We start from the raw sequence: 576,716 nt of genomic DNA on the forward strand, positions 1-576,716 counted from the left end.
ATGTTTATTTGGTATAAAAATGTATATTTTGACTAGTGCAGTGCATTTCCTAATTAAACTCATATGGACAGTTTAATTGAACACCATAAGTACATGGAACCTTGACTACTGTATGAGATTTTGTTGGTTTGTCCAGGTTAGAGTGATGCCAAGATAAATCCCAAAGAGTGATTTGAGCAGTGAATAAAGAAGTATTTGCAAAATCCCCTTGGGGGAATGGGGAGAAAGGTAGAAAATTCAACTTCTCTATTTGAAGAATTCCTGACTGTCTCATAAGCAGTGAAGACAACCAAATCAATAGGCCGAGCCCTCAATCTTGGGATTTGTTCCTTTGAAACTTATCCCTGCAAATGATAGGCTAAGCCTAAGTAAAATTAGGCCTAAGAGTCACCCCCAGAGAACATTTTTGTTGCTCAGATGTGGCCTATCTCTCTTTCAGCCAACACAGCAAGCGAATTCACTGCCGTCCCCCTCTCTGCATGGGACATGACTCCCAGGGGTGTCAACCTCCCTGGCCACATGAAACAGAAACCCGGGGATGAGCTGGGATTCAGCATCAAGAGATTGAGAAAACCTTCTCAATGAAATTGGAAGAGATAAATGAGACAAAATAAAGTGTCAGTGGCTGAGAGATTTCAAACAGAGTCGAGAAGTTATCCTGGAGGTTATTCTTACACGTAAATATATGTGTAAATATCCCTTTTTAGTTTATGGTATCTTAGAGTGGCTGGAGGAAAGTACCTGAAACTGTAGAGCTGTGTTCCAGTAGCCATGTGTCTTTAAGATGATTGTATAATGATAAAGCTTTCGCAATGTAACTGTGTGATTGTGAAAACCTCGTGTCTGATGCTCCTTTTATCTACGGTATGGATAGATGAGTAAAAAATATGGATAAAAAATAAACAAATAAAAGGGGGAACAAAGGTTAAAACAAATTGAGTAGATTGAAATAACAGTGGTCAAATAAAGGGAGTAGTAAGGGGTATGGCATGTATGAGTTTTTTCTTTGTACTTTCTTTTCCTAGAGAGATGCAAATGTTCAAAAAAAATGATCATGGTGATGAATACACAACTATGTGATGACATTGTGAGCCATTGATTGCACACCATGTCAAGTATGTTTGCATGTCAAGAATGTTTGTATGTCAAGAATGTGTGTGTGTCTGTTCATTGTATATAATAAAAATATTAAAAGAAAAATAAAGATCAAGGGCTTGGCCTATTGATTTGGGTATCCCTAATGTTTGGCACAGTATCCAGGGTTTTCCTGTTGGTAAAATTTAATAGTTTATATTTTTTCTCCCATCCCTCAAGGGATTTGCCAATACTTTTTTAATTATCTGCTTAACATACTCTGGAATGTATCCATACATTACATTAAACTGTACAGGATTAAAGGCTTTCATTCTTATTCTGGGCTCCCTGTGTTTGGATTGTGTAAATGATCTGTTCAAACAGGTTGAATTAGATTATGTGCTACAGAAAGTTTAGATTCTTGTCATAACAAAACCCTCTTCCTTTGGTCTCAAAGAGTACGCAAAGTTCTAAAATACAGGCAATGTCTTCCTTACCTCTGTATTCAAGGACTCTGTACCTTTACCTGAGTCATAGTAGTGAAATCATACAGTATTGGCCTGTTTTAGTTTGCTAGATGCTGGAATGCAATATACCAGAAATGGAACAGCTTTTCTTTTCTTTCTTCTTTTTTTTTTTTTTTTACCATGGGCAGGCACCGGGAACCAAACCCGGGTCCTCGGGCATGGCAGGCAAGCATTCTTACCTGCTGAGCCACCATGGCCAGCCCCAGAACAGCTTTTAAAGGGGAATTTATTTAAGTTATTAGTTTTAGTTCTAAGGCCATGAAAATGTCCCAATTAAAGCAAGAATATAGAAATGTTCAATCTAAGGCATCCAGGGAAAGATACCTTGGTCCACAAAAGCTGATGATGTTCAGGGTTTCTCTCTCAACTGGAAAGGCACATGGCAAACATGGTGATGTCTGTTAGCTTTCTCTCTAGGCTTCTTGCTTTGGAGCTCCCCCAGGGGTATTTTCTTTCTTCATCTCCAAAGGTCTCTCACTGTGTGGGCCTTGTGGTTCTCTCATCATTCTCTCTCTAAAATGTTTCCTTTTCTAAAGCATTCCAGTAAACTGGAATCAAGACCCACCTGGAATGGGTGGAGTCACATCTCACTCTCATCAAAGTTCAATACCCAGTCCAGGACCAGATGGCTTCACATGTGAATTCTACCAAACATTCCAGAAAGAATTAGTACCAACCCTGCTCAAACTCTTCAAAAAAATTGAAGTGGAGGGAAAGCTACCTAATTCATTCTATGAAGCCAACATCACCCTCATACCAAAACCAGGAAAAGATATTACAAAAAAAGAAAACTGCAGACCAATCTCTCTAATGAATATAGATGCAAAAATCCTCAACAAAATTCTAGCAAATCGAATCCAGCAACACATTAAAAGAATGATACATCATGACCAAGTAGGATTCATCCCAGGTATGCAAGGATGGTTCGACATAAGAAAATCAATTAATGTAATACACCATATCAACAAATCAAAGCAGAAAAATCACATGATCATCTCAGTTGATGCAGAGAAGGCATTTGACAAGATTCAACATCCTTTCCTGTTAAAAACACTTCAAAGGATAGGAATACAAGGGAACTTCCTTAAAATTATAAAGGGAATATATGAAAGTTCAATACCCACAATTGGGCGAGTCATATCTTGGTGGAGATAATCTAATCAAGTTTCCAACCTATAGTGCTGAATAGAGATTGAAAGAAAGAGTTGCTCCCACAAGATTGGATCAGGATTAAAACATGGGTTTTCAAGGGTACATAACCCTTTCAAACCAGCACATGGACCTTTGGTATCTGACTTATTTCACTCAGCCTTATGTCCTCAAAGTTCATCCATGCTGCCATGTTTTGGGACATCTGGTTGATTTGTTTTGACAGTCAACATAGCTGAGTTTGAGCTGCCATCTGGACAACAAGACCCCATAATGTGTATGGACATTGCCCCTCTATTGGGTTTCAACCCCTGCCAATCTCTTCCAAGAATTCCCTCCTGCTATTCAAGGCTGTTCTCCCACCATCACACCCATGCATCTCTTTTCCTGACTCAGAGCCTTCATAGCTGCTCACCTTATGGAATGTTCTCTCTCCCACCCTTTAAATGGGTGGCTCCGTCCCATATTATCAGCCTAGAGTTCCAAACCTGAACTATTCTATTTCTCAACTAGCTTTTCCCCCATTTTCTTGTTCCCAATCCCTGTCTGTTTCCTTCGGAGCACTCATCAAAATGTAAATCATTTTCTTATTTACTCTTTTACATCTGCCTCAAGACAGCTGACTGTCATCTAGTATAGCCCCTCCTGCATGAAAGACTCTCAGTAAGTATTTGTTGAGGGGACACATTAAAATGGTTAGGAAGTCACTTAATGAAGGCAGAGTCTCCCTAAAACAAGAGAAACAACACGGTGTGTGGTCAAGATGAGGACAGCACTCAGGGATGTCAGAGAAAAGGGACACATAGTGTGGGGATCAGTAAAGGTACAGCTGTGCACTGTCTTTGATGGTTCAAATAGAGCAGTTGCTCAGAAAAATAAAATTTCATCTTTGTGAAATGATTTCTTTTCCCTTAGGTTGAAGACACAGGCCTGCTTTAGCCAGATTATAATGAAAATTGCATTAGGCTTTGCCACAAACTTCTCATTCTGATATTTTGCCCCTGAGGATGTCCTACATGATAATTTTACTCATGAAAGATGACAGTGATAAAAATAGTTACTACGTCAGAGAGGACTGCATGTTCAGATGCTTCAGATGATGGGCCTTGTAATATATTTGTGACCTCGGTTTTAGGAAATGAAGATTCTAGGGACTAAAATTGGCATAGTTAGATTCTGTCTGCCCATAAATCATGAACCTCTACACATCTGTGACTCAGATGAGGATGAGCTTTGGTTTACGGTAAGAGAATTGTCCAAGGAAAACTGCTAATGTGTTCATAGCTGAAGAAAGAACTGACAGCAGGGGACAGATGGTACACTTTTCTTCTTTGCCCAGAAGGTATCTAAGGATATCCATTATCAACAAGGGAGGCCTGAGGCTTTGGTTATATCACACTGCTTCCTTGATTAAGAAAATTTCCTGGTCAACAACAGAGAATGAGGTTCAGAGAAGCTGTGGTGCAGATGAGACATTATTCTAGCTTGGGACAGGTAGTTTGAGTTTAGAAAAGGACCAGAAGCCCAAGTCAGGTTGAGAGTGAAAGCCATAGTGATAAGTTTCTGCTATGAGAAAATTGAAGATTTAGAAGTCCAATACAATAATAATTGTACAATAATAGGACAATAACACATTGGATTATTATTCAGGCATAAAAAGAATGAAGTACTATACAACATGGAAGCACCTTGAAAACATTATGCTAAATGAAAGAAGCCAGACATTAAAGGCTACATACTATATGATTCCATTTAAATGAAAATTCCAGAATGGGCAAATCTGTAGTGTCAAGTAATAAATCAGTGGTTGGCTAGGGTTGGGGATGGAGATGGGGGAAGGGAAGGAAGAGGGATTAGTGGTGATGACTAACTGGAGTGGCGCTTATTTTAAGGGTAAAGAAAATGTTCTAAAGTTGATTGTGGTAAGGATTGCATACCTCTGTAAACACACTAAAAGCCATTGAATTGTGTACTTCAAATGGATGAATTTTATGGTTTTTCAATTATAGTTCAATAAAGCTGTTAAAAAATTCATTACCTAATACTGCTAATTAAATTGAATAGAAAGGTCTTTCAATAAATCAAATATTAAAATCATTAATCATTTAAAAATGATTATTTCTGTGATAATAATGAGCTTGTTATATATTGTAAAAATGAAAATACATACATTACACATTTTTATCTTAGCAAATAAAACTTAGACCCTCCATTAAAGCTAATGTTGTTAAATTTTCTGAGTTTGCTTAATATAAAATATAATTGATCATTATATTAATAAGTACTTGAAAGCAGTTAATTTTAATGAAGACATGAAAATAGACAAGCTTTTATGCCTTTATAAATTGGTGTTTAGAAAAACCTAGACAATACTGTAAAATTATATAGACCTATAAAACTGTTCTGCCTTAATTTTTTGAGTAAAACTTAAAGATACCATGTTTCTGCACTAGAGATTAATAAGTACATGTTATTATTGTGTTAGCATTATTACATTTTCACATATTCTTAAAGACATTGGGAACATTGGCAACTTTGGATTAATGCAATGCAAAGTAAGAAGTAGCTGCATTTATTTAAAGCCTTAGATTTCAGTACAAACTACATAGAAAAAATATGATAGTTACTTTGTGAGCACTAACTTGATACATTATTTTTCAATTCTAGAAAGCTTATGTTTTCACATTTTAATATTCATGATATTGGATCGCATCTTATAGTTAATGATGTCTTAGATTGGATTCATAGTTTATTTGTCAGCATTTTCTTTCTTTTTTAGCGGTATATGTAATTATGGTGCATCTTACATTTGATGGCATCTTAGCTCTGACGTGGTATACTATTTCTAACTGGATTTTCTAAAAGTCAAAAATAAAATTTGAATACCTTGTATTATGGATATTAACTAATGAAATACAGTTCATTCAAGAAAGATAAGATTCAATTCGGTTTAGTTCTGAAATTGCCAATTTTCACAGTAAATTGTTGGTGGCCTAGTTATATCCACTGGGGTCAAACGAGTTGTTTACTTTTATTTGTTTGTTTTTGATTGTTTTGCTTTTGCTTTTTCTCTTTTGTATGTATATTTCTTTGTTTTTTGGTTTGCATGGGCAGGTTCTGGGTATATTGCTTTGTTTTTTTAGTGTCTTTATAAGCTAATTGATTGTTATATATTCAGTGTGTTTAAAAGTTCCCTCTTTGGCCAATGAGAGCTCTTCACAATGGCTCATGTGTCCCTGTGAGTGCTGCCTTCCCTTCTGACACACACAAAAATCTCTGATTCATGCTCTGTATCTCCTGCCCCAGAAACTCGGCCATTTCTCCCAGGAGCCATAGTTCCTTTCAGCATTTAGAGAAAAAAATCTGTGTGATAAATATCCTCATTGCTATTGGGTTTTCATTGCTACCAAATCTTTTAAGTGTACAGATCTTAGAAATACATATTTTTGAGGAAAAAAAACCCAGCAGCAATAACAACAATGAAAGAACCAAACAGTCTTCCACCAGTGTGCTGGTTTGAAAGTGTTGTGTACCCCAGAAAAGCCATGTCTTGATTCAATATTGTGGGGTGGAAACCTTTGGTTAGATTGTTTCCATGGAGATTGACCCACCCAATTGTGGGTGGGACCTTTTGATTAGATGGAGATGTGACTCTGCTCACTCAAATTGGGTCTTCATTAGTTCACTAGAGTTCTTGAAACGGGGAGACATTTTGGAGAAAACACAGTTTTCAGAGCCAACTCTGTCTCAGAGATGCAGACATTTGAAGATGCTTGGAGTGCTGCACAGAGAGCAGATGCTTAGATATGGATGTTTGTAGACGCTGATCCCAGCAGACATCACCATGTGTCTTTCCATGAGATGTAAAGCAAGTCAAAACCCAGAGTTGGGTCCTGGAGGAGCTAAATGAAGGCCTACAGATACTTATAGGGGAAACCACTGGCATCAAAAGCAGGAAGCAATGGAACTGAGAGTAAGGACCGCAGATGCCAGCCACATGCTTTCTCATGTGATAGACATCAGCCTTCCTTGAGTTAAGGCATCTTTCTCTGGAAGCCTTCGTTTGGACATGTTTATGGCCAAAGTAAGAATGAAAAAATTGTAACTTAATAAATTCCCTCTTTAAAAGCCATTCCATTTCTGGTATACAGCATTCCAGCAGCACTTAGCAAACTAAAGTGATGGCAGTGTATAACAATTCTAGTTTTTCCACATTCTTGCCACTATATCATGTAGGCTAGCTTTTTTTTGTCAGCCATAGTAGATTTGCAGAGTTAGTTCATTTTTATTTCCATTTGCTTTGCTTTGGTGTCTAATGATGCTGATCACTTTCTCATATATTTATTAGTGCTTCTTTATAGCCCCCTTTTGAAGTGCTTGTTCAAGTCTCTCGCCCTTTATATATATATATTGGGATGTCCATTTATTATTATTCTCAGATAATGTACTGAGAATATTTTCTCTTTGTGGTTTACTTATTCATTTTCTTAATGGTGTATTTGATGAGCAGTAGTTTTCTAATTTTGATAGAATCCTTTTATCAATCTTTTAAAACTTTTGTGATTAGTGTTTCCTTTATGGTTAGTATTTGCTCTAAGAAATCTTCACCTAATCCAAAATTGTGAAAAATATTCTACTGTGTTTTCTTCCAAAAGCTTTATAGTTTTAGCTTTTTAAATCTAGATCTATGATCCTTCCAATTTTTTGTTCATGGTATAAAGTAGGCACAAAAATCCTTTTTTCCCCATAATGTATATACAGATCTTCCTGTGCCATTTGAAAAGACTATGCTTTACCCATAGTTTAAGGGAATTTGTTGAGTTAGAAGTTTACAGTTCTAAGGCAATAAAAATGTTCAAACTAAGGCATCCAGATAAAGACAACTTGATTCCAAAGAAAAAGGAATGTATATAGCCAGCATTTCCCAATTCCATTGCGTCCAGCTTTTGATTCCAGTGACTTCCTCTCTAAGCATCCATGGGCCTTCACTTAGCTTCTCTGGGCAAAACTCTGGGTTCTGGCTTGCTTAGCATCTCATGGGAGGGTACATGGTGACATCTGCAGAGTCTGCATCTCCTAACATCTTTGTCTAGGTGTCTGCTCTCTCTGTCAGCACTCCAGGCATCTCCAATGGTCTGTGTCTATGTCAGCTCTGAAGCAACTGAGCTTTTCCAAAAAAGTCTCCCTTTTTAAAGGGCTCCAGTAAGTTAATGAAGACTCACCTTGAATGGGCAGAGTCATATCTCCATGTAATCAAAAGGCCATACCCACAATTGAGTGGGCAATCTCTATGGAAACAATCTAATTAAGCATTCCACCTTAAACAATAGGTCTGGCCCCACAAGACTGGATCAGAATGGAAAGAAAATGGCTTTTCTGGGGTACATAACAGTTTCAAACTAGCACAGGGGCAAAGCCAGGGCTGCTATAGCATAGCAGGGAGAAAGGAAGGCAAGGTCTGAGGAGGGTCTCCCCACTTGACTGACCTTTTTTTAACTTTATATTTTGAAGTAATTATAGATTTATGGGAAGTTGTAAAAAAAAATGTACAAGCAAGTCCCACACACCCTTTGCACCTTCTCTGCCATTAATAGCATCTTTGCATAAATTGAGTATAACATCAATACCATGAAATTCATGTAGCACTTATTCTGATTTCCCCAGTTATACATGCACATGTGTATGTGTGTATTTCACTCTATGCAATTCTAGCACACATGTAGCTTTGTGTAAACACCACCAGTCAGGAGGCATTTGTGTTTTGTCACTATAGGGCTCTTGCAGGCTTTCCCACATCTCTCAGCTCCAGCCACCGGCAACCTCTCATCTGTTCTCCATCTCTATAATTATGCTATTTCAAGAGTGTCATCTACGTGGGACCCTCCAGTATGTAATTTTTTGAGTTCTCCTTTTTCCACCCAACCTAATGCTCTCAGGTTTCAACCAACTTGTTGTGTGTCCAGTTAGTTGACTTTTGATGATATGTCTTGCAAACTTCTACACGGGGTGTGCCAGCAGCTGCAATTAGTATCTCATGGTGCTGACGGCGTTTTCCAGTCTTTCTCTTTGTTCAGTAAACATTGAATCTCCATGTGCCAGGAAAGCACTGACGATGAACCAGAGGTGTTCTCAGACTCTGACGAACTCCACTCAGCCCAGACTGGTTTGCAGTCAAATGAAAACTCATGATACTTATAGACTGCCTGTAGGAGAAGGGGCAGAAGGTGAGGGGCTCAGGGCCTCCTCTGACTGAGGGTTGGGAACGTAACCAGTGGGTGTCTGGAGTATAGCCTAAAGAGCTCTTTATTAAAACCTGAGGCAACTATAAAGTTGGGAAGGGAGAGAGTTTGATTTAAATCGCAGGCCTCCATTTTTCCAAAGCAGTGGTGGCTCCTCCAGGATAAAGACACCCCTGTTCCTATTCCAGGGTGAAGAGAGAATAGGGATCTGGTGCACCTGACAGAGAGGCTCAGCGTCATCCCTTCCAGGTGGCGGTGGCAGGAAGTACGTATCCTGAATGGGCTGGGCTGTGGGTCCAGAGACTGGTGGGAGGGAAAAGACACCAATGGCGAGGGGTGGGAGCACCCAGGTACACAGCAGCATAGACTGCACCAGCTTAAAGTGATGTCAGGGCAGGAAGGCTTATCATCCTGGAGCAGGGGAGGAGGTTCCATGGCCTTCCTTTTCACCACAGTAAGTGGCCATAATGACTTTTGACCTATTTGAAGCAATGAGAGAACATTTTATCCAAGCTGTCTTGTCCTTTTTTCCCTTCTCATCCACTACGTGCTACAACAGGTCACCAAGCATTTAAGACCTGATTTTCAGCTGGTAATGCTTGTCCTCTGTGTCTCCCACCCTCTGGCCTCTTCCGGCCCCTCCTCTCTTCCTTTCCTTTGGGGTACTAATCCAGAATTCTTGAAGTACTGAAGCAGTAGCCCATTCTGTTCTGAAGTTTGTCATCTTGCTGCCCTGGCCAATCAGCCCTGGCTCACCCACGCTGGCCAAGGAGAGTACCCATTCCCACCATGTTTGTAGATGGCAACTCAGGATCTACCAGCCTCCCTGGATGCCCATGAGAAAATAGACTTGGGGAGAGAAGACTGTATCCATAAATGTTCAGACAAAGCAAAGAGGGAGAACAAAGGTGGACTTACAGTGACGCTACCAACTTCTTTTTCTGGCCTGCTGACCTGTGTGGGTCCCTTTCTGCAACTCCAGGAGATACCATAGTCATGTGTCCGGACCGTCACAGGTTTGTGTGAAGCTGGCAACAGGGAATTACAATCCCGCCATTTACCTGAAGAGAGGCAGCCAAGAAATATTTCGTTTTCAGGACAGATTGACTATCACAGTCACAATCTTGGGTATTTTACATTCTCAGGCTCAAGCTTGAACTAGTCACCGTCTTATTTCGCCTTGTTCATCTGTAAAAAGAGCCTGACTAATATTTACTGAAAGTGTTTAATGTACTCTCTTCCTTGTCCTTCAACTGAATTCTTTCTCTTAATTCACCAATTATTGGATGAGATCAGAATCCCTATTATCTCCAATTTATAAAGGAAGAAACAAGCAAAGGGAATTTCACTCAAAGTCACACAATTAGTGTGTTAATCAAGGTTCCGTAGAGAAGCAGAACCAACAGGAGAGATCTGTAAGTGTGAGATTTATAAAGGTGTCTCATGCAACCGTGGGAATGGAAGAGTCCATATCAGTAGGGTAGGCTGTGAAGCTGGCAGCTCTGATGAAGGATCTGGACAAACTCAAGAGAGGTTCCGTGGCTGAAGAAGTGAAAGAGTCTCTCTTCCCCCTGAAAAGGCTTCAGCTGAATGGATTATCTCACTGTGGGAGTCATTCTTTAGTTGATCATGAGCCACTGATGCAATCAATTGAGTGATGATTTAATTCACCAGCTGCACTGGTTTGAAAGGATTTGTGCACCCTAGGAAAACCATATTTGATCTTAATTCAATCTTTGTGGGAGCAGCTGTTTATCTTAAACCCTATTCAGCACTGTGTGTTGGAAGCTTGATTAGAGTATCTCCATGGAGCTATGTCTCTCAATTGTGGGTATTAATCTTTCAATAGAGGGAGATGTGATTCCACCCATTCCACATGGGGCTTGATCAGTTTACTAGAATCCTTTAAAAGAGGAAACATTTTGCAGAGAGTCTTTTTAGAGTCATGACAGACCCCATGCAGCCAGAGACCTTTGGAGATGAAGAAGGAATATGTCCTAGGGGAGCTTCATGAAACAAGAAGCCAGGAGAGAAAGCCTGCCAGACATTGCCATGTTTGACATGTGCCTTTCCAGTTGAGAGAGAAACCCTGAACTTCATCGGCCTTTCTTGAGTGAAGGTAACCTCTTGTTGGTACCTTAATTTGGACATTTTTATAGACTTGCTTTAATTGGGACATTTTCATGGCCTTAGAACTGTAAATTTGCTACTTATTAAATTCTCCTTCTTAAAAACCATTCCATTTCTGGTAGATTACATTCCAGCTGCTAGCAAACTAGAACACAAGCTTCCTGGTTTATCAACTAGCCATGAAATATCCTTGCAGCAAAGGTCAGGCCAGGGCTTGCCTGACCAGACAACTGGGCATAATCACTTGGCCAAGGTGACACCAGAACCTAAACATTACAATTAGTGACAGGGCAGGCAATCAGATCCAGATTGAGGAATCTGAATCTAAAGCCAATTCTCTTCACCCAACAGTAGGTCCATCACTATTTCAAACAAGTTGTGGCTCAGTTCAATTCAAATCAATTTAATGTGGCTGGACAAGGATCTCCAGCGTCTACTTTGTGTGACCCTCACTCAGTGCTTGTGAAATTTTAAGGATAAATGTAAGAATTTACAGAAAAGCACTTTGGATAGCTGTATAGTTTTTTAAGTAAATGTATAACCAGATAGGTAGTAAAATAGCAAATAGGATATTTCTAATTTACCAAATCTATAAAAGAAGGGAACATTTTAACAGGTAGTATACTAGTTAAGGTACTCTAGAGAAATATTTGACTATGGGATTGGGCAAATCCAAATTACATAGGGCATGCCACAATCTGGGAACTCCGAGGAAAGTTTTCAATGAATTCCCCAGGAGAACCTGGCTGGCTAAAGTAGAGATGGAAATTCTCCCTTCTGACTGTTGAAATCATCAGTTCTCCTTTTAAGGCCTTTGACTGATTGGATGAAACTTCTCTCATTGTGGAAGGCAATTGCCTTAATCGGTTGTAGACGTAATCAGCCATAGAAGTAATTGACTGACTAATGATTTAAATCCAAAACGTACCCTCACCAGAGCTATCAGACCAGTGCTTGCTTGACAAAACAACTGGGCATAATCACCTGGCCAAGTTGAAACACACATATAACCATCACAGGTAACTATACATTCTGGTTTTAAATATATATATATACATATATAATTAGACAGTTGGATTTCCTCTTAATCGTACTATAATCATTGGGACACTTATGCACTGCTGATAGGAATGCATAAGGTACAGCCACTGTGGAAGACAGTTTGGCGGTTCCTCAGAAAACTAAATATTGAGTTGCCCTATGACCTGGCAATAGCACTAGTTGGTATATACTCAGAAGAACTGAAAGCAGTGACACAAACAGAGATTTGCACACTGATGTTCATAGCAGCATTATTCACAGTCACCAAAAATGGAAACAATCCAAGTGTCCATCAAAGAGGAGTGGATTATTAACAAAATGTGGTATATGTATATGAGGGAATATTATACAGAAGTAAGATGAAATGATGTCCTGAACCACATAACAACATGGATGAGCCTTGAAGACATAATGCTGAGTGAAATAAGCCAGACACAAAGCGATACATACTGTATGATTCCACTTTTATGACCATGGTAAAGGTAAAATGAGAGGCTTATAATACAGAATATAGGGGAGTGAGAGATATTTAGAATCTAGAGATGGGTGAATGGTTAGCTAATGATATTGAACTCAAATGTAAGAGATACACAGAAGCTTGAGATGGGTGAACAATTAGCTAATGAGGTTGAACTTAATTATAAGGGAATAGATAGAAGTAAAGGCAGTTCACTGGTGGGTCTATAAGTAACAGTACCATACTGAAGGTGAACATGATTGAAAGGGGTTATATAGATTCATGTGTCCCACCAATTAACACCACAATTATAAATAAGTTCTTGCATGTACTGCAAAGGTATGAATCTTGTACAAAGAGTGTGTGATTTCAGGCTATACGGGGAAAATGCTATTGCATGCTATGGGGCTATGTTTAACAGGAAAACATCAACAGTACCGCAGCAATACCAGGGGTACATAATAGGGGGAGGGACATGAGTTAGTGGAAGGTTTGGATTTTGTATTTGGTGAGTGTGTTCATTGACTTTCTTTCTCTTTGGAACAATAGAATTATCTAAAATTGAGAGTGTTGATGTACTGTTGACTTTGGACATTATAAAATGAGGCCCAGTAGATGGAGGTGACTGAAAGATGCACTGATTGAGAAGTAGATTGGCAAAAGATGGTGTAAACATATGATAGAACATTGTGTTGCTACAGAAAGGAATGAAGTTGTTAGTCATGCAATAATGTGATTTGATGAGGCAAAGTAAGCCAGAAACGAGTTTATTTTGTAAGCTCTCATAGCAGTCACATTTAGTCTGGAGTGGTAATTGTTACTTTTAGATTTTGAGAAACTGCTTTATATATGTATAGCCTGGTATTTAAAGATGAGAATGAAGCCGGTCAGGTTGGGAGCAAGGTAATTCAGAACACAGGGGTAAGGAAGACATTGCCTGTATTTTAGAACTTCACCTACTCTTTGAGACCAAAGGAGGAAAGTTTTATTATGTCCAGAACCTAAATTTTCAGTAGCACATAATCTAACTCAACCAGTCTGGATAGATCCTTTAAACAATCCAAAGACGGGGACCCTAACACAAGAATGAGAGCCTTTAAACCTGTATAGCTTAATGTAATGCCTGGATACATCTCAGAGTAAAGCAAATAATCTAAAAGTATTAGCAAAGTAGACTTGAGGAATGGGAGAAAAATATGCAACTATTAAATTTTACTACTGGGGAAACCCCAGATATGTGCCAAACATTAGGGATACCCAAATCAATAGGCCATGCCCTTGATCTTGAGGTTTACTCTTGTGAAGCTTATATACGTAGCAGAGAAGGTTAGCCTACCTATAGGTATACCTAAGAGTTACTTCTGGAGGATCTCTTTTGTTGCACAGATGTGGCCTCACTCTCTCTAAGCCCAACTCTGCAAGTGAAACCATTGCCCTCTCCCCTATGTGGGACATGACATCAAGGGTGAAAGTCTCCCTGGTGGTATGGGAGATAACTCCCAGGGATGAGCCTTGGCTCTGGCACCATGGGATCAACAATGCCATCCTGTTAAAAAAAGGAGGAAAAGAAGTGTAACTAATGAGGTATCAGTGGCTGAGAGAGTTCAATAGAGTGCAGAGGTTACACAGGAGAGGCTACACAGGAGGTCACTCTAATGCAAACTTCAGTTAGATATTGCTACCTGTCATAACTTGCCAAACCCCAAACAAAACCATTCCTGCCAATCCTAAAGAACACCTAGGCCATTACATAAGATTCAACAAAGTTTCCATGCACTAGAGTAACTTTCCAGAAACCTATAACCTCCAGATGGGTCCCTGGACCAGATAAGTCCTGAAATGCGGAGGAGCCAGCCTTCACAGAATATCAACTAGTTCATCCCCCTATCCCATATTATTGACAGCCCCTTCCAACATGACATAGTTAGAATGGGCATAGGCCGAACACCCCTAAAGAGTGGGAGAGAGATCATAGGTGATGGTGGAGTTATACAGAGAAAGTAGGGTTTAACAAACGAATATGATTGCTGAATCATTAAACTGATATTTCATTTAGCCTCCAGTACTTTTGAGCAGCTAGAAGTAAAAACCTAAAATTGTGGAACTGTAACCCATATCAAACTATGAAATCTGTTCTACAATAAATTGTTGTGATGTACTTTGAAATTTATTGCTTTTATGTATACATTGTTATTTAAAAAGGAATATTACAGAGACGATAGGATTTGTCAAATGAGTATGACTGCTGAATCATTATATTGATATTTCTATGGGTCTCCAGTATCTTGGAGTAGCTAGAAGAAAAAATGAAAAATTGTGGAACTGTAACCCACACCAAACTTTAGAATGTGTTCTATAACTACTTGTTAAATGTACTTGGAAATTTATTGCTTTTTTGAATATATATTTCACAATTAAAAAAACATTAAAAATGAATTGCTCAAAGCTATAAGAAATAAATGTAAGGCATTTTCTGCCAAAAAAAAAAAGTACTATAATGGGAAATAGTTTGGAGATGTACTGAAGAGTTAAGACAATTTGGAAATCCACTTTCCACCACCTCATCCTCTGATGATCCTGAGATTTCTTGTGCCCACAAGAGCCTGAATGTTTGTTCTTGCGAGAACATACTGAAATTCTCGTTTACTTACTAGCTTTCCCAGCCTCTAGGTTTCATCCAAGTTAAACTGTGTCTTGTCACCTGTCTACCTCAATGCCAGTTTTTGCTTCAGGCATCAAATCTCCTGCCAGGTTTCTAGGTCGAACACTGAACTCTGAATAACAACTGGGGTGATGGTAGGAAATGCATGTTTAGTAATTATCATATTTTAACAAGGGAGAACAACAGTAAGGCATCAGCATTGCCTGTGTGTGAAGTGCACAGGCTCTCTGCTTCCTGTCACAATGGGAGCTTCTGAGAGCTGGAGTACCAGAAAGCAGGCTGAGTACCGAGGGCAAGTTCTGCGGGGGACATTCTAAGCACACCTGTTGATGTGCTTGAATCATTTTATCTTCCAAGTTCAGGCTCAGGCTCTCATACTTCAACTACTCAAGAACCTGCCAAGTACGTCTTACCTTCTCTTTCTCCCCACACAGTCATCCCACATACGTATTCTAGAGTACATCGATCTCCCCATCTTCCTCATGAAAACCTTCTCTTCTCCTTACCAACTAAACCCACCTTGGCTGGCGTGACACTCCATCCATACTCAACTTTTTTCTTTCTGCCTCACACCAACTCCAAATTGCAATTACATAAAAGTATAAACAGCTCCCACACAACTTCTGAGCTTGCCTGCTCCTCTTTCCTCTGCCTGAGTAACTTCCTTGATTCTCCTTAGATATGATACATTTCAATAGAAGTTTAATTTAAATTTCTACCTTCCCCATGAATTCCTTCCTACCTGAGCCCTCCTGCCAGCTATCTCAGTCTTTCATGCAGGCATGGAGGAACCTTGTACTGTGGACATGTCTTTGTGTCATTATTAGAGAAGTTATGGGTTTACATAACAATCATGCATTAAATACAGGATTCGCATACACCACCTGTTCTAGTTTGCTAGCTGCCAGAATGCAGTATACCAGAAATGGAATGGCTTTTAAAAAGACGAATTTAATAAGTTGCTAGTTTATAGTTCGAAGGCTGAGATAATGTCCCAATTAAAGCAAGTCTATAGAAATGTCCAATCAAAAGCATCCAGAGAAAGATACCTTGATTCAAGAAGGCCAATGAAGTTCAGGGTTTCTCTCTCATCTGGAAAAGCACATGGAGACATAGTCAGGGCTTCTCTCTCAGCTGGAAGGGCACATGGCAAACACGGCATCATCTGTTAGCTTTCTCTCCTGGCTTCCTATTTCATGAAGCTCCCCAGGAGGCGATTTCCTTCTTCATCTCCAAAGGTCGCTGTCTGGTAGATTCTCTGCTTCTCATGGCTATGTCATGTTCTGCTCTCTCAGAAATCTCTCTTTCTCCAAAATATTTCCTCTTTTATAGGACTTCAGAAACTAATCAAGACCCACCCAAATGGATGGAGACACACCAGCTAATCCAGTTTAACAAACACTCTTGATTAAATCACATCTCTAGAGAGATTAGTTTCAAACATTCAATACTGAAAAGGGATTAGAAGAAATAGCTGCCTTTACAAAATGGGATTAGGATTAAAACATGTCTTTTCTAGGGTACATACATCATTTCAAACCAGCACGCCACCCCACCAGCAACACCTTGCATTGGTCTGGAACATTTGTTACAATTGATGATAGCACATTGTCGTACCACTTATTTAAATCCATGGTTTAACTTAGGGTTCACTGTACAGGGCAGTTTCATGGATTCTTTTAAAGGTTTATATTGTATTACTATACAATCTAACATTTCCCTTTTAGTCATACTCAGATATGTATTTCAGTGCTGTTAATCGCATTCACGATGCTGTGCTAACATCACCACCATCCATTCCCAAAACATTTTCATCATTCCCGATAGGAACCCTATACATTTTCCATTCCCTATCCCACCTTGTCCCTTGGTAATCTGCATTCTAGATTCTGACTCTATGAGTTTGCTTATTCTAATTGTTTCCTATCAGTGAGATCATGCAGTATTTGCCCTTTTTGTCTGATTTCACTCAATATGATATCCTCAAGGTTCATCCATGCTGTCATTTCTTTTTACCCCTGAATACTATTTTATACTACATATAAAACACATTAGTAGTGAATAAAAAAAACATTTGTTTATCTATTCATCCTTGGATGGACACTTGGTTGCTTCAATCTTTTGGCAATTATGAATTTTGCTGTTATGAACACTGGTGTGCAAATATCTGAGTCCCTGCTTTAGCATTTTCGGGTATATACCAAGTAGTGGGATTGTCAAGTCATATGGTATTTCTATACCTAGCTTTCTGAGGACCTGCCAAACTGTAGCTATGTCTTAATCCCCTCTTGCCTACATGAAGCTCTTTGATGGCAGAAACATTCCTTAGAACTTATAGAACACCTACCCCTGTCCCCCTGCAGTGCCCAACAGATGCATAGAGTATGCATTCCAAAAATAAAACCTGTGTAGCTAAAGAAGCCTTTTTTTGTCTCGCTAAACACTGACTTGTTAACAGAAAATCTTACATATTTTCTCTATACAAATGAGGGTACTGTGTAACATAGTGATCATTCATAACAGGGTTCTCCAGAAAGGCCTCATCTTTGGATGGTACTTTAAATCTACTTTTATAAATCACAAACAATGGTAAGTTTACAAAGCTAGTAATTTAAAGGGCCTAATTTTAGAAGAAAAATTAGTCTAGGATGTTTTTTAGTATTATCATTCCAAAATCTAATCAAACATTAAATCAAATATAACAATAAAATACATAGTTGTAAAGGCTTACTTAAAAGATTAAAAGAAAAACCAACTTTAGTAGAACCAGAGAGAGAGCACAGAGAGAGTAAATTTTATTTATCAATGTAATTGGTACACGTATTTAAAAACAGGAGCAACTTCAAAAAGAGAGAAAACTCAGATAGGAAAAATATACTCATATAACTTATCAGGAAGGTGTAGAAACCCTGACTGTCATTCCTACCCTAGTTCTGCTTCTAAAAGACAAAAACAAAAAAACAACTACCATTCCAAGTCTCAAGAAATCTCAGTCCCTTGATACAACAGTAGCTTAGCTTACAAGTGAAGACACACCCTAAATCACAGGGAAGTATGTCCCAAATACTCATTTTACCTTGATTCCCATTCAGAGGAGTGCTACAAAGGTAGTGCTACTCATGGAAACCACAAAAGGAGAGGAGGATATCTCTCCATTTCCTCCTTCCAATACCTTTGCTTTTAATTAGCAAAAGCCCTGGGTGGAGGCACCCAGGTCCTTAGAAGAGGGGGTGCAGGCCCATCCAGACAGTGTGTATCCAAGATGTGACTTTGGCCTGACAGCAAGCTCCACCAGTTCTTTTCTGTAGGCATCAGGACAAGGCCATAGGTCTTCTGGCTGTGAGATCTCTGATCAGCGCTGACCCCTCTACTAGTACCTGAGGACTCTGCTCCTGTCTTAGAGCTGAAGCTGCTCAAGGTGCCGCCCAGAGGAGGCCAGCTTCATTCCGGGATCCTTTCATCAAAGAACAGTCCTTGCAGCCACTCAATGCTGATTGGGTTGCACAGTCAGTACCAGGCCAGTCCATGACCTCTAGGTGCTACTCCTGGAACAGACTTCGAGAGATAAGCAGCCTCATCACTTCATTGCTGCCTAAAAAAGGGAGAAAGGAAAATCTTTTGAGGGACAACCAAAGCTCTGGCCAGGTATTCCAAGCCGAGCTCGGGGTGGTCCTGGATTTAAACCATAACTATTGCTTCTGTGATTGCAAGGGATGGAATCATGACAGATTTCTCTTCGAAGTACACAAAAATGTTAGGAAATTAGGATTCATATTTACTTAAAAACACAAAAACTCTTCTGACAGGGGAAAAGGACTTATAATATGGTAAGTATAAAAGGCAGATAAAACAATGCATAGTGTGATTTTAATTTTTTTAAATGTACTTATAAAAATGACAGAAAAAAGAGTCCAAAAGGAGATATACTAAAATATTAATTCCGGATGATGGAAACATGAGCAATTTTCTCTTATTTTTCCTATATTTTATAAGGTTTTTACAACAGACATACATTTCTTGGGCAACCAGAAAGTTGAAATTTAAAAAACAAACAAAAGCATTTCCCTGGAAGGAGAGGCTCAATTGTTGGCTCTATTTTTAGCAGTGGCCTTTAATACAAAGAAAAATACGGGCCCCCTCATGGAATGAGTAACCATAGACTCTCAAATAAAATCATTTCCAGAGCAGGACTAGGAAAGGAAGAAAGAGGAAGACAGAAGGGACAGGGTCTGGTGGAACTCCAAGTCCCAGTGAGTATGGGGCACTGAGGCTGGGGAAAATGCAGACCTGAAAGCATGCTGAAAGGGAGAGTAAACTCTGGCTGTTTTTACCTTCCAGGATCTGGTGCACCCTGGAGTCTCGCACGTACTGCTGGACAGCATAATCCTTCAGGTAGCCATAGCCTCCGTGCATCTGCAAAGCCTGGTTGCAGATCTGCAGGGAGGTGGGGACCAGGTAGCTTTGGTTCCCCAAGGACTGTGGAGCAAGTGGCTTTCCTCCCTGCCCCACCTGCCAGCTGTCAACAAGTAAGAGGGAGAGCAACCCACAGAAAATTGCAAGCCCCAAGAGGGGCTCCATGTTGGGCACGGTCTGCGATGACTAGGAAAGTTCACCCACCAAACAGGCACCCAGAGACCTCTGCCTTTCCAACTTGTCATTTACTGGCAGCAGCTGCCCACACCACCCTGGCTAGGATGCACACCAGGCAGCCTATTTGTGTGTGGGGTAAGGGACAGGGAGGGAGAACGGCTTCCCCTGCCACTTGGAAGATGGGTCAGTGTGGCACTTGAGCAGCATGCACTGGGCTGACCTGAACCTTTCAGAGGTATCTTATTTAGGACACAATCAATGAAGCGTATAAGGAGCATGGAGTAGGCTAGAAAGCTGGCTATGAGAGTTCTGGGCAGGGCTGTCCTGAGCTAACACCCAAGGTGATCCCTGCAGCATCCCAGGAGGGCTGGGTCCCAAAGCTGACTCACACCTCTCAACTACCCTAGACCCAGCTGCTGCTCTTCCTGCCTGGCCCAGGAGAGCTAAGGGCACGGCCACTCACAGCAAAGCATTCATCCGTGGCGAAAAGCTTGGCCATGGAGCACAGTGTCACTGCGTCTTCCCGCTGTTCCTGCAGGGCCACTGCTGCACTGCGGATCATCAGCCGGGAAGCCACCAGCCTTGTTGCCATATCAGCCAATTTGAACCGCAGGTACTGTGGCAACAGGGAGAGGAGCCCCAGGCAGGATGGGGGCTTAGTCCAGCCAGCATCTGATCTGGGATCAGATGCACAAGACCTTATCTGTGATCAGTTAGCACAAGAAATTGCTAACAAGGGGTCTTTCCTAAGCAATGTAAAGCCTCAGTCTCTTGTCTCCTATACAGAGAAGAGAGAGTTCACTACTATGCCAGTTTGAAACTCTTGGGTACCCCAGAAAAGCAATGTTCTTAAACTTTAATTTAGTATTGCTGGGTGGGAATCTTTTTGGTTGTCCCACCCCAGTTGTGGGTGGGACCTGTTGATTAGGTGGCTTCCCTGGAGATGTGTCTCTACCTTCTCAAGATGGGGTTGCTTACTGGAGTCCTTTAAGAGGGAACCATTTTGGAAAAAGCTTCAGAGCCAACACAGCCCACACAGCCAGACAGAAAGCTAGCAGACATGGCCATGTGCCTTCCCAGATGAGAGAGAAACCCTGAATGTTATTGGCTCCTTCTTGAATCAAGGTATCTTTTCCTGAATGCCTTACTTCGGATATGTTCATAGCCTTGGAACCATAAACTTGCAATTTAATAAATTCCCTTTTTAAAAGCTGCTCCAGGCGGGCCACGGTGGCTCAGCAGACAGAGTTCTCGTCTGCCATGCTGGAGACCCGGGTTCAATTCCTCGTGCCTGCCTATGCAAAAAAAAAACAAAAACCCGTTCCATTTCTAGTATATTGTGATCTGTTCCATTTCTGGTATATTGTATTTTGCAGTATTTAACAAACTAAAACAATTACTTTAAGCATTCTAAAGCCACTTTGCTCATCCTGGGATTGAATATTGTTATCTCTGTAAAAAGACCAACAGATGCGGTAGAGATCTGGCTAAGAAGGGAGGAGGACTCGACTGCAGACTCCACAGCTTCCCTCTCCCAGAGGCTCTGGGCCGTGGAGACACCTCATGGGCTGTGAGGCATGGGAAGCAAAGGCAGCAGACCCTGGGACGCACCTGGTTGCTGGCCAGCGGCTCTCCAAACTGCTTCCGCACGTTCAGGTGGTCTCGGGTGAGGATGACGGAAGCATGGGCAGCTCCCAGGGAGCAGGAGGCTGGGAAGGCAGAGGGCCAACGTAAGGGTCGTGTGTGGCCGGTTTAGTCCTTACCCACTAGACATCCCTTGGTGTCCTCACCAACGTTGATCCGCCCTCCGTTGAGTCCTTTCATGGCGATCAGGAAGCCCTGCCCCTCATCCCCAATCCTGTTGGCCACGGGGACGGCACAGTCTTCAAAGAATACCGCTCGCGTCGGCTGGGAGTTCCACCCCACCTGGCAAAAATCAGGGCCCATCACTCAGGGCAGCACACGCTGTTGAAGAAAGTCTGTGAAGTGCAGGTTCCATTACCCTGGGACTTAGACCCCTAAGAACTTAAAATGAAGAAAAACAGGAAGTTCAGATTTACAGGCTTGTCAATGCACACCAAGTTTTTTTTTAGCTAAAAAAAAATTTTTTTTAACATATTAAGAGAACCTACTTTTAATGTCAACTGTGCCAGAGTAACCTTTCCCCAAAGAATTCTCTCACGCTCCTTTAGGATAGGACTTGCCTTCATTTCTGATGCCTCTATGAGTGTACTTTTACAAAAATACAGGCAATAGGAGGATTATTTGGAGCCTGGTAATGGATGAAGGTGAGGGTGTCACAGCACCGTGGATGTGATTACTTCCACCAAATGGTATGCTTGGGAGTGGCTGAGACGGGAAAGTTTATGTTGTATGTATGCTTCCACAATTTAAAAAATAAAAAGAGCCACTAAAGAAACAATGACAATTAAATGCAATACAGGATAGTGGATGGGATCTAATAATGGAGAAAAGGCTCAAAAGGACATTCCTGGGACATGTGAAAACATTAGAAGCTAGACTGTAAGCTTTATATCAATGTTAAAATTCTTCTATTTGATAAAGTTCCTCAAGGTGGCTATGAGTGAATATCTGTTACTAGGAAATATACATGGACATATTATGTAGTCAAAGAGCACAATGAATGTAACCTACTTTCAAATATTTAGAAAATAGATACATAGGTGACAGAAAGACAGATGTCCTGATCGATGGGTGGATGAATAGAAATAACCATTATACAACAAATGCGGCATAGGTGACAAATGTAAAAGCTGGTGAATCTGGGTATCTAGATGAAGAGTATGTTGGAGGGCTCTGAACGGGTTAATTATTTTTGCAACTGTTCTGTAAGTTTGAAATTATTAATAAATTAAAATAAATTAAAAACAAAATCATGAGTCTTACAATCCCCGGCAAGGCCAGGAGCTACTCTTATGGTTTTGTAAGCCCCAGGGCCCAGCTTAAGGCCTTGCACCCAATAGATCCCCAATAAATATCTGCTGTGCTGTAAAAGAAAAGGGGGCACCAAGACTCGAACTCCTTGATAGTCATATAAGATAAGGAAGGCTCCTGCAGGGAAATATGGAAGTGGTAGAGCTATGTGAGAAGTATATTTAGGAGTCATTTAATTACCTAACTTCTCCCCCAAACTCCTAACCATACCAGTAGATGACCTATCTATTTATTTGGCTTAAAACATCTGCATCAGTCTCATCTTTATCTCCAATTACAATTACACAATCATGGCTCTAACTGCTCATGGCCTGACTGGAGGACTGTTTAATCTTAGCAATGTATTCACTTACCAAGTACCTAGGGCAACACTGCTCCTCTCAAATTACTAAAATATCTACATATTCCTACAACATGTTTTGCTTTTTTTAAAGAAGAAAAGTGGTCCAAGTGCTTTTCGTTCCTGAGCCTTCTGGTCAACATGAGAGCCTCTGCAAGCACCTCTTACAGGATGACAGAGTGCAACCACACAAGCACCTGCCTAAGAAATACAGGCCAAAAGTGAAAGCAGGAGAGATGACAGAGAAACTCCTCCCAGTGAATTAAGTGGCTGCTTATGAGACTCACCAATGAACCCTGTCATTCCCCCAGTGGCTGAGTGTCTCTTTGACAATGCCTTCATCTGTGCTTTACGTTCCTACTGAAATCCTAATGGAAGCAGCTGCCTCCAAGGCAGGTTAGCAAGTGTACAAACTGATTTCCTGGAATAGGCAGGGGCAGATCTGGCAGGTGGCCGAGTCTCATGGCTCAAACTGGTTCCTGTGCAAAGTCACTCACCTTTTTCTCCTTCTTGCCAAAGCTGAGACCAGGGGTCCCCTTCTCAACAACTATGCAAGAGATGCCTTTGGGGCCTGGCCCCCCGGTTCGGCACATGACCACGTAGATGTCTGATTCACCACCACCGCTGATGAAAGCCTGGGAGGTGGGGCAGAGGCAGGAGTGCACAGGCATCAAGGAAGGCCAGAGTTCTTAGGGCATAAGATTTGGGAAAGCCAGAGGGGTCCTTCCAGTCAGAGAACATTAATAGATAGAGTTGCACAGAGAAACTGAGGAGGAGTAAAAGTGCAGATGCACCGACTCTGGGGAATTTGAAATCTAGTTGAGAGTATAAAAAGGATACATAGATATGAAAGAAATGGTCTGGAATCAGATCAGAAGAGACAGAAAGAGTAAAGTTGGATAAAGTTTCTCTTTCTTGGGAGACCTGTAAAAATTCTACAGGAGTATTAACTAGCAGAAGCCAAGGAACCAGGAGTTTCAGGGGGAAGGTGTGGGGGACACAGGCTAGTACCTTGCAGCCGTTAAGTATGTACTGATCTCCCTGTTGTTTGGCTGAGGTCAAAAGGGATGCAGCATCACTTCCACTTCCTGTGGCAGAGAGAAAAAGGGGGCAAAGAGGGCAGGGGAGAGAAGTCAGTCAATTCCAAGGAGCCCCAGGACTGACCCATTTCCTAGGAAACCTTCCCGTATAGAGAGATGGTTCCGAGTCTGATACTTTAAAATCCAGACTGTGCTTGGTGAAAACTGCTTACGCCAATCAAACCCTTTACCATCTCCCAATATACTAATCAGCAGTAAGCTTCCTGCCAGGAGAGTCTGTTCTTTGTCGGGAAGAGATATTGACTGAGAGGCCTCCTGGCTGACACATCAGACTGTGGGAACTCACTACCCAGGACTGAGATTCCTGGGCAGCAGTGGCCACATGGGTCAGACAGTGGAGAAGGAGTTCTTGGCTACTTCACAGAGTCAAACCTGCTGTAGTATGCCTGCAGGAAGGCTAACCTACCTGGTTCCGTGAGGCAGTAGGAAGCAAACTTCTCCATGGCACAGAGCGGTGGGCAAAATTTGTGCCTCTGCTCCTCATTTCCAAAGGCGTCAATCATCCAGGCACACATGCTGATAGATACAAACAGAAAGAAAAGCCAAAAAGGAAAGGGAATTTGGGGGGAATGGAGAAAAGAGAACAAAGTGCAGCAGAGTAGAGTAAAGCAGAACAGAGTGGGAGGGAAACAGCCACAATTAAGAAGATAAGACTTTAAAGGAAGGGAATGGACTAAGCATATTCCTGGAACATGTACTCCCCAGAGACAGACAACCAGGGCCGAGGGGCCAAGGTGTTTCACACCTGGATTTTGATGCTTTTAGTTAGAATAAAGGAACTCCCTAAAAATCAGAGAATTACATGTACTTTCTATCACTTCTCAAGAATACTGGAGGTTTCACCTTTGCATTGGGCCATGACCACTCTCCTAGAAAGGCCTGATGGTATTAGCTCCATCTAGGATTTGGGAGAAGGCTGGCAGACCTGATTCTTTAAGCAATTTACAAGACATACTCAAGTCCAGCAGGCAGCAATGAACCTCATGTGTACTTTTAATAATCTAGTTCTTCAAAGGTACTCAGCCTGAAGAGATGCATCATTCCCCGGTGAGTCTGGAATTTCCCATTCAGCCTGTGAGTGCCTCCTTGTACTTTCCAAGCCTGGCACTCACTTGTGGATGCTTATATAGGCTGTGGTGCTGGTGCAGCCTGTAGCCAAGGCTTCAAAGATGACAGAAGTATCAAGTCGTGACAGTCCAGACCCACCCACATCTGTTCGTACGTAGACGCCCCCAAAGCCCAGCTGGGCTGCCTTCCGCATCACATCCACTGGGAACAGCTCCTGTGCACAGAGAAGAGCAGGGTCATCAGTAACTGATTCAGATGGGCTTCTCTTTGGAAGATACAAGGAGAGATCAGGAGAGTATATAGATTATAGGTCAATCTGTCATCCTACAGTGATGGCAATTAAAATGCAACATAAGGGCAGGCCACGGTGGCTCAGCAGGCAATAATGCTCGCCTGCCATGCCAGAGGACCCAGGTTCGATTCCCAGTGCCTGCCCATGTTAAAAAAAAAAAAGAAGAAAATGCAACATGAAACAATGAACAGAATGGGAGAAATTGGTTGACAACCATATATCTGATAAGTCCTTAATATCCAGAGCGTATGAAGGACCTTTATAATATAACAACAACAAGACAACCCAATACAAAAATGGACAAAGGACCAGAATAAATATTTTTCCAAAGAAGATACACAAATAGCCAATAAGCATCTGAAAAGACGCTCAACATAACTGGTCATTATGAAAATGCAAATTAAAACTACAGATACCACTTTATACCCACAAGGATGGCTATTATTTAAATAAACGAAAACAAGTGTTGGAGAGGATGCAGAGAAACTGGAACTCTGGTTCATTTTTTGATGGGAATGTAAAAGGGAGAAGGTACACTACGGTGAGTCCTCAAAAAGTTAAATACAGAATTAGCATATGACCTGGCAGTTCTCCTCCTAGGTTTATATCCAAGAAAATGAAAGCAGGGTCTCAAACTGATACATGTATACCAATGTTGACTGCAGCATTATTCACAACAGCCTAAAGGTGGAAACCACCAAAGTGTCCATCAGCAGATGAACGGATAAACAAAAAGTGTCATAACCATACAACAGAATATTATTCGGCCGTAAGAAGGAATGAAGTTCTAAGACATGCTGTAACATGGATGGACCTTGAAAACATTATGCTAAGTGAAATAAGGAGGGCACCTATGAACTAATATTGTATGATGTCACTTGGAAATCTAGAACTAGTAAATTCAGAGACAAAAGGAGATAAGAGATTACTAAGGGATGGGTAGAAGGAGGAAAGGGGAGTTTTTTGCTTGGTGAGTACAGAATGCTTATAAATAAAAATTAATTGAAAAAAACATGTTCTGTAGGACTGGTTTCCTGGATTAGCTTTTTTTTTATTATCTATGAAACTGTCTTTGGTTTTAATTATGTACAAATTTTTGCTCAATTAAAAAAAAAAAGATATGTATGAGATTATATGGAAGGCTTGTACGCAAGGAGTCACCTCAGACCTAGGACTTCACTTGCAGTAAGAGCTGGTATAAGGAAAAAAACACCAAACAAGTTAGGATGATGAAGAGGTAAAGATAAGGGTGCAACATCTGGACAAAAGCAAAACTCATACCTTCTGGTCCCACTCAGCCATGTTTGGAGCCATTTCCCGGGCAGCAAAGTCAAAGGCCACTTTCTGAAACTTTTTCTGCTCTTCATTTAGTCCTGTGGAAGCTGTGGGTAGGATTACACACACTCAGCTCCAGGAAAGAGCATGGCACACAAGCCAGGGAGCTGAGATAGTACACCTATGATGGCACCTCCGTGCACTAGACAGCCTTTCCCAAAAAGAGAATGGCATGACCCAGCATCGTTTTTTTTCTGCTGGAACAATGCACCCAGGTCAGTGTGGGACAGTGCATGGTGACTTTCCAGGTATCTCTTACCCTAGTTAATTAGAAAGTTACAACCCAGTTAGGCAAAGGCCTCAGCGTAAGAAACGAAACAGAAGTGGGATGCAGGAGATAGTGTGGGTCAAACACCGTCCCCTTTTTCCTTCTTCTTTTACTCCCACATATCTTGACTGACCTAATTCTTTCAATATTCTTCTTTATCTCTTCCTTCTCATAAATTCATGCTGAACAATAATAAATACACATGGACCTTCAAATTATGGTAAAGCTTTCTTTTTCCCTTTGGGATGTCCCACCTATTCTATATTGGTATTCTGGAAAACTCCTACCCCACATATGCATATCTGGTTCTGTCTATTTGCATCAACCTTTTTATTTTAGAAGATCAACTGGGAAAGTAAGCTATGTGTATTTTGGTTTACTTTTGAAATTAAAGAAAACATCCTACTTATTGGAGGGCCATGCACTTGGCAAGATAGTAGTCACTGATAAGATGGATGATAAAGAAAGTTTCCCAGTGTTGAAAACATGGTTAAAGCATTAATAAATCTTAGTTTTCATCAACTGAGTCAAAATGTTTAGAAAGTTTTTTATCATAACGGTTTGGATAATTCCTTCACTTCTGGGTCTAAGACACTTCAATGCTAAGGATAATGAATTGACAGAGCATTATTGTAGATCCATTGGGAGAAGTTTAAAACTTGGGACAGTACTTAGAAAGACAGGCCTGTCTATAAAATAGTGACTGCAATTCACGGGATGACTGCTTTACAGATGCCTTTTAAGCTGCCAGGTCTTTTGGTGGCATGAACACAGGATTTGACTTTCACCTACCTTTTCAGAGACTACACAGAGAGGCAGGACACCATTGGAAAGCAGGGCTGCAGGTCAGCTAGTTAGTTGAATATGGACTAAGACAGTTTCATCTTTTGCAAGGTGATACTGACTTCCAACTGGAGCAGGCCAAAGCTAAAAGTAAGGAAGCCAGGCAAAGCTCCTGTGTCCCTACAGAGAAAGGCTATGGTAGAGAATTCAGACAAGAAAGAACCACAATCCTGGAAGTCCATGCAGGGAAAATCAGACTTAAATTCTTTGCACTTATGCCTCTTTTGCTGCCTCTTAGAACAGCCACCTTGAAAGGACCAGTCTGTCTCATGAGCATTTACTTACCCTTGGAGGAACAAGGAAGTTCTGAGGTTACAGTGGGGGCTGTGAAATGTTAAGGGGAGAAATGAAATGCAGGGGGGCTCTGCATTACCCCCAAAGCATCATCCTTTGGTGCTGAAACTTTGGTTAATGTGGGTTGGTGTTAAAGACGGGAAAAGGAAGCCCACGGTGCCTACGCACAACCAGTGTTTACTTCCATGATACTAGCTCCGTACAGCCCTTCAGGCATCAGCAACTGTTGGCCAGTGTGGGTCAAGAAAGTATTTCCCTTATGACTGGGACTCGTAAAAATGGGAACTCAGAAACGAGTTGTGAGGATTAAAGATCAGGCAGGCCACCTCGAGAAGTTTTGAGGAGAAACCTATGGGAGATTTGACTCTCAGGAACATGGTTAGGGCTAAACAACTTGTGGCTCCCTGATGAGGAGCCAGGCCATTTACTCAAACAATCCTGCTAAGAGCTGCTATAGGCCATGGCACAAAACAATATTTGTTGTCTACTAAGTATCAGCGCTGGGGTTAGAAAGGATGACATAAGCAGTAATAATGCTACTGTAGAAAGAGAAATACTACAAAATTTGTGCCCAGCAAAAGCTCAATAAATGGCAATGATTATTCTCATTCAACAGAATAAATGGCTACTCCTTAAAACAAATAATTCAAGGAACCAATCTAAGAAATAGATTTGAATTCCATCTGAGGATGGAATCACAGAGAACAATTAGACAAATCATGTATAATCAAGCACAACATAATTCAATTATACCTTTTTTGATTGATAAATATTGTGTCGATTTTAGAAAAGGGAATGAAAAAAATACTTCTGAGAATATTGTTTGGAGAAAAAAGGTGGAAAAGGCAAAGTTAAAAGGTAAATTACACACAGGAAAGCATGATGACTAAATAAAAATGCTCAAATTCCCAGAAATAATGCACTATAAATACAAAACAAAACAAAATAAAACCAGACCCCAAGAAGGTTGCCAGAGTAACTGGCAGAATATAAGAAGTGAAGGCATACACTAAAAAGGTAAAGATAAATAGAAAAGCGGCCCAAATGAGTTAAGAGTGTCTATATTACATACCAATTCAGGGAAAAGAAAATTAGCTCTAAGTATGTAAGGTTCTTTAAATGCATTCAAGTGGCTCACATATTCCTACTGGATGGTGCCACTATAAAGTTATTTGATCCCAATGATATCCCAATAAAAATTCCGAACCGTTCTCTAAAAACTTGTGGGAATACTGACCAAAATATAAAACAATTTGTAAACTGTTAATGTTTCCAATCAAGGAACAAAACTTACAAGACTCAAATGGGGAAATCAACAAATTCATACTTATCAAGTTGTTAGAATCTACATTAAACTATAATAAGCAGCTATAACTGTCTTTAAAATTGTCTTAAACATGCAATAAAACATAAGAAATATTCTTGACCATTTCCAGTAATTTGATCCACTAATATACATTGACAATTTTCACTTCATTTGCCTAATTAAAAGAGAATTCCTCTTAAAAAGGTGAAAGATCATCTCAATGGCTGATGTTGCACAGACCACGAGCTACCAGAAATAATATTTAAATTATCTGGTACCAGAACAAGCCCTTAGGTGCTTTCCTATCAACAACAGGGATCTTGTTGACCAAACTGTAAATGTCAGAACAGGCAGTGAATGTTGAAGGAGTTTTAGGACACTGAGAAAAAAACACTGCCCTATACCTTAGTGTACTTTATAGTCAAAGTCAAGGCATTTGTAGACTACTATGCTATAAAGAAAACTGTCATTTATCTAAAATAAATTAAAAATGTTTCAGAAGAACAAAAGGGGTTAGATGCTTAACAGAGAAGTCACAAACCCAGCACCCACCCCACTTCCACCTCCTATTTCATATTCAAAGTACTGGCCAGTCTCCTGAAGACACTCAGGTCTGTAATTACTGGTAGTTTCCCTTTCGCAATTTTTTTTTCCCAGAGGAATTGCCACAGAATTGGTATTTTATAGCTATAGGTGTAAAGTTACAAAATCTGTATTTGTGAACAATTCTGCTATGATTCCTAGCTTTTGTTCATCTATCACCACTATACTACCTTATTACCAAAAAGGTAATAAATTATTATTTTTATGACTAATTTTCATGATTAAAAAAAAACAAAGCCACAAGTTCCTTCACTTCATCAAGCATTCATCCCCTTATCTGAAAATTGGCAACAATAACAGAATATACCTCACATAGTAGAGGGTGACAGGTAAAAAGTTACTTGATTCATAAACTTATGAAACCTGATACTCCATAAGGTTCATAAGGTAAACTAAGTTTCAGGAAGATAATTAACGAATAGCATCAGTAATAAATATTAATCTGTATGGCATCAAAGTAGTTTCGTATCTCAGTTTATCTTCAGGAGGCCCCTTCGGGATAGGCAGGTCGTGGTTTCCCGAGGGAAACGCGCAGCTGCCTTTGGACCCGCGCGGTGAGCCCCCGGGCTTTGTCACTAACGTGGGGGCTCAAGGACACTTCTCGGAGGGCAAGTGTTCCCCACGCGTGCCCAGATGCCAAGGGGCAGCCAGGGAGCTGTGGGCAGCAGCCGCAGAGGAGCTCACAGTACAGACCTGAGACTGGGAAGTGATAGTGGGCTAGGACGCGGAGCCGGGCCTGGGGGACCCGCGGTCGGAAAGGGGGTGCTCTGTAGGCACCGCACAAGGCGGCTCCGCCAGGCGAGCGCCCGGGGAGACAGAGCGGCCGGGGCCTCTCTGCAAAGGGCGCGCTCGGCGGACCGGGTCACTCCAGCCGGGGCGCAAGGGGCGCGGAGCCGCGCGTGGGAGATGCAGCTCCGCATCGCCCGCAGCGAGCCTTACGGTCGATGCAGGAGCCCAGGTTTCCCAGGCCCCGCTCGGCGGGGGCCAGCAGGGCGCGGCGCAGGTAGCCCAGGGGAACGTCAAGACGCCGACAGCCGCTCCGCAGCATGGCGAAGCCCTGGCCTGGCCGGCGCTCTTCCCTTGCCCGGCCGCCGGGCCGCCGATGCACTGTGGGAAGTGTAGTCCGGTTAGTCGGCTCCCCAGAGCCCAGGCGCGTCCGCCGGGGAGCCAGGACTACGACTCCCAGCGTCCCCGGCACCACGGGCTCGGGCCGCGCAGTGGAGAAGGGGGAACGCAGGAAAGGAAGGCGAGAACAGCAGAGGTTGGGGTAAGTGGTACGGGATGGGCGCAGGGTGGAACCAACGGAGCGAGGGGTTGGAGGGGCACAAGCACGTGTGTCTCTGTTCTAGGCAAAAGACCGCCGGGTGGAGATCCTGGAGCTGCTCCGCGTGGTCTTCATCTCGCCTGGTGCAGGTTTCTAGGACAGCAGAGTTGCCTCTCGAACCTCTCTCTGGGCTCCAGAATCCCCAGACCTTCCGCCGCCTGCCGGGAGACCATGCCGCGACCCCGGAAGAGGCAGGCCGAGCCTGCGGGCCTAGGTGAGCGCCGGCTAAAGGACTTTTCACCGGGCGTATTGGGTACTGCGCGCCCTCTGCTCCCCGTTTGTGCGTTATCATCCATCCCCTGATCGCCCTTCATTTCCCAGGCAGCCTCTCCCCAATCCCGCCTCCCACCCCTCCCTTCTGTTTTTTTGTTCATTTAAGCAACAGCTATTTTTGAGCATACAGAACGTTCTTAATGCAGGACGGCGTGTACTGAGGTCCGGAATATACGGTTCCTACTGGCCGGGAAAATGCAAACCTAGATCGTTTATGAATCGTGAGGAGCGTGGAGGAGGGAGTAATCGGAGAAGGCCTTGGGAGGGAAGTAGAATCTGAGTTCAGCCTTCAAGAGTGGGAAGGCTTTACAACGGCCAAGTTTTGGCATTCAGAAAATGTGAGGTGCTTCTATTCATAGGGACGAAAGGCAGGAGCAAACAAGGGAAAGCAGAAAAACGACCACTTCAGGGAATGACCATGGTTCCAGATGGCAACCATACAACAAATAAATTGTAGTTATTTAACAACTCAGGTGTTTACAGTATGCCTATTACCAGGACCACCAGGGAATCAGGCTGGGAGGATGTGCTGGGTTCAGTGCATTAGACATCCGTGAGTCTCATTATTAAATATACTTAATATTTAATAATGAATGGGGTAGGGACTTGGACTTAATCCAGAGGCAGTACAGTCGTCACTAAATGTGGATCCTGAGCTCGCATCTAGGTTCTGCTGTTCACTGGATGTGTGATCTGACTGCGGTAACTTGCAGGTTGTGTCGTTTGTCTAGGTTTAAAGTAACTTACAGAGCTTTTATATGGGCAACTGTTAACTATTGAGTGCCTACCACGTTCCAAGCAAGTTTTCTATAAGTTTTTTAGAATAAAGCACTTTTTACTCTAGCTACAAGTTCCTGGATGATCTTTTTTTCCCCCAACACCTCTTGCCATCTTCAAGGAGCAGAATGGAGGCAGGCCAGTGTAGCTGAAGCACAGGAACAAGGAGTAAAGATGTAGGAGATGACTGATAATGGTTGACATTTATCAAGCATTTATTATAATGCCAGGTGTTGTTCTGAGCCTTTGGCATGAATTATCTCATTTAATCCTCAAACTCTATAGAGTATGTGCTCAGTTTCTCATTGGAGAGAATAACCTGAGCAAAGGTACAGAAGGGACTGCAAGGAAGGAAAACCACCTTTACTGAGTACTTAATATACACCAGGCACTCTGCTAGGACCTTTATGAAATCCTTAATACCCACCCTGTAAGGTAGGTATTCTTATCCCATTTTTTATAGATAAGAAATCGAAGCTCAGTGAGTAAGTGCTAGAGCTAGTAGTAATTGACTGATCCAGTCTGACTCCAAAGTTTATGCTTTGTCCACAATGGGGCACCCCCTCTCTGCAAGCACGACAGGTCTTTTCTTTTCACATCTGTTGAAGATAAGAAGGGCCCATCAGGAAAATGTCCCAAATCTGAGAACCCAGGTGAGTCACCGGCTAAAGTGGAGAACTCCAGCCTTCAGAAGACTGCAGTCTCTGACAACTGTGGGAAGAATCCAAGCAGCTGCTGGCTGATGAAGTCAGAGCCGGAAAGCCGACTTGAGAAAGGTGTAGATGTGAAGGTGAGACTGTGTACTTGTGTTCAGTTACTTTAGGTTATTTTTTTTTAATGAGAAGTGAATATGGAGCACTATAGGGTTACATCACTAGCTTCTTATCTTTGAAAAGTGGGGAAAAATAAAAATAAAAGCAGAATTTATTACCATCAACAATCTGTTTTGTGAATCCTTTATCTGGGACAGGGGTTGTCAGAATTTTTCTTAAAGGACCAGATAGTAACTATTTTAGTCTATGGGTCTTACAATCTCTGTTCCAACTGCTCAACTCGACCTTTGTAGCAAGGAAGCAGCCATAAGCAGTACACAGAGTAAGCTTGGTTATGTTACAATAGAACTATTTATAAAATCAGGCACTGGGCTGGTTTTGGCTTCAAGGCTGTGGTTTGCCAATCCTTGTTATAGGCTGCATTTCTGCTTTAGTTTGCCTTTCTCCTACCACCTGCCACACTCTCAGGTTAGTTGGTATACATTCAGGGAATGAATTACATTAGGAATATAGAAAGGGATATATAATATTTAATAAGTAAAATCCAAATAACCAGATTACTTTATCATTTGGACTATCTTGTCAACAAATCTTTGGTCAGTAGTAAGGTAAACAGGATTACATATTTGCGTAATGTAAGCGGCTCTGGAGCTGCTTCCCAGTAAATGGCCCACTGTAGACAGTAGCACCTGAGTGTAGGGAAAGGAGCCATCTGCTTTCATACAGTGTTGTCCTTGTTTCTTGTTTGCTAGTTCGGCATTGAGGATCTCAAAGCACAGCCGAGGCAGACAGCATGCTGGGATGGTGTTCGCAACTACCAGGTGAGGGGTCAGGGACAGGACACCTCAGACCAGCATGGGATATAAATGGTGGCCTTGTCCCCTTGACTTGTTTAGTAGCAGAACCTCTTGGTCAAGGTTGCTTTTGTCCAGAGAACCCCAATTTAAAACATATTAAAAAATACCTCAATAACTCTGACAACTACATGTAGTTTGCAAATGACCTGTGTTCCAGTCACTGTCTTTGTAAAAGTCTGGGTGTCTGGACAGAAGGAGACAGATTTTCTTAATGAATTGGTGGGGAGGGGTGTGGAGTTATAAAATAGAAGAACTTATCTAATAAAAAAGCCCCCATTTCTGCTAAAAGCAAGTGTTTTCAGCTGGCTGGGAGGCTAGCTCTTGTTTCTTCTCCTCTGGGACAGGCACGGAACTTCCTACGAGCCATGAAACTGGAGGAGAAAGCCTTCTTCTACCACAGCAACTGCAAAGAGCCAGGCATCGCGGGACTTATGAAGGTGAGTGGGACAGGTTTCAGTCTGAATCCCTTTCTCCAGGGAGACTCACACCTCTAGATATAAAGGTACACAGCTTTAAGAGGTAACAAAAACAGAAGTATCCTTCCCCCCCATCCTTCCTTTCACAGGAATGTGGAGAAACTGCCTTGGCCCCTTCCAGTATGTCAGGGATTAGACAAGGTGGGTCTTCCTTGCAGGTCCCACTAGCACAGATTTCTCAGCTCTCTCAAGCTGGATTAGAAATCAACCAAGGGTAATTCCCATGGGGGACTTCCTAGAACTGACTGTGCAGACAGGTGACTGGAGACTTTGTTTTGTTTTCAGATTGTGAAGGAGGCCTACCCAGACCACACACAGTTTGAGAAGAACAACCCCCATTATGACCCTTCCAGCAAAAAGGACAATCCCAAATGGTCCATGGTAAAGACCATTTTCCCCACTTCATGAGGGGGCCTGGGGACATTTTTTAGGGCCCAGTACATGGCTCAGCCATACTCTGATGAGGAAGCAAGTGCAGATACCAGCAGTCCTGTCTACAGGGGCCTTGTGCACGGGGTATGGGGCAGAATTTGGCTGAACATGTGTCTCTTCCATCACTGTTGTCATGTAGGTGGATGTACAATTCATTCGAATGATGAAGCGTTTCATTCCGCTGTCTGAGCTCAGATCCCATTACCAAGTGCACAGAGCCACCAGTGGCCCCTTAAAAAACATGGTTCTCTTCACTCGCCAAAGACTCTCCATTCAGCCTGTCACCCAAGGTAAGAGGGGGCCCTTTCTCTTATCATATAACCAAAATGGCCCCATGAATGCCCATTTATTAGCTGATTAAATGGGGGCAAGGTATTTAACCCCTCAGAATCAGAATCCTCACCTTTGAAGGAAGGAATGTGTCCCGAGTTCCCCATTACTGTGTCCAGTAGCCAGCCAGGATTGGTCCATTCGAGCAGGGTTCTCGATAAATTGTTTTGGAGTGAATAACTACCTGCCTCAGGGTTACTGAAAGTGACCATATAAAGTAACATGTAAAGTGCCTAATAAAAGCTACTAATAAAGTACCTTCCATAATTTATCTGCTCAGAGGGGACACAAGACCTAATTCGCTTTTTTCCCCTTTTTGGTAGAAGAGTTTGATTTTATTTTGAGCCTGGAGGAAAAAGAACCAAGTTAATGGGAACAGTGCTGCTGGAATGCCCAAGGAATTCCTCCAAAGTCAAGCTCTTATATGACAAAAGGAGGTCCGAGAAGATTTGCTTGTTTTGTTTACCTGGGGTTGTGTACAGAGGTGGGTTTTGTGTACTTTTCCAATAAAATGTTAATATTGAGCAAACTGTGGGAAAATGGTGGGGTAGAAACTGCAGGAATCAGTCCCTCCACCAGAACAAGCATTAAAAAGGCAGGAATTGTCTGAAACAAGTATTTGAAAAGTTCAGAGTCTAGGAGAACACTACAGTATCCTGGGAAGAGTGGAAAGAGGCTGTTAATTACCGTAAATATCAGTAAACTGCTCTCTCCACATGCACTTAACCACCACTCATCTTCCACTCTCGTGGCAGCCAGCAGTAGTGTCTGGCCCCTGGCACAGCTTTCTCGTGCCATAAAGGTCCACAAAAATCTACTTTCCCAAGATCTGGGGGCTCATCGCTGATCACTACTTTAGATTGGCTGCTTTGGATTGCTGGTGGCCTGACTCTGAGGGTGGCCACTGTTCCAACCCACCCCGAACAAAGGCAGTGGAGGAGACTTACAGATGGCACACTCCATCAGAACTGTGGGGACAGCTGAAGGGCTGCATTTGATGGGTGGGGGGGAGCCGTGGAAGAACCTCCTGGTGTCCCTCCTGGCCCCTACTTCATCTCCTCCTCAGGGCAGTTTGGAACTGGCTAGTGCTTCCTTTGTGGGTCCCTGGCCTTCTGGGTGGGAAAGACTGATTTGGTAATGTCCTCTCTGGCACTCCCCGAACCCTCAAATTTGCCCTCCAGGCAAAAGAAACTTGAGACAACTAAAGCAGTGTAAAAAACAGTTGCAGCAGACAGCCTGGGGCAAAGGCTTACTTGTAAGACCTTCAGCGGAACACCCAACAGAGGGAGAAGGTCTGTTTTCCTGGGGGGTAGAGGGGGGATTTGAAATTCCTGTAAACGTGGGAACTCCTAAGGCCACTAGCAAGCACAACAGACCCAGAAAAGACATGGAAGGCCCTGCACGCTGCATTCACTTGAAACTGAGCTTCCTAATGAGGGCGCAGAACTCCAGCAGAGAACATTAGCCCATGCAAAGCCAGTTTGCAAAGTTGGTGAGGTGTTTTTTTTGCTTAGGTTTTCTTCCTATTAGCTCCTGGCATTCAAGAAAATTTCTGTCATATCACCAGCTAGTTAAACACTCAGGAAACAGTCAACTTGGGGAATAAGTCAAGTGAACATTTTAAGATATTAAAAGGTACAGTGTGCAACAAGACTACAAGACAAACAAAGAAATAGGAAATGATGGCCTATGCAAAGGGAGAGACAAAAAAGTCAGGAAAACATCAAAAAAGACGACCAGATTGTGGTCAAAAACTTCTAAAAAATGCCCTTGAGCATGCTCAATGAGATGAAGGAAAGTACAGAGAAAGAACTAAAGAATATGAAGCAAACAATGAACACTATAAGAATCTCAGTAAACACAAATTTTAAAAAGGAATAAAGCAGCACTAGCAGGGTTGAAAACCACCAAAACTGTGTGCTGGTTTGAAGCTGTTATCTACCCCAGAAAAAGGCCATGCTCTTTGAATCCATTCCTGTGGGATCTATTGTGGGTGGGTTCTTTTGGTTAGGTTGTATTCAATGTGACCCACCCATTCCAGGTGGTCTTAATCCTTTTACTGGGGTCCTTTATGAAAGGATAAAGGACAAAAAAAAGCGAGAGAGCTTGGAGAAAAAAGCCCCTGAGAAGCTAAGAGAGGACCCACAGAGGAAGCCACCAGAACCAGAAGCTGAAAACAACAAAACCCAGGAGCAAAGGACCAGTGGACACCAGCCATGTGCCTTGCTATCTGGCAGAGGAACCCTGGGTGCCAGCAGCCAGTCTTCCAAGAAGGTATCATACTGATGATCCCTTAATTGGTAAATTTTCATAGTCTTAGAACTGTAAATTTGTAAGCTAGTAAATGCAAATTATAAAAGCCAACCCATTTCTGGTATATTGCAGTATATTGTGGCAGCTTTAGCAAACTGAAACAAACTGAAATGAAAAATTCCCAGAAGGGTTTCAACAGCAGATTGCAGCTGGCAAAAGAATCAGGAGACTCAAAGACAGAACAACCGGAATGTGTCAGGCTGAGGAGCAGAAAGTAAAAGAATTATATTTTTATAATTCTTTTAATAAAAGTAAAGTAAAAAAAAGAAAGTAAAAATAGCCTAAGAGACCATTGGAATGCCCACTAGGCATACCAATATGTGTATTAGCGGAGTCCCAGAAGGAGAAAGAGAAAAAGGTCAGAAGTATATTCGAAGAAATCATGATGGAAAACATCCCAAACATAGCAGAAGGCACATCCAAGAAGCTCAGAGAACACCAAACAGGATAAACTTGAAGAAAAATAGGCCTCATCACACACTGGTCAAACTATTGAATGCAAATGACAAGGATAAAGTTCTGAAAACTGGAAGAAAAGCAACATGTTATGGTCAAGGGAATACCAAATAGATTAATTACCAATTTCTCATCAGAAACCAGGGAGGCAAGAAGGAAGTGGGTTGAAATACGTAAAAGTGGTGAAAGAAAACAACTGTCAAACAAGGATTTTATATCTGGTGAGACTCTCTTTCCAAAACTAGGGAGTGATTAAGATACTCCCAGATAAACAAAAGTTGAGGGACTTCATCAACACTACAAGTAGTATTAAAGGGAGTTCTATAGTCTGAAAGGAAAGGACACTAGACAGTGGCTCAAAGTTATATAAATAAAGACCTCCAGTAAAGGTAACCATTTGGGTCAAAATAAATGCCGGTATTATATGTTTTTTTTTTGTACATAACTTCACTTCCTACTTACAGGTGCTAAAAATGCAAATGCATAAAAAGTAATGGTAAGTATATGCCCTTGAACATACAATGAACAAAGGTAATCTGCAACAAGTACAAAAAATGGTGGGAGGACAGAGGGGTAAGAACTGTGTATGTGTATGCTATTGAAGTCAAAGTGGTATCAAACAAATATGATTGTTATATATTTAGGATGTTAAATTTTAACCCTAAATTTAACCATAAATTAATGGTTTAATTATTTAACCATATATGGCAACCACAAGGGAAAATATATCCTTATAGAAATGAGAAGTTACTCAAAATGGTGCAATACAAGAAAACCAAGTAAATATGAAAGGTATTAATGAAAGAACAGAGGGGCAAGAAAGGTGTAAGACTTATAAGGACTAAATAGGAAAATGGCAGAAGAAAGCCCTGCATTATCAGCAGTCACTTTAAATGTAAATGGATTAAATTTTACAGCCAATCTGCAGAAACTGGCTGAATGGTAAAAAAAGCATGACCCCACTATATGCCATCCGCAAGAGCCTCACCTTAAATTCAAAGACTAAATAGGCTGAAAGTAACAGGATGGAAAATATACCATGAAAAAATATAAAAGTAAAAAGGATGGAAAATATACCAAAAGAGAGTTAGTGTACTAATGTCAGATAAAATAGATTTTAAGGTAAAAACTGTTACAAGGTACAAAGACGGTTGTTACATCCTGATAAAGGGGTCATATTCGACAAGATGTCACAATTATAAATATATATGCACCTCACAGCAGAATCCCAAAATATAAGCAGCATATACTGCAGATTTGAAGGGAGAAATTGACAGCTCTCCATTAGTTGCAGGAGACTTTAATACACCACTTTCAATAATAGAACAGCTAGACAATAAATACAGGACTTGAACAATCTTCTAAGCCAACTAGACCTCACAGACATATGTAGAAAATTTCACTCAACAATGGAAAACACATCTTGAGTGCACATGGATAAATCTCCAGAATAGACCACATCTTAGGTTACAAAACAAATCTTAATAAATGCAAAAATACTGAAATCATACAATGTATCTTCTCTGACTACAATGAAATGAAGCTAGAAATAAAAGGGAGAAATGGAAAATTAAAAAATATATGGAAATTAAATGACATATTCTTAATCAGCCAATAGGTTATAGGGAAAAGCAATATTAAGAAATGTCTTGAGGGAAATAAAAATGGAAATGAAATATAAAAAACAGCAAAGGCAGTTCTAAGAAATTTATAGCTCTAACATTAAAAAAGAAGATCTCAAATCAGAAACATAACTTCAAACTGAAAGAACTAGAACAAGAACAGCAAACTAAACCCAAAGCAAGAAGGAAAGAAACAACAAAGATTAGCGTGGAGATAAATGATAGAGAATTAAAAAACAACAACAGTAGAATCAATTAAACTAACTTGGTTCTTTGAGAAGATAAATAAAATTGACAAACCTTTAGCAAGACTGATGAAGAAAGAGGACACAAATAATGAAAACCAGAAATGAAAAGGGGCATTGCTACTGACCTCACAGAAATAAAAAGGACTTTATGAGGATACTATGTACAAAAGTACACAAACAAACCAGACAACCTAGATGGAATGGACAAATTTCGAAAAATATACAAATACCTACTGACTCAAGAAGAAATATAAAATCTCAACAAATCAATAACTAGTAAAGAAATTGAATCAATAACCAAAAACTTCCTAATAAAGAAAAGCCCAAGACCAGATGGCATGACAGAGGAATTGCACCAAATATTCCAAGAATTAATACCAATTCTACTGAAACTCTCCCCCAAAATTGAAGAGGGAACACTCCCTAATTCATTTTATGAGGCCAGCTCTCAGACTGGAGCATAAAAAACTAAAAAACACATTGCTAAAAGAAAATTGAAAAACACCTAAATAAATGGAAAGACAGTCTATGTTCATGGATTGGGAAGACTTAATATAGTTAAGATATCAATTCTACCCAAAGTCATCTACAGATTCACTGCAATCCCAATCAAAATTCCAACAACCTTCTCTGCAGAAATGGAAAAGCCAATCATCAAATTTATAAGGAATGATAAGGGGCCCTGAATAGCCAAAGCCATGTTGAAAAGAAGCACAAAGTTGGAGGACTCACATTTCCTGATCTTTAGATCTAAATTGTAAGGGCCAGAAATATCAAACTCCTAGAAGTTTGAAAACATAGGGGAGCATTTTCAGGACCTTGTGTTTCATAGGCTTTATATCCAAAGTACAGGCAACAAATGAAAAAAATAGATGAATGGACCGCATCAAAATTAAAAACTTTTGTGCATCAAAGAACTTTATCATTAAAGTAAAATGATAATCTACACAATGGTAGTAAGTATTTAGAAACCACATATGCAATAAGGTTTACTATCCGGAAAGAAATCTTTCAATTCAAGAACAAAAAGAAAAATCCAATTAAAAAATGGACAAAATAATTGAATAGACATTTATCCGAAGAAGATATACAAATGGCCAAAAAAGCCCTTGAAAAGATGCTTTACATCATGTAGCCATTAGGGAACTGTAAATCAGAACCACAATGAGATATCATTTCACACCCACTGGAATGGCTGTTATTAAAAAAGCAAAATTATAAGTGTTGGAGAAGATGTGGAGAAACAGAAACACTTCATTGCTGGTGGGAATGTAAAGTGGTGCAGCCACTGTGGAAGACAGTTTGGCAGTTCCTTGGAAAGTAAAGAATTATCATATGACCCTGCAATCCCACTTCTAGGTATATATTCAGAAGTGAAAGCAGCCCCAGTGCCCATCAACTGAATGGATGAACAAAATGCAGTACATAATACACAATGGAATATTATTCAGCTATAAAAAGGAATGAAGTTCTGATTCATGCAACAACATGGATGAACCCTGAAGACGTCATCTTGAGAGGAATAAGCCAGACACAAAAGGACAAATTTTGATGATCTCACTGATAGGAAATAATTAGAATAAGCAAACTCAGAGTCAGAATCTAGAATATAGATTGCCAGGGGGTGGGGTGGAAGCGGGGTGGGTAGGGAATAAGTAATTTAGGCTTAAAATGTACAATTTCTATTTGGGATAATAAAAAAGTTTTGGTAATGGATGGTGGTGATGGTAGCACAACACTGAATGTAACATTACTGAAGCATATACTTGAATGTAGTTACAAGGGGAAGTTTTAGTTTGTATATGTTACTAGAATAAAAATTAAATCCATGGAACTGCACAACATAAATGTGAACCCTAAGGCAAACCATGGATTATATTTAATAGTACAGTTATAAAAATATGCTTTCATCAATTGTAACAAATTTACCACACCAATGCAAGGTACTAATAATAGGGTGGTATATGGGAACTCTGTGTTTCATGCATGATTTTCTGTAAATCCACAACTTCTAAACAAACAAAAAACTACATTAAGATCAATGTTGGAAAGCTTTTCTTACAAAACAGCATTGGGTACAGTTTAGAATCCACTGCAGATTTCTGGCCTTCGGGATGACTCATTTTGCTGCCTGGCAAGATGCAGGGTGTCTTCTGTCTTCTTTGACCATAGCTAATAGTTAACAACCTCTGCAAATACCAGGAGGCAGGGCTGAGACCTTCAGTCTTTCCACACCCAGAAAACTAACTTGTCTCTTTCCACTGGCCTTCATCAGCTGTTCCTGGGGTCATGTGAGCCCAACAGTGGTTTCTACCCTCCGTGTTTTCAGGACACATTGCCAGAGAAGGTTAAAACCTTAATGCATTTCTTAGACATGCACTTGTTGTAGGTTCAGAAAGTGCTCATCAGTACCCAGCAGGGGTCTAACACTGGGGCGGGGAGGTGCTGTGGGCAGGGCAGGGGATCTGTCTGAGATTGGACAGAGTAAGTCAGAAGAAACAACAAAGCCTGGTGGACTGTGGGCACACTGCCTCCAAAGTCACAGGGACTGCTTTAATCAGATCATGAAAACTGGGTTCTGCTTTAAGAATACAGCCTTTGAAAAGATCACACATGAAGAAACATGTAGACACTGCAGCTGCTTGCTTACAAGTCGCACTGCTTGGCTGGGTACTGATGCACCCCCAGGACTGGGGAAAGGGGCCTTCCCTAACTTTCACAGTTGAACAGACAAGTAGAGAACGGGAATAGAGTACGAGAAAACAGAAGACCAGGTTATGCGTATCGCCGGGGAGAGTAAGATCAGATGTCTTCTGATTCTCCCGGAAGAGAGGTCTTAGATGTTAGGGATGCTGGAGAATGCATTGGTGTTGTCAGCTGGGAGGCAGAGGAATTGACAGATGCTTTTTAGTTAGAACTAGCTATTAACACGAAGCAACCAGAGCCTGATCTCATGCTCTGGAAAAGACAAAGAGTATAGAATATGCCTCCCTCAGACGTTCAAGCCCCAGCCTTGATAATCCAAAGGCAGCTGGATGGAGGATCCTGTTCCCATGGGGACTGCATGTGGCATCTGAACTTGGGGTCTGGCAGGCGGGGAAACAATCTTACCTTGCCCAGTTCTGCTGCTCCCAGTCTCCTAAATGCCTTTCCTCCCAGACTCAGCTTTGTTCTGTGAGGAGCCAAAGGCCCAGGATTGCACTGATTTCTGGGCATAAGTTCCCATTTTCCCACATTAAACTGAAAGATGACCAGAAACAAACCCTTCTAACTTTCAAAATTATAGAGAGCTCAGACAGCCAAACCATGTCCTTCTTGGCCAGCGGGGTGTGCTGGTTCTTTCTATAAGGGAAGGAAGGCCAAGTGGAGAGTGGTTCTGGTCATTTTCAGACAAGGTTGGGAAGGAAAGCACACACCTCTGCTCCTGCAGTTAGAGCACAGTGCACCAGAGGGAATGCAGCCCTTTTCCCTGGTGTAACAAGAACACGAGGAGGTGCATACGTTTTTAAACAAAACATGGAGATATGGACATGATTTGGCAAAGCAGAGTAATTTGCTGAAGATGTGGTAGCAGAGCCTTCTATCGAGGCCCTCATCTCCATCCCTTCCTTGTAGGGAGATGGGAAAGGGGCATGGGGCACTAGAAGAAACATTTGCAAGTGGATGAAACCATGCCAGTTTCCAGGGCATAAATGGGGAGCAAGGAGGGACAAGAATCCCCTCTTAGGAAATGACGGCTCCTTTGCTGGATCTCTTCATAAAGGAACAGACACGTCCCTCAGGGCCTGGTAGGACACAGACCTAGGGTGGAAAGATGAGTCTCCCACAGGGAACAGGCTGTTCTCAGGCACCCACACATCTTCCCCCGGGGTAGGATTCAGCCTGTTTTCAACACTGCTGACGCTGCCCTGGGTTTCCCTGTGCCCAGCTCTATCTCACAGTGTAAGGCCCCTTCTCTGGCTCCAGTTCCCAGACCTTACTGATAAGAACCTAGAGAAGCTGCAGGAGGGAGGTGCCTGGGTCCCAGCACCAAGGAAGGGCTTGTGTAAACCTCAAAGCACTACGCCAAAGTCTAATGAGGCAGTGTCCTGATTGTGCTTTGTTCCCCTGTGCTTATAGACAGGGCAGGCCCTGCTCCTCCTGCCACGGCCCAGGGCTGTGCTGGCTGCTTGGATCTTGGATCAGAGAGCAGGGAACGCTGGAGCCAAGGATGCCTGCTCTCTGTTCCCCAGGTAGGGGCTCTCGACAGAAGATGCCTCAACCTTCCCCATTCCCCTAATCAGCCACAGAATCCCAAGGACACTGCCTCCCAGCCCAGTCCCCTTAGGTCCTTCAGAGAAAAGAACTGAAGTCAAAAACATGATTTTTTTTCAGGTTGCAAGTAACGGATCAGCACAGTGTCCCACCCTCCTCCCCCTCCCCTTCTAGCCGCTGCGTTGGTAGATGGGGGTGCTGGGGGCGGAAGCCCAGCTGTGTCTTGGCCCCAGGGGCCTCACTGTCTGCTGTTGTTGTCAGACAGCTGGCTGGGGGTCCGCGCCTCGCCCAGGGACGTTGTGCCCTCGAAGCGCTGGGAGGCGATGGCTGCCTGGTGGGACATACTCTTGCGTACGATGTCACCCTTCCGCCACAACACCACTTCCTGCAGAAGGGGGTGGGGGCAAGGAGAGGGAGCACCATGAGAGGGAGCTCGGGGAAAGGGTTCCCAGAGACCCCCCCACCTTCTCCACGGGAATCATGGGCAAAAACCTCCTCTGCTTCTCTCCCATCAAAGATAGCAACGTCCCCACCCTCCCTGGCATGAGGGCTCCTCCTGCTGGCATGGCTGCTCCTGCTGTGGGACCTGGGTGGCCCGATGTCTCCACCTCTTGGTGAGGAACCAAAGCCTGAGCCTCTTCCCCTGCCTAATGGGTCTGCAGAAGTGATGCTCACCTGACTTGCCGTGGGCACCGCGAGCACTGGAGGGGTGTCCCCGGCCTCACCTGCTGTTTGAAGTAGCGCCGCTCCTCCTCGTCAATCAGCACCAGGTTGAGGTAATAGCGCACAGAGAACTTCTTGTTGATGTCCCGCATGGTGGGCGTCAGTTCATAGCCCGCTAGGAAGAGCCGGATCGGGATGGACTCTCCTGTGAGGGGCGAACCAGGAATGAGGGCCGGGGTGAAGGTGACGCCGGCTTCTGCCACGCGGCTCTGCGAGCCCTGCAGGTGAGCAGGGCCCAGGCTCTGATGAGGGGTGGCTGCCCTCTGCGGCAAAGCCTGCCTCCACCTTGCTGCTCTGCACGTCCTCTCAGCATTCCGGCACAGAGGACAGCGAGCAGGGGCATGGACAGTGTGGGGATGGGACTGTGAAGCTTTTCTTTCTTTTTTTTTTTCAATCACATGTAATGTGCTTGGTTGTCAGGTTTGCAGAAGGCAACTGTCAAACCCCAGCTAACTGTTCCCCCAGCAAGTTCGAAGCCCCCTTCATCCATCCCTAATTAACATTTGCCCCTCCCCCCCCAAATGCATGCCCACTCTAGTATAGGTGGACAGGGCGGAGCTGTGGTCTGGAAAAGAAAAACCTCATTCTGGTCCCAGTTCTCCATGAACCAGTCACCTGACTTTGGAGCAAGTCTGTTACCTTCCCTGGACCTTAATTTTTTAATTTGGAAAATTATAGAATCAGACTGTGTAATACTTTAGGTGCCTTCCAGCTCTAACACTGTGCCTTTTGGGGCTTAACTGGAAAATTAGGGCAGTAATTCCACTGGGAAAGGCCAAACCCACTATGTAGTCTAAAACTAAATATAAATGGTTTTAAAATTATCTGTTTCAAATTGTTTCTCTCAGTGCCCTATTTCATTTGTGTGGGAAAAATGACAGTTGGCTGTATTTGCATCACTGGTGGAAAAAATGAAACATCTGAGAGCACTGGGGTCCAAGACCCCATGAGCCTGGCATGGTGGCGGCACGGTGGTACCCATCAATCTGCTGCCAGGTCCCCAGTGTCACAAGCTGTGAAATCTATGCCATTCCTCCTTCCTTGAGAAGACTACTGGGAACAAACGCAATCATCTTGGAGGCACCAAGTGCTTTCAAATCTAAAGAGAAACTCATCATCATCTGTGGCTACAGACCCAGAGGGAACATTAATGATTGCTACTACCAAATAACCACATGGGTTTTCCAAATAACATCTGGTTGTTGGCTCCGTTCTTCCAGGTAGAATGTTAGTGCCATTGGGGGAGGGGACCGTCTCCATTCAATTCCCAGAACCACCTCCAGGACTTGGCAGTGTCAGCCAGTATAATCTAGGAGGCTCACTTGTGCTTGGTGAATGAAATCAGTGACTGAGCCATTTCACCAGAGCTAGGTGCAACAAAAATGACTATCATACATTCTTCTCTTGCTCCCAAGCAGCAAGAATGTCAAAAAGAATAAACAGTAAAATGTTCAAACTGTATCTGCTAAATCAGTACTTTTTTCAAACTATTTACTTTTTAGCAGAAGTAACTCTTGGAACAAAATCCTGAACAGAAGTGCAGTATATAAACGAGGTCAAAGTAGAGCTGCACTGGGCGAAGATGGGGTGGGGGAGTCTGAAGTTCCATACACTTTTTCCTCTTGTGAGATCCACGGTTTCCAATTTAGAGATGAAAGTGTAGGTTAAAAGCTACTTATTTCAACAGTAAAATTCTCTAAGCCTCTCCATCATTCTGAGAAGGGCCTAAGGGAGAAAGGGGATGGCTGAGAGCTGTAGGGGTCCCAGGAGCTCACCTCTCACAGGTGCCCCATCCATGATCTCATACTTGGCTATGGTGTCGTTCTCGTGGTAGACATTGGGGCCAGTCCCTGTTGTTTCCCGCTTGATGATATCTATTTCCATGTGCTTGATTTTGATTCTCACCAGCAGGAAGTAAATCTTCCCTACGATGACATCTTTTAAGTGGTATCTGGGGAGGACAAAGTTAAGTAAATGAGACGTTTGTACAGTGGCTGACCCTTTTTCCATTCATTCCTTTTTTGGTTTTAGTAGAAGGTATACTGCCATGTGTGTTGGTTAAAGGTAAAGGTACAGCACAAACCCATGACTTCCCAGTATATTCTTTACTTGAATCCGATTAATTGCTGTCCTTCCAGCCTTCCATATCCACTCAAAGGCAGCTTTAATAAATGCTCCTTTACCTGATCATGTTTGCTCATCTAACCTGTCTCAGAATGTTAACTCCCTTTTAGACCTTTTGTGTTTGTCTCTGCTTTTTAAGACATTCTCGGGCACTGGAAGACCAGCCCCATACGCACAGGGGCCAGTTTCTCCCTCCAACTCCAGACTCCAGGTAATGGCTTTGAGAAACTAGGTGCAGGTGGCTGACAACAAACAGTGTCTATCTGCCTTGCTCTAACACAGGGGCCAGCAGGGGCAGCAGTAAAAGGGAAATGAACCACTTTCTGTCAATGCCTGCCCTCTGGGCTCCGCTCAGTGGTGTGGCTGCTCTGTGAGCTGTAAGGAATACAACTACACTACAGAACACTTTCTATCCACAATCCCCCATCTCCCCCCCAACTGTTAGTACTGGGCTGGCCACTAGTATGGTGGTCTGCATACACACAGCCTTGTATGAGGCACGGTAGGAGGACAACAAAATCTTTCACCCTGGAGTTCAGCAATGTGTGGCATGTGGACATCAGAATTTAACTTTATTCTAGTACAAAGCTAGAAGCTCAAAAGAGGATGAAAAGTGGGAACCAGGATTTGGGTATGGGGAGGATACAGGATATGAACCTGGGTTCCTATGTCTTAGGCCTGTGTTCTCCCCACTACTTCATACCACCTCTCTATTTACCATCTAATCGGGAAGGCTGCAGACACTCTAAGTAGATTCTTTAAGAGCACTTACAAAAGCAACACCTGGGCCACTTATACATTTCAGAAGGGATGCTCAGAGATCACAGGTTCTAGGGCTTTTCACACATTTATAAATCAAACGTTCCTTTATTCTAAATGAAGTCTTATGCAGAAGCATAAATATCAAAGGGAGGTAAAACAGCTGCTCTGGTTTGAAGGTGGGTGTTGGTCTGGGAGCCTGCCCCTGGTGTTTCCTTCATGCCATCCTTTCCATGGCAGCTCCTGTGTCTGAAGCCCACCAGCCCAGTTTAAGCCCCTCACTTTTCACATGAGAAACCCTAGGTACAAACATACTCAGACCCTGCTGACCTTAACCCGGTCTCTGGGTGTAAGAGCAGAGGCCTGGCTCCCAGTTGGAGTCTATTCCATTCCACTGTACAAGTCATACACTTTCATGCAGCATATGTTCCTCAAGGCCAGGTCAGGGTTTAGGATGCAGTTCGAAGCTTGCAGAACAGACTGCACATTACATACAAACCTTTAGAAGGGCTCTTATATACCAAATAGTAAGACTGCTGTGAGCTCTTACAAGGAGGCACTGCATGTGGGCCAGTGCCTTCTTCATGTGGGCAGGCATTGAGGGACCACTGGGTTCTGTGAAGATAAAGCCCAGGTTCTATGAGGAGGAAGGGGTGTGAGGTCTGTTCATTTACACAGGCCTAGGCTTACCTCGCTCTTGACCCCACAGGTCCATCTTGGGGGCAGGTCAAGGAAAGGAGGCCCAGTAGGGGTGCTCTGGTTGCTGTGGTCAGTGGACATCAGGTCATGGGGGCAGCAAAAAAATACCCCTTTTCCTTCACCCCTCCCTAGGTACCAAGTATGTTTCAGGCTTTAAAAAAATCTGTTCTCAAAGGGAACCAGCAGCTCAACACCTCCTGAGCCTCTGGATGCCATGGGGCCCGAGGGTGGTGGCACAGAATGAACCCTACTTGGAGGTTTTATGATAGGTTTTAGCTCTCTCTGAACAGAATGTTCCTTTTCCTTTTGGATACTTGATTTTCAAACATTTTCAGAATGCACTGCATTTGCAATAAAGATGCTCGTGGTCCCCTTTTGACTGTCAGTGAGTTTTATGATGATACAAGCAGTTAAGAAAGAGTTTAACATTTTAATAGTAAACACAGTTTAAAACATACATAGCTTCCCAGCTTGACAGTTAAAACAAAGAAAGTTATTTTAGACCAGGATAAAAATACATCAGATATTCTTTGCTACAACCATTTTAATTTAGGAAGGTGCAACCAAAAAAGCTGGTTTCCTTACTTTGATTTCCTTTGTATATAGGAAACAACTGATAAAAGAGGAGAATGATATTCTTGACATTATTCTCATTAGTAGAAGGAAATAAGTGGACCTAGAATCCAAAACAAATAACCTTACAGTTAGTTTAGCTTGACTTTGAAAGACATCACAGGACAGTTAAATTAAATATACCTTCTTATTTAGTACAGTTTCAGTAACAGGAAGTTTTATTTCCTGGCCAATCTTGCTTTAGCCAGCCCAGCACATATACCCACTCTATTACTTCAGCGTCTTTCCCCTCATGGCAAGTCACCATGACGAGCTGAGTTACTTTGCATTCTGATGGAGTCCTATCTTAACCTCCCTAAATAACTGTCCCGCAACTATGGGGCCCAGGATACTTACTTGGATTTATTGTACTCAAACTCAATGTGAAGACAGTCCTCGATCCCGACCTCCATCTTGATGGAGGAGTTCAGCTCTGGATACGTGCTGAGCGTGTGAACTACAATGTCCATCTCTTTGACAACGTCGTTGAGGCGGCGGCTGATGGTGGCACGAAGGAAATACCTATAGGAGGTAGACCCAGCATGAGCACACTCCCATCTTCAGATGCTGATCAGAGATGGCAGAGACTCAGCCAGCTCAGAGAACCCCACCCTCCCCTGAGAGTTCACCTCTAAACACCCTTCTCTTGGAAAAAGTGTGTGCATGCACTTATGCACAGAACAGTATGGTTACTGCTCCAAGGATTTCAAAGACTTGTCCTCCAAATCCCTTCTTGAATCGATGCCTTAAGAATTCTACCCTGGCACTTATTACATTTAATGTGCACCATGCACAGGCTTCATTTCTTCAACTAGCTCCTAGCTGTTCGAGTTCAGGGTTCTGTCTCCTACTCATCTTTGTGCATCCATTCATTTAATAATTATTCAATCCACAAGCATTTCCCAAGTCCCCCGAACTTAAAAGAGAAGAATAGGGAATGGAGAAATGAAATCTGCTATTCATTCCACAAACATTTCCTGAGCCAAGGACTGTGATGGGCGTGGGATGAACAATACACAGTTTCTTGGGAACATACAGTTCACCTGAGGGGATGAGCATATAAGCAAAAAAAATAGCACACACGGAAAAGAGCACTCCGGGCAAAGCAAACCTTATGTATAAAGCATCAGAGGGGTGAAAGGTCCTGGTTTGTGTGAAAAACAAAGAAAAGTCTCTGGATGAGCCCTGGATACTTGGGGAAGGGGACAAGTAGGAAAGAAGACAGAGAGATACAGCCTCCAAAGGCTGCCTACTGAGCCTGGTCTCTGTGGCTATCAATCCCATGTTGCCTTCCCAGCATCTATGTCTCCTCGACTTAACTCTGTACTAATGTCCAACCAGGGGGAAAACACCCATTTAATGATCTTTTTTTTTTTTTTAATCTAAATACAACTTGGATAATCCCTACCAACTGTCAAGCATTACTAGAGAAAGTTATAAAAATATGCTAACTGAATCAACTCCACATTCAGGCTACCACCATCTGTGTGGCGCTGGCTGCTTCATGGTATAGCCCCTTCATTCCTCTCAGTAACTCTCCCGTCATGGTCACCGGGGCATTTGTTCTAAACACCTCTTCTAATTGTTCAGGCTCCCAAACCACAGCCTCAGTCTCTGTTGAAGACAACACCTCGTTCCCCTGTACCTAGGAGGCAAAAGCCACCCTCGTCAAGATGATAATGGTCTCCTGTCCCTGCCTCATGTGGTTTCTTAACATATACTGGCCTCTGTTTCTCAAGACCTTTTCTTTTCCTCTGCCCAGCACACAATTCTCAGCCTGGAGGACATGAGGATTGCGTGGGGATGCCTGAGAAATCCTGATTCCCAGGCACACCTGTCAATGGTTCTGGAGAGGGCTCGGGCATCAGCATTTTTTAAAGCTGTGGAAGCCCTGGTGAGAACCACCTCAGTCCTTCAATCTCTCATATCTTCTCAACATGTTCAGTCTCTCTCTAGCTAAAGGCTCCTTCCTTTGAGCTTGCAAAAGTCCCAAACTGATCTTGGGGCTTGCTGCCCTCCTGGTCTGACTGCCTTAAGCCCAACCTTCCCTAGAGAGGCCCTGTGCCCCTCTCCCCACCTGCTGATTTTGACCCCTTGTTTCTGCCCCCCCCAACAGAAACTGCTCTTCCGAAGATAACACATAGCTTCCTTGCTACCAAATCCAGCAGTCTTGTTCTGCATTAGAAATGTAAAGCTCATCCTGCTAGTTCCCAGGGCTTGCCTTGACTCTCCTCCCACTTCCTCTGTCCTCTGCAGGTCCTGGGCTCTCCTTTCCCTGGGCTCCCCTTGAAAAGCCTAGTTATGGCCTCTGAGCAGATGTGCCCAGTGGACCCCTCCAAAATTTTCCCTCTGTCCTGCTCTCCAGTCTTGCATTTCCAATTATCCGGTGTACTTTTCTACCTCTGTATTTTGTCAGCATTTCTAATTCAGCTCTAGAATTAGGTGACTTTTCTGCCTGCAAGCCCTGTGCCTTCGTCTCCTCTCTGGCATCTCTGGTGAATTCTGTGGGTGTCTGTCCCACCTTCTGCCTGCTCCCATTGTGTCCTCCCACATAAAACTACTGGGGCCTCGGAGAAGCCTTCCCGCTGTTGTCTTCACATGCTTCCCATCCATCAAATGCTATACATGGACTCTAAATCAATCTTCCTGAAGAACTGCCCCCCACCCCCCGACTAAAAGCAAAGGAAAAAAATCTAGAACCCTCTTCTCATGTTTTCTATCTGGAAAGCACAATACAAGCTCTTAAATTGGAATTTCCATCTTCTAAAAACTGTGCCAAACTAATTTTCACTTCTTCACCTCCTCTTTCTCAACACAAATCCTGCAATCCTCATCTAATTGGGACTGCAATGCCTCTCCTTCTGACATAAAAACACCAAAGAAAAATCTATTGCAACAAACAAAATTAAATAATAAACCCCACCGCAAACTCACTGTTGTTGCCTTCTCTGAATCCAATTTCAAAACACTGTCTTTAGTGGGGAACATGCCAGCCCTGAGGCTTCCCTGCAAAGACTTAAAAAGGAGTCCACAAAATGTCTTCTGATTAAAGAAGGGAGGTCAGAAGACAGAAGGGAGAGGGAAAGGGGTGCAGGCGTGCATAGGCAATCCTAAACCCAGGCCTTCGTGCGGTGAGATGTGTTGCTCTTGGGAGACCAGGTATCCAGCAGGCTTTCCAAGTCAGGAACAATAGAAGTAATTCCCATTTACTTATAATGTGTTATAGAACATGTCGCATTGCATGGTGTTTTCTTTTCCCATCACCCCCAAGAGATGGAGAGGACAAGTCTAGATTTAGGACCCAAATCTGTTACCCATTTTTCACAGGAGGAAGCTGAGTTACGGAATATGTGACACCTGCCCAATACCACACTGCCAGGCTATGTGTGTGGCAGTCTGTACTGAGCATGGGACCCCTCTGGCAAGTTGCGCCCTGCTGAGCCAGCTGTTACATACACAGTTATTTACAATTAAATGATGTAAACTTAGTTAAATCAATTATATTCAAATTTAGGGTAACACTCAAAATTCATTACTTCCTAATTGCTTTGCTTCATTTTAGGATTTTTAAGTTCTAGTGGGTATTTACTTCTGGGGACTCCACTCTGCCTTCACAATGGTAGCTTGAAACAGGTCATGGTAGGAATATTCACACAATGGAAACTGACAAATGCAACAAACCAGGGTTTTTTCCTGCCTGAGGGCCAGTAGTTAAACATTTACCAGCACCCCACTGGCCTCAACTCTGTTTCTTCTGCCTGCTGCACCAGCACCCAAATAAACACTGCCCAGCCGTGAGGACCGCCATGGGTGCTCCCACAGCACTGGTGGGTCCCGGGGGGAAAGGTTGGGGGTGGGCACAACTTACCGTAGCTTCACATTCTGCCCCGTGTAGGACTCATACGGTTTCTCCACGTGGGTGAACTCAAAGTCAAAGGCCTGCGACTGGGTGATCTCTCCGGGCCGCGCCAAGTCCTTCACCAGGGACACAAACTCATGGTGGTTCCCGCGGTCGTAGTAGAGTTCTGGAGAGAGAGCGCCGCCCTCCTCCATCAAGCCCTGGCAGTGTGCACAGAGCCCAGAGAGGGTCTTCCCACTCTTCAGAAATACTGCAGCTACCGCTGTCTCTACCCAATGGAAGGGACCTCCCCCAGAACAGACCCCTTCTTGCCTTGACGTTGGGCTCCCTCTCTTCTCCTGACACCGTTCCCCACCCTTCTCCCCATACAGTGGTTTCCATACTAGTCCCCTTTCCAAACACTGCTGTGTTCTGTGTTGAAATCCTGTAGCATAGAAAGAACCTCACAAAATCCTTCTTCGGGAAAGCAGAACAGTGCCTTAGTAAAGGATATATCAGGGGCACCAAGATCAAAAACACCACCACTATTTTATTTAACATCTCTAACTTCTGAAAGTATATTTGTAGTTATTTAATCATGTCATCCTTACGATAACCTTGTGAGATACCCAGCCAGGCCTTATCACTCAACTTCACAGATAAGAAATCCAAGACACTGAGCTGCGACTGGTGCAGATCCCCTCCTAAAGGTCCAATCCTGCAACCTGGTGTGCTGGGGGAAACAACACACCCCACTTCATCAAGTTTTATGAGGATTAAAGGCGGACTTGCAGGAAAAGGCTTAGAACAGTACCTAGTCGGCCTAAATACTCAACCCGTATTAACTGCCAGCATTTGGATGTAGTGGCTAATCTGATATAAAAGTTTTAAGGTTACTCCCTTCCTCTAAATCAGCGCATCTCAGACCTTAGCAGCTTCGGGGGGCCCCTGAGGGCTTGTTAAGCCCCACCTTGCTGGTCCCTCTCTTGGTGTTTTTGATTCAATGGGTCTGGGTTACCAAGGAATTGCATTTCTAATCAGCTCCCAGGGATATTGATGCTGCTGGCTCATGGGCCACACTTTGAGAAGCACTGAGAAGCACTGCTCTCAATTCATGTTCTTCTGGAAATAGTTCTGGTATTTCTTCATTCTAAACTCATACCACCCATGTGTCTAGTATGTCATGCTTTTTTGCATTCTGTTATTTAAGTATGAGTTCCGCTTACATATTTGGCCTTTTATTCTATTTTGGACTGCTCAGGCCTATACCCCCAGCTTCTTGGCTACACCCCTAATTTCAGGCACTGCACTGGTGAATATCTCATGGTGGTTCTGTGACTGACTGTAACAGCTCAAACTCCCAAACCCTTGGGTGTCTCTAGGTAGGCCTTGTGCTCACTGCCACCCACAGTGGGGCAGATCATCCAGGAAAAAGGGCAGGTGGAGAAAAGGGCAGGCAGAGCGCATGGTGACCTCCACCATGTTCTGCTTGGGGAGAAGGAAACGGGTCTAAAGGAGAGCCTCTGAGTCAAGAGCCCCACTCAGCCTGGTTCTTGCCCTCTCCAGAGTACAGGGGCATTCGCTTAGGGATGACAGGAGCTTTGGGGGCCATAGGGGAGAGGCATTTGCTCATGACAGCATGAGGCTCAGAAAACCAGATCTCTTGGCTCCCCAGAGCTGACTCAGTGTTCAGCCCTGCCCTATGGGAAGACCTATTCCCAGAAGGAGCAAGATGGTCCCAAGTGGTGCTTTTCCAGGCTGAGTGCAGAATCAACCCCGACAGGAGTATGTCCACACTCATGAATGGGACAGCTGGGCAGATGACTGAATTCTAAACCAGCAGATGCCTCTTCTGTATGACTTCACAGTGTATTCTGTGGTTATGGCTTGCTACTGACTTTCTTAAGTCATCACACTTTGATGGATCTTGTAACATAGACAATCTACCTTCTCTCCCAAAGGCTAAGGGGTTTCAGGAGGGGCAGTATTCTGGGCAGTGAATAATAAGCCACAAAGCAGTTAAATGAGAGATAATACTCAATCAGGGGGTCTTGCACAGGGAAAGCTACAGGCCTCACTGCTCGTTTTAAATTCCAGGCATCATGTTCCCCAGTAGAAGGGCTTGTAGGGGCGTGGTATAGTAGGGCCAGGGCTGGCCGGTGGTGGGGGCTCCTCCACTTGCTCTGGCTGGCCTCCTGCCACTCCAGCCTTGTCAACAGTGCTAATCTGTGGAGACAAAGCTGGTCCTGTACTTTGCTGGCTTCTGGCTATGGCTCCAGGGGACAGAGGCAGGTAGAGGGAGGCCTCAACATCCATGAAACCCCAGGGCCAAGAGAAGAATGGAAAAATACACAAATCTGATCACAGCCCACAGGCAACATAAGAGATCACCAGAAGAGAGAAGATCAGAGCACGCCATGGCTGTCAGCACTAAAGGAGCCTAGCAACAGCCCAGAGCCACTTTGCTAGGTCCGGCAGGGGAACTTAGCTGGCTGGTGGCTGGGGACCTTTGGCAGGCAAAGACTTTTCTACATTGTAGTAGCATCACGTTCTCCCCAGCGCTTTTCTGCCTGGGTGCATACTAGCATCACCTCCTGCCTCAAGCATCTTAGAAAAGTGGCAAGTGTGTGGTCTAAGTGGGGCTGAATTTGGTTTTTTAATCTATAACTTATGAGGCACATGCATGCTCTTGCAAATACTTCAGGGCAAAGGGGCAGAAATAGCAGCTATTTGCCAAAAAGTTTTGTTTCTTCTCACAATTTAAAAATCCAAGGCTGCTCTAGCAAGAGGTCTGTGCCCTAAGGAGACTGCAAACTGCCTCATTTCATCCCAAAGGATGCTACTTCAAATCACTCCCCAGTTCTTCCCAGCCACCAGAGCCTCAAGACCAAACATTTCCAAGTAGAGGCAGTGACTGAACAAGGCTCTCCTTAAGGTAACTTCCCTGTCTCTAACTTCCTTCTTAGTCCAGTAGGAGGGAATGATTTTGTACTCAGGATGTTTTCATGATGAAGCTTGCCACCAATGGCTAAGAAGGGCATTTGCTACTTTGGAAGGAAATTCAGCCAGCTTTGAATCACAGAGTCATCCCATCAATGACAGGTAAGATGTCAAAGATACTCGAGATGTACTACAGGATACCCAAGACCACATTTAGCCCAGGCTTCAAGCTGAGCAAGGAAGAGACAAGGGCCAGCAAGGGCAAAACCCTTCAAAGAGCCTCCTTGCCCCTTTGTCTTAGTTTTCCCAACTACCGTTTGCTGGCTGGCAACCAAGTTGATATTTCTGCTTGCCATACGGTGCTCAGAACTCCTGGATCACAGCAAATATGGCAGGGCCACAGGACTTCAGGGCTTTCTCTCCATGTGCCTACAACTTAGCATTTCAAGGGCTGACGGATTAAAACTCAGGAAACCTATGGAGTTTTTGAAACACAGTCCTGATTGATTCTGATGGGTTCAAATGCCTCCGGGTAGTATCATCTTTAAAAGCTTTAATCTATTTGAATTGGGAGTATGTGTCTGCCCTCCACTCAAGTTTGACCTTCACATGATGTCTGGTTTATTTAAACCCATCTGCTCCCACTGCAGCCAGTTCAGCCTCACATCCTCCATTAACGTTCCCTGAGTGGTCCCAGCTGGAAAACGGCCTCTCCTTCCTCTAACATACACTACTCCCCTCAGCAACCCTGCACCCTTCTATATTATATGGCATCTTTCTAAGAATGAGGGCCACCACCTGCCAGGTTGCCCTGGCTTAGACTGCTGGCCCTGGGATAGACAAAGGAGATGCCTGGCATTGTAGGAGCATGAACTGGGCCATCAGAGGTGCTGCTGCAGGGGGTCTTGACAGGGCTTACACACCCACTGAGGACAGAACACATACAGGCCGCAGTGGAGAGACAGGACCTTATGCTCTCAGCAGGCACCATTCAAATGGAACATCTAAGCAGTCAAAGTAGAGCCAGGTGAACCACAGGTTTGACAGTTCCTTTTGTCTTATTAGCAGGGAGAGAACAGCCTAAACTTGAAAAAAACAATTCTAAGTAGGCAAGGACATCTATGATTGTCATCTATTATGGGTGGTATAAAGAGTGATAAGAAATGCCAAAGTAGTGAGACTGGCTTCAGTTTGAAAGTGGCCTTACCCCAGTTTCCCAGAGGAGCGGGCACCTGGGACAGGAAGGGGACAGGCACGGCAGCCAGGTAGAGCCACCTGAGTTCTCAGTGGGCCAAGTGAGGCTGAATCGACCATAAGACACGCCCAGTTCACCCACCGCACTCAGCCCACCCAACCACGCTGGGCCCCCACACTGAACCTGGTTCATCCACTAAGCCCAGCCAACCAACTCCATCTGACACTCCAACTCTGCCCAGGACATTCAATGCACCCCACTTATCCACTACACCCAACTCCCCCACTGCCCCCACCTCAAAACCACATGCACCTCAACCAAAGGGTAATGATCAAACACCTGTAGACTCCCTTTTTTCATTCAGATAACTGTGGTATATCTAAGAGACAGGAGAAATATCCAGAGGACACTGTCATTAATTTGTAGGTTTACTGGACACCTCTCATGTATGAAGCACTGAGATTAGGGATAGGGAAATAGTGGTGGATGGAAGACACGCCCTGGGTGCTGTGATGGATGGAAGGCAGGCCTTGGCTGCAGTGATAGAGTGAAGACAGGCCCTGGGTGCTGTGATGGATGGAAGACAGGCCCTGGGTGCAGTGATGGATAAAAGACAGGCCTGGGGCGGGCCACGGTGGCTCAGCACGCAAGAATGCTTGCCTGCCATGCCAGAGGACCCAGGTTCGATTACCAGTGCCTGCCCATGTAAAAAAAAAAGACAGGCCCTGGCTGCAGTGATGGAGTGAAGACAGGCCCTGGCTGCAGTGATGGAGTGAAGACAGGCCCTGGGTGCAGTGATGGAGTGAAGACAGGCCCTGGGTGCAGCGACAGACAGAAGGGAGACTCTGAGTACAGTGATGGAGTGAAGACAGGCCCCTGATGTAGTGATGGGCAGAAGACAGGCCCTGGGTACAGTGATGGACAGAAGACAGGCCCTGGCTTTTGAGCATTCATTACTTAGTGAGGGCAACACATATGTATACAAAAACGTCAGGACCTGATGCAATCCTGTTCCAAAGAAGGCAGAAATGTAGCCCCTCAGAGGAATGGAGGAAGTCCTCAATTCTACCCAGGGAATCCAGGAAGGCTCTCTGATGGCTGTGAAATTTTCTGATCTTTCAAGAATGAGTACAAATTGGGTAGACCATCAGAACTTGCAGAATGATGTGCATGTACAATTAGCAAGTACAGATTCTAGAAAGAACACAATATTTTCGGAAGCCTCACATAGTGAAGATGAAGGGTTAGGGAGAAATGAGACTGGCAAGGGAAGCAGTGGCCAGCTTAAGGTTTGGACGCTACATTTATACTTTATCTCTTTTTTTTTTTTTTTTTAAAGACAGAGAGAAGGAAGGAAGGATAGAAGGAAGAAAGGGAAACATTTTCTTGTTTTATTGTATTCTGTTTCTCCGTTTTTGTTACATGGGCTGGGGCCGGGAATCGAACCGAGGTCCTCCGGCATAGCAGGCAAGCACTTTGCCCGCTGAGCCACCGCGGCCCGCCCTATACTTTATCTCTTTAATCAATACAGCATCAATGGGGAGAATTTTAAGAACAGGGCTGCCATTCAGAAAGTTCCCCTTCTAGAATATGGGCTGAAAGAACAGGGAAGCAAAGTCAGGAAGGCCAGTTAGGCTTTAGTACAAACAGAAGTAATAAAAGCAGTAGATGGAAGTTATAAAATGCAAAGGGCCAGAGAACAGAAATTACACCTCTCCCTGTCTATCTCCAAAAACAAGGTCTAAGGAGGACCTTTTCTTAACTGCATCTGGGCCACTATTAGGAACTGAGTCCAAAGTAATCCAACGCAACAGAAAACCAAACAACTGTTCCTTCACAGAATGCTGCTGTGTGGAATTCCTTCCAAATCATTTTCACCTGGTTATTTGCATTCCCAGAGCAGATATTTGTAAGACAACGTGGGGAGGCAGACAAGTAGCCTGCAAGGGGCGGTTAACCTCAAGCAAATGCAGAAACATTTTGCACAGGTGATGGCGCTTAAAGTTCTAACCTCTGGAGACTTCTTGATGTATAAAGCTTAATGAAGAAAGGGAAATTGACAATCATCTCTAATCCTTCCTGCACCCTGGCAAAGTTGGTGTTAGATGGGACTAGTATACACCCATCAAGAGAAAAAAGAAATTAATCATTAAGATACAAAATGTTAATTATATAAACCACTTCATTCTTAAGCCAGACAATTCTTCCCTACTTCATCTTTAATAAAGCCCATGCAGGAAGGGAGGGAAAGAGGAAGGAAAAAAAAGAGAAAGAACCTATCACAAGAGATTATGGGTTACAAAAAGTAAGATTTTCTTGAGTTAAAACAGGAATCACTGAGGAAGGAGGAAAGCGGCAATGATATCAACTTTCTAACCCCCATACATTAGCTGAATAGTCAGACCTCAGAACTTGGAGGAAGTTCCACAACTTCTGATCTTCAGGTTACCTCATGCACAGTCAAAGAATGCAATGAAGGAGAAAACCACAGAACTGCAACTTGGTTACCCGCTAGCCTCGCTCTGCTGCCCAGCTTGGCTCACAGAGATCATCTTGGGTGTAGGACATAAATGCTTCATGCCCTGCTTCTTTGGGGGAACTAGGGGATGGAACAGGAGGCACATGAGAGGCTAAGAGGAATCACATCGTGGCCCTCACATAGGCTGGAGCATCTTTACAATGCATATATCATAGGAACACAGACTCCTTACATCAGTGTAGTTCACACATAGCTTGAAAGTTCATTCTGATAACTTTTTCTTAATCAAGAAGTACGTTCTAGAGCCAAATCATGAGAAACACATGGTCCATTATTCTGTAGTATTTATTACTACTCCCTTGTAGGATAATTGAGAGTGAACTATATACTTTAAGCTTCGCAGTTGGATTGCTCTAAACGCAACACCAGGTATGACTGTTCACGTGGCTAAAGCCAGAGCTTTAAGCAAAGGGTTGACACCCTTTATTAAATAAGCATGCCAATCTTATTTTGGGGGAGCATAAAGGCCAAAAAACAATGGCTAACAGCTGGTCATTTACCAGGCTGCAATTTGCATTTGTGAAATGGAAACATCACTGCCTTTGGTACTTCAATCTGTATAAAGGAATCCTCTGTGGGGGCTTGAAGCATGATTCCTTGACTTGTTCCACCTCTCACAAGATGATTTTATTTCTTCCTGCTTAAAGGTGTGAAAGCTGAGGTTCGAAGAGGAGCGGGCTTCCCTATATCACAAGGCCAACTCAGCCCAGAGTAGTCAGCACCCAGAAAGAGTTACCAGTGGAAGAAACAAAAGGGTGAGAAAACTCAGCAGGGACAAGGTCCTAGGATTCAAGGAGTCAAAACCAACCAGGCAGGTACAGAAGGCAGCCTACTCAGAGAGAGTTTTTTATACCATTCTTCATGGAACAGCTAATTGCACGTTTTCTGAGGTGGGGGCACTCTAGGTTATCTTTCCTTTACTGTTGCGGCATCACCTGGGAGAGATGGCATAGACTGAACATGTCCATCCACACTTTGTTTTGGAGCATAAGAATCCATGCAATAACTTTAAAACTACTAGAAAAAAACAATTCTAAGTAGACAAAGACTTCTCGATTATCATCTATTATGGCTGGCATTTAAAATGCTTTGGATTCATCCCATCAACCCAGTGGCTCTTTACCAGGAGTGATTTTTACCCTTCAAGGGACACTTGGCGCTGTCTGGAGACATTTTCGGTGGTTACAACTGGGGGATGCTACTGGTATCTAGATGGTTCAGAGCCCAGGGATACAGCTAAACATACTAGGACAACAAAGAATTACCAGCCCCCAAATGTCCACCGTGCTGTTGAGAAGATCTGCCACCCACCCTATCTAAGCTAGAATGCAGGAAAGCAGAGGGCTTGGGATTCATTCTGCAGCCCCTTGCCTGGTGCAATGAAAGGCTTCTCACACTCTGGCTTTCAAAGTAACAACAATTCCTATAGGATCTGCCAGTCTTCAGCCCTCATTTTCATTTTCTTAAGTCCCACAGGCAAAATGTTCCAGGCTAGACTGCAGAGCTAGGACATGGGGCTCTACTCCTGGGCCTCCTCCATTTGCCTCTGTAAAAGGTGGGTCACAAATTTTTTGCTGAACTCTCCAGATGTGAGAAATAGTATTTAACAGGGTTCCCCAGCAAGGACCTCGAAACACTGACATGTGGTGTGTGGTATAGGGCATGGATTCTCAGAAGCTAGAGGTGTTTCAGCCAGGGGACATGTACTGTGACTCTGCTCCTGACCAATTTATTTCAGCAATACCTGAGGCCTTTAATAAACACAACTCCAAAGAGTCCTTGAACTGAGACCACCCAGTTCTGACTGGCAGCTCCCCAAATCTCTACAGTTACTGTTTTTTACTTTCTGGTTCCAATGATTAATAATCATGCTTGAAGACTATTAGAGTATCAAGAAATTTAGATGGCTTAATTGTGGTTTTGTTATCATTTCTTTGTCCTCAAGGAGAGTATTAGTCCATTGGAAACTAGCATTCTAATAAAGAAGTTAAAAACAAGGCCAGGTGGGCAGTTAAGGGTGAGGCTGAAGATTACAAGTCTTCTCAAACATGTATAACGTAGGCTGTTCAGAGCTAAGAAGAGACAGATGAGACTGGTGGGCAGTGTCTCCCCCACCTACATCTGAAAAGAAAGACGGGGTGGATGCAGGCATAAGAAAGGCAGAGAGAATGGGCTTAACTTAGGGTGTGACAGCGGTAGGTACCTGGTGATGGGGACGCCAGAGTTAGAAGAGAGGTGTCCCCCGTCACACCCACCTGCAGGCAATGGCCACACCGGAAAAGCAGAGTGTAGCAGCACATCCAAAAGACTACTGGGGCAGACCCGGGCCAAGTGCCTGTCCCGACAGGTACCGTGGGACCCGCCCTCACTTCCTCAGCCATACCCAGTCCACCGCGGTGCCCAGTCAGTTTTGGCAGGTCGGAGTAGCGCAGAGGGGTTCCCACCGGCGAATCCTGAAGAACCCAGGCCTCTGCACGCGGCTGGCAAGAAGTCTGACAGGCCTGTGCCGAGCCTGGCCAGAGCCCCCTCCTGGCCCTCGCCCTCGCCCTCGGGGTTCAGCGCTCCAGCCTAGCCTCCCAAGTGGGGGCCACACTCACCTATCTGCCCGATGAACTCGATCTTGATGCCCTGGTGCTCCAACCGCTTGTTGGGGTTCTTGAGCGCCAGGCTCACCTTCCCGGAGACGGTCTCCCCGTCGTAGAAGAGGAAATACTTCTCCTTTTTGCCGTCCTCCGTCTTGTGCTCGGCCCGCTTCCGACTCTCTGCATCGTTCAGCAGGATCTCAACCTCCACACTCTGTCCGAAGCCGAAGAAGCTCATCTCGCTGCCGTGCCGGGCCAGGGGTGCGCAGGGTGGAGGCACGCAGCGCTCCTCCTCTTCTCCCGGCCCGACAGCCCCTAGCGAAGGCTAGGGGTGGGTGCGGGTCCGGGTCCCGGCTGGTGGCGGCCGCGGGGCAGGGGAGCTGCTGGGGCTGGGGGAGGACGGTTCTAGAGGGGCGCGGAGACTGCTACAGGGGAGGGGGCGCTGCTAGAGGGAGGGGGGAATGCTGGGTGGGGAGGCCTGCTAGCGGGGGCGGGGACTACTCTAAGGACAGGCCAGGGATGCGGACACGGGTCCCGACCCCGGGTAACCGGAGGGGTGGGGGAGTTTGCAGGCGGGAGAGCTGCGGGAGGGGGTTGCTGGCGGGGTTACTCCCGCTCCGCGGTCTGGAGGGAGGGCGAAGCGGTGCGGCAGCCCTGTCACCGTGGCTGGCGGGCCGAAACAGGCTGCAGGGGTGGAGGAGTCTGTAGGGCCAGAGCGGCTGCCGAGGCGGCGCGATACCGGCTAATGCGGGTGCCCGGACCCGGAGGTGGGCAATGGACCCCGCGTGCGCGCAAAGGCCCTCCGGGTGGAGCCGGCGCGGAGCTGCAGCAGGAGGAGCCGGGCCGGCCTCCGGGGCTCGTCGACTAGCTGACCGCGGATCCCCGCCTGAGAAGGGGCGGCCCTGGCCCGGAGCGGAGAGGCCTACGCGTGCGCACTTAGTCCGGCTTCACCGGCAGGCGGCGGGCCGCGCTACTGCGCATGTGTGACGGGAGAGGGCGGCAGTCTTCCCTTAGTAGGCCTGAACTGCCTCTTTTTGTGAGGACGCGGCCAGGCGTCCCTGAAATCCAAGAACTGCGCATGACCTTTTTGAAGGCTTTCATTGTATTCCCCTTTTTGTTATAATTCCACGTTAAGCGTCATCCACGTCCGTATATACACTACATTTCAATGTTGTCTGCTCGGGGCAAAGACAGTCTTTTGACGTGCACACATGTTGCTCAAAAGGGGGCAAAGGTGACAATTATGACAGGAATATTCTTGTTCCAAATGCTCTTAGAAGTCTCTTCCCATTTAAGAAAAACGAGGCTGCTAAATTGCATCAAGTTTCAATTTAGTGCTGGCCTCTATTTTAAAGGGAAAGCTAAAAATCGCCTTAGCTTAGCACTGCGTCTGTAACCCGCCTGTGTTCTGCGCATGCGCTAGGAACCCCAGCCGATTGGTCAACTGCGCGAAGGCTCGCGGGCTGTGATTGGTCACCTGGAGCGTCTGGCGCGCGCGCGGGAGCGAGCTTTGAAAGCGAAGCCGGCCGGCAGCGGGCGGGTGCCGCACCATGGTGGCGCTGCGCGGCCTCGGGGGCTGCCTGCAGCCCTGGTGCCCGCTGGACCTCAGCCCAGGTAAGGCCGCGAGGCCGCGCGCGGCGGGTTAGTGTCTGGAAAAGGAAGAGGCCCAGCTCCGCGCACAACTTGATGCTGCGGCCACACCTAGCCTGGGCCCGGAGGGAAGGGTTCGGGGAGGGAAGAAAGGGCGGAGGATGGGTTGGGGGGCGTTTCTGTGGAGGGGACCAAGGGGGTTGCGGCGCGGGGAGGTGGGGCGGGAGACCCTATAAGGGACAGGCCTGTGGGGGGCGAGTGAGAGGAAAGGGATTGGGGACGCGGCTGTGGGAGTCGGGGTGTGGGGCACAGGGCCCGGCGGAAGTGCGGCCCTCCGCAGGATCCGGTGTCTTGCAGGTTTGTGCTGCCATTCAGAGCTGGGTTACAATTGAAAACATAAAAGAATTTTTTAAAAAGCAAACTTGCTGCCTTGTTGTCTGATCTTTTTCGGTACTTTTGCGTGTTTTCTGGGCCTCACTCTTATTCTGCATATCTCCCTAGCAAACGCATCCACTCCTGTGTTGTTTTTCTTTTTTAAACAATTTTTATTGTGAAATATAACATAAGCCGAAAAGTGATGAAGTACAGTTTAACAAGTAGTTATAGAGCAAATTTCAAAGTATCGTATCGGTTAAGAATTCCACAATATCAAATATTTTTTTCTAGCTGTTGTAATACACCAGAGGCTAACAAGAAATGTCAGTATAGTAATTCCATAGTCACATTCATTTGTTAAATCCTATCTTCTCTGTTACAACTCCTCATTTGACCCTTCTCCCAGTTTTCAGGGATATTTGGGCAATTCTAACTTCTTCATGTTGAAAAGGGGTGTGGACATTATGGGGTAAGAGGATTTAACTGATTAATGTTCTCAGAGACTGGTGCCTCTGGGTTTCAAGGCTTATCTGGCATAGGAACAACCTGGAGGTTTTAAGTTTCTGAAAAATAAACTTAGTGAGTGAAATTTTTATAAAGCCTCTGATAGAGCCCTGGGTATTCTTTAGGGTTTTCAGGAGTGCTGTTCATTCCTGTGGTTTTAAATAGCAACTCTGTTTCTCTGGCCAGACTTCTTGGACTTTTTGTTTGTGTGTTTACCTGGCTATCTTGCATACACCACAAACTTCTCCTGAATGAAACTGAACTCTTCACCACCAAATCTGTTTTTTAATCTGAATTCCCAAAACCAGCCAGTGGCTCCGGCCAGTCCACAGCCCTGGCAGTTGTGGAATTCTCCCTTCTAGGTTTGTTCCCACAACACCTTTTGTCCCACCTTTGGAACGCCCGTTCAGGTCTTCTCTGTACCACTTCTGATGGCACACTCCAGGTGCAGAAAGTAGGTGTTTTCTGACATTCACTCTTTTAGTCTGTCCCTAATACCTATACCAGGATCACTTTTCAAACACAGTTTTGAACATGTTAATTCTAAACCTTTAATGCTTCCTCTTTGTTTTTTAAATAAATGACCAAATTTTTGGTATGCCATAGAAGAGCCTTCACTGTCCACTCCAGCCAGCTTTTCCAGGAGCATAATCTTTGGAGTCAGAGACACTTCCCTTGGTGTCTTGGCCCTTCCACGTAGTATCCAGGCATTGCTGGGCAAGTTGCTTAATTTGTCCAAGCCTCTGTTTCTTAATACTTCAAATGAGGATTATAATACCTACTTCATAGGGTTTTTATGAAGATTAATTTAGTACCGGGCACACAATAACTGCTGAATAAATACTAATTCTCACCCTCCACACTCAGATGCTATATTGTAACTGTTTTGTTTATTTCTAAATGCTTTGCAATCTCTTTCCCCTTGTGCTTTTTATGCTGCACTCTGTATGGAATGCATTTTTTTCTTTCCTTGACAAACCACCATGTTGAGATCCAACCAAAAAAACATTCTCCCACTGCTATTCTGCACCCCTTCCCAAAGTAGTATTGCCTATGGCATTTTACTATATGCTGCTATTTTAACACTCATCCATTGTGAAAGTAATAATAGCTGTCATTTATTGAGTCTCCTGTGTTGCAAGCACAGTGGTATTCTATCTGACTCACAACTCAGTGGTCTTTTTCCTGTTACAAGCTGCTTTTTTTGGTATAAGTATGAGATGGTACCATCTTCATGAGCAAGAACTCTGTGGTTTTCATCGATGTATCCCTTTCACTAATCGTAGTGGCTTCTCCCTAGTTTTTTTTTCAAAACTGTTTGTTGAATGAGTGAATGAATGAATGATGATGAATTTCCTCATCTTCCATCCTAAGGGAAGTAGTTAGAGCAGATGTTACCTCCATTTGATAGTTGATAAATCAGAAGGATAGTGAGAGATTTGGTTTGAATAGATTACTAAGTGGTTTGACAAGTCTAAACACAGTGTCTTTAGTAGGACCCCAGATTTCCTGATACCAGGTAGTTTCTTTTCTTGTTGGGCTTTGGTGGTTACGATCCAGAAATGAGGTTAGAAGTAATGGTTTAAAAGACCTACTGTCATTAATTGGAGTCCTTTTTATTTTTTACCTTCCTGAATTGAGAACCATCTGTTGGTTTCTTGCATCTGGATTAATGTACAACTCTGTTTGTCCCTAGGGTTTCATGGATTTGAGAATTTACAGCTCATGGGCTTCTCTTTTCTCTTCTTGTTATTTTTATAAATACAAGTAAAACTAATTAAAGAGAGCTGAAAGAAAGGGGCAAAGTGTCACAAAAAGGTGAAAATGAGTATCTCCAGCCCTCTTTGTCCAATTCTTTGTGATCACAAAATGCATAATAGCTTACCTTTTAGATCTCCTTTCCAAGGATTTGTGTCTTTTCCCTGAACGGGGAACCCCATGCTTGGGATGGATCTAAGGCGTCTCGATCCTGAGATGATTCGGGATTATCCCTCCAACAAAACTGCTGTCTTTGCAAGATTTTCTCTGTCTTGCCTTCAGTATTTGTTTAATAAGAATATATTGAGTTCCCATGATCAGTCTGTGGTTCTTAGACTTTGTACTCACTGAACAATGGCAGTTGTGAATTGGACTGAGATGGTCTGCTGCTAAAATTTTGGCAGTCTTCCAGGTCACAGGAAAGATAAAGTTACTGTGTGGCGTTATCTCAACTTTAAGGTTTTATTCCACAAATTTTAATTACTTTAAGGAAGAGTGAACTAGAAGTCCAGTTTTTTTTTACCCATTTCCTCTTTTCTCACTGCCACCTCCTTTCATCCTTATTGGCCCCTCCCATCCTCGTAGTAAATCTTTCCAGTAGAACATTCTCTTGTAAAATTGATAGGTATTATCGCCTACCTTTGATAGCTCAAGAAGTAGAGCCTTGGAAGTGGTATGTTAGAAGTGATATGACTGAAGTCATCCAGATGATTTTAGGAGGCCTGGAAACCAGGGCCAGGTATTGCCTTCCACATTAGTTCACTGTTGACAGAGCTATTGCAAGGAAAGCTAGGAAAGGAGTGTGGCACTTTGTTGGTTTGTGGTTTGAATTGAGACACCATTGCGAAGATAGAATTACAGTTGGATTTTCCAGATCTTCCAAGCAACATATGCGTACGTCTGGAAGGAATGCAATGCGAATCTTCTTGGAATGTAGAATGGTACTCCTTCCTCTAGGGTCAAACTAACGATGATTAGTTTATGCAGTCTGAGGAGGATGAGTCTAGTTAACCCCACATTTTTCCTTTACTAACTGCAGTATAATGCTTACAGCCATGAAACAAAGGTTGAAACCTACCTTTTCCGTTTTTTTCTGTACTCTGTCTCCATGCTGTGCTCAGTTTCTCTAAATCAATGGTGAACAAATATTTAAGGAGTATTGATTTGAAGCTGCAGCTAATTAGTAACCTGTCTGGAATGTCCACGTGCTTCCATGTAGTCCTCATTTTAGGTTTGGAGGAATGATGTATTGAAAACACTGAGGAAAAGTAATCTGTTAGAAAAGTGTGAGAAGGTTTAAAGTCAACAGACATTGGTGAGCAGTCTACCTGGAATGCTGCTTTAATGTCACATTCTCTCACCCTAACTCAGTTCTTCCCACAGTGTATTTTGAAATCACTGTCTTGCGTTTCTCTCAGTGTGAGCCTGGCTCATCTCCTCTGGTTTAAACTTCTTGGAGGAATGTGGTAGTTAGGTTCAGGTGTCAACTTGGCCAGGTAATGATGCCCCATTGTTCTGTTTCTATGGACTTAAGTCATCAGTTTGTTAAATCATCTATGACTGATTACATGTACAGTCTACTAAGGAAAGTGCCCTCCACAGTTAGTGAGGTTTAATTTAATTAGCTGGAGGGCTTAAAAGAGAGCAGTCAGAAGAGAGCGCAGCAGCTCAGCATACCTCATCTCAGCACTCTTGGCTCAGCCCAGACATTTGGAGTTGCAGAAAGGAATTGCCCTGGGGAAAGCTGTTGGAACCCAAAAGTCAAGAGAGAAGTGTTCCTTCAAATTTGACAGAGAAACTGATGAAAGCTAGCTGCTTTTCCTTTGAAGAACTATAAGTTTTTAACTAAATAAAGCCCCTTATTAAAGTCTGATCTGTGTCTGGTATGTTGCATTCTGGCAACTTTAGCAAACTAAAACAGGGAATCATATCTGTTTTTTAAACATACTACATTACTGCCCCAGGGCCCAATGTTGATTGTGTTTATTAACTGGGTTATGTGATTTTCACAAGTGACATCTGAGGCCATTTTAATTATCCTCTTTCTTCCCCATATTGACTGTGTAGTGTAGAGCCTGATCATTAAGGGTTTTAACTCATTCCCCAGAACTATTATATCTAAAAGGTGTTTTCCTTTTTGATAGTTTTCAAAGGCAAACAACCTCATACCTAGAAAAAGAAAAAGTTTTTCTTAATCTTTTGTGCTTTCCTTTAATTATATTAAACGTGTATTGTATAGTTAAAGATAAGTTATCACTAATGTATTTTTCTCTTCTAGAGTCTAAAGATAGTTGTTTTTTTTTTATTACTTCTTATGGGTTGGAATTAATTTAATTTTATTTTCTACCAGCATGGGTGGACACAGTTTGGGATCTGGATTTCACAGAGACTGAGCCTTTGGATCCCAGCATTGAAGCAGAGATCACAGAGAATGGATTGAAAGTGTTCACACAACTCTATGAAAGTCTATTTCCCTTTGCTACTGAAGAACATGGATCTACAGAGGTAAAAAAATAAAAAAATCAAACCAGCCATTTTTAAGTGTTAGAACTAGAAGATGAAAGTCACTTATTATAATTGAAAATTTAGCCTTTTAGTATATAGTTCTTAAGTGTACAATAAGAGTAGAATAAAGAATGTGCTTCTCTTATTGGAATTTCCTGTTAGCTTTCCCTCAAAATTTCAAAGTATTATTAGTCTTCAGTTATTTTTTTTAAGTCATGACCACTCTCTAGAACAGCAAATTAAAGGAAAAGAAACACAAAAACAAGGAGGATAAAACAAACGAAATATGAAAAGAAGACCAAGGAAAATGCAAGTAACAATTTAGGCGTGACTTAACTTTAAGAAAATCTGAAATTATTAAACTGAGAATTGATTGGATTATAACCAGATTTATCTAGAGTTCCTTTAAATATCGAGTTCTACCTAGAACACATATTAGCTCATTAGCTGCTTATCAAAAAACGAAAGGACTAAGAAGCAGAACCAAAAAATACGTAGATATTAATATCTGAAACATTTAAATTAATTTAAAAATTTCAGTTATAAGTTTTACATAGCTGTTTAAATATTAAATCATCTAATTAAAGGTTTATTAAGCATAATGACAACTGCATTAAATGCCTTAGAAGACAAAGTCATGGTTGTGATGCAGAGCCTCTCCCTCCCTTCAAGGACTCTGGTGAGTTAGGATAGAGGATTAAGTACTGGTTCTCAAAGCTTCCGCACACATTTCCCTGGCCAGAGTAAGTCTGATGACTACATTTAGCTTCAGGAAGTTGGATCTACCATGTGTCTTAGAGAACTGCAAATATTTGGTTTGTAATAATATTAATTGCCTAGCTGCTAAAACAAATACCATATAGTGGGTTGACTTAAACAACAGTAATTTATTGACTCATGGCTTTGAAAATAGGAGAGGTCCAAAATCAAGGCATCAGCAAGGTGATATTTTCTCCCCAAAGGTTGCAGGGCTGCCGCCATTGTCGCAGGTGTGGTGGAGTGAAGTAAAGAGAGTGCTGAAAAAATAAGGTGGCAGCTGCTAAGCAGGGAACCTAATCCAGGGCATCACCTACCACTTTCGCTGTTTTCTTTAGGGGAAGCAGATGTATAAGGTCTGCATTTTTTAATTTGATGGCCCTGTTTCTTTTTCAGGATACTCGAGGATAAACCATATTTAGTTAATGCAATGTTCAGTTTTTACAAATTATCCATTTCCTTGGTATGTAAATAATACTAAATATTTAATAATAAAAAGCATGCAAAAATGATAAAATTTATAAATTTGAGGTTTATATTCTAAAGTTTATTTCCTTCCTCACCTAAGCTTCTGACTATTGAGGGAGAGATTTTCAGGTGTTTCCTACTCCCACTGCCCACAACCTATAGAACATTTAAATACATGGCTCTGGTTTCCTCAGTAGAGTGGAAGCTGGCATTTGAGTTCCTTTAAAATAGAGGAGTAACTTATCTGAGGAATCACTGACTTAGAGTGTCCCAGAAGTCGTAGGGCAGTTTTAAGCTTTAATAATTTTAGAAGTATTTTTGTTTGAAATGAACCAAAATTTTTTTTGATATTTATTTAAATATCTTATATATTTGTCTTCAGAAATTTGAATAATAATTATTTAATTTAAATTTTTTGTTTCACTCCCTTTGACGATGGCAAACATTTATCATTAGGAGTCTGTTTCTCTTTTTGTAAAGTATTAAATACTTATAAAAAAAATGGAATAATAGTTTTTCCCATTTCTTAAATTATCTGTTTATGATTCCTTGTTCCCTACCACTTTCCAGAGCATTTGGACATTCTTCACTGAGAACAGTGTCTCCCCCAGTGCCCTTGTGGCATTATTTCATCACTTTGTTCAAACCATCCATAAGAAAAATGTCAGTGTGCAGTATCGAGAATATGGCCTTTATGCTGCTGGGCTCTATTTTCTGCTGCTGGAAGTACCTGGTATGTATACTTGATATGATAAAACATGACTTTTCTTATTTTTTTTCCTGCATTGTTTCCAACTTTTACACTTTGTCTCTGCACTTAACATGGTGGGGCAGTTGTAACTCATCTCATAGGTTTGTTTTAAGGATTAAATGAGAGGGAGTATAACCTGGCATTTTTTAGGTATTTGAAAACTGTCTTTGCCTTTTCTTCTTTAAAGTGTGCTTGCTTCCTGATATAATTTTATCTATAATCTAGTACAAATAGTATGAGTGGAATAAGGCTGGAAGGGAGATGTTTTTAAGCTACAAGAACTCTACTTTTGAAATTCTGATATGTCCCTGCTCCTCCTGACTCCTGGTCAGGAAGGTGTTGTCGATCCTACGATGCCAGGGCCAGGTTAATCCCTAGGAGTCATGTCCCATGTAAGGGGAAGGGAGATGAGTTTATTTGCAGATATGGGCTTAGAGAGAGAGGCCATATCTGACAACAAAAGAGGTTCTCTGGAAGAAACTTTTAGGCATTATTATAGGTAGGCTTAGCTTCTCTGGTACTGAAATAAGTTTCATAAGAGCAAGCCTCAAGATTGAGGGCTTGGCCTGTTATTTGAGAATGCCAAGTTAATGCTTAAGAGAATATCAGGAGTTTCCTAAGTAGGAAGTTTAACAGTCCATAGTTTTTCTCCAGTCCCTCAGTGGACTTTGCCAATACTTTTTAATTATCTTAGCCCAACATACTTTGAAATGTATCAGAGTATTACATTAAGCTATACAGAATTACAAGATCTCATTCCCTATTCTAGGGAATGATGTGTTTACATTGTTTAACAGAACTGGCCAGACAGGTTAAGTTACATTGTGTGCTACTGAAAATTTAAATTTGGTGCAAAATAAACATCTCTTCCTTTGGTCTCATATAGAAGGTAAAGTCTAAAATACAGACTGTATCCTCCTTTACCCTGTGTTCTGGTTGACCTTAGTCCCAACCAGATCAGCTTCGTTCTTACCTCTAATTGAAGTCTGATCTCTCTTTTCAGCTTCTTTAACAGGTGCTGTATGGAGTAATGCTAACTTACAGAACTGCAGAACTCTAACTCTTAATCTTAGGTGTCATACAGCTACCCAAAGTTCCAGGGAAATACGAGGTTACGCACATAGAGCACAGCATCTCAGTATTTAGAAATAACCCTTAAAGCTCAGGAATCTATGTGACTGCTATAAGAGCTTACAATCTAGGCCCTAATTTTCTTGCAGGTGTTTTCTAAAAAGACCATACAATATTTGCCATTTTGTTTCTCGTTATTTTGCTCCATGTATGTCCTCAGGTTTCATTCACTTTGTTGCATGCCTCACAACTTCCTTTCTGTAGCCGCACAATATTTCATTACATGTATATACCGCATTTCACCCTTCTGCTTCTCGGTTGATGTGACCATCTGCCACCTCCCATCGATTGGGTATTGTGAATAAATGCTGCCACAAACATACGTGTACAAATGTCTATTTGAGCCCCTGCTTTTAACCTAGAAATATTCTTGTACAACCATTTGCGTGGATGTTTTCATTCCTCTTGGATACGTATGTGTACACACACACACCTAGAAGTAGAATGCTGAGTCATGTGGTTACTCTGTGTATAACCTGTTGAGGAGCTATCAAACTAAAGCATCTGTACCATTTTAATGTCCTAGCAGTAAAATAAGACAGTTCCAGTTTCCACATCTTCTCCACCGTTTGTTATTGTCTGGGTTTTGTCTAGCTATCATAGTTGGTGTGATGTGCTATCTCATTGTGGTTTTGACTTGCATTTCCTAATGACTAATGATATTGGGAAAATGTTCATGTGCTTATTGGCCACTTGTGTCTTCGCTAGAGAAATATCTATTCAAATATCTTTCAAGGTTTTAATGAGATTTTTTATGTCTTCCTGATGAAGTGATGCTTTTAGTATTATCTTATGTCCCTCTTTGTCAAATGTCCACTTTGTCTAATACTAGTAAAACCAGATCTTTTGATTAGTGCTTGGATTATACATCTTTTTTGATGCTTTTATTTTGTTATTATTATTATTATTATTTTTTGGTATGCTGTAAGGTGGGGTCACATGTCATTATTTTTCCATGTGAGTATTCTGTTTTTTTGTTTGTTTTGTTTTTAAATTCTTTAATTTTTTTAAAAATACCAAAAAACACCAAACAAATGCAAACATTCCTAACTTTTGATCATTCCATTCTACATATATAATCAGTAATTCACAATGTTATCACATAGTTGTATATTCATCATCATGATCATTTCTTGGAACATTTGCATCTATTCAGAAAAAGAAATAAAAAGAAAACAGAAAAAAATTCATACATCCCATACCCCTTACCCCTCCCTTTCATTGATCACTAGAATTTCAATCTACTAAATTTATTTTAACATTTGTTCCCCCATTATTCATCTTTATTCCATGTTTTACTCGTCTGTTGATAAGGTAGATAAAAGGAGCATCAGACACAGGGTTTTCACAATCACACAGTCACATTGTGAAAGCTACATCGTTATACAATCATCTTCAAGAAACATGGTTATTGGAACACAGCTCTACATTTTCAGGCAGTTCCCTCCAGCCTCTCCATTACATCTTGACTAACAAGGTGATATCTATTTAATATGTAAGAATAACCTCCAGGATAACCTCTCAACTCTGTTTGGAATCTCTCAGCCATTGACACTTTGTCTCATTTCACTCTTCCCCCTTTGGTCAAAGAGGTTCTCTCAATCCCTTGATGTTAATTCTCAGCTCATTCTAGGGTTTTTCTCAGTCCCTTGATGCTGAGTCTCAGCTCATTCCAGGATCTCTGTCCCACGTTGCCAGGAAGGTCCACACCCCTGGGAGTTATGTCCCATGCAGAGAAGGGGAGGGTGGTGAGACTGCTCGTTATGTTGGCTGGAGAGAGAGGCCACATCTGAGCAACAAAAGGCTCTCTTGGGGGTGACTCTTAGGCCTAAATTTTAAGTAGACTTGCCCTATCCTTTGTGGGGTTAAGTTTCATATGAACAAACCCCAAGATTGGGGGTTCAGCCTGCAGCTTTGGTTGTCCACACTGATTGTGAGAATATCAAGAATTCAACTTGGGGAAGTTGATCAGGGCATCACTCTGGACAAACCAACAAAATCTCATGTCCTACTCAAGGTTCCATGTATTATGGTGTTCAATTAAGCTGTCTACATAAGTTATATTACGAAATGCACTAGTCAAAATATAAATTTTGTACCAAATAAACATATTTTGCTTTAGTCTCACACATAAGTTGAAATTTTAAAATATTAATTACCATCTATTTTCAGCACCCTGCAGTAATCCCATTTTTTGAAGCACTGTTTCTTGAATTTTTGTTTGGTTAGTTTTTGTTTGTTTTGCTTGTTTGTTTTTTGGGAAATTCATGGACCGGGAATCAAACCTGAGTCTCCTGCATGGCAGGCTAGAGAATTCTACCACTAAAGTACCCTTGCACCCCTCAATGCTTTTATTTTTAATCTGTTTATACTTAGAGTTTCTTGTAGTCTGTCTCTGCCTCTGTAATTCGTACTCATCCATTTTGATAATCTTTGCCTTTTCATTGGAAGGTTGAGACAGCTTACATAATTACATTAGAAATAGTTAACAGTATGCTTGGGTTTCTGCTGTTTTGCTGTTTATTTTCTATTTGTCCCATCTTTTTTGTCTTTCATTTTCCCCTCTTCAATTTTTTTTTCTTTTTTTAGTATTCCATGTTATCTTCTTTTTTGTCTTATTAGCTATAACTCTTTGAATGTGTGTGTGTTTAGGGTATATAGTAAGCACTTTTAACCGTCCATCTTTTGATAATATTGTACTACCTAAGTGTAAGAACCTTAAAATAATAGTTTCCCTTCTCCCTTTCTGTTCTTTGTACTGTTGTAGCTATGTATTTTATTTCTCCGTGTTATAAACTGCACAATTCATTGTTAACATTTTCCCTTTAATTATATTTTAAAAGATTTTTTAAAAAGTAAGAAATCAAATGTCTTTTATAACTGAAAGTTACATCTGACATAATTTTATTCTAGCCTGAGAACTTTTTAAAAAATTTCTTGTAGGTCTTCATTTTGCCTCCAGTTTTGAAGACTGGGACAGGTTTTTCCTTTCAGTGATTTTATAGGTGTTATTCTGTTTTCTTCTAGTTTATTTTGTTTTGGTGAGAAATCTACATGCATCCTTATCATTGTTCCTCTACATGTTGTATGACTTTTTTTGTTCGGCTGCTTTTAAGATTTTCTCTATCATTGTGTTTTAGCAAATTGATTAGAGTATCTAGGCTTCAGTGTGATTTTCTTTGTGTTTGTCATGGTTGGGGCTCATTGAGCTTCTTAGGTCTGTAGAGTTTTAATTTTCAACAAATTTGGAAATTGTTCAGTTATTTATTCAAATTTTTCTCCCCTCTCTTTTCTTGGACTTGAATTACTCATATGTTTAATTGCTGGATACTCTCCCACAGGCACTGGGAAATTCATTTTTTCATTTCTGTGCTTCTTCTGTGTCTTCAAGTTCGCTAGTCTTTATTTCCAGAGTGTTTGATCTGTTATGCCATCCAGGGACTTTTTTCTTTTCAGATTCACAATTTCCACTTGGTTCTTTTTAAAAAATTTTTTTCATTTCTCTCCTTGTTCTGCTAATCTTTTCTTTTTAATTCTTGAGCTTATTTATAGTACCTGCTTTAAGACTTTTGTCTATTAATTCCATTATCTCTGCCATTTCTGGTACTGTTTATATTGACTGATTTTTCTTGTTATGGGTCACATTTTCTTGATTATTAGCATGCCAGATAATTTTTTTATTGGATGCTGGACATTCTGAACATTAGATTGTTCAGTGTTTGAATTTTATTGTTTCTTTAAATGATGTTGAAGCATGTTTTTGTAGGCACCTGTTCCTGGATGAATAGGATCTTTTTGAAGCTTATTTTGAAGCTTTGTTAGGGCTGATACAGAGTAGTCTCTACTGTAGCTAGTTTAGCCCCACTATAACTGTGTTTCCAGTGAGCACCTCTACTGGATGCTCTTGGTGATAAACAGAGTGTCTCCACTAGCTAGTCAGAACTGAAACACACTTAGCCCTGTGTGAATTCTGAAAATTGTTCAGCTTCAGCTTTTGGTAAATTGTTCTTTCCTGAACCTTATGGAGTTTTCCCTTACATACGCAAAGCTTGATATGCAGTCCTTGGTAGATTTCTGAAACTATTTTTCCATGTAACTTCTTCTCCAGTACCTTGCCCCAGAAATTCCAGCTACCCCTGTCTTTCTGAACTATGATTTCTGTATTCTCCACTGCAAAAGACATCATGATCTGCTAGGGTTTGCGATTTGTCTGCTGTTGTCCAGAAATTGTCTCTAGATGCAAGACTGGCAGATCTAAGCCATTCACTTCATTTGTTTCCCTTTTCTCAGGGTGTGCATCTCTATACTGCCCCTTGACTGGTGTTTTTAAATGGTTATTTCATTTGTCCAGTTTTATAGGCAGGAGGGCAAGGATTAATCAAGGCATCACTCCCATCATGCCCAGATACAGCACTGTTGCTTATCCCTAAGGCTAAAGTCAATAATCGTACTTCTTTGCTAAAAAGTCAGTATTACTCAAAGTTATTATGAAAAACTTGTATTTTTGCTTTCTTACTTTTTATCTGTTATTACAAAAATATTTTAAGACAATTAAATCCAACTTGCTTTACTTTTTTATAAATAGGCAGTATAGCCAATCAAGTATTTCACCCAGTGATGTTTGACAAATGTATTCAGATTCTAAAGAAGAGCTGGCCTCAGGGATCTAACTTGAATCGGAAAAGAAAGAAAGAACAACCTAAGAGCTCTCAAGCTAATCCAAGAGGGAACAGAAAAAGAGTAAGACCACCTAGGAAAGATGATTTTGAGGTAAGAAGTAGAATACTAAACATACCTTTATTTACATATGAGTTTGATTTATTTAAGGGTTGACTTTATATTAAAATGTGGTTTCAGGCTGTTTTTTTGGCTTTGGCTTTGGCTTTTACAGTGGGGATTTTATTAACTTACGAGTTTACAATTCTGAGGCTGTGAAAATGTCCAGATCAAGGAATCAACAAGGTGATACCTTCTCTATAAAGACTAACAGCAATTCTCAGCTCCTCTGTCAGATGGTCAGGTACCTGGCGATGTTTGCTGTTCTCTCCCTTCTTCCTGGGTTTTGTTGCTTCCAGCTTCTGGCTTCAGTGGCTTCCTCTCTGAGCTTCTGTGTATATCCTTGATTTTTTGGCTGTCTTATCTTCTCTGAGTGTTTCTCTCTGTGTTTGTTTTTTTTCTCTCTCTTTCTTTTTCTGTATGTCCTTTATCCTCATATAAAGGACTCCAGTAACATGATTAAAACCCATCTTGAATGAGGTGGGTCATATCTCAACAGAAATAATCTAATCAAAGGATCCCACTAACAGTATGTCTACACCTAAAAGTACCTAAGCTTTTCTAGGGAAACATAGTAGCTTCAAACCATCTCAGTCATTTTGACTAGAATTTTTTTAAAACATTTTTTATTGTTAAATATAACATATATACAAAGAAAAGAAACAAAAGCAGTGATTTCAAAGTACACTTCAACAAGTAGATACAGAACAGGTATCAGAGTTTGCTATGGGTTACCATTCCACTGTTTCAGATTTCTTTCTTCTAGCTGTTCCAAAACACTGGAGACTAGAAGATACATATTTTTTTCTTTTTTGTGAAAAATAACATGCATACAAAAAAAGAATAAATTTCGAAGCACAGCACAACAGTTGTCGAACAGATTTCAGAGTTTGGTATGGGTTACAATTCCAACATTTTAGATACTAGAGGCTAAAAGAAATATTAATATAATGATTCAGCAATCATACTTCTTTGTTAAACCCTACCTTCTCTGTATAACTCCCTCATCTTTTATCTTTCTCCTACTCTTTAGGGGTGTTTGAACTATACCCATCCTAACTTTTTCATGTTGGAAGGGGCTGTCAATAATATAGGCAATGGGAATGAAACTATTTGATGTTCTGGAGAGACTGGCCCGTTTGCATTTCAGGACTTATCTGGTCCAGGGACTCATTTAGAGTGTGTGGGTTTCTGGAAAGTTATCCTAGTGTATGGAACCTTTGTAGAATCTTTTTTTTTTTTTCTTTTTAATTAATTAACAGAAGAAAAAAAAAAGAAATTAACCCAACATTTAGAAATCATACCATTCTACATATGCAGTCAGCAATTCTCAACATCATCACCTAGATGCGTGATCATCGTTTCTTAGTACACTTGCATCGGTTTGGAAGAACTAGCAACACACCAGACAAAGATATAGAATGTTAATACAGAGAAAAGAAATAAAAGTAATAATAATAGTAAAAAAAATAAATAAACAAACAAACAAACAAAACCTATAGGTCAGATGCAGCTTCATTCAGTGTTTTAACATGATTACTTTACAATTAGGTATTATTGTGCTGTCCATTTTTGAGTTTTTGTATCCAGTCCTGTTGCACAGTCTGAATCCCTTCAGCTCCAGTTACCCATTATCTTACCTGTTTCTACCTCCTGCTGGACTCTGTTACCAATGACATATTCCAAGTTTATTCTCGAATGTCCGTTCAAATCAGTGGGACCATACAGTATTTGTCCTTTAGTTTTTGGCTAGACTCACTCAGCATAATGTTCTCTAGGTCCATCCATGTTATTACATGCTTCATAAGTTTATCCTGTCTTAAAGCTGCATAATATTCCATCGTATGTATATACCACAGTTTGTTTAGCCATTCTTCTGTTGATGGACATTTTGGCTGTTTCCATCTCTTTGCAATTGTAAATAACGCTGCTATAAACATTGGTGTGCAAATGTCCGTTTGTGTCTTTGCCCTTAAGTCCTTTGATTAGATACCCAGCAATGGTATTGCTGGGTCGTATGGCAATTCTATATTCAGCTTTTTGAGGAACCGCCAAACTGCCTTCCATAGTGGTTGCACCATTTGACATTCCTACCAACCGTGGATAAGTGTGCCTCTTTCTCCGCATCTTCTCCAGCACTTATCATTTTCTGTTTTGTTGATAATGGCCATTCTGGTGGGTGTGAGATGATATCTCATTGTGGTTTTGATTTGCATTTCTCTAACGGCCAGGGACGTTGAGCATCTCTTCATGTGCCTTTTGGCCATTTGTATTTCCTCTTCTGATAGGTGTCTGTTCAAGTCTTTTTCCCATTTTGTAATTGGGTTGGCTGTCTTTTTGCTGTTGAGTTGAATAATCTCTTTATAAATTCTGGATACTAGACCTTTATCTGATATGTCATTTCCAAATATTATCTCCCATTGTGTAGGCTGTCTTTCTACTTTCTTGATGAAGTTCTTTGATGCACAAAAGTGTTTAATTTTGAGGAGCTCCCATTTATTTATTTCCTTCTTCAGTGCTCTTGCTTTAGGTTTAAGGTCCATAAAACCGCCTCCAATTGTAAGTTTCGTAAGATATCTCCCTACATTTTCCTCTAACTGTTTTATGGTCTTAGACCTAATGTTTAGATCTTTGATCCATTTTGAATTAACTTTTGTATAGGGTGTGAGATATGGGTCTTCTTTCATTCTTTTGCATATGGATATCCAGTGTCTAGGCACCATTTATTGAAGAGACTGTTCTGTCCCAGGTGAGTTGGCTTGACTGCCTTATCAAAGATCAAATGTCCATAGATGAGAGGGTCTATATCTGAGCACTCTATTTGATTCCATTGGTCGATATATCTATCTTTATGCCAATACCATGCTGTTTTGACCACTGTGGCTTCATAATATGCCTTAAAGTCCGGCAGTGCGAGACCTCCAGCTTCGTTTTTTTTTCCTCAAGATGTTTTTTGCAATTCGGGTCACCCTTCCCTTCCAGATAAATTTGCTTATTGGTTTTTCTATTTCCGAAAAATAAGTTGTTGGGATTTTGATTGGTATTGCATTGAATCTGTAAATCAATTTAGGTAGGATTGACATCTTAACTATATTTAGTCTTCCAATCCATGAACACGGTATGCCCATCCATCTATTTAGGTCTTCTGTGATTTCTTTTAGCAGTTTTTTGTAGTTTTCTTTATATAGGTTTTTTGTCTCTTTAGTTAAATTTATTCCTAGGTATTTTATTCTTTTAGTTGCAATTATAAATGGGATTCGTTTCTTGATTTCCCCCTCAGCTTGTTCATTACTAGTGTATAGAAATGCTACAGATTTTTGAATGTTGATCTTGTAACCTGCTACTTTGCTGTACTTATTTATTAGCTCTAGTAGTTTTGTTGTGGATTTTTCCGGGTTTTCGACGTATAGTATCATATCGTCTGCAAACAGTGATAGTTTTACTTCTTCCTTTCCAATTTTGATGCCTTGTATTTCTTTTTCTTGTCTAATTGCTCTGGCTAGAACCTCCAACACAATGTTGAATAATAGTGGTGATAGTGGACATCCTTGTCTTGTTCCTGATCTTAGGGGGAAAGTTTTCAATTTTTCCCCATTGAGGATGATATTAGCTGTGGGTTTTTCATATATTCCCTCTATCATTTTAAGGAAGTTCCCTTGTATTCCTATCTTTTCAAGTGTTTTCAACAGGAAGGAATGTTGAATCTTGTCAAATGCCTTCTCTGCATCAATTGAGATGATCATGTGATTTATCTGCTTTGATTTGTTGATATGGTGTATTACATTAATTGATTTTCTTATGTTGAACCATCCTTGCATACCTGGGATGAATCCTACTTGGTCATGATGTATAATTCTTTTAATGTGTTGTTGGATATGATTTGCTAGAATTTTATTGAGGATTTTTGCATCTATGTTCATTAGAGAGATTGGTCTGTAGTTTTCTTTTTTTGCAATATCTTTGCCTGGTTTTGGTATGAGGGTGATGTTGGCTTCATAGAATGAATTAGGTAGCTTTCCCTCCACTTTGATTTTTTTGAAGAGTTTGAGGAGAGTTGGTACTAATTCTTTCTGGAATGTTTGATAGAATTCAGATGTGAAGCCGTCTGGTCCTGGACCTTTCTTTTTAGGAAGCTTTTGAATGGCTAATTCAATTTCTTTACTTGTGATTGGTTTGTTGAGGTCATCTATTTCTTCTTGAGTCAAAGTTGGCTGTTCATGTCTTTCCAGGAACCCGTCCATTTCATCTAAATTGTTGTATTTATTAGCGTAAAGTTGTTCATAGTATCCTGTTATTACCTCCTTTATTTCTGTGAGGTCAGTAGTTATGTCTCCTCTTCCATTTCTGATCCTATTTATTTGCATCCTCTCTCTTCTTCTTTTTGTCAATCTTGATAAGGGCCCATCAATCTTATTGATTTTCTCATAGAACCAACTTCTGGTCTTATTGATTTTCTCTATTGTTTTCTTGTTTTCAATTTCATTTATTTCTGCTCTAATCTTTGTTATTTCTTTCCTTTTGCTTGCTTTGAGATTCGTTTGCTGTTCTTTCTCCAGTCCTTCCAAGTGGACAGTTAATTCCTGCATTTTTGCCTTTTCTTCTTTTCTGATATAGGCATTTAGGACAATAAATTTCCCTCTTAGCACTGCCTTTGCTGCGTCCCATAAGTTTTGATATGTTGTGTTTTCGTTTTCATTCACCTTGAGATATTTACTAATTTCTCTTGCAATTTCTTCCTTGACCCACTCGTTGTTTAAGAGTGTGTTGTTGAGCCTCCACGTATTTGTGAATTTTCTGGCACTCCGCCTATTATTGATTTCCAACTTCATTCCTTTATGATCCGAGAAAGTGTTGTGTATGATTTCAATCTTTTTAAATTTTTTAAGACTTGCTTTGTGACCCAGCATATGGTCTATCTTTGAGAATGATCCATGAGCACTTGAGAAAAAGGTGGATCCTGCTGTTGTGGGATGTAATGTCCTATAGATGTCTGTTAAGTCTAGCTCATTTATAGTAATATTCAGATTCTCTATTTCTTTATTGATCCTCTGTCTAGATGTTCTGTCCATTGATGAGAGTGGTGAATTGAAGTCTCCAACTATTATGGTATATGTGTCTGTTTCCCTTTTCAGTGTTTGCAGTGTATTCCTCACGTATTTTGGGGCATTCTGGTTCGGTGTGTAAATATTTATGATTGTTATGTCTTCTTGTTTAATTGTTCCTTTTATTAGTATATAGTGTCCTTCTTTGTCTCTTTTAACTGTTTTACATTTGAAGTCTAATTTGTTGGATATTAGTATAGCTACTCCTGCTCTTTTCTGGTTGTTATTTGCATGAAATATCTTTTCCCAACCTTTCACTTTCAACTTATATTTATCTTTGGGTCTAAGATGTGTTTCCTGTAGACAGCATATAGAAGGATCCTGTTTTTTAATCCATTCTGCCAGTCTATGTCTTTTGATTGGGGAATTCAGTCCATTAACATTTAGAGTTATTACTGTTTGGATAATATTTTCCTCTACCATTTTGCCTTTTGTATTATATATATCATATCTGACTTTCCTTCTTTCTACACTCTTCTCCATACCTCTCTCTTCTGTCTTTTCGTATCTGACTCTAGTGCTCCCTTTAGTATTTCTTGCAGAGCTGGTCTCTTGGTCACAAATTCTCTCAGTGACTTTTTGTCTGAGAATGTTTTAATTTCTCCCTCATTTTTGAAGGACAATTTTGCTGGATATAGGAGTCTTGGTTGGCAGTTTTTCTCTTTTAGTAACTTAAATATATCATCCTACTGTCTTCTAGCTTCCATGGTTTCTGCTGAGAAATCTACACATAGTCTTATTGGGTTTCCCTTGTATGTGATGGATTGCTTCTCTCTCGCTGCTTTCAAGATCCTCTCTTTCTCTTTGACCTCTGACATTCTAACTACTAAGTGTCTTGGAGAATGCCTATTTGGGTCTAATCTCTTTGGGGTGCGCTGTACTTCTTGGATCTGTAATTTTAGGTCTTTCATAAGAGTTGGGAAATTTTCAGTGATAATTTCTTCCATTAGTTTTTCTCCTCCTTTTCCCTTCTCTTCTCCTTCTGGGACACCCACAACACGTATATTTGTGCGGTTCATATTGTCCTTGAGTTCCCTGATACCCTGTTCAAATTTTTCCATTCTTTTCCGGATAGTTTCTGTTTCTTTTTGGAATTCAGATGTTCCATCCTCCAAATCACTAATTCTATCTTCTGTCTCTTTAAATCTATCATTGTAGGTATCCATTGTTTTTTTCCATCTTTTCTACTTTATCCTTCACTTCCATAAGCTCTGTGATTTGTTTTTTCAGTTTTTCTATTTCTTCTTTTTGTTCAGCCCATGTCTTCTTCATGTCCTCCCTCAATTTATCGATTTCGTTTTTGAAGTGGTTTTCCATTTCTGTTCATATATTCAGCATTAGTTGTTTCAGCTCCTGTATCTCATTTGAACTATTGGTTTGTTCCTTTGACTGGGCCATATTTTCAATTTTCTGAGCGTGATCCGTTATCTTCTGCTGGCGTCTGGGCATTTAGTCAGATTTCCCTGGGTGTTGGACCCCACAGGTTGAAAGGTTTTTCTGTGAAATATCTGGGTTCTGTTTTTCTTATCCTGCCCAGTAGGTGGCGGTCGTGGCACATGTTTGTCTACGGGTTCCACCAGTAAAAGTTGCTGTGGGTCCTTTAACTTTGGAAAACTCTCGCCGTGGGGGAGGTTCGGCATCCGAAGCGGCTTGGAAGAGTGCCAGCCGGCCCGGGGGTCCGAACGCGGGGAGGGTCGCCGGCTGCCGCAGCCCGGGAGAGCACCTGACCGAATTTCCTAGTCGGCCCGGGGCGCCAAGCGTGGCGGGAGGGCGCCAGTTGCCGCAGCCCTGGAGAGTGCAGTGTTCCCAGCCGGACCGGGGAGTCATGTGTTTGGAAGGGACCCCCCGGTCACCGTTTTCCGCGGTCTGAGGATTTCCGACCTAACTCTCTCAGTTGGTCTGGGGGGCCTCGCGTGTTGGGGGCGCCAGCCACCGCGGCCCGAGGGGACTGCCTGCCCAATTCTGCCAGCTGGCCTGGGAAGGAGGAAGGGAGGGACTCCGGCCGCTTGCTGTCCCGCCTGGGAAAGCCTGCGTCCGTCGGCGATCTCACCGGAGCTGGTTCTCCCAGACCGTCAGCCGTTCCAGGATGGGGTACGCCGTCCCTTTGATTTCCGTCGTGGCTCCGGGAGCTGCTCTGTATCGTCTCCACTCCCCCAGTAGCTGTTCTGGAGGAGGAAAGGTGAGGGTGGCAAGGCTGTCGAGGCCGGTGGCGGAGGAGCCGGTGAAGGCGGATGAGGGCACGGTGGTGTTTGGAGAGCCGCCGGAGCAGGAGGAGAAAGGGAAGCATAAGATGGCGGATGGAGCGTCGCCGGAGCAGAAGGGGGAAGAGGGAGAGGAGGGCGGCCTGGCTGGCGGGGTGTGAGGGCCGCGCCGGGCTGGCGGACAAAGAGGGAGAGGAGGGCGGGCTGGCTGGCGGGGCGTGAGTGCCGCGCCCGGCCGACGGACAAAGAGGGAGAGGAGGGCGGGCTGGCTGGCGGGGCGTCCCTTTGTAGAATCTTATACAACGCCCTAGGCATTGTTTAGAATTGGCGAAATTGTCTTGGTGGAGTTTGTTAAGTTATGGTAGGTAACAATGTCTAACTGAATATCACTTAACAGTGACCTACAGAATAACCTCTCAACCCTGAAACAGCCACTGATACCTTATTTGTTACATTTCTTTTAACCCTTTTGGTCAGGATGGCATTGCTGATCCCATGGTACCATGGCCAAACTCATCCCTGGGATTCATCGCCCATGCTGTCAGGGAGACTTTCATCCCTGGATGTCATATCCTGCATAGAGGGAGGGCAGTGACTTCTCATGCACAGTTGGGCTTAGAGAGAAAGAGGTGACATGTGAACAACCCAAGAGGTCCTCTGGAAGTAACTCTTAGATATACCTACAGGTAGACTAAGCTTCAGGCATTTTGAATATAGCCAAAAACTGAAGTGTCATCAGCTCACCGATAATGGCTTTAAGTTGCTCCTTGGGCTTGGTGTAATACTGAGAGTACCTTTCTGCCTTGCTGTCTTTCCATCCTTCTAATCTTCTCTCCGCGGTCTTGCGTCCAGGTGAGCTTGGCACAATGCCAACTGGCGTATTTGGTGCACATGGGAACGTCATTAGATAGGGTGGTTGAAATGCCCGTCAGAGAGTACTGGAATTCCGTATTCTCATATGAGTAGACAGGATGGTAGTGGTTCATTGACTTCAAAACTTCTCACAAACAAAGGAATTCTCACTCATAACCAGATTACAGAGCTGGAAAATATCTTGGTGATCACTAGTCCTACAGTTTACAGCTGTGACTATGGAAACCTGGAACAGTAACAGTGACTCAGCTATTTGCTGGAGTTTAACTGGATTTGGTTAGAATAAATTGAGAACCATGGGACAAAAGGTTAGGCATTGTTAGCAAGTCACCTGTACATTTCTTCATAATCTAGATGGATGAAATTATAGAAGAACAAGAAGATGAAGATAATATTTGTTTTTCTGCCCGGGACCTTTCTCAAATTCGAAATGCAATCTTCCACCTTTTGAAGAATTTTTTAAGACTTCTCCCCAAGTTTTCCCTGAAGGAAAAGCCACAGTGTGTACAGAACTGTATAGAGGTGAGTGAGAATCTCAGGAGCCTTGCAGCACCTCGAAGGATGCAGACCACAACTAATGTTTAACAAGCTACAGTGAGTAAGGAAAATCAGGCCTTTTCTTGGTATCCTATTTTCCAGATCTTTGTGGCATTAACTAATTTCGAGCCAGTTCTTCATGAATTTCATATTTCACAAGACAGGTGAGCCATTTTTTTCCTCCATGAATTCTTCCAATGCTAAAATATAAATATAGTACAGTAAGTTTTGCTCTGGCTGTAGTATTAATGCCATTTTATCCTAATTGTACAGAATTTATTCATTTAAATACAGCTTATAGAGTTAGAATATATTCCAAATAAACATCATACCCATTAAATAGTCTTTTGCCTTCTTTCTTTAGAAACCTTAACCATGTAGAATACATACCAGAATTGGCATATCATGGATTATATTTGTTGTGTTCCCCAATTCATGGAGAAGGAGATCAGGTAATGGAAATAAGAATCTAATTTAGTTACTAGTTGAATGAAAAGTGTATGAACCATATAGTAGAAAATGTTAGGTTGATTTATGACATTTTAATTTACTGTTATCATTTTTTTACTTTTACCACTTATATAAGAAAAAGTATCACTGTTTCTATTTATTGCCTATACTTCATTACCAGTTTATATCCAGGTACTTGATAGCTACACCAACTTAGTCATATAAAATGATTTCAATGTGAATTAAGTAGGAGGAACAGCTACTTTTATAGAAATAGCCACCAAATTGCTCTAAGGAGACAGTCAGAATTTTCAAGTTTTTCATGCTGATTCATTTGTGCCTCAGTATTTCTGTTAGAAATTATGCTATTTTAGTTGCTAATCTATAAATATTTCTGGTTATCATTGATACCTGGATTTTGCCCCTTAAGTTACCTTACTATTGTCACTATTCTAATTTTGGAAATTAGGGTTATTTAAGGATTATGGTATAACTAAGCTTAGAGGTCGGTAATAAAGCAATAAGATTTTGCAAAAAAAAAAAAATAATAATAAGGTGAACCAGAGCCATGAGGCTTTTGTCTTCTGTGATATAGCTAGTCTTGGGGTTTTGTGGTTCTACACCTCTGTGTTCACACGCCGGCTCCCCTTCTTACCAGCTTCATAGCCTCGTATGAGTCGCTTAATATTACTAAAGCCTTGGTTTTCTCATCCGCTGAGATTTGATTGGGAGGATTGAATGAAATGCATGTGAAATGCTGAACATAGGCCTGTGTAGAAAACACTCATAAACTGGTGGGCAAATGTATCATTTTAGGTCCACTGTGTCTCTAGAGACATAGAAATTTGTTTTTTCTTAATTTTGAAAGTATTGACTTGATGTTAGACAGTCTTGGTTTTAGCAGACTTTTCGTTTCTTGACTTTGGACAACTCACATTTATTACCCAAATAACATATGTCCTGCTTAGTTCATGAATTAGTTGTAAGATTAAAACTAAATATAGTAAAATCTAGCTTAATGCAGCACCTAACACATACTGGTTTTCAGTGAATGTGTTATTTATTGGAGGAATGAATTAATCAATTGAAGAAATTAAATGAGATTGCAGGGTGCTTTTTAAACTTTAGGCTAGACCCAACTATAAGATATTCCTCTTCCCCTTTGTCCATAAGGAAATATCAGTAGCATACCTTGCCATTTATAAATTATAGTTATTCTCCACTTGACCTAAATTCTGGCATATAACATGCAGGGAGTGGGGAGAGAAACTGAATATTATTATCATTATAATAATTTTTATAAGCTGTTTACATTGTGTGTTTATCAGAGGCTTGGTAATTGTCCGAAGCAGCACATCCCTAGTGTTCACTCAGAAACTGTTTAGATCTGACTTACCTTCACATGGCTTGAAATGGTTTACTGTAGCCTGCATCACTGTCTGTGAGACTCTGGAGTTATCCATCAGATCTAAAATTGAGCTTTTTTTCTCTTTTAGGTTATTGGTTACATTTTCCATCAAATGCTGAATGTCCTGTTAATGCTGGAAGGAGGAGAAGGTACCTTTCGTTCCCCTGTGACTATCACTTCACAAGCCATTCAGAGCAGGAACCAGGCAGTGCGGTTTATCAGGTGAATTTTCCCTCCTTTCATCACTCTCCCTCAGTCCTCTGCGCCCTGAGCTGAGCAGAATATCTGACACTTATGGAGGTATTCCTTCTGGCCCATTTATGTTTGGGGGTTCAAAATAAATCACTTCCTGGGTACAGTGGTTTGCGTGGCTTGACTGGCTATTGGTGGCCTCTGTGTGGAGATGTTAAAAAGAGAAGGGATCTATAACCCATGGGCCAGAGCCTGCAGTTTGACTTCATCTGTCTGTGAGGTTGTCGGCCTCTGCGGAGTGGTCACTTCATCTCTTCTCTTTTTTTTTTATTTTAAATGCAGTTTTACTGAGATAATGTTATATATTCATATACCATCAGCCACTGCAGAGTGGTCACGTCACCTCTCTTCTTTTTTTTTACTTTTAAATGCAGTTTTACTGAGATAATGTTATATATTCACATACCATGTTAATCATCCAAATTGTACAATCAGTGGTTCACAGTATCATATAACTTATCATCGCAATTTATTTTACCATTTTCATTATTTCATATATCACAGTATCATCACAATTTCTTTTACCATTTTCATTATTTCAAAAGAATAAAAATAAAAATCAAAGTGAAAAAGAACACCCACCCAAAATATCCCATACCCTCTCCCCAGCATTATTTATTTTTTGTCCTTTTTTTTTCTTATTCATCTGTCCTCACAATGGATAAAGGAAGTGTCTGTCACAAGGTTTTCACAATCACATGTTCACAGCATAAAAGCTCTATAGTTACTCAGTCATCTTTAAGAATTACAGTTCAACAGTTTCGGGTATTTCCTGTAACTACTCCAATACACCAAAAGCTGAAAGGAAATATCTATATACTGTGTAAGCATTACCTCCAGAATGATCTCTCAGCTCTATTTGAAATCTCTCAGCCACTGAAACTTTATGTCATTTCATTTCTCTTCCCCCTTTTGGTCTAGAAGGCTTTCTCACTCCTGTGATTCAAGGGCCAGGCTCATCCCCTGGAGTTATGTCTCATGTTGCCAAGAAGATTTACACCCCTGGGAGTCATGTCCCACTTAGTGGGGAAGGGCAGTGAGTTCATCTGCAGAGTTGGCTTAGAGAGAGAGGCCATGTTTGAGTAACAAAAGTAGTTCTCTTGGGGTGGCACTTCGGCATAATCATAAGCAGGTTTAGCTTCTCCTTTGCAGGAATAATTTTCATAAGGGCAAGCCTCAAGATCGAGGGCCTTGTCCGTCAAATTGGCAGTCTCCAATGATTGCAAGAATATCAGGTCTTCCCCGGTGGGGTTGTTTATTTCTACCTTTTTCCCCTAGTCCTCCAAGGGGACTTTGCAAATACTTTTTAATCTTCTGCCCAGATTGCTCTGGGATATATTGGGGCTTCCCGAACAAGCCCTCACTCCCAAGTAAAGCTTTCATGTAATTATGGTGTTCGAATAAGCTGACCATACAAGTTAGATTAGTTTGCTACAGATAATAAAAATTTTGTAACAAATGGATATCTCTTCCTTTGTTCTCAGAGAAGTTGAAGTCTTAAAATACAGTCAGTATCACCCTCTACCCTTTCGTCTACTTTACCTTCATCCTATACTGATCAGTTTCGTTCAAATCTGTGAAGTCTGATCACTTTTTCAGTGTTTTTAACAGTTGCTGTATGGGATAGATAATACTGACTTTTGGAGCTACCAGAACTCTAGCTCCGAGTCTCCGGTGTCACACAAATGGCCAAAGTTCCAGGAAATGACCAGGTTATACATAGAGAGCTCAGCATCTCAGAATTTAGAAATAACAGTTACAAGTATAGAATAGATGCGATTGCCGTAAGAACTTATAGTCTAGGAACCTTTACAATAGGCCTTCTCCTGATAACCTGTGCTCTCAAATCCAATTCTCAGCGTTTGTACATTATAGTTTGTCCTCATTAGTGAGGCATAATAATATTTATCTTGCTTCTCCTCTCTTCCAGTTGCGTGCTTCAGTGTTTACCACTCTATCTATTCTGTCTTGACTTTTTCTTTTTCTTTCTTGCTGTCTCTACTCTGAGTATCTTTCCTTTCATTCCTTGCTCCTTCTCACATTTCTGTTCCCCTTTGTACCTACAGAAAATGATTCCTGAAGGAAAGAATTAGGTTTTATTTTTACTTCTTTAGCAATAATTGACTAATTTTCCCCTCATGAGTCCCTTAGCTTCACTTTAAGAATTACACATCTTAGCTTTGCTATAAAAGGCATCTCTACCATATCCTTGGCTTTTCTTTCCCGCCTCTGCTGAACATCTGAGTGGGAATGTAGAGGTAGTAGAGAGAGGAAATGGTAATTGTGTGAGTGCGAGCATACAAGCACCTGCAAGGAATGTGTGCATTGTGGTTGGAGATGTGGTGTGTGCACAATTCTTAATCCACATGTGGACAGACTGTCACGTGATCACTGAGCTATTGTCTCCAGTTAAGGATTTTTTAACATTAAATAATTAAGATGTTTTAAGTGGAAATACTGCCAGTTTGGTTCTTCAGTGAGAGCTCATGATGCCAGTTGCAGTGATATTCAGATAATAGTACAAGTATTTAGCACTAAAAATGGGTCAGATCTGGGCATTATAATAATTTCTTCTTGCATTTAAGTTGGGAGAGATGTAATGAATGTCAAATGCATTAAAGTAGCAGTGCTTCACTGAGCTACCACTAAGAGGTACTGTGTCTTGGTCTGTTACATATTTCCCCTAAAAGGATGGTTTCCTCCTCCCTGTCTACTCGTGCCAGTTCTCTAGCCATGCAAAGGAAACACTTTAAGGTGTTTTTGCTACGATGCTTTATCTCTTATATGTCTATTCTGCTCAAACAACTTTTGTAATATGGAGGTAGATTGTTTTTAGTATTTAGGAAATCAAAAAGAAGAGTAGTGGTTGTGAGGACAGAGTCAAGGAAAATTGCTGTAATTGCTGTTGTGTTGTAATAAAAGGTGTATTGTAACAGAGTGCATTTTTCTTTTAAATAGCTCACTTGTGGATGAACTAAAGGAAAATGTATTTCCGGTCCTTCGTATCTTACTCCAGCACATCTGTGCCAAGGTACCACTTGCTTTAGTAATAGTAATATAAGTATATAATATATGTGCATAAATATTTGTGTACAGAAGTGTGTGTGTATTTGTTTTGGGTAATGAATATCTATTAAATAAGAGTAGTTTTATTTAATAGTCACTAGATATTCTCCTAGATAGAATGTTCATTAAAGAAAGAAACTTTATTGTGGAAATTTCAAACTTACAAATATGGAAAGAAGAGGGTGATGGATCATCATACCCACTAGCCTTACTAGTTGTATGCCATTACAGCCCTTTCCACCAGTATATATACTGGGTTACTGGTTTTTTTAGTCAAATTCCATCATATCATTTCATATGTAAATGTTTCAGTATGTATCTCTAAAGGATAAGAACTCCTTAAAAATGTAAGCACAAAATATTAACACAGCTCAGAAAGACAAGTACAGTAATTCCTTTTTATCATCAAATATCCAGTCACCGCTCAAATTTCCATGATCTCTTAAATTTTTATAAGTTTGGGAAAAATTATTCTTAAACCCCGTGGACTCTAGGAGCCCATAAACTCCCTGAATTTGTAAATGCATTTTTCTGGATATTTAATAGCTTAGTTTTCAAAGGGGTCTTACATCTAAACTTTGTTAGTCATTTATATAACATTTAAAGGTCTCTGAGCAAGTAACGGTCACAGTTTCAACTTGCATTATTACAATGTGTTTCAGTTATACTGCAGATAGCTATTGGCTGGACTGTACCTCTATTTTTGTGTTTCAGGTGATAGATAAATCAGAGTATCGGATTTATGCAGCCCAGTCCTTGGTCCAGCTGCTCAGTAAACTTCCTTGTGCAGAATACGCTACATTTATTGCCTGGCTTTACAGGTATTCTCGAAGCTCCAAGGTAAGTGAAATAGCTGCATAAAATTTTTGGTCCTGGCTCTGTAGACTTCTGACAAAAACCAGATCTAGACATGAGAAGGTTTCTTTGTTTTGTTTCCTGTCTGACGGAGACTCTGTTGATTTTGCTTTACCAGATCCCACACAGGGTTTTCACGCTTGATGTTGCCTTAGCTCTCTTAGAATTTCCTGAAAGAGAGGTGGATAGTACACTCTCCCTGGAGCTGCAGAAGTTCTTAAAGCATAAGTTCCTGGTTCAGGAGATTATGTTTGACCGTTGTTTAGACAAGGCGCCTACTGTCCGCAGCAAGGCCTTGTCCAGTTTTGCGCATTTCCTGGAGTTCTCTGTTGTCAACGCATCAGAGAGTATAATAGAACTTCTTATTAACAGTAAGTAAGGTGACCGCTGGGAGGTGAAACCTGTCTTGTGCTTGTCAAGAAATAGGACTGGGGGGAGTCATTTTTTGCTATAACAGAAATAGACATGGAATGATAATAGTTTCACCCTCATAAAATCTTTCAATACATTTTATTGTCAAATAACTCTTTAAATACACAAGCCTGGTACAATCCGAAGGCCTTTTAGTACTTCAAATATTCATATTTTAGAGGGGATATTGTTGGTGGCCCTTAATATAACTTTGCATTCCTAGGCATAGAATTGCATGTATTGGTCTTAACATCCATTTCAAGTGACGCTCAAGGAGAGCATTATTAGTTGTCAGCAATTTATAATCTGTCGTCCCTGTCTTTAGGTATGAGTATCTTGATTTTGATTCCTCTATGGATATTTACTCACAATTTAAGAAAATGTGACTTTTCCCCCTGCTGTCTATCTGCTTACAGGTCCTGCAGTTTCAGTAGTAGAGAGCCATCCTGGTACCTTACTGAGAAATTCGTCAGGTAATGAATTAATATGTTTTTAAATATCTTTTTTGTTTAGAGGACATGCTGCATATTTGAAATGTGTTTATTCCCTTGCTTACCTCATTAATATTGTACCTTTTTGTTTCATTAAAGAAATCAAAATTCATTTCAATAATGATGCAGCAACTTTAAATGAGTAGTCTGCTGCGCTTATCTTATTAACAAATTTTTGTCTTACTCATTGCCCCTCTTTAAAATTATTCTTGAGGTGTTTCCTGTCAGAGGCAGCCGCTTAACCCCTCAGGAACCTCAGAGATGATCAATACAGACAAGAGTTGCGAAGCAGTTGAATCTGGGGGTATGTCAGGTTTTATCACTATCAAATAAGTAATAACTGTTACATTTTAGTTAGTCATAGGTAGAATCTGAAAACCTTGGACTTTTTTTTTCCTGATTAATTCACCTCAAGAATTGGAATTTCTCTCCCTCCCACCCCCCCAATATTGGAGTAATTTCAGTTTTGTTATATATTTAATTGATGTTCTTGCATTGCATATATTATGTTGTGTTTTAAGACAAAATAAGCGAGGTTTCTGTTATCATGTATTAAACTCTGGTACCTCAAAACAACTTTATATATTAGCATATAGTTATTTTCTTAACAAAGTCAGTTGTCCGAGTGTTTGGGATTCTTGACCATAAAAGAGCCTAAGGGAAAGTGCAGTAGAGATTAAATTTGTGTTTGAGGAAAAATCATCACAAAAAAGGGGAAAAGATAAAGGAATACTTGGCACCCAACCTTGTTCCTGGTTTTAGTATTTCATTATTTTTGCCACCATGTTATCTTGATTCTGAATAAGCCATTCCCAAATTCAGTTTTTAAAAAAATTAAAACATTTATTACAGTAGCACATATAACAGAATTTGTTACTTTAGCCATTTTGAAGTGTGCAATTTTGTAGCATTAATTGCTTTTACAATGTACTGCCGTCACCATTATTAAAGTTTAAGGCTTCTTCATCACTCAACATAATGTCCTTAAGATTCATTTACCTAGTTGCATGCATCATGACTTCATTCCTTTCTACAGCTGCTCAGTATTCTTTCATATGTATATATCACAGTTCATCCTTTTGTTCATCAGTCGGTGTACCCTTAGGCCACCTCCATCCATTGCAAATTGTGAGTAATGGCTCCATAAACAGCAGCGTGCAAAAATCTATTCATGTCCTGCTTTCAGTTCTTCCATGTCTATACCTAACAACAGGGTTGCAGGATCATATGGCAACCTTATATTTATCCTCTTGTGGAACCAACCACCACACTGCCCTGCAAAAGGGCTGTGCCATTCTACTTCCCTACCATCAGGGTATAGGTGTATCTCTCTCTCCACATGTTCTCAGCACTTCTATCTTTCTGTTTATTTTTTTAAACACTTTTATTCACACACCATACATTCCATCCTAATTTTACAGTCCGTGGCTCCTGGTATAATCACATGTTTATGCATTTACCACCACAGTTTCCATTTCTTTTGCAAAGAAAAAAGAGGGAAAAAAGAAAAGGAGAAATAACAACGATAAGACTCCCATACTCTTCTCTTAAATCCCCCTCTTATTCACATTTAGCTTTGGTATATTGCCTTTGTTACAATTAATGAAAGAATATTACAGTGATAACTGTTAACTATAGACTGTTGACTGCATTGGTGGCCTTATGAAAAATCAGTTGTCCATAGATGAGAGGTTCTCATTTGATTTTATTCCATTCCATAGGTCAGTATATCTATCTCTATGTCAGCACCATACTGTTTTGACTACTGTAGCTTTGTAATATGATATAAAGTCAGGTAGTCTCCCCACTTCGTGAGACCTGACTCTCAGAGATATAAATCTCCTTGACAATGTGCATGATTCCCAGGGATGAGCCTGGCCCTGGCACCATCATATGAGAAAATATTCTTGATCAAAGTGGGGAAGAGAAATGAAACAAAATAACGTTCCAGTAGCTAAGAGATTTCAAATAGAGTCAAGAGGTCATTCTGGAGGTTATTCTTTTTTTTTAAATTTTATTGATAGATCTTTACACACATACATTACATTTCATACATGGTATACAATCAGTGGCTCACTATATCATCACATAATTGTATATTCATCATCGTGATCATTTTTTAGAACATTTGCATCACTCCAGAAAAAGAAAGAAATAAAATACAGGCTGTATTTGCTAGGATTCTCTAGAGAAACAGAATCAGCAGGAGGTATCTGTAAATATAAAATTTATAAGTGTTTTATGTAACTGTGGGGATGTAGAGTACAAGGTCTGCAGGGCAGGCTGTAAGCTGACAGCTCCAGTGAAGTTCCTCAAAAGACTCTCAGGCTAGCTGGCTGAAGCCAGAAGAGTGATTGTCTCTTCTGAATCCTCTTTTAAAGCCTTCTGGTGATTAGATTAAGCATCACTCATTGCAGAGGACACTCCCCTTAGCTGATGCAGTCAGCTGTGGATGTTATGGGTAGTCATGATTTAAGTCCATGCAATGTCCTCATAGCAACAGACAGGCCAGGGCCTGCCTAACCAGACAACCGAGTACCACCACCTGGCCAGGTTGACACATGAGCCTGACCATGATGCATACCATACCCCTTACACCTCCCTCTCATTGACCACTAGTATTTCCATCTACCCAATTTATTTTACCCTTTGTCCCCCCTATTATTTATTTTATGGAGGTTGTTCTATGCATTATATAGATATTCCTTTTTAGTTTCTAGTGTATTAGAAAAGTGAGAAGCAAATACCGGAAACTGTTGAACTGTAATCAGTAGCCTTGATTTTTGATGATAGCTGTGTAACTACATAGCTTTTATGATATGACTGTGTGATTGTGAAAACTTGTGATTGACATTCTCTTTAACTAGTGTATGGGAAGATGAGTTATAAATAAAGACAAATAAATAACGGGTGAGGTAAGGGCTATGGGATGTTTAGGTGTTCTTTTTCATTTTTATTTTTTGGGGTAATGAAATATTCTAAAATTGTGGACATGAATGCACAAGTATGTGATGATACTGTGAGCCATTGTTGTTATACTTTGGATGATTATATTGCATGTGAATATATCTCAATAAAATTGCATTAAAAAAAGGTCAGTGTGAGACCTCCCTCTTCATTTTTCTTAAGATATTTTTAGCTGTTTGAGGCACCCTTCCCTTCCAGATAAATTTGATTATGGGTTTTTCTGTTTCTACAAAGTACATTGTTGGGATTTTAGTTGGTATTGCATTGAATCTATAAGTCAATTTGGGTAGAATGAAAACCTTAACTATATTTAGCCTTCCATTCCATGATCATTTAGTTTTCCTTCCATTTATTTATGTCTTCCTTGATTTCTTTTTTTTTTTTTTTCTTTTTTCTTTTTTATTTTACATGGGCAGGCACCGGGAAACGAACCCGGGTCCTCAGGCATGGCAGGCAAGCACTCTTACCTGCTGAGCTACCGTGGCCCGCCCTTCCTTGATTTCTTTTAGCCATGTTTTGTAGTTTTCTGCTTATAGGTTTTTCATGTCCTTTGTTAAATTTATTCCTAAATATTTGATTATTTTGGTTGCTACTATAAATGAAACTTTTTTTTTATTTCCTCCTCAGATTGTATAGTAATTCTATACAGTCATTACTACTGTATAGAAATTTACTGATTTTGGGGTCCTGATCTAGTACCCTACCACTTTGCTGTACTCATTTATGAGCTCTAGTAGCTGTGCTGTAAATTTTTGGGGATTTTTTAACATATAAGATCCTGTTATCTGCAAACACCGAAAGTTTTATGTCTTCCTTTCCAACCTGAATGTCTTTAATTTCTTGTTCTTGCCTAATTGCTCTAGACAGAACTTCCAACACATAACAGTGGTGACAAAGGGCATTCTTGTCTTGTCTGGATCTTAGAGGGAAAGCGTTCAGTCTTTCCCCATTGAGGATGATGTTAGGTGTGGGTTTTTCATATATTCCCTTTATCATGTTGAAGAAGTTTCCCTCTATTCCTATCCTTTGAAATGTTTTCCTCAAGAAAGGATGCTGAATGCCTTTTCTGTATCAATCGAGATAATCATTTGGTTTTTCCTCTTTGATTTAATGTTGTAGTATATTGCATTGATTTTCTTGTGTTGAACCAGCCTTGCATACCTGGAATAAAATCCACTTGGTCATGGTGTATAATTCTTTTAATGTGCTACTAGATTCAATTTCCCAAGTGTTTTTGTTGAGGATTTTTGCATGTATATTCATTAAGGAGATTTGTCTATAAGTTTCTTTTCTTGTCTGGCTTTAGTATTAGGTTTCATAGAATAAGTTAGGTAGCTTTTCTTCCTCTTCAATTTATTTGAAGAATTTGAGCAGGATTGGTACTATTTCCTTCTTGAAAGCTTGGTGGAATTCATGTGTGAAGCCATCTGGTTCTGGACTTTTCTTTTTTGGGAGTTTTTGGATTATTGATTCAGTCTCTACTTATGATTGATTTGTCAGAGTCTTTCCTCTATTTCTTCTCAAATCAAGGTTGGTTGTTCACGCTTTGCTAGGAAATTGTCCATTTTGTCTAAGTTTAGTTTGTTAGCATATAGTTGTTCATAATATCCTCTCCTATATTTTTGTGGGTTCCGTAGCTATGTCTCCCATTTCTGATTTTATTTGCATCCTCTCTTTTTTTTCTCAGTCTAGCCAAGCATCCATCTTTTTTTTTTTTTTAAACTCATCTCTCCATACCCTGGATAAAAGGAGCATCAGTCACAAGGTTTTCACAATTACATGGTCCCATTGTAAAAGCTATATAGTTATACAATTATCTTCAAGAATCAAGGCTACTAGAACATAGCTCAACACTTTCAGATACTCCCATCCAGCCACTCCAATACACCATAAACTAAAAAGGAATATATCTATAATGTATAAGAATAACCTCCAGGATAGCCTCTAGTCTCTATTTGAAATCTCTCAGCCACTGAAACTTTATTATGTTCATTTCTCTTTCCCCTTTTGGTCAAAAAGGCTTTCGCAAGCCCATGATGCTGGATCCTGGCCCATCCTGGTATCCTGTACTACATTGCCAGGGAGATTTATACCCTGGGAGTCATGGCTCATGTAGGGGGTAATTTCTCTATTTTTGTTCTTCTTTTTAATGTAGGCCGTAGGACAGTAAATTTCCCTCTCAGTGCTGCCTTTGTTGCATCCCATAAATTTTGATATGTCCTCATTTTCATTTGCCTCAAGATATGTACTGATTTCTCTTATAATTTCTTCACCCTCTTGTTCAAGAGTGTATTGTTTAGCCTCCATAGATAATGTGAATTTTCCAGCTTTCCAACTGTTACAGTTTCCAACTTTATTCCACTATGACGTGAGAAAATGTTTTGTATAATTTTGATGTTTTTAAATTTAAGACCTGTTTGTGACCGAACATATGCTCTATCCTGAAGAATGATCATGAACAGTTGAGAAAAATGTATATTCTGTTGTTGTGGGGTACAAGGTTATGTAAGTGTCTGCTAAGTCTCATTCATTTATCATATTCAGAATCTCTGTTGTCTTCTTGATCCTCTGTCTAGATGTTCTGTCCATTGCTGAGAGTGGTGTATTGAAGTCTCCAACTATTATGGTAGAGGTGTTTACTTTTCCCTTCAGTGTTTGCTTCATGTATTTTGGGGCTCTCTGGCTTAAAGTGTAAATATTTGTTATATCTTCTTGATGGAGTGTCCCTTTTATTAATACATAGTGTCCTTTTTTTTTCTCTTTTAGTTGTTTTACATTTGAAATCTGATTTGTCTGCTATTCGTATAGTTAACCCCACTCTTTCCTGGTAATTGTTTGCGTGAAATACCTTTGTCCAACCTTTCACTCTCAGCCTGTTGTAGACAGCATATAGATGGATCCAGTTTTTTAAATCTATTCTGCCAACCTACGTCTTTTGATTGGGGGATTTAATCTATTAATATTTAATATTATTACTGTAATGGCAGTACTTTCTTTATCCATGTTGTCTTTTGATTTTATGTCATATTTTTTTACCCTATTAATTACTCCTGCACTTTTCTCTAAGTCTGTCTCATGTCTTTTCCTGTCTTCCTGTAGTGCTCCCTTTAGTATCTCTTGTAAAGCAAGTCTCTTGTTCATAACCTCTCTCAGTGTCTGTTTATCTGTAAATAGTTTGAACTCTCACTCATTTTTGAAGGATAGTTTTGCTGCATATAAAATTCTTGATTGGCAGTTTTTCTCTTTTAGTGCCTTAAATACATCATTCCACTGCCTTCTCTCCTCCGTGGTTTCTGCTGAGAATTTGCACTTAGTCTTATCAAGCTCCCCCTGAATGTGATAGATTGCTTTTCTCTTGCTGGTTTCAGAGTTCTCTCTTTGTCTTTGGCATCTGATAATCTGATTAGTTGAGTGTCTTGGAGTAGGTCTATTTGGATTTATTCTGTTTGGGTTGTGCTGCACTTCTTGGATCTATAATTTTGTCTTTCGTAAGATCTGGGAAATTTTCAGCGATTCTTTCCTCCATTATTCATTCTGCTCCTTTTCTGTTCTCTTCTTCTAGGACACCCATAACACATATTTTCATGTGTTTCATTTTATCATTTAGTTCCCTGAGACCCTGCTCATATTTTTCTATTCTTTTCCCTGTCCTTGAAATTCCCTGTGTAGAATTTCAGATGTCCTGTCCTTAAATTTACTATTCTTTCTTCTGCTTCTTCAGTTGTGTTGTTGTATGTTTCCATTGTGTTTTTCATCTCTTCGGTTATTCCTTTCACTCCCGTAAGTTTTGCTATTTGTTTTTACAAGCTTTCAAGTTCTTCTTTATGGTCATCCACTGTTTTTCATCTCTTTTGCAACATTTTCCTTCAATTCGTAGATTTGATTTAGCCGATTTGTTTGAGCATCATTAATTAGTTGTTTCAACTCATGTATCTCAGTTGAAGTGTTAGTTTGTTCCTTTGACTGGGCCATATCTTTGTGCTTCCTAATATAGCTTGTGATTTTCTTCCTGGTGTCTAGGCATCTGATTTTCGTGATTAGTTTGTTTTGGAGGTCATCATCTCTCTTGCCCAGGGTTTTCTTGTTGGTTAGCTTTGGTCTCTATCTGTCCTTAGTCTCTCTCACCAGCCATTTGTCAGAATGGCTCTGCTTTCGGTCTCCTCCAAAATCCCTGTACCCACAGCAGCCTGCTTTAGGAATGGGTGCTAGGCACCAGGCACCACATCAAGGTCTCTGGTATAGGTAAAACAAATCTGCTGGCTCCCAGCGCTGCTCTGTTTTTTTTGCCAACCAGCAAGAGCTGGATTTGTTTTAGGCACTACTTTAACAGTTGGCTCATCCATGTTTCGTAGCCAGAGCATAGCTGGTGCCTGTGCAGGTGGTGTGGACCAGCTATAGTGGGCCTAGGATAGGGTCTGGAGAGGTCTGAAAAGTCCTTGTATTTTCCCGTCTGCCCAGCAGATGGTGCTGTCTGGTGACTTCAACATCCTCAGAGTGTGTTTACCTTCTATAGGACAGAGCTGCAAGTGCTGGATTCTCGTGCACTCATTTTGCCAGCCAGAATCTGACTCAATATGGGGCTGTGTCCCTGACTTTACCTGTGGCAGAGGACTCTCCGACTTGCCCCAGTTTTCAGCCATCCCCCAGGCAAGGATCGGGCTGCCTACTGCTATTTCCAAGGGTTGGGGAAGGATGCAAGTATGGAAACATAGTCTTTGTCCACGTTTTCTCAAACTCTTCGTCCCTTACTGACCTAGGCCCTGAAGTGTCCTCCCCTGTCCCCTGGGTCTCCAAACAGTGGGGATCTGTCTCACTACTGTGAGAGATTTTGTACTGATTGTTTAACCAATGCCAGCTGAAAATGATCCCAGCCGCTGTTTCTGTACCGTTTCTGTACCCTTTCTGTGCTCTGTGTGGCCGAGTGAGGGGGAGAAGAGAGGGCCAGCTGGTCCAGGGTAGAAGTTTCCTACTTGATATTTTTCTTTTTCTTCAATTTGGCATTTGTAGAATCCTTCTCCAGTCTATACCTTCCTCTAAAGTTCTGCACATGTTAGAATTTTCCTTTTTTTCTTTTCTGACTCTTTTGGGAGAGGTTTTCAATAGCTGTGTATGTTGCCATGTTGATGACCTTACCTTCTCATATTCTTGATAGCGTCCTTTGAAGTGCAGAAGTTTTAAATTTTGATGAAGTGCATTTTATCTATTTTTTTGTTTGTGATTTTGGTGTCATTTAAAAAACCTTTGTCTAATCCCAGGTCATGAAATTTTACACATAGTTTTTGTCCAGGTTTTGTAGTTTTAGCTCTTACATTTAGGTCTTTACTCCATGTGCTGGTTTGAAATGATGTATGTACCCTAGAAAAGCCATGTTTTAATCCTGATCCCATTTTGTAAAGGCAGCCATTTCTTCTAATCCCTATTCAGTATTGTATGTTTGAAACTGTAATCAGATCATCTCCCTGGAGATGTGATTTAATCAAGAGTGGTTGTTAAGCTGGATTAGGTAAAGGCGTGTCTCCAGCCATTTGGGTGGGTCTTGATTAGTTTCTGAAGTCCTATGAAAGAGGAAACATTTTGGAGAATGAGAGATTCAGAGAGAGCAGAGTAGAATGACGTAGCCACGAGAAGCAGAGTCTACCAGCCAGTGACCTTTGGAGATAAAGAAGAAAGATGGCTCCTGGGGAGCTTCATGAAACAGGAAGCCAGGAGAAGAAGCTAGCAGATGATGCCATGTTCGCCATGTGCCCTTCCAGATGAGACAGAAACTCTGACCGTGTTTGCCATATGCCTTCTCACTTGAGAGAGAAACCCTGAACTTCATCAGCCTTCATGAACCAAGGTTTCTCTCCCTGGATAACTTAAATTGGACATTTCTATAGACTTATTTTAATTGGGATTATCTTGGTCTTGGAACTGTAAACTAGCAACTGATTAAATTCCCCCTTTTAAAGGCTATTCTGTTTCTGGTATATTACATTCTGACAGCTAGCAAACTAGAACAGATTTTGGTACCAGAGGAGTGGGATGCTACTGCAGATTGCAAATACTAAACATGTGGGAAAGGCTTTTTAAATGAATAAGGGGAAGATTCTGGAAGAGTTGTGAGAAGCTTGATAGAGAAGACCTAGAGTGCTTTGAAGAAACCATTAGTAGAAATGTGGGCTCTAAAGACACTTTTGATAAAGCCTTAGACAGAAATGAAGCATTTGTTATTATAGACTGGAAAGAAGACAAGCCTTGCTTTAAAATGGCAGATAATCTGGCAAAATTGACTAGTGGCTTTGGCTGCAAGGCAGATTTTAAAAGCCATGAGCTTTGATATTTAGCAGAAGAGATCTCCAAATTAAATGTGGAAAATGCAGCCTGGTTACTCCTCATAGCTTATAGTGAAATGCGGCAGGAGAGAAATAAGCTGAAAATGATGTCTTGGGTACAAAGAAACCAGAAATTGATGTCCTGGAAAATTCTGGGCTTCCAAGAAGGGAGACCCCAGAGAATAGTGCTCCATGTGAGGATTTGCCAGATGTGGAATCAATCAACCATTTCAGAGAAAGCCAGGATCGGACATGGAGTTATCCGGGAAGGATTTGTGGAAACTCCTTATGTCTGATGGGCACAATCCAAGGCTACTGCATAGAAAGCCAATGAGAGTGCTGTGGAACCTGTATAAACAGAGCTGCTGCCAGTCTGGACGGGGGTGTTCAGAGAAGGAACACTTTGGAGGAAAAATAACTTCAGAGGCAAAACCATGGAGGCTGAGGTCTGAAGTCAAGAAGCCTTGGGCCAGGAGTGCAGACCCACCCAAAGCCGTGAGGAGGGTGAGTTTGCCCCAAAGGCAGAGGATAGACCTTCCACCTCGTTGCAGTGGAAGAGTCATGCCACCTCAGGCCTTGGAGAGGGTGAAGCACACTCCTTGGGGTTTGGGGAGAGCCTCGCTGCCACCACATGGAGGGGTTGAGTGTGTGCCCTGGAGATGACAGCCTGGGTGTGGCCACAATGCTTGGAGAGAGTGGAGCCAAGAAAAAGGTGATCTCCCCAGTGTGTCCCCCAAGGTTGCATTTGGAGAGAGGCAGGCCTCTGTGTAGGCCTTTGGAAAGGTTGGGACTGCTGCTTTCTAAAGCCCTGAGGATAAATGATTCTCAGACTTTGAAATATAATGGACTTTGCCCTGCAGGTTTTCAAAACTGTATGGGTCTGGTGACCCCTGTGTTCCTTCCTCCCTATGGAAAGGGGTTTATGTATCCCATGACTGTTCCTCCTTTTACTTTGGCAGCAAATAACTTGTTAGGAGTTTTCAAAGGTCCAGAGACAGAGGAGAATTTTCCCTTAGGATAGACCATGCTTGTAACTGACTTTGAGATTTTGTACTGGTTTTAACCTTGTATTCTATTTGTAATGTTACTGACAGGGTTTTAAGTTTCTTTGTTATGGAATGAATGTATTTTGTATATGGGAAAACGTGTCTTTTTTAGGGTCCAGAGGTTGGAATGTGCTGGTTTGAAATGATGTATGTCCCCTAGAAAAGCCATGTATTAACCCTAATCACATTTTGTAAAGGCAGCCATTTCTTCTAATCCCTATTCAATATTGTATGTTTGAAACTGTAATCAGATCATCTCCCTGGAGATGTGATTTAATCAGGAGTGGCTGTTAAGCTGGATTAGGTAGAGGTGTATCTCCACCCATTTGGGTGGGTCTTGATTGGTTTCTGAAGTCCTATGAAAGAGGAAACATTTTGGAGAATGAGATTCAGAGAGAGCAAAGCAGAATGACATAGCCACGAGAAGCAGAGTCTACCAGCCAGCGACCTTTGGAGATAAAGAAGAAAGATGGCTCCTGGGGAGCTTCATGAAACAGGAAGCCAGGAGAAGAAGCTAGCAGATGATGCCATGTTTGCCATGTGCCCTTCCAGATGAGAGAGGAACCCTGACTGTATTTACCATGTGCTTTCTCACTTGAGAGACAAATCCTGAACTTCGTCGGCCTTCATGAACCAAAGTATCTTTCCCTGGATGCCTTAGATTGGACATTTCTATAGACTTGTTTTAATTGGAATTTTCTTGGTCTTGGAACTGTAAACTAGCAACTGATTAAATTCCCGTTTTTAAAAGCCATTCCGTTTCTGATATATTGCATTCCAGCAGCTAGCAAACTAGAACACTCCATTTTAAGCTTACTTTTGTATGTGGTGTGAAGTATGAGTTCAAATTCGTTCTTTTGCATTTGGATATTCAGTTAACCCAGCACCATTTGTTGAAGTGACTATTCTTTTTCTTTGCCAATTAAATGGTCTTGGCACTCTTGTCTAAAACCAGCTGCCCATAGATATGATAGTTTATTTCTAGGCTCTCAGTTCTGTTTCACTGATCTATACATCTTATCTGTATGCTGGTACCACGGAGTCTTAATTATGATATCTTTGTGGCAAATTTTTATATTGGGAAGTTTAAATTTCTTCATCATTCTTCTTTTTCAGGATTGATTTGGTTGTTTTGTGGCCCTTGTATTTCCGTATGAGTTTTAGGGTCAGCCATCAATTTCTGCAAAACAGAGTATCTGGGATTTTGATAGGGATTAATCGATAGATCAGTTTGGAAAGTATTGTCACCTTAATAATGTTAATCCTCCAGTCCATGAAAATGAAACTATTTTCCCATTTATTTAGGTCTTCTCTAATTCCTTTTGATGATGTTTTGTCATCAAAGAATCTTGCAGTTAAATTTACTTCTACGTACCTTATTCTTTTTGAGGTTAAATGGAATTTTCTTAATTTCCTTTTTGAATTATTTATTGTTAATACATAGAAATGCTACTAATTTTTTCTTTGGAGGGGAAAGGAGATTTTGATCTTATTATATTCTGCAACCTCACTGAATTCAGTTATTACCTCTAATAGCTTTTTTGTGATTCCATAAGGTTTTCTATTTATATCAGATCATGTCATTTGCAAATATAGTTTTACTTCTTTCTTTACAATTTGAATGCCTTTTATTTCTTTTTTTGTTTTTTAGTTTTGTTTTGTTTTGTTTTGTTAGTTGCCTGGCCAGAACGTCTAGTACAGTGTTAAGTAGAAATGAGGAGATTGAACATCCTGTACTTAGTGGGAAAGCTTTTAGTATTGTTTGTAGCTAAACAAAATTGAAGAGCTAAATAAGTCACTCAGATTTTAGAGGTAGGAGCCAGGATTGAAAACCAAGTTTTTAATGCTCCAAAATTTACACCTTTTTTATTACACTATTCTGGCTTTTGCATTATTGTGAATAGCAAATTATTAAGGGTTATTCTTCATAGTCTACACTCTTGCATTCTCTAATTTTTTTAGGATTTAAAACAAGCTAATTATTGAGGCTTTTCAAGTAGAGTATTTTCTTGGTGATGTGTAGTCTTTCTCAGGCCATGATGACTCTTGGTGTTCCCTCAGCAGAAAGATGCATCCTGGCCATGCTGAGAAAGAGGCTCCGGGATGAGAAAACCAACGTTAGGAAGTCTGCCTTACAGGTGGGAGCTTTTCATAGACGTTTTTTATGCCTGTTCTCTATAAACACTGAAATCTTGGAAATACCGGAAAATATTCAAAAAACTCTCAGGCTACGCGTGTTACTTAACTGCTAGTTGACCCTGATCCTGTTTTATAGAAATAACTTATTTGAACGGAAGGATTATCTGTTAAGCTTTCCTGCTGGTTTGCTGGCTTTTTAAAGAAACACAAATTTACATCTTTAATATCTTTTGGTTAGAATAGGGATTCTTAAGCGGAGAGCTATGTCTGGGTTTCAGTAGGGTTCATGAAGCCCCTGAAATTGTAAATATTTGTTTATAATAACATCTGTTAGAGGGTTAGAGAATGGCCTTCGCTTTCATCAGATTCTATAAAGTGGGATGTTGTGGGTAGAGGGGTGGATTCATGACCCCCAAAATATTAAGAACCCAAACTTAGAGGTTCAGTATTTCTTTGTGTGTAGTTTGTCTTTTTGTATTTTGTCTATGTGGGGTCATCACTTGATGTTGCATATTTGTTTTCTAGGTGTTAGTGAATATTCTGAAACACTGTGAGATCTCGGGTATGAAAGAAGACCTGTCGGTTCTGCAGGACCAGTGTCGGGACCCTGCTGTGTCTGTCCGGAAGCAGGCCCTTCAGTCTCTTACTGACCTTCTTATGGTGAGAACCAGGCGTTATGTATCTAATGCATGGGAACTGACATTCAGAATAACTTAGTATAATAGTTACCTATTGCTAAGTATTAAGCTAACAGTTAAAAATGTTACTGAGTTCACCAAAGGTCTGTTCAGTGTAAGAGAAAGGAAGCCGTGACTTTCAGTTACATATGATAGGCCATGATTCATATTAAATATGATTATAGAGAGTGCTAATGGTTGACCTTATTTTGGCTTCAGCTTAATCTCATGTAGAAAAATCAGTTTTAAAATTAATTTGATCAAGCCAGCAACTTAAATTAAGTTTTGTCTTTTAATACATACAGATATAATATCAGATAAAAATATGATACTGACAAAACAGCAGATAATTTACCTCAGCCAACTAATTAGCTGTTGAAGAATTTTGAAGTCATGTTTATATATTTACTTATTTCATGAGAGACAGCATTAAGCAATGCATATTTCCACTTTTTCTGTTAGCATCTATTCTTCATTGCCTCTTGAATAAATATTATTTGCTCTCAATCTTGAATTACCAAAAAGTGCTGATTTACAACCACTTACAAGATAGTGACTTTAATGTATAAGTTTAAAATTTCATTATACACTGATTCGCAACTGGCATTTGAACCTTGTTTTTACATATATTTTGAGTGTTAGTTTTTTCCTACTTTTTGGCTAATCTTCAGTTGTATGTGTAAATACTTCTAACCTGTCTCTAAAAACATTGATCACAACTTTACTGATGTGTGACTGCTATTAGCATCAGACTTCATGATTCAAAATTTTAAAATCCCAAGGCCCAGCCTAGATGTGTGCAGATACAAAAAGCGTGGCTGACCGGGGTTATCCCAGTGGTGATGGACTGTGAGAGCACAGTGCAGGAGAAAGCCCTGGAATGCCTTGACCAGCTGCTGTTGCAGTGCATTAAGCAGTATGATAAATTTCATGCCGGAGATGACAGCCAGGTGCTCGCTTGGGCTCTTCTTACTCTCCTCACTACAGAAAACCAGGATCTGAGGTACATTAATTTATTATTTGTTTTCCTTACAGAAGACCATAAGGATTTTTATTAATAAATTTCTAAATTGATACTGAAGAATCAGCTTTTCAAACTAATATATATGAAGGCTTAATTTTAGTCGTATTTCCTTGACCTTCTAATTCAAATTTCATAGCAGTTTTGTGGTGACTGTATTTTTGTCAAGGTTTTGATAATTTCCTTTGCTCCCCCTGAGAATTCTCCAGGTTTAGGTTATCTTAATGTGTAATAAAAAATGCTGATGGAATAGCATTTCATAGTGCTAGTTGGTATGAAAGATGACTTCCTTGTTCTTGCAAATTAAACTTTTACTGGCCTGGTTGATTTAACATCAGGCCAATAAAATAATGCAGTGTTTTTTTTCCATTTGATAACATTTATTGAGCTATGTAAAATGTGTATGTAAAGTGAACATTGTAGTTAGAACTAAAACCTATGATGATGCATTTCATCTATTTTGCAGTAATCTTAAAATTTACTTGTACTTGTGCCACCTGGGGTTCTTTTCTTTTGTTCCTTTATTCTGCAAGGAACATTCCTGTCCTTGTTTTCATATAGTTATGGAGGATCTGTCATACAGTAGTAGAAGTGATAGATTTCATGTCAGGACAGTTTCGATGGCACCAGCAAATCACCTAACCTCTCTGGGACTTAGTTTCCCCCAGATGAATGATTATCCAGTTGGATTACACGATCTCTTAAGGTCTCTTTTGGTATTAAAGCTCAACAACTGAAAGTGTGTTCACTAATTATGTATTATCTAAGTACCAACTATGTGTTAGGACACAGTAGTTGATTCAAAGAAGGTTAAAGAAAGGGGTTTTGAGTTTGATATGTGAGAATCAGATATTTGCAGGAATGTAGGTCATGTTCATCTAGTAGTGATTCAGAAAATTGATCGAGATGAGATTTGAGTTGTACTTTGAAGAATGGCAAGAATCTTGATAGAGGTGGAAGAGAGAAGGTGATAGAGGTGGAAGAGAGAAGGATGCATACTAGGCAGGAAGATGACATCAGCAAAAGAACTAACAGAGAAAAGCAAAATATATTTCAGCCTTGTCCATAGTGTAGGAGTTCCTGAACTAATGCTTGGGATTTACCACTTTATACTGGTTTTCTGTTTCATAAATTGCTGTGTGCTGAGGTTTCTAGAAGGGAGGGGAATTTAGCTAATGATAGAATCATTTCACTTTTAGAGATGTTTCATTATGCACCCCAACGCATTCAGGCATTAGGATAATGGAAGGTGGCATTCTTCATAGTAAAAAAGGGCATGCATGTCTACTGTAGCTCATGAAGAGCTGCTGGAAGGTTTTTGTTATTGTTGTTGTTTTAACCTTTATATTGAAGTATAACATAGTAGAAAAGTATATAAATCTTAAGCTCTAGAAATATGACAAGTAAACATATCCATGTAACTACCACCCAGATCAAGAAATAGAACATTACTGGGCCCCTGAAATACCTTCGCGTTCTATCCCATTCACTATCCTGTCCTCCTCAGAGTTCACTTCTACTGGGGTTTTAACACTGTTATTATTAGTTTTCTCTGTTCTTTGAATTTATGTAAACGGAATTATATGGTATGTGTTCTTTTGCATATCTGGCTCTTCATTCAGTGTGATGTAATCATTCAGGTTATTTTGAGTAATTGTAACTAATTCTTTTTCATTTCGGCGACATTTATGACTAAACTACAAGGTATTTATTCTAGTATTGATGAATAATTGGGTTTTCAGTTTCTTTTTCTTTTTTTTAAATAAGCTTTATTTTTTTTTAAATTTTTTTATTAACGGAAAGAAAGAAAAAAAAAAGAAATTAACACAACATTTAGAAATCATACCGTTCTACATATGCACTCAGTAATTCTTAACATCATCACATAGATGCATGATCATTGTTTCTTAGTACATTTGCATCGGTTTAGAGGAACTAGGAACACAACAGAAAAAGATATAAAATGTTAATATAAAGAAAAGAAATAAAAGTAGTAATAATAGTAAAAAACAACAACAACAAACAAACCAACAAGCAAACAAAAACAAAAAAAACCCTATAGCTCAGATGCAGCTTCATTCAGTGTTTTAACATGATTACTTTACAATTAGGTATTATTGTGCTGTCCATTTTTGAGTTTTTGTATCTAGTCCTGTTGCACAGTCTGTATCCCTTCAGCTTCAATTACCCATTGTCTTACCCTGTTTCTAACTCCTGCTGAACTCTGTTACCAATGACATATTTCAAGTTTATTCTCGAATGTCCGTTCACATCAGTGGGACCATTCAGTATTTGTCCTTTAGTTTTTGGCTGGATTCACTCAGCATAATATTCTCTAGGTCCATCCATGTTATTACATGGTTCATAAGTTTATCTTGTCTTCAAGCTGCATAATATTCCATCGTATGTATATACCACAGTTTGTTTAGCCACTCTTCTGTTGATTAAGCTTTATTTTTTAGAGCAGTTTTAGATTTACAGGAAAATTGTGAACAAAGTACAGCATTCCCATATACTCTCTCTCCTCCTGCACACAGTTTCCCCTGCTATTAGTGTGGTATATTTGCTACAACTGATGAACTGCTATTGACACGTGACTATTAATAAAAGTTGATAATCTATGTTAGGGTTCACTGTGTTGTATGGTTTTGTGATTTTCAACAAATGCATAATGTCATGTGTTTGTTTACGCCACCATTACTATATCATTCAGAATAGTTTCACTACCCTGAAAATGTTCTGATTGCCACCTAATCATCCATCCTGCATTCTCCTAAAATCCTTGGCACCACTGACCTTTTTACTGTCTCTATAGTTTTGCCTTTTCCAGAATATCTTATAGATGGAATCATACAATATAGCTTTTTCAAACTCACTTCTTTCATCTAGTAACACATGTTTAAGTTTCCTCCATGTCCTAACCTCCCCTCCCCCCACCCCAATAAGACTTTTTAAGTCTGAATTTAAACAGATTCTTGGACTGCTGGCTCATAGCCATCACTCTTTCCACTTTAGCACCCATCTCATCTCCAGTTGCTTTTCCAGAACTACTACCTTCACTGTGAAGCTCCATGAGTTTTCCCAATTCATACTTGGGTTTCTTTGACATTTTTACTTTTCTAACAAATACATCATGGAGAGGATAGATAGATTGATAGTGCTTTCCTATGTCTTTACCAATCTGCCTGGAATCAGTTTATTGACCACTTCTTTCAGATCATCTCTCTGCACCTCTTGGGTCATGATTTCCATCATCTCCTGGATTTAGTGGCCCTGTTGGTACTGAACAGAAGAGGTCTTCCAAATTTAGTTGCTGTGTTTTTTTGATAAAACCAACACAGAATAGATGAAGCAAATAACCATTGTTAGTTTTGACATTGACATGAGCTTCAATTCTGGTATGACTTTTTTTTTTTTTTTTGATATTTGTATAACTTTATTCACAATAGCCAAAACGTAGACGCAACCAAAGTGTCCATCAATATAAGATTGGATAAACAAAATATTGTTGATACAAGCCATGATTATTCAACCATAGAAAGGAATGGAGTTCTAATTCTTGCTGCAACATGGATGAATCTTGGAGATTTCATGTTGGGTGAAATAAGCCAGACACAAAAAGATAAACATTGTATGACTGTATGATCTCATTTATATGAAATGCACATAAGCAAACTTCATAGACAGATTACAGGTTACCAGGAGCCACGGTGGTGGGGAGAGGGTAGTAGGTGTGGCAAAAGGGGAGTTATTGCTTAATAGAGTTTCTGCTTGAGATGAAAAAGTTGAGGTATGGATGCTTGTGATGGTAGCAGAATACTGTGAATAGAATTAATGCTACTGAATTGTGCACTTGAAAGTGGTAAAAATGAGAAATTGAGTTGTACATTTGGTACTACAAAAGTATAAGAAAAGAAAAAAGATTAATGTGGAAAAACAGTTCTATCTTCAACTTTCCACCTCTCTTCCCAAGAGGTAGCTCGTGTGAGATGGAGGTGTAACTGAGAAATTAGGATTTAACAAATGACTGTGACTACTGCCTCATTATATAGATATTTCTTTCTAGTGTCGAGTATTTTAGAATAACCAAAAGGAAATACTTGAAGCTGTTGAACTGTAACCCAGTATCCCTGATCTTTAATAATGATTGTATAACTATATTGAGGAAAAAATTTCAATTGCCCATGTGGCTACGGAACTACTTCTGGATATTTTGTTCTGTTAATCAACACTGTCTTAGTTAACTCTATTGTAGTAGTAGTGGTCAATAAGAGGGAGGGGTAAGGGGTATGGGATGTTTGGGGTTTCTTTTTTATTTTTATTTCTTTTTCTGGAGTAATGCTAATGTTCCAAAAATGATCAGGTGATGAATGCACAACTATGTGAACCAATGGCTGTATACTTTGGATGGATTGTATAGCATATGAATATATCTCAATAAAATCACATTAATAAAAAAAAAAAAAGAGGGAGATAATCAATGTTACCAGTTTCTTGAACATCTTTGGAGAGAAATTGTAAGCATAACAAGGTCTCTGAATATGCGTCCATTCCCCACATAAACGGCAGCACATTCTACTTATAGAAGTTAGCTCTTCAGGAGGCTTCCTGAGTTGGCATACTATCTCTCCATCTTTATTGCAATTATTCAATCCATTGTCGAAAAGTACAGGTCTATTACTGTGTAGGATGTCACTTAGTTTTGCTTGTCTGGTGTTTCCTCGTGATTAAATTAAGCATGTGCACTTTTGGCAGTAATACCACAGAAAGGATGTTTTGTCTTTCTTAGATGCTTCATATCAGGAGGCACCTCACCTCAGTCCGTGTTATTGCTGATAAAGCAAATTTCAAGCACTTGGTTAAGGTAGAGTCTGTCAGTTTTCTCCGATACAAATTTCCTTTTGTAATTAATAAGGAATCCATGGGTAAGATTCTCTGAGACAATGTATATCTTGTTTTTCAAAAAACATTCATTTCAAGAGTTTTGCATCCACTGATGATTTTTGTCTGAACCAATTCTTACTGTGATGATTAAAAATGTGCTAGTTTTATTTTCACTGTCCTCAAACTCTGCTGAACTCCAGATCCAAGCTGGGTGAGGAGTGCTGTGACATGCCTCTTGGACTTGTTTCTGCCTTCTGAAGTCTTGCTTACCATTTCCAGAATGCTCAACTTGCAATTTCAGAGGAAGAGTGCATTTTCAGGAACAGTTAGATAGATTTGGATCTCAGGATGATGACATCTGATACACTGAACTTGTTTCTATGACCCTTCATTCTGGCTCCAGAGAAATAAAACAGTTGTTAGCGAGGTTGGTGACATTTTGTGTAGCTTCTGTGGCTTGAACTCTCTCTTCTCAGAGACCCTGTGCCTTGTCTCTTATTTTTCCTCGGATCTCAGCAGGTTCTCTTTTTCTTTGGTCATAGAATCAAGATCTTCAGTTTTGAAACCAAATTTGGACTCTTGCCTCTGAAACCCCAATTTCTTTAGCGGGTTTTCCTCTGGAATCAATCCCAGGGTAAGGGTTTTTCTTGAAAGCCTTGATGAGAGCGCATAATTGGGAAGATGTATAGGTGGTCCGGCACCGCCTGGCTTCTCTAACTTGAGTCACTGCAGGGGCATCTGGTCTGTGGGTTTGGCTTGATTCCAAGGCCTGCTCAGGTTCTGTCCTCTGGAAAGAGTGTCTAGCTGTTCGATTCTGAAACCAAATCTGGATTCTAGACTCTTCAGTGTTAATTTCTAAAGCAAGTTTTTGTTTGGTAGCATAACCTGGGTAAGGTTTTTGGTTGAAAGTGTCTATGAGGATTTTCAGCTGATCTGGTGTGAATTTGGTGCGACTGCGCCTTTGACATGTAGAGATGGTCTTGTTTGCAGAGTCTTTCTGGGCCATGTTGAAAGAGATCCTTGGTGTCTCAAACATGTGAGTAGGAGTGGTATGACTTTTTTTTTTTTTTTTTTTTGGGAGGAAGGGAAGGAAAGACAGAGAAGGAAGGAGGGATAGAAGGAAGGAAGGAAGAAAGGGAAACATTTTTAAACATTTTCTTGTTTTTATTATATTTTGTTTGTTTGTTTGTTTTTTTTTTTACATGGGCTGGGGCCGGGAATCGAACCGGGGTCCTCCGGCACGGCAGGCAAGCACTCTTGCCCGCTGAGCCACCGCGGCCCGCCCGGTATGACTTTTTGACTATGGAATTCATTTTGTCATGAGTAAGATCCATGCCATGAAATTGGTTAAGCAGTTTTTGCCCTGCACATCCTCAGTAATTAGCTTGCATTTTCTAAATGCAGCCTCATCATTCAGCAGATCAACAAGGTTCACTTCAAAACCATCACCCTTAAGGCCATCAAATACAATTTTGTTTCCTTGAGTTTCCTTTTAACTAGTGTTTTCCTGATATTTCTTATATTAAATATTGCTGCTCCTTTCTCATCATAGCAATCTTTCTTAGAATATGGATCAGCCACTTTCTTTTTGGCTCCATTTTGCCATCTTTTATAAGGTGCTTATTCACTGCCATGGTGCTGCACAGAGAGCCAAAAGGCCCTACATGTCTTTTATTGATTGATTGATATTCACATGCCATGTAATCACCCAAAGTATACAATCAATGGCGCACAATATCCTCATATAGCTGTGGGTTTATCATCACAATTGACTTTTTCTTTTTTCTTGTGAAAAATAACATATATACAAGAAAGCAATACACTTCGAAATACATCCCAGCAATTAGTTGTAGAACAGACTTCAGAGTTTGGTTATGGGTTACAATTCCACAATTATAGGTTTTTACTTCTAGCTATTCTAAAATACTGGAGACTGAAAGAAACATCAATATAATGATTCAGCAGTCACACTCATTTGTTAAACTCACCCGTCTCTATAACTCTACCATCACCTTTGATCTTTCTCCCACTCTTTAGAGGTATTTGGGCTATGCCCATTCTAACTTTTTCATGTTGGAAAGGGCTGTTGATAATATGGGATAGGGGGATGGAACTAGTTGATGTTCTGGAGAGGCTGGCTCCTCTGCATTTCAGGACTTATCTGGTCCAAGGCCCATCTGGAAGTTGTAGGTTTCTGGGAAGTTACCCTGTGTGTGGAACCTTTGTAGAATCTTACATATTGCCCTAAGTGTTCTTTAGGATTGGCAGGAATGGTTTAGGTTGGGGTTTGGCAAGTTATGATAGGTAGCAATGTCTAACTGAAGTATAAGAGTGACTTCCAGAGTAGCCTCTTGACTCTATTTGAAGTCTCTCAGCCACTGATACCATATTTGTTACACTTTTCCCCCTTTTAATCAGGACCGTATTGTTGATCCCATGGTGGCAGGGCCAGGCTTATCCCTGAGAGTCCTTTCCCATGCTACCAGGGAGACGTTCACCCCTGGATGTCATGTCCCATGTAGGGAGAAGGGCAGTGGTTTCACTCGCAGAGGATAACTCATTTCTTTTTACCTCTAAATGGTACTCTATTATATGGATGTGTCACATATTATTTATTCATTTACCTGTTGGAGGACATCTTGATTGCTTCCAATTTTGGCAGTTATAAAGAAGGCTGATATAAACATTCATGTGCAGGTTTTTTTAAGAACAAAAGTTTTCTTCTCATTTGGATAAATACCTAGGAGCATGATTGCTGTATCATATGGTCTATTTCCAGTTTTTAACTATTATGTATCATACTTCTATGAGTAATCCTTGTGGTACATATGTCCACCACTTATGTGGGTATATACCTAGGAACAGTGCATGTATGTTCATCCTTAGTAGATGCTGGCAAGACAGTTTTCTAAAACACTTGTAACCATTTACATTCTCGCCAGCATATATGAGCTCCATATCCTGGCTAGCACTTTGGATTTTCAGTCTTTTCTTTTTAGCCCTTTCAGTGACTGGATTATGGCGTGTCATTGTGATTTTATTTTATACCTCTGTGTTGACTAATGAGATTGAACCTCTTTTTCTGCATAGATTTGCATTACCTATCCACATTTGTGAGTTACCGTTTGGGTCTTTTGCCCAGTATTTATTGGGTTGTCATTGTGTTTCTTATTCGTTTCAAAGTGTTCTTCATATATTCTTTGTACAAGCATTTGTTATATGTATTGCAAATGTTTTTCCAAACAGTGATTTTTTTGGACTCTCTTAATGATGTCTTTTATTTAGCTTATAAGGTATTTTTTAAGAAATCTTTTCCTATCTTAGGGTCATTTAAATATTCTTCTATGTAATCTCCTAGAAGTTTATTTATTATTATTATTATTATTATTATAATGAAGATGCTGCCTGGGATGGTTAAAAACAAGGTGAAACTAAGATACTGAAAGCTATGTAAGATGGTTTGGGGTATAATCAGAATAAGTGTTCTAAGAGCCTGGTATTGTATGGAAGGTGACTTAGACTTAAATAGAGACTGCATGCAGAGTCTGGAACAGGTAATGGCTGAGATCCCACACAGAACTGTAAGTCTTCCAAGCTGCAGAGGCCGGCTATCTTCCCCCATGGGCACTGCAGACTGGTTCCCCAAGGGGAAAGGAAACAGACTTTACTAATAGCAAGGAGTTAGTTCAACCAAGCTCCAGTTTTGTAATTAACGAACAAATTCTGACTACTGAAAACAGTCCCTGAGCACAGATAAACCTAGAGTAAGCACTGAAGGATCCAGGAGTTTTCTCCCTGGAAGAGAAGGGACAGGGTTGACTGGGGAAAAAAACCAAAACAAAACGAAAGTGAATTTTTGGAGTTGGACAGCACAAAATACTAGAAAGGGGATGGACCCCAAGTAAAGGGGGCACATAGAGCTTGGGGACATATAGAGCCACCAACTCCAGCTCTCAATTGGCATACCCAGGGAGCTGGGGTCCAGCTCTGAAAAAGCTTTTTTAAAAAAAAAACTTCTTAACAGTGCATTAGATAGAACTGCAAGCACTCTCAGGCTCAAGCACTGCCCCAGGCAAGGGTGGAATTAAGACATGTCTGAGAGACAAAGTAAATAGGTGGATGGGGACAGTTCCCTAAAGGGTGTATCTTCTCCAAGAAAAGGGGGGTGGGACCCAGGTCAAGTGGAGGCCCTTCTTCAGAGAATTCAGGTCCCAGGGGCTGGAAAGCAGAAGCAGTCAAAGCCTAACTTCTACCTCAGCCTCTCTCTGAATCACACCACTAGCAGGGAGAGGCTGCTGAAGTTAAAGGCATCGCATTACTTTACGCCTGTGGGGACATCTGAGCTGACAAGCACTGCATGCTGGACAGCATAGGAAAAGCACAGAGTCTGGAGGATTCATAGAAAAGTCTGACAGTGTGCTAAGTTTCATCCTCAGGGAAACTTAATACTGTCTACTCCCTCCTCCTGAGACATGGGGCTGTCTGGTCTGGGAAATGCTGACTGGGGTCAATAATATCTGAGGAGAACCGCCTCAAAAAAAGAAAAAAAGCTGTATATAAGTAGGGCAAGGACAGAAAAACAAGAACTGAAAAATTCTGATCAGTTTAAACAGATCCTAGGCTAGTGGTCTAGAGTAAGTTGAACTGAATGCCAAACAACAGATAGAGAACAAAGCCATCTAAAAAGAAAATCCTAGATAAAAGAATGAAAATAACCTCCAGAATAAGCTAATTTAGAAAATTAAATGCCTAGATGCCTACAAAAAATAATGAGTCATACTAGGAAAATCGAAGATGTGGCCCAGTCAGAGTCACAAACCAACACTTCAAATGAGATACAGGAGTTGAAACAACTAATTCGGGATGTTTTACAGATGTGCAAAATGTTATCAAAAATCAAATCAACAAATTGAGGAGAGATATAAGGGAATGAAAGGCAGAATAGAAAAGATAAAAAAAAAACAATGGAAACATACAACAGTAGATTTAAAGGGGCAGAAGAAATGATTAGTGAGCTAAAGGACATAACATCTAACATCTGACACACAAAAGAAAATACAGGGAAAAGATTGGGAAAATATGAGCAGAATCTCAAGGAATTGAAAGACAACATAAAGTACACGAATGTCTGTGTTATGGGTGTCCCAGAAGGAGGAGATAACGGAAAAGGAGCAGAACGAATAATGGGGAAAATAATCCCTGAAAATTTCCCAACTCTCATGAAAGACGGCTTCAGGAAGTACAGCTTACCCCAAACAGAACAGATTCAAATAGACCTACTCCAAGACACTTACTAATCAGATTGCCAGATGTCAGAGACACAGAATTTTGAAAGCAGCAAGAATAAAGCAGTCCATCACATACAAGAGAAGCTTGATAAGACAATGTGGAATTCTCAGCAGAAACCATGAAAAGAGAAGGCTGTGGTGTGATCTAGTCAAGATACTGAAAGAGAAAAAACTGCCTTCAAGTATTGTATACCCAGCAAAACTGTCCTTCATAAACAAGGGGGAAGATTATAATACTTTCAGACAAATAGTCACTGAGAATATCTGTGACTAAGAGACTGGCTCTACAAGAAATACTAAATAGAGCACTGCAAGCAGATAGGAAAAGACAGGAAAGAGAAGTCTGGAGAACATTGTAGAAATGAAGACTGTCAGTAAAGGTAAAAAGAAAAAAAAAAATAATAATAAGACATGACATACAAAATCCGGAAGACAAAATGGTAGAAGAAAGTACTGCCTTTACAGTAATGACATTAAACAGACTGGCAGAATGGATTAAAAAACAGGGCCCATATATATGCTTATACAGGAGACTCACTTTAGACCCAAGGACAAAAATAGGTTGAAAGTGAAAGGTTGGAAAAAGATACTTCATACGAGCAACCAGAAAAGAGCAGGGATAGCTATACTTATATCTGAAAAAATAGATTTCAAGTGTAAGACAAAAGAGATAAAGAAGGACAGTATGTATTAATAAAAGGAACAGTTCAGCAAGACATAATCAAATATTTATACACCAAACCAGGGTGTTCCAAAACACATGCGAGAAACACTGACAACACTGAAGGAAAAAGTAGACACCTCTACCATAATAGTTGGAAACTTCAATTCCCTGCTTTCATCATTGAGAACATCTAGCCAGAGAATCAAAGAGGAAAGAGAGATTTTTAATAATACAATTAATGACCTAGACTTAACAGACGTTTATAGAACATCACACTCCACAACAGCAGGCTACACATTTTTCCCAAGTGTCATGGATTGTTTTCAAGGATAGAACATCTGCTGGATCACAAAGCAAGTCTCAGAAAATTTAAAAAGATTGAAATTATACAAAACACTTTCTCAGATCATAGTAGTTTGAAATTGGAAATCCATAACAGGCAAGAGGGCCAGAAAATTCACAAATTCATGGAGGCTGAACAATACACTCTTAAACAACCAGTGGGTCAAGGAACAAGGTAAAAGAGAAATCAATAAATATCTCAAGGCAAATGAAAATACAACAAACATATCAAAATTTATATGATGCAGCAAAGATAGTGCTGAGAGGGAAATTTGTTGCCTTATATGCCTATATTGAAAAACCAAAAGAACAAAAATCAAGGAATTAACTGTTCACCTGGAAGAAGTAGAGAAAGAAGAGCAAACTAACCCCAAAGCAAATAAAACGAAAGAAATAATGAAGATTAGAACAAAAACAAGTGAAATTGAGGCTATGAAAAAATAGACAAAATCAGCAAAACCAGAAGTTAGTTCTTTGAGAAAATCAATAAAATTAATGGACCCTCAAGCCTACTTAAAATTAGGCCTAAGAGTCACCCCCCAAGAGAACTTCTTTTGTTGCTCAGATGTGGCCTCTCTCTCCAGCCAACACAACAGACAAACTCATCACCCTCCCCCTGTCTACATGGAACATGACTCCAAGGGGCGTGGACCTTCCTGGCAAGGTGGGACAGAAATCCTAGAATGAACTGAGACTCAGCATCAAGGGATTGAGAAAACCTTCTCGACCGAAGAGGGAAGAGTGAAATGAGACACAGTGTCAATGGCTGAGAGATTCCAAACAGAGTCGAGAGGTTATCCTGGAGGTTATTCTTACATTAAGTAGATATCACCTTGTTATTCAAGATGTAATGGAGAGGCTGGAGGGAACTGCCCGAAAATGTAGAGCTGTGTTCCAGTAGCCCTGTTTCTTGAAGATGATTGTATAATGATATAGCTCTCACAGTGTAACTGTGTGATTGTGAAAACCTTGTGTCTGATGCTCCTTTTATCTGCCTTATCAGCAGACGAGTAGAACATATGGAATAAAAATAAATTTAGTTTGAAATGCTATTGATCAATGAAAGGGAGGGGTAAGGGGTATGGTATGTATAAATTTATTTTTCTGTTTTCGTTTTATTTCTTTTTCTGCATAGATGCAAATGTTCCAAGAAATGCTCATGGTAATGAATATGCAACTGTGTGATGATATTGTGAATTACTGATTATATATGTAGAATGGAATGATCAAAATAGAAATGTTTGCGTTTGTTTGGTGTTTTTTTTTTGGTATTTAAGAAAAAGAAATTGATGGACCCTTAGCCAGGTTGACGAAAGAAAATGGAAAGAGAGAGGATGCAAATACATAAAATCAGAAATGGAAGAGAGGACATAACCACTGACCCCACAGAAATAAAGGATGTGATGAAAGGATACCATGTGCAACTATATGCTAATAAGCTAAACAGCGTAGATGAAATGAGCAACTTCCTAGAAAGGCATGAACAACCAACATTGACTTGAGAAGGAACAGAAAACTTCGACAAACGAATCACAAGTAAAGAGATTGAATCAGTCATCAAGGAGCTCTCCAAAAGAGAAGTCCAGAACCAGATGGCTTCACATGTGAATTCTACCTAGCATTCAAGAAAGAATTAGTACTGATCCTACTCAGACTCTTCAAAAAGAAAAGTAAAAACTGAAGAGGAGAGAAAGCTCCTTAACTCAATTTATGTAACCAAACTCACCCTAATACCCAAACCAGACAGAGATACTATAAGAAAAGAAGACCAATCTATTTAATGAAGATAGATGCAAAAATCCTCAACAAAATACTTGGAAATTGAATCCAGCATTACATTGAAACACTACAGTGTGGGATTGAAGAACAGCAGTAAAGCAAGAGGAAAAGGTACAAATATACAAATATTAAATATTCCCTAGCAGACCAGACTAGTGGAGATCAGAGTTCCTTCCCACCTTGTACTCTAACACCATCCTGTGCAGAAATGAGAGAAGATAATCCTAGAGTTTTTGAAAACATGGGGCTGATGCAGTAGCCGAAAGGTCTCAGATCAGAAGACCCACCAGAACTTCAGCACAGAAGTAGATATGGACTTTCCCCTCTCCCTAGAAAGATCAAGAAAAGATTATGTAAAGATTTTGCAAGAAAGTTTAGGTAAAGAATTAATTTGAATTTGGAAGGTTTGGATTGTGGATGACTACCTTTTGTTAAGCAAAATTTGAAGCCATTTAAAAAGCACTGCCTACTAACTGAAGAATACCTGATTTCCACTTACTCTTATTCTCAGATAGGAAGAAATCATCTCTTCGATGTAGACAGTATTTTATATAATTTTGTTTTAAGTTTAAGAAGTGGTTAAATTGTCCTTTATATTTCAAAGATGATGTTGACATAACTTGTAGTTATCAGCATATTTTTTTATTTTTCCTTTTTTCCTTTTTATAACCTTAACAAGTTAAATTTTTTTTCTCTTTGTGGGAAATGATAGGAGACTTGCGAGAGGAAAAATGATTTGGGATATAAGTAACAGCATCTGTAAAAGTAGGAACAGTTTCAATTACTGTCACTTATCCAGCAGTGGATAATTCATTTTGATAGCCACTTTCTTTTTTTATTTTAGCTAAATGATAAGCCAGTGCCCCAGACTGTTAGTAATTGACATTATAAAAAATCATGGAAACTTATAAATTTTACATTTTTCCATGTAAAAAATCATGGAAACTTATAAATTAAGATGAGAGGTGTTTTCTTCTTTACAGATGACCAGTTACCATTCAGCATGTGACTGAGAAGGTTGTGGTGGGAAAACGTTTCCCACATTTTGTTTGCATTGGAGTAATTGTGGTGGAAAAACGTTTCCCACATTTTGTTTACATTGGAGTAATTGTCTTGTATTTAGGGAAAAAGGCATCTACAATGACCATTGCTTTGGTTATCAATTGTTGTCGGCATACCACCCCAAAACGTAGTGACTTAAAACAACATCTCTTTTTTTGCTCGTTATTCTTTAGTTTGGGCTAGGCTAAGCTGTGCTGATTTGCTGGTCTTGCCAGTGGTCACTCGTGGAGTCAACTGGTTTACTGAGACTCTGAGACAGTGTTCTAGTTTGCTAGCTGCCAGAATGCTATGTACCAGAAATGGAATGGCTTTTAAAAAGGTGAAGTTTATTAAGTTGCAAGTTTCCAGTTCTAAGGTTGTGGAAATGTCCCAATTAAAGCAAGTCTATAAAGATGTCCAAATTAAGCCACCAAGAAGAGGTTACCTTCACTCAAGAAAGACCAGTGAAGTTCAGAGTTTCTCTCTCAACTGGAAAGGTACATGGCAAACATGGCATCTGCTGGCTTTCTCTGCAGGCTTCTCGTTTCATGAAGCGCCCCCAGGGACATATTCCTTCATCTCCAAAGGTCTCTGGCAGATTGGGCTCTGGCTCTCGTCATTTTTGTGGCTCAAAAAAATGTTTCCTCTTTTGTAGAGGATTTCAGTCAAGGCCCACTTGGAATGGGTAGAATCACATCTATCTCCCTGTAATCGAAGGTTAACACCCACAGTCAGGTGGCTCACATCTCCATGGGAACAATCAAAAAGCTCCCAGCCAGCAATATTGAATGAGGACTAAAGGACAGTGCTTTTCTGGGGTCCACCATAGATTCATACTGACACATCCCACCCTTTGGACCCCAAAAAAGGCATGCTCTTTCCAAATGCAAAATACATTCATTCCATAACAATATCAACACAAATAAAATATAAAGTCAGAAACAGTATAAAATCTCATCAGAGTCAGCCACAGGCATGGTCTGTCCTAAGGCACAATTCTCTGGTTCCGGATCTGTAAAACTCAGAACAGGTTATTTGCTGCCGACATACAAAGGAGGAACAGTCATAGGATACATATACCCATTTCCACAGGGAGAAATTGGAAGGAACACGGGTCACTGGACACAAGCAGTTTGGAAAACCTGCAGGGCAAAGTCCATTATTAGATTTCAAAGTATAAGAGTCATTTATCTTTGGGACTTTAGAAAGCCTGCTGCCCCACCCTTTCTAAAGGCCTACACGGTGGCCTGCCTCTCTCCAAATACAACCTTGGAGGACATTGTGGAGACCATCTTTTTCTTGGCTCCACCCTCTTCAGACACTGAGGCTGCACCCGGGCTCTCTGCCATCTCTGGGGCATACACTCAACCCCTCCATGTGTTGGCAGCCACACTGCAATCCCCAGGGAATGTGCTGCACCCTCTCTAGGGCCTGAGGCAGCAGGACTCTTCTACTGCAGTGAGGTGAAAGGCCCACCCTCTACCTCTGGGATAAACTCACCCTCACCAAGTACTGGGGTGGGTCTTTCCTAGCCGAAGGCTTCCTGACTTTAGACTTTTGTTTCCATGGTTCTGCCTCTGAAGTTGTTTTTCCTCCATTGGGTCCCTTTTATGTCCCTCTCAGTCCAAACTGGTAGTGGTTCTTTTTTTTTTTTTATAGCTCAGATGCAGCTTCATTCAGTGTTTTAACATGATTACTTTACAATTAGGTATTATTGTGCTGTCCATTTTTGAGTTTTTGTATCTAGTCCTGTTGCACAGTCTGTATCCCTTCAGCTCCAATCACCCATTATCTTACCCTGTTTCTAACTCCTGCTGGACTCTGTTACCAATGACATATTCCAAGTTTATTCTCGAATGTCGGTTCACATCAGTGGGACCATACAGTATTTGTCCTTTAGTTTTTGGCTAGACTCACTCAGCATAATGTTCTCTAGGTCCATCCATGTTATTACATGCTTCATAAGTTTATTCTGTCTTAAAGCTGCATAATATTCCATCGTGTGTATATACCACAGTTTGTTTAGCCACTCATCTGTTGATGGACATTTTGGCTGTTTCCGTCTCTTTGCAATTGTAAATAACGCTGCTATAAACATTGGTGTGCAAATGTCCGTTTGTGTCTTTGCCCTTAAGTCCTTTGATTAGATACCCAGCAATGGTATTGCTGGGTCGTATGGCAATTCTATATTCAGCTTTTTGAGGAACCGCCAAACTGCCTTCCACAGTGGTTGCACCATTTGACATTCCCACCAACAGTGGATAAGTGTGCCTCTTTCTCCGCATCCTCTCCAGCACTTGTCATTTTCTGTTTTGTTGATAATGGCCATTCTGGTGGGTGTGAGATGATACCTCATTGTGGTTTTGATTTGCATTTCTCTAATGGCCAGGGACATTGAGCATCTCTTCATGTGCCTTTTGGCCATTTGTATTTCCTCTTCTGATAGGTGTCTGTTCAAGTCTTTTTCCCATTTTGTAATTGGGTTGGCTGTCTTTTTGTTGTTGAGTTGGACAATCTCTTTATAAATTCTGGATACTAGACCTTTATCTGATATGTCATTTCCAAATATTGTCTCCCATTGTGTAGGCTGTCTTTCTACTTTCTTGACGAAGTTCTTTGATGCACAGAAGTGTTTAATTTTGAGGAGCTCCCATTTATTTATTTCCTTCTTCAGTGTTCTTGCTTTAGGTTTAAGGTCCATAAAATCGCCTCCAATTGTAAGTTTCATAAGATATCTCCCTACATTTTCCTTTAACTGTTTTATGGTCTTAGACCTAATGTTTAGATCTTTGATCCATTTTGAGTTAACTTTTGTATAGGGTGTGAGATACGGGTCTTCTTTCATTCTTTTGCATATGGATATCCAGTTCTCTACACACCATTTATTGAAGAGACTGTTCTGTCCCAGGTGAGTTGGCTTGACTGCCTTATCAAAGATCACATGGCCATAGATGAGAGGGTCTATATCTGAGCACTCTATTCGATTCCATTGGTCGATATATCTATCTTTATGCCAATACCATGCTGTTTTGACCACTGTGGCTTCATAATATGCCTTAAAGTCAGGCAGTGCAAGACCTCCAGCTTCGTTTTTTTTCCTCAAGATGTTTTTAGCAATTCGGGTCACCCTTCCCTTCCAGATAAATTTGCTTATTGGTTTTTCTATTTCCGAAAAATAAGTTGTTGGGATTTTGATTGGTATTGCATTGAATCTGTAGATCAATTTAGGTAGGATTGACATCTTAACTATATTTAGTCTTCCAATCCATGAACACGGTATGCCCTTCCATCTATTTAGGTCTTCTGTGATTTCTTTTAGCAGTTTTTTGTAGTTTTCTTTATATAGGTTTTTTGTCTCTTTAGTTAAATTTATTCCTAGGTATTTTATTCTTTTAATTGCAGTTGTAAATGGAATTCGTTTCTTGATTTCCCCCTCAGCTCGTTCATTGCTAGTGTATAGAAATGATACAGATTTTTGAATGTTGATCTTGTAACCTGCTACTTTGCTGTACTTATTTATTAGCTCTAGTAGTTTTGTTGTGGATTTTTCCGGGTTTTCGACGAATAGTATCATATCGTCTGCAAACAGTGATAGTTTTACTTCTTCCTTTCCAATTTTGATGCCTTGTATTTCTTTTTTTTGTCTAATTGCTCTGGCTAGAACCTCCAACACAATGTTGAATAATAGTGGTGATAATGGACATCCTTGTCTTGTTCCTGATCTTAGGGGGAAAGTTTTCAATTTTTCCCCATTGAGAATGATATTAGCTGTGGGTTTTTCATATATTCCCTCTATCATTTTAAGGAAGTTCCCTTGTATTCCTATCTTTTCAAGTGTTTTCAACAGGAAAGGATGTTGAATCTTGTCAAATGCCTTCTCTGCATCAATTGAGATGATCATGTGATTTTTCTGCTTTGATTTGTTGATATGGTGTATTACATTAATTGATTTTCTTATGTTGAACCATCCTTGCATACCTGGGATGAATCCTACTTGGTCATGATGTATAATTCTTTTAATGTGTTGTTGGATATGATTTGCTAGAATTTTATTGAGGATTTTTGCATCTATGTTCATTAGAGAGATTGGTCTGTAGTTTTCTTTTTTTGCAATATCTTTGCCTGGTTTTGGTATGAGGGTGATATTGGCTTCGTAAAATGAATTAGGTAGTTTTCCCTCCACTTCGATTTTTTTGAAGAGTTTGAGGAGAGTTGGTACCAATTCTTTCCGGAATGTTTGATAGAATTCACATGTGAAGCCGTCTGGTCCTGGACCTTTCTTTTTAGGAAGCTTTTGAATGACTAATTCAATTTCTTTACTTGTGATTGGTTTGTTGAGGTCATCTATTTCTTCTTGAGTCAAAGTTGGCTGTTCATGTCTTTCCAGGAACCCGTCCATTTCATCTAAATTGTTGTATTTATTAGCGTAAAGTTGTTCATAGTATCCTGTTATTACCTCCTTTATTTCTGTGAGGTCAGTAGTTATGTCTCCTCTTCCATTTCTGATCCTATTTATTTGCATCCTCTCTCTTCTTCTTTTTGTCAATCTTGATAAGGGCCCATCAATCTTATTGATTTTCTCATAGAACCAACTTCTGGTCTTATTGATTTTCTCTGTTGTTTTCATGTTTTCAATTTCATTTATTTCTGCTCTAATCTTTGTTATTTCTTTCCTTTTGCTTGCTTTGGGATTCGTTTGCTGTTCTTTCTCCAGTCCTTCCAAGTGGACAGTTAATTCCTGCATTTTTGCCTTTTTTCTTTTCTGATATAGGCATTTAGGACAATAAATTTCCCTCTTAGCACTGCCTTTGCTGCGTCCCATAAGTTTTGATATGTTGTGTTTTCGTTTTCATTCACCTTGAGATATTTACTAATTTCTCTTGCAATTTCTTCCTTGACCCACTCGTTGTTTAAGAGTGTGTTGTTGAGCCTCCACGTATTTGTGAATTTTCTGGCACTCCGCCTATTATTGATTTCCAACTTCATTCCTTTATGATCCGAGAAAGTGTTGTGTATGATTTCAATCTTTTTAAATTTGTTAAGACTTGCTTTGTGACCCAGCATATGGTCTGTCTTTGAGAATGATCCATGAGCACTTGAGAAAAAGGTGTATCCTGCTGTTGTGGGATGTAATGTCCTATAAATGTCTGTTAAGTCAAGCTCATTTATAGTAATATTCAGGTTCTCTATTTCTTTATTGATCCTCTGTGTAGATGTTCTGTCCATTGATGAGAGTGGTGAATTGAAGTCTCCAACTATTATGGTATGTGTGTCTATTTCCCTTTTCAGTGTTTGCAGTGTATTCCTCACGTATTTTGGGGCATTCTGGTTCGGTGCGTAAATATTTATGATTGTTATGTCTTCTTGCTTAATTGTTCCTTTTAATAGTATATAGTGTCCTTCTTTGTCTCTTTTAACTGTTTTACATTTGAAGTCTAACTTGTTGGATATTAGTATAGCCACTCCTGCTCTTTTCTGGTTGTTATTTGCATGAAATATCTTTTCCCAACCTTTCACTTTCAACCTATGTTTATCTTTGGGTCTAAGATGTGTTTCCTGTAGACAGCATATAGAAGGATCCTGTTTTTTAATCCATTCTGCCAGTCTATGTCTTTTGATTGGGGAATTCAGTCCATTAACATTTAGTGTTATTATTGTTTGGATAACATTTTCCTCTACCATTTTGCCTTTTGTATTATATATATCATATCTGACTTTCCTTCTTTGTACACTCTTCTCCATACCTCTCTCTTCTGTCTTTTCGTATCTAACTCTAGTGCTCTCTTTAGTATTTCTTGCAGAGCTGGTCTCTTGGTCACAAATTCTCTCAGTGACTTTTTGTCTGAGAATGTTTTAATTTTTCCCTCATTTTTGAAGGACAATTTTGCTGGATATAGGAGTCTTGGTTGGCAATTTTTCTCTTTTAGTAATTTAAATATATCATCCCACTGTCTTCTAACTTCCATGGTTTGTGCTGAGAAATCTACACATAGTCTTATTGGGTTTCCCTTGAATGTGATGGATTGTGTTTCTCTTGCTACTTTCAAGATCCTCTCTTTCTCTTTGACCTCTGACATTCTAACTACTAATTGTCTTGGAGAACACCTATTTGGGTCTATTTTCTTTGGGGTGCGCTGCGCTTCTTGGATCTGTAATTTTAGGTCTTTCATAAGAGTTGGGAAATTTTCAGTGATAATTTCTTCCATTAGTTTTTCTCCCCCTTTTCCCTTCTCTTCTCCTTCTGGGACACCCACAACACATATATTTGTGCGGTTCAAATTGTCCTTCAGTTCTCTGATCCCCTGTTCATATTTTTCCATTCTTTTCCCTATAGTTTCTGTTTCTTTTTGGAATTCAGATGTTCCATCCTCCAAATCACTAATTCTATCTTCTGTCTCTTTAAATCTATCATTGTGTGTATCCATTGTGTTTTCCGTCTTTACTACTTTATCCTTCACTTCCATAAGCTCTGTGATTTGTTTTTTCAGTTTTTCTATTTCTTCTTTTTGTTCAGCCCATGTCTTCTTCATGTCCTCCCTCAATTTATCGATTTCGTTTTTGAAGAAGTTTTCCATTTCTGTTCGTATATTCCGCATTAGTTGTCTCAGCTCCTGTATCTCATTTGAACTATTGGTTTGTTCTTTTGACTGGGCCATATTTTCAATTTTCTGAGCGTGATCCGTTATCTTCTGCTGGCATCTGGGCATTTAGTCAGATTTCCCTGGGTGTCGGACCAAACAAGGTTGTAAAATTTTTCTGTGAAATCTCTGGGTTCTATTTTTCTTATCCTGCCCAGTAGGTGGCGCTCGTGATACTCATTTGTGTGCGGGTCCCACCAGTAAAAGGTGCTGTGGGTCCTTTAACTTTGGAAAACTCTCCCCGTGAGGGAGGTTCGCCAGCCGAAGCGGCTTGGAAGAGTGCCAGCTTGCCCGGGGATCCGAACGCGGGGAGGATCGCCGGCCACCGCAGCCTGGGAGAGCGCCCGTCCGAATCTCCTAGTCGTCCCGGGGCACCAAGTGTGGCGGGAGGGCGCCAGCCGCCGCGGGCCCGGGAGAGTGCACTGTTCCCAGCCTGACCGGGAAGTCACGTGTTTGGAAGGGACCCCGGTCACTGTTCTCCACAGCCTGGGGATGTCCGATCCAGTTCTCCCAGTTGGTCCGGGGGGCCACGCGTGGGGGGGCGCCAGCCGCCGTGGCTTGAGAGGACCGCCTGTCCAATTGTCCCAGCTGGCCCGGGAAGGAGGAAGGGAGGGACTCCGGCTGCTTGCCGCCCCGGCCCGGGGAAGCCCGCACCCCTCAGCGATCTCACCGGAGCGGGTTCTCTCAGCCAGGCAGCCATTCCAGAATGGGGTACGCTGTCTTTTTGATCTCTGTCGTGGCACTGGGAGCTGTTCTGTATCGTTTCTTCTCCCCTAGTAGCTGTTCTGGAGGAGGAACTAAGATCCGCGTGTCTTACTAAGCCGTCATCTTCCGTGGTTCTTTTTATACAGATCCTGCCACACTGTTGTTGGCTTTGTATATAGTAAGCTCATATTGTGCCCATCAGACAGCAGGAGTTTCCGCGGATCCTTCCTGGATAACTCCATCTCCAGTCCTGGCTTTTTCTGAAATGTCTGACTGATTCCACATTTGGCCAAATCCTCACATGAAGCACTCTTCTCTGGGATCTCCCTTCCAGAATTTTTCAGAACATCAATATCTGCTTTCTTTGTACCCAAGAGTTAAGTTCTCAGCTTATCTCTTCCCAGTCGCATTTCACTATAGGCTTAAAGGCAAAATCAGGCTGTACTTTCTACATTTAATTTGCTAATCTATTCTGCTAAATATCCAAGTTCTTGGCTTTTAAAATCTGCCTCCCAGCCAAAGCCACTAATTAATTATCTGCCAGATTATCTGCCATTTTAAAACAAGGATCACCTTCCTTCCAGTTTGCAATAACACACACCTCATTTCTGTTCAGAACCTTGCCAGAGGTATCTTTAGAGTCCACATTTCTAGCAATCTATCAGACTCCTCACAACTCCTCCAAAATCTTCCCCTTATCCATTTAAAAAGCCTTTTTAGCGTGTTTGGTATTTGCAAACCGCAGCAGCACCCTACTTCTCCAATACCAAAATCTGTTGTGGTTTGTTTGCTAACTGCCGGAATGCTGTGTACCAGAAATAGAATGGCTTTTTAGAAGGGAAAGTTTATTAAGTTGCTAGTTTATAGTTCTAAGGCCATGAAAATGTCCAAATTAAGCCACCAAAAAGAGATTACCTTCACTCAAGAAAGACTAAAGAAGTTCAGAGTTTCTCTCGGCTGGAAAGGCACATGACAAACATAGCATCTGCTAGCTTTCTCTCCAGGCTTCTTGTGTCATGAAGCTCCCCTGGGGACATATTCCTTTTTCATCTCCAAAGGTCTCTGACGGCCTGAATTCCGGCTCTCCACATCCCCAAAAAGGAACTCTCTCCACACTGTTGCCTCTTTTAAAGGATTTCAGTCAAGGCCCACCTGGAATGTGACTCCCACCGTTCTAGTTAGTCCTTGACTAGAGTCCTTTAAAAGAGAAAAGGTTAACCAATCAAACCTAATTAAAGGATGACACCCACAGTCAGGTGGGTCACATCTCCATGGGAACAATCAAAAAGCTCCCAGCCAGCAATATTGAATGAGGACTACAGGACGTAGCTTTTCTGGGGTGCACAACAGATTCAAACCAGCACATTGATGGGTAGACTTCTCTCTCTATATGTAGTCTTCAGGGTTTGTCCTTTTCCAGCAAGGAAGGTCGATGTGCCATGGAAAAACAACTACTGTTAGCAAAAGTGGAGGCTGCTAGTGATATCGGGAAGCAAGAAATAGAGAGCTTTGAAGAACCTTCCTGAATCAGTTCTGCCAGCTCTGATCATATTTTCTGAAACTTCACTTGGGAAAACTGGTCTCATAAGAATGGATTTGTTAGAGGGACAGAACATTTGAAAGTTAAAACTGCTCCGTTGCAGTGGCATCTGTAGGGTGAGGTGAATATGATGGTTTAAAAGGAGCAGTCCTAACAAGCTCTAACCTTTAATTAGCAGTAGCTCATTTTTGTTTTAACCAAGCAGTAATATCTGCTAACATTCTACCTTAAATGTGTTTCCCAAAGACATCTCTCTTTGCCCTTTGTGTTAAGTCATCATTCGGTGAGTGTATTTGATTAAAGAATTGTTGGTTGTCTTTGGAAATATATTAAATTTCTGTGGCACCTTTGCCCTAAGTCATGGTCTCCTTACTCAGTCTTCTTGCTTTGACTCCAGAAAGAAGGGTCTAAGGTTCAGCCCTGATAGTTTTTTGTTTTTTTTTTTTGTTTTTTTTTTGTATGCTGTATGGCAGGAGTCACATTTCATTCTTTTTCCATGTTAGTAGCTCATTATTGCAGCATGATTTGTTGAATTTTTGTGGGGTTTTGTGTGTGTGTTTGTTGCTTGTTTGTTTTTTGGGAAGTGAATGGACTGGGAATCTGAGTCTCCTGCATGGCAGGTGAGAATTCTACCGCTGAACTACCTGTGCATCCACAGTAGTTCCTTTTTTAACTCCCTTGAAACTGTGAGATAGTTGTGACAGAGCCATGCTGCTATTTTCATAGCCAAAATTGACCTCTTCTTTCCTGTCCACCCCCACTCACCAACATCCATTGAACTTAGAGTTGCTTTGAAACACAGATGGGGCCTTAAAGTAATTACCTTCTAAAGGAAATGTAAATAAATATTGTCTTCCCAGTTTAGTATTTGCAACAAGGATCTTGTGAAATCCTGTTCTGTTTATTGCATTGTCACATTTAGAAGTTCTCCATTTTGTCTCGATTTTTGTGGTCAAGTTTGGATTGTAGACTTGAGGGGCAAAGTCTTTCACCAGCATAGAAAGATTTGATTGCACAGATATCTTCTGCATTAACCTCTCTGCCTGTAGCTTAAGATCAGTTGTTTCTGCACTTGCAACTCAAATGCCTGTTCTTAACTAGCTTTGTTCGTTATAGGACACTAATTTAATTTAGATTTCCCTCCACTGAGTAAGCAAACGATCATGTTGTTACATAAGCTTATACCAAGACAGGATTTAGAATAGACCCCGTTTACTAAAGCTTGTCCAGTATGTTTGGTAAAAGGTGATTGAAAGTCAGGTAGGGTGATTCTCCATGGGATGGGATTAGGTAGAGGGGCTTTGCAGATGGGGGAGGGGGTGGCTCCAGGAGAGGATTTTAAAAAATCATGGAAATGAAAGTTCTAAGGACGTGTTTTATCAAAAAGTAAAAGTGCCCGGGGCCATAGCAGTCAGTAATAGGTGAATCAGATAACCTGGAAAGTAGTTGTTATAGATAGATGAGTGCAGTTTGCAGCCTAGGAGTACTTCTAGGTTGTTGGTAGATTCTGTATTTGTACACCATCCCATAACTGGCTGGGTATTTGGTGAGGAAACAGTCTGGCACATGGAAGTGGGGTTAAACCAAAATGAGCCAAATTTCAGTGTCTTCATGGTTTTTTTGTTTGTTTGTTTTGTTTTGTTTGCATGGGCAAGCACCGGGAATTGAACCCAGGTCTCTGGCAGGTGTTTTGTTTTGTTTTTTAAGAAAATAAAGGTACCTCATATCCTTTCTGTGGCCCTCTTGAAAATTGTGCTTCTCTCTCCCGCTGAAATGAGTGGCTTCAAATGTGGCTAATTGGGAATGAGAGAATAAATGTGTGACTGTCTTGATGCCTCTGACTTCATTTAGAGTCCACTTGCTTTGGTACAGCCAGGAAAATTGTTAAGATTATTCTTAGGAGTTATTTTACTAGGAATTTTAAGAACTAATTTAACATCCTGGATTATTTCTAGTTCAGGTGAATGTGGAAAGGAATGCAGTTGTGAAGTGTTTTGTAGATTATTAATCCATAAAGGAAATTTAGACTGTAGAACTAGTGCAACCTGGTGTGGTATTAGTTTTCTGTATGTTGTCAGGGGGAATCAAGTTTTACATAGCAAACACATGGCTTCCCAGATTTCAAAATACCTTTATTAGGATCTGTAATCCCTTTCTTAATTTTGTTGAAGTCTTTTCCCCTCTCCCTCTTGAACAATAAGTTCCCAAATATAGTTTATTATATATTCCATCGCCAAAAAGTTTGTTCTTTTTTCACCACAGGCAGTTCACATGAGGCAAAAATATTTAACAGTTGATTTTAGTATATTGTATAACTTTGGTGTATATCAAAACTAATTCTTAAAAGTTTTCCTTTTAAGCTTCAAAACATGTAATTAATAATTTGCCTGTTTATTTAAGACCTAATAGTTAATTCTTTTATTAATAAATGCTAATGAAAAAGGATCCCTTATCAAGCTGATGACTAGACCTACCTTTACTTTTACTGCAGTACACGAAGAAGTATTATACCTGATGCCCTGATGTGTCTCAGAGTAATTTGGGCAGTGAATGAAGAAATATTTGCAAAGTCCCATTAGGGGACTGGGGAGAAAGGAAGAAATATTCAACTTCCCCATTTGGAGCATATCTGAAACTCTTCTCGCAGGCGGTGGGGACAAACAAGTCAATAGGCTGATCCCTTATTCTTGGGGTTTGCCCCTGCAAAACTTATTCCTACAGGGGTTAGGAGGAGCCTGTTTGGAATTGCTCCTGGGAGTCACCCCCAGAGAGCCTCTTTTGTTCCTCAGATGTGGCCTTTCTCTCTAGGCCAGCTCGGCAGGTGAACTCACTGCTTTTCCCGCTGCATGGGACGTGGCTCCCAGGGGTGTGGGTCTCCCTGCCAACTTGGGAGAGAACTCCCAAGATGGCCTGGACCCAGCATCAGGGGACTGAGAAAAAGGGGGAAGAGAGAGATGAGACAGAATAAAGTTTTGGTGGCTGAGAGATTTAAGATAGAGTCAAGAGGTTATCCTGGAGGTTATTCTTATGCATTATAAAGATGTCGTTTTTTAGTTTATGATTTATTGGAATGGCTAGAGGGAGGTACCTTAAAGTGTTGCACTGTGTTCTGATGGCCTTGATTCTTAAAGGTGATTGTATAAAGGTGTAATGTTTACATTGTGACTGTATGATTGTGAAAACCTTGTGGCTGTTGCTCCTTTAGTCCAGGGTATGTACAGATAAGTAAAAATATATGGATTAAAAATAAATAAATATATGGTATGTAAAATTTTTTTTCTGTTTTTGTTTTATTTTTCTGTTGTCTTTTTATTTCTTTTTTCTGAATTGATGCAAATGTTCTGGGAAATGATCATGATGATGAATATGCAACTATGTGATGATATTGTGAATTGCTGAGTGTATGTGTTGGGAATGTTTGCATTTGTTTCTTGTAATTTCTTTTGAATTAATAAAAAATTTTAAAAAATAAATAATAGGAGGAAAGGGTTAGTTGGGTAAATGGAAATATTAGTGGTCAGTGAGAGGAAACGGGTAAGAGATATAGGATGTATGAGTTTTTTCTTTTTATTTCTTTTTTCTGGAGTGATGCAAATGTTCTTAAAAATGATCATGGTGATGAATACACAACTGTGTGATGATTTTGTGAGCCAGTGATTGTACACCATGTATGAAGTGTATGTGTCAAGAAAAATATTTTTTAAAAATTCAGTGGGTATATTATTTAATTGAGTTAGCAGATATTTTTTAAATTCTCAGTTTTAATTCCTAACATGGCACTTATCGATAGATAAAACTACCATTAACAAAAGCTCTTTGGGGTGCTCAGTAATTTTAAGAGTTCAGAGAGTTCCTGAGATGAAAAAGTATGTGAACCAGTGAGCTAGGGAACCAATGGAGAAAGGATGGAGTGAGTTATTGAGAGCAGTAAGGTTTGGTGGAACAAAGACTCCTATAAACGTTTATAAACAGAGTACTATGATACATTGTTCAGTAAACAGAAGGAAAAGTATTCAGGGAGAAAGAACTTTCCAGGATAGATGACCTTTGGGTTGAACCTTGAAGGTTAGTTAAGGTGGTACAAGGGCGTTCTCATGGAGGGAAGGATAAATGCAGAGAGCCCTGGATGCAATATTGCCTATACTAACCCAGGCGCCACAGGTCTTCACTAAGGCAGAGAGGTGTGCTTGTGAGGCTCAGCTTAAGATGAAACTGGAAAGTGTGCCGGGCCCAGATACTGGAGAGCTATAATAGATGTGACTTTAGTTGGGAACCGGGCGGGGCAGGTGAGTAATAGAGTATTTTACATTTCAGGAAATACAGAGCATGGATTTGTGTTTGTGACCAGGAGTGCAGGTCTTGAGTCTGGGAACACAGGCACTGTTGAAACTGTTTAAGTTAAATATGATGAGGGCCTGAAGTAGGCAAAAGGGAATGGGGAAAACTGGGGTGTGCCCGAGAGCCATTTATGTGCCTATGCTTTTTTGTGGTATGTGGATGTACTTATTTTGCTATAGTTGTCTTGTTCTGCATACTTTAAGAATTTTATTATTTAATGAGAAAATCTTAATATGTGTGTGTGTGTTCCCAGCTGTATGTTTGTGCATGTGTATGTGTTTCTAGCAATCTAAGAAAAATCAATTATGAAAGGAGTATGTTTTTCTTAACTAATAAGTAAGATGGCATTTGTCTAATGAGTAACATGACCTCGTTCAGTGCTACCAGAGGTGTGAAATCAGAGGTGGCTTAAAAACAGCAGTGACATAACATGGACACTTCAGATTAATAAATCAGAAGCATTTTTTGTTTTACTTTAGAAATATTTGAAGTGTCTATTTCTGAATGGTGTTACCAGGTCGTAACAAATTTTAACTAGTTTGATATAACCTTAATTAAATACTAGGATACTGTTTCCAATCTTTCCACCGAAGAATGAAACATATCTGTATTACTTTGTCACTATAATCCTGAAAATTGGTACATCTGTTATTGGTAATCTATCTCATAAATTTATGTAGAAATATTGGGATGAGTGTGGGAAAGGTCTCAAATGAATTATTAAGTATTATTTCTTGTTTTAAAAATAAGTATTTCATGAGGGAGGAAATAAATCTAACTTACTCTGCATAATAAGAATTAAAGTGATATCTACTTTGGTATCTGATATGCCACTAAGAATCTCTGCTTGGATATTTTATTTGCCAAAGGAATCCTAGAGCAGTAGAAGTTGATACCCTTTCACTGAGAGCCTGATCTCTGAACAGTTTTGTGTATTTATACTTCTAATTCTGCTTTCCATCTTTTTTTTCTAGCCGCTATTTAAATAAAGCTTTCCATATCTGGTCCAAGAAAGATAAATTCTCATCCACCTTTATATACAATGTGATATCCCACACTGGCACGGAACATTCTGCACCAGCCTGGATGCTGCTCTGCAAGATTGCTTCCTCCTCGCCCAAACTGGACTACACCAAAATAATCCAGTCCTGGGAGAAAATCAGCAGGTTTGCATGTTTATAATTTAGTCACTGGTGGGCACTAAAGATTCTTAGAAACAAAGCTAATGTCTTCAGGAAGTAAGCTGTTTCATAGCTACTCCTCTGCAGGTATCTTCTAATTCTGGAGTAAAAGCAAACATGGAAAGTGAAGATCCATTGTAGCTCTCAGTTTGCCCTTTGTCTAAGTACTTCCCCCAACATGACTCTTAAGCCACACTACCAACTTCCTCCTATACTAATAATGTAGAAGAAAATTACTTTGTTGGCAGCAGTATTCCCGTTGGTATCAAGACTTCTCTTACCGTTTTTCTAGTCAACAGAATCCCAATTCAAGCACCTTAGGACATATTCTGTGTGTTATCGGCCATATTGCAAAGCATCTTTCTAAGAACACTCGGGACAGGGTAACTGGTAAGTGTGTGTGTCTTTTGTGAAACTCTCACTTCAGTTTTTTGTTTTCATACATTTTTTTTTTAAGAAGTTAAACTTCACATATTTTGTTTCTTTGTTTACTTGTTTTGGTGGTAAATGGTTTGGGAATTCTCGCATGGCAGGTGAGAATTCTGCCATTGAGTTACCGTTTCACCGCCCAAATTTCACAAGTTTTGATTTCCTTTTTAGATGTTATCAAGTGTAAGCTGAATGGATTTCAGTGGTCTTTAGAAGTTATCAGCTCAGCTGTTGATACTTTGCAAAGACTCTGTAGAGCATCTGCCCAGACACCACTGGAGGAACAGGTATGGCTACAACTTCTCCTCAATATGTTTATGATTTGTCTGTACTTAGACATATTACTCTCACTTCCACCTTCACTCCAAGAATACTTAAGTGATTTTCCACCCAGTCAGAGGGTTCCCTCCAGATCAGGAGGGTTCTGATCTTTTGACTAGTCATAATTCAGAAAAATGCCTGTGCTGTTACTGTAAGGCTACACTAGTCAACAATACCATGCTGGTATCCTTTTATTCATGTTCTCAAAGTAACCCATAGCCTATAGCTAACATTTTTGACGTAGATACATGAACACAGATATAAAACAGTGTTCATGTGATGCAGAGAGTTACTTTAACTTCCTATAAGGTATCCATGTCAGTATTTCTAATTAATTATTTTATTACCATATATTCTGTTTTTATCACGAGATAAACATTTGAATGGTGCTAATCATGATTTAAAATTGTAGGGCTGGGGATAATTAATGATGATTCTAAAAGTCAAAAATCATTTAAATAATTGCTGGAATATATTTATGTTTTCCAGAATAAAAAATATATATTGCTTCATCTGAGCTTCCTAGCTACCTTCCTTTCCTTCTTTTTCGTTCACAAGTTCCTTAAAGATAGACCTCCCTTCATATGTTATATTTTCTACTTGTAATAACATATATAACAAAACAATGTACTGTACCTTTTTTGCTTAGAACTTAAGACAGGTTGAAAATTTACTTAGCTAAAAGAGCTCGGCTTTCCTGGTGCCTGCCCATGTTAAAAAATAATAATAATAATAAACTAGGCTAAAACAGCTGTGCTCTTTAATGTGTTCTTGGTGCCTGGTTTTTCCTGGTATCTACCTTTTGGTACTCTTAGATACTTGCATTTAATCCTTTATCTCAGGACCCAAGAAATTATATGAAAAGCTTTTAAATAAGGAATATTAGCAAAATATAGGGAGCATATTTGAAAAGTGAAAGACAGTGAAAATAGCTGGTACTACAATGAGTCTAGTGAGAATTTAAAAAGAACAATTTAGGGGGAAATTTTATATGGAAGGCTATGGGATTTGCACACAGCTCATCAGTGTCAGGACTGAACCTGAAACTGAGGCCCTTGACTCCTTGCCTGCTGTTCTTTTCACCACTTGCTGTGGTTTTTCAGGGCCATGAAAGTCATTGACTGACTGCTAGTGACCCATACTCACGAATAACTGGGTAACCAAAACAGCCAGTGAGATCATGCTAGAACCTGAGAGGAAGGCAAAAAGTTACTGTCTTCAGATTTAGAAATGGAGAGCTAGAAGAGGACTAGAACTTATTACCCTGAGAAAGCACCAGAGTTTTCTTTCTTCCGATACCATCTCCTTTGATGGTCCACAGTGGAATAAGGCCTTGAGATTTTCCAGGCTCTGAAGATATTATAAATTTGTGTGGCCTGTTGTTTCCCTGTAGCACACTTCTCTATTTCTTTTCTCTCTAAATGAATAGTCTATATATATTTTTTTAATTTATTAATTAAAAAATAAAGAAACAAAATAAAACAACATACATAATCAGTAATTCACAATATCATCACTTAGTTGCATATTCATCATTTCTTAGAACATTTGCATCGATTTAGAAAAAGAAATAAAAAGCCAGCAGAAAAAGAAATAAAACGATAACAGAGAAAAAAAAAGTTATACATATCATAACCCTTACCCCTCGCTTTCCTTGATCACTAGCATTTAAACTAAATTTATTTTAGCATTTGTTCCCCCTATTATTTATTTTTATTCCATATGTTCTACTCCTTCGTTGACAAGGTAGATAAAAGGAGCATCAGACACAAGGTTTTCACAATCACACAGTCACATTGTGACAGCTGTATCATTATTCAATCATCCTCAAGAAACATGGCTACTGGAACACAGCTCTACATTTTCAGGCAGTTCCCTCCAGCCTCTCCATTACATTTTGAATAATAAGATGATATCTACTTGATGCATAAGAGTAACCTCCAGGATAACCTCTCAACTCTGTTTGGAATCTCTCAGCCATTGACACTTTGTCTCATTTCCCTCTTCCCCCTTTTGGTAGAGAAGGTTTTCTCAATCCCTTGATGCTAAGTCTCAGCTCATTCTAGGGTTTTTCTCAGTCCCTTGATGCTGAGTCTCTGTTCATTCCAAGATCTCTGTCCCACGTTGCCAGGAAGGTCCACACCCCTGGTAGTCATGTCCCACGTAGAGAGGGGGAGGGTGGTGAGACTGCTCGTTGTGTTGGCTGGAGAGAGGGGCCACATCTGAGCAACAAAAGAGGCTCTCTTGGGGGTGACTCTTAGGCCTAAATTTTAAGTAGACTTGACCTATCCTTTGCGGGGTTAAGTTTCATATGAACAAACCCCAAGACTAGGGGCTCAGCCTATACTTTGGTTGTCCACACTGCTTGTGAGAATATCAAGAATTCAACTTGGGGAAGTTGAATTTCTCCCCATTCTCACCACTCCCCGAAGGGGGCTTTGCAGATACTTTTCCACTCACTGATTCAATCACTCTGGGATTCATCGGGGCATCACTCTGGACAAACCAGCAAAATCTCATGTCCTACCTGAGATTCCAAGTACTTATGGTGTTCAATCAAACTATCTACATAAGTTATATTAGGAAATGCACTAGTCAAAATATAAATTTTGTAACAAATAAACATTTTTTGCTTTAATCTCACATAGAAGGTGACATTTTAAAATATTAATTACCATCTATTTTCAGTACCCTGCAATAATGACATTCCTTTGTTCTTCCTCATGCAAAAACATTTTTAAAATTGTACCTTGTACATTTCACAAATAGTCTATATTTTAATGGGGGGAAAACAAAGCAAAACAGATACCCAAAGTATAGATAATCAAGATACAGCTAAAGAGCTATATCTGAAAAGACTTAGGCCAGTGGGCATTTTCTAACCTGTAAGCTTGGAATGAATTAAGAGTGTTTTGGGACTACCACTTTAAAAATCTGTGCGATCTTGGGCTGTCGTACTAGAAGTAGTGTCTAGAGTAAGAAGGCTGATGGTTCCCTGCTATGTATTGGTTCAGTGTATGTTAACACACTCTTTGATTCAGTTTCAGTGATAACTTTTCAGTTGATAAAATTGAATATGTCCAGAGGAGAACAACTAGAAAAGGGGATTACAAAGCATATTGTGTAAGAACAGCTAAAGGGCCTGGGGTGTTAAGCATGGGAGAGGGAAGAATTATGTGGGACAGGTTATCTAGTGAGATATGAATATATGAAGAACTTTCAGATGAAAGAATTGGTTTATATGGTATCACTAAAGGACAGATCTGGGCAAATTTTGACCAGCTAAAGAAAAAACTGAGGTCTGCCTGGAAAATGGAGGGACTTGTCTTGGAGCTAGACCCCTGTGAGTAGAGGTGTATGGAGAGAAGCTGGACGGACAGCTTATGCCGATTCCTGTGGGGAGATAGTCTAACACGGGACAGCCTGTGAGGTCCTTTCCCGGATTCTGTGATTCTGAAAGGTCTTAGTCAGACTGCCCAGCCCCGTTCTAGTCTTGAGGCCTCAAACAGGTTACCCTTCATCTTCTTATCTGGATGAAGTATATGCATTTCAGGAAGATCTCTTGGCCGCTTATCATCCAGGCTGTGCAGTCTATTAAACTTGAGTGCAATGATTCTTTAAAGGGTAATAAAGGCAATACTTCCCAGACCTTTTAGGTTAAGTCAGACAAAGAACCATGTTGATCATAATAATGGTTTGCCAGCACCTTGGCACATGTATTTGGTCCCAACTTGGGGTGCTGCTGCTGGGCTTGGAGACCATGGTAGAGATAGAATCCTTCCTCAGGCATCTGCAGTGTTTTGGCAGAGACATAAATGCAGACAGATCATTTCAACACAATATAGTAATTGCTGAAATGAAAGCAGACATAAGGGCACATAAAGTACTGGGATGGAAGCACTAAGCTCATCTCAGCATTTAAGAGTGCTTCCGGGTAGAACTGAAGCCCAAGGGCTAAAGAGTATGACCAGGCATGCCTTCCTTTGGCATATGAGCACAGAGAGCACTGAAAACTCTTCTCTCATAAGTAAGTTACAAAGAATAATAGCTGTTTTTTTGTGTTTTGTGTCTTTCAAAAATATATATCTTGATAGTTGACTCATCACCTGTATTAGCCAGAAGAATCACAGTGTTTTTCTCCATTGTTGAAGGAGCACTGCTATTATAGATGTTGCATAAATCAGGACCCAGTTCTTCATAAACATAACTCCTTTGCCCTTGTAGGGCAAATACAGAAAGAAAGATAATATTTTTTGTGCTATTCTTTGTAAATTCTACTTACCTAGTTCTCATATCTTGATAGCCGGCTGGATCAGTGTATCATTTTAGTTTGGGCCAAACTGGGGAAAACAGAAAGAGACATAAACTTGACAGCTAGGGTTTTTCATGGTTTATGGTTTATACATTTGAAGATGATAGTCTCTTCTGAGACAGTAGTCTGCTGGATGTTTGGGATCCTCAGAGATTCTCTTTAATGTGTCGCAGAAGTTACTGACACAAGTGTGCGGGGATATCCTCTCCACTTGTGAGCACCGCCTCTCCAACGTAGTCCTGAAGGAACATGGAGCAGGGAACGTGGAGGAAGACCTGCTGGTGAGCAGCTGCCTTTCTTACCTTTTTCCTTTTCCTCTTCTATCACTTGGGGTTTTTTGGTAAAGATTATTGTGAAATGTGCATTTCAGATACTACTGGCAAAGAAAGGGCTCTCCTATCTTAAAGCTTATTACTCTTTTTTTTTTTTTTAAAGAGAAGGCGTTTACTGATAACATATTTATTTTATGTACTTTTTGTCTGGGAGAAAACTTGATAGCATACATTTCATCCAGTTAGAGCCTACAGGAAACCTGATTCCAACAGGGAAAACACAATGTGTGTTGTAAACTTGGTAGAGTTGAGCTTAAAAATAATAAGGTAAGAAAATAAAGTGAGTGTAGTCTTTGTTCTTTTGGTTTATCTGTTTGCTTTTTATTATAAAACTGTTTAAACATCAGACTGCAGAACTAGGGAATAGTGAGTTCTAAAGTAATGTGTAAAATAAAATGAGATATTTTAGAATTCAAAACACAAATGACCTTGGAGCAGCAGAATTGTATTTCATCACATCCCTGCATTAGAAATTGTTTCAGTATAAGAGATTCCTATGAGCCAATTTGCTGGTTTGAATGGCTGGCTGTCAACAAAATCTGTTAGAGGAATTGATTCCAACATCTGACACTATTCAATAAAGAAATAATGAGCTCCTTTTTGATGCCCTTCAATATAGCCATCATTTAGCCAGAATTGGCCATTTTCCACATCGATTTGAAAATTAGCACACTGCCCTTTTCCTGTGTTCATCTTCAGCTTTGCAGACTAGCGTGAGCTATTCCTCATGATTGAAGGCCATGTTCAGATTTGTTAAAAGAGAAGACCATTTGCACAGGAGGCATCACTTACACACATTTCAATAATTAAAAATATCCTTATCAGTCAGAATCAGGTTATTTTAGGTAAGAGGGCCATGATATGTAGAATGTACCAGACCCAGGGTTTCTGGAGGAGTCTTGCTCTTTAATTTGTCCAGGCAGAGTCCTTACCCAAACTACGAAAATGCTTATTATAAAGAGTGTTTTCCTCCTAAGATTTTTTTTTTCAACGAAAATCTACCTTTCAGTCAAAATAAATAGGAAGAAAAAAAAATAAATAAATAGGAAGAAGTTTTGCGCTGTAAATATTGTCACACTTCTTTTAATATATTTAGATATTCATTTAGTCCATTAAGAGATATAATATATTTGGGATTTGTTAAACACACATGCACTTATTATTGGCTTTCTTATTCTCAAATGAGCCTTTACTTGACATTTTACTATATGACATTATTTCCCCTTCCCCCCATACCCCCCTGGGTTAACCAGTGAAGTGTTTCTTTTTAATCCCCTAAACACATGCCTAATATTGAAAGTGATAAATGCAAATTTCAAGACAGTGTAATCGATAAGTATATAAAGAAAACAAAAATAAAGCCATGTGACTGTAAAAATACTTTGCAATAGAAGGTATTCATATAACTTCCTGGAGGAAGGTTACTTGAAGTGTACTCAGTTCTAGAGCACACATTGAATCTGGGCATTGTGTTGAGCCCACACAGTAATAACGTCTATGGGTAGCAGGATGGTAGGTGGGTTATGGTAGATCCCAGTGTGCCTGGTAACCCTGGTTTACAGCATTATCTATTAATAGCGTTCTTTTTACTCACATAAGTGATTAGGTTTAGATGAAAAAATTATATGGTCACCTGAATAGTGGGTGAATTTCATTGAGTAATAGCTGAATTTTTACAGTAGTCAAGTGTTTTTATGAAATGCTTTTTGTAAAGCTCCTGTGGAGGTGGGCGTGGGGCAAAAGTGTTCCCTTGACATGTCTTTAATCTAGCTAGAGTTCATTCTTTTGCCTTGATTTTACTGCAAAAATAATCCTCTTTGTAGGTGAAATACATTTTTACCTTAGGAGATATTGCCCAGCTGTGTCCAGCCAAAGTGGAGAAACATGTTTTCCTTCTGATTCAGTCCATTCTAGCGGCTTCTGCGGACATGGATCATTGTAAGACACTTATAGTTATACTCTGTCCCATGCTGTCAAGTCTGTGTTGGCCTTTGCAGTTCTGTTTAAAAACCTTCTCCTTCTTCCTTTAAGTAAAATCATCTCAAGCCAACAGCGATGCTCCAGCCTCTCAGCCGCTCTCCCAGTTCAGCGGCTCCACGTTGCCTTCCTTGATTAGAGCTCATGCAGTCATTACCTTAGGTGAGAACAACCTTTGGGAGAATGGGGTTTTTCTATTTCCAGATATGGCTTTTTTCCTTAAAGAAGCCTGGCCATACCAATGTGTATTATACTGCCAAATCTATATCTACTCTGACTCTGCTGATCTTTAAGGTGATCTGATAAGAGTGCCCTGTTCTGCGGCCCCTGAGTAAATGAGAGGCTACATGGACTGCAACCTAAGACTGAGACTCGAAACACTCCCTACAGGGAGTTTTTGCTGTTTAGTGGGGTTACATTAATATATTACAATTATACCTGCTCCCATAGATTTTTTATTCTTATGTAGCACCACGAAGACTGTTTAATAAGAACTGTATAACAGGCACTGCATTAATTCTGGGAATAAAAAAAATGAATTTGAAGTTGAGTTTTTATGAAAGGAAATGGTTTATTTTATACTTTCCAGACTTAGTAAATGAGCTAGTAAGAGTATTTCTCCATGAACTCTAATAGTTGTTAATCTTGAAAACACTGACCTCTTTGATTATTCAGTTTTTCCCCCTTAGTGTGATTGTGTATTTTATGCTGGATAAGAGCTATGAACTTTTTTGTAATGATGGTTATTTTTCGAATAGCTAACAATTGCAAATAAGAGCTAAACATTCCACAATGTTTAGCCACAAACAAAATACACACAAGCCCAAACTTAGTTGGGTTTTGGTCCTTCTAACAGTGAACAAATTGGTCCTTCGCCTAACAATGAACAAAATATAAAGTAAATGAAAAAAAACTGTGAATAAGAAATAAAAGCAGTTTTCTCTTTACATCTTACCTAGCTCAAATTTCAAATTCATTAAAAGATATACAGCTTTCAGAGTACACATATAATCAGAAATAAAATGGACCATCTCTTAGGTTTTGTTTGTCACTTTCTAGGTAAGTAGATAATTGCAAAATTGAAATACTGGTTTTGAAAGAAAGATAATTTTATGAGAATGAAGAAACATCTCATAGAATATATCTCATGAAACCCCTGGGAGAGTTTTTTTCCTTAAGGTATTTTGAACTTCCTAATACTTATTATGGGTCTGTCTGGCTTTGATTTTTTTGGTGCTTGAGATCGTCGATATGATGTTTTTACTTAGATAAAACCCATGGCAGGACGTGTCTGGAGGAATTCAGAGTAGACTAGAGTAATCCTTGTGGCTCTTTTCTTGTGATAGGTAAGCTCTGCTTACAGCACGAGGATCTTGCAAAGAAAAGCATTCCAGCTCTTGTGCGGGAGCTTGAGGTGTGTGGTGACCTGGCTGTCCGAAACAATGTCATCATTGTTCTGTGCGACCTTTGCATCCGGTACACTGTTCTGGTGGACAGATACATTCCCTACATCTCCATGTGTCTGAAGGATTCAGATCCATTCATCCGAAAGCAGACACTCATCCTGCTCACCAGTCTCCTGCAGGTATGTGCTAGCCTGCCACCCTCCTCCTTAGCTTCTGGTAGAGGGGTGGGAAATGGGCTACTTGATAAAGTCTAAAATTATTAGCCTCAACTCTGCTATAGGATATCGTTCTTCTGGTGTTCAGCACAGCCTTTTAAGCAGATTGTTACTTCCCAATATTCAGTTTGAGTGTTTGTTCAGATATCCCATCAAGCAGTGTAATGTTTAATTTTTGCAAATAAACACCATGTTGAGAAAAGCACACTCACTCAACAGGTAGTTCCACCTCCAGTCCTATCATTTTCCTTTGTCTGAGCCAGTCAGCATTTCTTGGACTTAACTTTGTTGTTTGTAAAATGAGGCTGATATTTGCCCCGGCTGCCTCACTGGGTTGATCTGATATTGTAGAACACAGTGAACTGTAAAGCTCTATAGAGCTTTAGGTTTTTTTATTTACTTCAAGAGTATGCATTTAACCTATTACCAAAAACATTTGTTATTTGCAAAGAAGATGTTTAATTAAGTCACGTATCTATTTCTAGGATGTTTTACTTATTGGTTGGTCTCTACAAAATCATGTGTCTGACAGTGACATCAGTGTTTCTCCCCCTTTAAAGCTGCGGGCCTGGAGTCACTTTTCTAATGCAGCAGGCTTTATACTGTTCTATCCGCATACTCCCCCACTTGTCTTTGTGACTAACAAATAGTACATGTTTTAAGATGGGTGAGAAAGTAGTGCCAACTGACTAAGCAAATGTGCCAAGGACAGAGTAACTGTTTGACAGGTATGATGTTGAACAGTTGGTTGTATGACCAAGTATATTTAAGGTTTGTATATTACAATCCATTCTGATAGATGCTGTTTTCTCTTTGTCCAGGAAGAATTTGTGAAATGGAAGGGCTCTCTGTTCTTTCGATTTGTGAGCACTCTGATAGATTCACACCCAGACATTGCCAGGTAAATCTGTTCCCTCATATGTCAGACAATTGAATGATTTACATAATTTCTGATATATACTATATCTCTTTTCTTTCAAATTGGTTTGGAGTTGAGTTATTTAGGAAAATAACAGGTTTTTAAAATATTAAGCTGTGTAGCAAAGCTTTATTTTACAAGTTAAAAGTATTTCAATTGAGATTATTTGGATCACTTGAGATTGATCATTGATCTCGGCATTGACTACATTTGCTGATATTGTCCATTCTTCTGAAAGGAATAACGAAGAACATTATGTGCTGTGGCATATTAAACTGAAAGGAAGAGTAGCCATTAACTGCCGACTTAATATGTTGATTTCTAGTCCAATAAAATGTTAATTTTGATGAAGAGTGTAGACTTTCCTTGCAGAAATTGTAGAAAGAAATTCTGCGAATTAAGGCAGAATTGCACAGTATGAATAGAGTATACAAATTATGAGGCTCCTTGGAAATAGATGTTTCTTGAGAATTGGAGGGGAAGGGAATTATTTTGCCAACTATTAATTCTTATCCTATAATTTTTTTAAAAGATTTCTGTTCAAGAGGTTGAGATGACCTGGCACACTGGCTGCCCTATATCATGTGGTATGCATAGTTCTTTTTAAACTGAGTCTGCAGTTGGGAAATAGAATGTTTAAGGCCAGGGCATAATGCACCACAGTTGGGAAATGTCTTTGTAGGGTTCCTTAACTATAAATAGCTTATAATGATGGGTCCCTCTGGTTCTAAATATGGTCACAAATGACTTACTCTACATTTCATGGTTCAGTTTTCATTGGATGTAATTTCAAAGGAAGAATATTTCACATAATAAACTAGTAGAAGGCTAGCGGTCTAATTAACACTGTCTAGAACCAGAAGCAAAAAACAAAGCCTCTTTCTTTTTCTTTGTTACATGGTTGTGAAAGGGACCATGGTATCTAGGCAACACCCTCTCACCTCTATGCTGCATCCACAATGCTGGCCACAGGTCCTCTGGTTCTTTTAAACAGTGGGTAGGTAGCCCAGGAACAGGTAGAATTAGAGGAGTCTGGTAGTGAAGTGTGGTTATTTAACCTACATTTCCTGTTTTCTCCACTTTTGCCAGTTCCTCACATGTATGTTAAAAAGCACGTTGATCAGTGCATAAAGCATGAGTACCTGTTGTATAAGTGTCAGAACATGAATCAGAAAGAAGAAATTAGAATAGAGAAAGAGGCTTTAAACTTTAGTAAGGTCTTCATTGTCGCATCTCCCTTTTTAATACTTCTTCGGTGAATCTTTCCCTTTTATCTCACATTCTGAGTTTGTTTAAGCTATTGTATGAATGTGGACCGTGATTTTTGGCTTTGAGAAGCTGGCACCTGAATTGCTATCTATAATTTAAGTTAGTCTGTTTTCCAGTTTTTAGGCCAAAGGCCAGGCTTATCTGCTTACATTACATATTAATTTTTCCAGAGAGCCAGTAGTCACAGCCTATTGTGTTTATTATTCTTCCACGTAAATACCCAAAGGATTCTGGCATATGCAAATCTGCATGGCATTTTTAGTCAGTCATATAGAACCAAAATGTTGGGGCTACCAAATTGTGTGATGTATTTTCTCCTCTGCCCACAAGATGGTGGCCTTGTAGTAATGTAGTCTTGGAGGGATAACTAAATGACAATGGGGCAGTTTTAGTTTAACTGGACAGATGCTATAGAAAAGGAGGCAGGAACCAGAGAATTTGAAGGCAAGAAACCAGCTAAAATAATGGACCATTGAGATAAAAGGGAAAAAAAGACAGAGAGGAGTTATATTTTGGGAAAAAAGAAGTGGCTGTGGCTCTGGAAGGCTCTGTGAAGTTGTAGATTAGAGTGGGTGAGGGAGCCGACAGGCTGGAGGAGGGTGTGGTTTATGGAGTGGACTCTGTGGTATCAGAAAGGATATCCTGGGGCAGTGATGTAGTCCAGGATGTGACCATGGTGGGGGGTTGCCAACAGAGTAGAGGCAGGGAGTCCACTGGAGTCCACGAAGTCAGGGAAAGAAGAAGTTAGGGTGTTGAGCAAGCCCATGTATCTGAGGACTGAAGACGCTTGGGTGATGCTGAGATGTGAATGGAGAGAGGTAGGATCTAGCCCCACAGAGAAGAGGGTACCCACTGGCAGGCACTTGAGAAAGAGGCGAGCTTGTCACGTGAGCTGGCAGAGGAGGGTATTTTTGGTCTGTAGTCAGCCTCACCCCCGCCCCCTTCCCCAGCCCTCTCCATCCTTTTACTTCAGAGTACTTCTGGCAATATGGTCTGTATTGTATGAATACCACCTGTCTACCTCATAAAATACAAGCTTCTGAGGGGTGGGTAATTTGTTTTGTTTACTGATGTATACTTAGTATCTGGACAAGAGTTCGAAGCCTAATAGATACTCAATAAATATTGGTAAAGGAGTGCATGAAAGTATTGTTGGGGAGCTGGACCAACCCTCACCAAGAATATGGGAGATTGAGTAGCTCCCCTCGAGAGGGCTTTGGAGGAAGGCCAGCTTGCACAGAGAACCGGTTCTGGATAGTGGGGACCGAGCTGTAAGGGAACCTTAGAACAGTACACGATAGAAAGACTCGAGGAGGCGGAAAGGAATAGTAGGAAGTTAGGCAAAGAATAAAGAAGCCTAGAACAACATAGGGGAAGGAGTACAGGAAGGAGCCAGATAACAAGAAGGACTTGGCTTTGGGGTGTCTGCCAAGAACAACAGAAACAGACCTGTCTCGGGTTTCAGGTAGAGTTCTGGCATAAATGGATCTGAACTCTCAGTCCTAATCTGAGGCAGGCACAGAAATGTGAGCCCCCTGGTCTCTTATTGAGCAGATACTGCATTAGAATGACATATGGCATTTGACTTGTGAGAACAGCTGAAGTCAGATTTTTGCATTTCATACTAAATCCGAAAACAGAAGCCAGCAGGCTGCTGTTACTTTATGGCCTCCTATAACTGTATGAAACCTGGACTTGGATCCTTAGTGAGAGAGGAACACTTTCTTTATACCAGGTTGTTACTCAGACTTAGCCAGTCATTCCATGTAATGGAATGAATCGTTTGTAAACTCTCTAGACAGTGCTCCTGAATTGGTGATTAATAACATATGGCTCCTGTTAATAGTCATGAGAGAGAAGCACAGGATGAGAAAGGATGTGCTGACTGGTGTCCTTAATTTATTTCTTCTTTGGAGTATTGACATTTTCTAATCCAGGTACCTGAAAAGTGCTGTCTATGATGCTCCAGGAATCATTTTGAATTTTAATTTATTTAAAAATTTTCAGCTAACAAACAAAAACCAAAATAGTCCTTCCCCAATTTATCAAGCCAGTAGACTCCATAACTCTTAATCCCATCAAGGCTGAAACTGCCCTTTTATGCCCCAGTAAATGCAGCAGCAAGTTTAGTGCTGGATATTATCATGAATGAGATTTCTGGCTTCTCATGCTGCTTCAAGCCCTGAGCATGTGAATTCTCTGGAATTAACGCTAACATTGAATTTGTAGTCTAGTTTGCTGAAATTGTTCATCGAGGAGCAGGTGCTGTAGTATCTTGCCGTCAGTTGCCTCTGTGTATTTTATTTACCTACATGTAATTCTTTTTTTTAATTTTTTTAAAATTAAAAAAAATTTTTTTTTACATGGGCAGGCACCGGGAAACGAACCCGGGTCCTCTGGCATGGCAGGCAAGCATTCTTGCCTACATGTGCCCCTACATGTATTCTTGACCTAAAGTCTGAGTAAGTTTTAACGTTTGATATCAAATCAAAGTTCAAAGCAGACCTCTTATTTTATTTTATTTTATTTTTTTAAATATAACAACAAACAAAAACATTCTTAACATATATGTGATCATTCCGTTCTACATCACAGTATCATCACATAACTGCATATTCATAATCATGATCATTTCTTAGAACATTTGCATCAGTTCAGAAAAAGAAATAAAAAGAAAACAGAAAAAAATTCATACATACCATACCCCTTACCCCTCCCTTTCATTGATCACTAGCATTTCAATCAACTAAATTTATTTTAACATTTGTTCCCCCATTATTCATCTTTATTCCATATGTTTTACTCGTCTGTTGATAAGGTAAATAAAAGGAGCATCAGACACAGGGTTTTCACGATCACACAGTGACATTGTGAAAGCTACATCATTATACAGTCATCTTCAAGAAACATGGTTATTGGAACACAGCTCTACATTTTCGGGCAGTTCCCTCTAGCCTCTCCATTACATCTTGACTAACAAGGTGATATCTATGTAATGACTAAGAATAACCTCCAGGATACCCTCTCGACTCTGTTTGGAATTTCTCAGCCATTGACACTTTATTTTGTCTCATTTCACTCTTCCCCCTTTTGGTCGAGAAGGTTTTCCCAATCCCCTGATGCTGAGTCTCAGCTCATTCTAGGATTTATATCCTACGTTGCCAGGAAGGTCCATACCCCTGGGAGTCATGTCCCACGTAGACAGGGGAAGGGCGGTGAGTTTGCTTGTTGTGTTGGCTGAGCAACAAAAGAGATTCTCTTGGAGGTGACTCTTAGGCCTAATTTTAAGTAGGCTCGACCTATCCTTTGTGGGGTTAAGTTTCATATGAACAAACCCCAAGATTGGGGGCTCAGCCTATTGCTTTGGTTGTCCCCACTGTTTGTGAGAATATCAAGAATTCTATACTTGGGGAAGTTGAATTTTCCCCCTTTCTCACCATTCCCCCAAGGGGACTTTACAAATACTTTTTTACTCACTGTTCAAATCACTTTGGGATTTATTGAGGCATCACTCTGGACGAACATACAAAATCTTATGCCCTACTCAAGGTTCTATGTACTTATGGTGTTCAATTAAGCTGTCCACATAAGTTATATTAGGAACTGCACTAGTCAAAATATAAATTTTGTACCAAATAAACATTTTTTGCTTTAGGCAGACCACTTTCTTGCATAAGAATTATTGGATTAAATCTGTAATTTTACTTTTCCAAATAAATGACTTCAAATCTGAGGAGAAAGTTCCAGTAGATATGAAAACTGCTGTGCTGGGTAGATTCCAGTGTTATAAAATACCACAGAGTGTAAATGCTTATTCTTTCCTTTAGAGATTTTTTTTTTAAACTGTTAGTATCCAAAACTTTGTCCATTGTTTGTCACCGATGGTTCACCAAAGTAATCCTCAATTAAAAAGAACTTCATCTGATGCTGTGACCTCTGCTTTTCAAGCCTGAGTTACTAAACAACACAGTCTGTATCAAATATACTGTCTACTCTTAGAGCAGGCAGGTGCTTCTAGCTGGCCCTAGTGAATTTCTCCTCAGGGAATTCCCTCCATAAAATAGAACTTTTGTATGTTTTATTTTCATATTTGTAAGTCGGGCTGCTCCCTCACTTCCTAGGTGAGTAGTCAAATTGGAACCATCTGCAGCAGAAGTGTTACACAGGCTTATGTCTATACTGATTCTAAACTACCTTCCTTAACTTATAATTAATATGTGCATTGAGAATACACGCTGAATTTATAGAAGCCTAAGGAAAGCCATTATGGGAAGTCGATTTACTGCAAAGTTCTAATGCATTCCAAAACCAAGGGTAAAGTGTGGGAATCATCCTGTCCACTGCTTCTCTCCACTAGAGAGCTGCTGGTATTCCTGTGTAAGTGGAAATTGTGTGTTTGAGCTATGGAATGAAATGGGAACATTGGTCTGAATAGTTTGTGTATTAGCTTGCTAAAGGTGCCAGAATGCAATAAAAGGGAATTTATTAAGCAATTTTATAGTTCTAAGGCTATAAAAATGTCCAAACTCAGGATACCCAGGTTCAATTCCCGGACCATGCACCTGAAAAAAAAAAAAAAACAAAAATTCCCAAACTAAAGCATCCAGAGAAAGATGCCTTGGCTCAATAAAGCCTGATGGGTGCGGAACACCTCTGTCCGCTGGAAAGGCATGTGGCTGGCATCTACTGGGGTCTTTGGCTTTTCGGTACAAATGGCTTCCCTGGAGGCATTTTTCTCCTTCATCTCCAAATGTCTGAGTCTCCTGTTGGCTTTGAAGCTTTTTCCAAAATTGTTCCCTCTTAAAGGGCTCCAGTAAACAATTCTACCTTGAATGGGTGGGAGCACAACTCCATGGAAACCACCTAATCAAAAGTTACCACCCCACAGTTGAGTGGGTCATATCTCCATGGAAATAATAAAAAAGAATCCCACCCAGCAATAGTGAATGAGGATTAAGGAACATGGCTTTTCTAGGGTACACAGCAGTTTCTAACTAGCACAGTATGAATGGGCCAAAGCCAGCCATCACTGCCTCGGTTCACCTCTCAGCAGAAATCAATGCCTGGGTGTTCTCTTGCCACTGCAGTGGTGGGTAGCCAAAGCTGAACCATTTTGGCTTTTTGTCCACTTATATTGGGCTTGGAAATCATTAGAGTTTTACCCTCCAGATTGTTATGGGACTAGTGGCATCCCCTGTCTAGTGTTGGACATGTATATTGGGAGGCTCTCCCAGTTTGGGGGCACAAGTGGAAAGGAGTGTGTCCAGGACTTGCTGATGGCAAGGGGGGTCTGAGGGAATATACTTGAACTTTCTGGAGAAGCTCAGTAAGCTAGTCACTGTGTGGCAGATGCCTGCCTTGCTGCCCCAAACTGTGATGCTCTTGTAATTAATCCTCATTCTTGAAAAAGTTCTAACTCCTAAAATTGGTTTTTGTTCATTAATGTGGGCAACAAACTTGAAGATGGGGGATGAAGGCTAAGAGCTCATTTTTAGGTGGCTGTTTTCATTGCATCATTATGGGGAGGTTGGTTCGTTGATTTTCCCTCCTGGAAATGTGGCTGAATAATAGCACCTTATTAGAATCATGGAAGGAAGCCAGGTCCAGAAAGTCTTTCCACTGACCTTGGATTGCAAAGAGACAATTGAACCAGGACCCACAGAATAAGATAGATTCCTGTCTAGCTTTTGTTCTGTGTGAAGCTGCTTTTTGGGCTCACCCCTCTGTTTAAAATCCCTTCTGTATTGTAGTCCTTGGTATATGTTGGTATATGTCAGCAAGTAACAAATGGGTCTCTTCCTTTTGTTTCTCCCTCCTTCACAGTTTTGGGGAATTTTGCCTGGTACACCTCTTACTGAAGAGGAATCCTGTCATGTTCTTTCAGCACTTCATTGAATGTATTTTCCACTTCAATAACTATGAGAAACACTCGAAGTATAACAAGTTCCCCCAGTCAGAGAGGTCAGTGTTGAAGGCGGCCTCCTTTCTCTTGGGGAGGTGGGTGAACACAGGAGCCTGCTCTTGGGATGCAGGGATGAGATAGACCCTGAGCCAGGTGGTCATTGTGGGGTCATGACTTTCCCTTCACTCAGGACTGGGTTCCTCAGGGAAGTACCTGTGAGGGGCACCAAAAGCTTATGTTGTACTGAAGCCAAACCCACTTAATGCAGTCAAACTGTCCTGTTTTGCCACAGAGAGAAGCAGCTTTTTTCATTGAAGGGAAAGACAAACAAGGAGAAACGAATGAAAATCTACAAGTTTCTTCTAGAACACTTCACAGATGAGCAGCGATTCAATATCACTTCCAAAATCTGCCTTAGTGTTTTGGGTAGGCCTGGCGTGTGGTCAGAACAAAGTGTGTCTTTTAAATACAATGCCTTGTTGATGACAGCCCCGGCAGGCCCATGCACACGTGAAGCCCCTGCTACACGAGGGCCCTTGTCCCTTTCTCCTTCTTTGTCCTCCTCCAGCACCCACTGCCCCCATACAGACCCTGCCTACAACCCTAACGGGCACTGCTGGCACTGAGAGCCCCCTGCCTACATGGTAGTTCCACAATTCCTGAATTCAGTCTCTGTTCTCTCCCAGCATGCTTTGTAGACGGTGTCCTACCCCTGGATATGGAGGCCAACGAGCTCCTCACAGACACGTTCGACATCCTCAGTTCAAGGGAGATCAAACTCTTGGCCATGAGAGCCAAGCCTGATAAGGACCTCCTGGCAGAGGATGATGACATGGCCTTGGCAAACGTCGTCATGCAGGAGGCACAGAAAAAGCTCATTTCACAGGTGAAGGGTGGGCCCTTGCTCCACAGATGTGCCTGCTCCCCCATAAACTTGTTTTTCACCCAGGATCCTGATGGTGCTCTTTCCAAGAGCCAGGACACTTCCCTCGGTAGTGGTTACTCTTGGATTTGTATTCTAGCTCCAACTTCTCTGGTAAGCCGGCCTCCATTTCCCCTTGCCTGCCAGTATGTGCACAAGTGTCCCAAACTTAGTCTGTCAAAACTGAATCATTCATCTCTTCTCCCTGTCTTGCTCTGCCCCTACCTGAACAAAAGAAAAACACCTTGCTTTTCCTTCGCCAGTGGCCTTTGTTGTGGGGAACAGAACCATTATCTGCCAAAAGGAAATTGTCCCAAAAGGAAAACTGGTCCTGTCCCAGACCAGAGTTTGCATACAGGCACATGCTTTGTTTGCCCAGTGAGGGTCAAACTTTGAATTGGATTGATTTTAAGTAAACAACTCCGTTGCTGCTGTGGCCCTCTCTGGACCCCATGTTCTTAGGACTGGCTCAGATTGTGAATTGGCATTTCCCCTTGACCCCTGAAGGCGTTCGACTCCAGAGACATAGGCTTTGACCACATCTAGTCTGTCAACAGATCCTGTCCATTTTATCTTGTAGACCCACCTCTCTTTTGCATTTCCACTGCATTTCCAAGCTTGCTTAAACCAGTGTCATTCCCTCTAATGTCCTCAGCGCCCTTTTTTTTTTTTTTTTTTTTTTTTTTTTTTTTTTTTTTTTAAGGAAAGACAGAGAGAAGGAAGGAAGGATAGAAGGAAGGAAGGAAGGAAGAAAGGGAAACATTTTTTTTTTTAAACATTTTCTTGTTTTTATTGTATTCTGTTTCTCCGTTTTTGTTACATGGGCTGGGGCCGGGAATCGAACCGAGGTCCTCCGGCATAGCAGGCAAGCACTTTGCCTGCTGAGCCACCGCGGCCCGCCCTCTCAGCGCCCTTTTTATACCAGGTCGTGCACAACGGTACTGCTAGGCTATATGCTTTCCTATATACAGATTTGATTATTTTACCTTCTTGCTTGAATAGATTGGAGGCAGATTGACTACAAAGGAGCCAGGGGAACTTTTTTAATGTGATAGAAATGGGCAAATTTTTTTAACTTTTTAAATTGTGATATATAACATATACTCATGCAAAAAGTAGTAATTTTCAAAGTATATTTTAACAAGTAGTTACAGAACATATTTCAAAGTTTGGTATGGGTTACTGTTCCACAATTTTAGGTTTCTCTTCCTAGTTACTCCAGAACACTGAAGACTAAAAGAAATATCAATATAGTGATTCAGCAGTCATACTCATTTATTAAATCCTGTCATTCTCAGTTACAGCTCCTCTTTCTCTGTTGAACTTTCTCCCAGTCTATAGGGATCTTTGTGCTGTGCCTATTTTAATTTTTTCATGTTGGAAAGGGGAATTGACAATATAGGATAGGGGGTGGAACTAGTGTATATTCTTGGAGAGGCAGACTCCTGACAAGTGGAACTATTTTTGGAGAGGCTGACTCCTGTGAGTGTCAGGACTTATCTGGCCTAGGAATCCTGTGGAGGTTATAGTTTTCTGGAAAATAAACAGTGCATGAAATTGTTGTAGAATCTCAGATAGAACCCTAGAGGTTCTTAAGGGTTAACAGGAATGATGTTGGTTGGGGGTTGGTAAACTCAGGAAATTAGCAATATCTAGCTGAAGTTTGCATAAGAGTACCCTCCAGAATAACCTATTGACCCTATTTCTGAGCCACTCACACCTTAATTTGTTACATCTCTTTTTCCCCTTTTGGTCTAAGAGGCTTGTCAATCCCACAGTGCCAGGGCCAGGCTCATCTCCAGAAGTCATGTCCCACATTTTCAGGGAGAGTTTCACCCCTGAATGTTGTGTCCCACTCGGGGAGAGTAATGATTTTCCTTGCAGAGTGGGGTTAGAGAGAAAGAGAGGGCAGCCACATCTGAGCAACAAAAGAGGTTTCCTAGAAGCAACTCTTAGGCATAATCATAGGTAGGCTTAGCTTTTCTGCCACAAAAAATAAGGTTCATAAGGGCAAACCTCAGAATCAAGGGTTTTGGCCTATTTACTTGGGGATCTTTAATGTTTGAAACAGTACCAGCGGTTTCCCAAGTAGAAAAGTTTATAGTTCCATATTTTTTCTCCAGTCCCTCAAAGGACTCTAGCGATACTTTTGTTTTCCGGTATGGGCAGGCTCTGGGAATCAAACCCAGGACTCCAGCACGGCAGGCAAGAATTCTGCCACTGAGCCACTTTTGCACCGCCCTACCAATACCTTTTAATCATCAGCCCACCGTAATCTGGGATGTACTGAGTATTACAAAAGCCTTTTTCCTGTTCTGGGCCCCATGTGTTTGGGTTATTTAAGTGAGCTATTTAAGCAGGTTGATTTAGATGGTGTGTTACAGAAAATTTAGATTCTAGACACAATAAGCCTCTCTGCCTTTGGGCTCATACAGTACATGAAGCTCTAGAATACATATAGTATCATCCTTTGCCCTGTTTTCTGAGTTATGTTAGTGCCAACTAGCTCAGCATCGTTTTTATCTCTAATTGAAGCCTGACCGCTTTTTTTGGTTACTTAAACAATTGCTGTATGTAGCATTGCTGACTTTCAGAGCTGCAGAACTCCAGCTCTGAATGTTGGGTGTCACAGAGGTAATGGGTAAATTTTAATGGATATAGTTTATGCTTCATTAAAGATACCTTTAAAACATAAGTTGGTGGCTTCCTATCACATTTTGAATAAAATCCTCATTTTTCTCCAAGGCATGAAAACTCTTCATAGTATGTAGACCATGTTGCCTGCTCCCTAGTCTCTCCATTCCAAATTGTCTTTCATCCCTCAAACTCCAGCTGTCCCCTTGTGCTCTGTGCCTGCGCACATGTCCTTCTGTCTGGAGTGCCTCCGCCCTCCTGCCATTCCTCAACCACCCTAGACCACACTCCTGAGTGTTTCCGAGACATCTTCCAGAGAAGCCCTCCTTCATGGATACCCTGTCTCCCTGCTCCCCCCTAGAAGCCTTTCCTTGACTATGCCACTCATCAAATACCCACACACCAATCCAGAAATAACTTGGAGGCAGGAGTTCTTGCCTTCACTTCTGTGTCTCCAGAGGCCAGCTTTGTGTCTGGTAGGAGTACTTTATAACACTTGAGTGAAAGCACATAAGCCATTTTTTAAAACTACCACTAAATTCATCATCTGCTCAGGTTCCTCCTTATTAAATTGCTCACTTCTCTGCCTGTTGCCTTCCTATTTCAGAAACTCTTAAGACTTTTTAGAAATGAGTGGTTTGCAAGCAAGGAACATACTAGTGACTTTGAGAAAAAAAGGACATTTTAGGCTTAGAAGGACAAATCTTAGATATATAGGGTACTATTATAATCATTGCTAATTCTAAGAGATTTCTTGCAAACTATTTGTGATCCATGACCATTCTTGATAAAGCTGATCTCAAAGGCTTGGTCAGATCCAATTCTTTGTAAATACATAGTGGTTTCCAAAATGTCTGCAATACTTCAAAAAAGAAAACTGGCTATCTTCATGCTTGGCTGTTTTTAGAACTTGTCATTTGCATATCCAGAATTGAGCTTGTTTTCCTTCCAAAGGGAAGGATGTTGACCAGATGGAAGAGCCAAGGGTCCATAATGGCTTTCTGTGGGGGTTTGGGCTTTTTGACAAGCTATTCAGCATGTTTCTAATTCTCTTCTTCATTTAAAAAATAAGAATAGAATTTATCCCCCTCCTACTTTACAAAGCCTTCTGAGTGTTTGGCAGTAATGCTTAAAGTCTCAGAGTAACAAAACAGTAGGTCCTATATATCCCCAATATAATAAAAAGTACAAAATCAGCTTATATAGAATGCTAGGATTGGTAACTCTGCAAGAACTGGGTCAAGGAAGCCTTTGTCTTTCAGAAGTTTATACCTCCAAAACAGTCCTCTGTTTTTGCTGCTACAGGTTCAGAAGAGGAATTTCATAGAAAATATTATCCCGATTATCATCTCCCTGAAGACTGTGCTGGAGAAAAATAAGATCCCAGCTCTGCGGGAACTCATGAACTACCTCAGGGTAGGTGCTGACCTTTCTGGCTGGGTTGCTGCATATGGCTAGGTCCTGCCGTGGAGTCTTCTGACAGTACAGGGGTACAGACGGCTTGGGGGGACAAGAGCCCAAAGTGCTCAAGGGCCAACTGACATTTTTTTAAATATTATCTTCCAACAGGCTTTTAATTAGTCGTTGAGGGTGAGGATAGCTTAACAATTAGTTCCACCGATGTTGATGCTTCTCTGCTGGCAGTTGAGTTTGTGAAGAACTCACTGGCTCTTCTGCACATGTATAACCTTGATGCCAATTAGATTCCATTTTGAACATACAGGGGTGGTCAAGAACAGCGTAATCATCTTAGCTCATTTTCATGAGGTTTAAGGTGAAAATTAGTCCATCATGTTTTATTTTAAGGTGTTTCCCTTTACTGTTTCAAATGGACAAGATCAGGAAATAAATACCCTGGAACAACGTGATTTGGGGTGCCCTAGGGAGGCCAGGTACTGTCCTAGGGCTGGAGTTGATATCTATGAAGCAGGGGCACCGTGAGATATGCCAACATATGAGTAAAGCCAGAGCTCACCTGGCCTCAGATAATCAGAAATAAATGGAACCTTTTTTTTTCTTTAATTTAGCAGAATTGGTCCTCTGTTCACATTATGCCTTTTTCTTCCTCAAAAAAAAATGCTGCTGAGAATCTTTTTTTAAAAAAAATATTTTTATTGTAAAAACTTTACAAACATGCAGACATTCTTGACTTACAAACATTCCATACATGGTGTATAATCAGTGGTTCACAATATCATCACATAGTTGTATATTATCACATACTTGTATTTCATCACCATGATTTTTTTGAACATTTGCATCACTCCAGAAAAAGAAATAAAAAAGGAAAAACTCATGCATACCATACTGCTTCTCTCTCCCTCTCATTGACCACTAGTATTTCAATCTACTCCATCTATTTTAACCTTTGTGCCCCCTATTATTTGTTTATTTTTTACCCATATTTTTTACTTATCACTCCATACCCTAGATAAAAAGAGCATCAGACACAAAGTTTTCACAATCCACAGTCGCTTTGTAAAAGCTCTGTCATTATACAATCATCTTCAAGAAACAAGGCTACTGGAATACAGCTCTACAGTGTCAGTTACTTCCCTCCAGCCACTCCAGTACACCATGAACTAAAAAGGGATATCTGTATAATGCATAAGAATAACCTCCAGCATAACCTCTCGATTCTGAAATCCTTCAAACATTGTCACTTTATTTTGTCTCATTTCTCTCTTCCCCCTTTTGGACAAGATTTTCTCTTGATGCCGGGTCCCGGCTCATCCCAGGATTTGTGTCCCATATTGCCAGGGAGGTTTACACCCCTAGGAGTCACATCTCATGTAGAGAGGGGCAGGGCTTAGAGAGAGAGGCCATACCTAACCAACAAAAGAGGTTGGTCTAATGAGACAAAATAAAGTGCTTAGATCCTAAATAGACTGCTTAACCATGTAAGAAAACTTAGACCATCTCCTCGAAAGTACACCCAGAGGACGGCTGTGCCATTGCTTTACTTCAAGAACCGGCACTTGTCCATTGTAAACCTTGTATTAAGGTAGCCAGATGCTTTTTCTGTTGCCTGTGGATCCTTGTGAGTAGTGGCAACCAGAAGAGTTGGTAGATTTTCTTCTTATTGGGACTTCCCTGCTATTTGGGACTGTGAAACATCTTTCTCTCCCCTTAATTCTGTTGGGCAAAGAGGCTTTGTCACTAGTGCTCTCTTCGAGTCTGGCTGAGAGTGGGCAGAGATCTTCTGCAGTCTTGAGAAGAGCACCCATAGATGACATTAGGGGCAAGGCCCCAATCCGCTGAGAACTGTGGGGCAAGCCAGTGCAGACAGAGGAGCCCTTTTGAGATTCACTGACTCCTATACCTGTTCCAGAGGCCCTGTCTGGGCCAGGGCAAAATGCTGCTCCTCATCCACTGCTGCCTGACCTCTGTAGCCCCTTCTGACTTGAATTCCTCAGAGACCCTGGACCTGCCGCAGTGACTACAAAATCATTTGAAGGGGTAGCACCCCAGGGCCAGGCCAGAGTACCCAGATACACCACTGTCCCTGTCTCAGCTTTTAGGGATGGAAAGGGAACAGCTGTTGGTGGCAGTTCTGTACCCTGTTAGAAGTTCCATATTAAGCTAAGATTGCATGATTCCATGCCCTATCTCACACCAGGAACCTGGGAAATAATCTGTTAACTGGCAGATAAGCAGGAAGCTTCGTAAGAGATCACAACTGTTAGTTAATGTCTCACATCATGCTTTCTTGAATGGGGTAAATGCAAGTGTGGTTGGTGTTTCTTGGGAATAAATCATTTGTCAGTTAACCCATTAATGGTTACTTTGCTCTCAGCAAAGTAAATCTTGAAGTTCCTATTATTTTCAAGTTCTGGAGAGAGCTGTTTATTGTTGTGCCAGAAAACATTAAAGGATGTTTCGGGTCTGTTTTAGGAGGTGATGCAGGATTATCGAGATGAAATCAAGGATTTCTTTGCAGTTGACAAACAACTGGCATCGGAACTTGAGTATGACATGAAGAAGTATAGCGAACAGCTGGCCCAGGAGCAAGAGCTGGCAAGGCAGATGGAGGCAAACAGGATGGCTGAAGGAGCTGAGGTGGCACCAGTGGTGCAGGTAGATCTGAGGCCTACTTTAAGCTTGACTTTGCTCTCTATTCTGCTCTGTGCTGACAGTTTTTCCAACATTTCTCAAAATCTGGATGTGACCAGAGGTCAGTCCAAGTTAAACTTGTAAGAGTCTTCTCATTGGCCACAGCAGTGCCTCTTTCTTAACTGTGATAGACTCATGGATGGCTTCCCCACCCACAAAGCCAAGACATGGTCTGGACAGGCCTTGTGAGAGTGGTTGCAGGGAGCTGTGAGTGTTCAGACAGTGGGTGGTGGACAGATAACCCGGTCTCCATAGGTATCTCCATCTGTTTGCTGTCTTCCTGCCCCATGCCTTCTCTGGAGCACACCATCCCTTCAGAGTATTACCAGGTTTAGTGGTTCCTCACTGTTAAGACGCACAGTATTCTCACAGTCCTGAGGAATCCAGACAGATCTGCTGTATTAAAAAATGGTGACAACTAATTTACCCCTTTTCCTTTTTGCCTCCACCTGTTTATGTAGTGGTCTGCCAATAATACTCTGTTTCTGAAGAGAAAGTTTTACTTGCTCAGGACTGACATGGCTTTAAAATAGATTATTTATGGACTTGCTCATAATGTGTGAAGATGCCGTAGGAAAATAAAAGTGCTAGGAGGTGAATATTCTACTTACCTTTCCTAACAGGTTGCTCCAAGTGTAGAAATAACCTCTGCTCCAGTTGGCCAAGAAATTCCTGCTGTGGACCCTGGTGTGAGCTGTCCCTCAACACCCAGGGCAGTCGTGGGCAGAACCCCGAGTCTGCCTCCTTCATCTGAATCTGGGCCCTTGAAGATGCTGGTGCCCAAAGCCAGGTAGAGAGCCTGCCAACTCAGGTATCAGGCTGTCTCTCCCACTCACTGGCCTCACTGGGCACTCTTGGTGTGTGTGTTGTCATTGAGCAATCAAGGACACCTCACTCCAGACTCTTCCCTTTGGGATTTGAAATGAGTACGAATGAGCAGCACATTTGAAAAGAAGTGGGTAGGGACTGTAATATTTTCCTCTTGCTTTCTGTGTGGTCAGTATTGAGGAAATTAGTGTTTGTGGCACCTTCTCCACAGGCCCATGTCCCTGAGTACCATTGCAATCCTGAATTCTGTCAAGAAGGCCATGGAGTCAAATAGCAGGCATCAGAGTCGAAGCTTAGGAGTGTTGCCCCTCGCTTTAAATTCCGGAAGTCTGGACAGAACCAGTGATCACGGTATGCATTTAATTGGTGCCAGAAAAGTCAGAACTACTCAGTTTTCAGGCTCAGAGCATGTATAGAAAGGGCAGGTGTACAGATTGGAAAAAGAAGCCAGTAGGCCTCTTGCTCCTTTTAAAACAGTTTTTGTCTTTTTATCTGTAAAATAAATAATCCTAATTGGGGATTTAGGATTATAGGTAATAAAGTCATCCATATTTACGATAAGATTTGGAACTCTGATCCCCCACTCCCACCCCATGACCTCAGGGTGTTCCATCTTGTGGAAATGCTGTAACTTATTACTGCCCTATTATTAAGAAGTGTGTTTGTTCATTTTTTATATCATGTCACAGTGAACATCTTTGTACATGTAGTCCTGTGTGTATGTAATTTTTAGGATCAGTTCCCAGCAAAAGCCATGGATAGTTTTTAAAGCTTTGAGACTGTCAAATTGTTCTCCATAATTCTTACCAAATTGTATACCCCCCACCAGTGGATGGCACATGAGCATCCATTTTCTCACAATCACTGCTCTTATACTTTTTTGTTTTCTTTGTAAGTTTTATAGACCAAAACTGGTGGTGTTTTCATTTCCATTTCTTTAAGGCCAAGTGAGAAGGGATATGTGTATCATTTCTTTTATAGAAAGACTGCTTTAAATATTGAAGCTATTTGTTTTATCACACAGCGTGGAGAAATGATTTTTCATTTGGTTGTTTTGCTTTTTGATACTGTTTTGGTATTTTTTTGACAGATAAAATGTTTCCATTTTCTTATAGCATCTCCTTACAGCTTGGACCAAGAGTCTCATGGAGCAGTTAACCTGGTAGCACAACGAGCAATCAGCACGCCTGACAGTAAGTAGCAATCTGAGTAAGCTGGCCTTCTCTGAGCTCCCTACTCCAGTAATCAGGTATTTGCTAGAACTGCAGTAAAGCTTTCTGTTACGAGTTAGTTCTTTTCACTGGATAAAAACTCTCTTGGTATTCAGTAGCATTATATTGCATTAGGTCAGACTGTTTCATCTTAATCATAACAATTTGATTCATTGAGTGCTTACTGAATGTCAAGTACTCGTCCAAATGCTTTTCCCCGTCTTCCCTCATGTAAAGCACCATTCACCCTTGGGAAGCAGGGCCCTGCCTCTTGGTAGCTTGGCTCTGCCAAGCCCCTCCTGCTCCATACCATTACCTGCTGTGAGCACCAGGAGGCACCCTACATGTACCTAGTGGGGCCCCTTCACTGCTCACTAGGCTGAGAGTCTGTCTCTTCGTGTCCAATGGATAGTGTTTAGAAGAGTTAGAGGTATAGAATACATTTCCTCCCATTTCTTGTTTTATAGCTTCTTGTCTCAAAATCCATTAAAAACATCATTTTAAGAAAATGAGTATGGGATGAGGAAGTCTGTAGTCCAGTGGATGAGGTCCTGCCCAGAATGTCGCCCATGTGGCTCTGCCCTTCTTTGTCACTGCTTCCCCTCACTCTGCCCTCCAACCTTATCCTGGTCCTCCTGAAGGAACTGCATCCTTCAGGCATCTCTGGGCTTGGGGCTTTTCCTGCTGTCCTAGAATATCCCCTCCCCATGGAGTTAGTGCCTAATCGCCCTTCAGAAGAAGCCTTCCCTGCCCTGCAGGCAAGATTTGGTTCTGCTCCCTCGGCACTCTAAATCCCCTTTTTGGTGTGTATGCTTCTTCCCTGTGCCCACTGAGCCTGCAGTTTGGCAGGCTCAGATTCTGGTGAAGGCTAAGATAAGTAGCAAAGCCAGGACTTGGGCTCAGGTTTGCTGACTTCGATTTTGTCCTTGTGCGTTGTGTCCCAGTGAGATGATGTCAAATGCTGTCTTTCTCCTTTCTGTGGATGGAGTAGCAGGGCAGTGGGCCTCTTGTAATCATGCATTCAGTCAGCGCAGGATAATGCTGGGCTCACTGTGTTCTCTGGTTGCCATTTCTTCCTGTTCCCCTATGATGCTGGGGACCTCTTAGAATAGTCTTTAATCATTATACTTAAGTCCCATTTTATCGGGAATTAATGGATGAACAGAACTTGCACCCTTCACGCCTCTTCCCTGTTGACAGCTGCATCATGAAGCTGTCATTAAAGGCAGTGAGTAACTGCAGGTTCCTGCTTATCAAACAGGTGTAATACATATGTAAGAAATATAGGCTCTTTCAAGTAGAGCAGTTTTCTGTATGCCTGTGTTTCTCGTTCAGGGGCAGCAGGTGTTGCTGCTTTGGCAGTAACGCACTATATGCTGAAGCAGCAGAAAGATGTGTCGTGCTCATTCTGCCATCCCCTATGAGTCCCTGACTTGTCTAAGTGAGCAGTGTATTCCTCAGCAGTGGGGCCTGGTGGGGTGTGATGCTGTCATTGCTCTGAAAATAAGGCTCTGGGTGCCACCAGGTCTCAGTGGAATACTCCTCTCATGTCTCTTGAGTGTAGAATTCCTGCTGAGGCAGTTTCTGGGAACTCTGCATGTTTAAACTAGGAAGAAATGCTGACTGAAGGATTCCCTATCAGCCTTCTTTTCTGGGAGAATTGTTACGTAACCTAAAAGAACTCAGTTTTCTCTGTAGTTTATGAATACACGTTCCTTTGAGGACTTTGAATTTAGGTGGGAATGCCTGTCAGGGAGTGGTCTCAGCTCCACAGAGCTAGTGAGAAAAGTGCTACCCATTTTCAGCTATTCTGGTCCACCACTGGTATTCAACCTGACCAAAGCAGTTTTGCTGAATGGAAATGCATATTTTTTCAGATCTAGGCTCTTAACTGGAAATCAATGGGAGTTTTACCAACCCCTCTTAACTGCTCTAATTCAGGCAGCAAAGAGGCTTTCTGCCTTTGATTCTCAGCACAGAGTGCATGGCCATCGACAAGCTAGTGCAGAGGGGCTTCTGTAAAGGGTGGGGACTGTTACCTGCAGTGTGCTTAGGCTTCTTGATAGGAGCAAGGATGTGTGAAAAGAGAAGGGGAGGGTCAAATGGCAGCACAAGGAGAGACTTTGCAGAGACAGTGGTAAACAAAACTGCATTCATGGCAGGGATGAAGATACAAGGCTCTCCTTGCCAGTCAGCTTGAGCACGTATCAGTAGCATAGCACTGTACACAGACTGGATATAGATGATGTGCACATACGAGAGGGTCACAGTATTGGGGAGAATGGTGAGAAGCACCAAGCTTATTTCACGAATGTCCTTACACTCTACATGTGCCTCCAGCACCAAACCTTGCTACCAAACCTTGACTGTTTCCGGCATGGCACTGGTACTGGGGGAGGGATGCAAAGGAGAATAAGAAACAGCTGTAAGAAGCTTAAGTTTTATTGGAAGAAACACAGTTTAACTAATTAAGTTATAATGTTGTGATTAGTGTGGTAATAGGAGTAAGTACAAAATGCTACAAGACTGATGTTCCTTTTATGTATGGTATGGACAAATGAGTAAAAAATATGGATGAAAAATAAATAAATAATACGGGGAATAAATATTAAAACAAATTGAGTAGATTGAAATACTAGTGATCAATGAAAGGGAGTGGTAAGGGGTATAGAAAAAAAATAGGGAGAACAAAGGTTAAAATATATTGGGTAGATGGAAATAATAGTGGTCAATAAGAGGGTGGGGTAAGGGGTATGGTATGTAGGAGATTTTTCTTTTTATTTCTTTTGCTGGAATGATGCAGATGTTCAAAAAAATGATCCTGGTGATGAAATGCAACTATGTGATGATATTAGAAGCCACTGACTGTACAGCATGTACGGAATGTTTTGTATGTTAAGAGTGTTCATGTCTGTATGTTGTTTTGGTTTGTCAATTAAAAAATAATAATACATACACAATACACACACACATATTACATACATACATACATACATACATACATACATACATACATACATACACACACACACACACACACACACACAACATGACCACAAGGAAGGCCTCAGGTCTGGGAGAACACCCTCTTGCAGAGATGCAGGTGAAACAGAGCCAGGGCATGCCTAGATGGCAACAGGCAGATTTGGATGGACCCAGGCAGATGTGTGTAACAAGTGAGTTTGCAAAGGGAGCTTGGGGCCAGCTTGCGGGGGGGCTTCTGTGCACACTTGGACTGGGATGGGACTGACACGGCAGCCACTTGGTAGCTGAAGAAGGGCAGGAAGCTTACATAGCTCTGGTGACTTAGGGACTACCCAAATAATGACTACAGCTGACATTTCTTCAGTACTTAACTTGTACCTGCTACTGTGTTAAGTATTTTACATGAATGAACTCCTCCAATCCTGACATAAATTTTATAGATGAAGAAACTTGAGGCTTCTTAGAGATGTCATTCACACAGCTAGTAAGAGACAGAGGCTGTGTTCTTATATTTCTCAACACCTGGACCCCCTAACTCCTGAGGGTGAACTGGAAACCAAATGGCTCGAGTGAGATGCACATGCCCCATGAAGTAGGCGAGTCAGTGGAATGAAGAGATAGTGGAAGTCTGAATTGACAGGACCTGGTGTCTGATTAGCTGTGGAGAAGGCCCTCTCTTTCTAGCTTGAGTTGATGGTTCCCTGAAGTGAAGTAACTTCAGATAGAAATGTACCAGGAGTCTACTGAGGAGTTTGAGGTGATGAACTGAAGAATCATCGGGATCTTGGGGGGCCACAGTAGAAGATGTAGAACTAGAACTCAGGAAAGACATGTGAGCTGAAAGTGGGGATCACTGGCATGTAGGTAGTAACTGGGACATAAGATAGTAATCAGTAAGTACTTGCAGGGCTGACAGAGAAGTCCATAGTAGAGTCTGGAGAGGTTAATGTTGTGGGAGTAAAGGAAGGGAGTTTCCGGGAAAGAAGGAGTCTTCTAACTGCAGAAAGACCACACAAACAAGGCCTGGTTGTTAGGTGCAGACTGAACTGTCAAGTCAAGTAAGGTCCTTATGTTACACTCCTAGTGCTCGGGTACTGGTTTGGAGGGTGTAGAAGCCAGGAACGAAAACTGGCAAAAACCCTGTGACTGTCCTCCCAGATTGCTTCACCTGCTGTTTATATCTGACCAGCTTTCATTGATGGTGCTGTTTCCCCCTTCCCCAGAGACCATCACTGATGTCACATTCGGAGCAGGAGTCAGCTATATAAGCATACCACAGACTCCTTCTTCAGCTAAAGGCAAGTAACAGGTTCTTCCTTCCTGGTACTTTGCCCACCTTGGGAGCTCTGGGAAAAACTGAATTTGTTTTTGTTTGACTCCTTTTCAGTGACTTCTGAAGCCCAGAATCAAGGAAGTGAAATTTTATGTTTATCACTGCCTGATAAACCGTAAGTTTACCAAGAGTCCCTTCTGAGGTGGGTGTCTGAGGCAGGGTGCTCTTTCTGTTCCATAGCGATCGTATCTTCTCTTTCCCTAGGGCCCCAAAGCCTCAGCAGTGGAATGTGAAGTACCTAGCCAGGAATCAAGATGAGCCAGCCCCCAGTAGGAGATCTCTCCGAAAGACCCCCCTGAAAACAGCCAACTAAAGCAGTTCATTCCAGGGAGTGCACGTCAGGAGACTGCTTGCTTCCTGCCTGGGGAGAGGCAGGCATGCCATTTCTCCACATTGCTGGGAACACCAGCCCTAAAAGCCCTTCCTTTCGATTCCAGCATTCCTGAGGAGTCTGCTTATGTTGTTAGCTGGCAAATCTCTATTTCTCTTGGTGAAATATGTTTTGAAAAAGTGTAAAATAACAGAGAAATGCCAGATTTAGGTTTTCTTGTCCCTAAAGTCTAGCTATTTATTACTATTATTTGAAAGTGTCAAGTATATTCTGAGAAGCTCTGTTCTGGTCCTGAAGGAACATGACACTTTGCTTTTCTTTTAAATAAATCAAAGCCTCTGTTAGAATTTAATTTCCTTATGGTACATACTATCCCCTATCTAATGACAAAATTGTGATATTTTTATTTATAGTGCATATTTTTTAAGTGTACAGCTTTTTAAAATTGGGATAAAGGTTAAGCCTAAGCACAGCCCTCTAGTATTCAATTGAGTACTTCCATTTGTAGAACAGAACTTTTATGAGTAGTCATTTTGATTTTACATAAAATGTGTAGGAAGAACAAAGCCAGATCTTTGCCATCAGGAGGAAAAATGATTTATTTTGTTTGTAAGATTTGGTTCATCTGTCCAGCCTCTTGACTTTGTTCCCATACAGGAGTTGTCTGCCTCCCAACAGCAGACGTCCTTAGTGGGATATCAATAAGATTCTTGCTTGTGAAAGAGCTACTTCACATCCCTTCCCCAGTACAGCTTTGATGCTGGTTTGTGTGCCAGCCTGCTAAGGAAGTTACCCCACGATGGTGGCATGAATCTAGGCTTTTCTGTCAGCAGCATTAGGCAAACTGAAAACACGTGTGTTCAAGAGAGGTGGCGGAGTCATCTCCATTGGATAAGTGAGTGCTTGGCATGATGACACACATGTGCAGTCAGTATCTTAAAGCTTACTTAGATTGAAGTTTATGGATTACAGATTCTAATACTGAAAACAGAAAATTAAGAATTTGATTAAAGCGTTTTAGTGATAGTTCTTGCACCAGAAATGTCATTTACTAGGTAATTATGAGAATTTACATTGGGTACATTTTTTTTTTACCATTAGAGAATATTTGCATACTATGTATTTTAATGAAATATCATTCCAGTTTTACTATTAAGTTACAAAGTTGTGCTTGATACACACACACACACACACACATATAATTTGAATTCCTGTTATGGTTTCAAATTCTTCACCCTTTTTTTTTAAACATTGATTTTTGCCCATTATAATTCATTCTGTGTTTTCTATGTTCCTTCTCTCTCCTTTCTCCCACTTGCACATGTGGTCCCTTATCATTGCCATTTGGGAAGGTACTAAATTATCAGCAATTTCTTCCTAATAGAATGACAGAAAAATTTCATATAGCTGGATAAGAATAATTAACTAATTTTAGAAAATAATTTAAAAGTTGATAGCAAAAGTTTTGCAAAATAGATTTTTTTGTGTGGAACTGCCTATAAGAGGATGTTTACTTGAGGCTCATGATCAGGTTTTAGTTGGTTGATGAGATCATAACCATTCTTAAATAATAACCATAGATTTATGTTCCTGTGTTATGTTTTCTCCAAGAATGACCAGGAAGAGATTCAGTTGGTTCATTTGTTTTAGTCCCAGTACTAGAATCAAGAACAGAGTCCCTGTGTGACTGGAAGGTCTCTGTGCTCCACTGGCATCACACATGTGTGCAGGCTGTGACACAACGTGGACCTGTCACTGTTTGAATGAGTCACCAAGCAGCTCTCCAGGGGACAGATCTGCCTACAGTTCAGGCACTGAGCCATCTCCTGGTAGGCTATGATAATGGAAGGCTCTAACACCTGGGACCACCATTTCAAATGTACTTCCCTAACAAAATTCCAGGAAGAATTCAACCCAGCATATGAGGAAATGAGGAAGAAAGAAATGAGACCAAGTTGGTTTTTTTAAAAGCTTTTTATAAACAAGGCTAACAAATACCAAATTATAGGTGTGTTAGTACAAGTACAGCAACATCCATACCAAAGGGCAGAATATTAGACTTGTAGAGGCCTCTTGAATCTTTAGTCATATATACTTCTCAAAAATACACAACTTTTTCTTTTCTGTCTACATTTTTACAGTAAGAGGCAACTATATCCCAGACTCCACATTTCACTTCTCTCTGCTGTGTCAGACCCAGTTGCCCATGGCACTAGGGTAGAAGGCTTTAGTGTATAAAAAGGGAGGCACTAAGGCTACCCTGTCACTATAACCACCTGATGGAGGCTAGTGTGTTACTCCCCAACAAAGAGAGGATGGGAAAGCTATCCCTTTCTACCAAGAGGAGGTGAAGAGGAAGGGACAGTCTTATTCTAAGAATTGAAGATATAAGTGCAGAAGAAAAGAAGTACCATTAAGCAATTACTGCAGCTACTACTACTTCTGCCAAACATCCTATGGCCAAGTATTTCATAACTTAAAAAAGAAAAGTCAACATAAATCAAGTAATCAATAAAAAAAAATCAAAGCATAAAAAATTAAGACACTGAAAGTTGAATCACAAGATGACTACATTCTTCTACATAAAAGCTGTCCTTCAAGCACACAGTGGAATTAGAGGTGCACCTTCTGAGAAGCTCCTTGCCTCAAACCACTTCACATCTTGAATCTACCTCAGCAGTGGATCTGAGGCAGCGATCTCTGCTCTTGAAGAACAGAGGCCTCTGAGTGATGTTTCTAATGTCCCCCACAAAGTGAGCAGGGTCTCAAAGCAGATGGAAAATTCAAAATCAAAATTAGAAACCTGCTTTTGATTTAGGCATTTCACATTCTTCACCACCAGGCATTTTTACCCTGACTGGACTACCTTAACAGTCTTTGAAAGGCTGGGCCTGCTGTCACCCTGTCACGGTTTATTACGAAATGAGGCAGAGAACTTGTGGTGTCAAGAGTGCTTTCTTCATAGCAAAGAGAAATAGCAGAATTCATTTTTCTTTAAAAAATACCATATTGACAGATTTTGTTTCAAAATAGCCCTTGGCCATGGACAGTCTTAATGAGATGCACAAATAATTTTAAAATGGAGTTAAAACACAAATAGTAGCTGCTTTGTTTCATGAACTGTCCACAAGCTCTGTCACACTAATGTCAGGGAACCCAAAGGCTGGGTGCCACATGGAGAACATCCAACTTTCCAGATGTGTCTACCCTAAAACTGTCCTGGAGTGAACTAACTGCCTCATGGTATGTGGAAAACAGTATTAAAGCTAATCAGGACAAAAAGCCATAGTTAGGGCTTTAAAATGAAAGTGGGCACTATGGGAGCACTTCCAAGTCAGTAGCTGGTGCCAGTGTAGAGTGGTGAGCTGTGGCTCAACCTAGGAGACCGCTAAAGTAGTTTGTGCCTGGGTGCTTCCAGGTGGTCTTTGGGCATAGATAGTTTTGGTAATCTGAGGGAGTGGCAGTTCAAAGCTAACCTGAGAGCTCCTTATGTTTCTTCTGAAGAGAGGCAAAGAGATTTCAGTGTTGCTCAATCAGAAGTTTTTAAAGGTTTCCTAAGCAGCAGAGGTCCAATGTGTGGGTGCGTAAGTTTTCTTGTGAAAAATGGTAAAACTTTTATGGAAAAAAGGAATGTTTCAGTAAGCCTCCTTGTGAGAATTCCTTGGGTAAATATTCTTAATTATTGATATTTTCCAATTTAACACTGTAGCTTGGAACTCTTACCTGGAGTTGAACTTTAAAAAAAAAAATAGGTTATTTAACACTGTATGACAACATATTTACAGTTTAAATAGAAATTTTCAATAATCAAAATACATCTTTAGCAAAAATTTAGAATGTAAAATTTTATAAAATAAACAAGACCCATAGAAAAGCAGAATGTTATTTCAGTACCATTTCAGGTTCAGCCTAAGATGAAGGTTTTCCTCACATACAGAGAGCCTCCATAGATAAGCAGGGTCCCTGCAGGTAAGAAGACCTCTTCTTCCAGCAAGCAATTTTCCTTCCTGATTTGGGTTGTTTTTACAAAATGCTAATCCAAAAAAAAATTTCCAAGATGGACACAACACTGATCAAAAAGATTTTAAGAAGTTGTGCAGTGCTGCCTGTAGGCCAATTTAAAACAAGTTAAATTTGGTCCATCTGATTCCAGCAGTTCCCGAGTCCCACATGGTGAGTCTCAGCACCAGGCCCCAGGCTGGGCCACCCTGTCACCCTCACGTAGTGTCCACACGTGTGGATGAACAATGGTAAGTAAATTCGGTTCGTGTTTCCACAGGCTCCGGCGTGGGCAGATCTACGCGAGTGAGACCTTTAAAATCACCCTGATGCTATGTGGAATCAGGTCAGAAACAAACTGGGAATCAGTGAACTAATTCTGTTTCCTTTCCGTGAGATCACTATGCCCATCTTGAGGAAAATTTTTTATTTACGTGGCTTGTTAAAAAGTAAGAAAGCAGTAGTCAACTTTGGCCGGGAGAAAAAGAAAGCTTTTGCATGACGGTCTAGCTCTTTCCAAGTGCACTTTGCTCCTACATTGCCCTTGAACAGAGTTGCTAATGGAGGTATTTGCATGTGCCCGCAGCCACGCTGTCACATCTCAGATCACAAAGGATGACTTGTGTCTGAAGTCGCCCTGTGAAGCCAACAGAGAGTGAGAATGTGGGCATCCTCCACCACAGCGCCTTGCGGGAGAGGGTAGGGATAAATAAACAGGGTCAAATCTGGCATTTCCTTGAAGAGGAAACCTATGACCAACTGATATCAAATGAAGTAATCAGGCTTTGAAGTGTCATCTACTGGAGCTTACAAACTGTGTGTGCCATTAGGGCATGTGACCAACAGGGCTCACAAGCTCAGGGTTTTTGTGAGATCATCTGGAAATGATCTTGGGACCAACTTGGTTTCAAGTGGGAATGCCATTTTCCCTGCTATGTGCCCTTGCTGTCGTCCCTCTTTACCTCCTCATCTGTCCGGATGTAGTTGACACCATCTGGCTTCCCTGTGTTCTTGTAGCTGTGAGGTAGGAGAAAAAGGGCAGTTCAGTGACCACTGGCTGCCACAGTGATGGCAGATCGTGGTTTGTTTTCTCTCCGAGGTCAGGCTCACCTTTCTCCCTCCTGCTTATTGTTGATGAAGTAACCACGTCTGTATGCACAGCAGATGCCCGATGTTATCAGGGCCAGGACAGCAAGGACGACCAGAACCCCCCCAATAATCCCACCAATATTCAGGTCATCTGCCGAGAAAGGTTTGAGGGAAGATATGATAGTCTCCTTTTATAAGAAATCCCAACCGTCCCCCACCCCACTTCTTCCTCTGCCACCTAATGCCTGCTGCATCCAGAAGAACTGACGACACTTAAAATCTTGCTAGCCTAGAACATAAAGGACACCATAACTCCTGATTTCACTTGTAAAAAGTACTCAGGCTACAAATGTAGTTATATTTAGTGCTCTATTAAAATGGGCTTGGCATTCTGTAAAAGGCATAAAAATCCTTTGGCTAAATCACTAAGAATTTTATTAGTGGAGGAAATGGTTACATTACAAGGACAGAACCAGAGTCGACCCTCCTAAGGAAGAAGAGTCCCTATTTCCAGGGCCTCCTTTTGCTTCAAATTGTTTGGGAAAAGGAAACAATACATAAAGTACTTAAAAGTAAAAAATACCAGGTGAGAACCTGACGCTTCACTCCACTGGTTTCATATCTAAAAGCCCTCCTGGAGGAAAGCCCTTTGATTCCACTCACATCCGCTACATCCCTTTTCTCATTTCTACATGAAAAGCAAAAGGACACTGTGATCTTCAGGGTGGTAGCACTGGTAGCTGTTTCCTTTATGCAAATAAAAATGCTTGGGAAAATATGTAAGAAATATATCAGCAAATGCCAACTAAGCCGGAACTTGTCAAAATTCTCCCTTATCCTAGAGTAGTGGTTCTCAAATGTAAGTGTACATTTAAAAGATTGCCTTGAAATTTTGATTTTAAAATGTCAATTGCCAAAATCCATCCTGAGAAATTGAACGGGTCTCAGGCAAAGCCCAAGAATCTTCCTCCAGGAGAAAACTACCCTAGAACAGAGTTCTTGACAGATGAGAAGAATCACCAGGAATGCTTGCTTTAAGCATACACATTTCCAGATCTCCTGTCGAGACTGGTTCAGTACCTTCTGGGGTGGGGCCTAGAATCTGTGTGAAATGTGGTTCCAAATGTCTCCCATGATCAGGCAGGTTTGGAAAGCACAGCAGTGGAGGGGGATTGTAAATAGAGAGAAGGGGGAGATTCACAAAGCTCCACAAGTGATTCCAGTATAACCCATCTGCCCCCTACCTTTCCCAACACTTAACCCTAACCCTTTAGAACCAACACCCTAGAGAGAGGATCATCACAGAACAGAATACAATTATTGGAGCTAAAAACCTGGGTTTCAGTTTCCTGCAAAATGGCTATAAGTGGTAAATTTCTAGAGACCTCATACAACCTTACATTTCAATAACCAGAGAAATGGAGTTTATTTAACTTACTGTTAGAAGTTATATGATGAGCTATGCTGCCAACACCAGAAGACCAAAAAGTCTGTTTTGAGGAGATAAACACATTGCAAGAACCACTTATTTAGGCATTTAGCTGTTACTCCGAACTTTCTCATCTTTCTTTTCAGTGCATCCAAGTAGATTTTGGTGGCTTGTCAGCTCTAGAAAGAAGCTGACTCATGGCAGAAGAGTTGTCTAAACTGATGGCCTGATTTTAAGTTAAAAATTTTCTATTAACTCCCCTCTCTTAAGATGAAATGTTTTCAAAAGTCAACTCACAGACTTCCATCCCCTGTTCTTCACACCTGGCTGAGCCTGCATCATTGGAGGCGATACAGTAGTACTGCCCGGCGTTTTCCTTGTGAACAGCACTGAACACCTGTATCAGAAAATTGTAAGTAATTAGGACCATCAAGAGGGCAGACCTCTCGGGATAAAAGAGAAGAAGCTGCCACCCCATGCGAGAGCCAGCTGACTGCAAAACTTGGACAAGATCTACTCCCCAGATACTCTTGCCTAAGACATCTGTAACAATGATAGGACTTCAATATTTGGAGGAAACAGCCTAACAACGTACAGAGTGAGACTCGTTATTACCATATGAGGTTGGATATATTGCAGATCAAAAGGCATATCCTTAAAGAACTATATGTCCTCCAAGCCTGGTGGTGTAATGCTGGTGATGGCCTCAGTGGTCCCCACTGCCCACCATCATCACCACTACGTTACTCTGAAGCAAACTCCATTTTGTCTTGTAAGTACTGAAGTGTGTATCTCTAAAAGGTAAAGGCTCTTTTTAAAAAAAAAATCATAGCCACAAAAGTATGATGCCTAAAACAATTAAGAATTCCTTACTATGATCAAATATCCAGCCAATAATCAAATTTTGTCTCCTAAATGTTCTTTACAGTTGGTTACTCAAATCAAGATCTTAACAAAGCCCACCCTTTGCATCTTTCTTTAGCTTCTTTTAATCTGCAGGTTTTCTCTCCATTATTTTGCCCCCTTAGAACTTATTTAAAAGGGAAGGGGGAGCATTTTCCCTGTAGAATTTCTAACATCCTGGATTTTTAGCATCCATCTTACAAACAGGTTTTAATGTCTCTTAATACCTGTTCTTTCCACAATAGGCATCCCTTATCCCAAGACATCCTCACCTCTTAGAAGAAATCTTACCAGAGTGCCTGTTTCCGAGTTTAAGAGGAAAGAGGAATTTCGAAATCGTGGGTTGGCCCTGGAATCTGTGGGCAATGGTACGTTGTTGTGGTACCAGCTGTAGAGAGGCCGTGGATAGCCCTCACTCTCCTGGCAGTGCAGTGTGGCCGCCTTGCCAACGGGCACAGCCTTGGGTACTCTGCAGACAGGATTCACTGGCTTCACTGTAGGAAGAGTACAGTTTGGTGTTTAAAATCCCAGCAACATGGTGCTTATTCTTATCAAAGTTCACAATCAGCTCCAAGCCAGACAAGGGCTCTTGCACCCCAGCATGCCCCTAGTCACATCTGCCAGGGAACACAATCTGTCACTGTCTGCCCCACCTCAGTACATTTTTATTCCTTCCACTTTCATGAGGGAGGTGTGGAGGAATGCATCTCAGCCCCTCCTAGAGCTGGCAGAAGAAAGGGGCAGCAGGGGTTCCACTTCCCTTCTCTCCTTCCCCAACTCAAGCAGTCTTAGGTCAGTTGTGTCTTCCCTCCCTAAGTCATATGATACCTTTGGGACGCAACTCAAGAAGAAAGAAATCAAAATAGGAGTTGTTTTTTTTTATTCTATCGGTACTGTCTTTTGTGGCCTCAAAGGAGCAAAAATGTTTTAGCTTTACATGAATTCCTACCTTGCACAGTTAACTCAATGACAATCTCATCAATTTCTTTGCGGTCATTTCGAGCAACAACTTCACAGCGGTAAAGAGCTGAATCTGTCCGCGTCACATTCCAAATCTTCAGGGATGTTTTCCCCACTACTTCTGCACGACCTGCTAAGTCTCCTATAGAAATAAAAACATGGAGCACTAAAAGACTCTTTAAAGATGTCCTTGCCACTTAAAAAGGGTCATTTCAGGGGCCAGCATTTGATGCCACAGTAATAAAACTGCAAAGTGGTTTCTCTTTCTATTCTTGCATAATAAAAGTGAACTCCCTAAGAACAGGAGCCAGGTCTTATTCTTGTTTGTAACCTGAGCACCCAAAATAGTACCTGGTCTGTAAGAGGCAACTCATTCATTACATGTCTCTCTGATGTTGAAGCCAGGGACCTCATTTATTTTTCATCATCCCCAGGAGGGAGTCACCATTAAACAAGAAAAACAAAGCAAGTTTTATATTTTTATAAAACCCAACAGTCAAAAACAGTGCTGACACAAGTGGATCTACACCTGTGAAAGGATGAAGTTGTACCCCTACTTCACACCTTGTATACTGAAGACCTAATGTAAGAGCTAAAAATGATTTAAAAAAAAAAAAAAGAAGCATAGGCTTTTTTTCCCCATGAGCTTGGATTAGGCAGTGGTCTCAGATACGACACCAAAACTACACGCAACAAAAGAAAAAAGAACTGGACTCCATCAAATTAAAAATGTTTGTGCTTCAAAAAACACCATCAAGAATCTGAAAAGATGAAATGGGAGGAAAAATGTTTGCAAAGCATATATCTAAACAAAGAACTAGTACTGAGACTATATAAAGAACTTATATCCCATCAATAGACAAATTATCTAGTTATAAAATGGCAAAGGGTTTAAATAGCCGTTTCTTCAAAGAAGATATACAGATGTCCAGTAAGCACATGAAGAGATGTTCAGCAGCATTTAGTCATTAGGAAAACGCAAATCAAAACCATGAGCTACTACTTCATACCCACTATTATGGCTAGAATCAGGAATGCAGCTGATAAGTCTTGGTGAAGATACGGAGAAATATATTGCCATTGGGAATGTAAAATGGTATAGTCACTTGGGGAAAATACTCTGGCAGTTTCTCAATGTTAAATATAGAATTAGCATATGACCCAGCAATTCCATTCCTAGGCACTGAACCAAAAGGAATGAAAACATGTCTTCATAAAAACTTGCACATGAAAGTTCAGAGCAGCATTAATAATAGCCAGGATGAAAGCAACCATAATGCCCATCAACAGATTGATGGGCAAACTGGTATATCCGTACAATGGAATCCCATTCAGACATAACAAGGAGTGAAGTTCTGATGCATGCTACCACATGGATGAACTGTGAAGATGTTATGCAGGGTAAAAGAAATCAGTCACAAAGAACCACATATTCTATGATATTATATGATATATCAAGAACCGGTAAATCCATAGGGATGGAAAGTACAGTATGGTAGCCAGGGACTGGGAGGGAGGGGGAATGGGAAGTTCAGGGATTTTTTGGGGGGTAATGAAAGTGTTCTGGAATTAGTGGTGATGTTTGCTACTTTGTGACTGGGGTGTGTGGGGGGTAATGCTATGTGACTTATATCAATAAAATTTAAAAAATAAAAGATAGTTACTCTTTGAAGGAAGCATAAAGAACCTGTTCTTCAGGTTCTTTATTACTAAACCTGATGATTGGTGACATGCGTATGAAGGGTTTACCATAATATAATAAAAATGGGAAGATGGCTTATAATAGAGGATGAATATTTTCAAGCATTTTCTAACAGAAAGGTTTATTACACAGTAGTCATTGGTAGAGCACTCAAATTTCTACCATGTAGAATGGTAGTAAATATAAAGCTATTGGGGTACTTTGGATATAGTCGTGTTTTGAAGTAGAGACCTAATAGTCTCAAGTTTTCATACAGCCTCTAATTTTGTATGGCAAATACTCTCTCTTCTACCCACCATCCCTACAGCTAAGGGTAAGATGTTTAATTCCCACTTTGTTTTTTTGATGATCAGAACTACATGCACAGGGTTTAGTGGGGGCAGCCTAATTTGCCAAAGAAAATGGATTTGTTTTCTGAAAATAACATTTCCATCTCTGAAAAAAAAAATTGGAAAGCTTCATATGGATGAAAAACCAAACTATTTTTAAGATCCTATGACTCCTGAAAGACTGGGAATTTAGGCTGTTTCCATAAAATCTCTTCCCTCCTCTGAATCATCAACTAATAACATTTCTGAAGCTATTCCCCATCTCCCTTAAATAAGTTTACCTTCATTTGTACCTCATCTTACATCCTTTCCTCATCACAATGAAAATGTCCAAAATGCTGTCACCCTCAATTCTTCCATCTCCCTCATCAGTCATAGCACAGTCCCAGCACAGTCTTCTCTTCCCACTGCCTCTGCCTTAGTGTCTGGGCCGCCATCATCTCCCACCTGGGCCTCTGCAGTACAGCTTGAAGGGGTGCCCCTGCTCCTAGTTTTGCCCATCTCCAATATGTTCTCTACAAAGCAGTCATTTCAATCCTTCTGAAGCATCAATGTGATCATGTCACTTACTCTTGAAATCTTTCAGGGGGTCCCAGGCCCTTCCAGATAATGTCCATTTGTACATGGCTTTCAACATTCCCACCTGGCCTTTGCAGGCCTCTCCAGCCTTATCTCTAGACATTCCACCCTCACTCCTCTCCTAGCTTAGCTATCATGCAAAACTGGCAGTTTCTCGAATAAGCCAAGCTATCTTTTGCTTCTATGTCTTTATCCTAACATTCTTGCCCCCAAACCCTTTCCATCTCCTCCACCCCCATCCTCCTGCCTGGCTAAGTACCCTTCTCATCTCTGCCAAGATGCTGCTTCTGGGAAGGTTCCCTTGAGCACATTTCCAGCCCCACTCCATATCCCAGAGCCCCTATGCCTATCCCTATGATGGTCTGGTGCTATGTATTCCAGAAAAAAAATGTGTTCTTAAACTTAATCCATTCCTGTGGATGTAAAGCCATTTTAAGTGGAACATTTTGATGAGGTCCCTTCAGTTAAGGTGTAGCCCAGTTCACTCAGGATGGGTCTTAATCCTTTATTAGCAAAGTCCTTTCTAAGCAGAATGAAAATCAGAGAGAAAGCCACAGATGGAGCAGCCAGAAGCTCAAAGTCCACAGAACCCTGAAGAAAAGGGAGAAGAGAGGCCACCATGAGCACTGCCATGTGACAGAGTCAAGGACCAAGGATTACCAGCAGCCAGTTGCAGAATGCCAGCCTTTGGGAAGAAAGCTTACTTTGATGAGGACTTGATTTGGGTTTCTCCTAACCTCAAAATTTGAGCCAGTAAATTCCCTTTGTTTAAGCCAGCCCATTCATTGCATGTTACACTTTAGCAACAAGAAACTGAAACAGTTTTTGGTACCAGGAGTAGGATGCTGCTATTGCAAATACCAAAACTGCAGAAACGGTTTTGGAATTGGGTAATGGGTAGAGGCTGGGAAGAACTTTGAGGTGCTTTATAAAAAAGGCCTAGGTTGTTTTAAAGAGACTGTTAATAGAAATCTGAATGCTAAAGGTACTTCCAGTGAACCTGTAGAAGTAAATGATGAATGCATTATTGGAAACTGGAGGAAAGGCAATCCTTGTTTTAAAGTGGCTCTACTTGGCAAAATTGAGTTCTGCTATCAAATGGAAGGGAGAACTTGAAGGTGATTGTTGTGGTTTGAAGCTGTATGTTCTTCAGAAAAACATGTTCTTGAATGTTATCCATTCCTGTGGCTGTAAACCCATTGTAAGTAGGACCTTTTAATAAGGTTACTACAGTTAAAGTGTGTCCCACCTTAATTAGGATGGGTCTTACCCCTCTCTTCCTGGAGTCCTTTATAAGAATGAAATTCATACAGAAGAGAAAGCCACAGAAATAAGTAGAAATCAGTGAAACCTGGGAGAGAAGGCAGAGACCAGCAGATGCTGCCTTCTGCCTTGCCATGTGACAGAAGAGCCAAGGATTACCAGAAGCTAGTCTTCAGGAAGAAAGCATCACCTTGATGATGGCTTGGTTTGTATATTTTCCAAGCCTCAAAACCATGAGCACATAAATTCCCATTGTTGAACCTGACCTATTTCATGGTATTTGCTTTGAAACTGCCTAGGAAACTAAAACAGATCTTGGTACCAGGAGAGTGGGATGCTGCTATTGCACATACTAAAAGTGTGGAAATGGCTTTGGAATTGGATAGCGGGTAGAGGTCAGAAGTATTGTGAGGTGCTTGATAGAGAAGGCCTAGATTGCTTTGAAGAGACTGTAGAAATGGGAATGCTAAATGTACTACTGATGAGGCCTTAGACAAAAATGGCGAATGTGTTATTGGAAACCAGAGGAAAAGCAATCCTTGTTTTAAAGTGGCAGAGAACTTTGTGAAATTGAGTTCTGATGTCAGAAGGAAGGCAGAACTTAAGAGTGATGAGCATGGATTTTTACATGAGATTACTAGGCTAAATGCAAAGTGCAGCCTGATTTCTCCTTGCAGCTTATACTAAAATGTGCGAGGAAAGGTGTAAGTTGATAACTGATCTCCTGGGCACAAAGAAACCAAGATGGCTTGGGGAAAAAAAACTTCTGAGTTTCTGGAAAGCAAATCCCCAGGAGAACAGTGCTCCATAATGAGGGTTTAATTGAACATGGATGCAGTCAATCAGTGGAAGTCAGGATTAGAAAATGCAGCTATCCAGGCAGGATCTGTGAAAAGTTATTTTGTCTGATGGACTGGACTCTTGTGAATAACATGCAGGACTACTAAATTGTTTGCATAATCTATATGAACTGAACCACTGCCAATCTGGACTAAAAGGGACAGAAAAGGGGCAGACTGAAGGAAAAATCACTTCATGGGCAGAATCATGGACGCTGAGGTCTGCACCAAAGATATCTTCTTAGGCCTAGAATGCAAAAGCACCCATATGTGTGGAAAGGGTGAGTCTGCCCTGGTGCTTGGAGGAAGTGGGCCTTCTACCCAGGTAACTTGTTCTTTAAGCTTCACAGATTCACAGACAGAGGGGATCTGTGCCCCAGGACAAATCCATAACTGATTTTGATGAGACTTTGAACATAGCATTGTTACTAAAATGACATGAGGCTTTTGGTATGTTATGATGGAATCGATGTATTTTACATATAGAAAGGACATTTCTTTTTGGGTTCAGAGGGTAGACGTGGTTTGGAGCCATGCACTCCAGAAAAATGTTCTTAAACTTAATCCATTCCTATGGTTTTGAACCCATTTTAAGTAGGACCTTTTGATGAGGTTATTTCAGTTAAGGTGTGACCCATCTCTTTCAGGATGGGTCTTAATCTTATTACTGGAGTCCTTTATAAACAGCATGAAATTCAGACAAAGAGGAGCAGCCAGAAGCTGAAAGTCAAGAACCCTGAAGAGAAGGCCAGAAGAGACTACCACATGCACTGCCATTTGACAGAGGAGTCAAGGACCACAGATCGCTGGCAGCCAGCACAGAACACCTGGCTTTGGGAAGAAAGCATCACCTTGATTTGGACTTCTAGCCCAAAAAGTATTTAAGCCAACCCATTGCATGGTATTTACTTTAGCAACAAGGAAACAAAAACATTCCTGTTCTAGCTAACCTGTCTAGCAAGTTCTTCTTAGGGTATTGGGCACAGTCAATGCTCTGAAAATACCCATCTCCTTTCTGCTACACCCAGGACCCTTCTGATAACTCACATATATCATATCTTAAGGAGATGGTCTAAGAAAAAGTTCACTTTGATTCCTCAAAAAGATGGGTTTGGGATGGATTAAAATCCAGACTTGCTAAACCTGGATGTCACGTACAAGGAAGCTCTCATTACTTTTGTATATGTTTGAAACTTTCCATAGCAATAAGTTATAAAACACAGTCCTGCTTCTCAGTGTAGGTAAGTCATAGGTAAGTTTCCAGCCATAAGTGATGTGCCCAGGCCTGGTGTACAAAAGAGAGGACAGCAGGTAAAAGAATATAGGCTCATACCCTGAATTTTGTTGTCAAAAAATACATATGTTGTTTGGTCATCTTGAATTTTCTTCCATTCAATCCTGGGTTCATTTGTCTGTGAATCCATAATGATGCATGACAGTTCTACACCTAATGAGCAAATAAAAAAGAAAACAGCCCTCAGTGCCCATGGTTACCTGTATGATTGCACCATGCAAATTCTCTCTGGTTTGGGAGCCATCTTTCGTACAGACTGAACACAGAACCACATCAAGGCATCAAGAGACTTTGAGAAAAGATGAGATTTAGCCAGGAAAATAATAAAGGGGTTTAGCAAGGACTTATACTATATATATATATATATATATACATTGTCCCCCAACACCTGCTTGTAGAACAGACATTTCTCTGTTGTTAAGCACAAAGCCAGGGTAGTACTCTATTAGATTTTAGACAGCAGGAAACCAGCCTTGGGTAACTGTTGGTCTTTCCAGGCAATGAGTCCCTAACACACATGCATATCACCTATACTGCTGGGTGGCCACCCCGACTACCACTTTGGCACTATCTGTATAAGTATTTTTGTCCTGTGGTGGCTGCAAGATGACCAAATGCCCATTAAATCGTGTCTGTTCTCTTAACAGTGTTTCCCTTGTACTTACTTTCAAATTCCTGTACCACTGGGTTCCTGTTGCTGGATTTGAGATTCACAGCCCCTATCGAGCAGCCTGAAGGGAAAGGAAAAGTAAAATCAGAAACAATCCATCTCTAAAAAACAGAAGAGAAAACTTGAACTGAAACAGAGGATGGAAAATATATTCTTAAACAAAGTCTCTTAGATGCAACAAGTTCACTGTGCTGTTTTTGTTCAACCTTCACTGAAAGGAGCCAAGAGAGAAAATAGAGTTTTGAGAATTCACTTCCCCTTAGTCCCAAAACCAAGCTCTTAGAGCTTTACAAACCTTGCTTCAAAGCACTCCTTCTGCTTAGAGTCATCAACTCCTTCCATGTCTGTAATGTGGCACTCCATGGATGTCTTTGTCTTGCCCCTCTTCTCTCCACCTTTCCCTCCCTCCAATGGCATGCTCCCCTCCAAAGTACATTCTGGCCTGGTGCTTTTCCCTTCTGGGGAATCAACCCTCTCAGCGGATAGTTACCAATCAACTAAAAATGCCCTCACTGTATTAGCAACTAAGCCAGTGTTCCATTCAGGAAGAAGGTTCACGTCTTTAGTGAAATGAAAGAAATAATAACAACATGGTGATTTTCATAATAAGTTTACATCATAAGTTTACACTACTCATGAAATCAAGATCTGCTACTTGTATGTTAATCCTTTAAAGCTTGTATTTAAAAGCATCTGGCTCCCCTTGTGCTTCAACAAATATAAACCAGTTTACTGTTATCTAGAAATTTCTACTGATCTTGATGGAATAAAAATCAAGTAGGATGATGGTGACAAAAATCCATTCTTTTCCTCTATCTTATTTAATGATCCAGCTAATCTTTTGCATAAGTGTAAATTCTGATCCTTTCTTAATAAGACCACTATTTCTAATAAAAGCCTTAAGGTATTTAATAAAAAGGGATGAAAACATAAGTATAGTTTCTGAAATACTCATTTCTACAGAAGGCTATAGAACCAGTTCAAGTTACAAAAGTCTGTTTCATTTTGGTCAACCATGGACTGGTCCTTCTGGAGGCCAAAAAGACATCTGATGCATGTACAGCACTTTCTCCTTCAATCTAAAAGCTCGCAATGACCCAGTATTAGAGAGTGATATATGATAATCTGAATATCTACCAAGGCCACACAGATCCATTTTAAGAAAGTGACTCAGTTCTTTCAGTATGATTACTATGATTTAGATGAACACCAAAATTCTTGTTATAACTGACTGTGATCAGGGATCAGCTTCCAACCCATCTAAGGACCTCAGAGGTGACTCGAGAGAACTTTCTCCCAAAGAAGAATGACTGGAAAACCCAGTCAGGCTTGGTTTATGAAACTAAAAGAATGAATTAAGAGTTTATAGTCACAACAGAAATAGAGACATAAAGCCCAAGATAAGCTGATGTGTCAAAATGGTGGAAACACTAGAGTTTGGAATTAGATGGCTAGAAGACTAAAAGATGACTAGGCTAATAAAGTTGCTGTAGTGTCTAATTTTTAGTAAGGCTGACTGAGATACCTGCCTTTTCAAAACACTTCTGTGATCAACTAAACCAATTACTATTTCTCACAGTCTACCTGAAGATAAGTAATATAGCCCCAGATAATGGAAATAATCACTCCTTTTATCCCTCTGCATTGGCAAAGAGACTGTGAATGCTCTATACTTCTTAAGGCAGCCTTGGCCTAACCTCTTTCCTGCACATGTACTAAGACTCAAGAATAGAGGACCACTTCAAGACAAGTGAAGTTCTAGTATAAATGATTACCCACGACAGCTGGGCCTAGGTATTACAGTCCTGTCTTAGAATTCTCATTCTATTCTTAGAAAAGTTCTTAAATTTATAACTATTCTAGAACTTCTTTCTTTGCCTTTCTCCAACAGCTGTGTCCCACTTTAAAATTTATTAAAACAATGGTATTAAGAAGCTTGGAAGCCACAAACCTAACCCTTGGAGCCATCCAAAGTAACTGATGTGGGGGGTAAGATTCTGACATAGCCAGTTAGAAGTGGGTTCTGGGAATCATCTTGCCATGGTGGCTGCTAAAAGTTAATTGTGCACACACTGAATCCCAGTTCTATGGGAATACTCATACAACCTGTTCCCTCCCACTCAGACTGCATTATTTTAAGATTGAGCAAAGAGTGTTTCAGAAGGATGGAAAAAGGAAATGAGGATTGATATGGCTGAATTTTAGCTGTACTCTGTAGTCTTACTAGGAAGGGAGGAGGGATTTGGATTTATAGAAGTGATGAAAGGACAGATTCTCAAATTGGCCAAGGAGTCATGACCCTGCCTCTGATCACAAGATGCAAAGCTTGGACTTTGACTGTTGCTCAGTATCAAGCATAGTGATGGTCCAACTAAAACAAACTGCTCAATGCACTATCACTCCCAAGAAGGGGCTCTCCTAAGCAAAGGGCATTGTAGCTTTGCACACAGCTCCTTCACACATGGGAACCAGAAATGTTTTCCCCCTGACATATCTAAGAAGACTTTAGAATAACTCACTGAGAAGCTGCTAACTAAAAGCCAATTCATAAAACTTAACAAACTTACTAATATACCAAAAGTTCATTAGGGAATATTCTTCTTGAGAAGAGTCATTGAATAAAAATATTTTCTTCTTAGCAATATCTTAAGAAATGTTTAATTGAAGGCTAAGGATTATGGGTAGTTTAGTCTTCCTGAAAATATTATTCTTATTAAAATATAAATATATTTATGATGACTATATTGAATAATGTGTGTATATTTTTTCTCATAAAATGATTTTCATGGATTTGGCCTGCTTCCACCCTAGAGAGCCTCTAAATCCAAGGATAACATGACACATACATAGCAGAAATGCAGAAAAGAAACCATCCTAAGAGGCAGACCCAGGGGAAGTATTTCTCACATGAAACAGATGATTGGCTGTGGAGTTCATGAAGGTGTATCTCTTAAAATTAATACTCAATGAGATGGACAGCTCTAAAAAACGCAACTAGTCAGACCACCAGTGAGGTCTACATAGAGTAGAAAGGGCTTCCATGAGTTAATATACTCATAAGTCAGCATGGGGAAAGAACAAAAAACAGCCCATTCAGAGTTTTGTAGAAGATAGGAGTAGAAGGGGAACCAGGGATAATGTAGGGCCTATATTGTAATATATAAATATCAAAAGAGTTTTGCTTCTATATGGGCGCAATCTTGTAATTAATAGTTTTGAACAGCTGTATATATGCTCAAATCAATTGCAGTGATGTAAATCTAAAAATTAAAACATGGTTTCTTCAATTCAAATTCTAGAAAGAGTAATTTCAGGAGCCTGGCCTTACTAGTTACTATGACTAATGTTTTAATTTGCTGGGATTATTAACAAAACAGTTCCTGCACAGGAGATGCCCCATTGTCCCGCATCCAGTGGTTACCTACTAGGTTCCTAAATATAAATCAAAGGTGCTCTTTGATCTGTGAACTCAGAAACTATCTAAAAGCTGGAGAAACTACTGAATTTAAAAGATCACATGCTGAGGGCAGGCCATGGTGGCTCAGCAGGCAGAGTTCTCACCTGCCAATACTGGAGACCCAGGTTTGTTTCCTGGTGCCTGCCCATGAAAGAAAAAAAAAAAAAGCTAGAAAGATCACATGCTGAAACTACAATATAGTTGGAACTTACCAACTTCTAGAGGAAATTCTTAAATTTGATTAGGAGGTTTTGACTAGAGTCAAATTAGACAACTATGTTATCTAAGATCCCTCCTAAGTCCACGACTTAATCATTTATACCTAGGCAAGAGGAGGAGAAGAGTAGCCATGTTATAACTCCACAAGCAAACTGAATTCAACTAAATGATTTTCTGGAAAACTTCAAGTCAGGGAAATCCAATATAAATATAAAACAAAATAAAAATGTACTATAAATGTGAACATTCATTCACCAAACACTTTTAATGCACAAACTAAATCTCATACTATACTAGGACTGAAGATATCAAGAAGAAGCAATATGGTACCTGTTCTCTAACACTAGACCATAAGCTCAGTGAGAGCATAGTTTTTCATCTGCTTCATTCATGTATCATCTCTAATGCCAAGATCAGCATTTGGCACATAACAGGTAGTAAATAAAAACTGTCGAATGGAATGGGATCTCCAAAAGAGCTTAAAGTATTAAAGAGGTCAAACTAGACTTGCAATTAAACAGGAGGACCATCTGATGGATGCTATATTAGATTACACACAGAAAACATAACAGGTTATACATGAGGAAACAAGGTGTGAAGTGCCCTATCTCCCGTACAACTATAAATGACTCTTTACCACATTCCAGTAAAGAGAAAGTATATCAGCAACACAGATTTTCTCTATTCACTAACCATCAGTTGAGTAGGAACAGCAGAATCTCTACTTACTGCTGTTTTTTAGACAGCCCAAAAGCAAAGCTTTAAAGTTCTGTGAAATGCCAGAAGCACACAAGCCATTGCACATTTCCTCACAATCACAAAGTATTTTCAATGAGAAAACAGTGTATACCTTGATCCTGAATGTGAAAAGCCAGTTGATTTTTTTACTCATGTATTCAGCAAGAACATGTACTATTGCATACATTTTAAGTTGGTATCTAAATTTTTTTACATACATTTAAAGAGTTGCAAAGTATGTAATTTCTGAGATATTGTAAATATTGACATTTAAAAATAAAACTTACTTTTTCTTTTGTTTTTTTATTATGAAAAAATAACATATACACAAAAAAGCAATAAATTTCAAAGCACACCACAACAGTTACAGAACAGATTTTAGAGTGTGGTATGGGTTACAGTTCCACAATTTTAGGTTTCTCCTAGCTGCTCCAAGACACTGGAGACAAAAAGAAATATCAAAATAATGATGTAGCAGTCATACTCACTTGTTAACTATCTTCTCTATTATAAATCTACCTTCTCCTTTGATCTTTAGGGGTATTTAGGCTAGACCAATTCTAACTTTTTCATGTTCACAAAAGCAAGTCTCAAGATTAAGGGCTTGGTCTACTGACTTGGGAGTCCCTAATGTTTGAGGCAGTATCAGGGCTTTCCCTGGTGGTAAAGTTTAATAGTTGCATGTTTTTTCTCCCATCCCTCAAGGGACTTTGTTGATACTTTTTGATTATCTGCTCAACATACTCTGGGATGTATCTGGGCATTACAATAAGCTATATGGAATTACAAGCCCTCATTCTCATTCTGGGCTCCATGTATTTGGGTTGTTTGTGTCATCTACCCAAACAGGTTGAGTTAGATTATGAGCTACAGTAAATTCATGTTTTTAGACAGAATAAATCTCCCTTTCTTTGGTCTCATAGAGTAGGTGAAGTTCTAAAATACAAACAATGAACTCCTTCCTACTGTATTTTTATTTACCTCAATCCCAACACTATCGGCTTCGTTTGTATCTCTAATTAAAGCCTGATCTCTTTTTCAATTTCTTTAACAGTTGTTGTTATGTGGCAATGCTGACTTTCAAACCTGCAGAACTCCTACTCTGAGTCTTAGGTGTCACACAGGTACCCAAGGTTCCAGGGAAATAACAGGTTATACATACACAGCACAGCCTCTCAAAATTTTTGAAATAACAATTACAGCTCCAGACTAAATGTGACTGCTATAAGAGCCTACAATCTAGTCCCCAGTTTTCTTATACATATTTTCTAAATACAAGAATACAAAATTTGCTCTTTTGTTTCTTGGCTTACTTTGCATCACATAATATCCCCCCAGGTTCATTCACATTGTTCCACGCCTCATGACTATGTTCATTTCTATAGCAGCACAATATTTGATAATATGTATACACCACAGTTTGCCATTCTACTTCTCAATCAGTGTATCTTTCAGCCACTTCCATCCATTGGGCATCATATATAATGTCCAAAGCCAACAGTCCATGACTCACAATAACCTCATTTAGTTGTATAATCATCAATATTCTCAATTTTAAACAATGTGCATTGCTCCCAAGAGAAAAACAGACAATGAACATACCTTCAACCAAACAGAAAATCCAGATCTCCCCTTAACTCTCATCTTTCTCCACCACCACCCCCAATTATTTACCCCTGATATTGGTGTGGTACAGTTGCTGCCTACCTGTTAAACATAGCCCATAGCATGCAATAGTAGTTTTCATGTTGTACTCTGATATTATTTACTCTTTGTATAAGATTCATACCTTAAAAGAAGTTCATGCAAAACTTGTTTATATTTCTAGTGTTAATTGGTGGGACACATGGCTCCAAACAACCCCTTTCAATCATGCTCACCTTTGATATGGCAATATTACTTATATACCCACTAATGGACTGCCTTTACTTCATCCATTCCCTTACATTTAAGTTCAACTTCAATAGCTGTTTACCCATCTCTAGCTTCCATGTATATATAGGTCCCCTATATTCTTTTTTTTTTAATTGTGAAATATAACACATATACAAAAAAATGATACATTTCCAAGTACATTTTAACAAGTAGTTATAGAACAGATTTTAAACTTTTGTTTGGGTTACAATTCCACGATTTTCCTTTTTTCTTCTAGCTGCTCCAAGACACTGGAGACCAAAAAAAAAATCAATATAATGATTCAGCAGTCATATGCATTTGTTAAATCCTTTCTTCTTTATTATACTCTTCCTTCTCTTTTTTTGCTTTGTGAAAAAATAACATATATACAAAATAGCAATAAATTTCAAAATACATTACACAATTATAGAACAGATTTCAGAGTTTGGTATGGGTTACAATTCCACAATTTTAAGTTTTCACTTCTAGCTGTCTTAAAGTATTGAAGACTAAAAGAAATAACAAAATAATGATTCAGCAGCAATCACACTTATTTGTTAACCCTACTTTTTCTGTATAACTCCACCACTACTTTTGATCTCTGTTTCATTCTTTAGGGATATTTGGGCTATGCCTATTCTAACTTTTTCAACTTGGAAGGGACTGTTGATAATGTAGGATGGGGGGACAGAACTAGTTGATGTTCTAGAGAGGCTGGCCCCTCGGCATTTCAGGACTTATCTCGTTCAGGGAACCATCTGTAGGTTGTAGGTTACTGGAAAGTTACCCTAGTGCATGGAACCTTTGTAGAATCTTATATAATGCCCTAGATATTCTTTAAGATTGGCAGGAATGATTTTGGTTGGGGTTTGGCAGGTTATGATAGGTAGCAATGTCTAACTGAAGCTTACATAAGAGCAACCTCCAGAGTAGCCTCTCAACTCTATTTGAACCCTCTCAGCCACTGATACTTTACTTGTTACACTTCTTTTCTCCCTTTTGGTCAGGATGACATTGTTGATCCAATAGCTGATCCCAGGTTCATCCCTGGATGGGTCATCAAATGAATTTGATGACTAGCTTTTCCTACTCTTCAAAGCAGATTATTGGTATTTTGATTGGTACTATATTGAATCTGTAGGTCAATCTAGGTAGAACTGACATCTTAACCACATTGAACCTTCATATTCATAAGCAGGGAATGTCTTTCCACCTATTTAGATCTGCTTTTATTTCTTTTCTTTTCTTTTCTTTTCTTTTAGTAATGTTATATAGTTTTCTGTGAACTTTACATCCCTGGTTAACTTTATTCCTAGATACTTGATTCTTTCAGTTGCTATACTGAGTGGAATTTTTTCCTTAATTGACTCCTCAGTCAGGTCATTACTTGTGTATAGAAAAATTACTGATTTTTGCACATTAATCTCATATCCTGCCACTTTGCTGAATTTAAGAGCCCAAGTCACTCTGTCGTGGATTTCCCAGGATTTTCCAAGTATAGTATCATTTCATCTGCAAATAATGAAAGTTTTACTTCTTCCTTTCTGATTTAGATGCTTTTTATTTCTTTTCCTGCCTGACTGCTCTAGCTAGAACTTCCACTACAGTGTTGAATGATAGTGGTGACAGGGGTATCCTTATCTCATTCCCAATCTTAAGGGAAGGATTCCAGTCTCTCACCACTGGGTATGATGCTGGTTATGGTTTTTTCATATATGCCCTTTACATATTGAGGATGTTTCCTTTGATTCCCACCTTTTCAAGTATTTTTATCAGAAAAGGATGAATTTTGTTGAATGCTTTTTCAGCATCAATCACATGATCATGTCAGTTTTCTTTTGATTTTTAATGTGCTATATTACACTGACTGATTTACTTGTGGTAAACCACCCTTGCTCTTAATGAATAAAGCTCTTGTGAACAACTGGGTACAGATCTTATGTGAATATGAATTTTCATTTCTCTGGGATTACCCAGGCATGTAGTTGTTGGTTGTATGGTAGCTGCAAGTTTAGCTTTTTAAGAAACTGCCAAACTTTCCCAGAGTGGCTGTACTATTTTATCATCCCACCAACAGTGTATGAGAGATCCAGTTTTCCACATCCTTGCAGCTGTATTAGTTAGGGTTCTCTAGAGAAACAGAATCAACAGGAAACACTCACAAATATAAAATTTATATAAGTGTCTCATGTAAACATGGGAATGCAGAGTCCAAAATCCACAGGGCAGGCTGTGAATCCAGTGATTCCGATGGAGAATCTGGATGGACTCCATAGGAGAGGCTCACCGGATAAAGCAGGAAGAGAGCCTGTCTCTTCTAAATCCTCCTTAAAAGGCTTCCAGTGATTAGATTAAGCATCACTCATTGCGGAAGACACTCCCCTTGGCTGTGGAATCAGCTGTGGATGCATCTGATGTGATCATGATTTAATTCTATGAAACGTCCTCATTGCAACAGACAGGCCAGCACTTGCCCAACCAGACAAACAGGTACCACGCTTGGCCAAGTTGACACATGAACCTGACCATGACAGTCCACCCCCTGTCAACTTGGCAGCTATACATATCACCTTAAACCATACCTAATTTCTAAATAAGGACAAATAAAACACACATTTTTTCTTTCACCTAATACTCAACTGTCCTGCATATAACAGGAAACACATTAAATCTCTCCAGAATAGGGTGCAAGTCCTTGGGTAATATTCATTCCTAAACTTGATATGTTACAACTTAAGTAGTATAACAAGAACAAAACAGCATTACAGTCCTTATTTCTGTAACTGATCACATGGTCATATTCATATTTATCACTACCTTCTTTCACTACCCATTCCATGTTCCCTTTACCCTCAGCAAGCACTTCAGCTGGCTGTGGTTCTTTGCCTAATGGGATGACCCAAACTTTCATTCCTGAAGTTTCAGAGCCATTAGTAGTCCTGCCTGGATTGGGTTGTTGCAGTTTTCCATTGATTTTAATCACAGGGCATGGTAGTACTAAAAGACGCCCTAGGGGATCTCCTATATTCCAAGAAAACTCTTCTTTACCTCCATTGTGTAGTTGCAGTCCTATTTCCCCCTGATAGTCAGGGTCAGTCACCCCAGCCAATAATGTAATCCCCTTCTCGGCTTGTTGATCCAGGGGCATGAGTAGCCCAAAGTGACCAGGTGGCAGTCTTAGATTCCAGTTCAATGGAATCATTGTTTCTCCTGGTGGAAGCACTCCCCCTTTTGGAACTAAAGCCTGTAGACCAGCAGAGCTCAGGGTCACAGGGACAGGAAGCAAAAATTTTCCTAGTGGATCACTAGGGGTAATAGTGAATGGTACCAATCCCATTTACACCCCTTGGTTCCTGGACCCATGGATCCTGGCTATGGGAGAAACAGCACCGTACAGCGGATGCTGATTCAGAGCATACACAGCTTCCTGGAGAACATTACCCCAGCCTTTCAAGGTATTGCCACCTAATTGGCACCGTAATTGAGTTCCAATTGTAATTGAGAATCCAGCTGCTTCTAGATGATGGGGAATATGGTAAGACCAGAGAATTCCATAAGCATGTGCCTATTCCCGTACTTCATTTGCTGTGAAGTGTGTTCCTTGATCAGAAGCAATGCTGTGTGGAATACCATGATGATGGATAAGGCATTTTATAAGCCCATGGATGGTAGTTTTGGCAGAAGCATTGTGTGCAGGGAAAGCAAACCCATATCCAGAGTATGTGTCTATTCCAGTTAGAACAAATTGCTGCCCCTTCTATGGAGGGAGTGATCCAGTGTAATCAACCTGCCACCATGTAGCTGGCTGGTCACCTCAGGGAATGGTGCCATATCGGGGGCTGAGTGTGGGTCTGTATTGCTGGCAGACTGGGCACTCAGCAGTGGCTGTAGCCACTTGGTGAGTGAAAGTCCATGTTGCTTAGCCCATACATAACCTCCATCCCTACCACCATGACCACTTTGTTCATGAGCCCATTGGGCAATGACAGGAGTTAGTGGGGAAAAGAGTCTGACTGGTATCCACAGAACAGGTCATCTTATCCACTTGACTATTATAACCGCCCTCTGCTGAAGTCACCCTCTGGTGCGCATTCACATGGGACAGAAATATGTTCCATGTTTTTAGCCCACTCAGAAAGGTCTATCCACATACTTCTTCCCCAACCCTCTTTGTCACCAATTTTCCAATTATGATCTTTCCAAGTCCCTGACCGTCCAGCCAAACCATTAGCAACAGCCCATGAGTCAGTATACAAACACACCTCTGGCCAGTTCTCCTTCCAAGCAAAATGAACAACCAGGTGCACTGCTCGAAGTTCTGCCCACTGGGAGGATTTCCCCTCACCACTGTCCTTCAAGAACACCCCAGAAAGGGGATGTAATGCCACAGCTGTCCACTTCCGGGTGGTACCTGCATAGCATGCTAAACCATCTGTAAACCAGGCCCAAGTTTTCTCTTCCTCAGTCAATTCACTGTAAGGATCTCCTTAAGAGGCCATAGCTCTAGTCTGGGAAAGAGAAGGTAATGTGGCAGGAGTAGAGACCATGGGCATTTGAGCCACTTCCTCATATAACTTACTTGTGCCTTCCGGACCTGCTCTGGCCCTATCTTTTATGTACCATTTCCATTTTATAATAGAATTCTTCTGCACACACCCCATTTTATGGCTCGGTGGGTCAGACAGCACCCAGTTCATGATAAGCAACTCAGGTCTCATGGTAACTTGGTGGCCCATGGTTAAGCGTTCACTCTCTACTAAGGCCCAATAGCAGGCCAAAAGCTGTTTCTCAAGGAGAGTAGTTATCTGCAGCAGATGGTAAAGCTTTGCTCCAAAATCCTAAGGGTCTGCATTGTGATTCTCCTATAGGGGCCTGCCAAAGGCTCCATACAGCCTCTCTATTGGCCACTGACACTTCCAGCAACATTGGATCTGCTGGATCATATGGCCCAAGTGGCAGAGCAGCTTGTACAGCAGCCTGGACCTGTTGCAGAGCCTCTTCTTCTTCAGTCCCCACTCAAAATTAGCAGCTTTTCTGATCACTCAATAAATGGGCCGGAGTAGCACGCCCAAATGAGGAATATGTTGACAAAATCCAAAGAGACCAACTAGGCGTTGTGCCTCTTTTTTGGTCGTAGGAGGGGCCAGATGCAGCAACTTATCCTTTACCTTAGAAGGGATATCTTGACATGCCCCACACCACTGGATATCTAGAAATTTCACTGAGGTGGAAGGCCCCCGTATTTTTGTTGGATTTATCTCCCATCCTCTGACACACAAATAACCAATAAGTCTAGAGTAGTTGCTACTTCTTGCTCACTAGGTCCAATCAACATGATATTATCAATATAATGGACCAGCGGGACGTCTTGTGGGAGGGAGAAAACGATCAAGGTCCCTGAGGACAAGATTATGACATAGGGCTGGAGAGTTGATATACCCCTGAGGTAGGACAGTGAAAAGTACACTGCTGACCTTGCCAGCTGAAAGCAAACTATTTCTGGTGGTCCTTACTAACACTATTCAGAAAAAAGCATTTGCCAGATCAATAGCTGCATACCAGGTACCGGGGGATGTATTGATTTGCTCAAGCAATGATAACACAACTGGAACAGCAGCTGCAATTGGAGTTACTACCTGGTTGAGCTTACAATAATCCACTGTCATCCTCCAAGACCCATCTGTTTTCTGCACAGGCCAAATAGGAGAGTTGAATGGGGATGTGGTGGGAATCACCACCCCTGCACCCTTCAAGTCCTTCAGAATGGCAGTAATCTCTGCAATCCCTCTAGGAATCTGGCATTGCTTCTGATTTACTATTTTGCTAGGTAGGGACAGTTCTAGTGGCTTCCACTTGGCCTTTCCTATCATAGTAGCCCTCACTGCACAAGTTAGAGAGCCAATGTGGGGATTCTGCCAGTTGCTCAGTATGTCCATTCCAATTATACATTCTGGAACTGGGGAAATAACTACAGAATGGGTCCAGGGGCCCATTGGACCCACTGTGAGATGGACCCAAGCTAAAACTCCACTGATCACCTGGCCTCCATAAGCCCCCACTCTGACTGGTGGACCAGAGTGACGTTTTGGGTCCCCTGGGATTAATGTCACTTCTGAACCAGTATCTAATAATCCCAGAAATATGTGATCATTTCCTTTTCCTCAGTGCACAGTTACCCTGGTAAAAGGCTGTCGGTCTCCCTGGCGAAGGCTTGGAGGAAGATTAACAGTATAAATCTGTGGCAGTGTAACAGGGTTCTCCCTCAAAGTGACCTGGCCTCCCCTTCATTCAAGGGGCTCTGGGTCTGTACACTGTTTCAAGTCTGGAAATTGATTAAGGGGCCGTGACTCTATGTTTTTGTAATTCAGGTTAGACTCCTGTTCACTTGACCTACAACTCTTTTGTTTATACAGCTCAAACAAGAATTTAGTAGACTGCCCTTCTATTGTATTTCTAGGTACCCGATGATTTACTAGCCAATGCCACAAATCTCTGCGAATCTTATCATTTTGACTCCTGCTTTGAGTTTGCTGTCTATTATAATAGCCACATCTACCCTGTTTTTGGTGATTAAGTGCTGACACCTGGCTTCTGCCAACTAGGGATCCAGTCATCCCCATTGTGTTTAAGGATTCCAGCTCAGTGACAGCAGTTCCTACAGTAATATCTAACCTACAGAGAAGTGCAACTACAGAGCTCTTCAGGGATGATGGCACTAGTCTCACAAATTTATTTCTCACTGTTCTGGTAAAAGGTGTGTCCTCCGGACATTCCTGGGGTGTAAGAGCAGACTTTGCATGATAAATCCAGTCTAGCATTCCAATCTCTCTAAGCCTCTGGATCCCTTCATCTACATTATACCAGGGCAGTTCTGGCATTTCAACCTCAGGTAATGTCAGCTACCTTTTGATTCATGTTTCAACCAACCATCCAAACAAACTGTTAATACCTTTTCTAACCCCTCAAGCTACAATATTGAATTCAGAATCTCTGCTTAGTGGGCTCATATCAATAAATTCAGCCTGATACAGCTTTATATTCCTCTCACCATTATCCCATACCCTTAAAATCCATTGCCACACATATTCCCCTGATTTCTGTCTATATAAATTGGAAAACTCACACAGTTCTTTTGGAGTATAACATACCTCCTCATGTGTGATATTTTGAGTATCTCTTTTGCCACCACATTCCATGGATTTGGGAGTGTTATTCTCATTATGGGAATCAGAGTACTTAGTGTCTTTGAGTCCAGTCAGAGTAGAAAACCATTCATAAAAACCCACTTTTAAGATTCTATTTCTTAAGAACCACTCCCGGCACCAAGTTGTATTAGTTAGGGTTCTCTAGAGAAACAGAATCAACAGGAAACACTCACAAATATAAAATTTATATAAGTGTCTCACGTAAACATGGAAACACAGAGTCCAAAATCCACAGGGCAGGCTGTGAAGCTGATGATTCTGATGGAGGGTCTGGATGGACTCCACAGGAGAGGCTTGCCGGCCAAAGCAGGAAGAGAGCCTGTCTCTTCTGAATCCTCCTTAAAAGGCTTCTACTGATAGGATTAAGCATCACTCATTGCAGAAGACACTCCCCTTGGCTGATTACAAATGGAATCAGCTGTGGATGCAGCTGACATGATCATGACTTAATTCTATAAAGTGTCCTCATTGTAACAGACAGGCCAGCACTTGCCCAACCAGATAAACAGGTACCACACTTAGCCAAGTTGACACATGAACCTAACTATGACACCAGCATTTCATGTCATCACAATTTTTTACTATAGCCATTCTGATAGGTGTGAAGTGATAGCTCACTGTGGTATTAACATGCATTTCCCTAATGGCTAGTGATATTGAACATCTCTTCAGGAAGTTATTTGCCATCTGGATCTCTTCTTTATCCATATCTGTCTCTCCATATCTTTTGCCTTTTTTTTCTAGTTGGACTGCTTCTTATTACTCTGCAGAATTGAGAATGTTATAAATTCTAGATACGAGTCCTTTCTCACATAAGTAGTTGGCAAATATTTTTTCCCAGCCTTATCTTTTTGTCCTGTAGGCAGGTTTTTCACAGAGCAAAAGTTTTACATTTTTATATGCAGTTGATCATTCTTTTTCCTTTTATGGGTCATGGCTTTGGTGACATGTCTAAGAACTCTTTTTTAAGCTGTTGGCCCTGAGAATTTTTCCTATAGTATCTTCCAAAAGATTTATAGTTTGATTTGTGTCTAAGTCTATAATCCATTTTAAGTTATTTCTTTATAATTATCAGATTCAGGTCAAGGTTGCTGGTGTTTTCAGTTTTGGGTTTTTTTTTTGCGGGAGGGGGTAGGAAGTTCACCTATCCAATTGCTCAGTACCATTTGTTGAAAAGACTATTTGTCTTCCATTGATTGAATTTTTTTCAACTCTGTAAAAATCAGTGGGCCATACTGGTGTGGACTAGTCTGTTCTACCAATCTGTGTATCTGTCTTTCTGCCAATAACACATAGAGTATAAAATGTAGTTGTTATATAAGTTTTAAAATTAGGTGGTGATTCCTTCCACTTTATTGTCTTTCAAAATTGTTTTAGCTCTTCTAGTTCCTTTAACTTTCCACATGTATCAAGGTTCTTCAGAGAAAAAGAATCAGTAGGAGATACATACACACACAAATACATATATATGCACGAACATTATGCATATATATAATAAGAGATTTAGGTTTATTTCAAGGAATCAGCTTGTGATTGTGGAGACTGACAAGTCTGAAATCTATAGGCAGGCTGAAAACTCCCTCAGATGGTGATACTGCAGAATGGAGAGAGAATTTCTTCCTTGGGGAATCCAGTTTTGCTTTTAAGGCCTTTTGACTGATTTAATGAGGCTCATCCAGCTTATTGAGGGTACTCTTTAAAGTCAACTGGATGATGGCAGATGTGATGGCTTGGGCAAACAGCTACTGCTGCAGCCATCTCCCTCTGCACCTGCTCGAGACCTGAGCTTGTCGCTGGGTTGGAAAGTGCAGCTGAAGGCTGGGCTGGCAGGAACTGAGACCCCACTGTGGTCTGTGGTGGGGTTGGGGCTGTTTTATGCTCTGAGGGTCCCGCTGAGGCTATGTGAGAACTTGAAAGCAGTGACAGTATTTTTAAATTTTCTGATGCCCAAATTCTATGTGGCACTTACAAGGTCATCCTCTTTAATATGAGGACTAATATTTATTTTTGAATGGTGGTACTTCTTTAAGCACGGCACATCTTTTATTGAGCAAGTATCTGTAAACCATTTGCAACCACTGATAGGAGGAGCAGAGAGGAGCATTTCAGAGCCAGGTTCCTCTTCCAGCAACGGAGAAAGTGAAGCCAGCAGACAGAATTTTTCAGGGAGGCCCTGGTTGCAAAGGCTGAAGAACTGAGATGCAGAGAAGCAGGGACTTCATCCAACTACTGCAAACAGCCTAATGTGCCCCTTTCCAAATAGAAGCCTGGAAGTCCAGCAATGCACGGGCAGGGAGACTGTTCCTTGAACCAAGGAGGTAAACCAAGCCATGTTCCTTGAAAGCACTACCCTCATGCAAGCCCTGCTCCTGCCCTTCCACCTGCGACTACCCCCACAAACCGCACACATAAACCCCACCATCTGCCCTCCCCACCGGGCTCCAAGCACCCCTATCCTGGCCCCCACCCCCATGCATCCCCAAACCATACCCCCACAGCCTGCCCCAGCCAGACCTACTACTCCCTACCAAGAGCAGTCTCACTCTGCCCTTCCCAAGAACCATGCACTGGGCATCCAGCCCCTCTACCCACATTCCCCCTCCCTGCTCCTGGCACCCCTGGGCTGCGGACACTCACTTTCATGCCTGGGCCACACACACACACCACCACCACCCCTGCCGCGAGCCCATGCAGACGGGCAGCACCGCCCTGCCGGCCCCTGAACTCTGTGCACACATACATCACCATTAGGCCCCCCAAGATCTGTGCAGGAGCCCACCACAACCAACACGTACCCCCAGCTTTGGGCAAGCGCTAACATGCACATCCAGGCCACACCCACCCCCAGCTCATGTAGACATAACCCCCGCTTACTGCCCATGAGCTCTGCCCACACACACATGAGAGACCGGTCCCCTAGACCCACACACACCAGGGCCCGGTTCCCAAGACCCACGCACGCACGCAGAGGCACATCCTCCCGGCCCACACATCCATGCACTGACCTCTAGAACCCGGCACTCCACCCCACCCTGCCCTGCAAAAGTGGACACCCTTGCCCCACCTCCAGGCAGAAGGGCACTGCTCCCACACCTGGCAGGTTCTCATGTGTTTATCTGTGCTACATAGCCCCCACCCTACGCACACATATACCCCTGCCCCAAAGCTACACCCATCCCACCCCCGCCCCGAACCTGCACACCCATGCCAGGGCCCACGTCTCACAACCCCTACGACCTGTGCCCCACCCCTCCACACTCACACATCCTTATTCTGGACCCCCTTCACCCCTCCCCCTGCGCAAGGACACATACACGCCCTGCCCTCCCGGTGCCCCATGCCCCATACCCTGATACCCATGAGCCCCAGACTCCATAAACCCACCCACATCCTGCCTGCGCACCAGTCCCCGTGCATACGCACAGCTATCCCCTCCACCTCCCGTCACACCCTACCTCTGTGTCCCACATGCTATACCCAGCACCTGTGCCCCAAGGCCTCCCTGAACTGCACCCCACCCCATGGCCATGGCATCACACCTCCATAGGCACCAGCTTAGCGTTCCGACCCAAGCCTACACATGCACTGCAAGCCACCACTGCACTGTTATGCCATGCCCCATGCTCTGCATCCTGCTCCACATCCATCCTGCAAATACAAAGCTCTAGACTACTGAAGGAAATCAACTTCCAAAGTAACTCTATAAATATACTGCATGCCTCAAAGGTAACAGAAGATCACTAAGCATATGAAGATGCAGACAGATACAGCCCAGCTTAATGACCAAACTGAAACATGGGAGGAGACACAGACTTTGGAACAAGTAACCAAAGATGTTCATATAATTTTTTTCTTTTTTACATGGGCAAGCACAAGAGAAAGAACCCGGGGGACTGGCATGGCAGGCAAGAATTCTGCCACTGAACCACCATCACACCACCCATAATCTTAAAATAAAATCAATGGGGGCGGTGCAAAGGTGGCTCAGTGGCAGAATTCTTGCCTGCCATGCTGGAGACCCAGGTTCGCTTCCCAATATGCCTGCCCACGCAAAAAACAAAATCAGTGGGATGGCTAATGAAATAAAGGAGATCAAGAAGACACTAGAAGAGAGAGGAACTTGAAAGAATAAGTAGAAAAACAGCAGATATCACAGAGATTAAAGATGCTGCAGACCAAATAAAAAATATAGCAGAGATGCAAAATAGCAGATTTGAAGAGGCTGAAAAAAGAGCAAGCAAATTAGAGGACAGGACAACTGATTTAGAACACACAAAAGAGCAAATGGCAAAAAAGATGTTAAATTTGAATTGGACCTCAGGGAAATGATGGACAAAACAAAGCACACAAATATAACAAATATAACAATCATCGGTGTCTCAAAAGGAGAAGAAAAGAGTAAATGGCTAGGAAGATTAATTGAGGAGATACTGAGGGAAAATTTCCCAACCCTTATAAAAGACATAAATATGCAAATCAAAGAGGCTCTGTGAACCCTAAATAGAATAAATCCAAATAGCCCTATACAAAGACATATACTAATGAGATTGTCAAATGTTGAAGAGAAGCAGAAAATCCTGAAAGCGGCAAAAGAAAAGCTATCTACTACATACAAAGGAAACCACATAAGACTGAGTTTGGATTACTTGACAGACACTAAGGAGTGAGAAGACAGTGGTATGATATATTTAAGATCCTGAAAGAGAAAGACTTCCAGTCAAGAATTCTGTACCCAGCTAAATTGTCCTTCAAATTTTCACAAAGACTGAGAGAATATGTCAACAACAGACTGGCCCTACAAGAAGTATGAAAGGGAGTTTTGCTGGCTGAAAAAAAAAAGACAGGAGAGGGAGGTCCAGAGGAGGGCACAGAATTGAAGGGTAACTTAAAGGATATAAAGAGAAAGTAGGGAAAAAACAGATCTGACAAATAAAATAGAAAGGATAAGATGGTAGATTCAAGAAATGCCTTTACAGTAAGAACTTCAAATGTTAATGGACTAAATTTACCAATTAATAGATAAAGGTTGGCAGGATGGATTAAGAAATATAATCCAGCTATATGCTGCTTACAAGAGACTCATCTTAGACCCAAGGATATAAATAGATTGAAAGTGAAAGGATGGAAAAGATGCTCCATGCAAGTTGTAAGCAAAAGAAAGCAAGAGTAGCTATATTAATATCAGACAAAACAGACATCATAAGAGACAAAGAAGGGTACTATATATTAGTAAAAGGGACAATTCACCAAGAAGAAATAACAATCATAAATGTCTATACTCTCAATCAAGGAGCTCCAAAGTGCATGAGACAGACATTGGCGAAACTGAAGGGAGCGACAGACACATCAAAAGACTTTGTCAAAAAGGTGAAGAGGCAGCCAACTCACTAGGAGAAAATATTTGGAAATCACATATTGGATAAAGGTTTCATATCCTGTATACAGAAAGAAATCATACAACTCAATAACAAAAGAACAAACAACTCAATTATAAAGTGGGCTAAACATATCAACCGGGCAGGCCACGGTGGCTCAGCAGGCAAAAATGCTTGCCTGCCATGCCAGAGGACCCGGGTTCGATTCCCAGTGCCTGCCCATGTAAAAAAAAAAAAAGATATCAACAGACATTTCTCTGAAGAGCAAATATAGATGGCTGAAAAGCACATGAAGAGATGCTTGTTCTCATTAGTTACAGGGAACTGTAGATCAAGACTACAATGAGATACTTCCCCACACCTATAAGAATGGTTGCTATTAAACAAACAGGAAACTACCAATGTTGGAGAGGATGTGGAGAAATTGGGATACTTATGCACTGCTGGTGGGAATGGATAATGGCACAGCCACTATGGAAGACAGTCTGGCAGTTCCTCAGAAAACGATAAGTTGCCCTATAACCCAGCAATACCACTACTTGGTATATACCCATAAGAGCTGAAAGCAGTGACAACAACAGAGATTTGTTTACCAATATTCATAGCAGCACTATTCACAATCTATAAAACATGGAAACAATCCAAATGCCCATCAACAGACAAGTGGATTAACAAAATGTGATGTACAAATGACAGAATATTATGCAGCAGTAAGACAAAATGGTATCCTGAAGCACATGGCAAGATGGATAAGCCTTGAGGACATAATGCTGAGTGAAATAAGCCAGATACAAAGGGAAGATACTGTATGATTCTACTTTTATGAACATGGTAAAGGTAAAATCAGAGGCTTATAATACAGAATATAGGGGACCTAGAGATACTCAGAAGCTTGAGATGGGTGAATCATTTGTTAATGAGTTTGAACTTAACTGCAAGGGAATAGACAGAAGTGAAGGCAGTTCAATAGTGGATTTATAAGTAGTATTACCATATGGAAGATGAACATGATTGTTCTAGTTTGCTAGCTGCCAGAATGCAATTATACCAGAAATGGAATGGCTTTTAAAAGGGGGAATTTAATGAGTTGCTAGTTTACAGTTCTAAGGCCGAGAAAATGTCCCAATTAAAACAAGTCTATAGAAATGTCCAGTCAAAGGCATCCAGGGAAAGATACTTTGGTTCAAGAAGGCCAATGAAGTTCACAGTTTCCCTCTCAAGTGGAAGGGCACATGATAAATACAGTCAGAGTTTCTCTCTCATCCGGAAAGGCACATGGCAAACACGGTCAGGGTTCCTCTCTTATCCGGAAGGGCACATGAACACAGCATCATCTGCTAGCTTCTTCTCCTGGCTTCCTGTTTCGTGAAGCTCCCTGGGAGACATTTTCCTCAAGGTCGCTGGCTCGTGGACTCTCTGCCTCATGGTGCTGCAGCATTCTCTGCTCTCTCCGAATCTCCCATTCTCCAAAATGTTTCCTCTTTTATAGGACTCCAGTAAACCAATCAAGACCCACCCAAATGGGTGGAGACATGTCATCACTTAATCCAGTTTAATAACCACTCTTGACTAAATCACATCATCCAAGGTGATGATCTGATTACAGTTTCAAACACAGTATTGAATAGGGATTATTCTACCTTTATGAAATGGGATTTTGTTTAAAACATGGCTTTTCTAGTGGGTATACATCCTTTCAAACCAGCACAATGATTGAAAGAGGTTGTATAGACTTACATGTTTCACCAATTAACACTACAAATATAAATAAGTTCTTGCATGAACAACTGAAAAGGTATGACTCTTGTACAAAGAATGTATAATTTTGGAGTGTGGGGGAAAACGTTATTGCATGATATGGACTATGTTTAACAAGAAAACATCAACAGTGCCACAGCAACACTAGGGTTAATAATGGGGGGAAGGACAAGAGTTAAGGGGAGGTTTGGATCTTCTATTCGGTGAGGGTGTGTGTACTGGTTATTTATCTCTTGTGAACAATGTATCTAAAATTGAAAGCATTGATGGACTTGACTTGGGACATTATACATGATGCCCAATGAATGGAGGTGGCTGAAGGATGCATTGACTGAGAAGTAGATTGGCAAACGATAGTGTATACATATGAGGGAATATTGTGCTGCTACAAAAAGGAACAGAGTTGTGAGTCATGCAACATTGTAAATAAACCTGTGAGACATTTGGTGAGGCAAAATAAGTCAGAAACAAAAGAGCAAATATTATATGGTCTCATTTAGAGAATACTTATAAGAAAACAGGGGCCTAGATTGTAAGCTTATAGTAATCACATTTAGTCCGGAGCTATAATTGTTATCTGGAGTTTGAGAGGCTGTTTTTTAGATGTATAACTTGGTATTTAGAGATAGAACAAAGCCAATCAGATCAGAATTAAGGTAATTCAGTACACAGGGGTAAGGAAGACATTATCTGTATTTTAGTACCTCATCTACTCTTTGAGACCAAAGGAAGAAAGGTTTATTTTGTCCAGAACCTAAATTTTCTGTAGTACATAATATAACAACCTGTCTATAGATTATTTAAACAATCCAAACACAGGGAGCCCAGAATAAGAACGAGGGCCTTTAATCCTGTATAGGTTATTGTAATGCCTGGATATATCCCAGAATATATTAAGCCGATAATCAAAAAGTACTGGAGAAGTGCCTTGAGGGATGGGAGAAAAAATATGAACTATTAAACTTTACCACTGGGGAGACCCCTGATACTGTGTCAAACATTAGGGATATCCAAATCAATAGACCAAGCCCTTGATCTTGAGGTTTACTCTTGTGAAGCTATGTAAGTAGCAGAGTAGCTTAGCCTACTATAGGTATGCCTAAGAGTTACTTCTGGAGGACCTCTTTTGTTGCTTAGATGTGGCCTCTCTCTCTCTAAGCCCAACTTTGAAGTAAAATCATTACCCTCTTCCCTATGTGAGACATGACATCCAGGAGTAAAAGTCTCCCTGGCAGCGTGGGAGAGACTCCCTGGGATGAGCCAGACCCTGGCACCATGGGATCAACAGTGCCATCCTAACCAAAAGGGGGAAAAGAAGTATAACAAATAAGATATCAGTGGCTGAGAGAGTGCAAATGGAGTCGAGAGGCTACTCTGGAGGTTGCTCTTACACAAGCTTCAATTAGACATTACTACCTATCATAACCTGCCAAACCCCAACCAAAACCATTCCTGCCAATCCTAAAGAACACCTAGGACATTACATAAGATTCTACAAAGGTTCCATGCACTAGAGTAACTTTCCAGTAACCTACAACCTCCAGATAGGTCCCAGAAAGAGATAAGTCCTGAAATGCAGAGGGGCCAGCCTTTCCAGAAAATCAACTAGTTCTATCCCCCTATCCCACATATTATCTACAGTCCCGCCCAACATGAAAAAAGTTAGAATGGGCATAGCCCAAATACCCCTAAAGAGTAGGAGAAAGAAAAAAGGTGATGATGGAGTTTTACAGAGAAAGTCGGGTTTAACAAGTAAGTATGATTGTGGAATCATTATATTGATATTTATTTTAGTCTCCAGTTCTTTAGGGCAGCTAGAAGTAAAAACCTAAAATTGTGGAATTGAAACTTATAGCAAACTCTGAAATCTGTTCTACAATTAATTGTTGCAATGTTCTTTGAAATTTATTGTTTTACTGTATATATGCTACTTTTCACAAAAAAGGAAAAAAAGTCAATTGTGATGATAAATGCACAGCTGCGTGATGATATTGTGAAGCACTGACTGTACACTTTGGATGATTACATGATATGTAAATATATAATATATATCAATAAAAGATAGATATATGAATATATAACATATATCAATAAAAGATAAAAAGTCAACTGACTGTACCAAATATATTCACACCAACACCTAGAATAGTGTTTAATTGAATAAATGGGTACTACAGCCTAGCAAACTTGACATATAATATTAACCATCACATCATACACATTTTCAAATGATCTTGTCTATAACTACAAAAAAATCTTGCTGGGATTTTAATGGAATTACACTAAACCTTTATATTAATTTTGGCAGCACTGACATCTTTATTATGTTGAGTTTTCCAATCCATGAACACGGTAGGTTCTTCAGATCTTTGTTTTTTCTCATCAGTGTTTCGTGGTTTTCAGCATACATGTCCAATATATGATTTGTGAGATTTACACTCAATTATTTCATTTTTTGAGTACTTATAAATATATGGTATTGTGTTTTAAAGTTTGTTTTCCATGTGTTCATTGCTAGTATAAAGAAATACAACTGATTTTTTGTTGTTGCTCTTGTCTCCTACAACCTTGCTGAACTCACTTATTAGTTCTAGGAATTTTTTGTAGTTTTCTTGGGATTTTCTATGTAGATCATCATGTCATTTGCCAATAGAGACAGTCTGTATTTATTCTTTCTGATCTACATGACTTTCCTTTTCTTACTGCACTGGTTAGAACTTCCAGCACTGTGTTGAAGAGTACTGGTGAGAGAGAACAGCTTTGCTTGTTCTTTGTCTTAGGGAGAATTAGTTCAATCTTTCAAAATTATGATACTATAGGTTTTTTGTTGATGTTCTTTATCAGGTTGAGAACATTTCCCTCTATTCCTACTTTGTTGAATGTTTTTTATTATGAAAGGGTGTTGGGAGAAGGGTTATTAAAAGACTTAATTTTGAATGTTTCTTTGTTGGTTACTCAGTAGATATTTAGATCTAACACCCCCCCCCCCTTACCCAATTCACTCACAGTGATTACAGTAAGATTAGGGATAAGAGAGAGAGGTAACAGTGTGGCAGAAAGGCCTTTGAGAAGAGGAAAAAAGGTGGGAAATAGTACTTATGGAAACTGAGGATCTGGATGGAAATGGTTTCCCTTAAAACTATCCATCCATTCCTGAATCCTCCTTAAGTAAATGTCCTAGTATGAAGAGACAAAGAGTGAGGGTGTGCATGTGTTACTGAGAGATAGGTTTAGCAGAAAGTCCTGTGTTGATGTGTTGTATTAAGAAAGCTACAAGTTTAAAAAAGCAATTCTCTTTGTATTCTTAACATTTTGGTTTCCTTATCTAAAGAAGAAAAGAGAGGGAGGTTCTATAAGATTTCTTTAAATTATGTTATAAGCTCACATATTTAAAATCCCAAAGGATGGAAGAAAGAGAACTAACATTATGAGGTAAGTATTACCATCCTCATTTTATAGATGATAAACCTGAAAGTTATACTTGCCCAGATTCATAGTTGTTAAGTGATATAGGCCATGATTTAAATTCTAGGCCCTTTTCTAAATCCAATGCTCTGTGAAATACTGCTGCCTAGCAGGGCACATGATCAAGTCTTATTTGTGCTCACTTAACCCTTCTGGGCACTCTTGCCAGGAGATCATTTGAGAAATGAGGCTACAGTGATATTTGCTCTCTCCTCTTCATAGCTATATCTCTGCTTCAGATGATCTTCTTTAGGGCTACAGATAACCAGGACAGAGTTTCCATGGAAGACCGCATGTATTCTTGGTTTTACGTACCAAGAACAGCTTCTGTCAACTAGATGTTCCAATAAAAGGAAAGGTTCCTCTAGAGGGTATTTCAATAGCCAGGAGGATCCTTAAATAACAGCTTGTGATGACTCCAAATATTTAGGATTAGTCATTGCAGAATTCCTAACAGGCATGACAGCTGTAGCTCTTTCAATTCAATGAGGTATGTTTTAGTACTTCCTGTGAGAAAGGTATTGTGGGTATGAAGGTGATGGTGGTGGTGAGGATGATGATAAAAGCAATGGTAACAGTAATAATGAATAACATACAGCAAATATTTCATATATGCCCAGATCATAACAGTCTCTTCATCCCAGGTCTCCCTTAGGCAGCACCTCTGACCCCCAGCTCTATCCCAAGTTCCTGCAGCATTCTTTCCAGGCATACTGATCTATATTAGCAGGCAAAAGTAACCACAGAGAAAAGTGGAATGTAGTCATTAATAGCAATATTGCATTTGCCACATCGAGTCTATTGGGTAGAACTCATATCATGGGAGGGTCGGTGTGTCTGTGTTTTACTGCAGTTTTACTGCAAATCCTCATCTGATTCTGGCATTCGAAGGTTACAGTAATGTTCAGTTAACTACCCAAAACTTAATTAGTATGTAAGGGCTGGTGATGTTTGTGAGTTGATGAAGCTTTCAAAAATTTAAGGACTTTTGAAAAAGCCTATCTGAGACGGACAGAGGATTACAATCTCTGGGTTCAGTGAGGCGAGAAACTATGTAAATGGAGGAAAATATGAAAGGTCAAAGAGGAAAAGTTTTCATTAACTGAAATGAGTACAGGTCAATATGCTATCTTTGAATTTAAAATATTATCTATGTTGGAAAACTAATATTAAAAACTTCACTTTGACCTTTCAAAGTAGCAGAGTAATAAAGTGTGAGAACTATAATAAAGGAAATGATTCTTTAGATAAGCAACCAGGCAATAAGGTATAAAGTATGATAATAGAAACTAAAATGCCATGAGGAAGACAGGAAAACAGAAAAGGGGTCATTTGAATTTGATACTACATATAGGCCCTTATTATTCTCACACAATAAATAAAGCCCATATAAAGTCATTTGAAAACACCGTCCTGTATATTATTTTGGTTAAGCTTTCAATAAGTTTATGAAGCCATTATTCAAAACCAGGCAAGTCATGATACAAAAGTTGGAAAATGTGTTTTTCTAATTCCTGTTTTCTTTCAACAAATGTCCTTAAATGAGATAAGCTGATGCATGATAAATTATCAAGAACCTATCACAGACCTTCAAATAACATGAAAATCTAAATTCTACTGACCTGACACAATTCACTGCTCCTTAGCCTTCTTTCTGGATTCTCTTTTTAACTTAGCCTTAATGTGACAGGGAAACTATAGAGAAGTAGTTCTCAAATAAGTTTCATATCTTTCCCACTGGCCATATAATTTTTCAAACAGTCTAATGAAGCCCCAGTTGACCAAATAAATAAACCAGCTAAAATATTTCCTGGGAGAGCCTAAACCTTGCTTTTGATTTCCATAAAACAGCTTTCTATTTCAGCTTGCCCATTTAGGATATTGTTAGGAATCATTTCAGTCAACAAAAATATAATGAGTATCTTCCAGGTTTCAGGTACTATGATAAGGGTGAGAGACAAAAATATGAAAACTGGTTAGCTTACTGTGATGGTTAGTTTTAGGTGGCAACTTAGTTAGGCATAGTATTCAGTTATTTAATCATCCAATAATCTAGGTGTTGCTGAAGTTATTCCATAAGTGTGGTTAAAATCTAACAATCAATTGACTTTAGGTAAAGGAGATTACTCTCAATAATGTGGTTGGGACTCATACAAAATTTGAAAGGCCTTAAGAATAGAAGCTTAGTTTTCCTGGAAAAGAAGAAATTCTGCTTTGAGACTGTGACATCAACTCCTGCTGTTCCCAGCATGCTAGTCTGTGCCCACAATCTCATGAGACAAAAGTTTAAGATAAATCACTAAATAAATACATACACGGCGGGCCGCGGTGGCTCAGCGGGCAAAGTGCTTGCCTGCTATGCCGGAGGACCTCGGTTCGATTCCCGGCCCCAGCCCATGTAACAAAAACGGAGAAACAGAATACAATAAAACAAGAAAATGTTTAAAGATGTTTCCCTTTCTTCCTCCCTTCCTTCCTTCTATCCTTCCTTCCTTCTCTCTGTCTTAAAAAAAATAAATAAATAAATAAATAAATAAATAAATACATACATACATATTTGTACATTCACACACAGCCGCATAATATATACACACAGCACATATATATATATATATCCTGTTGGTTCTGTTTCTGTAGAAATCTCTGATTGATATGCCTCTTTGCACCCTGATTTTCCAACCATAATACCTGAGATGCAAGAATTTTTTGGACTATAAATGGGAAAGAGAGAAATGAATAGATAACTTCAATATAATATGGTAAATGGCATAGCAGAGATCTACCAAGTGTTTGACATAGCTACAGAAGAGCCAAGATTAAAACCAGGACTGTTGGACTCTGTCTTTGCTCTTTCAGTATTCCATCTGACAATGCAGCTCTCACTATGAATAGGTAAACTGGCATTCTTGGCTAACCTGATTACCCAGGGTTTAATTTTAATCATTTCAAATATAAATGACAAATGTGTTTTCAACCCAGAGGAACTGAATTGTCCTGATTCCAGGAGAGAGGTAATCATTCAGTGTTGGGGTTGTAATTCCATCTTCAACATTCCTCTACATGTTAAAGCTATGAATGACTATCAAAAAATCTGGGCCCTATTTTTAATACTCCTATTGAGTTTCATGTGATTTTGTAACCTTCAATTTTCCCAAATGTAACTTTTATTAAAAATTCCTCATCCTTCTTTCACCAATAACTGGAGAAAAATAAACATTTTAGAAGAGGTATTTTTTATTATTATTTATTTGTTATATAGGGAGCCATGACCTTCTAGTGGTCAAGAGAACAGCAAGTTTCATACTAAATGACTTCAGACCTGGGACAGAAAATATATCAACCCTGTATAACATGAGTAATATAAATGAGGATCCCAGGAAAATCAAATGTGAGGTCTAAGGCAAGAGAAGGAGAGACAGGCCAAAAAAAGGAAAGAAAGAAGGAAGGAGGAAGGGAAGGAGGAAGGAGCAGGAGGACAGAAATGTAAAGGAAAGGACTGAAAGAGAAAAGGAAAATAAATGAAAAGGAAAAAAATGATTCCTGACTCGACATCAAATCTAGAAATTCTAAATTGTGAGCATCAAAATATGCTTGAATTCACAGCTGATAAAAGTTGTTGGGTTTCTGGTTAAATCATTTAATATCAGCTGTAGAGGAGGTGAGGTGGGGGGGCATGGATGAGTTCTGAGGATGCAGACACTGGGTTCTAGGATGTCTCTGAAGGGAAACAGAAATTTACAAAACCATACTGAATGGCATTCCCAGCTATATTAAAGAGAAGATTCCGGTTTATGTGTTCTCAAGCTTGTAGTAATTTAAAAAATAAACCAGCTCAGTGCTAAGTCAAGACTATAACACAGAAGGGGAACTTTTTTTCTTTGGTGGGAGGAAAGGACTGTAAACAATACTCAAATGGCTCTGATTAAATTTTACAAGCAAAAAAAAAAAAAAAAAAAAAACTGCAATACTGCTTCACTGTGGGAATCAGTATGTGTCAGAGGAACCTGGTTCTGAAACAAGAGAAGCCTGGCAGTTCAGAAACTGTGTACAGAGATGAACAGTGATGAGTTCTGAGATGGCATCTGGAAAGTCAGAAAGACCAGCTGAACACCAATTAACCTCACATACTCTCTTCTTATTTTTCTCTTCTATGTTTTTCTTAAGGTTATTGTACAGCAACAATTTGCCACAACATTCTCCTTGGACCTATATATTGAAATAGAGTAAACTAACTCCATATTTCCAGAGACATCAAGCTTTACAATGGCTTATTATGATAGCATTATTTCTCATTCTTGAAACCAGGACCTTGAGAAATGTCACAGTTCCAGTGGTGGGGAAGGAAGAGAAGATGACTCCTTCCTTAGCATCACCCTTCAAGAGAGTCAGGGCCAGAGGTATTGTTTCCCACTTACAGTTGGTGAAGTAGGTAGGTGACTTGCCCCTGGTGCACAGCTAGTAAGAAGGAAGCTGATACTAAAGCCTATGTCTTCAGACTCCATGTCCACCACATTTTCCATCACACTCTAATGCCCAAAGTCCCCTCTTTTTCCTGTGACTCTATAGAAGGAATTAAATATTATGTTTGGTTCTACATGTGTGTGCGCTTGGTGAGAAATGTGACAAGAACTAATACAGCTCTCTCTCCGCCGGACCGCCGCGCGGCGCACGCGCCCCGCAGCAGCCGAGCCGCCCGACCTCCCTACCCCCTCTCTCTCTCCGCCGGACCGCCGCGCGGCGCACGCGCCCCGCAGCAGCCGAGCCGCCCGACCTCCCTACCCCCTCTCTCTCTCCGCCGGACCGCCGCGCGGCGCACGCGCCCCGCAGCAGCCGAGCCGCCCGACCTCCCTACCCCCTCTCTCTCTCCGCCGGACCGCCGCGCGGCGCACGCGCCCCGCAGCAGCCGAGCCGCCCGACCTCCCTACCCCCTCTCTCTCTCCGCCGGACCGCCGCGCGGCGCACGCGCCCCGCAGCAGCCGAGCCGCCCGACCTCCCTACCCCCTCTCTCTCTCCGCCGGACCGCCGCGCGGCGCACGCGCCCCGCAGCAGCCGAGCCGCCCGACCTCCCTACCCCCCCTCCTCCCCCTCCTGCTCCGGCTGCTCTCCAACCAACACGGTGCCCTCTTCCCCTGCCTTCACCGTGCTCCTCCGCCACCAGCCTCGACAGCCTTGCCGCCCTCACCTTTCTTCCTCCAGAACAACTACTGGGGGAGTGGAGATAGTACAGAGCAGCTCCCGGAGCCACGAGGGAGATCAAAGGGACAGCGTACCCCATCCTGGAACGACTGACTATCTGGGAGAACCAGCTCCGGTGAGATCACCAAGGGGCACGGGCTTTCCTGGGTGGGACAGCAAGCGACCGGAGTCCCTCCCTTCCACCTTCCCAGGCCAGCTGGTAGAGTTGGACAGGCGGTCCCCTTAAGCCGCGGCGGCTGGTGCCCCCACCACACGAGGCCCCCCGGAACAACTGAGATAGTTGGGTCGGAAATCCCCAGACTGCGGAGAACAGTGACCGGGGTTCCCTTCCAAACACGTGACTCCCCCGTCGGCTGGGAGCAGTGCACTCTCCCGGGCTGCGACAGCTGGCGCCCTCCCGCCACGCTTGGTGCCCCGGGCCGACTAGCTAATTTGGCCGGACGATCTCCTGTGCTGCGACAGCCGGCGACCCTCCCCGCGTTTGGAACCCCGGGCCGGCTGGCATTCTTCCAAGACGCTTCGGTTGCCGAACCTCCCCTACGGCGAGAGTTTTCCAGAGTTGAGGGACCCACAGCAACTTTCGCTGGTGGAACCCACAGACAGGCGTGTGCCACGTGCGCCACCTACTGGGCAGGATAGGAAGAACAGAACCCAGAGACTGCGCAGAAAAATCTTTTAACCTGTGGGGTCGAACACCCGGGGAAATCTGACTAAATGCCCAGACGCCAGCAGAAGATAACGGATCACGCTCAGAAAATTGAACATATGGCCCAGTCAAACGAAGAAACCAATAGTTCAAATGAGATACAGGAGCTGAAACAACTAATGCTGAATATACGAACAGAAATGGAAAACCTCTTCAAAAACGAAATCGATAAATTGAGGGAGGACATGAAGAAGACATGGGCTGAACATAAAGAAGAAATAGAAAAACTGAAAAAACAAATCACAGAACTTATGGAAGTGAAAGATAAAGTAGAAAAGATGGAAAAAACAATGGATACCTACAATGACAGATTTAAAGAAACAGAAGATAGAATTAGTGATTTGGAGGATGAAACATCTGAACTCCAAAAAGAAACAGAAACTATCCGGAAAAGAATGGAAAAATTTGAACAAGGTATCAGGGAACTCAAGGACAATGTGAACCGTACAAATATACGTGTAGTGGGTATCCCAGAAGGAGAAGAGAAGGGAAAAGGAGGAGAAAAACTAATGGAAGAAATTATCACTGAAAATTTCCCAACTCTTATGAAAGACCTAAAATTACAGATCCAAGAAGTGCAGCGCACCCCAAAGAGATTAGACACAAATAGGCGTTCCCCAAGACACTTACTAGTTAGAATGTCAGAGGTCAAAGAGAAAGAGAGGATCTTGAAGGCAGCGAGAGAAAAACAATCCGTCACATACAAGGGAAACCCAATAAGACTATGTGTAGATTTCTCAGCAGAAACCATGGAAGCTAGAAGACAGTGGGATGATATATTTAAGTTACTAAAAGAGAAAAACTGCCATCCAAGACTCCTATATCCAGCAAAATTGTCCTTCAAAAATGAGGGAGAATTTAAAACATTCTCAGACAAAAAGTCACTAAGAGAATTTGTGACCAAGAGACCAGCTTTGCAAGAAATACTAAAGGAAGCACTAGAGTCAGATACAAAAAGACAGAAGAGAGAGTCATGGAGAAAAGTGTAGAAAGAAGGAAAGACAGATATGATATATATAATACAAAAGGCAAAATGGTAGAGGAAAATATTATCCAAACAGTAATAACTCTAAACGTCAATGGACTGAATTCCCCAATTAAAAGACATAGACTGGCAGAATGGATTAAAAAACAGGATCCTTCTATATGCTGTCTACAGGAAACACATCTTAGACCCAAAGATAAATATAGGTTGAAAGTGAAAGGTTGGGAAAAGATATTTCATGCAAACAACAACCAGAAAAGAGCAGGAGTGGCTATACTAATATCCAACAAATTAGACTTCAAATGTAAAACAGTTAAAAGAGACAAAGAAGGACACTATATACTAATAAAAGGAACAATTAAACAAGAAGACATAACAATCATAAATATTTACGCACCGAACCAGAATGCCCCAAAATACGTGAGGAATACACTGCAAACACTGAAAAGGGAAATAGACACATATACCATAATAGTTGGAGACTTCAATTCACCACTCTCATCAATGGACAGAACATCTACACAGAGGATCAATAAAGAAATAGAGAACCTGAATATTACTATAAATGAACTTGACTTAACAGACATTTATAGGACATTACATCCCACAACAGCAGGATACACCTTTTTTTCAAGTGCTCATGGATCATTCTCAAAGATAGACCATATGCTGGGTCACAAAGCAAGTCTTAACAAATTTAAAAAGATTGAAATCATACACAACACTTTCTCGGATCATAAAGGAATGAAGTTGGAAATCAATAATAGGCGGAGTGCCAGAAAATTCATAAATACGTGGAGGCTCAACAACACACTCTTAAACAACAAGTGGGTCAAAGAAGAAATTGCAAGAGAAATTAGTAAATACCTAGAGGCAAATGAAAATGAAGACACAACATATCAAAACTTATGGGACGCTGCAAAGGCAGTGCTAAGAGGGAAATTTATTGCCCTAAATGCCTTTATCAGAAAAGAAGAAAAGGCAAAAATGCAGGAATTAACTGTCCACTTGGAAGAACTGGAGAAAGAACAGCAAACTAATCCCAAAGCAAGCAAAAGGAAAGAAATAACAAAGATTAGAGCAGAAATAAATGAAATTGAAAACATGAAAACAATAGAGAAAATCAATAAGACCAGAAGTTGGTTCTATGAGAAAATCAACAAGATTGATGGGCCCTTAGCAAGATTGACAAAAAGAAGAAGAGAGAGGATGCAAATAAATAAGATTAGAAATGAAAGAGGAGACATAACTACTGACCTCACAGAAATAAAGGAGGTAATAACAGGATACTATGAACAACTTTACGCTAATAAATACAACAATTTAGAAGAAATGGACAGGTTCCTGGAAAGACAGGAACAACCAACTTTGACTCAAGAAGAAATAGACGACCTCAACAAACCAATCACAAGTAAAGAGATTGAATTAGTTATTCAAAAGCTCCCTAAAAAGAAAAGTCCAGGACCAGATGGCTTCACATGTGAATTCTATCAAACATTCCAGAAAGAATTAGTACCTACTCTCCTCAAACTCTTCAACATAATCGAAGTGGAGGGAAAACTACCTAATTCATTCTATGAAGCCAACATCACCCTCATACCAAAACCAGGCAAAGATATTACAAAAAAAGAAAACTACAGACCAATCTCTCTAATGAATACAGATGCAAAAATCCTCAATAAAATTCTAGCAAATCGTATCCAACAACACATTAAAAGAATTATACATCATGACCAAGTAGGATTCATCCCAGGTATGCAAGGATGGTTCAACATAAGAAAATCAATTAATGTAATACACCATATCAACAAATCAAAGCAGAAAAATCACATGATCATCTCAATTGATGCGGAGAAGGCATTTGACAAGATTCAACATCCTTTCCTGCTGAAAACACTTCAAAAGATAGGAATACAAGGGAACTTCCTTAAAATGATAGAGGGAATATATGAAAAACCCACAGCTAATATCATCCTCAATGGGGAAAAATTGAAAACTTTCCCCCTAAGATCAGGAACAAGACAAGGATGTCCACTATCACCACTATTATTCAACATTGTGTTGGAAGTTCTAGCCAGAGCAATTAGGCAAGAAAAAGAAATACAAGGCATCAAAATTGGAAAGGAAGAAGTAAAACTATCACTGTTTGCAGACGATATGATACTATATGTAGAAAACCCAGAAAAATCCACAACAAAATTACTAGAGCTAATAAATGAGTACAGCAAAGTAGCAGGCTACAAGATCAACATTCAAAAATCTGTAGCTTTTCTATACACTAGTAATGAACAAGCTGAGGTAGAAATCAAGAAACGAATCCCATTTACAATCGCAACTAAAAGAATAAAATACCTAGGAATAAATTTAACCAAAGAGACAAAAAACCTATATAAAGAAAACTACAAAAAACTGTTAAAAGAAATCACAGAAGACCTAAATAGATGGAAGGGCGTACCGTGTTCATGGATTGGAAGATTAAATATAGTTAAGATGTCAATCCTACCTAAATTGATTTACAGATTCAATGCAATACCAATCAAAATCCCAGCAACATATTTTTCAGAAATAGAAAAACCAATAAGCAAATTTATCTGGAAGGGCAGGGTACCCCGAATTGCTAAAAACATCTTGAGGAAAAAAAACGAAGCTGGAGGTCTCGCGCTGCCTGACTTTAAGGCATATTATGAAGCCACAGTGGTCAAAACAGCATGGTATTGGCATAAAGATAGATATATCGACCAATGGAATCGAATAGAGTGCTCAGATATAGACCCTCTCATCTATGGACATTTGATCTTTGATAAGGCAGTCAAGCCAACTCACCTGGGACAGAACAGTCTCTTCAATAAATGGTGCCTAGAGAACTGGATATCCATATGCAAAAGAATGAAAGAAGACCCATCTCTCACACCCTATACAAAAGTTAACTCAAAATGGATCAAAGATCTAAACATTAGGTCTAAGACCATAAAACAGTTAGAGGAAAATGTTGGGAGATATCTTATGGATCTTACAACTGGAGGTGGTTTTATGGACCTTAAACCTAAAGCAAGAACACTGAAGAAGGAAATAAATAAATGGGAGCTTCTCAAAATTAAACACTTTTGTGCATCAGAGAACTTCATCAAGAAAGTAGAAAGACAGCCTACACAATGGGAGACAATATTTGGAAATGACATATCAGATAAGGGTCTAGTATCCAGAATTTATAAAGAGATTATTCAACTCAACAACAAAAAGACAGCCAACCTGGGCGGGCCGCGGTGGCTCAGCGGGCAAAGTGCTTGCCTGCTATGCCGGAGGACCTCGGTTCGATTCCCGGCCCCAGCCCATGTAACAAAAACGGAGAAACAGAATACAATAAAACAAGAAAATGTTTAAAAAAAAAAAAAAAAAAAAAAAAAAAAAAAGACAGCCAACCCAATTACAAAATGGGAAAAAGACTTAAACAGACACCTACCAGAAGAAGAAATACGGATGGCCAAGAGGCACATGAAGAGATGCTCAATGTCCCTGGCCATTAGAGAAATGCAAATCAAAACCACAATGAGATATCATCTCACACCCACCAGAATGGCCATTATCAACAAAACAGAAAATGACAAGTGCTGGAGAGGATGCGGAGAAAGAGGCACACTTATTCACTGTTGGTGGGAATGTCAAAGGGTGCAACCACTGTGGAAGGCAGTTTGGCGGTTCCTCAAAAAGCTGAATATAGAATTGCCATACGACCCAGCAATACCATTGCTAGGTATCTACTCAAAGGACTTAAGGGCAAAGACACAAACGGACATTTGCACACCAATGTTTATAGCAGCGTTATTTACAATTGCAAAGAGATGGAAACAGCCAAAATCTCCATCAACAGAAGAGTGGCTAAACAAACTGTGGTATATACATACGATGGAATATTATGCAGCTTTAAGACAAGATAAACTTGTGAACCATGTAATAACATGGATGGACCTAGAGAATATTATGCTGAGTGAATCCAGCCAAAAACTAAAGGACAAATACTGTATGGTCCCACTGTTGTGAACGGACATTCGAGAATAAACTTGAAATATGTCATTGGTAACAGAGTTCAGCAGGAGTTAGAAACAGGGTAAGACAATGGGTAATTGAAGCTGAAGGGATACAGATTGTGCAACAGGACTAGATACAAAAACTCAAAAATGGACAGCACAATAATACCTAATTGTAAAGTAATCATGTTAAAATACTGAATGAAGCTGCAAAAAAAAAAAAAAAAAAAAAAAAAAAGAACTAATACAAAGAAGTTTGAGAATTCCTCCTCTATAATGTAACCACTTATTTCCCAAATGCTCAATGGTATTAAGACTGTCCAAAAGCAAGGTTATCCTACAATGCATCAGTGCCAAGTTATCTCCAACATACTGATACTAACCCTATCACAGTATTAGAGGAAGAGGGAGGGAGAGGGAGGGAAAGGGAGGGGGAGGGAGGGGCAGGGAGGGAGGGGCAGGGAGGGGGAGGGAGGGGTACAGTGAGATTACTGAGATCATTAAATCCAGAACAAGATTTGTTGAACAGGAGGATTTAAGAAGACAAAGACAAAGCCAGGACTCAGGTTACAAATGGAACAAATTTACCTCCAAATTCATGCCCCATGCCAGAAATAGCAGTTAACTGGCAGAATTTCCTCTACAGGAAGATCTGACCAAGAAAGTATAACTCTGCTATCCTAGCTCTGTCACTGATTTCCTGATACCTTCATCTGCACAGTTCTCAGACCTATCCAGGGTAAGTATCCCTTCCATCCCCCCATATCTATGTGCATGTGTTTGAACCACACTAATAAACAGCCTAAGGAAAAACTGAACTACCGTGTAGAGATGTAAGACAGCTCTGAATCCTGCCTTTAGGATGTCAGAAATGTGTACTACCCTCAAGTAAAGGGCAAAGGGCATTCCCCAGCCAGATTTCCTTTTCTGCTGTCAGAAATCAATGGCAGTGCCATGCATATGATTCAGTCTATAGGCAGTACACTACAGCAGGGCTCAGTGGAAGAGAACATGAGAGCCAGCAGGCGGAAGCACACTGCTGTGGAGCACACTGAGGCCACTCACCTGCATGTAAGTCCTCTCCCTGGAACAAGGGCTTTTCCCTCTTTTGGCTCGGGAGCTTGAGCAAATCAAAGATACAAAAGAGAGCCAGAGGACCATGGGGTCAGTTTCTAAATTTCAGTGTCATCTAGTTAAGAAACTAGACTTAAGAATGAAAAGGTCAGGTGCCCCTCTCACCCCTCTAGATACTTGTATCTAATGGAAATATATGCTTTTCCTAGATAGACAAGGGTAGGCTGGAAATAGCATTGGAAAACCTGTTAACTATATGGAGGGTAAATATTCACATACAAGGAACTGATTAGTAGCTCTCAGAGAGCCAAGGACAGATAGACAGAAGTGAGACAATGAAACTCATATTATTTTGAGCACAGCAAATGTGATGATAAGCTGCTTCTTGTAGATTAGTTCACTATTCTGTTACAACGAACCAGTTAGGGCACATGTTTCTGATCAGGACTGTCAACCCAGTCTGCATAATCAATGACGGGATGTAGAGGAAAGGAAAACAAAGATGACACTGTTTTCTCCCCCTACCCCACACACATTTTGATAATTAACAAAGCAGGAGGGAACTAAAGAGTAAGTAAATAGTGCTCCTGGGAATTTAACAAATTGTACATTCTGAATATTGATTGGATTGTCTCACTGTACATGCTGAACACTAAATAAGCCTCCCGGCATCCACCAATGTAGGTAAGGATTGCCTTTCCAACAGGGGATCAGGATCCTAAAGTGAATGTCTCTTAGCACAAAGTAAAAATCAGGCACCAGGAGTTTTGACTCCCAGAAATAGAGCCCTGCTCTATTTCCTAATCATTCTTATAAGAAACATTTGTTACAATCTATCCAGCACCAAAACAGACACCAATAAATAGGAGTAAAGAAGATCTGAAACTAAAAGGAAAAAATGAGTCAGACCCTGATGCCTAAATTTATATCCCATTGTTCTAGCAAAATCCCTTCTTAGATGAGTTTGCAAAGGAAATGGCCTAAAAAAATAGGCGCCTGGAATGACAGCTGCACCGCCGTCTTTATACAGCCCTCTTTTCCTGCCCTTGCAGCTGTGGGACTGAGTTAAGGGAGAGCAGAGGGAGCAGGCAAATGGGAAGGACAAGGCAGGAAAGGAAATCCTGATCCTGAGGTTCACAATGGCCTTTCCTAGCTCACCGGCTCCTCAGATCCTCCTTCTGGAACTGCAGTATTCTTTGTTTCCCCTTGGCTTTCCTAATCTGGAAAAATTTTAGCAGCTGTGACAACAACTGCAGTTTCTTATTTCTGAGAGACTTCAGAAATCCTGCCAGGGTCTGGGGATCTGCTGCCAGGCAAGTTATGGGAACAACACCCTAGAAACACGTTTAAAATACTACTTCCGAGCTCACCTCTTCATCCATTAGAGCACATGTGCACCCCAAACTCTTATTCCATAGGATGGGAAAGGCCCAAACCTAAATTTTTTCTAGGCTGCCCCAATGATTCTTATGCATTTTTATTTTTTTTATCCCAAAAGTCCCCTTTGGGAAGCCCTATTAAGTCGCTCATTCTGTAAGAGTTTGCCCCAAATTCTGTGTTCACGGAAGCAAAGCTCTCTTGTGCTTCAGGATAAACCTGTTTCCCTTCGCTAGGCTGAAGAATTTCTGGCTAATATATGCTTCTAGAGCCTCAGGCAAAAAGAACAAACAACAGCATAAACTATTGTATAAAAAATACGTTTAAGCCATAACAGATGAGGTACTGCTAATCTCAGCCCACAAACTCACTGATTCAGTAGAGGCCGGCTTCTTTTGATTGATATTTTGAAGAACTTTTACAAACTGGCAACCCTCCTGAAATAGAGCAAGAGAAGCCAGAATAAACGAAATCCCAAAGACGACCATCCAACCCAACTCTGGATAGCTCAAGGTCTCAAAGTGCAAACTACCTGTATTTTTCTCTTGTGGAAACAAAACTCCTTTGAACAGCAAAACAGACTTGTGGGCCCATGACCACATAGCTGGGATACTGGGAGATTAAGGGGCTTCTATCTTTCAAGGTGGCTATTATTATTTAACTGCAGAAACAGCTAAAAAATAAAAACCAACGGCTGTCATAGCTCTATGAAAAATTAATTTGGATTTATACATATAACTATAAACCAAGAGGAAAAAGAAGTTGTTTTAGAAAATGTTTTCGCTGTAAGTGTTGCTTGCTAAGAACTAGTTTATACATCTGGCTCTCTAAAGAGTTATATTTAGCCTTCTGGCATTCTATCCAGTTTGTTTCTTGCTCAAAATAATTTTTCCCTGACAAGGACTCCAGCAGCTTGGGTGCACGTCAGCAAGCGTCACTGTGGGACTTCACTCACCCACTGGGGCTTCATGTCCAAATATAAAGTGGCACGTGTGTTTATGGATGGAGCACATCTACATGTTTATTCTTCTAGACAGAGTATTTCTGCAGGCTTACTCAGCAGGGTGCATCTTAAAGAAGAAAATATCCCATAACATAGCATCTTTTCAACAATGTCTGAGTTCCTTAACCATTTTTTGTAAGGAATATAAGAGAAACAGTAGGAGGAAAACGAACACGTCAGTGATATTTTCCACATACACAGCCAAGACTACAGAGGAAAATAAATGAAATGTGGGTTCTGATTGTATAATGACATAGCTTTCACACCATGACTGTATGATTGTGAAAACCTTGTGTCTGATGCTCCTTTTACATACGGTATGGACAAATGAGTAAAACATATGGATTAAAAATAAATAAATAATAGGGGGAACACATGTTAAGATAAATTTAGTAGATTGAAATGCCAGTGATCAATGAAAGGGAGTGGTAAAGAGTATAGAAAAAAAATAGGGGAAAGAAAGGCTAAAAGGGCGGGCCACGGTGGCTCAGCAGGTAGAGTTCTCATTTGCCATGACGGAGACCCAGGTTCGATTCCTAGTGCCTGTCCATGCAAAAAAAAAAAAAAAAAAAAGGCTAAAATATATTGGGTACATGGAAATACTAGCAGTCAGTGAGAGGGAGGGATAAGGGGTATGGCATGTATGAGTTTTTTGTCTTTTCTCTTTTTCTTTCTTTTTCTGAATTGATGCAAATTTCTAAGAAATGATCATGGTGATGAATATACAACTATGTGATATTGTGAGTTATTAATTATATACCAAGAATGGAATACTCATATGTTAAAAATGGTCATGTTTGTATGTTGTTATGTTTAAAAAAAAAAAATATATATATATATATATATACATATATATATATATATATAATGGGTTCTGAAATGGACACAGACAGCTGAAGCCCTGGCTATACTTACCCATGTCGAACGAGGCTAAACTAAATGGCTATTTAACCAGACAGAACCCTTAAAAATAAAATACCAAGAGACCCAACCAATTGTCATAGAAATCCTAATAAATCTGACCATTGAGCTTCTTGTTTTAAATCTCAATTTTAGAGGAAAATCTATGTAATTTAACTGCACATATACTCCAGGAAGGACTCCTTAAATGGAAACCCAAAATGGGGAGTCAGAGCAATCTCATGTGGTATTCCAATGTTAAGCTACCAGGAAGTTATCAGAAGAGGTTAGCAGAAACTTTGAGTACACTTTTGTTTCGGTTTGCTAACCCTGGTGAAATGTAATATATGAGAAATGGACTGGTTTTTAACAATGGGAATTTATTATAGTCTAAGGCCATCAAAATGTCCCAATTTTGGCATCAACAGGATGCCTGATTACCAGTAAGCTTGGGTTTACAGTTTAAATCAGCAGAATGCTGGGGTTCCTCTGTCAGACACAAGACATAGTGACATCTGCTGGTCCTTTTCTCCTGGGTTTTGTTTCCAGCTTCTGGCTTCAGTGGCTTTCTCTCAGCATCTCTGGGGCTTTTTCTGTGGGCTTCTCTTAATTTCATCTCTTAACTTCTGTATGTGTTATTCTCTTATAAAGGACTCTAATAAGGGGATTAAGACCCACTTTCAATGAGACAGGAGACATCTCAACTGAAATTACCTAATGAAAATCAAAAGGTCCCACCTACAAGAGGTCTGCGCCCGCAGGAGTGGATTAACAGAACATGACTTTCTATGGGGTACATAACAGGTTCAAACTACCATAACTATCCTTGGTGTTTCTGTTTCTATTTACTGTCCCCAAACCAAAGCCATCGAAGATTTCTTGACCACAAATCCCTGACTAATTAAATCAAACATAACACCAGAATGAGACTCCACCACCTTACAGTTACCTTAGATAGAAATAGTCAAAGAAATAACTATCCTGTTTCTGAGGGAGGACAACTAAGGGAAAGACAGAAGGGAAAGGGAGGAAGGACATCAGGAGGGAGGGGAGAAGGAATAAGAGAAGGGGAGGGAGGAGGGAGGGGAGGTACGTGGGGAAAAAGGAGAGGAGGGAAAGGAAATGGGGTAGAGAGGAAGGAGGGGGAGCATGGAGAGAAAGAATGTCCCAGAATAAATGGCACCACTTCTATAGTAATATTGCAATGATTTCCCATTTTTTTTTATTGGTTCAGAAAGAGTCTATGCAGTGGGAACAGAACTGTTTAACATTCCCCTTTTCTCACCAAGAGCTTAGCTCTACACTCAAATAAGAGACTGGAATTATACAAATGCTTGGTGGAAAGGGAGTCAGCATCTTTGCATGAATCTGGCACTGTCACTTTTTCTAACTCCAGACCAACCAGACCGATTGTAAAATAGTCTTACCTGTAAAAGCACAAACACTTAAAACGCTTCTGCGTTGCAGTGAGACCTACTTAGAGGGAGTAAGGCATGACAAATGTGTATGAGTCAGTGCAGCACTTGTATCAAGGCATATTCTTGTTCTGTAAAGTATCTCATCTGGAAATATATTATCTTTAACATTTGCCCTGAGCATAATACCTTCGCATGAAGCTATTCTCTGTGGAAGCCCAGTCTTGTAAACACTATTTCACATGATCACATATTACTGGTATTAGAGAATTCCAAAAGAGGAGTGCATTACACCTGCATTCCAACTGCAGACATACTGCCATAATCCCACCCAGTATATCTCCTCTAGAGGTCACTCTGTCTTTATGTCCTTCAGATGTTTATGGAAATAGCCTTAGCACTTATTATGAAAGGCAGTGTACATAAGAATAATACTGCTTCTAGAATCTACATGGATGAGCCACTTTAGGGACCCAAGACTTAATGTAAAGCAATTTCACATACCAAGAACTACTGTATAGAAGATAGGGACCAGTTATTTTTTATTTTTGTTTTTGTTTTATTCTACTGACATATCAATAAAAGGAAACATTCAAAATGCCAAACATGGGCTTAAACATTTTTTAAATGCTATGAAATTATGGTGGCAATGACAGCTGAGATGTTGGGGAGAGTGGGGAAAGTGGAACAGGTAGAAGAATTTCAATGAACAAATACAGAAACAAGGAGGGAAAAAGAAAATTTCTGTTCTAGTCTGATAGCTGCTGGAATGCAAGATAGCAGAAACAGGATGGCTTTTAAAAAGGAGAATTTAATAAGTTACTAGTTTACAGTTCTAAGGCGGAGAAAATGTCCCAATTAAAACAAGTCTATAGAAATGTCCAATCAAAGGCATCCAGGGAAAGACACCTTGGCTCAACAAGGCTGATAAAGTTCAGTGTTTCTCTTTCAAGTGAGAAGGCACATGGCGAACACAGTCAGAGTTTCTCTCTCATCTGGAAGGGCACATGGCAAACACGGTGTCATCTGCTAGCTTCTTCTCCTGGCTTCCTGTTTCATGACGCTCCCCAGGAGACATTTTCCTTCTTCATCTCCAAACACTGCTGGCTGTTGGACTCTGCCTCTCGTGGCTATGTCGTTCTACTCTGCTCTCTCTGAATCTCTTCATTCTCCAAAATGTTTCCCCTTTTATAGGACTTCAGAAACTAATCAAGACCCACCCGAATAGGTGGAGACATGTCGTCACCTAATCCAGCTTAACAACCACTCTCAATTACATCACATCTCCAGGGAGATGATCTATTTACAGTTTCAAACATATAATGCTGAATAGGGATTCGAAGAAACAGCTGCCTTTACAAAATGGGATTAGGATTAAAACATGGTTTTTCTAGGGGACATACATCCTTTCAAACCAGCACAATCTCTATTAGAACACCACAGTAATAATTGCTGAAGGAAATATCCACTAATGAATTTCAAAATTATTGTGAAAATTTAGGGAGAAAGAGAATAGTTCAATGGCCTTGGAATATCTCTCCCAAAATATTTATTATTTAGTGTGGTGGTTTTAACATATGTCCACAAACTCTCCGATATTCCTCCTGTCAGGAAGTGACGCTTAATTCCCTTCCCCTTGAGTGTGAAAAATGGGCTTAGTGATTCAGTTCTAACAAAGAGAGTGTGAAAAAGAAAAACAGGAACTTTCCAGTAGAGAAGCTTGGCAGACACCACCTAAACCAAGTGAACACAACAACATTACCAGTAGCACGTCATATTGTTATCATATTCTCCTTGACACATTACAAGAAAGGCACCACTCCTCTGGGTTAGTCTTCTAAAAAAAGCCATTACCCAAGTCTAATCATTGTGAGAAAAAAACCAACAAACTCAAAGTGAGGGATACTGAACAAAATAATCACCACCCTTTTAAAGGTCGCGAGTTATAACTAATAAATTAACAAAGGAAATAAAACAGAATCATAAAAAATACTCAATCCAAAAGAACAAAAATAAAAGAGGAAAAGGGGAACAAAGAACAGAAAGGATGGAAACAAGATATATGATGCTGACACTAATCAAAAGAAAAGTGGAATGGCTATATTAATATCAAAGTAAACTTCAGAGCAAAAAATATTGTTTGAGCAAGCAATACGAAATGATGAGGGGATCAATTCATCAAGAACACAAAACAATTCCAAACAATTCTGTACCTAATAACAAAGCTTCAAAATATATGAAGCAGAAACTGAGAAAATTGCAATTATAAAGTGAGAGAGCCACAGTTATTGCTGATTTCAATATACTTCTCTTAATAATTAACAGAAGAAATAGGCTGAAAATCAATAAGGACATAGTAGATCTGAAAAACTACCAACTAACTTGACCCAACTGACATTTATAGGACAGTCGCTCTAAAGACAGCAGAATAAACATTCTTCTGCTGTGCATATGGAACATTTACCAAAGTAGACCATATTCTGGTCCATAAAAAAAAATCACAAGAAATATAAAAAGATTCAAGTCATACAAAGTTTTCTGGCTACAATAAAGTTAAAATAGAAATCAATAACAGAGATGTCTGAAAAATCTCTAATATTTGGAAACTAACACACTTTCAAATAACGTGGATCAAATCAAAAGGGATATTAGGCAGCATTTTGAACTGAATGAAAATGAAAACACAACATATTAGAATCTTGTGGTAGGTCTCTAAAGCAGTGATTGGAGTGAAATATATACCATAAAAAGCCTAAATTAGAAAAGAAAAAAGGTCAAATCAATGACCCCAGTTTACTAGAGAAAGAAGAGCAAATTACACCCAAAGTAAGCTAAAGGAAATAATAAAGGTAAAGAAGAAATCAAAAGACAGAAAACAGAAATACAATAGAGAAAAATCAATAAATTCGTTCTGTGAAAAGATGAGTGAAATTAATAAACCTTAGCTACACTGACCAGGAAAAAATAGAAAGAAGACCCAAGTTAAAAATATCAAGAACAAGAAAAATATCAAGAACAAGAAAGATGCCATCCCTACAGTTATACAGATATTAAAGGAATTGTGAGGGAAGAGTATGTTGAACTACATGCCTACAAATTTGACAGCTTAGGTGAAAGGGGCAAATTCCTTAAAAGGCACAAACTACCAAAATTCTTTCAAGAGGAACCGAATATCCATATGTCTATTAGAGAAATTGAATTTGTAGTTAAACACGTCCTCACAAAGAAAACTCCAGATCCAGAGAGTTTCACTGGTGAATTCCACCAAATATTAGGGGAAAAGTAATACCAATTTTCAATAAACTCTTCCACAAATATTGAAGAGAAAGAAATATTTCCCACACATTTTATGAGGCCAGCATTACCCTTATTTCAAAACCTGACAAAGACATGTTACAAGAAAAGAACAGACTAATATTCCTTATTGAAACTGATAAAATTCTAAACAAAATCTTAACTTTCCAAATCAAACAATATATTTTAAAAGACAACATATAATGACTGTGAGATTCTTATTCCAGAAATGCAAGGTTGGTTTGACTTCAAAAATCAGTCAATGCAATTCACCATTTTAACAAAACAAAAACAAAAACCTATACAAACATCTCATTAGGTACAGAAAAAGTTCGTGACAAAATACAGAATTTTTTATATAAATATTTTAGAATAGAAGGGAGCTGCCTGAGATAGAAAACTTAAAAATAATAGAGAGAAGAAACCCAAAAGTAGTCCAATTAAACCAAAAATTAGGAATAGAAGGGAATTTCTGGAGCTTGGTAAATGGGAACCATGAAAAACCTACACCTAGCTTATATTTAATGGTGAAAGACTGAAAACTCTCCCCTAAGATCAGGAACAAGACAAAGAAATCTGTTCTCACCATTTCTATTCAACATTGTGTTGGAGGTTCTTGCCAGTGCAATCAAACATCAAAATTATCCAGCCTGGAAAGCAAGCAGTAAAACTGATTCATAAGCAGATGACAAGATAATCTATGACAGGGATCAGCAAACTATGATCCAAAAGCCAAATACAGCCTGGTGTCTGTTTTTTGTTTGTTTTGATAAAGTTTTATTGGAACACAGCCACATCCATTCATTCACTTTCATCTACAGCTGCTTTCAACCCAAAATGTCAGAGTTGAGTAGTTTGCAAATACTCAACTAGTAGATGGCAAATAAACCCAAGAAAAGATGCTTGTGACTTTAATTTGCATTTTAAAATTAAATTAAAATCACAATAAGATACCACTACATATCTATTGAAATGGCTAAAATTTAAAAGCCTGCCACACCAAATATTGACAAGAATACTCAAGAACTGGAATTCTTATCCACTGCAGAAGGGAACGTAAAATGGTACAACCATTTTGGAAAACAGACTGGCAGTTTCTTAAAAATTTAACATATACTTATCATTTGACCCAGCTATCTTATTTCCAGATTATTTATGTAAGAGAAACCATACATTCATACAAAGCCTTATACATAAATATTCACAAGTACTTTATTCATAATAGGTAAAAACTGGAAATAACTCAAATGCCCATCAACAGTGAATAAAGAAACTGTGCTATTTCCATACAACGGAATACTACTTCCTATTCAGTAATAAAAAAGGAATGAGGCGGACCATGGCTCAGCACGCAAAGCTCTCTTCTGCCATGCTGGAGACCTGTGTTCGATTTCCAGTGCCTGCCCATGCAAAAAAGAAAAAGGAATGAATTACTGATGTGATGTATATTGCAACATGGATGAATCTCAAAATAATTATGCTGCATGAAAGAAGCTAGAACAAAAAAATTCCATTTATATAAAACTCTAGAAAATATAAACTAAGTACAAAGGCCAAAAACAGATGGATGATTGCCTGGGGACAGGGTAAGACAGAGTGGGATGGAGATGGAGGGACAGAAGGGAAAGATTACAAGGGGAAACTTTTGGTGGTGATGGATACGTCCAGTATCTTGAATGTAGTGGTGGCTTCAAGGGTATACATATGTAAAAACTTACCATATTGTACTTTTTAAATATGTGCAATTTATCATATGTCAAGTATACTTCAATAAAACTGTTTTATGAAAAGTCCATAAATTGAACAATAGGGCTCTGATCTACAAAATAAAGAAGCAGTAACGGTAAAACCAGGATTTCTCACTCTCAAACTGGACATAGGTATGGAAGTATCCTAACCTTTATCTTCTGTAATGATGCTTGGTGTGTAATAATATCAGACTGTTACACACATTCTTGATGAGGATTCTTTGTTCTTACTATACCTTTCCTGCATCTCTACTACACTTCTGCAACCGACCTCACACACCCACCCAGCATTTAACTCAACTACAGGAAGATACCAACTAAAATCTAAGGATTGTCATTTTCTACCATTGGTAGGATCTTAAGGGAAATGAAAGGACTTGCTAAAAGTACAATGCTAAAAAGGAAAGAACTTTAATTTTTTCATTACACGACATGATACTCCCCAAATATCCCAGAATTAAGTTCTGGCCCTGTTTTTGAACTTCTTTAGAATGAGATCCTACAATATACAATATACAATGAAGGAGAATGGGAAAGTAGGAAAATGGTTAAAATCGCATATTACAACTGAAGCTTAGAAACAAGTTTTATTCTCAAACTAGATAGACAATAAAATATAAATTTCTATGTTCTTCCTGGATAATTCCTCTCAGTGAAGAATGATTTCATATTTACCTTCTCTAGATCTATAAATTAATAGGATAACTACCTACCAAATTTTACATACACTTATAAAGCAAACTCAATGTATTCATAGAACCCAAACAACTCAGACATAGGAAAGTCTAACCTCTCCCTCCCAAAATTCATGACCACGTGAATTACATTTTTAGAACCTAGCAAATGAGTAGACCTCTAAAAACTGAAAAAACAGCTTTTGTAAAGAAACTACTCATCTTATATGGCAACATTTTTATTGCTGGAAAGCAATTTAAAATGGCCTTAAAAATTCAGTATCAGAAATGAAAGTGAAGGTTTCAAGTGAAACTACTGTCACAATCTAAACAAAATTACTACAGATATGTAGGCATATGTTCATTTATGAAATGAGCATAGAATATATGTATGTAGACTATATACATAGAATATACCTATGTGCCACTAAACACCCCCCCACACGCATACATGCATTCGTTAACATTTCCTGATTGTTTAGTATGTGCTAACATTTAGTTCTTTACAAGCACTGAACATTTATATTCTTCTCAACAATCCTATGAAGTAGATACTGTAATTACTATCCCAATTACAGATGAAGAAATTGATTCAGAGGGGTCAGGTTCCGATTAAGTGGAAAGGGGGGCTACAAACCCATGCGGTGACTGATGAGTACATGATGGTACTCTTCCAACTGTTCTGCCTGGGCTAGATTCAAACTGCCTTTTTTCATGGTGTAAGAAGGGGCCAACAAGGACATTCTGACCAAGATATGGAAGTGGGAAAGTAAAAGGTGAAATGCTTGTCTCATCTGAGGCCCTAAACCAGACTAGTCTTAGTGTTTAATTATGTCTGCCTCTTTCTGTAATGGAGTGGGGCATGGAGTGACCCCAAGCTCCTAATTAAACCACCAGAATAACAAAGCATTCCAATTAGTTGCACTCTAAGAGAAAGGCAATTTGAAACCAATCGCATAGGGATCTGCCTGTTCTTCATCAATTTCTTCCAAGTTTGAACAGGGGGTTAGGATAGGAATGGGAAGAAGCCTCTATGATGGAAAGTGTGATGGTTTCAGGCTGTATGTACCCAGAAAAGATCACGTTCTTTTAATCCATTCCTGTGGGTGTAGACCTATTGTGGGTGGGACATTTTAATTAGGTTACTTCATTTGAGGAGTGCCCCCAGGATAGCTTTTAATCCTCTTACTGGAGTCCTTTATAAGACGGTAAAAGAGAGAGAAAGGCTGAAAGAAAGAGGCCTTAGAGAAGATGAGAGAGGAAGCCACTGAACCCAGAAAGCAATGAAACCTGCAAGAGAGAAGGACCAGCAGACATCACCCTGTGCTTTGCTATCTGAGAGAAACCCAAACCCGCCAGCAACCAATCTTCAGAGAGAAAATATTGCCTGTTGATGTCCTGAGTTAGACATTTTCACAGCCTAAGAACTGTAAGCTTGTAAGTTAATAAATCCCCATTGTAAAAGCCAACCCATTTCTGTTATATTGTATTTTGTCAGCTTTAGGAAACCAAAACAGAAAGTAAGAATTTCCCCACTATAGGATGGGACTAGTTCTTTATCAACTGTTTTAGATATGTTTTGGAGATGTGGTACAGGATAAATTTAAATGCTTTTCCTCAAATCTTATCAGGATTATTTCAAATAAAATAAGTAAAAAATAAAAGTCTACTTTGGAAATGAGGCTGGTGAGATATATAATGTCAGAATAAGAAAAACTTGAAAATGGACATCCAAGGGGGTGGAATGGATCCACTGGTCTAGCACACCAAGGGGGAGAGAATTATTCTTGGTTAAAGAGGAATCTTTGGTCATCAGGAAGGTATACTGCATAGTGGAAACTGCACAGATTCCTAAGATTCCACTGGGGCATGAATAAAATAACCCTGGATACCGGACAATTTCTTTGACTGTATTCCATGCTTGCCAGACAATCTTTTCAGAATCAATCAGGTTTTCTTAGCATGCTGGTATTTGGAAGGCAATGTTAGTGTACCTTCTCCTCAAAGGTAAATGTAGATGAAAGCCCTTCGTATAGTCAGGTGACAGTGAAATATTCCAGGTATTCCAGGAACACAGGATACACAGAGGAGATAACAAGGGATGAAAATAAGCAATTTAAGGATGGAGAGGTAAATTAGACTTGGATCAGAAAGGGCCTTAAATAAATACCATGTTAAGTTTAGACTATTCTATGGCACATGGGTGCAAATGCTTTCTTTAGACTACGAATGACTTGAAGCAAGGGTCTGAGTCTTGGTCATCTCCTAATCCTCAGTACCTTCACATATATTAGGGCTCATACATGTTTTGTTAAATGGCTTTTGAGAAAGAAATGTTTCATTGAGAGGTAGCACAGGGTAGTAATAAAAGTGAGGGCTCTGGGATTAGACTGCCTGGAGCTGATTCCAGTTCCATCACTTCCCATGCTACTTTGGGACCTATTATCCCTCAGTTTTCTCATCCATGAAATTTATCGCTACCTACCTCATATGATAATTGAGGTTATTAAATGAGTTATTTCATATAAAGGACTTATAACAATTCCTGGCAGGAAAAAGAATAGGTGAAGGGAGTACTTGATTGGATGGAAAATTCTACTAAAAGAACACTGCATCATTACAAAGTGTGCTGGTCTGAAAGGATTACGTGCCCTAGAAAAGCCATGTTTTAATCCTGATCCAATCCTGTGGGAGCAGCATTCTTTTAATCCCTATTCAGCACTATAGGTTGGAAACCTGACTAAGTTATCTCCACAGAGATATGACTCACCCAATTGCAGGTATTAATCTTTCATTAGAAGGAGATGTGACTCCACCCATTCCAGATAGGTCTTGATTAGTTTACTGGAATCCTTTAAAAGAAGCAGCATTTGGAGAGAGCTTGAGAAGGAAAGCTGCAGAACCACAAAGCTTAGAGTTTACCCACCAGAGACTTTTGGAGATGAAGAAGGGAAACATCCCCAGTGGATCTTCACGAAACAAGAAATCTGGAGAGAAAAAGTAGCAGACTTCGCCATGTTAGCCATGTGCCTTTCCAGTAGAGAGAGAAACCCTGAACTTCATCGGCCTTTCTTAAGTGAAGGTAACTTCTTGTTGGTGCCTTAATTTGGACATTATTATAGACTTGCTTTAACTAGACATTTTCACGGCTTTAGAACTATAAACTTATAAATTATTAAATTCCCCTTTTTGAAACCTGTTCTGTTTCTAATATATTGCATTTTATATTAGATATAAATATAAACAAAGAAGGTTACAGCATTTTCTAGAGAGCATCCTTCTGATGCTAGGACAATAGTATTAACTGCAGAAATACCTTAGCTAAACTTACAAATGGAGACAGGATTAGAATCCAGATATGCTGACTGGATTCAATGCTCTTTCCACTAGGGAGTAGTATCCTTACCCATACTTGCCTCCACTATTTGAAACAATATTTTGTTCCTCTTTTCAAACAAATCAACAGTTCTACTTATAGTTAAATGGCTGTCCCTCTTGAAAACTTGGTGGTTACAAGAGCACACTTTTACGGTACAAGTGGCATGAAAATACATTTAAATTGACATTTAAATACCACAGCAACCCTATAAGTGGTAATAACATCACAGTAACTCATCACGACCATTAAGCGCTACATGTTAAGTTCGTAACTCAAGTCTTACTGTTAAACTGCTCCTGCTTGTTTTTGTTGGAGGAAGGCTAAGGAAAAGAAGGACGTTTTTACAGTGTTTGCAGTGTTATCCAATGTTAGCTGTTTACAGCACTGGCAATTTCTTCTTGAGTTATGAGTAGCCCCAAGCACAGCTGAATGCACATGTGGCTGACCACTTAAATGGAGCATGGTTTATCTTAAAGAAGATATAAACTATCCCTGCAATTTCAGAAAATTAGTTTTAGGTTTGGTTCATTCATTCTTTTACTCAACAAATTTGTTTAAAAACCACTTTTCAGATAAGTATTTAATAAAGAAGCAAGTACAGGATAGTGATTAAGAGCTCCTACTCTAGAATGTCTGGGTTTAAATCCTATCTCCACTGCAGGTGCTTGTGACTTGGGTCTTATTCCTTTCAGTGCCTAGTTTTCTCATCCATACAATGGGGATAATCATTGAACTTTCTCTAGTAAGATTTGTTAAGTAAAATAAAATGGTGGCCGGCACTGAGGGTTGCCAGAAGAGATCCTTTTCTGAGAAGGGCTGAAGACAAAAACAACTGAACTGCAGGGTTTTTCTGAGAAAATGGGGCATATGCCATAGGGGTGCTGATAAGCAACACCTGGTGATAAAGCTAGTTTTGGCCCAGTAGAGAGAGCTTATTAGAATGGACAAATACACCATACTAATCAATGTGTATCTGTCTCCACTTTTTAAGACCTCTGCCTAAAGTAAAATGGAAATTTAACGTCAGCCCATCAGAACATTTCCTCAAATTTGCTTTCAAGTTCACCCTATATGACCTTCCTCTTCCCACTCCTTTGGTGGAATTCCCTTTTACTTTCTGAATGGGATGCTGCCTGATTCATGAACTGCTCAGTAAAGCTATGAGATCCTAAACTGAACGAAAAGGTTTTCTTTTATCATGTTGCGAGTACTAAATGCAATAGCCTATGTAAAGTACTCATTATAGTACCTGGCACATAGAAAACACTCAGTTTTTGTTAGCCATTATCAGTATTCTATTGAAGAACCACTTCCTAGGTGCTGGATTTCCATGGTGTACAAACTCAAGAATGCATCAAAGAGCTGTCAATTGGGAAAAGGATCTGAGATGCATATATAAATGACTGCGAACTCTAAAGTAGTCTTAAGGAGGATGGTAGTCTAATTGTGGAATTTTTTTTATCTGCTATCACCCAATCAATTTTCAGCTACTCTAGGTAATTTCTACACCCTCTGGGCCACGAAATCAAAATGGATTTCAGAGGCCATCATAATTTTCCTTCCTTCATTGGACCTTCTCCTCAGCAAAAAAGGCTCTGTGGGTGGAAAGCAGCAAAAAATCTTGCATGTTACACACAAATAAATCAATCTTCAGAACACAAGATCCCTAAAGAATTCAGAATCACACAAATTTGCTCTAATCAGAAAAATTGGACCATTTCAGTAAAGTCCCAGGAAAAGGAGCTGACTAATGATTTCAAAAGGAGCTGTTTGGGGATTCACTTTAAACTTTTCTAACCAGAAACCAAAGTCTGGAAACAGTTTAATAAACTATAATGAAACCCTTTAAAACTATAATGAAATGGGCCAAAATTAGCTTTATCATAACCAGGTGTTACTTATCAGTACCCCTATAGCGTATGCCCCATTTATAATGAAATGTCCTCTAAAGTAATAAGGATACATTTTTATCTTCATTTCCCTTGATTAATTTCCATTTTCTTATAAAAGATCTAATGTTACTTTTCCATGTCATGAGGTTTAACTTTCATCAAGGAGGAATAACAGTAAAGGCAGACGTACCTTCAAAAAGTAGCACGTCATGTTTTGTGTGTTCTTTTTTACCTTTATTTTCATTAAAAAAAAATTTCTTTGGAGTAATGAAAATGTTCAAAAATAGATTGTAATGATGAATGCACAGCTATATGATGATACTGTGAAACACCGATTATACAGTTTGGATGATTATATGGTATGTGAATACATATCTCAATAAAAAGAAACAGTAAAATAAAATAGTAAAAAAATTTTTTTAAGTGGATGGGAGCTAAAATAGTCATTCCTGAGATCACTGGGGAAATGTGAATTTAAATGAGTATTTGATATGATGATATTATGGAATTGCTTTCATATTCTTAGCTGTGAAAATAGTACTGTAGCATTACCTATAGGAACAATATATATATATATATATATATATGTATATATATATATATATTTTTTTTTTTAAACTAGCTCAGTAACTCAGAAGTATATTTAGGGTAACCTTATTGGAAGTTCTCAACTTCCATGCTAACCAAAGCATAAAATGATGAGGCTAGTAAAACAAAAGAAGAAGGAAAGGGCATAAATCTGGAGAGAAAAATATAAAGACCAAGTAAAGCAGGATTTAATATCCAAATGCATTATAGATAATTCCAGATGACAACATTACTCTCCAATATCATCACCAAAGAGAGAATGTGAGAGTGAGAGAGAAGGCTCTCCAGAGAGAAAGTGGGAGAGTGAGTGAGAGAGAAGGATCTACACAAACTCATTAAGTTTGTTCTAGTTTGCAAGCTGCCTGAATGTGATATACCCAAAACCGAACGGCTTTTAAAAAGGGGAATTTGTTAGGCTGCTAGTTTACAGTTCTAAAGCCATGAAAATATCCAAATTAAAGCAAAGCTATAAAAACATCCAATCTAAGCATCCAGGAAAGATACCTTGGTTCAAGAAGGCCGATGACGTTCAGGGTTTCTATCTCAGCTGGAAAGGCACATGATGAGATCTGCTAGCTTTCTCTTTAACGGCTTCCCTGGGGCTCTGTCCTTTCTATTAGCTCTGTTGGTTGTGGTGGCTCTGGTGTTTTGTTAGCTTTTTCCAAAACTGTTCCCACTTAAAGGGCTGCAGTAAGCAACCCCACCTTGAATGGGTGGAGATTCATCTCCATGGAAACTATCTAGTCAAATGTTACCATACACAATTAGGTGGATCCTATCTCCATGGAAACAATCAGAAAGGTTCCACCCAGCAATACTGAATGAGGATTAAAGGACATGGCTTTTCTGAGGTACACAACAGATTCAAACCAGCACAGTATGCTTCCTCTAATCCACTCTATGAAGCAGAGAGTGGAAGCAAAAAAGAAAATTAAGCAAACAGAAGAAAAAAACTTCATATAGTATTGATATAACTCTTAAACCTGGTCCTGGGCCTGCCTTCCCCAGGCTAAATGCCACTTGCTTAGGGTTTTCTTTAACACTTCATCTTACATTGATCTCATCTCATTCCTCCCCCATGTAACATAGGTGCATTTAAATAGAAACTTTCTGGAGACTCAGCCTTAACCATAGGTATGTCTCTAATGGTGACATACCAGCAGAAATGTTAGTGGGAAAGATATACTGGGTAAGGAAAGCTTATCGAATTATGCCTCACAAGTAGCAGATGGAGCTGCCAGAGTTAAGCAAGGTTTGCCAAGGTCAGAAAGCAGGCTCTGAATTCATACTGCTAGAAACTCAGTAAACCATAAATCAGGTCCAGAAAAATAAAAGATAAAGTGTTGCTATTTGTTTAGTTCACAGTTTAGTGCAATTTGACAGTGGCCTTGGTTTCACACAACAAAGGATTTCTCTCTGTCACTTTAGCAATGTTGTTGGATGTTACACACACTTTGGAGATATTGTGGGCTCAGTTCTAGACCACTACAATAAAGCAAGTCATACGAATTTTTTGGTTTCCCAGTGAATATAAAAGTTATGTTTACACTAACTGTGGTCTACTAAGTGTGCAACAAAACCAATGTACAGGGGTACAAGGGTAGTTCAGTCATAGAATTCTCACCTGCCATGTGGGAGACCTGGGTTTGATTCCCAGCTCATGCACTTCTCAAAAACAAACAAGCAAGCAAACAAAAGAAAGAAAAAACAAATAAACAAAAATTCAACAAATAGTGCTGCAATAACGGGATACTTAGATGGAAAAAATAAAATGAAAAGTGACCACTGCCATACAGCATACAAAAAAAAAGAAAAAAAGAAAGAAAGAAAAAAACAGTGTACAAATCATAATTTTAAAATACTTGATTGCTAAAAAAAAAAAAATGCTACCCATCACCCCTAACTTTAGTGGGTTGTAATCTTTTTGTTGGTGGAGGGCCTTGCCTCAATATTGACGGCTGCTGACTGATCAGGGCGACGGCTGCTGGAAAGTGCGGTGGTTGTGGCAATTTCTTTAAATAAGACAATAATAAAGTTCGCTCTATCAATTGATTTTTCCTCTCACAAAAGATTTTCTGTAGCATGCAATGCTGTTTGAAAGCATTTTACCCACAGCAGAACCTTTCAAAGTTGGAGCCAATCCTCTCAAACGTTGCTGCTACTTTATCAACTACGTTGATGTATGATTCTAAATCCCTGTCATGTCAACAGTGTTCACAGCCTCTTCACTAAGAGTAGATTACATCTCAAGAAATCACTTTCTTTGCTCAATCATAAGAAAAATTTTATCATGAGATTGCAGCAGTTCAGAAGCATCTTCAGGCTTCACTCCTAAATCTAGTTTTCTTGCTATTTCCACCACATCTGTATTTATTTCCTCCTCGGAAGTCTTGAATCCCTTAAAGTCATCCATGATGGTTGGAATCAACTGCTTCCAAATCCTGTTAATTTTGATATTTTGACCTCCCTTTATGAATCACTTTCCAGAAGGTTTTCAATTGACTTTACCCACCCAGATCCATCAGAGGAATCAGTATGTACAGCAGTCATAGCCTTACAAACTGTATTTCCTAAACATTAAGACTTGAAAGTTGAAATGACTCCTTGATCCAAGGACAACAGAATGGAGGTTGTGTTCACAGGCATGAAAACATTAATCTCATTGTACATCTCCACCAGAGCTCTTGGATGACCAAGTGCTTTGTCAATGAGCAGTAATATTTTGCAAGAAGTTTTTTTTTTTTCTGAATGGCAGGTCTCAACAATGGGCTTAAAATATTCAGAAAATCATGTTCTAAACTGATGTTCTGACATTCAGGCTTTTTTGTCCCACTTATAGCTCACAGGCAGAATAGATTTAGTATCATTCTTAAGAGACTTAGGAGTTTTGCAATGGTACATGAGCCCTGGCTTCAACTTAAAGTCACCAGCACCATTAACCCTAACAAGAGAGGCAGCCAGTCCTTTGAAGCTTTGAAGCCAGACATTGATTTCTCCTCTCTAGCTAGGAAAGTCCTAGATGGCATCTTCTTCCAACACAAGGCTGCTTCATCTACATTGAAAATCTGTTGTTTAGTGTGGTCACAGTCATCAACAATTTTAGCTAGATCTTCTGGATACCTTGCTGCAGCTTCTGCTCAGCACTTGTTGCTTCACCTCACACTTTTATGTTATGGAGATGGCTTCTTTCCTCAGACCTCATGAACCAACCTCTGCTAACTTCAAACTTTTCTTCTGCAGGTTCCTCATCTCTCTCAGCCTTCAAAGAACTGCAGAGTTAGGGTCTTGCTCTGGATTATGCTTTGGCTTAAGGGAATATTGTGGCTGGTTTGATCTTCTATCCAGACCACTAAAATTTTGTCCATATCAGCAATAAGGCGGTTTTGCTTTATCATTCATGTATTCACTGGAGTAGCATCTTTAATTTCCTTCAAGAACTTCTCCTTTGCATTCACATCTCAGATAGCTGTGTGACACAGAGGCTTATCTTTGACCTACCTCAGCTTTTGACATGCCTTGCTCACTAAATTTAACTGTGTCTAGCTTTTGATTTAAAGTGATAGGCGGGTGACTAGGTTGGTTGAGCAGTCAGAACACACAACATTTATCAATTAAGTCTTATACAGGCACAGTTCATAGTATCCCCCCAAAATGATATCACATTAGTAATATCAAAGGTCACTGATCACAGATCACTATAACAGATAAAATAATAATGAAAAAGTTCAAAATATTGTAAAAATTACCAATCTGACACAGAGGTACAAAGTGAGCTCATGCTATTGGAAAAATGGTGCCAAAAGGCTTGCTTTACACAGGGATGCCACTAACCTTCAATTTATTAAAAAAAAAAAAAAAAGCATAGTATCTGTAAAAGGTGATAAGTAAAACGCAATAAAATGAAGTATGTCTGTTCTGGTAATATATAGGGAAAACAGCTGATCCAAATACAAAGAAGAATGCATATCTGTATAACATCCCTACCTGTGAAGAGGCATTTAAGCCTCAGGGACTAATGGTTCTAACTTTAGATAGGCAGTGTTCTAGTTTGTAAGCTGTAAGAATGCAATATACTAGAAATGGAATGGCTTTTTAAAAAGAGAATTTAATAAATTATAAGTTTACAGCTCTAAGCCTATAAAAATGTCCAAACTAAGGCATTCAGAAAACGATACCTTAATTCAAAAAAGGCTGACGGGTCTGGACCAGTTCTGTCAGCAGGGAAGTCATGTGGCTGGCATCTGCTGGTTCCTTGCTCCTGGGCTCATTTGCTTTCAGCCTCTTTTCCTATGGGGGTTCCTCACTTTGCTTCTCTAGGACTGGCTTTCATCTCTTGGCTTTCTTTGGCTCTCTCCACATTCTGGCCTGCTTAACATCTCACGGGGAAGGGACATAGCAACATCTGCTGGGCTCCAAGCATCCCAATATCCATGTCTCTGCTCTCTCTGTCGGCTCTGAAGTTTCTGTTATTTCTGAGACTTCTGTCATTTCTGACTCTCTCCAAAACGTTTCCTCTTTTAAAGGATTCCAGTAAACTAATCATTACCCATCTGGAATAGGTGGAGTCACATCTCCATCTAATCAAAAAGTCACACCCATAATTGGGCATGCCACATCTCCATGGAGATAACCTAAAGTTTACAACCTACAGTACCGAATCAGAGTTAAAAGAAACAGTTGCGCCCACAAGATTGGATCAGGATTAAAACATGGCTTTTCTAGGGTACATAATACTTTCAAATCTGCACAGGCAGGAAAAACAAAACCCTGCTCAGATAGAGTTTACTGTCTTTCTCCCACATATCTGACAAGAACTTTGCAATGGTTTTCATCTGGTTTTGGTTATTGTACTTTTCACAAAAACCAGCTTTTGTTTCTTCAATAGACCTCTTTCAAAGCAGAAGATTGTGTTCATTTGGAATTGCTCTTTCTTTTCTTCTTTGACATTGAACGTTTTTGTCCACCCTCTCCCTAAAATGCACCTGCAACTGAGGTTTCAGCATATGAATTGCATTTTATGGACGCACAGTGTGATTCCAAAAAAGGAAGAAGCAACTCCCCTTCTCCTTCAGGGCAGAGCCTGGGTGGCACTTCCACACAACGCTCTGCAGGAAGAGCAGGTGCTCCATAAACACTGACTAGTCCCAAGGGACGGATCTGACCTGGATGATGAGGAAAATGGAGTGGAAAAGGTGGAGGGTAACGCTTCCTCTGTGCTCCATAAAGTTTATAGGTTTGCCATAGATGAAATGATTAGAAAAGAACAACATAGCTTCCCCCACCCCCAATTTTGCAAGCACTAAATATTCAAGAACTCAAGGGTTAGAGCCCTTAATAATGGCATGAATTCATTATCAATCTAACAATGCAAAGAAAAGCATACACATGGAATAAGAAAAATAAGATTTTAAATATTAAAACCTTAAGGTCACTCCTTTAAACTTCTTTCCATGATTTATGGGAATAATAAAAGTGACATCTTATAAAAAGAAATCAAGAAAACATTAACCTGGAGTAAAATATTATTTGGTCAGAAATACAGTAAGTGCTATTTTAAGTAAAATACAGTTTGAATTATTTTTAATTCTCTAAATTTGGATTTTCCATTTTCTACAATGCCTCCTTTTGCCATTAGTGCAAAAATTCAAGAGCTGACTATGCAAGTCAGCCACCTCCTCAAAGCCAATGCAAGCTAAATATCAATGAGATATAAGAAGAGGTGTCCCTGCAAAAGATAGTAAGTTGTCATTAATTCTTCAAAAAGGTTCATCAAAGGACACTAGAGGTACGTTTCATAATTTCACTAATTCTAAAATTAAGGCATTATCAATGTACTCTGTTTCTAAGTATATGATGCAGAACAATTAATCAGCTGAGATTCAATCCAGTATGCAAAAATGTGATGAAATGTAGGGCATAAACTGCATATCAAAAACTGTTTCTACAATTTTCCAATTTCCATAAAACTTATTTGAGAAATTTCCTCTTAGAAAACATTTCTAAGTAAAGTTCAAACTACTGGAGAGGGAAGGATGGTAAGGGTACATTCACCATTTTCCACTCCTCCCAACCCCCAGCCTAAGGAGCTATGCCTACAGTGGGCAGGAGATACAGAGGGGGACAATGAAGAAGGCTTTTCCATATTATACACTACAAAGTGACCTCTCAGGGGCAGTAACCATATTCCAACCCTGCTGCCAGACCCCTAAGACATACAGATGGACTCCTTTCCTCTCTGTAACCTCCAAACAGTTCTGGAAAGTGACAAGCACAATGTGGGCACTCCATATAGTGATAATAATAAATTGAGTTAAATATACTAAGTTTGGTGAATCATGATTATTGGTTACTGGTTACAAACTGATTACCAGTTACTGGTACAGCAGAGGGAAAAAGTAATACTGGCCAAAGGGAAAAAGAATCCAAATGTGTTGGTTACCGATAAACTGAGCACCACAGTATACAAGGGAGTTTATCCAAATCATGGAACAGCTGCAAATGTCAAAACACAACCATCCTTGCTTGAAGGAAGAAAGACTAAGGACAAGTAAAATGCAGAGCTAGCTTTTGACTACCAGAATCGGACTTCAAAGAGATTCCCTTCCCTAAATAATGTCTGTCCAAATAATTGATCTCTGGATTTGAGAAAAGTCTTAAAATAAAGAAATTCACATAGCACTGGTATATATTTACTCTGGGGTGCGATGAAGTGAAATAAAGAGCATAAATATACTTGCCTTAAAATTTGTCTCAACTTACAAAGCCACCATACCAATCCAAAGACTCAGAGCTTCTGGACAGAACCGAACAGAACAAGAAGAAAGTCAGAGAATCCAGGCCCTTTCCAATATTTGTATTAAATGTAGCACTCATTCCAGCTATATCAGCTCATTATATAAATACATCCTAAAGGCCAATGTTAACGGCTGTATTTAGGACCACAAAGAAAAGAAGATGCATTTGCTGTGTGTTGAATTTAAATTTTAGCAATAGATCTCAGAAAAGCATCAGCATTAAGTCTGGCAACAAATGTACAAGACAAAAAGTCCAATAGAAAGAGAGAAAATAAGCTAAACTTGTTTCCTCAACTTGCTAAACTCAGGCTTGATAATGAAATAGTCCAAATCTAAATGGGAAAAGACACCTATTTGGAGTGTCTTCTAAATATCTCCCTTCATATACAAGTACAGAAAACTCCTGTTTTTCCATTGGTGCAGGAAGACTGTTTTGAAAGTTTTGCGCTAATATAAAATACAAAACCAAGCAAGTTAAATACAAAATTAAATGGAATTGAAAAGGCTAGGTGAAAACACTATAGAAGTTCTAAGTGTGATTCTGTCATTAACTTGTCAGATGGCCTTGATCTTCTTGCATACTAAACAAATACTGCTCTCCTACTGTCTCAGGAAGAAATACATCAATATATCATATAACTTGAACATCACAGTCTACAAGTGAGATGCAAGTTGCCAAATGCTTATGTTCGTAGATGGTCCTTGTCTTTCAATCACTCAATCCGCACATTATACAATAACCTAAACCAGTGCCTCTCAAACATTAATATGCATACAAATCACCTGAGTGTTTTGTTGACTGATGATTCTGATTCAGTACATCTGGGATTGTTCATTTTTACAAGCTGCTGCTCTGAAGATGACAAGCACCAAGGATCTAAATCACATTTCCAAATAACTAGAGTTAAAGCCTGGCAGTGCTCCTATCAGGTGCTGCTGTTGCTTGCGGTGACATCTGCTGAAAAACACTTTGGCAGCATGTTTCTTCCTTCCCCAATTCAGTGCTTCATGGAGTCACCTCTTTTGTGTCTGGGGACCCTGAGCCCACACTAACTTCACCCTAAACTGCGCCCCCCTCTATTCTCTTCTATTATCTTAGAAATTTAGTTGCAAGGAGTACCAGGTGAAAAGTCCCACCTGGGCAATAATGATGGAGAAGGGGAGAGGACTGACAGCTGATTAAAGCTCCCCTCAGGTCCTGCTGCTGTGGGAAAAAAAACACACACTTTCCCTCGCTCCTGCTTCAGGTACCAAGGGCAGCAGTTCCATATTGTCGCTAGCCTGACCTTGGAACCTAGACTAAAAGGGATCAGGAAAAGGAGCAAGGAGCAAGCTTGTAGGCAGGGGAGGTTCCTTACTTTACTTAACTAATTACAAAGCAATAAATAGGGTGCAATTGGGGAGCTCCAACCTTGGCAGCCACTTCCCACTCATGATGTCTGAGGTTGAACATGAACCCTAGACTTGGTCAAGGATGACAGTGCCTCCAAGAAGCATACTTAGGGATTCTAGTATAATTACTAGCTCTCCAGGAAAATCATTGTTAGAATTTCAGACATTCACTTGCTAAGCAAATATTTTGATGAACATTTTATGAAGAAGGCTACCATCTATAACATTGGTTCATTCATTCATTCACTCATTTATTCAACAAATACTAAAGGCTACTGAGCACCTACCATATTTGCTATATGTACAGCAAATAATTCCCACTCTCATGGACCTTGCATTCTAAAGTTATTCTAATAACTATATACATAATTAATTGTAATAGCAATAAATGCCATAAAAGAAAAATACAGGGAAGCTGTGGAGTATGTAATAGAAGGCAAGGGACATTTAAGGAAGAGACATTTAAGACTGACTCTGCTAGATAAATAGGGTTCAAGCATGCAGAATGGTGGCCAAAGAATACATCAAAAGCAAAGTGCATGAGTGAGAAAACAAAAGAAAGCCAAGGAGGCTGAAATAAAGCGAGTTAAGAGGAACTACCAAGAGATAACACCAGCGGGCGGGCCGCGGTGGCTCAGCGGGCAAAGTGCTTGCCTGCCATGCCGGAGGACCTCGGTTCGATTCCCGGCCCCAGCCCATGTAAAAAACAAACAAACAAAATATAATAAAATAAGAAAATGTTTAAAGATGTTTCCCTTCCATCCTTCCTTCCTTCTCTGTCTTTCTTTCTTTCCTTCCCTTCCTCCCTCTCTCTTTAAAAAAATAACAAAAAAAAAAAAAAGAGATAACACCAGGGAAGCTATGAGAAGTATGCTACAGACGTACCTTGAGAACATAGTTTGAGTGAAATAAGCCAGATACAAAAGGATAATTATCGCATGATCTCACTGATATGCATTATAATAAGCAAACAGAGTTAGAATCTAGAACACAGGCTACCAGGGTATAGATGGGGGTACAGAATGGAGAGCTGATGCTTAATTTGTGCATAATTCTATTTAGGTTGATTGTAAATGTTTGGAAATGGACTCTGGTGATGGTAACACATTCTTGTGAGTGTAATTAACTGTGATGAATTATGTGTGTGAATGTGGTTGAAAGGGGAAGTTTACTGTCTATAAACTTTTTTTACAGTAACAAAAAAAAAATCCACATCCCCAAACAAAACACTGCAATGGCTCCCTTATTCCCTTGCCTTCTGCAGTCTTTCCACCATTATATACATTTATTTACAAAATACATCCTTGGTCCCGACTCAGTCTACTATAAACCTTATGTGACCATCACTAAACCCTATGTGACACCTCTTCTTTGCCCCTCCAATCTACCTACTACCAAAGCTGGGAGTTGAACTGTTCTTCAATACAGGGCCAATCCATAGTGCCTAGCTGATAACCAAATCACATTTCTAGTGGACAATGTCACTGAGGATACTAATGCCCAGTGAAAAGAAGGAAGCCTATAAGAATCTTATCAAGATAATACTTTGGCTTAAGATCTTTATAATGTACTTAATAAGAGGAAGAATGGAAAACCAGCAAGTAAAGAGAACCCTGGAAGATAATTACACTAAAAGTCTAATGCCTCTTATTCTATAGTTTGTCTTAGTCTTCAAACCCAAGTTCGGGACTTCAAATTTTCATACTGTGAATTTATACAACATGTTCAGAATCAAATGACTTAACTCCATGACAACTGAGTTCAAAGATTTCAATAAATTAAAAAAAAACCTTCAAAGTACAGCATTTAAGGTTTTCAACAATGCAGTAGTTTAGTGTTTTCAAAAGATATACAGCTTTGTTACACAGCTGTCAAAGAAAAGATTCTGTTAACTAGACCACACTAAGATCCAGAGATATCCTCAGCACAGAACTTGAAGACACTCCAGAATCCAGATATTCAGACAAGTGTTACCCTGATCTTAAAGCAAAGCCTTTACTTAGCTTTCTAAGCTTTCTATCTGACATTGATGTTCTTTTCTGACAACTAATTTTACTAAATTTGCTCTTTCTTATCTAGTTTTTCCTTTTCTATATCTTCCTCTTCATGTCTCCAAGCCAAACATCAATTTCTACATTTAAAAAAACCAGAAAATGATGGTAAAATGACACATCAGCTATAGAATTAAACACCCAAGCAACCTTAGTAAATAACTGCTACTACTACGTGGTCAAATTCTGCATTTACTAAAAACCCAAATTAGGAAGCATATAAAATAAAAATGGAAGGTACAAGATGGTTTAGCAAAAACCCAAGGTTACAAGTTGATTTTATCTGATAACTGAACACTAGTCAGGCTCCAGAGACACTGCCTCCAGTATTCTTCATTTGCAGTGACTTCACTAAAGTTTTCAATACACACACATCACATGTAACTTCAGACCTTCCAAATCACCCATCCCAGCTGCACTTTCTAAGTGTTGCACAAACATGTGTAAGCATTTAAGGGTCCAGGAAAGCAGGGGTTATTTAGGATGTATAGTAAGAACTTAGTGGGGTGGTAAGGTGGAAGTAACAATGCATCATTGGTAAATGCAGAAAATTTGTCAATTTTGTTTTGATGACAACATTTCAAACTTATGCCATTGCTTTTAATAGTAAAGCTCTGAATTAATTAAAGGGGGAAACTGGGAAATTAGGTTGGGAGTGTATAATGAAGTTGGGTCCTAGTCCCAGCTCCACCAGTTAATATGGACAGGACTGAAAGCTGGTTACTGAACTCCTTTAGGCATGAGCTGATTCCTGTTAAATAATTTCTTGCATTGTGATTCTCAACAGGGAAGATATTTCCACCCAGGGGACATTTAGAAATGTCTAGAGATACCTGTGATTGTCACAACTTGGGAACTGTTACTGTCATCTAGGGGCTGTCCTGTGCTGCTAAACACTCTGCAGTGCACAGGACAGCCCCCACCCCAAAGAATTAACATGCTCCAAAGGTCCATAGTGCCAAGGCTGAGAAACCCTGCCTCACAGTATCTTTCAGTTCTACACATATAAGTCCATGTCAGTTGAGAGAGGTACATATTACCTTTATGGATAGAAAATGAAACATGAAATAATTAAATGGCTTGCTGAGATCTTAGTGCAAAATCAGTGGCAACCTGGGTCTCCTGGTAACCAGTCCACTTATTAAGATACTAGATTTTGTCTAGTGCCTTCTACAAGAGAATATGAACAACCTTTCTAGGAACTGGAAAAAATTTTAAAGTATCACATCTAGCTAGGTCTGTAACAAGACAGATTCCAAGGCTTTACTCTTCAATGAGTGCCTCTAACTCTTGAGCAATAATTAATACATTCAGCCACTAAAGACTTCATCCATGAAAAGATCTGGGAGACCAGAATTTAATGCCTATAATGCTCTGGTTTAATGCTCAAGTACATGGTTTGTTTCAGCATTCTTTGAAAAAATACATACTGTATGAGTCTTCAAAAGGGGTATTTCATTCGTTGAATTACAGAGTTTTTCTTTTCTTTCATACTCTTCCCTCTTTATCCCTAATATAAAAAAAAATCCCCTTCCTCTGCAGGGCTTCTAACACTGCATGACACAACAATCTCAGGAGATGACATCTCTTTTGTTTCTTTTCATTAGGAGCTATTTGAGAAAAGGCAATACTAAAAGTCTCAGGGGAAAAGAACCTATGAAACTTAGAGGACTCTCTATTCACATGGCATTTTCTTGCCCTTAACTCATGCATTCTTAACAGCTATTTATTTACTATGCTGTTTATTTTTCTTTGTAAATGCACTGATTCATATTGGCAGCACCTGTCCTTAAAGAGCTGCTAGAATTTCCACTACTCCTCTTATTAGTCAAAGTTTGCTAGTACAGGCGTGAAAATTTCCCCAAGGCTAAGAGGTCTAATCTTTTCTACATGTATCACTGAACCACCTTCTAAAACCAAGTATGTCAAAGAGAAATTTTTCTTTTTTACTCTTGAAACTTAAAACCAGCTTTTTAGTTGTCTTTGAAAAAACTCAGGACAACAACCTTTTCTTTAGATGAAATATCTTTCCCATACAGAAAAAAATAAATTTTAAAACTTGCTATCTCATCAAAATAATCCATAAGGGAATCTCTTGTACGAGGAAGTTCTTCTAAATTAGAACTCCAACTGGAAGTTCTGGAGAACCAGATTAATGAAACTTCAAAACCTGTGGGAAATAAACCAGAGACTGATAAATTTACATTTGCATCATATTTTATAATTTACATACTACTTTCACATGCAATCTTATTTGGTCCCCATAACAATTCTATAAAGTGGGTATTATAATGTTCTCACTATAGATGACGAGAATAGGACTCAGGGATTTTAGGAGGCTTTAAAACTAGAAATGCCAGAGATCAAAGTGGAACTCAGGTCTTATAGCTCCAAATTATTTTTTTTCCAAATTATTTTAAAATAAAGATTAAGAAATATGCAAACTTAGAGATACTATGATGGTTAGGGTCATGTGTCCTTGGCCAGGTGATGATGCCCAGTTGTCTGGTCAAGCAGCACTGGCCTGTCCATTGCTGCAAGGACACTTAAGTCATCAGTACCTTGATTGCATCATGTCTGATTACATCTGCAGTTGGCTAATGGGAGGCTCCTCTACAATGAGACATTTAATCTAATCAGTGGAAAGCTTTAGAGGGGAAGGTGATAGCTTCAGCAGTCAGAAGAGAAAATTTTCACCTCTAATAACACAAAATAAAGTGTCAGTGGTGAGAGATTTCAAACAGAGTTATTTCAAACAGAGAGGTTATCCTGGAGGTTATTCTTCTGTATTATGCAGATATCCCCTTTTTAGTTTATGGTGTATTGGAATGGCTAGAGGGAAGTACCTGAAACTGTAGAGCTGTGTTCCACTAGCCATGTTTCTTAAAGATGATTGTATAATGATATAGCTTTTAAAATGTGACTGTGTGACTGTGAAAATCTTCTGTCTGATGCTCCTTTTATCTGGGGTATGGATAGATGAGTAAAACATATGGATAAAAAATAAATAAAAGGTTAAAATAAATTGAGTAGATTGAAATACTAGCAGTCAATGAGAGGGAGGGGTAAGGGGTATGGGATTTATGAGTTTTTTCTTTTTCCTTTTTTATTTCTTTTTCTGGAGTTATGCAAATGTTTAAAAAATGATCATAGTGATGACTATACAGCTATGTGATAATATTGTGAGCCACTGATTGCACACTATGTATGGAATGTTTGTATGTCAAGAATGTTTATATATTTGTATGTTAAGTTCTTACAATAAAAATATTTTTAAAAAAAACTTTTTTTTCACCTCTACTTCAGCCAGCCACCCTCTCCAGGAGAATTCACCGAAGACCTTCATCAGAATGCCAGCTTGCAGTCTGCCCATCCCCACAGTTACTTGAGACAAGTTCATAAAATCTCACACTATTTACAGATATCTCCTGTTGGTTCTGTTTCCTTAGAGAACACTGACTAAAACAAATGGATTCTCACCTGTCCAGGTTATAATGTGTTTGAGCAGAAATATTTGTCAGCTTCATGTCTAAAACAGCTAATGAAGCATCTGGCCCTTTTCCAAACACCAAACTAAAGAATAAAAACTCATCTCTTTAGGCCATGCCTTACTCTCATCAATGAATATTTATTCATCTATTATGTTCCAAACATTATGGTAGGTATAAATCAAAGTTTCTACCCCCAAGTCACAAACTGTTTGAAGAATCAAGATATAAATACAGGAAAAATAAAGATTTAATTTAAATCTTCAATTTAAACCAACCTCCTAATTAAATCTTTACTGGCAATATATTTAAATTAAAGGCTTAAATCACCAAAGGATGTGATTCAAGGAAGAATATCATTGGGGTGAATTACAAGTTTGTGAGGACTGAAGGCTTGTACAATTTTGGGCTCTTATCAAGGAAATGAATGCAAAATGATGAATACAAAATTAAGTGCAAAGTGAATGTTTATTAAGAATAAGGACAGAAACAAAAAAATACACATTTTTAAAAGGTGACAGCATAAATAGCACAAAGTATAGAAAAATAACATAGTATTTTATGAACTCCTTGGTACTCTCTAAAAGCTTTCCTACATGTTTTAGGATCTTCAATCACCTTGTCATATGGCAATGACTTTGTAATACTGTCTATGGAAATAACAGAATGATAACTAAAACTTTCCTTTAGCATGATTTCCCAAAAATTTACTATTAACAGTTTAGGAAAGTTTCTTTTCACTTGTAGTTTATTACTCATTATTGATATCATGGGAAACGTAATATTCATTATTGCCGAATAATGCAAAATTTTAAGGGCTGTGATTAAATTTGGAGAAACCTCTACCAGGTTTCTTTCACATTTAAACTATAAGATTTTAGGGCATTTCAAGTTTTCCTATAGAATGAGTATATTTTAAACATTCTTTGAAATGGGCACACTCATTACCCAGTTTTTCAGCCATGCTCTCCCTGTAATGGCATGGTAGTGGCTTTTAATGGCAATTACACTGGCCCCTACAACTTCAAGGCACGATGCCTGGCAAGCCAAATAGCTTAGAATGTGCCTGGAAGCTACTGCTACACCAGGCTGGTTAGTAATGTCAACTATGCATAGCAGTAACTGCACACCACCTCAAACATTCCACTCCACTCAAACTAATGTGTTCCCAGCACAACTTATATATCTGGGAAGAATCCCTGTGGCCATTCCAATGCAACCCAACACAAAGAGAGGTATGACCGAGGGAAAGGCAGGGCAGAAAAAAAGAGCAGTATTCCTCGGTGATAGCTAAAACATCTTACTTTTGCAAATGTGAAGACACATTTCTAGGGTGACTACCAGGGCAAATGAGGTGCCCTGAGTACTAAGCTTGATAAGTGCAACTTTAAATCTGCCTTTGAACAATTAAGGATCAAAGGAATTGTGTTATAGCAGTTATAGTAATAGCAGTAGCAGCCACAGCAGCAATTAGTAAATTCCTAATTGATGAAATGTAAAACCCAACACCAAATGAGATTACTATTATGCTAGCCACTCTGTTAAGTACTTTACATAAATTAAGTAGTTACCTTTATCTTACTGTATGTTATCTTTTATATTATTTATTTAGATGTTTAATAGGAGATTTATATGTGGTCACTGGTTTGCAAAACAATCCTTCAAAGTCAGGCATTATTACTACTCTTCTATAGATAAGGAAATGACTAGCAAGTCATATAGCAGAGCTGAGATTCAAAATCAGGTCTAATATGCCCTTTCCTGAGAAATAAGAATTCAGAAGAGGAAGAGCTCACTTCAGGAAGAGACATAAAGAAGTCCACAGAGAAATACATTGCGTTGGGTATTAGGGAACGTATAGGCTTTGAATAGGAAAAGAGGAGGGTGCTCTGCATTTTGGCTGCATGGACCAATGATAACAAAAGACAAAATGGCAATGCAGAAGGGATATTGAGAAGACCATAATGAAACAATTCTACAGAGTCAAAGACTATGCTACAAATAAAAAATGAATTAAATAAATCCTTATGATAAACTTTCTCTTTATTACACAGTCGTAATATTATAAAAGAAAAGGAAAAAAGCAACATTTCCCTAGAATGCAACTCCATTTTCCCAATTCCACCAAATAAAGTGCCTCATCTCCATTATCTGAAAGACAAATTCAATGATTTTTTTTTCCTCAGAAATAAGGCAGTCTCCATTGAAAACAGAGGCTTTTCAACCAAGCAAATCAAATTATAATCCTGCCATAGATGAGTTATGGAAAAGGATGCCATGAACGTTGTGAATGAACCTGTGGGACATTATATGATATAAAATAAGCCAGAAACAAAAGACCAAAGATTGTTTGGTCTTCTAGAAAATATAAGAAAATTGGGGCCTAGAGTGTAAGTTCTTACACCAGTCACACTTAGTTTGGAGCTGTAATTGTTATTTCTAGATTTTAAGAGGCTGTGCTATATATGTATATATATATAACCTGGTATTTCCCTGGAACTCTGGGTACCACTATGACACCTAAGACTCAGAGTAGGAGTTCTGCAGGTCTGAAAAGTCAGCATTGCCACATAAAACGACTGTTAAAGAAATTGAAAAAGAGATCAGACTTCAATTAGAGATAAGAATGAAGCCAACTGTGTCAGGAATAAGTTAATCAGAATACAAGGGTAAGGAAGACATTGTATTTTAGACCTCCACCTACTCTAGCAGACCAAAGGAGGAGAAGTTTATTTTGTCCAAAACCTAAATTTTCTGTAGCACATAATCTAATTCAACCTGTCTCTATAGAACATTTAAACAACCCAAATACATGGAGCCCAGAATGGGAATGAGGGCCAGTACTCTGTATAGTTTAATGTAAGGGCCAGATACATTCCAGAGAATGTCGAACAGATATTAAAAAGTATTGGCAGGGTGCACAGGTGGTTCAGTGGTAGAATGCTCGCCTTCCATGTGAGAGATCTGAGTTCAATTCCTGGACCATGCATCCAAACACAAAAAAATATATACTGGCAAAGTCCCTTGAGGGATGAGAGAAAACAATATGTAACTATTAAACTTTACCACCAGGGAAACCCCTGATACTGTTTCAAACATTAAGGTCTTCCAAGTCAAAAGGCCAAACCCTTGACCTTGAGGCTTGCTCTTGTGGAGATTACTTTCTAGCAGAGAAGCTAAGCCTATCTGTAGTTATATCAAAGAGTTACATCCAGAGGACTTCACATGTGGTCTCTCTCCCTCTTTAAGCCCAACTCTGCAAGTAAAATCATGATCCTTTCGTTATGTGGGACATGACGTCCAGAGGTAAAACTCTCCCTGCCCACATGAGATATAACTTCCGGGGATAAGCCTGGCACTGGCACTGTGGGGTCAACAACACCATCCTGACCAAAAGGGGGTAAATTAGATATCCATAGTTGAGGGAGTTCAATAGAGTCAAAAGACTATTCTGGAGGCTACTCTTATACAAGTTTCAGCTAGATATTGCTATTTACCATGGTAAGTCAAACCCCAACCAAAACCATTCCTGTTAACCCTAAAAACCACCTAGGGCTCTATCTGAGATTCCTCAAAGATTACATGTACTATGATTACTTTCCAGAAACCTATAACCTCCAGATGGGTTCCCAGACCAAATAAGTCCTGAAACCTAGAGAGCCAGCCTCTCCAGAACATCAACTAATTTCATCCCCCTATCCCATATTATCAACAGCCCTTTCCAACATGAGAAAGTCAGAATGGGTCTAGCCCACTGATATTTCTTTTTGTCTCCAGTGTCTTAGAGCAGTGTTCTAGTTTGCTAGCTGCCGGAATGCAACACACCAGAGATGGATTGGCTTTTAATAAAAGGGGATTTATTTTGTTGGTTCTTCAGAGGAAAGGCAGCTAACTTTCCACTGAGGCTCTTTTCTTACGTGGAAGGCACAAGATGGTCTCTGCTGGTCTTCTCTCCAGGCCCCTGGGTTCCAACAACTTTCCCCGGGGTGAGTTCTTTCTGCATCTCCAAGGGCCTGGGCTGAGCTGCGAGTGCTGAGATGAGGAATGCCAAGCTGCTAGACTGTGCTACATTGCGTTCTCTCATTTAAGCACAAGCCAATTAAGTTAAACGTCACTCATTGCAGCAGACACGCCTCCTAGCCGACTGCGGATGTAATTAGCAACAGATGAGATTCACCTACCATTGGCTCATGGCCACAGCAACAGAACTAGGTGCTTTCACCTGGCCAAGTTGACAACTGAATCTAACTACCACAAGCAGCTAGAAGGAAAAATCTAAAAGTATGGAACTGTAACCACACCAAACTCTGAAATCTGTTCTATAACTAATTGTTGTGGTGTGCTTTGAAATTTATTGCTTTTTTGTATATATGTTATTTTTCACACACAAAAAAAAAACCCTAAAAAAAACAGGATGCCATGAGGCATAACATTGCAGCCTCTGTGCACTAGCTAAATTTTCTTTCTCAAGCTTTCATTAAAAGAAGCTTTCAAAAATGTGAACTAAAAAGGTGCTGCACACACCTAAGAACAGAAGCAACGAAGTTTTAACAGATTTTATTCAGTCTGCATGTACAAAACATACTCGATACGAAGAGTACAGAAAGTAAAAGCTGTGTGAGTCAAAGAGAGAACAAAACAAAGAGAAAACAAATAAGTTACCTGACTCTGAATTCACTCAGAAGAATATTTTATTGAAATTTGCAAGGAGCATGTGGGATATTAGCCATAGAATAACAATAGGAAAATATATTTATTCTGGCTTCAGTGAGGTTCAAATCCCTCACCCAGTGTATGAAACCTCCTTTTGGCCTTTCCTCTAAACACTAATGCCACCTAAGTGAAGGGAAAAAGCCAGAGAGACACACAAAAGGCATCTGATGTCAAAGGAGGAAGAATTTCAGCAGGAATTCCACCTCTGCTTTTCATTCCATTTTTCATGTGCCTTATCTCTGGCCACCTCCTGGAGGTACACCAATAGCATAAAATACAGTGTAAATCACCAAATTAAGTATATGTAAAATTATATGCATGCTTTGCTTTTCAATTTAAATCAAAGCCAATTCTCTGACCTACCTACAGAGAGTAATTTAAATTGGAAATAAGTAGACTATGAAACTAAAATAGTCTAACAGAAAACTCACGCTTTAACAGAATTAGTGGAACAAAGAAATAACCGAAAAATAAAATAATACTTTTTATATCACTCCTGAATGCCACATGCCTTTAGCATCTATTCCAGAAGTTCTAAGGATGCTTGCCCCACATTGGGAACCTGGGTCCTAGAGCAGGGTTTCTTGACAAGGATTTATAATGGGCTTCTGGAGCTTATAAACCCCATACCAAATAGAACATAAACACTTTCAAAATCCTCAAATGCACTTGAAATGAACAAATATGAACTAATTTAACTAGTCAGTTAAACATTATTTCATATGCCTAAAAAATCACTTCTTTGGATCTAAAATTCAATTGGCTAAAGTGAGTTATCTATTAATGAGAAAAGAAACATGGATAGTTTGGTGGTCACGTGGAGAAGCAGAATTTAAATTACTTTCAAATGATTTGCATTAAAACTAGTATCATTTCCCCAAGGTCCAAAAATGAATTCCATAAAAAGTTGGGAAATGATTCTAGAATGCCTGACTCCTATGATGCTATGCTTCTTCCTTTATCCAGAAAAGTATCTGAAAAGCTGCCAACAACAGAATCCTCCAGAAATGCGGTGGGTGGCTTTTCATCCTCTAAGTACAGAGGCTCAGCCTTTCAGTGAACTGCAGAAATCTGCATCTCAGAATCAGATTTCAGCTGGAAAGCTAGGGATGACTTTGCGCTTTGCCTCTGAGCGCCATCATCTCTATCTATTCCTTGCAGAGTAAGGGGCTACAGTTTCAGATGGCCATCTGGTATGGAAGAGCCACCGTTCCAAATTTTATGTCATGTCTTGGTGGCTATGTAAAATGCAACTCAGACAAACTCTAAGCACAGATATTACAGTGGAAAGACTGTATATATTTAAAATAATACTGCCTCATTCTTAAAGCAGTGATTCCTAGCAAGAATGAGAACCTCTCCTGGCAAGCTTAGTAGAACCTCCATGGGCCAATATTTTAATTTTATCTTAAGTTTAGGAAACAAAAATCAGAATATTGCCATTATAATATGAGCAATGAGAGAAGAGTTGTAACTCTTTCATTCATTAAAAGGAGGAATACGTTTGGGAAGTTGCAATTTCTGTTTCCAACAGTGCAGGAGGTTGAAAGAACCCTCACACACCAGCAAATAGATTCCTGCTTAGCCATAGCTCAACCACATCTCTGGGCCCACAGGAAGTGGAGGAATCTCCAAAAGGACAAACCAAAAAGATCCATGGGCTGAGGCCAAACAGTAGTAAGATGGGTGAGGGGTATTACCTTGAAGACAAATGCTCATTTTAACACTTCAGTGAGGAGGCAGAGTCCTGGCTGGAAGGAAGGTAGAAAGGCCATATAACCAGAGATTCTCAAATTATGCTACAGTCTCCCAGCAGGCGGCAGCCCTAGCACACAGTGGAAGCACGCTCTCTCAAGGACAGCACTCTCAGCTTAGGCCCAGGTTTTTACACCTTAATATTAACCAAATAGAAATGTATAATCAAATATCAAAGAACAAACAAAGAAACAAGCCATTGTAAGTAAGAGTCATCAGAAACAATAGACAATAGATTTAGATCCCCAAGAACTTTAGATATTTAAATTATCAGACGTGGAATATAAAATAACGATGCATCAAATAGGTAAAAAATAAATGATAGAGTAAAATGAGCAAGCAAAGAGAGACTATTAAAGTGACCAGATTATAAAAGAACCAAGTAAAATTTTAGAAATGAACAACAAAGCTGGTGAAATTAAAAAAACAAACTAAGAATTAGTTAAATAATAGATTAGATACAGTTAGAAGCAGTAGTTAGCTATAAAGCAAGTATGAATAAATCACCCAGAATGCAGCACAGAGAGGGAAGAATATGAAATCGTAGCAGAAAAGCTGAAAATCTTGGAGGATAGAATGACTATATCTAATCACAAGGTGAGAATTAAAAAAATAGAAACAAGGCAATATTTGAATATTTGAATCAATAATGCCTGACAATGTATGGAGAAATGAAGATTTAAGGAATGATCACAATTACTGAATCATTATACAGATATTCCTCTTTGCTTTCTGGTATAGTAGAGTAGACAAAGGGAAATAACTGAAATCTCCAAACTATAATCCCACTGCCTTGATCTTTTTTTTCTTTTTTTTTTTTAAAAATGCAGCTTCATTCAGTGTTTTAACATGATTACTTTACAATTAGGTATTATTGTGCTGTCCATTTTTGAGTTTTTGTATCTAGTCCTGTTGCACAGTCTGTATCCCTTCAGCTCCAATTACCCATTATCTTACCCTGTTTCTAACTCCTGCTGGACTCTGTTACCAATGACATATTCCAAGTTTCTTCTCGAATGTCGGTTCACATCAGTGGGACCATACAGTATTTGTCCTTTAGTTTTTGGCTAGACTCACTCAGCATAATGTTCTCTAGGTCCATCCATGTTATTACATGCTTCATAAGTTTATCCTGTCTTAAAGCTGCATAATATTCCATCGTATGTATATACCACAGTTTGTTAAGCCACTCGTCTGTTGATGGACATTTTGGCTGTTTCCATCTCTTTGCAATTGTAAATAATGCTGCTATAAACATTGGTGTGCAAATGTCTGTTTGTGTCTTTGCCCTTAAGTCCTTTGAGTAGATACCCAGCAATGGTATTGCTGGGTTGTATGGCAATTCTATATTCAGCTTTTTGAGGAACCGCCAAACTGCCTTCCACAGTGGTTGCACCATTTGACATTCCCACCAACAGTGGATAAATGTGCCTCTTTCTCCGCATCCTCTCCAGCACTTGTCATTTTTTGTTTTGTTGATAATGGCCATTCTGGTGAGTGTGAGATGATATCTCATTGTGGTTTTGATTCGCATTTCTCTAATGGCCAGGGACATTAAGTATCTCTTCATGTGCCTTTTGGCCATTTGTATTTCCTCTTCTGGTAGGTGTCTGTTCAAGTCTTTTTCCCATTTTGTAATTGGGTTGGCTGTCTTTTTGTTGTTGAGTTGGACAATCTCTTTATAAATTCTGGATACTAGACCTTTATCTGATATGTCATTTCCAAATATTGTCTCCCATTGTGTAGGCTGTCTTTCTACTTTCTTGATGAAGTTCTTTGATGCACAAAAGTGTTTAATTTTGAGGCGCTCCCATTTATTTATTTCCTTCTTCAGTGCTCTTGCTTTAGGTTTAAGGTCCATAAAACCGCCTCCAATTGTAAGTTTCGTAAGATATCTCCCTACATTTTCCTCTAACTGTTTTATGGTCTTAGACCTAATGTTTAGATCTTTGATCCATTTTGAATTAACTTTTGTATAGGGTGTGAGATATGGGTCTTCTTTCATTCTTTTGCATATGGATATCCAGTTCTCTAGGCACCATTTATTGAAGAGACTGCTCTGTCCCAGGTGAGTTGGCTTGACTGCCTTATCAAAGATCAAATGTCCATAGATGAGAGGGTCTATATCTGAGCACTCTATTCAATTCCATTGGTCGATATATCTATCTTTATGCCAAAACCATGCTATTCTGACCACTGTGGCTTCATAATATGCCTTAAAGTCTGGCAGCACGAGACCTCCAGCTTTGTTTTTTTTCCTCAAGATGTTTTTTGCAATTCGGGGCACCCTGCCCTTCCAGAAAAATTTGCTTATTGGTTTTTCTATTTCCGAAAAATAAGTTGTTGGGATTTTGATTGGTATTGCATTGAATCTGTAGATCAATTTAGGTAGGATTGACATCTTAACTATATTTAGTCTTCCAATCCATGAACACGATATGCCCTTCCATCTATTTAGGTCTTCTGTGATTTCTTTTAGCAGTTTTTTGTAGTTTTCTTTATATAGGTTTTTTGTCTCTTTAGTTAAATTTATTTCTAGGTATTTTATTCTTTTAGTTGCAATTGTAAATGGGATTCATTTCTTGATTTCCCCCTCCACTTGTTCATTACTAGTGTATAGAAATGCTACAGATTTCTAAATGTCAATCTTGTAACCTGCTACTTTGCTGTACTCATTTATTAGCTCTAGTAGTTTTGTTGTGGATTTTTCCGGGTTTTCGATGTATAGCATCATATCGTCTGCAAACAGTGATAGTTTTACTTCTTCCTTTCCAATTTTGATGCCTTGTATTTCTTTTTCTTGTCTAACTGCTCTGGCTAGAACCTCCAACACAATGTTGAATAATAGTGGTGATAGTGGACATCCTTGTCTTGATCCTGATCTTAGGATATTAGCTGTGGGTTTTTCATATATTCCCTCTATCATTTTAAGGAAATTCCCTTGTATTCCTATCTTTTGAAGTGTTTTCAACAGGAAAGGATGTTGAATCTTGTCAAATGCCTTCTCTGCATCAATTGAGATGATCATGTGATTTTTCTGCTTTGATTTGTTGATATGGTGTATTACATTAATTGATTTTCTTATGTTGAACCATCCTTGCATACCTGGGATGAATCCTACTTGGTCATGATGTATAATTCTTTTAATGTGTTGCTGGATTCGATTTTCTAGAATTTTGTTGAGGATTTTTGCATCTATATTCATTAGAGAGATTGGTCTGTAGTTTTCTCTTTTTGTAATATCTTTGCCTGGTTTTGGTATGAGGGTGATGTTGGCTTCGTAAAATGAATTAGGTAGTTTTCCCTCCACTTCGATTTTTTTGAAGAGTTTGAGGAGAGTTGGTACCAATTCTTTCCGGAATGTTTGATAGAATTCACATGTGAAGCCGTCTGGTCCTGGACTTTTCTTTTTAGGAAGCTTTTGAATGACTAATTCAATTTCTTTACTTGTGATTGGTTTGTTGAGGTCATCTATTTCTTCTTGAGTCAAAGTTGGCTGTTCATGTCTTTCCAGGAACCCGTCCATTTCATCTAAATTGTTGTATTTATTAGCGTAAAGTTGTTCATAGTATCCTGTTATTACCTCCTTTATTTCTGTGAGGTCAGTAGTTATGTCTCCTCTTCCATTTCTGATCTTATTTATTTGCATCCTCTCTCTTCTTCTTTTTGTCAATCTTGCTAAGGGCCCATCAATCTTATTGATTTTCTCATAGAACCAACTTCTGGTCTTATTGATTTTCTCTATTGTTTTCATGTTTTCAATTTCATTTATTTCTGCTCTAATCTTTGTTATTTCTTTCCTTTTGCTTACTTTGGGATTAGTTTGCTGTTCTTTCTCCAGTTCTTCCAAGTGGACAGTTAATTCCTGAATTTTTGCCTTTTCTTCTTTTCTGATAAAGGCATTTAGGGCAATAAATTTCCCTCTTAGCACTGCCTTTGCTGCGTCCCATAAATTTTGATATGTTGTGTTTTCATTTTCATTCGCCTCTAGGCGAATTTCTCTTGTAATTTCTTCTTTGACCCACGGGTTGTTTAAGAGAGTGTTGTTGAGCTTCCACGTATTTGTGAATTTTCTGGTGCTCTGCCTATTATTGATTTCCAACTTCATTCCTTTATGATCTGAGAAAGTGTTGTGTATGATCTCAATCTTTTAAAATTTGTTAAGACTTGCTTTGTGACCCAGCATATGGTCTATCTTTGAGAATGATCCATGAGCACTTGAAAAAAAGGTGTATCCTGCTGTTGTGGGATGTAATGTCCTATAGATGTCTGTTAAGTCTAGCTCATTTATAGTAATATTCAGATTCTCTATTTCTTTATTGATCCTCTGTCTAGATGTTCTGTCCATTGATGAGAGTGGTGAATTGAAGTCTCCAACTGTTATGGTATATGTGTCTATTTCCCTTTTCAGTGTTTGCAGTGTATTCCTCACGTATTTTGGGGCATTCTGGTTCGGTGCGTAAATATTTATCATTGTTATGTCTTCTTGTTTAATTGTTCCTTTTATTAGTAGATAGTGTCCTTCTTTGTCTCTTTTAACTGTTTTACATTTGAAGTCTAATTTGTTGGATATTAGTATAGCCACTCCTGCTCTTTTCTGGTTGTTATTTGCATGAAATATCTTTTCCCAACCTTTCACTTTCAACCTATATTTATCTTTGGGTCTAAGATGTGTTTCCTGTAGACAGCATATAGAAGGATCCTGTTTTTTAATCCATTCTGCCAGTCTATGTCTTTTGATTGGGGAATTCAGTCCATTAACATTTAGTGTTATTACTGTTTGGATAATATTTTCCTCTACCATTTTGCCTTTTGTATTATACATATCATATCTGACTTTCCTTCTTTCTACACTCTTTTCCATACCTCTCTCTTCTGTCTTTTCGTATCTGACTCTAGTGCTCCCTTTAGTATTTCTTGCAGAGCTGGTCTCTTGGTCACAAATTCTCTCAGTGACTTTTTGTCTGAGAATGTTTTAATTTCTCCCTCATTTTTGAAGGACAATTTTGCTGGATATAGGAGTCTTGGTTGGCAGTTTTTCTCTTTTAGTAACTTAAATATATCATCCCACTGTCTTCTAGCTTCCATGGTTTCTGCTGAGAAATCTACACATAGTCTTATTGGGTTTCCCTTGTATGTGATGGATTGCCTCTCTCTCGCTGCTTTCAAGATCCTCTCTTTCTCTTTGACCTCTGACATTCTAACTAATAAGTGTCTTGGAGAACGCCTATTTGGGTCTAATCTCTTTGGGGTGCGCTGCACTTCTTGGATCTGTAATTTTAGGTCTTTCATAAGAGTTGGGAAATTTTCAGTGATAATTTCTTCCATTAGTTTTTCTCCTCCTTTTCCCTTCTCTTCTCCTTCTGGGATACCCACAACACGTATATTTGCGCGGTTCATATTGTCCTTGAGTTCCCTGATACCCTGTTCAAATTGTTCCATTCTTTTCCGGATAGTTTCTGTTTCTTTTTGGAATTCAGATGTTCCATCCTCCAAATCACTAATTCTATCTTCTGTCTCTTTAAATCTATCCTTGTAGGTATCCATTGTTTTTTCCATCTTTTCTACTTTATCCTTTACTTCCATAAGCTCTTTGATTTCTTTTTTCAGTTTTTCTATTTCTTCTTTTTGTTCAGCCCATGTCTTCTTCATGTCCTCCCTCAATTTATCGATTTCGTTTTTGAAGTGGTTTTCCATTTCTGTTCGTATATTCAGCATTAGTTGTTTCAGCTCCTGTATCTCATTTGAACTATTGGTTTGTTCCTTTGACTGGGCCATATTTTCAATTTTCTGAGCGTGATCCATTATCTTCTGCTGGCATCTGCGCATTTAGTCAGATTTCTCTGGGTGTTGGACCCCACAGGTTGAAAGATTTTTCTGTGAAATCTCTGGGTTCTGTTTTTCTTATCCTGCCCAGTAGGTGGCGCTCGTGGCACACCTTTGTCTATGGGTTCCACCAGTAAAAGTTGCTGTGGGTCCTTTAACTTTGGAAAACTCTCGCCGTGGGGGAGTTTCGGCAGCCGAAGCAGCTAGGAAGAGTGCCAGCCAGCCCGGGGGTCCGAACGCGGGGAGGATTGCCGGCCGCATCAGCCCGGGAGAGCGCCCGACCAAATTTCCTAGTTGGCCCGGGGCGCCAAGCGTGGCGGTAGGGCACCAGCTGCCGCAGCCCGGGAGAGTGCACTGTTCCCAGCCGGACCGGGGAGTCACGTGTTTGGAAGGGACCCCCCAGTCACCGTTCTCCGCGGTCTGGGGATTTCCGACCCAACTCTCTCAGTTGGTCTGGGGGGCCTCGCGTGGTGGGGGCGCCAGCCGCCGCGGCCCGAGGGGACCACCTGCCCAATTCTGCCAGCTGGCCTGGGAAGGAGGAAGGGAGGGACTCCAGCCGCTTGCCGTCCCGCCCGGGAAAGCCCGTGCCCCTCGGCAATCTCACCGGAGCTGGTTCTCCCAGACAGTCAGCCGTTCCAGGATGGGGTACGCCGTCCCTTTGATCTCCGTCGTGGCTCCGGGAGCTGCTCTGTATCGTCTCCACTCCCCCAGTAGCTGTTCTGGAGGAGGAAAGGTGAGGGTGGCAAGGCTGTCGAGGCCGGAGGCGGAGGAGCCGGTGAAGGCGGAAGAGGGCACGATGGTGGTTGGAGAGCCGCCGGAGCAGGAGGAGAATGGGAAGGATAAGATGGTGGGTGGAGCACCGCCGGAGCAGAAGGGGTAAGAGGGAGAGGAGGGCAGGCTGGCTGGCGGGGTGTGACCACCGCGCCGGGCCGGCGGATAAAGAGGGAGAGGAGGGCGGGCTGGCTGGTGGGGTGTGAGCGCCGCGCTGGGCCGGCGGAGAAAGAGGGAGAGGAGGGCGGGCTGGCTGGTGGGGCGTGAGCGCCGCGCCGGGCCGCCCGCTGCCTTGATCTTTAATAATGACTGTATAGCCTTTATCTTGTGCCCTTGTGATTGTAAAAATGTTATTAACCTTCAATTGTACCTATTTTATCCAGTTTTTTTACTTTAGAGTCTCGTGATCACTAAAGACAGCCCCTAATGTTTATTAATGAAGGGCCTTAGGTCTTTAACCCACCCCAATTCAAAAGTTATCTTAATAACCTAAACTGGACCTAACCAAAATGGACCTGCTTGACATGTACAGTAGCTTAGATTTTAACCTATAAGTGACCTATACCTCATTATAATACTAAAAATCATGCCCACCATCATATCATCATTTAAGGCTGCCATTTTCTTATATACATTCTGTGACTAAGCATGTAATCAAACTGCACATGTTGGGTAATTAGATCAACTCTTAAGTATATCATCTAGAGCCACTGTGCTCATTATCCTAAAACGTGCTCATTTTTAATACTATAAAACTATCAGAAATATTGCTGTTTGGGAAGACAGATTTTTGGGCCCACAGGCCAATTGATCTGCTTCATGCCTAGCAATAAACTGTCACTCTCTTTGAAACACCAGAGTCTCGGGAATTGGTCATTTGAGTACAACGGACAAATAATCCACTGCCTTTGTATGGTAAAAATATGGCTACCTTCAGATAGGAAGAAGCAAGAAAGCTGAGTGCCTGAGGTTGTGAAGCCCTGGTAGAACAGGTAAACCTGGTAACCTAGCCTTTTGCAACTGCTAGAGGTACTTTGGTGTAGAGGCTCGGCCACTGTTTTTTTTTTTGCTCTGTTCTGTGAGCACACCCTTTTCGTGCCTTAAAAAGCTTCAAAGAAAGAAATAATTTTCAGTTGCAAGTCCAGACATCTGACTGGGTAAGTGGGCCATCAAGGTAAAAGTGGATGAGGAAGTTAGCATAGCGGGTCCTGCTTCCAGAACCATCCCCCTTACTCTGACCTCTACACATTTTCTGATTTCTGGGTACTGTTCTGTATGGGATTTGAAGCCCTGACCTGTCCTTGTACATACAGGGTTTAAAATCCGCCCAGAGTTTGTCTGTTGAATATACTCCTGGAAAATTAGTCATCCAACAATTCATTGATATTCAATGATAATACGTAGGCCTGTTTAACTGTTCGCCAGTATGTTACCTAGATATACTGTTTAATGCTTGTTTAATTGTTAATCAGTGTGTTAAGGTTTAAAGTCTGTTTCATTGTTACTTGGTAAGTTTGGTCTAGTTATTAATTGGTGTGTTATTTAAATATATAGTAATGTCCTACTGAATTTGTATTGGTCAAGTGTTCCTAACTGGTTATTGACTATGGAAATTCTTTAAAATGGGAACCTTTGGATTGTATTGAAAAATTAGAAAAATTTAATTATAATCCTGTGAGGAAAGGGTTAATTTCTGTAACACAGTCCAGCCTCAATATGATTTAAAATCAGAAGACAAATGGCCTGAGAATGGCTATATCGAAAGAACACTGTATTACAATTAGAATTGTTCTCAAATGGGCAGAAATGGGATGAGATGATGTATATTCAATCCTTTATTTGTCCCTCTCAAAAGTATTTCTGTATTTCTGTTTCTTCTGACTAAGTTTCTATTGTGTCTGTCTGTTCAATGTAGTCTCATGCCTCTAGATGGTAATAGCAAATTAACAAAAAAGTCTTAAACAGCTGTATTAGAATTGCTTAAAGATAAATAAGAACATTTAATATATAAATTAGTACTCCTGCAGTCCCAGAGGGAAAACAAAGAAAAACCCTCTGGGCAGCAGGGTTCACAGCCTTCGTTTGTAAAATTACTGTAAACAAACTTGGACACCAGAAAGAAACCCGCCCCTGGAATTTCCCTAAACTACCAGAGGGCTGCCTTGGGAAAAGGAAAAGACCTTTTCCAATTATCCTGATCACAGCTTTAAGTGAAATAAATCTAGTAATTGGAAACAATAGCTTTGAAAAATGAAAAAAAAAAGAAGGGCACAGGGACTCTCAAATTCCACTGCCTTCATCTAAAACATTCAAATCCAAGTTCACAGGGTCAGGCCTCATTCTTTCTTTCTCTTGTATCCTGTCCCCAGGGCTAAACACCTAAGGCAGCTGTGAGGGCAGGGCTGGGTGTATAAAGATGGGGGAGGTGTGTTTTAGAATTCTTTTTACTGGGCCTAGAGATTAGAAACAGTAGGCATAGAAAAAGTGCTGCAGAATGGGTCATGTTTGTTGAAATTATTTTTTTCCAGTAATATCTTTGCAATGGTAACTGCAGTAAACAAAATCATTATTAAAATATAAGTAGCCTTGGGATAGGAGTAATAACATAAGATCTAACTGCCAAATTTCAATAAGTAAAATGAAAAGCCCTTGAGAACTATGGAAAAGCTTACCTGAATTTAGGCTTGGGACAAATTCAACAATTACAATATATTTTCCAGAATTTGATAGTCAATATACTTTTTAAAAAATTTTTTTTAATATTTTATTTTTTAAATACCAAAAAAACAAAGCAAATGCAGACATGCCTATTTTGATCATTTCGTTCTACATATATAACCAGTAATTCACAATATCATCACATGGTTGCATATTCATCATCATAATCATTTCTTGGACCATTTGCATCTATTCAGAAAAAGAAATAAAATGAAAACAGAAAAAAAATTTATACATACCATACCTCTTACTCTCCTTTTCATTGATCATAGCATTTCAAACTAAATTTATTTTAGTATTTGCTCCCCCTATTATTTATTTTTATTCCATATGTTCTACTCGTCTTTTGACAAGGTAAATAAAAGGAGCATCAGACACAAGGTTTTCACAATCACACAGTCACATTGTGAAAGCTATACCATTATTCAATCATCATCAAGAAACATGGCTACTGTAACACAGCTTTACATTTTCAGGCAGTTCCCTCCAGCCTCTCCATTACATCTTGAATAACAAGGTGATATCTACTTAATGCATAAGAATAACCTCCAGGATAACCTCTCAACTCTGGAATCTCTCAGCCATTGACACTTTGTCTCATTTCACTCTTCCCCCTTTTGGTGGAGAAGGTTTTCTCAATCCCTTGATGCTGAGTCTCAGCTCATTCTAGGATTTCTGTCCCACATTGCCAGGAAGGTCTACACCACTGGGAGTCATGTCCCACGCAGACGGGGGAGGGTGGTGAGTTTGCTTGTTGTGTTGGCTGGAGAGAAAGGCCATATCTGAGCAACAAAAGAGGTTCTCTTGGGGGTGACTCTTAGGCCTAATTTTAAGTAGGCTTGACCTATCCTTTGTGGGGTTAAGTTTCATGTGAACAAACCCCAAGACTGGGGGCTCAGCCTATAGCTTTGGTTGTCCACGCTGCTTGGGAGAATATCAAGAATTCAACTTGGGGAAGTTGAATTTCTCCCCATTCTCAACATTCCCTGAAGGGGACTTTGCAAATACTTTTTTATTCACTGTTCAAATCACTCTGGGATTCATTGGGGCATCACTCTGGACAAACCAACAAAATCTCATGTCCTACCTGAGACTCCAGGTACTTATGGTGTTCAGTCAAGCTGTCTACATAAGTTATATTAGGAAATGCAATAGTCAAAATATAAATTTTGTACCAAATAAACATTTTTTGCTTTAGTCTCACACATAAGATGAAATTATAAAATACTAATTACCATCTATTTTCAGTACCCTGCAGTAATGACATTCCTTTGTTTTCCTCACGCAAAGACATTTTTAAAATTTGTACATTTAGTCACTATTATTATACACTCGAGGCATTCCTAGATTATACCATCTCAATCTTTTATCATCTTTCTTTCTGATTTCATTTATGCCCCCAGCCCTCCTCCCTCTATCATTCTCACATTCAGCTTCATTCAGTGTTTTAACATAATTGTATTACAGTTAGGCAGTGTTGTGCTGTCCATTTCTGAGTTTTTATATTCAGTCCTGTTGCACAATCTGTATCCTTCAGCTCCAATTACCCAATATCTTACCCCATTTCTATCTCCTGATGGTCTCAACAGGAGAATATTCCGAGTTTATTCACTAATGTCAGTTCATATCAGTGAGACCATACAGTATTTGTCCTTTTATTTCTGGCTAATCTCATTCAGCATAATGTCCTGAAAGTCCATCCACTTTGTTACATACTTCATAACTTATTCCGTCTTACAGCTGCATAATAGTCCATCTTACGTATATACCACAGGTGGTTTAGCCACTCGTCTGTTGATGGACATTTTGGCTGTTTCCATCTCTTTGCAACTGTAAATAATGCTGCTATAAACATTTTTTGGTGTGCAGATGTCCATTTGTGTCCTTGCCCTTATGTCCTTTGAGTAGATACCTAGCAATGGTATTGCTGGGTCATATGGCAATTCTATATTCAGCTTTTTGAGGAACCACCAAACAGCCTTCCACAGCAGTTGCACCATTTGACATTCCCACCAACAGTGGATAAGTGTGCCTCTTTCTCCGCATCCTCTCCAGCACTTCTCATTTTCTGTTTTGTTGATAATGGCCATTCTGGTGGGTGTGAGATGATATCTCATTGTGTTTTTTTTTAATTTATTTATTAAAAAATAAAGAAACAAAACAACATACATAATCAGTAATTCACAGTATCATCACTTAGTTGCATATTCATCATTTCTTAGAACATTTGCATTAATTCAGAAAAAGAAATAAAAAGACAATAGAAAAAGAAATAAAACGAACACAGGAAAGAAAAAAAAAAGATTATACCTACCATACCCCTTACCCCTCGCTTTCATTGATCACCAGCATTTCAAATTAAATTTATTTTAGCATTTGTTCCCCCTATTATTTATTTTTATTCCATATGTTTTACTCCTTTGTTGACAAGGTAGATAAAAGGAGCCTCAGACACAAGGTTTTCACAATCACACAGTCACATTGTGACAGCTGTATCATTATTCAATCATCCTCAAGAGGTTACTGGATCTCATTGTGGTTTTGATTTGCATTTCTCTAATGGCCAGGGAAGTTGAGCATCTCTTCATGTGCCTTTTGGCCATTTGTATTTCCTCTTCTGAGAAGTGTCTGTTCAGGTTTTTTTCCTTGTAATTGGATTGGCTGTCTTTTTGTCATTGAATTGAACAATCTCTTTATAAATTCTGGATACTAGACCCTTATCTGATATGTCATTTCCAAATATTGTCTCTCATTGTGTAGGCTGTCTTTTTACTTTCTTGATGAAGTTTTTCTATCCGCAAAAGTGTTTAATTTTGAGGAGTTCCCATTTCTTTCTTTCTTCAGTGCTCTTGCTTTGGGTGTAAGGTCTATAAAACCCCCTCCAAGTACAAGATTTATAAGATATTTCCCTACATTTTCTTCTAACAGTTTTATGGTCTTAGACCTAATGTTTAGGTCTTTGATCCATTTTGAGTTAACTTTTGTACAGGGTGTGAGATATGGGTCCTCTTTCATTCTTTTGCATATGGATATCCAGTTCTCTAGGAACAATTTATTGAAGAGACTGTTCTGTTCCAGGTGAGTTGGCTTGACTGCCTTATCAAAAATCAATTGTCCATAGATGAGAGGGTCTATATTTGAACACTCTATTTGATTCCATTGGTCAATATATCTATCTTTATGCCAGTACCATGATGTTTTGACCATTGTAGCTTCATAATATGCCTTAAAGTCAGGTGGCGTGAGACGTCCAACTTCATTTTTTTTTCCTCAGGGTACTTTTAGCTATTTGGGGCACCTTGCCCTTCCAGATAAATTTGGTTATTGGTTTTTCTATTTCTGAAAAGTTGTTGGGATTTTGATTGGTATTGCATTGAATCTGCCAATCAGTTTAGGTTGAATTGACATCTTAACTATATTTAGTCTTCCAATCCATGAACATAGTACGCCCTTCCATCTATTTAGGTCTTCTGCGATTTCTTTTAACAATTTCTTGTAGTTTTCTTTGTATAGGTCTTATGTCTCTTTAGTTAAATTTATTCCTAAATATTTTATTCTTTTGGTTGCAATTGTAAATGGAATTCGTTTCTTGATTTACCCCTCAGATTGTTCATTACTAGTGTATAGAAACACTACAGATTTTTGACTGCTGCTCTTGTAACCTGTCACTTTGCTGTACTCATTTATTAGCTCTAGTAGTTTTGCTGTGGATTTTTCGGGGTTTTTGACATATAGTATCATATCATCTGCAAACAGTGAGAGTTTTATTTCTTCCTTTCCAATTCTGATGCTTGTATACTTCTAAAGTTGTTTGTAATTTTAGGATATTATGAAAACAAAGAGTTTTTTAACCTCTAATTAAGGAATAAAAAAGAAATACAGCTACAAAAGTTGCAATGACAAAGTTCTAGCCCCATTCATGTTTTTATGATGACTTTTGGTATCAAACAAATAAAATTTTATTCTACTTAGGTATGCTCTCCCTAAATTTATAAAAGCTAATAAAACAGACTAGCTGCAATGGCTCAGCTCAACCAAGCTCCACTTGCAGAATTAATTAACAAATTCTGACAACAGAAAATAGGCTCCCAGCACAGAAAAAATCTGGAATTAGTGTTAAAGGTACTAGGAGTTTTTGCTCTGGCATAGAAGGGGCGGGGCTGAAGGAAAAAACAACAACAACCTGAGGCTTTTTGAGTCAGACAGTACAAAATACTGCAAAGGGCTGTACACAGGGTTCCAGGAAGATGGCAAAAGGATAGGTCAGGTTCACCCCTGCTCCAAGGAACAGCTAGAGAAGGGATGGGAAGGCAATTGAGATAGCAATTCCAGGGTGTTACTGACCCAGGAAGGTCTTCTCCACCACATAGGGAGGCCCTGGTTGTAAAAGCTGAAGACTTGAGACACAAAGAACCAGAGACTGTCCAGTTGGTGAAAAGCCCAGAGCCCTCAGGAGTGCACAGACAGGGAGACCCGGACCAGAAACATTCTACCTTACCTTGTCCCCCATGCTACACCCTGCTCCTGTGCTCAAAGGTCTGCCTGAACTGCTCCACATACCCATGGCCCCCACACTGCACCACTACAACCCCACAACACACACCCCATGCTCAAAGGCACCAGCATAGCGTTCAATCTGTGCCTATAACTGTGATGCAATGCATCACCAGGCTGTTATGCCCCACTCCGCTACCTGTGTCCACAGCCATCCCACAAATAAAAACCTTAGGACTACTGAAGGAAATCAGCTCACAAAGCAAACCAATCAAAATATTTACATGCCACAAAGATAACAGAAAATCACTAAGCATATCAAGATACAGACAGATATAATCCAGCCTAAAGCCAAATTAAAACACCGGAGGAGACACAGACTTTGGAACAACTAATCAAAGACATTTGTATAACTCGACTAAATAAAATAAATGGTATGACTAATGATATAAAGGAGATCAAGAAGACACTAGAAGAACTTCCGGAGAAGATGGCGGCTTAGTAAGATGCGCGGGTCTTAGCTCCTCCTCCAGAACAGCTACTAAAGAAACAGAAACAGTACAGAACAGCTCCCGGAGCCACAACAGAGAACAGAAACACAGCGTACCCCATTCTGGAACAGCTGAACCGGCTAAGAGAATCCGCTGCGGTGAGGTCCCCGAGAGGCGCGTGCTTCCCCGGGCTGTTGCGGCTGGCGGCCGGAGCCCCTCACTCCCTCCTTCCCGGGCCGGCTGGGAGATTTGGATCGGCGGTTCCTCAAGCCATGGTGGCCGGCGCCCTCCCCCCACGCGCAGCTTCCCGGGCCAGCTGGGAGATTTGATCAGCACTCCCCCAAGCCGCGGCAGCCGGCGACCCACCCACACGCAGCTTCCCGGGCCGGCTGGGAGATTTGGATCGGCACTCCCCCAAGCTGTGTTGGCTGGTGACCCTCCCCTACAGCGAGAGTCTTCCAAAGTTAAAGGAGCCACAGCACCTTTTACTGGTGGGACCCGCAGACAGACGAGCACCACATACTGGGCAGGATAAGAAAAACAGAGCCCAGAGACTTCACAGGAAAGCCTTTCAACCTGCTGGGTCCCACACCCAGGGAAATCTGATTAAATGCCCAGACGCCAGCAAAAAATAACGGATCACACCAGGAAAACTGAAGATATGTCACAGTCAAAGGAACAAACCAATAGCTCAAATGAGATACAGGAGCTGAGACAACTAATTCTGAATATACTAACAGAAATGGAAAACCTCTTCAAAAACCAAATCAATAAATTAAGGGAGGACATGAAAAAGGCATGGGCTGAACAAAAAGAAGAAATGGAAAATCTGAAAAAACAAATCACAGAACTTATGGGATTGAAGGACAAAGTAGAAAAGATGGAAAAAACAATGGAAACCTACAATGGTAGATTTAAAGAGACAGAGGCTAGAATTAGTGAACTGGAGGATGGAACATCTGAATTCCAAAAAGAAATAGAAACTATCCAGAAAAGAATGGAAAAATTTGAGCAGGGGATCAGGGAATTGAATGACAATATGAAGCACACAAATATACATCTTGTGGGTGTCACAGAAGGAGAAGAGAAGGGAAAAGGAGGAGAAAAACTAATGGAAGAAATTATCACTGAAAATTTCCCAACTCTTATGAAAGACCTAAAATTACAGATCCAAGAAGTGCAGTGCACCCCAAAGAGAATAGACCCAAATAGGCGTTCTCCAAGACACTTATTAGCTAGAATGTCAGAGGTCAAAGAGAAAGAGAGGATCTTGAAAGCAGCAAGAGAAAAACAATCCATTACATACAAGGGAAACCCAATAAGACTATGTGTAGATTTCTCAGCAGAAACCATGGAACCTAGAAGACAGTGGGATGATATATTTAAATTACTAAAAGAGAAAAACTGCCAACCAAGACTCCTATATCCAGCAAAATTGTCCTTCAAAAATGAGGGAGAAATCAAAACATTTTCAGACAAAAAGTCACTGAGAGAATTTGTGACCAAGAGACCAGATCTGCAAGAAATACTAAAGGGAGCACTAGAGTCAGATATGAAAAGACAGAAGAGAGAGGTATGGAGAAGAGTGTAGAAAGAAAGAAAATCAGATATGATATATATAACACAAAAGGCAAAATGGTAGAGGAAAGTATTACCCAAACAGTAATAACACTAAATGTTAATGGACTGAATTCCCCAATCAAAAGACACAGACTGGCAGAATGGATTAAAAAACAGGATTCTTCTATATGCTGTCTACAGGAAACACATCTTAGACCCAAAGATAAACATAGGTTGAAAGTGAAAGGTTGGGAAAAGATATTTCATGCAAATAACAACCAGAAAAGAGCAGGAGTAGCTATACTAATATCCAACAAATTAGACTTCAAATGTAAAACAGTCAAAAGAGACAAAGAAAGATACTATCTACTAATAAAAGGAACAATTAAACAAGAAGACATAACAATCATAAATATTTATGCACCGAACCAGAATGCCCCAAAATACGTGAGTAATACACTGCAATCACTGAAAAGGGAAATAGACACATATACCATAATAGTTGGAGACTTCAATTCGCCACTCTCATCAATGGACAAAACATCTAGACAGAGGATCAGTAAAGAAATAGAGAATCTGAATATTACAATAAATGAGTTAGACTTAACATTTATAGGACATTACACCCCACAACAGCAGGATACACCTTTTTCTCAAGTGCTCATGGATCATTCTCAAAAATAGACCATATGCTGGGTCACAAAGCAAGTCTTAACAAATTTAAAAAGATTGAAATCATACACAACACTTTCTCAGATCATAAAGGAATGAAGTTGGAAATCAATAATAGGCAGAGTGCCAGAAAATTCACAAATATATGGAGGCTCAACAACACACTCTTAAACAACGAGTGGGTCAAGGAAGAAATTGCAAGAGAAATTAGTAAATATCTCGAGGCGAATGAAAACGAAAACACAACATATCAAAACTTATGGGACACAGCAAAGGCAGTGCTAAGAGGGAAATTTATTGCCCTAAATGCCTTTAACAAAAAGAAGAAAAGGCAAAAATTCAGGAATTAACTGTCCACTTGGAAGAACTGGAGAAAGAACAGCAAACTAATCCCAAAGCAAGCAAAAGGAAAGAAATAACAAAGATTAGAGCAGAAATAAATGAAATCGAGAACATGAAAACAATAGAGAAAATCAATAAGGCCAGAAGTTGGTTCTATGAGAAAATCAATAAGATTGATGGGCCCTTAGCAAGATTAACAAAAAGAAGAAGAGAGAGGATGCAAATAAATAAGATCAGAAATGGAAGAGGAGACATAACCACTGACCTCACAGAAATAAAGGAGGTAATAACAGGATACTACGAACAACTTTACGCTAATAAATACAACAATTTAGATGAAATGGACGGGTTCCTGGAAAGACATAAACAACCAACTTTGACTCAAGAAGAAATAGATGACCTCAACAAACCAATCACAAGTAAAGAAATTGAATCAGTCATTCAAAAGCTTCCCCAAAAGAAATGTCCAGGACCAGACGGCTTAACATGTGAATTCTACCAAACATTCCAGAAAGAATTAGTACCAACTCTGCTCAAACTCTTCAAAAAAATCGAAGTGGAGGGAAAGCTACCTAATTCATTCTATGAAGCCAACATCACCCTCATACCAAAACCAGGCAAAGATATTACAAAAAAAGAAAACTACAGACCAATCTCTCTAATGAATATAGATGCAAAAATCCTCAACAAAATTCTAGAAAATCGAATCCAGCAACACATTAAAAGAATTATACATCATGACCAAGTAGGATTCATCCCAGGTATGCAAGGATGGTTCAACATAAGAAAATCAATTAATGTAATACACCATATCAACAAATCAAAGCAGAAAAATCACATGATCATCTCAATTGATGCAGAGAAGGCATTTGACAAGATTCAACATCCTTTCCTGTTGAAAACACTTCAAAAGATAGGAATACAAGGGAACTTCCTTAAAATGATAGAGGGAATATATGAAAAACCCACAGCTAATATCATCCTCAATGGGGAAAATTTGAAAACTTTCCCCCTAAGATCAGGAACAAGACAAGGATGTCCATTATCACCACTATTATTCAACATTGTGTTGGAGGTTCTAGCCAGAGCAATTAGACAAGAAAAAGAAATACAAGGCATCAAAATTGGAAAGGAAGAAGTAAAACTATCACTGTTTGCAGACGATATGATACTATATGTCGAAAACCCGGAAAAATCCACAACAAAACTACTAGAGCTAATAAATGAGTACAGCAAAGTAGCAGGTTACAAGATCAACATTCAAAAATCTGTAGCATTTCTATACACTAGCAATGAACAAGCTGAGGGGGAAATCAAGAAACGAATTCCATTTACAATTGCAACTAAAAGAATAAAATACCTAGGAATAAATTTAACTAAAGAGACAAAAAACCTATACAAAGAAAACTACAAAAAACTGTTAAAAGAAATCATAAAAGACCTAAATAGATGGAAGGGCATATCGTGTTCATGGATTGGAAGACTAAATATAGTTAAGATGTCAATCCTACCTAAATTGATTTACAGATTCAATGCAATACCAATCAAAATCCCAAAAACTTATTTTTCGGAAACAGAAAAACCAATAAGCAAATTTATCTGGAAGAGCAGGGTGCCCCGAATTGCTAAAAACATCTTGAGGAAAAAAAACGAAGCTGGAGGTCTTGCACTGCCTGACTTTAAGGCATATTATGAAGCCACAGTGATCAAAACAGCATGGTATTGGCATAAAGATAGATATATCGACCAATGGAATCGAATAGAGTGCTCAGATATAGACCCTCTCATCTATGGACATTTGATCTTTGATAAGGCAGTCAAGCCAAGTCACCTGGGACAGAACAGTCTCTTCAATAAATGGTGCCTAGAGAACTGGATATCCATATGCAAAAGAATGAAAGAGGACCTGTATCTCACACCCTATACAAAAGTTAACTCAAAATGGATCAAAGATCTAAACATTAGGTCTAAGACCATAAAACAGTTAGAGGAAAATGTAGGGAGATATCTTATGAAACTTACAATTGGAGGCGGTTTTATGGACCTTAAACCTAAAGCAAGAGCACTGAAGAAGGAAATAAATAAATGGGAGCTCCTCAAAATTAAACACTTTTGTGCATCAAAGAACTTCATCAAGAAAGTAGAAAGACAGCCTACACAATGGGAGACAATATTTGGAAACGACATATCGGATAAAGGTCTAGTATCCAGAATTTATAAAGAGATTGTTCAACTCAACAACAAAAAGACAGCCAACCCAATTACAAAATGGGAAAAAGACTTGAACAGACACCTACCAGAAAAGGAAATACAAATGGCCAAAAGACACATGAAGAGATGCTCAATGTCCCTGGCCATTAGAGAAATGCAAATCAAAACCACAATGAGATATCATCTCACACCCACCAGAATGGCCATTATCAACAAAACAAAAAATGACAAGTGCTGGAGAGGATGCGGAGAAAGAGGCACACTTATCCACGGTTGGTAGGAATGTCAAATGGTGCAACCCCTGTGGAAGGCAGTTTGGCGGTTCCTCAAAAAACTGAATATAGAATTGCCATATGACCCAGCAATACCATTGCTAGGTATCTACTCAAAGGACTTAAGGGCAAAGACACAAACGGACATTTGCACACCAATGTTTATAGCAGCATTATTTACAATTGCAAAGAGATGAAAACAGCCAAAATGTCCATCAACAGACGAGTGGCTAAACAAACTGTGGTATATACATACGATGGAATATTATGCAGCTTTAAGACAGAATAATCTTATGAAGCATGTAATAACATGGATGGACCTAGAGAACATTATGCTGAGTGAGTCTAGCCAAAAACTAAAGGACAAATACCGTATGGTCCCACTGATGTGAACCGACATTCGAGAATAAACTTGGAATATGTCATTGGTAACAGAGACCATCAGGAGTTAGAAACAGGGTAAGACGATGGGTAATTGGAGCTGAAGGGTTACAGACTGTGCAACAGAACTAGATACAAAAACTCAAAAATGGACAGTACAATACTATCTAATTGTAATGTAATTATGTTAAAACACTGAATGAAGCTGCATCTGAGTTATAGTTTTTTGTTTGTTTGTTTGTGTTTTTGTTTTTTTCCTTTTTTATATATTTTTTTATTTTTTATTTGTATTATTTTTATTTTTTTCTCTATATTATCATTCTATATCTTTTTCTGTTGTTTTGCTAGTTCTTTTCCTAAATCAATGCAAATGTACTAAGAAATGATGATCACACATCTATGTGATGATATTAAGAATTACTGATTGCATATACAGAATGGAATTATTTCTAAATGTTGTGTTAGTTAATTTTTTTAATTAATAAAAAAAGAAGACACTAGAAGAGCATAAAGAGGAATTTGAAAGAATAATAGAAAAATAGCAAGTATCATGGAGATTAAAGATGCTGAAAAACAAATAAAAAGTATACTCGAAACACAACAGCAGATTTAAAGAGGCAGAAGAAAGAATAAGTGAACTAGAGGACAGGACAACTGATTTCGAACACTCAAAACAGAAAATGGCAAAAAAGATGGAAAATTTGAATTGGATCAAAGGGAAATGATGGATAAAACAAAGCATACAAATATAAGAATAAGTGGTTTCCCAGAAGTAAAGGGCTAGGAAGATTAGTTGAGGATATAATGGAGGAAAACTTCCCAACCCTTATAAAGGACATGAATACGTAAATCAAAGAAGCCCAATGAACTTCAAATAGAATAAATCCAAATAAGCCTTCCCCAAGACACATATTAATCAGTCTGTCAAATGTTAAACAGAAGCAGAAAATCCTGAAAGCAGCAAGAGAAAAACAATCTACTACATTCAAGGGAAACCACATAAGACTTTGAGTTCAGACTACTCAAAATGGGACTATGGAGGCAAGAAGACAGTGGTATGATATATTTAAGATCCTGAAAGAGAAAGACTTCCAGCCAAGAATTCTGTACATAGCCAAACTGTCCTTCGAAATTGAGGGAGTGATTAAAATTTTCAGAGACTAATAAATTCTGAAGAATCTGTCAATAGAGACCAGCCCTATAAGCAATACTAAGGGAGCTCTGCCAGTTGAAAAAAAAAGACAGAACAGGGAGGTCTGAAGGACGGCAAAGAATTGAAGAGTACCAAAAGGGTAACTTAAAGGATAAAAAGAGATAGAAGGAAAAGCATATATATAGATCTGACAAACAAAATTCAAAGGATAAGATGGTAGATTCAAGAAATGCCTTTTCAGTAATAACTTTGAATGGTAATGGACTAAATTCACCAATTAAAAGATACAGATTGGCAGAATGGATTAAGAAATATAATCCAGATAGCTGCTGCTTACAAGAGACTCATCTTAGACACAAGGATACAAATAGACTGAAAGTGAAAGGATGGAAAAAGATGTTCCATGCAAGTTGTAACCAAAAGAAAGCAGGAGTAGCTACACTAATATCGGACAAAATAAGTTCAGGGTATAGGGGGAAAACTGCTATTGCATGCTATGGGATATGTTTAACCAGAAAACATCAGTAGTACTACAGAAACACTGGGGTAAATAACGGGGGGAGGGACAAAAGTTAAGGGGAGGTTTAGATTTCCTGTTTGGTGAGGATGTGTTTATTGGTTATATTTCTCTTGGGAACAATGAAATTATCTAAAATTGAGAGTGTTGATGGACTTTGGACATTATACATGATGCCTGATGAATGGAGGTGGCTGAAGGATGCATTGACTAAGAAGTAGACTGGTGAATAATGATGTATACATATGATTGGAAAATGTGCTGCTACAAAAGGAACAAAGTTGTGAATCATACAACATTGTGAAGGAACCTGTGGGACATTTGGTGGGGCAAAATACACCAGAAACAAAAGAGCAATTATTGTATGGTCTCATTTAGAAAATTCTTATAAGAAAACAGGGGCCTAGAGTGTAAGCTCTTGTGTCTGTCACATTTTGTCTGGAGTGGTAATTATTATTTCTGGATTTTTAGAGACTGTTTTATATCTGTATACCCTGGTACTCAGAGATAAGAACAAAGGAAATCAGGTCAGGATTAAGTTAATTCAGAACACAGGGGTAAGTAAGACACTGTCTATATTTTAGAATCTCACCTACTATTTGAGACCAAAGGAAGCAAGGTTTATTTTTTCCAGAACCTAAATTTTCTGTAGCACATAATCTAACTCAACCTCTCTAGATAGCTCATTTAAGCAATCGAAACACAGGGAGCCCAGAATAAAAATGAGGACCTTTAATCCTATATAACTTAAGGTAATGCCTGGATATATCCCAGAATGTATTAAGCAGATAATCAAAAGTAATGGCAAAGTTCCATGAGGAATGGGAGAAAAAATATGAACTATTAAACTTTACCACCAGGGAAACCCCTGATATTGTGTCAAACATTAGGGTCACCCAAATCAATAGGCTAAGCCCTTGATCTTGAGGCTTGCTCTTGTGAAGCTTATGTATGTAGCAGAAAAGCTTAACCTACCTATAGGTATGCCTAAGTGTTACCTCCAGAAGACCTCTTTTGTTGCTCAGATATGGCCTCACTCTCTCTAAGCCCAACTCTGCAAGTAAAATCATTGCCCTCCCTGCTGCGTGGGACATGACATGCAGGGGTGAAAGTCTCTCTGGCAGTGTGAGAGATGATTCCCAGGGATGAGTCTGGCCCTGGCACCCTGGAATCAACAATGTCATCCTGACCAAAAGGTAGAAAAGAGGTGTAACAAGTAAGGTATCAGTGGCTGAGAGAGTTCAAATAGAGTCAAGAGGTTACTCTGGAGGTCACTCCTATGTATGCTTCAGTTAGATACTGCTACCAACCAAAACCATTCCAGCCAATCCTAAAGAACACCTACAGCAATATATAAGATTCTACAAAGATTCCATGCACTAGGGTAACTTTCTAGAAACCTCTAACTTCCAGATGGATCCCTGGACCAGTTAAGTCCTAAAACCTAGAGGGGCCAGCCTCTCCAGAACATCAGCCAGTTCCATTTTCCTACTAGGTCGAATGGGCATAGCCCAAATACTCCTGAGGAGTGAAAGAAAGATCAAAGGTGATGGTGGAGTTATACAGAGAAGGTAGGGTTTAACAAATGAGTATGACTGCTGGTTCATTATATTGATATTTCTCTTAGTCTCCAGTATCTTAGAGCAACTAGGAGTAAAAACCTAAAACTGTGGAATTGTAACACATACCAAACTCTGAAATCTGTTCTATAACTAACTGTTGTGCTGTGCTTTAAAATTCTTTTTTTTCTTGTACATATGTTATTTTTCACAAAAAAGAAAAAAGTATTGATAAAAATATATACATTTCTTCTAGCCTCCAATGTTCTGGAGTAGCTAGAAAGAAAAATCTGAGACAATGCTATGGTAGCCCATGACAAACTATGGGATCTGTCCTATAACTACTTGTTGAAGAACACTTTAAAACTAAAAAAAAAAAAAAAATTCAACCAAAAAACAAAAAAGCTGATAAAACAAGCTAGTATTATAAGTATATTCTCAATACATTCTCAATCTTCCTCTGAAAAATAGCCTAACTAGACAGATTGCATAAACTGTTGACATTTATATAAAATATAATAAACATGAAAATATGCTGATGCCTCAAATATATCCTATTTAAAGAATCAGTTTAGTAAAAAATATACATGAGATTTTAGTAGCCTTGATTACCTGGATTTTAAAGAATCTGGCTTTTAAATTACCTTGCCATTTGTTACCCCAGTATGTGGAAGAATTCGAACTTGTTATGGCTCTGTTAACGTCACCAGTATATTTTTGTTAGTAGTGCTGTCATGAGTGGGAAAGACATAATTCTTAGCTTCAGAGAGTTTATCTTCCAGTTAACATATACTTGTAGTAGAGTACAGTATAAGACAATGGTATTTACAGTACCTGCCAATTATCTTTAAAAAGGAATAAAAATGAAGATTTTTAGAAAGCAAATAGATAAAGAATGACCTAAGAACACTTCAAAGAAGAGATGAGACTTGTAAAACCTTTAAATAAGAAAGTAGCATTTGAATAAGTAGAGCTCTGAAGTAGTTTTTTAGAAGCTGTAACTTAATTTTGTGAACCAACATATTCTTGGTATTATTTAGTACTTAGGAATAATGTTGAAAAAATTTTGAGTTTTTTTTCCTGGATTTAAATCCCTTAATTTTCAAAAAGCTGATTATATATCAAACTTGGGCTCTTCTGACTTTTAAAGGTAGTGTTGGATTAGAATGAGAGATTTCAGGCATACTGTAATGTAATCAATTGTGTGTTGCATGTATAAAGTATAGAAGTAGCTCGCTGTGTTTCAAACCCAAGCATAAATTTCTTCCTTCTTCTATTATTTTGTAGTAGCTTGGTTTTTTCTCCCCTTCATAAATACTGCTACCAGAAAGTAGTATGCATGTTTAAAGAGCATTGCAAATTCATTACCAAATTTATTTCTAATTGTATGTAGTCTGGATAAATAAAAACTATAGGTGGGATGGATAGCATTTTTAGTATTTTCCTTACTAAGATTATCATATATTCTGATTAAAGTGAATTTTGTTCATTGTTGCAAAAAGTGTGAGAAAGTGAATTTTGTTTGTAGCTGACTAGAAGCCCTGAATGGATATGGAAAATTTTAGGTTTGAGAAACTGAATTTTGTTTGTTGTAGTCATTGCTTACTATACACTCTGAATGAATATGGAAAGTTATGGAAAGCTTAGAAAAGGAATTCTGTCAGTCATAATCAATGATGACCAAAATTTTGATAAGCTTTTTTACAATGTTCTTTTAAAAAAGGTTTTGTGTCAAATCATGTATTCATGATTTGAATCAAAACAAACTAAAGTTTAGTTTTCTCCCTGTTGAAATAATGTGAATTGTTAGCTCTTAATGAAAAGTTATAACAAGTTTTTCTTAACCATCCAAGTACTCTGTTGAGAAAAGATTTTACATTAGAATAATATCCTTGGTAATGCTTATGTTGGCCTTATCCTTTATTTCAGAAGACAAGTCTTCTACTTTTAAAGGAAAACTGTTACAAAGGAATTGTTCTTTTACCTAGTAAAAGTGAGGTGCTAAAATAGTTTAGCATGTTACATAGAAGGTGTTTGGGAGTATTTCAGTAGTTAAAGGGGATTTTCTATTGTTTTATTAGCTAAATTTGTATGGGTAAAATATTATTCAAATATTTAGAGACTGTATAAAAATTCTTGAAGACTTGACCATGTTTTCACTGTCCATGTTATATCCTCATACTGAATTGTAGGTTAGACAATGGTATGATGTTATTAGTCATTGTTTTAGTTATTTCTTAGAAAAAGGCTACTGATCATGGAATCAGCCAAATTTACTTGTCAGTCACACTGCTTTGCTGTAATGCTTTTATAAAAGTATAAGCGGTAAGCTATAGGTCAGAGCTTCATCTGCAACAAGGAGAGACTTTAAAGAGAGACAGGACAAATATATAAATTATATTTTATCTGTTAATTAACATAACTCTGGTAAATATTTAAAGGTGAAACAGGACAAAACCTCTGCTTTGGTTTGTCAATATAAGACAACTGTCAAATGTTTTAATTTCTGAAAGCAGCTTCATTAAAAAATGATTGTAAGAAAATTAGGGCTTGGATTATAAGCTCTTACAGCATTCACATTTACTCTTCAGCTTTAACTGTTATTTCTAAATTCTGAGATGCTCTGCTCTTTGTATAACCTAGTAGTTCCCTGTAACTTTAAGTATGTGTATGACACCCGGAACTCAGTTAGCATTCTCCAGATCTGAAAGTCAGCATACTCCATACAGCAACTGGTAAAGAAGCTGAAAAAGAAATCAGACTTCAATTAAAGATGCAAATGAAGTTGATATGGTTAAGACTTAGGTAAATCAGAATACACAGTAAAAAGATAATATTGTCTGCATTTGTCTGTATTTCAAAACTTTAACTTCTATGTGAGACCAAAAGAAGAGATGTTTATTTTGCCAAAAATTTAAATTTTCTGTAGTACACTATCTAATTTAACCTATCTGGTCAGTTTATTTAAACAACCTAATTCAACTTATTTGACATGGAACTTAGAAAGGGAAATAAAATCCTGATATTCTGTACAAATTAATGTTATACCCTGATGTATTTCAGAGTATTTTGGGCATAAAATGAAAAAAGTATTTGCAGACTCCCTTCAGGGACTAGAGAAAAAGTGGAACTATTAAATTTCCCCACTTGGGGAATTCCTGTCTGTGCTGGTTTGAAAGGAAGTATGCCCCCTAAGAAAAGCCATGTTTTGATATAAACCCCATTTCTTAAAGGTAAAATAATCCTTATTCAATACTGTATATTTGAAACTGTAATGAGATCATCTCCCTGGTTGATGTGATTTAGTCAAGAATGGTTGTTAAACTGGATTAGGGGACAACATGTCTCCACCCATTTGGGTGGGTCTTGATTGGTTTATTGGAGTCCCATAAAAGAGGAAATATTTTGGAGAATGAGAGATTCAGAGAGAGCAGAGAATGCTGCAGCACCACAAAGCAGAGAGTCCACCAGCCAGTGACCTTTGGAGATGAAGAAGGAAAATGCCTCCCAGGGAGCTTCATGAAACCGGAAGCCAGGAGAGAAAGCTAGCAGATGACGCCGTATTCGCCATGTGCCCTTCCAGCCGAGAGAGAAGCCCTGACTGTGTTCGCCATGTGCCGTCTCACTTGAGAAAGAAACCCTGAACTTCATTGGCCTTCTTGAACCAAGGTATCTTTCCCTGGATGCCTTTGATTGGACATTTCTGTAGACTTGTTTTAATTGGGACATTTTCTCTGCCTTAGAACTGTAAATTAGAAACTTATTAAATTCCCCCTTTTAAGAGCCATTCCATTTCTGGTATATTGCATTCTGGCAGCTAGCAAACTAGAACACTGTCATTCTCTTAAGAATAGGGCTCCCAATTTAATAGGCCAAACCCTCAATTTTGAGGCTTGCCTTTATGAAACTTACTTCTGTGATGGCAAAGCTAAGCCTACTTATAATTAATGCCTAAGAGTCACCCCAGAAAACCTCTTTCATTGCTCAGATGTGGTCTTTCTAAGCCAAACTCTGTAAATAAAGTCACTACCTTCCCCCCTCATGTGAGACATGACTTCCAGGAGTGTAAGTCTCCCTGGCAATGTGGGACATGACTCCCAGGGTTGAGCCTGGCCCTGGCATCAAGGGACTGGATTACCAGAAGTGGGGAAAGAAATAAAGTTTCAGTAGCTAAGAGATTTCAAATAGGGTCAAGAGGTCATTCTGGAAGTTACTCTTATATAAGCTTCAACCAGATATTGCAAACTACAACAGTACAGCAAGCCCCAACCAACAGTGTTCCTGGAAACCCTAAAGGATACTCTGGACTCTATAAACGTTTTACTCATTAAGTTTGTTTTTCAGAGACTTAAAGCCTACTGACTGTTCCTATGCCAGATAAACCCTGAAACCCAGAAGTACAAATCTCTCCTAGAATAACAACTAGTTTCATCCTTCTGCCCCAAAATGTCAACACCCCTTTTCAGCATGAAGAAATTAAAGGGCTGTCACCAAACTATCCCTCAAGATTTAGAGAATTATCAAATAAGAGGGAGGAGTTGTAAACGAGAAGTTAGGATTTAAGAAATGGTTATGATTTCTGAATTATTACATAGATATTTCTTTTTGCTTTCTGGTATATTAGAGTAGATAGAGGGAAATACCTGTAAATCCAGCCGCCTTGATCTCTAATAATGATCATATAGCCCTTATTTTGTACCCTTGTGATTGTAAAAAACTTATGACTAACCTTCACTTGTGCCCATTTTATTTGGTTCTTAAACTTTAGAGTCTTATGAACACTAAAGATAGCTCATAATATTTATTAATGAAAGGCTTTGGGTCAGCCCAGAACTAATGCATCCCAATTCAAATGTTATCTTAACCTAAGCTGGATCTAACCAAAATGGGACCTGACATGTATAGTAGTTTAGACTTTAACCTATAAGTAATCTATACCTGATTATAATACTGTTCTAGTTTGCTAGCTGCTGGAATGCAATATACCAGAAACGGAATGGCTTTTAAAAAGGGGAATTTAATAAGTTGCTAGTTTACAGTTCTAAGGCCAAGAAAATGTCCCAATTAGAACAAGTCTACAGAAATGTCCAATCAAAGGTATCCATCCAGGGAAAGATACCTTGGTTCAAGAAGACCGATGAAGTTCAGGGTTTCTCTCTCAAGTGAGAAGGCACATGGCGAACACAGTCAGGGCTTCTCTCTCAGCTGGAAGGGCACTTGGCTAACACAGCGTCATCTGCTGGCTTTCTCTCCTGGCTTCGAGTTTCATGAAGCTCCCCCGGAGGTGTTTTCCTTCTTCATCTCCAAAGGTCACTGGCTGGTAGACTCTCTGCTTTGTGGTGCTGCAGCATTCTCTGCTCTCTTGAATCTCCTTCATTCTTCAAAATGTTTCCTCTTTTATAGGACTCCAGAAACTCATCAAGACCCACCCAAATGGGTGGAGACATGTCATCACCTAATCCAGTTTAACAATCACTCATGATTAAATCACATCTCCAGGGAGATGATCTGACTATAGCTTCAAACATACAGTATTGAATAGGGATTATTCTGCCTTTACAAAATGGGATTTAGATTAAAACATGGCTTTTCTAGGAGACATACATCCCTTCAAACAAGCACAAATACTAAAACCTATCCCTCATTATAATACTAAAAGTCACACCCATCATCATATTAAGGCCGCCATTTTTCTTACATACATTCTGTGACTAAGCATGTACTCAAACTGCACATACTTAATAATTAAATCACTCCTAATTATATTCATCTATAATGAACTCCACCGTGTTCATTATCCTAAAACCTGCCCATCTTTTAATACTATAAAGCTATATCAGAATTACCGTAGTTCAAGGTAACAGATTTCAGAGCTAACAGACCATGTGATCTTCTGCTTCATGCCTAGCCATAATCTCTTTCTCAGTGTGAAACTCTGGTATCTCAAGAACTGGTCATTTGACTGCATCGGGGCAAAGAATCCACCACCTTTGTCCAGTAATAAGAATTCTTAGGAAAGATCTAAACGCACAGATACACAAAGTACAATATACAACAAGTAAAATAATTTAAAAGAAATACATCCTAGATATGTAAAAAATATTTTAGAATGCCAAAGACAAAGAAAAGATCTTAAAAGTAGCTAAAGCGAAGAAAGACAACCTAGAAAAAATTGACAGTATGTCTGACAGCAGACTTAGCAACATCAAAAGTGCAAACCAGGAAGCATCAGTATTATACAGTGGAAACTCTAAGACAGAATAACTGTCAGCCTAAAATTATGTTAAAATAAACATCTTTTAGACATAAACAAAAGCTGAGTTTAACATCAAGAGACCAATACTAAAGGAAGTTATTACTTCCAAATGCTTCCAAAATGGCTTTCTTCCCTCTCCAGTCTTCTTGAACATAATAACAGATCAATATTCCTAGAACCATTTTGACATATCCTTCTCTGCTTCAAACTTCAAATGAAATTCCAGAACCTCCATAATTAAGTTCAAATTTCTTAGCCTGGCATTTAAAGTGCTTTACAATGTACTTTCCAATATTCTCTGCAATGGACAGTCTTCTCTATTTACTAGTTGTAACCTTGGACCAGGTAATTAACCTGCCTGGGCCTCAGATTCATCATCCACAAATGATACCTGAGAAAACTGACTGCTGATAACAGTTTAAAAAATCCAGGTAAAGGGGTGCATAGGTGGTTCAGTGGTAGAATGCTCCCCTTCCATGCAGGAGACCCGGTTCGATTCCTAGACCATGAATCCCCCCGCAAAAAAAACAGGTAAAGCAATAAATTATCACAGTTCCTGGCATACAAGTAGGTTTTCAATAAATGGTAGCTGTGATTATTACCATGGTAGTCACTCTTTGATCCCAAGATACAATAAGTGCATCCCCCAACTTCCTTCACATCGCCATTCTCCAAATCTGCACTTATATCAATCAAAATTATCCCTAAAGGCTCAACTCCTTCGTGAATGTTCCTCTACTAAGCCATCCCAGAGTAAGTATTCTCACTTCTAAATATGTAAAGCATTTATTTACTCAAACGCTGTTCTGTTGCTAACTAAACTATATGCTCCTTCTGGTCTGGGGAGGGATATATCAAATTTCTCTGTTTCGTCCATGGGAAGTTTTAGCGCCATGAAAACGAGATTACAAAGCAAATATGGATTGCCTGATTAAAAGTTTCTGCACCTAAAAAAAAAAAACAAAATTTAAAAAAAGTTTCTGCACCTGATAGAGATATGTCAAAGGAAAAACACACCCCCCTCCCCCCCAAAAAAAGATGCAGCTGTTTTAGGATTTGCTGCATTCTCTTTAATCCTCCGGACAGCTGTGCTTCATTCAAAAGAGAGAATGTTTTCCTTAGAGAAGAACATCTAGCAAGGATGTCCATGTTAGACAGGAAAAAGTGGTAAGGATATGTGGGCTAACAGTTCACATTGGGAAACATCTTTCAAACTCTGCGTTCAAAGAAGTCAATTTGACCTTGTATTCTTATCACCCAAGACAGAGAAATCAGAGATCTTCCAATACTTGCCTTGCTAGCACAAAATAGGTGTTCAGTAATTGTTGGCTGACTCCAAAGAGGGTGACGAAGGCAGTTAGACAATTTCATTAAAAGAAAGGTGGGGGGGAGTTCAAGGAGACTCTCAATAACTCTCTTTCAGTTCTCTTTCAGCCTCCCAGTTATCCATTTGCTGAGGAGACCACAGTTGCCTCCGCCACCCAAAAGCCAGTGATGGCTAATCTTCCAATGACTGCTAATCTCTCCAAAGACTACCAAAGAATGCATGATCTAACAATTGAACTTCTGCCTTTCCTTCAGCCAATGTAGCTGACATTCATTAGGGAACTGGAAAAAGGCACTATCCATATGCTATCAGCTTAAAGTACACAAGGTAAATTTTCCCATTTTAAAAGAAAATCTTTACTAATGCCAAATTTAAAATTCCATTATCTGCATCTTTCTGAAGTCAAAGCAAATTGCAGTCTTTTTCATTTTAAAAAATAATAATAAATGCTCGTAGAAAACTTGGAAAAAAACCAAAAGAGTTAAAGAATCTGCCAGAAAAAGTAAAAAGTAGAAAAGAATCAGCCATAAGACCTACCACTCAGAAACAGTACTTATTAACATTCTGGTTCATTTTCTTCTATATTTTTTCCCCTAAGGATAAGCTTTTTTACATAATTGCAATCATATGGTATATAGTGCTAGTACTTACTGCTCATGTCACTTAAATCATATCACAAGAATTTCCCCATGCTTTCTTCTTCTTAAGCTTGTGACTGCACAGATAGTAGAAAGATTTTGAAATTGAACCAAGTCAAGAAATACTTAATATTCTCTTTCTTCAACAGAAACTATTATAGTAAAAACAGATCTTCTGGAAGTTCCTGTGGCCACTAGAACTAAGATAAGATACCAAAAACATGCCTAAAAATACACAGCAAGTGTTAAAGACTTTCAAGAGACAAACTGAATATGTACTATAGTCATCTTTCTAAAAGCTACAAAAGAAATTAAATTCAGCCTCTATTCCCAACGAATTTTAATAGCATTGAGAAGATACACCCACTCAGAAACTAAACACTAATACAATTCATCATGCACTCAAACTGATACATGAATTGTAGCTCTTCAAGGGCCAAGAAAGCTTTGTTCATTTTTTGTACCCCCAGCATCGAGAACAATGCCTGGAATATTATAAATTCTCAATAAATGTCTGCTATACTGAACTGAATCAGAGACAAGAGCTAAGCTTATTTAGACATATGAAGGATCACTGTGAGTTGTGAATACATTAGGCAAAACAGAAATCATGGATATGACAGGATGTGATGGATTTAACCATAGAAGAGGCCTTGGGATACTCTGTAAACAGAAGAAGGCATAAAAATAATATCTACATAGTACTAGTTTTATTAAAAATTTGGTCTTTCTGTACAACCCAGCATTGGAACCCCTAATGTCCACATTAACTACTCACAGAAAATGTATATAAGAAGTGTAATAGGCACTGCTTAAAAACAAGGGAAACAAAACACAAAATACTACAGCATTCCTCAAATATTAGAAACAAGGGCTAATTCTCAGAACCATTCTGTGTATCACAGTTACCACTAACAAGTGGCAAAGTGGCAGTAAATGACAGCTTTAGCTCTCCTTATAGTGTGCTACTGGTGGATACCATCCTTGTTAAACTAGGTGTAAAAGAATGTGCTTACCAAAGTTTCTTTCAGGTTCTCTTTTATACCTTAATGAAGGCGTGTGCATGTATATACAGTTAAGAACTCAGAGGTCAATACAGCATCACATTCACACCATCTGATTATAAACATGTTTTAAAGGACAACACAACTTTACGATTAGTGGATTATTCAGCAGATTTCATACATCTCAATTTCACGCACACACATATCTTTCTTTCTTTTACCCCACTTGTGCTTTTAAAAAATTTCAAGAATTTATAGAGAAGGAATTTCCTAGTATCACATTTCACAGCTGCTACTTGTTGGATGTACTAAATCCATAGCTGCTTCTGTTACATTATGTAGCTTGATAAAAATCTGTTTTCTTTCAAAAGAACTGATTTAATACTACCGTATCTGGCTGCCTGAAGAGCAAGTTACATAGAGCCAAGGGAGGTTTAAGGGTTGTGTGCACAGACAATTGTCTGGATGTAATACTGCAATTACTTATGATTAAGGGTCTCTACTAGCCATCCATTTAGTATCCTAAGTCTAAAGCCTCAAGAACAAATGCCATCTACAGTCATCTGGGGATGAACAGCTGATTTGAAGCAGAGCAGGTGTTGTTTTCCTTCAAGCACACACATGCAAATATAATGATTTTATTTGTCAGATAATTACAAAAAAATATCAAAATTAAAAAGCCCTCTAAAAATGTTTCAGAAATCCAAATGTAAATGGAAAAATTATGAATTTTTTTCAAAAAATTCCCAGAAATTTTGATTCTCAGATTTTAAGCTTCAGTTCACAAGTTGTCTTATCCCAAGAATACATACTGTTACTGTTAAATCCAACAGTAACTACTATATAATCATTCAAAAATGAATGTAAAGTTGAATTGCACCTGTCACCAATTCAACAAAATATTTTGTATTCAAAACCACATAGCTTTAAACTTTTGATAATTTGGTTAAACAGATCCCTAATAAGAACTTCACTGTCAAAAGGAATAGCACAAGTAACTAAAAGTTGAAATAATACAAATGATTGAAGAACTCCAAATTTAAGAAGCACAGGATATCAGTCTGGGCAAGTTTTATCTCTTTGTATTTGTTACTTCATCCATAAAACAGGCAAAATAATAGCAACAATCTCTGCAAGAAGAAAGGTTCACAAGTAGCCTCCTAGCAGAGCAGAACAGGAGGTTAATCATATCTGAAGTCCTTAGCATCTTCTAGTTTAATTAACAAACCACCAAGTTAAAGCTCATTCCTGAACTAAACTACCCAGTGTTTCTGCAATAAAAATTGCAAACTTTCATGTGAGCAGACCTTTTCAACAATGGGGAGTTGTTCCAGTCTGTGAATAGGACTCAGTGTCAGTGTGGCCGACACAGCCAGGAGCTGGGCATTCCTGACACCCATGTCCCCTGACTTGTCTTTGATCACTTACACTTACACTTCCCAACTTCTTTGTTTGTGGAAATCAAATTCTGGCAAAGCATATGGATACCAACTACACCTTAAAATATAACCCTTAATCACAAATCCCTGTTTCCACTGCTTCTTTCCCAGGCCCTTCCTTTTCTCTACCAGCAAAGCAGACATCATACAATAATGACCATCAAATACAGGGGTGCTTTGTTATAGACCTGTCCACCCCCACTCTCCAACAGTCACTGCATGGTTTTATTTGCATATTCTGGAAAACATCACGAATGACAGCAGCAACTAAGCTAAACAAAAAAATGACAGACGTAAGAGCCATGACATTGAAAAAGGACCTGGTTTGTTACCTGTGGATGGCAATCAAGGAAAATTTGCTATAGTATCTTTAGATAAATATGGATTTGAGTCCTATTTACCACCTATTAGAAAAGCAGACTTGTAAAAGATACTTGATTCTTAGTTTTCTTATTGGAAATGGGTTACCAAAACCAACCTCTCAAAGTTGCTCTAAGGCCTAAACAAGATAATGACTTCAAAGCGCCTAGTATATAGTAAACTCTCATATAGGAAGCCATTTAGTCTTTCTGTCCAACTGTACTGGGACACACGATCTAACTAGAATTCCAAACAGTGTTAAAGGCAAAATGTACTAAACCACCAGGCTCAGTGTGTCTTCATCAAAATGCCCCAAATACTAATTCAGGGTAACTAGGAGTCTCCTCCACAAGGCAGAGATAAAGAAGGTGCTGGATTGAGATCCGTGTCATTTTCGCTTCCAGGAAAGTAAATATGGGTTTGCCCAATTCAGTTCCTTTGTTTACAGCAAAAGTGCAATGAGCCGCAGGTTTCCCGAGGGCTGGGATCCAGAAACAAGCAGGCCTGGAGTTCTGCCTCCGGATTCACCGGCCACTTCTCTCCGGCACCACTTGCTCGGCACTGCCTTCCAGGTCAGTGTTCCAGAGCCCCAGACCCAAGCGCTGTCCTCCTTTCTGTGCGCCCACTGTCCCGAGGTCACCCCCGGTGCAGGACGTCCCTCACAAGTCGGGAAGTCATCCACCGGCCGGGAAGTTACCCTCTGGCCGGGACTTCACCCATCGCGTCGCGCATCTTCTCCCTGCAGCCCGTGGCCGTGAATCCCCCCGAACCCCCCCTTCCATCCCCCCGGAGCCCTCAAGCCCCCGGAGCCCTCAAGGCCCCCGATTCCCCCAAGCCTCCCAGGGCCCGGAACAGACCCCAGCCCCTCCCGCCCCCGGAGACCTTGGTCCCCCTACACCCCGCCCCGACGCCCCTCGGCCCCTGGATCGCACTGAGCCCCCAGGGCGCTCCCAGTCCCTGGAACCCCCGGCTCTCCCGAGGGCAGACCCCACTCGGGGTCGCCGGGCCCCGCCGCGCTCCGGGACCGTTATTCCCGCCGGGACCGTGTGCCGCCGCTCCGCCCCCTCTGCTCCCGCCGCCTGCAGACCGCCCTCTCCCAAAATAAAAACCTTCAGACTCACCCCTGAGAAGCAAGAGCAGGAACACAGCCGGCAGCGGCGCGCAGGGGGCGCGGAGCGCTGGTCCACGCCGCCGCCTCAGCGCCATTTCGAGGGGAACTGAGGAGCCGGAGACGCCGCAGACGCGCCTCCCGACGCGCATGCGCCACCTCGCCAGCCCCCCCCCCCGTCGGCCCGCCCCCGGTCACCATGGTGATCACTGGTCCGCCGACCCTGTCCCCATAGCGACGCCAGAAGCCGTAGTCGGGTTGCTAGGGATGCAGGGATGCGCTGGACGAAATTGGTGGGAGGAGGGTAAAGAATGGTTCAAGAGTGAGGATGGGTTTGTGCCCATACGATAGAATGAATCCGTCACTATCATCGGGGAAGAAACAGTAAGTTAAAATATGAGAGGTGAAGTGTCTCACTCTACAAATAAAGATGCAGCCCTGTTATGGTTAGAATCATTATTGCCTGCATCTCTTTCGGAGCTCTGTTTCCAAGTCTAATGGAAGTCAAAAGCCCTGAAATCTGCTTAAAACATAAGCATGGCATACATGATAAAGTACGTAAAAGTGAAGTCTTGTTAAAATAAACAACCTGTATCTGTGGTAGATCAAAAGATTGGGCCGGTGTGTGCAATAGTTTATTCAACCACAAAGCAGACGGATTCTTTACTCTGAGTCCTGAATATTGGAAAATGCTTAGTGTGCTGGTTGAAATTACTCCAGAAAAGACATGTCCTTTTCATCCTAATCAAATCTTGTGGGGCAGACCTATTGTTTAGAGTGGGACCTTTTTTAAAAATATTTTATTGATAAAACAACATACAAACACAAACATTCTTAACATACAAATATTCCATACATGGTGTACAATCAATATTATCACATAGTTGTGAATTCATCACCATGATCATTTTTTAGAATATTTGCATCACTCCAGAAAAAGTAAAAAAAAGAAAAAACTCATACATACCATACTCCACTCCTCCCTCTCATTGACCACTAGTATTTCCATCTACCCAAAGTATTTTAATCTTTGTTCTCCCAATTATTTATTTATTAATTAAAATTTAATTTTAATTTTAATAATTTTTACTCATCTGTCCATACCCTAGATAAAAGGAGCATCAGACACAAGGTTTTCACAATCACACAGTCACACTGTAAACATTATATCCTTATACACTCATCTTCAAGAAACAAGGGTACTGGAACACAGCTCTACAGTTTCAGGTACTTCCTTTTAGCCACTCAAATACACACTAAACTGAAAAGGGATATCTATATAATGCATAAGAACAACCTCTAGGATAACCTCTGGCCTCTATTTGAAATCTCTCAACCACTGACACTATTTTTCTCTCATTTCTCTCTTCCCCCTTTTGGTCAAGAAGGTTTTCTCAGTCCCTTGATGCTGGGTCCCAGCTCATCTTGGGATTTCTGTCCCACGTTGCCAGGGAAATTTATACCCCCTGGGAGTTATGTCCCACTTTGGGGGGGGGGGAGTGAGTTCACTTGCCATGTCAGCTTAGAGAGAGAGAGGCCACATCTGAGCAACAAAAGAGGTTTTCTGGGGATGACTCAGGCCTAATTTTAAGTACGCTTCGCCTTCTTAGGAGTGAACACCATGACCAGGGGCTTGCCCCGTTGATTTGGTTGTCCACACTGCTTGCGACAATATCAGAAATTTTCCAAATGGGGAATTCGAATGTTTCCCCCTTTTTCCCCATTCCCTTAAGGGGACTTTGCAAGTATTTCTTTATTCACTGTCCAAATCATTCTGGGATTTATTGGGGCATCACACTAACCTGGACAAACCAAGAAAATCTCATGCCTTACACAAGATTCCCTACATTATGGTGTTCAACTAAATTGACCATGCAAGTTAAATAAGGAAATGTACTACCCACAATATAAATTTTGCACCAAATAAACATCTCTCCCTTTATCTCACACAGAAGTTAAAGTTTTAAGATATGGACAATATCATCCTTTAGAGTGGGACCTTCTCACTAGATTGTTTCCATGGAGATGGGACACACCCAATTGTGGGTGGGACATTTTGATTGGATTGTGTCCATGGAGATGTGAATCCACCCTTTCAAGGTGAGACTAAATCCATTTGCAAGAGTCTTTTAAGAGAGCTCACTCATGGTACTGAGAGGACGAGACAGGAATAATCTGGGTGCTAAGTAAGGACTCACAGAAATAGCCAGAACCTGAAGAGAGCCAAGGGAAGTTAAGAGATGAAATCCAGAGTTTGCCCCAGAGAAGCTAAGTGAGAGCCCAGATGTTTGGCGATCCCAACACTGAGAGCAGACATCTGGAGATGCAGAAGGAGGTGAGAGAGAGCTGTTTGTACTCAGAAGCCAAGAGGAAAAGACAGCAGATGTCACCACGTGCCTTCCCATATGATAGAGGAACCCGAATGCTGCCTTTCCTCCAAGATGGTATCCTTTTTTTTTGGTGCCTTAATTTGGATATTTTCATGACCTTAGAATTGTAACTTGTACCTTAATAAGTTCCCTTTATAAAGGCCAATCCATTTCTGGTATATTACTCTCTGGCAGCTTTAGCAAACTGAAATAGTAAGACTAGGGAAGAAAAATAGAGAAGAATCTTATGAGGGCAAGTGGATATTATGAAAAGAAGGATGCAATGAACTAACTGAAAATTGGATCCTAGTATGCAGGAGGTTTTCTGTTGTTAATTTTTTTATTAGAGAAATTGTGGGTTTACAGAACAATCATGCATAAAATACAGGATTTCCATATACCAAACCACTACCAACATTTGCATTAGTGTGGAAAACTTGTTACAATTGATGATAACACTTTTTCTTTCGTAATTCTACTATTCTTTTAACAGTAGTTACATTTGTTACTATTGATGCAAAATTATTTAAGTAGTTCTAGTTTACTAGCTGCCGGAGTGCAATGTACCATAAATGGAATGGCTTTTAAAAAGGGGAATTTAATAAGTTACAAGTTTACAGTTCTAAGGCTGTGAAATTGTTCATAGTAAAACAAGTCCATACAAATGTCCAATCTAAGGCATCCAGGGAAAGATACCTTGGTTGAAGAAGGCCAATGACGTTCAGCATTTCTCTCTCAGCTGGAAGGGCATGTGGCAAACACAGCAGCATCTGCTAGCTTTCTTTCCAGGCCTCTTGCTTATTGAAGCTCCCCAGGAGGTGTTTTCCTTCGTCATCGCCAAAGGTTGCTGGCTGGTGGACTCTGTGGTTCTCTTGTCATTCTGTCGTAGTTCTGTGGCTCTCTCCTTGCTCTCAAAAGGAGCTCTCTTCAAAATGTCTCCTCTTTTATAGGATTCCAGTAAACTAATCAAGGCCCACACAGAATAGGTAGAAACGCATCTCCATCTGATCAAGTTGAATACCCACAATTGATTGAGTCATATCTCCATGGAGATAATTTAATCAAGTTTCCAACATAAGTACTAAATACGGATTAGAAGAAACCGTTGGTTCCACAAGATCGATTGGGAATAAAATATGGCTTCTCTAGGATACATAAATCCTTTCAAAATGGCACAGTAGTACTATAACTATCGTCCATAGTTTCCTTAGGGGTACTTTTCTCCATATTCCAGACCTATTGCTTTTCTCATGTATGTCTTTATTTTATTGCTCATGTACTCATATACCAGAAAAAGGAAATGTCAATCATAAGGTTTTCACAATCATATGATCACATGATAAAATCTATATAGTTATATAATCATAATCAAAGACCAAGGTTACTGGATTACAGTTCAACAACTTCAGGTATTTCGTTCAGGCTATTCTGAGATAAACTAGAAACTAAAAAGAAATATCTATATAATGAGTCAGTAGTCATAATCATTTGTTAAATCCTAATTTCTCAGTTACACCTTCTCTCTCTCATTTGCTCATTTTCTCAATCTTCAAGGATATCTGAGCAATGACCATTTTAGCTTCTTCTTGCTGGAAAGGGGTGTCAACCTTATGGGGCAGAGAAATGAAACTGACTGATGTTCTTGGCAAGATTAGAACCTCTGGATTTCAGGGTTTATCTGGCATAGAAAAATTCGGAGGCCTTAAGTTTCTGAAAAAAATCAACTTACTAAGCAAAACATTTATAGAATCTTAAATAGATCCCAGGGTATTCCTTAGGTTTTCAGGGATACCGGTAGTTGTAGCATGTGAGACTGTGGCAATTTGCAATATCTGGCTGAAGCTTGCATAAGTGTACCCTCCAGAATGACTTCTCAACTGTATTTGAAATCTCTTAGCCACTGAAACGTTATTTTGTTTCATTTCTTTTCTCCACTTTGATCAAGAAAGCATTGTTGATCCTACGATTCCAGGGCTGGGCTCATCCCTGAGAGTCATGTCCCATGCTGCCAGGGAGACTTACACTCCTGGGAGTCATGTCTTACATAGGGGTAGTGAGTTTATTTGCAGATTTGGCTTAGATAGGCCACACGTGGGTAATAAAAGAGGTTCTCTGGGGTTAACCCTTAGGCATAATTATAAGTAGGCTCAGCTTCCCCATTGCAGAAATTAGTTTCGTAAGTACAAGCCTCAAGATTGAGGGCTTGTCCCCTTGTCTACATGGGACATGACTCCCAGGGGTGTGGACCTTCCTGGCAATGTGGGACAGAAATCCTAGAATGAGCTGGAACTCAGTACAAGGGATTGAGAAAAGCTTCTCAACCAAAAGGGGGAAGAGCGAAATGAGACAAAATAAAGTGTCAGTGGCTGAGAGATTCCAAACAGAGTCGAGAGGTTATCATGGAGGTTATTCTTACACATCAAATAGATATCACCTGTATAGTTAAGGTGTCATGCAGAGGCTGGAGGGAACTGCCTGAAAATGTGGAGCTGTGCTCCGGTGGCCATGTTTCTTGAAGGTAATTGTATGGCTGTCACAGTGTGACTGTGTGGTTGTGAGAGCTTTGTGCCTGATGCTCCTTTTGTCTACCTTATCAACAGACGAGTAAAACATATGGATTAAAATTAAATAAATAATAGGGGTAACAAATATTAAAATAAATTTAGTAGATTGAAATCTGGTGATCAGTGAAGGGGAGGGGTAAGGGATATGGTATGTATGAATTTTTTTCTGTTTTCTTTTTATTGCTTTTTCTGAATTGATACAGATGTTCTAAGAAATGATCATGATAATGAATATACAACTAAGTGATGATAGTATGAGTTATTGATTATATAACAAGAACGAAATGATCATATGATAAGAATGTTTGTGTTTGTATGTGGTTATGTATCATGAATAAAAAACAAATTAATTTAAAAAAAAGATTGAGGGCTTGCAACTCAGCAAGTGAACTCACTGTCCTCCCTCCTATGTGGGACATAACTCCCAGGGGTGTAAATCTCCCTAGCAGAAATCCCAGGATAAGTTGGGACCCAACATCAAGGGATTGAGAAAGACTTCTTGACCAAAAAGGGCAAGAGAGAAATGAGACAAAATAATGTTTCAGTGGCTGAGAGATTTCAAATAGAGTAGAGAGGTTATCCTGATGCATTAAATAGATATCCCCTTTTTAGTTTATGGTGTGTTGGAGTGGCTAGAGGAAAGTATCTGAAACTGTTGAGCTGTATTCCAATAGCCTAGATTCTTGAAGACAATTGTATAAAGATACAGCATTTACAGTGTGACTGTGTGATTGTGAAAACCTTGTGTCTGATACTTCTTATTCCCAGGGTATGGACAGATAAGTAAAAATTATGGATAAAAAATTAAATAAATAATGGGGGGGGGGTGTTCTAGTTTGCTAGCTGCCAGAATGCAATATACCAGAAACAGAAGGGCTGTTAAAAGGGGGAATTTAATAAGTTGCTAGTTTACAGTCCTAAGGCCAAGAAAATATCTCATTTAAACAAGTCTGTAGAAATGTCCAATCAAAGGCATCCAGGGAAAGATACCTTGGTTCAAGAAGGCTGATGAAGTTCAGGGTTTCTCTCTCAAGTGAGAAGGCACATGGCGAACACAGTCAGGGCTTCTCTCTCGGCAGAAAGGGTGTGGCGAATACGGTGTCATCTGCTAGCTTCCTCTCCTGGCTTCCGGTTTCATGAAGCTCCCTGGGAGGCATTTTCCTTCTTCATCTCCAAAGGTCACTGGCTGGTGGACTCTCTGCTTTGTGGTGCTGCAGCATTCTCTGCTCTCTCTGAATCTCTCATTCTCCAAAATATTTCCTCTTTTATGGGACTCCAATAAACCAATCAAGACCCACCCAAATGGGTGGAGACATGTTGTCCCCTAATCCAGTTTAACAACCATTCTTGACTAAATCACATCATCCAGGGAGATTATCTGTTACAGTTTCAAACATACAGTATTGAATAGAGATTATTCTACCTTTATGAAATGATATTTTGATTAAAACATGGTTTTTCTAGGAGGCAAACTTCCTTTCAAACCAGCACAGGGGGACAAGGGTAAAATAAACTGAGTAGATAGAATACTAGTGGTCAGTGAGAGGGAGGGGTAAGGTGTATGGTATGCATGAGTTTTTTCCTTTTTATTTCTTTTTCTGGAGTGATAAAAATCTTCTAAAAAAATGATCATGATGATGAATACACAACTATGTGATGATATTGTGGGCCATTGATTGTACACCATGTGTACAATGTATGTGTATAATGTTAAAATAAATTTAGTAGACTGAAATGCTAGTGATCAATGTAAGGGAGGGGTAAGAGGTATGGTATGTATGAATTTTTTTTCTGTTTTCTTATTTCTTTTTCTGAATTGATGCAAATGTTCCAAGAAATGATCATGATGATGAATATACAACTATGTGATGATATTGTGAGTTACTGATTATATATGAAGAATGGAATGATCATATGGTAAGAATGTTTATGTTTGTAGGTTGGTATGCTTAATAAATAAAATAAATGTATGTGTGTAAATATTTCTCAATAAAAAAATAAAATTAAAAATTAAAAAAAAAGATTGAGGGCTTGGCTCACTAAATTTGGGGTCCCTAGTACTTGAGAGAATATCAGGAATTCCACAGGTGGGGAAGTTTAATGTTTCATATTTTTTTCTAGAGTCCCTCAAAGGGACTTTGTAAATACTTTTAAAATTTTCTGTCCCAAATATTCACCTGTAAAGAGTAGCAAGATTTCATTCCCCATTTTAGGTTCCATGTAATTAGGCTGTTTAAATACACTGACCATAGATGTTAAATTAGACAGTGTGCTACAGAAAATTCAAATTGTGGACAAAATAAACATCTCTTCCTTTGGTTTCACACAGAAATTGGTGTTTTAAAATAGAGACAATATCATCTTTTGCCCTGTATTCTTTTTTTAAAAAAAAATTATTGTGAAAAATAACATATATACAAAAAAAAAGGGATAAATTTCAAAGAACATTTTAACAAGCAGTTTTAGAACAAATTTTAAAGTATGATATGGGTTACAGTTCCACCATATCAGGTATTTCCTTCTACCTGATCTAAGACACTGGAGACTAAAATGAAATATCAATATAATGATTCAGCAGTCATACTTTTTTGTTAAATCCTATCTTCTCTGTTATAACTCCTCCTTCTCTTTTGATCTTTCTCCCTGTCTTTAGGGACATTTGGGCAATGGCCATTCTAAGTTCTTCCTGTTGAAAAGGGGTATCAACATATGGGGGAGGGGAATGCAACCAGTTGATGCTCTCGGAGAGGCTGGCCCCCCTGGGTTTCAGGGCTTTTCTGGCCTAGGAATCATCTGGAGGTTATAGGTTTCTGAAAAGTAAACTTAGTGATGCAGGTTTTATAGAGTCTCAGATAGATCCCTGGGTGTTCTTTAGGGTTTACAGGAATACTGTTGGTTGAGGCTTGGCAAACCATAGCAATTAGCAATATCTAGCTGAAGCTTGCATAAGAGTAGCCTCCAGAATAGCCTCTCAACTCTATTTGAAATCTCTTAGCCACTGATACCTTAGTTTGTTACATTTCTTTTTCTCCTTTTGGTCAGGTAGACATTGCCAATTCCACATTGCCAGGGCCGGGCTCATCCCTAGGAGTCATGTCCCACATTGCCATGGAGACTTACATCCCTGGATGTTATGTCCCACATAGATAATGTTTTACTTACAGAGTTGGGCTTAGTGAGAGAGACCACATGTGAACAACCTCTTAAACATTATTATTGGTAGGCTTAGCTGCTCTGTCACAGATAAAAGTTTCATAAGAGCAAGCCTCAAAATTAAAGGCTTGGCCTATTACTTGGAAATCCTAAATGTTTGAGAGAGTCTCGGGGATTTCCCCCATGGGAAAGTGTAATAGTTCCATATTTTTCCCCCAGTCCCTCAAGGGATTTTGCCAATACTTTTTCATTATCTGCCCAATATACTCTGGAATGTATCCAGATAGTACATTAAACTATAGAGAATTACATGATCTTGATCCCAGTTCTAGATTCATTGTGTTTAGATTGTTTAATTGAACTGGCCAGACAGGTTAAGTTAGATTGTGTGCTACAAAAAATTTAGGTTTTGGGAAATATAAACCTCTCTTCCTTTGACCTCATACAGTATGTGAAGCTCTGAATTATAGACAATATCATCCTTTACCCTGTATTCTGATTTATCTTAGTCCCAACCAGGTTGACTTCATTCTCGTCTCTAATTGAAGCCTGATCTTTTTTACAGCTTCTTTAACAGTTGCTGTGTGTAGGAATGCTGACTTTCAGAGCTGCAGAATTACAGACTCTGAGTCTTAGGTGTCACATAGTTACCCAAAGTTCCATGAAAATCCATTATACACATGTAGCATAGCATCTCAGAATTTAGAAATACATATAATTATATATATACCAAGAATTGTGAGGTTGTTGCCGAGGATACACTTCAATTGCCATCATTACATGATCTTTTTTGTAAATCTTTTTAATTACTCAAATCTTTACAAGTGCGAATTAATCACATTTCAAAAAAATCTCATAAAGACAGAATAATTTTTAATTAATTGCTCATTACAATTCTATTTGTCTTCCCTTTTCTAAACCTTTCTGTTCCACGTTGCCATGTTCCCAAATCACAAGTGATTCCCTATGTAAAAGATATTTTATAGTGATGTTCTCTCTTCAGTCATCAAGTACAGAAATTATAAAGAGAGTAAAATTCTTCTTAGGTCAACTGATTTTTTTTCCTGCCCTCTCTTCTCTTTATTATTCCCTTTAGCTCCTGGTCAGATGAACAGGATTATTTGCCGAACTGGACTAACAGTTTTGGTCACCTGAATCATTGTCTCTTTTTCTCCTGCTGGATTTCCTGGGTTTGCATTGTGAAATAGTTCTTTCTGTTTCTGCCTATTAAATGATCATTTCTGCTGAGGAATTGAGATTACAAAGAAAGGCTCCATGAATAATCTATAAGGGGCAGAAGTTCCTAGGAAAATGGATGGCAGGTGCTTCATTGTAAAAGACTGATTTTTCCTCCAGAGATGGGAGTCCACATGTCACTACTGGTGGCTGAGACACATCCCCAGCTACTGAAGCACAGGGGAAGGGGAGACACATTTGGCTGGGAAGCGGTCTGCTCCTCCTTATGATATCATTGCTCCCCGGAGAGCTCTCACCTGTTTAGAAAGAATCAGAGCTCAGCAAGGCTAGAAGGGGAACTCTGGAGGCACTTAGCAAGCAGGACTTTGGATCTGGTGCTTCTCTCCCACCATTATCCATAGAAGGATGCTTATCTTACTAAAGAGAAATGCAATGCTTAAAAGAACTCAGGAGCTAGATATGCCTGAGCTAAGATTAAAAGAAAGCATTTGCAAACCAAATGGTGAATAAAAGATTGGGGTTTTCTGTGAGTCTCATCTCTGAGTAGAAGCAAAGTGACTGCCCTTCCAGGGTTATAGGAGGCAAACACAGGCTCTGGAATCTGATAGACAAGGATTCAGATTCTTGTGTTTTGTAACGTTGGAAAAGTTCCTTAACTCCCCTAAGCCTCAGGTCTGTAAAAAAGGAAAAATAATACCCACCTGAAAAGGTCATTGTGAAGGTTAGGCAAGAAAAGGCACCTGGGACAATAAATCAGTACAGCTACATGTGTTTACTGGGTCTGCCTCTTCTGTTCCCTACCATTTCATTCCCTACCATGGCTACAGTATTTCTGGAGAGTCTTGATAAAAAAAAATTGACCATCAGCATGTAGTGGGGTCAGAAGGGACGAGAAAGAAAGGGGAAATTTTACATAGATGTATGTTTATTCTGTCATGCCTGCGGATTCTTAAAAAGTGATATGATTCTGGCTTCTGTACTCCTGTATACCTCTTTGTACCTGAGCAATCACCTGAAATCAACACTCATGGCATGAGAGATGTGAGATCCACTGCCGGGAGGAAGTCTCTGAACCCAAAATCATTCCACTAAAGCATTCTTGTTCACGGCTCTGGCAAAGACCTGGCTAAATTTCTGCTGCTCCATTTGCCACCATCCTACAAGTCCCACCTTCCTTGCAACATTTCCAACCTTCATTCACTCACATTCCATCCCAACTTCATCCCCTGCTCTTTCTCATCAAAGAATTCCCTCTGGAAGTTTCTTCAAATTGGAGGAACCCTTTCACCCACCCCCCCACCACCTAAAGAAACCAGAGCAGACAGAACCTCCACCCTCCCCAAGACATGCTGCTTACGCAAGGAAGAAAAGCTCTTCTGCAGTTTGATTTATCTGCACATTCCTCTATAGTGGTTCAGCTGGAATAGTTCATAGTGATGCCAAGGTTTTGTTAAGTGACTTCCTAGAAAGGCCTTCATAAGAAGATGTTTAGCCAGCCTTCCACATTTCACCAAAAGGACACTAGGTATCCCTAGACTAGTGTGTGTGTGTGTGTGTGCATATGTGCATACATGTATGTGCATGTCTTTAAGTAGCCATATCATACACACCAAAAGTAGAATTGTCCTTCACCGTGCTAGTGGACAGGTTCAAGTGTCCTTGTTACATCCTCTTCAGCCAGGTGCTCTTTATTCACTGGTGCACATTCAAACTAAACCCAAAAGCCAGCAGGCCACTGTCACAGGCTCACGACGGAGGCCCATCCAACACAGAAGTTTCTTCCCCAAGACTGAGGTCCTTGAGAACTATGAGTTCCAAGCGAAGAATTCCAAGGTTTCATATCATACATGCTCTCCCTGTCTGTGTGTCTGCCTCAGTGCTTTATCTGATGTGGGAAGGAGGGTTTGGCTGGCCACCTCCTACAGGCTCCAGAGAAAGAATGTCCAGAATATCTAGTAAACAACAGTCCCCAGATGCCCTCAAGGAAGGGCAGCTGTAGTGAAATAAACCGACCAGCTCTTTTTTCCTTCTCCACTTGGCCTAATGAACACTTGTAATGGACTGGGGAGAAGGTGAGTATCTGTTTTCCTAGACTGTGTTCAGGCCTGGGGACACTAATGAGCCCCTAGGACACGTGTGCTACTGGAATTGTCCCAGAGTGAAGCCCAGGAGTTCTGTACCCAATGCTCAAGGAGGGGGTGCATAGATCTTGGGGGGATTGGGTCGAGGAGATCCCTAATCGTGGGGAAATGTTGTACCTGTAGCACTGTGATGCACAACTTACATGCCTCCAGGACGCTTGAATTCTTTTGTTTACAGTTTGGGGATATTTTTATCCCAACCCTCCAATTAGAGTTAATTTTTTCTTCACTCAAATTGCACCATTGAGTGTTTATTTCCTGACAGCATCAGAGAGATGCCAGGGTCTGTGCGCTTTCCCCGCACAGCGGCAGGGAACTTTCCACCTGACCTGGGGAGTCAGCACCTCTTCCAGGAACTTAGGAAGGGGAAGTTATTCCCGAGGGCCTTGGCCCAGGGGTTGCCATGGTAGCTCGCATTGGTCAAACCTTTCCAGAGTTGGAGAGCCATGGTAGCTCTCATTGGTCAAACCTTTCCAGAGTTGGAGAGGCTTTTGCGTGTGTGTGTGTGTGTGTGTGTGTGTGTGTGTGCGCGCGCGCAGCTGCCATTGCAGAGATTCTGGATGTTCTAGTTCCAGAACTGGAAATAGTGGGGTTTGATTCCATTTCTAAAGTGATAAGAGTTATGCCACAGGAAGACTTTCCTTAGTACCTTTCCTCAGTACCATGCCTCTTAAGAGATCAGATAAGGGATCTGGATAAGACTGTATAGTTTCTCTTTCATTCCGTGCTATTGTACTCTCATAAAATGTAGGATTAGGAGGAGTGCATACATGTAGAGTTCTGGGGTGATGTCGGAATTCTCAGAACACTCAGGAACCCACCAGAGATTTGCTCCAGTTGGGACCAGCCATTCTTAGCCCAGCAAGGGGCAGAGAGCTTGACTCACTTTACATCCTTGAAACTCAGTGTTCATGCCTTATCCCATCCTTCCTCGCCAGGGAATGTTTTTCCCAGGTAGGCATCGTCCACTAGCTGCTGCCGAGAACAGATGTCAGGAAGGATGGGTAAGGATGCCCAGAACAGATGCCAGGAAGCAGTAAGACATGAGATGCTCCTGTGCACCCTCCTCCATGGGGATGGGACCCCCAATGCCACTGACCTAATACATGGCTGGTCATCTTTCATCTGGATGATTAAAGTGATATCCAGTAGGTCTTCATGAATCCAGAGGTTTCTTTTCAGACTTGGGCCTAGCACAATTTTGAAACCATGCTAAGGTGTTCAGTAAGTATCTGTGCAATGAAAGAATGAAAGCCCCTTATAGTGCTGCAGGGCAGTATCTGTTCATGTCATTCCTCGGCTGAAGATTCTTAAGGGGTTTCTTCAAAATAAACCTAAAACCTCTCAGAAAGGCAAAACAAACAAACAAACCAAAAAAACAGTCCTAGGTAAAAAAAATAAGTTCTGTGTTCATGTATTTAGTTACACTGAGCTCTTCATAGTTCTTAAAAGGGCAGGCCACATGGCTCAGGAGGCAGAGTTCTCGCCTGCCATGCCGGAGACCTGGGTTTGATTCCTGGTGCCTGCCCATGCAAAAAAAAATAATAACCCAAAAAACTGTCATGCTCTCTCAAGCCACTGAAGTCACCTTATGGTCCCTTTGGCCTGTTTCACCCTCCCTTCCAGCCTAGTCAGTTTTCTAACATCAGTGTGTCCACTAAGAGCCACTTCATAGAACATTGTTCTCCTGGACGAATTTCTTGGCTCAGATGATTTTGGTGGCCCTCCATTAATACACTATGCATGCATCTATAAAAGAACTTGTCAGACTGGATTGTGATGCCACATATTATCTGTAGCTCTAATTCAGACTTGAATTTAACACTGTTTTCAACCTTCCTTCTTTTCTAATATATACTTTTAAGGCTATGACTTTCTTAATGCTTTAGCTGCATCCCTCAAGTTTTAATATACATTGTCTTCATTACTACTCAAATCCAAGTATTGTCTCTTTCTCTTTATGATTTACACTTGACTCCATAATGATTTAGAAGTCTGCTTTATTAATTTTCAAATATATGAGGGTTGGAGGCTATGATGGTTTGGAGGTTTTAGGAACCCCAGAAAAGATCATGTCTTAAAGCTAATCCATTCCTGCAGGTATATACCTATTATAGGTGGGACCTTTGATTAGGTTATTTCAGTTGGCATGCCCCAGGTGAGTATTAATCCTCTTGCTGGAGTCGTTTATAAGAAGCTAAGAGAAAAGGCATGAACAGAAGCTCAGAAAGAAAGCCACAGAGGGAGCAGCCAGAAACTGAAAGCAATGAAACCTGGGAGAGAAAGACCAGCAGACGCTGCCATGTGCCTTGCCGTGTGTCAGAGGAACCCCAGATTGACAGCAGCCTGTCTTCAGGAAGGAGGTATCATTCTGTGGATGTCTTGATTTGGACATTTTCACAGCCTCAGAGCTGTAGACTCGTAAGCTAATAAATCCCCATTGTTAAAAGCCAGTCCATTTCTGGTATATTGCATTTCAGCAACATCAGTGAATTAAAACAGAGGCTACATCACTATCACTGGCTTCTAGCTTTATTGCACAGTGGTCGGAGAAGGAGGTATGTATAACATCAACACTTTGGCATTTGGTGAGACTTACGTTATGGCTTAGTAAGGGTCCATAGTTTTAAATGTTTCTATACGTGCTTAAACAAAGTTCTAAATATATATACACAGTCAGCTAAATATATTTATTATGTACTCATCAGTACCCTGTTCATTTTGTCATGAGTCAGCTACCCATTTATGGAAAACTTTGTTGAAAATCACACTATGACTATAGATTTCTCACTATAATTCTGTCAAAATGTTTTCTATTTTTAACCACATGGCATGGAGTGTTATGTCACCCTGGTGAATATTCTTTTTATTCATTTATTCAATAAATATTTGACCCAAGAGGCACTTGGGCTGCATCAAGAAACAAGACAGAAAAAAGGCTTTCCTGCCTAAAATAATTAGGACTTAGGAGCTTAGTAACATATTAGAATGAGCAAATATGGACTGTCCACTGCTCCACCTCAACCCAGAGGGAATAAAATATAACAGAAAAGCTAAAATGCATATTTAGTAGAAATAAAGAAAGAGCTCCCCAAGAGAAACAAACAAGGAAAGATAATAATGATATAATAATAAGTTTGCAAACCAAAGCCATGGAAATGTGAGGAGGGTGGAAGAGGGAGCACTAGAACTTTGGGTGCAATTATACACTTATGTGGGTTCAGGAGGCTTGCCTTCATATCCACTGGAAGCAGAATTTTGGAACTGAAACACCTGCTTCCTCAGGAGAGCATCCTTAGGAAAAACTCTATCCATCATTTTCTGCTCTAAGCTCTGGTGAGGGGGAAAAAAACACCACCGTTTCCTGTGAGAAACTCAAATCTCCATTTCTGTATCACAGGCTAGTATGGGGTGTGAATTTACACTCTCTCCCACGGTGTGGAAGTCCCTAAGCCCAGAAATTACTCTAAAACTTGCTCTAACACTGAGGAAACCTCGGGAGTATCCAGGAGAAACAAATGCAAAACTCTTCCCAGCAGCACTACTACGAGTGAGGACGTAAAGGACTCCACATAGAATAAATCACTCCCTGATGATGATCTTACAACGAGTTTACAAATCACAGGATGAAACAACTCACCACTAGTAGAGTTGGCATACATCACAAGTGGAAAAATCAGCACCCCTAAAACTTTAGATAATGAAATAATCTACAAGAGATAATAAAATGAGTAGGTTTACAAAGCATAGAGAGATAAAAGAACTTGAAACCTAAGAAATAAAACAAAACCGAGCAGGAACAGGCAGATGAGAAAAAGAGCCACATATAACTTACGGGAATGTAGGGAAAAAACCTTCAGTGGATGCATTAAATAGTTGACTAAAATAAAACTAGTGAAATGAAAGATAGATCTTGAGAAATTACCAGGATGAGGCACAGGGAGGTAAAGAAATGAAAAATAGGAAAATGACATAAGAGATGTGGGACAGAGAATGAGAATACTAGAGGAACAAAATAAGAATAAGGAAAAGGCAATCATTGAGGAAGTAATGGCTGAGGATTTCCAGAATTGATGATAGACAGGACTCTTAACTTTGAAAAACACCATGAGTCCAAAATAGGATAAAAATAATCTCATTTGTTGAGTTACATCCAGCTACATGAATAATTCTTAGACACAACATTCTGAAATATTAGAACCCAAAGACTGAGAGAAAAATCTCAAAATTAGTCACATTGAAAAGACAGGCTATTTAAAAAAGGAACAGCGACAAATGGTAGACGATGGAACAAAATGAAATAATCACTTCAAGTCTGAGAGTAAAAAGTAAATCAGCTATCCATACCCAGCTAGATTATGATTCAGGAATAAGGGCAAAAAATCTGAGAGAGTTTGCCACCTCTTTGTTGAAAGAAATACTAAAGGATGTTTTAAAAGAGAAGCATAAAAAGAAAAGGAGGAAACTGTATCCAGAAGGAAGCAATGGGATGAAAGAAGCAACTATAAGCAAAAAATGTGGTAAGCAGATGGGCATCCATCTAAGTAAGCATTGACTCTAAAAATTGATGATAATAATAGTAACCAATTCATTGGAGGTTTTTGGCAGGTAAAACTAAAACACTAGACAATAATAACATGAACTATGTGTTGGAAGAAATTCAGAGTGTTGGGGGTATGGTAAACGTTTAGATTAAATTTAAACTTTTAAAAATTAAAGCATATAGTTTAAACATTTAAGGGTCATCCTAAGGGGATAGAAATGAAATCTTCAACTTCCAAATCAGTAGAGCAAGGGAATGGGTACCTAGCAAAGGGCCTCAAATGTTAGGCTACACTCTCGTAATTCCATGGGGAACGGAGAGCTCTGGAAGGCTCTCGAAGGGGAATGATGCGGTCAGAGCCAACCACACCTTAGGTTCTCTGACCCACCTGAACAGAGCTGGCCACCCACACTGTGTTCAGGGTGTACTGAAATAGCATTTGTCTACTGATAATTCCTCGTGCATATATGTGTATACCACAGAACTGCCTCTCTTCTGTACTGGGCACTTCTCAAGGGCACATATATTCTGCAAATCTGAGTCAATGACCCTTCAGTAGAGTAGCGAGGATCTGAAACCAGAAAATCGTTTTCTTCGTGTTGGTAGGAGACGGTATGGGCGCTCTGTCTGTCCCACCTTCCATTTCCTTTGGCTTCTCCTGGCCTGCAGCCACACTCTCCTCAGGAGACTGCTGGGGGGCTCCAGAGCCTCCCTCCATTCTGCTCAGGGAGGGCTTGGGAGTGGATGTCCCCCTGGGGTCCTGAGGCCTGACTGCTGCTAGCCAGTTGGGACAGACTCTCAGGAGTGATTTTCACCTGAGGCTGAGGCTGGGAGGGTGACTGGAAACGCATTCTTGTTTGGCTTCCTTCCATCTCTGACTGGTTTCCTGGTCACCTTTACATTTTCTCCTGGGAGTACTTTCCTCCCACAGTCCTCCTTTCCGGGTCTGCGCATCGCTTCCTCTAAGGCAGAGCCTAACAAGGGGTCAATCACAAAGCACTCATTAAGTGCCCACAGTATACTTAGCTTTCTATTTAGTGGCCACTGACAAAATCGATCTCTCTTCTTTCTTTCTTGACACCCGAGGGGCGAGGGTGAGCTGGCCCTCATTTTCCAGATGCTAGGCTGGGAGCAGGGACAGCCTAACGGCTATTGAGTAACCCTTGGTTAAGTCCTTTAGCTCCTCTCTGATTTGGTTTCCCAGTTTTCTAATGGAAATTATACGTATATTCCTCCGTCCCTCCCAGGTTTTCTGTGAGGATTTAAAGGCAGCGGCAGCATAAACGTACTTTGGAAGCAGGGACAACAAAGGGTACACATGCAGAGTGGTCTCCTCCTGGACCTAGGGAGTGTCCCATCTACTTCTGCGCTTAGCTGGAGCCCTGGGCAGCAGGTGTCAGCACCCGGAGAGGCCGGTCGGGAGAAGCCCCGACTAAGGAACGAGGCTGCCTGACCCCTAGGCAGTATCTGAGGCTGGAAAGTATTAATAACGGTGGCAGGGAGGATTAGCCATATGTCGTTTAATTCCCATTAATCAGGATTGGGGGAAGCTTGCGCGTGTAAGTCACAGATGAGCGGGTTGGTGACCCAGCAGACCTGGTGGGTGCTCTTGCTCACAGCCCCAGCACAGCTTAGCTGCAGCAGATCCGACCCAGCATCCTTCTCCCTCCCTCCCTCATTTCCTTCCCCTTCAACTTCTCCAGCTCTCACCCTCACTCTATCTCCTCACATCTCAGATTTGATGCCCTTTCCTCTTGCATTTTTTAATTCCTATCCTTCCCCTTCTAAGCCCATGATCCTTTACTTGTATCCCTTTGCTTCTGTTTTCTCTGGCTTACTCCTTTGCTTGTCCCCTTGATCAATGACCGACTTCCATCTCTGCATGTTCCCCTTTCTCCCCCCTGCCTTGGTCCCTCACTTTTTCCCCACATGCACAGACCCACGTGCACATAACTTCTCTTTCTGGCATTGACAAGCACGCTGACCCTTGGTTGTCTGCTGAAGGCCGAGTTCAAAGGACTGAGGCCCTCCTTCCCGGCCCCAGCTGAGACCAGCCTTTCCCGGATGGGTCTGTCCCACCGTTAGCTGACCTCTCAGAGAATTCCAAATGACAGTCTCAGTCTCTTGTGTACACTGACCCTTAGCTGAGGAGGAGGCTGCAGGCAGGGCCTTTGGCAGGCTCTCCTCTCCTCCTCCCATATCCATCTCGCTGCAGGGAACTCGGACCCAGCGCGCCCAGCCGGAAGCCCCGCCCCAGTCCAGGTCAAATGGCCATCGGCCCTCAGCCCGCAGTGGGGACTGCTATTTTTGTCTGTGAATCGCGTTGTGCCTGCTATCTTGGCTTGTCTGTGTGTGAGTGTGCACGTGTTTGTGTTTCTGAGTGCAGACTCGCAGGAGATCCTTGCTGTGGGATGCCGCGCGTGGGGGCAGCCGGCGAGAGGGTGCGCGTGGCTCCATGCAAGGACTAAGGCGGTTGTGCGGGCGTCTAAGGATCTGGTTTACTTGTTTGTTTATTTATTTTTAGCAGTATTTTGCGGCAAGCTACTGAGGAGCGTCTGGAAGGTGTCATTTGTGGGAACATGTATGTAATGACATAAGAATTGATTGGGAGAAATTTTGATTTGCATGGTCTAAGTGCAGGATGAGTTTTGATGGAGAACAGGAAGAAGCTTTTCTGCATGGAGCAGCATCCAAGCCCCCTCTTATGATAACCCCTCAACACTGCCAATTCTGGGACAGCAGCAGATACCCCTGTGTGGCTCCTTTCCAGGGATGGGCTTTGCTCCCGAGGAGCTGATTAGAAGAACAGGGCACCCTGGACCTCTGACCCCAGCCAGCTTCAGCATTCAAGACGGACACACGCACACAGATGCCCCCAGACAGAAAGACAGACAGACAGCTTCCTCCCCCGGTGCGGCACACCCCTCAGGCCTCTTCCAGCACCAGGACCACCCACCCGCATCCACGCGGTGGGCCCTTGGGGAGGATCCGACAGCAGCGGCTCTCAGGGGCCTGATGCAAGGAGAGAAAAGGCGCAAAGAGCAAACCCCGTAAGTCTCGTTCCACGTTCCGGGACCCCGCCATGAGCACCCGTCCGAGTTCTCCAGCCGGGCCTCTCCAGCGAGGCCGGAAGGGATGTTCGGCTCCCGGCTTTGGCGAACCCACTTCACCAGCCTCACCACACCACCTTGTGGTCGTTTCTTGCCACTACAATTTCTCATTCTCTTCCCCTCCAGCCGGGCCTTTTCATGCCAAACGTTTTCACTAAATGCGTAGTTATTTGGTGTTCTGGACTTGACCATTCAAAGGGAATTCTTTGAACGTACAGTATCCAGGTATCGTGAGGGCTTGCAGTTGCAAGCACAGACACCCAACGTAAAACAATCACAGCTTAGAGCTCAACTGCCTTTGGACGGGGGGAAAGAAAGAGGAGAGAACAGCCAAAGGAATTCCAAATATTTCAGATAGGACAGGGCCCAGACCAGGGCCAAGGTAAGACCCTGATTCGGTCTGTAAGGGTGATTATTTTGCCCTCTTGGAGGGCGGAGAAGGAGTCTGGGCATGGATCCTCAATGGGGCCTGGGGCCCTGCATCTGTGTGCTCTGCTCGCTTTGCAGTGGGAGCCTCCTCCCGCAGGGGACGGGTGCCCTAAGTGCTCCTGTTCCAGAAGACAGGCAGTAAGTATGAAATAACTGCAGTACCAAAGCATCCAAATGGGGAGAAAGCACAGAACCTGAACTTACTTTCCTAACTCTGTGACCTTGAGAAAAAATGTTTAACCTTTCTAGGCCTCACTTGACAGTGTTGTTCAACCTTCATCACTGTCTATTTCCACAACATTTGTATCATCCTAAACAGAAACTCTGTACCCATTAGGCATTAACGCCCATTCCTCCTGCCTCCTCAGCCTGGTAACCCGTAATCTGCTTCCTGTCTCTGGGAATTTTCTTATGCTCACCATTTCATATACATGGAACTATTCAAGATTTATCCTATTGTGTCTGGATCGTTTCACTAGACAGGATGCCTTCGAGGTCCATGCATGTTGTAGCAGGTATCAGGACTTCATTCCTCTTTTACAGATTAAGTTGTAAGGGTCTTTATATGGACAGTCAGGCATGGCAAGGACAGGTGGCACTAGAGATGAATGAAAGAGAAATTCATTAATACTTAGGGTTCTGGAACAGAGAGAAGCTGCAGGGATCACAGGGTCACACAGGAGACACACAGGAGCAAGGGCTCAGCGGAGCAGGCGGAGGGCAAAGGCTGCCGTGGGCCAGGGGCTGTGCCTTAGAGAGTTGTAGGTTGTAGTGGTAGAGGGTCAAGCAAGAGTGGGGCTGGGGGTTGTGAGTGAGTTTGGCAGTGTGAAGCAGGGAGGCCGCAGGGAGGAGAGGGAGAAGCTTGTTTGTCTTGCATAAGCAGATGTTAGGGTAGTTACCATGAGACCTGAAGGCAGGATGGGAGATGTGGGGGCAGCAGGACAGGGCAGACATCAGCGTTGCTAATGAAAGGGTGGGAGGTGCTGGGGCAGCACAGCAGGATAAAAAGGCCCTTTTTATTTGAATTCACTGCATGAATCACTTTCTTTTCTTTTTTAAAAAAAAATTATTTTGAAATAATGTTAAACACAGAACTTCTGCAAAAATAATATTTTAAAACCTGTACCCCGTTGTTCTAGCTTGCTAGCTGCTAGAAGGCGATATACCAGAAACGGAATGGTTTTTAAAAGGGAGAATTTGGTAAGATGCTAGTTTACAGTTCTAAGGCTGAGAAAATGTCTCAATTAAATTAAAAAATGCCCAAGTTAAGGTATTCAGGGAAAGATATCTTGGTTCAAGAAGGCCAGCGACATTCAGCATTTCTCTCTCGACTGGGAAGGCGCGTGGCCAATGTGGCATGTCTACTGGCTTCCTCTCCAGGCCTCTTGCTCCATGAAGCTCCCCAGGGGTGTTCTCCTTCTTCATCTCCAGAGGTCGCTGGCTGGTGGATTCTGTGGTTCTCTTGTCCTGCTGTCGGGGTTCTGCGGCTCCCCCTCGTTCTCAAATAAAAAGGAACTCTCTCCAAAATGTCTCCTCTTTTATAGGATTCCAGTAAATAATCAAGACCCACTTAGAATGGGTACAGACACCTCTCCATCTAATCAAGGTTAATACTCACAGTTGATTGAGGCACATCTCCGTGAAGATAACCCATTCAAGTTTCCAACCTATAGTACTGAATGGGGATTAGAAGAAATGGTTGCTACGGCAAGATTGATTAGGATTAAAACGTGGCTTTTCTAGGGTACATAAATCCTTTCAAACCAGCACACCACTATAAGATCACCAATATAACCCTTAATCAATATAACCCTCCATCCAGAAATCCAGACCCACCAACTTTTAACATTTTACCACATTGGTCATATCATTCTATCTGTCTGTCTATCTGTCTGTGTATCTATCTATCTATCTATCGATCTATCTCTCCAACCATCCATCTTTCCAGCCATCTGCCCGTTTATCTACTTTTTAAACATTTGAGAATAGATTGAATACATCACGCTCCTTGAACACAATATTTCCATGAATGACTATTAAACTTTGCTTATATTATTTTTGTTTGGACTGCCTTCCCCACCCCATCTCTGCTTCCAAACTCTCTCCATTCCAAGGTGAACCCAGACGCACAGCTCCCGTGAACTTGGTCTGACCTCCCCACAGGGGTTCTCTCCTGCCCCGCAAGCCCCCCACAGGACTCCATGGAGTCTCAGCTCAGAGGTCCTTGCTGGGCTTCACAGTCTACTCAAGTCATCTGTACATTTATTTTATATCTCTCACACTATCTCCACCACAATACATTAATATTCCTAGAGCAAGCCTAACAGTGTACTTCAGCCATAGCAAGCACTGCAAAGACCCCTGATCAAACCAAATGGAATATTTCTTTTTGCTCCCACTAGTTTCCATGCAGGCCCCCTCCCAGGCTGGGTGGTGTGCCCTCTTGAAGCTGCTCCAGCAGGCACTCTTCTCGCCTTAGACTTTTTGGTTGTCGTTCTCACCAGCCAGACGGCAAGCTCCTTGAGGAGCAGACGATGCCTGTGAGAAGCCCAGTGCCTGGACTGCATTTGGCAAACAGTAGGAGCTCAATCAATATTTGATTGAGATAAATGGACAGAGGCACAGATGCATGGAAACAGGGAAAGAGAGAACGGGATGAATAGGACCCCTGAGCTTTTGGAGGAAAAGCTGTTCAAGCCATATGGAAAACAACTGAAGGCTCGTGGTGGAGTCAGGTGGAGACTTCCCTTCGAGTGGGTTGGGGAATTTGCCTCCCCCTGGGGTCTGCGTACTTCGGGGGCATCCCCCTTTCGTGTTCCCTGGGCTCCGTCTGGCCTAAGCTTGGCAAAATCTCTGGAGCCTTCAGCTTTGTCACGGGGCCTGTAGGAGGTGGACGGGTGGGAGGGGAGCCGTTTTGGGAAAGCGTGTTGAGGAGAGCTTGTGTACTGGTGAGTCAGGCCCTCTGGAGCCTCTCCTCTGCTCCCCTCCCTGTGGAGGCAGTTCTCACCAGCCGGGGGAGGCTGGGTGAGCACCAACTGTCTTTGGAAAGTTTTTTTAGTCATAGCTTATCCCAACTCTGCTGGGACTTTATGTAACTGGGGCCTCGATCAGTCGATGAACAGAGAACTGCCCTCCCTTGCTAAGTAGCACCTCCAACCCTGAAGGCCATGGACATTTTATTCCCACTAGCAGCAAGTTTAGATTCTCTTGGCGAAGCCCATGGGAATGTCCATTGCCCCCTGCAGGGTGCTGTCCCTCCCTGAGAGTCAGTGGTCAGATGGGGCCGTGAGAACTCCCCTCCAGGGGTGCTGGCAGCGCTCCCTCTGCCCTTTTACCCCCACTCTCCAGGCAGAGCGATGCATCACAGGGCTGCCTGTTCCCAACACTGGGGACAGTTTGCTTATTGCAAGGTGAATCCTGTCAGAGACAGCTCCAGAAAAGGCCTGAAATGTGTACGTGTGTGTGTGTGTGTGTGTGTGTGTGTGTGTGTGTGTGTGTGTGTGTGTAAAGGGAAAGGCAGACATAAGAAGAGGAAGGAGGGAGAGGATGGTTTTGAGGGGGGAGCAAGGATTCTGGGGGCTCACCTAGAGGAAGGGATCTGGTCACTAGAACCATCAGGAAGAAATGGCAAAGCTCAGAGGTCTGGGGAGAGCAGGGCTGGGCAGTGGGTGGGGGGGACCTCCTGTGAGAGCTCAGTTGAGTGGTGGGGGCCGTCCCCGAGAAGCCCGGAGGTTCTCGTAGGCTGCTTGCCTGCCTGGGCCTTGGGTCCAGGATGCTAGGAACAGGCAAGGCTAAGGAGCAGGAGCAGGCAGCATCGCGACCTCCTGCTCTCCAGAGCGAGAAGGGGTGGCTCAATTTGAGCAACTGAAACAGGAATGAGGAGGACTTCCCTGACCGGTCAGGATGGTTTCCCTGGCCCAGTGGCCAGGAAGGTGGGAAGTGCTCGTTGAAGTGCTGTGAGCCTGGATGGAACTCAAGGAGAAGAGTGAGAGCTGCACAAGAGAGAGTAGGAGAGGGCGAGGGGGGCAGCTCCTGGGAGCCTCTGGGCATGATGTTGCAGCTCTGCCCCTTCCCCTGTGCCAGGACTGTTCAGGGTGTCAGAGGCCTCCTGAGGCCAGGTAGAGAAGTCAGGGGAGGATCTCAGAGGGGTCCTAGGGGGTAGTGGGACCTTCCATGGGGGAGGGCATGGGGCAGAGAGGGAGGCTGTGAGGAAGGCAGGGAGTGCCAGGCTTGCTTCCTCCTGAGCCCCTGATTTCCCTCTGCACGGCCCCTTGTGACGGCATGGATGTTGACGGGCTGGTGGGGAGCAGGGCACAGGAAGAGGAGACATGGCTCTCCCTTCTGCTTCGGTGTCACCTCTCTGGGTCCCATTGCAGAGGACAGTACAAGCTGGGGAGAGCTTGGAGCGGTCCCCCAGCCGGGGAAAGGAAGGAAGGCACAAGATGGAGCAGGGGGAGGAGGGAAGAAAGAAAGAAGTTCCCCAGCACACCAGCAGGGGCCAGGCAGGGATAGTGCCAGGCCGAGCAGGAGGCTGCGACCCCAGGCAAGGCAGGGTTAAGCTTTCTCTGAAATGAGATCTGCATTCTGGCTGCCTCCTGATTCTGAGCTTGCGGTGAGGCTGTGGTGGGATCCTTCCCTGGAATTTAACTCTCTCCAGGAGAGACGTCCTGCCTTATCCCACGTTATTGAGAAATGTTATGTTCTTCTGATAGAGCAATTTAGGGCCTGGAAAACGCCTCCAGTGGGAGGCGCAGTGGAGCTTACCTGTGCTCACCCTGTCTTATTCTCAGCTAGGACTCATTCATATGGTTGTTTTCCTTTGGCCCTCTTTCAGAATCCAGGGCTATAGTGTTTCAACTGCATTGTTGGGTTTCTCCGCGGTCCGCCTTTTCAGAGAAGGTGGGACCAGAGCAGAGAGGTTAAGTCTACAAACATGCTGTGTGACCCCAAGGAAGTCACCAAACATCTCTGATCCTGCCTCCACTTCTAAAAGCATAGCTAGCAATAGTCCCTATACTGGGGGTGTGTTGTTAGACTTGAGCGAGATCATGCAGGGAGAGTCATTAAGCGCTCAGTATTTGTTAGATCTTGGTTTTAGTCACAACTGGGCTCTCTTACCTTGTCTTATGCGCCCCAAACAAATACGGCTCATTCCAGCAGTGCTGGCCTCCTCCTTCCTGTACCAGGAACAGGTCCTGATCAGCCCTGTTTTCATGCACATAAATGTCCTCCCACCTGCTGTACAGCTATTCACATTCTCCCCATTTCCAAGGCCTCGCCCAGTGCCACCTCCTTCCCAAATCCTTCCCTGATCATTCCAACCCACACGAATCTCTTCCCCCTCTGACTTATCATGCTTCAAGTCAGTGCCGAAATTTAACATTTAAAACCATAGCATTACAGAATTTGAGAGAATCACAGGAAATAGAAATGACCCTAGCTGGTTGGCCATCTTAGTCAGGAATGGCTAATAAGTAGCAAACCTGTTGTAAGCAAGCAATTATTAGTAAGCCTCACTAATCGACCACAGCCCTTCCTCTAAGCCTGAATCCTGCCTCAGAATCCTTCTCAATACAGGACCCAGGCATGAGCACCCATGAATCTGAAATGCCAAGGCCACCCATAATCCAGGCAAGCAGAAGTTCTCTATTGTGGGGGAGGTGACTGGCTTTCTGGGATGCGGGGACTGGCCATCAGCTAACAAGAAACTCCGTATCAGGTTGCCTGTTCAATTGTTTCTTGATTATTCTCTGCCCATTAGGCTTGCCTCCCCAGTTAGGTTTGTAATGTTTATAAGGGTAGAATGACACCGTAAACCACTTTAGTACCTTCCCCAGCACCAAGCACAAGCCAGGATGCCTATATAGCATTCCCACCTGCTGATTTATTGATTGTTTGGGGGTCCTCCCCCACCCTCCTAATTTCTTTTCAGAGCTCATTAAAATGTTGAGGTCTATTGACAACTGGAGCCTGACTCCTGGGACCAGCCTGGTGGGATCCACAATGCTTTCCTGACCAAAAGGGAGGAAAGAAGTGCAATAAAATAAGGCATAAGTGTCCGAGAGAGCAAATAGAGTCAAGAGGCTATTCTTTTTTTTATTATTAATTAAAGAAAAAAAAGAAATTAACACAACATTTAGAAATCATTCCATTCTACATATGCAATCAGTAATTCTTAACATCATCACATAGATGCATGATCATCATTTCTTAGTACATTTGCATCGGTTTAGGAAAAGGACTAGCAAAACAACAGAAAAAGATATAGAATGTTAATACAGAGAAAAAAATAAAAATAATAATAATAGTAAAAAAAGAAAAGGAAAAAGAAAAAAACAAAAGACAAACAAACAAACAAACAAACAAAAACCTATAGCTCAGATGCAGCTTCATTCAGTGTTTTAACATGATTACTTTACAATTAGGTATTATTGTGCTGTCCATTTTTGAGTTTTTGTATCTAGTCCTGTTGCACAGTCTGTATCCCAACAGCTCCAATTACCCATTATCTTACCCTGTTTCTAACTCCTGCTGGACTCTGTTACCAATGACATATTCCAAGTTTATTCCTGAATGTCCCACTGTATCAGTGGGACCATACAGTATTTGTCCTTTAGTTTTGGGCTAGACTCACTCAGCACAATGTTCTCTAGGTCCATCCATGTTATTACATGCTTCATAAGTTTATCCTGTCTTAAAGCTGCATAATATTCCATCGTATGTATATACCACAGTTTGTTTAGCCACTCGTCTGTTGATGGACATTTTGGCTGTTTCCATCTCTTTGCAATTGTAAATAACGCTGCTATAAACATTGGTGTGCAAATGTCCGTTTGTGTCTTTGCCCTTAAGTCCTTTGAGTAGATACCTAGCAGTGGTATTGCTGGGTCATATGGCAATTCTATATTCAGCTTTTTGAGGAACCACCAAACTGCCTTCCACAGTGGTTGCACCATTTGACATTCCCACCAACTGTGGATAAGTGTGCCTCTTTCTCCGCATCCTCTCCAAGAGGCTATTCCTAAACAAGCTTCAGTCAGTAATATAGTGCTGATCGCCACGGTTTGCTAAACCCCAACCAACATCACTCCTGTTGACTCTTAAGAACACCTAGGGCTCAAACTGAGATGCTATAAAGTTTCATGCACTTCCTGTAACATACAATTCCCAGAAGATTCTGAGGTCAGATAAATTCTGAAACTCAGAGGGACCAGCCTCTCCAAGATTATAATCACATCCCCCTGTCCTTTAGTGTGGACACCCCTTCTCAGCAATGAAAGGTCACAAGGGACATTGCCTAAAGATCCCTATAGATTGGGGGAAGGATTAGAAAAGAAGGAGGAGGTATAACAGAGAAAATGGGATTTAACAAATGAGTATGGCTACTGAATCACTATATAAATATTCCTTCTGTGTTTTGGAGCAGCTAGGAGAAAAAGTCTGAGATGATGGACTAGTAGCCCATGACAAATTCTGGGATCTGTTCTGTAACCACTTGTTGAAATGTGCTTTTAAAATTATTGCTTTTTTCTTTCTTTGCTTTGTATATCTGTTATATTTTACAATAAAAAAAAAGTTAAAAAAAATAAAAGTGTCGAGGCCCAAGGGGCAGGAGGAAGTGAAATTGTCAGGAGAGCTCTGTCTCTGATGATTGAGTCTGTCCAGAGGTTCCTGGATTTTTTCTGTCTGTCCACAGGCTGGCCACAGGCTCTCCGATCATAATTAAAAGCCACAGATATGTCCCAGCACCCAGGGTCCAGAATGGCTACCTTTTGGGGCTTGCCTGCTGAGAGGCCTTGGGGACGTCTGTCCTTCTTTCCGTTCCTGCCCCTCTCCATCTATCCAATGGCTGTGGGGAAAGAAGAGAGCGTCACGGGAGGCCCTCTCCTCCGCAGGGAAGGCTGTGGCCAGGAGTCTCTAAGGGATGGGCCTCTCACGGAGGAGGAAAGGGAGCATCTGGCACCCAGATCGTTGGAGGGGGTTTTGTCCCCCAACTGAAACCCCCGGCAGGTACAGTTTAAGTGGGATCGTCCCTTCATAAGCTGTGGATAGGAGGCACCGACCATCTGCCCATCCTGCAAGCCGCAGCCCTCCCCTCCCCAACCCCCAGCAGCTTCCTGTAATTCTCGCCTTCACAAGGCTCCTGGGTTTTGTGCCTTCCACTCTGTTCTAACTGCCACGCTGCATCCCCCTCACGACACATTTTGCTTGTCTACAGAGGCCTCTTCACTGAGCTCTGCAGTCATAAAATTTAGCCAGAATTCTCTTTCTGAACCTTAAATTTCAGTATGTCCTTCCCTGCCGAACTGTCATTGTCCCCACAGTGTCTTCAGGAGAAAGCCAAGCCCCTTAGCCCAGGGTTTCTCAGTCTTGGCACATTGACATTTTGGATTGTGCGGTTGTCCTGGTCACTGCAAGGTGTTATAACAGCGTCCGTTCCCCAACCAATTCTCCTGCCACTATGACAACCACGAATGTCTCCAGATATTACCAAACGTCCCCTGGGGGCACAATCTCACTCCACCCCATACTCCCACTGAGAACCACTGCCTTAAGCTGTAAAATGGGCTCGTGGTAAGAACCGACTGCTGAGTGCATCCTCCTTAATCCTGGAACCTCCTGTGGGAACCCCTATTATTACTTCCATGTACACCTGCTTAGAAAGTCCAAATCTTTCATGAAAGGCATTTTTCCCCTGTCTGTGTGGGGTAAGAGGAGAAGTGATTAAAAATCTCTTCTCTTTGCTGTCAGAGCCCCACAGCTGGAGATGGTTCAAGGCAGGATCTGACGCCAGGTGGCCCCTGGCAGAGCCAGATCCCTTCCCTCTGTGCCCCGCCCCTGCCACTCAGCCCTGGGGGCCCTGCTCAGTCTCTGTGCCCCCCACCCCCACACCTTAACAGGTTCTCCACCTGGAGGAATCTATTCACTGCTCAAGGCCCAGGTGAAACCACCTGCCCTCTTCTTGGTGGAGGAGACAGGTGCTCCGAGCCTGGGGTCCTGAACCACATGCACAGACACAGAGAAGGATGCACGTTTCGTGTAGCTGGCGGCACAGACGTCGGCTTTCCTGGCTGGAGCAGGGGTCCTGGGGACAGGGAATCTGGTCTGTCTTCCTTAGCACCACTCATAGAGCGGGGCTCCCCCAAAGGTGCAGAGAGCTGAGCAGACAGGGCGGCAGACACTTGCTCCCTCCTGCAGCTGCCCTTTCTGCTCTTGCCGCTGGACAGAGGAGCCAGGCAGAGGTGCCCTTCCACTGGGCTCCAGCTTGGAGAGAGATGCCTGTTGGATTGCAGCCCCCTTAGAGGACCTGGCAGACCCTCCCCTAGCCGCTCCCCCCCTCCGCCATGGCTGAGAACAGTCGTGTGGTCCATGCAGTCTGCTGGGAGGCTGCATGCAGGTGTATGCCCGTGATGGCCATGTGTGTCGATGCCCATGTCTGGTGGTGGTAGTGGGGGGAATCGGGATGAGGAAGGCCTGCCCCCATGACAGTGATCACAGAAGCACATGCGGGACTGGCTGCAGGTCTCTGCCAGCATGTGTGTCTCTCTGTGCTGTGGTCCCAGAGGTGAGCACCCACATAGGCATTCTAGACCCCTGAAAAACCTAGTGCACCCCCTGCCTCTCAGCCCCCGTAGGGGAGACGGAAGGAGAGCAATTTGGAATTCCATGCCTGGGAGCCATACTGGCCTCTCTGCTGGGCGTGGCTGCCAAGGAGAGAAACATCAAAACCCTCCCACTCCCCATCACCCTCTTTCTGGGCCAGAGGGAGGCGCTCGGCACCAGCCCCTGTGCAGCTTCTCCAAGCGGTTGGCCAAGCCCTCCCACCCCCTGCCCTAGGGAGCTAGATGACTGCGGGAGTGGGGGAGAGGTGTCCAGATGAGTAGGGTGGGATCGCCTTGGATAGGTCAGAGGACAACCCAGACCAGAAGCCTGGACTCCCTGCTGACCATCAGAGGCCAAGAAAACCCACACTAACCACAATTCAGGACTTTTCAATGAGGACGAGGGTGGCTGGGCAGAGAAGGGGCCAGGGCACTCCCCAGGACTGTGCCATCCCCGTCTGGGGCAGGCATGTGCAGATGACTGGGGCAGGGTGGATGCTGGGCTGGGGGCGGCAGCCGTGGGTATGTGAACGTGGGAAGCTGTACTGGCCCTACCCACCCAAGTCACCAACAGGCCAGAATGTGCTATTCTGTATCCATGAACCCCAGGCGTGCATCTGCCTTGGACTTCCATGGGCTTTCTACCCCCAGGCCAAGCTTCCTCGGCATATGCACGCACAGCACTGACAGCCCCCAAATCCCTCTACATTCAAAAAAAGACAAGGGGAAGAAAGGGCAAAGAGACAAGAGGAGATAAAAATAGCAGACTATGAGCTCTTCAGATCAGAGAGCTCCCCCTTTTCAGTGAGTCACCAGCTTTCTGGACAAAACATGCACGCATACACACCCACCAAAGCACAGACACCCAAACATGCGGCTGGAAAAGGCACGCAGCCTGACTCACAGGACCCCGGGTCTCAGGCCCTCTCAGCTCTGTCCTCCCAAGTTTAATGACACCTTCAAAAGGGGGTAATTCTATGGGCCTTTATGTAATGTCATCATTTAGAGCTTGCAGGCACCAGCCACGGCCCCAGGCCTCTGCAAACACATATCCCCCCTTCCTTTCCCTTCTTCAGCTTCTTCTGATTCCTCTGTGTCTCCTGACCCCCTCCCCACCTCCCCATCCTGCAGGAAGTGGGATGGGTTTCTGCTGCTTCCTTTAGGATGCTCTAAAGCTGGAGAAGTCAGCCGCTGTCTGCACTGGATCTCGGGAACTGGCTCTGGGCTGCTGGAGAGGAGGCAGCTTCGGAAGGGCGCCATGCAAGATTTATGAATGGCTTCTGCTAATTGCATTAGCGGCTGTGGGAGATTTGCCTTAAACAAGGGGAGACCCACGGAGGGCTCCGTAGAGGAGACAGGACTGGAGTGGTGTTTGCAGAGCATCTGCAGGACCCAAGGGCCACCACGGTCGCCCTCACTCTTCCCCATCGCATCGCTGACCCCAGGGCTTGCTCCTGCAACCTGGGCTCTTTCGCTCCATTTCTGCTCCTTTTCAGGTTCAACAGGAAGAGCCCAGCCCCTCGGCTCCACCACTTTAGAGGGAAGGCTGTTTGACAGTTCGTGGTCCTCTCTCTCATCTCTCTTTTCTCTCTTTTTCTTTCTCCTCTCCTTCCTTTCCTTTCCTCTTTCCCTTTACATTCTCTCCTCCATCCCCCACCCCTCACCTTCACTCCTGTCTTTCAAAATCCAAAATCAGCTACACTCTAAGCATTTAGATAACTTGGCTTGAGCCTCCACCCTGCCCCCAACTCTCCGGCATCCCTACCCTGTTCTCCCTTGCTCCCTGCGAGTTAGCTGACATCCTGGAAATGGAGGATGCAAGAGTGGAAGGGCAGCTAGAAAGAATTAGGCTAAAACCTTACGGCAAATCTGAGGAAGCGGCTAAATGGGCCTTGGACCTAGGATCATATCAGTTTCCGAGATTATAAGGAGTTCATGTAGAAGGAAGAGCCTCCAGACATTGAGAAATCTTACCTCATGCTGCTCTACTATGGAACAGCTCTGGGATTGGTCTCCCCTACTGCAGCTTCTTTTGCATTTCTCTAGGAATGGGGACCTCTGTGGAGATTCTGCCTGTATGGGTGTGTGTGTGAGCTCTTTACCGACTGAGCTGCAGCCCAGGCCCTACCACATCCTGTGTGTGTGCGAGCTGAGCCCGGGCCCCGCCATGTCCGTAGGTGTGAGCTGAGCCCGGGCCCTGCCATGTCCTGTGTGTGCGAGCTGAGCCTGGACCCCGCCATGTCCCATGTGACTGAACTAGAGCTCTGGTTCAGTGAGTTGATGTGTTAATGTCCCTTGACCTTCATTTCTCCAACTGTCAAAAGTAATAATAATAATAAAGCCTACAAGAGAGGTACTTTTTACCCTCTGAGTGCTTAAAATGCCTGGCACCTGGTAAGTACTTCATAAACGTCAGATTTCTATGCATGAAGTAGGTCAGATTGCTGAACCTTTGATGCTCATTTCCCCCTCAGTAACTCAGCGTTGAGAAACCCCATTCCCTCCCAAAGGCAGTTCCTCAGGTGAAAGAGGAGGGCAGAGGTAAGATGAAGGTCCCTCAAGAACTTCCCCTCCCTTGGTCTTAGCCCATTTGGGGGGTGATTGTCTCTTGGTCCACTCTGTTCCCGGTTGCCTGGGAGTCCACTTCACAGCTCTGGCCCAGCCCGGAGCCGGACATCAGCAGGGAGGAGGCTATTTTTAGTCGCAGACAGAAGCAGCAGCTGTACAACCGCCTCTCAGAACTCCCCTTGCTGTTGGAGGCTTCAGCCAACATGGGAGAGAGGAGGCTGAGGTGGGGGAGAAAGCCAGCCTTGAAGAGTTCCGAGAATCTGTTTCTTTTCCTCCCTCTTCCTGAAAAGTGACACTGTCCCAGGATGGGCTTCCCTTGCTTCCCTTCCCAGCCCCAGCTTCCGACTCCCCTTGTGGACCAAAGAAGGGACGGCTCAAACCAGAATCTGTGGAGGCCGAAGGGTCAGAGCCGTACTTGGAAGGAAGCTGGGGTTCACCCTGATTCTCGTCAGATTTGAAATTCTGCCCTTTTCTTATCTGAAGACTCAGAGTCCTGAGGTCCAGGGTCTGAGAGAGTGAATTCTCGACCTTTTCCATCCCCCGGACACTCATATTACCTAGGCAGGCTGAGTGCAGCGCCACTTGCTTCCTGGAGCTTCTCCTGAAAAATGCTGAAGGACTGGGCTTCTGGAAAGTTATTGGGCAGTCATGGGATGCAGTGTCCCGAGTGCACCAGGAGCCTGGAGATCTAAACTCAGGGTTTAGTGGGACTGAGAAGACCAAAAATGTCCTGAAACTCAAAATTGAATTTAAAAACAATTCTCGTAATTCTTGTCTCTTGACTAATTGTTGTAATTCTTGAGATGGCCAGAGGCCAAGAAGGAGAGGGCATGGGAGAGAAGCACTACACAGATTAGTAAATGAATCCAATTTTATTTTTACTTCTTATGCCCCAGGTATGGATCCAAGCTCTGAGGACACCTAAGTGAGCACTGGAGGGACTTAACATGCTAGAGCTTAGAAGGTCTTTTATATTATAAAACATACAATAAAAAATCTAAGAAATGATCTTGTCAACTCTTAGATGTTTCCGAATGCTGTTAAGGTGCCTAGCAACTGATGGCTAAGATCTGATTTCTCCGGAGCCTGGATTCCTGATGCTTTCAGACAATGATTCTTAACCTTTTTACTGTCACACATTTCTTTGTAAATCGATTAAAGCTATGAACCTTTCTCTGGAAAAAAAAAATGTTCAGAGTGCAGACACTCAAAAGCCTGCCTACAATCTGTGGGGGGTCAGTGAAATCCAGGAAGCTCCTTCATGGACCCTGGGCTGAGAAACTCTGTTTTAAGAATGGCAACTCAGCTGCCTGGGCCCTGCACGGAAGACTAGAACACTGCATTTTCTAGCAAGATGTATGCAGCTGAATTTTAATCAGCGTTCCTTCCATCAACACAGATGAGGGGAAGCGGGTCATTTGAATGAGGGGGCACTGGGCCATCTATCCTTCTGAAAAAATGTCTAAGTTCTACCAAACTGTAGACAAATTTATTCATAAACAGGCTGTGATGGTGTGGCCACCAATGAGCTCTGTGACCTTGGAAAGCCCCTTTCCTTTTCTCCAGGTCTCAGCTTTCTCCTTAGTGAAATGAGGGGGCTGGGAAACCTTATCCTCTGAGGTGCTTCCAGCTGTCTGACCTGCCGTGACATGTCAGCTTGCCCTTTAGGTGTGTCCTCTTCTAAGGGTTTCTGGACAGACAGCCTAATCTCCAGGCACCACAGTCCACAGTGGGGTTTGGGACCTGAACTCTCCACTGCTGGGCGGCTGAGCCCCCAGTTACCTGAGGCTGGGGAGCTGGTCGCTATGGGTGCCCACCCACCACCAGAACTTCAGCACCACTTTTCTCCCCTCTGGGACTGACCGCAGAGCTGGGCTGTGGTGGCAGCTCTTCAGATGTAGCATCCCAATCTGTGATTTAAGCAGAGGCTGCCAGTGCTCTGGCAGAGGGTGCAGCCTTATACAAATCACAGTTCCAGGGGCAGCGCTCAGCACAGGCCAAGCCCCCCCTCCCCGCACCCCCTGTGCCCAGCGGTAAGAGAGCAGAGTCACAATGCACAGAGGGTGGCCTCCTGCTAGTCTTAGGAACGGGCCATGCTGGCGCGGCAGGGCAGATGGGCAGATGGACACTAGCCTGTTCCACGGTGGGTGGACGTGGGTCCTTCCCCAACCCCTCACCCCCCTCATTAACTCAAATTAGGGGTGGGCTTGGATTGGGTTTTGGGCATTGGGATCCGGTGGAAATGGGGGTGGCGAGAATAGATACTTCAGGCTCCAAGTTAGCTCTGCTAACTCCAAGTCCCTCCTGTGGAATCCACACCACCTTTTCCTTCCTCTTTCCCAGGGTGTCCTCAGCACATCCAGGCCAGAATGTAAATGTTATTAGCTATAATTGATCTGCTCTGGACCCAAGCTTTCTCCGAGTCCTCTGCAGACTTGGGAAGGGTGTACAGTGAGGGGGGAGGGGCTGCATGGTAGACGAGCCTGCTGGGTGCTGCAGGGGCTTGGCCAGCTGTCCTTTTTGTCCAAGAGAGGACGATCCTCTAACAATTTCTTTCAAAGGAGAACAGAGAAACACTTAGCGCAGTCTTAGGGGGGAGCATTTTCCTAGAAGGTGCTGGTCTTGCTCACAATTACCTCATCCATCCCCACGCCCCAGGTGCCCACTTGTGCACTGACACACACACAGGCTCGTGTGCACACGCACATACCTTGAACCTGCTGCATCCATTCTTTCATACGATCGTATAGAAAAACACACACAGCCCTGCTCACATCTCCACATAGAAACACCCTTACCTTCCTTGTCTATGCCTCTTCATGTCTGTACATGTGCTGCACCATTGTCATACACTCATACACACGCCATTTCCTCATACACCCTAATAAGCACACACCTAAAGATAGTCACACCCAGCCTGTGTATACACACACACCATGCAAACACACCATCACTGTGTTTTCACACAGCCCCGCTGCCTCCTATCCCATATCCACAGGCTAAGTGACAGTATACCCCAAGATACAAATTGTCCTGCTCTCTCTTTTTAGCACTCCCTCCTTGAGTAGCCATCCCATGGGTGGGAAACTTCCCCTAGTCCCTTCTCTGCATCTCTTCTTTGGAGTCGAGTATGTGGAGAAGTGTAATTTAGGGGGAAGGTTCTGGCCATTAGGAGTCAGGGAGCCTGGGATCTCTTCTTAACCATGTTACTAATAAGACCTTATTTCATTTGTATACCCTCATATGCCTTGTATCTGACAGGTCTTCCATAAACTCAGTTTCCTCACCCTCAAAATGTATTAAAATGCTATCTGCTCTATCTCCATAGTGCAGATGTTACAGGGATCAAGTTAGATCTCTAAGAAAACCCCCAGTAAAGCATAATATGCATTGTGGTGTGAGTCATTAGGTGATTTGCTTCATCACCTAATGAAACATTCAAGAGCTGGCAAAGTTACGGCCAGCACTTCCCAGTATGATTTGTTCCAGTGCTGGTTTTGCCAAGTGGGCTCCTGGTCCAAGGTTTGGCGAATCAAAGTCTCATTTTTCTTCTTGCTAGTTCCAGCCTCACTCCAGACCCATCATGGCCACAGAGTTGACCACTTAGAAAGGCTGGGATGGCCCTGGCGCCAAGGTGAGTGCTGGCTCTGGACACGTGGGTGGCCCTGTGCCCGGCCCTCAGGCATCCGAGGCCTGCTGGTTGGAATTCTCCTCTCTGTTCCTGGGCCCTGGGCCATGCCACACAGCCGAGTACAGAACAAGAGGCCCTGCTGTGTGGCAAGTTGCACAGACAGGACTGGGGCTGGCTCTGTCCCCGTCCTGCCCCAGATGGGTAAGAGGGCTGCAATCTCCAAGAGCACCTTAACATCTAAGGTGGGCAAGGGACGACTGAACTTTTGCCTACCTTGGAGGCCAGCGTGGCTGGTATCGGCTGGGGTATCCCTGAAGGAGGGCAGGAAGCCAGGACTCATGCCAGCTTGGGGAAGAGGCCAGCAGCTGGCCCAGAGTTGGCTCATGTACAGCAGAGCATGTGAGAGGTAAAGGGAGGGTTCTGCAGGAGGGACGGCTGGCTTTGAGGTATAGGGCAGTCTCTAGATTTTGCTCAGAGCCTTTATCCATTTCAGCTAAACCCAGGGTGGCATTTGCTCCTACAGTTATTCCTCCCAGGAGGTGGGAAGAGAAGAAATCCCAGTGGGACACCTGGCTTGTGGTCGAGCAGATGCACATTTTGGACCTGCTACAGGGCCCCAGGTGAATGCAGGTGTGGTGGTCCCGAGCTGCAATAAGCCTGTCCTTTGTCCAGGCGTTGCTTTCTGCAGGCTGTGCCTCTGGGGGTACCCTCTTCCCTCCACCTGCTCTGTAGCGGCCCGCGGTGTCCAGCGCGGCTGACCCGGAAGCCGTGGCCAGGAGGGGGCTGGGTGGATGCGGCCTGGGGGTGGAGCCTGTGGGCAGAGAGCGGCCTGGGGGTGGAGCCTGTGAGCAGAGATAGGCCTGGGGGTGGAGCCTGTGGGCAGAGATAGGCCTGGGGGTGGAGCCTGTGGGCAGAGAGCGGCCTGGGGGTGGAGCCTGTGGGCAGAGATAGGCCTGGGGGTGGAGCCTGTGGGCAGAGAGCGGCCTGGGGTGGAGCCTGTGGGCAGAGAGCGGCCTGGGGTGGAGCCTGTGAGTCAGGTCCCGACCCCTCCCTGCCGGAGCTCTGAGGATGACGTCACCCAGATTGGGGCTCCAGCCGGATCGCTCCGCTCTGCCAGGAGAGCGCCCTGCAGGGCTCTTAAGATCCGGATTTGGGAGGCGGCAGCTTCTCGGTTCCTCTCCTGCGTGCCGTTCAGCTTTAGGGTATCGCAGCACAGGGGTCTCCGGGATGGCCTTGGCCACCGTACTTCCAAATCTGGGGACTATGGTTCTTCCACCAGAGACCAGTTCCCCGGGCACCCGCCTGGGCGTCTCTCCCCCACCCTGCTCGATGCCTCTTCCTTACTAGCAGGGGTGCAGCTCCTTTTTTCTCGGGCTCCTTGGAGTCCAACTGAGTCAGTAAATTCTGACCAGGCAGTCGTCTGCCCACAATCGGCCCAATGTCCCCCTCCCCGTGGGCCCAAGGCTCCCCCACACCCCAAACCCTGTCTGGGTGCTGGGTGCCTGCTGCAGGAGCATATGCTTGGCTGGTGGTTCGTGTCTGCTGTTTACCCGTCTCTTCCCACTTAACTTATGTTTCTCCTCGGCCCATCTGCTCCCTGGTACCTGCCTTTCACTTGAACGGTGCCTCCTTTCCCAGCCCCTCCCCTCCCTCTGCACCTTCCCTCCCAGGGCTCGGCTCTGGTCTGGTCAGGAGCCCTGGCAGTACCCCTGATCCTGGAGACCCCTGTGCTGCGATACCCTAAAGCTGAACGGCACGCAGGGGAGGAACCGAGAAACTGCCGCCTCCCAAATCCGGATCTTAAGGTCCTTCAGTCTCTGGGGCTGCGGCACGCACAGCTGGGAGGGGTCGGGGTATCCCACATTGTTCTGAAGATACAAGAGCATTTGGGGGAGAGGAGAGGGGAGCAGGGGTGAGGTGTGTGTCGCCTGTGGATGGGAAGGGGCTGAAGTCCTGGCGGAAACCTCCCTGTCCCATGTCCTTTCAAGTTTCCTTCCAACCTACCATCCCACCCCCCCGGAATCCTTGGGAGGTCACCCGAGACTCTTGGGTTAGCTCTCAGTAGCGGCGGGGAGGAGAGTGAACTGCGGGAGGGCACGAGGCCAGGGAAGCCAAAGGTTCTTCCGACCTCGAGCCCCGGGAGACGCTGGGCTCCTTCGCGCCTGATCCGGGGAGGCAGCACGGCGGTGAGAAGCCGCACGCACCCGGGCGCCCCGGGGAATGGATTTCTGGGCCTGGGTGGCTGGGTCTCCCAGGAGGTCCCTGCGCGGCTCCCATCTTCACAGCAGCGCTCGCGCAGGGATCCAACGCGCCCACCCTCGTGACTCAGGCTCCGGGCTTCACGCGGCCTGGTCCACTTCTCCTCACGGCCCCTCCCGCGGGCTTGCACACCAGGCACACACCTCCACCCGGGGGATAACTGGTACACACTCACCTCCAACGCAGCGTCCTTCTGCGTGTGCTGCGGCAGCTTATTGCTTCCCGGGATGCACGAGGACCCGAGTAAACACAGAGGGGGTGGGTGGAGCTTGGGGGAGGTTGGGGGAGCAGCAGCGGAGTCCCCCTTCTCCCAGGGGCAGGGTTGCCCCTCCTCTGCCTCTCCCCGGGCCGGGCCTGCTGCCCGGAGGCCACCTGGGCCTGCAGTCAACCAAGGCGCACGTGCCCGGGCCATCAGATGCTGCTCCATGGTAGCATCTGCTTCCCGCGGAAACCCACGGGGCTTGGCTGCCGGGACCTAGCTGCCTGCCCACTCCCGGGTCGCTCTTCTCTGTCTCTGCGGTTCCATCTGCCTGCTCCACCGGCCGCCTCGCGGCAGCTCCTCTCAACCTCCCTTTCTCTCCGTATCTCCCACCGGCCCTGCAGTTCTCCGTTCTTTTTTTTCCTGTCTCTATCCAGCAACCTTCCTGTCGCTGTCCCTGGGGTCTCGTCTCCTCCTTTGTCTTTATTCACATCTCTTCCTCCTGTTTCTCTCCTGGTTTTTCCCCCATGTTTATTCTCTCTCCCTTATACATATTCAGTGGCTCCTTGAAAATCCGCTTAGATTATTCTACATGTTAAAAGCCTAGATCTGCTTCGGAAGTGAAACTTCTTAGTCTAATTCTTGTCCCATTTCAGACCTTAGTCTGGATTAATTGCCCAGAAAATTTGGTAAATTCACTCACCCTTCCATCCAAGCTGGGTTCATGCAGTGCCTGTTCTTCTGTTGTTGGACAAGGTAGTTGTAAAGTGTGTAGAAGTGTGTAAGGTGTGTAGATGTGTAAGGCATGTAGAGGTGCATGGGGACGTGTAAGTGTGTAAGGCATGTAGGGATGTGGGGGTGTATCTATAGGTATGCAGGTGCATATGGTATGTAGAGGTGTGTGGGTCTGTAGGTGTGTAAGGTGTGCAAGGTATGTGGAGATGTGTACAGCGTGTAGCAATAAGGTGTATTGGTGTGAACGGTGTTGTTTTGTGTAAGTCTGTGAGGTATGCAGAGGTGTATAAATATGTAAGGTATGTGGAGGTACATGGGTCTGTAAGGTGTGTTGCTTTATAAAGTATGAGGGGTGTGTAAGGTATATAGATATGTAAGCTGTGTGAAGATGTTTAGGTGTTTAGGTGTGCAAGGTGTGTGAGTGTGTAAAGTGTGTGGCGGTGTTTTGGTGTGCGGGTGTGTAAGGTGTGTGGTGGTGTGCAAGGTGTGCGGGTATTTAGATGTGTGGGTGTGTAAAGTATGTAAAGGGTGTGAAAGTGTACAAGGTATGAGAGGTGTATAGCGGTGTTTAGGTGTGTAAGGTGTGTGGCGGTGTTTAGGTGTGCAGGTGTGTAAGGTGTGTGAGTGTGTAAGGTGTGCAGCGGTCTGGCAGACATGTCGTGGTGCAGTGACCAGCAGCACCGAGAGGACACTGGCACCTGGATCGATGGTCTCTGGTCAGAGGAATTTATGCGTCCAGTCCTGGAAATGAGAGTCTGGAGTCTCTCATCCTGTGGTGCTTTTTCACAATCCTTGACATCTGCTCCATGACCCCCTCACAACTCTCATGGGAGGCTCGTAAGTGAAGAAATGGTGGTATTAGGAGGAAAAGTCACTCCTCCAGCGCTACCCGGACCGTGAAGGACAGACCAGGGGTTTTCTCGTCTTCTAGATTTTCAACCTTCTACTGAGACAGGTGAGTGAGCTGAGAGACTGGAAAAACATTGATGGTGGCAGTCAAAAGACAGGAGGGGTGAGGAGGCCAGCAGAGCGGAGTGCGTACCCCCCCCCCCCCAGGAGAATGGAGACTGGTGAAGGGAGAGCAGAACCCCTTCCACCCAGGGAAGGGGGTGGCGGGCAGGAGGGCAGCCAGGCAGGCGGCCAGGGGTGACCCTTGCCTGCCAACCCCTGATGCACTAGTCCATAAATTTCTGATGACTGCCAGGGCAAGGGGACATGTGGGGGCCCGGGTCTTCTTCCTTGCAGGCTGCATTGCCCCTTCCCTCGTTGGTTTTCTGGTTCCCTTCTCTGGCTGGTTATTGTCTCCTCCACACCTTCAGGTGGCCTGCAAACCTGGGGTCCTTGGCCCTGTCCTCTAGCCCATCTCCTTCCATTTCCCCCATTCCTTTACCTCTCTTGGCTCCCGGCCATCTCCTTGGGCACCTCTACCCTGCTGCTGCTCTGCTCCCCACTGTCATAGGTGGCAGGAAGCAGCTGAGGAACAGCTCTCTGGCCCTTGAGTGCTTGTGGAAATGGGTCATAGCCATGCAGCCTTGCATCCTCCCTGCAGTCCTCAATTCTGGTCTAAAGCCCAAGGGTAGCTGCTGTTCTTTTCTGTGGACTCTGCGGGAGTCATGGGCTCAACGCCATCTGATGTCAATCTATGGCAGGCCCATTCCCCAGGCACGTGGAGCCCCTTTGAGGCCTTATTATGGAACCCCTCAGCACCTCCTCTCTGTAGGGATGCTCCTGATTTGCCCTTCTCCTGCCCACACTTGCCAGCTCCATTGACCAGGGAGAATGAGTTCAGCCCTGAGACTCCTGGCTTTTGTCTCCATCTTTGCTTTGCTTCCTCACCCAGCTATTTCCCAGTTTTTACATGGGACTCCAAGGCCAAAGTCCTAATATTTCTCTTAATTTTGCTTTTTATCTCTGTTGCTCCCAGCCCTTTCCCTGCGCCCTCCCAAAAAAACACCCCCTCCCCCCCCCCCCCGCAAACCGAACAAACTCTTAAAATTACACTCTATGTTTTCAACATTCTATTTACCAACAGGACTCCCTAACCTGAGAAATGTGGTTCTTGGTGGGGGAATGGGCATGAAGGTGGCCCCTGGCTCTCCTTCATTTGTACTCCCTCTCTCCCTCCTCTGCTAAGCCCTCATTTCCCTGGGCCTCGAACTCTGGGCTCTTCTGCAGCATAAGGGAGGTGGGTGAGGGTAAATCGGAGCCTCCCACAGCCTCCTCAGGGCTTGACTTTCAGGTTGTCAGATGCTGGTGGTCAGGGGTGATGAGACGTTTCAGGGGAGCTGTGAACAGAGTGGGGAGAAGTGGTTTCTCCCTCTAATTTCATGAGGGAGATTGTGTAGGATCTGGTGCTGGAAGAGCTCAGCTAGATCCAGCTGTGAGGTCTTGGGCAACTTGCTAAATCTGTCTGAGCCTGAGGTTCTTATCTGTGAAGAAAGAGCAAGAGAATCCTATCTCACGGCATTGTTAAAGAAGATTAAATGAGAAAACATGAGTGCAAGCACTTGGTAAATTATAAAGAGCTCTCGAGGAGTTCTTATTTATGGCACAGAAGCAGGGTGGGCTGAAGGCAGTAGGAGGCAGCGAGCCGCACCCGCCCTCAAAGAGGCTTGATGGAGAGTTCTGAGAAATATCTGAGGACAGAGAAGCCCCTAGAAACCCAGGGACAATTGGCAGAGCTCCACCATCTCCACATCTTGGTCTGCAGAGTCCCCTCCTCTGCACAGACACCACTGGTATGCCACAGCCTTCATACTTGGGCCTTTGAGTGGCAGAGGTGGAGGAACTAGCCTGGCACTTCCAGGTACAGCAGGGAGGTGGCGCCCTGAAATGGAGTGCTGATCCCTTGGGGCAGCTGGATCTCTTCTGCAGATGAATAGGAGAAGATAGGATCTTCCTGTCTTCTGAAGGACAGACACCAAAAACACGACATAGTTATGAATTAACAACTAAAATGGGTAAAAGAGAAAGCATTACAGAATGCTTTCTCCTTCCCCACTGCATGAGGGCAAGTGGCTGCTTTGAACACTCCTGCCTCTGTTGTCACCTCGTGGAACTGGAAGTTCTTCCTGGAAAAGGACCTTGTCATTTTGGATTACATTTGTGCATGGTGCCTTGCAGACACATCCACTTAATACATATTACTTGAGTGAGTGATTGGAAAAGAGGAGAAACAAAGGGAGAGGACAATAAGAGGTGAGCTGCTTTTATGTAATTCATTTCATTGTGCAGAGGACCTGAGCATCCCAGCTTTTGGACTGATTGGGGCACAGTCTAAATTCCATTTTCTGCCTGAAAAGAAAATTATAGCCCCAGCAGCTGCCTTGCAGTCTTTATAGTCTGGCAGGGTTTGGGTAGGAGAGGAACATAGGACTGCTGGAAATGGAAGGGTTGTTGGGTAGGGGAGAGGGGATGTAGAATAGGTTTAAGGAAGTACAGAGCTCAGAGAAGCAATTCAGAACATTCAAATGGATTTGTTGGTCCAATCATTTCATTTTACATTAGAGGAAACTGAGGCCCAGAGAGAAATAATTACTTGCTCGAGTTCAACCAGCTTGTTGGTCTTTCAACTCCCAATTCTGGACCCTTCCAATGATTGCCACTGTCTCCTAAGAAGTGATCTCAAAGAAGAACACGACCCTCAAAATAAGCTAAACTTGAGACCTGCTTCTGCCATGGAAAAGAACGTGCAGGCCAATTTGAAGAGCATCTGCTCTAGAGAAGGAACGTGGCACACTGTGGGCACTTGCTTTCCTGACCCTGCTGATGTGGTGGTCCTGGGGGGTAAGTGGATGTGGAGAGGGCCCCCCCATGCCACAGGGTCAGGGTAGGACCGGGACCCCACCTTCCTGATGACTCTTCCTTCTCCTGTAGTTGGAGAAAGAGAGGCGGGAGAGAACCTTGTTCTGACTTCTGGCTCATTGGCTTTGACTCCCAGTCTCCTACGTGGACTGAGCCAGGAGGGCAAAAAGAAGGGGACTAGAGAAACAAAAATAGCTGAAGATGAAAGACGCCCATCTGTTGTGTGGGCCGGCGAGGCTGAGAAAGAAGGTGGACCTGCATGGACTCCCCGCTGGAGACTGAATTGGGAGTTCCTGGCTTCAAGAGGCCCCCAGGGAGCAGCCAATGTCCACAGGAGCTCATAGACTAGAAGAGGAACAGTAGGATTCTGGAGCTGGCTATATGTGGACTTAACTCCTGTACACCAAAGGTCAAGTTACCTAACCTCTCTGAGCTCAGTTTCTCACTCCATAATATGCGGTGATAATAATATCAACCTTGTAGAGTTATTGTGATGGCAGTGCATCCTCAGGATTCTTCAGAAAAATAGAACTTACAGGGAGTGTGTGTGTGTGTGTGTGTGTGTGTGTGTGTGTGTGTAGAGGAAGAGATAAAGATATAAAGAGATTTATTATACAGAATTAGAACATGCAATTGTGGAGGCTGACAAGTCCGAATTCCATATGGCAGGTCAGAGGCTGAAAATTCCAGAGTGATATTGAAGACTTTAGTCTGAGCCTGTAGGGGATGCCAGCAGGGAGTGGAGGTAGAATTCCTTCTGATTTTGGAAGCCTCGGTTCTAGCTCTTAAGGCCTCCAATTGATTGGATGAAGCCCATCCACATTGCTGAGGGTCATATCTTTTACTTAAAGGTAACTGATTGTAGATGCTAATCCTACTTATGAAATACCTCTGTAGCAACAAGTAGTCCAGTAGTTAACCAAACAGCTGGGACACCATAATCTAGCCAAACTGACACATAAAATTAACTATCACAGTGATTTCTAGAAATAGAAGGTATTTCTAAATGCATATTCCCTTTGCTTCCATTATTCTAGCTGGACCCAGCCACCTCTCTTTGCTCTCCAAAATTCTGAGAGCAGCTGGATAACACCTCTGTCTGTTTTGGCAGTGGAACACTCAATGTTTCCCCATAAAGCATCCTCTTCCTTGTTGGAGCTTCCCAAGAGTCTCCACCAGGAAGCTGGAGCTTTGGCCCCAGATGACAGCCTTCCATTTTCTTACATATAAAAAAAAAATTTTTTTTAAAGTTATGTAGAGTGGTCAACAAAGTAGATCCTGAAGTTCTAAAGAAGTCAAACTGCTGGAATAAAAACCATATATTACTGGATCTTCACTTAGGGACGTCAGGGATGTGAACCCCATACTCCATACCGAGAGGCTCCCTCTTATTTTGAGAAGTGAGCAGCTCATATCACCTAGCTTTGGGGCCTCTGCTGCCAGCTAGCACATCTGCAGGATGGAGACAGTGACCCATATTGGTTAAGAGATGGAGACAACACAAGTTCAAATCTTAGCTTTACTATTTGCTGGTTGCATGGCCTTGGGCAAGTGATTTAACCAGTCCAATCCTCAGCTTCCTCATCTGTAAAAAGAGGACACTGTAAAAAGTGGTTTCTTTGAAGATTAAGTTGAGACAGGGACAGGGTTTAATCACCATTCAATAAACGGTGACAGTGACAGTGCTTTTAGGTGATGGTGTTACATAGTGTCTAAAACCAGAGCAGTGAACTGATTTCTTGAAACTTTTTATTATAGTAATATATTTACAACTCAAAATTTCCCATTTTAATCATTTTCAAGTATTAAATTCAGTGGTATTAATTATATTCACAGTATTGTGCTACTATTACTGACATCCATTACCCAAACTTTTTCATCCCCTCTAACAGAAACTCGTTGACTATTAAGTAATAACTCCCCATTCCCCTCCCGCTCCCATAGCCCCTGTAAGCTATTTTCTGTTTCTATGAATTTGCTTATTCCAAATATTTCATATCAGTGAGATCATGCCTTATTTCTCCTTTTGTACCTTCAAAGTTCATCCATGTTGTTGCAGTATCATAACTTTATTCCTCTTTATGGCTTAATAATATTCCATTATGTATATATATATACCACATTTTGTTTATCCATTCATTTGTTTTTGGATACATGGGTTGCTTCCATCTTTTAGCAATTGTGAGTAATGCTGCTATGAACATTGGTGTAAAAATATGAGTCCCTGCTTTCATTTCTTTTGGGTACCATATTAGTTGACTAAAGCTCTCAGAATACAATATACCAGAAATTGAATGGCTTTTAAAGAGGGAATTTAACAGTTACAAGTTTACAGTTCTAAGGCCATGAAAATACCCAAATTAAGGCACCAACAAGAGGTTACCTTCACTCAAGAAAGACTGATGCCATCTGGAGCACCTCTACCAGTTGGGAAGGCCTGTGGATGGCTTCTGCTGGCTCTTGTTCCCAGTTCCATTGCTTCCAGCTTCTGATGTCAGTGGTTTCCTCTTTAAGCATCTGTGGGCCTTCACTTAGTTCCTTTAGGACACAGCTCTAGGTTCCGGCTTGCTTAGCATCTGATGAGAAGACACATGGTAAGGTCTGCTAGGCTCTGGCCATGTCTAGGCATTTGCTTTCCCTGTTGGCACTCCAAACATCCCCAGACATCTGTGATCCTGTCATCTCTGCAGCAACTATTCTCCAGTTGTCTGCATCTGAGGTTTCTCCAAAATGTTTCCCCTTTTAAAGGACTCTAGTAAACTAATCAAAACCTAGCTTGAATGGGTGGAGTCACGTCTCCATCTATCCAAATGGCCACACCCGCAATTGGGCATGCCATATCTTTGTGGAGATCATCTAATCAAAAGGGTTTCCATCCTACAACATTGAATCAAGATTAAAGGGCATGGCTTTCTGGGGTACATAACACTTTCAAACTAGCACAGGTATATACCAAGAAGTGGGATTGCTGGGCCATATGGTAATTTTATATGTTCAACTTTTGGTGGGACCGCCATGTTTCTTTTCACCATTTTACATTCCCACCAACAATGATTAGAGTGCCAATTTCTCCACATCCTTGCTGACATTTATTTTCTTTCTTTCTTTTTGATAATAGTCATCCTAGTGGGTGTGAAGTGGTATTTCATTGTGGTTTTAATTTATATTTCTCTGATGGCTAATAAGCATCTTTTCATGTGCTTATCGATCACTCGGATATTTTATTTGGAGAAAAGTTCATTCAAGTTGAATTGGTGATCTTGAGACCAGGAAAAAGCCTTATCTACGTCATTAACCTCTGACTTCATTTATCCCTTAGCCTCATTTAAATTAGTCTCAGTGGCCATCAATTCCCAATCCCTTACCCTTACAACCCTTCCCCATGGGTCTGGGGAAAAATCCATCATCAGGGCATCTTTTGAATAGCCATGCTGGAAGGGGCAGATTTCAGGTGGCTGCTGGCTTCCCTGGAGCATAACCACAGAGCTCCTTCTGAAGATGACCCCTTGGGCAAGGAGATAGCTCTCACTGAGAAGGAGGGGCGGAGACTTCTGGTGGAGGGTGGCTGTCCTTGGATTTGGGCATCTGCTCCCCCAGCAGTTGGTCTTCTGCTTGGGAGCTGGCCTGGGTCACCAAAGCCTCTTTGACTCCTGGGGACTCTGCTTCAAGCAGTCCATGTGACCAACCCTTTACCCCTGGGCCCCCCTGGCCCACTCATAGCAGCCCCTTTCACACCTCAATTAGCCACTTAGGAAGAAGAAAGAGCAAGTTCAAGCTGGGGAAATCTGCCCAGACAATGCTGAAGCCTTTCCCAAGCCTGCCGTTGCCATGGCAGCCAGCCGGGAGCACCATTTCCAGGGCCTGAGGAGCTCAGGCATGGGGGGCACCTGCCCTGCTGGGCTGCTGCCCACTCTGCTCCCCAACCCCGGCTCCTGGGTCCCTTAGCAACAGCCATTGCCATCACCATCGCAACCACCACTGAGGCATCTGTGCTGGCTAGGAACGTTGTCCAAGGGGCCTCAGAGGGGACAGGTAGGGATTGTGTGACTGTGTGAGTATGCATGTACTTGTGAGTGTGTGGGAAAGAGCATGCATCTCTGTGTGTGAGATAGTGTGTGTACATATGCATGTCTGTGAGCATGTACAAATGTGCATACATGTGTGTGTATGAGTGTGCTTTGTGTGTTTGTGTATTCCTGATGGCAGAGCCACGGTACGAAATTGAAAAGGAAAAAGCTTTTCCAATCTCAGCCATATAATAATTATAAGAATCTTTCCTGATTATATAGAAAAGAAACTCATAAACTTGGGGTCAGATGGCCCCTTGGTGATCTGATGACCTCCCCCTGAACTTCTAAGAACAAGTTTGCATATCTGTGTTATCTTTATATGTTCCTGGAGAAACAGTTTAGATGTGTTTAGGTAAGACCCTTAACTACAGAGCCTTCTGCTTCAGAATCAGAATTGTCTCAAAGCTTGGGAAGAGGCGTGAGGACAATCCGGGACAGGGCAGAGGGCAAGCTGCTGACTTCTCCCTAACTCGGCTCGTACAGGGTCCCCCAAGATCTGTCATTTGCCCTACCCAGTGCCTCTGGGTCGCACACCATCTGGGAACACAGGACTGGGAATCTCAATCCTAATAAGTCCTCAGCGCTCTGTGCATTTCCCATCCTCTTGCTCAGGACTTCGCCATGGGGCTAACCGTGAAGCCAGCTAATGCCAACTTTGTGCCAGGCATGAAACTAAGTGTTTTCCATCTATGATCCACATGGTTCATGTCCCTGCACATGAGCCTTTGAGGAGGGTCCTCTTACTGCCATTTGAAAGATGATAACATTGAAACGACAAAGACGAGAGTAACGCATTTCCCCAGGTTCAAACAGTCTGAAGCTGGAGGGGCAAGAGGGGACAGCCCAGTGATGTGCTCAGGAGCAGGGAAGCGGGATCCCAGGTCCTGAGCCTGCCCTGCTGCTAGTGGAGGGTCCTGACGGTTCCCCACCTTAGGCAGTTGTGGGAGTTGAGTGAGTGAATCTATTCGAAAAGTGCTTTGAGCAGCATATAAAAGCATATTGATCACCAAATAAAAAGGGTGGTCTCCAACCACGAGCCTGCCTGATTCTAAAGCTCATGACTGTACAGAGGAGGTGTTCAGAGGGCGTTTTTTATCATCCTGATGCGAGGGCTGGATTATGATGTAGTGGAAAATCACCAGACCTCGACTCAGCCTTGCCACGTACGGAGTGTGCATGAGGTTCACAGGCTTTTGCAGCCTCTGCCTCCTCATCTGCCTAGAACAGCGTCTCCATGCCCGCCCCCCCGCCCCGGGTTTTCTCCGGGAAACGTGAGTGTAGTCAATCATTGTTGATTAGAGGAGGATTCGATGAAGCAACATCTTGGCGAGCTCTTTGTCAAAGGGGCCGAGCCTCAGGAATGGATCCCATACGGCACTCAGGGACTACTATGGAGAGTTGTCGCTTTCCTCGCTGGCGGCTCGGGGCGGCGAGCTCCGTCTGATCCCCAGTGGCGGGCAGATGGCACGCTGCCTCGGAGACCCCATGTGCCTGGACCTGCAGCCAAAAGGGGTCCGCTCGGGACCCCCAGGGAGGAGGCGGGGCCAGCTGCCCAGGCTTGGCGGGCAGGCGCGGAAGGGAGGCAGGTGCGAACAGGGGACCAGGGAGGGCAGCATGGGAGGGGGAGAGACGGATACCTCTCCCCGAAGAGGGGCAATTAGGAGGAACGAAAAGCAGCTTCATTAGTCACTGCTGAGTAGAAACACAACAAGGTATTATCCAATCAGCTAATGGAGGGTTCACGGGCCTCTCTGGGCTTTTGGCCCCCAGAAGGCTGGCTGAGCTGAGAGCAGATGGCGGAGGAGGGGGCGGGCCCTCCTCCCGAAGCCGTTCGGCTGCGGAGCACCTCTCTGGGATCGGCGAGCGCGGCCGGCGGCCAGCATGCTGGGCAGGGGGCGGCTGCTGCGGGGAGGCGCACGGCCCACCGTCCTTCGCGGGCTGCGGGTGACATGCACAGCCGCCTCCTCTGAGTGGTCACTGGGGTGACTGGGCTGTGGGGGAGGTGCCCGGGGCAGGCACCACTGACTCAGGTTTCTTCCTGGCTGCTCCTCTCCTGCCGCGCTCCCCGGCTGCGCGGGAAGCTGAGTAATCCAGAGGCAGGGAAAACAGCGGTGTTTCTTCAGCCCAGCTGCTGCCGAGGGCCTGAGTCAGAGTTCTCCTTTAATCCTAAGTGAGGGGGTCGGGGGTCTTCTCTGAGAATTGGGGGCAGAGCCTGCGTGAACACCATCAGGCCTGAGCAGCGATATACCCATATCAGCACAAGGCAGGGATCCAGGTTGCCTTCTCCGCCCTGAGATGCTGAGCCAAGGCTCCCCACTCCGTCTCACTAGCTCCAGGCAAGTAACTCAGCCTCTCTGAGTGAGGCGCAGTCTCCTCAACTATAAAGTGAGGACATGAGTAGTTTCTTCTCAGGGCATCCTGGGGTGGTGATATTAGGGGTTCTGTGGGGCTGGGCTGGATGTGAATGGGCCTAGCGGGTGCAGTACCAAGCACAGGCCTGAACAGAAGAAACGCTGCTTTCCCTCCAGCTCCTCGCTCCTCTATCCGCAAGAGAATCAGACCTGAGCCAGGCTTAGGTTATGCAGGGTCTTCATTTACATGGTGACACAGTAAGATGAGTGCATGGAGATGCAAATTGCCAAAGGGTATGTATCAAATCAAAGCGGCTGTTCTATTATTGGGAATCAACCTCCCAGCTTTCGGGGAGGTGCCCAGAATGCACGTCTTACAAATGCCCAATTGGTTTAAGAATTTAGTAAAGCAATCGTTGGTTTATAGAAACATCATGCAGAAAGTACCAGTTCTCTCATGCATTTTCCCTATTATTAACATTTGACATTGGTGTGGTACCTTTGCTACAACTCAGGAAACAATATTATCACACATGTGCTGTTAACTTTAGTCCATTATTTATATTAGGGCTCACTTTTTGTGTTGTACAGTTCTATGGGTATGTAAGTATGATGACTGATATACAAACTAAAAAATTCCCTTTTTATCCCTTTTCATATATATGCTTCAGTGATGTTAATTACATACTCAAAGTTGTAACTTCATCCCTAGCATCGATTGCCAAAACTTTTACTATCACCCTAAACAAATTTCATCCAATTAAATATTAATCCGGTTGGCCTTTTAAAGGAGATATAGGCAGTGCTACTTTCTGTTTTGGGTTCATAGTCTTTGATTTAGAAGTCAGGAAATTGTGGAGATCTAGAAATACTAAGTATAGGGTAATTGAGGTACTTGGTCCAACTTTTCCATGTTTTCACTCTGAGGGGGCTGGGCTAGGTCTTTGATATTTCAGGAAATTCCCCATCTCAGGCTAGGGGACGTGCCAAACACATGCCTTAAAAGAAGCTTTTGTTCTTTTCTAACTTTCCTCTGTCTCAAAGGAGAAGTAAGGAAGCTTGTCCATAAGAAGAACCAGGCTCAGAATTTGCAGGTTGCCAGAATTTATGCAGATGCTTCTTCCTATTCCTGTTTATTATGAAATTGGGAAAAGTAAAGGTCATGTTTCTAGGAGGCACATCCCTTAGCAGGTCCACGCGATGGCCTGTCTGGATTCACTCCTGCACACTCCTTCTAGAGAGTTCCATTAGACACAAGGACTCTGACAATCAGGGTGATTCAACCATCAGTTCGGGTAAGCAAGTAACCAAGATCTTTGCCCGCAGAGATAAAATCCCAATTTTTGCATCCACCTGGAGGCATTCCCCTGGCAGGAGAGGGCTGATGGCCTGTTCGGCATCCTTTTCAGCTCTTAGGAGTCCAGGTCTTCTGCAGTTCTCACACGCTCTTGAGTTACCTCCTTCCCCACCAGCTGTAGAGCAATAATCAATCTCTCCTGTGAAGCCTCTTCTTCACTTAACGTTCCTGGGCTACAGCCTCTTGCCATTTAATGCATGGACAACAGCTCTCAGCATATAGAGTGAGCTGCTAATATAAGAAGGGTAAACGAAGAAGAAGAAGAGAACATTACAGGAGTCACCTCTTCTGGGGAGAAGATAGCTTCTTACAGGACAGATAATCGGCTGCCTGTACCACTTAGCAAAGGGGACCAGGAGGAGATTTAATGAGGTTTTATCAGAAGGCCCTGCCCCACACACACAGGAGCAGAAAGGAGGGAGAAAGGACCTAGTGCTGGGTTGAGGCTGTGGGCCTGGTGTCTGATTCTTCTCTCCATCTGTCAGCTGGCACGTAATCCCTCAGCATACACTGAGGCCTGGCTCTTTCCTCCCTGGTGAAAAGGATTGTAACCATACATCCTCTGTTTGCCATGTGAGGTCTCAGTGCCCCTCAAAAACATGCATTCTGAATTTCTGCCACCACCAGACCCTTGCTGAGTCTTTTCACCATAAGGATGACCATTTAAGATGGTCTGGGTATGAAACTGAAGACTGTGGCCCAAGATCACACCTAAAGAGGGCTCAGAGATCAGACTTTGAGGTCAGGTAACCACAGAGCCAGAGACCTAGAAAATGCACCTGAGATTTCAGATAAGGAAACCTTGTGAGATGAAATAGTTTCCAAAGACCCTGCTTGTAAGTAGAAGAGCAGAACAAAACTCAGGCTTCCAGCATCAGACCTTCCAGTGGTGATGGAGCTACACAGCCCAGTTCTCACGTAATTGTTCAACAACCCTTTGAAAGGCATCTTGTGTCTGGCCTCAAGGGTCCTACATATTCTGAGGTCTGCCTTTGTCTGACAACATCCCAGGAGGTGGGGGTAGGACCTGGAGGACATAAGACCTCTGGGCACTAAACCTGGACATGGAGTCTCAGGCTTCCAGGTCACAGTAGGCTTTGTGACCATCAAGGCTTTGAATGAAGTCATAGAAGCCTTGGGCTCTTTGACCCCCCTGGTTTTATAACTTGAACTCCAGACCCTTTCACTCTTAGCAACTTAATTCTTCTGCCTTCAGGTGTCTCGTGACTGCCCTGGTAACTACTTTAGTGTCCTCGCAGTAGGACATGGCATCATCACCACTCTCACAGCTAAGTGAGCCATGTCCCCCACACCACCTCCCCTGGCATTGCCCATACTCCTGCTGCTGCTCCTCCTAGTGCTCTGTGATGCTACCCTGCTTACCCTCAGATTGGAGGAGAGAACTGCGAGCCTTAGGAGAAATGGGAAGCCTGGTATGTGCTCAGAGGTGGTGTGGACACCTCTCAACACTCCAGAATTCTGCTGGCAATGTGTGCAATTCTGTATACATTCAACAAATGCCCACTGCATGCCTGCTATGTGCTGGGTCCTATCCTGGATGCTGTTGATGACTGGTCATGTAGAAGAGGGTCTCTACCTCAAAGAAGTATACATTTGAACAAGGAGAAGGCAGGCAAACCAATGACTTCGTTATAGTATAATGTGTGGGGACCTGTCAAGGCAAAATAGAGAGGCATCCAAGTCAACATGGGGAGCAGGAAGCTCTCACACAAGGTGATACTTGGACAAAGAATTGAAGGATGAATGGACATCAACCGGGCAGAGAAGGGTGGAGGGATGGACATGCAGAAAACTTACTACATTCCCACCTGGGAAAGTGCAAAAGGGAAGAGCCATGGGCCAGTGTCCAGGGGCCTTGAACTCACTTTCTAGACAGGTGGGCTCCTCATCAGTAACCTTCTCACTGGGACGAGGATGCAATGGTGGGGAGTCAGAAGACGTGCGTGTGGACCTAGTTCAACTATTGACTTAGTTTTGCTAGGCTATGGTCACAAATATCACAACTGGTTTTGTAAATTAACAACAGGAATTTATTGGCATATGGTTTGAGAGGCTGGAAGGTTGTACCAACTAGGGTTAGTAGCATTCTGGCTGGTGGGTAATCCTTGAGGTTCCTTGGGGTTCTTCTCCTTTCTCTTCTGGGTTCTGCTCACTTCTGTCTTCTGGCTCCTCTCCATGAGTTTCTCTCTGTTTAAATTTCTTCTGCTTACAAAGGATTCCAGTAATCAGGTTATGGCCCAACCCAATTTAGTTATTAACTAAAATATCCCCTTCAGAGATCTTATTTGCAATGGTTGATACCCACAGGAATACAGATCAAGACCAAGAATATGTCTAAATTTGGGGTACAGTAATGCAATCCCCACAGCCGTGAACTACCTATATGACCTTAGTGGATCTCTGAACCCATGAAAAAGGAAGAATTGGTTAAGATACCTTCTGAATCCTCTTCCAGCTCTAAAACTCTTCACTTCCTCACAAACCAAATAAGGTTCAAGTCAGACTTGAGGTTATTAAAGCCAGCGTGGAGACCTTCTGCCCTTCCAGGTAGGTAGTTGGAGCTGCAGGGGAGACAGGAAGCTCATTCTTTTGTTGGGTCCAGATCCCCTCTTCTTATAGGTGATAGGACACTGGGGCCAAAAAGGAACAACTATGGAGATGCTGGTGGGAACTCTTCCTGTCACAATGTTTCACTCCAGTGCCTTCATTTCTATTATTATACTGAGTGATTTATTCCAAAAACATAAACCAAGCATCAAGAGACTAACTGCTCCCCTGGAAAGTCTTCCTTTACCTCTGCAACCTGCCTTCCCTGCCCAAAGTACCTGCCTCTGTCTTGGTAAAAGCCCACTCACTCTGGGGCGGGCTGAGGGGTTGGGCAGGGAGAACGTGTCAGACTACTTGGCCTTCACAGTTCTGATCAAATAATACTCTCCACAAGTTTCCACTCTAATCAGTGTGAAGCCTGGGTAAATGTCCTTCTCTACACTTTGCTTTAGTTTACTCATCTCTGAAATAGGGAGTAAAATTTCTCCTTACAAATGCAGGAAGATGCCATGTCTTAGATTCTGGACAAATAAATGGTTAGAGCAAAACCCTGCCCTGTGCTCTGTTTGTGTCTAGAAAGGATGAGCATTAGGACCAACACTCTAATACCACTCCTCAAATGGGGGAGGGAGGCTGGAAGAGAAGCCCTTTCGGATGACTTGCCTCTGAAAACTAAAAACTTGAGGTTTTTAGATCCTCCCCATAACCCACGTTATTCCGACTGGAGTGGAAATTGGTTAAGGTCAAGTGGAGCTCTGGGTCATGTGGTCCTGGTGGGGTGAGCTGGACAGAGCTCTTTGCCAGGGTACTTTGGGGGAGTTGCTCCACCTCTGGCCTCCTGGAGCACCTGCTTGGGCAGTAGCATCACTTGTCACTCAGCCTATGCCATCTTGTGTGATTTAAGCAAAGATAGCCCATTTGTATTTTAAGTCCTTGGAAAAAAGAGTACAGGGATCCACAGAGGGTTTTCAGTGAAAGTTTGGGTTTGTAATTGCTGATGAGTATGGCCCCTGCTTCAGGATTTATGAGTCTAGTAAAGAATTAGAATTGTATAAGAGCCTTAAAGTTCTAGGTCAACTTCCCAACAGACCATGTAGCCTATGTTATAGTATTTTGTTGCTAAAAATCCATTTTCACCTCTTTAAAGATGCGTATGTGGATAGAAGGTCTATATCTTTTATCATGTGCTCATTTTAAGGATGAAGAAACTGAGCTCTGGCAGCCACCCAAATTCACACAAAGCAGAGTGACAGAGCTGGGAGGAACATAGAACTGATTTCAAAGCACATTTTCTTTCTGTCTCATCATGATTCTTCTCTGTGAGTGGACAAAGGACAGTGATTTCCCCACAGGTCTATGAACTGTGTTATAGAGAGGAGACCGGGGTATGGTCTCATGGCAGAGCCAGGAGCAGAACCCAGCTTCCGATTCCCAGTCAGATCACATCCCTCACACCGAGCAGCCTGCACCCATTTCCATCTTGGAGGGAACACAGTTTTCCACTCAGTTCAGATGTGCTGAGAAGAGTGCAGACAGCTCTACAGTCCTCTGCAGACACTCTAACACTGGGCAGGCTCCAGGGCAGGGGACAGACTCACAAACGCTCCATTTGCTGCCATCTCCCCTTACACCCCTGGGGGGAAGATCGGACACAGCCAAGCTCATGTTGGCAATAAAGGCCCACAGATATTCTTCGTTGCAGGGGCGTGGGTGATGTATGTGTAAGGGCTGGGGGAACAGTGAGAATAAAGTGTGCTTTCTTATTTTTTCACCAAGAAGAAACTCCCTGTGAAGCAATCAAATTGCAATGAGCTTCAAAGAGGGTTTTCTAACCACCGAGAAGCCAGTCCCTGATTTTGATGCCATGTCATTTAGCACAGCTCCTTTCCTACCAACTGTCTGCGATGACACCATGGAGCTAAGTAGGAGAGCTGCCGAAATAACAGTCAAGGGAGTGGGAAATTAAGAGGCATCACAAGGGAAAAAAGTTTTTTTTTTTAAGCAAGAAAGTAAATGAGACAGTAACCGACAGAACCGATAAAAGCAGGATGCTTGTTCCAGGGCATTGGGGGAAGATGGCGGAGTAGGAAGCTCCAGGAATCCGTTCCTCTACCAGAACAACTATTAAACCAGCAGGAAATTTCTGAATCAACTATAAAGAAACCTCAGAATCCAGTAGAACACTGTACAGTGTCCAGGGAAGGGCAAGAGGGAGAGGCTGATAAATACGGTAAGAAACAACAAATTGTTCTCTCCGCACGGCGGCTACCGGCGTCCATCCCACACTTTTGCAGCAGGCAGCAGTGGTGTCTGGCCTCTGGTGGAGTTTGTTGGTGCCAGAGAAGGATATAAAAATCCACTTCCCAGGTGGGCCACGGTGGCTCAGCAGGCAAGAATGCTTGCCTGTCATGCCAGAGGACCTGGGTTTGATTCCTGGTGCCTGCCCATGTTAAAAAAAAAAAAAAAATCCACTTCCCCAAGATCTAAGGAGCTGGGTTGTGGGCCGATTGCTGACCCCTACTTTTTTTTTTTTTTTTTGTCATGGGCAGACACCGGGAATCAACTGGGTCTCCAGCATGCATGGCAGGCGAGAACTCTGCCTGCTGAGCCACCATGGCCCCCCGACCACTGCTTTTTGTTAGCTACTATGGATCTCTGGAGGCCCGACTCTGAGGCTTGCCATCAGCCATAGACAAAGCGGCAGAAGATGTAAAGAAGGTATGTTTCCTCAGAGCTGTGAAAGGACAGTTAAAGAACTGCATTTGCCTGGCAGGTCAAGAAAGCACAGCTTTAGTGAGCCTTGGAAGAAGCTCCTGCACCCTTCCTGCCCCTCTCTCATCCCCTCCTCAGTGCAGTTTAGAGGCAGACAGTGCTCCCCTTGTGGGACCCTGGCTATGTTCTAGCTGGGCAAGACTAGCTAGTGTCTTAGGACACTCCCCTCTGTGTGCCACACCCCGCCCCCAGTTTGCTCTCCAGGTAAAAGCAGCTTGAGACAAGCTTGTTATCATGAAAGCAAAACAACAACCTATACAATGGGAGAAAATATTTGGAAACCACTTATCCAATAAGGGTTTAGTATCCAGAGTATGTAAATAAATTCTTCAACTCAATAACAAAATTACAACCTAATTAAAATGTGGGCCAAAGACTTTAATACAAATTTCTTCAAAGAAAATACACAAATGGAGAAAAAGCACATGAAAAGATAAGCAAACAAATATATATATATGATGGAATATATAAATATGATTCAGTAGTAGGAAAGAACGAAGTCCTGAAGCATGCAACACCATTGATGAAATTCAACACTATGAGTGAAATAAGTCAGATGGAAAAGGACAAATATTGTATGATCTTACTAATATGGACTAATTTCACCGTGTAAACTCATAAAAAACCATAAAATCTATAACATAGGTTACCAGGAGATAGAATCGGAGGCTAGAGAATGGGGAGTGGTTGCTTAAGATGTGCAAAATTTTTAACAAGGTTGGATTTAAATGAGTGGAATTGAATAGAGATAGTGCTAGCACATTATTGGTGAGTATAATTAACAATACTGAATTGTGTGTGAATCTGGTTGATAGAGGAAGTTTAGAGTCATATATTTCACCAAAAGAAAAATCAAAGGTTAAAGCATGGAACTATATAACTTATTAAATAGGTGATGGACAATGACGGTGATTAACAGTACAAATATAAAAATTGTCTTTCATGAACTAGAACAAATGTAGAAACTATTACAAAGAGCAAATAATCTAATAGCACATGGGGAAAATGCACCTATTACAAAATATGGATTATAGTTAACATTCAAAATTATTACTGTAAGAACAGTTCTTGAGTCTACCATCTTATCCTTTGGTTTTTATTTGTCAGATCTAAATACTCTTTTCCCTCTCTTTTTATCCTTTAAGTTACCCTTACTGATACTCTTCAATTCTTGCCCTCCTCCAGACCCAACTCTCCTCTTTTTTTCAGCCAACAGAATTCCCTTCAGTATTTCTTGTAAGGCAAATTTCTTGTTGACAAATTCTCTTAACCTTTGTTTGTCTGAGAAGATTTTAATCTCTCTCTCACTTTTTTTTTTTAACATGGGCAGGCACCAGGAGTCGAACCTGGGTCTCCAGCATGACAGGCGAGAAATCTGCCACTGAGTCATCGTTGCTCGCCCTCTCCCTCACTTTTGAAGGACAACTTAACTGGATAAAGAATTCTTGGCTGGAAGTCTTCTCATTCAGGATCTTAATACATCATACCACTGCCTTCTTGCCTCCATGGTACCTGTTTAGTAGTCCAAACTCAGTCTTATGTGGTTTTCCTTGTATGAAGTGAATCGCTTTTCTCTTGCTGCATTCAGGACTTTCTGCTTTTCTTTAGCATTTGACTATCTGATTACTATGTGACTTGGAGTAGGCCTATTTAGATTTATTCTATTTGGGATTCATTGGGATTCTTTAATTTGTATATTTATATATTTTTAAATAGTTGGGAAGTTTTCCTCCATTATCTCTTCAACTAAACTTCCTAGCCATTTACTTTCCTCTTCTTCTGGGACACCAATGGTTCTCATATTTGTACTGTTTGTATTGCCAATTATTTCCCTGAAATATTTTCCCACTTTTTCTATCTTTCTTGCCATTTGCTCTTTTGTGCCCTCAAGTTCAATTGTCCTGTCTTCTAGCTCACTTATTCTTTATTCTGCCTCTTCGAATCTGCTGTTGTGTGTCTCTAGTGTATTTTGAACTTTGTCTACAGTATCTTTCATCTCTGTGAGATCTTCTATTTTTCTGTTTATTCTTTCAAACTCTTCTTTATGCTCTTCCAGTGTCTTCTTGATATCCTTTATGTCCTTATGAGCGTCAGTTGTTCCAAATTCTGTGTCCTCTCTAGTGTTTTAATTTGGTCATTTTGCTGGTCCTTATCTGCCTGAGTTTTCACATGCTTTGTGATTTTCTGTTGCATTTGATTATCTTGAAAAGGTTATTTTGCAGTTGGTTTCCTTCATTCATCCCAGGTTTTGTATTTGCTTAGGTATGTGTTGAAGGTCCCCTTTTGAACTTGGTTTATCAGTAATTCCCCACCCAGATCTCATGGAGAGGATGCAATTCTACTTGAGGCTTCCCAACTGATGGTGCTCTTGAGCTACATCTTCCCCTCAGGCCTGCCTTTTCCTGACTACGGTGGTCATCTGAGCAAGATGGAGACCCGATGTGATTCCAGCTAGGGCCACTGATCTTGGTGCATGCTGAGAGCTGGCAACCCCAGGACTGGGGGGTGAGCAGTATGCACCTCAGCAGAAACTCTACTTATGGGCTCAATAGGTTTGATGGTCCCCAGATTCCCACTTAGGTTGACCTTGGACTGTGGGGTTGGGTGTTTCAGTGGATATTGCCCACAGCCAGCCCAGAAATGCCTGACGGCTGGTCCCAGTGTGTGGCAGAACAGCCATTCACAGTGCCTGGCGGGGTGGCTGTTCTTGGTGCCTGGTAGGCAGCTGATCATGGTGGGTGTCTGCGTGCATTTCTGGATTCCCCACAGAACTCCTGGCTACAGAACTGCATGGGAAGATCTTCCAAGCTAGCTGTGGGGGTAGGCTGGAGTAGAGGGATGGTCCACTCCTTTGTACCTGCATTTCTCTGCACTTCCTCACTTTCCCCATTTGCTCCCAGTTGGGTCACGCCCAAGCTCATTCAGTCACCCCATTCTATTCATCTTAATTTCTCCACTTTTTGGTCCAGGACCTCCCTATATAACGTGGAAGGCATTCTTTGTTCATTCACATCCTGAAACTGAAGTCCTGGTCATTTTTCTATCCCTTCCTCATTGTTCCACAGAACAGGGCTGAACTCAGCCTATCCTATTCCACCATCTTCCTAGAAGTCTGCTGCCATGTTTAATAAATACAGCAGTGGGTTTTACAGATAATGGAAGGTAAGGTGGAACAGATATTTTGGATGGATGTTTGAAGAGGGAACAGTTGTAATAAGACCCTCTGCCTTTCAGCCAGAGTAACCAGCACTCTGAAGCAAGCAGCATCTATTATTGTGAAGGAGAAGATACATCTACCCCTCCTCCTCTTCCTGGTCATCTGCTTGGGTGTCTAAAAAGGACACTGAAAATCTGGGCATGAGTATTTGTGCTGGTTTGAAAGGAGTATGTACCCTAGAATAGCCATGTTTTAATCCTGATCCATTTTGTGGATCTTTTAATCCCTATTCAGTACTGTAAATTGGAAACTTGATTAGGTTATCTCCACGGAGATGTGACTTGCCCAATTGTGAGTATTAACCTTTGATTAGATGGAGATGTGACCCCACCGATTCCAGGTGGGTCTTGGTTAGTTTTCCGAAATCCTTTAAAAGAGCAACAGAGCCACAACAGAGTCATGAGACATGAGAGCCCACACAGCCAGAGACCTTTGGAGATGAAGAAGGAAAACACCCCTGGGGGAGCTTCAAGAAACAAGAAGCCTGGACAGAAAGCTAGCAGACATTGCCTTGTTTGCCATATGCCATTCCAGTTGAAGGAGAAACCCTGAACTTCATTGGCCATTAAAAAAAAATTATTTATTTATTAATTTAAAAAAATTTAACACATGAGCTAAAATATTAATATGTGATCATTCCGTTCTGCATATATAATCAATAATTTACAATATCATCACTTACTTGCATATTCATCATTTCTTAGAACATTTGCATCAATTCAGAAAAAGAAATAAAAAGACAACAGAAAAAGAAATAAAACAATACAGAAAAAAAAGATTATACATACCATACCCCTTACCCCTTGCCTTCATTGATCACTAGCATTTCAAACTAAATTTATTTTAACATTTGTTCCCCCTATTATTTATTTTTATTCCACATGTTCTACTCGTCTGTTGACAAGGTAGATAAAAGGAGCATCAGACACAAGGTTTTCACAATCACACAGTCACATGTGAAAGCTATATCATTATCAATCATTGTCAAGAAACATGGCTACTGGAACACGGCTCTACATTTTCAGGCAGTTCCCTCCAGCCTCTCCATTACATCTTGAATAGCAAGGTGACATCTACTCAATGCATAAGAATAACCTCCAGGATAACCTCTTGGCTCTGTTTGGAATCTCTCAGCCATTGACACTTTGTCTCATTTCACTCTTCTCCCTTTTGATTGAGAAGGTTTTCTTCATTGGCCATTCTTGAGTGAAGGTAACCACTTGTTGGTGCCTTAACTTGGACATTTTTATATGCTTGCTTTAATTGGGACATTTTCACAGCCATTGAACTGTAAACCTGCAACTTAATAAATTCTCCCTTTTAAAAGCCGTTCTCTTTCTGGTATATTGCATTCTGGCAGCTAGCAAACTGAGCAGTGTTCTAATAGGGTCAGGGCTTTCTGACTTATCTTGTAATTTGTCTAGTGCAGGAATGAAGATGCAGTGGCAGTCATGGAGTCCTCCAATATGCTCTCCTTTCCTTCCAGACTACAGGTCCCCTCCTCTCTCCTCCAAACACTCAAATGGAAGAGTTCCCTCAGGAGAAGATCTTAGTCCTCCTATCATATTTTCTTCTCTCTCTCTCTGTCTTCCCTTACCTCCAACCCTTTGCCCTAACTCTTACTAAATGAAAACCTCTCCATTTAGTTCTAAGACTATTAGCACCATAGTTTCCACTGCCCGGAGTCCTCTGTGAGCCTGTATCCTGCCTAGGTCATAATCTCTTCTCCTTTGTGGCATCAAAGGAGTCCAGTATGTCCCTAATAGCAATTGGGAAAACTGACCGGCAAGCAACTTGAGGTGTACCCTTACAAACTCCAGGTTGAAAAACACATTTAGAACTAGATTCTTTTCAAGCTGGATGAGATCTTCAGAATCACACATTAGACCTTGAAAGGATCTTCAAGGTTTTCATCTGAATTTCTTATTTGATAGAAGAAACGGAGATACAGAGATGGTAAGTAACTTGTCAAAAGTCACTTAGCAAACTGGTAGCAGAGCTGACTCTAGAACTCATCCCCTCACTCCCTCCTGAATGTTCTTCCCACTCCAACTTTCTTTTGGTTTGCCACCTGATTTCTAGGTAGAATTGTTCTTAAGCCATCTCTTCTCTTTCTAATCTTCTAAGAGAAAGCCTCTCGAAGCCTGTGTGATGGTTGGAAAGGATTATGTACTCTAAGAAAGACTTCATTTTAATTCTGATCCATCTTGTGGAGGCAGCCATTTCTTTTTTTTTTCACATGTGACTTTTTATTCCATTAATAAAGATAATGAGTAAATTGTAGCTGGTGTATGAGGCTCTGTTTTTTACGGAAAATGCATCTTTATGTTATGGGGACTCATGGGTAGCCTTTAAACAACCTTGTCATTGAAACCCAGAAGGGAAAGAGTGAATCTATGCAGCCTCAAACCATTGCTTCCTCACCCTTCCTTTTCTTTTTGTAGAATTACTTTTTAAAAAAAATTTTATTTATTAATTAAAAAAATTAAGAACAAACAAAAACATTAACATAACATTCCATTCTACACATGTAATCAGTATTCTCAATATCATCACATAGTTGCATATTCATCATTTCTTAGAACATTTGCATCAATTCAGAAAAAGAAAAAGACAACAGAAAAAGAAATAAAACAATAACAGGAAAAGAAAGATTATACATACTGTACCCCTTACCCCCCCTTTCATTGATCACTAGCATTTCAAACTAAATTTATTTTAACATTTGTTCCCCCTATTATTTATTTTTATTCCATATGTTCTACTCGTCTGTTGACATGGTAGATAAAAGGAGCATCAGACACAAGGTTTTCACAATCACACAGTCACATTGTGAAAGCTATATCATTATAAAATCATCTTCAAGAAACATGGCTACTGGACCACAGCTCTACATTTTCAGGCAGTTCCTTTCAACCTCTCCACTACATCTTGACTATCAAGGTGATATCTACTTAATGCATAAGATTAACCTCCAGGATAACCTCTTGACTCTGTTTGGAATCTCTCAGCCATTGACACTTTATTTTGTCTCATTTCACTCTTCCCCCTTTTGGTCGAGAAGTTTCTCTCAATCCCTTGATGCTGAGTCTCAGCTCATTCTAGGGTTTTTCTCAATCCCTTGATGCTGAGTCTCAGCTCATTCCAGGATTTCTGTCCCACGTTGCCAGGAAGGTCTGCACCCCTGGGAGTCATGTCCCACGTAGACAGGGGGAGGGTGGTGAGTTTGCTTGTTGTGTTGGCAGCCGTTTCTTTTAATTCATATTCACTACTGTAGGTTTGAAACTTGATTAGATTATCTCAATGGAGATGTGACACTCCCAATTGCGGGGCTTAACCTTTGATTAGAGGGAGATGTGACTCCACCTATTCCAGGTGGATATTGATAAGTTTGCTGGACTCCTTTAAAAGAGGAAACATTTTGGAAAGAGCTTCAGAGCCACAAGAACCGCAAGAGTCCGCACAGCCAGGGACCTCTGGAGATGAAGAAGGAATACATCCCTGGGGGAGCTTCATGAAACAAGAAACCTGGAGAGAAGGCTAGCAGATGTTGCCATGTTTACCATGTGCCTTTCCAGTTGAGAGAAACCCTGAATGTCATCAACCTTCTTGAACCAAGGCATCTTTCCATGGATGCTTTAGATTGGACATTTTCATGGCTTTAGAACTGTAAATTTGCAACTTAATAAATTCCCCTTTTTAAAAGCTGCTCTGTTTCTGGTATTCACATACTGGCAGCTTGCAAACTAGAACAGCCTGGTACATAGAAGGCATTCCACCCCAGAATCAGTGAAGTTTTTTTTTTCACATCTAACTTTCATTCATCTTGCTACCATTTTTTCCTAATATTTCTCAGTAAAGAAAGAGAAAATTAGTTTCCATTCTTATGTATTTTTTCCATAAGTATCAGATATGTAAATTTGCTTTCACTTTGGCCTTTTTACCGTTCTCCTGGTCTAGCATTCTCTTGTTGAAGTGAAAGAATCAGGGCTTCTAAGTTCTCAAGCCATCTGCTTAGCTCCCTAAAGTCAGATGAAGGTCATTCCATTGGAGAAATGACTTGCTTATTGATAAAAAAAAGTAATATCTTTAAAAGCTTTCACTTTCATTTCATGCCAAAGTTCCAAGTTGATTTATTAAGCTAGCTCCAGCTTTGGGCTGCTGGCACCCAAACACAGTAGAGTAAAACTGGGACAGAGAGCAAAATAGGAAACCCTCAAATGTGACAGTGGTATAATACAGGTGCAGTGGGGCAGGTTTTGGGAGAGCTACCTGCTTCTCCACTATGTAGCTCTCAATTTGTGCCCATGAGCATCTTGAAAAGCTCTTGAGAAACTGCCAAGGAGCCAAGCTAAAAATACCCTTGGAACAGCCGTGATCAAGGAGAACAGAGAGAAGGGTGTGAGCTCTCCATGGAAAGTGAGAGACTGGAGCATAGAAGCCAGACTGCAGCACACATCTCAGGCCCATGTACTGGAGTCTGAACTACCAGTAAGTGCCATGTTGTCGGGACAGTCTACTGCATCTAGTTTGAAGCTCTTTGTTTTATTTTTGAATCAGTATAGTTCAACAGAAGCTCAAGCAATTTAAGAGCACCCATCTTGTGTTCTAGAACCACAAGTACAAGAGCACATCCCTCCTTGGGAACGTTTTCATTTTTATGTGAAATTCTAAAGACTTTCTGGTATCTCCCCATCACCCTTTGTAATAATTATAACCAAGTTTATTGACTTCCTGGTTCTTTGTATACCCTAGCTTCAGGTACCCCCTCTTCTAATTCTTGATCATGTGTCCCCAACAAGTTTCTCTCTGTGCTGAACTTTCTGTTCTTAATTATTGGGACCATTTTACTATTGCCACTCTCAGGACTCCCTTTAGGAATTCCAATAACACCAGACTCTTGATCTCCAGGCCTTTTAGCTTAGAGTGTTTTCAAATTTCATAATCATCCTTTAAGCATCTCTTAACTTAAGGAGCAAAGCATGGGATAGAAGAGGAATGTTAAATGGGAAGTGGGGAGGGGACAATCTCACTGGTCCCCAGGGCCAACCTGATATGAAAGTCTCCATGTCAATGAAAAACGTGAAGAACCACTGACTTGTACATGTTTTTAAATAAAAGTTATTAACTGAAATGGAGAACCTGCCTCTGAAGAATCAGTAGTCTAAAGATCAACCTCATGTTATGGGCAACCATCCACAGAACACAACAAACAAAGTTTAAAAACATGAAATGAAACATTAAGCATTTATGTTATGCATAGATCAAGGTAAGTGTGTTTGTCACTCTGATATAATTTGGTTAATCTGTCCCTGGCAGTTCCATCAGGAATTTTTCCTTCCCCTGTGCCCTAAATTATTTTTAAAGTCCATTCCTTGTAGAGGACAGAAGTGTGGGTCCATGTGACCTTCTGATAATAGACTCTTGCTGCTGACTGTGATTTGGGAGAGGTGGAGTGAGCTAGAGGTCATGAAGTGACTCAAGAGAATGGAATGCTTCTGATAAAGTTTTAGGAAGTTTGCTGAAAATTCAAAATACCTGTTTGCAATTGTCAAGCTTTGATACATTTATGTAATTCTTGTTTTGAATGCTATATGGAAATATTCCATGCATACAGTATAAGTCATTATGCTAAAAAATTGACACAAAGATTCGCTTTAGGGTTATGTAGTCTTTGCCTTCTGAAGTGCTTCACAATTTATGAATGAAGAAGTGGTAAGTTCATTGTTGGCTGAAATTCAGGGAATTTGAGGCATCACATTCTCATTAGAGATGAGAATAGAAGGAGAGCTCCTACAGCAGGGGGTTCTGACTTTGAGAACCATCCCTGCCTTCTCCTGGGTGGCAGGACCCTTTGATGCCAGGGACGGAAATGTATGCAGCTCCAGCAGGGAAGTGGTGTTTAATTTCCATTCCCAATATGAAGGCATTAACGGGGGATCTGGGATCATTGGGAAAGAAGAGTCATTGTCTCTGGACCTTATTCTCTTGGCTCTCCATCATGAGATTGCTGGTCAGACCTGGTGCAGCGTCCTTCAATGATGTGTCCATCTACTCCTGACTATTCAGGAAAAGTTGTTCCCCAAGATATCTACTAATGCCCCTCCTAACCTCATCTTACCCTCAGCCACGCCATCCGTGTACTCTACCAAAGTCATAAGGTGGGCCCTTCAGGGGTTTGTGCTCTGCAAGACTCCAGTTGGGACACTTGTGTGGACTTCATCTTATCTTAGAGTTCTAGTCAGAGGTAGAAGCCAGAGGGGACCCCACTGCAAGGCAGTGGAGTTCCCCCACTAAAAAGTAAAGGCCAGGAGAGTAGGGGTTCTGCTTGCTTTGTGCACATTAAGTATTCACACAAATTTGTTGCATGGAGAAATGAATGAATGATTGGGGTGGAGGGTAGAGAAGGCAGGGGATGAGGGCTCTTTGACCCAAAGCATAGAGAGAGAAGGGACTGAACCACTGAGGAAGGATAAGGCCTGCTCCCACCAGGGACCCTCTGGGAAACTGAGGTAAGTAAGTACAAGATGGGCTTCTATGTGGGCTGAGAAGTAAGCACAAGATCCCAGAAAGAAATCACCACACCAAAGCAGTCACAGTGAAAACAGGCAATCATAGGGATGGCTGGAAGGTCACAAGCATCCATGAGTCACTGGTATTTTGCTAGGACAGCCCGACAGGCAGTCAAAGCTGCATGTCTGACCCATTTGTTCAGATGAAGGCTGGGAAGGGGGATCTCAGTGTTCAGGAGAAGAGTGGTGGGGAAGGGAGGTGCCGAGGAGGGCAGAGAATGGCAGGACATATGATGGCTGGGGTTGGAATTGCCGGTCCTCTTTCACCAAGAGTTTATACTTCCCTCATCTTGGCCAAAGAAGATGGTTTAATTGAAGGGTTTATTTCAGCCACTATGTGCTTCTTTGACATTGTGCTAAGTGCTTTCTTGTTTGAGTTCCTCAGCCCTTTTGTCAAGGAGGTCTCATTTTATTCCTCTTTACGCATAAGCACACTGCATCTCAGAAAATAAGCAACTTATTCCACATCACTCAAATAAAAAGCAGAGACAGAATTTGGACCCAGAACAGTGACTTGAAATCAAGTGTTCTCCCATAAAACATCTGAACCTTGGCTCCATTCCCCCAGAAGCAGTTATATGGCACAGACCCCAGAAAGGAGGCCATATCTATAGGGAACACGTGGAGTTCTAAGCACTGGCTTTCTGATGGTGTTAGGAGTGACATGAACTGGGATCCAAGTTCACAGAATTGAATATAATTACTGTTGGAAACAATAATAAAAGCTAGCATTCACTGAGAATGCTTATCATGTGCCATGTGCTCTTCCCAACATATCCAACAAAGGAGGTATTATTAGCATCTCCAGTTTACAAATGATGAAACTGAAGGGCAGAGATGCTAAGAAACTTATAAACTATTTGAGTAAGCCAGTAAGTGGCAGAGGCAGTATTTGATCCCAAAAACAGAACTCTTAACCACCATGCAAGGTGGCCCATTAAGTTAGCAGCATGGTTTCCAGAATTTATTTACAATCTTAGTGTCTATCATTACCTATGGCAGTTTTAAAAGATGACTGCAAATTCAAGTTCTAATCCTTGAATCTCGACAAGCTTGTGGCTGCTTTAACTATGAGTATGGGGGAAGTGACATTACATGACTTCCAAGGCTGGGTCATAAAACACAATGCAGCTTCTGTCTTTTCCACTGGGATATTCACTTTTGGTGCCCTGAGGTCACCATGTTTGGAGGAAGCCCTGGTTGCTTGAGGAGGCCATGAATAGGTGCTCATTGGAAGTCGGTGGATCCAACTGAGCAATCAGCCTACTGCAAGCATCAACTGGCAGCCATGCAAGTGCACCATCTTGGACCTACAGTTGGCTCAAACCTTCGAATGACTGCAGTTTCAGTAAACATCCAAAAAGATCCCAAGTGAGAACTGTCCAGCTGAATCTTTCCTTTACAAATACCTGATCCACAAAACTGAATTGTGCGATAACATGAATGTTACATAGCAATATATACTCAGAACCCTACCTCATAGTTTTCTAGTCCAACCTTTCTCTTAATGTAGAGACATCTTTTCTCACTAATGGATGGTCTTGAGTTTAAAAAACTACCAGAGAAACAAACTTAGGGCACCTACTGTACACCAGATGTATTTGCATGTTAGTTGATTTAATCCTTGTAAGAACTGTTTGAGTAGGCATTATTAATCTCATTTTACAAACCTTAGTCACAGAATCTTAAAGATGACTAATGACTTGCTTGACTTAATTCCAAACTCAGAGCTCTTTCCATCCCTCACAGTTCAGGTTAAACAGGTCAAGGTGACCTTAAGACAGAGTGAGAAACTGCAACTGCTGTTACTCTGTCCTCAACCACCATCTACACTTTCTATGTTCTAGGCACTGCTGAGTTGTTAACATATTCTAGTGCATTCAACTCTTCAGCAATCCTAATTTTGAATCATCATCTCCCTTATATAGTCCATGAAACAGACTTAGGAAGGCTCAGTGAGTCACCAAGGCCAAGGGCACACAGATGGTAAGATTGGAGCTGGGATACATGTGTCAAGCCCAAACCTGTGTCCTTAACCCATCCCCTATAAAGGGGCATATTTTGGTTTCTTTTCTGCTAAAACAAATCTGATACAATGAGTTGGCTTTAACACAGGAATTTATTGGCTCACAGTTTCAGAGGATAGAAGGCTCACTTCTTCCCAGGGTCTGTATCTTCTGGCTGGCTGGCAATCTTTGGTGTTTCTTGGTGTTCCCGTCACATGGCAATGCACATGGCAGTGTTTTCTTTCTCTTACGGATTCCATTGACTTCCAGCATCTTTCTTCTCCCATGGCTTTTCCTTCCAAGTCCAATTCCATTTGCTCCCAAGGACTTCAGCTACGTTGATTAAGGCCCACCATCATTTAGTTTGAGAACCTTAACTCATAATGTCTTCAAAGGTCCTATTTAAAAGTGGGTTTACAGCCACAGGGGCAGGTGCTGGGACTTGAACATGCCTTTTGTGGAAGACATCATTCAATCATCAACAGAACATGTGGGGCAGGAGGGATGACTTTCTTTTAACCTATTGTGTGTTTTTTAAAAAATTCAATTTTATTGAGATATATTTATACACCATATGATCCATCCAAAGTAGGCAATCAATTAACCTATTGTTTTTAACTGTTAAATATTCATGCAGACAGGACAATGAGCAGAACAAAAGTGTACAGCTCAATGAATTCTCACAGACCAAACTCCTGTATATCTATTACCCAGGTCAAGAAAACAGAGCACTGCTAGTACCTCAGTAGTTTCTTCATATCCTCTCTACCTCTCCACTGGTTTCCAAAGAAACCAGTATCATTTATTTCTCTTAGGAAATGCACTTTAGTTTTACTATCTAACCTTTCATCCCCAAAGACTTTTCGTCTTGACTTAAATATTTTATATAAATGGAATCACACAATTACGTATTTTATGCTTACTGTCTTTATTACAGATTATGTTTCTGACATTCATTCAGGTAGTTCATGTAGGGGTAGTTTGTTAATTTTCATTGTTGTGCAATTTAGTCATTTCATTGCTGATGAGCATTTGGCTTGTTTTTAGTCTTTATTACAAAGTATGCTCCTGCTGTGAACATTCTAATATATGTATTAGGAGAAGGTATTTCTGTAGGGTATACATTTAGTAGTATGGTTGATAGTTTTTATGGGGTGAATTTTAGTATATAATGCCAAACAGTTTTTCGTAATGGTTGCACCAATTTGAACTACTACAAACAGTGTATGAAAACACTTGCTGCTCTACATCCTTGCCACATTTTGTATTATTAGTATTTTTAATTTTAGCCACTGTGATGGGCATGCAGTGGTATCTTACTGTGGCTTTAATTTGCATTTCTTTGATGACTACTGAGGTTGAGATATTTTCATATATTTAATGACCATTTGGATATCCTCTTCTGCGAATTGCTCTGGTCAGGTTTCTAGTCCATGTCTTTTTTGTCATGCCTGCATTTTATTATTCTATAATATATACATATATGTATATAGTCTAAGATATATCTTGTTAGATATATACATGTATAATATATGTCATATATATATAAAGCCTAATATATATTTTCTAAATATCTGGCTATATTGAATTATGTGCCCCAATTTAGATACGTTCTTAATCTTAATTCACATTCCTGTGGGTGTGAACCCATTGTAAATGGGGCTTCTTGAAGATGTTATTTTTAGTTTGGGTTTGTCCACCTAAATGAGGTTGGGCGTTAATCTGGATTACTGGAGTCCTTTATCAGACATAGAAAGAGAGGGAGGAGCCAGAAGCCAGAGGTCAACAGAATCCAGAAGAGAAAGCAGAGGACATCATCATAGGATGAAGGTGAGCAGGGATTGAATCCAAGGAACTCCAAGCCAGCACTAGAATGCTAGATTCTGAGAGACAGCATGCCTTGCTGATATATTGATTTTGGACATCTTCTAGCCACAAAACCATGAGCTGACAAATTTCTATTGTTTCAGCCAATCATTGTTTGGTATTTATCACAGCAGTCAGCAGACTAAGACAATATCCAAAACTTTTGTCAGAATAGGGATGCCTTTGCTGGCCATTAGGGAAGGAATTAGGGACCCAGATGTCTTTTCTTCCCCCTTGAAGAGAAAAAAAATGCAGAGCCCTCTCTTTTTGGTGGTAGCCTGGAAGAAGCAAAAATGCACACTGAACAGGAGAAGATTCTAAAGCAGGGCAAGATTTGAACCCATGTATGAGACAGCTTACGCAAAAATACTGGCATAGAACTTGGCACATTCTTACAGCTCTCAGGAAAAGTTATTTGACTCTGAGTCTGCATCTGAATCTGTCCTCTTTGTAGATGCTAATGCAGAAAGGGAAGGCCAAGAGACTAAGACCCTCTATAAGAGTTTCAGGACAGACTTGCTGACTTTGGGGTAATGGGCAGAGGCAGGAGTCGGGCAGGGCTAGGAAGCTTCTCTAGGCAACTCCCTGACTGCTGGTGATATATATTCCTACTGACAGTCCCCTACCCAAGGGCTTAGGCAAATTTTGTTATCTCTGCCCTTGGAATTTGCATCTCAACTCACCCTTTGGCAGCTCTTCTGTTTGCTTAATGCATTTTTGGCTGGAAATTTTCTCTCCTTGCAGAGACCCTGACACCTGTCTTGGATACTAAAGGGTGTGGAAGCCTTAGAGAGGCTTTCCCTCAGAGGTCTGAGATCAGGGGTCTCAGCAAAGTTCTCTCCTTAGACGATGTCACTTATGGGTGATAAGGTCCCAGCTGCCTTTCCATCTCACTGTCAGCATATCCCTGTCTCTACCTCTGGGGACTTGGCCAGGTGGTTCTGAGCACATGGACCCTGATTTTATGACTCATCAGGGTAAGTAGCATCAGCACAATCCAGAGACCTCTAAGTTCAGATTCAGTTTCCCACCGAGCTAGGCCCCCAGGGGATGGCACCAGCTCCTTCTGCAGCCCGGAAGGAGAATGGGTGCACAGGTAGGCAGCTTTCCTCTTAGTGTCCTCACCTTCCTTCCATTTGGGATCTTTAGGGCTAGATGGAGAAAAGAAGGAAGGGACGACTTCATTACTAGTCAGCATCTCTAGAAGGCAGTCAATAAACATTCATCTCTGTTCTGGGGCTGAGCAAGCCCACATTTTCTCAGGGGCAGAGTCCAGAGAGTCCTACTCAGCACTAGCAAACAGCTAAGGGTAGCCCTGTGCAGGGACCTCCAGGTGCACCCTTAAGGATGTGCCACAGGAAAGGAAATATATCCTTATGAGATTATATTGATCTGTAACCAGGGACAGCGGGAAGGGCACCTTACCATAATTTAGGTGCACTCTACTTGTTGCATACATTACTAAAGTGGACCTGTCTCAAGGCCCAAGCTCATGGACCACGTTGGGGCTGTGGTCCAGGAGGAACTTTGTAATTAAGGGTCTTCAGAAATGCTTCCTTCTTGGAACTGTCTGAAGGTCACATGAGGATAAGAAATCTGGGGGGCTTGGAATGTGGGAAAAGGGAAGGAAGGTAAGAATCTCAACCCAGGAGTGGACTACACGTCAGAGTTCCATTCTTCTCTTTAATGGGTTAGGAGAAGAAAACCACAGGTATGTCCCAAGCCAGAGGTCATCATGTCTACCCTTTGTGTCCTGGAACATGGGGCAGGATGTCGCCTTAGAGACCACTGAGTCACTATCTTTTCCCTAGCGCCCTCTGCTCTCTGCTCTCCTGGAATGGGCAGTATCAGCCCTCCCTGGAGGCCTTTGACTCTGACTCCTTCATAGCCACTTTCCTGTCTTCGTTCCCTGTGACCAGAGAGAGACTGACCACTGCCTACCTCCCTATTGGGAAGGTGTCGGATAGTTTCTGCCTTTTCTCTCATCTTTCCCTTGATGGTTTTATTCCTTCCTGTCTTAAATTGCAGTTAGAATTGTTGCCCCTGTATACTCCTCCATGGCCAGAATTAACTTTCCATCTGCTAGTAGCTGTGGTGTCCAGCCTCCAACATGGCTCCAATGATCCTTGACTCCTGGTATTCATGTCCTAGTAGTCCCTTTCCACAACAAATAGGCTTGACCGGTGCCTGCATAGTCAATAGGAGGCTACAGAAACATTAGCGTGATTCCCAAGGCTAGGCCATCAAATATGTGGCTTCTGCCTTGCTCTCTTGGATCTCTTTCTCTGGTGAAAACCATCTCCTATGTCATGAGGACAATTGCAGTGGAGGTCTTCCCGGGGAGGAACTAAGGTCTCCTGCCAGCAACCATGTCAGTCAACCAGGTCCAATTGAGCCTTTGGATGGCAGCAGCCCAGACTGGCCTCATGCCTGCAGCCTCATGAGGTCTTGAGCCAGAGTCACCCAGCTTAGCTACTCCCAGATTCCTGAGCCGCAGTCACCATGTAAAAGAATTAATGTTTATTGTTTTAAGCCACAAAGTATTTAGGAAACTTGTTACACAGCAATAGATAATGAATGCAAAGTACTTCTCAGTTTCTCTGAAGTGAATAGATTTTCTTCTTTATGACTTTCTCAGTAATTTCTTCTAATGTAGCCAAGCCTGTTCATAAATCAGAGTCCCCTCATCCTAGAAGGCAAAAGGAATGTTCCTCTTATTACTGAGTGCTTTAGTTTGCTAAAGCTGACAAAATGAAATATGCCAGAAATGGATTGGCTTTTACCATCGGGATTAATTAATTTACAAGTTTATAGTTCTTTGACTGTGAAAATATCCAACTCAAGGCATCAACAGGCGATGCTTTCTCCTTGGAGACTGGTTGCCAGTGAGCCTGGGCTCCTCCGTCAGATAGTAAAGTACATAGCAGCATCTGCTGGTCCTTCTCTCCTGGGTTTCATTGCTTTCAACTTCTTGCTTCACTGGCTTCTTCTCTCAGCTTCTCTTGGCTTTTTTCTGTATTTCATGCTCTTTCAAAGGACTCTGGCAAGACAATTAAGACCTGTCTTGAATGAGGTGAGTCCCGTCTCAATTGAAATAACCTAATCAAAAGTTCCCACCTACAATAGGTCTATACCCAAAGGAATGGATTAAAAGGACGTGATCTTTGCTGGGTACATAGAGCCTCAGATCATCACACTGAATGCTTAGCATGGTACCTAATAAATAGTAGGTGTTCAGTGTAGAAGAATATTGAGGAAATGCCAGTGAAATCAGCTGATTAATTTAATTAGTGAATTTCAATGTCTATGTCAAGCGAAGGAGAATAGTTTTATTGATAAAATGAAAATAAAACTCATTTCTGGATACCTTTATGATGTGATTCATGGGGGAGGGCGTTAGGTAGTAAAGTTTGCCCTTTTTTGACAGATGGATATTAAACATATCCGAAATTTACTAAGTACATGTCACCTGATGATGATAAGGCATGTTCAGAGGTTCATTTTGCCTCAGGGAATAGCTAATTTAAAGGTAAAAATGTGTCAGTGTTCATGTCCTGGTCTGGATCTAGACCTTCAAAAGTTGACCAGTTGGGCAGGTAATGGTGGCACAGTGGCAGAATTCTCGCCTGCCATGCCAGAGACCCAGGTTTGATTCCTGGTGCCTGCCCATGCAAAAATACAAAAAAAGTTGACCAGTTATGATGAGATTGATGTTACAGATCTCCCAGCCACAAATTCTTTCTCTAACCATAACTAGTCTAGTTGTATCTTGCAGCTTCCAATCAAGGAGAAGACAGTATAAGAAAGAAGGAATGAGAACTAGCATTTATTATTTGCTCTCCATCAAATGTTTTACTTACGTAGTTGCACTTAAACTTTATAGGACCCTCAGGGTGGCTCAGTGGTAGAATGCTTGCCTTCCATGTGGGATACCCAGGTTTGATTCCAGGACCATGCATTCCCTCCTCCCCCCCCCCCCAGAAAAAAAAACACTTTATAGCAACCTTTTGACACAGGAGCTATTATTATTCCTGTTTTTCAGATGTGAAACCAGGGCTTTAAGATATCAAGCAACTTGCCCGAATTCACAAAACTGGTAAAAAAAAAAAATGGACTCACTATTTAAACTCTGGTCTATCTGAGTCTAAATCCCAAGTCCTTTCTATATGATCTTTTATAGAATTTGTGAGCTGGAAGTTAACTTTGAAATCATCTGGACGAACTCCATCAACTTATGAGAAGACAGAGACTCTAAAAGGTTAAGGGGCTTGACCAAAATAACTCAGCTATAAATGGCATGAGCCAGATTGATTGGTGACTTTCTGGTTTGTTTTTCCTTTCTCTTCACCAATTGAGACAGTAAGACTGTGACTGTTCATTCCCTCACAGCTCCTGGAAAACCAATTCAAAGTTTAGATGAATCCTGCTGGTCGTTTGACAGAATTCTAATCTACATATTTAAAGATCATCTCACTTTTAAACAACAATTAAATTTGTCTTAGTTTGCTAGTCTACTATAATAGATATCACACAATGAATTGGCTTAACAACACAAATTCATTGGCTCATAGTTTGCAAAGCAAAATCAAGGTATTGGCAGGGCTTGCACCCCCTGAAATCTGTAGGGTTCAGGGGCTGGTTTGGTTTCCTGCAACCCTTGGTTTGCATCTGCCTGTTGTCACACGACACTGTTCTCTCTTTTCATCTGCTCTTCTGGCTCTTGCTGACTTCTGGCTTTTCCCTGTGGCCTTCTCAAATTTCTGGCATCCTATTTGTTCTCTTACAAAGACCTCCAGTAATAAGGATTAAGACCCACAAACATTCAGTTGGACTCTTGAAGATGTTATTTTTAGAGGTTCTATTTATAATGGGTTCATGCCCACGGGAATTAAGATTAAAAGCATGTCTTATGAGGCGGTACATGATTTTATCTATCACAATATTAGACTACAAAAAATGGTGTACACACTGCATTCTTACCTCCCTGCTGTAGCCTCCTACAAGGTCCTCTCTGCCAAGAAGAGGTTTCAGCCTAGCTCAGGATGAGTTGTACGCCCTGGATCCTCAAATACAGCTATGTCATCACTGGGGTGCTGAAGGTCAGTTGACACGTCTGGTGGCATTAGCAGTAACAAGAGACCCTTGAGGCAAATCATGTCAAATTCTGCAGTCTTCTCTGATAATAACACCAGTTTAATTATAATCCAGAACTGTAAATTCCGGTTTGCTTACATCTCTTGAATGTTTCGTTTCAAATGTGACTTTCCAACTCCTTCTCTCTTTTTTTCTCTCTTCGTGCCATAAAATATTTGCATATTTGAATGTCAAATTTTCCAAGTGCTGGAAGCAACAGGCTCTGGTATGTTCTTGAGTTATTTTGTATAGCAGCATCTGTCTTGTTTTAGCAACCATAAGAGCTGAGAAGTGACCCAGGAGCAGCCTGGCAGTGAGAAAGACTGTGAGAGCCAAAGGAGGGGTCCATATAACACAGAGCCCAGAGAAGGCTGGGGGTGGGGACCCCTCCTGGCCAATGCAACCTCATACGGATGTTTCCCCCCAGTTATTTTTTTTCTTTTAGAGAGGCAGATTAACAAAGGAAACAAATACTGAATGATGACTACAGAATGTATCTTTGGAACTTGCTAGACTAATTACCGAGGCTCCAAAATCACTTTAAAAGCAACACATTTTGTTTTGCAATACACATTTTTGTTGCCAATTTTTTTTTTTTAATAATTTCAATCAGAATCCACCTCAAACTAGATAGTTTATGTGATAGAAGCGGGGTTTGGAGGGAATACTCTCATTAGGACAGCCAGTTTCAAGGAATTTCCTGACTTTTTTCTGAATATAGATTGATGTCAGGAAAATATTCTCAGAACTTGAGGCTGCTTCCTTCTGTTTTAGCGATTATTTTAAGAGCTGCTTATTATGTGCCAGGTAATTTCTCATTTAATCCTCTCAACACCTTTACGTGGTGGTTGTTATTAATATCTTCATTTTAGAGATGAGTAAACTGAGGCTCAGGGAAGATGATTTTCCAAAGGACACATGGGCCAAAACAGCAGCGTTTGGACTTGGATGAGCTGTGTACATGACCACCATGCTTGGTGAGCTGCCAATTTGGTGCCCTGATGGTTGGGTGTTCAATCCTGGGACTATGGAAGCATCATGCCTTCCAGGGAGCTTCCTCCCTGTGATATCCCTAGAATGTAGTTTTCCCATTAATATTTGATCAGGAGGAGATAGTTCTAGGTCAGATACAAAAATGTGGCTGCTTTGAAACCACACCTGCTAGGACCATTTATTTATTGAACAAAAATGTATTAGGCACCTATCATGTGGTTAGGATTGTGGTCATTACTGAGGATGTAATGGAGTAGTAGACCAAGCCCCTACCCTTTATATGGTGGTAGCAGCAACGATTGTGCGAATCTAGGTGGGACTATGATGCTGAGCACTCTCAGTAGATCCAGGTCTTCCAGTTGAGGACCCTTTTGTGTCAACAGAGATAGTCCCTCACCCTAATCACTGATGTTCTCCAAATCAAGGTAGGTGACCTCGTTGATCATTCACTTATTAAATTATTCATGTAATCATTATTATTTAGTGCCCAGCATATGCCAGGGACAGCAATAAATCAGGGACAGTCCCTTCCCTCATTGAGTCTGGAGGAGGTGACAGGTATTGACAAACACATACAAGTTCACAATTATGACTATAGTAAGGGATAGGAAAAACAGAGCGGAGATAATGGCTTTGGGGGATGGAATTATGCCACCCACAGAAGACAGGGTCAAGTCTTGTTTTTTCTTTGTCAATTTCTGGAATGTAGCCTTTTTTTTTTTTAAAAAAATGTTATTTTGTATATATATATAAAATCTAAAATTTCCCTCTTTTAAACCACATTCATATACATAATTAAAGCACTGTTAATTACATTCACAAAGTTGTGCTACTACCACCACCAACCATTACCAAAACTTTTTTATCATCCCAAATAGAAATTTTGTACATTTTAAGCCTTAACTCTATTCCCTACCACCCCTCCCAACCGTGGTTACCTATATCTTAGATTCCAATTCCATGAGTTTGCTTATTCCAATTATTTCATATCAATGAGATCATGCAATATTTATCCTTTTCTGTCTGGTTTACTTCACTGAACACGATGTCTTCAAAGTTCATCCATGATGTCACATGTATTAACTTCATTCCTTTCTTATGACTGAATTATATTCCATTGTATCAACCACATTTGTTTATCCATTCATCTGTTGATGGACACTTGGGCTGCTTCTATCTTTCGGCAATTGTGAATAAATATCGCAATGGACATTGATGTGCCAATATCACCTCTCTCTGCTTTCAGTTCTTTTGGGTATACAGCTAGAAGTGGGACTTCCAGGTCATATGGTAATTCTATCATTTACTTTCTAAGGAACTGCCAGACTTTCTTCCATAGCAGCTAAACCATTTTACATTCTCACCTGCAATGAATAGGTGTTCCTATTCCTTCACATCCTCTCCAACATTTGTTATTTTTCATTTTTTAATGGTAGCCATTTTAACGGGTATGAAATTATCTTTCACTGTGGTTTTGATTTACATTTCCCTAATGGCTGATGATGTGGAGCATCTTTTCAAGTGTTTTCTTTGGCCATTTGTGTATCTTCTTTGGAGAAAGGTCTACTCAAGTCTTTTGCCCATTTTTAATTGAGCTGTTTGTCTTTTTGTTGTTGAGCTGAAGAATTTATTTATATATTCTATATACTAAACCCTTATTGGATATGTGGTTTCCAAATATTTTCTCCCATTGTGTAGGTTGTCATTTTACTTACATGAGATAAAGTCCTTTAAGGTACAAAATTTTTTTGTTTTGATGAGATCCCTTTTATTTATTTTTTCTTTTGTTGCTTTTGCTTTGGGTGTAAAGCCTAAGAAGCCATGGCCTCATACGAGGTCCTGAAGAGTCCACCAAACCAAAAATTGAATCTTTGAAAAAATCAATAAAAAGCTAGGCTGACAGGGCAGGCCACAGTGGCTCAGCAGGCAGAGTTCTTGCCTGCCATGCCAGAGACCAGGGTTCAATTTCTGGTGCCTGCCCATAGAAAAAAAAAAACCCAACCAACCAACCAAACAAAAAGCTAGGCTGACAAAGATAAAACACAAAAGACACAAATGATTAAAATCAGAAATAAAAAGGAGACGTTACTACCACCCCCATTCAAATAAAAATGGGCTATAAAAGGACAGTGTGAACAACTGTACACCAACGAATTAGAAAACCTGGAAGAAATGGAGAAATTCCTAGAAACACACAACCTACACTGATTTAAGAAGAAACAGAAGATCTCAACAAATCAATAGTGGTTTAATAAATCATCAAGCCTTCCAAAAAAGAAAAGCCCAGGATCAGATGGCTTCAGAGGGGAATTTTAGCAAACATTTCAAGAACAATCACCAACAATCCTGCTCAAATACTTCAAAAAAATGGAAGAGGAGGAGATACTTTTTCATTTATTCTATGAGGTCAATATCACCCTCATACCAAAGCCGGATAAAGAGACTACAAAAAAAAAGGAAATTACCGACCAATATCTCTTATGAATATAGATGCAAAAACCCTCAACAAAATACTAGCAAACTTATCCAACAACACATTAAAAGAATTATATGACATGATAAAGTAAGATTTATCCCAGCTCTGGAAGGTAGCTCAGCATGAGAGAATGAATTAAATTAATACACCACATTAACAGATGAAGGAAAAATATCACGTGATCATCTCAATTGAGTCAGAAAAGGCATTTTCTAAAATGCAGCACCACTTCTTTACAAAAACATTTTGAAAACTAGGAATTGAAGGAAATTTCCTTATTACGATAAATGGCATATCCAAAATCCCACAGCTATTATATTTAATGATGAAAACTGAAAACTTTCCCTCCAAGATCAGGAACGGGACAAAGATAACCACATATTTGTGAATTTTCCATTTCTCCCTCTGTTATTAATTTCTAGCTTCATTCTATTGTGGTAAAAAAAAAAAAGAAGCATTGTACGATTTCAGTATTTTTTAATCTACTGAGACTGGTTTTGTCATCTACGTTTTGGTCTATTTTGGAGAATGGTCCTTGTGCACTCGAGAAGAACGTGCATTCTGTTTTTGTTGGTTGACGTGCTCTATATGTGTCTTTTAGGTCTAGTACACTTAGAATACCGTTCAAGTCTTGTATCTCCTTATTGACCTGTCTAGGCGTTCTATCCATTATTGAAAGTAGGGTATTAAAGTCTCTTAACTATTAAGGTAGAATTGTCAATTTCTCCTTTCAAATCTGTCAGTATTTGCTTCATATATTTTGGGGCTCTGCTGTTAGATGCATATGTATTTATAATTGTTACGTCTTCTTGTTGAATTGTCCCTCTTGTCAGTATATAAAGGCCGTCTTAACTCTTGTAACACTTTTTTTTCTTTTGTGTGCATGGTTCAGGAATCGAACCCGGGTCTCCCGCGTGGAAGGTGAGCATTCCACCACTGAACCATCTGTGCAAAAAAGTGTTACAAGACACTTTTTTACTTAAAGTCTTTTTTATCTGATACTGGTATAGCCACCCCAGCTCTGTTTTGGTTACTACTTACGTGGTATATATATTTTTCATCCTTTCCCTTTCAACTTACTTTTGTCTTTGAATCTAATGTGACTGTCTTGCAGACAGCATAGTTGGGTCAGGCTTTTATATCCATTCTTCCTACCTCTGCCTTTTAACTGGAGAGTTCAATCCATTTACATTTCAAGTCACTGCTGATAATGCAAGGATTTCTTCTGTCATTTTCTTATTTAGTCTTTGTAAGTCTTATTCATTTTTGTTCTTCAATTCTTCTGTTAATGCCTATTTTCATAATTATTTGTGTTTTTTTAAAAAATTGTACTGTATTGAGTCCTTTCTCATTTCTACCAAGATGTTTTCCATATATTTCTCTTATGGTTACCATGGGGTGAATATTTAACATCCTAAACATATAACCATCATACCTGATTTGATACCAACTTGACTTGAATAGAATACACATACTTTGTTCCTATATCCCTCCATCCCACCACCTTTTTTTTTTGGTACTTGTTACAAATTATATCTTTGCACATTTTCTCAAGATATTATGTCTAAAACCATAGACTTAGCCTTACTTTTTAGGCATTTGTATTTTAGTTCCTATAGGTTACATACTTAAAAATAACAATGCAATAGTACTAGCATTCATAATTACCCAAATGGTTACCTTTACCAGAGGTCTTTATTATTTCTTTATGCCCCTTTGAATCACTGTCTAGATTCCTCTCCTTTCAGTCTGAATAACTTCTTGTAGCATTGCTTATATGGAAGATCTAGCAGTGATGAACTCCTTGAGCTTTTGTTTATCTGGGAATGTCTTAAGCTCTCCCTTATTCTTGCAAGAAAGTCTTATGGATATGAAGTTCTTGGTTGGCAATTGTTTTCTTTCAGCACCTAAAGTCTTTCAAGCCACTGAAGATGCTTCATGGTTTCTGATGCTAAAGAGGCATTTGACCTAATTGGGACTCCCTTTTACATAGCAAAGTGCAGGGTCCTCCATGCCTCTCTGGGGCCTGTGTCTTTTGTCCTGGGCTTGCACTTGCTAATAACCTTAGATATTTCCCTGTTTACAGGAGTTTGGATGCTCCCTCTACTTCCCAGTAGACTGATCGTCTCCTTTTCCTGGTGTTCCACTGCCAGAATAAAAGCACATAAGCCTTTGCCCCAGGCCAAAGAAAATTCTGGGAGGGGATATACTGGAGTTACCCAGTCAGTCTTTCCTAGCCAGAACAAGTCTGGGGACCCCAGAAAAGGGAGTGCTGGCTGGATCCAAACTGCACTGGGGTGGGATTGAGAGGGAGGCCAGGAAAGGTGTCAGGAACTTCTTCCATGACTCTCTAAAGCTGTGCTTTCTTGACTTGCCCAACAATTGCAGCCCTTCAACTGTCCTCTGCAGCTCTTAGGAAGCATAACATGTTTAAATCTCCTATATTGCTTTTTTGGGGGTGGGGTAGAACAATGGCAGCCGTCAGAGCTGGGCCCCCAGTGATTTAAAGTAGGTAATCAAAAGCCTTGGAGAGCAATTAGCCTGTGTCTACCCAAAATCTTGAGGAAATGGATTTGTATGCCCTTGGTGGCACCAGCAAGCTATGACTGGGGCTGGACCCAACTGCTGCCTGATGCAAGATTGTGGGTTGGGTGCTGGAAGTCACTGCATGGAAGACCAATTGATTGGTACTTACTGTAATTTGCCAGCCTCTTCCTGCTCTTCCCTGGCTGCTGTAAAGTATTCTATTGGACTCTGGAGCTTTGAAATAGTTGACTCAGATAGTTCTTGCCTGTGTAGTTGTTATCCAGGTGGAGATACTGATTCCTGGACTTTCCTACTCTGCCATGTTCCCCCAACACCCTGGCACATAGTCCAGAGTCATCTTAATCTGTGTTCCTGTGGGTGAGAACCCATTTTTAAATAGGACCTTTGCAGATGCTATTATTTGTTAGAATGTGTCCTCATTTATGAATAGGATCTTTGAAGATCCTATTTAGAGGAAGCCTTATTGAATCAGGGTGATATGGTTGAAGTCTTTATGAGAGAGAAAATCTAGACAGAAGCACAGATGATTGAGCTGGAGAAGTAGAAGCCAGAAAGTGAAGCCATGTGTTGGAGAAAGAGATGCAAGCCAAGGAGCCCCAAGGATTGCGGCAAGCTAGCACCAGAACTCTATAGACTCAGGGAGAAGGCATGACTTGTTGAGACCTTGATGTTTGACCTCTAGCCTCCAAAGCCACGAGATAATAAATTCCCATTGTTCCACCAGCCAGTGTTTGGTATTTGTGATAGCAGCCCTGGTAGAAGAAGAGAATGGGGGCATCCTGATTTGGATGAGAATGGATTGGGGAAACCTCGCCAGAATATTCAAGGCTGTCCTGAAGAACTTCCCCAAATTGTTGTGGAGTTGGTATCTAGCAGAGAGGGGAGCTGATCCTTAGCCTGCGTGGGCTCATTGTGCAAGGATCCAGCATGGCAGTTACCTCCCAAGTGGGGACGCTTTCCTAATTCTCACAAAGTCACTTTGAGTTGGGACCCCTGAGGAAGTGGGGGAGCAAGGAGTGTCTGGGGAAGAGAGAACAGCATGGACTAAGGAGAAAGGAGAAACTGTAGAATGCCTACAGGGACCTACAAGACCAGCAAAGACAGGTAAGATGGGAGTTAGGAGAGCTGGTAAAGTTAGGTCAGGCGGGGCCTAGCAGGCCACACTGAAGTGTTTGGACTTCATTTCAAGTGCGATGAGAATCCCCTGGAGGCTTTAAGTAGAACTTGTATTTTAAAAAGTAGTCACTTGGACCAAGAATCCTCATCTTGGCCTATGCTCACTCCAACATCCCAATCATCTAAGCCTCTACTACCTCATTGGAAAGACAGAGATTAAGACTGTCAGCCTCGAGGGTTTTGTTGTTTTTTTTTAAGGATTAGAGAAGATGACACCTGTCTAGTTCTCTGAGAAGCCAACCCTAACCCCTTGTTCCCTGGGATAGTAGATAGTAAAAATAATAACCAAGATTTATGGAGCACTTTCAGGAGCCAGCACTAGTTTCAGTGGTTTGCATGTTTGAACCTTTTAATCCTCAGGATAATTCTCTGTTGTAAGGTATTATTATGATTCCCATTTTAAAGATGAGGAAAGTTGAAGCACAGAGACGTTTAGTGCTCTAGGTTACCCAGCTGGGACCCTGATTCCCTCCACCTAAATTTAGCTCCCCTTGTTCTTAACTATTATGCTCATAAAGTGGATTGAGCCCAATTGAATCAGACTTTTCAGATTGCCATCAAGGTTTCAAGCTTCCTTTTGGGGTAAGAACTGTCCTGATATAATTCAAACTGGTAAGAAGGTTCTGTTCCCTCGGTGTCTGTCTCTCTAATATGTGTCTCCCTATTAGCAGCACCATCTTGGAGGAAGGGCCGCGTAGGATACACCATATCTACATGTTTAACATTACTGGGTATGGAGGATCCTTCCCATCCCTCTAACTTGATAGGAGATGGTCCAGAAGACCTGAGGTTGCTGAAAGCTTTTTTTCCAAATTGGAAGAACTCTAGAAAATGCAGCTTTAAAAGAGCTGACGCTTCGGTTATATTTTGGTATTTGTGAGAGTGAGCGTTGGTATTTAGAGACCTGCTGAGCTGTGGCCAGCAGCCCTGCAGGTACAGTCTGTCTTGATAGGTATTTCCTTGGCTGCAGGCTGGGCTTAGACATTTAGAGTAGGGACCCTGGTGAAAGGAACAGCTGGGCCATGTCCCAGGTCACTGGTGCCTGTGGCTTGGTGCTCATCAGAATGTGACCATGACACTTCTTTGTCAGCCTTGACCACTCTGGAGCCTTCAGGCCTTGTTTGACAATGCTGTCTGTGAGAAAAGCAAAATAGGCCAGAGGGAAAAGCAAACAACAGAGAGGCTGGACCTTGGCTCATGCCACTGTCTGACCTTGAGTGAATTACTTAAGTGCCTAGGACCTCACAGGGCTGTTGTGAGGCTCAAAAGAGATGATGAATGGATGATAGCACTCAGAACAGCTTAAAATGCTATAAAAGTATGAAATATTCTGATTCCTATGACATGCAGGTCTTACCAGAGCAGCTGAGCCCTGATCCTGGGCCCTTAAGCAGCACTCAGTCTATTGGGGAGGGGCAGGGAGACCCTGCAAAGGCTCCATCTCCCAAGGGAAGAGGTATGGTAGGTCCAGGGAGGAGGCAATTGCCTTACTGCAGTGTCTAAATTCAATGTAATTTGCAAAACTTTCTGCCAAGCTTTCAGCAGCACGTGACCTCCTTCTCAAGAACAGTGAGATGGGTAGAGTGTGCAGAGCTCCTCAGGGTAGATACGGATGGGCTGGGCCCAACTTTGTCAAAAAATGTGGGTGGCATTTCATTATTTAGATAGCCCTGGACCACCTTTTGGTTTCTCACCCACTTCTGGATTCTGCCTTCCTCTGTGATGCCAGCTCAGCTTCTAGAAAGACCAGACCTACCCTGAAAAGATCTCTCCATGTGCCCGGACATGGACAGACTAAACAACCTTCCTTTCCCCAGGCTGTTGGAGGTCCTGCCACTCTAGGAACAGAGCAGGGCTCAGGGATGGAGAGCTTAGTAGGATGTAGAAGGATTTGAGGGAGCAGGCTGGTTTAGAAGAACGAGGCTCCCTGTCCTGTTACCAACAGCATACTAGCTGGGAGTTGGGAAAGGATAGGGTGACTAGCCTGTACTGGATTGCCCAGACCTCCTTTGTATCCCCTACATCCCGGGGATGGGCACGCCAAGACGACTGGTCACCCAGCTGGATTCTGATGTTGCACACAACAGGCCTCTAACCAGCTGACCGGGCTTGTCTCAAAGCCTTTTCCAGTTGCCATGAAGCTGGCTGTTGACTAACGATACCCCTCTGTTGTTGTCTGGGCTTCTGAGCAAGAACAGAAATGAAGTTCAAGGGCAGGGGTTGCAGGAGTTCACCGTCAGCATCCCTATGGCACCCACAACCCCTCTGACATCCAGCCACATTGCAGCTCCTTCTCATCAAATAAACAAATACACAGACCTGAAAGAAACCCAGAGGCTCCTTGGTCTCAAGTCCTCTCTGACCTCTCGGGGTGACCCTCTGATCCTCTGACCTGCTGGAGACCCTCTGAACTCAAGGTCCCATGTGGCTGGCTCCTGGACAGGGTAAGTGGCCTAAGGAGGCAGGCAGCACCCATTTCCCTCCTCTGCCCATCTAACTGCTGCCTGCAGGCATCCCGCCCTCTTCCTACCTCCCTCTGAGGAAGGAGCAAGCAGTAGCCTTCATCTTGGGTGCCCACTTCCCTAAGGCCTTTTACTGGCATCAGATAACACGTTACAGTGAACACCATGGCTGGAAAATCCAGGAAGAGCTGGGGCTGGACATGGCTCACGGTCGAGATGAGGAGGCTGGTCTCCTACCCCTCCTGTCACCGTGGGCACAGCCCGGTGAGCTGGAGAGAGGCAGAGGTAAACAGGGGTCACCCCCTGCCCTCCATTTCCCAGGGCTAAAGGTCCTAAATGGTCAGACGATTTGCTGACAGGCTCATGATGACTTAGCGGCAGAGCTGAAACTAGATAGAGACCTTTGCCCCTTCTTCCAGGGCTCCTCAGCTTTACTCAGGACTATGGGGCTTCCTGGAACCTGCAGACATGCCCACTGTTGCAAGGTCTGGAGGTGACCTTGGACACGCTTTCCCCTTGTCCAGGTGTGCCTGACTTATTTGCCTGTTTCTGGCCTCCTCTGAGGGCACGACAGCGGGTGTCACTTTTGAAGCGCATCTCCCTCCAGTGTTTAGTGATCATTCTGTCCACTGTAAAGGATCTGGAAAATCTGTAATTACATCTCTCTGAGCTCCATGGCAGCCTCCCTCTTTCACTGTGTAAGGTTCCCAGTGAGGAGACTTGCTCATGAGTCCTCAGAGGCGGGCAGGAAGTGGGCAGAGTACGATGACTGGATACCAGCCCTGTTAACAACCAAACTGTGGTCCCCAGTGGAAAATACAGCTTTTGTCTTACTCTTAGCATGAGCTTCCTGATGATCGTTGTCAGCAGCATGCCCCTTTCATCCACCCACTCGCCCCACCTGACTCTCCAAGGAAGTTCTTCATTCTTCCAAAATACAGACAAGACGCTCCTACTATGTCCCAGGCATTTTGCATGTGGGAATATTACTCATGAAGACAATAGCCTTTCTAATTTTTAAGCAAACAAACCGTCTCTCCCAGCAAGCCACTTTCCTTTGGAAAATAAATTCTGTAGGCCTGCCCTACTTACTGTCCCAGATATGTTCAGCACTCCAAGCAGCGGTGTGTGGTGTGCCGGGGACCTTCCACTGTGTCACTCCTTTTCTGGACACGGGAGAAAAGAAAATAAGAGCCCCTCCCCTCCCTTCTCACCCTGGCCTCTTCCTTCTCTGAGGAAGGCAAATAGGAGATGCGGTGGCGGGAACAGAAAGGTGTTTTCCCTGGAGAAAACCCCAGTGCCTGGCTTGAGGGCATGCCATTGTCTCCACTGAAGGGAAAATGTCTCCAGCTCTCACACACTCTGCCTTGGGGATCCCCAGGACCTGGGGACTGAGGGTGGGGAGAGCACCTCCTGCCTTTGCTCCTGGAGACAAACCCTCTCCTGCCACCCAGTGCATGTCTGCCAATGGGCCCCGCCAGGAGGCACTGTATCAGAGCTGGGTAGGGCACAGCTTGTAGCAGTGGGAGAGGGGAGCAGGGGAGGGAGGGGGAACAGAAGGAGTGGGGCTGCAACAGCTTGGAAACCCCGCCCCCTCCCACTCCACCCCCCCATGTTCATTTGCTCATTTGGCAACTATTTTTTGTGCCCTTTCTGAAGGCTTTGGAGATCCAGTCGAAAAGAAGAAAATTCCTGCCCTCATGGAGCTTGTTTATGAGTGGGAAAGGCAGATGATTAATAGATAAGCAAACTGCTAGCTAGTGATGGAAGTTATGAAGAGGGGAAGGCAAGGTGAGGGGGTGAGAGTGATGGGGTGTGTGTGTGTGTGTGTATGGTCATATTTAGGGTTTTTAGGGAAGGCTTCTCTGGGGAAGTTTGTTTTTTAGCAGAGACCTGAATAAAGCGAGGGAGCAAGCTATATGAAATCTGGAAGAGGAGAATTCCTCTTGCAATGGACAGCAAGTGTAAAGGCCCTGAGCTGGGAATATGTTGAACAAGCTTCAGGAAGGACCAGGAGGCCAGATTCTCTCGGATGCATGAAGTAAAGGGGAGAACAGAAGAGCTTGGGTCTGAGAGACAACCTCCCTGGGAACCAACTCTTGGAGACCCCTATAGGCTAAAGCAAGGACATTCGGTGGACAATGACAGGTCTCATCTGATTTATATTTAAAGGGATTGATCACCCTGCTATGTGCTCTGTCTTTACCGAGGACAGATGCTATGTAGTGAGCACTACTAGGAGAAAATTCTTGTGAATATGGTTTTTAAATCGTAGCGTGTTTTCCCAGGCAGACACTTTTTCCCTATCTGGAGACAACGACTGTTGCATGGGAGAAAGATTCTGACAAATGAGGACAGGAGCGCTGTGTGAATTCTGTCTCTGTGAGCTTGAGCAAGTTTCTGAACATTTCTGAACCCCAGTTACCCAACATAGAAAAAGGGGATTGTAACCTTCCCCACGACACAGTTTTAGGTATCACCATCGATGTGGTAGAATTGCTTTGCACAATGTAAAGTGCTGTATCCTCGCCATGGCTGGTGGCTTTTAGTAATCACCAAGGGCTTAGGGCTTGCTTCTCATCTCAGCCCCACCACCCTTTAACCCTGCTTTCACCTCTGTGAGTAACCCTTTCATTAAACTCTTTTCATTTGAACCAGTGGGGGTGAATTATTTTTTCTGCCAGGATCCCGACTGATAAAGACTAAGGAATACTCATGGATTCCCGTGGCTTGGGCATCTGCTGACAACTTCCACATTTAAATCCCCAGCCGTTTCTCTGCTTAAAGACCCAGACTGGGGTTGGAAGCCAATTCTCATATTTCTGCACATCTTGTGAGCCAAAGAGCTGACTCCCTTTTTTCCAGTCTATCTTTTCAAGTATATTTATATAGCAAACAGGGATAGTGCTTCCCTCTAGATTAAAGGGTAAGTTTGTGGTGGTCCAGTATAATAAAGATAAAGTCCCCTCCAAGGGCAAAGGGCAGGCTAGATTTAGAGTCCATCATAAAGCACATGAATTTCCTAAGCTCAGGGTCCATCTCTTATAACATAACCCACTGTTGGTGCAGGTGTCACCCGGCCCTCTTTGCGCTGCTCCTTGGGAACTGAGGTTGGAGGAACTGGCACAAATGCTGACTCACTCTGGCTACCACCATTCCTGGGTGTTTTAGTTTGCTAAAGCTTCCAGAATGCAATACAGCAGAAATGAAATGGCTTTTAAAAAGGGAAATTTATTAAGTTGTAAGTTTACAGTTCTAAGGTCATGAAAATGTCCAAACTAAGGCATCCAGTGAAAGATACCTTGAATCCAGAAAGGCTGATGGGTCCAGAACACCTCTGTCAGCTGGACAGACACACGGTGGCGACATCTGCTAGCTTTCTTTTCTCATTTCATAAGGCTTCCCCAGGGGCGTTTTCCTTTGCATCTCTAAAGATCTCTGGCTGTGTGACTCTCGGCTCTGGTGGCCCTTTCCAAACTGGTTCCTTCTTAAAGGGTTCCAGTAAGCAACCCCACCTTGAATGGGTGAAGACATATCTCCATGGAAACCATCTAATTAAAAATTACCACCCACAATTGGGTGGGTCACATCTCCATGGAAACAATAAAAAGATTCCGCCCAGCAATATTGAATGAGGATTAAAGGGCATGGCTTTTCAGGGGTCCATAATAGCTTCAAACCAGCACACTAGGGGTAAGAAATCATCTTTTGTCTCCAACCCAGAACTCTAGAATTCTGCCAGCATCCATGAAACTTGGGCAGGCTGCTTTGTTGGTTTACAATTGGGGTAAAAATCTCAGACCCTTCACAGCTCTTAGCTAGTGAAATCTTCAACTGTTTATGGGCATGTTCTTCTTTCTTTTTTTTTTTTTTGCATGGGCAGGCACTGGGCATGAAACCCGGGTCTCTGGCATAGCAGGCGAGAACTCTGCCTGCCGAGCCACTGTGGCCTACCCTGGGCATGTTCTTTGAAATGCCTTGCTGACCCCTTAAATTCAACATGTTCACACCTAGAGCCACTGCTCTCATTCTGTTCTTCCCTACTTGACACCATCCCTGTCCTGTCAAAGGCACTTTGCCCACAAGGCGCAGTGCTACTCCAGCTGTCCCCCTTTTTGGTCCTTCCCCTTACCACATCCAATTCTTCATCAAGGTCAGGGATGACCTTTCCTTTGAAACATCACTGCTGTCCATTGCTTCTCCATTCTCTTGGCTATGATGCTCACCCAAGCCTTGTCATCTGGGCTGGGATTGTTCAGATGCTATGGTCCTCTCTCTCCATTTGGCTCTGCTTATTGCCACCAGACGACACACATTGCTTTCATCATGATCTTTTGCATTTTTATAGCACTGCAGACTCAAAACACTTGTATATATATTCTCCCAAATGTCTAAAGTAAAGTGACCCTCACTATGGGGGAGGGATATTATCCCCACCTTTAATTGAAGCTCAGAAATATTAAGTGATATGTTCATAGTTAGTTAAGGGGACCCAAATCCAGCTCTTCTAGACTATAATTCTCCCAGGACTTCTTTAAATGCCTGCTACCTTTGTCATGTGTTGACTCTGGAATTTTCAATGATTTTTCACTTCTCGAAGCATCCCTTCTAACTTCCTTTGATGTAACATTAAGTTCTCTTTCATACAACTTTATTTCATTCTTAGCAGTCAGGTAGTTTTTCAGGAGCCTCCCCAAGGAGGATATAAAGAGCCTGGGGGAACGGCAGAGTTCATGATCTGAACTTGAAAGAAATGGGTCATTCAGTAGGTTAAAGGTACAATCAAAAGTTAAAGATATAAATTTGCTTTGCAAAAAATCATGAAAACAAGACATCTCTTAGACGTTAAATAGAGATTTGAATGCAAGATCCAATGCAGGTGCTCCTGAACATAAAGAGAAAGACGGGCAGGCTGTGGTTCTGTGCTGGATGATGGCATTGGCCATAAGGCTATTGGCCATTAGCCAGAAATGCACAGGCAATGCAGTTGCCAGTAGCCAGATGTGGCTCTTTAAAGTAGTCAAATGTTGAATAAATTTCAAAATTCCATTCCTCAGCTGCATCAGGCACATTTTAAGTGTTCAATAGCCACGCATGGTTTGTGGCTACCATATTGAATATCTATCTCCCTTATCACAGAAAGTTCTACTAGACAACACTGAACTAGAAAGACGAAGCCAAGATAGAAATCTCCTTGAACCCTTAACAACCTCTGTTAGAGATAGACAGGAGTATGGCACAGAGGTTGCTGAGATGAGAGGTCTTTTAGGGGAAGGACAAAGAGAGAAGCTCATGGTCAATGCTGATCATCTGACAGTGGGGAGACAGAGAATAGCTCTGCCCTCAGCTGGGAGGCACAGACCAGATGTGGCTATGGGGCCAGTGCTATGGACAGGACAGTTCTGCCCAGACCCCAGGGGAGTGCCACCCAAAAGGACCCAAGAGCAACTAAAGTTGCCCCAGGCTTGAGATTCAGGTGAGGCTTCTGTGTCCAGTTGCCAAGCAGTTTCAACAAATATGTTATATGTGCTTGCTAGAAATCTAAAGATCAAAGAAAACCACATTAGATGAGAAAGTTTGACTAAAATCTATATTGCAATTAATGTTATATATCAGAGTGCACAGCCTTGTGCTGATATGTTCTAACATAATACAGTAAAACATTTAATTTGAAGAAAGATTCAGATATTTGTAGATCTGATATAATTTTTTATTGGACAGAATTCTCCACCTGGAAATTCTACCAGGAAGTGAAGTCATTCCCATCTGAAGAAAGAGAGGCACTGAATTAGGAGAAAATGGTTGTTTGTGTTTTCTGATTTCCCATTTGGTTTTTCTCCCCTTAGGCTCTAAGATTTCCTTTGAAGAATTTCAAGTTTGAATCAACCAATCTAAAACAGAAAGGCAATTGTCCCCACTGTGCAGAGATAGTTTAGCTTTTAGATCAGGATCTCTCAAGGGGTGGGGGTGGGCCAGTAGTGGTGGTCCCCATTCGGAGAGCCAGGGAAAGCAGAGGCAGACGGGATGTGAGCTGAAACTAACATTTGATGAGCCCTTCCTGCCTGGGGTGTTCCCTTTCAGACGGAATCTTCCTGAAGGTGTGACCCGAGGCAAAGTTCTGAAACAAAAACCTCCCATCTTCCTTCCCTTTGCTATATCCTGACCTGGTTCCCTTCCCTTCAGGGATTTGATTTGTTCGACTGATGCAGATGAAATCAATGTGTGGTAATACTGCCGCTTTACTCCTCCCAGTTGCATATTAATAATAACATTTACATTTTTAAGGAGAGTCTTCCGGAGACAGTGCCAGAATTAAAAGCAAGGCTCAGTTTCCTCAGGTCTGTGAAGTGGGCTCCATGGGAAACGCCCTGGAGCTCTGGAGACTTAGCTGAGCTGAAGTGCCGTGGAGCCAGGAAGGAGACATTTGGGACCAAGCTCAAGGCCAGTCCTGGGGCAGCGTGGTCCTGTCAGTGTGACCCAGGTGGGCTTCTGCAGAAGGTCAGCTGGGATTCTGGAAACGTAAATTGGAGGAAGCGTGTTGACAGAATAGGGGCTGGAGGAAATAAGACCATTGGAATGAAGGGTCTGGGGGAAGGTAAGCAGAGGGATGGGAACGGGTCTGGGGGGTGGAGGGGCAATTTGGGACGGGGCGGTCAGGAAAGGCCTCTCTCAGATGGTGACTTATGAGCTGAGACCTGATTGGTCAGTCATGCAAGCATCTTACAGGGAGATGGGGGAGGGCTGCAGACGGTCCCATGCAGAGAAGGCAGTGAGTGTAAAACTCATAGGCTGAGCTCACATGGTATACTTGAGAAACTAAGTCGGGGTTGCCTGCCACTCTGGCTGATGGAGGCTGGGAGGAATGGGGGGGGGGGACGGACTGGGAGCAGGTGGCTGTGTCATGAGATCTTTGGGACCAGGCAACTGTAGAGGTTGGGTGATATTTAGCACCTTTGGCCCTTGCACAATAAATGTTAGTAGCATCTCCTCCCCTGCATCATTTTGACAACCAAGAAATTTCCCTACCTGTATCCACACACTGCCTGGTGAGAGCCACTGCAGATCATGTGGGGCCTTAATATTAGTCCGTACGCTGTAATATAATGAGACCTGGCAGGGACAAGCTGGACGGGGAGGGAGGACATGTGGGTCCCAGGTGCTAAGACCTCCCCACCCCGAGCCCAGCTTCATGTGACCAGGCTTGGGCTGGATAGAGATGTAGGCACAGGAGTCCTAATAACTGTCTCTTAGACTTTTAGTGTTCTGTGATTTACAAAGCACTTCCACATCCATGAGCTCATTTCAGCCTCCCTATATCTTATGCAGTGGGCTGAGCACGTGTCGTTCTCACTGTTTAGGCTGAGAAAGGGTGACGACTTTGCCAAGGTTACATGTGCAGCAAGCAGTGGAGCTGGTGATTCTGAAACGATCCTTGTGTTTTCAGATATTGGGGAGCTAGAGATGCAAAGGGAGGCAAGGGGAGAAAGCTGCCAGGCAAAGGGACGGCCCCACGCTAGCTGCAGGCAGGGGAAGCCAAGGACACACCAAGGAGTGTTGCAGAGCTGTCACTCACAAGACGAGGCTGTGGCCAGCATGCTGCTGGTGGCTGGGGTCAGGGTGACTCGGAGGGAGCAGGACCCAGCCTGGTGGGGAGGCAATCAGACAGTGGAGTGCGGACAGCCAAAGCTGTCACTGTATCAAGGGCAGAGCTGCAGGGGATGAGGTTGGGGAGACAGAGCCGAAGCGGGCAGGCGTTTCTGCCTCTGTGGCTCTTCCCGCTGGGCCCTGCAGGGTGGCTGCCGAACCCAACTGCCCACTAGAGGTTTGCTTGGGTCCTGGGGAATTCTTCTGCTCTTGAGGCTTTCCTTGACTATGGATGGGCAGAAGAGGTGGAGTAAACTTCTGGCTGCCCCCTGCCATCCTTTGCGAAGCTGTCGATTATATGAAATCAACCCATAGTCTCTATAATATGAACCAATTCATAGGAAACAGGAACCCCTCCACTTAGGGTCCCCAGGGCCTCTGACTGTGAGTGCCTGGTTTGTCAGAGCACCTTAAACGAACGTGGTACTGGATGGAAGAGTGCAGAAGATTGGCATGCGTGAAACACTCCTTGAAGCCTGCGGGGATAGAGAGAAGGAAGCCATGGTCTCCGGCCTCAGGGTGCTTGGAGATGGTGGGAAAAGCACCTTCATTAGCAATGCCCTGCTGAGACGAGCAGCTTGGCTACATTGTGCTGGCTGTGTCCTCAGGGTCAGTGAGCCCTGGGGACTGAGGTGACGGGGTGGGTTTCCCAGGGAAGGGGAAAGCAGATCCCAGCCTGACCCCTGCCCTGCCTTACTCACAGGTCTTTCTGGGCCTCTGCTCCCGTGCATGCACCCTCATTTCCTGGCCTGTTTCTCCAACAGTAGCTTCTCGGGGCGATGCACCTGGGTTCAGATCTTACCGAGCGAGGCCTAGCTTTCCTCCTACATGGCGTGACTGACCCTGACATGGAGAGGAGTTTCACACCAGAACCTCATTCTGCACACAGACGTCCAGACCTTCCTCCTCTGCAGTCCCCCCCCCCCCGTCACTGCCCACTCCTCCCTTAAACTGCAGCTCAAAGGGAACATTCCAGAAGCTAGGCCTGCCTGGGCCACAGCTGGATAGGGGCCGTGGCATCCAAATTCCCGTCTGACCCTTGCGTTTCTGAGTTTAGGCGAGAGTGAGCCCAAGGCTGTCCTGCTGTAGCTCCACCTGGTTGGACTTCTGAGATTCAGGCTCTGTGCTGCTGGGAAATCACCCCCGGGGGAAGTGGGGGCTGGAAGTCTCCCGAGTCTCCAGGGATGCCTCAGATTACCAGGAGCTGAGCCTTCCTTCATCTTTTCTCTCTCTGTCTGGAGACTGGCAGGCCCTAAGGCCCCTCCGTTTTTGGTCATCCTGCCGCTCCCTGGGGCTGGGAAGGAGATGGTTGAGCACTTCCCAGGAGAGGGCTCAGAAGGCCAAGTGGCCAGCGGGGACAAGGACACCCTCACCGGTGCAGATCGTGCAGGCTGGGCCGCCTTTGGAACTTCCTGGAAGCACTGTAGAGTGCCTACACGCTGCCTTCCCATCCTGTCTGCCCCCAGATCTGAGGGGTTAGCTGTCCCCCCACGCTAGCCCTGGAAACACAGTGATGCCTCACACAGATGACTCTTCTCGACACTGTCCCGGACGTGCTCCAGCCCTGATGCCGTCCTGGATGGGGCTGGAAACAGTAAAAGAGGCTGCCATCTCCTCAGAGTAGCCTTGCCGTCCCTGGCCTCTACCAGTCCGAATGCTGCTGACCAGTCGCTCCCTTGAAGTAAGAGAGCTGTGGCGGTGGGAGAGAGAGCGCTTGCCCTGTCTCCTTTGGAGCCTCTCAGGAAAGATGGGAAAGGACTTCAAAATGTTTTATAAGCAGGACACCACCATTGTTATTCACTGAACTTTTGCATTGTTCTATATGTCTGTAACTTTCATTTCTACCCATCACCTTGCTACATCCATTCATCATCTCTATCATTATCTCTATCTATATCATCATCTATCTATCTAATTTTTCTATATTTTTATATATCTATCCATCTGGTCGTTCTATTTATTTATCAATATCTATCTAATCTAGCGAGTTTTCCTATGTATCTATATCCATCTAATCTTTATATTTATTTATCTATATCTTTCTACTTATCTATATCTATCTATCTTTCTGTTTATCTATCTTACTAATTGTTCATCTGGATCTATCTAATCAATCTATACCATCCATCCCTCCCTCCCTTCCTCCCTCCCTCCATCCATCATCTATTTGTCTTGATAAGCAACATGTGGCAATGAAGGGTAAGGAAACCAGGGCAGAAATAATGCAACATCTTCATCCAGATTCCAGGAGACGGACACATGGGGGTACACCTCCTCCACACAGGCAAGGAAGATTGTCATACTAGCACACCCAGGGGTTATTTCAGAGTTTGGGCCTCTGATGTTCCTTTTCCTAAGAAAAAACACCCCAAACAGTGCATCCCTCTTGGAGAGGCCAGACCCATATTTCTTGGCAGAAAGTGCACTTGCCCACCGAGGGAGGTGGCCTGGCCCTTGCAGGTCCATGACTTTTCCTTGGTACCTCGTGCTGGGTTCCCCCCTCCCCAAGAGGGCACAGGCCATGGGGGAATCTGCAGGCCATGGGGAAGGGGCCTGCAGCCTGGCTGGGGCAAGAGGTGGCAGTGGGTGCTGGAGAGAGGATCCGCCTGACTCTTCGAGCAGTGGCTAGGACCACACCCCTCCTGCCCCTCACCCAGGGAGGGAAACCGGCCCCCTGGTCTTGCCTGTGAGACTTTAGGTGTGCAGAGAGTGGCCACCATGGCTGAGGCTGCAGCCGCGTCTGCTCTGCAGAGAGGTTGGTTTAATCAGACACACCACTCACCACGAGGATTTCCTGTCATTTCCCCTGATTCTCATGTTCAGTTTTATTTTCTAAATTGACATTTATTACTCCTCCCTCTCTTTCCTCCCTGTGATAAAACGGAGCATGTTTGAGCTCTGCTGCCCTCTCAACAGAGATATTCAGGAGAAAGGGGCTTCCGGGACAGCCTTCTCTGCCCCATTTCATACCGAGCCTGTGTTAGCAGATCTCAAGGCAGAGAAGGTGTGATTGCATTTGTCATCTAATGTCACATAAATGTCACAGTAGACATTTTTCAAAGGATCTGAGGCACCCTTTTTATTTTAAACAGTTACCTTTTAAGACAGTATTTCTCTCCCTCTGAGGGGTAGGGAACTTAAACCAGTAGACTGGAGTTTTCCCCAACTTCTGAACTGCTTTCAGATTGACCTAGATCCCCTCCCAGGATCAGAGAAGAGGCCGTGGCTCCCAGCTCCCTGGGAGAATAAATCCTGTAGGGTGCAGACCTCTGCTGAGGAATTCCATTCAGAAGCCTGCTTTATCCCTCTCATCACTGCTACGCTTCCTGAGTACCCGCTGAGCGCCAGGCATTATGCTGGGTGCCGAAACCTCTTCCGCCTTTGGGGTTTGCAAGTGCCTTTCCGTGATACGTCTCCCTGCCTCCCCAATCCCAGGAACCCTGGGGTACGGAAAAGCTCCCACCTCCCCCCAGCACCCCACTCACAGGGAGATGGAGGGAAACTCTATGCGGGTCCTGTCCTCCTGCTTCTACCTGCACAACCGGAGCTACAGAGCCAGCTACTCTTGGCCTCATCAGCGCTTGGCTTGCTCTTGCCTGCACATTAGCAGCCAGGGAGAGAGAAGAGAAACTCTGGAAAGAACCCAAAGTGCCCATTAGATGATTGTGATTATGTCGGTGACTGCTGCAATGATATAAGTCTGAGATCTTAATAAAATCCAACATTTCCCAATTAGCTGTTGCTTAATTAGCATCATGAATATTCAGAGTGCTCACATCCTTTTGCATCCTGCCCCTCTAGTCTCTCCCAACCCAGCTTGGGAGTGGAATGGTGCACGGGGCTCCGTCAGAGGCCACGGTGACTGCTAGATGGAAGGTGGCGCCCCCAGGGCCCTGCAACTCCTCCAACGTGCTCACCAGATGCCGGTGCAGAGCTGCCCCAAGACCCTAGCTCTCATTTCTTCCCTCTCCTCCACGGGTTGGAAGGCCCCGCCCTCATAGCCCCCCCATTTGGAAAAACGCAAACTGTACATGTTTCCTTACTTCCTATGAAGCAAATGAGGATGATTGCTTCTGGAAAAGTCCCGTTCTGAGCACTAGAATATGTGATTCTTGAAAGCACAGACTGTTAGTGCAATTAGAAGTCTGGTGGATTCCTCCCTCCCTCCTCCTTCCCTTCCTCTCTTCCTTCTCCCTCCCTTCCACCCTCCCCTTTCCTCCCTTCCTCCCACCACCCTCCCTCACTCCCTCCCACCACCCTCCCTCTTTCCCTTTCTCCATCCCTCCCTTCCTTTTTTTCCCTAAAAATTAGCAACAGAGCATCTTCCCTGAACCTCAGTCTATATAACAGATCAAAGCAGCCTAGCTCAGCAAAAAAGCAAGTGGGGGACACTAAGCACACTGTCCCCTTCGCTTCCCCTCCTGTCAGGACACTCCTTGGATTCTTTGGGGATAGAACCATGCCCCCCCTCCCCCTGCCACAAGGACATCCTCAGGTCCTAACCCTGTGGCATGAATCCACTGGGGAATAGGATCTCTAAGGACCCTATTTGGATGAGGCCAGATTAAATCAGTATGAGCTTTAATCCAATGGAACTGGAACATAAGAAATTTGGATGCAGTCAGTTAGGAGAAACCAGAAGAGGAGACAGAGACAGGTCACCCTGTGATGGACACAGAGATTGGGCCACCACCAGAAGGCTTCAGCCATAGAAGAAGGCGTGGCCTACTGACATCTTGATTTTGGATTTCTAGTCTCAAAAAAAAAACAAAAACAAAACGATAAGACAATAAATTCCTGTTGTTTAAGCCAAGCAGTGCGTGATATTTGTCATAGCAGCAGCTGTAGCAAACTAAGACAGACACCTTCTGGAAATCTGTTCAATTTGTAAAATGTGGATTCTTGCCTCTCTCTCTCTTTTTTTTTTGAGGAAAGAAAATGAAAGATTCAGGGAGGGCAGTAAACTGCCCAAGGTCAAACAGCACACAGAGGCACAGAGACAGGTGAAGGAGCTCTCTGACTCAGGCCTGCTGCCTCCTCGTCCCGTTCATTTCCAGGCTGCTAACCTGGGAGGCGAGACGAGAGCAGGCTCTGATGGGATCAAGAAGGGAGATTGGAGGCTGGGTGTCCCCTAGCTGCCCTAGAATTAATTTTGCTCCCTAACCAGGGAGTAGTGCCCCCCTCATTCCTGGTTGTGGCCAGAGGAGAGAGGAAACTCTCATTCACTGCCCTCAAAGACCCAGCCCTGGCGGCCTCTTGCCCCACTTAAGGGCTGAATACATTGCATTGGCTATAATTTGGGCTTAGCTTGAAGGTAGTTTCCCTTTGTGCCTGAGACTTCTTAATGCAACCTGTCAAAATGATGTAGAATTGCGCTCTGCTAGCGCACAGCTGACTTTATTCCAATGCATCTAATGTGACAATTTTGTCAAAGCCAGTTTTAAAGAGCTGTTCTGACTGGGTGTTAGTGCAGCCTTCCTTGGGCGCCAATCACTGCGTCTGCTCTCCCCACAGTGGGATGCAGAGGAGGAGGATTCCTCTGTAAGTAAATGCTTCTGACCCTGTCTCCCTGGCTGGGGGACGCACAGTCCCACAGCATGGGCAAGTAGGGTCGGGGGGCTGAGCCCCGCCAGGCCCTCCAGCTCTATGCTGTGCTGGGGGTCACTCTGGAGGAGTAGAGAAGAACACACTGAAGCTGCGAAGGGTGAGCGAGGAAAGAGGTCCAGGGTGTCTGTGCTAATGGGGGTGAGATATGGGGCCTCTGATGGGGTCTGAGAAGCTGGAGGGAAGAGCACAGTCAGAGGGGCCCCAGGGGTGAAGCAGTGCAGTGAGCCCATTGCAGGAGCCGGAGTGCCGAGCTGACAGGCCACTGTGGGAATCCCAGCCAATTGCCATTTCTGGGAGAGCTACTAGCTCATCGGAGTTCCATGAGGATGTTGACACCTCTAGGGTGCTTGTGAAGATTAGATATGCTATCACAGGTGGAGATTCCTGGCACACAGAAGAAGATCAAAAATAGAGTTGCTTTTTTCCGTCCACCATCTCGCCGAGAACTCTGGGCCTGACCAAATGAATCTACGCCAGAGAGTGTTATCATCATGGAAGCAGACGCCACCGCCTCTATCCCCTCATGCTCAGTGGACTGTTAATAAACACCCCTGTTTGATTTTAAGCTCTGCATGGGTGGAAGCTGGGAATTCAGCATTTAATGCATATTCCTCAGACCTCATATATTCCTCTAGAATCTTTAGTGACTTGGTTTTGTATAAGAATGTTACCCCCTGGTGCTTAATCAAGACTTCCATCTTCTGTAATTTAAGCCAGTTAGAGAGAACAGTGGATCTTGTCTTCTGAGGGAGGCAGGAAATGAATGAATAGTTTTTAAGTACCTATTAAGCATCTACTTTTTGCCAGGTGCTTGGTGGGTATTTTACACCCCTCGTGCCATTTAACCAAGAGGGACTAGTACACGCCATGCTCACAAGGGGTTAGCAGCCAAGCTTGGATCAGAACCCGCGTCTTCGGTCACCAGGATCCAGGTGTTTCCATTCTGCCATTGCTAACTATGAAGGCAGCATATGGAAAAAGCCATCACCATCTGACACGGAAACATTTTGCAGCTGACAATCTTGAGTGGCGTGGGGAGTGAAGGGTGGTCTCCAAATTGTTCTCAGGTGCTGCATGTGAAGGGGCCAGAGCATGGTTGAGTCTCCTGGCCTGGCTTTGGGACTTTCTACTTCATCTGCATTTCAAAATGTCACCACATTCTTTCTCCATTCTGCTGGCTATTGATGTTTATTTTTAACTTGCCTGTGATTAAGATGAATCAGAACTCTCTCTCCCAGCTGCAGATGGTCCTGATTGGGTATCTGGGGGTTTGGGTCTTTATGTGTTCTTTGAGGGTCTGCCCTGTTCCTGATTCTTTGAGTCAATTGGCTCGGCCACGTCTGGCTTCCTCTCCTGCTGCCAGAACCATGAGAGATTGTTTGATCTTGTCTGAACGCCTTGTCTCCCCCCTTCCCCTGCATCCCTGGGAACATCTGGGCTGCTGAAGGCACTTTATTTATCTTCATAAAACAACAGTTAAATATAAAAGCCAACCACCAGATTATCAAAGGAAGATTCATTGAACTTTTGTAAATGCTAATGAGGTTTGGAACCCTAGCCAGTGGGACAGGTATGGGTTAGTGCCCGTCTGCCTGGACCTGGGAGAAGGCTTAACGAGTACTCATAGGGGATTCTTGCTGGGACTTAGCATCCCTCTCTCTACAGTCCCCCAATTCTCGAGTCCCTTGGACTCTGCAGGCAAGGTTGACCAGAACACCAGTTTCCTGAGCACAGAATAAAACTGGTGTGCGTGTGTGCGTGTGTGGTCTTCTGGCTTCTGAGGTTGCTGTTAGGGGGACCTCCTGGCAGTAAGAGTCAGGTGTGCCTCCCAAGGGCCTTGAGCTGGAGTGTCCAGCAGGAGCATAATTCTAGTCTGTTCCACAAACGTCTTCCAGGCTTGACTAAAGAGTAAGGGGGTAAAAGACAGCATAGAGGGCATTTTTGGATGTCTTCAGCAAGGGGACTGAGGATGCACAATGTTCATTGAGCTCCAAGTCACGAAAATTGCATTCTTCCCCCAAATCCCACCACATCAGAAGCAGAACCCACTAGGCGTTATCTTTCTCGGGGAGTTTTGACAGGTGTCACCACTGCCTGGACTGCTCCTGCTTCACCTACCTGTGATCCTCACACCCTCTCTTTCAAGTCTTCACTCAAATGTCTCCTTTCCATGGGGAGAGCAACCTCTTCCCCATAATCTTGATTCCTCTTACCCTTCTCTATCTTTACCTATAGCACTTCTCACCTTCTAGCACACTCTACAATTATTTATTATGCTTATTATTTAATGCCTATGTTCTCCCACTAGAGTTAAGCTCCATGAGGGCAGGACTGTTGCCTGATTTGTTCAAATGTGTACCCAGCCATATCAGTGCCTGGCATGTTAAGTGTCCTCTGTTAGTACTTATTTCACATTAATGTGTGCTTTCTCTTCTCTCTTCCTCTGCCCACCTCTGAGGAAAATGCCAAGGATTTATGAAATGGGCCACAAGGGAAGGGAAGTCATCCATCCAATTGAATGCTATTCAACAGTAATAAAGAGCAAGCTTTCAATACAGGTGACAACGTGTGTGACTCTCAACGACAATAGGCTGAGTGAATGAAGCCAGTCTCAAAAATTACAAGCTGCATGATTTGGGTTATTTGTTGGATGAGAGTTTGAATATGAAGGGCAGGTGAGGCAATGGAACATTCTGTAATCCAATAGTGATGGTGGTTACACAGATCTATATGCCTGCTAAAATTCACAGGACTGTATACCAAAGAGAACAAAGATTCCATTTTACTGTATAATAATTTAAAAACAAACAAAATCACATTTTAAAAAGGTAGGGGTGGAGTTTATCCAGAAGCACAAGTTCCAGGATTCTCTATCCATGGGTATTATCCCTGCTGAAAAGAGAGTTGTCTCTGCTGCAGAAGCCACAGCCCTGTCCCACCTGGGTCAGAGTGCTGGACCTGTGTCTCTGAATGGGCACTGTGGATGTGTTTCTCTTTGTGTACACACAGCAAATGCAATGCATGGGTGTCTGCGTGTGATTTTGAAAGGACAGCAGGTTTTTAATACAGAGCAATACCACTTTGGCAGACCATTTGCTGTGATAAGAAGGAAATACACTATGAATAGAATTTTCTTTGCAAATCCCTTCTCCTGGCCTCAGACCCGGTTATGGATTTCCTGCTGTTAATAGATTTCAGAGCTTTCACTCTCCTCTTCTGCCTGCCCTGCTGCTGTCCCTGAGCCCTCTGCTTCCTGACAGCTTTCATTTCACTACAAAATCTGCTGTTCTTTCTCTCTACTGGGTCTCAGTGTTCACTTCAGCCTGAAAGCTAGACAGAGCAGAAGCGACTGGCAGATCCCACCAACTAGAAGTATTTTCTACATTGATGCTGAACCTTCTGCCAGCAGAGAGTCTTTTCCATGTGCTAACCGCCTTGTATGGAGTGCACCTATCTTAAGAGGCATCACATATCCATTTTGGATGCTCTCGGGTGAAATACCATACCATCTCTTCTCTCATTTATTCTTTTATGCATTCAGTCATAAATGTTGAGTATCTTCCATGTACTGGTCACGTGTCAGTGCTGGGATGTAGCCACAAGAGATGTACCTGGCCCCTGACTGCAGGGGGCTTCAATTCTAGCTCTTTCTTCCCCAATGTGTTCCTTCCAGCCAGAGACCTGGCAGCTGACCCCTGGGTGCACTGTTTCCCACATCCACCTCTCTGAACCATCACCCAGACCCTGTCCTTCCACTGGAACCTCTCTCAGATCTCCCTCTTTCTCTGATCTCACTGCCCCTGCCTTGATAGGGGCTGGCCACACCTCATGTCTGGACCACTGGTCTGTACCCCTAACCCTTTTCATGGTCTTTCCCTCCTCTAATCCACCCCACAACCCACACATCTGATACCAGTGCTATCTTTCTCCAAAATTTAATAGGTACACTTCCCTGTTTAAGAACCTTTCATGTAAAAAATGCCGACAAGATAAAGCTCAGGCTCTTTCACAAAATCTTCGTAATCGAAACATGAACCCTTTCCTAGCCTTGCTGGAGGCCACTTACCTCAGCACACTGCTTGCCCACACCACAGCCCCTCCGGAAATGCTCTATCCTATACTACTCTGTGTTGGCTCATGCACTTCTATTTGCATCATCCCCAATATATCCTCCAAGGGCCACATGTCCCCTCCCTCTCTACCCTGCACCCATTGAGATAGAGTGACTCTTCCCCCTCTTTGCCCCTGTTTTAGTTTGCTAAAGCTGCTGAGATGCAATATACCAGAAATGAGCTGGCTTTTAACAACAAGAATTTATTCATTTACAAGCTTACAGTTCTGAGGCCATGAAAATGTCCAAATCAGGGCATCATTGAGATAATACCTTCTTCCTGAAGATAAGTTGCTGGTGATCCTTAGCTCCTCTGTCAAACGGCAAGGTACATGGTTGTATTTGCTGTCTCTCCCTTCTCTTCCAGGTTCTCTCCCTTTGCTTCCAGGTTCTGGCTTCAACAGCTTTCTCTCTGTTTCTTCGGCTGTTTCTCTCAACTTCTGTGGCTTTTTCTCTGTGTCTTTCTCTGAATTTCATCCTCTTATAAAGAACTCCAGAAAGAGGATTAAGGCCCATCTGGGGCATGCCTCAACTGAAATAACCTAACTGAAAGGCCCTACCCACAATATGTCTACATGTACCACAGGAATGGATTAACTTTAAGAAAATGATCTTCTGGGGTCCATAAAGTCTAGAAACCATCATAGCCCTTATTGCACTCCATCCATACCCTGGAAAAAGAGCCATCATGTGTAACCTCGGAGACACTCACAGGGGGCAGGGGGTGCATCTCTTGTTCTTGGCATTCCCAGCACCTGGCAAGGTGCCTAGCATAGAGGAGACAATTTGATGCATACTGACTTGTCGAATTGAATTGATTCTCATTTCCCAGAAACCATCTTATGCATGTGTGTATGTTGCCTGGAGAGTAAGTGGGAGAGGGATGGAAACAGCAGTGAAGAAATGAGGTCACTGCATTATAATTTGGCCTTAAGCCATCCTGACCCCTCCTCTCCCCTGGGTTTCTGACCTTAAGCTCCCTGTTCTTATAAAAGATATTGGAGATTAACTTACTTCTTCCTCCTCCAGCTTTTCTACTTTAAGTTTCTACCAGCTCTGTGAAGGGGAGGGCATTTCCCCTTATTGAACCTCCCCCTGTCTTGTGGATTGATCACCATGGCTAAACATCTTCCTGAGGTTGGCTGCCAGAGTTCTGATCAGATCCCAAGGGCTTGGCTGCTGCCAGTCAGGGAGTGGGAACCAGTGGGGCTTCCTCTTAAGCAGGCTCCTGAGATTTTGTGAATAGGGGATTGTCCCCTTGTCTTTTCCACTCCCCACACCACTCTGATTTTCAAATCCATTGGATTTCTCACAGGGGCAGGTGGGGAGAGGAAGCCTTATAGGCCTGGAGAATTTCTTTACTTTTTTGACAGGAAATTCACGAATTCTCCTGTATCAAAGAGTCCTAGAAATGGGAAATTTCCTGCTCCTCCTTCTCTTCTACCCTCTTTCTCTACCCCCCAAATCTGCCTGAAGATCCCAGCTGGGAGTGGGGATGTTATGGTAGTTGCTATTCAGGAGATTGTAACAGTTCTTAAGAAATTAATTTTGGTCTTGTTCTAGTGTTTGCAATCCACCTCTTTCCAAGAAAGTAGCCAGGCAGTTTATTGTCCCTGGCTTATGCAGATTTGTACTGTCAAAGAGAAGTTGCTCACAGATAAACTTCCCTCCTGGCTTTGTTTTCCAAAAGTCTGGGTCCCTGGGAGGAATTATGCTGTGGGTAGGTAGAAGTGGATGGACATTGGAAGTGGGGAGGACTCTTCTTCAGTAGGAAGTATGATGAAGGTCCTCAGGTCTGTGAGTAAGGGTTCCAGGCTGAGCCTCTCTGGTGGGCAGGGTCTTTGTATTCACTGTTTTCTGAGTCCAGAATGTTCTTCTCCCAGATATTTACACCACTTGCTCCTTTGCTTCATTCAGGGCTCTGCTCCAATGTTTCTTCTCAGGAAGACCTTCCCTGATCAACTTACATAAAATAGCAATCTCCATAAGCTTTAATTCTCCTGATGTATATTTCTTCTTAGCATTAGAACTACCAAGCCCATTCTATATGCATTTGATTATTTGTTTATCATCGTTTGCCTACCACTAGAATGTAAAAGCTCCAGGAGACCAGGGAACTTGTCTGTTTTGGTTCACTACCTAATTCCCCAGGCCAAGATCAGTTAACGGCACCCAACAAATATTTGTTGAATGAGTGAATGAAATGTAAGACCTCAGTACTTTATTGTGCAGCTAAAGAGACTATATTCTAGACACTGGAGCTCCCAAGAAAGTCCCTGTAGCTTTAAAGCAAACGGACTTCAAGGAATCGTGGAGTGGGGACTTTGAAAGCAGAAGAGGTGGCTAAAATGGACTTGGGGAGTGGCAGCCCCTTCCTTATGTGGCATTCTCTCCTAGATTCTCGAATCAGTTTGAGGTAGGGAGTAAGGGGTCTTGGATAATGTGCTGGTTTGAAACTGTTATGCATCCCAGAAAAGCCATGTCCTTCTAATCCTAATCCAGTCTTGTGGGGGCAGACCCACTGTGGGTCTTTTGATTGGATTATTCCCATGGAGATGTGGTCCCCACCCGTTAATTAGTCTAGAGTCCTTAAAAGAACTCACGGAGAGAGAAAGAGCTCAGAGCCAATACACAGGGCAGATGCCTAGACACAGATGTTTGGAGACGCAGAAATACCCCAGGTGCTAAGCAAGGATGCACAGAAACAGCCAGAACTTGGAGAGAGCTGATACAAAGGGCAGAGAAATGAAATCAGGAGGCACAGATATTTGGAGAGGCTAAGCTAAGAGACGAAACCTGAATTTGTCCCAGAGAAGCTAAGGGAAGCACCCAGATGCTTGGAAGGCCACTGAATTCAGAAGCTGAGCTCAACGGAACCTAGGAGCAAAGGACCAGCTGATGTCGGTTGTGCGCCTTTCCCACTGACAGAGGTGTCCCAGATACCAGCTGCCTTTCCTCCGAGTAGGTATACTCTTGATGTGCCTTAATTTGGACATTTTCACCTTCTTCAAATTGTAATTTGTAATTTTATAAATTCCCTTTGAAAAAGCTAATCCATTTCTGGTATATTGCATTCTGGCAGCTTTAGCAAACCAAAACAGGTAACAAAATGACTTGGAGTCCATTTGTTTTGATTTACAGAAAATAAAGTATTGTGACATTTCTTGAATACCCAAGTTTATGGGTTAAGTTTTGTTATTCCTCCAAGATTTGTATATTGGGTTCCTGGCCATGGCTACTTCCCATGTCCCATCAATGGTCACAATGTGTAGCATATGGTTCCCTCTACCAGAAGTTTCATTCATTCATTCAGTCACTCATTCAACATTTCCTGAGGATCTGCTGTGTTCCAGGAACTATGTTACTGCTAAAAGTATGTATTAATTATTTATGCTGCACAATAAATTATTGCCAAACTTGGTGGTTTAAAATAACCATACCCATGTATTAGCTCTCACAGTATCTGTGGGTTAGGAATTCATGAGTAGCTTGGTTGGTTGAGATTGGCTTGGTGACTCTCTTGAGCTTGTATTCAGGTATCAACCTGGGCTACAGTCATCTGAAGACTTGACTGGGGATGGAGGATCTGCTTTTCAAAGTGGTATGCTCATATAGCTGGCAAGTTGGTTCTGGCTCTGGGTGGGAGGCTTTTGTTCCTTTCCATGTGGATCCTTCCATGGGGCTGCTTAAATGTCCTTGTGACATGGCAATAACTTTCCTCAGGGTGAGTAATCCAGGGCACAAGGCAAAAGCTGCAATGCCTTTTATGACCTAGCATGAGAAGTTATGTACCATCACTGGCACAGTATTCTTTTGGTAACACCAGTCAGCTCTAAGAAAGGGAACTATATAAAAGTATGCATACAGGAGGCTGGGAGCATTGGGGGCCATCTTGAAAACTGGCTACCTAAGGGTACAAAGCTGAGTATGATGAATAACTACTTCCCTGGAGTGCTCATATCTGCATATAAATTGGTGTGGCTTGGACTTAGCATATGTCTACATTATCTCCAGGTGACAACTCCACCAGCCCTGGAGGCCCTCTCATCCTCAGTGTCACTAGTGTCTCCATGGACACTACCAGCCTCTTAGTTCTCATCAATATCATAGCTCCGCCATTGTGCCCTGAACATATTGCGGGTGAGCAGATACAGATGACCTTCATTGCATAGACGGACTCCTAAAAAAATATCCAAGTCCGCAAGGGTTAAGTCTAAATCACAGACAAGAGTTTGATCTCTAAGGAAGGGTAGATACACAGTGACATTTTCCCTGGTAAACTCCATCAGGTCCATCTCAGTGACACAGCCCTCAGTTCTTTGCAGCCTGATAGGTTGAACTGCCCTCATTTGTACTTCTTAATTCCTTTTGCTCTATTTATCCTATCAGTTCTAATTTCCTTGAAGTCTTTCTGAGGTGTCCTTCTCCCCTTCTAAGTCAGTGCAGCAATGGGACTGTCAATACACCCTTAAATAACTAGTCGAGGATCAGTTTCATCTGCCAAGGCCTGACATGGTATCTTTGTCCAGAATGGAAGTTCCATCAGGGCAGGAACTTTGCCCATTTTGTTCACTTTCTACATAGTAGAGTCTTCATGAATAAATTGTTAAATTCATGAAGGAGTGATAGGCATAAAGCAGTACAAAATCAGCCCTTGAAAGGCAAGGGAAGGGTTAAAAACTCTCGAGGAACCAGCTATAGTTCCAGTTTCTTTCTCCCTCTACAAATGATCTTTTCTGACTTCACTGTGCCTCCTAGACCTCTGCCACCTGTGTGTGGGAAAGAAGGAATAATGGGTAGGAAAGACTTGTGAGCTCCAAACCCTGGTTGTGGACTTTGGTAGCTTGAAGCATGGACACTGGAAAATTATTCTCCTCTGACTTCATTTATAAGAAGGGGGGCTGTGGCCAGGGGGGTGGGGTGGTGTGCAGATACTGGGAGAGCAGGTGTGATGCCTCACGATCTAGGTGGGCTCTAGTAGGAGACTGACGAAAGAAGCAGGGTGAGTGTGCATCATTACCCTATGATTAATATATAATAATATACTAATCACCAGGCAGAGCTATGTTAACACAACATTAGGCTGGAAATAATACCCACAGGAAACACCATTTGAAGCCTCCCACAGCATCTGTAATTTTGTCTCTCATACTGTTAGCTCAGGTGAGAGCAAGAGGACCCTGAAGACATGGGTAATGCAGTCAGATCCCTACCACATCCAGGCAGGGAGGAGCTGAAAGATCTGGGGACCCTGTGTGGCCTGGGATACTGGCTACCAGGGAAGCCTTATAGCAGCTCTCCCTTGCTCCTGCAATCATTTCATCCATGAATGGAAGGAAGGTGGATTACTATGGGTCGAGGACAAAGATAGTTTGAAGCCAAGTTGGTACAGGTGTGATTTCTCCTTCAGAATTCTGGGTGGAGAACTGTGAACCACCCAACCTAGGGATTCCAGCTGGAACACTAGACCCTCAGCCTTGAGAAGAAATGCCTCTGCTCTCCATGTTATATTTTGCTTTAGGCTCCCCTTTCCTCTCTAGCCAAGTGAGCATAGACTTAGAGAGAAGAAAGAAGAAGACCTGCCTCTAGTCTTGGCCAAAGAAGACTTTTATGCTCACCATGGACCACTTTGAATTTGCAGCACAAACTTCAAGGGTATGCATTGACCCAGCTTTGTTCTCCATGCATCTATCTCTACAGGAGACTATAAGACACAAGGTGAGGATGGAGAGTGGCTGTGGCAGGACAGGGTTTAGGTGGTCAGGGATCGGGCCCCTGGCCAAGCATAATCTTTTCTCTGAACATGACTTATGTACAGAAATTTGAAAACACCTGACATTCTAAAGTGTGAAAGATTCTGCAGCTGGGGGCATAAGCCGCTTGATCTCCACAGGAATCCAGGATTTAGCAGGTCTTTTGCATTTCCAGTTTATAGAAATCACTCCAGAAAAAGGCTCAAGTGAGAAGGACCAGTATTTCTGAGCAGTCTTTAGAGTACAGCCAATGGTGTGTTTGCTGTGGGAGAACAGCATACCAAAGATGAGCAGGGGCCGCATCTTAGAGAATGTGAAGGACATAAAGACAGTAAGAAGAGCAGATTTTCATCTAGAGATTGACCAGGGTCAGCTAGTTGAGGTGGGCAGACCATGTAAACTTTACAGTTATTTCCCCTGACTCACCCCCACTCCCTGCTATCAGCATATCCCCCTTAATTCCCAGGTGCCTAAGTCCCATCTTCTCAGCTAAACCTTTACTTCCAGCAGTTTCTCACCATAAGGGGATGATCTTAACTTGATTGCAAAGTGTGACTTTCTTCAAAGCTCTGGCTCAGTGCTCATCCTGCAAGTAGGAGCCCATTTAATTGTTTCCTCATCAGCAAACTAACAAAGACTACACTGCCAGCCTGCAGGCAAGGAGCTACCACTGGCTTTGTTTCCTCAGGAACCAGGATGTGGGCACCTGGCATCTTCCTGGAGTCTGAGGCTGAGGAGCCCATGCAAGTCTCACTACTCCAGCACCCAGGGCCTCCAGAGATGGATTCGCTGAGACCTGTTGCTATCACTTTCTGTTCTTGGCCAGAGGAAAGATTCTCTTGGGCCAATTCCTGCTCTGAGAATCACCATCTGCTCCTTTAGGGTGAGAAAAGGCAGAAGATAGAAAATGGGAGGGGAGAGGAAAAGGAGTGAAGCCAAGGGTGGAGGAAGCAGGACAGACTAGCAGAGACTTTTCTGCAGAATTCTTCTGGATACCTTGTTTCTTGGTTGGGTAACTCTGGCCCCCAGACATCTGTTATAGAGTGTTTAGGACTCAGCATTCCTGGATTAAAGGTACAAAAAACAGAACTGGTGATCTATCTCAAGGAACTCCAGCACGTCATCTGGATGCCAGTCTCTGAGTGGAGAACCTGAGGGCCGGTCCCTACAGCAGTGTCCCTCCTTGACAAAGAGATTTTGGTTACTCTTGAGGCTCTTGGGTGTGGTGACTTTTCTCTGTGGGGAAATCCAGCTTTGATCAGCTCTGTCTTTTCTCTTTCAGGGCCGAGGGAATACTGACAACTGCCTCAGAGGATACATTCCCTGCTTAGTTTTTCTTGCTCATCCCTGGCTTCTGTGTGGAACCTTGTCTTCTGGATGCTCTCCTAGCATAGGCTAATACAGAAGGGAGGGTGCCAGACACTCCTGTTTCCCTCTGGGGAGACGCTAAGAAGATGTGGCATGGAGAAGTGTTTTGGGCACTGGTTTATCCTTTGCTAGAGTGTAAACCCCAGATGTCTTCCATCTATTGTACTCCTCCTGCCCATCAGTGGAGGACAGGTCCAGCTATCCTTTTCAGAATTAACTGCAACCTAAACAATAGCTCTGTTTGTGGCATATCATTAAAAACACACCCTATGGCTTAATGTTGCTTCATCAGTAAGTGTGTTATTAATCCCCAGTCGCCAGCAAGCGTACCCTTCTTTGTTATGTCCATGTTGCCGTGTTGGTGGGGCTCTGCACTGCCCCAGCATTGGCTCAGCTGCTGCTGGAGAAAGGCAACTTGATTAGGAACCTGCTACCTTTCCCTTGACCCCATTCTGTCCAATCCCCATTCTCTATGAATTCTGTCGTGCACTTGCTGTTTTATACTTCCTGTAGCTGGGGCTCCACCCAGATGCCTTTATGGGCTGCTCTACAAGTCTTGTCTACTATTGGCTCACAGAGTATTGCCTTAAGGGAGCCACAAGCTGGGAAATGCCTGGGAGGTTATGCCCTCCATCTGGGGTCACTGCAGCAAATGACAGAGTGATGCAGGTTAGAAAAGGGCAGCCTCTTTTCCTCCTGGTTTGACAGCTCTCAGTGCCATTTAAGCCCTAGAACTCCAGGGGAGATAAGCCTTGTGAAGCAACCACATCTGTTCTTGGCTTCTTCCCTGCTCTATCCTCTTTTCTCACTCCTCTCTGATGCCTCTTGAGATTCTCCTCAATAAACCACACACACAGGAATCCCATCTCAGACTCTGCTGTTGAGACCTGACTTATGACAAATAACTGACTCTAGCAGAGCGTGTACGTGTGTGTGTGTCTACGTGTGTGTGTGTGACAGAAATGTTCGAATGGGAATCAGATTAATTCAGTCTACTGAATATTTTAATGAGCCATGTGGAAAGGGTCATGAGAAAGGTCAGCACAAAATACAGGCCTTGAGGAAAGAGAGCAGAGCAAAGTATACCCCAAAAGGGAGAGGTTGAGGGATAAAGACAAGAGGAAAGAAGAACCATAGGATTCAAGCAGAGAAGATGAGCCATACATAGAGTTTAGGCACTTGCCCAGATTCATTCAGCAGTGACACTAGAATCAGAATTTATCTATCTGGCATGAAGGCTGTGTGTTCTTACCCACTTCTCTTTCTTTAGCTTATTCAGCCAAGTGGGTACTGAAGCACGTGTTCTTCCTCACCCGCCTGATTCCTACCAGGTCGGACATTGCTTACACGGTCACATGACTTTACTTATTTGTGTCTGTGGTCACTGTAGCCCAGTTCCCAACATGGGGCCAGGCACTCATTAAATATCTGTTGAACTGAATTGACACCTTAACTATTCTTAACCTAAGCATGCACCTTCTATGTCAAGGCTCAGTCAAGGAAAAAGACTCTACTCTAGGCATACTAAACAGAAAGGGATTTAATACAGAAATTTAGGTGCGTACACAGTTGTTGGAAGTGAAGAGGAGGCAGGTTCAGTTTTGAGACCACTAGAATAACTTCCAGAACAATTCAGAATCAGGGAGGCTGCATTTCTGAGGCTACTAGTGAAGCTTTGCCCATCTAGTCTGGAGCTGCCATGGGCTCCAGAGAAGCCCATGGAGACCTGGAGATGCAAGAATGGACTGTAGAATCCAGTGATGAGAGAGTCAGAAGAAGAGGCTACTGCTGCTGCTTTTGAAATTTGGAAAACGAAGAATGAACCCTGGAAAGTCCTGCAAGACAACTATGACCTTGATAACCAATAGCCACTGAGGCTGCAGGAAGATCACCTCTCCCCTTCTCCCTGCTTGCATCCTAAATCTTGTCAAATGCATGGAATTGTGGAATTACAGAAACATCACCACAGAGACAGCCATGGTGGAGAATGGTGGATGACAGCCAATTATAGGCATCTCATATACTCTTCTTTTTTCCATCAGATGGACCTCCATTGTTTTGCCTGCAAGTGACTGATGAATGACTAGAAATCCCTGTCGCTGCTTTCTTGGTCCAAGCGGTTATAGCCTGTGGAGTGTGGGGGATTCAGGATGGCATAGTGGATGCTCTTCATGCCCTTAAGGGAGGGGTGGGAAAAGTTCTGTGTGTGAAAGAGAGGTGGTGGTAGATCCCACAGAGAATGTTCAATTCATACACATGGAGAACATGAGGATAAAACTTACATGTTCAGTACTAAGGTTCAGCTTCCAATGCTGGAGATAAGGCTGAGGATGTTTATGTACAGAGCACTGAAAATTTCCTCTGCAGACTTTAGATGTGTATCATCATCTTTTATAATCCTATTGACTCTTTATCTTGGGGAAACTGAGGCCCTGAGAGACCCAAGAACTTCCTCACTGTCCCATAGGAAAACTCAGATTGTACTTTCCTCACAACTTAAATGATACCTCAGGCTTTTTTGAGATCTTCCCTTGATATTGGGAAGTCCCAACCACCTGCACATTTTCCCAGGGTGAGATGACCTCCAGGGTCTTGGTCATTGGCCTCTGCTCCGAGTCTTGTGGTGAGAACTGTGAACAAAAAATATAAACTGTTTATCCTTCCATCAGGCAGCCTCAGTAGAAAGGTCGAACATTTGTAATTTAAAATGACTTTCCTTTCACTCCATGCCAATTTGTGGATTTTAGGGGGAGGGAGATTTTGACTCTGCTCTGAGAGAATTTTAGTGCCGCTCAGCCAGAGAACTGGCTGCTTGATGAGAGTTCCCGTTCCCCGGGATGTTCCAGGAAACAGTGTGACGGAATTTGCTTGCTGATAATGTCATTGAGGAAGTTTGTGCTTTGAGAGGATAGGGGTGAGAGGTGATAAATAGTCTCTATTGGATTTTCTACTTCTACTGTTCTGTGATTCTCATGACTTAACCTAAGGATGGACTTGGCATGAGCCTAGTTGTTTGGGGGTGTGAGGGTGAGAGAGTAGATGAACTTGACCAGAAGGGGTAAGGGTAGCATAGTGTGAAGCCTGGGCATCTACCTGGGCTTTATTGAATGGGTAGCTCCATTTCGCTTTCCTTCTCCTCTATGCTTCACATTCTTTTTGTGTCTATGTTTCTATGTTGGGTGGGGGTGGGCTGGTGGCTGCTGTCTGGGGTCTGGGTTGGCTTTGGCAAGGCTTGGCACCCATTTCTGGTTGTTTGGAGGCTCAGGTGCAGATGCATTCCAAGCTCCGCCAAGGGTGGAGGTATAAAGAGAGCCCAGCTGAGTTATTGTAGCTGAGTTATAATGGGCTCTATCTGGTACAGAAGTGGCTGGGCATTTCTCCAACACCTCCAAAGAGATTAGCAGGCAAGACACACCCTAGAAGAGTGGGAGCTAGAGTCCCACACAACTGGCAGAAGTGCTTCTGCTTGAAGACATGTGTCGTAAGCATGTCAGGCTCATCATACCTCTGACTCACGGGCAAGGCGTGCTCCTGAGTGTGCGGCTAGGAGGACAGGTGGGAAGGAGGCTGGTGACAGCCTATAGTTATGTTGATCACATGGCCACAACATGCTTTCTATGGTTCCAAAAGTGCCCTCTTCTTCTAGTCAATGTTAATGGTATATGTCTGTACCCACCCGTGTTTGTGTGTGTTTTGTGTACACATGTATAGACATGCATAGGAGTGTCCAGGAATGTAGGACCTACATATAGGTCAATGTATTGACCTATTTATGTGTCTGCATGTAGCCCAGGACATTTTTTGCCCATAATCATCCATACACTTTCTTGGGCAAGAGAATAAATGAAGGTGTGTACATGCACATGTGTGCACTCATTCAAAGCTTGGGTGGGAAGGTCTCTCTGCTGGGCTCTGCCTTGGGCTGCTGGTTTCCCTGTAGGTGAGTTTGGATTTGTCCTGCCTGTTCCAGGGTCGATGGTATTGATCCAAGAGGCGTGAAGAATCAATTGTAATTTGGTTGGAAGGCCTGGCGCTAGACTGTGTGAAGAGTAATTAGAGGGAGAAGAGCTGATGCGGAGGGCTGGCCCTCTGCCATTGGTAGGGGCTATTGGGCCCCAGGGCAAATTGGTGCATGGGTGGAGAGGAGCATCCTTCCAAGAGACCCAGGAATTCCTCTCTGAATGTTCACTGCCCAAATCAATCTCCTTTCTTTTACGGGGTTCAGGATAAGCTCTGAGAGCAAAGCCCAGGGGTAGGGGATTTTGTGGGACTGGAGGCCTAGCTGCTCTGCAGTGTGGGAATGTGATCTCTTGACAGAGACCTGAGCTTTCATTCCCACACATCTCTTACATAATAATAAAAACATCATTTATTCAAGGATAACCTTTCAACAATTCCCTTTTCTTTTCTCATTTGAAACTTACAAGTTAATTACAAGGTTAAAAAAAAAGCAAGTATCATGTGCCATTTTATAGATAAGGAAACAGAAACCTGAAAGGCTAGTCTCTTGACAAAGTTCCCATCATGAACTAGAGGTAGAGCTGGGTTCACTGTCCAGACCCAACTCTTCTCTGTGGCGGTGGTTCTCCAACAAGATCCAGGACATGGCGAATAAAGACTTTTACTCATTTGGGGATGAAGGTTGATGGGGAACGAAGAAACCCAGGTGGCTTTGGAGGATGTTCCATGCTTCCCATTAGGACCTCAGTTCATGGTCTGCCCGAGTCATTGGAGAGGTGTTGCAGAGGGCAAGTGCTAAGGTTCTTCCAGTCAATCTGGCATGGATCTGAGGCGAGGTCCAGAATCTCAAATGTTATCATGTGTCCTGGGTGGCTCTGATGCAGGAAATCCAGGAGCCATATTTGGAGATGTACAGCTTTAGGGAGTGGAAGGTGAAGAAGGGAAAACATTAGGAAAGCAGGTGGCTCCAGCTTAGGGCAAGGTCAAAGAATTGCCAAAAGCAAAGCAGTAGGGATGGGTGTCCTGTCACCCTGAGGTAGGTGGGCAGGGAAGAGAGGTTTGCGGTGAGAGGGTAATACCCAAGTCATGAATAAGTAGGAGGTACAATAGCAATTCTTTAAAACCAAGGCTATTTCTGAGGTTCTCTGGAATCCCTCACAAGGTTTCCAGCCTCCTCAAATCCAGTAGAGGCTTCTTAAGACTCTTGTCCCTTGGGAGTTAGAGGACAAACCATGGTACCCTTCTGAGGCAATAATGGCCTAGATTGAGTTGGAGGGGACATGGTAGGAGGTAGGAAAGGAGCAAGACCAGAAGGGGAGCTTGGAGTGCTTGAGCGCCCTCATTGCACTGCTGATGGTGACAGAGTCATTCATTTCTACTAAATGCCTGAGATCACTTTGCCAGTTTGAAGGGCACAAGGAAGGGACTCTATCCTAACAGATTCATCAGCTGGGAGGAGAATGAAGGAGGGCCTAGACTTGGGGTAGCGTGACAGGTTTGAAAAGTCCTTCTCCGGCCAGTGCTAACTCTGCAGCCCAATGGGAGCTAACTAAGTATGAAGAGCATGACCCTTTCATGAAAATGGGGCTTTCCTCTTATACATGAAGCTTTTTTTCCCCCTGAGAATCAGTGGACCAGAAAGCAACAGGTCTATCAGGATGAGTCAGGGTAGGGACGAGAATTTACCTTTTCTGAATGTTGCAAAAGAATTTCCTGGTACCCATGCTCTCTTCTTTGAAATTGTAGAGCCTGCCTGCTCTAATCCATAGTAGTTTTCTGACTTGACTCTACCTCTGAGACCTGTGCCAGATGGTTTACATGAGGACATGAAGATACCTGGTTGAGGAGTGGAGATGGGAGAGGAACTAGTGAGGATGTGGTTAAAATTAAGTGGAACACTACAAGTTGACTTGATAATTGGTTTCTTAATTTTCTACCAAGTAGTTTGACCTATAAACTAGCAATAGACTGATGGAGAGACGTGTCAAATGCTCATGGTTGCTTGGCCCTTTCGGCCTGTCCTTTACAAGTTTCTCCCTTTCGATGTGATGTACCAGTTCCAGATGGTACCCTTCTCTATCCTGTTTCCTGTATTCATCTCAGTTTCCACTTCTTGTGCAGTTACTCATAGCATAAGCCAGACTGGGATGCATAATCACACACCCTAACATTTATATATTGCTTTGCAACCTTCAAACTGTGCTCGTGCCCATGATGTCACTTGATCCACACAGCACTGCTGCAATGAGGATGGACAGTGTCATGGTTAAGGGTGCGGATTCTGCAGCCAAACTGCCAGGTTGCAATCGTCTCAGCCCCTCCTATTTTTGTGATCTTAGATAAGCGTCTCCATTTCTTCTATCAAATGGGGATAAAAACAGACACTCCACTTCATGTCACGAGGATTCAACGACTTAATTTTTGTAAAGTACTTTGAACAGGGCCTGGTGTGTGGGAAGTTCCATTAGTTTTAGATCATTATTGCTGTTATTCCAGGGGGAAACTGAGACTCAGACAGGCTACCTGATTCTGCCTAGCCCTCAGAGCTAACCCTTGGCAAGGCTGGGGCTTGAATTGCCAACATGACAGTGCTGTCTTAACAAGAAAATTAATGTGCTTAGCACAGGCTCTCCTCCTCCTGGTCGTGGGATGGAAACCTGAGCAGTTGTTGCCTCTACTGTGTGTCTACTTTGCCATGGGCATTGAGCCTGGTGATCTTCCAGCCACTTGGTCGCCTCAACAAACTTGAGAGGTGGGTGTCCTTACCCAGTTTATAAGAATCCCCAAGTTAAGTGGCATGTCAAAGGAATCAGGACAGCTGGATCCAATGTGCTTCGAATCCAGTTGCTCTTCTGGATGCAGAGAGAGACTTCAGAGATCTGAGAACTGCCCAGGGCGCCAAGTCCCTGCTAGCGAGGCGCTGTCCACAGTGCTGAGAGGCCTCAGCTGGACCCAGATGGGACAGGGAGTGCCGCCCCCCCCCCCCCCCTCAGAACCCAGGCAGAGGAGGCTTAGACCGGTTGTTCTTCTTTGCCCATCTCCCTCCCCTTCCCGCATTCCCACAATCTTCAGACAAGGCGGGCAGGGGGCGCTCTGATTTCAAGTCACACCTCTTTCTTCGACCCCTAGAGGCTCAGAAATTTGGATGCGGAGCAAGTGAGGAGAGCCAGCTCTCCCTCTTAGCCTCTCGCCTCTCTCTCTCTCTCTCCCTTCCCTGGGAGCGTGGGGGAAATTGAGAATTTGCAGGTGCCGCACAGATTGTGTGTGAGCATGTGTGTCAGCGTGTGTGCGTGTGCGCACAGAGCTGGCCTGTGCCTGCCTTGGCTCTGTGTCTTTGCTGCTTCCATATGCATCACTACGGTTCTCGACAGGGCCCGCGTATATGTGTGAAAGTGCGTGGGTGGGCAGGTCCATCTATGGCGGCAGGCACCTGTCTGCGTGGGCGATGTGAGAGTGTGTGTGTCCCCAAGGGGTGTGCGGTGTGCAGGGTGTGTGGGAGGAGGTTAAGGATTGGGGTCTGTGAGATGCTGATGAACAGGAATTGCGAGGGGTCTTTCTTTGCTCTGCTTCGTCTTTGCTTTCCTCTCTCTCCCCTGAGCCACACCACACCCAGCAGGACACATCGATGCATATTCATACCTGCATTCGCTGCAAGTGCAAACACCTGCATTCGAAGCCCATTCACACCTAGTTCACCCATATCCACTGGGATACAAGGACTCGAATGTGTGTGCATGCACTATTCCATATGCACACAAACCATGGGCACACACATCCAAGCCTCTGACAGATGACCCAGAAGCTGGCTCCTTGCTCTCCCTCCTCTTCTCTATCCCTGACCTTCAGCTTCCTGTGTCTACCAAGCTCGAATTCTTTGTCTTCCTCCTTGCGGATGGTTTTCCTTGAGCTAGTGCTCTTGGCAGATCCATTTATGAGGCTTGGCCCCAGACAAAGTGAAGAGGTTAGACACACTGTGGCTGCTTTTCCTCCCAGAAATGTGAATTTGTCCTCAAGACAAATCCTGGTTCCATGAAGCTCCTCCTGGCGCCACCTGCTGGTGGCCACCACCCAGTGTCTGTAACAGGTGAGTGTGGGTGGGTGGGGACAAGAATTAGGGTGAAGTCCCGGGTAACCTAGACATTGAGCTCTGGGGTGAGGGTGAAAAAGTGGACTTGTGATGGGCAAGTCTCCTTGGAACCTGACATAGGCAGGAAAAGGAGTGTTTTGGGGATGCAGGTGCTGGGATTCTGGTGGGAGAGTCTGAAGCCCCATAACTGCGAATGGCCTATGGGTGCAAGCCCACTGAAGCATGATTTAGGGCACACACGTGTCCATATGCAGAGCTTAGGAGGGTGTGGGCTCTGGAGATGACATTTGTGTAGTTATCTGAAGAGACTCTGCGTATGAGTGAGTGTCCAGGAGTGTCCTGAGCTGATGTGTGTGCCTGATGTGTGTGGCTTTGCATATATGTGTGCAAGTCCCTATAATGTGTGGGTTAAACAGCACTAATGTGCTGCTTGTGTGTGTGTTTGTGGAGAGATGTGGGCTTCAGTTGTATTAACACACCATATGGTGAAAGCCTCTGCATTTCTGATTATGCCAAACCCTCCAACCTAGAGGCAGGGCCCTGAGTTTGAGAAGTGCCACCCTTCCCTCTATGCTGTAAACTCCTGGTTCCCTGCCCTCTAAAGGTACTGCTAAATCTGCAATTGATACTCAGGTTTCTCCCCTTCTTGCGCCCTTCTCTCAATACCTATAATTCTTGAGCTGGAATCAGACTCTAGGATTCCATGTATAGATTCTCCAGCTACCTTTCCATCATGGATCCAGGGGTGGTTGAATGAACCCCAAACCCCTGTTTTTGTACCAGGAGTAGACCATTTGCCTGAATGATGAATGATAAACCATTTACCCTATTCCCCCATCCCACTTTTTTTTTTTTTTTTGCAGGGCTCATGTCTCAAAGAAGCTCCACAAAGGAGCAGCAGAGAAAGGCCCCTTCTCTCCACAGCAAATGCTCTTTTCAAACCAGCCTCCCTCTTGTTAGAATGTCGCAGAGGCTGCTTGGTGCCCCTCGATTAACCTTGGGAAGTTGCCAGGATAGCCGCCAGCCCGGTGCAGCAGCCTGGCCCCCTCCATCCCTTCTCTCCACATTCCTCCTTCTATGGGCTCATTGTCCCCGTTCCTCATGAGACTCTCTTTTCAATGCCTCCACTGGCCTCCTTCCACAGTCCCCTCCTGCCTGGGGCTTCCCTGGCAGCTGTATTCTTGGATGGGCAACTTTGCCCACCCACCAGTCCACATGCCTTTGCACTTCAAAGTTGGTTTCCTAGAAAGGTAGTGGGAATGAGCCTAGCCTCTAACCCCTCAGAAATCAGGGTTCCAGATTAACTTGTCTCCTTTCCCACTTATATGTCACCTCCACTACTGTATATCAGTGTAGAAACATACCCTTCTCAAACATGTGCATCAGAGTCTCCCTCCCAGCTAGGTCTTCCCAGGTTGGGCAAATCTGTCTCCTGTGTAGATGAATCTCCACTATCCCATGTTGTCTCCTCATTTCTAACCACCTAGAAACAGACAATGGGCAGCAGGTGGGGTTAGAAGTTCAGCACCATCTCTTAATTTTAAATAAGGCCATAGCCCCCTGAAGTGGGGGATATGGAGCCCAGACTCTGCTCTCCTCACTGGACGTCTGGTATACCCCAGGTCCCCTGTACCTCTGGAGCACCTACTGTGTGTGGACTGCCCACTGTACTAAGTCCTCAGCTTGCTCTGTTCTTCTAAACAACCCTCATTGTCTACTAACTGTGAAGATGAGAATCATGTCAGCATTGCTTGACCTGCACTGAGTAGGGTACTTGGGTCATATAAGTATTCAATGCATATTTGTGCATGTAGCCTCCTGATGAAATGGTTGCAAGCTCATGGAATTCCCAATGAGGCTTAGGGAAGTTACACAACTTGCTTAAGGACCCACGGCTGGAGAGGGAAGGTAGGGATAGGCTCAGGTCTTCTGACTCCGAGTCCAGCAATCGCTCATCTATACCATATTTGCCTTGTGTCCAAGCACCATGGAAACTCGTTGCTGTGGCATCATTTTCTTCCAAGAATAAATATGGTCCTGTCTTTAAGGTCTCAGTACCTCTCTGAAACTCACCAAAGGCAGGAACAGTGAGGAAGGGAAGGCAAAAAAAATTGAGAAGAGAGGGGAGCATGAGAGAAGGACAGGACTGAGGGACAGAGACAAGGATAGAGAGAATGGCTGAGGAGGAGGGTCGGAGGCAGGGAGGCCTCTGGAAGTAGTGGGGACAAGGAAGGCGGGGCCAATGCATGCACCTGACCTTGGGTGCTTGTCTGGTTCCCAGCCCTTCTTCCTGTTTCCTGCACCTGGTAAGGCGAAGCTCATGCCAAGGCTCAGGAGAAGGGGCAGGGGCAGTGAGGGGGGGTGCCAATGGAATAAAGATGCATTTGCATCTCTTCACTTCTCCCACACAAGGCCCTTTTGTGTGGGGTTGAGAACTAAATGTGGAGAGGTTCAGGAATGAGAGGCCTGGGGTCGACTGTGTGCCAGAATAGACCCCAAACCCTCCAGCTGTGGCTCCAGAGCCTGCTCCCCTCCCCCACTCGCAGCCTCTCCATCTGCAGATTCAAGGCAGAAGCACAACCCTCCCCTCCCTCATCAGGGGGACTTTTCATTCCCCAGCCTCCAACCCCCTGGTGTCCCTAAGTTTTGCTTAGAGCCAAGGGAGATGCTTTCTTCTCAGCCTTTCCTGAGGACCAGGTGTTTCTCACCTGCTCCCCTCCCTCCCTCTGATGGGCTCCACACTCATTCTTGTTACGCTTCTGTGTCTACTCTCCTTTCTCACTTTTCCTAACTGACCTTATTTCCTCATTTCCACTTAACACACTCTCTGCTATGAGCACAACAGCCTCTCCCTTGTGCCACCAAAATCCCAGCCACATCAATTCCTTGCTACTTCCATTCATTCATTATGGTGTTCATTGAACACCCACTGTATGCTAGCACTAGGGATGTGGAAAGCAATGAACTAGCTCCACCAGCCCCTGCTCCTGGGAATTAGAAACCAGTATTTTCCCTTACCTATAGGGTCTTATCTCCATTCTGTTTCGTCCTCTCCTTTAAGACGTAGCTCAACTCTGATGCATCTCCACCATCTCCTCCAACCTGAGCTTCTATTACAAATTCAGGCCTGTGCCTCAGTCTCTCTCCAGGGTCCACAATGACAGAGCTTATTAGAAGTTGTCTGTGTGGTCGGCCTTATCTTTTCAACTCGACAGTCAGCTCCCGAGCGATAGATACCATGGCCCATGACTTTTCAACCCACCACAGCACCTAGTACAGTGCAGACTGCATGAATAATTCCTTCTAATGCTATTGGAGTCTAGGTCCCTGCTCTCCTACTCCCTGCATCCTAACATGACCTGCTCCTTGGCTTACTACCATATCCTCCTTATCTTCTGCTCACCTCAAATGCCTTTGTTCCTTCTATCAGTTTCAGTGTGTTAGTTGCTTGAGTCTCAATGCCTCTATGGAACTTTCTATTTGGTAGTATCGGATGTCTAACCATACTGGAATTCCTGGCCATTTGAGACCTTTTTAAGATAAAGCTAGGTCAAATTTTCCTCCTTTATGGTGCAACAGGGACACATGATTGGGCTATAACTTCTTAGAAACTATAGGAGGCAGAAAAGTCACTCATAAGGTCATTCAGATCCCTCTCTCCTGCAGACCTTATTTCTGACTGCCTTGCCTGTCTCTTCTATAGAGGGGGGAACTATAACTCAGGCAAAAGGGAATGACTCAGACCCCACACCTACCAGGGACAGGACTGGAATGGTTTAGTGGAGCGCTGACTTCAGGTGTCTTTAGACCCCTGGCTGCCTGGACATGTGAGTGAGGGCCAAGTGGGCCATCTGTCCCAAACCACCTGTTAGGCCTTCAGCCAAGGGCAGGCTCAGTTGCCAGAGTTGCTGCAAGTGTCCTGGAAATCAAATTGCCTTTGATATGGCTCTTGGGAAGATGAGGGGTAGCTGAAGAATGATGGGGGTCATCACGAGGAAGCTCCTGGGTTTTGGGAGCAATATGAGATGCCACAGAGAAAACCTCCTTTCTGTACCCTTCCACTAAACCATAAAGATATAAAGCCTGTCTTCTATGAGTTCACTCAAAGCTGGCATCTAACAAGCCGTGGAGGAAGAGGAGAGGGATTGATATGACCAAGGGTACTGTTTATTTGCATTTCCAGATAAACTTATCCTAAATTATGGATCTTTCTTTCTTGGGTAAAGACTTGTTCCTTTTCTTGGCTAGGTTTACCTTTATGAAGCAGACAAGGAAGAAGAAGGCTTGGCTAAAATTCCAGAATCTGGTTTCTTTATTAATTAATTTCTACTTAAGATGACATGGAAACATTACAAAAAACTCTCCCCTAAGGCTTGGCATGAGAAAATTTTGTTCTGCACATATATGTGTGCATATCTCTGCAAGCATATATGACCAGGGCATGTTCTGAGAGAAGGTCACTTCAGGCCTCCTCACAGGTGTGCTGCACCAACCTTATGCCGTGATGGTGTGTGCAGGGCGAAACAATGAAATGCTGGACCACTGCAATGGATAGGATTCTGGCCGAGCCCCTTTCTGTGCCTGGGATCTCATTCTGGTTGGGACCTAATGAAATGATCCCATGGTGGTCAAAGCTGGTGTCTTAAGCCAGGAAGGACTGGATAAGTCTTGGAGCAAGTTGCCACCACTTAACAAGTTGTGGCGTCCAGGAGAAATTACAGCTAACTGCAAGAACACTTGGCATTCTGGGAAATTTGAATTATACTAAGGTTTGATTATTTTCTTCTTTCATATTTTTACTGAGACATCTTCACACATGTACAGTCCATACATGGTGTACCGGCAACGGCCCACAATATCATCACACAGTCGTACATTCATCATCATGATCAATTTTAGAACACTTGCATCACTTCAGAAAAAAGTAAAAAGAAAAAACTTATATATCCCATGCCCCTTACCCCTCTCCCTCATTGACCACTACTATTTCAATCTACATAATTTTTTACCCTTTATCCCCTATTATTTATTTATTTTTTATCCTTATTTTTTTTACTCATCTGTCTATACCCTGGATAAAAAGAGCATTAAACACAAGATTTTCACAATCACACAGTCACATTGTAAAAGCTATATTGTTATATAATCATCTTCAAGAATCAAGACTACTGGAACACAGCTCTACAGTTTCAGGCATTTCCCTTCAGCCACTCCAAATACACCACAAACTAAAAAGGGATATCTATATAATGCATAAGAATAATTTCCAGGATAAACTCTCGACTCTGTTTGAAATTGCTCAACCACTGAAACTTTATTTTATCTAATTTCTCTCTTCCCCTTTTGGTCAAGAAGTCTTTCTCAACCCATAATCCCAGGTTCTGGCACATCCTGGGATTTCTGTCCCATGTTGCCAGGGAGATTTACACCCCTGGGAGTCATGTCCCATCTAGTAGGGAGGGCAGTGAGTTCACCTGCCAAGTGGGCTTAGAGAGAGAGGCCACATCTGAGCAACAAAAGAAGTTCTCTGGGGGTGACTCTTAGGTATAATTTTAAGTAGGTTTAGCTTCTCCTTTGCAAGTATAAGTTTCATAGGGTGAACCCCAAGATCAAGGGCTCAGCCTATTGATTTGGTTGTTCCCATGGTTTGCAAGAATATCAGGAATTCCCTAGATAGGGAAGTTGAATATTTCCTCTTTTCTCCCCAGTTTTCCAACGGGACTTTGAAAATACTTTTCAATTCTTTGTCCAAAGTACTCAGGGATATATCAGGGCAACAGACTAACCTGTACAATCCAAAAAAATCTCACTCCCTATTCACAATTCCATGTACGGATGGTGTTCAACTAAACTGACCACACAAGTTAAATTAGGTAATGCACTACCCAAAATATAAATTTTTGCACCAAATAAACATCTCTTCCTTTGGTCTCATACAGAAGCTGAAATTTAAAAATATGGACCATATCATCCTTTACCCTGTATTCTGATTTATAATGCTTGAGTTTTAATAGGGAAAGTTTTTCAAGCATATAATTTTGGGGATGTTGCCCAAAATTATAATTATAATTATATTATATTATAATTATAACTATTATAATAGTTACTGGGGGCCAGTTGCTTCTTGGCCAAGAAAAAAGCGAAGAGCTGGGAGAGAAGAAATTCAAGCAGGCTGTCTGCAAATTTCTGTTAGCATTTTGAGTCTGGATGGAAAATAAGCTCTTCTCCACTTCTCCTGCACCAGCTTTTAAGATTAGGTATTTGTATTTTGGAAACCCTATTTCCTATGCTTATTTTCTTCTCTCTTCTGATGTTTTAAGAGAAAGTAAGGTCAAAGGATTTGCTTCACAAATGGGTAGACCTTTATAAGGGTCAGGAGCACATGCCTGGGTGCCTGGCCTGGTGGGAGTAGTTTGAATAAAAAGGAGAAAAGTCTAAGATCCAGATATGTTCTTTCTAGGAATTTCTTCTAGAATCCATTTTTGACTTGACTTTGGTGACTGTTTTCATGGCAGGTGGTATTTTGCGAAAAAGGCTGCAACATTATCTCCTATCCTGCAGGTTCTTCTTACAATGTAACCTTGACTCGGCTCCTATGGAGGGGTAGGGATCTATGTTCTCTCTCTTTGAATCAGGGAGGGTTTTGACTTATGCAGGAGCGATGTGGTGTGCCTTCCAAAGCTAAGGCATAATGACCGACTCATCTTCCACCTGGTTCTACTGGACCCTAGGTGTGGAAACCTTTCCACCGTGCTCCGAGGAAGGCGAAGCAACCCTCTTGGCTACCAGCCAGCACCAACTTGACAGCCATGGACCCACCCTCAAAGTAGATCTCCCACCCCACCAGTTGAGCTGATGCCACGTGAAGCAGAGAAGAGTTGTCCCCACCAAGCTCTGCCCAAAGTGCAGATTTCTAAGCCAAGGAATGGCTCTTCTTTCAAGCCACTACATTTTGGAATGCTTTGTTTAGAGCAAGATAGCTGATACAGTTCCCTGATTCTATAAACCTCAAACATGCTCACCAGTATTCATTTGGAGTAAATTGCTTTGGCTTAGACCTGCAGCTTTTCCTCACAAGCAGCCAGTCCCAACAAGGGTCCCAACCTAGATTCTATAAAGAGGTCTTCTGGTACCAATAGGGAGGGTACGAGGTGAAAGGCAAGAGTGGACAATTGTTTTTGGGTCTCACTTGCTCAGTGAATACGAGACAGGAGCAAGGATAATCACCTGTTCTCTTAGTTTTGGAGATTTGTAAGCCACCTTTCTCACTTTTCCTCCAAGGCCCTCTGGAGATGCTGGCTAGATAGCTAGGTGTTTTTTTTTTTTTCCATGTAGAAACTGATAATACATGTGTTTTCTGTTTCCCAAAAGTGAACACTTCTGTGAGGTTAAAAAAAGATGACAGATACTCCAATACCTGATATGTAGAATATCCTTGGATCGATCACTGTGTTTATTAGCAATATTGATGATGAATCAGATACACCTAGAAGCTGCTCATAGGGTGGCTCTCCTTCCTCCCTCAGTGGGCTCTTCCTTTTTGGACATCCGGGGTCTATGCTTACCTTTAACACTCAACTGAATGTGTCCCCATCAGGGTGGGGCTACCGTCATTCCTGGCAAAACCTCAGTCATAAACCAAGAGGAAAAGCTTTAATTGATCTCATTCCTTGCCATGATCTGATACCATATATTTGCTTTTTGAGGGGATCTGAAACTGAACTGAGACATGTCTGATGAAGATGATGATAATTTTTTCCTTTTGCACCTCAACTTTCTTCCCTTTTCTCTCTGCCTTCACCCTCTTCTTCCATTCCGTTTTTAATACTCTAACCCAGAAGAAATGCATATTCCTCTTCACGGGGTATGTTTGAAGAGGAAAATACACCTTCCTAACCCACCTCATGCTCTTAAGATTTAGTTTTTTATGTTTTATCTTTTAATTTTTATTCTGGTAATGCATGTACACCTAAAATTTCCCCTTTTAATCATATCCACATATATAATTCAGTGTTGTTAATTGCACTCACAATGTTGTGCTAACATCACCACCGTCCATTTCCAAAGCTTGACAATCAACCCAAATAGAAATTCTGTCCAAATCAAGCATTAATTCCCCATTTCCTATCTCCACCCAGTTCCCTGGTAATCTATGTCCTAGATTCTAACTCTGAGTTTGTTTATTCTAATTATTTCTTATCAGTGTGATAATCAATATTTGTCCTTTTGCGTCTGATATTTCATCTAACATAATATCTTCAAAGCTCATCATGTTGTAGCATGAACCTGAATGGCATTCTTTTTTGTGGCTGAATAATATTCCATTACATGTATTAGCTACCACATTTTGTTTATCCATTCATCAGCTGATGAACACTTGGGGTGCTTCCATCTTTTGACAGTTGTGAATAATGTCACTATGAACATTGGTGTGCAACTATCTGTTTGAGTCCTGCTTTCAATTCTTTTCAGGTATATGCCTAGAAGTGAGATTGCCAGGTCACATGGTAATTTTATACTTAACTTAGGCTGCCCCACTTTATATTTCCACCAGCAATGAATGAACATTCCTATTTCTCCAAGTCCTTTTTAGCACTTCTTATTTTCCATTTTCTTAAAGCAGCCATTTTAATGGGTGTGAAATGGTATCTAATTGCGGTTTTGATTTGCATTTCCCTAATAGCTAATGATGTGGAGAACTTTTCATGTGCATTTTAGCTATCTGCATATCCTTTTTGGAGAAATATCTATTCAAGTTTTTTTTAAATTAAACTGCTTAACTTTTTATTCTTGAGTTGTAGGATTTCTTTATATATTCTGGATATTAAATCCTTATGGGATATGTGGTTTCCAAATAGTTTCTCCCATTGAGTAGGCTGTCATTTCATTTTCATGATAAAGTCCTTTGATGGACAAAGGTTGTTATTTTTGAGGAGTTCCCACTTAACCTATTTTTTTATTTTGTTGCTTGTGTAACAAAGGTGTAAAGTCTAAGAAACCATTGTCTAACACAAGATCCTGAAGATGACTACATTTTCTTAATCTCTTTATGTGTTCTTGTTTTCCTTCCAATCTGTCAATCAGCTTAATTTCTTAGCAGAAACCACCATCTTGAGTAGGACAAAGTGGACAGCTGAGAAAATACAGTCAAGATGAATGATGAGATCGGCTCCATTCTTTTCCTTACCTTGCAGGGCACTCAGAGACTGCTTCTCTGAGACCAGAAGCTTCCCATTCCCCTGCCTTGTTTAAACCTGAGAAGGGCTAGGAACTAGGGCCAGTGCTTGGGAATTCAGGTCACAGTTAGTGGCTTAGAGGTTTTGGAAGGAAAAGAATACTGATATTACCATTTCTGAAAATGAATCCCAGAAAGGACTCACAGTCCTAAGACCACAGGGAAAGAAAGTATGGGTTGTGCATCTATGGGTTGGGCATATTAGTTTCCCAGCTGCCAAAGCAAATACCATACAGTGGGTTGTCTTTAAAACTGGAAATTTACTGGCTCACAGTTTTAAGGCCAGGAGAAATCCAAAATCAAGGTATCAGCAAGGCAATGTTTTTCCCAGAAGACTGTAGCTTTCTGGGGCTGACTGCTGGCAATCCTTGGGTCTTTGGCTTTTCTGTCACATGGAAAGCATATGGTGATATCTCCTTTCTCTCCTTGGTTCTGTTGACTTCCTTCCTCTTTACTCTTCCTGAGGTTTCTCTTTTTCTGTGTCCAGTTTCTTTTTTCTTAGAAGGGCTGCAGCCATATTGGGCAGTTTGGGCACATATTAACTAATAACATCTTCAAAGTTCCTACTTACAAATGGGTTCACAACCACAGGGCCAATGGTTGGGACCTACACATGACTTTTGTGAGGACATGATTCAATTCCCAACACTGGGGCTGGAGCTGTTGCTGCCAAGCAGAGCTGGGAATTAATGCATCAGCGAGGTCCTAGAGCTTCCAACTCATTTCTTATCTCCAAGAAAGGCATCTTGACAGAGAAAGAGAACCTAAATCAAAGGTTCAGGGAGAGTAAGATGTCTTGAGTAGGTTTGTAATGAGAAGGAGGGGGTGGGTAGGAAAGTAATTATTCAAGAGTTCTGATTCTTCAGATTATACCCAGATGCTAGAATTTGAAATGCAGCCTGGATATGAAATACTTACTTCTATCCTAACATACCAGTGTGCTTGCTACTCTGCTAGGGGTGGGAGTGTACCCAGCTTTCCAGCTTGTGTCCTGCAGTAAGCTAAGAAGATCCAGGGTTTCAGAGAAGATTGTTCAGCTAGCATTCAAGACCACTTTATACTTGTGCGCGTATGTTTCCCCAGAAGTAAATCTCCTTGTTCTTTAGGGAGTTGCATGCTCTAGAGTCAGTGCTCTGTGGCTAATGAGTGCTTTGAGAGAATGAAATTCCTGAGCTGCCCTTCTGTCTTCTTTCCTTGGCCAGCAGCCCATCCTAGGGAGTTACTCTCACCATTGCTTTCACTCCTTGAAAGAAGGAATATCTACAGTGCAGCCTCAGAACGCTACTGTGCAGTGATTTGTTTGTAGTAGATGTTTCCATGACAGTCATATATTTCTTCTGCAAATTCAACCGTATTGGGAGGAGGGGATGAGCAGAGGCTAGCAGGCAGAGATGGGGAAATACGGAAACCTTCCAGTTGCCTCATCTGTCTTCCTCTGTAGGAATAAGAAGCCGTCCTTCCCCTTTCCCTAGGTCCCCTCCATCCCAGCCCCCTAAAGTGCCTCTGCCCCCGTGCATCTGTTCCCAGCTGCTGAGAAGGGCGAGGCTTTGAGTAAGGTACCCAGGGGAGGAAACAAGTGCGTGAGGAGGCAGCCTGCGTTAGGGAAAAGTGAAAGAAACAAAACAAAACAAAAATACCCCACAAAAAACTTGTATTGCTCAAAGTTGAGATTTAGTAATGATGAGCAATGATGACCTGCTCCGGGGGCGGCAGTGCGTCCGTGGGTGTGTTCCTTGGGGTCTATGGCCCGCCGGCAGCTGAGCCATTCATGACTCATTCTAAATCTTTGCGACTCTCAGAGGTCATGCTCGTCATCCTCCTGCCTTCAGGATGGATAGTGCCTAACTAAGCATTGCGTTTTGGGTTGGGGGTTGCTCTGGCCGAAGAGTGTGTGTGGGGAGGGGAGTGGGGGCAGGGAGGGAGCGCGAAATCCCTCTGGAACGATCTCCAGCAAAGGATGTTCCCCGCCCGCTTGGGCTGCCCATTCCCGGGCTTCCCCGCCACTCAACCAGCACTGATCTCCCGGGAACTGCTTTCCGCAGAATGGAAACCGGGTGCTGGGGAAACCAGGTGCTGAGTCCTGTCGGTGGGAAGGGAGCAGCCAAGGGTCCCGGCAGCCACTCCCGAGAGATAGCGTGGCCGGGGCGGAACTTGCCCCGCAGTGCGAACCGCAAGCAGAGCCGCGCAGAGCCGCGGAGCCGGGCAGCTCCTTGCCTTCGCTGGCAATGCGCATGATTCTGCGGCGCTGCGCCCGCCACACTCCAACGCACCTTGAAACGGGGCTCGCCTTCTGCGCTGCACGACAGGCAGGCACGTGGGCCAATCGGACCCGGGCCGGGCGCGCGGCGGCCAATGGGCGCGCGGCGGGGGCGGTCCGAGCGCAGAGCAGGCTTTCGGGGGCCGGGCTGCCGGCAGTGTGCGGGGCCGTGGCGCCGGGCTGGCTGGCGAGCTGCGGCGGCGGCGGCGCGGGACATGGGGGGCGCGCGGGCCGCGCTGCGGGCGGACGCGCGCAGGCCGTGAGCAGCCCGCCGCGCCCACTCTCCGGGCTCGCTGCGAGTGGCGCGGGCTGCAGCAGCTCTGCGATGGGATGACGCGCTCGGCGGGCGGGCGGCTCTACTATGATTTGCTATGTGGCCACTTTGGTAGCAAGTGTGCTCGGCGCCGCAGGGCTCGCGGCTCAAGGTGAGTTGAAGTGCAGCGCCCCTCCGGCCCCGCTCCCCTGGCCCAGTGTTCCCCTCCCGCCGAGCCCCAACTCCGGGCAGGGCGCGCGGGCTCTGCGGGCAGAGAGCCGAGGTACCGGCACCGGGCTCCGAGGGCGTGCGGGCCGTCCACCCTCCGCCCCGGGCCGCATCCCGGCACCCTGCGGCGCGGCCGCCCCGCCTAGCGCGCCTGGGGGACTTGGTGGCATTGGGCAGGCCGCCCTCGCCCCGCAGCGCCCTCCGAGCCGCGCTGGATCCGCAGCGCCCCTCGCACCCAGGCCTGGCGGACCAGTGGTGATCGCGTTCCCCGTGCCCCTCCGGGGCCGTCCCGTGTCAGGGCCCCTGGTGGCCTTGGTGAGGAGCTCACGGAGCTCCAAAGAGGAAAGGGACGTATGAGTCCGGGGTCCCCAGGCGAACCCGAGCAGTGGCGGTGTTGTATCCCTGGTAGGCGCCCAAGCCTATCTTACTGACTCCGGTCCGGCCGAAGTCCCCCGAAGGCCCCGTGGTCCGGCATGCGCCCACCCAGTCCCTCCCCGCCAGTAGGAGGGCTGGCCGCGCGCCTTGGGGGTGTCCTGCCGGATCTCCGAGCTGAGGTGGGATGTTTCCCTCCCTGTCTTCTGCCCTCGGACCTGGGCCGGGGGGCGGTGCGGGGACGAAGTTGGGGTATGCGAGCGCGCCGGCTTTTGCTCTGCGGCGGGCAAAGCGCCCCCCAAACCTCTGGGTGGTTCCCCGGCTCGTGACCCTTGTATGGAAGTCGAAGCTGCGCCTGGAGGGCGCCAGGACGCCGAGTTCCCGGTTCTCGGCGTACAGACGGCACCCGGCTGCGGGCAAGTTCACCGAGCCGGGAGGAGATGGCAGTGGGAGAGAAACGGCCCGTGGGCCGGCGCAAGTCCGCAGGGACCCTGCAACAGCGAACCCACGCCCTCGCGCATGCCGGAAGCGTCTTTGACGGGGTCCTCTCTCACCTTGTCGGGGGCGGGAGGGGAGGGGGAGGGGCTGAGGGGGAGGGGACGGGTTGGATAAGAGGAATTTGAGAAAGTTTCCGGAGTGGAATATTTCCTCTCTGCTATTTGGGGGTCTGAGACAGAACCAAGGGAGGGCGAAGGGAAGGGTGAATTTTCTAGGTGGGATGTTGTACTGGATGACTTGAAAACTCCATTTCTCGGGTGAGAAAGCAGAAGCCAGGGTGATTGCGAAGCTTACAGCTTGGGGATGGGCGTGTGGAGGTAGGGTTTGTGCTGGAGAATCTGTCTTTAGCCTCAGGGCTAATTCCACCTGGTTTCCTGCCAGCCCTCCCAGTCCCTCACTCTCCTCTCCTCATTGCTTGGATGGTCCTGCTGTGGGACTGCCGCTGAAAGCACAGGAGGATGTGCACAGAAAAGAAACTGAAGGGAGGCTCTGAAACAGCCTTCAGAGAGAAGTCAGGGTGGGGGCAGTGAACTTTTTGCAAGTCTAAGCACAGAATGAAGGAAAATGGGTATACATTGCAGCAGTATGTAGGGTGGCAAGATGGAAGGAAGGACTTCTCTGCATTAAAGCCTATCAGGCATGAAGGTTATGCCTTCTTTCAGGGTGCAAAGAGATCCTTCTGTCTGGGGAAGCCTTACATGCCTCCAGGCCTGGAAGCAGGGGCTGACCTTGGAGGTCCTTTGAACTTGAAATGGCTGTTTGTGTGAGAGACATAGGGACCTAGGTCTCCGGTCTTATCACCTGGATTCAAAGCCTGGCTCTGCCACTTGCTGGCCCTTGTGACCTTGGACAAGGTGCTCAACCCCTCTAATGTCCTGTGCTCCAATAGAAAATGAGATTAACAATGCTTATGGACGTTAGTGCTGTATAGAAGTGAATAGCTGCCTGTTAGATAATAAGTTCTGAAGAAACGTTAACATTATTTACTGTTACTGTTATTCTTCCATTGTCTCTGGAATCCCAGAGTCCCTTCTCAGTTTCTTCCCTGGAGCCTTTCGGGGCATTGGAAGCTGGGAATGGCTTGGAGGAAGTTCCAAGGGCTGCATGTTATTAGGAGAGACTTGTAGAGTTGAGCCCCCTTTTGCCTGCTGACCTTGTCTAGAGGGAACCCCTTGTCTCTGCATGCAGGAAGATGCAGGAGAGTGTGTAGGCCTCAGGGCTTCTTGAGAACCTTTTGAATGATCTGTCACACTGGGCTTTTGTCAGTAGCTGGAGGGTGTGGGAAGGATGCTGGGAGCTGGGGACCAGCAGCTCCTAGCATCACAGCCTTTGAGGGAAGGGCAAGGGGGCCTTTGCAGCAGTTCTGCACACACAGGGAATGCCAGGTGGTTTTCCTGTGCAGACCAGGCTCTGGGAGGTCTCGGTGGGCTGGTATCTTCAAAGGTGACCTCCTGGGGTGGGGGGGGGTATCGCTGAGGCTGAGGCTGGGGTTCCCAGGAGAGGGGTTTGCTGAAAGCCTGGCCACTCTGCTGCAAAGGTGAAGGAGGGGGTGACTCCTTTCAGGGGGTGGATTTTGGGCTGGGCCCTGTTAAAGACAACTCAGAGGACCTGTGGGGGGTGGGGGCAGGTAGGAAGAGGGTCATCCTTTAGACTACAATCATATGTACCTTGAAGGTGACTGAGGTGATGGGGAGAGGTTGGGAGGTAGTGGGAAGAGCAGGATTTGGCGGGGAGGGTATCTAGAAGTAGAGATTGGAGTGTCAGCACCCCAGATCTGCATTCTGCAAGCTCCAGTGCTTCCCTCCTCTGAGGATTCTGGGTGACACTCGGTGAGTCTGGGCCTCAGAGAGAGGAGGCTGCCCCTTCCCATCTTCCACCATCTGTGGCTAAATTATATCTGACTGTTGTATCCCCAGGTAACCTGGGGTGCAGACCATAGTCCTTCTGGTAGGTGGATACTGCCTTTTACTCTCGGTTTTGCCTGCCTATGGCACCCCCCTTCCTTTTGGCTATGAAGATGGGAAGGAGGAGGTTTAGACCTGAAGTGAGCTAGTAGGATCCCATGGCAGCTTGTCAGCTTAGAGGGACTTGGCTCATGCAAGTGGCAAAAGGGTGTGTGTGTGTGTGTGTGTGTGTGCGCGCGCGTGCGTGCGCGCACGCGTGCAGGCCTGGGCATGCTGGAGGCAGGGGTGTGTCTGCAGCTTGTGCCTGGGCCAGGGGGCTGGTGGTGTACTGGAGAGGCACTGTGTCAGAAAGGCAGAGCAGAGGGACAGGGGCAGGTGATGCGGAGGGTGAGCTTGTAGTTGCTGGCCTGTGACCGACACGTGCTGGTCTTGGAGTTGTCAGGTCCTGGAGCCTGGCTAGTTTCATTATCAGGGCTCTAAGACAAAAAGCTGGGATTTGGTTCCCTGGGGGCAGATGCTGCTTGGCTGGGGAGACGCTGAAGGCCAGCCTCTCTCCGCTGCTCCCTCTGATGCCCTTGCTTCGCACGGGGCCTGCCTCTGCCCACTCCCAGCCCCCTTACTGTCAGGCCTGATGGGGACAATCTCCACAGCCTTCCCCTGAGCTGTGCCAATGGACGATAGAGGTGGGAGGCGGCCCCCGGGATGCTAGGCTGGGGTATGACAGTGGCTCTCTTCTCTGTGAAAGTCTTCTCTGCCCCCGTTACCCCACCCCCAGCCCCCTCCTGTGGCCTTCACTGGCTGGGGCCCAGGGTCCCAGGAAAGAGGAAACCTTTGTCTGCTGTCTAGGGTGGGTTAAGCAGCTGGTTTGACGAATGGATTTGAATGGTAAACAGAGCTCTAATTGGTGAGAGTTTCCAGCTGTCTGGAGAGGTGTGTGTGCATGAGTGTGCATTTGCGTGTGTTTGTGTGCACACATGTATGTATATTTGTGAACATGTGTGTGCATGTGTGTGTGCATGCATGGACTGTGATGGAATGGGGGGAGTTAGTCTGGCCCCCTCTGAAGAGGGGTCTGCAGGTACCAGGTGGGGTCCTCTCTGCAACTTGGCCTGCTATCCCACCCCCGCCATCCACCATGTCCTCTTCCTGCCTCTGAGGCGGGGCCACACAGAATTTACCAAAGTCAGAGGCTCCAGCCCAGAGCTGGATTGAAGAACCCTTGAGGTCCCCAGAGGGCATCGGGGAGAGAAAGCCTGAGTGGGGGTCCAGCAAAGACACAGCTGACGGGGAGGCTGATGCCTGGCAGGGGGCTGTGCACGTGCCCCAAGTGGAGAAGGGGGCGGCCTTGGGCGGGTGGGGCGGCTGCTGAGGGCGCCTCCAGTCCTCTCCTCGGGGACACTGCCCACGGTGCAGGCCCCATCCGCCAGAGGCAGATGACCTAGTTTTCTTTGGAATCTTCCTCCTTTTCTGTTCTCTCTTGTGTGAAGAAGCAGGGGACTGGTGAGCCGGGCTGGGGCCTCCATGAGGGTTTGGGTGGGGATGAGAGGAGAGGAGTCAGGAAAGCCCCTCTCAGCCTGCCCTCATCCTCTCAGCCCCTATACTCCCTGCCATGCCCCCCCCATGCCCCCCCTTACCACACGCCCTTTCTAGACAAGGTTGTGCATCCCACGTGGGTTGCCATTTCATTGGGATGAGGCGGATTTTCCCCCTACCTGAGGGTATCTGTCCGGCCCCCTACACCAAGGTACTGGTCCTATGGCTGCCGGAGGTCGCACATGTGAACCCTGGTGCCGCTGGGGTGTGTAGGGTGGGTGTGGAGGGTGGGTTCTCTGCTGAGGCTGAATTATAGACTCCTTCCTGTGGGGGCTCTTGGGGAAAGGACTCTTGGAAAGACAAGCTAAAAGGAGAGCAAATCAGGGCTGCCGAGAGCACCTCTGCCCGTGTCTGCTGGGCTTAGGACAGGCACCCCTAAGAGGAAGGAGACTCGACACATCAGCCTTCCATCCTCCATGCCTGGGAAGGTTCCTGGCTGGGGCCACACTGGGCCTGCTTGACCTCTGACTCCTGACCAGGAGGGAAGGGGAGGCACGGACGGGGAGGACATGGAAGAAAGGGTAAGGTTTTCTCCTCTGAGGTTTGGTGCTGGGTAGATCCAGGAGGCCAAGGCTTCAGGGTGATCCCTACATGCCCTGACTTCTGAGAGGACTTGGAATGATCTGATGTCCTTCACCATCTCCTATACCCTCCTGGGTGTTCTTAGCTTTCTTTGGGTGATAGGGGTTTTTGTCCCCTGCTTACCTCATGCCACCCCTCTGGGCGCCTCCCCCACTTTGGGGGAGCCCTGAGTTCGCTGGTTTCCTGGGATCTCCTGGTGCCTCCTGGCGTGTTGGGGAGGAGGGATAGGGGGACTATTGGGGGCTGTGTCTTTTTTGGACTCTGCAGGGATTATTTTTAGGCTGGCAGATGGAGGTGGCGGTGGCTGTCGCTTGGTATTATTAGCCAGCGGGCCTGAGGTTTGGGAGTCTGTTGCCTGGAGGAGACGGCGGCCGGTGAGGACTCACACTAATGAGGCTGAAGGCTGCTGCTCACCCACCCCCTGCCCCGCCCGCAGCCCGCCAAGCCTGACCCTTAGGCTGGAGTCGCTGCCCAGGGCCAGCGCCCCAGGGTTAGGCAGAGGCGGTGCAGCTGCCTCGTGGGCCAGACCCACCCATGAACCTTGTCCGCCCTCCTTGGCTGCAGGCCTCTGGAATCTTGCAGAGCATGGGGTGGGAAGGGCCGACTTCTGAGTTGGGGGCTTTTCCTTGGGTGGCACCCGGCAGGGGCGTGGTGATGCCCTAGAATGGAGGCCGGGGGAGACAGAGGAGCTGGGACTCTGACTCCACCACCTGTTACCTGGGCACGTTCCTCTGCCTCCTGGTTTGCTCATGCACAAAGCGGAGATAACGGCCCTTCTGTCAGGTACTAAGCAAGCCTGTACTGCATACAGCCAGGTATGCAGTAGGCATGTAATGTTTGTTAGGTTTGCCCTGCAGCCTGGATTCCTTGTCTGCCCCTCTGGAGTGACAGGTTCCCATTCCCAGGCACCCTTCCGCATGGCAGAGCACCAGGTTTGGCACGTGGGGTGCTGCTGGCCCATCCCTCGTGCCTCGAGGTTCTGTGCCCATAGGGGCACTGTGGCAGCTCTGCCCTCGGCTACCCACTGGGTACCACCTGGCCCAGGGAGCTGGAGAGTCAGAGTCCATGGGCTCCCCAAAAAGTCAGCCGGACTCCAGGGCCTGCCTCATCCTTCCAGGGTGGACCAACTCCAGAGAGGGTCAGGCACTCCCCTAAGCTGCAGATTTACCATTTCCCGCCTGCTCTAAAAAGGACAGGGGAATTCATAGTCCCTCGAGGTGTCTTCTTTACTGTCCCCACCCCCTGCCAACATCAGCTTTCCCCCTTTGAGGGAGGAGCTCAGAGGGTACTTCTTAGCAGATTTTCCTTTGGCTGCTGTCGGCTGTCTGGTGTGTGGTCCCTTCGCCTCTTGTAGCCCCTCTCACTCCACCCCAGGTCACTGTTTACTTTCTCTCCCCTTCCCCTTCCTTCCTTCCTGCTCCCATCCAGCCTTGGCTCTGCCTTCCTGTCTTGGCAATGGGGGTTTGGGTAGTCTGTGTGTCCCGGGGTTCTGCCTTCCACGCCCTTCTCTCCTCCCTTCTCCCTGCCCCTGACCTTGCTCCCTCTCACCAGGTTGGCTCCATGTGTGGCTGCCTCCCTTACCTTCCAGCTAGCTTCTTGAATCTCTTCAACTGCTTAGTATGGCCTTGGCTTCTGCCTGTGTTTGTCTTTATCTCTGTCCTCCATCAAGCCCCTCTCCACTCTTTACTGCCAGCAGGTTTACTTTGCTTAGCTTATTCGGGGAGGGAAGTGATTTTTTTTTTGTGTTGAGCTTTTCTGTAGAAAGTGTTTCATTTGACATACTTTGGCTCAGAAAGGATCAGGCTTAGGGAGAAGTGCTTGTGGGTGATGGAGTGAGAGAACATGCTATTGTGTGTGTGTGTGTGCATGGTGAGGAGATGAGGAAAAACTGATAAATATTTTAGAATTCAGAAAATCTGGAGGGGCCAGACTGAGAGTGGAGCTGTGACACGGACTCTCACCCTCCTCTCTTTGTGGGGAAACTCCTGCCGTTTTGTCGGCGGGATGCTTGCTTCACCCTGGTCCTCTCTGGAGCTGCTTTTCCTTCGTTGAGGAGGGGTCATGCCTTGGGAGTGGGCCTGGGTTGGGTGCTCGGGGTTCAGTGCAGGGGCGGGCTGGGGTGGGGGTGGAGACCCATCCCCAGTGCCTGGGAAGGTGTGAACGATGTTACTCATTGCCCATGCAGTGTGAATGAGGCAGAGAGGTGCAAATGAGCAGCCAGCTTGCTGAGCGTGTCACCTGTCATGGCCAGCCACTTTTCTTGCCAGCCTGTTTCCTGGCATTGCCCCTGCTGCCTGGGTTTCCATGTCAGAACCTCACCCCCAGCAGCCCAGCAGTACCTGGCTATTTCTCCCCAGGCTCTCTTCCCCCTGCCTCAGGCCCTAGGGGAAAGCCATGTGAAGGGGCTGCCTCTGCTCCCCAGGTAACCTGGCACCTTGGAGCAATGCCCTCCTCTTTCCCCAGGTTCCTCTGTTTGCTCTCTTCGTTTCCTCCTGAGTCTGTGCTGTAGACATGCACACATGCACACTCACACACATTCTTTTGCACAGAGCTGTATAAGCATACACCGCTTCTCCTGCTCCCTCGCATCGCCTGCGGTTTGCCCCTTCCTCCTGGACCAGCACCAGCCTTTATGCTCCCGAATCCTGGGAGGATGCTGGGAGGCAGGCTGGTCCCTACCTAGTGGCCCTTGGGGTTATGAGGGAGGCAGCTGCTGCACCTGGGCCCTCTCCATGCTTCCCCCCAGGGGCTGGAATTCAAACTTAGCCTGAAGCAAGGTGGTGATGGGGCTCGGGAAACCTGCTGGGGCCTCAGGCAGGTGAGTGCCACACTCTGCTCTGCTCCACTCCAAAAATACTCTGTGATCTTAGCTCTTTTTCTAGAAAACAGTGATGTCACCGGTAGCCAATCAGCCTCTTGAAGGGCTTGCCTCCTCCTCCTCCCATAACTTGCAGGAAAGGAGAGGGAGAGAGGGAGGGAGAGAGAGAACCAGGGACACGTACATGCACACACACACACACACACACACACACACACACACACGCACACACACACAGCGTTCCTACAGACAGAGAAAGACGCAAAGCCAGAAACGCACAAGCACACAGAGACGCATGCCAAGACAGGTATCCATCCAGATGCAGAAAAGCAGAGCCCTTCCCCGTCCGTCCGCAGACAGACAGGCCGGCAGAGACCCGTATACACCCCTATTGCCCCACCCCCCACACACAGACTGACAGAATCAGGGAGAGAGACAGGCAAGGAGACAGAACCGCCCACATAGAGTGGGAGCCAGAGTGACAGAGACAGAGACATGGAGAGAGACAGGGAGACAGAGAGGAAGAGTGGGGGGAGAGGGGGAAAAGGCAGAGAAAGGGAGAGGGGGGAGAGGGGAGGGAGAGAAAGAGACAGTGAAAAAGAGACATGAGGAGAGTCAAAGGGAAAGGGAGACAGAGGCAGGGAGAGAGGGAAAGAGGAGGGGGAAGGAAAGGGAGGAGAGAGAGAGAGTAGGGGGCACAGACAGAGTGGAGGAGAGGCACGGAGAGCAAGAGAGAGTGGGCAAAGAGGGAGGAGAGAGCTAGAGATGGGGAGAGGGGAGAGAGGCAGAGACACAGAGGTAGCTGGAGACGAGGAGACAGAAGGAAAGACAGAGGGAGAGAGGGAGGAGCATGCAGGGATCAGAAATACATGAGATCAGAGCAGAGGCACCCCGGCCAGAGAAACAGGTCTCCCCTGGGGCGCCCTCTGTGTGGAAGGGGTTGGGCTGTCCCTGACGCGCACCCCAGGCCGCAGTGCAGGGCTACGGTGGCCGCTGTCCTAGGTGCTGCCCTAGAGAGCCCGGATGTCCAACATGGGCCAGAGGCGGGGAGGAGGCGGGGAGGCTGGGGGTCCCAGGCAGGATCCCGGACTAGGGGAGGCAGGAGGAAGAGGCACTTCCCCAGGCTGCCTCTTCCACTGGGAAGGAAGCTGGACAAGGTGCCCTTGCGAACGTCCCCGGCCTGCCTGGGCGCCGGGACCTAGAGCAAGAAGGAGGGTCCAGGAGTGGGTGTGCGGCTGGTGTAGCCGGGCGGGGTTAATCCGCAGCCCCTCCTCTACAGCTGGGTGGGTGCCCGTATCCAACCATTTGCTGAGGGTGTCCTCTCAGGGGTGAGGCCCAGCGCCCCCTTCTCTGTCCCCAGCATCCTGCTGTCCTCAGGGTGGTGTCTGGGGCTTCTCAGACGGTCCGATGGAATAGGGGCTTGGAGGTTGGGGGCGTCTGCGGCCCCTCCCACTCTAGCCCTGCCCTCTGGGCAGTGGGCACAGCGTGGGTGGAGGAGGGGCCTGGAGAGGCACTCAGGCCTGTGGGGCTTTCCCCTGGGGGTTGCCATGGGCAGCCTTTGCTGAGCTTGTGAGGGATTCCCTGCTTCTTCCTGGAATACTCTTGTTTGGTGCTGCTAACATCAGGCTGAGCTGGGGGTGGGGCGTGGGAGGATGGCTGGCTCCCTCATCTCAGTCTCCAACCCTGGCAGGAGGCAGTCCCCGTGCAGGAAGGATGCTTCGTGTTTCCAGTCAGCTGCAGTGGGACAGGCTGAGGTTCTCCCCTGACGGCTACCCCTGCAGCTTCTTAGGCTCTGCTGTCTCCCTCTAACTCTTGGGGTCTCTAGGACAAGGGCGTGATTCCAATGGCCAGTCTTTGGAGTTGGGGAGGGAGGGTCTGTCTCTTAGGATTGCATAGGAATGCCCCCCTTTTCCCCCCTTTCCTGCTCCTCAGGATTGTGGATGCCTGGAGGCCTCCAGGGCAGAGGGAGTGCTGGAGAAGGGGGAGTGCTCTCTGGGGGTGGAGGTGGGGAGAGGAGGTCGGTGGGATGGGGTGTGTCTGGCAAATACGGAGGAGCTGGGGGAGCAGGGAGGGGCCCTTTGGGGCTGGATGGGCACTGGCAGGGAGGACCCCGTCACCCCTCTTTCTGTGTCCCAACGTCTTGGCCCCCTGCCAGGTGCCCACGGCCTGCGAGAGGAGCCTGAGTTTGTGACTGCGCGGGCCGGCGAGGGGGTGGTGCTGAGATGCGACGTGATCCACCCGGTCACAGGACAGCCCCCGCCCTATGTCGTGGAGTGGTTCAAGTTTGGGGTCCCCATCCCCATCTTCATCAAGTTTGGCTACTACCCCCCCCATGTGGACCCCGAGTATGCAGGTAAGGAAGGCGTGGTGGAGGGCTCCCTCCTCCCACCGGGATCTGGGCACCCCAGCACTGCCTCTATGGGGGAGCCCCTCTTGGGGTCCTCTGGGCCTCCCCAGCTCTCAGTGGCTGCCACCCCGGCTCCTCCTCCATCTTTGTCTGTTTGTCTCTGGTCTGTTACTTCTGCTTCTCTCAGCCTTTCCTTCCATTCTTTTGACTCTGGTGGGTTTTTAATTAAGCAGTGGAGAGAAGAGGGAACAGCCCTGAAGCTCTTCTGAGCAACACACCCAGGGAGAGGACTCAGAGACTGAAGAGGCATCCCAGGAGGGAGACCCTGGCAGAGAGGAGGGGGCCAGCAGATGGGGACAGCTCCGTGGGGTGAGGCTGAGTCAGGCAGCCCCGCCTCTTTGCCTGGGGTGGCTGCAGCAGCTGCATTCTGCTCAGGCTGGCTGCACCCATTCCCTCCCTCCTGGCTCCCAAGTTGGGGCCTCCTTTCAACCCCAAGTGTTGAGTGCGTGTCTCCGACCCACTCCTACCCGGTCTGTCTGTCCCTGGCTGGCCTCCTCCTGGCCTGTTTGCATCTTACTCTGCAATTACTCCTGACAGCCTTGGCCTCACTGTGTGTGACTCATGCCACCCACCTACCCTCCCCCCCAGCACACCGACCTGCCAGGGAAGAGGGCCACGGGGTATGCTCTGGGGTTTAAAAGCAGAGAGGAAGCAGGCGGGACATTGCTTTTATCTTGCCTTTTGGCTTCTGAGATCTGACTTGCATTTTCCCCTAGAATGCTTCCCTTCCTGTCTCCTCTGCCTCTTGCTCTCTTTTTGACCCTGGTTGATTTTGATGGTCTGGTTTTTCTGCAGATTGCCAGGGCCAAGATGAAGAGGAAGGCAGGGGAGGCTGTGATCCTGGGTGGGGCGAGGGGTAGTCTGAGGGGGTGGGCCAGGGGGTGAGGGCCCTGGGATGCCTGTGCCTATCTGGTTTGGGGGCAGAGAAGCAAACCTTCTTCCCCTCGTTCTGCTTGACTCATGCTGAAGCTCACTTCTCATTGCCATGAGTGGGGTAAAGATGGCCTCCTTGGGGGTGGGGACAGACTTATGAAAGGATAGGTCAGGGGCCCTTGCTCTACTGCCAGTCTTTTCCTCAGGCCCTACAGTCCCCAGCTCCTGGAGGCAGCAGGATTGGGGAGGGACCCATCCTGGTCTCCAACCTGCCTTCCGACCCCCCTGCCATAGGGAAGTGAGGAAGAAACAGGAGGCTGGGTAAGGGTTGTGGGGACACAGTTGGGGTGGGACATTGTTCAACTTGAATGGCTTTATCCTCTTCCATTCCTACTTTCTCTTCCTCTTTTTTGTCCCTTCTGTGCTCTGCCTCCATTATGCCTTTCGTTTGTCCCAGAGATCTCCAAAAGAATGAGTTTTCTATGGAACAGAGGCAGACACAAGCAGTTGCAGTTTCTGGCTGGGGTGGGGCCAGCTGGGGAGGGAGAAAGGCCCAGTGGCCAACACCATCTCCATTGCTTCTCACTGCTGTAGGCGGGGAATGGTCCAAAGGCCATTGAGTGCCTGTCTTTTTGGCAGGGTGTGAGGTGGTGAGTGCTGGCCAGCTGAGCATCACATGAGGCATTTCTCTGCTCTATTCCCCCAGGCCGGGCGAGTCTTCATGACAAAGCATCTCTGCGGCTGGAGCAGGTGCGCTCAGAGGACCAGGGCTGGTATGAGTGCAAAGTCCTCATGCTGGACCAGCAGTATGACACCTTCCACAATGGCAGCTGGGTGCACCTCACCATCAACGGTGCGTACGGGGCTGGGCCCGGGAGGTGCACTCCGACGTCCAAGCCTGGCCTCCCACGCACCCATCCCTGCTCCAGATCTTTGCTGCTGAGAGGGGTCTCGGAAAGGCATGGCCCCATTGTCTGCCACCTCCCCTCCCTCGTGTCCCTCAGCCACTTCCCTGCGGCCTCTGCAGCCATAAATATGGGATCCGAGCAGCTCCCCAGGACACCGTGTATGGTAGTGTCACGTTCCTTATAGGGAAGGCAGGAATCTGGTTCTTGAAACCGGGAAACAGAGACTTTGCAGAGGCAAAATGAATACCTGCTAATGTCATTTCCCAGTCCTGGGAAGACTCTGCTAGACCAGGAAATGCCTTTCCCTTCTCTAGTGGAATTCCTGGGATCCCATCAGAAGGGTCTTCCTTTTCCCGTTAACGTTTTGGCTCCCCATTCACTCTGTTCCTCTGAGTAGTGTTGATGAGAGCATATATCAACAGGCCAGGAAAGCACTGAGAGCAGACCCAGATGAGGTCTGGGCACGTGGCGCTTACTGTCTTACACCACATAAGGGAATCCTGGGAAGAAGGAGTTCCATGGTTGTCTATTATTTACAGCATAGGTTGAATGAATGTTGCTGGGTGTAGATGCTTCACGCGTCTGGGTAAGGGCAGGGACCCTTCATAGAGGCTGCAGCTAAGTGCCCGCAGGTGGCCAGGGTGGACGTGTGCTCAGGTCATGGTGGCCCTTGGGCTGGACCTGGGTCGCTCTGGAGGTTGACCTTTGTGTCTGGGAGACCATACTCGGGAAGACCCAGAAAAGGTGAGGGAGAAGTGGTCTCCAGGGTAGGTGTTTGGTTTTTTTTTGTTTTCTTTGTCCAAGACCCTTCCCCTTCTTTATTCAATTTATGATGGAATGTACTGAACCACTGGGATGTTCTGGACTCCCTGCTAGTTACCAAGACTTTCCCTGTGTGTATGCTTTGGACATGCCATGCAGAGCACCAAGTGCTGTGTTTTATTTTTTAATTAGAATGTTGTGGGTTTACAGAACAGTCATGCATAAAATACAAAATTCTCATATACCACCCTATTATTAAAACTTACAGTGGTTTGGCACATTTGTTACAATTGTACAATTTCATAATTGTACTATTAACTGTAGTCCACGGTTTAACTTAGGGACCACTGTTTTTATTCTACAGTTCCATGGATATTTTTAAAGATTTTATTCTAATGTCACATATACAAACTAGCATTTTCCCTTTTAACCATATTCAAGTATATAATTCAGGCGCGTTAATTACATTCACAGTGCTGTGCTACCATCACAATCATCCACTACCAACACTTTTCCATCATCCCAAATAGGAACCCTGTACATTTTAGGCCTTAACTCTCTATTCCCTACCCCATCCCATTCCGTGGTAACCTGTATTCTAGATTCTGACTCTATACGTTTGTTTATTCTATTTCATATCAGTGGGATCGTACAATGTTAGTCTTTTTGTGTCTGGCTTATTTCACTGAACACGATGTCTTCAAGGTTCATCCATGCTGTTGCATGTATCAGAACTTCATTCCTCCTTATACTGAATAATACTCCATTGTGTGTATATGCCATATTTGTTTATCCATTCATTGGTTGGTGGACACTTAGGTTGCTTCCATCTTTTGGCAAGCTGTGAATATCACTGTAGGAAAAAAAAAAAAGGACATACTTGTTTGAGTCCCTGCTTTCAATTATTTTGGATATATACTTAGTAGTGGGATTGCTGGGTCATATGGTAATTCTGTATTTAGTTTTCTGAGGAACCGCTAGACTGTCTTCCAGAGGGGCTGTACCATTTTGCATTCCCACCAACAATGAATGAGTTTTTCTAATTTTCTGCATCCCCTCCAATACTTGTAATTTTTTTTAATAGCAACCATTCTTGTGGTATGCAATGATATCTCATTATGGTTTTGAGTTGCGTTTCCCTAATGCCTAATGATGTGGCACATCTCTTTATGTACTTTTTGGTCATATATATATCTTCTTTGGAGAAATGTCTATTTAGCTCTTTGGTCCATTTTTAATTGGGTTGTTTGTGCTTTTGTTGTTGAGTTGAAGGATTGTTTTATATATTCTGAATATTAAAACTTTATCAGGTATGTGGTTTCCAAATATTTTCTCCTATTGTGTATGTTTTCTTCTTGTTTTCATGATAAAGTCCTTTGAGGCACAAAAGTTGTTTATTTTGATGAGGTCCCATTTATCTGTTTTGCTTTTGTTGCTTGTGTTTTTAGTGTAAATCTTAGAAATCATTACCTAACATAGGGTCCTGAAGATCTTTCCCATGTTTTTTCCCTAGAAGTTTGATAGTTCTGGCTCTTATATTTAAGTCTTGGCTCCATTTTCAGTTGATTTTTGTATATGGTATGAAGTCCTCCTCATTCTTTCACAACTGGAGATCCAGTTTTCCCAGCACCATTTGTTGAAGAGACTATTCCTTCCCAATTGAGTGGTCTTTGCTCCTTGTCAAAAATCTGTTGGACATAAATGTGCAGGTTGATTTCTGAGCTCTCAATTCGATTTCATTGGTCTTATATCTGTTCTTATACCAGTACAATGCTGTTTTTTTATTAATTAAAGGAAAAAAAAAAGAAATTAACCCAACATTTAGAAATCATTCCATTCTACATATGCAATCAGTAATTCTTAATATCATCACATTAGATGCATGATCATCATTTCTTAGAACATTTGCATCGATTTAGAAGAACTAGCAAAACAACAGAAAAAGATATAGAATGTTAATATAGAGAAAAAAATATAATAGTAAAAAAAAAAGACGAACAAACAAACAGACAGACAAAAAAAAAACCCTATAGCTCAGATGCAGCTTCATTCAGTATTTTAACATGATTACTTTACAATTAGGTATTATTGTGCTGTCCATTTTTGAGTTTTTGTATCTAGTCCTGTTGCACAGTCTGTATCCCTTCAGCTCCAATCACCCATTATCTTACCCTGTTTCTAACTCCTGCTGGACTCTGTTACCAATGACATATTCCAAGTTTATTCTCGAATGTCAGTTCACATCAGTGGGACCATACAGTATTTGTCCTTTAGTTTTTGGCTAGACTCACTCAGCATAATGTTCTCTAGGTCCATCCATGTTATTACATGCTTCATAAGTTTATTCTGTCTTAAAGCTGCATAATATTCCATCGTATGTATATACCACAGTTTGTTTAGCTACTCATCTGTTGATGGACATTTTGGCTGTTTCCATCTCTTTGCAATTGTAAATAACGCTGCTATAAACATTGGTGTGCAAATGCCCATTTGTGTCTTTGCCCTTAAGTCCTTTGAGTAGATACCCAGCAATGGTATTGCTGGGTCGTATGGCAATTCTATATTCAGCTTTTTGAGGAACCGCCAAACTGCCTTCCACAGTGGTTGCACCATTTGACATTCCCACCAACAGTGGATAAGTGTGCCTCTTTCTCCGCATCCTCTCCAGCACTTGTCATTTTTTGTTTTGTTGATAATGGCCATTCTGGTGGGTGTGAGATGATATCTCATTGTGGTTTTGATTTGCATTTCTCTAATGGCCAGGGACATTGAGCATCTCTTCATGTGCCTTTTGGCCATTTGTATTTCCGCCTCTGAGAGGTGTCTATTCAAGTCTTTTTCCCATTTTGTAATTGGGTTGGCTGTCTTTTTGTTGTTGAGTTGGACAAGCTCTTTATAAATTCTGGATACTAGACCTTTATCTGATATGTCATTTCCAAATATTGTTTCCCATTGTGTAGGCTGTCTTTCTGCTTTCTTGATGAAGTTCTTTGATGCACAAAAGTGTTTAATTTTGAGGAGCTCCCATTTATTTATTTCCTTCTTCAGTGCTCTTGCTTTAGGTTTAAGGTCCATAAACCGCCTCCAATTGTAAGTTTCATAAGATATCTCCTTACATTTTCCTCTAACTGTTTTATGGTCTTAGACCTAATGTTTAGATCTTTGATCCATTTTGAGTTAACTTTTGTATAGGGTGTGAGATACGGGTCTTCTTTCATTCTTTTGCATATGGATATCCAGTTCTCTAGGCACCATTTATTGAAGAGACTGTTCTGTCCCAGATGAGTTGGCTTGACTGCCTTATCAAAGATCAAATGTCCATAGATGAGAGGGTCTATATCTGAGCACTCTATTCGATTCCATTGGTCGATATATCTATCTTTATGCCAATACCATGCTGTTTTGACCACTGTGGCTTCATAATATGCCTTAAAGTCAGGCAGCGCGAGACCTCCAGTTTTGTTTTTTTCCTCAAAATGTTTTTAGCAATTCGGGGCACCCTGCCCTTCCAGATAAATTTGCTTATTGGTTTTTCTATTTCTGAAAAATAAGTTGTTGGGATTTTGATTGGTATTGCATTGAATCTGTAAACCAATTTAGGTAGGATTGACATCTTAACTATATTTAGTCTTCCAATCCATGAACACGGTATGCCCTTCCATCTATTTAGGTCTTCTGTGATTTCTTTTAGCAGTTTTTTGTAGTTTTCTTTGTATAGGTTTTTTGTCTCTTTAGTTAAATTTATTCCTAGGTATTTTATTCTTTTAGTTGCAATTGTAAATGGGATTCGTTTCTTGATTTCCCCCTCAGCTTGTTCATTACTAGTGTATAGAAATGCTACAGATTTTTGAATGTTGATCTTGTAACCTGCTACTTTGCTGTACTCATTTATTAGCTCTAGTAGTTTTGTTGTGGATTTTTCCGGGTTTTCGACGTATAGTATCATATCGTCTGCAAACAGTGATAGTTTTACTTCTTCCTTTCCAATTTTGATGCCTTGTATTTCTTTTTCTTGTCTAATTGCTCTGGCTAGAACCTCCAACACAATGTTGAATAATAGTGGTGATAGTGGACATCCTTGTCTTGTTCCTGATCTTAGGGGGAAAGTTTTCAATTTTTCCCCATTGAGGATGATATTAGCTGTGGGTTTTTCATATATTCCCTCTATCATTTTAAGGAAGTTCCCTTGTATTCCTATCTTTTGAAGTGTTTTCAACAGGAAAGGATGTTGAATCTTGTCAAATGCCTTCTCTGCATCAATTGAGATGATCATGTGATTTTTCTGCTTTGATTTGTTGATATGGTGTATTACATTAATTGATTTTCTTATGTTGAACCATCCTTGCATACCTGGGATGAATCCTACTTGGTCATGATGTATAATTCTTTTAATGTGTTGTTGGATACGATTTGCTAGATTTTTATTGAGGATTTTTGCATCTATATTCATTAGAGAGATTGGCCTGTAGTTTTCTTTTTTTGTAATATCTTTGCCTGGTTCTGGTATGAGGGTGATGTTGGCTTCATAGAATGAATTAGGTAGTTTTCCCTCCACTTCGATTTTTTTGAAGAGTTTGAGCAGAGTTGGTACTAATTCTTTCTGGAATGTTTGATAGAATTCACATGTGAAGCCATCTGGTCCTGGACTTTTCTTTTTGGGAAGCTTTTGAATGACTGATTCAATTTCTTTACTTGTGATTGGTTTGTTGAGGTCATCTATTTCTTCTTGAGTCAAAGTTGGTTGTTCATGTCTTTCCAGGAACCCGTCCATTTCATCTAAATTGTTGTATTTATTAGCGTAAAGTTGTTCATAGTATCCTGTTATTACCTCCTTTATTTCTGTGAGGTCAGTAGTTATGTCTCCTCTTCCATTTCTGATCTTATTTATTTGCATCCCTTTCTTCTTCTTTTTGTCAGTCTTGCTAAGGGCCCATCAATCTTATTGATTTTCTCATAGAACCAACTTCTGGCCTTATTGATTTTCTCTATTGTTTTCATGTTTTCAATTTCATTTATTTCTGCTCTAATCTTTGTTATTTCTTTCCTTTTGCTTGCTTTGGGATTCGTTTGCTGTTCTTTCTCCAGTCCTTCCAAGTGGACAGTTAATTCCTGCATTTTTGCCTTTTCTTCTTTTCTGATATAGGCATTTAGGGCAATAAATTTCCCTCTTAGCACTGCCTTTGCTGCGTCCCATAAGTTTTGATATGTTGTGTTTTCGTTTTCATTCGCCTCTAGGTATTTACTAATTTCTCTTGCAATTTCTTCCTTGACCCACTCATTGTTTAAGAGTGTGTTGTTGAGCCTCCACGTATTTGTGAATTTTCTGGCACTCTGCCTATTATTGATTTCCAACTTCATTCCGAGAAAGTGTTGTGTATGATTTCAATCTTTTTAAATTTGTTAAGACTTGCTTTGTGACCCAGCATATGGTCTATCTTTGAGAATAATCCATGAGCACTTGAGAAAAAGGTGTATCCTACTGTTGTGGGATGTAATGTCCTATAAATGTCTGTTAAGTCTAGCTCATTTATAGTAATATTCAGGTTCTCTATTTCTTTATTGATCCTCTGTCTAGATGTTCTGTCCATTGATGAGAGTGGTGAATTGAAGTCTCCAACTATTATGGTATATGTGTCTATTTCCCTTTTCAGTGTTTGCAGTGTATTCCTAACGTATTTTGGGGCATTCTGGTTTGGTGCGTAAATATTTATGATTGTTATGTCTTCTTGTTTAATTGTTCCTTTTATTAGTAGATAGTGTCCTTCTTTGTCTCTTTTAACTGTTTTACATTTGAAGTCTAATTTGTTGGATATTAGTATAGCTACTCCTGCTCTTTTCTGGTTGTTATTTGCATGAAATATCTTTTCCCAACCTTTCACTTTCAATTTATGTTTATCTTTGGGTCTAAGATGTGTTTCCTGTAGACAGCATATAGAAGGATCCTGCTTTTTAATCCATTCTGCCAGTCTATGTCTTTTGATTGGGGAATTCAGTACATTAACATTTAGTGTTATTACTGTTTGGATAATATTTTCCTCTACCATTTTGCCTTTTGTATTATATATATCATATCTGATTTTCCTTCTTTCTACACTCTTCTCCATACCTCTCTCTTCTGTCTTTTCATATCTGACTCTAGTGCTCCCTTTAGTATTTCTTGCAGAGCTGGTCTCTTGGTCACAAATTCTCTCAGTGACTTTTTGCCTGAAAATGTTTTGATTTCTCCCTCATTTTTGAAGGACAGTTTTGCTGGATATAGAAGTCTTGGTTGGCAGTTTTTCTCTTTTAGTAATTTAAATATATCATCCCACTGTCTTCTAGCCTCCATGGTTTCTGCTGAGAAATCTACACATAGTCTTATTGGGTTTCCCTTGTATGTGATGGATTGTTTTTCTCTTGCTGCTTTCAAGATCCTCTCTTTCTCTTTGACCTCTGACATTTTAACTAGTAAGTGTCTTGGATAACGCCTATTTGGGTCTATTCTCTTTGGGGTGCACTGTACTTCTTGGATCTGTAATTTTAGGTCTTTCATAAGAGTTGGGAAATTTTCAGTGATAATTTCTTCCATTAGTTTTTCTCCTCCTTTTCCCTTCTCTTCTCCTTCTGGGACACCCACAACACATATATTTGTGCGGTTCAAATTGTCCTTCAGTTCCCTGATCCCATGTTCAAATTTTTCCATTCTTTTCCCTATAGTTTCTGTTTCTTTTTGGAATTCAGATGTTCCATCTTCTAAATCACTAATTCTATCTTCTGTCTCTTTAAATCTATCATTGTATGTATCCATTGTTTTTTCCATCTTTTCTACTTTATCCTTCACTTCCATAAGTTCTGTGATTTGTTTTTTCAGTTTTTCTATTTATTCTTTTTGTTCAGCCCATGTCTTCTTCATGTCCTCCCTTAATTTATCTATTTCGTTTTTGAAGAGGTTTTCCATTTCTGTTCGTATATTCACATTAGTTGTCTCAGCTCCTGTATCGCATTTGAACTATTGGTTTGTTCCTTTGACTGGGCCATATTTTCAATTTTCTGAGCGTGATCCGTTATCTTTGCTGGTGTCTGAGCATTTAGTCAGATTTCCCTGGGTGTTGGACCCAACAGGTTGAAAGATTTTTTCTGTGAAATCTCTGGGTTCTGTTTTTCTTATCCTGCCCAGTAGGTGGCGCTCGTGGCACACGTTTGTCTGCGGGTCCCACCAGTAAAAGGTGCTGTGGGTTCTTTAAGTTTGGAAAGCTCTTGCCCTGGGGGAGGTTCGCCAGCCGAAGCGGCTTGGAAGAGTGCCAGGTGGCCCAGGGATCCGAATGTGGGGAGGGTTGCTGGCCGCCGCAGCCCGGGAGACCGCCCGTCCGAAATCCTAGTCGGCCCAGGGCGCCAAGTGTTGTGGGAGGGCGCCAGCCACCGTGGCCCGGGAGAGTGCACCGTTCCCAGCCGGACCGGGAAGTCACGTGTTTGGAAGGGACCCCGGTCACCGTTCTCCGCGGCCTGGGGATGTCCGATCCAATTCTCCCAGTTGGTCCGGGGGGCCACGTGTGGTGGGGGCGCCTGCCGCCATGGCTTGAGAGGACCGCCTGTCCAATTGTCCCAGCTGGCCCAGGAAGGAGGAAGGGAGGGACTCCGGCCGCTTGCCGCCCCGGCCCGGGAAAGCCTATTCCCCTTGGCGATCTCACCGGAGCGGGTTCTCTCAGCCAGTCAGCTGTTCCAGGATGGGGTACGCTGTCTTTTTGATCTCTGTCGTGGCTCCAGGAGCTGTTCTGTATTGTTTCTACTCCCCTAATAGCTGTTCTGGAGGAGGAACTAATATCCGTGCATCTTAGTTAGCCACCATCTTCTCCCTGTACATTCTTTGCAAATCAGATGCTAAGACTCCAGTGTCCACATATTTGCCACATCTGTTACTGGTGAGGTACTGGACGACCCGCAGCTTCAGCTTATTATCCACGAACCCTGCGGCTCTGGGTTTCATCGCGTGCGTCTACAATGCTGTTTTTTTTTTTTTTTTTTTGAAAGGAAGGAAAGACAGAGAAGGAAGGAAGGAAGGAAGAAAGGGAAACATTTTTAAACATTTTCTTGTTTTATTATATTTTGTTTGTCCGTTTGTTTTTCACATGGGCTGGGGCCGGGAATCGAACCGGGGTCCTCCGGCACGGCAGGCAAGCACTCTTGCCCGCTGAGCCACCGCGGCCTGCCCTACAATGCTGTTTTGATTACTGTGGCCTCATAGTAAGTTCGGGAAGTGTGACTTCTCCAACTTTGTTCTTTTTTTAAGATGGCTTTGGCTATTCAGGGCCCCTTACCCTTCCATATAAATTTGATGTTTGGCCTTTCAATTTCTGCAAAGAAGATTATTGTAAGTTTGATTAGGATTTCATTGAATGTATAAATTGCTTTTGGTAGAATTGATCACTTCTTCTAATCCATGAACACAGATGTCCTTCCATTTATTTAGGTTTGCTTTTCCAGTGTTTTGTAGTTTTCTGTGTACAAGTCCTTTATTTCTTTGGTTAGATTTATTCTTAGATATTTGATTCTTTTAGTTGCTATATGGTATAGGTACATTTTTTCTTTTTTTTTTTTAACTTTTTTATTAATTAAAAATAATTAACAAACAAAACATTAAGATATCATTCCATTCTACATATACAATCAGTAATTCTTAATATCATCACATAGTTGCATATTCATCATTTCTTAGAACATTTGCATCGATTTAGAAAAAGAAATAAAAAGACAACAGAAAAAGAAATAAAACGATAACAGAGAAAAAAGATTATACATACCATACCCCTTACCCCTCACTTTCATTTACCACTAGCATTTCAAACTAAATTTATTTTAACATTTGTTCCCCCTATTATTTATTTTTATTCCATATGTTCTACTCTTCTGTTGATATAGTAGCTAAAAGGAGCATCAGACACAAGGTTTTCACATTCACAGAGTCTCACTGTGAAAGCTATATCATTGTTCAATCATCATCAAGAAACATGGCTATTGGAACACAGCTCTACATTTTCAGGCAGTTCCCTCCAGCCTCTCCACTACATCTTGAACAACAAGTGATATCTACTTAATGCATAAGAATAACCTCCAGGATAACCTCTCGACTCTGTTTGGAATCTCTCAGCCATTGACCCTTAGTCTCATTTCACTCTTCCCCCTTTGGTCGAGAAGGTTCTCTCAATCCCTTGATGTTAATTCTCAGCTCATTCTAGGGTTTTTCTCAGCCCCTTGATGCTGAGTCTCAGCTCATTCCAAGATCTCTGTCCCACATTGCCAGGAAGGTCCACACCCCTGGGAGTCATGTCCCATGCAGAGAGGGGGAGGGTGGTGAGACTGCTCGTCATGTTGGCTGGAGAGAGAGGCCACATCTGAGCAACAAAAGAAGTTCTCTTGGGGGTGACTCTTAGGCCTAGATTTTAAGTATATTTGACCTATCCTTTGTGGGGTTAAGTTTCATATGAACAAACCCCAAGACTGGGGGCTCAGCCTATAGCTTTGGTTGTCCACACTGCTTGTGAGAATATCAAGAATTCAACTTGGGGAAGTTGAATTTCTCCCCCACTCTCACCATTCCCCGAAGGGGGCTTGCAAATACTTTTCCAGTCACTGATCAAATCACTCTGGGATTCATCGGGGCATCACTCTGGACAAACCAATAAAATCTCATGTCCTACCTGAGATTCCAAGTACTTATGACATTCAATCAGACTATCTACATGCATTATATTAGGAAATGCTCTAGTCAAAATATAAATTTTGTAACAAATAAACATTTTTTGCTTTCTCTCACACATAAGGTGACATTTTAAAGTATTAATTATCTATTTTCAGCACCCTGCAATAATGACATTCCTTTGTTCTTCCTCATGCAAAGACATTTTTAAAATTTTATGTACGTCTTTTCTTGATTTCTTTTTCCACTCGTTCCTTACCAGTGTATAGAAAGACTACTGATTTTTTTTTTTTTTTGGCATAGGCAGGCATTGGGAATCAAACCCAGATCTCCAGCATGGCAGGTGAGAACTCTGCCAATGAGCCACCATCACACCGCCCGAAACACTACTGATTTTTGCATGTAGATCTTTTACCCAACTACTTTATTGAATTATTTTTTTTAGCTCTAGGAGCTTTGGTGAAGATTTTTCAGGATTCTCTCTATATGTAGGATGATGTCATCTGTATGTAGGGAGATAGTAAATAGTGGTGACAATGGACATCCTTGTCTCGTTCCTGATCTTAGAGGGAAAGCTTTCATCTTTAATCATTGAGTATGATGTTAAGTGTGGATTTTCCATGTAGACTTTTTATCATGTTGAGGAGCTTTCCTTATATTATTGGCTTTCTAAGTGTTTTTATGAAGAAATGGTGCTGGATTTCATCAAATGCCTTTTATGAGTCAGTTGAGATTATAATGTTTTTCTCCCCCTTCATTCTGTTAATGTTGGTACATTACATTTAAAAATTACATTAACTAATTTTCTTATGTTAAACCACTCTTACCTATCTGGAATAAATCCCATTTGATATTGGTGTGTAATTCTTTTCCTTTTTTAGCATGGGCAGGCACTGGGAATCGAACCCAGGTCTCTGACAGGGCAGGCAAGAATTCTGCCACTGAGCCACCATTGCACTGCCCCATGTGTAATTCTTTTAATGTGCTTTTGGATTCGGTTTGCTAGCATTTTTTTGAGGACTTTTGCCTGTACATTCCTAAGAGTTATTGATCTATAATTTTCTTTTCTTGTAGTAACTTTATCTGGCTTTGGTATGAGGGTGATGATGGTCTTGTAGAATGAAGTAGGGAGTGTTCCCACATCTTCTGTTTTATTTTGGAAGAGTCTGAACATGATTGGTGTTAATTTTTCCTTGAATGTTTGCTAAAATTCCCCTTGATGTCATCTGATCTTGGGCTTTTCTTTGCTGGGAAGTTTTTGATTACTGATTCAATCTCTTTACTACTTATTCCTCTGTTGAGAACTTTTATTTCTTCTTGAGTCAGAGTAGATAGGGATTTGTTCATTTCATCTAGGTTATCTAATTTGGTAATGTACAGTTATTCATACTATCCTGTTATAGTCCTTTTATTCAGTGGGGTCCATTATAATGTCCCCCCTTTCATTTCTGATTTTTTGTTATTTGTGTCCTTTCTATTTTCTTCATCTGTCTAGCTAAAGATTTGTCAATTTCAACCTTTTCAAAGAACCACCTTTTGGTTTTATTGATTCTCTCTTGTTTTTTTTTAGTCCCTATTTCATTTTTGTCTGCTTTAATCTTTATTTCCTTTTTTTTGCTTTGTATTTAGATTGTTCTTTTTCTAGATCCTCCAGTTGTGAGGTTAGGTCTCTGATTTCAGATCTTCTTTTTAGTATGAGCATTTAGAGCTATAAATTTCCCTCTCAGCACTACCTTTGCTCCATCTCATAAGTATTTGTATGTTGGATTTCATTTCCATTTGCCTCAAGATATATCCTAATTTTGATTTTCTCTTTAATCCATTGGTTGTTTAAGAGTAGTATTTATTTTCCGTGTATATATGAATTTTCCTCATTTCTCTCTTTGATACTGATTTCTAACTTTGATGTGGTCAGAGTAGATACATTACATGATTTTAATGATTTTGTATTTATTGAGACTTCTATTTTTGTGGTCCATCCTGGAGAATGATCCATGTGCATTCGAAAAGTGTTTGCATTCTGCTATTGGGTGGAGTATTCTATATATGCCTTTAGGTCTAATTGGTTTAGAGTATTGTTCAAGTTTTATATTTCCTTACTGATCTTCTGTCTAGATATTCTATGTATTTTTGAAGATGGTGTGTTAAAGTCTCCTACTCTTAATATAGACCCATCAGATTCTTCCTTCAAACCTGTCAGATTTACTTCGTACATTTTGGGGCTCTGCTGTTAGGTGCATATATGCTTATAATTGTAATGTCTTCTTGTTTATTTAACTGTCTTTTTCCTTTGTTTATTTAACTGTCTTTTTCCCTCATAACAATGATTTTTATCTGATATTAGCATAGCTATCCTAATGATTTTATCTGATATTAGCATAGCTATCCCAGTTCTCTTTGTTAACTGCTTGCATGGTATATTTTTGTATCCTTTTATTTTCAAATTACTTATGTCTTTGAACCTAAGGTGAGTCTCTTGTAGACAATATAGAGTTGGGTCATATTTTTAATCCATTTTGTCAGTCTCTACCTTTTGGAAGGAGAGTTTCATACATTTACGTTTAAAGTCACTACTGTTAGTGCAGGACTTTCTTCTGTCATTTTGCCATTTATTCTTTGTAAATCTTATACCTTTTTTATCCCTCAATTCTTCCATTAATGCCTACTTTCATATTTATTTGATTTTTTCTGTATTGTACCATATTGAGCCCCTTCTCTTTTCTATTTGGATATATTTTCCTTGTGGCTTACAAAGGGGTTAAAAGTTAACATCCTAAAGATATAACAATCATACTTGATACCAATTTTTCTTCAATAGCATACACATACAATACACTGTTCCTATATGCCTCCATCCTACCACTTTTTTTGGTACTTGTTAGAAATTATATATATGGACAATATATGTCTAAAACCATAGGTTTATCATTACTTTTTATGCATGTACATTTTAGCACCTGTAAGAAGTAGAAAGTAGAGTTACACACCAAAAAAATATAATACAATAGTACTAACATTTATAGTTACCAAAAGGGTTGTTTTTACTGGAGGTCTTTGTTTCTTTGTGCCACTTTGAACTACTGTCTGTTTTCCATTCCTTTAGTCTGAAGAAGGCCCTTTAGCATTACTTGTAGGGCAGGTCTAGTGGTGATAAACTCCCTCAGCTTTTGTTTATCTGGGAATGCTTTAATCTCTACCTCATTTTTGCAAGAAAGTTCTGCTGGATATGAAATTACTGATTGACAGTAGTTTTCTTTCAGCACTCTATTTCAGTACACTGCCTTCTTGCCTCCATGGTTTCTGATGAGAAATTGGCACTTAATCTAATTGGGACTCCTATACCTAACACATTGCTTTTCTCTTGGGGCTTCCAGAACTCTCTCCCTGCCCTTGCATTCAACAATTTGATCAAAATGTGATGGGACATATTTTTCTTCAAGTTTATTCTGTTGGGTGTTCTTGGGCTCCTTGTATTCGCATAGTCACATCTTTTGCTTTGTTTGGGAAGTTTTATGTCATTATTTCTTTGAATATTCCTTCTGCCCCTCTCTCTTTTTCTTTTCCTTCTGGAACTTCCATAACACATATATTGGTATGCTTGATGGTGTCCTAGAGGTCTCTTAGGCTATTTTTGCTTTTTAAAATTCTCTTTTCTTTCTGCTTCCCAGCCTGACTCATTTCAATTGTCTTTTCTTTGAGTTTGCTGATTCTTTCTTCTGCCAACTCTAGTCTGCTGTTGAAACCCTCCTGGGAATTTTTCGTTTCAGTTATTTTGGTCTTCAAGTCCACTAGTTCTGTTTGGCTCCTTTAAAACATTTTTATCTCTCTATTGAGGTTTTCACATTGTTCATCCATTGTTTTCCTGACATCCTTTAGTTCTTTCTCTGTATTTTCTTTCATCTTGAGCATATTGAGGATCATTTTTAAAAAATCTTTGTCCATATGCCCACAGTCTGGTCTTCTTTGTTGATGTTTTCTGTTTTTTTAATCCTCTTTCTTTGGATAGGCCATCATTTCCTGTTTCTTCATTTGTCTTATAATCTTTTGTTGCACACTATTCATTTTAATATTTTAAAAATGTTAACTCTGGGGTTTATTCCCTGAGAGTCTGTTTCTTGACTTGGTAGCCAGCTGGTGACATGACAGATTCTTTTGAGTGTTGGCCTCCTGTCAGGAAGGTCTGCTCAAAGCAGATGCAGTGTGCAGGTCTTCTCTGTCTTTTCTGGACCTGTGTCTTATCCTGAGCTTATGCTTGCTAGTGGCCTTAGGAGTTCTGTGTTTACGGGAGTTTGAATGCCCTCTCTTCCTCCCAGGAAACAGATCTTTTCTGTCTCCTGGGTGTTCCACTGCTGGACTTAAAACAGGTAATCCTTTGCCCTGGGCCACCCACCCCAAATGTTTCCTATGCTGCTTTCATTGTCTCAAGGTCCTTTTGCCTGCAGGGTTGTGGGGCTGTAGGGTGGTTGTGGAGCACACCAGAGAGGAGTTTCCCAAGTCATTCCTTCCCAGCTGGAACAAGTCCAGGGACCCACAATGGAGTGTTTACCCAGCCCTAACCCCCCCTGGAGAGGGGATGAGGGAGGGGCCAGGAAGAGTACCAAGAACATCTTCCTTGGCTCCCCAAAGCTGCACTTTCTTCACCTGCCCAGCCAATGCTGCCCGTCCACTGCCCTCTGCAGCCCAGAAGCAGGGTCTTTAAGTCTTCTCTGCTGCCCTTAACTGGGCCCTCAGAGCTGGGTCCTCAGTGATCCAAAGTCACTAATCAAAAGTTGCCATCAGTGGTCAGCTCTGTCCACCCTGATCTTGGGGAAGTGGATTCTTTTGTCTGTTTCTGGCACCACCGTTTTATTCCAGGTGCTGGACCCCACTGATGGCTGCTGCAGGAGTGGGGCATGGGTGCCAGTAACCAGCCTGCACACAGAGAAAAGTTTACTGGTATTTACTGCAATTTGCCAGCCTCTTCCTCTCGCTCTCCCTTGGATGCTGTTCAGTGTTCTACTGGACTCCAGCATTTCAAAATAGTTGGTTTAGACACTTCCTGCCCGTTTGATAGCTGTTCTGGTGGAGGGACTGGTTGCTTGAGCTTCCTAACTCTGTCATCTTCTCATTCTTTGTGGTTTTGATGTCTGAGCCTATGGTTGTTGTGGTGGGAAGACAGCCATTGATATTGTCATAGATTGGTAGCGTTGCTTAGTTTTAATCTGCCCTGAAGGATGGCCTGTATGCCCTTGCCTTGTGAGGTTGGTTCACACCTCCAAGGGGGTTGAGTCAGACCTATGCTCTTTATGGTTCTAAGGACCTATTCAGGGTTCTGGGGTAGCAGAGTTCTTTTGGTCTAGGAAAAAAGTTTTAAAACCAACAGCCCCTCATCAGCATCAGGCTCTGGCTTGGGGCTTTCTTCACCACTGACAAGCTTATCAGTGACCCCTCCCCTCTTTTTTTTTTCCACAATCACACAGTCACATTGCAAAAGCTATATCCTTATACAATCATCTTTAAGAAACAAGTCTACTGGAACACAGCTCTACAGTTTCAGGTATTTCCCTCTAGCCACTCTAATATATCATAAACTAAAAAGGGGAGATCTATATAACGCATAAGAATAAATTCTCCAAGTTCACTCATTAATGTTAGTTCATATCAGTAAGACCATACAGTGTGTGTCCTTTTGTTTCTGGCTACTTTCATGCAGCATAATGTCCTTTTGATGTCAGGAGCTGTATGCTCAGGGAAGGAAAACTCACCTTCACATTAGCCCAGACAAAACGTAACCCGGAGGTGAATCTGCTGCTGGAAGCCTTGCTGACGTGCACCAAATTGAGCATCTGCATTCAAATGGGCTTGAGAGCTCCCAGTGGTGTTGTGTCCTACTCCTTTTCCATCATCCTGGGAGTGTCCGTTTCAGGAGTCTGCAGACAATAGGTATTCATGAGGAATCTACTTCTGATGGGAAAGTAGGTTCTCTTTTGGAATTGTCTATTCTGTTGCATTCTGTCTCAGTTTGCTCAAGGGAGAGTTGCTTCTTGGGGAATTCCTAGTGGCTTGGAGTTGGGTTAACATGGACCCTAAAAAGATGTGGTTTATTTCATGACTCCACCACACATTAGCTGCATGATCCTGGACACATTAAGTCACCTGTCTGAGCTTTACTCTCTTCAACAAAAAACAATGCTTATTTGCAGGGTTGTTATGAGAACTAAATGAAATACTGTGTGAGAAAGTGTCTTGCACAGTGTCTAGAACATCAGTGACATGGGGGTAATTATGTGGAAGGTGCTGGCCATCCTCCCGTTTTATAGAGGAAAATGATTGTTCTAGTTTACTAGCTGCCAGAATGCAATATACCAGAAACAGAATGGCTTTCTAAAAAGGAAATTTAATAAGTTGCTAATTTACAGTTCTACAGCTGAGAAAATGTCCCAATTAAAACAAGTCTATAGAAATGTCCAATCAAGGCATCCAGGGAAAGATACCTTGGTTCAAGATGGCCAGTGAAGTTCAGGGTTTCTCTCTCAAGTGAGAAGGCATATGGTGAACACAGTCACGGTTTCCCTCTCGGCTGGAAGGGCACATGGTGAGCATAGCGCCATCTGATAGCTTTCTCTCCTGGCTTCCTGTTTCATGAAGCTCCCTGGGAAGCGTTTTCCTTCTTCATCTCTAAAGGTCACTGGCTTATGGGCTCTCTGCTTCTCATGGCTATATTGTTCTTCTCTGCTCTCTCTGAATCTCTAGCTTTCTCTAAAATGTTTCCTCTTTTATAGGATTCCCATAAACTAATCAAGACTCACCCAAATGGGTGGAGACACGCCTCCATCTAATCCAGCTTATCAGCCACTCTTGATTAAATCTCATCTCCAGGGGGGTGATCTAATTACAGTTTCAAACATACAATACTGAATAGGGATTAGAAGAAATGGCTGCCTTTACAAAACGGCATTAGAATTAAAACATGGCTTTTCTAGGGTACATACATCATTTCAACCCAGCACAGTGATGGAATCAGGTGACAGTGAAGTAGAGGGGTGTGGGAAACACAGGGAAGACCTCAGGTTGTAAGATGCAGGAATGTGGGTAATTCGAAAGTCCTTTCATATCCACCAGTAATTATCCATGCAAATCATATTTTTGAATGTCTACCCTATTACAGCTCTGGGAACAGTCCCAGCTCTTAAAGAGGCTTTAAGAAAGTGTCTAGTCCATAGACAATTACATTGTTGGCTTCTCTGAGGAAATGACGTCTACCCAAAGACTTGTGGTGGGATGAGAGGTTAGCTTGGTATGGGGGTGGAGATGGGGAAGGACAGTTCATGTAGAGGGAACAGCATGCCTGTAAGCTCAGAGGAAAGGGAGCCAGTGCATTTGGGGAAGGCAAGCAGGTTACTCGTATGGAAGCATTACGCAGAAGAACTAAGAAGGTGTACCATCTGCTTTGGATTTGAGAACACAATAGAGTGTATTTCACCATTAACAAGGTGCCTACGTGCCAAATGGGTAGAACAAAATAGACATCTCACAAGGTGAAAAAAGAGACTCTCCCCTTTTCCTTCATCCCAAGTCCTGAGGTCCCTTCCAGCATAAATATTACTATTATTAAAATGAGAGAGTCTAAGCCCCAACATTCCAGTGCTTCCAAACTACAATGTTTAATGTCAGGCATTTTCTGACAGGGATCACCTTTGGAAAATGAAAGGCCAGTGAAAAATTAGAATTACAAATCGTCTCATTTTCCCATGTTTTCTTTGAAGACCAATTGGGTGGAAACACACTCAGTTATTTCTTTATCATGTACAAAATACCCAAGGAGTCCAAGCTTCACTTTAGGTTGGTGAATTATTTGCTGGAGAGGTCAGCCTATTTCTAACTTGAACTATTAATTACAGGGCACTTGTAAAAAAGATTTAAGCCTGGAAATGCAGCTGGCAAGCTAACACCTAATTCAGTAAATAATCGAGACTCAAACCATTATTTTCCTGAAAATGCTAAATTGTTCCAAGAACTTTCCTGATTAGCACCTAAATAAAGCAATTATGTAATTAGTAATTAATTTGTCACTTCAGGACATAATTTAATTTATCATCTTTTCTTTTAAGCTTGACACTAGAGGTAATGGAGGCTGTGAATGTGTTAGCAGTGCTGTAGGGGGTGGGCTTGGCAAGGGAGGGGCTGCTTTGTTTCTCGTCTCTGTTGGGAAATGAGCAAGTTGTGTGTTCCCAGGTGGAAAGAGGGACCTGGGCTTCTGGGATCCTTCTTCCAAGATGTGGACGATTTTTACCATCATCTTTGGTACAGCCTTCGATGGTGGCTCAGAATTGCTTTTCCTGAGGTTGTAGGTTGCGTGTGCTTTTGTGTGCGGTGATGTGTGCTTCTTACTTTATTCAGTGTTCACTCCCCAGGGGCCCCATGTGCCCATACTGAGCTGGCACTTTGAGGCTATAGGAGAGCATAGTCTAGCCCTGGCTTTTGCTCCTAAGAAATTTATGAGCATACACTGGTGTTGATCTGCAGGTGTGTGTGTGCTTGCATGTACCTTCATTCTTTTATTTGCTCATTTCATTCCTATTCTTCATTCAACAAGTACCTGTTGGGCACTCTACTGCATGCCAGGAACTATACTAAAAGCTGGGCATGCAGCTGGATTACAGAACAGTTCCCTTCTCGCAAGGTGCCTCCGTCGTAGTCAAGAGGGCAAAGGAGCAGGTAAATTTCCCAAATGATTTCAGTTAGTGGCGTGCTCTCTAAAGCAAATCAACAGTGTTGAGAGGATAGAGAAGGCAGGAAGCGTATCTTGGATGGCCTGGTCAAGCAAGGAAGCGAGATGTGAATGGAATGAGGGAATGCCACCTGGGGGCTGATTTCTAGGCAGAGGGGACAGCAGATGCAAGGGCCCTGAGGTCGGGAGTTCTTGGCACACTTGAGGAGCCCAAAGAAGGATGATGCAGTCAGAGCATGGTGAAGGGGCAGATGTGGTCGGTGCTGAGGCTGGAGCACATCAGGACTGGCTCATAAAGGCACCGGGAGGGGTGGCTCAAGAGGAGAAACCCCTCTCAAAGCTTCTTATTGGTGCCTCAGAGACTTCTGAGGATAGGAATGGCAAAAACACCAACTTTTGTGTGTGTGTGTCTGCATTTGACAAGATCCAATCAGAAACAACTTCATCTCATTCATTCTTTTCATCAGTTCTGGAGGGTGCAGGATTTAGGTAAAGCCTGGAGAGGTTGAGCCCCTTTCTCACAGTCACATAGGTAACAGGCTAAGACCTGAATTTGGGCTTTGAAGCCTTGAAGTGAGCACAGAACAGCCAGCTGCAGTCCAGTTTTGTGGGGCTAAGACCTTGGCATTCCAGAGGACCTTCAGGGCTGGTGTTCAGATACAGGGTCCCCTACTGCCAGGTCAGGGAATCCCAGAACGGATGGTGCCAGAGTTTAAGACTGACAGGACTACTGCTACCAGCAGCTTGGGCAGATGAGACAGAGTGTCTTAAAAGCTGATTATCTAGACAGGATGGAGTTTTAATCAAAATTCCAGTGCAGGGGGGAAATGACTGATAAAATCAGGAGGAAAGGAAGTGGGGAGAAGGGAGTTTTCCTCTACTGGGAAACGTGGGACCGGCTGGCCTTGGGTGGGCCTGGCTGGGGCTCTGGTTCTCAGTACCCCTCAGGCTATGGATGTTCTGGACACACAGGTCTGGCTAAGCTGGAGCTGCTGAAGGAAGTAGGGCCCAGCCCTGAGGAGAGGCTGAGGGAGGCTCGCAGAGTCGGAAGGAAACAGGGAACAGCAGGTGTCTGTGAGCTCCCAGGAGCTGTCCTGTATACCACTACATCCCCAGTGCTAAGAGCTGCACCCTCTAGCTTGGACGCTCAGGAAACACTATCTCCTTGTGAACTAGTACAGCACAGTGGGAAAAGTCTAGAATTTGGATCCAGCCAGCCTAAGTTTGCATTCTGTGTCGCCCCTTCCCCCCTGTATGGTAACAGTGGGCAGAGTGCTTACCTAGCCCTGCCTTCGCGTCTTCATCAGACCCCAGGGATTATTGTCTTCATCTTGCACAGGGACTCCTGCCTGAGCGGTGGTGAGGACTTGGTGGGGTTTTGCTGTGTGTGTGCCCTGGGGCAGCCAGTTTGGCTAATCCCATTGTTTGCTTGGTCTCCTTTCCAGCTCCTCCCACCTTCACGGAAACACCCCCCCAGTACATCGAGGCCAAGGAGGGTGGCAGTGTTACCATGACTTGCACAGCTTTTGGGAACCCCAAGCCCATCGTCACCTGGCTCAAGGAGGGGACACTCCTAGGTGCTAGTGGGAAATACCAGGTAGGGTGTCTGGGACACCATAAGCACTCTTCCTCTCCTGCCCTCCCTCTGCTTTCTCTCCCCCTCCCTTCACATGATTACAGTTGTCATGTACAAAGGCCTGGAAAGAAAACTTTCTATCAGCACTAGATGGACTGGCTTGGTGGAAGGTGTCATGTCTGATGGTTGGGGAGAGATGGAGGATGAAATGTGCCTCCTTCCCTCCCCCCCTCCTCCCCCTCTCTTCCTCCCCACCTCCCGGTGCATGAGTCCCCAAGGCCATGCCTCTCAGATGGACGTGAGCACAGCATGGGTGTGCCCGGGGCGCGGTGCTGAGTTCCCTCTGTCCTCGGCCCCAGGTGAGTGACGGGAGCCTGACCGTGACATCAGTCAGTCGGGAGGACCGAGGCGCCTATACCTGTCGGGCTTACAGCATACAGGGGGAGGCCGTCCACACTACCCACCTGCTTGTCCAAGGTAAGAGCGACGCCTTCAGGCTCTTGTACTCCTGGGGCTTTGTCACCGGCTGTGCAGCCCACCTGAGCCATGGAGGGATTTTCCCAGGGCACAGTACCCTGCTATGGGGGATGGAGCTGGGCTGGGGGCTCTGGGGGCCTGCACAGGTATGCAAGAAAGGCAGTGTGGGGAGTAGGTTTTCAGTTTTCCCTCTGTTCTGCTTCCGGCCTCCTCTGGGTTAGCCGTCCATTAGTGAGGACATCAGTACAGAGAGCTAAGATGTGGTCCAAGCCCTAGACATTTAAATAACATCAGGGCTTTGGCAGGGCCGGGTCTACAGCATCAGCAGGGGGAGAAGCCTGGGGCTCAGGTGCCCCAGGAAGTGGCAGTGGGCACAGTGGTCTCTTCTGGCTGTCTCTGTGCTGCCCCCCTGCTGGAGGAATGGAGAAAGCTGTATCATGGTGACAGCAGCGCCTGTTGGCCTGAGTGTACCAGCCGGGGTCAGGCTTGTGCAGTCTCAGATACAGCCTGGGAGAGATGGCCGGTCAGCCCAGCTGTGTCTGGAAAGCCGGCATCAGGGACTGTGGGCACTCACCCTTTACAGTCTCTGCTTGCCTTCCTGCCTCCTCCGGGAAGCCTTACGAGAGGACTTTGCTGGCTCTGGATTTGAAAAGAATGGGCTTTTCCATCCTGCATGCCTTGTGCTTAGGGGCTCTGCTGGAGAGAAGGGTGGGCCAGGAAGGGAGTGTGAGCATGTGTGCAGTGTACACTGCTGCTTTGGGGAACCCGGGTCTAGAGAGAGATTGTGCATGTGGGTGGGGGGCACCTGTGTGCTTGAGGAGGGGTCAGCTGCGACTTAGTGCTGGGGACACATACCTGTAGGGAGAGTGAGAGCCTTAGGAGGGACACCAGGTGCATGTGTCTCCATGCCAACCATCACGCAGCTCTGGGGCCAGTGCTGCCCCCTGCCTCCTCCCCCCAGGGTTCGGACACAACTGCTTGGGTGTCTCAGAGCTCTCAGTGCACCCGTCCAGCAGCCCCCCTCAGGTGATGTCATGCTCCGTACGCTTCCTGTCTCCCCAGGGCCTCCTTTCATAGTTTCCCCTCCTGAGAACATCACTGTCAACATATCCCAGGATGCTCTGCTCACCTGCCGTGCAGAGGCGTATCCCGGCAACCTCACCTACACCTGGTACTGGCAGGACGAGAATGTCTACTTCCAGAAGTGAGCATCTGCTCGGACGCCCTCCTGGGGCTCTTCCATCAGACCCCCAGAGGCAAGGCCTCTGAGCAGGAGTGGCCTCAGCCTGCCTCTGGGGCTCCAGGAGCGTGCAGAGAGGTGGGGGGGGGGCGTCCCCTCTGCGCTGGCCTTGTGCTAAGTAGAAAGATGGGAGTCTGTGCTGCTGTACACGGGGCCCTCGGGAAAGCCGGGTGAAGCTAGGTCTCCTTGCCTCAGCTGTGGGAGCCAGGGTGGGGGGGTGAAGGCCTTGTCCTGGCACCTCGTGGAAGCCCCTCCCCCGCCCGCTCACACCCCGCCCCCCCCTCGCAGTGACCTGAAGCCGAGGGCGCCTGGGGGCTGAGGCAGCGCCAGTGTCTCAGGGAAGCCCCTCCCCCGCCCGCTCACTCCCCGCCCCCGCCCGCTCACTCCCCGCCCCCCTCGCAGTGACCTGAAGCCGAGGGGGCCTGGGGGCTGGGGCAGCGCCAGTGTCTCAGGGAAGCCCCTCCCCCACCCGCTCACTTCCCGCCCCCCCCTCGCAGTGACCTGAAGCTGAGGGGGCCTGGGCGCTGGGGCAGCGCCAGTGTCTCAGGGAAGCCCCTCCCCCGCCCGCTCACTCCCCGCCCCCCTCGCTCACTCCCCGCCCCCCTCGCAGTGACCTGAAGCTGAGGGTGCGCATCCTGATTGACGGGACCCTCATCATCTTCCGGGTGAAACCAGAGGATGCCGGGAAGTACACCTGTGTCCCCAGCAACAGCCTGGGGCGCTCCCCCTCGGCCTCAGCGTACCTGACCGTGCAGTGTGAGTAGTGCCAGCGGATCACAGAGGCCAGCCCGGGGGCCGGAGGACAGTAGAGTCACCGGAGGGCATGTGGTGGGGAGGACTGCCGAAGGGAGGGAGGAGCCTGGGGAGGGCGGGGCCTAGACCGCCTAGGTGGGCCGCTCCAGGGCTGCAAGGCATCTTCCACAGGCAAGTGTGTCCACCGGTGTCAGCTAACTCATTTTTGTTTTCTGACTTGTGAACACACTCCTTGAATTGAACAGTAGCCAAGCCTTCTGGACCTTGGACTGGTTGCTATTTGGTGCCCTTTTCTCAGATCTCGGAGGGGGCGTAGCTTAGGGCCCTGCGCACGTCAGGGCTCCCGGTAACTGTGGACTCTGCCTTCCCGTCCTCTGTGGACTGGCGTGTGGACGAGGGGGGAGAGAATTCCCTGTTCCAGGGTAACCAGATGCAGCTTCACCAAGACGGCTCCCACGTGGCTTTCTTATCACTCTCCGTGGGGCTGCTAGAGATCCTCCTGCCAGGACGACCTGGGCTTTGTGTGAGGACGGTAATTCAGTCCCTCATCTTTAGCTACTCAGCTGCAGTTGGGTGCTTTCCCACCCACTGGCAAGCTGAACTGTGTGTGTGTGTGTTTGTGAGTGTGAGTGACAGAGAGGAGAAGAGAGAGAGAAGTAACAAGGATTGCCTTCTTCCACTCGACTTGCAGATGGCCCCATCACTGAGGCAGCAAAGGCTGCACGGTGTTGCAGGAAGCGATGTCTCTGTCGCTTGGGGGCTGGTGGGGTGACTGCTCACATCTAAGGGAATGGGATGGCAGGTGCAAGACGGGCAGCAGCCCAAGAGGGGTCCAGGGGTTAGCAACATGAATCAAGACAAGTAGAGGAAAAAATAGAGGCTGAGGCAGCTGAGCTTGTCCTCTCACACCCCTGTGCCAAACTGGGCCTTGGCACACATTGACAAATGAGCATCCCCATCAGCTTCTCCCTTTTGTAGAACGATTTAGCTGGTAGGGAGAAGACATTACTCTCCCACCTCCATTGAGAACAACTTAAAAGGACTTTTCACCTGCTATATTATAAGTCTCAAACTTTTAAGAGCCACGAGGCCCAGGAAAAGCCGTGTGATCCCAGAGATCACGTCTGACCCACTTAGACCTGTAGTAGGAACAAGGTGTGGAGAAATTGGTTATAAACCACATGTGAGGTGCTCCAACCTGTGCTGGGTTGTGAAAGGTCTAGGAGGAGCACAGAGTCTACTCTCAGCTGGAGTGGGCTGCATCCCCTGGGCAGGAAGGGCCAGTGGGCAGGGGGAGTGTCCCCAGGGCTGGTCTCGGGAGGGATGGTCGGGGCCTCAACCCATAAGCCATAGCCTTCCATCTTTTGAGAGAGGTGCTTTGTTTTTTCCCGTCTCTCTCTACCGCCACTTCCCACCCCCACCTTGTCCTTTTCTAACCTCCTTCCCATCTTCCAAGGAATCCAGGGGTTTGAAATGTACAGGTGGGTGAGACAAGGATCTTTATTTCTGCTGAGAGACAATGTTTGGAGTATCTCCCATTCATAAACCCTTTGAAAACCTTGGAGGAAAAAAAAAGAACCTCTCCCATATAAAAGTAGGAAGCTAGGTCTAAATATATAACTCAGCCTGATATTTATGTAATGCTCTTCTCTAAAGAGCTCGAAATGCTTAAAAGATACCAGTTCATTCATCCTTTCTGTCTCCCTGGAAGTTCTGGATTTTTCTCCTCGGTAGCCCTCCCAGGGTGACTCACTCCATATCAGAGGACATGCTAGGGCCCCAGGCTGCTCTGCTGAGCACCTGTGGCCAGGCTTGGATCTGTATTCTAGTTGTACAGATGGGTAAACTGAGGCCTGAAGAGGCTGGCTAACTAGCAAAAGAGAGAGGGAGTGGGGAGGAGCAAAAAATGGCAGCTGTGGTCATGGCTTTGAGCACCTTATGGACAGAACTGTCATCCTCTGTGTGGAGGGAGTGTGGGCTGCCTGCTGTCCAGGAGAGCCCTGCATTGGAAAGGTATGGTCAGATGTTGGCTCAGGTCAGGGGTGTAGGGGCTTGGAGAAAGGGGCGTTGGGGATCCAGGGAGACAAGCAAAAGCAGGGGTGTCATTTAGGGACCCTACAGATGGGCTTGCTGGCATGGGCTTTGATTGTCTCCAAGCATTTGAAACAGAAGTCCTTATAAATCCAGCAGGCTAGACAGACTGCACAAGCTGCAAGCTTGGGAGGGCAGGGCTGTTGTCATGCCGTTCATGGTGTCTCCTTGCTTGGGAGGCTCTAAGCATGTGTGGGTTGAAGGATGCACGAACATGAGGGGCCGTGCCGGGGAATGGCTTGTGGAGGGCCACGCAGCCCGTCCTCCCACCTTATCGTTAACTTCTCTCCTGCTCCTCTGCTCCTCTGCAGACCCAGCCCGTGTCCTCAACATGCCCCCTGTCATTTATGTGCCCGTGGGAATCCATGGCTACATCCGCTGCCCCGTGGATGCAGAGCCTCCTGCCACTGTGGTCAAGTGGAACAAGGACGGCCGCCCCCTGCAGATCGAGAAGGTGCCAAGGACATGCCCCCTCCTTATGCCACAGTGCTGCCCCAGGGCTCTAGTTCTCTGCCAAGGACCTTACACCAAAAACTGGACAACTGAGAGCTGCTTCGCCTAGGGGTCCCGAGCCAGACAGAGGTCCTGCTTGCTGCAAGCGCTTGCTGTCCTCAGGCGGGTGGGCCCACCGAGCCGGGAGCAGTGCTCAGGAGCACCTCCCAGTGGGGATGCTGCATGGCTGCACAGCTGACGTCTTCACCCAGGTGGGGAGGGACGGAATGGCCTCTCCCTTACCAGGGCTCCCTCCTGTGTCCTCTGTGCTCCGGCAGAACCTTGGTTGGACCTTGATGGAGGACGGCTCCATCCGCATCGAGGAGGCCACAGAGGAGGCCCTTGGCACTTATACCTGTGTGCCTTACAATACCTTGGGGACCATGGGCCAGTCTGCCCCTGCACGACTTGTCCTGAAGGTGAGGCCCCGGGCTGGGCGTGGCCGTTGGGAGCATGGGGCATGCAGGCACCTGACTTGCCAGCTTGGGTGTGCTCTCCTCTCCAGGACCCCCCGTATTTCACGGTGCTACCGGGCTGGGAGTATAGGCAGGAGGCTGGCCGGGAGCTGCTCATCCCCTGTGCTGCCGCCGGAGACCCCTTCCCCGTCATTACCTGGAGGAAGGTACCTTTGGGTTCTGGAGTCCCTTGGGAGAGGGGTGGAGGAGGTGCTGAGGGAGAGGGTGACTTCCCAGAGCAGTGTGGGGTCCAGCTGGGGTGCCGAGGATCAGAGGGTGAGCTCCCAGAGCAGGGCCGGGTCCAGCTGGGCTGACAAGGGCAGAGTGTAACTTCCCAGATCAGGGCGGGGTCCAGTTGGGGTGCTGAGGCAGAGGGTTTGACGTCCCCTCACATAGTCCTGAGATGCTGTGGCTTTTCTTCCTTCCCACCCTTCCCTACTTGCCCCCTTACCCGCTGCCCTTGTCCTTGTGCCCTTGTTTGGCTAAGGTAGGGAAGCCCAGCAGAAGCAAGCACAATGCCCTGCCCAGTGGGAGCCTCCAGTTCCGCGCGCTGAGTAAGGAGGACCACGGCGAGTGGGAGTGCGTCGCCGCCAACGTGGTCACCAGCATCACTGCCAGCACCCACCTCACCGTGGTCGGTATGTGGGCGGAGCCGAGACCTGGGCGGGGCCAAACCTTAGGCGTGTCTGCTTGCTGGATTCCACAGAGACGTGTTCTGGAAGTCAGTCTGCGCCCCGCGCAGGCGCCACCGTGCTCACACCTGACTCTCCTTGAGCTCAGGGGTTCTTTTCCTTAGGGATTCTGTTTTTGTTGGGGAGGGGCCCCATAACTCACCTTCCCAGGTGACGCAGAAATCAGGCACCCCCATAAGTAATAGCATTAATTATGCAGAGCTCTGAGTGCAAGGGCATGATGGGAAAAGGAAGACTGGGAGAATTGGAGTGAGGGGCACCGGTAGGGGACCAAGCTTCCTGGAGGGGAACCCCTACAAAACCTGGTGGGGGGAGAAGGGTGAGGGAGAAGGCTGTGGCAGAAGGAAGTAACTTGTATTCCATTTCCTGAGTCATCAGGCATTAAGCTCCCATCCCTTACTTCCTGAGGTGTTCCAGGATGCCAGCTGGGTAGCCGAACTTTTCTGGGCTCTCACACAGCTGTGATCAGAACAATAGCTAACAAACTTGGAGTGTTTCCCGCAAGTGTTAGGTTCTGTACTGAGTGGGGTGGACACCTCGTCGTTTAAACTCCCCCACCATCCGAGGTGAGAGCTGGTATTTCCCCATCATGTATTTGTTGAAGCGGAGTCTGGGTGGATTCAGTGCCCTCTCGACATCAGGGCCTATTAATTGGGGGACCAGGACTCAAACCCAGGCTGTCCCCTGAGAACAGAGATGGGTCTGAGAGTTTCCGTCTGTTCTCAGGTACCAGCCCCCACGCCCCGAGCAGCATCCGGGTCCAGGTCTCCATGACGACTGCCAATGTGTCCTGGGAGCCAGGCTACGATGGAGGATATGAGCAGACATTCTCAGTCTGGTACGGGCCTCTGTGAGTCAGCCCCGCATGCTTTGCTCTCTGCTTCTTTCCCCTCCTGACCTCAGTCAGTCCCTGGGGTGGTGGTGGGTGGGTCTCTTGAATGGGAGGTGGCTCTTTGCCTGCTGTCTCGAATCTCCAGGTGGCGAGGCAGGTGGAGATGGTGACAAGGTGCTATGGGATGTGTGGGGCTCTGAACTTTCCTGAAGTCCCAGCCCTGAAGGTTCAGGGGGCTCTCCCGGGGCTGCCTGACTCTTCCTTTGCCTTCTGCTGCTGTCTCCCTGACCTCTCTCGCTGCCACATGTCCTTGGTTCATACTTCCTCTAGGTCCCCCTGCTTTCTGGAGTCTGGGTGACACTCCTAATCTTCCAGTGCTTTGTGAACTAGCTCAGCTTGAAGCTTAAAATTTAGTTTTTATTCTCTCCCTTCCCCAGTGGTTCCAGAAACCACTATGGAGAAGTGGCGCTCACCTTCCTGGCCTTGTCTTCAGCGTCCACCTTTTCTCTCCAGGACCATGTGCTTCTCTGTTGCTTTTATAGCTCTGTTATTCATTTAGCCAGATGCGATGATTTGAGATCTTTGTCCACACCTTGGGGAACAGATCTCAAAAATGCATGAATCAGGGTGAGGACAGGGGGTAGAGAAGAGGGGGTAAGAGAAGGCACAGCCAACCCCTTTCCATCACATTAGAACTCTCCTCTCTTGAGCTGAGACCCATGGCTTTTGCTGCACAGAGAGGTCCTTGAGCAGGAGTCCTCTGGCTTCCTCTTCCTTAGACACATCTCTCCCAGCCAGGCTCAGATCCAGAGGGGAACTTGTGGGGGACCAGGGAGACTCTTTTGCATGTTCACAGTTAAGGATGTTATGCAGGGAACCTGCCCTGGTTCCATTGTGGACTTGCTCAGTATCCCACAGACCCTGACTGTCCTGGTGCTGAGTAGTTCTGGGTAGATGTACTGGATCTAGTTGGCAAGTTGGGACCTGTGAGGTGGTGGAAAGATCCTGGATTGCAGCCGGAACATCCAACTACCGCCCCTTTATCTCTGCTCCTTCAGTGACAGGGAGCTGTCTGGCTGTGTGGCCAGGGAAGGGCATTTGACATGGCTGAGCCATCTCTGGGGAGTCCAGGTCAAAGGTCTCGGTGTCAGAGGGGGCCCTGCGTAGTTTGGGGTCTCCCTGGCTGCTTGTGGCTCCACCCATGCTGCTGCTCATGTGCATCCCTTCATCACACTTTGCTCATTTGCTTTGGTGCCTGGGGGTGGGGGTGCCTTGGGTGGCCCCTGGCACAAAGGTCTGGAGGTCTCCTCCTTGCCTTGCATTCCGACTGCCCCTGGCTCTTAGTGGACTGACCCAGACATCTGATGTCTGCGCTAGCTTCTTTCTGCTCTGCTTTCTGCTGCCCCAGCTCACCCTCTTGGGTGTATAAGGCAGTGAGCCTTGACACCTAGAGGGGAACCCCAGGGGCATCCTACAAGCTACACAGCTTAGGGCTGAGGGCGGGGCGGACACCATGTCTGGTCCACAGGACAGCGTCTCCTCCCTGTGGCGACATAGCAATACTGCACCTGCAGGCGATGGGCTCTAGCCCATGGAGACACGACCTCCCCCACCTCCCCACCCAGCTTTGGCTCTCCATGTAATCTGTTTAGGGATCACAATTTCTAATCCCGAAGCTCCTACTGGGGGGCATCCTCAGATAAACCAAGCTTGATTACACTAAGGGAGCCCTCTGTGTTGTCCTGGGTCCCCTGCGTGCTGTTCCCAGGAGAGCAGGTGGCCAGCACCCAGGGCTCCTTTCCCAGTCCTGCCATGGCTGAGGCCCTCCTCCTTGCATTTCCACTCTGGTACCCGCTGTGTCCCCAGTGTTCTTACTGTCCCTCTGTTGAACCCCACTCATCATGGGCTATCCTCTCTGGGTTATTACCAAGGAGGGATTCTCCCACAATGCAGTTGGCATTTGATGTTTGTCTGGAGAGTCCGTGAGTCTGAAGCCTCCTTTGTAGAGGAGGGAGTAGGTACCACCAGAGTGACTGTGGCAGGTACCACAAGGGTTGGCCCAGCCGAGTCAGGTGGGGCCCTCTCCGGGGTCTTCACTTCCTCCTTTCTGAGCCAGGGGACGCCGGTCCACCCGCCACCTCCCCCTGGAGGGCCTAGCATGCACTCTTTTCTCTCCAGTGTAACCCACCCCACCCCTTGCTCCCCATCTTCTCCTCTCCTTTTTGGCCAGGATGAAGCGGGCACAGTTTGGGCCCCATGACTGGCTATCCTTGCCAGTGCCACTGGGACCCAACTGGTTGCTGGTGGACACACTGGAGCCCGAGACAGCGTACCAGTTCAGCGTCCTGGCCCAGAACAAGCTGGGGACGAGCGCCTTCAGTGAGGTGGTCACTGTGAACACTTTAGGTGAGCTCCTTGGGCTGGGATGTCTGGAGGTTGCTTTCTGGGGATCCGGTGATGCTAAAGGCAATGTCAGCAGCCAACATACACTGCTTACTCTGTGCCAGGTACCCTGCCGAGTGCTTTGTACAGTAATGTATTCTGTTCTCCCAGTGATATCCTGCCATCCCTCCTCTGGGGTCTGCTGGTCCCTAGCTCCTACCCCCTCTGCAGAGCCTATCTGGGCCAGACCCTGTGCATCCTAAGATGGGAGTTTCAGCCTAGGGTTTTAGTCTTCCTTTTTGGACCATGTGTTTGTGCCTTTCTCCTCTGTACTGTCTGCTGGCTCTTCTCTTTGGCCCCGTGACTGCACCTGGTGGTGGTCATGTGACCATTTCTCTCTGTGGAGTCTTCTCCATGCCAAGCCTTCTTACTGGGCACAGCTGCTCGGGCCTTCCCACCTGGCTGTAGTTACACCTGCGTGTCTCCCAAGCCTCATGGACTGTTCCCGAGGTGGAACAGGTGGACAACTCCAGCCTCGTTCCCAGTTACCCTCCCTTACCCCACTTGAGGAACTCCATCTTTGAGTCTCATTTTTTCCACCTGGGCCAGGAAGAAATTGAAAGGGTGGACTCTGTGCTGTGAGAAGATACATCTAGTTCCCTGGAAGAGAACACAATAGATTTTAATTGCATTTCACTCTTCCTTTCCTCCCTATCGTTGCCAATTTTCCCCTTTTGAGGCACTCTGTGCCCTCACGTATGTTCTTTGGCATCGCTCTGAAACAGAATCATGACCTGATGGTCCGGGCCACTTGCCCTCACCTCTCTGGCTTGGGCCAGGAGGGCCATATTAGGTGACACCCTCTGGCCCCTCAGTGCTACGGACACAGGCACCTGGGCATGTGGAGGCCAGCTTGGTTCGGAGCTCCCCAGAGATAATGCATGGGTGGGTGGGGCTGAGGCCACCTCCGCCTCCCCCATCCCCCACTTCGTGTGTCCTCGGCCGCAGCATTCCCGGTCACAACTCCAGAACCCCTGGTGCTGGTCACCCCACCAAGGTGCCTCACAGCCAATCGGACCCAGCAGGGGGTGCTTCTGTCGTGGCTCCCCCCTGCCAACCACAGCTTCCCCATCGACCGCTACGTCATGGAGTTCCGGGTCGGAGAGCGATGGGACACGCTGGACGACGCCATCCCGGGCACTGATGGGGATTTCTTTGCCAAGGATCTGTCCCAGGTGAGGGATGAGCTTTCCTCTGCCTCTTCCTCCCTGGCTTCTGGAATTGGCACCGTTCTTTCCAGAACCTTGGGGAGCTCTGAGAGACCCAATTCAGGCTTCGGAGGGCAAGATACACCTGTCCCTCACAGCCATACCTGTCCTCCTCCAGATCTTCTGCTGGAATTGGGATTCTCAGGCATGACAGCCAGTGACCTACAACTCGAACTGCCTGTGGGGGTGGGGAGCGGTCTGTTCTGGGCTTTTCCATAAGCTGGGTGACAGGCGAAGAGCCCTGACCCAGCACCCTTCTGTGAGTCTGACCCAAGAGTGAAGAGCATTTCCCAGAAGGATCTTTTTCTAGGTTTACCCAAGGAAGGACTCCTCTTTAAACAATTTAGAACCCCTGGAGGGAAATACGTTTTCTTTTTTTCCAGCTAACCTCCTCTAAACATTGGTGTCTCTCCAGCGAGGGGAGGAAGCAGTGTGTTTCATAGATAGGGACACTCGTCTTCCGTCTTCCTTGCCCAATACTTTTGTTCAGTGGGGTGCTAGAGCTGGCTCCCAGTAGGTCCTGAGAGCTGAGAGGGCACTTTCTTCCCAGCTTGGCCTACAGCAACCTTCCGTTGGCAGTTTGAAATCAGCCATGGTGGGAATATTTACACCACAGAAATGGGCAAACACCCCAAATCAGAGCTTTCAGAAATGTTTAAAATCCCAGAGAGCTGGCTGCCTTGTTCCAGGAGAGGTCTTAGGCAGGCCATGCTGATGAGGGCAGTGAGGGGTTGGCTCTGTCCCAGGGTCCGCCACTGACGGGTTTGTCCCTGGGGCTGCAGGACACCTGGTACGAGTTCCGGGTTCTAGCCGTCATGCAGGACCTGATGAGTGAACCCAGCAACATCGCCGGCGTCTCCAGCACAGGTACTTTGAGGGGTGGGGAGAGTCTCTTACAGCTGTAGAGATGTAAACCCCCGAAGCAAATGTGGGCCTCTCCGTGGACTATCCAATACAGGGGGAGAGGCTGGTGTGTCAAACTAAGGAGACCCCCAGCTGGAATTGCCTGGGCACTGTAGCATTTCTTTAAGCCCATAAGGGTTTCAGACAGGTTCTATCAGATACCTGCAGAAAGAAATTCAACTCATCTGCTCATTCCAGTAGTCAGAAAGAACTTGATTTCATTTCTGTTTGCCATAAATTGTTTCTTCTAGTTCTCCACTCTGGCGGGGATGGGGCAGCGGAGGGGAGAAACAGCAGGTCAAGAACGCCTATTATAAGACTGTGTTATAATTACATTTGTTTTACTCAGAAAATTGTTGTTTGGTGGCATTCCCCTCCCTTCCTTCCTCTCCCTAGATTTCTTTAGGCTAAATAAAGCCGACTCCCTAGCATTTTCTCTATTTCTCTCTCCTTCTCCTGGCTCTGGGCCCATTCTTACACATCTTCCTCCAGCAACACAGCAGGGGCCCTCCCCCAACAAAGTGGTTCCCTTGGTGTGGGAAGAGGCTCTTACTTCGTCATCTGCAGTGGCACCATTTCTTTGGGACCTGTTTGCAAGAATTTCAGACGCCAAGCCCAGGACTCCTTGGGTTATGTTGGGTTATGTTGAGGTGCGGTGTGGAGAGGAGTGAAATGACAGAATGACATGGATGGCGGGGAGACTGCAGCATGACTTCTGTATCATTTATGAGGCACACCAGAGCTTGCTTTACTTGTTTATAATGTTTTCAAAAATTGTACCTCCTAGAGGCAACAGAAACAGCCTAAACCTGTTCTCAGCTTTCCTCAAGGGAAGAGTTCCAGGGGGATGGAGGAGCAGGGACTATAGTTTTCAGCCATGAACAGAATAGAAGACATGAGTGTTTCGTGGGGTCATTTCAGCTGTCCTGCGCTCGAAAGTTTTGTGCCTGGCACCCGAGGGGAAGCGTATGTGGCTGGGAGAAAGCACATAGGTAGGCAAGGACGTAGTGGCCTCGGCTGTTATGTTCCGCGTTTCTGAGGTTGGAGCACTCGTTGTCCATTCAGCCAGTCAGCATGATTTTGAGTATTTTTATCCATTATCATTATCGACCAGCATTGGATTCTGGCCAAATAGATGGCTATATATAGGTTTTGCCCTTGATGAACCTAATCTAAGAGTGGAACTTTATGGAGAACAAGGCAATAGATACGGGGTCAGGAGGCCTGGGATCTCATCCTGGATATGTCACTGACTGGTTGTGTGAATTTGGGCAAGAGGTGAGGCTCAGCTACTTGTGTGTAAAACGAAAAAAGTGGAGCACCCATCTCTGATGTCCCCACCAGCTCTGGCTGTCAGTCCCTGAGATAACCAGGCCATACTGATTTGAACTGTAGGAAGTGGCGGTGCCTATAGAGAAATGAGTTAAAAATGGATGGGTGGGAATTCTGTAGCGACAGTCTTGTCACTGCTCTGGTATTTAGCCTCTGGGAGCCTTCACGTCTAGTCACTTATTTTGTAATGAGACGGCATGGTTTAAGGAAGGAGATAATGGACTGGAAGTCAGAACTCTGGATTCCAGTTCAGGCACTGATTCACTGTGGCTATATAAGCAAGTCACTGAAACTCAACGAATAACAGTTTTCTCATTTAGAGAATGAGAATAAAAATAGCTGCCCTGTCTGCCTCATGGGGTTAATGTGAGAATGTCTGATCACATGTATGAAAGTGCTTTGCAAAATGTAAAGCACTTGACAAGTATAGATTATTATTGGAATTATTATCTCCATGGAGATAATATGTAGATGTTAGTTTCTTCTTTACCAAGTGATGCCAAAATTACTTGACTTCTGTAAATCATGCAGTACTGACACCTACACCACCATCAGTACTACCAACACTGCCACCACCACCACCACCAGCAACACTGCCACTGCCACCACCACTGCCAATACTACCACCACCACCACCAATGCTACTATCACCACCACCACCACCAATACCTTTAACATTACTACCAACACAACTACCACTAATAACACCAACAGTACAACCACCACTGCCACCACCACCACTACCAACGCTACTGCCACCACTGCTACCACCACTACCAATACTACCACCACCAATACCACCACACTAACACTGCCGCCACCAATACCACCACACTAACACTGCCGCCACCAATATTACCACCACTACTGCCACCACTGCTACCACCACTACCAGTGCTACCACCACCAATACCACCACACTAACACTGCCGCCACCAATATTACCACCACCACTACCACTACCGCTACCACTACTAACACTACTGCCACCACCAGTACCACCACCACCCGCACCACTAACACTGCTGTGAAGACTGCTATCATTACAGCACCAGCACTACCACCATCACCACTACCAACAGCATCACTAGCACTACCAGCACCATCACCACTACCTCCATACACTACTATCTTCACCACCACCTTCACTACCAATACTACAGACAACACCACTCCCTGTGCTACCAGCACCGCTACCAAAGCCATCAGTACCAACACCAGTGCTACCACCTTCTCTTGCTAACACTACCATGAACATCTCTACTAACACCAGCACCACCGATACCTCTAACACTACTAATACTACCCCAACTTCTGCTACCAATAGCCTCAAAACTACCACCACCACCACCAGTGCTGCCACCACCACTAATACCAACACTGCATCACTCCTAACACCATCATCAGCACCACCATCACCATCCCCACCACCACCACTACCAACTCTACTTCTACACACCAACACTGTCACCAGCACCATTACTACCAACGCTACCTCCATCACCACCGACCACCTGCTCCATCACCTCTACCACTAACACCACCTCCATCACCACCATACAAACCTCTTCAATATCAGAGTTGAGCATGGTACCTGAACCTTAATATTGTGTGTTCTTCAGAGATAGGGCAAAACTGAGTGGGGGGACACTCAGGGTAGGACTCATGAGTACTCCCTGCCCCTCCCTGCAGACATCTTCCCGCAGCCAGACCTGACCGATGATGGGCTGGCACGGCCTGTGTTGGCGGGAATTGTGGCTACCATCTGCTTCTTGGCAGCTGCCATCCTGTTCAGCACCCTGGCCGCCTGCTTCGTCAACAAGCAGCGCAAGCGTAAGCTCAAGCGCAAAAAAGGTGGGTGTCTGCCCCACCTGCTATACCAGGCCCAATTTCTCCATCAGGAGAGACAAACCACTTGTAGCAGGACCCCTTGAAAATAGAGAAACTAGGATCTTGGCGAGAGCTGCTATTGGGACTTGATTTGAAAGAGGGAATCAGGAAGCAGGGATGGTGGTGGAGCATCCATGGGAAGGTGGGATTTGGTCATGGGTATAGATCTCTGAGCTAAGACTCATCAATGCCAAGTATCAAAAGAAACTTTGTCCTTCTGTGGCTTTGTGTCAGTCTCGCTGACACTTAGGGATGAGAATGCAGAGTTTCTTGTAGTCTCGGTTTCAGGAAGCTCTCTTCCCTTTCTTTGTCCTTCAGATCCTCCACTGTCCATCACTCACTGCAGGAAGAGTCTGGAATCTCCGTAAGTGTCTCTGGTCGTGCGATAAACATGCAGTGGCTATTTGTGGTCAGTGGAGAGAAGGTGCTGGGGTGGACACGGTAGCCATGTTTACAGTTGACTTCTAACCTGTTGACTGCTAATTTATCTGTATGTTGACTGTAAGTTGTCCACAAATGGAAGGGAGCAGGCTTGTGGGTAGTCAAAATTAGTAGCTAATCTCCAAACTACTTTCCTTTGGCTTGGGGATGTATTTCCATAATTATTTTTCATCCTAACAGATTGGCCTTCTTAATACATTTTGCTTAGGTTTATATTAAAATGAGCTTGCATTTCTTGAGCTCCCCCAACTTCCCTGGGAATGGCAGTGTGCACACAGTAGAAGCAAGCTAGAAGAAAAGTGGGGTGAGGTGGTGGTCCTCCAAAAAACTGGGTCAAATACACATAAAAACCCTAGAGATGACCAACATATTTCACCCCCAAACATACAGCCCCTCTGCATCCCTCCTTATTCTTGTCTTCCTAGGGGTTTGTCTATTTTTGTTGTTTTTAGTCAAGAGAATAAGAAGTAACAGACTGCTCAGTGCTCTCCGTTCCCCACCCCCTCCCTGTCCTCTTCCACTTGCCCCCACAGTTTATCCTCCGGCAAGGTGAGTCCCGAGAGTATCCGGACTCTCCGGGCCCCGTCAGAATCCTCAGATGACCAGGGCCAGCTGGCGGCCAAAAGGATGCTGAGCCCCACGCGGGAGAAAGAGCTGTCACTGTACAAGAAAACCAAGAGGGCCATCAGCAGCAAGAAGTATAGTGTGGCCAAAGCCGAGGCTGAGGCAGAGGCCACAACCCCCATCGAGCTCATAAGCAGGGGCCCCGATGGCCGCTTCGTGATGGGCCCCTCCGAGGTGGAGCCATCACTGAAGAGCAGACGCATCGAGGGCTTCCCCTTCGCAGAGGAGACAGACATGTACCCCGAGTTCCGCCAGTCGGATGAAGAGAACGACGACCCGCTGGTGCCCACCTCTGTAGCTGCCCTCAAGTCCCAGCTGACTCCTCTGTCGTCCAGCCAGGAGTCATACCTGCCACCGCCAGCATACAGCCCTCGGTTCCAGCCCCGTGGTCTGGAGGGCCCCAGTAGCCTGGAAGGGCGGCTCCAGGCCACTGGCCAGGCCCGGCCCCCCGCTCCCCGGCCCTTCCACCATGGCCAGTATTATGGTTACCTCAGCAGCAGCAGCCCAGGAGAGGTGGAGCCACCATCCTTCTACATGCCAGAGGTGGGCAGCCCCTTGAGCTCTGTCATGTCCTCGCCGCCCCTGCACCCCGAGGGACCCTTTGGCCACCCGACCATCCCTGAGGAAAACGGCGAGAACGCATCCAACAGCACGCTGCCTCTGACGCAGACACCTACGGGAGGACGCTCCCCTGAGCCCTGGGGCCGGCCCGAGTTCCCCTTTGGGGGGCTGGAGACCCCAGCCATGATGTTCCCCCACCAGCTGCACCCCTGTGATGTAGCCGAGAGTCTGCAGCCCCAGGCCTGCCTCCCTCGAGGACTGCCCCCTGCGCCCCTCCAGGTGCCCACGGCCTACCCGGGCATCCTGTCTCTGGAGGCACCAAAGAGTTGGGCGGGCAAGTCGCCAGGCCGGGTTCCCGTCCCCGTGCCTACCGCCGCCAAGTGGCAGGACAAACCTATGCAACCTCTGGTGAGCCAAGGGCAGCTAAGACATACCAGCCAAGGTATGGGCATTCCGGTGTTGCCTTACCCTGAGCCGGCTGAGCCGGGTGGGCATGGTGGCCCCAGCACGTTCAGCCTGGACACCCGGTGGCCCGAGCCGCAGCCCCGGCCCCGGCCCAGTCCCCGGCAGCCCAGGCGCGCCGAGCCCAGCTTACATCAAGTGGTGCTACTGCCCTCCCGCCTCTCCCCTCTGACCCAAAGCCCCCTTGGCTCCCGTACTGGCTCCCCGGAGCTGGCCGCCCGAGCCAGGCCTCGCCCAGGTCTGCTGCAGCAGGCCGAGATGGCGGAGATCACCCTCCAACCACCGGCTGCCGTCAGTTTCTCCCGCAAGTCCACGCCGTCCACGGGCTCGCCGTCCCCAAGCAGCCGCAGTGGGAGCCCTGGCTACCGGTCCGCCATGGGCTTCACCACCCTCACCACAGGCTATCCTTCCTCCCCACCGGGCCCTGCTGGGCCTGGGGACAACCTGGACGTGTTTGGACAGACACCTTCCCCTAGAAGAACGGGGGGGGAGCTGCTCAGGCCAGAGCCCCCCCCTCCAACGTTACCTACTTCAGGGTGAGTGCCAGGTCTCCCCTGCACCTCCACCTGGTCAGCTGCCTCCCCCTGTGCCTCGTCCTGCCCCTCCACCCCTGCATCACCCCAGGGACAGGGCTGGCGGGTGCGTGATGCAGTGCCCCGCTGGGAAAGGCCTCTGGTTGGCACTGGCAGGGGGTGTTCGTTGGGGTGGGGGTGGGGCTTACCTGCCCAGGTACCCAGCTCCAAGCTCTCAGACAGCCCCCAGGGTGACGGGGAGTTGGGGGCACGACGAGAAGGGGAGATGACATGGCGTGTCCTCGTGGTCGGCCGGCTTGTTTGGGGGCTGAAGGTCTCCCAGTCCCTCTGATTCCACCTTGCGCGGGGGCTCCCCAGGCTTGCCCGGAGACCTGGTGTCTAGCTGCCTTTTCTTCCCTGGCCCTTGCTCCTTGCTAAGCAGGACCCCAGAGCGTGATGCTCCTGACCACTAGGTCAGGGGCCTTCTGTTCCCACCTTCCTGCCCCTTAGCAGGCCTAGAGAGTGCCGGAATGGAGCCCCCTCCCCACAGCCTCTCCAAAAGGGGCATGTCCTGAAGGCTGGGGGGAGGTTTGAGCAATATGCGGGGAGCCACACCCCCCCACCCCAACCTGTGTGCCTCGCAGGAAGCCGCAGACAGACAGACAAACCAACTCCCGCGATCAGCCTGGTTGAAAGAGCTCACTCTAAACGGTAGCAGCTGGTATTCCAGGTACCAGAGTCTGCCTGGATGGCTGCCTGTGCCTCCTCTTCTCTCCTGTCTTTCCCCTGCCCTCCTCCCCACTCCTCCTTTTCTCCACTTTCCTTCCTTCTCAAGTCCCAGGCTTTCTCTCTATCTTCTTCGTTTCTGCCTCTTCTTTGGGTTGGTTTCACTCGTTCAGAATAGCCCGCAGCGTCTCTGCAGTGTCCCCCTTCCCCTCTTTCTCCTTTCTCTGGTTCCGTCCTTTGGTCTCTTCTTGATGTAGCCGCCTGTGGAGGGAGTGGAGAGGCCAGGGGCTGGGATGATGGAAGGGGGGTAGGGTGGGGGGGGCTGTGGGTAGCCTGCTCTCTCCCTGCCCCCATGCACAGGGACCCAATCTCACCCCACCCTCGCTGGTACCTGGAAGTGCAAGCCTCACCCCCTACCTTAGCACCACCCCTGGTGCTCCTGTGGGGGGCAGGGGAGAAGGAGGCATGGGCTGAGGGAAGCCAGGTGAGCTGCAGGTGGAGGCTGAGGGAGGCCAGGTGAGCTATAGGTGGAGGCTGAGGGAGGCCAGTTAAACTGCAGGTGGAAGGGTCTGGAGGAGTTGGGTGAACTACAGATGGAAGAGCTGAGGGAGGCCAGGTGAGTTCCAGTTGGAGGGGCTGAGGGAGGCAATTGAGCTGCAGGTGGAGGGGCTAAGAGACACCAGGTGAGCTCCAGGTGGAGGGGCTGAGGGAAGTTGAATGAACTCCAGCTAGATGGGCTAAGGGAGGCAGGGTGAGCTGCAGGTGGGGGTGGGGTGGGGTGGGGGTGGAGAGTGGGGGGTTGAGGGGTGCCAAGTGGACTGAAGGTATAGGGGCTGATGGAGGCCAGGTGAGCTGCAAGTGCAGGGGGCTGTGGAAGGCCAGGTGAGCTGCAGGTGGAGTTGCTGAGGGAGGTTGGGTGAGCTCTAGGTGGAGGGGCAGAGGGGGATCAGGTGAACTGCAGGTAAAGGGTCTGAGGGAGGCCAGGTGAACTACTGGTGGAGGGGCTGAGGGAGGCCAAGTGAGCTCCAGGTGGAGGGGCTGTGGGAGGCCAGATGAGCTCTAGGTAGAGGGACTGGGCTGAGGTCTACACAGGGCCACCTGTCTGTCTGTGGGACGTGCCGCGCGGCAGCCCTGTGTGTGCTTGTGCAGCGTCCTCATTCTCCCCCTTCCATTGTCCAGTCTGGTTCTGTCTCTTTCCCCTGTCCCTCCCCCCATTCTCTGGCCTTGCTTGTCGGCGCTCTGCTCCCTGTGCCCCCCCTTCCCTCTGGGTGTGCGTGGGGCACCCCCCGCCGGTGTTGATAACCGCTTTGTTTCTGATTATCTCAGCTATCTGGGCAGTGTGGTCGAGACAAGCCTCTCCTCAGCTCAATAGGTAAGGGAGTTCCGCGGCTGGGGCGGGGTGGGGGGCAGGTGGATGGGGCTTCGCCAGGGCCATTGCTTCCTGTAAGGGGAACCAGGGGGAAGCCACGCCACAGCCCCTCTCACCGCCCCTCTTGGGGGGGCAGCACCTTGACTCCTCCATTCCCTCGGCTTCTGGGTTCCTTACACAGTGCTGCTTCAGCACCCACCAGGCTGCGCGCCGGCCCTGCCTCGCTGCAGCTTAGATCTCACCCCACCTCTAGATGCCAAATCCCATCCCAGGTCCTCCCCTGCAGTTCTCCTTGCTCAGACACCAGGCATTCCCTGCTGCCAACAGGCCCCAAAGTTCCGACAAAGCCCCTGGGGACCCTGCATGCCCGTGAGGGACCCAGGATGCCTAAGGTCTGCTTTGCATCTCTGTATTCCAGAAAAAACTCACTGGGGCCATAATGGTATCCAGGAACAACTCCGTTTTCCCTTGCCCTGTTTTCCCAGTAATCTCAGTCATATATATCTTCTTTCCTCCACACCCCACCCCCAACCCTGAGACTTGGGCTTTCCCTTGGGGTTTCTGGTCCGTTGCCATCTTCTTGAGATCTTAGTAAGATTATGTCCTATCAAGGAGTGCAGAGTGGAAGTGGCCAAGCTCCTTCCCCCAACAGCTAGCTCTGGGAAGAGGATACTCGGACCAGGTCACCTTGAATCCATTAGGCCAAGGCCAGGGCATGTACCCCCTCTCCACACTCTTTGCATCCTGAGGCTGGTCCCTGGTGGACTGAAATGTGGACCTTGCCCTTGAGTTCAGATTGCTTTCAGTGTCTCCCTCCTTGGGTCAAAGCTCAGGGCAGAGTCTTAGGAGGAACATTCCATCAGCACAGGCAGAGGGTTGCCCATACAGAAAGAAGTTGAGTTGGCACAAGGCAAAAACCATGGGGGATGTTCCTCCCTCTACATTACACCATGTTTGACTACTTAACCTTGTTCCAGGTGGAAGTTCCATAATGGATGATGCCTTAGCACTCTTCCAGGTGGAGTTTCCACCTGGTTGACTCCTTAGCATTTTTCAGATGGAGGTTCCACTAAGATTGACTCCTCCTTAATGTCTCCAAGATGGAGGTCCCACCCCGATTGACACCTCCTTAACGTCTCCCACCAAGATTGATTCCTGTTAGTATCTTCCAGGTGGAGGTGACACCATGATTGACTCCTTCTTAGTGTCACCCAGATGGAGGTTCTACCATGGTTGACTCCTCCTTAGCATCTCCCAGATGGAGGTTCCACCATGGTTGACTCCTCCTTAGCATCTCCCAGATGGAGGTTCCACCATGGTTGACTCCTCTTTAGTGTCTTCCACATGGAGATTCAACCACGGTTGACTTCTCCTTTAGTGTACAGTTGGAGGTTCCATAATGGTTGATTCCTCCTTAGTGTCTTCGGGTGGAGGTTCCACCATGGCTGACTCCTCCTTTAGTGTTCCAAATGGAGGTTTCAGCAACTTGAGCATTCTATAGGACTTGAAGTCTCTTAAAGAGATCTAAGACTGTCTTTCTATGGCAACTCAAGAAGATGCTTCTTTTTGCCATGAACTCCATTGCCCGTGCTCCTAAGAATGAGCAAATGCCAGCACTGGGCACTTGCATGGGGATGAGGGAGCCTGTCTTTGGGGGTATTTGTGATTCACTAAATGAGAAGTATCTAAAGTACCTACATCTCTTCCCCATCTAGAGATGTCAAGGGTGGATGACTGTCTTAGCTCTATAAATCTCATTCAGTAATAAGTATAGGCCCCCACAAAGAGCACTGCCTTGCCATCTTCACAGTCTGTGCTATAAAACTATCAGTGGCCAAGACACACTGGGATTGTGTGGGATTGACTTGCTGTCATTCTGCATCCACTAGCACAGGCGAGAGTGTAGAGGGCCGTCAGAAGTACCTTATGGGCTTACTTGTCCCAGGGCCTCTTGCTGCCCTTTGCCTCCCCACACTCTTTCTTCCTGTCCCTCAGTTAGGGGTCCTCTGATGCTTCCAAGATATGGTAGTTCTGGGACAGGCTCTCACCCCACTCCTGAAAGGTGCCTGGACCCCATCCTCCGCTAGTACTTCCACCCCTCCTCACACAACTCTGTTGACTCCTCTTTCCCCAGTACCCCCACTGTGCCAGATCTGGGAGAACTGAGCTCTCCTGTTGCTACTGTGGCAAACCCAGAAACCAGGGGCAGCGAGAAGAACCATTGTTTCTCCTCAGGCCTGGCCAGCGTCCCCAGCCTAGGAGAGTAAAGCTTCTACATATCCTGAATTAGACCTTCCTGTGCTGGGCAATGGGAGCCACCGCTCGCTCTCCTGCTTGCTGAGAGATCCTGGGGGCACCGTAGCTGCTGGGGCCATTGGGGAGACACTGGGCTCCTCTTTCGACGCTGTCTTCATGCTGCGCCTTTGCATGTGTTTCCACCTGGTCTTGCTTGGAGAAGTTGTGAGCTCTCTTGTCTACGTTCGTTCTCTCTCTGTTTCTTTCTCCTTTGATTTCCCTCCTATTCCTTCTCCCCCTACCTGAAAGTTGTTTCCCCTGCTTCTCCTTTTTTCTCTCTCCCCCTTCCTCCTCTTCCCAACTCCCATCTCAAAACGGGGAGTTGCAGTCATTTTGGTGGACTGTAGGGGGGCTGTCTGGTGCCAGTAGCCACTTCTAATCTCCCATCCCCTTCCAATTACCTTTCCTACAAATACCTGCTGTGGCCGTTGTGGCGCAGGTGGGACTGGGCATGTGGGTGTGGCCTGCTTTCTCTAGGAGAGCCCGAGGGAGGAACCCCCATTTGGGAACAAGCCTCCCTGATTTTGAGGCCAAGCCTAACACTGGTACCTGTGTGGTTAGGAGGGTGTACTCTCATGGGTGAGGCTGGGGGGCCTGGCCTCAGACACGCAAGTTTCCACTCTCCCTGTCCCGTGTCTGTGAGCACAGCCCCTCGGCCCACAGCAGATACCAGAGGTGGTGAAGGTGGGAAGGAGATGCTCCTCAAATCACAGCTTCGGTCTGCTCATTGTTGGTGACTGAGATCATGCTGGGATGGCAGTTCACCGGGCACCGAGGGATGGAAAGGTTGAGATGGAATTTGATTACCATGTCCTGGTGGTTTGCCTACTATTTGAACCTGGCTGTATCTTTCCTCAGCTACTCTGGGGTAGCATAAAATGAATCAGACAAGGCCTTGTGGTCATGATTTGAGTTCTGTAGGATTTTAGGAAAAGAAGATAAAAGGGGGAATATTAAAAGAAATTCCATGCGATTGCTTGTAGTTATAGATTGCAGGGAAGCCTGCTGTGCAAAGAGCTGGGGCCTGGGGAGACCAATTATGGAGATCCAAAACTCCTGGGCATCAAGGCCTTCATCTCCAATGATACCCTTATTTCCCGGGAGAAGGAAAAGAATCCCAGGTTTGCCGAAATCCTTTATGTTTAGAAGAATTCAGGTTGCTTGGAAGGGGAGCTGTGGCCTCAGCTTCTTGGAGAGCCCAGAGGTGGATTCTGTTCTAGGGTCACTTCTAATGTCAACCTCAGGCTCCCTGACCATGTTGTTCCAGTCATAGGATGAACTGTCTTACTCAAGCTTCCTTCTATCTGAGCAGCATCAGCCCCTAAAGCTCCGTTTCCTGCAAGGCTCCCCGTGGGATTGACATCGACAGGAGAACATGACCCCACCTCCTAAGAAAGTCAGGCTATTTGATTCTAGAGGGCTTCAGAGGCTGCAGGTAAAATCTGTTGGAACCCATCTCATGTCTTTTCTGTATAACTTGCCAAAAAGCAAGACCTTTCCCTCCTCTTCCCCTCCTCGCCTCATGTCTTTTTGGACACTTGCTTTTATTTTTTCTTCTGCATAGGGAGAGTGTCTTAGCACTTCCAAGAGTCATCATCACGTTTCTGTATTTGAGTACTGAGCCAAGTGTTATGCTAAAACAGGTGGACAGCAGGTAGCCTGGAATGGCTGCAGCTTAACTGTTTAACAAGGGAAACTTGGCTTATCCTCCTCAATGGATCATGGCTGTTTGGGATTTTTGCCTGAAGACATAACTTCAGCCCATTCCCTCTATCCCTCGTCTACCTCACCCTGGCTCTGCCACCAAAGCAGAGAATGTCGGTGATGGCAATAGCTGTCTTGTTGCAGGCAGGTTTATTTCTTAGGTGCAGCGAGAAGCAGTGGTTTCTTTCTCTGCAGCCTCTGTACCTGTTTTTATCAGGAGGAAGCCTGTAGAGCGGTATAGAATAAAGTTGTCTTGTATCTGTCTACAAATTGACTGGATTATTGAACAAGTTACTTCCTCTCCTTAAGCCTCAGTTTCTCCCTCTGAAAAATGGGGTCATATAGCATTGACAACTTAGGGTTGTCAAAAGAATTGGAGACCCTCATTGTAGAGTGCTTGAAACAGTGTCTGGTATGGTAAGTAATGAGGGAATGCTGTATGATACTGACGAGAATAATAATAATACGTGGGTTGTAATAATATCATCTCTGGAAGTTTCTCCTGACTTGGAGGAGCCTTAGAGGTTTTCATTGTCCTGGTGCTCTCCTGCCCTAGTGGGTCCCCTGCGTCCTGTTGCAGAGCCCTGTTCCCTGGACCCACCTGCCAGTCTGCAGCCTCATCAGATCATACCTCATGTACCTCTGGCCTTTCTGAGGAGGCTGGCAGGACTGGGAGACAGAATCAAGCTTAATGGAAAGGTTTGTTTCTCTGATTTTCCTTGTAGGCAGCATGAAGAAGCCTAGTCAAGGACGAGGAGGGGGAGAAGCCATCTTCAGGAGGGTGAGGATATTCAGTCAGCCCTGGAAAAAATCACTCTCCCTCATCTCCTACTCCTCTCCATCCTTCTCTCCCTTCCAAATTCCCTTTCAGTCGCTGCTGGTACTGCTGCCTTGGATCTCTGTTGGGGGGAGGGCTATGGAGAATGGGAAAGAGGCAGTGGGGTGATGACATATGGGGCTTGGGGTGGCGACCTTACTTCTGCAGAGTGAGGTGGACTAATTCAGTAAGAGACAACGTGTATATACGTGTGTGCACATGTGCGTGGTCCTTCATGTGCACATGTCCTGTGTGCACACGAGTGTGCATGTATGTGGTCCTGTGTTTATGCACATGGTTCTCTGTGCACGAGTGGTCCTACCATGATCATGTAGGTGTTCCCTGTGCACATGCCTGTAGTCGTGCATGCACATTGCATGTATATGTGTGCACATGTACTGTCCTTGTGCATACTCATGACCCTATGTGTACACGTGTGTGGTCATGTGAGTGTGTATGGTCATACACGTATATACGTGCATGGCCCTGCATGGGTGTACTTGCCAGTGCTCCTGTGTATGCACATGTGATGTGTGCAGTCCCCTGTGTGCTCATGCATGTACATATATGTGATTCTGCAGTGTTCTTGTGGCTGTGTGTGTGCACATGTATATGATTTTGTGCACGCATGTGTGTCCCTGTGTGCATGTGGCCTGTGTGCACATTTGTGGTCATGCATGTGCATGTGATATCTGTGTCCTGTGTGCACATTTGTGAAGCCATGTATGTGGCCCTGTGTTCAAAATGTGGTCCTGCATGTGTACTGTGTGTGCATGTGTGTGGTCCAGTATGTACCCGTGATGTGTATGGTACTATGTGCACATGTGTGCAGACGTGTGTTGTCCTGTCTATATGCATGGCCCTGTGTGCATGCAGCTTGTGTGCATGTGCATGTGGTCCTGTGTGTGCACACACGTGCAGTCCCGTATATGCTTCTTAGTTTGGTGGTGTTGAGGTCTATAGAAAATCAAGTTGTTGTCTTTACCTGAACTTTGAGGGCACTTCCTCAGACTTTATGGACCAACAGGCTATGGAGTGACATCTGTTGAAGAAGCTAGAGATCACTTCATCCCCCTTTTGTGTAGGAGACTTCAGAGAGGCCTGTCTACACTTGTAGCTCTGATCTGGGGAAGATGGGACTGAAGTTTTCCCAACCCTCTGGTTTTTTTCCAGGGACTGCTTGCTGACCCCTTGTAGGGACTGCTTTTTTCCTCGCAGGACTGACTGTCTTACCTTTTCTAACCAGATTTACCAAAAACTGGTTATGATGGAGCTGGAGGAGTAGGGATGGAACTGAAGGGAGGAGAGTGTGACTTGCCTCTTCTCTCGTGACCCTAGAATGCTGCCACTTCCCTGGCCTCATGCTGATGCCGTGCTGCTGGGTGAGAATGTGATCTGCTCCTCATATTCCTCAGGCTCCAAATTCAGCTTACTTTCAGAAGAAATGGCATTAATAACGTCTTCTAGATTTTGCTCTCCTATGACTTATGAAAATCTCTCTCCAGTATGCACAGGTCATCACTGAAAGCCCTTCCTCTCAGCTCTCCCTGGTCTCCTTTGTCACTGGGGGACACACGCTCTATTTAAATTGTTTGCTTTGCCCTCCAGTATTGTCAGCTGATCTATCAGGCAACTGGCAAACTCCACTTCACAGTTGGCATGGAGAAAGAAAAACCTGTCTTCATGGGTCTGCTCTCCCAGCAACTTCGGTCTGTTTAATCTTAAACATAGAGGCTTCCTGGATACTTGTTACAGATGGCAGGGGCTTTGGGAGTCTGCCAGATTTGCATACTCTAACCAACACATTCTGCTTCCACCCTCTTCTTTTCTCTTCCATGACAGAGGAAGTCTAAGCCTCATCTGCGGAGGGGCAAGGAGCCCCCCTCCCCCGCCCCCTGCTGAATATTCAGAGTGTTTGTTGTTCTTAGCTGCCGGGTTCTTCCCAAATCTAGGTAGTGAAGGAAAAGCCCCGTGAATGTGAGTTTTGTGTACCCTCCATCTCCTGGAGTACTGGGCTTCTCACTTAGCCCACCTTTCCCTTTTCTGGAGAAGGAGAACAGTTCTGTAGGTCAACCAGTTGGGATTCAGGGTGCTCATCTCCTGCCTTTTGCTTTTCATTGAAGGGTCTTGATGAAATGGTTTCTGGGGACTTTAGATGTTGAAACTGCTTCCTTCCCTCACCCTTCCTCATCCCAGCTTGAGTTAAATGGGCGTACTATTAAAGTCACTTCCTTTCCAGGGTCTTCTGATTACTCTACAGACTGGTTTCCATCCAAGGTAGCCTCCCAATGCTGGAGCTTTCTGCTGGGTTTTCTCCCTTCCAGGAGCAATGGTAAAGCAGGTGCCAGGGAGCCGTCAAAGACCCCTCGGGCTCCACGGAGCTGCAGTCTGTTCTCCAAGGGGCCATCTCCTTGCCACTCCTCTCCAGAGCGCCCTCTCTGGGGGCTGATGTGTGCCCCTCTGGTTGTCCATTCCAGAACACAGTCGCCTGCCCCCGGGAGTGCTGCTGCACCTGAGAGACTGGAGGCTCTGAAATACCAGCGGATAAAGAAGCCCAAAAAGTCATCCAAGGGCTCCTCGAAATCAAAGAAACGATCCGGTAGGTGGCCAGCTCGGGTGGGGGCTTGAGTTCCACTCCCCCTTTTCTGCCCTACACTGACGTTACCATGAGAGCTATTGGCCGCCGGTCCCAACCTTGGATTTCCTTTAGAATTGAATCCAGCAGCTTCTCTTATTCTTCATGCTTTTTTAGATGCTAATTTTCAAGTAATACACGAATATAATTTCATCCGAAAAATTAGGTGGTGAAAGTTGCACAGCATTGTGAATGCAATTGACACCACTGTATTGTTGAGAGGAAAACAATTAAAATGGGAAATGTTATATGGTATATATATATCTTACCCCCATAAAATAAAAAAAAAAAAAAGAGACAATTAGAAAGTTCAGTTTAAAGTCTCTGACTGCCTTCCCCAACTCTGTTTCGTCTGCCCCAGGAAAGTGTCACTCCTAGGTGCCATGTGTGCTTCCAGAACCCTTTCTATGCACAGGCCTCTATAAAATATATTGTGCCATTTAAATATCTATTTTTTAATGGCATAAATAGTGTCATATATTTTTTCGATTCTGATATATTCTTATCTCCTTATATATTTCTTCTGTATCATTTCAGGCCTTCTAGTTGAGCGTGGGAATTGAGGGGTCCTGCTCAGTGCTTAGGTACATTGTGACAAGGTCCTGGTGTCTATAGGTTGACCAAAATCTTCTCTGTGAGATGGAGAGAACCCCCTTATACCATTGGAAGGACGTCCCTGTGAAAGTGTGCACTGAGAGGGGACTCTGAGATAGTGCAGAAATAATTTGGCCCTTAGGCCTAGAGAACATTCTTTAGTATTTATTAAGTACTCTTTGAGCAATAGCTTTTGGACTTGGTGGCTCTGCAGGGGGACTATGGGCAGTTTTCTCTGCATATTTTGAATAGTGTCCTGAAGAATTTTGTACAGTGACTTGGGAATTTTTGGGACAATGTGATTACTTACCTGTTGCTTGGCCTCTGCATGGTGCTATTATCCTATCAGCTTACAGATGGAAATACTGAGGCATTGTTTTAGTTTGCTAAAGCTGATGAAATGCGATGTACCAGAAATGGGCTATCTTTTACAATGGGGACTTATTAACTTACAAGTTTACAATTCTGAGGCCATGAAAATGTCCAAATTGAGGCATCAGCAGGACGATATCTTCTCCCTAAAAACCAGCTACCATTTATCCTCACCTCTGCCACATGGCATCTGCTGTTCCTTCTCTCCTGGGTTTTGTTGCTTCCAGCTTCTGGCTTCTTCTCTGAGCTTCTGTGTGTTTCTTTCAGCTTCTGTCTCTTTTAGCTTTATATATCTGTCTCTATAAGCTCTGGTTTTTCTTTCTGAGCTTCTATGGTGCTCTTTCTGTGTCTTCTTTCTTTTATCCTCTTATAAAGGACTCCAATAAGAGGATTAAGACCCACCTGTGGCATGTCTCAACTGAAATAACCTAATCAAAATGTCCCACCCACAGTAGGTTGTCACCCACAGGGATGGATTAGCTTTAAGAACATGATCTTTTCTGTAGTCCATAAAACTTTAGACCACTGCAGGCATAGAAAAAGAAAAAGCTTTTCAGGGCTGGAGTAAGAAATTGGAGCCCCAGTTGAATTTTCAGTCCATCTCAGTTTTAGACCAGTGATGTGTACACATACCTATATATACACACACATATATAACTTTTTTTCAAATAAGACCCACCAAATGTCTGTTTTCTTTCTTGTTCTGTTTACAGTGTGCTTGTTATCTGCCATATATTGGCTACTCTCAAATTTCTCTTTTGCCCAGACCTCTTCCATGAGTTCAAGCCTAATATTTCCAATTTTGCCTGCTGAACGTTTGCACGCGGATGTTTTGTAAGTCTTTGGAACGTTACATATCCAAGATAGAATTATTGATTATCTTCTCCAGATCTCCTTCTCCACAGCTCTTCTCCAGTTTGATATCTGGCACAGCCATCTGCCAGCTGCTTTGGCCTCTTCATCTCTCACCTTTTTCTTGCCCTCCACCTCATATCCCGTCTAACTGGTAGGGTTTTGTTTTAATCTCCTTGGCTGCTCAGGCAAACGTCATGCAATGGTTTAGCTTAAAGAACTGGACTTTAATAGCTCATGGTTTTGAGGTTAGGAAAAAAATTCCAAATCAAGGCATCATCAAAGTGATGCTTTGTCCTGAAGATTGAGGTGTTCTGGGGCTGGCTGCTGGCAATCCTTGGCTCCTCTTTTACATGACAGGGAACATGGGGCCTCTCCTGCCTCGCCCCTCTCTTCTGAATTCTGTTGATGTTCAACTTCTGGGTACTCCCTCTGTGGCTTTTCTATCTTCTGAATTTCACTCCTTTTATAAAGGACTCCAGTAATAGGATTAAGACTCACACCTTAACTGAAGTAATTTCATCAAAAAGTTCTACTTACAGTGGGTTCATATGCACAGGAATGGATTAGGTGTCTTTTTTTATGGAACAAAAATGCTGTTTTATTGTTATTTTCTAATTAGTTATGCATTTCAATTGAGCTGTAAGCGTTTCATTTAAAAATAAGTTAGCATTCTCCTTTCCCTAGCTAAAGAAGTAGGAGTACTTAATAAGTATTGCAGAAAAAAAGTGTTGTCCTATTTCTTTTTCTTTTTGCCTTTTAGTGCATCCTTTAGTTTCAATAACTACTCTTTTTATAACCTTGTCTCATCAGCACAACAGCTCCAAGCATTTTTTCTTCTCCCAGAAGCAGAAGTCTTACATCTAACCTTCGCTGTTGACTGTTGTTTGTCTAGCATCATATGTAATGGCACTAGCCACTTACTATATCAGCTGCATGTATTTTGAGATTAAGGAAAAGTCCAAATCAAGGCATCATCAAGGCAATGCTTTCTTTCCAAAGACTGTGGCCTCCTGGACAGGCTGTTGGTGATCCTTGGTCCTTAGCTTGTCACATGGCAAGGCTTATGGAGGTTTCTCTTGGTCTCTCCTTTCCTTTCAGGGTTCCGACTGGTATTCAGCTTCTGGCTGCTCCCTTTGGCTTTCTCTCTGTAAGTTTAAGAACATGTTTTTCTGGGGTGCACACAACTCCAAACCACCACATGTCTATTGGCTACACTTTGAGACAAATCCTGAAACTGACCACTTTTGTTGACTTGACTGCAAAAACCTGATTTGGAGTCACGTCCACCTCCCATTTTGCCTATTGCAACAGCCTCCTAGTTGGTGTTCCTGTACCATGCCTTTCCTCTTCTGCATATGGTCTATACACGGCAACCAAAGTGAGGTTGAACAACAGTGAGTAAGCTCCCCTCACTATCAGTTGTGAGCTGTGTGCATACACAAGCTCACACACTCTCACACTCTTCAGATCCATCCCATTGCAACCAGACTAGAAGCCACACTGTACAGTGCCCTCCCTACTGGTCCCTATTTTTCAAGCCTCAGTGTCCTCTACTGTTGTACTTGGTTACTTGCTCTATCTGTCATAATCTCCTTTATTCTGTCTCTAGAACACTCTCCTCCATCCACTATGGCCTTCTTCCATCTCTGGAGCACTCTCTTCCAGCTGTGGCCTCCTTCCATCTCTGAAACATGTTACATTTGCTTCCACCTCAGGACTTTCATGCTTTCATTCCTTTGGTTGGGAAAGATTTCCCCTCCAATCTTTGAGAGGCTGCTTACTTATTATAATTCAAGACAACACAAGATTTACCTCTTCAAAGGGGAAAAGCAGTATCCTTGTCACTTGCTATCACCTGATTCTATTTTATCTTTCTTTTTTTTTTTCCACATGGGCAGGCACCGGGAATCGAACCCAGGTCTCCAGCACAGCAGACGAGAACTCTACCTGCTGAGCCACCGTGGCCTGCCCTATTTTATCTTTCTTGGTAGCAATTTCAGTTTCTGGAAATTTTCTTTCTTTTTTTTTTTTAACCTGTTTTCTCTTTTCCCCTTGCCTTCCCCAGTCCCTATGAAAGTTTATTCTCCTAGAAAGCCAGGGCTTCACTGCCATATCCTCAGAAGGGACCAATATGTCAGTAGAGTGGCTTCAGCTATCCAGGAAAGGTTGGAGGCCTGATCAGTTGCATTTGATTAAAATTTTGCCTAAAGATTTTCAATCAGTCCATCATTGCTTTGAGGAGTGGGGATGAAAAAAATGTACTGAGTCTTGGCCAGTCCTTAGAAGCCCTGATCCCCAGGACCTAGAGTGATGCCTGGTGCCCAAGGGATGCAGAAGATATTCTTTCTAGACTGATTGACTACGTTCATGAATCCATGGAAAGAAAAGCCATATCTGTCCTACTTTCTAGGGCTCTGATGGGATCTGGGGAGCCCAGGTGAATTGCTCATTGCCTTCCTGGTTAAGAGGTGATTTCTCACCTGCTATTTACTTTAGTCTCCTGTACAGTTAGGTGATTACTTTATATGCTTTAATTAGGTGGGCATGTGGGGCTGCATTCTTTCTTTTCACGTACTTTCCCCCCACCCCTTTTCCCTTTTCTTTTTGCCTACTTCTTTCCTTTTCCCTAGACGGTTCTGCCTCCCAGGCTCAGCAGTTTCCAAACTCCCAGGTTCTGTGGCCCGACGAAGCTGTCTGCCTCCGAAAGAAGAAGAGACACTCTCGACCTGACCCCTTTGCTCGCCTCTCAGACTTGTGCCACCGTCAGCTCCCTGAAGACCAGACAGCGATCCTCAACAGTGTGGACCCTGACGACCCGGGCCATGCCACGCTGCTGTGACTCGACACAGCTCCGCACATCCATGGGCGAGAGTTGGGTTGAGGGGGCAGGGGATGGGATGCATGGTCAGGGGTGAGAAGACCACAAAGAGGAACACCGCACGGTAACTAGTCCTCTACTGTAAGCGAAGGCTTGGCCCTGGCCTTCAGTTCTGAGGCTTGCCCAGATCTTTGCTCCCTGTGCTGTCTCTCCCAGGACAGGGCTGGGGCCAAACCTTGAGGTTCTGGGTAGAGGCTGGGAAGACAACCGAGGATGGGAGAAACCAGCCTCCTCCTCACCTCTCTCCTCTCCAGTAGGTTGATTTTTCTCACCTTTTCAAAGTATCTTTGGACAGGAAGATGAGGAAAGCAATGCCCTTTATTGCCCTCTGCTTCTGTCCCAGTTTTTCAAGTCCTGGAAGAGAGCTAGACTTCCATCCAGTCTTCCCAACTCTACATATATATAGATATAGACACAAATGCACATGTGCATCATTTGTGGGTCTCTCTATGTATATATATATATATATATATATATATATATATATATATATATATATATATATGTACATTGGAGCTGAGTGTGGTTTATCTCTGGGGTTGATGGCAGGAGGAGGATGAGGGCAATGGGCACTGGGGCTTCATGAGTGGAACTGGCAGAGGGCTTTCTGGGTGTCCTGGCATCTGTCTTGGGGAATTGTTCCTCTTGAAACAGGAGTCAGGCGTTCTTGGTTGAATTTACCACTTGTCTGTCTGCCTTCTCACATCCAGAGCAGGAATGGGGCCTTGCCATGATTTCCAGCTGCCTGCTTTGGGGGTTCGGCAATGACTTACCACAGAACTAAACACACGCTGTTATTCCTTAGCTCCCAAATGAAGAAAGGGGTGGGGGTGGGGTGCTGGCAAAAAACCAAATTGGCTTCTTCTTTCCTCAGTTTGGCTCCTGCTGCAGGGGAGACCTCCAGGTCCTTTTGGTCCAGCCAGGGCCACCTGTGCTGAGCTCCAGGCTGCCGCGGCTCTATTTATACCATCTTTGGTTTGGCACCCTCTGGAGTGCTGCTCCATAGCGGCTGATTGGATTCCTCCTTCCTTTTTGTGGGAGCTAATTCCTCAGATTGATTAATTGCCACTTGTGTGGAGCCCGCCCCACGGCTCCTTTCACTGCTCTCCACGGCTGCCTGCAATTCTTCTTTGCCCTACTCCTTCCTGTACCCCACGGACCCAGACTTCAGCATGGTGGGATTAGGTGAAGTCAGGATACTTTGGATTTCTGGATTCCAGGGGCACTCCAGGTCATCCCTGTCTTTCCCCAGTTCTATTTCTGTGGGATTGGTGAGGCCTGGTAATGAAGGTAGAAGACAGGTAGGGAGGTCATGGGCTCTGATCCTTCCTCTTCCAAAATCTTGTCCTAGTTCAAACTCTTAGCATCCAGAAGCTTTTGTGGAGCCATCTTACAACTACCAACAATGTATCTCTCTTCCAGTAAGACAAAGGTGCTGCCTAGATGCAGGACAGAAGGCCCCGAGGTGGGTGGTGAATATATCCAGCATCTCTTTTAGGCCTTTCAGCTTACCCCAGTATAAAGGTGACCATCAGGCTCCTTGAAGTATTTCCTTCTTGGTGCTGCTATCTTGGTGGGTTCGGGGGCATCCACCTCTCCCCTTTGACTTAAGCCAATTCATGAGCAGTGGAGGCTTCTCTTGGTCTCTCTGCAGCTGCCGATGGCTTGGCCCTATGACCTGGTCCAGATGGGACTTCTAAGAGCTGGGAGGCTGATCTTTCCTTGGAGCTCCCAACTTAGGAGATTGATTTCTTCTCTGCCAGACAGGCCCTGGTCCAACCCAGTGAGCTGGGGACCAAGTCTGCCCTTGAGTTTCACCTGAGGCAAGGCATACAACCACAGCTCATTCCTAAAAGAGATGAATTGGGGTGAAGGAGGTAGAAAGGGATGGCATTTCTGGTCCTCATCTTGATGAGGGTCTGTTGCTGTGGGGTGGGCTTTGTGCCATTAGGGTAGAGCCTGGGCCTTCCGGGTGATGCTCTTCTCTAGGAGCACCCCCAGACCACGTTGCTCTAGGGAAGTTGAAGAATCAAGGTTGGATGACATTCTGTCTTCTTTTGGTGGGGCACTGTTCCACAATATGCCAATCCCTCAAGTATCTTCCGGTGCCTCTCTGAGTTACCAGGACTGGGGCATGGAATACTGGATGGGATCCTTCTGTAAGCTTCATCTGAACCCTATTGGCATGTTCTTCCTTGACCAGGGCAGAAATCTGGGTGGTCTTCCCAGATCCTGGGCTATAACATCAACGTGACTGTCAGGGCTGCTGGGATGAGTTAGGCCAGGCCATCCTGAGAATTTTCCTGTCAGAGTCTGGGGAACTCTGGACCCTGAGTTAGGAAAGAAAAAAGAATAAGGAGGTGGAAGGCTTTGTTTCTTCAGGATGGCATGTGGGGCTGAGAGCCAGCTTCTCTGGGGGCTCAGCTGATTTGGATGATGGCTATGTTTTCCAGGGGACCTGCCTTTTCAGGTCCCCCTGGAAAGCTGTGTCCCCAGTGCTAACAAAGGTGCTGACTCCTTCCTTCTTTCCTGTGCTCTAGCAGTGCCACTTACCTCAGTACATCAGACCAAACAGTTGGAGCTGGGCTTTTTTGCTCCTTGGTGGCAGCTGTCCAGCAGCATCCCCAAGGCTGGGAATGGGCACAAGGCCAACCTGTGCTCCCGTGGCCTTGGACTTATTTTTGCCTCCCAAGAGGGCTTCCTTCTTGGGTGGTATCCTGGAGGCCAGTGGACTGATCACCCCCCTGAGAGCGACTTCAGCTCTTCCTCTCAGGACTGCACTGGAAATTGGCCGGGTAGTCCTCCACCTCTGCCGTGGGGAATGTGAAGCTGCTGGGACACACTGACAGTGCTGTGTGTGTGTGTGTGTGTGTGTGTGTGTGTGTGTGTGTGTGTGTGTGTGTGTGTGTGTGTGTGTGTGTGTGCATTTGAAGGAGTCAATGGGGTATACCATTTCTTAGGACCAAATGTTTGTATTCTGCCCTTGAACAATTGCAACAAGCACTGTTTAGCTTCCTAGGATGGTCATGCTCCACTCCAGGGAGAACAAACACATCTTCCAAACTTCCCCTATTATGGTCTGTTGACTTTGCAGTAGACCCAACTCAGATAAAAGATCAGTTCCTGAGTTTTGGACTTGTACCTACCCCTTCTTTCTGCATCTTGGCTTGAAATAAGTGGCTGTCAGTGTCATTGATTTTCAGATCAGGCAGAAGGTGGCACAGTTCTTGAAGGGTCCTGAGACTGGGAGCTCTTGGGAGTTGTGAAGCTGCAATTGTCTTGGGGAAGAAAATGAGCAATAAGGAGGAGAAGGCAAAGTTTGTTTCTAGGTTTGTGATTGCACCAAAAAGAGTTGATTCCGTTGCTTGGAAAGGAGACTCTTGGATGAATTGTCTGGTGGTCCTGGACCAGGCATGTGGTGGGAAACTATGCTTGTTGGCCAGCCTGCCTCCCCAGCAGCTCTCCTTGAGGTGTTGGCATCTAAGATTCCATTTTCTCAGCTGGAAGGATGCCTTCATCCCAAAGGGCTATGCATCCTCCTTTGAGGAGGGGACTGTAGAATGGTGTTTCTCACAGAGAAGGAAATCTCAATTGGGGTTAGGTGGGGTGAGAAATTATTACTATTTTCTCCTGCTCTTGGTCTTTATTTTTGATATATGATTTAAAAGATTTGAAGTTAAGCTAATTTCAGTTGTTTCTTCCTTGCCCTTTTCAGGCAGACGGTACTGGGCAGGATTCAGATGGGAAATTTCATGACTTTTATTGGCATGAGATTGACAAACTGTAGCTTCTTTGGGAAGAAACAGACTTCTTGAGCCTCAGGGCTTCATCACTTGCCCCAGGATTTGAATCCAGGGCTGAGATGTGCGTGGTTGGAGCGGTTTCTCCCAGTTTTGTTAGAAAAAGCCTTTTGGGGTGTTGGGGTGGGTTGGGGAAAGAATTGTACATAAAAGACATTTTATAAATATATAGAGAAATATAGGAAAAGAAGAGCTAATGGTTAATCTTGGGCTTGCTTTGCTTGCATGTAAAGGAGCTTTGGGGCATGGCAGGGAATGTTGGGGAGCAGTAGGAAGGAGTCAAAATGTGGTGGTGGGACAGGAAGGGCTCCCGTGAGCCCATCCCCCTCCCTCTGGGCACAGAACACAGTTTCACTGGTACATATACACCAAGCTCTGCCTTTGTATCTTTTCCAGAAGCAAGGGATGGCAGGTCTCAAGTAGGATGGAGAGTTGGAGCCCCCATCATGGCTGTGTTTTGTTGCTTTGGGTAAAGGGCTCAAGAGATTTCTTAATGTCTAGGTCTAGACTGAGTAAGTAATTGGTAGGGCAGGTGTGTTTGGGAAGGGGAGTTAGAGAACTGGAGAAGCATGGAGAGGAGGGAAAATTCTTCTGCCAGGTACAGGTCGGGCTGTAAAGGGCATAGAGTATTAGATTGGTCATTCAGTCTGGGCCATGGATCTTGGGATGTGGGAGTAAGACCAAAACCTGGGGGCATGAAGCCTTACCATTCTCTTTAGGGCCACCCCCTAAGGGTGCAGTGTACAAGATGTGGGATCATCTCAAGGAATAAAAGAGGAGTAATTGCCCTAGGGTTGAGAGTAGGGGGTAGGCTGAGGGTGAAGACAGTGAAGATCATTTTGGGGGTGGGAGCTGGGAGGGTGACGTGGTCATTGAAAATAGATTGTGAGGGTGGGGTCTTGGCATGTAGGCCCAGACTGGATCTTGGAAGAGGTCTTGCTTCTTAGCTAGACTTACTTGCTTTTTCTAGAATTAGCTATAACACTAAGTGCCCAAACCAGATATGGACATCTTCTTTGTGATGTATACCAACTTTATTTCTTTTTGGGGCTCCTCCAGCCCACAGCTAGGAGACTTATCTTGAGATCCCCGTCCTTTCACCACCTCTTTGTCAGTGGAGAAGGAAGTATTCTTATGAGCTTCAGGTTTGTTCTTGTAAGCAGAAGAGGCAGGTTGCCTTTTTTTCCTCTTCCATTTTCTGAAAATGTTCCCAAGACAGTGTTGATGGTGATGGGGATGGTGGAATTGGAGCTTGCTTTCTCATCACCCTTTCTGCTTGAGGTATATAGGCTTCCTTCAGGCCAGTGAGCTACACTGTGGGTCTGTACTTGCAGTTTTGTCCTTGCTTTCTCTTCTTTTGGTAGGTTAAAGCCACTGGTTTGTGGTTGAGGTAGGGGATGTGAGTTTTGCCCAGAAATCAGAGACTAACCATTCCTCTGTTCCTTTGGGTCTCCAATTCTGCCTTCTCTCAGATCAAGAGACAGAATAAAAAAAACCACTTTATTTAGCAGTCAGTAAATCAAGGATCAAAGCCCACATTGGGCCTTCAAACTCTTAACAACTTGATATTTGGTTAGGTGTGTCTATTGCCACTATTGCCACTGATGGGCAGTAGATCTCTACTGGTCTGATGCTTTACTTCTGGGACCCCCTGTGTATACTTTTAAATAAATCTTTCATGAACAAATATAATAGATCCACCAGATGTTTTGAGTGTTGGGTTGCTGAGAGAGTAGCAGTATTCCTATGACCTCATTTTAAGCTGCTAGAATAATTATGAGTAGTCAGAGTCTGGTCTAAAGGTATCCGTGTATCCCAATGATTTCTGGGTAGGATAAGTAAACATTAAGCATTAGTCAAATATTTTTAATAGTTTGCTATACCTTATAGAAGGAAGTGTTAGGGTATCTCAGTTGCTAAACACTTTGGTAGAATACCAACCAGTAATTGAAATCACTTGGATGTTCTCTTTGGTGATGGATCACTAAGGTAGCTAGGGCTTGTGAAGAGGGCTGGTAAAATTGTTGTTGGCTTTGGACCATTGGCTGGGAGAGAGAGTTTTGGGAGTTAAAGTGGTACAACTTCTTGGTTCCTGTTTCCTGTCCCTCCATTATGTACCTTTCCCATCCCACTAGATGGTGACATGAGTGGCTGCCCGGGCCTGTTTTTTTTTCCAGGTCTTGAGGAAATGTACTCCACCATCTGCACCTCTCCCTGGCACTGGAGTTCCTGAATTTCTTTTAGGAACTAGGACACTTTTGCCCCCCTCTCCTCCTTTTCTTCCTTACCCCACTTCTTTATGGCTCCAGGGATCTTGTACTTATGCATGACTTATGATAATCTGGGAGGGGAGAAGGGCTGGGCTGATGGGGGGTGGGGGTGGATTTTCACTTTCGGCCTTAGAAATACTGTGGGCATGCTTTGGTGTTGTGTAGGGTTTTCACATGAATAAATGGAAGGGGTAAATGTCCCAATCTCATACAGGTGACAAGGGCTTTGGGACTTTCTTTGCTTCCTTCTGGCTTGGGACATCTGTGAAAATGGGTTTCTGGTGGAGAGAAGTAGACCTTCTCATAGTCCTCTTGCAGTCCTTGGGAGAGAAGTTGTCAATCACTCTATCAACAGATACTTATTTTACCTATTGAGACCAAGGCACTCTGAGAGGTCTCCTAAGGTGGACAGTGTCCTGGTTGGGTGGAGAAGGGTTGTTGTCATACCTGTCCCTCGGCAGTGATGGATTAGCACCCTGGTTCAAATCCCTAGTCAGCTGTCCGTTCCATATGTTCCTTTCCTGGGTTCAGGAAGGGAGTGTGTGTGTGTGTGTGTGCGCATGCGCGCACGCACATGCGCGCATATGTGTTAGAGATTTGTGGGGACATGCTGTCTTGTCTGAGTAGTGTCAGACCTAGGTGGCTCTCTTTTTGGTTGGCTCTTTCTTTGTTAAACAACTTCTGCTTTGGTAGGAGGGTCAGATTAGTAATATACCATCGTTACTGTATTTTTATGGAGAGTGTATATAAAATTATATAAATATATATATATAATTTGTTCTATTTTAAGGAGAGAGGGAAACTTACCTAAAGGGGTGGGTGGGGTGCAAGGATGTGATGCAATAGTAGTGACCAGTAGGCTTTAGGCAGCTGGTACACTTGGGAATGGGAAATGGGAAATGGGAGGGCAAGATGTTAAAGCTAGGCAAAAGGCGTGGGAACTCTTGACCTCTGCACACATATTTAAATATCAAGAAAACCTATATAAATTCTATCTATCTTATCTAACTATCTATCTATATATATATGAAGTCATAGTTTGCTTTATTTTTGTACCTGTGCTTAGAGATGTTTTGAGCAATACCACCTTCCCGAGGTGGTCTGGGATTCTAGCTTAAGCCTTGACGCCACTTCCCTCCCCATCCTTCCTTCAGACCTCTTCCTTTGGTATGCCCTCTATTCAGAGTCACTTGGGTCAATTTGTACACATGAAAAAATTTTAAAATAACAAAACAACCCACTCATAGAAAAGGCAAGTGAGTTAAAGGTTGGGGGGAGCTTTGGATGTGATAGTCCCAAGACTATCAGATCCAAAGAGCTGGGATCCACAGTGTCTGTGGTCACTATGCCTTGAAGTCTTTGGCTCAGGTCTTCATAGAGTGAGGATAATGGGGAGATACAAACTCTGTGGCTCCATTTCCATATTGCTCTGTGGTACCCAGTTCCTCTGGAGGAATCCAGCTCCAGAATTAGCAAGGAGTAGGTGAAGGTTAGCTAGGGACTCACTGGAAAACCTGTCTCAGTTTGTACCATGTTGACTCAAGCAGCTCCTGGTGGGCATGGCATCGAGAGATTGGAGGCTGACTGCATGGGCTTAGTTTTGGGGAACAGACACCTGGTTATTTTTGCTGCAGACTCCTGAACCAGTGTGGAATGTGATGTGTAGTATAAATATATATATATAGTATATTCTATTTTTCAGTTACTGTTTTTAATTGGGAAATAAAGTGCCATTGGAAATAGCATGGTCCAATACTGGGATACTGAGGGATGGAACAAGAGTGAGAAAAGGGTAAGTGCCAGAACTTTGGGCATAACTAGGAGGTGTGTCTGTAGAACCTTCCTCCTGGCACCTGACCTGGGATTTTATAGAGCTGAACAATGCATTGAGAGATTTTTTTTTTTTAACCTAGAAATGGAAATTCTAGGAGAATAAACTCAATTGCATTTGAGCAGGAAACTGTGTGTATCCTGATGAATACCTCCCTGAGAATTCAAGACCTCATATACACTGAAGGGTTATACACCTTGCAGCCTCAGCAAGGGTCTCCTGGGTGCTAGCTATTTCTTCTCCCCAGCCAAGAGCTCAGAGTGATGTGGGGGAGCTGGTGTGGAGCCAGGCAGTGTGGCTGCCAGGATTGGCTCATGGCTGCATTCTCCCTGTGTTCGTTCTTGCCCATCAACAGAAAAGGCAAGACTAACTCCTCTCCCACTCTGATATGGTACTCTCCAAGAGCGATTGGCTTGTGGAGTTGGATCATGAGAGGAACTGGGAATCCCCAGTCATGGGAAGGGTTCATTTCATGAGTGTTATTGGAAGGCTTGGTGGGGTGAAGCTTGGGTCTGACTCCTATTTCCATGCTCCTTAGTGGACCAGTTGGGTCCTGCCATTAACCCAGGCATGGACCTTGGGATTCCAAGATTAGCTGCTCCAAACACTTGCCATTTTTCAAGGACACTGATTAAAAATGGGCTGTCCATGCAGTACTGGAAGGGGTTTCAGTGCTGATCAACTGATGTGCCCACCCTTGGCAGGTGATGGTCTTTCCTACTGGCTTCTCAGTAGGCCAAAGGAAGGTACAGCCAGATGTTCATTGTAAGGTTTTTCAGGGAGGTTGAGCAATAGAAAGAGCAGCAGATTCCATGTCTCTTCCTAGCTTGTGGCTCCCTCCAACCTACCAAAGCCTCCACACTGAGAGGGTTTCCATCATTGCTTTCTTGGCTCTTAGAGCCATGCTGCTCTGTTTTTCCATTGGCCCATTCCTACTTGGGTACACAGCCAACCAGCAAAAGGAATTGCTTCAGCACCATAGGTCCTGCTAGGAAGTTCTGGGTTACTCCAAAACTCTACTCTTTTCTCTCATTAATTGAATGCTTGATCCTTAGAATCCTCAGTTGCATCAAGGTCTAGGAGATCAGAAGAATCACTGACCTGCACATTTCTATTCCTCAACCTCCAATTGAAGTGTCTTCATTTTGGGGGCAAAGGGGAAGACAAGAGGCATGCCCCTTACCTTGACATTTTGGAGCTTGAAGCTTGGAGGGAAATAGTACCACCCTGTACGTTTTCCATGATCCTGGCCATGATCCAGAATAAAAAAGATGGTGAAGGGTAGGTTTTGGTGGGTAAGGATGGGCAGCCATTTCACAAAGGCACAGAAGGCAAAGTGGATTGAGATCTGATTGAATATGGAAGAAGCAAGCAGATGTCCTGTCTTGCAGCCTCTCGGTGGGGCAGGTTGTGGGGCTGTGTTCTCTGTGAAACCCATAAAACTGTAAGTCAGGAAGGTAAGCTGCTCCATAAACTCGTGGAATACACCTTGGTCCCCATTTTTTCCTTTTTGATAGGGAGTAGGGGATCTAGAGAATGGTTTTACTTTTGCTACTTCTATCTGCTAAATGGAGGAAGAGTTTGAAGTAGACAGATCCCCTGGGAATTTGTCACCCACGCATCAGTGTGGGTTCTGTCCCTTCCTTTTTTATCATCAAGCAGTAATTTGAGGAGTAAGTAAAGATTTGTTCTATGCTCGTTGGCTTTTTCTTTGCTAGCCCCTTCCTCTCCTTGCTGTAGATTTTCATGTTGGCAACATAAAAGGAGGTGGGGGAAATAAGAGATCCTACATTGCACACTTCCTGAGGGTAAAAGGTTGATCACAGTATTGGCATGTGGGTGTCCCTCCTGTTGTTGGGTGAACTACCTGTGTGGTGTCCAAGGACTGGAATGGGAAGGAGCCATATGGAATGGTCTTAATTGCTAGAACTTTAGACTAAGGTGTTAGAAGGCAGAATGATTGGATTAGGTAAGAAGAACAGTTTGAAGCTTCATTTACCAAATTGTATACATTGATCTAAAAAAAAAAAGTCCCATTCAGAGTTAATTCCCTCAATGTTATTTGTGGGTCCAGAGATAGAGGTCATGTACAGGGTGAGCTTGCACCTGTTGCTTCTTTTCCACAGCCCCTGGTTTGAAGGAACTATATCCTGCTTAATATCAGTGACTCTTGGCTCCCTTGATCTCCATCTTTTCCTCTACCACCAAGAGAGACTTTATCACCTAGTTATAATTATCCCATGGTGTACTTAGAGGCACTTTTTATATGAATTTCTTTTCCCCATTTCACCCAGTGGTCTATAGATACACAAAGGGTGGGGGCTAAGCAGTGTGGGAGGGGTGGGCTCCCAATCCTCTCTTCCCAGGACCCTTTAGGAACTCGTACCTCTAGATGTCCAGTGGCCTCTCACATCCATCTTTCTTTCCTGATGAATCTGGATATGGCAACCAGTTTCGTCATGGGATTTCTTGCTCTCATTTCTAACTCTTATTCTTTTTCTTCTTTACCTTTCTTTGGGGGTGACCCCATATCCATGCCAGATGGCTTTCTTGTGAAGACCATTTAAACCTCATTCCATTTCTTGAATGTTGAGTATTACAATGTAACTGCGCTAGGGTGCTTTATGGTGCTGTTTTTGAAGAGGCCAGCTGGACGCAATCTCCTTTGTCCCACTGGTTCCTTAAATCTTGCTGTATTTTGTCTTCTATTTGATTTCTTCCCTAGGGGGTTGGGGTAGGAAACTTAGGGGTGGTTTTTGTGTTCTATCTCTTTCTTTTTCTGTATGGTCAAAGTAGTTATGATGGGCAGCTGACTTTATGGTATTGGTTGGCTGACTTTGGCTAGATATTTAAGAAAACCAACAAATTGCACAGCTGCACAAAGAAGAGCACCTTTGAGTGTGGATTTGAATGGCAACTAGAGGCTTACTTTTTGAACTTCAGGTATGTAACTCAAAAGTAAATAAAAACACTATTTTTTCAGTAAGCTTTTTTTTCTTCTAAAAGACAACTTAGAAATATAAACTATAAGAACATTAAATCGGTGCTGTACCAAAGCCTTATATGAACATAATCTACACTCTGTACAACCTGTCTCTGTTGAGTTTCCTGCTTTATCAACCACAAAAGCCTGGGAATGCCAGCCTGTGCCAAGCCTGTGACTGGTTCTTGAGAACCTATTGGTCAAGGAAACCATGGGGCAGAAGATGATGGTGATGATGGGACAGCATTCTACTCCCTGAGTAGACTGAAAGGCAGCCAGGCATGTGTGTGTGTGCGCATACATGTATGTGCTTGTGCAGGGGGTGTGTGAGTGCATGTTGGTAGGGGGGCTCGTGTGTGTGTGTGCATGCTTGTGTGTGCAGGTGTGCTCACAGGTGCACAACACCAAACTGAATGCACTCACAGGGGGCCTGGGATCCCTAGTTCAGCTCTGGGGGTGGGGTGGTACAGTAAGAAAAGGGGGACATGCTCTCTCCCCTGTTTCTTGTTCCCCTCCTTACCTCCTTAGCCAGGAATGGATGTATATTGGAAACAGCTGCACTGTCCGCCAGGTGCTTCCCCACCCCCCACCCCCCACTCCAATTTCCAAACTCTTAAGTGTTGTTATAAAGGGCCATCCAAGGGGCAGGTACCTCGACCGAGTTATGGACTGCCAAGACTGGTAATGACCGTTCTCCTCCCCAATCCTTGCCTGGCCCTTTGGGAATTGGAGATCCTCTGCAGAGTCCCTCAGCCTCCCTCCAGGTGGATTCCTGTTGACTGTTGTACCCTATCTTCCCAACCCACAAAGAAGACCTGACTGGAGAGGACTCTTAAGCCACATTGCTCTGTGACCCTAAGCAATAACGCCTGCCCTGGCTACCAAGGACAGTATCCCTTTGGCCTTAGATACTTGCCAGTTCAAACACTGACACCCCCAACTCAGTTAGGGAGAGAATGTGCAACCTGCCTGAATGGTGCTGCCCTCCAGGCTCCACTTGCTGGTATTTTCAGGCTTGCCACATCCTAACCAACTCATCACCAGTACTGCTGCATGTTCATAGACTGAATTAAAAACCAACCAAGCAAGCAAGGACATACACAAAACCAGAAGAAAAGGTAAATCAAATGTCAAGCTGTGTGGCGTCCAAGGAACCTGGGAGTCTTGCGCGTTAAATTGATTAAACAAAATCTAGTATTTAATTGCTCCTCATGTAACATTACTCTGCTTCAGAAATGTTTTGTATTTTGATATAAATAAACATTTGCCTAAAAAGCTCACTTTCTAATTTTTATTTACATCTAGGAAGTATTTTCCAGTGTTACCAATCTTACCCCTTGCCTTATAGCCTCCCAAACAACCTATTTTCAACTCGTGGCTCAACATGAGTTAGAAAGGATCTGAGTCTGGAGGTTGAATACTGTACCCTTCGTTCATTGGACACGTGTGCATTGAAGACACACTGAGTGCAAGTTTCTTATCTGTTCACAAGGAGCCTCGGTTCCAACTGCTCTAGGGCCTATGCTTTCGAGGTGGGAAGACAAAATAACCAGAATAAATAAATCACACAGACTGCAGTATCGGGAGAGGTGCTTTGGAAAAAGAAAAAAATTAGAGCAGGGTCAGGGTATCTGGGGAGCACTGGGAGAGATGGTTTGCAAAAACTAAAAGGGAACAGCTTATTTTAGTGCCAGATGCACATCAGGTGCTGCATAGATTTGACTGCTTGAGTCTTAATTCTCTTACTTTGTAGGCATTTTGCAAAGAACTAGGGGAAGACATGCTCACTTTCATTAAAGTGAAAATCTTGTCTCAGTGAGTTTCCAACTGTAATGGGCTGGCCCTAGGCAAAATTTAATACAGCATATCCATTGGTACCGATTGTCAGCCCGTGGTGCCATTGACTCTTCCGCAATGGAACTTTGCCTTCCCTTTCCCTTGAAGGTATTTATTCCTGTACCTTGAAGGCATTTCCTTGAAGGAAGGGAATTCCTTTTTTTTTTTTCCTTTGAAGAGAATTGCAGGCTACCACATCCTTAGGCTATCATCTCCAGGGCTGAGGTTGTCTTGGTTGGTTTGACTCCTTTAACACATCACCTTCTCTTCTCTTGGCATCCTTTCTTCTGCTCTATCTAGGTAGTCATCCTTTTCACACTGCTCTCTGGTTGTCTATCAACTCCTGCAATACTTGTAAATTTTAGTTGGCCTGTAGGTTCGGGCAAATACAAAATATGGCATTCCTATTTTCCTATTTTTACCTATAATTCCAACCAAAATAGGTAGGTTTATAACTAAGAAAAATACCTGCTGTGGCTTAAAAAAGTATCCATATAAAATTCACTGGGAGTCATGGGATGCGGATGCCGCTCCAGGAGACCATGCCAGTGTCTGTAGAGCTCTCTTTTGCCTCAGTTATCTGTTACAGTTCTCATCCATACCTATTTTCCATTGCCCCTTTCCTTTGCCCTCCTTTTTTCTTAGCAGATGGACACATGATGTGTTTTGTCATCTCCTATTTAAACATGAATGAATGTGGCCAACTTTGCCTTCAGCCCAGCCTGTAAATGCCAACTCTTGAACACATTTACATTAGGTTGTGAATGATGGGCATTCTCCTTCATCCTTTTCTGGCTGGGAATATCTTACAATGGAAACTGATCAGTCTAAATAAATCTTTTTGTACATTTTTAGGCTCTCTGGCAAAGCTATGTAAAAAAAAATAAGTGAAGAAAAATACATGTTTTTGGTCAGGGGGCCCTTCTTTGCCCCAGTTAAATTGTGTTACTTAAGGGTTTTTACTTGCTTTTAAAATTTACCCTGATTTTATGTTGACACAGAGCTCCATACTTTAAAAATTTATTTCACATTTATTTCATTTGGTGCTCAGAATAACCTTATGGGTTAAGCGAACTAGGTTTTTTTTTTTTTTACCTCTAAAATTTAGAGCTAAGAACTTATGAGTCAGAACCAATGAAGACATCAAACAGTGTCCCTTCTTTCCTCTCTCCTTCTCTCCCTCCCTCTCTCCTACTGTATCCCACCTTGTTTCCCAAACGCTTCAAGGCTGGTCCAGTACCTTAGGCTGCCTTCCAGATGAGCACAACACAGGTCTAGGATACTTGTGTTCCCACATGACGTCATATTGCCTTTCGCGTCTAGAAAATTACACTTGGGAATACTACTGAGCAATGCCAATCATTTTATTAGTGGATATTCGGGTAAATTACAGTGAGAAAGAAAGGATTAGAGAGACCACACAACAGCAGACTTCATAAACTTCGAGATAACACTGGCTCCGGGATCAAGACCCACTGCTGTTAGATTCTGGGTTGAAACCAGTCTAGTCCTGGGACTTGATACTTTCCCCATCAAGCAGATGGCATGGCACAGAGGGGGCCCATGTCAGACCTGTGAACTGAACGAAGCTTGTCTTTTGTGCCCCTGGCCTCCCCATTTTTGACCCCTCCACCTATTTCCAGAGAACATTTTCCTCTACCATCAGGGGCTTAGTGCCCTTCTGTCTACGAGTTGGTGTAAAACACAGATGCTGTAGTTTCTTAGTCAAAATTCCAGACCACAGACTCATCACTCTGCTTTTGAGAGCCAGGCCTTTCCTTTTTGCTCCTCAGTCCCAGGCTGCGAACCATCTGTACTTGCCATTTGCTATTCCGCCCCCTCCCCACCGCCCCCTGCCTCCAAGGGAAGAACTCCTTGTTCTGGCTATGCCAGTTGGGAACTGAAGAACTTAGCCTCTTGAAGGGGGTGACCCTGCACACCACCTCCTCTGATGACAGCAGGGGGAAGCTTGTATCCTTAGCATTCGCATGCACCCCAACACCTGGGCATTCTTGAGAACTCCCCAGCCGCTCCATGGAAGCAGGGAGAAGCTACTGTCCCTGATCTCCAGGACAGAATCTTTTGGAGCCCTCATTTCATTTAGCTTCAACGAGGAAGTGCAGAAGGTGGAGGGTTAAAGCCACTTAGCGTTTAAGGCACTCCTTAGAAACCTAATCTTGCCTTTCCCGTCTTCCCTTCTACCTTGCTTTCCTGGTGATGAGTGCTGCTAGGGCCAAACGCTATGCCTCTTGGTGAGCTATGCTGGAGGTACCAGCCCTCTTGTAGCTGTCTAACTGTTTTTTAGACATAGGAATGTACCACAGACCAGTTGGCTAAAACAGTAAGAATTTATTGTCTCCCAGTATTGAAAGCTAGAAGTCCAAAATCAAAGTGTTGGCAGGCCATGCTTTCTCTGAAGTCTGCAGGGTTCTGGTGGTAGCTCATTTAGAATCCATGACTCAATCTCTGCCTTTGTCACACGTTCACCTCTCTCTTCTGTCTCCTCTTTACGTGTCCAAATTTCCTCTGCTTATAATAACTCTAGGCGCATTGGATTAAGGCCCATCCTAATCTAGTTGGGTGTCATCTTCACTAATAACTCTTCAAGGAACCTATTTAAAAATGGGATCATATTCACAAGACCAGGGTTTGGACTTGAATTTGTCTTTATGGAGGACTTGATTCAATCTATAATGGAGGTCACTGGTGACTTTGGTAAGAGGAGATTTAGGGGAACGATGGTAGCAGAAACCAGGCTGAAGCAGGTTGAAGATTGGGAACTAATAAGAGACACTTTTGAGACACTTAGTAGCAAAGGGGAGCAGAGAAATGGGGTGGTATTCAGTAAAGGCATGTTGCCACAAGGGGGATTTTATTTATTTTTATGCTGCTGGAATGATCCAATAGAAGGAGAGACTAATGATACCAGGAGAAAAGTGATAACTAAAGGAATAAGGTCTTCGATAAAGTAACAGCAAAGAGAATCCAGACCTCACTCCGATGGATTGAGCTATGAGACAAGGCAAGATAATTTATTGTTTGGTCCAGAAAAGAAGATGCAAGGATGTGATGGGAACAGAAGGGAGCTTGTGTTTTCTCATGAGGTGAGAGGCAAGGTTATCAGCTGCAAGGTTGGAGGAGTCATGATGGGGTGGGGAAATATGAAGAATTAGTTGGTTCAATAGAGCAACATGGCAGAATTGCTGAGCTGCTTGCTTCATGTGTCCATGTGAGGCTGGTGATTATGAATAGATTGGGGTTCATCCAGAGTTATGGATAGTTCAGGCATCTGATGGAGGGAGAGAAAGAGAGTAGTTAAGGGGTATTATAAGGTAATATTTATAATAAGCCATGGAATCTCAGGTTGATGAATAAATAAGGATAAACAGACAAATAGACCCAATGGTTTGGAGTCTTGATTATTCATTTTTTTGGGGGGGAGAAGGGGAAGCTGCTTAAATGATAGGAATTTGTGGTCAGATCCTATGAGCATGTATTCATAATTTTGGGGGCTATTATAATGGTTTATTTTCAACAGTTATCTAGAAATGTGTGCAATATGAGTTCATAAATGTACAAATATGCCAATTTTCTCTTGTATGCGATTTTATGCTGTTTAACAGACATGAGATTTGAACAGAGAGAAGGAGATTTATTGCATCTTACTAATTATAAATTTGTATGTTTTTATATATAAATATATAAACTTATATAAACTTATTATTAGTAAGTACTTGTCAGTTTGCTTTTAGTTCATCTCTGTTGAAGCAGGTTGTATCACTTTCATAAGAAAAACATTTATGTGAAATGGTTTATAAGAAAACTGTTAATGCTAAGATGGTCCAGTAGGGATTTCTTCAAGGTAAGTTAATTTTTAAAACATTTCATTAGAGAAATTTTACAGAAAAATCATACAGAAAATCACTGTTCCCAATAAACCACCCTCAAAATGTTTTCCCTTTTATACTTTGTAGTAATGTACCTTTGATGAAATATTATTTTAATTATACTATTAATTAAAATCCAAAGTTTACAATTGAGTTCACCATTTGTGTTGTACAGTCTTATATTTTGTTTGTTGTAAATTTTATGCTAGTAATATATATAGCCTAAAGTATGTTTCCCCACATGCAAATATGTGGCAATTATATCCACAATTTTGTGCTGCCACCACCACTGATTACCAAAGCATTTCCACTACCTCAAACAGAAACTCTGTACTAATTAAGCCCTAACTGCCTAACCCGAACCCGAGCCCCAGCCCCAGCCCCTCGTCACCTGCATTCTAGTTTCTGACTCTATGACTTTGTTTATTCTATTTATTTCATATCAGTGAAAGCAAACAGTAGTTGTCCTTTCGTTTCTGGCTCATTTCAGTCAATATGATGTATGCAAGGTTCATCCATGTTGTATCATGTATTGGAACGTTATTCCTTTTTATGACTGGATGATATTTCATTGCATGTATATACTGTATTTGTTTATCCATTCATCTGTTGATGGACACTTGGTTGCTTCCATCTTTTGGATATTGTGAGTAATGCCTCTGTGAATGTTGTTGCACAAGTATCCATTCGTGCCCCTTTCAATTCTTTTGTGTATATACTTAGAAGTTGTATTGCTGGGTCATATGGTAATTCTATAGTTACTTTTCTGGGGAACTGCCAAACTATTTTCCATAGCAGCTATATCATTTTACATTCCCATCAACAATGAATGGGTGTTCCTTTTTCACCACATCCTAACACTTGTTATTTTATTGTTATTTTTTAAATAGCTGCCATTCTAGTGGGCTGAAATGGTACTTAATTGTGGTTTTGATTTGCATTACCCTAATAGCTAATGATGTTGAGCATCTATTCATGTGTTTGGGGCCATTTGTATAACTTCTTTGGAGAAATGTCTATTCAAGTCTTTTGCCCATTTTTTAATTGGGTTGTTTGTCTTTTTGTTATTGAGTTGTAGGATTTTAAAATATAATCTGGATATTAAACCTTTATCAGATATGTAGTTTCCAAATATTTTCTCATATTTTGTAGGTTGTTGTTTTACTTTCATGGTGAAGTCCTTTGATGCACAAAAGTTTTTAGTTTAGGTGAAATAATTTATCTATTTTATATATATTTTTCTTTTGTTCATGCTACTGGGGTAATGAAAATGGTGTAATGAACCATTGCTTGACACAAAGTCCTGAAGAATGCTTCTTTATGATTTGTTCCAGGAGTTTTAGTTTTGGTTCTTGTATTTAGGTTTTTGATCCATTTTGAATCAATTTTTGTACATGTTGTGAAGTAGGGGTCCACCTTCATTCTCTTACATATGGGTACCCAGTTTTCCAAGCACCATTTGTTGAAGAGACTATTCTTTCCCCATTGGCTTGGCACTTTTGCCAAAAATCTGTTAAGGATTTATTTTTGAACCCTGAATTTGATTCCATTGGTCTAAATTTCTGTCCTTGTTCTGGTACCATACTGTTTTGAGTCCTGTAGGTTTGTAATAGGCTTTAAAATTGGGAACTGTGAGTCCTCCAACTTCATTTTCCTTTTTTAGATGTTTTTCTGGCTATTTGAGACTCATTAACTTTCCATGTAAATTTGATGATTGGCTTTTACATTTCTGCAAAGAGTGCTGTTAGAATGTCGATTGGCACTATGATGAATCTGTAAATTCCTTTGGATAGAATTAACACCTTAAATTTAGCAAGATTTTGCAGTTTTCCTTGTATAAGTACTTCATACCCTTGGTTAAATTTGTTGCTAAATACTTGATTCTTTTATTTGTTGTTGTAAATGGATTTTTTCCCTCAAATTCCCCTTCAGATTGTTAATTAGTAGTTTATTAGAAACACGAATGATTTTTTTTTTTGCATGTTGCTCTTTTAACTCCACCACCTTGACAAATTAGTTTATTAGCTCTAGTAGCTTTGTTGTGGATTTTTCAAGATTTTCTGTATATAGGATCATGACATCTGCAAATAGGGAAAGTTTTACTTTTTCCTTTCCAATTCAGATGCTTTTATTTCTTTTTCTTGCCTAACTGCTATGGTTAGAACTTCCAGTACAGTGCTGAACAACAGTAGTGACAGTGGACATCCTTGTCTTGTTCCTGATCTTAGGAGGAAAACTTACAGTCTCACCGTTGTGTAAGATGTTAACTGTGGGTTTTTCATAGACATCCTTTATTATGTTAATGAAGGTTTATTTTATTCGTAGTTGCTAAGTAATTTTTTTTATCAAGAAAGGTACCTTTATCTCTCAATTCGTCTATTAATGCCTACTTTCATATTTATGTGTTTTTTTGTATTGTACCATATTGAGCCCCTTCTCATTTATTTCTGTATATATTTTTCATATATTTCCATAGTGGTTATAATGGGGCTTACATTTAATATCATAAATCTATAAAAATCATGTTTTATTTTATACCAACTTACCTTGAATAGTATATTATCCACTCACCTTTTTATTGTACTTTTTTACAGACTATAACTTTATACATTGTATGTCCAAACTCATTACTTTTTATGCATTTTCACTTTAGAATCTATAATAAGTAACAAAAGGAGTTCCATACAAAAAAATACCAGCAGTACTAGCATTTATATTTATCCATATGGTAAACTTTACAGGCATTCTTTATTTCTTTAGTTGCTTTTGTCTATCTAGTAGACTATCCACTATCTAGTGTTCTTTTCTTTCAGTCTGAAGAACTCCCTTTAGCATTGCTTGCAGGGCAAGTCTAGAGGTGATGAACTCCTTCAGCTTTTATTTATCTGGGAATACCTTAACCTGTCTCTCATTTTTGAAAGACAGTCTTGCTGGATATAAAATTTTTGTTTAGCAATTGTTTTCTTTCAACACTTTAAATATCTCAACCCACTGCCTTCTTGCCTCCATGGTTTCTGATGAGAAAGTGGGACTTAATCTTATTGGAATGTCCTTGTACATAAAGCAGTTCTCTTATTTTGCATCTTTTAAAACTCTCTCCTTGTCCTCGGCATACAACAGCTTGACTACTATGTGTCTGGACTTGGTTCTCTTTGAGTTCATCCTGTTTGGAGTCCATTGGTATTCTTGAATGTATATATTAATATCTTTCATTAAATTTGGGATGTTTCTGATGTTATTTCTTTGACTATTCCTTCTGCCTCCTTCACTCTTTCTTCTCTTCTGAGACTACCATAATGTGTATATTTGTATGCATGATGGGGTCCCTAGTCTCTCTTCACTTTTCTCCATTCTGTTTATTTGTGCTTTCAACCTGAATAATTTCAACTGTCTTGTCTTTGAGTTTACCAACTCTTTCTTCTGCCAGCTCCAACCTGCTGTTGAAACACTAAGATTTTTTTTTCATTTCAGTTATTATGGTTTTCAGCTTCAGTATTTATCTTTGGTTGCTTTTTAAAATTTCTGTATTTTTATGGAGATTCTCTTATTATCCACGCAGTGTTTTCCTAATATCCTTTCGTTCCTTCTCCATGTTTACCCTTCATCTCCTTCAGCATATTGAGAATCATTTTTTAAAAGTCTTTCTTCAAGCCAATGTCTAGCATTCATATACATACATACATATATATTTTTATTCGATAAGTTGTACAAAAAGCCATGCATAAAATACATACAAAACAGAGTTCCCACATATCACCTGATTATTAACATCCTATATTAATGCAGTATATTTGAAACAATTCATGAAAGAACATTTTAAAACTTGAACTATAAACTATAGTACATCATTTACAATGGGGTTCACAGGACTATGTGAACAAATTTATTCTAGTAAAGTATATATAACCTAAAATTTCCCCTTTTAACCACATTTGCATGTATAATTCAATGTTATTAATTACATTCCCAATGTTATGCTAGCATCACCACCATCCAATACAAAAACTTTACAATAAACCCAAACAGAAATTCTGTACAACTCAAGGATTAATTCCCCATTCACTACACCACTCCTCATTCCCTACCTCCAATACATTCCATATGCCAGCCTAGCTTCTGGTAATCTATACTCCACATTCTGATTCTATGAATTTGTTTATTCTGATTAATTTATATCAATGAGACCATAACAATATTGTCCTTTTGTGTATAAATTATTTCATTCAACATTGTGTCTTCAAAGTTGATCCATGTTGTTGCATGTATCAGAATTTCATTCCTTTTTATGGTTGAATAATATTCTATTATATTTAGTTACCACATTTTATTTACCCATTCATTCATTATAAACCACAGACATTGGTTGATGGACACTTGGGTTGCTTCCATCTTTTGACAAGTGTGAATAATGCGCCTATGAACATCGTTGTACAAATAGATGTTTGGATCTCTGCTTTCAATTCTTTTGGGTATATACCTAGCAATGGAATTGCTGGGCCTTATGGTAATTCTATATTCAAACTTTCTGAGGAACTTTCGAACTGTCTTCCATAGTGGCTGCACCATTTTACATTCCCACCAGCAATGAATGAGTGTTCCTATTTCTCCACAACCTCTTCAACACTTGTAATTTTTTTTTTAATAGAAGCCATTCTAGTGGGGTGAAATGGTATCTTATCGTGGTTTTGATTGGCATTTCCCTAATGATGTTGAGCATCTTTTCGTGTGCTTTTTGGGGCCATTTGTATATCCTCTTCAGAGAACTGTCTTTTCAAGTGATTATTCACCATCCAATTGGTGATGGCAAGTAAGCCCTGGATATATGAGTGTGGAATTCCAGAGGGGAACTAGGGCCAGAGATAAATGTTAGGGAGTCATCATATAGAAAATATATTTAAGTCCTAGGAAGGGCATGTAGGAAGATAAGAGGAAGATAAGAGAAGGGGATGCATAAGAGATGTTCAGAATGCTACTGAGTGAAGAAAAGTACGATAAGTACAGAGAAATGATTATAGGTTTGGGCAACACAGAGGTAGGTAATTGGTGACGTTGACATAGGAAGACTCAGTGGGGGCAAAAGTTCAGTTGAAGTAGGCTGACAAGAAAGTTGAGACAATGACTACTGACCAACCTAGGACTAGGAGGCAGAGGAAATGCTCTGGAACAGGGGGGATTTGGTGATCAGAGTGGAAAGTTTCCCAGGACATTGCATATGGTTTAAGAAGATAGTAGATACTGTTGTGCCCCATCCAGATCCCCTGTACTGGACCAGTGCACCAATCCCACAGCTTCTTTTAGTGTTGACAGCTAATGGATCACAGTTTCCCCTCATCCTTGGGGAAGTGTCCCTAACTGATGGAGTCTCCTCGTCCAAGAAGCTATATGCCTGTGCTGGATTGAAGCTATTAGATACTGCAGAAAAGCCATGTACTTTAATCCTCACTCAATGTTGCTGGGTGAGAGCTTTTTGATAGTTTCCATGGAGAAGTGACCCACCCAACTGTGGGTAGTAACTTTTGATTAGATTGTTTCCATGGAGATTTGTCTCCACCTATTCAAGGTGGGGTTGCTTACTGATTCCCTTTAAGAGAGAACCATTTTGGATAAAGCACAGAGCCAACAGAGCCCACACAGCTAGAGACCTTTGGAAATGCATAAAGAAAATACCCCTAAGGAAACCATTGAAGAAGCCTGAAGAGAAATTTAACAGACACTGCCATGCCCCTTTCCAGCTGAGAGAAAAAACCCTGAATGTCATTGGCCTTCGTGAGTCAAGGTATCTTTTGCTGGATGCCTTAGTTTGAACATTTTTATAGGTTTGCCTTAACTTGGACATTTTCATGGCCTTAGAACTGTAAACTTGTGACAATAAATTCCCTTTTTAAAAGCTGTTCCATTTCTGGTATATTTCACTCTGGCAGTTTACAAACTAAAACAATGCTCCTCCCCCAAGTTGGCTCATAGCCAATGGTACTGGGATGTGAAAGGCCACCCCCTTGCCTTAAGTGGAGACATCACCATGGTGTGATTTCTGCTCCAGAGCAAGAAAGGGTAGAGATTTGGTTTAATCTTTTTTTAATATTTTCTATTTTAACACCCCATTTCTCTACCCCAATCTCTGTGGATGAGACCACATCCTTGGGTCCCTTTTCTTATCTTGTTTTCCTTACTATCTTATTATTTTTTTTCCTATGCCAAGTTCATAGTTCTGATATGAAAATAATGAGACCTTGAGATTTGGGATGGAAATATATAGGTAAATGCATTGGAAGTCTTTGAATCTCCAGATTTTTCTGCAACCTCTGGCTCCACAGAAATAGCCCATTCTCCTTTACTAGAAGATAGAATTCCCTCCTTACCTGAAGAACATGCAGATGCCTCAAATGAAGCAGGTATCCTATGAGACAGTACTGACTTTCTAGAAGCTGTCCCTTCTGGTCACACATAATAAGGGCCAAATCTTAGCTTGACACTGCTTGGCAAATGTTGAGTCTGCTGGTAGAAGAGAGGGGCTATACACCAAAGAACTTACCTACATGTATTGGAAGAGTGTGGCTAGGACGAGATCCTGAGGGTACTAAAGCAGGGGACAGACTATAAAGTTAAATATGGGAGAGTTTGTTAATAAGGGAGGTACTTTCCTATGACATAGGATTTAACAATCTGGCAAAGACCTTGGAAGATGATTCTGATAGCTGCTGGAATGGTTTTTGCAAGCTTGATAAGAGCAGTAGCCTATATTAAATGAAGTAGATACCATGGCAAGCTATGATAGACAGATCAAAAGGCTTAGAGAAGTGGGTGTGCTAGAATAGATCTACTAAATATACCAGCTGACCATGTATTTTGATTTGGCTGGAGGACTCTGAAAGACACCAGCATCAATGAGAAGCTCAGCAGTGGTTATCCTTTGTAGGGTGGGATTGAAGATGCTGATACAAAGGCATCAACAGTAAAACATTAGAATCATTCCTTCTAAAGCCTAGAATAAGAAAAGAAATAAGACATCAACTCCACTATTAAATATTGTACTGGAGATCTAACTGGTATAGTTAGAAAAATAAATAAAAGGGTTAAAAATTGGAAAGCAAAACAAAACTTTCATTATTATCAAATAATGTCAAGGTCTGCATAGAGAATCCATAAAAATCTATGGACAACCAATTAGAAATAGTAAGAGAACTCAGCAAGATGGCTGGATCCAAGGTGAATGGTGTTCCTTTATACTAGCAACAAAAAAAGTAATTTAAATATATTTTATAATAGTGATGACAAGTAATAACACAAGAATTAAAGGAATGAATCTAACAAAAAGTGGGCAAGATGTTTATAGATAAAACGATGAAATTTAGTCAGCCCAAGACAGACAAGCATCTGTGTTGACAACATCTCCCTCTGTAGATGGCTGGAGTTTTCTAATTGTTACTTTCACTGAGGATGTGGTCCTTCAAGGATCCTGGATTTCCATGTCAAGATCAACTCTCCCCTTTACATGGGCCCATGACTCACATCCCGTCCATATGTGTTTAAATATCTACATTTTATTTACAAGATTGGACCCCTCCTCTTTGCTCTTTTTTTTCCTGAGCAGGTCCATAGTACCATCAGCTAATGCTTAGAACCTGGTTTCCAATTCCCTCTTGGATTTTGGCTCACAGCAGCTACTCTCATGTACTTTCTTGTAAACTCAGCTATTCATTCAGAAGAATCCTACTCTATTTTATCCAGCATTCTAGATATTTAACGCAGGGGGCTTTTAAGTTGTGTAGTTGACCATGTGCTCTCCCAGCTCTAAAAGTCTTAAAATATTTTCTGTCTTTATTTAAAGTGTGATTTTTAAACAAATAGATAACCTATTTATAAATATGTTCCCTTAATTCAATCTGATGGCATCTTTTTTTTTTCCAAAGGAGCATTATTCAGTTTATTTATATTCATAATAATAACTGATACCCTTTATTTGGAATTCTATCTTATTTTAGATTTTAAATTCCATTTTATTTTGTGGTTCCTTTATTTTCTTTTACCTTATTTTTGTTAGTTTGCTATTTATTTTTTAGTTACTTATTATAGCACTTTTTTGCCCTCATTAAGTTTTGGGGTTTAACTATAATTTCCCACTGTATTAGGGATTATGTTTGCTTTCCGTGTACTCAATGAAGTCCATATTTCCTTCACCACTATTAAATGATAGCAAATTTCAACCATTTCCCTTACCAAGACATTCAATTTCCCCTCTGCTCCCTTCACCCTGTATAAGATGAAATGGTAGAAAATTTTCGCTTGCTGCCCTCCTCTTTCCCAATTGAAAATGCTACCTTTGAATATTTTTACTTCCATCTCTTGATCCTAAACCCTGGTTTTGCTGATGGGGTTTAGTACATTTATTCTAAGCTATTGTTAGATTTATCTTGCAAAATGTCCCTTTTATCTTAAGACTCCTTAAAGGTTATACATCCTCAGGTAATCATTTTCAATGCATACTTGACTTCATGTGTTTATAAAATAACTATGAATGCATATATAAATATATATATATTTATATAAATTTGCATATATTTATTACTCCATATTTTCTTTCTATCATTCATCACCTTTTGTCTTTTTTTAAAAATTTTATTTAGGTATTTTCACATATACAGTCCATCTAAAGTATATAATTGGTGGCTAACAATATTATCACATAGTTTTGTATTCATCATGATCGTTTTTAGAACATCTGCATCAGCCCAGAAAAAGAAATAAGAAGACAAAAGAAAAAACCCATACATCCCATAGCCCTTACCCTTCCCTCTCATTGACCACTAGTATTACAGTCTACCCAATTTTTTAAATATCTTATGCCCCCATTATTTATTTATTTTTTTAATTAATTAACGGAAAAAAAGAAATTAACCCAACATTTAGAAATCATACCATTCTACATATGCAATCAGTAATTCTTAACATCATCACATAGATGCATGATCATCGTTTCTTAGTACATTTGCATCGGTTTAGAAGAACTAGCAATACAACCGAAAAAGATATAGAATGTTAATATAGAGAAAAAAAATAAAAGTAATAATAGTAAGAACAAAACAAAAGAAAACAAAACAAAACAAAAACCTACAGCTCGGATGCAGCTTCATCCAGTGTTTTAACATGATTACTTTACAATTAGGCATTATTGTGCTGTCCATTTTTGAGTTTTTGTATCTAGTCCTGTTGCACAGTCTGTATCCCATCAGCTCCAATTACCCATTATCTTACCCTGTTTCTAACTCCTGCTGAACTCTGTTACCAATGACATATTCCAAGTTTATTCTCGAATGTCAATTCACATCATTGGGACCATACAGTATTTGTCTTTTAGTTTTTGACTAGACTCACTCAGCATAATGTTCTCTAGGTCCATCCATGTTATTACATGCTTCATAATTTTATCCTGTCTTAAAGCTGCATAATATTCCATCGTATGTATATACCACAGTTTGTTTAGCCACTCGTCTGTTGATGGACATTTTGGCTGTTTCCATCTCTTTGCAATTGTAAATAACGCTGCTATAAACATTGGTGTGCAAATGTCTGTTTGAGTTTTTGCCCTTACTTCTTTTGAGTAGATTCCCAGCAATGGTATTGCTGGGTCGTATGGCAATTCTATATTCAGCTTTTTGAGGAACCGCCAAACTGCCTTCCACAGTGGTTGCACCATTTGACATTCCCACCAACAGTGGATAAGTGTGCCTCGTTCACCGCATCCTCTCCAGCACTTGTCATTTTTTGTTTTGTTGATAATGGCCATTCTGGTGGGTGTGAGTGATATCTCATTGTGGTTTTGATTTGCATTTCTCTAATGGCCAGGGACATTGAGCATCTCTTCATGTGCCTTTTGGCCATTTGTATTTCCGCCTCTGAGAGGTGTCTATTCAAGTCTTTTTCCCATTTTGTAATTGGGTTGGCTGTCTTTTTGTTGTTGAGTTGAACAATCTCATTATAAATTCTGGATACTAGACTTTTATCTGATATGTCTTTTCCAAATATTGTTTCCCATTGTGTAGGCTGTCTTTCTACTTTCTTGATGAAGTTCTTTGATGCACAAAAGTGTTTAATTTTGAGGAGTTCCCATTTATTTATTTCCTTCTTCAGTGCTCTTGCTTTAGGTTTAAGGTCCATAAAACTGCCTCCAATTGTAAGATTCATAAGATATCTCCCTACATTTTCCTCTAACTGTTTTATGGTCTTAGACCTAATGTTTAGATCTTTGATCCATTTTGAGTTAACTTTTGTGTAGGGTGTGAGATATGGGTCTTCTTTCATTCTTTTGCATATGGATATCCAGTTCTCTAGGCACCATTTATTGAAGAGACTGTTCTGTCCCAGGTGACTTGGCTTGACTGCCTTATCAAAGATCAAATGTCCATAGATGAGAGGGTCTATATCTGAGCACTCTATTCGATTCCATTGGTCGATATATCTATCTTTATGCCAATACCATGCTGTTTTGACCACTGTGGCTTCATAATATGCCTTAAAGTCAGGCAGTGCAAGACCTCCAGCTTCGTTTTTTTTCCTCAAGATGTTTTTAGCAATTCGGGGCACACTGCCCTTCCAGATAAATTTGCTTATTGGTTTTTCTATTTCTGAAAAATAAGTTTTTGGGATTTTGACTGGTATTGCATTGAATCTGTAAACCAATTTAGGTAGGATTGACATCTTAACTATATTTAGTCTTCCAATCCATGAACACGGTATGCCCTTCCATCTATTTAGGTCTTCTGTGATTTCTTTTAGCAGTTTTTTGTAGTTTTCTTTGTATAGGTTTTTTGTCTCTTTAGTTAAATTTATTCCTAGGTATTTTATTCTTTTAGTTGCAATTGTAAATAGGATTCGTTTCTTGATTTCCCCCTCAGCTTGTTCATTACTAGTGTATAGAAATGATACAGATTTTTGAATGTTGATCTTGTAACCTGCTACTTTGCTGTACTCATTTATTAGCTCTAGTAGTTTTGTTGTGGATTTTTCCGGGTTTTTGACGTATAGTATCATATCGTCTGCAAACAGTGATAGTTTTACTTCTTCCTTTCCAATTTTGATGCCTTGTATTTCTTTTTCTTGTCTAATTGCTCTGGCTAGAACCTCCAACACAATGTTGAATAATAGTGGTGATAGTGGACATCCTTGTCTTGTTCCTGATCTTAGGGGGAAAGTTTTCAATTTTTCCCCATTGAGGATGATATTAGCTGTGGGTTTTTCATATATTCCCTCTATCATTTTAAGGAAGTTCCCTTGTATTCCTATCTTTTGAAGTGTTTTCAACAGGAAAGGATGTTGAATCTTGTCAAATGCCTTCTCTGCATCAATTGAGATGATCATGTGATTTTTCTGCTTTGATTTGTTGATATGGTGTATTACATTAATTGATTTTCTTATGTTGAACCATCCTTGCATACCTGGGATGAATCCTACTTGGTCATGATGTATAATTCTTTTAATGTGTTGTTGGATACGATTTGCTAGATTTTTATTGAGGATTTTTGCATCTATATTCATTAGAGAGATTGGCCTGTAGTTTTCTTTTTTTGTAATATCTTTGCCTGGTTCTGGTATGAGGGTGATGTTGGCTTCATAGAATGAATTAGGTAGTTTTCCCTCCACTTCGATTTTTTTGAAGAGTTTGAGGAGAGTTGGTACTAATTCTTTCTGGAATGTTTGATAGAATTCAGATGTGAAGCCGTCTGGTCCTGGACTTTTCTTTTTAGGAAGCTTTTGAATGACTGATTCAATTTCTTTACTTGTGATTGGTTTGTTGAGGTCATCTATGTCTTCTTGAGTCAAAGTTGGTTGTTCATGTCTTTCCAGGAACCCGTCCATTTCCTCTAAATTGTTGTATTTATTAGCGTAAAGTTGTTTATGGTGTCCTGTTATTACCTCCTTTATTTCTGTGAGGTCAGTAGTTATGTCTCCTCTTCCATTTCTGATCTTATTTATTTGCATCCTCTCTCTTCTTCTTTTTGTCAATCTTGCTAAGGGCCCATCAATCTTATTGATTTTCTCATAGAACCAACTTCTGGTCTTATTGATTTTCTCTATTGTTTTCATGTTTTCAATTTCATTTATTTCTGCTCTAATCTTTGTTATTTCTTTCCTTTTGCTTGCTTTGGGATTCGTTTGCTGTTCTTTCTCCAGTTCTTCCAAGTGGACAGTTAATTCCTGCATTTTTGCCTTTTCTTCTTTTCTGATATAGGCATTTAGGGCAGTAAATTTCCCTCTTAGCACTGCCTTTGCTGCGTCCCGTAAGTTTTGATATGTTGTGTTTTCATTTTCATTTGCCTCGAGGTATTTGCTAATTTCTCTAGCAATTTCTTCTTTGACCCACTCATTGTTTAGGAGTGTGTTGTTGAGCCTCCACGTATTTGTGAATTTTCTGGCACTCCGCCTATTATTGATTTCCAACTTCATTCCTTTATGATCCGAGAAAGTGTTGTGTATGATTTCAATCTTTTTAAATTTGTTAAGACTTGCTTTGTGACCCAGCATATGGTCTATCTTTGAGAATGATCCATGAGCACTTGAGAAAAGGGTGTATCCTGCTGTTGTGGGATGTAATGTCCTATAAATGTCTGTTAAGTCTAGCTCATTTATAGTAATATTCAGATTCTCTATTTCTTTATTGATCCTCTGTCTAGATGTTCTGTCCATTGATGAGAGTGGTGAATTGAAGTCTCCAACTATTATGGTATATGAGTCTATTTCTCTTTTCAGTGTTTGCAGTGTATTCCGGGCATTCTGGTTCAGTGCATAAATATTTATGATTGTTATGTCTTCCTGTTTAATTGTTCCTTTTATTAGTATATAGTGTCCTTCTTTGTCTCTTTTAACTGTTTTACATTTGAAGTCTAATTTGTTGGATATTAGTATAGCCACTCCTGCTCTTTTCTGGTTGTTATTTGCATGAAATATCTTTTCCCAACCTTTCACTTTCAACCTATGTTTATCTTTGGGTCTAAGATGTGTTTCCTGTAGACAGCATATAGAAGGATCCTGTTTTTTAATCCATTCTGCCAGTCTATGTCTTTTGATTGGGGAATTCAGTCCATTAACATTTAGTGTTATTACTGTTTGGATAATATTTTCCTCTACCATTTTGCCTTTTGTATTATATATATCATATCTGATTTTCCTTCTTTCTACACTCTTCTCCATACCTCTCTCTTCTGTCTTTTTGTATCTGACTCTAGTGCTCCCTTTAGGATTTCTTGCAGAGCTGGTCTCTTGGTCACAAATTCTCTCAGTGACTTTTTGTCTGAGAATGTTTTAATTTCTCCCTCATTTTTGAAGGATAATTTTGCTAGATATAGGAGTCTTGGTTGGCAGTTTTTCTCTTTTAGTAATTTAAATATATCATCCCACTGTCTTCTAGCTTCCATGGTTTCTGCTGAGAAATCTACACATGGTCTTATTGGGTTTCCTTTGTATGTGATGGATTTTTTTTCTCTTGCTGCTTTCAAGATCCTCTCTTTCTCTTTGACCTCTGACATTCTAACTAGTAAGTGTCTTGGAGAATGCCTATTTGGGTCTAATCTCTTTGGGGTGCGCTGCACTTCTTGGATCTGTAATTTTAGGTCTTTCATAAGAGTTGGGAAATTTTCAGTGATAATTTCTTCCATTAGTTTTTCTCCTCCTTTTCCCTTCTCTTCTCCTTCTGGGACACCCACAACACGTATATTTGTGTGGTTCATATTGTCCTTGAGTTCCCTGATACCCTGTTCAAATTTTTCCATTCTTTTCTGGATAGTTTCTGTCTCTTTTTGGAATTCAGATGTTCCATCCTCCAAATCACTAATTCTATCTTCTGTCTCTTTAAATCTATCATTGTAGGTATCCATTGTTTTTTCCATCTTTTCTACCTTATCCTTCACTTCCATAAGTTCTGTGATTTGTTTTTTCAGTTTTTCTATTTCTTCTTTATGTTCAACCCATGTCCTCTTCATGTCCTCCCTCAATTTATCGATTTCATTTTTGAAGAGGTTTTTCCATTTCTGTTCGTATATTCAGTATTAGTTGTCTCAGCTCTTGTATCTCATTTGAACTATTGGTTTTTTCCTTTGACTTGGCCATATTCTCAATCTTCTGAGCGTGGACTGTTATCTTCTGCTGCTGGTGTCTGGGCATTTAGTCAGATTTCCCTGGGTGTCGGACCCAACAAGGTTGTAAGATTTTTCTGTGAAATATCTGGGTTCTGTTTTTCTTATCCTGCCCAGTAGGTGGCGCTCGTGGAACATGTTTGTCTCACGTGTTTGGAAGGGATCCCCCCGGTCACCGATCTCTGCGGCCCGAGGATTTCCAATCCAATTCTCTCCGTTGGTTCGGGGGGCCGCGCGTGATGGGGGCGTCAGCCGCCGTGGCTTGAGGGGACCCTGTGGCTTGTCACCGGCCACAGCGGGCCCGGGGAATTCGCCACCGGACCAGGAAGTCGCCCATGGGGGAGGGGCATCAGTCACCGGCCGCCGCGGCCTGGGGAATTCCCCACTGGACCAGGAAGCTGCCCGCGGGGGAGGGCCACCGCGGCTTGGATAGCCCTCTGTCCGAGACTCGTAGCTGGACCAGGAAGCCGCCCGCAAAAAAGGGGCGCCAGGTGCCTCAGCTTGGGAAACTTGCCTCTCCGAGACTCTCAGCCGGCCCGGGAAGGAGGGAGGGAGGAGCTCCGGCTGCCACAGCTGCCGCTGCTTGGGAATTCGCGCGCCGCTTGGGGATCACCTTTTATCTTGAAGTGTCTGGGCTGACTTTGTTTTTGAGAGTATAGTCTTTTCTCAAATTCTTTTCTTGATAGGTTTATAGGTGATATTTTCTCTGGACCACGCATACCTGAATGCATCTTTTTTTGACTCCTTGAGTTAGCAGTGCAGCAACAGGCAATTTTCAATCATCTTTCAAAGTACCAGAGGAGCCTCTAAGTTCCCTGATCATCTCTTGCTCTTCCAGACTTTGTGGGAAGTAGACTCAGCTCACTTGTTCAGCCCTTCCTCTGTTCCCTGGGGGATGGAGAGAACAGGCACAATCCCATGGGCTATTGCCTCCTTCTCCTGGGGGCCAGGTTTCTCTGCACACCAAGATTTCTCCAGAGTTCACCTGGTCCTTGGGTTCCTCACCTGGCCCTGAGATTTTTCCAACCCCAGTCCCCAAATCAAAATGTTGCAGAGGAAAAGCAGATTGAGTCTCAGGTTAAATCATGAAAGTGGTTGACATCGCTTAAGGAGAACAGGTGAGCAATGGACAGGACTAGAATCCTGAGGAACCCCAATGTGTAAGGGGCAGGCAGAGAAAAGGGAGCCTAAGAGGAAAACCACAGATAGGTTGGAAAATTAGGAGGAGAACCAGGGAATAGAGAGTTTCAAGGAGTCAGTAGTTAATAGAAGCAGATAGGATAGGAAGCTTGTGAAGATCATTTGTATGTTTTCACAAGCTTGGGTAAAAATAAGGTTAGCTTTCCAGTGAAACTGTAAGTTTCAATGCCTTCACGTCTCATTTGCCAAATAGATAGGAAGGTCAGTTTTCCAGGTTCTCCTATTCTGATATTTTCTAGAATCCTCAGAAGGCTTTCATGAACTCCAGAGTCAATCCTGGGTATCTTTGGGCTTGCTGGGAAGGTGGGAGCCCAAGAGCCCTCCTTCAGCTTGGAGGACGTGGCCACAGTTAACCTTGTATCTCAGTAGGTTCACTACTCCTGCCATGCGAATTGGGCAGAATGCAAAATCACTTTTGAGGGAAGATACCTGGCACACATGTGACCTGCCTACAAACTATGACTTAGACTTTTGCTCAACCAACTGGTTCTATTTCATAAAATAAGAACCAAAAAATGCTTGTTGGATTTAGCAGGTTAAAGCCTATTGGCAACCTTGCTTAAATGATCTAGTGGAAAGATCCAGGAAACAAGCTAAATTGTCGTGGACTGGGCTAAGGGGAGATGAGGGAATGGAGATAGTGAGTAATAAAGACTCTTTCAAGAAGCCCAATATAATAAGGAGAGATCTAGAATGAACTAAACAATATTGCAAGAAATGATAGACTGCAAAGATGCTCTCATTCTTGACCCCTTCTGGTATTCAAACCTGTTGCTATGTAGCTTTCTAGTGCCTTTCCTCTCTGACCCTGGACTTGGTCAGGTATCTTGCTTTGGCCACTGGGATGTCAGTAGTTATGTCACAAGCAAGGGCTTGAAATGAGCCTGTGCTTTGGGTTTGCTCTGTTGTGCCTCGGTCGTTGCCATGAGAACCTGCCCTGCTAAGCTGCTGGAGGGTGACTGACACATGGAGCAGAGCCAAGTTGCTTGGAGCACTTGGAGCACTCCACCTGGAGCCAGCCTCTATCAAAAGCTAGTCTAGATCAGCTGATCCCAGACCTGCAGAGGCACCTCATTGACTCCTAGATGATTCCAGGTGGATGAGCAATAAACACTTATTGCAATATGCCACTGATAATTTTTTAGTTGTCTTTTAACACAGCAGTATGTGATGCATGGAACAAACTGATATTCTTATTCAACTCCAAAAGGATCAGAGATCTAAATATAAAAACTGAATCAATACAAGTATTAGAAGAAAACAGGGACAAATCCCTTTGAATTTGACATGTGGGAAAATACTTTTTCACTATGACTAAAAAACCAGATACAATTTAATAATGAATACATTTGTCTACTTAAATATGAGGAAAATTTTTGTATGGCAAAAACCACCACAAGCAAGGCCAAAAGTGACAAATGATCAAATGGGAGAAAATAATTGCAACATATATCATAGATATAGGGCTAATATACTTAATATACAATGAATTTTCAAGGATCAACATAAAAGAACTAAACAATCAATAGAAAAATGGGCAAAACGTGGGAGAGTTTACACACAAAAAATGAATAGATGCTCAACTTTCCTCATAATTACAGGAAGACAAATTAAACAACACATAGATATTATTTCTCAACCATCAGACTGGCAAAAGTTCAAAAGTATGATAAAATATTTTGTGGGTGAGGACCTATGTAAATAAATATGCATGCTTATTGTGACAGTTGAGTTCGTGTGTCAGCTTGGCCAGGTCATGGTGCCCAGTTGTCTGGTCAATCAAGCACTGGCCTGACCATGACTGCGAGGACATTTCATGGACTCAAATCATCAGTCAGCTGATTGCATCTAGGGCTGATTACATCTACGATCAACTAAGGGTTTGTCTTCCACAAGGAGAGAATCCAATCCATTGAAGACTTTTAAGGGAGAGGTAACGACTTCAGCAGTCAGAAGAGAGAACTTCTGTCTTTACCTGAACTTGTCCATCCTTGCAGTTTCATGAGACACTTTTATAAATATCATATTTACAGATATCTCCTGTTGGTTTTGTTTCCCTAGAGAACCCTAACTAATAAACACATATATTGTCAATGAGTGTAAAAATGGCATAACCTTATGGAGCTAGATGCAAACATATCTAACAATAGTACAAATATATCACACATTGAAGCAGCATTCCTACCTCTAGGATTTTACTCTGAAGATACACCACCACCACCACCAATAGCTACAGAAGCAAATATGCACATCATAATTAATTGACATTATTTTTAATAGAAAAATATGGGAAACATCCAATTGCACATTTATAAAAACCTGGTTCACATTGATTGTATACTTTGGATGATTACATGGTATATGAATATATAATATATAACCATTAAAAAACATAGTTCATTAAAATACACCACATCCATACAGTGTAGTGCTACAAGTCATTAAAAGAATGAGAAAAAATTTTGAACTCATACATAGTAATTTCTAGGATATTCTTACTATTAAATGAAAAAAATATACAGTGCAAATATCTGTATATATACACTGAGTACTAGTTATCTATTGCCTCATAACAAATTACCCCCCAAATCCAGCTTCAGGCAACAACAAATATTATTTGTGGCAGTTTCTGTGGGACAAGAATTTAGGGTGGTTCTGGCTTAGCATCTGTTCTGGTTTGCTAGCTGCCAGAATGCAAAATACCAGAAACAGAATGACTTTTAAAGAGGGGAATTTAATAAGTTGCTAGTTTACACTTCTAAGGCCAAGCAAATGCCCCAATTAAAACAAGTCTATAGAAATGTCCAATCTAAGGTATCCAGGGAAAGATTCCTTGATTCAAGAAGGCTGATGAAGTTCATGATTTCTTTCTCAAGTGTAAGGGCACATGACAAACACAGTCAGAGTTTCTCTCTCATCTGGAAAGGCACATGGTGAACATGGTCAGGGTTCCTCTCTCATCTGGAAGGGTACATGGCAAACAGAGGCATCACCTGCTAGCTTCTTCTCCTGGCTTCCTGTTTCATGAAGCTCCCTGGGAGGCATTTTCCTTCTTCATCTCCAAAGGTTGCTGGCTGGGGGACTCTGCTTCTTGTGGCTACATTGTCCTGCTCTGCTCTCTCTGAATCGCTCTCGTTCTCCCAAATGTTTCCTCTTTTATAGGACTTCAGAAACTAATCAAGACCCACCCAAATGGGTGGAGACACGCCCCCAGCTAATCCAGTTTAACAACCACTCTTGATTAAATCACATCTTTAATTGTGTATGATCTAATTACAGTTTCAAACATTCAATACTGAATAGGATTAGAAGAAATGGCTGCCTTTACAAAATGGGATTAGGATTAAAACATGGTTTTTCTAGGGGACATGCATCCTTTCAAACCAGCAGAGGGTTTCTCATGAAGTTGAAATCAGAATGTTCACTGATTATACAAAGGCTTCTCCGGGACTGGAAGATCTACTCTCGGCATGTCTGGCAAGTTGACACCGGCTGTTGGTGGGAGGCCTCAGTAACTTCCATGTGGACTTCTCCACAGGACTGCTTGGGATGTCTTCAACTTCTTTAAGATTGAGCAATCCAAGATGTCAAGGGAGGAAATGCCATGTCTTTTATGACTTCGCCTGGGAAGTCATGGATTATCATTTTTGCAGTATACTATTGTTCACACAGGCCAGTCTTATTCATGTGGGGGAGACTATACGAGGACATGAACACCAGGAGGCTCTTAGAGGAGCTGTTTTCAAGGATGGTGTGTATGTGTGTGTGTGTGTGTGTGTGTGTGTGTGTGTGTGTACTTTTTGAATAAGAAATAAGGGGAGATAAGAATAGAGTTTAGGATTTCTGCATTTGAGTAGAATGTCAGCAATCCGACATAAAAAGCCAGATTTTAAGATAAAGACTTTGGAGATCATGGAAGCAATAGGAAGAAGTAAATTGGAATTCCAAAGAGAGTGGAACATTTTTTAAGAAAAGCTGATGATTGCCCATGATTTTCATCTTTGAGGGTATTTGTTAATTTTGGACTCAGTCTTATATTGAGGCTTAGCCCTTTCAGAGGGACTCTTCTGGGAAAAACAAATCAGGAGGCTTTTGGTGATCACACAGAGCTGGCATGACATACTGGAAACTCAAGGAACTTGAAATGCATGATCAATTTTTCCCACAAGATATTCTGAGATAGGGGCTATGTATAGGAAATTGGAGAGCTAGGCCAAGCATTTTAAAAAGGCACAGTGAAACATTCTGTAATCTTACAGTGCTTAGGAGACTAACTCCAGTCAGGGAGAAGGCCCTGCCTCAAACACACAACCTGCCTTTCCCTCAAAATATTTTCCAGATTTTGAAACTGCACAGGGGAGGGTATGCTAAAGAGCTAAATTCAAAATCCTTGTAGGATACAACTACATTTTCAAAAGGCTTTCAGGGTAGGGGAGATGGGAAACCACCAGACTCACCACCCAAAGCTAGGGAAGGCTATGTGAACAGAAATAGGGTAAAAAAAGAAGTGGATTAAGTCTTACTAAATCTACAACGCAGTCCCTGCTCAGCTGAATTTCTGATTCAACGGAAGGGATCTGCCCCTCAGCCTTTCTACCTGGCTGAAGAAAGGGGGCTCCTTCTGGCAGAATAGTACAGCATCTGCAGTGTCTATGATTCTTTTATACACGGTGTGTAGCATTTAATAAGAGAATGGCTCAACTTGTAAAAAGACTGGAAAATGAAACCTATAAATATCAGAAAGACATTGATTGTAGTAGTGAATACATAACTGTGTGATTATACCAAGAGCCATTAATTGTACTCTTAGGTTGGACTATATAGTGTGGAATAAAACTATATAAAAAATACAGTTAACATATGCAGAAGACAGGATTAGGGAACTGAAAGGATAAATAATAAGAAATGTCCAAACTGAAGTCCAGGGACAAAGAAGAAAGGGGGAAATGGAATGGTGCATAAGAGATGTGGAACACAAAAAAGATTGTACACACACGCAATAGGAGTTCCAGACAGAGAAGAGAGGACAAATGGGGCAGAAGTAATATTTGAAGACATAGTGTCTGAGAAATTTCCTAAATTGGTCAGATGTCTTCCCACAATTTCAAGGTGCTTGATAAATCTCAAACAAGATATGTTCAAAGAAAAATACACCAGGCATATCACAGTCAAACTGTTGAAAGCCAAATATAAAAAAAGAATCTTAAAAGGATTCAGAAGAAAAAGCACAACTTTTTTCAAAAGAACAACAATAATACTTATGACAGTCTTTTTTTTCATTCCATTCTACATATGCAATCAGTTATTCTTAACATCATCACATAGATGCATGATCATCCTAATGACAGTCTTTTAACATAAATACTAGAAGACAGAGGACAGTGGAAATATATCTTTAAAGTGCCAAGAGAAACAACCAACTTAAACTCACTCAATGAAATAATTAAAAACACATGATTGATATAAAATAAAAAGGGAAATGAGAATAAAAAAAGATAAATAAAAAGGGAAAGGAGAAATAGAAAAAAATTAGATATTAATCTTAAGACCTTCTGGAATATTCAGTTAATTACATTGACTTCAAATGGACTGAACAATCCAGTTAATGGGTAAGCATTGTCAGACTGGATGAAAAGCACAATTATATGTCGTTTACAAGAGACACCTTATATAAATAAACAGAAAAGTGGAAAGTAATAAAATGTAAACATATATCCTATGTAAATACTAACAGAAATTTGATATAGCTATATTTTAAATCAGGAAAAATGAATTTCAAGGTAACATATAATTGTTGATCCATAGGGATATTTCATCATGGTAAAATGGGCGATTTAATAGGAAACCACATCAATCCTAAATTTGTATGCATTTAATAACCTGCCTCCAAAATATATGAAGTCAAAATTTCCAGAACTAAAAAAGAGAGGAGTGTACAAATATAGTTGGAGATTTTAATGTATTTTTCTCAAAAACTTATAGAACAAGCAAAGAGAAAATTAGGAAAGATCTAGAAAAATGGAATGACATGATCAAATAACTTAAAGTAACTGATGTATGAGACTATATAGCCAAGAACCGCAGAGTATATATTCTTTTTAAGTACACATGGATCATTCATCAAAATTTACTAAATTACAGAGCATAAAGCCAATTTCAAAATGTTAAAATCACATGTAATTTGACTACTGTGGAATTGAATTAGACATTAACAAATTGATAGAAATTGATAATTAGAACATTTCCAAATGTTTTGAGTTAAGAAACACAATTCTAAGTCATCCAAAGATCAAAGAAGAAACCAAATAGAAATAAGAAAATATTCTGGACTAGATGATAAGAAACATACTTGTGCAATACATCTAAAGCAGTCTTCTGTGGGCAATTCATACTTCCACATGCACACATTAGAAATGAAGAATGGATGAAAATCAACTATCTATGATTCTGTATTAAGAAGCCATAAGAAGACCAATAAACTGAATCCAGAGAAATGTAGAAAAAAGGAAATAAGAAGAACAGAAATGAATGAACTAGAATGTGTATATATATGTCTGTGTTTTTATATATATATATTTTTAAATAATCTTGAACAAGTAGGGTTGTCATAGAAATTCTAATTATTGGTTCAACATTTGAAAATCAGTCAATGTAATTTACTGCAATAATAAAACAAAAGAAAAAAGCATGATCATGTCAGCAAATGCAGAGAAAAGATTAATATAATTCAACATCCTTTCATGGTACAAACTCTCAGGAAACTCTGAATAGAAGAAAACTTATTTAACTTGATGAACAGACTCTACCAAAACCCAAACATTATATTTAAACTTGAAATAGTGAATAATTTCCCCTTAAGATAAGGAACAAGGCAAACTTGTTCTCACCACATCCATACAACATTTTACTAAAGATATTTGCCAGTGCAATACGGCAAGAAAAATAAAGAAATGCTTTAATGATGGGAAAGGAAGAAAATTTATCATTATTCATGTATGACATGATTGCCTATGTAGAAAATCTAAATGAATCTATGAACAATTACTATTAATAAATGCATTTTATAAATTTTCTGGATACAAGGATAATATCCAGAAATTTCTGTTTACTACCAACTATTAAAATAAACCTGAGCTGAAATAAGAAATACAATTGACAATAGCACTAAATATCAAATATCTACTGATAAATCAAGTGAGAGATTTGCAAAACCTCTACACTGAAAACTAAAAACATTGTTGGTAAAATTCAAGAAGACCTAAATAAATGGAGGATATACTATGTTCAAGGATGGAAATTTCATTTTAAACTAAGTCCATTCTTTTTAATTTGACCCATAGACCCAATAAAATACAATCACAATTCCAGAGGAAATTTTGTGGAAATTGACAACCTGATCCTAAACATATGTAGAAATACAAAAGACATAGAATAGCCAAGGCACTCATGAAGGAGACTAAAAAAGTGGGAGAATGTACACTGAAAGATACAAGACCAATAATAAAATAAAATACTAAGAAAGGTTTGTAATGATGAAAAAACACACAATGGAATAGAAAAGAAATCCCAGAAACAGGTCCACATATGCATTGTCATCTGTTCTATGACAAAGTCACCACTCCACTTCTGTGGGGATGAGGAACATCTTTACAATGAATGGTGCTGGATCAATCAGAACTTCTTTTCTTTTTCTTTTTATTTATTTATTTTTTTACATGGGCAGGCACTGGGAATCGAACCCAGGTCCTCTGGCATTGCAGGCAAGCATTCCTGCCTGCTGAGCCACCGTGGCCCCAATCAGAACTTCTGAATGGAAAAGATAAATGGTACTTTGAGCCCTAATTTGTCACAGGATATACAGCATCACTTTCATGTGGATGCTAGCTCTAAATATAAAACCTTCTAAAACTATAATAAAGTTTCTAGAAGAAAACGTAAGATAATGTCTTCATGACTTTGGAGTAAGCATTTTTTTCCTTAAACATGAAACAAAAACATAAAATAAAGGAAATATTGATAAATTGAACTTTTTACATATTAAGAGCTTCTGGGACAAGTGGTATAACAGAGTGAGAAGTTCAGCAAACATGCTCCCCCAAAGCAGTGATAAAATTAGACAAAATTGTCAGAAACAAACATGTAAAGTCTCTGCAAATCAATTAAAGGTATACAACAATTTGAGAAGTGTTTTTTTTTTTTTTTTTTTACAAAAATAACTAACTTTGGGTAAGAACAGTGTGTGTATATGGCATTTCTGCCTGGGACTATACCCACTCCAACCCCTATTCCCAGCTCAGTTGGCACAGTTTGTTAGTTTGGAGAAGAGTATGAAAAGTCCCATAGCCTGTGGCATTGTTAGTATGTGTGGTGATGTCAATGGCACTTCAGTAGGGTAGGCCAATCCCCATAGGGAAAGCACCAGACTAGAAAAATAGTCAGAAATGTAACAGGGGAACAATGAAACAATTAACATCTGACTTTGCATCAGAAACAATGGAGACCACAAAGCAGTGAATAACATATTTAAAATTATCAAAGAAAAAAATGTTAGCTGTTAATTTTATATCCAGCAAAGCTATCCTTCAAAAAATAAAAAAAGTGAAAGACATTACCAAATAAACAATACTGAGAAAATTCATTGCTGCCGTGCTTGACTTAAGACATTTTAAAGGAATTACATTAGGCTGAAAGGAAATAATATGATAAGTAATAAGGTGAATATGTGGGTAAATATAAATGACTATGAATTTCACTTTTGTCCTTTTAACTTCTTTCACAGGCCTAAGTTTGCATACAGCAATGATTATAGCACTGTACTGCTGGATTTGAAACATGCATATATGTAATACATATGACAATTATACAAAGCAAAAGGGCTGAGATAGAGCTATAGTGGACCAAATTTTCTATAGTTTGACAGAATTAATATTAATTCAATTAGATTGTGATAGATTAAGATGCAATTACAATTTCTAGAGCAACCACCAAGAAAATAACAAAAATCAGGGGAAGTAAATGGTACACTAAAAAATATCAATTTAACAGAAAAGATGGCAGTAAATGAAGAACAGAGTAATGAAACACATGAGACATAAAAAACAAATAACAAAATGACATACGTGAATTCAATGATAGCAATAATTGTACGATATGTGAATGGACTAAACACTCCACTCAAGGTAGAGATTGTTAGATTCAAAAACACAAAAGATTGAAAATAAAGGGTGGAAAATATATATCATGTAAATAATAACTATAAGAGAACTGGAATGGCTATACTTATATGGGACAAAGTAAACTTTAAAACAAAAAATATTATCAGAGATTAAAAGGGACATTTCATAATGACGAAAAGAGTCAATTCATCAAGAAGATATAGCAATAATAATGGCCAAAACAAGACAGCCACAAAATACATGAAACAAAAACTGACATAATTGAAAGGAGAATAAAGAATTCAAAAAGAGCTGGGGACTTCTCACTCTCAATAAATGATAGAATTAGACAGAAATCAATAAGGTAAAGAAATCAATAAGGGTAAGGAAGACTTGAACAGCCCTATAGATCAACCTGACCTAAGCTGCAGTATCAAGAAATTAGAACTGAGAAGGAAGAGCAAATAAAGCCAAACAAATAATGAAGGTTAGATTAAAGACTGATGGAAAACAAAAATAAAAGAAAAACAAACAAACAAAAAACAATGAAACAAAAATCAGAAAAGCAACAGAGGAGAAAGGTCAATGGAAACAAAAATTGGTTCTTGAAAAGATTAAAAAAATGAGCAAACCTTTAGCTAAGCTGAGCAGGAAGAAGAGAGAAGACACAAATTACCAAAATTAAGGATGAAAGAGTGGGCATTAATACTGACTCCACATATATTAAAGAGATTCTGTGGGAATACTGTGAACAACTTTATGTCAACAAATTAGACAATTTAGGTAAAATTGAGCTATAGCTTCAAAACAATGCCTATCAAAATTCCAGCAGGCTTTTTTTGGGGGGGGGCAGGGGAATTGGGTGTAGAAATTCTTAAAATTTCACACGGAATTGCAAAGGAACTAGAATAGTCAGAAGAGTTTTGACATAAAAGAGGAGTTATACCACCACTCTCAAACTTACTATAACACTATCCTCATTAAGGCAGTGTGGCACTGGTTGGTGTAAGGATAACCACATGAGACAAAGGAATGGAATTGAGAGTACAGAAATGAACTCTTACGGTCAACTGATTTTTTAGAGAAGGATTCCAAGGCAATTCAATGGAAGAAAGGGAGAGTCTTTTCAACAAATGATGCTGGGACAACTGTGTATCTATATGCAAAAAGATATATTTAGATCATTACTAATATCATACATGCAAAAATAGTTCAGAAGGAGCAAAGATCTAAATGTGAGGGTTAGAAGTATAAAACTTCCAGAGGAACGCATAAGGAAAAATTTTTATGCCCTTGGGTTAAGCAAAGAGTTCTTAATTATGATGCAAAAAGCATACTCCATAAAAGAAAGAAAAAGTCTGAAGAATTTGACTTGATCAAATTAAAGCCCTTTTCCTTTCAAAAGACACTATTAAGGAAATGAAAAGACAAGCCACAGATTGGGAGAAAATATTTGCAAGCTATATATCTGAAAAAGAGCTTACATTCAGAATACTTAAAGACCTCTTACAACTCAGTAAGAAGAAGACAAACAACTTAATTTTTAAAAGATTTCAATAGGCACCATGCCAACTAAATATACAAGCTAATAAGCACATGGAAAGATTATCAACGTTATTAGTCATCAGGGAAATGCAAATTAAAATCAAATGATATACCTCTACACCCACCCACCACAATGAGCTATAATAAAAAAGACAGACTATTCAAATATTATGAGGATATGGAGAAACTTTAATGTTTATACAGTGCTGTTGGGAATGTAAAATGTTACAGCCACTTTGTAAAACAGTTTGACAGTTTCTTAACAAGTTAAATATATATCAAATGTTTAAAGAACTCCTACCAATCCTTCACAAACTATTCTAAGGAATAGATGAGAAAGGAACATTTCCCAATTAATTCAATGAGTTAGTATTACCCATATACCCAAACTAGACAAAAAAACTATGGACCGGTATCTCTTATAAATATAGATATAAAAATCCTTAACAAAATATATTAACTAGCAAACTGAATCCAGCAACATAAAAGTGTTATACAGCGTGACCAAGGAAGATTTAGCCCAGAAGTGCAAGACTGATTTAACATCTGAAAATCAAAAAATTAATGTCATACGCTTTATTAATAGAATAGAAGACAAATACCACATCGTCATCTTAATAAATGCATAAAAAGTATTTGGCAAAACCCAATTTTTCTTGGTGAGTAAAAAATCCAGGAATAAGAAGGGAACTCCCTCAACTTGATAAAGGACATCTACAAAAAGAAATCACATCTAAAATAATTAATGATGAAAGAAAATGTTTTCCTCTGCAAACCAGGAGCAAGGCAAGGATGTCTGCTCTCACTAGTTCTATTCAACATTGTATAGCTAGGGCAACTAGGCAAGAAAGAAAAAATGAAAGTAATCCAGATTGGAAAGTGTGCCTGTTGGAAGGTATTATGCACTCTATAAAAGTCATATTTTAATCCTGATCTAAACTTGTGGGGGCAGCATTTCTTTTAATCTTAATTTAATAAGGTAGGGCAGAAAATTTGATTAGATTATCTCCATGGAAACCTGACAGGCCCAGTTGGTGGTGTGACCTTTGATTAGATAGAGATGTGACTCCACCCATTCCAGGTGGGTCTTGATTAGTTTACTGTAATCCTTTAAAAGAGGAAACATTTTGGAGAGTCAGAAATGACAGAAAACTCAGAGCTGACAAAGACCAGATGTAGATGGTTGAAGAGCAGTTGCTGCAAGAACCGAGACATGGATGTTTGGAGATGCTTGGAGCCCAGCAGATATCACCATGGGACGTTAAGAAAGCCAGAACCTGGAGAGAGCCAAGGGAAGCCAACAGATGGAAGCCAGACCCAGAGAAGCAAAGTGAGGAGCCCCCATAGGAACAGAGGCTGAAAGCAATGGAGCCCAGGAGCAAGGGACCAGCAGGTGCCAGCCACGTAACTACCCAGCTTACAGAGGTGTTTACAGATGTATCGGCCTTCCTCAAATTAAGGTATTTTTTTTATCTGGATGCCTTAGTTTGGACATTTTTATAGGTTTAGAATGGTAAACTTGTAACCTCTTAAATTCCCCCTTTTAATAGCTGTTCCAGTTCTGTTATATTGCCTTCTGGTAGCTTACAAACTAAAACAGAAAGAAGGAAAGTTATCTGTATTTACAATGATATGTTCTTGTTTATAGAAAGTTCTAAGGAAACCACTAATAATCTATTACAATTAGTAAGTGAGTTTAGCAAAATTGCAATATACAAGATCAATATCCAAAAATCAATTGTATACACTGGCAATGAAAAATATAAAAATGAAATTAAGAGAAAACTCCATTTAAATAGTATCTAAAAAGTATAAAATAAGAATAAATTTACCAAATGAAGTGAAAAGACTTGAACACTAAAGACTGTAAAACTTTCTTGAGAGAAATTAAAGAAGATCTAGACAAATGGCAAGACACTCCATGTTCACACACTGGAAGACTTACTATTGTCAAGATGACACTTCTCACTAAATTGACCGACAGAAATGCCAGCAGGCTCTTTTTTTTTTTTTTTAAAGAAATTAACAAGTTGATCTTAAAATACATATGGAAATTAAAGGAAAACACAATAGTCAAACAATCTTGGAAAAGAGGAAAAATTGGAAAACTCACACTCTGGTTTTAAAACACACTACAAGCTACGGTGATCAGGGCAATTTGGTATTGGCCTAAGGACAGACACATGTATCAGTGGAAAAGAACGGACAATCCAGAAATAAACCCTTATATTTATGGCTAATTGATTTTTGACAAGGGTGATAAGGCAATTCAATGGAGAAAGAACATTCTCTTCAACAAATATTGCTATGACAGCTGCATATCCACATGCAAAAGAGTGAAGTTAGACTCCCAACCTCACACCATATACAAAAATTAACTAGAAAAGTACCATAGACTTAAATGTAAGAGCTACATATTGTACTATTTTACTCTTTGAAGAAATAGAAATAAATCTTCATGACCATGTGCTAGCAATGGTTTCTTAGCTATGACACCAAAAACATAAGCAACAAGAGAAAAAAATAGGTAAATTGGCCTTCTTAAAAATTCAAAAATTTTGTACTCCAAATATTATGACCAAGAAAGTGAAAAACACAACACAAAAAATAAGAGAACATATTTTAAAAACATTTTTCTGATAAGGGGCTTGTGTCTAGAATATATAAAGAAACCTTAAAACCCAACAATAAAAAGACAATCCAATCATGAAATGGCAAAAGAATTGAACAGATGTTTCTCCAAAGAAGATATACAGATGTCCAACAAATACATGAGAAGGTGCTCAGCATCTTTAGTCACTTGGAAATATAAATTCAAACCACAGTAAGATACCACTTCATAGGGCTAAAAGAGTGAAAGACAAGCCATAGACTGGGAGAAAATAATTGCAAATCACATATTTGACAAAGGACTCCTACCCAAAGCAAGTAAAGAAATCCTATAAATCAGTAAGAAAAAGATTGACAACCTAACACAAAACTTGAAGAGACCCCCACCCCCAAATCATATTCAACAGGGCCAATTAGCAAATGAAAAGATGCTTAACATAATTAATAATAAATTAAATTAAAAATAAGTATTAGTTACTACCATACTTCCACCAGACTGGCGAAAATTGAAAGTACTAACCATACCAAATGCTGGCAAGAATATGAAACAAGAATTATGCTCATGCATTGCTTATGGGCATGCAGACCAGTGCTAAATATATATGAAACATATGACCTAGAAATTCCACTCCTGGGCAGATTTCATGCTTGTGCCAACCAGTAAACGTTGGTAAGAATGGTCATAGGAGTATTTTTTTTTCTTGGCATGGGGAGGTACCAGGAATCGAACCCAGGTCTCCGGCATGACAGGTCAGAACTCTGCCTGCTGAGCCACTGTGGCCCACCTTCATAGGAGCATTATTTTTAAAAGCATCAAATTAGATACAACACGAATGACTATTAGTTAAATTTGAAAGTGACACAGTCATACAATGGAATACTATCCAGAAACGAAATAATAAACTATAGCTTCGCCCAACAACTTGGGCAAATCTCACAGACATAATGATAAGTGAAAGAGACTAGAGAGAAAAGAGAACATACTGCATAATTCTAGGCAAAACTTTTTGATGGTGATAACGAAAATGACTAGGAGACCCTCTTAGCCAGAATGAACTGCCTTCTGGGATACTGGAAATGTTCTATATCTTGATCTGGGTGATGGTTAAACTGATGCACATATATAGATATATAAATTTCCTGAGCCACACATTTAATATTTATCCATTTTATTGATTTATTTTATAATTTAGTAATAAAAAAGGATAGATGTATATACCTGCTTTATTTTTTAAAACAAACATAGAATGTATAACCTAGAGGCTAACGAGGTTTTCATTTCTCAGGTGAGTGAGATTAGGGTTGAAGAGAGAGAGGAGGAAATGAATTTCCCTGAGTACGTCTTCTTGTGCAGTTTTGATTTTTGAATCGCATTAAAGTTTAAAATATTCAAAAATTAAAATAACATCAGTAAGGGTAGAAAATAATTTTTAGCGGATAACGGCAGAGGCTGTGAGGTTCACAGGTATTTTTTCTATTTTACAGTTTCTTCTAGTCTCTTTCGGAACGAGTGAAATTTGGAGCCATGTGACTAGTTCTGGCTAAAAAGCTTTAAGTAGAAGTGATGTGTAACGTCTGGGCAGAAGCCTGGAAGAGCTGAGTTGATTCCTCCAGGTGCTTTAGCAGTCATGAAGGGCACATTTTGAGATGGTAAAGCACGAGATAGGAGCTTCCTGGTTTGCTAAATCACCACATAGACGACAGCTACCCTGAAGAGCTCCCCAACTGGGGTTTTTGGATTGCTGTGTGTGTGCGTCATTGGTTGTCTCAGCCTAGCCTAGCCTTTTTATTTTTGTTTTTTAATATTTTTACTGTAAACAACAAACACACAAACATTCTTGACATATAAACATTCCATACATGCTGTACAATCAGTGGCTCACAATATCATCATATAGTTGTGTATTTATCACCATGATCATTTTTTTGAACATTGGCATCTCTCCAGCAAAAGAAATAAAAAAGAGAAAACTCATACACCCATATACCCCTTACCCCTCCTTCTCGTTGACCACTAATATTTCTATCCACCCAATTTATTTTAACCTTTGTTCTCCCTATTGTTTATTTTTCTATCCATATTTTTTACTCATCTGTTCATACTATAGATAAAAGGAACATCAGACACAGGGTTTTCTCACACAGTCATACTGTAAAAGTGATATTATTATAAAATCATCTTCAAGAAACATGGCTGCTAGAACACAGCTCTGCAGTTTCAGGTACTTCGCTCTAGCCTCTCCAATATACCTTAACTAAAAAGGGGATATCTATGTAATGCTTAATAATAACCTCCAGGATAACCTCTTGACTCTATTTGAAATCTCTCAGCCACTGAGACTTTATTTTGTCTCATTTCTCTCGTTCTCTTTTGGTCAAGAAGGCTTTCTCAATTCCTTGATGCTGGGTCCTGGCTCATCCCAGAATTTCTGTCCTACATTGCCAGGGTGATTTACACCCTTGGGAGTCATGCCCCACATAGAATGGGGAGGGCAGTGAGTTCGCTTGCTGTGTTGACTTAGAGAGAGACATAGCCTAGCCTATTTTAACCAGAAAGGATATAAAGTTTAGGAAATTTGTTGAAAGTGAGGCGATACAGCAGTACAGCGGCTGAGCGATAAATGTTTTCTCTAGTCCTAAGAATGAGGATGGGGACATTTATAGAATATTAGAGCTAGAAGAAAATTAGAGTCATTATTCTATCCCTTTCATTTTGAAGACAAAGAAACTGGGGCCAGAAAGTCTAATCATTAGGTCAAGTTCGTGGATTACAAGCCTAGTTTCTGACATCTTGGGAATAGCCTCAGGGTTGAACTACAAGGACTTCTGGGAGCAGCTGAACTTTTGCAGGTCTTTTAGGATATTCTGAATTCCTTCAATTTCCCGATGAAGGCTCTGGATGGGAACAGTAACTATTTGAACCTCTACCATCCCCCCTCCCCCGCCAATTCTGAAGTCACAATACACTCCCCACCCCATTTCCACCTGACTGCTCTACCACCAACGCAGTTCTGTTATTCTGAAATAGATCAGGAAACATCTTTTACAGGAAATGGCACTTTCACTTTTTACTCTTTATCTCTTATTTGCATTATTTTTTATGATTTGAATCACTTATATAAACAAAATAGACCAAAAAAAAAATAGAAGAAAATGTCCTCATTGAGATTCTTGCTACGCTACCTTTGATGTTTCTTTTTTGGGGGAGAAGGACACTAAGCTCTCCATTTCCCCCTGTTTGTAAGAATAAGAATATGAAGTATATGTGGCAATGTTTTGAATGAATGTATACAGGGTTGAGGTCATTTTGCCTCAAATTTCTTCTTTTTGATTCATAAAATCTCTTCCTCCAGCACAGCTCGTGACTGGATGATCAGCCTACAACTGTTTCCCACTGAGATTCTTTGTGTAGTTTGGGGAACTTCCCCGTGCCTCTCCTTCAGGCTCATGTTGGCTACGTCCTCCGCTACCCATCCCATCCCAACATCACACTGCTCTGGACGATGGTCATCAGCGAGGCAGACCCTCCTGACTTTCCCATCTCTTCTCTGTCCCTGTAGATTAAGGAGGTCTTTGTCACATCATCTTTGGCCAGCCAATCAGGTGGGTGCCTCCCTTTGATGAACTGCCTGCCCGTAGGAGGTCTCAGGTGGCTTCAATGGAAGAAGGGGACCACAGAGGAGGCCTGACATAAGTCCAGAGATGATTATTACAACATGGATTATGTACATTCTTGCCCGGAAAGGTTCAGGGTTACCCTTCCCGCCAAATACCAGCTCGGTAGGTGAAGGTGGTGCTCACCATATAGAATTGTTTCTTCTGTAACTTCTTTCCCTGTTGCATTACCAGAGAAGTTCTTATAATACGCATCCTTAAGTAAGAATGGAACTGGGCATTTGGAGGGTGTCGACTTCCCCATTTTGTTGCAGGACATTGAAGTTGTGGAGAGCGAGGCAGTGTCCGTGGTTCAACATTGGTTGAAAAAGGTGAGTAATATTCCTCTGTGACTCAAGGTATCCAGAATTCTAGAGAGAGCTGGCCTCAGGGCAGGGGTCTGGACTTTTCCCTCCACAGAATTCAGACACTCAAGTTCATTGCTCAACTGGTATTTGCCTTTGCTGAGCCACCCACCTAGAGTTGAGCCTACCTCATCCAGTTGTCCTAGGGGACCCTAGGGTTCTTGTAGGAGAGGTGTTGGTGCCTGCCCTGCTTCTTGAGTATAACCAATGGAAGGGAGTGGGATGCTTTGCTCTGGGCTTTAAGATGTCTCAGGAGTGCCTTGAGGATGGGGATGGGGACTTAGTGAGCATCCGAGAACCTCCCAGGAGGGGAGCAATAGACAAGATTATCGTATAGTCTGTGAGATATGGAGTGTGTAGGTGTGGGTATGTGGGTATGCATATTGGGATGAGAAGAAGAAAGGGGAAAAAGAAGAGAGAGGGGGACCAGGGATAGGATGTTTCAGAGGAAATTCCCTTGCAGACAGAAGAAGAGGCTTCCCAGGACATAAAGGAGAAGATATCCAATAGCAAGTGCCCTTCCACCCATGGCCAAGACATCCATGTGACCAGAGACGTGGTAACTGGGGTTGTGGGTGAGGGGAGGCCTCCTGCAAGACTGCTGGGCAGTGCAAGCAGCTTGTGCAGGCCTTAGCTTCGTGCCAGGCACAGTCCCTGTAAGCAGTAATCGTGAGGATTTTTGCCTGGGTTTCCTAGGTGAAGCATCAACTCTCAAAGTCTGATGTTTTAGCAAACCGGAGTCAAGAGGTCCTGGAGGAGAGAACGAGAATCCAGTTCATTAGATGGAGGTAAAAGCCCCACTTGCCCCAGCGAGAGAATGGGGAGGGAGGGTCTGAGAAGGCACTGTCCCCTCTCGTCAGGATTCCTGGCCTATGCAAACCCACCACTATTTTTCTCTAGCAAGAAAGTTTTTCAGCCTAGCTTTGAGGTCTTGAGAGAATATTTTGCCATCTTGAAAGACCAGCCTATTCCTAATTTTTTAAATGACTCGAGGGGCTGGAAAACAGGCCCTTTCTTAAATGCGTCTGAATATATTTCAGATTTCTGTTACTTTCGCACTTGAATTGTTCAGAAGTGGCTGCACATTAAAATGCTGAAAGAAAATAAGCTTTTAAAATGCAAAAGTCAAGGTGCGCCCTTGCAACAGGAGAAAGGCATTTTTTCAGTGCCTTGGGCTACAGTGCTCTTCTCTGTATCCAGGCAGCTCTTTCCAGCCTTCCATGGGCCTGGAGCCCATCCAACAGCTGCCCCTCCAGCCCACCCATGGTTTCCCCACTGACTTTTTCTGGGTCTGAAGGTGCTGGGGCTAAAGGCAGAAGGAGCTGGGTCTACAAGATGGCCGATTCCTTGGGTATAGATTCTATTTCACTCCAAGAACTTGTGCTCACTTCTAGGTCTCTGGGCCACTTCAGCACATTCTTTCCCAGGAGCAGAATTGTGGGATTGAATGGCCCTTCACTAAAGTGTGAGGGAGCCATCTCTTGTCTCTGTACTTTCTCCCTTTCCATGCTGCCGTCCGAGCTCTGCTCTCTTCTACCAGGGAGGAAATATTACTCAAGAAGTATATTTTTGTTTTAGGATAGAAAGTTTTCATGTGTTTTCCCTTTCTAGGCATTAGCATTTTAAGAGGGGATTCAAATGCATAGTAATTACATAACAGAAAGAAATGAGGATGAAACGTGAGACCTTGTTTAAAAGGGGAATGCCAAGGCCCCTTAAGGAGTCAGGGTTGGTGACAGCCCCAGAAGCAGGAGGCTTCCCTGCTCTGCAGCTGCTCTGTGGGAACTCCAAGCATCACCTCTTGTGGTGTGGATGTCATGAACATCACCGCCTGATGGTTTTGAGACCTCAGCTGAACATCATGACTAGGTTTAAGTTTTTGAGACTTGCTACGGGAATCATTGTCTAAAAATAATTTTTCCACTCTGGATTGTTTATGAAGACTCTAAACGAACAAGGGCTGCCTGCTTCTCCTCTCAGCCTGCTAGTTCTGGATCCTCATCTTAGTTTCAATAAAACATAACAGGAGATACATATCCTTTATTAAACACCATTTAATGTCTATTTGTAAAATAGACTTGAACTGACCACCTGATTGTTGCAAGGCTTCCCCTTGGAAGAAAGAAAAGAGTAAGACCCAGCAGCCAGTTTCAAAGGGAGAGAAGTTAACTAGAGGGTGGTGCACTGGTGGCTCAGTGACAGAATTCTCGCCTGCCATGCCAGAGACCTGGCATGTTCGATTCTCGGGGCCTGCCCATGTAAAAAAAAAAACAGTTAACTAGGAGTGTAAGGTAGGTGAACTGAGGAAACATGGAGAAACCAGGAGGAATATCTGCCAGAGCTGGCTAATAGGCATGCCATGGTGAGAGCTGCCCAGGGCACACAGCAGAGCTTGCAGGCATGACATCTGCCTGAGCTGGCTCTGGAACTGGGCAGGACCTGGGTAAACAGGAGGGAGCTGCCTTGAGAGAGCACAAAGGGCTGCCTCTCTAGGCCCTCTCCCCTGGCTTCAGGGCTGCACCTGCATCCTCTGGGGCTGTCCTGCCTCCTGGGGCTGGGTCAGTCACTCCCTTCTCTGGAGCACCTGTGTTCTTTACTTACCTGGTTCCCTGGGCACCGACCAGCTCCATCCTGCCTGGTTTCCACAGACCCTCTTAGCTCCCAACGGGGCTGTGAGTCACTGGAGGTGGCACCAGTGCCCCTAGGAAAGGGCACTGCCCAGGCAGGAAGCTTTCAGGAGACACAGAAATGGGGTCGTCAGTGGACAGAACACTCTGCCTAGAGAGGAAGGCTGGGGAGGGGAGGACTTGGGTGTGAAGTCAGACAGAATGTGAAGTGGGTCACAAAGAGGAAGGCAAAGCGAGGCAAACCAAGCCATATGTCTGTTTGCTTTCCAGCCCTGGCATATAAAAGAAGCCCTTAGGTTTTGGCTTGGTTGGTCAGCACCTCTCTCTCCCCACTCCCTATCCATCAGCCTGCGTAATGAGAGGTGCTTGTAGATTTCTTGTGACAGTTTCCTACAAGTATCCCTAAAACCTCATTACCCTGATCATAAGGAGCTGATAACCCAGAAAGTTTGATTTCGCCTCTTAGAAGATCACAAACTTGCTGTGAGTCTCTAGGAAAGTCACTCAGCCTCTCTGGTCCCTGGACTCTCCAAGGACCATTTGCTACTTGCTAGGGATTTTTGGGTGCTCAGGGGTATCTGATTAGCAAAAATAACAAACTGTGCCCATTATCAAGAAAGATAAGGACCAGCTCAGAAGCTCACAATGCAGGTAGCCCTAGCGGTTTCCCAACGACTGGTGAGAAAGACACACAGGCATCCTAATGTTTGAATGGCATTTTGCAGCCATACCCGTATCTTCCAAGTGCCAAGTGAGGTGAGAGAGGAAGCTATGCGGGATCGGATAGAGCAGGTGAGACGAAGGTAAGTCATTTAGGACAAGCTGACCCATATTCCCTATCAGGGGCACGTGGCGTGGGGCGGCTGCTGGGTTTCTGCCTGAACCCAACGACATTCTCTTTGAAATGATAGTTCCTAGGGCTTCTCAGGGCTGGCTCCCTCAGCTGCAGCCTGGAGCCCTCCCACGCAGATACCTACTTCATAGGGCTGCACACGTAGGTGAGGTGGGTAGGTACCCCAGCCCGCCCCCCTTCGTGCCTCGAGCTTTGTGTGGGCTCTCTGCCCGCAGCCCCTCCTGCTCCTCGGCCTCTTCTTCTGCCCTCTGCAGCATTTCCCACCTTACGGTTGATTCGCCCCAGGATCCACACATCAGACCTCCCAACTGTGACAGCTAAGAGCAACAGGTAAGAGAGCTGGCAGGTGGGGGGCTGGGCAGAGACGATAGTTATGCAGGGCGGCAAAAAGTTGTGCGGAAGTGGAGGACTTGATAAGGTTTAGCTGTCGGTGACAGGCTCCTGGGGGGCCCCTCTCAATGTTCTGGAAGGCCTTGGAATCAGGTTTCCAACTGGCCTCTCTGCCTCTCAGCTGTGCTGCCTCTCAAAAGCTTGCATGGCCGGGCTGACTAGGGCTGTGTGATGGAGCAGATCTGCAGGGGGCCTGCAATGCTGTGTCCCTCAGCTCCTGGTAACCCTGCCGCTGGCCAGGAGGAGGGAGACATGGTCTGGGTGCTGTCCCATGAGGGGCGTGACTGAGGGGCATGTGGCCCCTTTGCGCTAAGCACCAGTGGCACAGTAGCGACTGTGTAGGTGGCTCCTGGGGGCTGAGGCCAATGAGCGGAGACCCAACTACAGAAGCTGCTCATGTGGGAACGCTGCCCGTCTCCCACCGTGCACAAAAGACCATGCTGCATTGTGGGGACTCAAGGGTGTTGTAGACACAGCTGGGCCTCCAGACACATAGAATCAGGTCTGGAGATGAGGTGCTCAATGATTGGGCACTAACCATGGGTAGCTTCTGTCTGATTTCTCATTTGACCCAAAACCAACCTTAAAATGAGGGCGTTCTGTGAGCTTGTTATACAGAGGGCAGGCCAGGCCCCTGGAATCAGAGGGCTGGGCTCCAACCCAGCTCCACCGTTTGCAGCTTACCTAATGCAGTTGTGCCTCAGTTGCCTCCTCTGCAGAAACAGCATCTATCTCAGAGGGTTGCTCTGAGGATGGTAGTGTCAGGCTCATGAGAAATGCTGTTAATCTGCTCTCATCCATAGAGATGTGAACCTGAAGCTCCAGAACCTGAGCGCCTTGCCAGGGGTTACTTAGTGGGGAGAGGCTGAGCCCTCGGGTCTGCCTGGCACACCCCACCTTTTCCTTTCGTGGGGTGCCTGCTCTTCAGACCAGCCTTGCAATGTGAGAAGCAGCAGGTCTGGGGTTCTCTTCACCCACCCACACCTCCGTCCTGGGTCCCTTGGCCTTTCTCTGTTTTCCAGGTTGGCGTCCTTCAAGGCCAAGGCCTGTGTCAGAACAGTGTCCACCTCCCCACCTTGACCTGACGAGTGACCAGAGCAGAGAGACCTGGGCAGAGAGACTCTACAGGTGAACTCTTCACTGTGTCAGTGGGAGAAGCCCTGGGGACTTCACACTAAACTGCTAATAAAGAGACGTGCTATTTAAGACTCTCCCTAGGTCTCTGGCATGTGCTTAGCCATCCTTTCATCCATCCATCCATCCATCCATCCATCCATCCATCCATCCATCCATCCATCCATCCATCGATCCGACTGTCTGTCTGTCCATCCATCCCTTCATCAGACACAGAGTGCCTGAGGTCTGGCTTGGGGGATGGGATGACCAACAGGACAGAGCTTTCAGCTGTGCATGCACGTGTGTGTGTGTGTGTGTGTGTGTGTGTGTGTGTGTGTGTGTGTGGTGGGTGGGCAGGGGCAGACAGCGGGCCATCGCGGGGCTGTGGGGTCAGGCAGTGACAGGCGCTCCAACCTTTAACAGGATGACTTCCCAACCGGACTCGTCTCGTTTGCTTCCTGCAAACATTTGTTGATTGTCTATCATCAATAGCAGCTAATATTTCCTGAGTGTTTCCTATGCATGTACCCAAGCAGCCTTGAGAGGTAGATACTATCATTATTATTATTAGCCCCATTGTAGAGAGGAAACAGCACGGAACAAGGAGGATGAGTATCTTATTGGTGGGCTTAGAATCCTGCCCTCCTGGCTCCAACACCTCCTTTCGCTCAGCCCCTCCACTATACTAGGTGCTGGGCCTTGGGGTGGGCCCCGGGGGTGACAGCAGTAAATGAGGCCCACCTGGTCCTTGTCCTGGTTGAACTTTGGTTTTGACAGGGAAGACTAATATCAAACAAGCTAGTTATCTATGGTCACAATTTTTATAACTATTATAAAGGAGAAGTACTGCATATAACAACTGGGAACTTTCCCTAATCAGAGAGAAGACAACCTGGAAGAGAATATTATTATTTTTAAATCCTTATCCCCACTTGACAATTGAAGGCCTACAAGTCCAGAGAGGTTAAGTAGAGCCCCTGACGTCACACAGCAGAGCCAAAGTTTGATCTGGGCAGTTCTCTGCCAAGGCCAGTGCCTTTAGCCACCCCCTGTACAGCTGAGTTGCAGCAAGCGGTCATATTGGTTGATGGTGGTGGCTCTGGTTTTGGGCAGCTAGATGCCACAGGAGGAAGGGAGAGGGGTAGAGGTAGGATAAAGTCCTCATCCACCCTCCCCTATTTCTAGAAGTCAGGAATGCCTGCCTGCTCCTTCCCCCTCCATCACTGGTCCCTTCCCAGCCTCCCTTGCCTGCACCTGTGGGGGAGGCAGAAGGAGGAGAAGTGGGTTAGGCTTAACCAGACAGGGTGTGGGAGAGAAGTCTTGGGGACTGCAAGTATGGGGGTGCCTAGGCCGGGAGAGGAGCCTGGTGTGATGAAGTACAGAAAGGGCACCACTGATGGGAAGGAGAGAGGGAGAAGGAGGGGCCCTGGAGGAGGCAAGGGCTGGATGAAGCTGGGATTGGAGACCCTCTGAAAGAGTGGCCTTTGTCCTGGCAGAGAAGGGGACGCATGAGACAGTAGGAATGAGGAGATGATGTGGGTGGAGGGTCGCGGCTTGGCATGGAGTAAAGGTGGATGCAGGGGTCCCAGTAGGGGATCCCTGGAGGATTCAGGGCCAAGGTGTTGGTGGCCTGGATGGATGTGGGGGTGGGAGTTTGAAGAGACACAGCTGGGCTTGAGCTAGGACTGGTGATGCAGTGATGGGCGGCACAGGAAGGGGTGCCACTGGGGATGTGACTGGGCAGTGGCATGGCCCTCTATGGAGATATGGAGGCCTAGACTTGAAAGGAGACCACAAGTTTAGGTTCCTGTGAGACATCCGGTAGCTGTCAACCAGCGCCAGGGCTGGGCTGGCATCAGTTGTGGTGGAAGGCAGGAGACTGTTCAGGGCATGGAAATGAATATGCAAAGGCCCTGTGGGAGGGCTGGCCCAGCACACTTGGGGCAAGATTCCAGTGGGAGGAGAGGTGTAGAGGAGTCAGGAGGCCTGCATCAGCAGTTCTGGAGGGGATTTTCTCTTCCCAAATCTTTGCTTTGACTTCTTGGGGAGGTGAGGAGTAGTGCTGAGCTTTCCAGAGTCCCCAGCGCTGCTGCAGGAAACCTACCTGATAACCTGATGAAAGTGGGTGAGTCAGGAGAGGGCGAGAACTCCCTCCATACTGCGGCCAGCAGCGACCACCAGGTGGCGCCATCTGCATGCAGAAACATTTCCCGCAGGTGCGCTCTTCTTTCCCGTGAGTCAGAGCCCGTGTGCAGGGCCAGGTATAGATTTCAGTGCCGTTCAGGGAGCTTAGACAGACGGAAGGCCTTTGAGAATGTTAGTTTAATTAGGAATTCATTTCACAGCCACAGACATAAAATAGATTGGGGGGTATTCATTCAAATAAAATGTTCAGAGCCCCCATGCCCTGCTCTATGCTAGAGGATGGAGACACTCCCCCCAAGTGAAAATTCTGTCCTATCCTTTGGATGCTAAGAGTGGTGGTGGTGGTGGGGGATTGGAATGCAAATAATGCAATATGGAATGGAAAATAAACCCGAAGCCTTTAAATGGTAGAACAGAGAAGGAAGTGATTTTCTCTGCTCGAGAGAAAACATCTCAGCAGCCTTCCCAGAGGAGGTGATGTCGAAGCAGAGCTTCAGAGGCGCTGCCAGGCTCTGACAAGGGAAGAGGGGATTCAGGCAGACAGGAAGCCATGGAGGATGCGGGAACTGTCCAGCTGCCTGCACTTGGTGTGTGTGTGGAGGGGAGGGGCTTGGTAAGCCCCTGAGAGGTGGACAGGTGCTGACCTTGGAGTGTGGATGTGCGTGTGAAGCTTGACTGGGGAAGACAGAGGGAAAGGAGGGCCAGAGAGAGCAGTGCTGATGGGGAGAGGCTTCCCTGGGGTGGGGGCACCTACAGTTTTTAGTTTCAGGCATTTGGAAAAGAGGGGAAGCCCATCACACTCACAAAGTAAATGAAACCTCCTATCTGGTGATCTTGCCTGGGAGAGCCACCATACCCTTTCTCACCACAAACACCTGGAGTTTGGGGAGAGAGGAATGTCCATTAATATTACTGTCACGACTCCTTCAAACCCAGGGTGGAAATGAAATCATTAAACAGCTCAGATGGAGTTTTGTTCTGTGCATGATTAACCCCACGAGGGGAGTTTGGGAACAAATATGCTGCCTCTACCTGTATTACAGGGGGCCTGAGCCACGGTAAATTACAAGAAAATCACAGGCAAATTTGGGACCAGTCAGCTGTGACCAAGCCATTTGTGTCGTTAAATGAAGCTGAAAGAGCTAATAAAGGCTTAGGGGTCATGGGTCCCTCCGAGGGGGAGAGTGTGAGGGTGGGCAGGTGGGCTGCAGAGCTGGCCTGGCTTGAGGCACGTAGGGGCTTGCCCAGGGTGTCTCGGTGGTGGTGGTGTCAGCCTGTTCTTGTCATCCAGGTGTATGTAATTTCCTACTTGGAACCTCATTAATTAGAGACAGGGACAGCCACCCATATAAGAACCCATGCAAGACAGACTCCACAGGAAAGGAAATAGGACGGGTTTGTCCACCTCAGTGGGGGAACAGCCCTCCTGAGATCGCTCACCGCACAGCCAGGAGCAGTGGGGACTTAGGCGGAGGCTCCATTAAATGGTACCAAACGTGGACACCCAGCACAGAAGACCCCACCCGAGCCTGTGGGGTTCCTGGGTGAGGGTGTGTGTGAATGTGTGTGTAGTGTGTCACTGCCAAGTGTGTCACTATCCATGGATAGGGAGGTCTTCAGGCACGGCTGGGAAGAGGACCTCAGCCAACCTCGGGGAGCGAGGTTTGGCAAGGACAGCCAGCTGAGGAGGAAGCGGGGTGTCATAGAGAAGTGGAGAAAGCAGCGAGGAGACCCAGGCTTTAGCTCCCACAGCCGGGCGCGCCTCTTGCTGTGTGACTCTGGATAAATTGTTGGATCTCTCTGGGCTTCTGCCTTCTCCCAAGTGAGGGTTAGGCTCTGAGACTCGCTATCAAGCCGCCGCCGGCGGGTCGGGGGAAGGTGGAGCCTGCTATCTAAATGACAAGCCCAGGGCCGTCTGGAACCACGCCTCCTCCTCTTCCCTCTCCCTATCCAGGGTCCCCCGGACGCTGCGAGTCCGGGCGCCGGCCGCGGCGCAGCTACAACGCTCGGGCTTCTGATCCGCGGGCCGCGACGCCGTAGCGCTGGCAACGGCCCTGGCTTTGGTTTAGTCTTTAAATCATCGCGCCGACAGCTCTGAAATCCAGTGTATTTACTATGTGCCGGGGAGAGTCCTCTAGCCCGTGCAGTTTGAGCTGCTTTTGCAATTCCCTGCAGGCTGGGGGTGGGGGTGGGGCGCCGTGCACCGAGCTGGCGACCCAGGGACCTCGAGGTGGGTGCACCAGGTGGTACCGGATTCTCCGGAGTCCCAGGGTCCCCGGAGGCGACGGGTGAGGCAGTGGGGCGCCGAGGTTGAAGGGCAGAGCCGGGCCACCTGGGCGGGAGGGCACTGGGTAGGGCCCGCACCTGGACAGGACCGGGCACCTGGGCTCGTGGGCACCTGGGTGGGGCGGGTCACCTGGGAGGGCAGTCACTTGGGCGGGGCCGGGCACCTGGCGGGCACCTGGGCGCGGAGCTGATTAACTTCGGCGGAAAGGAGCGAGGCGGGATTGATATTTCATCAAGAGCAAGAGGAAGGAAAAAGAAAACACGAGAGGAAGAAAGCGACCCAGGCTCCGCCGACCAACCAAACAAATTGCTCAACATGTTTTCCAATTACTTGGCAGGCTCCAGAGCGATGCTTGAAATTCATTTTCCATCCTGAGAGGCGAAAAACAAAGGCAAGGGAAAGCGATGGTTGCTCTTAGCAAGTTTGGGGAACTTTGCTCCCAGGCAGACAGAAGGGAGCGGAGCGGGTGGGGAGGGGCGTTGGGGGGCCAGTGCGGTCTCCTCAGAGATCCCCCTCTGGCCTCTCTCCCCACCTCACCCGCATGCCCTTCCTCGGGCTTCCCCTTCCTACCCACTCATTTTTGCGGTGATTGCCCCTGGGGATCCCGAGGCCACCAGGGCCTTAGGAGCAAACAGGGAGTGGATGTCTTAATGCCTTAAGCTTCCTCAAGCGGACTGAGCCCAGGAGGTCCTCAAGAGTGGGGGGCTTTGAGGGAAAGAGCAGGTGCGCTGGGGTGGAGAGGTCCTGCACCCCCACAGTCTGTGATCTTTCACAATTTCTTCTGCTTACTGCCCCCACCATTAGAAGGCACTTCCTGGAGGCCCAGCGCAGACACTGAGACACACCAGTGCTCACCTTAGTCCTGGAGTCTCTGCTGCCCTGTCAGGACCTTCCGTTTGGTGTCTTCTGGACGACACCTGTTGGAGTTGGGCCTGAAGGCCCGGGAACTGAAAGCAGAAAGGGTCACATGAGGGAAGGTGATTGTAGAGCAAAGAGCAGGTCGCAGCCAGCGGCTCCTGCATTGTGAGTCAGATGCATGAAGGCTCAGTGAGAAAAATGCTGCACTTCACAGAGGTGTGTGTGAGCACGTGTGTGCATGCACTTGCTTTTTCTGGGACGTGCTTTTTCCCAGATGCTTAGACCTTGGGTTCTGCAGTTACATTGCTCAGGCTGGAATCCTGGCTCCACCACTTAATGACTGTGTGACCTTGGACAGGTGGCTTAATCTCTCTGTGATTCCATTTCCTGGAGTCCTTGTGAGATCCAGTGACATGACCCCTGTAAACTGCATGAGGCGCGCCTGTGCTAAACGCTTGCGTGGGCGAGAGGTGTGGGCATGCCAAGACCTTTTGTGATGGTGACATGGAGACTCACAGTGACATGGAGACTCACAAAATGCTCTTGTGAGCCCTGGCAGCCTGAGCTGTGACCTCGTCAGTCTATAAAGAAATACTCGGCTGCTGCCCTCTAGGAGCTTATGCTGGGAGCCTAGAAAAATGCTGGAGACAATAGGAAAATATAAAGTAAAACCAAAATTGTCATGTATGCATTTAAGGTAGATTTATGCTTAGTCAAGACAGGGTGCATGCCTCTTTAAGGAAGCTGAGAAAGTTTACCTGGAGAAACCAGAGACCCAGCTCTGTGGGCTTTGAAGAGGGGTTTCCCTGCAGACCCGGCAGGACTTGCTGACTTCCCACACACTCACAGACAGGTGGCCTCTGGGATGGGGACTTCTGTGGGCCTGTGTGCCAGCTCAGAGGGGTTTTGCTTCCCCTGGTCTCCAGCTCCCTTAGGGTCTGGGGAGAGAGGTGCTGACGAGAGCTGGCCAGGAGGATGGGTGCTGTGGCAACATGTGGCCAGCAGATGGGGCTGTTGATCCAGTACTGCAGGGGCTGGCCCCTAGATGATGCCCCCCACCCCCAAGCTGTTTGTTGATTTCTCAGATATTTTTCAGCACATACACAGTAAACAAGCCGCCACCAGCATGCTCCCATTAGCATCTGTGGTTAGTTCCTGTGCAAGTTCCCCTGGTCGGGCAAATTCTCCTGCCTGTCCAGGGCAGAACTGACTCCCTGGTTTGGGAGGGGGTGGAGGACAGGTCTTAGTTGATGGGGGGACTAGAGGCTGCAGGCAGAAGCCACCCACAAAGGCGTATCCCCTTCCTGCACATGCCCTGGGACTTCTCCAGCCACCTAGCATGCTCTGTAAGGAGGGGTGCTCAGGGCTGTGTCCTCTTTGTCAGCATGGGGAGTGAAGCCGAGCTTCTTGGCTTTCCTGGGCAAGCACATCTCTGCAAGGGTTTGCTGAAGATGCAGGTTATTGGGCACCACCCCTCCTTTCGATTGGTAGCATTAGGATGGAACCCAGGAGCCTGCATTTGTATCCTTCCCTTCAGGCTAGGAGGCAAGACGTGCTGGGATGAAGAAACGCTGCCTTCCTAAAGAAGACAGAACTCAGTGATGCAGGGTCAGCTCCAGGGAGAGAATGGTCTGCTCCCTTCACCTGCTCACCTGGCGTGTGGAAGCACCTTTTGCCGGTTCCATCTGGGACCACCTCCAGGTGTCCTGTTTCCGCTTTTGTCCAAGATAGTTATTGAAAAAGAAATGAGCAGAGAGAGAAGCAAATCTGTAGATAATTTGGTTTAGCAGGTACTACTCACACTCATTTGACTCGAGCCTATTAATCCTTCCTTTGCCAGCTACCATGCCCTTCCTTCTTCCCTAGAGCTTTTACTATCCTCTGTGAAGGGGCTGGTTTTGCTTTGGTCAGGGGACAAGCCCACCTACCAGGTGCCTCAACAGGATGATGCAAACAGAAACATGCATGCAAGGAGCAGGGGCTGTGAACTGAGATCATTTTGTGACCCTGGGTATCCTAGCACTAAGGTCAAGAAATCCTTGTAAATAGAAGAAGAAAGAAGCATGCTTTCCTTTGAATTTGGTCAGTTTCAGCTCCTTTTGTTGGGGCCCTGAGCAGCCAAGCTGGAGGCAGCAGACCTGGTCCTGAGGCTTTTTGTTTTTTACTAGCTCTGGGTCCTTGGCTGTTGTTTTTCCTTTCACCTGTGAGGTAGTGATAACCTTCCCTCTGTGGTGCTATGTCATTAGATGAGGGATGTGTGTTGTCTCTAGGGTGGTGCCTGGGCGGGAGCTGTGTCCCATGGGGGTTGTCTAACCCCAGCCTTGTCCCTTTTCTCCAACAAGAATGAACAGTCTTTGGGAGAGTCATTTCAGGTCTAGACTCTAGCTTATCTCCCTGGGAAATGGGACTGTTGAAGCCCCTTTACTGGCTGAACTTGGTGGAAAGGGCTGGAGCAGGGAAGAGTGTTAGACTGACACTTTCATGCCCCCCTGCTTTGGAGGCTGGCCAGGTCCTGAATGCTCCACTGTCCTTTGCTCTGCTCAGTCCCCAGAGACTTGCCTTGTCTTTCATAACCATGTTGTGTTTGAACTTGGGAGTCACCAGGACCTAGCACATAAGAGACAATAAACTGTGTTGAATGGCTTGGCTGTGTGGCCTTGGGCAAGTTACTGCACCTCTCTGAGCTCAGTGTAAAATAGGAATGAGAATATCTGTGCAGCAGACTCTTTAAGAAACAGAGAAAAGGCACTTACAGCTTTAAAAGCAGGCTACACACTTGCTAAGTGCCTCATAAATATACATTTCTGAAGGGAGGACAGATTTTTCTTGCCTCCGACTGTTAAGACTTTTCTGTCCAAAAAACTACATTTTACGCTAGGCATCCACCATCTCCTGCTTTGAAGGAGAAGGGAAGAGGTTCACAGAAAATGTTGCCAATGAAGACACGTCAACTCCTGATAGTTGGACATTGCATTGTTTTCCTTTCCACAGCTAAAAAGGAGACCTCTCTGTGAAACACTGAAACCAGAGATCCCTTCCAGTTCCAATTCCGGAGGCTTAAGGAAGCTCAGTTTAGACAATGATAGATTCCCTTACTCTTAGCAACTAGCAAGTAGGATGGTATGTATGTAAGCCTTTTTGGAATGTTTGTGCAGTTCTCTACTTACCATAGTTATTTTAGATGAGGTGGCTTCTCCAGGTACACCTGCCCATGCTCCACCTCCTGCAGGTCACACTCCCCCCTCCCAGACAGGTGAAGACCCATTTCTCTGACATTGTCCTGGGCCTCTCCTGGGGGCTGAACCCTTTCTATCACGGCTCTGCCTGTAGCTTCTATTTCCTCAGGCTGAAATACCCTACCCCTGTTCACTACTTTGAACTTTCCACTCCTCTTTAGGCCCCTGCTTGAATGCTACATCCTCTGTGGATTTTTTTTCCTTTTTTCCGCTTGCTCCCAGCTCTGGAAGATGGTGTAGAGTTCTTGTCCATCTATATTTAAAGTGGGTGCTCAATAAATGTTGAAATGATTCAGTGTGGCCTAATCCACCAATTTTGTCTCATTGTGTTCTAAGACTCAGGCTAATGTAATACCATCTCCAGCTCTGTCTTCCCAATACCCACATCTTTCCCTGGCTCCCCCTTCCCACCCTCCATCAATAGCAATGCTCACTCTGAGCGGCAAACTGCATTTCCCTCTTGGATAGGAATTCTGTCATGGGTGGGACAAGATGCCTCTGAAATGAACCCTGGCTGTAGGAAGCATCTCTCCAAAGAATACTCAGATAGTGGTTTCTCTAGCAATCGACAGTTTCAGGGTCAGTCCTCTGTGATTGCTGTTTAGACTTAACTACTGAACTCAAAAGGTCTTTTGAGGGAACGGGAAGACTGAGAGAAAGGAGAAGCCCCAAACAGCTTTCACAAGCTTCCTCCCCTTGTGGGTCTCTTTATCTGTCATATCCATTCATCCATCCATCCATCCATCCATCCATCCATCCATCCATGCATCCATCCATCCATCCATGCATCCATCCATCCATCCATCCATCCATCCATCCATCCATCCATCCATCCATCCATGCATCCATCCATCCATCCATCCATCCATCCGACCATCCATCCGACCATCCGTCCATCCATCTATCCATCCATCCATCCATCCATCCAACCGACCGTCCATCTGACCATCCGTCCATCCATCCATCCATCCATCCATCCATCCATCCATGCATCCATCCATCCATCCATGCATCCATCCATCCATCCATCCATCCATCCATCCATGCATCCATCCATCCATCCATCCATCCAACCGACCATCCATCTGACCATCCGTCCATCCATCCATCCATCCATCCATCCATCCATCCATCCATCCATCCAACCGACCATCCATCTGACCATCCGTCCATCCATCTATCTGTGGGTATATCTGTCTCTGTTCTCTTAGTTTCCCAGATGCTAAAACAAACACCATAAATGGATTGGCTTACACAATGGGACTTTATTGGTTCAGAGTTTTGAGGTTAGGAGAAGTCCAAAACTGTGGTGTCAGCAAAGTGATGCCTTCTCCCCAAAGACTGGTGGTCTGGGGCTGGTTGCTGACAATCCTTAGAGATCCTTGGCTTTCTCATCACATGGCAGTGCACATGGTGACATCTTCTCTTTTCTATTCCTGGTTCCCTTGACTCCAGTTTCTACTCCTTCTTGGTGGCTTTCTCCCGGCAGCCTTCTCTATAAGGACTCCTGTAATAGGATTACGATCCATCAGTTGGACACACCTAAACTAGCAATAAAATCTTCAAAAGGTCCTAGGTTCTCACCCACAGGAATGGGATTAAGATTAAGAATATGTTTTTCTTGGGTATATAATTCAACCTACCACTCTGTCTGTCTGTCTATCTATCTATCTATCTATCTATCTATCTATCTATCTATCTATCTATCATCTTCCTATGTATCTACCTACCTACCTGCTCACCATCTCTCTATCTACCTTTGACAACACTCATCTTCAGCATCACAGTCCCAATCAGGATGTTTACTCTGTTGCTAGGAGTAGACACTCACACACCCATCAAGAGAATGGTACAAATAGAGCAGATATAAGTGAAGCCACCACTCCTACAGCTGTGCTTGGCAGAAAGGGAGAAGAATCCCTGGAAGGAGGGGTCTCGTACAAGGTTCCAAGGTATGAGGACTTTTTCAAGGTTGTCACTTGGTAATGGTCCCTTCAGTGAAGAAGGGCTCCTCCTACCTCCTACTCTTCCAGCTCTAAGTTGTCCTATCATGTTGCAGGACTCTGAACAAGTGGCTATAGGGAAATGGCTTCCTTGGTCACTACTGGATCCAATGAGCTCTTGTGATTGACCATTGGAGTCCTCTTTGTATCATGGTCACCCCCAAATGTATCTATTCAGAGTATAGGTTTTGATATGGCAGAAAGAAGTTCAAACTTGGAGTCTTAGGTCTGTTACTCCCTAGTTCGTAACCAAGGGCAAGTTGTTTAATGTCTTTGAGTCTCATTAAAATATATGTAGATCTAATATATGTACATTATATATAGTTCATATATATATACACTTCATATATGTATAGTTATATGTATACATAGATCATGTATATGTATATAGTTGAGGCATATGTATTTTTAAAGGGTATATAGTTCATGTGCATATGTATATAGTTTGGGTATATAAATAGTTCATAAGTATAGTCATGTATATATAGTTAATGTGCATATATATATGTAGTTCATATGTGTATGTCAACTATAGATTCCCTGCCTATTTTATAGTATAAGTGGCAGATTGCATGAAGTAAAGAATGAGATTGGTCTCTATGAACTGTAAAGTATGTTATACATTCCCTGAGGACAAGAATGTGAGTAGCTTGCTTGCAACTGCACCTCTAGCAACAGGCATATGTGGGAATTCACAGATGAATGCATGAAGGCGACTGGGGAGGGTCTCAGCTGGACGCCAGCTTATGGGAGTGGCGGAGTGATGCTGGAGAGGACAGATGCTTAGAGTCTTTGTTTCAGGAGGTGTTGAGGCCAGTCAGTTAAGGGGTAGCTTGGTGTGGTGAACAGATATGGGAGTCCCACAAATCAAAAAAATGGGCTCAGTTCCTACTTTAGCAGGTTGGGGTGTCAAAGAATAAAGAGAAAACCAGGTAAACATAAGTAATGGTGGAGGAAGAATGGGGCTCCCAAGGATGGATAATGTAAGTTAGGATGCTTTTATGCCATGTAATAGAACACATGGTGAACAGTGGCTTAACACGCAAGTCCTATAGTCATCTCATATCACAGCTTCCAGGACTGGCCAGTGGTCCAGTGATGACAACAATGACCCACCTCTTTCACTTCTTTCTGCATCTTCCAGCATCTTTGGCATGCCCACCCTGTCCAGGTACCACATTAACACACAATGCCAGCCCAAGCAGAAAAGTAAAGAGAGGAGGCAAAAAGATCTTCTCTTGGGGCCATTGTTTGCTTTCACTTGGGAGGAAATATTCCCCTGGAAACTTCAGCAGAGTCCCCTTTCAGCTTCATTGGTCAGAAGTTGTGTGCTGGTATGAAATTATTAGATACCCCAGAAAAGCCATCTTTAATCCTGATCCAGTCTTGTGGGGCCAGACCTATTATTTTAGATGGGAAACTTTTTTTTTTTGGGGGGGGGGTGCATGGTCTGGAAATCAAAACCCAGGTCTCCCGCATGGAAGGCAGGCATTCTAACCACTGAACAACCCGTGCACCCCTAGATGGGAAACATTGATTGGATTGTTTCCACTGGAGTCACCCAGTTGTGGGCATGACCTTTTAAATAGATTATTTCCATTGAGATGTGACATGCCCAATTGTGTGTGTGTGGCATTTTGATTAGATGGAAATGTGATTTCACCCATTCCAGGTGAACCTTAATTAGTTTACTGGAATCCTTTAAAAGAGGAAACCTTTTGGAGAAACCTCAGATACAGATGCAGCTCAGAAGTTTCGAAATGCAGAAGCCCTGGGAGAACATAGTTACTTGAAAGTCCAGTAGACATTGCTATGTGTCTTCCCATGAGATGCTAAACAAGCCAGAACCCAGAGTTGTGTCCCAGAGGAGTGAAGTGAAGATGCTTGGAGAGAAAGTCATTAGAATAAGAAGTTGGAAGCAATGGGACCAGGAACAAGGACCAGTAGATGTTAGCCATATGCCTTCTCATGTGACAGACATCAGCCTTTCTTGAGTCATGGTATCTTTTCCTGGATGCCTTAATTTGGACATTTTTATGACCTCAGGGCTGTAAACTTGTAATAAATTCCCTTTTTGAAAAGCTGTTCCATTTCTGGGTATATTGCCTTCTGGCAGCTTTAACAAACCAAAACAAGTGGTAAGGGGAGAGTTCTGGTTTCCATGAACTGCCTAAGCCAGTGCACCCTGGGATCTGTCTGGGTACATTGGGGTTTCTGTTCCCAGGAAGAAGGGGAAAGTGTTGCTGGGCAGGCAACCAGCTGCCTGTCACATGAACTGGGAAGGAAGCAGTGCAAATGGCTGGGCCGTGGCTGCTCTGTGCAGGTGGGGATGGACTAGGAGCAGTGTCTTCTCAGTGCCCCATTTGGACACTGATCAGCATCCCACTTTCCATTAATCAGCATCTGCCGAAGGGATCTGCCAAAGCACGTGGGGCTGTGGCAGGAACACTGACAGAGTTGTGAGCGAAACTGGATGCCAGTTCCAGCTGGGGCAGAGACTTGTTTTGTCTCTTCAGTCTATTAATTCCTCTAAGCCTTAAAGAAAATGTTAAGGTTCATTTGCTGGACCTAACTCACAGGGTTAGAGCTCATGATGATGATAAAAATTTTAATAATGGTAATAGGTAACATCTACTGAGCATTTACGATGTGCTCAATTATCACATTTAATTCTCAAACCCACCTTATGATGTTGGCGCTGTCCTTACCACTCATTACAGAGGATGAAACTGAGATACAGAGAGGTTGGAAAAATGGCAGAAGATCATGTAGATTCCAAATGGAGGGATCGAGAATTTAGCTTAGATTGCCTGCCTCCTAACCTGTGCATCTAACTGTTAAACATACTACCTCTCAGAATCTGAGGTTGTGTTGAGATCAAATGCTATAACAGTGATAATTCCTGTGGCCATGTGTTGAGCATGTTTTATTTGCTGGGCATGCTTCTAGGCTCTGATGTTGTGGCAGTGAATAAAAGTAAGTCCCTACTCTTACATCATACTGGGGAGAGAGGGTAGTCAATAAGCAAATTTATAAATGGATAGAGGAATGGATAGATGGACGGTAGATATAGATGATAGATATGTCTATAAATGACAGATGGTAGATATAGATGATAGATAGGTAGGTAAACAGATTGAGGTAATGGATGATAGTGATAGATGGCCAGATGAATAGATAGACAGATAGACTAGGTAGATAGAAGATAGGTAAGTAGGTAGACAGACCGACAGATAGACAGACAGATTGATAAACTATAGAATTGTGTAGCTGTAAATGCTTTAGCGGTGAAGTCTGGAAAGGAGATAGCAAATGACTAGAAGTTGCTCTTTTCTTGAGGATGGCCATGGATGGCTCTGCTGAGGAGGTAACACTCAAGGAGAGACCCAAATGAAGTGAGGACATCCATCGCGGGTGTCTGGGGAAGAGGGCCTGGGCAGAGCAAACAGCAGGAGCTCACATCCTGAGGCAATAATGGGCTTGGCCTGTCCAAGAGATAGCTTTTGGGGCTGGAGCAGAGTGAGCAAGAAGGAGAAAGGGCTAGGGTGTTGCGGGCTGAACTGGGAGGTGTTAGGGAGTTGGCACAAGACCACGTAGTGGAAACAGGATCCAATGCAGGTGGATTGGGACCCACAGTCCACACCATGGGAAAGAGGCCTGAAGGCCAGTCACTGCATGAGGGCAGCAGAACAATCTCTGCTGTGCCATTCTAGAAATAGGAATGAGCCCCTACCACCACTCAGACCATGGGATTTGTTTTTGCTTGGAGAGTTAGTGGTTCTTTGTAGGTAATACTCTACTGGCTCGGTGGAGATCCTGAGTGATTTTAGGAAAGTCACTCATCAAGACCTAGAATAAGACAACCTTGATTCAAGTCCCTACTCAGACATTTGCCGGTAGGTATGACCTATGTGGTATTCATTGAGTCAGTCCTACATTCTTTATTTCAACATTTGTCCAATTCCTATTGCCTTTTGTTTTGGTTTGCTAAAGCTGCCAGAATACAAGACATCAGAAATGGGCTGGCTTTTAACAATGGGGATTTATTAGCTTACAAATTCACAGTTCTAAGGCCATGACAATGTCCCAATTAAGGAATCAACAGGATGTTACGTTTTCTCAAGACTAGTTACTGGTGAGCTTGGATTCCTCTCTCAGATAGCAAGGCACATGGTGGCCTTTACTGGTCCTTCCCTCCTGGGTTTCATTGCTTCAGCTTCTGGCTTCTCTGTCTGTGGTGTTTTCTCTTAGCTTCTCTGGGTGTTGCTCTCTATTTCATCTTTTAGCTTATATGTGTTTTATCCTCTAATAAAGGACTCTAGTATGGGAAATAAGACCCACTTTGGATGAAATAGGCTAATCAAAAGGTCCCATCTACAATAAGTCTATACCCACAGGAATGGCTTAAAATAACATAATCCTTTTTGGGGTACAGAGAGCCTCCACACTACCACACCTGTGGCGCTGGATGCTCATGGCCTTGGGTCCCACAAGGAGTGTGTATGGGGGAATGGGGAGGGTGGGTGGGAGGGTGACAGTGAAGATGCATTTCGTGTGGACAAGGGCCCTCAGAGAAGAACAGGACACTAGGGGCTTCTAACTGCAGGGTCCCTGAGTAGGAGTTGGTCTTTTTCCTATGGTGAAGGTTTAAAGAAGCAGCAGAATGACATGGCCTGTTTCGCATCTTGAAAGTTCTCATGGCTGTCTCTGTGATCCATTTTCTCATCTATAAAGTGAGAACAGTGAGATCTGTGCTGCAAACATAATACGTTATTGTCAAGATCAAGGAAAAAGCTTGATAAAGGGCCCCTTGAAGCTCAGATGCACAACACAAACACAAGCTGCTATTGCAATAATTAGGCCCTCTCCTGATTGTTGAGTGAATTTCCATTTTTCCAGGCTAGTGGCCTGAACAGTCTCCACCCTTGAAGGGTGCTTTTCTCATGGATTGTCCTGCTTAATCCTCACACCTAATCCAGAGTGGTTAGAAGTATGATTATCCCCACTTGTGATAGTTGAGTTCTGGTGTCAAGTTGGCCAATGATGAGGTCCAGTTGTCTGGTGAGGCAAGCACTGTCCTGACCTCAGCTGCAAGGATATCTTATGGCTGGTTGATAAACTGGAAGACTGGTGTATTAAATCATCAGTCAGTTGATTGCATCTGTGGCTGATTGCATCTGTGATCAACTAAGGCATGGCTCCTGCAAATGAGATAATCCAATCAGTTGAAGACTTTTAAAGAAAAAGAGAGACTCACTGCTTCTTCAGCCAATCAGCTTCTCCTGTGGAGTTCACTCAAACCCTTCATCTGAGCCTCCAGCTTCACAGTCTGCCCTGTGCATATTGGATTCTTCCTTTCCCACAGTTGTGTGAGATACCTTTATAAATCCCATATTTACAGATCTCTCTTGTTGGTCCTGTTTCTCTAGAGAACCCTAACTAATACACCACTTAACAGAAAAGGAAATAGAGGCACAGAGAAGTCAGAAAAGTTAATATACACAGCTAGTGAGTGACGGAGAAGGGATGTCAACCATAATTTCAGGTTCGAAATTCAGTCCCTGGGAAGAGGAGGCTAGGAGCTTGTGGAGGTGCGATATGGGGAAATGTAATGGAAAATGTTAAGGTATGGGGTTGAAATGAACTTATTTAGAGTAATGGCATTTTCTGTTGTTAGGTTGTTATGGCCATACATGGAATCCCTGGAAAATAATGCAACATTATAGACAGTACAGGTTAATTCACATGAACAATTATTGATTACATATTTGATTGTGGCTGAGGGGAGACAATTTAGGTTGTCTGTATTTTACTAGAACAAAAATTAAAAATAATCCATAGGACTGTACAACACAGTAAGCCCTAATGTAAACTGTGGATTATAGTTAATAGTAAGTACAATTATAAAAATGTTATTTCATGAATTATAACAAATGTATCTCACTAATGCAAGGTATTATTAATAAGGTGGTACATAAGAACTGTGTATTTTATACATGAGTTTTCTGTAAACCTACAACTTCTCTAATAAAGAATATGCTGATTATACTCTAGGAAGATGCTAGCTCTAACAGAAAGCATGGGGAAATGAAACTAGCAGCTGGTGGCAATTAAGTGCAGATGACAAAAGAACAGTATAGTTCAACCAAGATGCAAGAGCTGGGCTCCAGCTAAGGCAGCAGGCACTCTGAGGCGTCTTGTCCCACAGTGGGGAGGGGTGTAAGGTATGAGATGCTATCCTCTAGGAAACATCCCCAGTTTCCCAAAAACAGTTCTGAGGAAGCCTGGGGAGCCAGGAAGGGGAGAAGCTAGTTGCCAGGAATTTCTGAAAGAGAGTTCAACTAATTATTTTTTTTTTAGGGTTTATCGTCTGGAAATCAAACCCTGGTCTTCAGCATGGAAGGCAAGCATTCTACCAAGGGTTCAACTCATTTTAATTTCACCCTGAAACCCAACTGGTCTACACCCTAACACTTCCAAGGAGTTCTAGTATTCTTTGAAAACGATATGTCCCTATGGCTTCTGCTTCTGCAAGTGTCCAGCAGATGATGGGAAGCCTGCAGAGAGCATTTCCATAAAGGTCACCTAAGGTGGACCTCAGCCTCCAAACTAGATTTTTTCTCTACTTGAGCCAAATGGGCAGCCAGCCTATTCCTGAATGTCTCAGGGAAAAGAGCTCTGAAGCATTCATTATTTCTTCCTTACCCACAGAGTCTCTTGCTGAAGTGAGGCTCACTTATTCCTCTTGGTCGCTCTTCATCACCGGGCCTGGCTTTGGACTGTGTCAGACAAGCTCGTTGGTCTGAGTTGTCATGCTCCCGAGAAGTGAAACCCAGATTCAGGGTGTGGAGAAAGAGGAAGAGGAAATGGGTCCCGGATCTCAGAGAGCAGGACGGGACCCCGGCGCTGGGGCTGCATCCCTGGCAGGTTTTTATGGGCACTATCATACAATATTCCCAGCCCGCTTTGTCTGTGTTTTGCATTTTGTCAATACACAAGTGGATCCTGCTGTCCCTTTCTGTGGGTTTATTAATATTGCCCTCTGATCTATGGGTAGCTGCCATACTTTATATTCCAACCCCATCCAGCTTCTCCAAACTCAGACACCATATTTAATTAGATTTTTCTCCCTGGCTCGGGCAAACAGAAATTGAACTTCCACTCTATCTCTATCGCTCTGGAGCTGGTGCCTGACAGGAGCAGACAGCTCTCTTTCCTCTCCGACTTCTTCTGCCTCATCCCCTCCATTCCCACCTTCGACATTAATATTCCAATGCAAACCCACTTCTAAGTTCAATCTTTGGCCCTAAATTCTGAAATTCGTCCGCATGCAACCTGCTGCCATTCAAATGGAAAATAAGCCTCTGTTTTTGCTGCTAAAGCTTTTTTATACTTTCCTCCAGACTTGGGGAAAGGATATGACTGTTGGCAGGGAAATGTGGGGAGTAGGGATGGGCAATTTTGTGCTCAGAGGAGAAGTCGATGGAAGTGGGGTGAAGAGGTTTCTCGATCTATAGAGAGGGCTGAGGGTCAGTTCTGTCAGAAAGTGGGAGATAAATTAAATGACCTTTCAAGAGTATATGACTCCACCCTTGGAATAATTTATTGAAGAGTCTTAGGGAAAAGTTACTTACTTTTGTGTTACCATTTCTCCAGCTTGCAAAATGGAAATGGACATATAATTGGCCTTTATTAAAGTTATGAAAAATGAAGACCTCTAATTTCACTTTTGGTCAACTAAATGCGAATTGAGAGTTAGGGGTTAAAAAAAAGAGCCCCCAAGGACACGAGGACATTGCCTGGGCCAGCTTTCCTGCTGGACAGGAGTTGGGATGCCTGGGGGTCCAGGCAGGGACCCAGGGCCTGGGACCGAGCAGGTCCTGGGAAATGTTCCTTTATATTTTCTCTCAGGTTACCTTGCCATCCTCAGCTTCCGCATCAGTTAAATGGGGGTAACGACAGCTGTTTACTACCCACTACCCACAGCTGTGCAGCTCACATAAAACTGGGGGCAGAATGCGTTTCATAAGCTGTAAAACTCTTCATTAACATCAGGCATTACCACTCTCAGTTAAATCTTGATTTGTAATTGCTGTTGAAAGAGAACAGGGCATGGGTAATGCAAAACAGAGGATAATAAAAATTATTTTTATGTGACTTTGAAATGATTTTTTTATTTTCTTTATCCAGGAAATTTACCAGTATAATTAGCTTACATTGCCTGAGCACTTAGACAGACTGTTATCAGAAGGTATTTAGGCTGGCATGAAAAAGAGAGGAGAGGAGAGGAGAGCAGAGGGAGGGAGAGGGAGAGAGGGTGGTTTATCCAGATTCCTTGCATAATGTTTGAAATGGCTTCATACCAAGAGTGGGACTCCCCATTTACTTTACTTCACACTGAGTGTGACTATCGAAGGTTGGGAGCAGGTGGAACTGCCACCATTCCTTCAAGGGCAGGCAGGGAAGAGGGGGCAGAAGGGACATCGATGGGGTCTGGGTGTTGCCTCCACTGCTGACGAGGGAGAAAGGGCCTCTGAGGGGCAGCCTCTCTGCAGATTCAGAGGGTCTTTCTGGCCCAACAATAGGCACCCCCGGGTAGCTGTGAGAGGGTGCTCCTGCCTGTTGCGGTGGCGGTGGGGCAGGGCGTGACAGTGACGTGTGAGGGGACAGCGAGACAGCCCCACACCCAGTGGGGGGACACTGGGGTGTAGTGGAAAGGCCTCGGATGTGGGTTGGAATTCCAGCTGTGCCACCTGTTAGCAATGGGACGTCTGGCCAGTTATGAATCTCTCCTAGCCTCAGTTTGCCATCTGCATCCGAGAAAGGTGATGCCTGTTGAGGATTAAAAGGAATAATGCATCAATGCCACTGGGCATTGGGCCAATGCCTAATCCACATGAAGTCTCTGTACTCGTCTGTGTCTTTCCTCTCTCCTCAAAGACGGGGCTCGAGATGCTCCTACCAGATGATCAGGGAAGAAGATCTGCATTCTGATTCTGAGCTCTGACTAGCTGGGGGGAGCATGCTGTTGGTGGGCTTAGGAGAAGGGAGTGTTTGCATGCCCACGGCAAAAGCAAAGGTCTTCTGAGAGCACCTGGAGCAGCAGCTACAAACTTCATTTTTATCAGCATGCTTTTACTTTCTTATTTCTTCAGACAGAAGTCTTACCTGGAAGACCAAAGATGCCTAACAAAAGAAAGCAGGGCAGGTCTGTTTGTACTGGAGGATACAGCCTGGGGCCATATCCAGTTAGCTCTCAGGCCCCACTGCAGACCCCAGGGTTCCATGGAACATGATTTGAAAACCCCCAATCTAGGGCAGATCTGCCTTAAGGGAAGTTACGTGAACTTGCTCAGGTCACAAGGGAGACTAGTAGCACCGCTGATTCTAGGTCTAAATCTAATCCAGGCTTTGTGACCCAAGATTTCTCCTGGTAGAGGAGCTCTTGGTGTCCCTCACTTGGATTGGATTACTGTTTCCATTAGGTGTGCAAACACTTTCTGCTGTATTCAGGTGCTCCTATGTTCCAGTAACTTAGTATAATGGAAGTTTATTTCTCACTCATGTAATGGTCTGATAAAGGAATTTCTGATCAACAGATGACTTTCTATCTCATGGTGGTTCAAGAACACAATGTTTTCATCTTGTAGACCTGTACTCCTCAGACCTTGTACCTCTTCACCCAGATGGTGGAAAGACAATGAAAGCAGGGAGGAGGCACAGGTACTTCTTCAAAGCTTTGGTCTAGAAAAGGCACCCATTACTACTTTTGCTCATGTTTCCTTCCTAGAGCTCATGTAGTGGCCACATTAAATTTCAAGGAGAATACAGTCATAGCTTTCTGGGGCCACTGTAACCAAGCACCACAAACAGAGTGGGTTTAAACAATGGACGTTTAATGTTTCACAATTTTGGAGATCAGAAGACCAGAATTTGTAGGAAAGAATCCTTCCCTGCCTCTTCCTAGTTTCTAGTGGTTTGCTGGCAGTCCTTAGGCTTACATGGCATTTTCTCCTGTGTCTGTCTGAAGTCTGTGTTCAAATTTCCTCCTTTCATAAGGACACCAGTTATCCTGGATTAAGGGCCCACCTACTCTAGTTTGACTTCGTTATCACTTAACTGATTCCATTTGCAATGATCCTATGTACACATGAGATCACATTCTGATGTGCTGGTTGTTGGAACTTCAACATCTTTTTTTTGGGGGGGGGACACAACTCAACTCATAACAAATAGTCTAGCTGTGTGCCCAGAAAGAATAGGAGAGGAGAGAACCAGACTCTGGTGAACAGCTAGCAAACTCTACTCCAGGTCATTCTCTGCTCACCAAATATTTGTCGGTGCTCTTTTCTTGTGCTAAAACACACATCCCTAGCCTCAGAAGATGCAAGCCTTTTTCTATCAAGTCACCATGTGATTTCTCACGGTCTGGCTACCAGTGAACTAGGAAGACGGTCTCCCCCTACCCTGCCATGACCGCCAAGATGCAATGGCAGAGTGAGACAGGAAAACTGCAATAAACACCTATGTGGACAGGGCCCAGTGGCAGACACGCCACAGTCTGTGGTCTGTCCAAATGATGGAGTCTTGCTGGTTGGGCAATGTAAGGATGTTTTACCCTGGAAATGGGGGACACTCCTTGATGAGACCCTACTCTGCTCTCTGGGAGAAATTACCTTGTCTTTTGTTCTCCAGAGCTACTGACTCCACCTTGGGAGCTTCTTATTTTCCATTGTCCTCCATGGTCCCATCTTACAGGGCACTGGGGAGAATGTTTTCCTTGTAGTTTCCCAACTTTCATAGCCTGCTTCCTACTGTTCTAAGTTTCTCTTTCACAAGCTATTTTAGCCAGCTAGTAGCGTTTTTTTGTATTCCATTCCCTTAAAAACTTAGTAGATTTCTGAACTATTTGCTTCCAATCAACCCCCAAAAGCTAGTAACAGCACCAAAGTTCTTCCTAGATAGAGTTCTCAAGTGTGCTTACATTTTTTTCTTCTTTTCCTCCATGCCTTCTCTCTCTCTCAAGTTGATGACAGTCACCTTGAGCCATCTGAAGTGACAGACCTGGAAGGAAAGGCAGCATTCATAAAGTGACCTTTGCTACAGGTCTGAATCCTTCTGTTTAACTGAAGGTTTTTAATGGGCCTTAACAAAGCCCCTTTCTATGTCATATCTACTTTAACCCTTTGATGCCCCAAATTTCTGAACTCTCTTCAAATATTCTACCTGGAAAGGAAGTCAATCCATCTGAAGAGGAAAAGGAGCAAGAATTAGCATGTGCAGAATATCTATGATGTGTCTGGCATTATCAGATGTCTTGAGTCTTCTTTAGCTACCGCACTCTCGGATTCTATGAAGTGAAGGTCTCCCATGCCTGCAGGGAGAGGGCTTTGCCACCAGCTACTTCCAAACCCTGTGCCCACTACGTTCCTTATTCAAGTGTTGTTCGGATGTCAGTTTCTAGGTGAGCTCTTCCCTGAACACCCTATTTATAACGCTACTGCTCCAGCATTTCTGATCTTGTTCCTACTCTATTCTCACTCATAGCACTTATCCATACCACCATCTAGCAGAGGGTATTGTTTACTAATTTTCCAGTTTTTTGTCGGCACTACAGCATAAGCTCACAAAGACTGGGATTCTGGCTGCTTTGTTCCCTGAAGCAGTCTCAGCACTTGGGAGGGAATTGTACAGGTAGCACATGCTCAGTAACACCTGCTGATGGGTGGATTGAAGGTGCCCGGTTCCTACTGCAAGACGGGGGGCAGGATCAATGGGGATGGGTCGGAGCAAATGGGCTTAGAATGTCACCCAGATCAGGTTGGAATCCCAGCTCAGTGATGTATTAACCATGTGACAGGAGGGCACTTTCAGCTTTCTGATTTTAGTTCCTTTGCTGTACAGTGGGGCACTAACAGTATTTACCTCATTGGATTGTTATGGGGCTTGACTACTATAATATATGTATAACATATGCAAAAATGCTTAAAAGAGTGCCTGCCATACTGAAGTGCTCAGTGAATGTTACCTAATGTTTGTTATGGATGTGGTTAACACTAACATCTGCCTTTTCTCATGTCTCTTACTGTTGATGTATTTTGTATTTAACCTCATCACAGAAACATTAATGAAATGAACCTCCATAGTAAGAAAGAAGAGGGGGTTTTGCTCTAAAATCCTCAGATCTGTTCCCACTTTTTCTACCCAGTCTCTCTGATAGCTACTTGATATTGAGAGACTTGCCTCCAAGTTCAAGACCAACCAGCTAGGTCTTATAATACCTCTTGCTTCAGTTTCTTTACTCATTAAATGTAGGCATTTCCTACTAGGGAGACTATTTGAAGATGGTTCAGAAACTCTTGGCATCCAAGGGTTGAAGAGAATGATGCTGAAAGGGGCTTTGAAGGAACAAAAGTCCATCAATAGTGGAAGGAATGGGTCATCTCCAAGGCCCTTGTTATGAGCTGAACTGTGTTCTTCAGGAAGAAATATTAAAGTTTGACTTCCCAGGACCTTAGAATGGGAATTATTTGGAAATTGAGTCATCACAGATGGAATATGGTGAGAGAAAGTTAAGGAGGTGCAAGGGTAGTTGCAGAATTCTCACCTGCCATGTGGGAGATGTGGGTTTGATTCCTGGCCCATGCACTTCCCAAACAAACAAGCAAACAGAAGAAAGAAAACACAAACAAACAAAAAATACAACAAATGGTGGTGCAATAACAAGATAATCACATGGAGAAAGAATGAAATGTGGGGACCCTGCCATACAGCATACAAAAAAAAGTCAAGAGGGGTGCGAGGGTAGTTCAGTGGCAGAATTTTTACCAGTCATGCAGGAGACCTGGGTTTGATTCCTGGCCCAAGCACTTCACCAACCAACAAACAAGGAAAACAAAACAAAAATTCAGCTAATGGTGCTGTGATAATGGGATACTTACACAGAAAGAATGAAATGTGACCCCCCCGTCATACAGCACACAAAAAATGGAGTCAACCTGGAGTAGGGTGAGCCCATGGTCCAATAGAAATGGTGTCTGGATAAGGACAGGAAATTTGGACACAGAGAGAGACAGAGCGGGGAGAAGGCCAGGTGACAACTGAAGCAGAGAGCACCATGGATTGCTGGCAAACCATGGCCAGAAGCCAGGAAGGGAGCATGGAACAGATTCAGAAATTCACGGGAAGCGTGGTCCTGCCGGAAACTTGATTTCAGACTTCTGGCCCCCAGAACTGTGAGAGACAATAAATTTCAGTTGTTTCAGGCCATCCAGTTTGTGGTGCTTTGTTATGGCAGCTCTAAGAAACTAAGACAGTTTCTTCACTTCTAACTTTTCCTGATATTGAACTATTTCTTCACTGTTATTGCCTCAGCTGCCCAGGTCTCTGCATCCTAATAAATTGCCCAGCTGGACTTGTCTTCCCCTAATGCCATCTTGGTTAGTCTCTCCTTTGGCCCCAGAAAGGCTTTCCATGAACCATCCTGGCCGACAGGAGTAGCTTGGTTCCCAACTTTGATGTGCAGTTTCTCCACAGGGCAGGGCAGCCAGTGCCCAGCAGTCTGGCTCCCCTCGGTGCAGGGGCTGGTCTGTCCAGGTGCAGAGTGAGGAGATGGAAGAAAACAGCAGCGTTAGGAGAGTGAAAGTCTCCAACTAACCCCATTCTCCCTCCCTGTTCCTTCTGTACACAAGGAACCAATTCAAGGCCAAGACACACAAGGATTTGACAATTATATTCTGAGTGTGCATTTTGTTAATGAAGGGAGAAGACAGCAGAGAAGAGTGTAATAACATCACAGTGTGTCTAATCCAATTATGCTAATCAATTTTTATGGCTCATCAGAGGAAATTCCTGCTGGGCTGTGTCAGGAATTCCCCAGAGGTTCTGGAGAGGCTGCTCCAGGACTTGGGAAGCTGTTGGAGAATTCCCAAGACCTTTGAAGAATTGGGAAGCTTCTCCTGTGGTAGGAGGCCACTGTTGGCCCCGGCGGTGGACTGGCTGGGGGAGGTGTTGCCCCAGGAATTGGAGAAAATCCCCACAGAGGGAACAGGGAGCTTCCAGGGCAGCTGGTTCCAGCAGGGGCAGCAAAGGACTGGGGGCAGGCAACTGGGTTGGCTGTGGGGTGGGTTCATCTCCCTCTGCTGGCTACTCACTGAACTGTACCCCAGAGCTTTGTCTAGGAGCCTAGACCTTCAGTGGCGAACATCCAAGATGCCACCTGCTGCTTCTTTCTGGTCTCTTCTCACTCACGTGCTTTAAGATACACCTTTAGCCACAGTAGGTTTCATTTCCCAAACTTTAGCCAGAGTATTATCTTGTTCTATATCTATGCCTTCAAGGCTTCTCTCTTTCCTTTACTTTAGCTCTTCTCTTTCTCTTCCTCCAAAGTGAGTACATCTTTAATGACTGGATGAGACTCCATTTATAGAGGGGAGGTGACATGTTGGTTATTTAGAACATTCTCAGAAACTCAGAAACACTAATCTTCCTACTCTCACCTTCCTTGCTGCCTAAACGTCCAGTTAGATTTTTTTTTTTTTCAGTTTAAATCTATGCTTCACATTAAAGGGACCTTCATCCGTGTGAATGTAAATGAAGGTGTGTGTAACCGTTTAAGTTAACATCCATCATAGCCATTGGGGGGAATAATTTCCAGATCCTTACCTGAGGGGAGTTATTGCAGGTGGTAGGAAGACAGGACACTAGAAGCCTTGAGGGGAGAGTGGCAGCTGTAAGAGAGAAGTGGGGCAAAGGGTATTGGGACAGGGTGGCCACATGGCCATATTTCTGCACAGAGCTATGCCTGGTGCTACATCTCCAATGGTGCCTTGTGAGGCACAATGATGAATCTCTCTGCCTTTGCAAAGGCTGGTCTTCCCCACTCCAAGGGGAATCCTAGGGCACAGTGTGTGGCACAGAAAGCCCCTCCATATGAGTGTTTGCTGACTGGCTGGCTGAAGGTGTCCCTCTTCCAGGGTGGGGTGTGTGAGGCTTGGAGGTGTCGCACAGGGTAGTAAAGAGAAGAGGGAAGTGGAGTATAGAAAAATTGGGCTGCCTACTTGCTGTGGATAAAAGAGACATGGACCTGTCCTCCTGGAGCTTAGCTTCTGGTAGAACAGAAGAGGGAGGATGGGAGAGCCTGTCAGCAGGGCTACATACCTTCTGGAGGTTCTAAGGGAGTATTCATTTCTTTGCCTTTTACAGCTTCTAGAGACCACCCATATTCTTGGCTCATGGCCCATTACTCCATCTTCAAAGCCAGTGACTTAGCACCTCTCTGACCCTCTCTGATCATGGCTGGGAAAGGTTCTCTGAATTTAAGGACCCATGTGAATAAATCGGACTCACCTGGATAATCCAGGGCAACCTCCCTATTTCAAGACTCTAATCCTAATCACTTCTGCAAAGTCATGTGAGCTAGCACAGTCACAGGTCCTGGGGGTTGGGGCCTGGATCTGTGGTGGCCGTGATTCTGCTGGCCACACGAGCAGCTCCTAGGTGAGCCTCTATAAGTCCTTAAAAGGAACTGCTGAGAAGGCCTGGTACTTGCAGAGCCGGGAACTCTGGGGAGGAGGTCTGCAAGCCCTGCAGAGACATGGCATGACACTACTGGGTCTCTATTTTCAACCTTGTTCTGAGAGCTATGGAAGTGACTGAATGGACATTTACTAAACCAGTTTCTTCTTCCTGGGAGCATGACTGGACCACATTAGTTCAAAGGGACTGCTGCATGACTTGAGGGATATGGGCAGAAGTGAGGTGGGCTGCTTCCTTGATCCTAGGACTGTCCAGATGGCCCTCCTTGCTTTCTCCCTCACTTGGTCTGTTGGAGGGACACAGAGGGCTCAGGGGTGAGTGTGGAGAAAAGATGGAGAATGAGCGAGATAGAGCAGTCGCCCCTCCCCCACTGCTGAATGCATCAGACTGAGATGTGAATGACCAATATGTCTTTAGACTGCTGAGCCACTGAGTTTTGAGAGTCATGATTTGTTATGGCACCTTTGGCACATTTTTTTTTTAATAGCAGTTAGCCTAACTTGAATAATATAGGAATTGGTCCCATGGAAGTGGATGCCTCCATAACAAAAAGTCTAAAACATGGGGCATAGATCCAACAGTCAGGTGGTGAAGAAACATAAACTTGGAGCTGGACACCAGAGAGCCCTGTTTTACTGTGGCATATAGTTGATAAAAATGTACAGAGATAATTTGGAAGGGAAACTGCATGCCTACTGAGCTCAGGAGAAGGGTTTGGGAAATAGAATTAGCAAGATGTATTTGTTTTGCATGGTGGGCTTCTACTTATAGCTTTTGTCAAGATACTGCAAGAAGACAAAGGAGGTTAAGAAAGAATTTGCTGATTTGCAAGAGTCCAGAAATTTGGGGCCTCAAACATGTTCCAGCCTTCATGTCTACGTCATGAATTACCCCCAAACCTAGCAGTATCAACCATTTATGATGCTTCTACATTCTATGCTTCAGGAAATCTGAACACGCATAGCAAGGTCTTCCTGTTTCTGCTCCACAATGTGTGGGGTTCATCTGGAAGAGATGAAGCTGGAGATCGGAATCATCTGAAGGCTCATTCATTCATCAGCCCGGTGGTTGAAGTGGGCTGTTGGGTGACTGCTTCTCTATTGAGTCTCCGCCTGGGCTATCTTGGGCTTCCTCACAGCATGGTGACTGGGTTCTCAGGCAGAAGTTGTATGTTCTTTATGACCTAGCTTCAGAGGTTGTATGGTGTCACTTCTGCCTCATGCTGTCTGTTACAATCAAGCCACTGAAGTCAGCCCTATTCAGAGATAAGGGAATCAGATTCTATCTTTAGATGGGATGAGTGTCAAGTTCTGGGAGAGCACATGAGGTGGGAAAATTGCTATGGCCATGGCCATTTTTTTGAAAATGCAGTCTGCCAGAAGACAGTAGGAAAAGTTGATTCCTAGACAATAAGAGATATGATTGAGGAAGTTTGTAAGTGACATAGACCTATTAAATTTTTTTCATTGAACAAAGTGTCTTGGCCCTTTACCAAAAAGTCAGATTAGGGTGTGGTAGACCCACCTATGTTTATCAATCCATATGACTGTCATTAGGCTGAGAAAAAGGGAAGTATGAAGGTGAAGGAGGAAATGAAGAAATAAAACATATCCTAGAATTATGTCTAGGAAAGAACACTGGGTATGGATTTTGGTAATTGTATTCTAAACAAAGCAACAAAACCCATGATCCTGAAATCAACTTTTGGGCAGGAACCAGCAGTGGAAGTTGTACTGTCATGAAGGTTTCAAGGAAAGCATGATCCCCTAATCCACTTAATATGTAACCAAGGAAGACACTGGACAGGGAAAAACTTCCCAGTGGGTAGAGTGGGGTTCATGAAGAGTCCCAGAGGACAGAATCAGGGCCCAACCAAGAGCCTCACTACCTTTGAAAGGTAGAACTTCATGAAGTCTGCCCTGGGAAAGATGCAGACCTGCTTCAGACTGGTCTCCCATTCCTTTTCCTCCTTCCAAATGGAAGTGTTTATTGTGCTTATTGTGGTCATCAAGCTTATCTTGTCCCAGTTTCATTATTGTAGATTGGGTTTCTGGGTGGCAAATACCTCCGCTTTTTATTTCATTGTCCCCAGACAATGAGGAGCACCACGCAGACGACGTGGAGAGGGCATTGAATACAGGGACAGGCTTGGACATCACTGTCTCCCTTGGAGAGGGGTCCACGTGTTGTATGCCTGAGAGGAAGCATGGAAATGCACAGTTGGTAGCCAGAAAGGTGGGCTGTGGCACAGACTAGCTAGAAGCTTAGCAGACTCCTTTCTTCTCTGTGGGCCTGCAGCAGGCCGCATATTCCTGCCTTCCATGTAGTTAGGTGAGGCCATGGGACTGGGCTATGGCTGGGAGGATTTGGGTAGAATGATGGGCATCTCCTCCTGGTTTGCCCCTAAAACTTTCTGCACGACCCTGACCCTTCATTGTCTGCCAGCTGGGTTCAGAAGATCCAGAAAGGACCCCAAGGCTCTATGAGATAGGGGAGCCTCAGATGGAAGGGGCCTGGGTCTCTGAATGGTGGAAAGCAAGAGCGCCCCATCTGACTCCCACCTTCACAACCACCAGGATCCGGGGAAGACTGGGGCGTGAGCAAGAAACCAGCCTTCAGAGCTTTTGCAGGTAGCAGCTAGACAACCTGAACAATAGGAGCTGTTTTCCTGGCATAAGTTTTTTTTTTTTTTCTGGCATAACTTGAAGAAACAGTGAATACCATTTGAAAGTAAGTACAGTTCCTTTAATGGATGGACACCGATTCCTGGCCTCTCCCGCTTCCACTGGTTATGGCTGATTCCTCCAAGGCTATTCGGATGACAGAAACTGAGTTGGCCAGTTCACCTACCCTAGGCATTTGGAACTGGGAGATTAATAGGGGCTGTTACACATTAGTGGTGTGTGAGATCCCACTGAGCTGAATTGCTGGGTAGCCACTGCTCGCTACTGCACACAGAGGCGGGGAAGCAGGTCTCCAGAGAAGATGTGCCACACAAGGATGGAGATGGGGGTTGGTCCTACTTCTCCCAGCTGTCCTCTCTTCAGGCTTCTCTGAGTGGTTCCTTATTCATTTAATGAACTCCCTTTGACTCAACCTGGTTTTTAGTGGTCTTCATTTATTACAAACCACTGCTGACTGTGACAGAAGCAATATGGGAGAGTGTTCACTGTATTTTAAGGGAAGAAGGCAGGGTACAAAATAGATGATACATTATGCTCTTGAATTCGTGACAATAATTATGTGTAGCTATATAAAGAATATAGCTTGTATGCCAATACATAAGCAATGGTTATCTCAGAAAGGGGTGGGGAGTATAGGTAATTTCTGAACTTCGAAAATTAAAATAGTGAGAATATATATTATTTTAGTAACCAGAAAAAAATCAGAAGATTTAAAATGTACTTTTTATCTGAAAAGGAAATTGAAAAACACAAAACATAAAAAATAGTTTGGGATAAAAATGATGGAACTCTGGTTGGCAGGCTTTTCTCTTGGGCTTGTCTCCTCCTGCGGAGGTAGCCTCAGGTCACAGGGAGTCTGCTCAGCTCTTTCCATAACACAGCAGCTCTTGCTTCCCCAGCTGTGGACCCACATAGTGGTCTCTGAGTCTCAGTTCTGCTCCAGTTCAGCTGGACTGCAGTTTCCGGCTGTTGGGAAGATGAAGACATTTACTTCCTCAGAACCGGATCTTGCTTAGTTCTCTCAAGTACTCACTCTGGCCACCAAACACAGTTTTAGGAACTGCAGGAAGGTTATGCTGCTCTGCCCTTTTCCTAACTCTCCTGTTAGCCTGAGCCTTTCTTATTTCCCCTGGATCCTGGAAGTTCTACTCTTCGTCCTGATGGGCTTTACTGAAGGAGAAATGGCCAGGTTCTAAGGTTGGCTTTTACACTTTGGTGTATTTTGAATTCTCTAGTTATTGGTCCAGTGTAGTCCTGTTAGGCCTGGCTGTGATTTTCTCAGACACACTTGGCTTGGACTTGTCTCATTTCCCAAAGCAGAGATGATTGTCATTTGTTGGACCAGTGAGTGTGCCCTGTCCTTGCTTGCCTCTGAGAGGAGTATCTTCAGAGAGCTCTAGCAATTGCACTGCAAAGCGACATCATTTAAGCTGACAAACCAATCACACAAACCAATACAAACACCTGAAGTAGTGAGAAAGAGCCCTTCTCCTGGTCAGCCCAGTGGAGGCCCTAGCCAGACCCCTCCTTTAAAGGGACACGAGTTGTCTCCCTGCTTCAAAGGATTTTGAATGTTTGTCCAAACGGAATTGTAAGCAACTCCTTGCAAAATGCTGTTACTCGAAAACTCATGTTTTGCAAATGCTGATGAAATTTTCACTTTATTGTTTGTTTTAATTACCGTCCTCTTATTGCCTTGTGGCAATGTTCTCTCCCCCCTCTGCAGAAACGTTAGCCCAAACACAGCTGCATCCTGGGGCGAGTGCAGGAGAAGGGGCCCAGAAGGGATGAAACAGGCTGGAGGCAGAAAATGAGTTTGACCCTATCAGCCACACTGATTTTGGGAAACGTCTCCATAATTAGAATTCATGGGCAGCCCCCAGGAAGGAGCATAGACTCCTGTGGGTCAGTATAGCTGTCTGGCTCTCTAGGAGCCTTGCAGGCAGCTCTTAGAGGTGGCCATCCTCAATGAAGAGGTAAAGATGTGTGCTTGGTCTTCTTGGGAGATGGGGGATTTATTTCAGAAATGAGAAGTTGCAGCTAAGCAGGAATCCATAGTTCATAGTGACTGAAGCACAATTCAGAAATGACTTTGTTACATGAAATGATATCTCTGTTGACACGTGAGGCCTCTTGTATAATCCATGAGGATTTGGCATCACCCACCACTAAGGACCAGCAAATGTGGGTTTCATGTTCCTGTTGTAAGTTTGTAGGTTCTAGTGATGTATCAGCCTTGCTAGACCAGTGTGTGTTACTAAGATTTTTGCATATTGCAGGGACTTTGTGATGAATGCAGCAGCTCGCATAAATCCCACACACCACTGGGAATGACAACAAGTATTGGTCTCACAACAAAACAAAGAAATAGATAAGATTCCCACCCCTGCCCCAGGCCTACTCCAGGGACAAAGCTCTGAGGAGTTAAATGTTGTGTGTCAGGTCATGGGATTGGAAAGCCTGAATTAAAACTCAGGACCACCTGGTGCCATGGCTGAGGTTTTGTTTCTCCAACACAGGAGTGCTGGCAACCCCAAACCAAACAAAATTCTTGGCTATTGTTTAAAGACTATAAGAGACAGCATTTTAAAGTACCATGGTGTGGGTATGTGACCCTTCCACTTCCTAATTCCCCTTGGACATCATGGAGACAGAGAATTCCCTTAAAGGTATCCAAATCCTCTGAATGTTTTGATACTTATTTCGATATAAAACAGGGCGTGGTGGGGACTTGCTGGGGAAAACCTGGTTAGAGTGTACCAAGGGAAGTCAGCAGGTGTGTAATGTAGGACATCTGGGGAGAAGATGGTGTTTAACTTGATATTGAGAAGGATTGGGTCAAACAGCTGGAATTTTGCCCTGGGTGGCTGGCCTCTGGAATTACTCTTGCAGCATTCTCCTTATAATCATTTGCTCGTTCCCTTGTCCTTCCGCTTCTCCCTCTGTGCTTCTATTGCTGGCGAGACACAATAATGCACATGCCTTATTATCTTTGCAGAGCACATAGGGCTGTGTACAGAAGGCTTTCTTCAAATTCTCTATATGGGCCCTTTGAAATTTCATCGTCTCTTTGGAGGATCGAATCCAGTAAATCCTTTACAATTAGGTTTCTATGGATAAGAGACAGGGAGAAATACCGGTCTCACAACATCCAGGTGCAAATATCTTTTATTAATCTGACAAGCCAGGGGGATTTAGGGTTGTCTGAGAAGCTGAACATTTTCAGCCTTTAAAAGCATGGAAATGGGGCCCACTGTCCAGCAGGATCATTTCCTTGCCGTGTAAATTTGTGCTTTAGCTGAAAGTCCTTCTCAAGCAGGCAGAAGCTTCTGCCCAAAGTGTGCTCAGTATGGCAGCTGCCCCATTTCCTTCCTCCCCCCACCACTCCCTTCCTCACAGTGCTTGTCTGTGGGGCTGGGGGCTCTTGGGACTTCTCAGGGGGGCCTTATTCATTGGGTTCCACAGTCTGAGATGGGTCTCAGCTGGAGGAAGCGAGCAGGGGGAGTGGGGAGGGACTGATCGAATTTGGCTTGGGAAGCTGTCCAAGTCCTGCAAGGCTTGCAAATGTTTAGGGTGTGATTTCCATATCATTCTAAAGTTGCTTGTCTTCTATCCGAAGGCAAAGTCTGCTGCCAATAGCGGGGGCCTTAAAAGCTGGAGGCTGCCCTAAAGATGGGGTAATGAAGCCAACTCCCTTTCTGGAATCTACCAGTCAGGCAAGGGAGGGTATGGAGGAAGGGTGCTCTCTGGTTCCTTGTTAGTTCCCTGACATGGATCACAGTGCCAAGAAGTCCAGGGTTTTCCAGGTATTTGGCCAGCAGCCTGGGGAGGGGATTCTTGGAAGAAAAAGAAACATTATAAAGAGGGGATCTTGGGTGCCATGGGCTGACATACAGGGGATGGTGGGGATAAGCCTAGGAGGCCCCTTGATGGAACTATGCAGATGAGGGTAATAGGCAGGAGGAGGCGATGAGTATATTTGGGGCAAAATTGAGAACTGCTGGCTCCTTTGGGCAAATCACCCGCTGGCTAGTTTCTATCTAGATTGTGGATGGAGATAATGATCCTCTTGGAACCTTCCAGAATAGCAAGCCAGTTGGCGGTACTGTAGAGAGAGGAGACCCTAAGATGAAGAAGCTGCTATCCCTGCCCTTCAAGGAGCTCATATTGTAGACAGGGAGACCTACATCAGGTCCCAAGGAAAGGCTGTGCTCTGTGCTCTGCTGCAGATTCCTTCAGTGGGAGAATTAGGAGGCTTTGGAGGTCCTTTCCAACTCCAAGGTTGTGAATTTCTACAGAGCCAAGCCATTCATTCATTTGTTCATTCCACAGTTCTGCACTGAACACCTTTAATAAGTCAATGAAGAAGATAGAAGCTCTCTGCCCCCTGGAGCACAGAATCCTGGCTGGCATTAAAGAGATAGTTGGAAATGTATTATATAAAAGGGAGTATCAATGCATAGAACACACAGCTTGGGCAAACTCTGCACTCAGGGGGGTTCAGGTATGGCTTCTGGGAGGAGGTGATGTTGCTGATACCTGAAGGGTGCTGGCCAGGTGAAGGGAGCCGATCCTTAAGTTGATCATCAAATGACAGCAAGGTCTTTCCTAGATGCAGGGTATAGCCTGCATGATGGTGCTGATGTGGGCAGGGAAAGGGCATTTCAAGGGACAAAAAGGTAGCCAGGGCAGGTGCAGAGTAGAGAGCTAGGGAGAAAATGAAGATGAAGTTGGACAGGAGGGAAACCAGAAGCTGAATTACGTCTAGTTCTGTGATGGATTATCTTTGTCCAAAAAAATGGAAAGTGATTAAAGCTTTTAAGAGGGGGGAATTGTGACTTGCTAAGTTTCCAGGTTGACAGTCATTCTCTCTTGGAGAGGTCTCTCCTCAATGCCTTCATATAAATTAGGTTTCCCTGGAGCATTTAGGCAACTTGTAATTAAAATTATTTCAATGTTCTTTTTTTAAATGTCTTTCTCCCTCTATCACTAACATGCAAGGACCGTCATGATTTTTCTAAGTACTTTATATCCAGTGCTATTGCTGTGGCTGACACATTGGGGAATATACATGATTATTGAATGAACAAATGGGTCAGACTTACAGTTCTTAGGATTCCTTTGCCGTATTGTGGAGAATGTATATTTTTGAGGCAAGAGCAAATGTTAAGAGGAGGCTCGCAGAGAACAAAAGGCAGGGGGAAACAAGTGGAGGTAGCAAAGACGGATGGAAAGAAGTGGGCACAACCTGAGAGTCACTCAGAGGGCACAACAGGCAGGATGTTGTGACAGATTGGATGGGAGGAGCGGTAGAAGGCGAGGCCCAGGTTTCTGGCTAAGACAACTGGAAGAATAGTGGGACCATTTACTGAGTTGAGAATTCTAGAGCAGTGGGCTGGGGGTAGAGATAATGAGTTAGTTTATGACCTGGACACCATCATGCTCTGTTTCAATGTCATGCTTGACCCCTTGCTCATCTCACGGAAGACGTCTCTTTACAGAATCTGAGCTTGCCCACTCCATTCTCTATGCAATGCTACCTTTCCATCTGGCTCTCACACACACATTGAGTCTATTGTCTTTGCAAAGAATTTGATGTGAGCAATTATTATCTTTTCAACTCTTCAGAGGATCACCCCAAAGTAAGGACAATGCTAGAGTACTCCTGCTTCATGCCTACTCTTTGTTTCTGGGCCCTAATTCCATGGACGTTCCTACCCAACCAGACCAGATGGAGGGACTGGAGGGGGAAATGTGTGTGCTTTATCCAAGCCTTTCTTGAGATCCTGTCCTACCCACATGTCTCTTGAAGTGATGCTTCCCGATTACATCACTCCTTTTGCCTCAGCTACAATGAATTGCATTAGAAGTGAACACCTGGTGCCAGGTCAGCTCATCCATGGGTTTAGTAGTGCTCAGTCAGGCCCTCTTTCTCAAGAATTTGAAATGAGATATGGAGGAATGGCCCATGTAGGTACAGCTGGAAAGTCGTGTAGACTTGGTCCTCTGAAGGCCATGAGAATATAATGAGTAGGTGACCCATGGTGTTTTTGTTTGCTAAAGTTGCCAGAATGCAGTATGTCAGAAATGGGTTGACTTTTCCAATGGGGATTTATTAGGTTACAAATTTACATTTCTAAGGCTATAAAATGTCCAAATTAAGGCATCAAGAGAAAGATACCTTCTCTGAGGAAAGGCTGCTGGCATCCAGGGTTCCTTTGTCACATGAGAAGGCATGTGGTGATGTTTGCTGGTCCTTCTCTCCTGGGTTCTGGCTTTAATGGCTCTCTCCACATGTCTATGGGTGTTTCTCTCTCTAAACCATCTCTGCTGGTGTTTGTGTCTTTTATTCTCTCAGGAAGGACCCCAGAAGAGGGGTTGAGACTAGCCTTGAATGAGCTGAGTCACATCTCAATTGAAATTGCTTAACCAAAAGGTCCCATCCACAAAAAATCTGCCCCCACAAAAAGTGGATTAAAAGAACATGGTCTTTTCTGGGGTCCATAACAGATTCACCAGCACCCTTCACCCTTTGAACTCCAAAAAGACATGTTCTTTCCATAGACAAAATATATTCATTCTACTATAATATCACAAAAGCCATAAATCATTTCAGTAATAATATTAAGTACTAAGTCTTATCTAACTCAGTTACAGGCATGATTTGTCCTAAGACAAAATTATTGACCTGTGGAATTTAGAACAAGTTATCTGTTTACAATACACAAAGGAAGGACAGTCATAGGATAAATGTTACCATTTCCACGTGGAGAAATTAGAAGGAAAACAGGGGTCAAAGATTCCAAACAGTTCTTAAAACCTGCAGGGCATATTTCATAGGGTTTCTAGGTCTGAAAGTCATCTAAAGAATGACATTTTATCCTTAGGGCTTGAGAGAGCAGCAGTTTCACTCTCTTCCAGGCTTACACAATGGCCTTACTCTCTCCAAACACTGGGGTGAGGTTTCCAACATCTCCAAGCATTACGAAGTCCAGCTTGTTCTTGGCCCCACCTTCCTCAAGCACCTGGGTAGCAGCTGGACTCTCTGCCATTTCCAGGGCATACCCTCAACCTTCTTAGAACTGTGAGGTGGTGGCCAGGCTCTCCCCAGTACCTGGGGGATGTGCCTCACCCTCTCTAAGGTTTGGGGCAGCAACATTCTTCCCGAACAAAGGGGCAGTCAAGCTCCCTTCAATTCACCTGAGAGCCCTGGGATGGTAGCGCTCTTCCTGAATGGGGTGGGAGGGCCCATCCTCTGCAAACTGTGGGGAAAACTCACCCTTCCCATGTGCTTGGTTGGGTCCACTCTCCTAGCTCAAGGTTTCTTGGCTCCATAACTTAGCTTCTCCTTTGCAGGATTAAGTTTCTTTGTGTGTGTGTGTGTGTGTGTGTGTGTGTGTTAGTGGCAAAATGCCAGTTGCCATTTTTTTAAATTTATTAAACATAATAACATACAAACACATACATTCTTACCATATGATCATTCCATTCTTGATATATAAGCAGTAACTCACAATATCATCACATAGTTGTATATTCACCATCATGATCATTTCTTAGAACATTTGCATCAATTCAGAAAAAGAAATATAAAGAAAACAGAAAAAAATTCATATATACTATACCCCTCCCTTTCATTAATCACTAGCATTTCAATCTACCAAATTTATTTTAACATTTGTTCCCCCGTTATTTATTTATTTTTAATCCATTTGTTTTACTCGTCTGTTGATAAGGTAGATAAAAGGAGCATTAGACACAAGATTTTCACAATCACACAGTCACATTGTGAAAGCAATATCATTATACAATCACCTTCAGGAAACATGGCTACTGGGACACAGCTCTACATTTTCAGGCACTTCCCTCCAGCCTCTCCATTATACCTTAACTAAAAAGGTGGTACAGGATTAAGTCTCTTAAAGGCAATTCCCAAGATTGAGGGCTTGGCTTATTAAACTGGAAGTCCTCAATACTTGAAAGAATATCAGGAATTCTCCAGGGGGGAATTTTAATATTTCCCCATTTTTCCAAAATCCCTCAAGGGGACTTTGCAAATACTTTCATATTTTCTGCCCAAATTACTCTGGGATGCATAAGGACATTGCACTAACCTATACAAAATAACAAGATCTCATTCCTCATTCAAGCTTCCATGTAATTATGTTGTTTGAATAAACTGACCGCAGAGGTTAGATTAGATAGTGTGCTACAGAAAATATAAGTTTTGCACGGTACTCAATTTTGCCAAATTCTCTGCCACTTTAAAACAAGGATCACCTTCTAAGACCTCTTTGGAAGCAACTTTGGCATGCATAGTTCTACCAACAATCTCTTCAAAGCATTCTAGGCCTTTTTTTATCAATCTCCTCACAATTCTTCCAGAATCTTCCCCTTATCCATTCATAAAGCTGTTCCAGTTATATTTAACAACCATAGCACACCGCTTCTCTGGTACCAAAATCTGTTTTAGTTTGCTGAAGCTGCCAGAATGCAAAAAACCAAAAATGCACTGACTTTTAAAATGAGGATTTATTAGTTTACAAATTTAAAGTTCTAAGACCAGGAAAATGTCCAAATTAAGGCATCGAGAGGAAGATGTCTTCTCTGAGGAAAGGCTGCTGGCATCCCGAGTTCCTCTGTCACTTGGAAAGGCGCATGGTGATAGCTCTTAGTCTTCTCTCCTGGTTTCTAGTTTCAGTGGCTCTCTCTAAATGTCTCTGGGTGTTTCTCTCTCTAAACCCTCTCTGCTGGTGTTTTTTACTTTTTCCACTCATAAAGGAGCCCAGAGGAAGGATTAAGAACCACAACAGAGCTTTCCCTACAAGAATGGAGTAAAGTAATATGATCTTTTCTGGGGTACATAACATCTTCAAACTATCACGTATATTGAGGAGATAGGAGAAGGAAATAGATACCCACAAAAGAAGAGATGAGAGACTATTTGGGGGGAGGGAAATGGAGAGAAGAGTCTTCCAACTCTTAGGAGGGCCACCACATTCCATTTCAGTGGATCAGGGAGACCTCATTTTCTCTCTCCTCACGTGTCAACCTCAACCCGCAGAGAAAGGGAATTTTACCTCTTCTTTATGTAGGATCAAGCTGGAGATGAAGCTTATACTCTTTATTTCTACCTCTTTATTTCAAAAACATTTTTTAAAAATAATTAAGTAATGTTTCAGATACAGAGGGAAGTAAAGAGAATAACAGAGTGAACATCTGTGTACTCACCATGTTTCCCTTTTGCTGTATTTAATCGAAGTTTCTTATACATGTCCCATTTCATTCTCTTTCTTTTTTCTATGAGAGGTAGCAAGTGTTCTTAACTTGTTGCTTATAAAATATAATTTTACCATGTTTAATATGCTGTTGACATTATAAAGTATTGTTTTTGTTTGGCATTAAATTTTATGTAATTGGTTTTATTCTATAAAAAATTTATACATATTTTCACTCACTATTAGATTTATTCTTGTGGGTATCTGAAGGTCTAACTTTTTCGTTTTCCCTGTTGTAGAGTATTACGTTACATGCACGTATCGCATCTTAATCATTCTTCTATTGATGGTCATTCAGGTTGTTTTTCCCCTTATTTTTTCAATTAGAAAAAATCTTACAAAAATATTCTCATGCATGTCTACTAATGCATGCATTTCCCTAGAGAATATATCTAGAATTGCAATCGCTTTAGATATTAAGGCTTTTCACATCTTCAACTAACTGGATTTAGCCAAATTGTTTTCCAAAGTGGTTTTACTAATTTTGTGTTGCTGAAAGTTCCAGTTGTTCTGTATTCTCATCAACACTTGGTATAATCATGCTTTTTTTTTTTTTTATCCCTGTCAGTAGATGGATGTGAAATAGTATACCCCTATTGTAATGTGCATTTCTTTGTTGCTAGTGAGTGGGCTAAGCCATATTTTAATATGTATATAGGCCACTTCCACTTGTTCCCCCTGTGAATTGCTTATTCCAGTTGCCATTTTTACAATGTTGTTTGTTTTACTTTTTGAATTGTATTTTCCATATATTCTAAATGTAGATCCTTTATTGTTTATATGTCTTGCATATGCTTTTTCCTTATATGTGATTTGTCTTTTCAATTTGTATATGGTAAATTTTGATGTTCATCCATTTTCAGTGTTAATCTTGTGAAATTTATAAGCCCTTTTCTTTGTGGCTTGTGCTTTTTATGTCTTCAGAAATCCTTCCCTAACCTTCTCTTGAATTTTCTTCTGAAGGTTTTTAAAGATTTGCTTTTCACATTTAGATTTTCAATCCATATGGAATATATTTCTAGTGTGGTGTGGGGAATATAATTCTGTTTTTTTCTCCACACGAGCCCCTGGTTGTGCCAGCATCATTTATTCATTATCCCAGACCTTCCCCAGTGACTGATATAATCAGCTCTGTCACTTACTATGTCTCATCATATTCGAGGTTCTGCCTCTGGCCCTCTATTTTGTTCTCTCCCTCTATTGCTGCGGCAACGCCACACTATCTCAACTAGAGCTCTACGATGTGTTAATATCTGATATGATGACTACCTCCACTGTTTTTCTTCACACATTTTGGGCAATTTTTGGTCTTTTGATTTTCTATATACATTTTAGAATTTGACCAGTTTGTCATGGTTCTTGAAGGTCCTCGTCTGATGTTAACTGGAATAAAACAAAGTCTTTAGATCAATTTGAGGAGAAGTGACAGTTTTATAATACTGTCTCCCCACCTATGCCCATGATTTATCTCCATTTACTTATATATTTTTATGTCTTTCAATAAACTTTTATTCTTTTCTTCAGGAACATACATCTTTTGTTATAATATTCCTGTACACTATTAATAGTTTTTGACTTTTTGGTCATATTTTAAAATTTAAAAATATTATTTTCAAATGATCTGTGGTAGTAAATAAAAACAGAGTTGATTTTTATAAGTTGACTATATCTGTAACAAACTTGCTGGACTTTCTTATTGCTTCTAATTCCTTTTTGATTTTATTAATTATTCTTAGCTTTTCCGTTTTTTAAAAAACCTTCTTTTCCCTTGTTATTTTTATATCTTATTGATATTTAAGTATTTTCGAACCTTATTTGCTAGTAAATTCATTTTAAGACTATATATATATATATATATATATATATATATATATATATTACTGTTAACTAGACTACAGACTTTACTCAGTTTCACTGGATTTTACATGTATTCATTTATATGTGTATGCAGTTCTATGTAATTTTTACAGAGGTATAGATTCATGTAATCACCACCCTAATCAAGATTCAGAACTGTTCCATCAGCACAAAGGAACACCCTATGTTATCCCTTTATATTTGCACATATCCCTCTTTCTGTCTCTGTTTCTGGCAATTGCTAATCTGTTCTCCATCTCTGTAATTTTGTCATTTCAAGAATGTAGCATAAATACAATCATACAGTATGCAACCTTTTAAGATTGTCATTTTTCACTAAGCATAATGCCCTGGAATTTCACCCAAGTTGTTGCATATGTCAATAGCCTTTTCTTTTTCACTGCAGAGTAATATTCTGTGCTATGGATGTTATACTGTGTTCAACCATTCATAACGTTGTTTAACCGTCCATCCATTGATGGA

The 576,716-nt window shown here is 42.9% G+C and overlaps 7 protein-coding genes, 1 long non-coding RNA gene and 1 pseudogene across 24 annotated transcripts; 4 read left to right on the plus strand and 5 right to left on the minus strand.

Annotated features, from left to right (window-relative positions):
* Positions 1–18,052: 18,052 nt before the first annotated feature.
* ACAD8 (acyl-CoA dehydrogenase family member 8) lies at positions 18,053–31,384 on the minus strand. Its single transcript, XM_077112386.1, has 11 exons — positions 31,213–31,384; positions 26,906–27,006; positions 25,377–25,546; positions 24,671–24,780; positions 24,176–24,252; positions 23,662–23,799; positions 21,660–21,795; positions 21,481–21,578; positions 20,333–20,485; positions 19,611–19,713; positions 18,053–18,871 (listed from the first exon to the last, which is right to left on the minus strand). The coding sequence occupies exons 1-11, from the start codon at positions 31,319–31,321 to the stop codon at positions 18,819–18,821; spliced, it is 1,248 nt and encodes a 415-aa protein (XP_076968501.1). The 5' UTR covers positions 31,322–31,384; the 3' UTR covers positions 18,053–18,818.
* A 51-nt stretch (positions 31,385–31,435) lies between these two features.
* THYN1 (thymocyte nuclear protein 1) lies at positions 31,436–36,044 on the plus strand. Of its 3 annotated transcripts, none has more exons than XM_077112388.1 (8): positions 31,436–31,540; positions 31,623–31,811; positions 33,256–33,437; positions 34,173–34,241; positions 34,622–34,714; positions 35,039–35,134; positions 35,325–35,475; positions 35,839–36,044. In XM_077112388.1, the coding sequence occupies exons 2-8, from the start codon at positions 31,769–31,771 to the stop codon at positions 35,883–35,885; spliced, it is 681 nt and encodes a 226-aa protein (XP_076968503.1). In that variant the 5' UTR covers positions 31,436–31,540; positions 31,623–31,768; the 3' UTR covers positions 35,886–36,044. The 3 variants fall into 3 exon arrangements, with proteins under 3 accessions (XP_076968503.1, XP_076968505.1, XP_076968504.1); XM_077112389.1 differs by having other exon boundaries at positions 31,467–31,540; positions 31,687–31,811; XM_077112390.1 differs by lacking the exon at positions 35,039–35,134.
* Positions 36,045–39,568: 3,524 nt separating this feature from the next.
* VPS26B (VPS26 retromer complex component B) lies at positions 39,569–63,343 on the minus strand. Its single transcript, XM_077112387.1, has 6 exons — positions 62,435–63,343; positions 53,194–53,350; positions 49,683–49,847; positions 46,907–47,082; positions 45,134–45,276; positions 39,569–44,793 (listed from the first exon to the last, which is right to left on the minus strand). Exons 1-6 carry the CDS (start codon positions 62,655–62,657, stop codon positions 44,647–44,649), a joined length of 1,011 nt encoding a protein of 336 aa, XP_076968502.1. The 5' UTR covers positions 62,658–63,343; the 3' UTR covers positions 39,569–44,646.
* Positions 63,344–63,920: 577 nt separating this feature from the next.
* NCAPD3 (non-SMC condensin II complex subunit D3) lies at positions 63,921–167,027 on the plus strand. 3 transcript variants are annotated; one of them, XM_077112391.1, is made up of 35 exons: positions 63,921–64,033; positions 68,997–69,151; positions 70,946–71,108; positions 76,843–77,027; positions 85,564–85,731; positions 85,849–85,910; positions 86,111–86,198; positions 87,693–87,826; positions 90,815–90,887; positions 91,637–91,762; positions 91,896–92,148; positions 92,605–92,661; positions 92,894–92,983; positions 105,068–105,144; positions 105,671–105,805; positions 106,605–106,825; positions 135,037–135,228; positions 135,536–135,633; positions 135,844–135,959; positions 140,479–140,586; positions 142,461–142,575; positions 142,669–142,776; positions 143,961–144,199; positions 145,057–145,136; positions 152,247–152,384; positions 152,618–152,751; positions 153,012–153,211; positions 157,187–157,297; positions 159,776–159,958; positions 160,618–160,784; positions 161,034–161,173; positions 161,938–162,015; positions 166,242–166,316; positions 166,406–166,466; positions 166,556–167,027. In XM_077112391.1, exons 1-35 carry the CDS (start codon positions 63,970–63,972, stop codon positions 166,662–166,664), a joined length of 4,503 nt encoding a protein of 1,500 aa, XP_076968506.1. In that variant the 5' UTR covers positions 63,921–63,969; the 3' UTR covers positions 166,665–167,027. The 3 variants fall into 3 exon arrangements, with proteins under 3 accessions (XP_076968506.1, XP_076968507.1, XP_076968508.1); XM_077112392.1 differs by having other exon boundaries at positions 105,071–105,144; XM_077112393.1 differs by lacking the exons at positions 63,921–64,033; positions 68,997–69,151 and having other exon boundaries at positions 71,002–71,108; positions 76,896–77,027.
* LOC143643136 (double homeobox protein A-like) lies at positions 112,200–112,782 on the minus strand (annotated as a pseudogene).
* A 4,066-nt stretch (positions 167,028–171,093) lies between the features above and the next one.
* JAM3 (junctional adhesion molecule 3) lies at positions 171,094–289,555 on the minus strand. 3 transcript variants are annotated; one of them, XM_077112394.1, is made up of 9 exons: positions 289,413–289,555; positions 181,734–181,799; positions 181,108–181,221; positions 175,052–175,204; positions 174,394–174,596; positions 173,497–173,596; positions 171,792–171,921; positions 171,644–171,698; positions 171,094–171,318 (listed from the first exon to the last, which is right to left on the minus strand). In XM_077112394.1, the coding sequence occupies exons 1-9, from the start codon at positions 289,549–289,551 to the stop codon at positions 171,283–171,285; spliced, it is 996 nt and encodes a 331-aa protein (XP_076968509.1). In that variant the 5' UTR covers positions 289,552–289,555; the 3' UTR covers positions 171,094–171,282. The 3 variants fall into 3 exon arrangements, with proteins under 3 accessions (XP_076968509.1, XP_076968510.1, XP_076968511.1); XM_077112395.1 differs by lacking the exon at positions 171,792–171,921; XM_077112396.1 differs by lacking the exons at positions 171,094–171,318; positions 171,644–171,698 and adding an exon at positions 173,209–173,260 and having other exon boundaries at positions 171,830–171,921.
* Positions 289,556–427,125: 137,570 nt separating this feature from the next.
* Positions 427,126–484,993, plus strand: IGSF9B (immunoglobulin superfamily member 9B). Of its 7 annotated transcripts, XR_013156438.1 has the most exons (20): positions 427,126–427,892; positions 429,526–429,672; positions 450,318–450,469; positions 450,808–450,925; positions 451,988–452,129; positions 452,776–452,921; positions 455,321–455,463; positions 455,780–455,920; positions 456,007–456,123; positions 456,444–456,594; positions 457,375–457,498; positions 459,711–459,886; positions 460,871–461,097; positions 461,913–461,997; positions 465,058–465,219; positions 465,574–465,619; positions 466,230–467,879; positions 468,500–468,585; positions 469,908–469,953; positions 477,244–477,306. XR_013156438.1 is itself a non-coding variant. In XM_077112397.1 (19 exons), exons 1-19 carry the CDS (start codon positions 427,628–427,630, stop codon positions 482,059–482,061), a joined length of 4,323 nt encoding a protein of 1,440 aa, XP_076968512.1. In that variant the 5' UTR covers positions 427,126–427,627; the 3' UTR covers positions 482,062–484,993. The 7 variants fall into 7 exon arrangements, 5 of the variants coding, with proteins under 5 accessions (XP_076968512.1, XP_076968513.1, XP_076968516.1 ...); XR_013156439.1 differs by lacking the exon at positions 468,500–468,585 and having other exon boundaries at positions 469,908–474,730; positions 477,244–477,322; XM_077112397.1 differs by lacking the exons at positions 468,500–468,585; positions 469,908–469,953 and adding an exon at positions 481,853–484,993 and having other exon boundaries at positions 477,244–477,365.
* LOC143644003 (uncharacterized) lies at positions 447,756–452,630 on the minus strand. 4 transcript variants are annotated; one of them, XR_013156443.1, is made up of 5 exons: positions 452,572–452,630; positions 452,055–452,360; positions 451,500–451,621; positions 450,153–451,334; positions 447,756–449,654 (listed from the first exon to the last, which is right to left on the minus strand). It is a non-coding gene; the product is annotated as an uncharacterized LOC143644003 (long non-coding RNA). The 4 variants fall into 4 exon arrangements; XR_013156442.1 differs by having other exon boundaries at positions 450,153–451,337; XR_013156441.1 differs by having other exon boundaries at positions 450,153–451,618.
* A 45,959-nt stretch (positions 484,994–530,952) lies between the features above and the next one.
* On the plus strand, positions 530,953–536,443 carry SPATA19 (spermatogenesis associated 19). 2 transcript variants are annotated; one of them, XM_077112403.1, is made up of 7 exons: positions 530,953–531,123; positions 531,273–531,329; positions 531,826–531,921; positions 532,059–532,150; positions 534,715–534,792; positions 535,058–535,172; positions 536,255–536,443. In XM_077112403.1, exons 1-6 carry the CDS (start codon positions 531,046–531,048, stop codon positions 535,161–535,163), a joined length of 507 nt encoding a protein of 168 aa, XP_076968518.1. In that variant the 5' UTR covers positions 530,953–531,045; the 3' UTR covers positions 535,164–535,172; positions 536,255–536,443. The 2 variants fall into 2 exon arrangements, with proteins under 2 accessions (XP_076968518.1, XP_076968519.1); XM_077112404.1 differs by having other exon boundaries at positions 535,097–535,172.
* The last annotated feature ends 40,273 nt before the right edge of the window (positions 536,444–576,716 follow it).

Source organism: Tamandua tetradactyla, chromosome 8, assembly GCF_023851605.1.
Source record: "Tamandua tetradactyla isolate mTamTet1 chromosome 8, mTamTet1.pri, whole genome shotgun sequence".
NCBI classification, from domain to species: domain Eukaryota; kingdom Metazoa; phylum Chordata; class Mammalia; order Pilosa; family Myrmecophagidae; genus Tamandua; species Tamandua tetradactyla.

Coding starts and splice junctions, on each gene's coding strand:
- ACAD8 (XM_077112386.1), bottom strand. CDS start 31,321: ATGCTGCGGAGCGGCTGTCGGCGTCTTGACGTTCCCCTGGGCTACCTG. Junction 21,796..23,661: donor TTGGCAAGAAGGAGAAAAAG/GTGAGTGACTTT, acceptor GATTTTTGCCAG/GTGGGGTGGAACTCCCAGCC. Junction 19,714..20,332: donor CCACGGATGAATGCTTTGCT/GTGAGTGGCCGT, acceptor ACCTCCCTGCAG/ATCTGCAACCAGGCTTTGCA.
- THYN1 (XM_077112388.1), top strand. CDS start 31,769: ATGCCGCGACCCCGGAAGAGGCAGGCCGAGCCTGCGGGCCTAG. Junction 34,242..34,621: donor ATGGTGTTCGCAACTACCAG/GTGAGGGGTCAG, acceptor CCTCTGGGACAG/GCACGGAACTTCCTACGAGC. Junction 35,476..35,838: donor CATTCAGCCTGTCACCCAAG/GTAAGAGGGGGC, acceptor CCTTTTTGGTAG/AAGAGTTTGATTTTATTTTG.
- VPS26B (XM_077112387.1), bottom strand. CDS start 62,657: ATGAGCTTCTTCGGCTTCGGACAGAGTGTGGAGGTTGAGATCCTGCTG. Junction 49,848..53,193: donor GGGCAGAATGTGAAGCTACG/GTAAGTTGTGCC, acceptor TACCTCCTATAG/GTATTTCCTTCGTGCCACCA. Junction 47,083..49,682: donor TTTGAGTACAATAAATCCAA/GTAAGTATCCTG, acceptor TGTCCTCCCCAG/ATACCACTTAAAAGATGTCA.
- NCAPD3 (XM_077112391.1), top strand. CDS start 63,970: ATGGTGGCGCTGCGCGGCCTCGGGGGCTGCCTGCAGCCCTGGTGCCCG. Junction 64,034..68,996: donor CCCGCTGGACCTCAGCCCAG/GTAAGGCCGCGA, acceptor ATTTTCTACCAG/CATGGGTGGACACAGTTTGG. Junction 92,662..92,893: donor CTTACTGAGAAATTCGTCAG/GTAATGAATTAA, acceptor ATTATTCTTGAG/GTGTTTCCTGTCAGAGGCAG.
- JAM3 (XM_077112394.1), bottom strand. CDS start 289,551: ATGCGCGTCGGGAGGCGCGTCTGCGGCGTCTCCGGCTCCTCAGTTCCC. Junction 175,205..181,107: donor TTTTGACAACAAAATTCAGG/GTATGAGCCTAT, acceptor TTATTTCTATAG/GAGACTTAGCAGGTCGTGCA. Junction 173,597..174,393: donor ACTCGGAAACAGGCACTCTG/GTAAGATTTCTT, acceptor TTTCTGATACAG/GTGTTCAGTGCTGTTCACAA.
- IGSF9B (XM_077112397.1), top strand. CDS start 427,628: ATGGGCACTGGCAGGGAGGACCCCGTCACCCCTCTTTCTGTGTCCCAA. Junction 450,926..451,987: donor TACCCACCTGCTTGTCCAAG/GTAAGAGCGACG, acceptor CTGTCTCCCCAG/GGCCTCCTTTCATAGTTTCC. Junction 457,499..459,710: donor TCAGTCTGGTACGGGCCTCT/GTGAGTCAGCCC, acceptor CTTTTTGGCCAG/GATGAAGCGGGCACAGTTTG.
- SPATA19 (XM_077112403.1), top strand. CDS start 531,046: ATGATTATTACAACATGGATTATGTACATTCTTGCCCGGAAAGGTTCA. Junction 531,330..531,825: donor TTCAACATTGGTTGAAAAAG/GTGAGTAATATT, acceptor ATTCCCTTGCAG/ACAGAAGAAGAGGCTTCCCA. Junction 534,793..535,057: donor ATAGAGCAGGTGAGACGAAG/GTAAGTCATTTA, acceptor CTCTGCCCGCAG/CCCCTCCTGCTCCTCGGCCT.